This window comes from Pyrgilauda ruficollis, unplaced genomic scaffold, assembly GCF_017590135.1.
Source record: "Pyrgilauda ruficollis isolate IOZ18807 unplaced genomic scaffold, ASM1759013v1 scaffold140, whole genome shotgun sequence".
Taxonomy (NCBI): Eukaryota; Metazoa; Chordata; class Aves; order Passeriformes; family Passeridae; genus Pyrgilauda; species Pyrgilauda ruficollis.
In genome coordinates, this window is record NW_024512544.1 from 790,008 (window position 1) to 1,266,891 (window position 476,884).

The 476,884-nt window shown below is 41.9% G+C and overlaps 2 protein-coding genes across 5 annotated transcripts; both read right to left on the reverse strand.

Annotated features, from left to right (window-relative positions):
- Window positions 1-17,305: 17,305 nt before the first annotated feature.
- Window positions 17,306-63,765, reverse strand: VWC2L (von Willebrand factor C domain containing 2 like). Of its 2 annotated transcripts, none has more exons than XM_041460224.1 (4): window positions 63,306-63,765; window positions 60,750-61,213; window positions 44,535-44,664; window positions 17,306-19,314 (listed from the first exon to the last, which is right to left on the reverse strand). In XM_041460224.1, exons 2-4 carry the CDS (start codon window positions 61,158-61,160, stop codon window positions 19,166-19,168), a joined length of 690 nt encoding a protein of 229 aa, XP_041316158.1. In that variant the 5' UTR covers window positions 61,161-61,213; window positions 63,306-63,765; the 3' UTR covers window positions 17,306-19,165. The 2 variants fall into 2 exon arrangements, with proteins under 2 accessions (XP_041316158.1, XP_041316159.1); XM_041460225.1 differs by lacking the exon at window positions 17,306-19,314 and adding an exon at window positions 37,197-38,756.
- A 730-nt stretch (window positions 63,766-64,495) lies between these two features.
- SPAG16 (sperm associated antigen 16) lies at window positions 64,496-434,498 on the reverse strand. 3 transcript variants are annotated; one of them, XM_041460213.1, is made up of 16 exons: window positions 425,382-425,433; window positions 422,597-422,643; window positions 422,060-422,158; window positions 417,411-417,538; window positions 413,146-413,283; window positions 407,507-407,614; window positions 406,162-406,279; window positions 404,774-404,843; window positions 400,200-400,348; window positions 375,200-375,330; window positions 257,878-258,021; window positions 237,686-237,871; window positions 215,800-215,926; window positions 185,895-185,960; window positions 168,713-168,839; window positions 64,496-65,023 (listed from the first exon to the last, which is right to left on the reverse strand). In XM_041460213.1, exons 1-16 carry the CDS (start codon window positions 425,425-425,427, stop codon window positions 64,842-64,844), a joined length of 1,866 nt encoding a protein of 621 aa, XP_041316147.1. In that variant the 5' UTR covers window positions 425,428-425,433; the 3' UTR covers window positions 64,496-64,841. The 3 variants fall into 3 exon arrangements, with proteins under 3 accessions (XP_041316147.1, XP_041316149.1, XP_041316148.1); XM_041460215.1 differs by lacking the exons at window positions 422,597-422,643; window positions 425,382-425,433 and adding an exon at window positions 434,429-434,498; XM_041460214.1 differs by lacking the exons at window positions 422,597-422,643; window positions 425,382-425,433 and adding an exon at window positions 426,709-426,782.
- Window positions 434,499-476,884: the final 42,386 nt, after the last annotated feature.

Sequence of the window (476,884 nt, forward strand, 5' to 3'; positions counted from 1 at the left end):
TTAAGAATGGAGCTCTTCTGCCCTGTACCAGGAAGAAATTCGACCCATCAGTAATCCTGCTTTATGTTCTAAAGGGGAGGCAGCACTTTTACAGATTTTAAGAGCTGTTGTTCCTTGGCAGATGCAAAGAAACTCAGTTAGAAAGTTGCCATGAATATTTTGGGGTTTATTAAGCCATGCTCTGAACTTCAGCCTTGTTCTTTTGAATACAATCGTGTTACCAAGCAGTGTTTCTCTCCAGTCACATTAAGAATCACTCCATGTCACACTGAGGGGAGACCCTTACCCAAGATTAACTCTGGCCCATCTGCTTCAGGTCTCTGCAGGAATTCAGAGTGTCAGCAGCTTATGTACAGGTAGCCTTGAAGAGCCTCACAGTAGACTTTGATGCCAGAGCTACAGCAGGTGCCAAACACTACTGAAGCACTGCAGGTACACAAAACTTAAAGGTCAGTGACACAGACCCTGCTTAATTTGCTCTTTCTCATTGTTAAAAACAGAGGGATAGCACTTGATAAAAGAGCCTTGTAAGAATAGACCGAGTCCCTCAATCCACTGGATGGAGTTTGGCTTCTGAAAGCAAGGCTCTAAACTCCTGAGGCAGGGTGAGGAGTGTGTAGGGATCATTTCTCTCTCACTGTCTCTTGTATTCTAAAACCCAGGTGCACTAAAGGAAAGTACTGGGAGGCAGGCTGAAAATGGAAAAGGTATTTCAGGAAGTGCAAGGGACTTGTGGTCCTGATGGCCATAGTAGCCTGGCTTAGTCAGAAGCAGTGAGTAGATGAGTTTATCAAAATCTATATTAGAGCTTAATGAAGAACTTCAGCTGTAACATGAATTTATATTAGTGTTCTCCTGCTGATCTGCATGTACTTAATGTGCACTCATGATTGGGGCATTTCATAGAAATTGAGAATAGTTTGGGTTGGAAGGGATCTTAAAGTTGTCATTTAGTGATCATTACCTTGCATGAAAAGATAGAAGACCAAGGCTTGTATTCAGCATTATAGATATTTTTATTGATCTTGATGGAAAACACTGTGCATCACAGAAGGGCTTGGACTGAAATGGATCCTGAAGCTCATCTCATCCCACCCCTTACCATGTGCAGGGACACCTTCCCACCATCCCAGGCTGCTCTAAGTCCCAAGGTCCAGTCTGGCCTTGAACGGTTCCAGGGGCAGCCACAGCTTCCCTGGGCACCCTGTGCCAGGGCCTCAGCACCCTCACAGGCAAGTTGTTCTTCCTCAGTTAATGCTTTTCAAGCATCTTTTCTTGAAAATTATCTGTATCCCTTGATTAATTAGGTGATCTGGGACACTTGATAACACCTTCAGTAGGGCATCTGGGGTTCAATGACAACACCAGTTTAACACCCTGAATAGTTAACAGAAGATAACATTTTTAGTAAATACTGTGAAATTTTTTTGAGAGATGTTTTAATATTTCTGCAGATGGTTCAGGGAAACAACAGGCAACCAAGTAGAACCAAACAGCAGTAGCTGCTTTTGCTCTCAAATCAGAAATGGCTTACCTGGGAGGTGCTGTGGCTCTGTTTCTCACAGCCCTCTTGTAATGATAACAAGCATGGGAGTGCCCAAAGTGGTAAAAAAGATGTCAAGCAAATGCTTCACCCAGCTGGCACCTGCACAGCCTTTAGGGGGATAAAGCCCCTTTCTTCTGCTCTGTCCCAAGCTGTGAGCTGAGACTGAACCTGACCCAACATGGTTATCCCTGATCAGGCTGGGCAAGGCTCACGGGAGGAGTGACTGACTGAAGGCAATTAATTCAAGGAAGGGAATAATTCTAGGCAGGGGATTGAAGCTGGTTGTATTTCCTCCATAGGTCTAGTGTCTTAAGACCAGACTTACTCTGGAGCAGTTATTTTGTGTGGCAGTCTTCCAGAAGAACTGCATCTTGGCTGATGAAAATTCTGCATTCTGCTCAGGACAAAGCTGTCTGCGTGGAAGCTGTGGCCTGGTGTAAAACTGCATGTTGGTGTGGGTTATCTGGGGGAAGTGTATAAACACAGGGATCATCTGGTGCCCCTGCCTGTGCCTGCTGTGCTGCTTCCAGCTCCTGAAGGCCAGATTTGCTGCCAGGGTGGCAGAGGGAAGGCAAACAGCAGCTCCTCACTTCCAGCCCTGCAGTGCTGACAGAGCTGCTGGGCAGGAGCAGTTCTGCCCTGTCCTGTCCATTGGCTGAGCTGCCAACAAAGTCTGGGTAGCAGCATCTTGGCATCTTGTTGAGGACAAGTCTGTGAAACACACTAGAACAAAGCTTTTGCTTTTTCCTCCTTGGGCTATTTTGTACTTCAGTGCTGGAAGATCACCTGGAAATGGGGCTGATGTGATGTCACCTTCATCACTTTGGCCCCATGTCCTCTTTCTGCCTTCACTCCCATAAGCAGTTTGATGGAAAGGTTTGATCTTTGATATCTAAGGGTACTGCTTTGTATTTAAAGAGCCAACAAAGGAGGCTTAAATACCAGTTTAAAAACTACAGCAAGAGCTCTTTGGACAGCTGGATAGTACTGGCTTGGAAATGGGCAGCAGCGTCTCAGTGGAACAAATGAAGATTCAGTTGTTTTTAATAGCAGTGCAGCATGTTCTATCTTTTCAGACTTGTTTGATTTAAATTAATGGTAGTTTAACTAGTGTTAAATTGCCCTTAAAAGCAGAAGAACATTTTGTGTGTAATCAGAAGGAAGAAGGGGAGGAAGCCTCCCCACCTTTATTTATTTTTTTCCTATGGAGAAGATGCACTTTGCGTGCTTCAATTTAATTCCCGGCAGGAGGGCTGGGCTGATGAAGTAGCAGAGAGCCGTCAGCTCCCGCTGCGTGTGTGAGACCCCGCTGTCATTCCCTGCTCGGAGATGCCGAGGGCCACGGGGAGGCTGCTACCCAGGGCTTGTCGTGCAGCAGGGGTCGGCACGTCCGGCTCCAGCGGGCTGGGAAGAGCTCTGCTGCACGCCTGGGAGGAGTTAGGGAGCAGCACCGCCCTCGGCTGCCTTACAGTGCCTGCCCTGGATGTCCGAGGGTGTTCCAGAGGCAGGGAGGCTCCTTCCCTGAGTGGTGAGCTCCCCTCGGGGCTGTGCCTGCCCAGTGACAGTCACTGCAGCAGGAGTGGCGCTGCCAGCAGAGCAGAGCTGCCACGGGGGCTGCACCAGGGCAGGGCTCCCCTTCTCAAGCCCCGCAGCAAAGCAGGTACACAGGGACAACAGGGTTAAAATAGGGATTAAAAATGGAATGTGAAGCAGCAGCTAAGCTGGCTGTCTTGCTCAGCTTGCTGAACTGATAAAAATGTACTTACTTCTTCGGCTAGTTTAATTTCCTGCTAGTTTAGTGAACTGCTAATTCTCAGAAGAGCCAGACTCCTTGGTGAGGGAGCAGGTGGGAGGCTGCCTCTTCTGGGGGCTCAGTTGCAACAGGAAGGCCTCTGAACTGAGGGTTTTGGATTGCCATACACAGCTGTGTGCTTCCCAATCCCCTGAGGGGGATCCCAGTCTCTTTGCAGGGTTTGTGCTGGATGCTCCTGGAAGCCTGACCAGGGAAATGGTTCTTCTTGCTCTCCTGGAAGTGTCAGCTTGGAACAGCTGGTGCCAGGAGAAACCCAGATCAGCTATGGTTTGGGTCTAGCTGGAATTCATGGTCTAGCAAAATTTAATTCTGCAGCATAAAGGATCTGAAGGAACATTTAAAAAAATTGTGAGCATTTTAATTGAATTAAATATTAATATGGATAATGCAATCAATGCTTTATTGATTGCATTAGCCACAATAATGTTTAATTCAATAAGTCTGCAGTGCTGGATCTTTTTCTTCCCTTGTGCAGCAGGGGAATGCCATATGCTCTGCCTGGCTGTGTCCCCCAGGCTTGTTTCAGGAGAGCAGGAGGTGATAGGATTGGGAGAGGGCAAAGGAGCCAGGCTGTGCTCGGGGTTGAACTCCTTCATGTGCCCTCAGGTTGGCTGTGTAAAGCCAGGCTCACTGGCATGGCTGGATTCAAACCAGCTACTCGTAGTTGCATGCATCTTTTCTAAAGCCCTCTTACAAACAATATTGTTATTAATGCCAATACTGTCCCTGACCCCCTGTGCTTTGCTTCTGGAGCCCATGTCCCATACAGTGCTTCATTCCTGCTCTCAGCAGTTGAGGAGCTGTGTCTGTCAGAATGGGAAGATTTTCTACCCTGAGCTCAATAACGTGCTTCTGAAGAGGTGCCAGGTTCTGGTTTTAAACCCAGCCAAGCTTGAACAATTTTATCTGTGGTTGTAGGCAGAAGGCTTTTATTAAATTAAAGTCACAGTTTTGTTTCACTGCAAAATTGGAGGCAGATGTTCTCCCCAGCTCAGTCCACTCACACTAAAAGGTTTCTGGCCTCTGGTTCTTTGCTTGCTGTGTACCTGTTGCACAAGATGTGGTAAAAACATCTGGGAAGAGCCTGGAATAAACATTTGGGGGTTTTCCATGATGTCTTTTAGTGGCCTCTTAGGGTGCTTGATGAAAGCAACCTTGACTCAGGAGAGCTGGAGGAACTGCCCATACAGAATTGGCAGCTGCTGCAGTGTCTGGGGCTCAGAAGTAGCCTGTCCCTACCTAGGCTTGGGTTTTGGAAGCTACAGATGTGGTGTCCCAGCCATCAGCAGGACACCAGACTTGCCCAAGGAGCTGGCTGGGTGTTTGTGCCTACCCTGCACCCTGGGCCAGCGTGGGACACTCAGGCTTTTACCAGTCCCTGTGGCCCCTGAGGAGATTCTCACCAACAGGCAGAGAAGGTGAGGGGGAGAAAGGGGTCAGGATTTGATTTGGTCTTGTTGCAGTCCATTTACTTTGGTCAAATCCAAGGAAAAGTCCATAACCTTGCTTTGATTTCCTCCTTACAGAGCCCATGTGTTTCAGCACAAAGCCTTACTAGTTTGCAGGGAATCTGGGCACAGAAAGGATGGGCACAGTGAGCTCAGCTGCAGTCAGCTGTCCATCAGGACCAGGTTTGGGCACAGTCTGATGTTTTCCCTTGGTTTTGAGAGCCTGCAGTCAGGTACTTTAGGCAGGATTTGGACTGAAAGACAGGCTGTGAATGCAAAATGCAGTAGAAGCTCCCAAATTCACACATAAATGAGTGAGTGATCAGATGCAGCAGCTCCTGCTGTGGTTGAGCTCCTGTGGTTGCTGCACACTATGATCCACAAGCTGGAAGGAGCCACAGTTCCTGAAGGCCAGGCAAGGCAGTACTGGCTCTGGATCAGTCTCTGGATGGCACCACAGTGAGCTGTTAAATTGGGGGTGCCATTTGCACTGCAGGCATGAGCAGTAATATTTGACCATGGCAGGTAAACACACCTGAGTGCAGCAGGGAGAGAGGCTCTAATCAGGCCTGGGGATATTCTGCATAGTTCCACACTTAATTAGTGCACATGAATGTAAGTATTTCAACTGCCTTCGTGTATTATATATTCACTTCTGGTCTCATTCTTTCCCCTTTCTCTTCACATCACTGAAAGAAAAGAACTTAAGTCTTACAATTTCAAAGCAGAACACACAGAAAGTGGAAAAAACCCAAAAATAAAGGCATTAGAAGCTGTTCCGTCTCTTCATTGCCATGGTCACTTTCACCTCTTCTGTTCCTTCTTCACACTGTGTCCAGGCTGCTCCTGGTATTTCTTTCATCTTCAAAGAGATGATATTAAAGATAATTTTGTACCTGCTGGAGGAGGGAAATCATTGTTTTGGTGCTGCCCAGCCCAGCACAAGAACTTGGGAAGGAGCTGATGTTGCACTGCCCATCAGCATTCATGTGGCAATGGAAGAGGTTTTACACAGGGGCTTCAAAGCTCTGCTCTTGGCATGAGCAACAAAATTCCCCTGCTAAAGGGCAGCTGCAAAGCTCACTTTCTGAATCCTCCCCTCCCCAGAGCCTATTTTGCAGGGTTTCTCTGCCCAAAGCAGATGGGAGAGCTCTCTTTGATCATCTTGCACTTGTAACCACCTTTGCATGGGTGCCTGCTGTGCCCACTCCAGCATTTTAGCCTGATTCCCTGCATCAGAGCAGTTCCACACTCTGGTGCCCAGGCTTTTCCCTCTAATGCATTTTGCATTAGAAGCTAGTATCAGGAAATCTAGTACCAAAAGGTTAATGCACATCCATTAGTCCTCTTCCCCCTTCTTTATGTGCTAGTAGAAGACAACCAGTTTCATTAAATGCATTAGGTCTGGAAGCACTTGAAGTTCTTTATGTGCAGAGCTGTGGGGCTGTTAATAATGTCCTGTCTGAGCACTGCAGGTAAAGTGGGATTTGTGGGTGTTGAATGATACCTTTCAGGTGTTTTCCAGCCTCCATAACCTTTCTCTTTCTCTTAAAAAGAGTTGGGGGGCTTGGAGACCTGCTCAGGATTACTTGCTTGGCATCTCCTCCTTCTGCGTGGTCTCTCAGCTATGGGCAGGGTAAAGGAGGAGGGATGCCAGGGAAGTTGGGATGGTTGTGTGGGCAGCTGAGCTGGCTTTGACAGCCGGACTGTTCCTCCAGCTGCTTCGAGTGGTTTTCTCCTTCCTCCCCCTGAAGCCAGCATGACAATTTCTGTCCCACTAATTACAGTGAAGCTGAACTCTGTGAGTATCTCATTGCATTCTGTGATGTGCATTTTAGACAAGGTCAAGCTGTTTCAGTGAAAAAAATCTATTACTCTAACAATCCCAAGTGGCAAGTGGGAGGGCTGGAGGGGGGCTGGCTGTTTGTTTTGCCTCCTGATGTGTTTATGATTTGAGGAGCGTGCCACATGCTTTAACTGAAACCTTGTGTTTTAGCACAGCAGACCTTGGAAAGTCAGTAATTTAGTGGTGGTGCTGCAAGGCCTCCTGTCTCTGTGTGTATTGGGTTTGCACAGCAAGGTTTTGGGAGAAGGAGAAGCTGCTGGAAGCCCCCACTGGAAGGAGTGTCAGACAGCCTGTGATGCACTGCCTGCAGCCCCTACTCCCTGTCTCCCTTTGTCACTGGGGGAGAGGAGGTAGACAAAAAAAAATATCTCTACTGAAGTCTCAGGGACATGAAGATTTTCAGGTGAAGTGGGGACAGACAAAGCAGGGTGCATGAGCAGGTCTGGGCGTGCGAGTTCAAACACAGCAGAATCACGGCCAAAAGAAAAGAAAAAAATTCCCACAGGCTTTAATTTCACTTAATGAGAAACCATTCACAGTGTTCCATTTCTGATCCATATCTTTCCATTCCTATTCTAATGGTAATTACTGTAGCAGTTTATTAACAAAGAAATCATTTGATAGCTTTCACATGATCCCATACTTCAAGTATCTAACAACCTATTGATTCGATAGCTTGGCAGCATTCCTGATTGAGGAGCTGGAGTTTGATTTTTTTTAATCACTTTGATCGTCTCACATGCAAAGGATAATTCTTTTTCTGGTTGAAACATGGGCTGGATTGCAGAACAATGGAGTCTAAGCATGTCCTTGTGTGGGATCCCGGCTGCACCCACAGTCAGAGTGAGCAGTGTCTGTGCTTTTACAGAGGGCTAAGTTACTGCAATCAGGTGTGCAACACACCTGCACAGAGGTAATTGCAATATTTGTCACTACTGAGTGTAATTGTGCTGTCCAGAGAGCTGTGGATTCCCCATCCCTGGAAGTGTCCCAGGCCAGGTTGCATGAGGCTTGGAGCAACCCGGGGTAGGGGAAGGTGTCCCTGCCCATGGCAGGGGGTGGAACAAGACAGTCTTTAGGGTCCCTTTCAACCCAAACAATTCTATGGTGATTCTTTGAAGTCTTTATGGAGGGTTTTGTGTTTGCACCTGCTCTGCTGAGCCCCAGGTGCTGCATGGAACAGGTTTTGCAGTGGCAATGCATTTTGGCAGCCTTCCCTCATGCTGCAGACTCATGGCACTGCTGGGTGATTCTCCTCCCCTGCTCTCACTTTCTGCATGCTTCCTCACTTTCTCAAGGTGACTGGGGAAGCTTCCCTGGACAGCAGTTCCCACTGGGACATAAGACCAGGACCCTGCAGGAGCTCCTGGAGGGCTGTGCAGTTTGTGAGGGGGAAGTCTGCCAGAATTGTGGTCCAGCCCCTCAGAGACAACCAGCAGCCAGTCTGCCACTGTCCTGGGATGGCTGGTTTGTGTTTCCACAGGAGTGAAAAATAAGGTTGTGTTTCTGGGAGCAGAGTGTGGCATAGGCTACTTGTGCACGTTGCTTTCACACTTTTTGAGAACTTCTAGGAGAATGTTCCAAATTTTATTGGAGGCCAGTGTGGGAATTGTGTTTCTGCTGTTCGATTGGGAAGCTTGCCTTGAAAGAGGCCCAGCTAACTGAGCAGTTAGACTTGGACCAAATGGCTTTTGTCACATCATGAGCACTCTGAAAGGAATGAGGGGAACAAAATGGATGGAAGCAATTTGTTGGAAGTTTTCTCATGCAGGTTTGGAAAGAACAGAAACATCTGACGTCCATGAGGAGAATCTGCCACCTGTGTCCACTCAGGGCATTTTTTTATGCACATGCCCCAGATTGGTCCCTGAACTGGTTGGTTAACAATTCATACACATCTGGAACATTGTTTCCAGATGTGTATGAATTGGATTGATCATGCAATGCCCAGGTGACCCTACACCCTGTTGGGAATAAGGTGCTGGGAGAACTTGAATTACATGTTGGTCATTTTCTCATCTCATATATCACAGACTGAAAGCTTTATGACTTCAGAGCTTACTGTATTAATTTTATGCATGAGTGCTTTATTTTTGCCATATGAGATATATCACTGGCTTACTGGAGCAAAATATCATTAGACCTGGAAAAGGATTTGGTCACTTAGACTTTGTCACCAAGGATCATTGCACACAGATTATGTAGGGCTGTACTGTGCCATTTCTCATGTGTTTATTAAGTGATTATAAATATTGAACTGCGTGCCTTCAGAGGACACTTGAGATCTGTGACTGCAGTAACATTTCATTTAAAAGGTGGCATGCACAGAGTGATTTGTGCCTCAGCAGGGCCCATCAAAGGGTTTGCCTGGTGAGAAGGCAGAGGTCTGTTCCACCTGAAGGAGCTCTCCACTGTTTTTAGGGATCGATCACAGGTTGGACTCGATGGTCTCAGAGGTCCTTTCCAACCAAAATGGTTCTGTGGTTCTGTTATTGTGCATTTCCTGACATCCTGGTGGCTGGCATCGAGGTCAGGATCCTGTGGCACCCAGGCTCCAGCCCATGCCTGAGCCCTCGAGTGAATCACATCAAAGTACTTCAGCTGCTTTGCTTTCCTCCATCTCAGTTCAGGGTGTCAGTCTTGGAATCACCACAAACCTTTCAGAAGTGCTGAACCTACAGTGTTTATTGTTTCAATAATAATAATAAATGGAATTTTTATATGAACCCATAAAATGCAGCTGTTCACCCCGAACATTCCAACTCCTTCTGCACAAGTCATTTCCTGGCATCAGGTGATAGGACAGGGGGTGATGGCTTCAAACTGACAGAGGGCAGGTTTAGATTAGAGTCAGGAAGGAATTCTTCTCTGCTGAGGCCCTGGCACCTGCAGGCTGCCCACAGAAGCTGCCCCTGGATCCCTGGAAGTGTTCCTGGCCAGGTTGGACAGGGCTTGGAGCAGCCTGAGACAGTGGAAGGTGTCCCTGCCCATGGCAGGGGGTGGGATGAGACGGGCTTTAAGGTCCAAGCCAGGCCATTCCATTTCCCAGAGTCTGAAGCTGTACAGGACCATGGCTGACCACACCAGAGCTCTTCCACTCCTCAATCACCAAGACCAAAGAGCAGCTCCCACCTCCAGATTTTCCTTTCCATTTGCTGCCAAGACTGCCAGCAACCTGATCCCTTCAGTCAGGTTTTCCAAAACACTGTGTTCCTCTTCAGTCACTGCAGTAGGTTTTATTTTCCACAAAAAATTAGTTTGTAAAGCATCTGCAGGAGAGCTGGTAAAGGCTGGGCCTATTCTGGAAATGGATGCTTCTATAGGTCCCTTCTTTTCAAGTAAAATTTTATATTAATATGTTTCCTGCTGGATAAAGCACAAGCTGGAATTGTAGCTGTTCTCCATTTCTGGATTTCCACTTAATACCGAACAACTCAGACCCACCTTTAATTCAGTGATCCACAGAAGAAAAAAACAAACCTGCTGTCTGCCTCTTAAAAGTTAATTAATGCTTCTGTGATTCACTAATGAAAAAGACAGAGATGAGAAATAGGTGAGCAGTAAAGAGCTGCATAAATTCACCAACAAAGCTGACAGAAGCCTGCAATTGTGTTCTGAGCCTGAGAACACGAAGCAATGGGGTTAAAATGATTTGTGACCAGGAGAAGGAAGAATATCCTTCTGTTACATGACTGCATGTAACTTTTATTAGTTTGATGATGTACAGAGGGACTATTTCTCTTGGAAATGGCTTTTTGGTTAACATTTCATTTTCCTCCCCAAAGTTAGCTCTCTTGCAGTGATATGAAACACAGCTCCCTGCAATTTCCTGGCCCCCAACTTTATGAATAGCACTTGTTGTCATTGCAAACGATCTATTTCAGGCCAGGCCACAAAGCTCTTGTTTTGCAGGTGAGCGAGCCCTCTGCCCTTTGTCGTGCGGCATTTCCACAGCAGGGCAAGGCTGAAAAATTGGTTAATAAAAAATAGCAAGGACAGAACTCATTATAGGTTGCATTGATAGTTGCTTCACTTTTATATCAGCTGCTGCTCTTTAGGAATTTGGCTCTGTGCACTAATTTAATGTCACTAAATTGTCCTGGGTTTCGGCGTGACCTATCTTGATATTGCATTTCCAGCCTTTGGCTCTTTGGTATTACTGAGTGCATCCAAATAACACCTGCAGAAGTACCAAGGTCACTTCTACCTGCAAAAGGCACAGGTTTCCAGGGTTTGAGAGGTGATGCAGATGACCTGGCAGTGGATTAAGATACACTTATCACCACATAGATATGAGAAAATCAGATGGAGTGGCCTCTTGCCATGGGAATAATTTCCTGTGGGGAATGGAGCTTTTAAGATCATGTCTTGGGAATGGGGAGAGATTCCTGCTCCTGTTGGTGCTGGATCTAGCATCTTCTCATGATGCCAGTTTTTACCCCTGCATCTTCTCCAGGTGCAGGTTCTGGTCCAAATTTCTGTTAGTTGTTTTCATGTTTCTTTGTTTTCACATTTCTTTGTTTTCACATCTTCTAACCTGCTTGGTTTCTCTTTTCTCTTCATAGGTGACAGAAAGGCTTTGGCTTCAAGGCTTCCCTCCAGCACTGGTGGCCCCTGCACATGGAGGTAGCAGAATCTTTGCTGTGTGTTATGTTGTACAGGTGTTTCTATTCCCAAAAGAGTGTTTTTAGTCTCAAATTTAAGACCAAACGCCATGGTTGTAACACTACTTGGGGAGCGTGCCTGACAAAATGACAGGACAAGTCTGTGGTGGATGTGGGTGGATTTCTTAAAGCCTCTCTGTGCCCTGCTCAAGGTTAGAGGTGCAACAGACCAAGCCTGAACAGTGACACTTCCCTTGCTGGGGTAACTCCTTCAGAGGATGCTTTAGTGGTTAGGAATTCAGGTGTGCATCCACCTAAACTTCTATTTTTATGCTGATCTAACCTGCAGGATCTTGTCTCCTATCTGGGAATTTCTTATTTCTGCTCTTAACGTGATTTCACAGAAGCAAATTCCTGTATTTCTGCTAGAAGGCATCACACTCATGGGTAGCATACAAACACTGGGGAGTTTCGGCCTAGGAAGTGATGGCTTTGGTTTGTGATCCACTTTCTCAAGTCCAGAAGGATGCAGAGAGGTGGGACTGCAAATGGTGGTTTGGTCCCCATGCTCCAGCTGGATGGAGACCAGCCTTGGATCTTCTCAGAAGCACCCAAGAGGAGCAGGCAGGGAATCCCCATGGTCTCATGGCACTTGTGCCATGATTTTAGGGATTGTCTTTCCCTGAGTGTCTCCTGCTCCCTTGCCTGGGGCACCTGCACCTCCTTCCATTTAATGTTTTTCATGCTACTGACCAAAGCAGTGAGATTTAGGATTTCTTTTAGGAGGGCTTAAATATCCCATGGAGCTTCCCAGCAGGATCACAAACACACTTTATTATCCAGGCACGTCTCCATTTGCTTTCCTTCACGCTGGGGGGCAGGCAGGGGCAGTGCTGTTTGTTTGGACATGCAATTAGCCCAAGTGCTCAGGCCCATGGCCAGCCAGGAGGATAACCTTGAATCCAGGGAAGTTAGGGGAAATTTAAAGCCATCTGCAGCTGCAATGGGTCCCCACACAGCCCTTCGGCTCGCAGCTTGCATTCGTGCCAATAAAGTGCAAGAAGATTCGCAGTACAATGGGAAATTGCTTCTTTGGGTATGACAGTATCTTGACTTAGAAGTGCTTTAACCTTGGCCTCATGCTTCCTGCGGGGCCTGTTTGCTGTGCTGCAGAAGCGCCCACCCCAGCCAGCAATGGATAGGATTTTCCATCTGAGGAAAATTAAACCTCGGAACCTTTACCATCCCCTCGATGCCAGACATGCTCTACCTGCATTAACTTGAGCTTAATGGACTGCAAAACGAGCCTTTCAGCCTGTATGGGAGTGGATTATTTGCAGGAGAGCAAGTTCCTCACATTTTTATCTCTTCCCTTTCCCAAAGCTTTTGTCCTTTGAAAAAAAAAAAAAAAGAGAAAAGGCAAACACAGCCAAATTGTAGGAAGAGAGTCGGGCCCTAGGAAGTCCAGAGAACTGTTTGGGCAAGTTGTATCCACCAAGTCATGTAAATAATGAAAAGAGCAATGACCATTGCTGCCTGTCTCTGAAACCAAACTGATGTTTATTAGCCAAGATCTTGGTGGCAGTGTTGGGGATGGTACAAATGCTCCAGGCCACACTTTTCAGCACACCAGCTGAACTCCTCACCCTGGCTTTATTGCAGCCTTTCCCAAAGTCCTCCAGGCAGGACCTGAGGCTGCAAAAGACAGAGCCTGCTGCTGGTGGGATGCTCCTGACTGCAGTGTCTGCTCATCACCTCACCCTGTTGCACAAGGGGTGATGGTTTTACACTGGAGTCAGTTTATACTGGATAGAAGGAAGATGGTTTTTGCAGTGAGGGTGGTCAGGCCCTGGCACAGGCTGCCCAGAGGCGGTGGCTGCCTCATCCCTGGGAACATTCAAGGCCAGGTTGGATGGAGCTGTGAGCAGCTTGGGCTAGTGGAAGGTGTCCCTGCTCGTTGCAGGGGGTTGGATTAGATGGACTTTAAAGGTCCCTTCCAGCACAAACTCTTCTGTGGGTTTATGATCATCTCACATTGTTTGGAAGCGCAATTTAAAGCCTGGTGAGCCCCCTTTTTCACCTGCTTCCTTGGAGTTTTGCCTTCCAGATTCCAAGATTTTTTTTTTCCTAAACTCTGTAGGCTTGGATTTGGCTGTTTCTCCAAACACAGAGCCAGGGCACCACTGGAATCCCTGAAGAGACAATCCATATGGGTAACAGGATAATCCCTGTGCAAACTGGGAGGGAGAATGGGCTGGTGGTTTCTCTTCAAGCTTTCATGGGTTATCACTGTCAAGACAACAGCAGCATGGAACACTGTGTGTGTTTAATGACCAAAAGTACCTTCACCGTGTCCTTCCCAGTGCCAGATGCCTTACAGTCTAAATGAGGATCTTTAATAGTGGCATTAATTATTACTGAAACCCTGCTTTGTCCCACTGAAACAAGTCTAATAGCTCACACTTGCTCTGCCTCTCTGCTCCTTTCCCCAGATCACCATCTCCTGTATCTGATGCCAGAATCAGAAGGGCTCCTTTCACCTGGCTGCCTGGGCCACCAGCATGGAGTGATGTGCAGAAAAGGCCAGGCACAGGTACAGGTTCAGCTCCAGGGCTGCTCCATGAGCTGAGGATTGGGAAGGATGCCCTGAAACTGTCAGAGAGCATCACTTGGTGCTGCCATACCCAGGCCCTTGCCTTCTTTTGTGGGAGGCCCAGTGCCAAGAAAATATCAGCTCCCAGCTCACAGGAATGCAGATAACTAATTGAAATAATTAATTAATTAAATGCAGATATCTTTTCCCTGTGAGGGTGAGGAGGCCCTGGCACAGGCCATAGAAGCAGTGGCTGCCCCTGCATCCCTGGAAGTGCCCAAGGCCAGGTTGGTCAGGTCTTGGAGCAACCTGGGCTAGTGGAAGGTGGCCCTGCCCATGGCAGGAGGTGGGATGGGATGATTTCTGAGGTCCCTTCCAACCACACCATTCCCTGATTCTATGAAATAGTGGCTCCAGGGGAGCCAGCACAGTCAGAGGACATGAACTCCTGAGAAAGGAGAGGCTTTGTCTGTCTTGAGCAGCCATGGATAAGAGCCAGCCATGGATGGCCTGCCCAAAAGATGAGGCCCTCTCTGCAGATGGGTGCAACCATCGCCTGCCCCCAGGGACGAGACCAGTCAGTGCTGGCAGGGGCACCACCTCGTTCTGTGCCATCCCAAAGGAGCCTGGCTTAGCTTTTGTGCTGGGTTCTGTCTTTCCTTCCAATTTCCTAGTGCATAATTATCCCTTTGTCTGTGTGTTGCTGAGTGGGGGCATGAGCTGGCATCTTCTGAGAGCAGAGCTTTTTTAGGTACTGGACTTAGTGATGATAAAAAGATACTTTCTCTTAAAAAAAAAGGTAGTCTATCTACAAATACAAATAAATCCATATGGTGTATTAGATGGCCCTTGAAAGGTTCCAACCCAAACCATTCTATGATCCTAAATATATAAATACAGGCAATCCCTTTCCATGCCTTCCATCCCCTGTGTTTTAAAAGCTAAGCTTCCACACCACAAGGAAGCTGGATTCTTGATATATTTTTCATTTTCTCTATTGACTTGCTGTTGCAAACCCATGTCCTTTTGCTGTGTAAAGGGCATTCATTTGCCCTGTATCCACATGGGCCCTCTTTCCCCTTTAACAGCCACCAAAGAGAAACACTTTGCTGCTCTTGCTGTGCTGGAATCCTGGGATTTGCTCTTTGCTTTTTCCTCTAGCTGGACAGGGGTTGCTGCAGTGGATCTGTTATCCAGGGGATGGTCACCAGGGCACTCAGCTCACTGTGTGCCACTGAAGCCATTGTGTGCTGCTGCCTCAGGAGCCCTGGTAGCATGGGGTGTACCCCAAGCTGGGGATTTTCCCAGGCTCAGCCTGGTTTGGAGCGTGATTTGCAGCTTCCTGGGGGAGAAAGACATTGCCCTGCTGTGCTCCGGAGCTGAGTCATTCCCCCTGGGGTGTGCAGGAAATAATTCTGTAATTATAAAACAATCTTGAACTAATGGCATATTAATGAGGACAGGGAAAGGTGATGCTCCTGGGATGGGCTTTCCCACTGCTAGGGGAAGGAGGAGGGAACTGTACACAGCTGCTGCATTTGGGCGGCAAAAGTGGCATCACATCAGCGAGGTTTGGGTGTAAGAACCCTAAGAGGAAGCATTTTCCTGACTCTGGGTCTGTTTCTTCTGCAAAATTCACTGTTGCTCCTGCTGAAGGTGTTGCCTCTGAGCTGTCCACTCTCTGACCTGCTCTTTTGCTCCAGTTCCAGTCCTTTTGGCTCCCTTTTCCAGCCACCTCTGTTAGGCTGTACCATTTTTATCTCCCCTCATTTTTCCAATCCATCAACTCTACCTTCCCCTGCCTTCTGCCCTGCCAAAGCCCTCTGCTCTTCTTCACCCCTCAGCATCTTCCCTCACCTTTATCCACCTTCTCTCCTCCATCTCCCACAAATACCTGATGTATTTTCAAAAGTGTCAGCCTGGGGGCACGGGGAGGACGGTGCCCACAGAGGAGGTTGTGCTCTCCCATCTGATAACATATGTACCAGGCACCTTTCCCTTCAGCTGGCAGCCTCTGGAAGCCCAAGATGAACCTTTCAACAAGATTAAAGAGATGGTATTAATTGCTATAGATCATGGGTCAACAAATTAAATTGCATCTGCAACTGCATCTCTGAAAGGTCTAAATGAGAAGAGTAGTTAATGGGCCTGGCTGGCCCAGAGCTGTGATTAATTAAAGAAAGAAATGAACTACAACATTAAAAAAAAAAAAAAAAGAAAAAGAAAAAAAAAAAGGAGGAGATTGGGATGAGGATGACATTCTGTAGTGTATCTGGAGAGTGCCTGATGGGAATTCAGTTCTGGTTCCACCCTGGCCTGAGAGGGGCTGATGGGAAGCAGAGTGGTGGCGATGGATTTTTGGGGCTACTGGCACCCCCAGTGCTGTGGAGACACTGCCCACCTGTGACTGGCAACTCTTCCACATAAACAGTGGAAGGTTTCCTAGAAAATGATCAGTGCCCTTCACTTCTCCCTGTGGTCCCAGAGCTGTGGGATCCCTCGGTGGGACTGACACTGCTGGATTTGGGGGAATCAGTTTCCCTTCTACAGTCTGAGCTACAGAGACCTTGCGGACACATCCACAGTGGGATGTGCAGGGTTCCCCTCGTGTGACCCAGAGCATGCTCCTGCTCCCTGTGTGGGCTCCTTGGGGTCAAGGGGTCCCCCCCATCTGCCTCTTCTTCCCATTTATTTTCCACAGTGCTGTGCAAGAGTGAAGGGCAAAATCCTCAGCATTCCCATGTTCCTTTGCAACCCCCTGCTCTTGCCATGCCATTCCAGCACTGCAGCATCCCACTGGCAGCTGGGACAAAAGTACTCCTGGGTGGGAAGAAGGGTGCTACTGTGACTCCTTGGGAAATAATGAAGTAGCACAGCATGGAATGGAGATGGTGCTTAATTAATAACGAAGAAAATAATAATATGTGGCACGTATAGTGCTGTACTTGTTCCAAGCACTGTACAAACATTAACTACAGTAATTAAGCTGTAATTAATTAGAGTAACTACTAATCAGTGTAAATAATGATGCATCTGGAGGTATCAAAAGGAGTTTGTGAACTGAAAGCAAATTTCCATGTTCAGGAAATGGCATCAAATATAAAATGGCACCAGTAAAAGTAATAAAAAAGCAGATGGAGGTTGAAGTGAGAGCCTGGGAGCTGTGTTGGTCCATGGCAGCTCCACAAATGGGAATCCTGGTTTGGCAAAGCAAAACTGGTTTAGTGAGTTACTCCTGAGACACTCCCTGAGCAACCCATCCCACCCATGGGATTCTCATGGCTACTTCCAGGCTCCCCACCTGCTCTTTCCCACCCCAGCTGCACTCACCAGTACTGTGAAGAGGCAGGAGCTGGAGCAAGGGATGAGATGGGGAATTGGGAGCTTGAGGGGCTGATGAGCAGCAGAGTAAAATACACCACAAATATGTAATTCTGGGGTTTTTTTTGCTGGTTCACACACTTTATATTTAACAAAATAATTTTTTAATAATATAGTCTTTTACACATCAAATATTGTTTCTAGGACCCCTCCCTCCCATTTGTACAGATTTTTTTTTTCTCACTAGTTTCAGGCACACTATTGTTTGAAAGTTTTGAAACTGGATAGTCACTGACAGGCAACAGCTTACAAAGAAATGTGGCGATGACGTCTCGAACGGAACCAGCTCGGCCTGCAGGGAGCCAGTGCTCAGCCACAGACAGCAGCTGCTGTGCCAAGTGCTCCTCCCACCCCTGCCCTCCAGGAAAACACCAAAATGGGGAAGAAATGAAAGTATAAAGGCATTAGTGTGTATAAACTGAGCCTGATGTGCTGATCTGCTTCGGTGAGGATGCTGTGGAGAGGATTCGCTGCTGTCACTGGAGAGCAGGTGCTGGACTGGAGCCCGAACTCTGAACAAAATGAGCACCACCACCCCCATGGACTGACCAAACAGCAGGGAACCAAGTGTGGGCAGAGATGGGAAAGGCCCCTGTGCTCGCCTGGCCAGGCAGGCAGGGAGATGACATTGGTGGCTTTTCTTTCACAGTATGGCCTGGAAGCTGCAGCCTGAGAAGGCAGGAGGTACCAGTGCTGGAAAGCCTGATGGGGACCCTCGGCTGCCGGGACCTCTGCTCCTGGCAGGCAGGCACAGAGAGCAGCTGCTTTCGAGAGACAGCCCTCACAGGAGCCCAGCCCAGCCCTGCTGCACCATGGCTTGCTTTGTCCTTGGCAGTGTGGGTGCTCCCATGGAGAGCCAGGGCAGCTCCCTCCCACTGCAGCAAAGGGTCTTACCTGCCAGCTGAGCCAGTTTAGTGCTCCCACAGCCATAGGACATTCCTGGAAACCTCCGCAGTGGGGTGATCCCGTATTTTAATAGTGACCTGCTGTCGCTGAAGGCAATGAAACACTGCCCTTGGCTCCAGTGAGAGCAGCCTTGGGATGGGACAAGGCAGGTGAGCAAGTGCTCAGCCCAGGAATCAGGTTGGGCCCTCTTCCCTCTGCTCCACCACTAATGCCCCAGCTAGGAATCACACACAGACAAGCCAGGTAAGATGTTGCTCTCACGGAGCACCTTCTGGTTGGCTGCCCCAGCCTGCCCATGCAGCAGCTGTGGGCCCTGCTCCCATCAAGGTCACATTGACTGTGTAGGTGTCTTCAACTTTATTGTCCCCACTCAGTGGAGAAGGTGTAACACAGATACAGCTTTGTGTTGTGGCTGTGCAGTCTATACTTGTGTATCTACCTCGGTCCTGCTGCAGGTTACATTCCAGCTGGGATTTTTTTAAACCCCCCCATTCCTTGTAATTTCTACCTCCCTCCTGTCCTTAGTGCCACCTGCGCTTACAGACACAATACAAATGCTCCATCTATTGCTCCACTCGTAGCTGTACTGTCCCGATGATCCCAGCTTAGGAAGAGACTTAAAAAAAAAAAAAAACACAATAGCAAAAAACCTTCAAATAAATAACTGTGAAAAACCCCACGATCCACGCTGTAGAAAGTGAGAGCAGTGAATCCATCGGTGCCTCGGAGGCATCGCCAGGCCAGGAATGTGCGTGGGCTGTTTTCCTGCTGTCCTCCTCCGGTGACTCCCACAGCAAAGCAGACACCTGGACACCGGGAGCAGAGCGTGAACAGCGGGACAGGAGCTGCAGGGGGCACGGGGACACCCTGCCCACAGGCACCGAGCTCTGCTCACGTGGCACCCGCGCAGGGCCTGCTGGGGACCCTGCTGCAGCTGGCAGGAGGTCGGACACTGGGCAGCATTGAGGCCGTTCCTTCATCATCGCCATCATCACCATCACCGTGAGCGGGCTGTTGGCCAGGGGCCGCTACAGAGCCTGCTTGCCCTGGCACTCGCGCTTGGAGCACTGCGCTGGCTTCCACCAGTCCCCGTTGTGGCAGTGGCAGATGTTGCAGTCGTCCACCTTCACCTCGATGCCCGCGGGGATGATCGTGGTGCCCGCAAAGCAGTTGGGACCTGCGGAAACACACGGGGTAACAGGATAAATACTCCGTGTTTGACTGGGGGCAGCACTCTGCCCTGAGCCTGGCACAGGCAGGGACCAGTGCCAGCCCCTTGCTGTGCTCTGGCCATGCCACCAGCACTGCTGACATCTGCAGCAATGCTCCCACCTTGCTCAGTGCCCAGCCGTGGACCCACAGCAATCCCTTCTCATTTTTTGGTTGCACTCAGGCACCAAAGGGGAAAATAAAGGCCTTGAAACTTTCCTCTCTGTTTCTGCACCCAGCCCCTAGAACAAATGGCATTGGCAGTCAGCTTCTTCTACTTGGCTGACCACTAATTTAGTACCTCTTTCTCCTTAAATTTTGGCTGCAGGATGGACAGGACCATGAGGATAAGCATGAGGACACAGCCCAGCCTTCACTGCTCCAGTCTGGTAAGGCTGCAGGGAGCTGCAGGGTCCAGAGCCAATCCATCCCCTAGGGCCATTGGCAGCCATGCTCCAACACCAGGTAACCCCAAGGACCTCCACCAGCTTGGAGCTATTAACCAAAGATTATTTCTTGCATCACCTCTCAAATTAGCTTTCTGATAAAATCTTGGTTATTCTCCTCAAGGGTAATTCCTTTAATCTGCTTATTATTGCTTTGGGTATTTTTTTTTTATTCTTTATTGCACAATATCAAAGCTGAGCAGCAAGTCAGCAAGGACCTTATTTCCCAGTCACAGAATGGTTGGGTAGGAAGGAATCTTAAAGCCCTTTTCTCCTCCTCATAAAAGCCCCACAAATATCCACTGCCCATCTGTCCCTCTGCAAGATTTCTCCTCTTCCCCTCTCACTCCTTCACTGCTTAGTGCCAGGAATTAATGTCAGAGCCACACAAAAAATTCAAGGCAGTCACACTGGTGGCATGGGGGAAGCATAAAGGCATTTGAAAAGTGGTTTGTGGCTCAAGTGCTGCTCTGAAATGTCACCCCTTGACTGGCCACCAGTTTTAATCTATGCCTCCAGTGCATGAGGTGCATTCCAAAGGTGAGAGTGTGTGCAGACATGGAATTACAGGCAAGTTGTTCCTTAAGGCTTAGGCTTAAGGCTGGGAAAGGGAAACAGGGTCCCTCAGGAGGCTGGAAACAGGCTGAGCTGTAGCCAGCCAGTGCCAGGGTGCCACGTTTTACAGTCTCAGAGAGCTATTTATGATCCCTGACCTCAGCAAGGTGATACTCAGGAGCCTCTGTTGAACAGGCCACGAGTCTGGCAGGGCTGGGCTTAACCAGATAATCCAGGGTGCCTGAGTGTTACTTGTGTTTCAACACCTTCCTGCCTTCATTAAAGGCCCCTTCAAGCATGGCTCTACAGCAGCATTTCACATCCATCTTCATCAGGCCATGACAGAAGGGCCGGAGGAAGATGCCTGGGATGGCTCCTGTACAGAATTTGGGGTAGCCCAGGCTGCTGCTTCTCCATGGGCAGGGTCTGGGAAGGCAGGCTGTGGCACTGGGAAGGTCTGGGCTGCTCCGTGCTGCCTCCTCCTTGGCTGGGCCAGCATTGAATTCCATCAGGATTCCAGGAGGAAGCTTTTACTCCAAACAAGGAGATGGCACTGCACGTGCTGAGCCAGAGCCCAGGTGGAGCAGCCCTGTGAGTGGGGATGTTTTCAGGCTGCTGTGAGCTGGGCCTTGAGCTATACAAGCTCCAAAGAGCCCCTCCAGCCTCAGCCATTGCAAACTGCACAGAACTTTAAAGCCAGGAGCTACCAGGCAAGAGCGTGAACAGAACAGCCAAACTCTACATTTGCACACATGGTATCTGTGTTTTTCCTTGCAGGCATGAGGTTAGAGCAGTCATGACGTGTTTTGGTCAGGAGCTGAAGATTTCTCAAATTGACATCTGTCTGGAAGACACCATCCTGGTTGGAAAGGCTGTGATTCCAACTGTGGAATGTCTCTGGCAACCCAGTGAAGTTGTCACACTTTCTCAGAGTCTTTGAGTCCCTGTGCTGGCTCTGCCACTGCCTGTGCTCTTCACCTCTGGTTTAATTCCCTGTTTCCTGGAACCTGGTGGTGGGGGGTGTGTTATGACCCAGCAAGGGCATCACTGTCAGGTCATTTGCTGCTGCTAAATGTCCAGGGTTCAAATGCCATGAAAATTCCAATAACTGCAGCTAGCTGTATCTGAAATTGGAATAAATGCCTGGGATGGCAGGTTAGTGGGGTGCTCTGACTGCCTGTCGATGTCCGGGATGCCCAGGGTGAGCAGCTTCCACTCAACAGCCTGCCCTGCACTCCCACAGCAAAAAAAACTCCTTTTCATTGTAATATAAACAAAAAAGCTTCCTCTGGAGATGAGGGTGGCAAGGAAAGGGGAAGATCATCTCTCTTGTTGCCCTGCCTGTTAAGCAACTCATTTGAGAGGCCAGCGCTGCCTCCACACCCACGCCTGTCTCCAGACACAGCTTTGTCTGGATTTACAGCACTGCCAGCCCATTCCAGGGGCTGGGAACAGCTGGGAGGCTGGCACTGAGGAGCCAGCAGGTTTGCTCACTCAGGTGGCTCAGCTTTGCCTTCCAGACAGGCTCTGGGGGCCCAACACCTCCCTCATGGGACTTTGGCACCTCAGTGCTGCAGGGATCATGGCCAGCCAAGGGTGATGGCGTTGGGGCTGGCTGATGGAGTGCTGCCAATTGGGAAAAGGTTATTTTTCCTTCATCCTGCTTATCAGTACATTCCTTGGCTGCCCTTTCTCCTCCCAGCAGCCCCAGTTATCTTCTCCCTCCTGAGCTTCCCCAGCAGGTCATATAGAAATAAAATAATTAATAAATACCATTCACTAATGCCCCAGGACAGGGAGGAGCAGAAAGCAGACACTGAAGAGAAGAGGAGATGGATGAGGGGGATGTGCTAAAAACATCACCTGCACCTCTGAGGTCCCCATGGAGAGGGGATCCCTTATTCTGGAGACAGCAGTACAGCAATGTCCCTGTCCCAGCCAGGGACATGGGGCAACTCTGCAAATCTGTAATTAAACACTAATGATCTGCCCCTCTGATCCCTGGTATCTGTTGATATCTGTTGGTATCTGGCAAGCATCTCTAACAGAAAATCCTTGGGATACTGCCCCCATCCCAAAGGGATAAGGCAAAGGGGGAAATGACAGCTATGGTGGGGGAATCCCAGAGGCTGCCAAGCCAGCCCTCGCTGCAGCAGCACCGAGCATCCCTGGGCTGCCCAGGGAGCTGCTGGCAGGGCTGCTGAACTGAGGGAAAAATCACAGCAATTGGGTTTGCTTGCTTTCTTCTTGGCTTTTAGCAAAATGGAGGAAAACATGACTCAGGGCTCTGCTGACATCTGCCTTCCTGTGGGATGTTCTGTCTCTCTCCTGATGGACTTTAGTAATTTTAATTTGGGCCAGCACTGCCACTGCTCTGGGCCTTTTCTTTTCCAGCTCAACTCCCAAAACAGCCCCCTCTGCACTGCCTGAGTGAAATGGTTTCTTTTGCTCACCACAGTGAGCTGGACAGAGCTTTATTGCATCCTCTCTCTCCCACTGCTCCCCCATCCCTACAGAAACATGGATTTCTAACAGAAGGCAAAATTTCCACACTGCATGTGTGATAATTCAGCTTAAATTCCCACTGCCTGAAATCCAGTTTTCCAGCACAATCACTACCAGCCAGTCCCTCCCCCTCTGCTTTTTCTTCCTCCCCCATTTAAACTTCTCCCACTTTCACATGGAAAACTGGATCCTGTTTGTTCAAACTGGGATGCAGCAAGCATTGCACCCGTGGTGAAGGCGTGAAAAAGAGGCACTCAGAGAGGGAGCCTGCACTGCTAGAATCCAGGTGAAAATGTGCCGTGGCACAGAAAATGCTGCTTGGCTGGAGCATAAGTCACCAGGGAGTTTTCCAGAAACTTTGGGATTTATAGAGCTGGCAGCTACTGGTGGAGATAACCTCCAGCACCTGGGGATCTGCACGGCTGTGCCATGTGCCTTGGAGGGGCTGCAGCCCTTAAAGCCACAACCAGAGCCCACAGCAAGAAATCAAGTCCTGTTTGTTTTGGTTTGTTTTTTTTTTTTTTTTTTTTTTTTTTTTTTTTTTTTGGTGCAGCAGAGCTCAACAGACTCTTTTAAATTCTCTAATATTCTTTTTTCCCTCCCAACATTTCAAAAGCTCAGGGCCCCAACCCAGCACTGCCCTGAGCTTTTCCCACTGTGGCTGCTTGGAGGAACTGGATGAGACCAGGGTCTGCCAAATCAATGCCAAAACAAACCCCCAAAGAATGACACAGAACACCAGTATGGGTTTTTAATTATCATTCCAAGGAGGAGGCTGCTCAGAAATGTCTGATGACACGTCAGGCACATCAGGTTACTTATGATAATAGCAGCAGGAACAAGAAGCTGCTTTGGGCCAGGGCTGTTGTCCTGCTCTCGGTAAAAGCATCTTAAACCACAATTGTGACGATAACAGGACACTAATCACCCTTTGCCTTGCTCAGGGAGACTGATGGGAGAAGTTTGCTGCTCCCACAGACAGTGTAATAGTGAAATTTGCTTTCCTTAACACAGTTAATACTCATAAAAGCCAGCAGCACTCCAGGCTGTTTGCTAGAACAGCTGTGAAGATTTTTATGGAGATGTATTAGGGACATTCAGATGCTGGTTTGATGGGAGAGATGTAAAAAAAAATCATATTTGGTTTGTTGTTTGGGGAGAACGATGTGAAATTCTGCAACCATCAGCTGAAGATCAGGTACTTGGGTGATGACCCTGCTCCACTGCACCTCTGTTCCAGAGGGAATTCAGGGGCCAGGCTCTCTCCCACACCATGAGCTGATGCCTTGGAGCCACTCGGTGCAGAACAGCAGCGTCCCCCCAGCTCCCTGTGACTCCTCAGATGGTTTTACTGAACTCAGCAGCTCTGCCTGTGGCTTTCAGCAGCTCTGAATTTAGCTTTGTGTGTGCAGAGAAGCAATAAAAGGAAATCAAATGTTAATCAAACAGCAAGCACGGATCACTTCAGGCCAACTGTGATATTCAGATGTGCCCTGAATAGCATCCTGCCCCAGACAAAGCTCATCATCTCCACCAGAACTTCTCATTGTGCAGCCTCTGATTCCAGCAAGGGAGGTAGCTTCCCCTCAGTAAAATATGTCTCCTGCCACTTCTTTGAGAGCCTCCCCATCCCCTTAGGAAATACTAAAGCTGACTCCAGGAGAATTTAGCTTATTCAGTCAATGGATTCCATCAAGGAGAGGTGCTGATGGCTACGCTTATCTGCCTAGTTAAGACAGCTGCTAAATAGCAGCTCAATTCAGCAGCCATCCCTCAGACTCCCAAGTGGTGTGCCCCACAATTGAAGTTGCAAGAGATAAGTGCAAAACTGCTGTTTCCTGACAGTATTTAGGAATGGATACCTTCTGGAACATCCCCCTGGATACTTGCTCAGCTGAATGAGGCTCGATGACTTTGCTTTTGGAGCTCGACCATGAACACAACTGGGCATGGGGGTTTGCTGTTGGCAGTGTGTTTTGGCCTGGGGGAGGTGTTTCTACTGAGCATGGCCAAGGGTCTTCCCAGTGGGAAGGCAGATTTTCCTCTGCATGTCTCCACAAAGCAGGCCTCTCCCAGGCTTCACCATGACCGTGCCACACCACAAGCCATGCAGTCTCCAGCACTGGTGTCTGGTGCTGAAACAACCCCTTGCAAAGCAGGGACCAAATGAGGATGACACTTGGAATCCACACAAGGATGCTCATGGATCCCCAACAGAAAAAGAGGAAAAACACAGCAGAATCCCCACTCTCTGTCACAGAAGCAAGAAATTGCCTGTGCCTGCATCTTGGGGGGACTTCTTCCATGTCCAGGCTGAACTCTGCTCAGAAGGGAAGGAAAACCACCATCTTGTTTTTAATGATGGCCGCCGTTTCTGGAGGTTAACACCGCTCCTCTCTGCTGATCCTGCAGGATCTTTCCAAATGTTCATTTAGCTCTGGCAATGCTATTTATGCGATCACTTCAGATTGTGAGAAAAGAGCTCAATTTGTGGCTTTAATTAAGGAGTTGGGGAGGGAAGAAGTCCTGTTTTCAGTGCCTGCTATGGAGAGTGCCAGCCCCACTCTCTGGGGGAAGGAGGAGGCAGCGTGCAAAGCAGGAGGTGAGGCACAAAGAAATCAGCTGGTGATGCTGAGCTTTGCCCTGCTGGAAATTAAATTTGGTGACACTCTGCAGGGGCAGCTGAAAACCCCACCCAAAGAAAACAACCCTTGACTTCCTTGTGTTAGAAGGAGGCCAGAGCTGGAGATCCTGGCTCGGAGCATGGCTAAAGCCTGAGGGTGCACTGGGAACAGGGCTGCCATGATCCCAGGATGTGGGGCAGTGAGTAACCCCTGGATCTGATCCATGTCTGCCACTTCTCAGTGGTGGCAGGAGGGGCTGTGCTGTGGCTCTGCTGTTCCCTGCTCCTGCAGGTGATGTCCATGTTCTCCAGGCTACAGAGCACACAGCTCTTCCCAGTACAAACACCAGGAGAAAAGAACCCCCTGGACTCCAAAGTCCATCATCGCCCAGCCACCCAACCTGCACAGAGACTCCTGCAGGGCTGGAAATGGGACTGCTTCAGGTCAGTGTCCCCATCCTGATCACCATCAAGTCTGGAAGCTGTTTCTCAGCCTGCCCACACTCTCAGGCAGCACTGAGCTCTCCTGTGATGCAGAGACTGCATCAATGCATCATCTGCCCCTTCAGTAAAATCTGTATGTGCTCCATTTTCAGGAGCACTAAGACCTGAATCTACCAACCCATGCCAGCCTGAGTCCCACACATTAAACCTCCCTCCCTCCAGTGGGCCAGTGGTGGCTCCAGCACCCTTCCAAAACGCTGCCATTCAAAAGCTCAGGAATTGCTTTGTTACCCTTTTTTTGATTGCTGTTGATATTGTAAAACACCAAAAGAAAGTCTTGGCCTCTGTCAGTTTAACCCCATTCCCCCTTGTCCTGTCACTCTGTGGCTCCCAGCTGTGGTAACAAGTGTCTCCTCCTTGAGGTGACCCCAAGATGGGAGGTTCACTCCTCCCCTGCCACCCTGTCCAGCCAGGCAGGGAGAGCTGGCTGTGCCTAACAGCTCCTGGAGTCATCTGGTGGTGCCTTCCAGATGTCCACGAGCTTTCAATCATGTGCACCACTGCCTCGAAGAATTACTCTCCTCTGAAGCTGATCTGCAGCTCTTTTCCATCCTTCTTGCATTTTTCTCTGCTTACAAGTCAATGTTAACAGCCCTTCTCAAGTACTGCCTATTTACAGGAGAGATTTTTCCAGCCATAATTCACATTACTGGGTGCCTGAAGATGCCTAAAAGTTATTTAATCTCTGTATTAAAATATATATATATATATCTGCAGTATCCTAGTCCAAATTAAATCCAAGTTGCTCACTCCACGCCAGCCCTCCACCATTAGAAGGAATGCATTAAGAAGGTGAGGGGGATGTGAAAAGCTCAATTCAGGTCCATGGGAGCTGTTCCACTGACTTTTGCCAGCCATGCAGCCACACAACAAAGAAAATATAACACAGCAGCAGCTCCCAGCCAGCCCAGTGGGACAGGGACCTCCTGGTGGCCCCACATCCCCTCCTGGCGCTCCGCACACTGAGAGGGTCACATCATCCAGGCTTTGCTCAGACAATCCCCAGTATCTGCTGCCTTGGAGTCTAATGAATGCAGGGGCTCCAGTCGAGTTCCCTAAATCGTGAGCTGGCACCCAGTGACAGAGACTGATTTAGGCCTCACCGCTTTGCACTGCAGTTAGAAAAATACCGATGGCTCGTTATCCGTCTTAATCAGCAGCAGCAAACAAATGAGGGACAGGGAGACATCCAGAAGGGAATACACGCATTACTCCTCCTTATTGATAGCACAGTTACTTAATTTGATGTGGAGACGTAACTTGAGGCATCACTAAATAGTGGAGCAGGGACGTTTTGGTGCAGGGAAGATCTATGGGTGCAATTTAAAAGCGTCTGTTTGGCAGCCGTGACGTCCATGGGCACCGACACCGATCCCAGCTCCGCGGACAGGCTGGACACCATCCCTCACCAAGACAAATGAGGACAGTGTCCCTTCCACAGCTAAAATGCATCAGCTGAAAATGGTGGAGCCCCACCCCACTCTTCACCTTCTGTGCTTGTGGGATGAGCTGGACAACAGGGGACAAACCCAAGACTGAGCACAGACTCCCAGAATGGTTTGGGTTGGAAAGACCTTAAAGCCCATCCACCACCACCCTCTGCCATGGGCAGGGATACCTTCTGCTGGACCAGGCTGCTCCAAGCCCCATCTAACCTGACCTTGGACACTTCCAGGGATGGAGCAGCCACAGCTTCCAGTGTCTGATGGCTTCTGGATGGTCCAACCTGCCCTTCCCTGGGCCCTGCCCGTGCCGGGGCAGCAGAGCTCTGGGTCAGACCTTGGCACAGCTCACTTGGGGAAGGCACGTGGAGATGGTGGAGCAAAGCTCATGATCTGGGCACACCAAAGAAAATAATGCAAGCAGTACATTTCCCACTGCTTTAGATGATGGTATCTGCCTCCCATATGTCCCACATGGACATTTCCCCCAGTCCTGTGCACCCTGCAAAACCTCCAGCTCCAGTCTGCCCATTTGACTGGGTTTCTAACCCAGTTGTGGGTTAGGGACTGCTGGCCAGCAGGGTTAGGCATTGCTGCAGAGGGAATTAACAGGTATCAAATTCATAACCTTTTATTGACTCTGCTGACTCATACACCCCAATGGAGGCAGCCTTGAAGTGACCTGGCTGGAGGAGCCAGCACATGGATCAGCTCCCACACAGCAGAAGAGCAACTCCCAGTGCTTCTGACTCATCTGTAAATCCAGGGCTTTCCCCCCTCCTTTTAGTGTAAAATACAGGTTGGCATTTTCAAAGTCACCTATGGGATTTACATGCCAAATTCCTCTTCATTTTAAAAGGATCTGCGTGTGCAAATACCTTGATCAGCACTGAAAAGTTTAGTGTATGATAAAAAAACCTGCAAAGGCAAAGAGCCCAGCATTGCCTAGGCAGGAACTGTGCATCCAGAGCTGGTTTTCTGAACCAGCTTTTACTGTGCCCACTCTGGGCTGGAGAAGGAAAACTGTGTCACCTCAAAGCCAGAAATAACCATCTATTAAAGGAGAAATGTGTGTTTCAACATTTACCTGAGCAAACAAACAGGATTAACCCTTAAGAATATTTTTCCAGACAGCATAAACTTTTGGGAAAATAGCATAGGTTTTTTTTTTGTCTTTTTTTTTAATACAGGTAGATTGTAGTTGTGGGAAATGAAAGCTACTCTGAGGTAATTTTAACCTTTCAGGTAAGTAGCAGGCTTTCAAAAATTTGTCTAAATAGGCACTTCCCAAAATGAATTCTAAAAGTACTGAAGGTGCATTCATTTTTTCAGTAGGTCAAACATAGCATGAGGTGAGGTGTTTTTTTTTTTTCAGCTGGTATCAAATAGATTAATTTAAATGAAATGAATTAATAGAACTACCATTAAACTACTGCATCAGCAAACAATGTTACCAGTAAAATCAACAGCCAAAGGGAGGAAAAGTTGGACCTTCCAGAGACTAAACATTTAAGTGAAGGAAGAAAAAATATAAATGCATACATAATGTGCTGTAGTGTTTGTGCTGCCTTCACCTCACTGGCTCAGGTGCCAGGAGCAGCCACGGTCCTGGCGACTGTGCCCTTGCAGCCAGTATTGCCCAGGAAGGGAGCTGGGATGCAGAGAAGCAAACCCATCCAAGGACCTGGCTGCACGTTCACCCTGCAGTGCTCTGGGCAGCTCCCAGGACACTGGGACACTGCCAGGGAGCAGCAGTGCAGCTCTTGGTCCAGGCAGGTGTGGGAGGACACTCTGATCTAGGAAAACAGCAGTGGATGCCAAAGCACCAGGCCTGTGGTCCCTGCCCAGGAATCTCCACTCAAAGGCAAAGGTTAACAACAAAAGAATAACAAGCAGGACTTTTTCCCTGGGTCCTGTGAGCTTTTAGCCAACTTATTTGCCTCTTGGTTGTGCTTCATGTGAAAATATAATGATTTTTATGGGCCACTTTAACATTTTTATGTCTTTTTTTCTTCAGAAAAAAAAATCCCACATTTGGTGTAAGAATTAAAACAGTATTTCATGCTTAACTGCAATCACAGATGATGTATGGAAGAGAGCTGGCTTCATGTCAACTCAATATAAAGCCAGAATTGAATCTAACGTGGTCACTACAGCTGTGCGATGTTTTATGGGGTGAGGGGATTTTTTTCAGATCAGTCATAAATGAAATGGAAACTTTGACTGTGCTCATTTTGTTTCAAACAGGAGCAAAAAAATGCAGGGAAGAACCAGGACTGCTACACATTTGTCTGAGCTGTTCCTTTGGCGGTGGAGCAGCCAGGCCAGCACCGGGCCCTGCTGCGGTGGCAGTCGGTGCCTGTTGGCACAAAGGCCCTGCCAGGGCAGCGGGGGCTTCCTGAGCTGGGGGGAGCCACAGGCCTGGGATCAGCCTCCAGCTCCTGTCTGGAAAACAGTCCAGATCCCTGCAGGATGGGGTCAGCTGATGGAAAAGTGCCCTCAGGCCTTTCTGCCATCATGGCACGAATGTGATGCTCTGAGGGCACCAGCACGGTCCCACGTGTGCTTCCCACCTGGTGACAGATTTTTGTGGTGGCGGTTTTAAATGTGGGGTTGTGTTAGAAATGGGAGTTCAAAGCAAAGATAAACTTTTCCATGTAAGGGAGGAGCTGCTGTGGAAACCATTTCTTCCTGCTCTTGGCTTGTGTTTGAGTTACTGGGTTTTCTGCTGCTGACTTTGAGCAGAACCCATCTCCTGCTGCCTTCACCACCATTCCCATCTCCCTGGCCTCCACAGTCTCCACCACTATTCCCAGCCTCCTGGCCTCCATGATGATGGGCACAGAAATGATGGCCACGGGCGGGTAAGATGTGAAAGGGGAATTTAATGGTAAAAGTTAAAGTCAGTCAGCAAAGGTTCCCCTTCCAGTCAAAGGATCGATCTCCTGGGGGTGTTTAACAGCATCAGCCTTTGGATCTGCCTGTTTTCATCCCTATAGATTTAGGATGGGCTGCAGTGGCAAAGCTCTCATTTCCATGCAAATCCATACACATGATTGATTACTTGTAGAAACAGAATAACCACAATGGCAGAAACAGTATTTCTTAGTTTATGTGGGGAATTTCATTACTTGCCTGTGGCACAGAAAAGGAGAATCAGGAAAACATCTTCCCTGACCCCACCCCAACCATTAAGCCTGGCGTTAGACAGGGCATGGCACTGCTGTGCCAAAATCTGCATCTCCTGAGGAAACAGGAGGAGCAGGGAATGGAAGGGGCAGGGCAGGATAGGTGGATGGATCCTGAGGACACACATGGGGAGACCAAAGCACTGCAAGGACGGGCACACCTTGGTCTGATGGACAGAAGGGACAAGCAGAGGTTGGTGCTTCTGGAATAAACAGGCCCCTAAACACTTCTGCTGGCACCTGCCCTGGTTTCTCCAGCAGCTGCAGAAGCAGCTGTAATCCAGGTTTTCTCCCAGGTTTTCCCTTCCCATGCTGTTCCACTCCCTGAATGTAACGGTGTCCATGGCATTTCCAGGATGCTTTCAGATGGTTCAGAAAGAGTCTGGCTGGTGATAGATAAAATGAGTGGTGCTGGTTTTGCATGGGAACAGCTGCATTTAATGAAATCACCCAGTGAGAAAAGGAAGGTGCTTTCCCTTGCTCACAGCCCTGGGTGTCACCACGGAAGGCAAAACCGCAGTGCACGTGGGCCTTTGTGCTGTGCAGGTGTGATGTTGTGCTGGGACAGGACAGTTGTTCTGTGAGGTAACAGCTGGGAATGATGAAAGGCCGTGGAAAAATGATGGTGCATACATGTGGTTCTGCATCCCTCCTGCCCAGACTTCCCAAATGCTTTGTTACCCTTCTCTGCAGTCAGTTTTTATTACTTAATTCCTGAAGGAAATTCTTGCTCACCCTCTGGTCTCGCTGGCACCACAGGATGTGAATGGCTGCTATCCTCCCACCTTCCCCTGGGACAGGGAAGTGCACTGGGCAAACTGAGGCACACAGGCAGTGAGGGCTCATGAGGGGATGCAGGTTATTCCAGCTAAACCCAGCAGAAAACTGGATTTGACTTGAAACAACAGGAAGGTTTGAGGCTGCAAACTGCCCTCTCAAGTGTGATGGGAATTGGCTCACCTTATTGGCAGGGGGAGAGAACTGTGGGACAGGGTGGCAAAGTGAGGGACAATGAGATCCAAAAATTCCCCATTTCTGAGTGTTCCACGCTCTTCAGCTAGTATTCCCTGCCTTGTTTTTCCTGTGTTCATTTTGTGCCTTAGAAACTTTTTTTTTTTTAAAAGCAAGAAGAGGGATTTAGACATTAGAACAGCTACTGACCTGATACGAGTTAATGATTTTATAAAACCCCTAAAAAATGCTTTACTTTAAAAGATTGATGTTTCCTATTGTATTTTTTTCAATGCCAATTAATTACTTAATTCATTAGCAATGTAACACAGGAATAGTCTTTGAAAAATCTGCTGCTTTGTGTAGATGCCTTTAATTATGGATAATTAAATACTGTGGAAGGACCTGATTATACCTCTGAGCATTTTCTAATCTGGAAAATGAAACACACTCCTGTACTCCTGAAGACATAAAACAAAAGCTGAGCTCAACAGCCACAGGAAGTAAAAAAAGATGGGAAAACAAACACCCCAAAAGCCAGCCCCACTGCAAACCCTGCACCTAAGAGAGGATGAGAACACCTGGGGAGGCTCGAAGGCTTTGTGCATGCCCTGACACAGGGATGGACCCAGACCTGCCTTGCTGGGGTACAAGGGGGAGCCCAAGTGTGCTCAAGGTGGAGCTGCTGCAGCCAGCAAGCAAACATGGCCCAGTGAACACAACTCCCTGTTAGCACTTGCTAAAGCTGGGAACAGATTTCCAGATGGTCCCTTGTACAAAGGGCAGCAATAGCCAAAAGTGTCACAAAGAGCAAAGCACTCTCCAAACAACCACAGCTGACCTTGGAAGAGGAGATCCTGCCAATGGCAGAACTTATGCTGTTGGTTTCTTTCTGTCTCAGAGTTTTAGTCCCAGAAGGAAGCCAGGGAAATGCTTGTTTTGAAGACAGCATTGCCCCAGTGCCTCTGAGACAGATCCCCTGCCTGACTTTACTTTGCATCCTTCCTCCCTGGCCATGAAGTGATTGCCAAACTCAGGGAATAAACTCTCTTGTCTTTCTTTGTTTCTCAGCTGGCAAATTTTTGGAGAAAAATGAGGACAGGTCTTGTGAAACGTTAGGGGCAGGATGACATGAGGGGCACAAACACATGTCTGGCACAGATTGAACTGGAGACACTAAAAGAAGGAAAATGTCACCCCTAACACGGGGGCTGCCCGCCTGCCTTAAGTCAAAGCAGCCATGTGGCACACTGCTACTGCATCCCTGCCCATGGCAGGGGATGGAGCTGGATCATCCTTAAGGTCCCTTCCTACCCAAACCATTCTGTGGTGATTTGTGGGCGCTGATGTCCAAGCGTGTGATGTTGCCCTGCCCCAGAGACCCCTCCTGGGGTGCACTGCCAAAATCCTTGACACAGCAGCTGATTTCAGCTCAGAAATGCAGAAACTCAGCCACCGTGGGGTGAAGTGCACGAGGAGACACTGCAGCACATAGGACACACTGCTGGGAGGCAGTGCCCATGGCATTTGTCAGGATTCCTACTGGATGCTGCCAGGTGCCAGGCCTGCCAGCAGTGCCAGACCCACTGCTGCTCCCACTTCACCTGCTGGTGAAGTTTTGTGACATGATGAGCTTATGTGGAGGGTTTTATTTAATTATTTTTGCCCAACAGATTAGAAAACAGAAAGTCAATGATATCTTGCTGGCCCCACAGCTGTGCCCTATTAATGCACACAGTGATGAGAACCATGGGGTTGGCCCCACCTTGGAGCCAGCACTGAATGAGCCCATGACTTCCTGTGCCAACACTTCCTGCACCGGGGCACGTTGTGTCGGGAAAGCCCAGACCTCAGTCAGGAGAACAAAAGGCACACATTCTCTTGACGCACCTTGAGCCTCACCTTCATGTCTGGCAAACCCTATTCCAGCAAGGAGAAGCTTTCACACAGGGCTTTGGAAGGCTGGTGCATCCATGGGTGGAAGAGCCCAGCCTGTGGGGCACAGTTTGTCCTGGGCAGTCTGATGGTGCCTGTCAGCATTCCACAAGAGCCTGTCAACCACTGTCACTGCTCTTAATTAGCTGATGCTCTCCCTCTCCTCTCCTCTCCTCTCCTCTCCTCTCCTCACCCTTGGTTAGAAGAAGAGCTTGGGCACATGAAGCCGAGGACAAGCACAGGCAGCACTCCCCTGAGAGGGAGAAAAGCACAGGAGAAGGGGCAGTGCAAATTGTAAAACCGCTGTGCACAACAGGGCAGTGAGGGAAGTCCTGGGTGTTTTTGCTACGGGTATGTAATGCCTTCTGTGGAGGCCACTCCTCTCTCAGCATCTCTCCTCCAGCCTTTAGATCCATAGATAGGAGTTAGGCTAAATCTGTAAAGAAAAGTAGGCACCTTTATTTCAGGGGTTGATCCAAGTAGGAAACCCAAATAACCATTTGGGCAGAGGTCTCTCAAGTCTGGGTGAGACTGTCCAAGGAGGGGCTTATGCAGGCACAGGAACTGGCCCCGACTCCTTTTTTTGCATGTGAAACCTTCACTGTCGAGCTGTTAGGATGAATGAGAGAGGGGGCAGATCCCCAGCTGCACACAAACCCTGGATGTTTCCCTTGCAGAAAGGCAGCCAGGCCGGTTTACACCAGCCTCAGGGACTGGATCACAGCATATTTACTCTCTGGGGGGGCATGACGTAGCCAAGACAAAAAGTGGTTTCTGTACAAAACACAGCAAATATATCTAATCGTTGCTATCGTGGGCAGGTGTTCATTCTTTATCACAGTTTCCCATTTAATTTCCAATTTAATAATTACAGTTTGACGTTGCTTGTAATGATAAATTTCTTTTTTTGTTTGGCACAGCTTGAAAAGTAACCAGAAATTCCCTCTTGCTGCTTTTCTTGTAGCACAGGCAGCTGTTAGGGGGGATCAGTCATTTCCTGGGTGTTGTAGCCCTTTCTGTACATGGTGAGAGCTTCCAGGGATGGGGCAGTCACAGCTTCTCTGGGCACTCTGTGCCAGGGCCTCACCACCCTCACAGGGAAGAATTTCTCCCAAATGTCTAAACTCTGTCTGAAGCCATTCCCCCTTGTCCTACCACTCCAGCCCTTTGTAAATAGTTCCTTTCCATTTTCCTTATCAGCTTCCATCAATCCTGGACCTGGTCACTTACCCAGGTGAGAGGGAGAGCCAAGCAGGAAGGATATTTCCCATCACAGACAGAGCTATTTCTCCTATCCCTTTCCCACTCACCTGGGGAGGGAAAGTCAAAGGTGCAAACACTTTCTGCTTTCAGTAAAAATCAGAGTAGGCTGGCTGAAATAATAGGGCAGAAAGCCCCTTAGTTTCTGTCTTCCCCATTGAAATATTCCAAAGTATAAAATAAAGATCTACATCTAAAACCCCATCACCCCTTTTATCCTCCCAGATTTGAGGGAGTTTGTTCTGAAAGCATTAACTGGGGCATCTCATCACTTCCATTTTTTTTTTCCCAAACCTTTCTAACATACAAACAGCAAGTTTGCTGTAATTGGCCCTTTTCCCAGGGAGCTTTCAGTGAGTCAGCATTTTCTGACCAACATATTCCCATCTTCTTCAAATACTTTCAGGCAGCTGCAGTGAAAAAAGTCAGAACTTTGACAGCCTGGGGAGAACTTTGTGTGTTCTTCTTCACAGAAGAAGACTGTTCCCAACAGATCCTTGGGCAGGACACCAGCACTCCTCTTTTTGGAGCATCAGCTCCTGCTCCATTTATTCTAACAAACTGCTTCCCTACCAGCACTACCTGGCACAAAACATCTGTAACTGGGGCAGACTGTGGTTAGTTGATGTAAAAGGAGTTACACCAGTCTGCTGTGGTGGAAGCACAGAGGCATGGTTAGGACCTGGGGTACACCAGTTGTGGTACTGGTCCATAATGACTCCTTTTTCTTTGAACTCCTCAGTGAGTTCCTTGAGAGGATTGTGTTTCCAGAAGTGGGTACAAGTGCAATATGGACATCCTGGAGTTCACCTCCCACTACAAAATGCTGACAGGGTCCCATGGGCGACTCCTCTACCCTTGAGCTGCATCATCCTGGCCAGAGCTGCAAAGACTCAGGCCAACCCCACCCGCCACAGCAAAGAAAGCAACATCCTCTCCTTGTTCCCACCAGGCTTTTATTTGCTCATGACCAAGCCTAAGCTCTTCAGTCTTGGGCAGTAAGTCAGAGCAACACTGCACAAAACATGAACAAGGAGAGCAAGAAAGGAAGCCCTGCACCAGCCAAGCTGGAGGGCTGAGCCCAGGACAGCCTGTGCTGCAGGAGCAGTGCCCTGACCTGCACTGACAGCTGAAGGCACCTGTGCAAAGGCAGAGCACAAAGCAAGGCAGCTGGAGTGAGGGGGTGGGCTGGGGGGGAAGGAGATGGATGCTGATGTTTGTGGACAGCAGAGCACCTTGCACAACAGGGAGTTATGTGATGGCTGGCACTGTCCCAGCCTCTCCCTGTCCTACAGGAACCTCCCACAGGCAGCACAGCTCCACCCCTGTCACACAGCAGCACCACTGACACCCACACACGGTGTCCTTGCACCCTCACCTGGCTGTGCTGCACCAAACTGAGGGTCCCTCTGGCAAACAGCTCCACCAAAACTACACTTATCTTTGTTCTGCCCAGGTGATGCACTTCACCAGCAAATCAGGGAGAGAGATGAAGAAAAACACCCCTTCAACACACTTTTTAGTGTCTCCAGCCAAAGTGATGGGTGAGTTGGCAAGTGAGAGGCTGGGGTGGTGTATGGCCACACAGTAACAGCAGGTTGAAATTACTGCCCAGCTGCCCTTCACAGAGCTGTGCCTGTGTGGGAGGGACAGAAGGCTGCCCTGGAATGCAGCACCCAGCCAAAGGAGAGGGGATGGAGATATAGGCAAGGTGGAGAGAAGGAAAGGAAGCAGGAGGAGAAAACTTGCAAGCGTCTTTCTTAATTCTAAGTGTTCTCAGACTTGCTTAGCTCTAATCTTTAATTCATATTTTCATTACAGTCTCTTTGCTCCGTAAAGTCTGCATTTCATGTAAAAGGAGCAGCTCAGACATAAATTATTTGAAATAAGTCAACCCCTTCTTAAAGACCTCTACTCTACATATGTGTAGGCTCCAATAAAGAAGCATTAAACATTCACCAAATTAGAAATACATGAAGACAGTGTCTGCCACTCTTCTCATACAGATATGCTTCACACTCCCAACCTTCTAGAGCAGCCAAAGCAAACCCTCTCTAATCCTTCCAGAACCCCTGACCATGCAAAACACCCCAGCCTCCTGCAATGTGCCTCTGGGCCACCCAGGGGTATCAGCAGGTCAGATCCTCAGCTGGAGTAAATCAGAGTAAAGCAAAGCTTGTTTTACACCAAGTGACACCGACACAGGATTTGGCTTTCAGCTTCTCTTGCAGCAAAGTGGTTTACAGCAATGTCATTGGATCATAAAGTCACTTTGGGTATTTTGAAGTCACACCAAGAACCAGGTGGGGAACAGCAACATGATGCCTGCTTTAATTTCAGTACTGCCCAGGCTCCTGCAAAGGAACCTGGCTTCCCAATGGGAATCCAGGAACTCTTCCCTCCCCTCCAAAAATCCCCTAGCCCACCCCTTCTCTATAAGACATGATCATGATGAATAGTGAACCTTGAACTACCACTCTCACAGGCCAGTGCACACAAACTTCAGCAACATCTCCCCAAGGGGGAACAACCAGGATGAGCAAAAGCTTTTTCATAAATATTTCTGAGTTTGAAGAGTAATGCAGAGCAGGTGACGTGTTTCCCACATCTCTGAGAGCAGTGTCTGCTGAAAGAGAGCTTTGGAGCTGGTCCTGTCCCACAAAAGGCTCCTCATGATCCTCCCTGACCCTTCTCTTCAGGGTGCCTGTTACACTCATCTGAACTCTGCTGTGGTGGAAGCACAGAGGCATGGTTAGGACCTGGGGTACAAATTCAGGGTAGCAGCTTTCAGCTCCTGCCTGGCCTTCAGCAGTCAGGCAGAGCCTTTTCCTGCCATGTTTAATTTGTGCATTATCCCTTTCTTGCTTGCTGGGCAGAGGCAGAGAACACAGAGGCTTGGGAAGCCACAGGTGACCCGTGCAGGTGAACACACCAGGTTCAGGGGCTGCTGTCCTGCTGGCTCCAGGCTGCAGCTCCCTGGGAATGGAGCTCTTCCAGCAGCATCCCTGTCACTGCTCAGCCCAGCACCCCGGCTTTGTGTGAGCACTGAGCTGTGGCATGGGCTTAATCACATGAAGTGCTGGCTCAGTTCAGGGCTTTTTTGTTCTCCAAAGGCTCTTCCTCTCCCTCGTTGCTCTCAGTCTCACTTCCTCTGAAACTTCACAAGGTGGCAGATTCAACTCAGCCCTCCCGGATGCTGTCTAACATCAGGATGGCTAATTTTGGAAGTTTCAACTTTTCCAAAGCTTTTCACTGTTATAGAGGCCTCTTCCAACAGCTGTGACCAATCTTGAGTCAGCAGGGCATCTGGATAATTCAAGTGCTGCAGATTTCCAAAGCAATGGAGGATCTAGCTCTTGACAGATGCTTTTGTGTCTAATTCTCACCAGCAAGTTCAGCATCTACATGCCTTTAACCCCTTGGCCTGAAGAGATCAGATGGACGAGCTCCACTGAAAATCAGTTTCAGGGAAATGACTTCTCAAGGAACAGTAAAGCAAGCACTGGAGTATTTTGTCAGGTTGGTGTCTGCCTGGTCGAAATACACCTCCTCATTTTCAGTCTTGATCTTCTACCAACTTTCAAATCAATCCTTTCTTTCCTCTGTTGGCAATCAAATCACTGCTTCAACTGAGCTAAAAGGGCACCACAGCTCACACTCCTGCTGGTCATCACCAAGAACATTATCCAGTCCTTCCCGTGGCCCCTCGGGCTCACAGCTGAGGGGGGTGGTGGCTGTGGGGGTGACCAAGTGCCCCAAAAGTTGGCTGCCATCAGCAAGTCCCAACCATGCAGGGTGACATGGCTATGCTATGCTACTGCCTTCAGCTGCCAGGACCTGGGGAGAGGATGGTGGAGTCCAGCAAAATCCGGCGTGGGGAGCACTTCTTCTCCTTGGCTGGGCACATTCCCTTGCATCTGCACAACCAACCAGCACATTGCATAGACTGGGATTGAAGGGGGTTTAAGTGCAATCTTAAAATCTGGCCATTTCAGGAATTCCTGAAATAAATTAGAAGAGGAATTTTATTTAGTTGTTGTTGTTTTTTTTTTTTTTAAAGGGATCTCCCCATGGCTCCAAATCACTGTTTTCCACAAAGTAAATGAACATGAAGTCTTCTCTCATCCTCTTGCCACAATTTCTGTGTCGCCTTTATCCTCCAACAGTTGTATTTAATCAAATGGCAGACAAAACATCCTGTCCCCAAATCCTTCCCTCTTTTTTCCTCCAATTTTAGTAATTTTTTTTCCATGCTTCCTTGATTTTTTTGTCACTGATCAAGTTGGAAGCAGAAGCTTTCCAAAACAATGACCTGGAGCTTCAGCGATCCACATCTTGCAGATAAATAACAAGCCACATTTATGCAATAAAGCACCAGCACTGGATTATTCCATATTAAAACCTTGGCACTTTTCAAGCAGCAATAATTTGGAATAACACAGACCATGTGGGGAAGGGTTTTTGTCAGTACTGCTTACCAACATGCACTGTTAATCCATCACCTTCACCTACAAGAATTTACATTGAGATGGAGCCTTTTGTCCTGCAAAATCCCAAAGGGTTTTGCAAAGTGGACAGCTCCCATTGCCCTCCCAGGGCAATCCCTGGGCAGGGGTTTGGCTGTCCCTGGCTGGGAAGGAAGAGCCCTGCTCCCTGACTGCATTGCCATGCCTCTTTCTGCAGCATCCAGGCATTCCTGCCCTGCTCACTTTGGGAATGGAAATGAAGCTCATGAACCACCTCTGAACTGGCTGGGCAGGACAGGAATAGCCTGGCCCATGCCCAGACACCAAGTGCCCACAGCCCAGGTGTTCCAAAGGGACACCCCCTGGGCACTCCCAGACATCTCCCACTCAGAAAAAATGCATTTCTTCACAGCACTTGCCAAGAAAAGGCAGCATCAAAGGACGGCCCCCAGGTGTTATTCTACACAGAGACATGCAAAGCTCACTCAGGGACACGTGTAACACGGATTTGTTTGCCAAAGGAGAGGCTTCAACAGGCTGGGAAAATCCCTGGGGGGTTCCTGAGCAAGACACACTGTGTTACAGCAGGATCAGGCTGGGGTGCAGAATGCTTATTTCAAATTAACTCCAACAGAGAAATAATGAGCAGTGAGTTTATATTTCAGTAAATTAAGAGAGAAGCTTAGGTAAAATGTGGGTTTGTATGCACAGAAATAAATTATTATTTACTCACGTTTGTGCTCATGCCCTCAAATATGAAGATATTTGTATGGATTTATTAATATTTATACCACATTATAATAAATACTCACAAGAGCTTTGCATGAAGACATGCTATTTTACCAAGGTAAAATCTGTTGAAGGTCAAAGGGATCTTTTACCTGTGTGTGGATGGCAGGATCAGCCTCTTTACTTGAAAATCTGTATCAACCCTGATAATTTAAAACTTTAATTAAAGACTCAGTGACAGATTATCTACAAAATGTCTTCCTGCTGCCCAGTATTCCATCAGAAATGTCTTCAGAAGCCCAGGCTGAGTAAGCACACTTGCCAGGAAATATTTCACTGTGGACATGTTAGCTTTTATCTGGCTCGTTGGGTAACAAATTCTTTTGTTGAGGACTGGTGACAACAAAAATTAAGCTAGAGGCAAAACCAGACCCCAACCCAAAAATTTATAATATTTGTTTTGTTCATCTCTCAAGAAAATGAAGCACAGGAAGTTTCTCCCTTTGTGCACTGCAGTAGGTGAGAGTTACTTGGAGCTGGCAAAGCAGAGGAACCCATTTAATCTGGATCACAGATTAAACCAGATGAAGTGACGTGAGGGATGATACAGCAGGGATGCCCCCATCCCAGCATCCTGCACTGCTCCCAGGCCACATCCAAAGGGCTGAAGGAAATGGGAAGAGCAACCTCCAAGCGATGCAAAGAAAGGGAGTCAAAGCGCACACACACCAATACCAGGGCTCACCCCACAGCAGTGGATGGGTTTATGGGGAGGGACAAGCAGAGGTCTGGGAATGAAGAGCACAGGGTGAGGAGAGAAGGGCCCAGGAACACCACACAGGCACCTCTACAGCCCTAGCCACGGGAGCATGCAGACCTCACTGGGAATTTTGGCTTGGAAAGGTTCTGGCACAGGCAGAGTGGAGGGATGTTCTCACAGAACTGCTGCAGAACCTGGGGCAGGAGGGACAGAGGTGGCGGCACCACGAGCTGGACCCTAACAGTGACAGGCCACTTGGAGATCCTGCAGAGGAGAGAGTTAACAGCAGTGACACACTTTTGTCTGGAGAAGTCACAGGGGCTGGAAAGAACAACTCGAGGCCATAATTCTGCGGTCTGTCACTACCAGGAAACGTGAAATCCAGTGACCTTTCATCTCTGTGACAGAAATGCTGCACAGCACCTGGAGCCATCGCCCTCAAAATCCACTCTGACAAATTGGATGATAGGACATGAAGGAGAAAACGTCCTCTGCCTCCTTCACCCCCAGACTGGAGCCTCCCAGTGAAGTCTGCATGCTCCGTGTGGAATGTGGTATCCCTTGCCAGGAAGAGCCAGCCTTGAATGAGCTGCTGTGGTTAGTGAGACACAAGATAACAATCTCATTTCTTTGGCTAAGAAGGAACAAATCTCCAAAGCCATTTGTTCAGACTGCTCTTAAATGATGGGAGAGAAATCGGTATTGGCTTTCTATGAATCTTCAGGCCAGGAATGTTAGAATCAACAGATTTTTGCATTATCACAGAATCACAGAATTCCAGACTGGTCTGGGTTGGAAGGCATCTTAAAGATCATCCCCTTCCACCGCCTGCCATGGGCAGGACACCTTCCACTATCCCAGGTTGCTCTAAGCCCTGTCCAGCCTGGCCTGGGACACTTCCTGGGATGGGGCAGCCACAGCTTCTCTGGGCAGCCTGTTCCAGTGCTCACTGAATCACAGCACTTCTGCCCTTGGCAGAACATAGCTAATAAGATTATGAAAATCTACCTGACTCTATGGAAAGAGAATTATTCTCTCATTAATAGCAGCAACAGCTAAACAAGCAGACAAGCCATGCTCCTAGCAGAGTGCAGCAAATGATGCAGGGCTGTGTTTAATCTAAAACGAGGATTTCCCTTATCAAAATTTTCAGGGGTAGCTTTTGAATTGAGTATTTGCACCACAGAGATTACTCCCCCACAGTAACTGTATCCCTTGAGCTCTTCTGTTTGTCAGTCTGAAATTACAATCACAGGGACTAAAAACATTTTCATCACAGCAGAACACGGCACTGTGTCTTCACCACTTCGGCAGAAGACAAAAGCTACTGAATGGAAGGAAAAAATAAGTTTAAAAAGGGGTGTTTCAGTCATTTAAGCGGGTCTGTCGGCTTGTGTTATCTTCACGCATTTGTGAAACTGAGCTTTAATTGACTGGCTGAAGTGGAGAGCTGAAAGACAAAATCTTGGTCTCAAGATGAGCAGAGAGCTGCAAACACTGTGCTCCTCATTCATTAGGACGTGTCAGAGGGATTCAGATGGGAAGGGACACAGGAATGGCTGCTACTTCCACTTGAATCTCCCAGACTGTAAGAGAAAGGTGAACGGTGTGTGCCACACTCAGCTACATCCAAGAGCAGTAACAAACTGATCATCAGAGTCCCCATGACACAGGAACTGCCTTGGTGCCTACCAATTTCTATCACTGTGGGAATCACTTCATTACATTGTGAAGGACACAGCCAAAACTGCCAGCTTGGGTCAACTATAAGCCAGTCAGGCCCAGCAGCAGCAGGAGGAGCAGAAAACCCTTCCAGCTGAGGGGTCTCCATCCCTGCAGCCAGGCTGGGACACCAGGAGGGGTTCAGCTCCCCCCACAGCACCCCCATGCAGACATGCTCCTCCATCCCAAGGAACAGCCACAACCCTCCACTGGCTGAGCTGTGCTGCAAGACCCAGAGACCAGGATTCCCAAAGCATCCAGGCTGCTCTGAAAGGGATGGTGAGAGATATGTCCCTGCCTAAAACGGGCCCCAGATGTAGAGCTTTACGTGTATCCCCAAGAGATGAGCAAAGAGAGGAGTGGAGAGATTTGGCAAAACCATGAATGAAGCCTTCTGGTTTCCCTGTGAGAGTTCCAACGACCTCGCTGTGTCCCACAGTCCGTTCAGCAAGCAGCTGGTCTTCCTCCTGTCCTGCTGTCCTTGTTCCCACCAGCAGGAGCTGCTCTCTGCCTTTCCCCTGGTGTTTTGGGCACACTGTTCTGGGAAGAAAGATGCCTCTCACTCCTGGTCAGGGGGTGTCGGGGACTGCATCACAGAAAGCCACCAACCCCCCCAAAGGGGGCATGTGCTCCTGGGGGAAATGGCCACGGTGGGGAAATCCAGCAGCTCCTGGAGCTGTGAAAGCCCCTCAGAGCCTGCACTCCTGGGAAGCCTCAGGGATGCTCACAGGTGGGTTGATGTGATGCAGACTGGATGGGATGTGCTGCCACTGTAAATGAGGGGATTTGGGATGGTGCCCTACACATGACAGGAACACAGAGGCCACACAAGCTCCAGAGGTGTTTGTTGGGGTGTCAGTGGGTCTGAGCTCGGTGACAGGCCTGGGGACAGCCAGTGGTACCCCTGAGTCAGCAGCCCAGGACACCAGTCTTGGTGAGCGTGATGAGAAACACCCAAACACAGCTAAACAAAGGTAGTGCACAGAGCTGGGTAACAAACCTCTCCTCTGAATTTTAGCAATAAAAACAAACCAATGAGATTTCCTATGAACATTTTCTGCTTTCCAACAGAAACACAAAACTCAATGAAAATCTGACAAAATATTTTGGAACAAAAATACAGATACAAACCTCAGGATTTCAAGTAATATTTATGGTGTAATTTTCCAAACATTTTTTAATTTTTCAAGTTCCTTCAGTAAAGTATTTTATGTTTCCAACTCTTTGCCTTTACTCTGTCTTACAGAGCAGAAAATGTGTTGAAAATGTTATTTCTTTACCAACATTTTCATTTAGGTACAAAAGCAACCATTACTCTTATCCAGCAGCAGTGATGTATGTAAGAGCAAATATATACGGATAGTGAATTCTGAACACAAGGAGATGAATCCAAGTAGCCATTTCTTACATGTTTAGAAAGCTGTGAAAAGGTTTATGTGCAGCTGCCTTACCTTTTAATCTGTCTTCACATCTACATTAGGAGAAAGGTGCTTTTTCAGAGATGTATGTGAGTACAGGCTGTGGTACAAGACCCGGGAGACCTTTTTGGAAACAGATTTCTTTTCCAAAGAGGTACTTTCAGTCATTTCAAAGCATTTCTTGAAAGTATTGATGAATTTAATTCGTGAAATCACCTCAGCAGGACAATGAGGGCCAGTGCTATACAGAGACTCCAGCACACAACTAACAATGTTCTGGGCTTGGTGGGTGTCTTACTGGCCACAGGAAAAGTTCTGCCATTGATTTTGGTGAGTTTTCCCTTGGCCTCAGACAATAACCATTGGTTTGTTAATGCAGGGACAAAGGCCCTCTCTTTTCGCATGTATTCGATTCTCTGTTAGACTAATTTTGAGAAAACAACAAAGAAATGAAACAACAATCACTGACATCAGGACTCAATCCCATAAAACCTTTATCAATCCAGCCATTCCATCTCTTCAAGGAGAAGACACAGGCCAGGAAGGGCAGCTTAAATTTTCACCCCATAACTAAAACACCAGGAGAAGGACCAGCCCATGCCGATGGAAACAAACCCCAGTAACAGCATTTCAATCAAAAGTTTCCTTTATATCTCTGTTAGAGCCAACACGGTTCTTTCTTACCATTTTTGCAGACAGGACAACACTGCTCTGGTTCATAGACCGGGTTGACACACTCGGGGACTGCGCAGTCTGCTACAACACAGTGAACTTCATTGCTGGGCTCGCAGCGACACCATTCGCATGGCGAGGGCTAGGAACAAATCTCAAATTAGCCCATTGCCTCCCGCAGCTCACAAGTTTGCAACATTCCCATCTTGCCACAAGATAAACACATCAGCGTTCAATACCCCTTGACTGAGTCATTCATTATGGGTGATACAAGTTAACCTCTGGCACAAAGAGCAACAGCTGAAATAGGAAACCACAACATCAGCAAAACCAGCGAGCTCAGCCTTGCTTTCCCATGCAGAGTGTAAGGTCTTTTAGGCTTTTAGGTCCTTTTGCCAAAAAAACCCTGAGCTGCAGCCTCTAGGCTGTACCTTGCTGTACCCATCTGTTTTATCTTACACGTGTGGCCAGAAGAAGAGCAGGATTTGTGGAAGGTCCTGAGTGGTGGTTCGTTCCAGGAAGGGAGGACAGGCTGATTTTCCAGGCTGTACCCATCTCTCACGTAGGCCACCACTGCCAGGCACCCCCAAGCTGTTGGAAGGGTGCTTCTGGGATGACCTGTCCATCCCCCAGCCTCCTGGGGTGTTTTCATTCCCGCTTTTCAGGGCAGAGGAGAACAGTGTCTCTCTTGGAGGTCAAATCCATTTTATTCCATGTTTGTGCAGCACCTGCCTCAGGGGTCTGTGAGCACTCCTGTAACACAGCCATGAGTTCTCAGCCTGGCCCCTCTCCTGCTTGCTCCAAAAAGGTTTGTGAGCTTCCATAAAATATGTAAATAATTAAGAGACTGACTAATTCTGCTGAGTCAGGGAATTCAGAATCGAAGCACCCAGCTAAATGGTTTTGTTTCAGCACCATCAATTTGGCCAGGGAGTTCTATCCACCTCCAAATTGCACAGAGTTGTTACTGTCTCAACCTTTAAAAAGCTGTGAAAATCTGCTGAAAACATAGAAAGGTCAGTGTTTTAAGGTCCCCAGTGACTTATGTGTGTGCTAGTGTCATGAAATCATGGCAACAGAGCTAAGGAAGGAGAATAAGAGGAGAATTGAAAGGAAAATAACTTCCTTTCAGTACCAATACGTTCCATATGTAACTCCCAGTTTCTCAGCATCCATCACTAACATTTCAGTGAGTAAATGTGGGTATTGGGAAAAATTCTACTTTATGTGAATCTGCAGCTGTGGGAATTCCTCAATATTAAAAAATATTGCTCAATATTAGAAAATAAAGTGGGATGCAAAGAAAGAAGGATTCATCCTGATGTATTTCAGACCTCAGTGCTGGGTCACGCATTTCTACAAGATAGATATGACCTGTGAGCCTTGTTTGTGGCTTGTAAGAAGCTCTTCAGTTCACCTCTAAGAAGCTCCATGTGTCTTGAGTCGAATAATTTATTCCCAGGAAATTTATTTCTACCTTAAAATGCAATAATTAAAGCTTCCCTTGCTTTGTCTCAGCATCTGCAGTCTATAATTCCCATCACCTCTCATTTGCTCATGGCTTTGGCAATTTAGATAAAATCAGCACTCCTTGAGCAAGGGAAGAAGAGTGTGGAGGTGGAATTCCTCTCTCTAATTATCGTTCCTCTTTCAATCCTGCTTTGATTTCTGTCTGAAGCACCAGGAATCTAAATTCATTTGACTGACATTTCTTATTCAAGGCTATTTAATAGGAAGAAACAATACAGAAGAAAACAGACAGAGCTATTTTCTGAGGGATCAATAAGAAAATTGCTGCTTTGTTTTTACTCATTTCAATCACTAATTATATGGAGCAGTAGAACTAGATCTTGTGATTTGTGGAAGCTTTCACTGACGTCTCCTCCAGGGCTTGTACCCATCCTCACTACTCCAGTGGCTGCAATGCTGAGGAATAAGTGATGCTTTTCCAGGGCTGCAGCCCAATCCACGGCTTGAAGAGGATCAGCACAAGTGGAAGCTGCCCCTAAACGACTCTGCAGCTGAGCAGATGAGACATGACACACACATCTTCTGCCTCAGCCGGGGTGGTGCAGCCTGAAAATGACACTGTAACAAAGCACGATGTTGCCTGATGCTCAGAGCAGCTTTCCAAGCGGGAAGAGCTGCACGCAATTAGAGAAGGAAAGCACACCCTGGCAGAACACAGTGAACTGATGCCTTTAGAAGACTGACCTAGAACAGAGGCCAGACAGAGCTAAAGAATAAAGTAGGAATTTATTAAAAGGCCTCAATGAATCCACCTTGGGCAGCACAAGAGCCCAGCCAGGGCTACACCCAAGATAAACCCAAAATGGACAGCAGGTCACAGGGTCTCTCACTTTCTATAAATTCTGGTCCATTTGCATACTGGAGTTAATTGTCCAGTTATAGCTTCAGGAGATGAAGTCCCATCCTCTTGTTTTTCTCTCTTCAGTTCACCATTGTTTGTACTTTTTGGGCCTGAAGCTTAGAACAGCTGTCCTTGGACAAGCTGGAAAAGGATTGTTCTGCCTGCCTACCCTGTGAAGAGAGCTTGCCAACACTTAATAAGAAGCTCAGAGTTACACACTAAAGCAGCACAGAATCTGAGAAATACAAAAGCTAAAACTTAAGGCATCATTTCCCCCCTTTAGAGGCTTGACCTAAGCTACCAGATGAAAAGGCTGCTTTGGCATGAACCAGATCTTTCCCTGCCACCTCCTCCTCCCCGCTGTATTAAGGTCAAGCCACTTGGTCTTGTCACCAGGATCTTCCTTTGGTCACTTGTCAGTGCCACTTACCATGGGGGACTCCAGCCCTCCTGTCCACTTGGTTTATGGGAGCCTTGGCACTTTCTCCCATGGGATGTGCTTTGGGATCCAATCTGCAAATCCCTGCCCATTCAGAAAGGACTTTGTCCCAAGCACACTGATTGAGCATTTTGAAGCTGTTGTCTGCAGGCTCTGCATCCATCTATTCCTTCCCCTGGTGCTACCCTTCTTGTGGAACAATTCTGGGACACTGGCCAGAAAGTCCTCTGTCTATTGGTACAGGTAGCAGGAAGACCAAGCAGCAAAATGACAAACTGGGAACCAGTGAAGAACAGGGAACCAGCAGAAGATGTCCTTAAGTTTGGTTTCCTGTTTCCCAGTTTAAAGATTTATCCCCCATGAAAGAGGGGTGGTTTACACTTTTGTAGCCACTGCAGTTCAAACAACAATTCCAGAAAAGGAACTTTCATCCCTGCTGAAGAAGGATACTGAAAAAACACAGGGGATTTTCTGGAGTAGGAAGGAAAGAGGACACTGTCCCACATGAACAGTGCAAATGCTTTACCTGTGTCCCTTAAACTGATATTCTGGAAAGAGTGTTAAGATTAAAGGATCACAAAAGGTGGTAATTTACTCACTCCCCTGTCCAAGGCAGAAAAATCTCTTAGAAAAACTCTCTAGGGAAGGATTTATTAGGCAGCATTTCAAGAGCTGTTGGTGCAGAAACATTCTTCTGACCACTGCCCAAAAGGAAAGGGTGCTCACGATGCCCAGCCACAACATGGATACAAGTCCACACCATTCCGTGGTCCTGCACTGCTCAATGTGATTTCAGAAACGGCTCTCCCAGGAGCAAGCTGGGCCCTTCTCTAGAAGGTAGCACTCAGTAGAGCAGTTTGACTTGGCAAACCAGTGCAAAGCACTGAAATTCTTTTTACCCCATCTCCAGTTCTAATGGGGGTGAGAGCAGTGACACTCAGAGCCAGTGGGGTGATATGTTCTTGGATGTTGTTGTCAGCGTAGGGCCAAGTCAAGCCAAGCTGCTGGGAAGCAGAGGTGGCCAACATCTATCCACCATCCAAGGGCTTTTAACAGCAGCTGAAATGGGACACAGAGCACAAGGGACCTTCTCAGTCTCTGCACTGACCCTAATCCACCTCTCCTGCAGCCAGTCACTTCAAAAAGAAGCAGCACAACCCATTCATAACCACCCCTAAGATCACAACTCAATTTCTATTTCTCTTCTGTTCTACTGATCCCAAGGAGGACTGTGAGCCCAGGTTTGGCTGGGAGGGCAGGTTCAGTCCCTGGGCAATCCTGTGTGGGATGGCCCCATCACACACCTCAGGATGGCTGGACGAAGGAGCCAGCACTCCCTCTGTTGTGTGGCTGGGAAACCTGAGTCTCAGGTGCTGTCAAATGGGAAACATCTGCAATCAGCAGAGTTTGTTAACAATGCAAGAAGGAAGGAAAATTAGAACAGAGAATAGAAAATACACGCGGCTAATAAAGATTTTATGTGCATGAGCACATAATGATAAACTTGACAGATGATATAAACAAACACATGAAAAAGGCAGCAAAGGAAACAGAATGAAAAACAAGATACACCCTGCGCAGGGGAAATTGGGAAACCAACCAGGATATGGGTGTCCCACCTCCTAATCTTCTCTCTTGCACCCATAGTCACCAGGTCCCCACCGCTTACATCCTCTTTTTGGAAGCAAATGCCAGCACACATAGGAATTATGACTGCTATCATCCAGCTACTCCTCTCTTACAGGGTTGGGCAGCACGTGGGTTTTTCTTTTATCAGCTACAAGATTTCAAAAACCCACAGAAATTTCATACCTCTGAGAGGTCTATTTTGTGAGCAGGACTTCAAGTCCTCTGCAAGGACTGGTGGACAGCCAGAGAGATCACACGATCAAACAATTCTTTAGGCAATAGCCAGCCTACAATACTGATTATTCCCAAACATAAGGGAGAAGAAAATGGAAATCTGAATTCAGAACTCAGAATGTTTAAATCTACTCCTTTATGCTTTTCTAAAACTGAAGAGATCTGAATCAAACTTCTTTTAGACCATGGCAGCTGGTACAACTACACCAATAACTGATACACAAAACTTCAAGATTTTAGGCCACACCTTGCAAGAAGCACCTCAGTCATCTCATTCAGTATGAGAATTCTCTTGTTGCAAGTACTCACTGAACCTCATCTCCGTATTTCTCCTTTAGTTCATGTCTTGGCCATAGTTACAGCACCCAAGCCACCCCTCTGCTGCCCCAAACATGGGAAAGGCTTTTATATATCCTCACCAAGTAGGGAATATTCTCCCTGAGTGAATGGAGGAAGCATATCTGTATCTGTGAAACATCATTTTGCAGCCTTCCTCTTGCCTGCCTGCAATCAGGATTTCTCTGTCTTTCAGTCTGCTCATCAATCACTCTTAGCTGCTTCTACACCAACAGCTCTGGAGAGGTGGAGAGGGAGTGATTTACCTAAGACAAACTAAAAACCCTGAAGATGACATCTGACTGATCCTTTTTGTTCACCTGTTTGTTCTGTCAGTCAATAAGAAGCCATTTCCCTCATTTTTTGCTCTTCTGCCACATTAACCAGGCTAACTGGTTTCCAAGTCACCCAGCTCAGGAGATGTCTCAGACCAAGTTTTAAGGCTGCAGTTCCCTGTGATCAGTTGGGATTCTTCCAGCTGGCTTTGCTCAGACTTAGGGTTTGAGGCTCATACCCCTCCAGGAGCTGGGAAAACGCTGCTCATTTTCCAAGCAGCCTTCCAAGATTAAAGTGCTATTTGGCACCTGAGTATTTCAAGAGCCAGTGCATCTTGTATCATTAAAACTGTTACTCCTGGAGACCTTCCACTCCATGAATTTAGACACCAGCTCCTCCAGGCATATTTAGCACAGCCATTTCCTAACACTTAGGACCTCTCCTCACTTTTCCAAGAAAAGGCCTTGAATTGTGCATTATTTTCTTTGTAGCTGGGTTTTCAGCCTCATGGAAGAAGATTTACATCTTTGCTGGAGCCAGGCTGCTCAAATCCTGAGATGCAGTACTCTCTTCCCCCTCCTTCCTACAGCTAAGCCTGAAGAGAGTTTTTGTACAAAGATGTGCCCTAATCCCATCCTGGAAGGCTTCATCTCATTGCCAAGGTCCCATGAAGTGGTGCATAAGGACCACGTTCCCACGCTGCCTGACACACAACAGCCCTTCACCAACCAGACACAGCTCCTGCCAGACAGCTGCACAGCAACACAGACTCCACAGCTATTGTATCAGGAATACTTGACTTTTCTTCTGGGGAACAAAGTACATGTTTACAACCATCTAATCGTGTTACAATGCACCTACTGATCATTGTGCAGGGGCTGTCCAAGTCATTGGAAGACAATCCAAGTATTTTCACTGAATTGAGTGTACCTGTTATGGGGGCCTGTGGTGTTCTTCAGAGTCAAACGGGTGAATTTACAACATGGCCAGAATGACTGGAGCAATCTGCTTGGTTGACTGGAACACAAAGAGGAGCATAAGCACAAAACTAAGCCAGTGGGCTTGATTCTGATCCCTGGGGAGCCAAGGAGCCATCACATCAAATCAGAGGCAGAGGAGATACTGGGACTCTCAGTACCACGGCAAACCAAAATCAGGCATTTCAGCTCCCAGCTCCTTCAAACACCTAAGAGGATGTGGTGTGTAAGGATGCTGCTCTTCTAGGTGATACTGCAAAGGGGAAAAATGCTTTTATTGCCAGTTTTACTGAATATGGAATTGAAATGCTTTCTCCCCCTTCGAGAACATATTAGAAGAAGTGCCAACCCCTTAAAAAGGAAGTGCCATTTCTGCTGATGCCAAGGTGGTTTGGGATGCAGTGGATCTCACCTGGCAGTTCTGCACACTAGAGGCACCATGGCCATAGGTTCAGATCCACAAGTTGTATCCACACTCACCTCCTGCCTACACTCTGGATGCGTCCCATCCCCTGCAAGTGCTGGGCTCCAAGAAAAGGAAGACTGAAAACCATCTCTGCTGTCAATCCCTCCCACTTTTAGTTTTCAAGAGACTCTAAGAGATAATCCCTCAGACAGGCTGGACTGAAGGCATCCTGCTCGATGCAGACAAAACAGTAGGAAGAGCAGAGCAATGCAGAGTGACGTCTGTCAAATTGGGCACTTACATCTTGAGAGGAGCTGTAACTTTTAATGATGCTAAGGACAATGGCAATTCTGATGGAAATTATCTCTGTAGCTACAGTTTCAGGTGGGGAATTTATTGGCAGGAAGCAAGAAAGGGAAGAAAGTTTGAAAGGACCTCATGAATAAATTTGGAGGCAAAAATGGCTCCCGCATCATGGCTGAGGTGGGAAGTCATAAACCAGGGGAGAGGAATAAAAAAGGAACTGGGATAGCATTCATCAGAGATACTCCTGGAGGAGAAATTAGAATCATTTTCATTGTTATTGAAATTGCCTGTGATCTCAGACAGATTAGCAGAAGATTGCAGGAAAATTCAGAGAGCTTTCAGCTGAGAAATTTTGCAGGTGCCAAATTTGTGGAGAAGGAGCTGGTGAACAAGTCCCACCTGAAGGTGGGACTGAAACCTGCCCACTTCTCTTTTGAGCTGCTCACTTGGCTTTCACTATAAGCAGTGCATAAATAACCATCTAATTTGTGTTAAAATTTTGGTAAATGTCTCTTTTGTATGTGCCAATACAAAACCCCTCAAAGTGCAAAAAATTTCTCTCATTTTTGTCACTTACTTAATAAAATAAAAATCACCCAGCCAGCTAGTGGAGATACAATATCAATTACACAGCAGGAACTGTAACCACCTGGATTTTCCATAGGTGGAAAGTTGCTCAAATCAACAATATGTTGAGTAATTATAGACAAAAACACTCACTGAAAACACCATCAGGTTGCAAATGACTTTGCAACAGGAAAAACTATTAAGTCATTAGATAATTTATCTGCAGTGAAAAAATTGGAGCTGCATCCTACTTATATGGAGCCCTAGCAATACAAATCAACTTTGCCATCCAAAAATTGAAAAATGCTTGCACCACACTGCAGACTGGCTAAACCAAGCACCTGGCTTCCAAGAAGCAGCAGAAGCAGATGCTGAGATCCTGTTTTTAAGGGAGCCCTCAACACACACACAAGCATTGCTAACACAAGAATCTTTCCAGCGTGCTGGTGAGCAGGCTTGGATTCTGGAGATGGAAAAGCACAAGGATGCTCTAATCCCTCCAGGTTGTGTATTCCTCTCCTCCCCTCATTCCCAGGCCATGCCTGTCCATAATCAGAAACAACATTATCCTTGTCATTCTTCTGTAAACATTCCTGGGGAGCCCTAGAGATCAGTAAAGGCAGATGAGGGGCACAGAAGATGCACCTCATGCTGGGTATGCTGGGCCCACATTTGATGAGTCAGGCTTGTGATGGCTTTAGGAGCTTTGTACTCATAGATTTGCTCTGTGCCACACAATTTGATGAGTTTAAAAGGCTCCTGGAACCTTGTCTGGATCTGAAGAGTGACTCCTCCATTAGCTGATGAGAGAGACAACCTTGAGCTGAGTCCTGGCCCCTCTTCCACCAGAGCTGTGCATCTGCAGTCTCATGGCTGCTTTTCTCTCCCGAGAGCAGTAGCAAAGCTTCCTGTAAAAACATGACTTTGCACTTCTTCCGTGAGAATGCTCTCTTTGCTTTGATATATGTCTCCTTTTATTCCTTACAATAGTTGCACCTCACCTACCCTGGGGCTCTGTCACTTTGGTGATAATTTTTATGACTCGATTACAATAGTTTTTTAGTTCAGACATGCCCAGTGCCAGGGAAGGGAACTCCTTCTGAAAGGTTACAGATATGACAGATGGCTCCAACGTGTGAAGTGCAGCCCTGCTCAGACACAGACAAAATGTCTGTGTGTGCTGCACCTTTGTTAAGCTCCTTTTAATGTCAGCAAGGAAAGGGAGCCCAGCTGGCAGATTTCTGCTCTCCATTCCCTCCTGGCTGGCTTTTGCAATGAAGGAGCCATATCTAGGAGAAAGCCTCCTGGAGCAGGGAGAAAGGAATGGAGGACCTGGTCAGTAAGGTGATCCCTTTTACATGTGTTTTCCCTATACCTGAGTCTGCTGTTTCCTCCTTTATCCACAATGAGATGGGAGAAGGTGGCGAGATCAGCTCCATGTACTGATAAAACACTAAGTTTCTATTATGGAGGAAGGTATAATACAACCAGACATCACTGGGAAGGAGATGTGGACCTTGGTCCTGTTCCTATTCCCTGTTCCAGGGAAGTTCCTATTTCTAGGAACTAATGATCTAAGGGGATGCCATCATTTGGTTATGAGCACAGGCTGGGAAGGATGTGAACTGAAAACGGGTTTGAATGGGTTATCTGTGATGAGAGAATACACTGGGCTCTGCTTACACAGGGAGCACACTGGGCTAACCCTCAGTCAGAAAAGTTTTGCTGACTGGGATGACCACAGTTAACAGACTGGGAGATTCCCTGCTTTCAGGAGCTGTTTCAAACCGTACTGCTTCTCCAAGCATACTGATTTTACTGTAATTCCCAAAGAATTACCCCTGATATTACCACAGAACAGAGTAAGGAAGACTTGCATATCCTTATTTTGCAACTAGACTGAGCATTGTCACTACATAACTTATCTAATTACAGCTTCTAAAACAGTAACTAGAATAATTGGCTGATTGAGCATTTTTTTAATGAATGCAATTCTGCACAGAGCACATTCCAGTGGCAACAAACACACACCTGCACTTCCCCTCCCTCTGGCAGGAAACAGTTTCCTAAAAAAACCTTCTCACCAATGAGCTGTGTATGTTTCTAAGGATGACATCCTTCTTCCTAAGCAGATGACCCGAGGACCTCCTGCTCACCAGCCCCACAGAAACAGCCTGGGTGACAGAGACAAATAGTGTGGTAGAGCCAAGGGATGAGCAGGTCTCCCCTTGGCCCCACTGAGCATTGTCTGCCACAACAATAAAGGCTCAGACTTGATTTTACCACTCTTGGAAGGAGCTGGTAACACCTGCATGTACTACATGTTCCATTTTCTTAACAGTAAGGCTCCAGCAGCCATGGAGAGAGGGCAGGGAAGTGCCAGAGCTTCTCCACTGGCTGTGCAGAGATATCCCCTCTCCTTCAGCAGCTCCCTGGACAGCCTCCATTCTGGAAGCCAGCAGAGCTGATGGGCTATTTCCTGGAGTGAATCACTGAAAGCCCAGCCCCAACTCTGGCAGTACAAATGTTGGGCACACATTAATTCCTGTGTCATGTTTACTGGGAAAATACCAGTCCCTTGAGATTGCATGTACAGGCTGAGCTCTGCACTGGGCAGCTGCACTGTGACTAAAACCAGGGGCTTCTGCTCAGTTCCTGCTGATTCTGAATTGTAGGGATTCAGGTTTTGGGTCTCATCCATTTCAGTGGGGAGCTCTGGGACAGTTTGTGTGTGGCACAGACAGCACCACTGAGCTCTGAGCTTTTGGGGCCTCCCATGTATTACTGTGCTCCGGGGAAGAAAATTCCATAGAATTTTTTTGCCAAATTCTGAATAAAGCCCACCTTCTTTCACCTATTGTAATAATATATTTGTGAATAATGTGATATATATATTACAGAATCAGTAGCTAAATTCATAGCATAATTTTAAAAATAGGTTTCACTATAGATCAACATGTGACAGGCCTATCTATTTTAGTATGTTTTCTTGGTACAAATTATGACAGAAATACAGTAAGTCAGTAATTTTAGATTCCTTTGCATAGACATTGTCACTGTATTTTTGCCAGGAGGGAGATAATAAATCATACTTTTCCATCTGACTGATGTTCTGTTTCCCCTGTCTGATTTCAATGGCTGTATACTATCTTCAGAGCTGGCATTGTTCATGGCTCCTTTTATTAAAGCACAGGCACGTTATTGAAATTTCTTTTGTATTATGATTTTGTAGCCATATGTGAAATTGCACAACACACAAGAAGGGAAAAAAAAAAAAAGCCCCACTTGTTTGAGTCATAGTAGGAAAAAAAAAGCCTGCTGCACACATCTTGGAGAGAAAAATGCCAATATTAAAATGGGGGACCCATGCTGGCCCTCTCCACCCAGGGCTGCCACACTCTTGTTTCTCACCTAAGAGCACCACCCCACCAGTAACACTGCAACATCCCAAGTGCTCCATTCATATTTGATAAGCTTGCACTCCTAGGCTGGGTACCTGGAGGTCTGAGCCAGGCTGTTGTTTACTCCACTTAATTTCTATTTCTGTTCAGAAATTTCTATTTCTGGCACAGTTCTGGGGGGTGGGGAATCCCTTTTTGGTTTCACTGCCTCCTTTTCTCCAGCATCACGATGGACACACTGTGTTTCAGGGGCTGAGAGCTGCTGGGATAGCAGCTGCATACCAGCCTGCATGTGCCTTTTGATGAGAGGCCTTGCTTTGCTCAGTTAAATTCAGGTAATTGCATTAATAAAACATTTTAAAGAGCATTAACAAAGGAGAAGGAGGTGCCACTATTCTGAAGTAAAGGTTTCCATAATGAGCTGAGAATCAGTGTACAATAATGCTATGCTTCCACAGTCCCTCATATATTTTGGGTTCTGATTACACCCTGAAGAACCCTGCTAGAGCTGTGTCCCTACTGTGCAAAGCACTGTTCAAGACATAAAGTCAGCAAGATACAAAAACCTTCACTGAAGGATTACAGGTGATTTGTGGACAAAACAAAGCAATGAACTTAAGACATAGTGGCAGGGAACAGGGAAAAGAAAAATAAAGTAGAACTTTAGCAATGAAATCCTGGCTTTTTTCAAGTCAGCAAAAACTTTGCCCTGGAAGGAAAAATTTCACCTTTCCTGCTTTTTTTGTTGTTGTCTTGTTTTGTTTTGGTTTTTTTTTCAGTGTGGAGGAAAAGGGCAAGGGCAAGGGCAAGAGTTTGTTTTCCCACCTCTCCACACTTGTGCTGATGCAAGGGACAAATCCTTGGGCTTCACCTAGGGACTTTTTCAGTGAGGATAGGTCTGGGAGGAGCGAAGGTGGAAGGGGAGAGGACAAGGAAGTGGAGAAGTCACTGGGAAGGGCAGGCAAATCAAGGCAGCAGCATAGGATAGGCAATGGCAGAGCCAATGGCCAGAAGAAATTGCAGCTCTGTTCTTGGCAGAAAGGAAGACAGCCACTGAAGAGCACCCAAAAAATATCCAAAGTATTTTCCAAGCTCAAGTTCACAATTGCAGGTTGAAGCTGCCCTTCTCACTTGAACATCATCAGGAAGGCCAAAATCTCTGGTGTTCCCACGCAAAGGATAACTCACCCAACATTCTGCCAGGCTAACACAGATATTTTAGTGTCTGTGCTTGGGAAATTCCTGCCACTGCCTTGGAGGAGGATGGCACCATGCCCACCCTCCTGCAGGGACAGGGAGCAGTCCCTGCCTGTCAGTCTAAAACAGAGAGAATATTTCAAGATGTCAGCTTGACAATCTCTTGTGAACTGACCATTTATCTTGAAGCAGTGGCATTTTGCTACATATCCAGAGGTCTTCAGGAGGTTATCCTAAATGTGCCTCTGCTGGGTGATGAGAGACCCAGAAAGTTCAGAGCTGATAATGGACTTTCCAAACTAACAACCCAATCTTCTTCCAGTGACTCCTCACTGTGGCTACAAATACACTGTAACCACGCCATAATTCCATTTCTCAAAGGTGTGTGCTTTTCTGCCAGTAAGCCATACAAGAGAGCAAAAACTAATCAGCACTTAGGGACACTGTTGCCTCAGTGACATTTGCAGGAGCTCTCCATCAGCTGCCAATGAACATCCGTCACGCTGGCAGAACACTGTCTGCTTAACTTTACATCAGCTGCTGGCTGGGGACATTCATTTCAAACACAGCCCTGTGTACTTACAATAACCAAGCCCAATCTGCATTTGCTTGTTTGCTGTCTCTGAGAAGAAAGTGGGGGCTTAACAGCCTCCCTGAGACATCTCTGTTCCTACAGGCCAGCACAGAGCACTCGGGACTCAGACCTTAACCTCCAGGACTGAAATCAAAGCAAGGAGGATGTGTGATGTGAGAGAAAAAGCAGTTGCCAAGTGACCCCAAGAGTCCCTGCCAGATCCCTCTGGAGAAAACAGCCTGGGATTTCCAGCTTCCTTCACACCTTCCCTGCAGCCACCACAGCTGCCTTCACCCCTGCTCTGAGAGCAGCCAGTGGGGACCAGAGATGCCACATTCCAGTCCAACAAAGAGAAAAGCAGAAAACAAGATGGGAAAGAGAGAGACGGATCCCAGTAAAACCCACCAGAGCTGCCCTCTCTCCTGCTCCACAGGTATCAGAATCCTGACCACCAGGCATCAAGCTGTATTTTAATCTGCACATTTGAACCAGATCATGGTTAGCATTAGAGTGTTTTGCTGGCCTTTTCTGCAGGGGTTTCCAGGTGGAACCCCAGCCTCAGCCAAAACTGGGGGTAAATCCCACTGAAACAAGGGAATGAGGCAGGCTCTGTATGGGCAGCTGGGGCCCCAAACCCACCAACATCTCCCAGGACCCAGAAGAGATGAAGATGCTATGAAGATGCTGCCTGGGGTTACTAAGCCATCTGTCAAAGACACAAGATTTTACAAAAGGATACACGAAAAACTCTCAATGGGCTTGAATTTATAATTAAACTTCAGTTCAGCATTTCAGTTGTACATGTTAATGATTGAGGGGCACAAGCATAAATATTTGGACAGCTTTCTAAGCTCCATGGCTTGTTGGCATGTTTGTATTTTGTGCTTATGACTGTTATGACTCAAAAAATCAGATGTACAAGATCTGTTCACTAGAAGAAAGCTAAATAGTCAAGAAATGGGCCTTTGTAACTACTCCTCTACCCTGACAGCATCGCAGTTACTGCCAGTGGTAAGAAAAAAGACTGAATCACATTTGGATTTCTCACTCCAACCTGAGGAAAAAAAAAAATAAATCTAGAAACAATATAGGAAAATTCAGCCAACTGCAAACCTCTCAGAGATATTGATAACCTAGAAAAAAATTCTGAGAGAAAAAAATTAATCCAAATTTGTGAAAGATCAGGCAGCTGAAATTTCTACAAGATGAGTCAGTCCTGGCACACACACACACAGACACACACTTGCAGAAGATTTGTAAATAGAGGCTAATTTCAGCTGAAACTCAGCAGTGACAAGCACTTCTATAGATGACGATTTGGAATCTACATACCAGCAAAAGTAAATCAAGTGGGTGAAAGGGTTCTGAGACCACATAAAACAGTGCCTCTGTTTGCACTGAAAGCAGCCTGCGTTGGAGTTAGAACAGCCTCTCGTCTTTGACTTCAGTGTGTGTGCAATGGATGTGAGAAAGTTTGCAGACATTATAAATTCAACAGGATGAGGGAAGAGCAGAGCTCAGAGCCTGTAAAACCTATGAACTGCTCAAGATTTCATCTGCAGAGAGAGCAGGTATAATCTTTATTCTGTTGAAATAAACAACAAAATGCTTGGATGCCTCATAAAGTCAAGACTTCAGCGCAGCAGCTTCCTGAATCTCGAAGTTCTGTCTTTTCTATAGAATTTATAGAGTCATAGTTCACAGGTGCTTCTTTTTTCCCCACAAAACAGTGATCTTCCATTGTCTGACTCTCCTACAGTACTTTGAGGAAAAAAGCAATCTGCTGTTTATTCTAGGTAAACACAGAGATTTCCAAAACATTGGTTTCTGCCCTATCCCACAACATATTGAGCTTTCAGCAAAACACAGGTCCAGGTCAAAAGTTTGACTGTCAGCTAAATTAAGTGTGAAGGATCTCACATTAGTTCTGGACAGAAGGTTACTGTGTGTCAGAGTGGCGTGACACTGTCTACTTTGTGCTTCTCAGAGGGGGCTGGAACTTTGCTTTCCACACAACACCCCAAGTATTTGAATACAGCAAGCAATGAACCAGATGGCTCCTAACTCTCTCCAACAGCTTTTCTCTCCTGTATTCTGTTTCCCTAGAGTTTAAGCTTTTATCAGGATGAAATTATTTCTATCGGGAAAAGAGATCACTACTTCACACACAAGAGATACTTTAATGACAAGATCTATCTCTCCCACTGAAATCTCTTCAGAGTCCTTACAAATTTCTGCTTCCTAAAAGAGACCTTATACCTCTCACATGAAAACCTGATCACCTAGGTGGGATATCTCACCACCTGAAAACACAGCAGTCAAAATGGGACCACTGAAATGTGATCATGGGATGAACTTGGGCCAGGCCTTCCCAGGGCAAGAAGAAAGCGTTATCTGAGCAGGTCACACAATCAGCATCTTCACATCCCTCAGGGAAGCAGAGCAGGTTGATCAGGGTGGCCCTCAAGGAGATGCTCCTCATACATTTGCTTTATCTTGTGCTTGTGACATTAAACTCTCTTGCCCAGACTCAGTGCCTGCAGTTCCAGATGGACAGAGAAAGATAAACATACACCACACAACATAGAAGAAAGGAACTACTGACTGCTACCTTCCCTGAAAATGACCATTTCTGTGAAAAAGGGAACTGCCATCTGTGAGAACTGGTGAAGTACTCAGACCTATATGAAATTATTTTCCTTGCAGGAAAGACAATTAACTGGCCAAGTGTATAATAAGATCTGGCACTCAGCCATGAAGAGTTACAGGCTGTTGTTAATTATGGAGGTTCAACTCTTAAAGCCATGTGACCTGGAAGAACAAACGTGTGTACCTACAGCTTTTACAGCCCCTGTTCTTCACTGTGAAATGCTGTTAGCCATAGCAGAATTGAAAGCTCGTGATCAACTCTTTAGAATGAGAATTGTAGGTTGGGTAGTGGTTTTGGGAAACACTGACTTGTTTTTAGGATATATGTCAGGATTTCTTTACGACATTCCTTACAATAACTCAACCATTAAATGAAACCCCACTCTTCTCATTGCTTGAGATGTTCATCTGCCTAGGATTTCATCTTCTCCATTCTAGACAGCCTTATCACAGTTAAAACGAAAAAATTAGAGTTTACCATCTACTTATTTGCATGCTCATACAGTTATAAGTAACAACTCTCAGCACCGTGCCATCAATTTTTTTGCTATCCAAATTGCAAAAGGGGTGCTTAAAAAGCACTCAGTACTGGTTTACACACCCTTGGTAGTCCAGCAAGATCCATGCTATGAGCAAAGGAGGCAGATGCAGAGGACAATTCCCACAGGGAGCTTTTGACTGACCACTGGCCCTCAGGGGTGCACATAAGGGGGAGGTGACATGAGCCAGACGTGCATCACAGCTAAAAATGACTTCAGCATTCATCTGTGGCAGTAAGCAAATACTGAGTGCCTTTGAGAGCTCCCAACAAAAATACAATTCCTAAAGCATACTAATATGAAACACTGAAGAAAGGGTTCCATACCTTAAATTCCTCCAAGATTTTGTAATTTTTCCCATGATATTCACAAAAGTTTTTCACTTCTTTGCATTCTGGACAGCATCCATTGTGTTCCACTTTTGTGCACTTTGGGTGGATTTTAGGGCATTCTGGTTGATCACAAACAGGTCCATCCTCAGTACAGACACAGGGACAGTTGGAATGTCCTGGGAAAAAACGTTCTCCCAATTTGTACACAAAGCCACTGTCATCCACACAGCCCTTCCCCCGGTAATCATCAAAGATCAGATTGTCATTACTGGAGGTCTGGTCCCCTTCATCAGCGGGGTAGTCTTCATGATTGATGGCAGCTGGAGTGACCAAACCAGGCAGCACAAACAGAAGTATCCAGGCTTCATGGATATGAAGAGCCATCCCCCTCCTCAGCTTCTCCATGGGACCTCAAAGCCAGATACAAACAGCTGCTTCCATAGGGAGACCAGTGTGGTCTGAAAACAAACAGTTTCAAGTGAGAAAAAACTCAAAATTCAAGGAATATTGACTTATAAAACTCATTGTTTCAACCAGTACCGAAGAATAAAGCAAAGTTTTTTACTATCACTGTTTCATTTGAATTAAACCTTTTCTTAGTCATTGGCAAAGAGAACAAAGCATGTGAAATACCTAAAATTAGACACACATGCCTGGAAGCATATGACCATAAAACACCTCTGAAGGAATGGTGGTTCACAGAATCATCTAATTTTTACTTTCCTCATTTTTGCAGTTGAGTTTTTGGATGCACCAGAAATTAAACCAGCTGCCTGAAATCGCATGGTGGGCAGCTCGGAGGGTTTTGAAGCCAAGTTTAAGAATGGTCTAAACCTCCTGTGGGGGCCACTGTCCCTTGGTGCTACGTTTGGAGCACAGCCCACTTCATTAAACCCAGGTGGGAAACCTGAGCTGAAAAGGGAGTCAAACATAATCTGTGGTCAGATCTGTGTCTGATCTGAAAGATGGTGCTGGGTTAAACTTGGGCTGTGAGAGGTGGAATATTACAGAATGTTATTTACAGCATTTCTGAAGAGGGACTTTCTGGGCTACCAACACAGCCCAGTCTGCAGTCTGTACGTTTAACCCTGCCAGAGGCAAAGACGCAATTCACCTTCTCCATTATTCAGCATTTCAGTAATTCCCAGCAAAAACCGCGGAGTGCAGGGCGTTAAATGCCTGCATAATGCATGGAGCCGCTGAAACGTGTCGGCCTGATTAAGCTGGAGCCTTTCTAAAACTTCGGGAGCGATGCAGCACGGCCCGACCTGCGGTGAGCTGCGCTCAAGTGCTGGAGTGAGCACGGAGTCCGGCAGGGAGAGGGGCTTTGAGTGACCCCCGGGAGAGTCGGCGACAGGAGAAGGTTCCATGCCGGTGTCTTGGGAACACATCTGGCTGCCCACAGTGCCACATCACTGCCACCAACCTGTCCACAAACCAGCCCGCAGCCAGTGCAACCCTGGCAGCAAACTGGTTTCTGATCCCTCTTAAAAAAGCTGGGCAAAGTATTACAGGAAACTTTTAACTGAGATGAAATATCAGCATTACATGGACTGCAGAACTACGGAGGCAGATGCTGGCACAAACCAAAACAAGAAGGACTGTTGGGGTGTGTGTGTCATCATCCCTTCTTTTCCTCCATTCCCAGAGCATGCACACACAGGCACACGGAGTCTACACAAACATGCATAAACCTACACACACGGGCAAACACGTACTCCCCCCATCCCTCGGGGTGACACTTTTATATACTGGCATTTTGGCGGACTGCAGATGTTCAGCAATTAATTCTCCCTTAATTGATACAAAAAAGGAGCAGCAGGAGGAGAAAGCTTTAATCCCAGAGAAGCAGCTAAAGGATCCTGTTGACCAAGCAGTTTTTCCGAAGCCACAACAGAGGGAGACACCGGATATTACACAAGATTTATCAAATTCGAAAAGATATCTTCTTAATTGAAGTACTGGCTGTGTTTCCATCGCAAGGACTATGCACCCTCTTGTTACTCCTATCAGCAATATCTACTGTAACATGCTGTTTGGAAATCCAGCGATTCATGCAGATACGACTGCTTTACATATCTACAGAGCAGAGAATCTCCCCACCTAACGCTACAGGTAGGTTGCAACACTGCAGATTTGTGGGCATTTAGGGGAAAAAAAAAAAAAAAGAGCAGCAAACAGAGTCATTCATATCTGAGGAAATGTGAAATGCTTGTGAGAATCTGCTGGAGTTTTGTGAGGAAGCTCTCAAAACAAATGCGTGTGTATACATATATGTATATAAAAGTTCTCCCCAGATATTTTGCTACAGCAGCTGAGATGTCCCACAGCAACTCACAGGCACTCGGCTCGATCCTGGAAATCAGACAGACTGCAGACGTCTTGCACGGACACATTTCAACAAGTAAACAAATGCTGCTTGGCTCAGAATTAGTTTACAGCTTGAACTTTCTCATCATTTCTCACCCTGAGAGAGGCCAAGATCGTAGGTAAATCTCTGAAACGTTTCCACCCGCCTTCCCTCACCCCAAGTAAATAATTAACACCTACCTGATCAGGCTGGATGTGAAAGCTGAGAGGGGTCACAGGCCAACATGGACTGAAAGGTTAGAAACAGATTAGTGAAAGCAGTTCATCCTAATCACGTTTTCGGCGTTGACTCACGGACAATCCCTTTTCCTCCACCTCCCATCGCAAAACGGGAGCGCGGCAGCCCAGCAACCACAACATGAGAACTGAGCTTTAACCCGGCGCCGACGATTCAGAGGGAGCAGGATTCAGGCGGTCCGGAGGCTGCGATGCCGCGGAGAAACCCCGGTGCCAGCAGCAGAGTCATCGCGGCGAACTTGGGCTGCATCTCCTCAGGTCTCGGGGCGGGCGGGGGAGAGAAAACAACCCATCCCTGTCCCCTCCCTGTGCCCGGCGGATCTCCTGCGGCTCCAGCTTCGCCTCGGCGGGGGAAGGGGGGGAGCGATCGAGGGTTAGGCGGGAGGCAGGCGGGGGAGGGCGGGCGCAGGAGCCCCGCGCCCGGCGGGCGGGCAGCCCCCGCGCCCCTCCGGGGACTCCCCGGCCCGGGCGCCGGCCATGCCCGCGCCGCGCAGCTCCGCGCTCCCTGCCTGCCCTTATTAGGATTGATTTTGGTATTTTGGTTTTAGGGGGATGGTGGTTAAAAAAAAAAAAAAAAAAAAAAAAAAAAAAAGAAGAAGAAGAAGAGAGAAGGGCCGGGGGGGCAAAACCCAAAAAATAATACAGGGGCGGGGCGCCCCCGCCCCGGCCGCTGCTCCGCCTGCCGCCGGCTGGGGCGACGGCTCTGCTCAGAACTGCCGGTCCCCCTCAGATCCACCGGCTCCGGTCAGATCCACCGGCTAGAGCTCTCGTCAGGCCGGCTCTCTTCGATGCACCGGCTGCAGCTCCCTTCAGCTCGGTTCCCCTCAGATGCACCGGCTGCAGCTCCCTTCAGCCCGGTTCCCCTCAGATCCACAGTCTGCAGCTCCATTCAGCCCGGTTCCCCTTAGACGCACCGGCTGGAGCTCTCTTCAGCCCGGTTCCCCTCAGCCCAGCCCCTCGGCCCCGCTGCCCCCTCAGATGCACCGGCTGGGGCTCCCCTCAGCCCGGCTGCCCTCGTATCCTCGGGCTGGGGGTTCTCTCAGCCCCTCCGCGCTCTCCAGCTCCGGCTCATCGCCGCTGCCCCGGCGGTGTCCGGGAAAACATCCCCCATGGCCGCATTGTGAAAACTTCGCCTCATCTTCCCACAGGCGGCTGCGCCGGGGAAGGGGCGCCCCGGCTCCTGTGGCTCGTGCTGCGCTACATTAAAAATCAATCTCCTTGCAATTCGGCTGCGCCGGCATTAGGCGTCATTGTAAAGCTGTTTCTCCAGAAGCCACCAAAAGAGAGATTCTTGGTGTTGGAGAAAACACGGTGACAGCAGGAAGAGGGAGAAATAGAGGGGTTTATTTGGATAAAATGCTAAATAATGCTCCGTTTGGGCGAACATGCCCCGAATAGCGCAAACACGAGCTGTGAAGCTATAAAGCCGCAGTGCTGTTGTCAGACCGCTCTCGTGGAAGGCGATGAGGGCCACGTGTGTCACGGTGCCCAGGTCCAGAGGCAAACCCTGCCATCGGCACCCGCGGACAGCAGGGAATCCTGGCTGTGGAAGCGCACGCAGCGCACCTCGACCCCGGGGCCACGCAGGACGGAGAGCTGGCCCACGGCCAGGGACAGCACCTTCACGGAGCCCTCGCTGCTGGCCACAGCCACCAGGTCACCTGAAACACACGGCAAAGGCATCATCGAGGTTGGCAAAGGATACACAAGAGAGCGGTGCGGGAAGTTTTGAGATGTTGGCTTTAAAGAGACTCGCGTGTACTCCTGTTTTCTGAGATAAATTAACAGAAAGTTGGACGGATCAATAACAATGAGATTGGATTTTGGAGTGATCAGGCCAGTCTGGAGACCTCATGTTCTCCTCACAAGGAGCCTGGCTACTTTGACAGAATCACAGAATCTGCTGTGTTGGAAGGGACGCACAAGGATCATGGAGTCCGACTCCTGATCCTGCATAGGACACCACAAGGGTCACAACATGTGCCCAAGGGTGTTGTCCAAACCTTTCTTGAACTCTGTCAAGTTCGGTGCTGTGACCATCCCTGGCACTGTTCCAGTGCCCAACCACCCTCTGGGGGAAGAACCTTTCCCTAATATCCAACCTAAAGCTCCTCTGACACAGCTTCAGGCCATTGCCACAGGTCCTGTCACTGGTCCCCACAGAGCAGAGATCAGTGTCTGCCCCTCACAAGGAAGTTACAAACCCTGGTGAGTCCCCCCTCAGTCTCCTCCAGCTGAACAGACCAAGTGCCCTAAGTCACTCCTCACACACCACTCAAGGCCCATCAACATCTTTGTTGCCCTTTGGATGCTCTCTGATAGCTTGATAATTTTTTTTTTTTTAATGTTACAGTGACCAAAACTGCACACAATACTCAAGGTGGGGCTTCCCCAGTGCAGACCAGAGCAGGACAATCATATCCATTATATTTGAACACAATTATTCAGGGACAGATTTTGAAACACAGACTGAGCACCAGAGGAGTAGATTCTTCCCTAATACCTGGAGGTATCAACATCAGACCATGCTTTTGACACTGCTTTTCTTGTACCACTCTAAGACATGAGGATATGAGTTTTCAGCTGAATTTCCAGAAGGTCAGGCATCTAACTGTACTGAGTGCTTGCTCCCTTATATCCTTATGGAAAAAATTATATTTAAATCCTTAATATAGAACAGGGTTTAACAGTAGAAAAAATAAACTAAGACCTAAAAAAGCTTCTAAGGAGTTCTCAGTTTCCATGTGCTTTTTTGCAAATCGAATGGACTCAGTTTTCAACACTTTTAAGGAAGCAGAATGTGTTTATTATCTTCCTGCTTAAATAAAAGCCCAGGTAATAGCTGGTAAGTGATATGTTTGAAGCGCCTCTTACTTACCCAGCCTCCAGGTAAATATTCTATTCTCCTTTAGAAATTAACTATAATAATCATGAGTTTCACGTACCAAAAAAAAAAAAAAGTCAATACATTAATTTCAAATCTGATGTGGCCCTAAGAACAATGGGATCACTGTAGTGTCAATCGTGATCTTGGTCAAACACCTTTTTTTATTTAGAGCAAGTTCAATACACCCTCTGAGTGATTACAGCTTTTCTTATGTATTGAGATTTTCTCTCTGAAAGCAAAGACATCACCAGCAGAAGAATAATTGAAATTGACACTAACCAAGTCCATCTGGCACCAAGGTCATAATTTTTGGGAAGATTATGAAAAACAGGAGATATTTTTCTATTTTTAGTAACTCAGGTTATTCACCAAATAGCCAATGGGAACATACTGTCCAACAGATGTGAGCACGGAGGAATTCATCCCAGTTTTAACACTTTGGGGCCCTGGGTGTGCCTTTGGGATGTGCAGTTTATCCAGGGAATGTATCATTCCTCTGTTCAAACTAGGTCATAACAATGATGCTGTCTGTTCTGCTCATGACGATCTGATGGCTTCATTTTGCCATTTATCAAAAGAAACACGTAGCCTCAAACAGCTTACAAATGCACTGAGAATATTTAACCACAACTTATGCTTAGTGTGGTCATGGATATTTGTGCAAGAATGGGAACTAGCAAGTAGAGCTAACCATGATAAATATGCCCTATTTGCAAACCTTTACAACTACCCAGCTTCTTCATCTAGAACAAAGCCTGACACAGCAAAGATCTGTAGGATGGATTAGAGTGTCCAAAGCAGCAGATGTGAATATTTATTATAAACTCTCCTCCAGCAAGTCTTTGCTGACAGAAGCATTGCATATGGATTGCGCTTGCAGCGAGACTCTCCAGGCTGGATGACTTCTCCAGGAGCCAAACAAATGCCATTTTGCCTGCAGCCCTGACACCACAACAGCTGGGCAGGGGGGTAATGTCACTTCCAGCTTCTCAAAACCACTAATGAACCCACTTGTTACAGAGAGGGACAGGCAGGAAAAAAAGTCTGGACAGCTGCAGTCCACTTCCAGAAAGCAAGGGCAGGACAGAATGACAACTGAGAAAAAGCTTCGGCTCATCCACTCCCTGGGTTGAGCAGGTCAGGGGCAGGCCCCAACCCTGCATTTTTCTGCATGCTTTGCTAGGTAAGTCACATGCCTGAAGCAAAACCATAGCAGTCATCCTGTCAGACCATGCCAGTATTCTGACAGTCCTGGGAAATGACAAAGCCAAGAGGAAAGTAGAGAGGGTCAGTAAAACCAGCCAGCTAGGAGGTGCAGTAGCACCCCACACTGCCTCCATCACTAGCACTCACTGGGGAAAGGATGGAGGTGCACTTGGCAGGCCTGGTGAAGAATGATTCATTTCAGGAGTTTCCCCCTGGATGTGTTACTATCACTGACCATGACACAGCCACCTCCTGGCTCAGTAGCAGCAGGATGCACAGGCAGATGCATGCGAGGGGGAATGCACAAAATGACAACATCCCATTTCCCTCACCCTTAATGTCAACACTGATCTACGGGCTCATAACAATTTGCTCATTATAATGTAAATTTACTCCCTCCTTCCTTCCGAAAGGAGATGTTTCATTTTGGGAAGAGGGAACAAATTGTGTTTTATTGCTCTTTCAAAATTTTTTCCAATTAGGAAAGCAAACAAAAACTACTACATAATTGTGATGTAACACTGTATTTTAATGAAGAATACTTACTTGTCACTAACAAAAGCACTTTGATATAACACCGGAGGAAGATAAAAGCCTGAACAGGAGTTGTTCTTCATACCTTTGACCCAGCTGTCAGGTGGGGCTGGTCTATGCAAACTCACTGAACTGAGCAGTTAGGCTGATTTGCATTGAAATGAGTAGATTCTGCTTAGAAGATGCAAAGTCTCCAAGACTCTGACCTCTAGATCTCCAGCTCACAAGGCTTCCAGAACCTGCTCTGGATCTGTGGGTGAACTTGGCAACATGGGGAGATAAAGTGAAGCTTTGCTCTGGCTGGCCCCATGCCAATCCTGAGCTCAGCATTCTTCTTCAACCTGACAGACAAGGAGTGATGACAAAGGACATTGCCACCACAAGGAGACCCTACAGCAGCAGCCTTTGTACTAGTCACAGCTGATTTGCTGTTGCCCATTGCTAACACAAGTACTAATTTTTCTGATGTACCCCTATTATGTCCTTAGAATAACATAAGCTCTGACCATCTGGACACTTGCTTCAGGAGGGATGCAGTGAGTTGGAAAAGGTAAAGAAAGGTAGCAAAGCCAGTTAAAGGTACAAACAACTTCTGTGCAAGGAATCCTTGAGGGGATGACAGTTTAGCCAAGAAAAAACTCTGTGCATTAAATTGTACTTGGCTGATGGTGCTTACTCCACGTGTAAACCTCAGGCTTCAGTCCTTCCTTGGGGATCCACAGAGAAACATGGAGCCAAGCCAGACCCAGGTCACCCCCCAAGGGATGGTGAAACACAGGCTTTCCATGAAAAATGTCTTTATCCCACCTCAGCTGGGAGCTGCGGGGCAGCCAGGATCTGGAATCTGTGGACAGTCACCTTTCTGCTTGGACCAGACTGAATTTACTCTGGGGAATCACTGCAATTTCAGCACTGGAGTTAAGTACTGCTGTAGGTTTCCAGTCCCAGTGTCCTACAGGGAAAAGCTCTGTTCTTGTCTCCAGACTGGCAATGCTCTTTGTTTTAGGCATTGATTAATTACAATGCAGTGCTGTTGTTTGGGTTGGAAATACATTTGTACTTAAAACAATAAAAATAATCCACGCCCTTCTAGAAGAACTATTCCTGCTACTAAAACTGTATATTTACATTGTTTTGAGACAAGAGCTGAACCCTAAAATAATTTAGTGCCTCAGAGACGATAATGTTTTAGCAATTTTTTTTCTTTTTTATTTTTACTTTTAGCATGCATACCCCACTCTGGAAAAGGGGGTTAAAATTAATTAATTATGTTGTATGCAAATCTGTTCTTGTACATTTTCCAAATGTACATGAAGTTATGGGTTTGATAAAGACCGTAGCCATAAAGTGCCAAAAGCAGGAATCTGGCAAAAATCCCACCAAATTTGCTGGAGTGTCCATACTGACCTAAACATGTGAGCTTAAAAGCAAAGTTACTGCATTCAGTGAGGCTCAGTTGTGTTAGATATAAGTAAGCAACCTGCTTTTTCTCATCTGCAAGGAACTTTGCATACCTATGAAAAGGAATCCTAAGAAACCAAAGCCCCTCCTGTGAATACAGTATGAAATCCATCTCCTAATTTGAACTGGTGGATAAATTTAAAATAGTGCAGGCGTGTTGAAGCAATCTAATTTGTTACTGCATTTCTTCAGAAGACAGAACTAGACAAGATTAATTTGCTGGGTTGATGGTTCCAAATTACTTGGGGTAAAAGGAACAAAACCTGTACTTGTCAAAAGACAGTTTGACAATTTATATTTCATAAGAGCCTAACAGAAATCACAGCCATGATTGCTGTCTTCCTTGTACAATGAAATTTTGAGTGAAACCTTGCCAGGACCACACTACATGCTGCTTTACATGTCCAAACAGATGCAAACTGTGACAGTTTTGGAGCAAAGCATCACCACTCCTCACTGGTGTGCCTTTTCATATGCCCATTAAAGCATTTAACTTTTCTTTGGGCAAATTAATTTATTAATTCTGTAACATCCCATTATCAAATACTCTGAAAAGTTCTGTTTTAGCCTGCCAGTACTTCATGTTTCTGGAGCAGTCAAGCAGCTTCAATGCTAATAAAATAGTGTCGTAACAAAAGTCACAAACTCCACAGCCCCCCAGGCACATCAGGCTGAGACATTCTTCCTGATAACTGGCACTGTTTGCTCGCTCCCAGGAACATTTCCCATAGACTCAGCAGCTCAGGTGAAGTCTTCTGCTCAAAAATGGGGCAGAATAAGGACAGTGACAGATCAAAATGTCTCCTCTCTGCTCCAGCAGCTCCTCTTCTCAGAGACAACAGAGAAGTCGAGGAGCAGGATTTGGGCAGATGTTCCTAGTAGAAGTACAGCAGTTACTTTAGACTTCCTTGCAAATAATTCTGATGTGATAACTTCCCCAGTTTAAAAATTACTTGCACTGCCTAACTGTAAGCAAAGCATCCACCTTCAAAGACAAACCCAGCTATTTCTGGGTTTAAATGAAAAATAAAAAATCTTGCGTGGATTGAAGAAATTCTGTTTATCATAACTGCATACAGAAGCCTGAGACCATTCCTGATGGCAGAGATGAAATAACATATCAAAGCAAGAAAGCAAGAAAAGCTTTGATCGATAGGGAAATGGTTTTTATACACATCAGAACCAATTTAAAGAATTCTCTAGGATCAATTTAGATAGACAGAAATGCTTCTCAGCATTTATTACCTGTGGAGGGAATATTGATCCTATCCATTGATTTCTCCTGTGCATGTAGAGCAGCAGCTGGTTCTGTTTGTGTGGGTTTTTTCCCAAAGAAAGATGACCCAAAGTGGAAGGTATCAAGAAACTACTTATATTTTAAGGACTTACACTAATGGTTCAACCAATGTCATTACTCAGAACTTTTAAACTCTGTTCAAGAATAGTCAGAATGTATTTTAGCTTAATTTTGGCACATGATTGTTAGTCAATGGAATATATTCTAAGATAAGTGGGTTTTTTTGAACCTTACTTACCAAGGGCTTTCACTTACATTACACATTGCATCAGACATATTTTCTTTCCCGCTCCCTTTTTAAAAGGAATGTCACTTCATGGTAATGTTACAAATTGCACAGCCCTAAAGGATTATATTCCCTCTGAATTCAGGTCTTTTGTCATTATTGGTGCTGCAACCATTTGCATCTTCATCAGGATCCCTCAGCCTGGAATTGGGCACCTCTCAAGTGAGGTGTGAAAGGTAAAAATACCCAGTCCTTCCCTTTACTAATCTGGCTAACAGTTAATGTGCTTGCCTACATAAAAGTAAATGGAATATTTACAAGGGCTGCAAACTATGATTGCAGTGGCTGTAGATAAAATTCTTCATTAATGTCACACTGAGCAGAATGTTATTTACCAGGCAACTGATTTCAACATATGATAGATGGTGGACTATTTTTTTTTTTTTTTTGTTCTATAAACAGCTTTCAACAAATATAACAACTATTTCTTGCACACTATGTTTTGCTTGGGAATGCACTTTTTAGACATTATTTTAAGTCATCCATTCTCAAATGTGAGTAAAACCTCCTAAATATTCTTGTGGAAAAAATGATGACCCTCTTCCTCCCTTTGTCTTCACACTCTATTTAGATCTTTCAAGGGTCAGGGCATAGAAGAATAATCTTGAGCAGTTTGTAATTCACTTGCAGTAATTCACTAAATATTCTCAGTAACAAAGACCAAAAGGAAAGCTGGGAAAGAGAGAAGACGTCCAAGAATCTGCTGATACAGGTGTTTAATATATTGGTACCAAAATAAAATCCTTTTGTCATTCTCTCCAGAGATTTTTTCTTTCCCCTTTCTCAGAAGTATTTAAATAGACATAGACTTGGCAAAACATATTAGGGAAAATTAGCTCATCTCAGAGTGCTCTCAAGCTCGTGATTCACCGTACGTGTGTGAAGTCATTCAACTCAGTGCAATCACGTTCTCAAATGAGGCAGGATCAGGACACCACAAACAGAGCCATCACTGCAACAAGGACTTACAGCACAGGGTCTCAGAGTGAGCAAACTCACTCCTTGTTTGGCTTTCAGCAGGATAGCAACAGTCAAGCCTCTTAAACAGAAAGGCAGCTTTTTAGGCTGAGTAGGGCCACATGGTGCAGGTGTCCTAGACCCAAGTATCATAAAAAGGTAATAACAGGAAAGTCAGTGCAGAGAAGTTTCTCAGACAAATTATTCAGCAGAAATTTACAAAGGTGGAAAGCGATTCCCCTGCAACACAGAAAAACCTCAAACTACCCAAGCAGTGTGTTAGCAGAAATTCAATTCACATCTTTAAAAATCTGCATGTAGAGATTTGGCCTGGCTGATAAATGAGTGTGGAGTGGGATGATGTGGCGTGATGCATTTCCCTCCAAAGAGTAAAGGCATGGAGTAATGTTTGACTGATGGGAAAAGGGGACTTCTCTTAACTTCTTACTCTGTGACCTAGATGAAGGGCCATTATTCCTGGAGCTTAAACAGATCTCAGAACCTGACAAATCTTTTTCAAGCAAGAAATCACCAGAAAGTTACTCAGAGCAAAGAAAGCATTTATCTGATCGAAGAAAATCCTTTATATAAAAGAACTTAAAGCCTTTTTAGAAGGATTTCTAGACCCAAACCATTACTGTAAAGCTCCCTTTCAGCTGGACTTGAGCTTGTTTATATTACATTTTAGTTGGCCTTTTTGGTAGCATTTTGGATTTTTAAAGGAGCTTCAAAACAACGCAAAAAGTATTAAAGCAGAAACTTTTGAAGCAGAGTCTTCAAGATGTCAAAATCTTTCTGGATGTGTTAATGAGGCATGTTGAATATATTAAAAATAATATCTTGAGAATAAAAGGAAAATACCTTCTTGTCTACGACTGGGTTTTTTAAAAGAAAATGTCTGTCAGAGCAGAATATTTTTATGCATATAATAGAAAGGCACTTGTCTAGCTTTCAGTGTTACCTAGAATACCTATATGTGGGCACATGTGTAGGTCTGTGTTTCCAGGGGAATCTACCTTGAGGAAAAAAACTGATGAGGAAGGACCAAGCCATCCTGGCAAAAATTCTTGGATTGCAACCAAGTGCGGGACCTCAAGCTCACCAAGCTGCTCTGAAATCAAAAATCCCAAAAGGCAGCATTTGGTTTTTTAAGCCACCACTAAAGGGGAGGTGTTGAGTGACACTGCATCCACGGGGAGCTGCAGTAACAGGTTGGCTGAGAAGCTCCCGAGAAGGTGACACCAGTCCTGGTGCTGCTGCAGTTGTGCTTGTGCTGCTCAGGGCAAAAACATGACAAAATATCACAGTTTAAGGAAGCAACAGAGGAAAAGAGGAAAGATCAGTATCATCTGATGCTCTTCAAAAAGGAATAAATCACCATAAAATTATCTGCAGGAGTTGCCAAGCTGAACCTCTGCTTGCAAAGAAACTTTTTATGTGATGGCAAACGCTCCAGAGCACGGTTATGGTTCACATTCAGATCTTGTTCTGAACAACAAGTTTTTCTCTTCTGTTAAACTTACATATTGGAAGCACCATGCCAAGTACTGTACTCCAAGTAACACTTATCTCCAGAACACATTAGCTGTTTTCTTGGTGTTTCAAGAGTTGCACTTATATTAAGTAAAAACTTTCATTAAGAAAAATAATACTTACTGATGGGCTAACTGAGAAAAATTAAGTCACAGCAAAATTTCTGTTACCACAAATTGAAAACTGTTCTAGTTTCTGCTACAAGTGAGGTCTCTGAATCCAGATTTGGGTGCACAAAATCATGCTTTTCTCTGAACTTCTTACTTGGCTGCAGCTGTATGTGTTTTAGGCATTGGTATGTCTCACTTTTAAGAATTCAGTGAAGTTGAGCAGTGTATAAAGAGATGAAAAATTCCAGGTGTGCAGGAACATAGCTCTGACTAATGGAAACACTGGTTTAAAAGCATGCAGAGAATAGAAGATAACCTTTGTATTAATCCTCTGCTCCTTCTCCTTCCTCTGAGATGCCTGCAGTCTTTCAGTTAAAGCCTCCCTGATCCTCCTTTCCCTTCTCAAGTGATAAGATGGATATGCCAGTATTACAGAAGATGACACTGGGATATGAACACTGATTTATTTTTCCCTTGGACAGCATATGCATCATCCTTTCCATTAACTCTAAGGGAATGACCAGATGTGTAATCTCTTTCTGACACGGAGTGGGATCCATCTCATCTGACCTTGCCATCGCACAGTGGGTTCAGTTTATCCAGGCTCCTTCTGCAGCTGCCAGGGAGGAAAACTCCCATTTCCCAGGAGCTCTCCTGCCTCTCTGGAACAGCAGGTGGCTGTGTCTGTGTGATGACTACAGAAGGACCTCCACAGCTCCTCCTCAGACAGCTCAGGCAGGGTGACACTAAGTCCCATGCAGGAGTTCCAAACAGGCACCTCAAAGACATTTTAAAAGAGAATTCCCTAACTTGCACTGCTGGCAGATGTGTAAACCAGAGCATCTACAAATGTACCTAGGCACCTGTATCCATCCAGGAGCTTAAATACCATTGAAAGCCAGACTTCCATAGGCAATGACCTCTATTAAACCCAAGTCTTAATCATTTGGTGCAACTCCCATGCTGTGGCAACAATCCATAATTTCAGTAGCATTTGATAGCAAAGCAGATCATGTGCATCGTCAACATTTTGTAACCCTATTAACTCTGAGATAATGGACTTGTCTCTGCTATATTTCTAGGCTTATTGGAATGGACTGTAATTAGCACTTCCTTTTTTTTTATACTAATCTCTTGACCCCCAGAGCCAGTTCTTACACCACAGCTAATAATGGCTGCAGGTGATCAAAGCCTGAGATGGAGGTGGGACACAGACCTAGAAGCCAAACTTCAGTTTACTTCCAGAGTCATGAAAACTACTGCTTCAGAGAAAAAACACTTTTAAGGGAAGGTAATACTTATTTCTATTTGCCTCAAAATGATTTGCCTAAGTGTTTTACCTCTGAATATGCTCCTTAAAGAGACCTTCTGTGTCCTCATGAGCTCAGACCAGAGCAGCTCTGGATAAACATTGTGGATTCCTAATGCTTTTTGCACTCATCAATCTTTCCTAGCAAATAAACAGGAAACACTTCTGTTTTGTCCTTAAAGCTAGTTTCTTGTTATCATTATTATTTCAAGCTTAGAGGATGATCTAATGTATGTGGATTCTGGTTTCTGTCAAGCCAAGTCCTTTGTTACATGATGCTCCTGGGACAGGGAGGCTCATGTGGGGAGGGTTAAAGCCCTGCTGAGGTGGCTGGGAAAGCCAGGCTTGGCTTGTGCCTCCAGCTTAGCCTGAGGTTCCCCTCCTGACTGTGCAGTGTCCCATCTGTTGTAGCTGTCTGGGCATCCTTTCTGGTGACAGGAAAGAGATGAGTGGCATAAAACGTGCTCTGCACATCAGCACTCTCCAGTCACCCCATGGCTAGCTTGAGCAAATGATCTCATTTTTAGGTGGTCAAATAGATGGGGCTCAATGCCACCCTTAATCTCAAACTTCAGCTCTCCCAAATCAAGTTGGGGTTTATTATCTGTTTGTAAAACTTGCAGGAGAAAAAAAAAGGAGATTTTAAATCTTAATCAGTGCAGCCTTCAGATGTTGCCTACACTATCATGATGATACAAGTGTAGCAGCGTTGCAGAGTGGCTTTAATCTTTCTTCCACATTACAACTAAATAGTATTTCAGCATGGTAGTAAAACCAGACAGACACACACACCGGAAGACTCTGAAAACAAAACAAACACCCCAAAGTAGAAAACTGGGCTTAATAATATCTTCTCCAAGTACAAGCTCCAAGAGTCTCCCTTTAACTTAAGCACGTTATTGTCAACAGTGGCATCTTTGTTCAGCTGCTCCCTTAAAAACACTCCTATTACTGTCATTCCTCAGGTTTTCATATTCACTGCCTTGACAGCACAAACACTGTGCTGTAAAATCTGTCAGAGGCCAGCTGATTTCCTACATCTTCTGACACTTGCAGGTCTTTAATATCAGGCTGTCAGAACACCTGAGAGAAAGGCGGGTGCTTCCCTGCTCAGGCTGTTACTGTGACTACCATCACACATACTTTAATCATTAGCCTTACGCTACTGTGAAATCCTGACTTTTATGCCCTCCGAGTCCCATGCCAGACAATGCTGCTGGCATAAATCTATCGTAGAGGTTAGCTGGCTCACTAACCCATGGAGTTCTATACGTAAAACAAAGCCTTTATGTCTTTATGTTTTACAAAGCTTATATAGTGTTTTCTTAAACTTTCTTCTGTGACTTTTTTTTTTTTTTTTTTTTTTTTTTTTTTGAGGGGAGCTGTAGTAGGTGTAACAATTACTCAGTGACAGGCGTAGGTGAAAGTCATCTGCTTAAAATAAACCCCTCTGTGCCAGGACCCTTTTGTCTTTGAGTGTACTCATGGAGCAGATGAGCTTGGTGGGCAGTGAGTTTTCTGTAATGCAAAACTCCTTTAATTCAATATTAAAATGAAACGGAGAGAATCAGAACAAAAGTAAATCAGACCAGAACAGTCCCTGATCTTTAACTATTTATGGCACTCCTTTTACAGAGATGAGAGCATCTGTAACCCTGCTCCTGCTCAGCTGTTGTCCCCTAAGTGATGGTGAACTAAGTATTCCTGGGCAAACAATTATGCTGGAATACTTGGATACAGAGAAAAATAAAATAAGAGCTGTTAAAAAAGATTTTATAGCCCCCAAATCAGGGTGCTGTTGAGATGTAGCTGTCTCTGCTGCTACCAATAGCCCAGTTGATCTCACGGTGTGACAAAGTGCCACAGAAGCCACATGGGCGATGGATTTAGGAAACTCCATTCCAAGAACGAAAGAGTGTGGTAAGCAAAGCATATAACTCCAGGTGGTATGAGTCAGGTAAGCCACCAGGAATGATGGATGAATGTTGTGTAGCTTTAAGTGACTGTATTGATGCTCCAAGAGTTTCTGCTCACAGAGAGGAGAAAAAAAAAATTAGGTCTTTAGTGCTTTAATTGCTAAAGAACATGTGCTGCAGGAACCTAATAACTTTTTTGTGTGTGAATCCACGAACACCCCACAAGAGCATTACTGGAGAATCAACAGAGTTGTGGCTGAGGCAGAGGTAGGACAAGTTTGGAGATCAGTTCCAATAAGTGCCTTGCTGCCCAACAGCACAGTTCATTTAATTTCCCCGGGCCTCAGCTCTCCATCTACAACAGAAACCTGAATTTGTTCAGCTCATCTCTTTAGGCTGACTTGGGTGGGAACTCCTACAGTTTGTCCAGTCTCTGGGCATTCTTGAAAAAAATCACAAATAATCACAGAACAGGTTGGGTTGTAAGGCAGCAGCAGCTCCCCTGGCTCTGTCTGCACACAAGGCATCGAGTGAACCTTGGGGGATAACACACAGTATCTTCCCCTTGGGCTACCAAATGTCCCTCACCTGTCCTCAGGGCATGGCCAAGGCTGGGCAGGGAGCATGGGCTGGCTGCTCCTGCCTGGAATGGATGCTGCTGTGGGGGTAACAAACCCGTCTGCCATCACAGCATTTATGACACTAATGCTGAACCGCTGGACAGCATCCAACAAAAACCTGTGGTGAGGTAATAGACACAGCTAGAGTGCTGAAAGGGAATCCCCAGCTAATATAGCTCTGATGGTTTTGAGTCTACACAGAACATCTTGTAATACTACAGCTAAGTGATAGTTAAATAAACAGCAAAAGTAATTGTAGGGTACTTCAGTCGCTTTGCAGATTTATGGTGCTTTGAAGGCAGCTCCTTGCAGTGCTCCCTGCCAAGGTTTTCAGCGGGGTTAACGCTTTTGACTCCTATGCTTTAAGTGTCTGAAAGATACAAATTGTGTTTCACTCGCTGTCCTGGACTGACTGGGATGTTGCTACTTTTATTCACAGCCAAAAAATATTTTTAATTCTTTATGGATTATTCATCCCTTGCCTGAGAAGCCAGCATAGGTCAAGTCTGAATGAGTTTGTCTCAGACACTGCAGACTGACTGCTCTTTCAAGCCTAAGTCCATGACGTGCAACGGTTTCCAAAATTAAAATGTCCTGCTAGACCCAAGTAGTTTCTGCTATGTTAGATTAAGATATAAAATCTAACTGTGAACCCCCTGAACTGTGTTCCTTTTCCTTGAACTTGCCATTTGCAATCCTGCTGATTGCTTGGAGACATTAGTTGCTCTTTCCTGTGCTCACAGAGCCAGTTACACACAAAAATTGTAGTGGTAGGGCTTTCTAAGTCCAATCTATCCCCTTCGTAGCACTGCATCAGCATGAGTAGTTTACATTATTTTCATTTAAATCCAGGTTACCAAAGCAACCCTGTCAGATAGAGGCATTCACCTTTCTCATCTGCTGGGTGACTCTGGCTAATACTTAGGCTGTCATGGTCTCCAAAAGAAGGAAGACTGCAATTCTGCTCCACCACCATATTATCTTTTCTCACTGCTTTTATATTTTGGCAAACCTGCAATGATAGGAGGTAATTCTGGCTTGTAAGATCTGAGAAGAATTGAATGCAAATCCCAATGCATAGCTTTCATATCTAAATATGTAATCTTCTGCAACCTCCCTGTCTCCTCCTGATTTACCCAAAAAGCTGGTGAATACTTTGCTATTTTCCCTTTCTTTTGAAACATAGGCTTTGCTCTAATAGCTCTTTTCCTTTTCCAGCAATAATTTTCCTTCCTCTTGTACTGAAGCTCAGCACCTACCTGCAGATGTTGTTCTCAGTTTAGCCTGATTCTTCTATGTCCTCTTCTACACCCGTCCAGTTCTTTACTCCACACTCCTTATTCTTCACTTCCTCACCTGTTCCTCAGGTGGTTCCATGGCCATCCATCCATCCATCCATCCATCCATCCATCCATCTATCCCATCCTTTCCCCACTTCCAGCTCTGCACTAAACCTGCTCTTCTCCTGACACATTTCCAACTTGAAGCACTGGTTTGAACTTTTTTTTTTTTTTTGTGATTTACATCTTCTTTTGATGATTTCCAAATAAAACCTTTGTCATTTAGCTTTCCAACCAGCATATCAACACAGCCAGGCTCCTGTAACTCCTGGATTACTAAATCATCTACATGACTATCCTGATGAGTCAAAAAATGATGGTATGGAAAATCACTTAAAATTCCATCCTCCACAAAATTTTAAATGCCTTCTGTATTATTCTTAATTAGTAAGTTGCTTAATAATACCGTCCTGACACAGTCCTGTGAGGAATTATAGGAATTAACCTGAGCTGTTACTAGGCACAATTTTCCTTGTCAGAACACAAGCCTTACTCTCACAGTGCCACGTGTTTTGGGCCAGCACAGTCACAGGTCCTGGCCAAGAAAAACTTTGGCCCCATGGTGGGACAGAATTACCAGCCATGTCTCACCACAGAAACTTCAGCTTTGTCTTTCTTCTTCATTTATACACAAAGAATTCAAACAATGATGTTAGGGCAGAATCCCAGATCTTATTTTGTGTACAGGGAAAGCTGGGGTTACGTTGTGTTCCCCCACACACGGAGAACTTTTGCTTTAAGTATGACTTTGTACTCCTGTGATTCTATCCCCTTGGATACAGATCATCTGTACATTTAGGTGAATGGATGATTCCCTAATATTGTTAATGTTTGTTATTAACTTCTAATAACCTCCACGATTCAATTAATTTGAAATTTCCATTAGACAATTGTGTCTGTTCTTTCTTTCCATTGTGAGTCCAGATCTTTGAGTTAAAGCTGCAAATGGATGCAGCTTCAATAAATGACATTTGTTTTAAAATGGGGCTCCCATCTGGTTCTAGAGTTTCTCAAAAGCTGGAAATGCTCAGCTGAATTTCTGATTGCAGCAACTACTGAAGGGAAAAGCCAGGTTCCACTTTTATATCCAAGCTCTCTCTGAGTCTCATTATCCATCTATCTGTCTGTCTGTCCATGTATATGTATCTTCTCAGGTCTGATTCAGACTCAGTCCCTGATTTCTTTATGTAATACATTTGCCATGGAGTTGGTCTGGTTTCACAAGAGCTTTAGCAACATAACCAAGCAACCATGCCAGGCTGCATAAATGGAATTTCAGCAAGTACTTCTGAACAGAACCTCTTCACCAAATTGTTTTTCTGTAATTGAAAAATGTCTTTCAAATGGAACCACTCAGCATAGCTCTGAACTCCATCCAGGATGGTCATAAACTGCTGCTCACTGGCTAAGGGCCAAGACTTTAACATCAGATACAAATGCAGTAGCAGATGCCCATACTGCCAACACTGAAATCTGGCCTCATGAGCTCCATTTTAAAGGGTTTGTTTCTTTGTTCTCATTTCTGCTTGTAAAATCAAGGAATGCCATGAAAGCAGAGCTCAAATTAAATATTCTTTGGAAAAATTCAGCATGAAAAATCTCTCCAAGCCAGGCTTCTGGTCTGCCTCAATCTTATCCCAAATAACACAAATAACTTGTGATGGAGCCTTCTCCAGAATTCCATATTCTTTATGAGCAAGAAAAGAAATATATACTGAGGTCAAAATACTGAGGTGAGGAACCTCAGTATCAGCTTCAATTATTTTCATCAAAATATCCCAGATAAACATAATTTCAGCATTTCTTCCCTGATGTCTGTAGTGAATCACCTTTAGCTTCTCACTGCACCCCTTTCAATGGTCTCCATTCCCCAGCTACACCAATTCAAACTTCTTTCTCCCAAGACATCTTACTCCTTTAGGTATTTCATCCTCTCCAATCCACCTGTTTAGCTTTCAAGTGTCTCATTTCCTGATTCACCCAGCAGTTTTTACACCCAAAAGCTCAACAACCCAAATATTGATGCCTTCTGCAAAACACAGAAGACTTGAATGAGAACAGTTAAAACCACTGATGTCAAATACAACGTTTAATGTTCCTCCTGCTCTTGGTAATGGCTGTTGAGAACAGCCTTTCATGGGACTTGCTGTAAATTCAGACATTTGAACAGCACAGACTCTGCAGTGGATTCACAGGTAGAGATATGTCAGTAATGAATCAAGAAGGCAAGAGAGAGGGGAAAAATGCCTCTTGCATCAAACTGATTGTTCTTGTTTTAGCCCAACACCTCTGTAGGCAGCTGCTGTACCACAACCTTTACCTTCACTCCATGCTCATTCCTGAAGTGCTCTCAGAATTACTTGGGCCACCAAAGTCTCAGCTTCTGCTGAAAGCTGTTTCCATTTGGCATCCAGCCCTCAATTATATTTCTAGTATATATATTATATTTCTAGTATATATAATATATTTCTATGCCCCAGTCCCATTCCACGGGCAATGCTTCCTTGGAAAGATGAACCACTGGCCTGTCCTAGGCAACAAACAAACAAACAAACAAACAAAGGACTTTGGTGCCTTGCAGCTGGTAATCAAGTAGGAAAGAAATGGAAGTTCCAAAAAGGGATCCAGCCTAAGGAAAATCCTAGTTCCTGTATTTACTGCAGCTTTTCCTGAGATAGTATGTCTGGGATAACAAAGATGAGAATTCCAACAGACAAATGATAATGACTAGAAATAATTTGATATTATCTGTTTCTCTATCCCTACTGTTGAAGTAGTTTGTTTCCTGCAATTTTGGTTTTGCATCACAATAGATCACTGGAAAATTACTGATTAAATCTGAGGTCTTAAAGACATTAAGTATTTGTAATTTCTACTATGAGAAAATAATTTAACTCTTAGAGTCTACTGATTAACATATAATTCATGTGATTCCTTTTATTGTTAGAAATACAGTTTAATTTAAAGATAATCTTCTAATCCACAGTATTAAAAAGCAATTATGGCCAGAGTGCATTAACTAAGAATCAGTTGCCAGAGACAAAACAGCTCCAGGACTTTATTAAAACACACTCATGTGGAGGTGACTGAACAACTGGGGAGGGCATCACTTAATCTACTTAATTATTTAATGCAACAGGATTTAATTTGCTAATGAAATTAATGAAATTGTTGGATACTGAACACAGGCTGGATTATGCACGCCCACTATGGCATCACAGATACTCCCCCCTCTATTTGCAGACACTGGGGGTGAGGGGGTTGTGTGCAGCATCAACACTGAGAAAGGCTTCCCAGAAACCTTTGAAATGGAATTTAGAAACTGAGATGCAGGAGGAAGAAGCATTTGTAATCAGCCTATCCTGTCCACAAAGCTTCTGCACGTGCCTCTGGCCTGTATGGGATGCACTGATACACTTAAGGAAAGGTGGAATCCTTAAGTGTAAAGTTTTAGACAGAAAGGTAGCATCTCTTCTCAATTAAGGAAACCAGGGGAAAAAACCAAAAGAGAAGCTCACACAGATTGAATTCCATTGTTTTGGATGCTAAAGAGAGATTCTACTTAAAAAATAAAATCACATTTTCCCTTAGTACCAAATATCAATACTTCAAATACTTAAGTCAGCAAAAACGGTAGAGTATTGGATCTGCATGAACAGAACACGTCAATGGCACATTCAGGATTAGAACTTGAATCTGTTTCTCAGAACATCTTCTTTTGAAATTCTCTTTGTGCTACATGGATCAGTTCCCATCACTCTGGCTGCCTCAATGGGATGTGTAGAGTAAGACTTTAATTCCCCTGAAAGACCCAGGCATATTACAAATTATTAGCATCCTCCACTGCCTGTAATGAAATTCATATACCTATTTGTCTTCTGCACAATTGTATTTCAATCTTGATTCCATTGGTAACTTGCTCTGTATTTGGATTAATTATTTAGTGAAAATGAACCATGTGTGGCAAAGATGCAAAGCTTACCAATGGAGAATTTAGAGGGAATTGAACTCACTGCCTCTCTGAGTGTATTATGAATGCACACATGATTAACTGAAGTTCTTCACCTCTATCTGAAGGAAACCAAATGTCCCCTTTTTGCTGTCTTCAAGCTGCAAGCTTTAGGTGCTCTGAAAACAGATTATGGCCCCTTCACCTTTATATTATTTATTGATATTACCTGCATCCTGCTAATCTGCCCCACACAAAGAGAGAAGCTTCCTTGTTTCAAAGTCAGATTTATCTGGAGAGCTGATTCCAGATTGTTTAAAAGTCTGGCTAAGTTTGAAATATGACAATAATTAAAAGAAACGCAGCCTGAGTAGAGAATTGTTCATCTACAGTAATGATTGTTTCTTAAACTTCAGCTCACTGTGGCTTTATAGCAAAGACAAGCACAGGAACCTGAAACCATCTCATATGAACCTGGTTTTAATTGGGCTTGCTCTTTCACTAGTGAAAAAAACCACAACAAATTACAGGCAATATTAAAAAAATAAACCATTATTGAGTTGAGGCTACATGGGGGCTGAGCAGGAAACAGCAAGAAGAGAGGCAGGACTGCAATGGGAGATATCCCTTACTGGATGAAACCAGCTACTTTTTTTTCTTGGTGGATGCCCCACAACATTGTGGCTGTGAACACCTAACACATGAAAAAAAATTAAGCAATTAAACAGGAAAAAAGAGAAAGAGTAGTTGATGATAAGTGTTTGTAGGAGGAGGAACAACTGACTGGTTCAAAATAATCAGGTGGGAAGTGGAGGGGGAACAGGGCAAGCTCTGTGTAGGTGGACCCAAAATGGACCCCAAATTCTTGGTACAATTTCTTTTGCTGCCTGTGGGACTCACTGGGTGGGGAGCACGGTCAGTGAAAATAGGAATGTCATTGCTCTCTGCTTTTGTATTTTTAATGGTGTAGCTGCTGTCCATTGTGTCATCACCTATCCCATCTCTTCCCTTCCATCCCTCTTTTCTCCCTCTGTCCGCTGTGTGAAAATCACCACCACGGAAGAAGATTTGGAGTGAGCAGCAGCAGCAGAGGAATTATGGAATGGCTGAGCTATGGGGTGGTGTCAGACTGAAATGTTACTGGTTCATGGCTCATACAATCAGCCACTTGCAGAAGCAGAGTGCTCTGCTGACCATGTGTCTGGGAACAGCCCAGGGAATGTGCCACAGGGAAAGGGAGAAGAAAGAGCCAAATGACAGTCCCTGCAATCACCCATGGATGACAGAGCACTGGGAATCCTCCAGAGACAATGGATAATGCCCACTGCCTTGCATTTCTGGAGTGGAATTAGAAACTGCATTTCTGTTGATAGGTACTAAGCATTAGAAAAGCAGCTAAGCAGAATTTCCAGAGTTAGGAAAAGCAGCTTCCCAAGTAAGCACAATGATACCCTGAGATGAACTGTGGATGAGTTTGCCATATGTTCTTGCCATCACTTCACATGTCAGCATTCCATTTCCCTCCCATCTCTTCTGTGATTTCAAGACAAAACAAAGCCAAGGCAATGTTGTGAACACTTCCAGCTAGCTTAAACAACAGAGATTTTCTCATCCTGTTTGTGTGTGACTGAATTTGAGCTGCATTTCTGTTGCCTTGTTTGCACAGTCTGGTGCCAGCCTGGGAAGTTACGAATACTTCTAAGGAAGAGTTACTCATTTGGCAGAACAGGTAATTCACTGCCAAGCTGAACTGTTCAGGCAAATTCCCTGCACTAGCCAAGCTTTTGCTTCTCATATGCTTATGCAACTTATCTGTTACTCTTTGAAATCCACACATGAATCTCTCCCTGCACTTTCACCTATGGCTGCATTCCAAAATTTTGACATCAGAGGCAAATACCAAAATTGAGTCCTCCAAGTCAGCTCTCTCTGCTCCCACTACTGTTGAGCTCCAGATTTCTGATCTTAGAACCTGAAGGGGAACAAATATATGGCTCATATTTGATTTATTTCTATGTTATTAAATCTTGCTTGAGCTTCACCCAGGTACAAGCCACAGTGTGAACTTATTTCATGCCACAATGGATCATGTCATCAAAAGTCATCATTCCCACTGGAAATACTGCAGTTGCTTGCAGGCTTGGGAGCATATGATACTCCTGACTCCAGATTCTGTGATGGGAATGAAATTCATTGTAAGCTGGTAATTACATCTGGTCCTATCTGTGAAGATACAGGTGCTCAGAGACAAGCATGTCAATACTCTGTGTTTATAGTTTTGCAAGATAGGAGAAATTCAATTTTATTCAGCTGTTTCCCAGTTTCTGCAACTATGTATCAGCAGAACTTCTTTCACTTTTTATTTTAAAGATAAATTGCTTGGTGCACTATCGAGGATACTTATAATTTAAGAATAGAACCTATTAGGCTGTCACTCTTCCAGAGACACAGACCTTCAAGAGTCTGAAGAAGCAGTCTTTATGTGACAGTATAATAAGGATGTCAGGCCCCCTCCCTCCTCCCCCAGTCTTCTTGAACGACACTTTCCCCAGCAGGGAAAATTAATACACTTCAAAAGTTACAACGGGCCGGAAAAACACATCAGCCATCAGCATGATTTCATAAATGAAGCAGTGTGGAAACCACATTCTTAATCAACTTTCATAAACCAGCTCTCTTCCTTCTGCTAAAAAAAAAATAAAATAATAAAAATGCTTCATAATGCTTTCAGTGTGTTGCATTAGATTTTCTAGTGAAGTGTGGAATATTTTTCTTCTTATGTCATTAAATTTCAAAGACACACTCCTTAGGGCTGGTCTTAAGTCTGTCATCTGTGCTGCAAGTTAAGACTCTTAACAGCTGGACAGCCCCATCCTCCCCTTGGATCCCACCAGCAAATCCATCCAAATGGCAGCCCCTGTCCTGGATGCAGGCTTTCAGCAGTGTGCCAGGAGTGCTCTCATTTCATCTCGGCTCAGCTGGCCCTTGTCACCCCTGTGAGGTGTCACTGTCACACAGGAGTCCCTCAGTGGGGCTAGGTCACAGCCAGGAGTGGCTGATGCCTTGCAAAAGGTGGAAAACAGAAGAAAAGCCAGGGAATTTAACTATGGCAAAATAATCAGAGGAAGGAAAAGAGAGCAAATACAGAGAAAAGGGAGATTAATATAAAGAGGAAGATGACAAAGGATTAAGGAATATGAATCAAGAACATATTATGTCAACTGGAAAAGCAAACACCCTAGGAAAATAAATTCAGATAAGAGGAAACAATATGAAACAAACCCAGCAGATTCAAGTATAAAATAAGAAGTGAGGTATCATGATGGATGTTCTCCTCCCTGCCAGAACCTTTTGTACCTTTTTTCTAAGGGTTTGCAGAGAGCTGTATATGCAGTGCTGCCCATCAGGGGGAAACAAGACAAACACGAGTTCAGGGACAAAAGGGTATGACTTTATGAAGGTGGGAAGCTTCACTTTCTGGTACTTCTTAAAACCTCAATAGTTCAAGGTACAGAGCAAGCTGAAAACAGATGTCCTTGACAATGATTCATGGCAGCAAAAAGGGAACATATGCAAAGCCCCTTGATGTTCATCTCACTGACCTGCCTGTGATCAGGGAAATATTAAAACTTTACCTGACAAACCATTTCCCCCATTAGCACCAGCCATGTGATGGAGAATAAAAAATGAGTTAGGAAATCCATGAACAATCCAAGAGCCCAGAACTATATCCAGGACACTCAATGAAAGAGCTGAACCCACACCGTGAGTCTTGCAAGTGAAACAGGAAGGTCTAGAAAGGTTTATTTATTTGAAAATCAGAGTTACAACATCCCAGAACCAACCCAGTAGAACAAGACAACTGCAGCATCCTCTAAGGGCTTTAAAATCCCTCTGACTGAAGCAGGGCTGTCACTTGCAGGCGCTTCAGAGGAACTGATCAGTCACAGGGAAAACAAACACTGGCTCTGCACCGTGTCTGCCACTGAGGAGGCAACTGGTGATCGGTAGCAGTTTACAGCACTGCCAGCTTCCTGATTAGCTCCCTTAGAAATAAAACAAGCAGAGATGACAGATGATGATGTCCCTATCACCGAGCAATAGTTTTTGCTACACAAATCATGCTATTTTCTGTTTAGAGGAGGCAGTGTGGTTATATCATTAAAGGAATTGCTGACAGCTTCTGCTATTAATGGTCCCAAATGTGCCTCCTGCCATCTGTGATGGGCAAACCACAGCAGCAGACAATGATTGGCTTCCTGAACTACACTTAATAAAAAAGCAGATTTTTTTTGAAGCACAGATCTGTTTCTTAGTGGCCCTTAAGAAAGCTCTTGATATGAGTCATCTGCTTTGTAAAATGTGGAAATTTCACAGGGAAGAGCCATGAATTTAAGGAGCACCTAAGTTTGCACTTATGAATGTATTTTCATTATAAGCAAGTTTGATGGGAATTGCCTTTGCTGGCAGGACAGTAAACTGAACCAGGGGGGTTTGGCAACCTGACTCTGAGGCAATGCTGTGCCAGTTTGTGATGGGGTGCAGCCTCTGTTAATTTTGCTGTAACTGCAGCTGTGGGGGTTAAACACTGCTAGGGTTAAACATTTTTATTAATTTGATTTTCTTTTGCAATTTCAATGTGCTTTTGTTTTTTCCTAAAAGGGTATGATAGTCAACCAAGTTGGGGTTACGATGGCAGTCCCAGATTTCTTGCATCAGCTGTTCAAAAATTTCAAAGAATCATCTTGAAAAACAGAGCAAGCTGAAAAATGGCTTGGTTGGTTTGTGGGTTTTTTTAAATAAATCAACAGAAACCAACTGACCTGGTGCTTGATGATTGCTCTGAACATTTCTGCAAGCACGATGGAAGGGAAAAAGCCATACAGGACTGAATTTCACCAACTGGTCAAGTGCCAGCAAAGGTGGCTTTGCTAGCAGGCAAGTTAGATCTCCAATTTATCCAACATCATGAACACATTTCCTTTTATTTTAAACTGAAATTATAATCTATTTCTGAATAGAAAAGTTTATCAGTCCTCTAATATACAGTCCACACACAGACTTATAAAGCTGTAAAAGGGCTGTAATGAGGTTCCAGTCATGCTAAAAATTGTGTCTTTATTGAAATCTTCAGGTGCAGCATTGCAAGCTGGATTTGCATCTGCTTTGACTGTTCTCAGAACAAGCATTAGAGAAACTTGTTCTGGAATAGAAACAGATGAATGTCAAACTTTTCTTAAATAAAAGAAAGGGAGTCTTTGACAGTGAAGACAAAGAAAGTTGTCCATTTTTTCCCCTTCTCAAGCAAACAATGCAAATAGAAATATTTTTCTCTGCTTATGACGGAAGGATAAAAACATCCCTTTAGGGTCAAGTACAGAACACAAAAGTGATGTGCTGATGTTGCAGGAAATCCTGCCATCAGTTGGAGCAGCCAGCACACAAAAGACAGACCTTTTCTTGAATTACATTATGCTATTCATTTTTCAAAGAAAAGTTAGGGGGGCAAGACTTGCTGTGAAAAAAACCCATAAGCTGTAAACAGGTTTTGTACTGATAGACTCTGAGCCAGGAAAGAGCAGAAAACAAGGTGGGTGAGGGGCAGGAAAGGCAACATAGCTGTAAATGTTCCCTGAAAGAAGCTCAATCTACACTTCTACCACAGCATTTGCATACCATGTCATTTTCATCATGAGTAATTACTAAGAAACAAAATCTACTCATAGCAGGATAAGAACTGTCATAAAGAAATCAGTAAAACCATCAGGTGATATCTATTAAAACCAGATTTAAGAGGGTCATTCTTTTAATTTTAATATTGGCAGCATAAAATATAATTTAATGCAACAGAGCCCAGCTTTTATTTAGGCAGTTACCCTACTGGATTAGTATCATAGTAAAAAGAAAAAAAAGGTCAATATCTGTATTAAACATTTCTAGTGCTGTATTGAATTAAAAGTGCTCATGCTCAGCCCATCCTGGGGGAGGGGAGGAATCTTTGGGGTGGATCTTTGATTTGAGGATTGAGTCATAGGATGCCAGAAGGGTTTGGGTTGGAAAGGACCTTAAAGCTCATCTCGTTCTGCCTGCTGCCATTGGCAGGGAGACCTTGCACTGTACCAGGCTGCTCCAAACCCTGTCCAACCTGGCAGCAGATAAGATGTCTGGTGCTGTCCCAGATGGATCCCTGGGCTTGGAACCTCATCCCAGGGACTCAGTGATGAGCAGATGTGATCCCATGCCACGTCCATGTGCAGAGACTCATCAGCACACTCATCTTCAGCAGGGTCACGCCAGGGGAACTAAGAAAAGAATCCACCCCGACCCCTCTCTCGTGTGTGTCAGCTCTCATCTGGAGCCTCACAGACACGACCAGAGAGCCAAGGCTTCCCTGCCAAGGGAAAATGGCCAAGTGTTGCTGCACAGCCAGTGCTTTGCCATGAGATCCTCTTACAAGCACCAGAAGTGGCAGAGCACCACTAGATGCTGGATTTTGGATATACTTCTGTTAAGATTAGGATTGAAGGTACTTGAGATGGTATTTTGCATTTAGGCTTAGATGTTTATTTTTTCTTAGCTATGTTACAGTCTTACAGCAGTGAGTTCTGCAGTATTTCACTAATAAGGTACAAAATGGTTAACTATCTTTTGTTACAAGGTTTTTTAAGGTTAAACTATCTAATTAAGAAATGACACTTAAATTATTTTTACTTTTAACTCAATAAGTAATCACTCGAAGTCCACAGTGCAGACTTTACTGTCTAATTACAAAATACCACCCAAACCCATGAAGAAGAAGGAAGAGGAAGATAAAGAAGAAAGAAGCTATAAGACAGAAACTAGTCTATCTTGCTTTATATATATTACTATATTCTAAAACTTTAGTTTTCTACCTTGTGATGTTATACATTTTAACTAGATACTTTTAATCTTAGTGCTATCAATCAATTTTGGAAGCCTGTTCTATGGCTTCAGGTCAAATGTAGGGGTATTTTGGGGGTCAGAGTCTGTCAGCACAGAAAGTCTAAAACTTTTAGAGTCTAGAACTCTAACTGCAGAGGAGATAAGGGAGAGATCAAGTTTGTGCATTTTCTCCTTCATTTACATTAAGTAACTTTGTATCTGAGCAGAAAGCTGGCTGCAGAATACTTGGGGAAAAAAATCACTGAACAGCAGATTTGCTCACAGTTCTCATCTTGATGTCCTTTTGCAAACAAAATTCCCACTAACTTGGGCATTTGAAACAGGATTCTACACTAATTTGCCCAGCGTCCTCAATGTATATTTATTTAGATAGCAGAATAAAAACCAGTCAGTCACTGCATACTGCTCTGTGAAGATACCTCAACAACAGAACCCAAATTGTCTTTTGATATTTGAAATGTTGTGTCCACACTGGGAGAGTGGCAGGTTTCACAGGGAATTTTGAACTATTACTACTTTCAGGTACATAGAGGGTGGGCCTAGGTGATGTTTGAATTTTGAACTATTTGAACTTCTATGTAGATAAGGGGGGTGGGACTAGATGATGTTTAAAGTCCCCACAAACCCTTCTGTGATCCAGCCATCCATCCATCCAAATATTACAGGCAGAGCTGGGTCTGGGATAGCTGCAGGTCACAGAGGTGTGCAAGAGCTGTCCTTTCCAAGGGATTTATGTCCTTTATTGTTCTGGCAGCAGCTGCTGTGGTCCCTGACAGGATCTACTGGGAAGGGACGTGAGTGCCTTTCCCTTCTGGGGCACTGCAGACTTGTCAGGTGCTCCAAAGCCTCTGCAGGAAGCTGCCAGACAGGAGATTATTATTCAAATGGGCATGAGCCCCACGTGGAGACAGAGAGAAACACATGGCCAGGGAAGACATGTACAGGGTAAATAATAAAGAAAGCACAATACTGAGAAAATGAGGGTTCAGAGAAAGCAGCAGAGATCTCATTGGAATGAGAAGTGTGACATTTCAATGACCCAGGAAGTTTGTAGGAGCAGTCAAGTCAGGCGTGCTGTTACAGCATTTCAGGATTTCAGCCCTCGTGCTTCAGGCCATAAGGCAGTGGCACCTGCCTGAGGCTGGCCAGAACCATGCTCCCCCCCGCCACGTTATTGCTGAATTGTCCATTATAGGGGTTTTAAACCATTTTCTGAAGCATCTGCTCTTGGCTCCTGTCAGAGGCAAGGCACCTTTGCAGCTCCAGATGAGCCATTGCTCTGATGTGTTATGACAATTCCTCTGTTCCTACAAATGTCTAGATTAAACTCCATTTTCATTTCAGCTAAATGGTCCACTTTACAAAAATAGCTCCTGGAAATACTTGGTGGAAAAAAGAGAGGACAGTGACCTGAATATCTTGCCACTACAATAACTAAAATATCATATCAAGGGCTTTGCCTAGAAATTATTTTAATTGGAATTGTATTATAGTGCACAGTGTGATGGCAGGCCATAGGTATTCCCAGTCAATTGACAAACCATCACACCAGATGCAGGAGATTAGTTTGATGCCTGTTTAGTTACTCTGGTGGCCTGCTGTGACAAACACTCTGAAAGGTGAACCTGGATTGCAGCAGTCCTTGAAAGTAAAGAAAACATTAACTCAAAAGCCGGGACAAATTTAGCAAGGCTGACAGTGCCAAAAGAGCTCCTTGCAAGAACAATGAAAAATTATCCCTGGGGTTTAAGCTAAAAAAGGGCACTGAATGATTTCTGAAAAAGTGGAAACTCTTTTGATTTTAAATCCTTGTAAAGTAAAGTCAAGTTGAAGCTGTCACCGTAATCTGAATGGAAGTTTCATTTCAAATCCCTCACAGCCTATAAAGTTCTGATTTTAAAGGTTAAACAAGCAGCAGAAGCACAAGTTTATTAACCCTTGTCTTCTCCTCTCCCAAACCATCTAAACACAAACCAGCTAAACCAGCTGGAGGCCAAATTTAACTTCGTAGCTGACAGCTGGTGGAAACTGATGGAGGAGAAAGAAGAGCGAGAACAGGAGCTCTAGCAAAGTGAAAAATGATGTTTTAGAAGATTTTGTTCATCTTAAACTCCTGGCATCAGCTGCTTCATAAAGGAGAGAGAAGGAGAAGGAAAAGTTCTCCTTGGAGCACTTTAACAGACACAAACATAGGGAAAATGTCTTGTTCCTCTTTGCCATTCTGATCTGTCAGAATGAACAATTCCCAGTCCAAATCAATCTCCTCCTTCCACTTTATCAAAATACTTTGTTTTACAACATGCTGGCCAAGATCATTTACAGCTCTCCTGAGTCCTTTTTTTCCCCCCTGCAAAACCTGGGAAATACATCTCTCTTCCCTACAGAAGAGGGAGGACTTATGCTAATTAAATTGATTTCCCTTTAGGAAGGGGAAATGTTCTTCTCTACTGGTGTTTTCATTACAGCATTACAAGTGCTCCTCTTCTACAGAAAGCAAGAAACACAAATGACCTTTTCCATGTACGAGAGAATTGCCAGGCAGCAGGAATAAAGATCCACAGGGTTGGAAAGACACACAGAACATACAGAGAGGGAGGAGGAAATATTTCACTATAAATAAGAGTATAAAAATTCTCAGAGCGTGGATGTTTTTACAGACTCCCAGTGAAGGAATGGCTTCCAAGAAGCTATCCATAAGTGAAAAATCAAGCATCACCACATCCAGATAGACCTGTTATTGCTCAGGGTTTATGATTTACTTCCCTGACAGCTGCCACTCTCTCTTTTATCAAGGCTCACTGGCATGCAGCCTCTCTCTTGATTTACATCTCTAAATCTGTCACATGAAGCTGATTGACTGCATGGCAAAGTCCTGGAGATCTGATGGCTTCACTTCTCTTATCAACCTGACCCATTTCCCTCTTCTGCAGAGGAACACCACAAAACTACTGCTCTTCAGCCCTGAGAAAGGAATGAAGCTTTTCTCAGAGAGCTGAGGGTCAACACGGCATCATCCCAGGCAGATCTGCTCAGGGAGATTCGTGGGTTTGCCATCAATAAAGAAAGACAAATTGACTTGCTCTGGTCAGAACCTTTCCCCCAGGTGCTCTCCCTAAGGAATGCACCAGGAATTACTGAATAAAGAGGAATGAGCTCTGCAAAGTACCTCAGTTTTGGGTAAGAAAATACTGGGTGGTTCTGCATGACCCAGTTAGCTCAAGTTGCTTACCTAAAGCTCTGGGCATCTTCAGCATGCCAGTCTAAATAACCAGAAACCACAGCCACAACTGAAGGGCCAACAGCATGGAAATACTTCCCAGAAGACTTCAACACCCTTCATTCCAGCAGAGAACTGAGAAATATGCTAGTTTAAGCTGGCTAACATTGGCAAATCAAATCCTAAGGAATGAAAGTGGTGATATATGATGTCTCAGGAAGGTTTCAGGTTCAAAACGAAACTTTTGAGTGGATTTGTGTTGGGACAGGACAGTGTGATGCATGGGAGTGTCTGCACTCTTGTGGCAGACATGTAGCATGAGGCAGAATACAGAATTATCAGCACCACCTTGCAAAGGGGATCCCCAGTACTTTAAGCTCCACTAAGAATATGTTGGAAATCTGATCACAGCAAGCCTTTAAGATCCTCTAATACAGCCATAGTTTAGCCCCATGTTTGCCACTGGGGAAGCACAGCTACGGCACTGAGGGTTTCTGTGTCTGTAATAATTTGTAACTAGGGAGAGATTTTCTGGATCTTGTGACCAAGCTGACCAGAACAGTGGGAGTAAGAGAAGCAGTGGGAGTAAGAGAAGGAAGTACAACATCCATGAAGTGATGAGGAGGAAAACTGATGCCAACAATCATAACCTGACCTAAAGGAGCAATCACAGGACCCTGGAGGCAAGAGACAAGCCTCAGGATGTGTCAGGAGGCTTGAGCCAACTGCTCTGGGAGCAGGGTGCATCTGTCCAGTGCATTCCCCTCATGTGAACCTGCTCCAAAATGTCCTCCAGCTGGAGTAACTTATCTGTCACTGAGGTCACCCCTTCGCTCTCATTGGTGAAAAAAAAATTCCATTAGAAATGCAATTCTAACCATCAAATGTCAAAAAATTATTATTTACATCACAAGAAGCAATCCCACATCATTTGAAATTTTCTGTCTGCATTTTGTCTTATGTCCTGGAATTGGAGCTGTTAAATTAGGTTAGAATCCTGTCCATTGACTGCAGAACTACTAATAATTTAATATCCCTAATAACATTAAGAGTGCAGTAGGATCCTTCCAAACTAAGGGTAGGATGATCTATTAGCATTTCAAGTGTATTTTCACGCAGGGTGACTGATAATAAAATAAACAAATTCTATAAAGTATGAGTAGTTTCAATACATTATTTACTAAAACCTGAAAATAGAACCACTGCTCCACCAAAGGTACAGTTTAGGCTTTTTAGGAGACTCCTGCAGGATTTATTAGAGATGAAATTAAAAATATTATATAAGGAAATAAAAACTCTTGGGAACACACTCTTCTGAAATAGAAGGATACAATTCTTCCAAAGGATGTCTGAAGTGCCTTTTTTTTGGTGCAGTGTTTGTAAGGCTCTTGCATAAGTAATAAAAACAGAAGAACTTTTCTGCCTTTTAAGTTGTTTCTATGCCAGACTAACCCCACAGGTGAAGCCATGTGCATTTAAAAGGCAGCTGTGTGTTGGAATCAATGTGCACAAGGAAATATTAAAGAACAGTAAAAATGAGTCAGGAGTTAGCATGACATATAGGTAGAAGGTTTTGATTTAGTTGATTCCAGGACTCAGCCCATCAGGAAAAAATAAGCAGAAGAGTTAGATTTAGTTAGATTTAGGATGAGGACTAAAGCACAGGTTTTACTTTACATGTGGTCTCAAAAATTCATATTTATTTAAAGTACATGAAAAAATCTGTCCAGAAAACAAAATCCACAGCTCTACTTCACGATGGAAATTACATATGTGAAAATATGTTTTTCCATAAATGAGTCCTAAAATATTTGAAACACTAAATCATCTCCCCTTTTCAGCTATTTCCACCTCCTTTTAATGTCTTAGTTAGTTATCTTCACAATAGCTGTGTTTTTCTATCCCAGGCTAAGAAAGATGCCAGGATTGATGAGTTTCAGAAGTGTTTCTGGCTCTGCTGGCAGCCCTCAGGCCCCACTGAGGGCAGAAGGGGATGAGCAGGCAGTCAGGAGTGATAGCCCTTCTCCTATGACCTCCAGTTTTCCTGACAGGGAAAACACCTCACAGAGTTGTAAGATAAAGGTCTGGGATGATTTTTGAGGCCACAAAGACTCTGAAAGTCATTTTTATATTCTTTATAATGGTATAAAAAAGGGACAGTAGCAATACTAGTACTATAAAATGACTTTGTGAAGAATCTCCCCTGATCTTCACACTCCAGACTCTGTCACAAGCACAAGTCTAATGTTTTCATTCATCATCTCAGCCTAGATAAAAATGATGCATTTTTTGAGGAGCTTATTGTCTTTGGATTACTTCTTCTAAACACAGAGCCTTATCTATTCAAGGTGGATGCCTGGCTCAACCATGACCTTGTCAATCTCATTAAGTCTTGAATGAATTTTCTCAAATTTTCTTATCAATCAAGGTAATTGCTTCTTGCAGGAAATCCAATCTTCTGTTAACCACATCATTACCTGGTGATCGAAGTCCTCAAAGTCTGTGTAAGCTGGAATCACTCAAATTACCCAAGAGAACAGAGAAGCCTAAATTCATAAAAATCCCCACAGGTCATTTCCATTTCAGCAACTATTCCACAGTTTGTCAAGGACCTTGAAATATTTCTCAGAATGAAGAATACTTTCACATCACAGTTTTACATCAGGCTTTGGAGTCAAAAAAGATGACACTATCCTTGCAAAGGCTGTGTAAGATGAGAAAGGAATTGCAAAAACCTCTAGAAGAAAGGGGATTTTTAGCAGGGATCTGAAGACTACAGTAGAGAAGAGCTTAAGAATATAAGAGGAGTCACACAGATGGGGCAAAAGGTCCTTTCAACCTAAAGCCTCCCCACCTGGGAGCGTGAAAAGAGGAATGCAGTGATCCCTGCTCAGAGCAGCTCCCTGGCCATCAGCACAGCTTTCCTGAGCCAGGGCAGCCCTGTTGTATTTAACAGCCCACACTGGGTTTTCCTGCTGTGATTCCACCCAGCTAATTTGAACCTACAGAAGCTTTTAGCACATGCAGTATCTCCCTCTCTATTTTAGCCACGAGTGGCTTGGATGCCATGCTAATTCAGGCCACAGCTAACTTAACTTTGAAATACAGGAATGTAATTGACAAGACTGGTTTTGGGGAGGGCTGGAAGCAAGGAAGGAAACTTGCTCTTCTATTGATACAGACCACAGACAGATTTACCAAGAGGTGCCCTACTTTCAGAGAGGCTGCATCAGTTTTTCTCCCACCAACACTACAGCAAGTGCTGGGGAGACTGGTGCTGTGTGCTAATAATCAAAAATATTTATTTCACAGGCAAAAATAAATTAGTGTTTCCAGTACCAATTAATTTTTTTTTTCATTTACAGCTCTGATCTTAATTTTCAGTATTTGAGAAGAGACTATATCAATATAGAGATTTCTTTTATCCTGTCCTCAGGCTCTAGGCAGGCATCCTTGTCCTGTTAAGTTGGTGGGAATGCCATCACTGCCTTCAGTGCAGCCAAGGTATCTGTTCATGGTGTGTGAATCTGTTTCATGTCCCTGAACAAAATCAGTGAATTCCTCCTCATGTACAAATCTCATGTGATTAAGCACACAAACAAATGTATGCTTTAGGTAAATCCCATAACTGTGGCGCTTTATGTATATAAAGACTTTATTCAAACTTTAAAGGAAGAAAGTATGCAAGCCAGGCAGGCTCCTGAATGCCTCCCAGTTCACCCAGTAAACGGTGACACAAATGCTGGGGGCACTGGTGTTCTCTGTGGTGCCTTGTGAAGGCTGACCTGGAACAGAGGCCAGACAGAGGTAAAGAATAAAGCAGGGATTTATTTAAAGGCCTCAGTGGATCCACCTTGAGCAGCACAAGAGCCCAGCCAGGGCTGCACCCAAGATGAACCAAAATGGTCACAAAATGGATGACAGGTCAGGGGGTCTCTCACTTTTATAAGTTCTGGTCCATTTGCATATTGGAGTTAATTGTCCCATTACAGCTTTAGCCCACGAAGTCTCATCCTCCTGGTTTTTCTCTCTTCAGTCCACCATAGCTTATGCTCTTGGACCTGAGATTTGGATCATTTGTCCTTGTTCCCCAGCTAGAGAAGGAATTGCTTTGTCTTCCTGCTCTGTAAAGAGCCCATCCCCTAATATGAAGCTCAGACCCACACACTAAAGCAGTACAGAATGTGAAAATTATAAAAGCTAAACCCTGAGGCATCCCTGTGTAGGAACAATTCACACTCATTCATAAAACTGGCTGGGCAATACCGAGTTACAGCACAGAGCTGCCCTATGACCAGAGGACGTGTGTGAAGCCACCTCCTGGAGCCATCTGGATGCCCAGGAGGACCAGGCATTTCCATGCTGAGCAGAGGTACCCACAGCCTGGACACAATGTGGGATTTCACTGCTTTGGGAGAATTACAGCTCAAGGCTTCTGGAAAAGGCTCAGAACAGACCTGAGGCAGACCTGGGAGCTGAGGCAGACCCTGTTTGGTGTGAAGGGGAAGGTATTTTCCCCATTGTGATGCCCAGGGCCACTCCACATCACCAGTGGGATTGTGGCACATCCACATCCAGACCCCAGCTCCACTCTGGAAAGCTGCTGTGATTACAGTCTGAGTTGTGGTATTTGCTTCCCCTACCCCCAGCAGTAAGCCCAGGCTGTGGCTGAAACAGAATAATGACTTTTAGGAAGGCTTCTGCAGACAGATCACTGAGGAGAACAGAAGCTCTGTTATCACCAGAGAATTGCAGCTCTGTGCTAGAGGACCAGGAACAAGAAAATGACTGTGATTGTACCTTACAGTTCACCTTAGACAAACAGAAGGAGCATGAGGGACCCAAGGACACAGCAGGAGACACATGAGTGAGTGACACAAAGTCACCAGCCACTTTATTTTCCCTTTCACCTGACCTAAATCTTTCCCTTTTACATCTCTTGCTCTGGTCTCATAAGGAAAATAAATGCTGGATTTCCAGACAGCCTGCACTTGCACAATGACTATATTTAAGCCTGAAAAAGATTTTGGTCTGACTGAGAAATTTCAAGACATGTTTTGCATTAAAAAGAAGACAAAGGCAACACAAGGTTTTCAGCTTCTCAGGGACAAAATTCAATGTCCGTCTAAGGCAGGAAAGGAAGCCTTTCCACTTACAAACTCCAAGGCAGCTCTGCAGGACCTGAGGAGTCCTTACAGGATTCATTTCAATACTATTAACTATGAGGAGCCAATCATTGGCAATAAACTAAACCTGAGATAAACAGCAGATGGTAAAATCCCAATAAAGATCCCAAAATATAACAAAGCAGCAGCTTCTCTTGTAAGTGAAAGGAAAAGATGATGTGGGTGCATAAGTGCTCTGAAGAAGGCTGCAGAAATGAGCATGCCTAGACTTAAAGGTGTCTGTTCAAAGAAAGATTCCCAAATTACTGTTACATAGAAGATACTCACAGAAGGAGCTTCATCCTTCCCTGTCCCCTCTGGCTCTCACCGAGGGTGAGAGCTGGGCCTCTCCTGAGCACACAGCTCTGAGCTTGGGGCTTTGGATGCATCCAGCAAAACCCATCTCCCTCCACCAGCCTGGAAAGGGATTGAACAGAGCCTGGCCTCCCAAACCCAGCTTAGCTCATGGAGTGGAAGCCTATAAAGGCTCCTTCTGGGGATGCTTAATCCAGTCTGCCAGGCATCTCACACACCTGCAATAATGACAGGATCTCAAGAAATGACATTATTATACAGTGAGAGCTTTATTTTATCAGTTTTTATTAGCCCAGACTAAGAGATGGTATCCCCCAGGGACTTCAATCAATGATCAGGTTCTGTTCAGCACCAAAGTGTATTTTTACATAGCTGAGAGTAGGATCCCAATAAACTGTCACACCATTTCTATGTGCTAAGAACATACTGCTGACATTTAAGATTGGTTTATTAATATCTCAATTTTTTAAAACTCCTATAGCAGTGTGTTTACAGATGCAGAAGTCAACCTTTGCTTTAATTATTGATGAACACTTGCTACTTTTGTGCCTCATTTTTGAATGATAGAAGTCAAGCATTAAAAATATTCACTTGAGATTTCATTTTTCTAATGCTTAATGTTCTTTGTTGGTAGGTATGGAATTACCTGTAAAGCTAATTCCAAAGTAAAACTAATTATAAAATTATTGCTAAATAAACGATTGCTTCTTTGTTGCTCATGCATCATATAATTAATACCATGATGTGATCTAACATATTAAGGAAATAAGAATTTGCCATCAGCAGGCTGAAAGAAATTTGTTTATTAGTTTACTGTGATTCAATTTATGAGAATGTGCTTCAGTGATCTTTGCTAAAGAACTTTAATTGGAAATGAATATCACAATCTATTTACCACACCACTAAATCCAGTCTGCTACAGTTCATTTAAACTACACCTGCTACTTAATTTTCCAGTAAGAGAAAAACTTTGAATTAATACAATAAGGAGCAGTTAGAAAGCAGGCCCAGCACACTGCTGTTGCAACCAGGCTGTTCCTTGCATGCCTTTATGAAATTCTGTGAGGAGCTGGGTGCAGAGTTTATCTCAGCTAGGATTCAGCCACTCTGAACTTTGCTGCTTTCTACATGCAAATTCTTCGCCTGCAAGATCTAAAATCCACACCCAGCATGCACATTAAGGAAAAATATATCCATACTTGGGACCAGGGATGCTCCTGCCCTAAAGCAAGGTCAAAAACCCCACACCAGTCTTTTCCATCTCTGTGCTCTCTGGAGAGATAAACTGGGGAGAAGACTCATGTGCTGCCAGAGAGGAGAACCAAGGAAGGAGACAGAGTGTAACACCTCATGGAATAATCCCATTTATTAATCTATATTTAAGCAAGAGACAGAACAGTCCTGAAGGTCTTGGAGTCACTGGAAACTGTTAGTTGGGATCTTTTCTCAAGGACATACAGCATATGGGCCACCTTTGCTGGGCAAGGGGTCCCTTTTAGGTATCTGCCAGAGATTAAGAGTGACCCTGGGTCCGTGTATTGTGCTAACACTGCCAGGGAATTCAGGATAGCAGCCCCTCCTGCCAACAGATGGGGGAAAATACCTTGCCAGGTTCACCTGAATTTATAGAATCACAGAATGACCAGGTGGGAAAAGACCTTAAAGATCATTGAGGCCAGCCCAGCCCCAACACCTCAACTAAACCCTGGCACCCAGTGCCACATCCAGTCTTGTTTTAAACACATCCAGGGATGGTGACTCCCCAGGAAGGCCACTCCAGAACTTTATCACCCTTTCTGTAAAAAACTTTTCCCTAATATCCAACCTATATTTCCCTTGGTGCAGCTTGAGGTGCTCAAGGCAGATCTGAGCCACAGCACCCAGGGCTCAGCTCAGCAAGATCCCCCCAATCTGGGCTAGGACTGGGAGGTTTTTCCCCCAAATATTCATCACACAAGCAGCCCCCACCCCCCTTTTCTCACTTGTCAGTAATTTCTGTGCAGCACTCTTATTTACTCTTGATTTAGTGAAGTTCCTCAACAGTGAGCATGCAAAAAATACATGTATATCCTGATGTAATATGTTTACCTTAATTAAAGAACAGGACTGCAGTGCAACACTCATCTCCTTCATAAAGCCTTTCCCAGTTTAACACAATGACTAATTAATAGGGTTCTTTTAACATGATTACTCTTTGTGTAATTCTTTAAGAGATTATGAAAAAATTAATTCTTTCACAGGTTACACTTGTATCATTATAATTTTTTATTAAAGATGTTTTGTGGGGTCAGCTTCTGACCCTGCATTTTAGAAAAATGGAAGGCATTAACTACTGCAGAGTTATTACAGATTTATCACATCTAAAAAAGCTGGTATTGCACAGCCTCAGTGGGAGCTTTGCCCTCTGGCTAGTCACACTGCCTCTGACACAATTATTTTTTTCCTCTAGAAACACTGATTTGTCAAAATTGAAACTGCTCTCCCAAATGAAGTGATTTCAGGTGATTTTCCAGACCCAGAAAAATACTGGAAAAAAATTAGGAATGACTAGAATGTTCCCTCTGATTTCTTTGGGATAAGAAATCTTAAAGGGAGGTTTGCATAAAACCACTTTTCATTTTGAAATTTAATTTCAGCTCTCTTTCCTAAAAGGCAAACTATACAACGAAAAACAGTAAAGATTCTAAGGAAATGTCACAGCACATGTCACAGCTGGCAGCCACCATACACAGAGTATCACCACACAATTTCAGAAGGCTTTAAGCATTTGCCCATACACAGCAACACCTCACCACTTCAGAAGGCTTCAGCACCTGCCCATACACAGTAACACCACGGCACTGCAGAAGGCTGCAAGCATCTGCCCTTGTTGTTCTCCAGCCCGGCCTTTTATCCCCTCCTGTTGATGCCCTGCCCCTGTGTGCCCTCTGCTCCCTTTGGTGGTTGCTCAGTGCCCCGGGCACTCCATGGCTCATTGCTGTCAGTGCTGCTCACCTGCTGCTCACAGCTGCACCCACTGGGGATGAGGCTGGGCCAGCCCCACTCCCAATCACCACAAACTGTGTGCTTACAAGGAGATACTCTGAAAATATCAAAAAGGAAATATTTTCACTGGCCACATGATTTTTTCTCCCTGCTCTCTGTGAATGTATGAAGACTGTCAGATCACCTTTTATCTCAAGTGGGGATGCCCTGGCAGTGCCCAAGGCCACGCTGGATGGGCTTTGAAGCACCCTGGGATAGTGGAAGGTGTCCCTGCTCATGGCAGGGGTGGCACTGGATGGGCTTTAAGGTCCCTTCCAACCACAACCATCCTGTGATTCTGTGCTATTCTCACAGAAAGGAGTGGATGGTTTGCACTGAGTCTCCCCTCTATCCTGGGGCTTTTCAGGGAGTGCAGGAAAGGCAGCAGTGCTGCCAGCAGAGCCAGGCACTCGGGAGGGCTGAGATGTGCTGAGCATGGAGCAGCTCCATGATGAGTGGTGCTGATGCTCCCCCGCATCTAGAGATGAAGGAAAGCCCTTTGCCAAGGCCCGTTTCTCCCTGACTTTCTGCATGGGCCTAGGAGTTGGACCGTTACATTACTTTTCCTGCTCCTAAATTGTTCCCTGCTGCCTTGTGAAAGTATGATTAATATTCTTCAGGACTCTGTTATTAATTCTTCATTACAGCGTAGTCACACAAAAGGCAAGGGGAATATTATGTCTGGCTTGTTGCACCTCACCAACCATTTCAATAAATATCTTAAAGAACAGAGGGTGTGCAGAGAATGAAGAGTACCAGGGACTGCTTACATTTTGCACTGCAGAATAGATCACTAATCTGTCTGATTTAATATAAAAATTGTACAGAGCAGAGTTAAATCATAGAGCTGCATGTTGGAAGTAGAGTATTGTGAATGTGCCTTAATATATTCAGCACTGAGATGGATATGTATTATATATGTTATTTATTTTAACTGCACAAAGGCAAAAAGGTGGCTTTTATACGCTATACTGTTCTAATAAATATGGTGGTTCCAAAACTAAATTATGAACGGCATTAAAAATGAAGTGCTTCCCAAACATACAACCTGTACATAAAGAATATCCTGTGGGGAGAAAAAGAGCTAAAAGAACTCACCAGTGAATAAATACAGCACAGCATAATTACAGGCTCCTGTGTTTTTCAGCCAGGGTACAATCATACAGTTTACTCAAAAGTCTTCTAATAGCCTCTGGGTACGTACTGCATTTAGGAGAAAGCTTTCTGTTGTGCTCTCCCCTCCCTGCCTGGCCCTCCACACTCTTTAAATGTACTTTTGGGAAAAAGTCTGCATGTGAAAGGGGATGGAGCAGATTCTGGGAGAAATAATTGGCTTTTCTGAAGTTCTAATTCTGACCATTCTCCCTTTCTCAAATCCTCCCCAAGTCCAAATTCTGCTGATGCTCACAGCTATTTTTCACATGACTCCAGCTGACCTTGGACCACATATGTTTTTGCTAGGTCCAAAATTTATTTATTCATTATCCTTCCCTGGCTATTAAAAAGAGGAAGGTATTAATAATTAATTTATTCTAAGCTGTCTCCCTACTATGTTTAGTTTAGGCAATTTAGCAAATCAGTCACTTTAAAGAGACTGCACTACCATGGCAATCCAGCACATGTGATCACACATATTTAGTGCCACGTGTGCCCCCTTTCCCCCATTTTCCATCTCCTGGCAACATGGGAAGAGCAAGAATATAAAGGACTAATTCTGCAAAGTTCTAATTGTTGTTCCAAACTTTTAGGGAGGAGTAATTCTGAAGTAATGTGACATTGTGAGTGCAGCTCCATCTGTTAGTGCCAATTAATTAGGGTTTCAGCTATTCCACCATCAAGCCCAATGAGAGCTAGTTCTGTTAATATTTCCCTTGCAGGTCACAGATAATCACTGTCAGTATTGGGAGATATATAAATATTTATATACAGTACTTTGACTCTCTATTTTGAGACTTCTACGACACAGGAAAAATCATATTGGAAATCCAGTCAGAAAGATCTTTTATAGAGATTATTGACTTTAAAAGGACCCAAATAGAGTATCTTAAATCCATTTGTCATTGATACAAATGGATTTACCTTTTTCTTGCTTTGATCAATGGGAATTTGGTAGTTTGTGAGGGAGTTAAGATTTCCAAAGCTCTCCAAAGGAAAAAAAAAAAAAAAAAAAGCTGCTACAGGTTGTGTTTGTGGAAGCACCAACTGGCAAGAATGATAAAATGTGACTGATTTCCTAAAGCATGAAATCAAAGCTTGCTTTGTTCAGAGCATTAGCACATTTTCTTTTGACTGTGTATTTATTATAGAAGGTGCACTTTAAAAAAGGAGAGATAGAATAAAGCTATTGGGATTGAGATCATGGGATATTGAATCAAACCCAGGTTCACCCAGTTAACCACTAACAGGGGTTTGTATTAAGACACATTTTAAAGCAGTCCTGGGATCCAAAAATAAACTGCCTAGGTAAGAATCTGAAGGGGCTCAAGAATACTGATATTTTTTATGAATGCAGGCAGAGAGGCCAATTCCAAGTGCAGGACTGGCCATGGATAAAGCCAGTTTGCTCCCCCAACAGAAGTGGCTTACAGAGGACACACATTCTAATGAGAAGTGCTGCAGATGAACACTCCTGAGGTGACAATGAGACAAGAGCTTGCTCTCCAAACCCCACTCTCCCCACCAACCCCTCTCCCTCCCCGTGCCTTGGCACTCCTAAGAGGTCTCAAACACTCCTTTCTGTGAAGTACTTGCTGTCTCATTTCCCTCCTGCTCATTCTTTCCCTGCCCCAGCTCCTCTTTGTTCCCTTAGCAGCGGATTAAACATTATTCCCTCTCCCTCAACAACTGACATCATCTCCAAACATGAGCAGCCTTTGCCATCCCTGCCTCATCTCCAAAAACCATGAGCAGCCTCTGCCATCCCTTTCTCATCTCCAAACATGAGCAGCCTTTGCCATCCCTGCCTCATCTCCAAACACATCCTGCAGCCTTTGTCATCCCTGCCTCATCTCCAAACACACCCTGCAGCCTCTGCCATCCCTGCCTCATCTCCAAACATCATGTGCAGCCTCTGCCATCCCTGCCATGGCATCCTGGCAGCTCTGAGTGCTGTCTCTGCAGGAGGAGCATCACAGCCGTGTTTATGGATGCACAATTCCCAGTGCCCAGGGAAGCAGCATGGCCAGGCTGAACCAAGACAAGGTGAAAGAGTGCTTCCAGAAGGAACAAGACCCCCATACCTCTCCTTCTAGGCTCTTGCCATCATATCCATTTGGCACAGGAGGTAAAAGTTCAGGATTAAACTGTGCAAGCATGAAAGATTGCCATGGACCACTCCAGAACAGGCAAGTATCTGTATTTTATTTCATATTAAACAAACCTTTAATCTTCATGAGAACATGTGAGAACTCCAGTCCCACATCTCAAAGGTGAGGTACATCTCACCCCACATGACCTACAGGTTATACTTGGTTTTTATTTAAAACAATTTTGGGATGAGTTGTATCATTATTCAGAAAATAGCTCTTTATCTCTCCAGAGACCACATGGGGAGAAACTTCCAGATGATTAGAGTCAGCTGAGATGGAATCTTTCACAGATAGATGAACAAGTTGCACAAAGCAAAAAGATTTAATGGAATATTTTGCCTGACTCTCAACTGAAATGCTAATTGGCCATTATTTTTAAAGTACAGAATTGTTTAAATGTAGTTAAACAATAGAATGTAGTTAGAGAAGCAACTTCTATTTTACTTTGTAGCATTGATGTTCATTTGGTAAATTTTGGAAAAGTCAGACATAAATTGGAATTGCCTCTTAATATAAAGACACATCTTTGATACTATTCTTTCTTAGAAGATGCATGATTCACAGGAAAAAAATTTCTTTTGTAAGCAATAACCAGTTCAGTCTTAAATGACTGATCTTCATACCACAAAATAATCTCTTCACATTCAATGTAACAGCAAAAGCTGGCAGAGAAAAATACTGAGGAAATGTAGTTATAGCTGACATGAAAATATAAAAGAGATCCAACAATATAAAATAAGCAATAGAGCTTTGACAAAGGAGTGTGGTGAACGCAATTCAGAAATATTCATTCACCAGATAGGTCTGGAGAAGTCTGCAGTGACATTCTGAATTTGGATTAACTGCACAGGTTTTGATCTGTCTCTTGCTACTTCACCCAGGACATGTAGCAGAGGTGGTTTTCATAGAAGTCAAATGAGCATACAGGATAGAGAAAGAGTAAGAAAATGCTGTTTCAAAAATCAAATGTGAACAGATACACAGACTATCAAAGTTTGGATTCATATTGCATATCCTGAAAAGATGTAACTTAGAGATTCAAGGCAAGTCCAGTTACAGCTCATCTGCAGGAATATGCTAAACCTGATACTTTACTCATCCTGAGTTAGCAACCTCAGAAAGGTTCCTCTGAAATCACTGAGTCCACTCTTGAGGTGACAGCATCACACCCAGTGTTCCTCCTGAGGGATACAAACAGCACAGATGTTGTATCTGATAATCCCCAATATCTGCAGTGCACAGTGGGGAGCACTGGTCATCCTAATATTGACTCTTAGTTAGATGACAGATCCATGACAATGACAGATTCCCAGAACAGCCAAAGTAGAATTAGCATTCTCATGAAATCAAAGTAGCTAAAAGAGAAAATATTTTTTGCTTGGATTAAACCTTAATATGCCTTGACATCTTAAAGATGTACTGCACATTTATTGCAATCAAACTCCCCATACAAACAGAGATAAGGTTTGCATGAGGGAACAACCTCTCCTCCAGCAGGCCAGCCAGAAACACTTCACCTTTAGAAGTATGAGAACACTACTGCAGAGTATTTCCTGAACTATGAACTCATTTATTCTGAACTGACCATTCCAATTCCCCACTCAGGAACACGTTGGAAGGCATGAGCTCTTGTCCATCTTTTCTGAGGGACAACCTTAAACACCGACGAAATTCTCTGTAGAATGACTCACCAGGGATTTCAGAGCAACCCACTGCACTGATCACAGACAGGCTGCCCTGATCATGATCCTTCTCTCCTGCTTCCAACGTGTCAGGCCTGAGAAAGATGCCTTTGATCACAGAATGGTTGGGGTAGGAAGGGACTCTAAAGCCCATCTTGTTCCACCCCTTTACACGGTTCCCACTATCCCAGGTTGCTCCAAGTCCCATCCAACCTGGCTTTGAACACTTCCAGGGATGGAGAATCCACAGCTTTTCTGTGCAAACTGTGCCAGGGCCTCACCAACCTCAAATGAAGGTTCTTCACATAAGTGAAGAAGTGTCAGTGCTCTTTTCAAAGTTCCTCATGCAACTTCACCTGGAATACTGTAAACTCTAGTTTAACAGCTTAGTCTAAGTGGAAAAGCTGGCAAATCCAAGAGGAAGATCACGGAAATGAGGAGCCTGGAAGATGTAATGCAGCAGATCCAAACTAAGGTCTGAGTGAGGATGAATCTGATGTGATAATGAAAGCTGCAAGAGAAAAGGTGATGTTTTAAGGGAAAGAATTTAAGTGAAAGTGTGAATTGACTGATTATGAATAAATGTTACCTAGAAAGGAAAAGCATTAGACTCAAGGCTTCAAACAGCCTTCCAGTAGAAATAGTGGGGAGCAAAAAGAAAAGAAAACAGCTATTTGTTTTTAAACAGAGCTTGAAACTTTACACTTGAGGAATAAAACCCTCTGTGATTGCTATCTTAAGAATCACACCACAATATCTGTGGTTAGGACATCAATTGATTTTCAGAGGGAGTCAAGGTAAAACCAGTGTACTAAACAAACCTCTGAAGAGTAGAATGATGGAGCACAGGAAAGGTCAGTCTGTTCCAAGAGGGTGGGAAGTGTTCCAGCCTCTTTCACAGGCTAGCTGAACCCAGTGGTTTTCCAGTCCTTTCAGTGGAATATTAAATCTTCAGTATGGCATTCAGCTTTTCACTCATACATGTGTTCAGGCAGTTTTCAATGACTGAGAATTGCCAGGCACACCAGGAGTCACTTGCCACCCAACCTTTCTAAAGGTCGGTAAGTTAATGGATCTAACATTTAGAGACGTGTTTTACCCTTTGTACATTCCTGTTAACTTCCATAGAGTAGCAAGGGGCAAGATTGCTGCAAACTTCCCTCCTTTAGTTAATTTATCTGTAGAAAGACTTAGAAAAACTTGCAATACAAAAAGCATTTCATTTGAGAGGGAGAGCAATGGACACAGATATTATATGCAGAGAAGATGGAAAGGCAAACAGCAAGGGAAAGACACAAAATAGAAATGTTTTGGTAATAAATGCCAGCCTACCTGAATTTGAAGGAAATGAAAAGAAAAAACAGATTTAAAAAAGATGCAAATAACAATATTTTGAATTGCTAAAGATATTGTTTTCTTTTTGGAATAACTGTTTTATCATACACGTTAAAATGTGTGATTTGCTTCATTAATCACACTCATTTCCCACCCAGAGGTAGGCATATGATCACAACTTTTTTCACAGGACTGAGATAAAAAGGTTGAGCTTTTATTTTCGTTCATTTGAATGTTCAGTCTGATTACTGTGAAAAACATTTCCACCCCAAAAAGTTTAAATGCTTTGTATCTGAATGCACAGGCTGCAATAGCCAGCAGCATCTTTTGCCTATCTGTAGTTGTAATTCCAAATTCCCTTTCTGACTTGGGAAAGAGAGATCAGTGATTTATTACTCTACAGGTTACCAAGAATAAAGGCTCTGATTCTAGATTTTTCAGCTTGGAGAGAGCAAAACCAGCTGGAGCATGAGTTAAAAGGGGAAGAAGAAGAGCAAAACCCAAGGCAGGCCCACAGAAATGCTTTTACTTAAAACAACATTTAATAACGGAGGGAATAATGAGAACTCAAAAAACCCCATTCTGGACAAACTGAATGGAGCCCAACATTAAGGGTTAGAAATCACAGGGAAATTACTTACAATGATCAAAAGAAAGGAATGGTAGGTCATTCTAACAAAGAAACTGAGAAAGGTAAAGTTCAGCAATTCTACAGCCTAAATGCTTCTCCCTAAGATGCATTAAGTGAAATTCATTTAATATGAAGAAAGCTTCTGAATTTACAGGCAGAATTTGTCTTTGTGCAGGTCCCAAGGAGAAAAGGCAGGCGAGATTGCATTGAATAACAATCACAAGGAGAAGGGGAATATTTTCAAAGACAAAAGAAGTCAGTGCAGGACTGCCTGGAAAAGGGCATTATTCTCTCTGCAAAAAAGAACTCTGGATGAACAACAGGCAGAGCTTCAAAATATTTTTCAGTCAATATGTTAGTCAATCCAGCTAGAACTGCTTTCACAAAGGCAAACGAGTTCCCTGGTATTTATCACTGAAAGTATTGCTTGGATATGAAATTACAGAGGATTCATTAAAACTGTGCTCTTGGGCAGGTGTTTTTCCTGGAAACTAAAAGGAGACAAGATAAATCTTTAATAAAAAAAAAAAATAAATTATATCAAAGTAAGAAACAGAAGTCAGATCCCAGCTGGTATAACCTGGAAAGGATTCTTTGCCTTCCCATTGAAGACACACTTGTGTGAAGCAGCTGCCCAATGAAAGCAGTGTCCTTCTTTTTCTCACCTATTTATAATTTTTACTCTCCTCAGTCCTTGTTTCATTCCACTGCAAAAATGAGCAGAAGAGAAAGGGAGAAAACGTACTTGTCTCTCCTGGGTTTTCCAATTGCTCCCTGCCTATCATCCACAAAGCCAACGCTACTGGCTTTTTCTTGAATTTTACTTTTTTCCACAAATGATATCCCAGTAGCAAAATCCCTGCTTTCCACATGAAGAATGTTTGTGACAAGCCCCTGGCAGAGCTGCAGCTGGGCCATGGCTCCTGGCTCAGCACAGGAATTACCTCGACACAGCAGCCACGGGTCACGGCCCAGCTCTGCACCGAGCAGGACCTGCCTGCTGAGACAAAGGCTCTGTCTTGGTGTGCTCAAAAAATCCTGGCCTGCATCTCCAGCCCTTGTACAACAGTAGGTGTGCTTTGGAGTTACACAATGTCAACTCTCCAGGGAGGAAAACGGCACAGAAAACAGGACACAGCTTTCCAGCATGAGAAAACTGAAATTCACATCTCAAAGTCAAGTGACTGATGTTCTTGTTTATTGCTTTAAATGTCTTTCTTTGAAATGCCAGACTGCATGTACCTGATTTCTTCAGTATCAGCTACAGCATCCCTAGAGTTGTGTGTGTTTAGTACTGCAAAGCAGAGGTGACACCTTCTTTGCCATTTGTTTCCAGAAGTTAGATGAGCTCCAAGCTCAAAGGGTGAGCTCTAGAGCTCCTAAACCAAGAGGAAGTGTTCTTATCAACACTGGGTCTAATGAAGCTGCACTTTAGTTAACTCCAGCTAAGCCTAATAGTCATTTTACCTTACTAAATTTGTTTTCTTCCCTCTGATAATTTGTGTGTGTGCCTGCTTCTCTAAAAGCTCCAGGTATAACAATTGTATTTATGTTAAATTAAATTGCTGCTTAAAGGAGCAGGATAGGATTGGAATGTTCACAAAGGGGAACAGATTTCTCAAATCTTCTCAATCTCAAACCCTTGTGTGCCACAAGGGTTTGTGTGCACTTAGAGCATTTTCCTCATTAAACACCAAGTGTTGGGGCAATATAAAATTGCTGACATTTTTCTAATGCATCGTTGCTTTGGAATACAGCTTTTTATTCCACTGGAGTTCAAGTGGCTGGGTTGCATGTGAATAATTTAAAAAAGTACCAGCAAAACAAATTTACCTATGTTTGCTGGGGTAAAAAAGAATCTTGCAATTTAGCTGGCCAAGAGTGAAGAGAGACATGGCCATGCAAACTCAAGGAAACTCCAAGGCAGTAACTGGATCAAACAACAACAACAACATCAGATCATATCTGATTCCATATGACCTGGTTTGGGAGAGCTCCATCTGCATTTACAAACACCTAGTGGCACTGACCTTCAGCAGCATGCCCTCATTCACTCTGCTGAGTTTTTATCCCTTCTTCACACATGGGAACCCCTCAGCCCCAAGGAGAGCTCGCTCCCTCTTTCACAGAGTGTTTCTCTGCCCAGTTGCTGTTACATTGTATATCAAGATGAAAGGCAGAAATCCAGCCTCAGTCCTTCATCTCCCCCTCAAAAGCTGCCATGTCCTCTCTACCTTTCTCTGGAACTAAATTTAAGTTCTTAAAATAGCTCAGGAATGTCTCCTGTGTAAAAACAGAAAACTTTTAAGTCCTTATGCAACATGAACAATACCGTGTAATGCAGGGGTAGAGCAAATTCTGGTCGATGCTTTGTGTGAGGAGATGCAAATCTTGTCTCCATGTTTCAGAAGGCTGGATTATTATATTATGAGATACATTAAATTAAAATGATACACTAAAACTATACTAAAAGAATAGAGAGAAAAGGATCCATCAGAAGGCTAGAAAGAACAGGCATGGAATGACAGCAAAGGCTTGTGACCCTCCAGGAGTCTGAGCCAGCTGACTGTGGTTGGCCATTAATTAGAAACAACCAACATGCACCAAGCACAGCTGCACCTATTGCATTCCACAGCAGCAGACAGTTACTGTTTGCATTTCTTTCCTGAGGCTCCTCAGCTCCTCAGGAGAAAAATCCTAGCAAAGGTTTTTTCATAAAATATCATGGCTACAGCAAATAATCCAAGACTTTTAATGTAATAATCTGAAGAGTTTTTCAGAATTCACTTTGGTGAAAAAAATGCTGTTTGTTATCTAGGAAGGGCCACATTATTCTAGTTCTTATGATCAGCATACATGAAAAGCAGTGCAAAGTGCACAGGAACCAGCCATTCAGGCCATTCCTGCCAGAACGAGCTGCTTGTGTTGATCCAGCCCTATTCCCTGGGCACTGGGATCAGTCACACTCAGTTCAAACCCACCCCTTCCCAGGTTTCTCTTTCCTGAGGCACACACGTGATAGAGGAGAAATGAAGCCCTGAGCCCAGGAGGAGAGTGTGGAAGATAATAGATATTCTCAGAGCAGGCAGCCTCACTAAATGCAGATGATATGCACTATATGATCCCATTTACGGGCTGTGCCTGCTCGGAGGCACGCTGGATTTGCTCCTCTCAACGGTCAGACATGGATTATCGTTATTGCCGCTCATTTTACGGCCCACAAATAGTGAGCTAAGCCCTTCAGAGGAGTGCAAAGATATAGGCCCCTTATCCCAGGAGCTCTGTTAATTCATGGAATAAAACCTGGGGCTTAGGAACTTGCCTTACTGTCCTGCACACTGACCAAGTTCAGCTTTTGTTGTTTCTAAACTGGAGAACTGAAGGAGAATATAAAGAATAATTCAGATTGTTACAGCGTGAAGGCCTAAGGCAATTAATGCTTCAATCGACAAAGTACTGTGTGCATTTCCCTAACAACCAGAGATATGCTAATTTAGGGAAGGGGAAAAAAGCCCACGAACACAATGACTTCTAAAATTTGAACCTGAGAAGTTCAGACACAAAAAATATTAAAACTTTTAACCGGCACATTTCTATGCAGGCATGGCGAGACGTTTGTCTCCTTCGTTTGCATGCACACGTCTGGCAGAGACAGGCACAGCCTCCCCACTGAGCCTGGCTCAAGGACACAGCTCACCCTCCCTCAATCTGGGTCCTCCCCACAGAAGCAGATGTGCACAATCATTTCCTGCAGCACTTTGGAGGCCACATCCTCCCTCTGACAAGAGTGGCCTTGATTCCAGCAAGAATGGTACATAGCTGTAGAGTGTTTATCCCTTTCCACAAAGGATTTAACGTCATGATCAGGAGTTCTTCCTGGAGAATTGCAGAAGGCATCTGGGATAACTCATGTTCACCTGCCCCTGTTACTGGCTGTAAGTACTTACCTACCCAGCTCCTAGGTCAGCAAGTATGTCTGAGTAAACATACTCAGTTTGGTTTTTTGCCAGGAAGTAAATTTAGTTATTGTGTGTCTAGTTATTCAGGAAGAACTTCCCACACCGGCAACTGGTTGGCAGCCAAACTGTAGCTACACATTTAAAATTCCCTCTAGGAAAGAATACAGTGGGAGAGCACTAAGTTAACTGGTGTCTGTGGTTACCTGGGAACTCTCAATCCCAGTTTCTGCTCCCAGCAGCTCTGAAGCTGCACACAGCACCAGGCTCCTGTGCACAGTGGCCCCAAGCACAGGCTGTCAGTGCTGGCAGAACAACAGCTAGTCCAGATATTCATATTTCCAGATTTATTGTGCATCACACACATACCTGCAAGGCTGCAACACGGGAACAGCACTCAGAGTCACAAGGCTGACAGTATTACCTTGACAGAGAGTCTTTTTTCATTTGTTCAGCAGACACAGCCTTTGTACTGCCAAGGGGGAGCTCCTGAGGGACCCTAGGATGCTACCCCACAAATGCCATGTATCCAAACTCTGTCCCTTCACTGCTCAGTGTCACTGATGGGGCAACTGTCCAGGGAAACGCAGCAATCAGCAGAACACCACACAGATATTCAGTGCACGTCAGGGAAATGCAGGCAACGTGACAGTTCTGAGGGGGGTTTGCTACTGCAGACAGCTTGTACTATTATATTATTATTCTCTTTAGCTGTGCACAGCAGACAGAGGGCTGCCTTGACTGGCCTGAATTTCCCAGTGTCCTCTCTAACATCATGGGAGCTCATCAGCTCCCCACACAAACATCTTTGATCCTCCTCCCTCGCAGTCAGCACACGTGGCACAGCCATCCTCAATTACTTTGTGAAACACTACATTGTCTTTTTCATCCTTCTCCTAGACCTACCTATTCCAAAATTACTGCAAGAAAATTATTAATAATAACATTTGCAAGATCAGGGAAAAAACCTGATCTATTGGCATGATTTTTTTTTTCATACAGACAGACATTAAACAGCTGCTTTTCTGAAGAAACAGCAGGAACACAACAGGATTTAATTCACTTGGAGTGTAGAACTGCCTGCAATAATCACAAAATAAAGACCCGCCAATGGAGAAATCATTTAAGGCATCTTGAAGAAACATAAAATATAAGACACTAACAACAATATCCTGCACATATGGTTTTCTTGAGTTTTATTCCTGTGTACAGGTTATAGATGGCTTTTCAAAATTAAAAGCAATAACAAAGCTTCTCAATAAATCACAATACAGAAGTTACTGGTGAACACATTATGGCAAAATCTGCCTTGATTCCAGCAGATAACTTCTCCTAGGAGTTCCTGCACTGAGCCTCTCTCTTCTGGAGATATATATATATTTCCTATACTATATCCCAGTGGTATATATTAGATTGTACTTCTTCCACTCCCATACTTCCCATGTCTCCTGTTTATGCTTATATAAATCCTGGGGCTTACATAAGTTCATGGGAAGAAAGAAGAGGCCTGCATGGATCCCAGCAGCACAATGCCAATTCCAACTGCAGCCTGTGACACAAACACCACCTGGCTGCTCCTGGGGCAGGGATGCAGCAAGTTGCTGCTCTTCAGATGTTTTCAGCTCTTACATTGGACTTTGTTTTGTACTAACCTGCAGGATATTAAAATTTCAGCTCTTTCTTGTCAGATCCCCTTTGAGTCAATACAAGGTTTGCATTTCTTAAACTGTGTCTTTCCTCCTGAAAAACTGCTTGACAGTGACCTTCAGAAGTAAAATGTATTTCCCACCATGCAATGCCACATTTCTCGTTTTATTAATCAATTCTTGATCTTAATAATACAAAAGTAGTGTCAGAACAGCTGACAACTTCCTCAGCTTTGGTGCTGATCTTACTCAGATGATGAAAGGCCTGTCCACTGGCAACACGTGAAAGTTCAATATATTGTATTTCCCCAAATCCTGCAGACTTTGTGAAAAACCCACTGTCCACAGTGTAACCAGAACTCTCACTAAACCTCACAGATTCTTCTGATTCCTCTTTCAGGAACTGCAATTTTCAGAAGCTGTCACATGTGTTTCAAAGTTTGGCAGAGAATAAACTAGCCTGAATGCTTCTTTTACTATTTTAATTAAACTTCTACTTGCTTACATTTTCTTTAAAAATGCATAAAATTATGAATTAAATATATGCATTATTACTCATCAAACTGTTTATCCCTGTACTGATTTTATATATATACACAGGTTAAATATTCATGTGTTCCTTCTCCCTTTCAGACTATCATAACTCTTAGTTCCCTATTCTCCTGCACTGGTGTTTCAACGGGCACTGTAGAAGCTGAAGATCATTTAGGTAAAAGCATCCTTAGGGACCTCTGCCTAAAAATTCCAAATTAAGTGTTTTTTTTTCCTATATTAGTAGTGGAGAGCTGTCCATATGCTTACGTTAAGCCTGACAGATCTTTGATTACCCCTTAGCTTGTAGTTATGCAGCTCTAATGCAGTTTAGATACATTCCATAGTTGTTAATGGCTCAACACACTGAGACCTTGAAGAATAACAACCAAGGTTATTTAGTAATGTAACACAGTAAAATAAAATAGACTTCACCATGTGTGCAAAAGTAGTAAATGCTTTGCTGATTTTAAGGCATATGTTTCTTCAAAGTTCTCAGAACATAAATGATTTAACTGCTACAAACACAAAATCACAAGCCAAATTCACTGTAACCCTCATAAGCTGCAACAAATAGGTGAAGGCATAAATAGCTGGCAATTAGGAGTTTGCTGAAGAGGGTATTTAGGGGAATTGCGCTGATTCAGAGAGACGAAATGCAAACCTCAGGCGCTTCATGCCCAGGGCCCTGCACCTGAGCCTGGGCTGAAGCACAGCATCAGCAAGTCCTGCCCAGCACAGGGACCTGAGGGTGCTGGAGCACAGCAGGGAACCTGGATGTGAGCAGGAGCTGGGCTTCTGTGCCACCTCTGAGGTCCTCCCAGCTGCATTCAGAAAGCAAAACCGTGCAAGCCAGCGCTGATTGCACCAGTTCTGCTTCACCTGCAGACCTGAGGCACTGGCAAGCTGGGGATGGCAGCTGGGTGCTGGGAGTTCTTCACCCAGCGAGTGTCCCACTGCCTCCATGTGTCCTGAGTCTTTGTGGCACTGCAGGATGACAGTGGTTACCCTAAGGAATGCCTAGGCCACAGCTGAATGAGCGATGGCAGGAGCATCATTTCGGCTCCTGGAGATGAACACGGCCCAGTGAGGATGTTCAGGGATGGACATGGATCAAAAGGTCCTGTGAGTCCATCTACTCCATCTACTGAGTTTCTTCTCAACATATTCAGGTTTTAACAAAACCTTGTGGAGCAGTCTAAGCTGTGGCCTAAGCCTGGTGAGGTACCTCTGCCAGGATCACAGTGCCACTTCTGTAGGGGCAGGCTGGAACTGAAGGGTGATGACTTACAAGCCAAAGGGAATCACAGAACTGTTAGGGCTGGAAGGGACCCCTGGAAATGATCTAGTCCTATCCCAAGTACAATATGAGAGGGAAGGAGCACAGTTGAAGGTCTACAATGTACCACACACAGGAATCCTACACAGACTCAGTGGAGCCAACACACAAATGGAACACAATAGCTGTCCCAGCCTTGGCAGGCAGGAATGCCAACTCCTTACCCTGCCAGCCCCATTGCAGTCCTGGTCTCAGGACAGCCACACACCAAATCCCCAGTTGCTGTGTAAGTGGCAGATGAACTTCCTTAGAGTCACACAACCTCCTGGATTGGGAGGGACACACAAGGATGAGTCCAACGCCTGGCCCTGCTCAGACACTCCAGGAGTCACACCCTGTGCCTGAGACCGTTGTCCAAATGCCCCCGGAGCTCTGGCAGCCTAGGGCTGTGACCATTCCCTAGTCAGTGCCCAGCCACTCTCTGGGGGAAGAACCTTCCCCTAATATCCAACCTAAACATCCCCTCACACAGCTTCAGGCCATTCCCATAGTGATCAGTGTTTTCCCCTCCTCTTCCCCTCATTAGGAAGCTGTAAGTGCAATGAGTTTCCCCTCAGTCTCCTCTTCTCCAGCTGAACAGACCAAGTGCCCTCAGCTACTCCTCACATGGCTTCCCCTCAAAGCCCTTCACCACCCTCATGGCTTCCTTTGGATGCTCGCTGATAGCTAAATAATCTTTCTTATGTAGCAGTGACCAGATCTGCACACAATACTCAAGGTGAGGCCAGCCCAGGGCAGCGCAGAGCAGGACATTACCCTCCCTCACCTGGCCATGCTGAAACATGAAGTTGCCTTTACCAAGATCTAAGCCATGAGAAGTCTTTTTCTTTCCATTCCAAGTATGTGGTTGATAAGCCAGGACTGCACTTAGCATCCAGTTGTTGGTGTTCATGACTGCTTGAGCCTCTGTGCAGTGCATGCAATGTCCTCTGCCCTCAGATCAAGGGGGGTTCACTGGCCACTGGCAGGAGGAATAATTTTGTGGGATTCAGTCTATAGCTAAAATAAGCTGTAACACAAGTCAGGCTCAAGGGAAATCCATTCAATGAGCAGCTTGAACAAATCTGTGTTCAATTAATGTAGCTTTTCAAACACTGTGACAGTGTTTGTGCTCTGAGAAGATGGTTAAGACATTGCTGCCACCAATCATTACGGCTGTTCTCCTTCCTCTCGGGAAGCAGTGTCAGTCCAGGAAGGGAGCACAATTAGCAGTAACAAGAGAGTGTGTGGGGGAGTGCAGGATGAAAGGTAAAACTGGAATTGCTGTTGAGGCATTGCTCCGGAGAAAAGGAACTTATGAAGAGAGGATGAGGACACAGAGGTGAGAGATGGAAAAAGGAAGAAAAGATGAAACTTTCTGAAAGGAGAGAAGGTAGAGAAGGGAAAAGAAAGAGGAAAACATACGGAGAGAAATCAAACAGAACCTGAAACTCAAAGAAGAAAAAACATTATTCCGTAATCCACGCTATTCAGGTTGTCTCGTTTTAGGTAATTTGTATCTCCTGTTGCCTTGCCCTGCCCTCCTTGCCACAACTGCCCACCTATTCCATTCAGTCAGCAGAGATGAGAAATAGCAACAAGGCACAGAATGGATATTACTGAACACACATTTTCTGCCAGATATAATGTCCAGGGCTGAACTCTGCCCCATTTTTCTCAATTCACTACTCACACTCTGTCTTGTCCCCAGACACTTGTTTTCACAAAACCTTAGGGAGTTTGCCCTCTCAAACTGTGCTGCCCCTCCCTCTGCTTTAGCTGCAATTAGCAAACAGGTTCCAGGTTATTAAAGGAGGATTGACAAACACACAGAGGGCCTGACAGATGGACTAATTATATAAACCTTATTTCCTCAGGCATCCAGGCTGAAAAGAGGACAAACCATGAGCAACACGAATCATGCTGGGAGTAAAGAGAAACTATGTGGGTAGGTGGCTGAAGGGATGTGGGAGCAAGGGAATACAAGAGGAAAGAAATTGCTGTAAGGGAGTTGAAAGAGACAGGAATGAGCAATAGAAAGTGGTGATGTTACTGGAAGAGGTCTGGAGTTATGTGCCAGGAAAGGCAGCTGGTTTTGAAAGGAGAGTATGTTACCTGGAGCTTAAAGATGCTCTGTAGCAACAGGAGAGCCCTGGGAGAAAGAGTTTGCTGGGAACGTGATCCAGGAAGTAATCAAGGGAGCACAAGAAGTTGGAGGATGAGGTAAAGGACAGAAAAGCTGTAAATAACTGTTGAAGTCTTCAAGGGATGAAGAAAAAATGAAGAATAGAACAGATCTCTCCTTTGTGCAAAGTGAGATTCACCGAATTCCATGTTGCTATGGTGATTTAGACCACCTGAGGACCCAGGTTCAACTGTTAAAGGCAATGCATATAATTATTCTTTCTATTTTCACAAATAGTTACTCTATCAGCCTCTTGCTTATATATAATATGTTTTATAATTCAGAATTCTGCCACAGTTCAACAGCTCGCTGAAGTACTTGCAATACCAAAAGCAGTAGCAGCCTTGACTGGAAAGGTGCAAATAAGAATTGTGCTATGAAACAAAGGCCCTTTACAACTTAAATGGTATCTGAAAAAAAAAAATGTGGCTAATTTAACAGGTACATATAAAAGAAAAGAGAAGTACAATCCAGTCTTTAGAAGATTGGTTTCATTTGAAAATTAAAGAAAGGGCAGTAACAAAGGATAGTGCTTCAAGGGTGACAGAGAGCTATGTTATTCAGCAGAGGCAGCAGGGATCTGAGAATCCAGCATTACTAGAAACTTCTCCTACAACTTCTGATAAGTTATTTAAACCCCTATGCTTCTGTTTCACAACTCACATAATTGCTGGAACTAAACTTACCCGAAGGATGCATTTTGAGACTTCAGTAATAATTCCTAAGTGCTTTGAAAAGCACTACATCATGTAAGTGAAGAACGTCATTATTAAAATTGTGCTTCAGAAATCATCACTAACAAGGGTTTGTCCTACAGCTAAAACTGCACCAAAGACATTATTAGCTTGCAAATCACAAAGCTCCCATTGACTCAGGAGAGCAGCAGTGACAGAGCTGTGCTGCAAGGGGAGGGTAGGGACACCCAGCATGAGAGCAGAGGAGCCATTGCTGGGCAGGGGCAGTGTGGCCATGCTGAGGTGTCACGGGCTTGGTGCCACTTCTGGGACCTCACAGTCACATTTATTCTGTTCTCAGGTGGTATTTTTAGAAGAGGAATCTGTGTGAGTTTAGAGTTCTGGGACACCTTCCTTTGCATGTATGTTGGTTTGGTACAGTCAGTGGCTTCATGTGATTGAAAAAATATGATGTGATGTTCACATGATTGAGAAAACCTGTCAAGATGCATTTCAGAAGACAGCCAGAGACAATATAGAGAGGGAGCTTTATTTAGGAACAACGAGGAGTGCATGTAAAATTTAGCAGAAACAGTATGTGAAAAGCAAGCCTGCCTCCATCCCACTTTGCAAAGAAAGGAATGAAACTAAGGCTGTTAGAAAAGGTGCTATTCTCTTAGAGAACAGAGTTTGTTTCCTGTAAACTCTAATACTCTGAAATCCTAGGAAAGCTGCTTGTGAGTTGGAACAGCTCTACACAAGTTGTTACCTCTCTTTAACATGCTTGTCCCACATGCAGGACAAATGTTCCTGTAACCTGCTATCAGCTTTATGTAAACACTGAGGTGACTGATTGTGTAATATGAGGTTACTGGATGCCACGAGTGCCTGCTAATGTGAAAAGCTTGTTAGCTGTCTAGTTTTCTGGCAATGCTTAACCAGCTTTGTCTACCAACTCAGACAGAAAAATCATCACCTTCCCCAAAAAATTTTGAGAAGAGGCATTGTCTTCTGCAATAGATATGTAATGTTTGTCTTTCAAGATTTTATTTAAAAACCCCAGTATTTCAAAGCACCCAAAGTATGTTATACAAAGATTAAGCTTTGTACTTAGTTCAATCTTTTTTAAACTTCTTTCATAGTGAAGTAGGGCAAAAAGGGTATTTTGGAAAATAATAATGAAAAGATTTAAAACCCTTCCTCAGGTCTGCAAGTTTCATCAACAAAGACAGATGCACCTAAGCCTGAGCTGTATTACTTTGTAGGGCATGTATTACTTATGCATGAACTGAAAAGCTCACCAAGACACATGACAGTGCTGAGCCAGCTGAAGGGTAAAAGTTGATTTTTGAATCCAGACAGAGTTAAAAATCTAAGTTTTCCCACCTTCTATGAAAGGTGTTAGGAGCATCCTTCAACTCAAAAGCTGAAGTTGTTGGTTCAGCACTCTGTCTGCAGTGCAGGTACGTGCCAAACCTTCACAGCCAGGATGGCTCCTGAGGGAGATGCATCGCTCTGACTATGAGCCACTGCCTAAGAACCACACATTCCTGCAGACAGGATGGTTATATCCTTGATTTACCTCTTCCAGGACAGCTCTTTGGAGCAAATGACAAATGCTTGCCCTGTGTTCATAAATCTTATCTAAGTTTACTCCAATTGGTCACAATGGAAGTACATAAACTGCTTCATTTAACCGTGATGCATCGAACACAGCCAGGATATAAGCCAGTTTGGTGCTCTTTTACAAACTACTTATTTACCTGTGGTATAGACAAAAATGGGACACCCTACAGGGACTCACTCCTGCTGTTGGGGCACTTTATCCCCTTCAAGAAAAAACCTACTGGTGAAGGTGAAACATAATCTACAGAGGAGATACCAAAGGGACTGTAAACAGAATGACTGGAATTAGGTTGAACTTTTACTTTCATAGAATCATAGAGCATCTTGAGTTGGAAGAAACCTACAAGGATCATGGAGTCTAACACCTGGTCCTGCACAGACACCCCAACATTCCCACCCTGTGCCTGAGAGCATAGTCCAAACACTCCTGGAGCTCTGACAGCTTTGGAGTCATGACCATTCCCTGTAATTCAAGACCTGGAATGCTTCCTGTCTCAAACAAGCCAGCACCCACTCCTCATCACTGCTTGTTTTTGGCAGTCATGTCCCTTACAAAGCCATAGAGATCAAGCATTCCTGCACCAGAAATTATCTGAATCCTCTATTTGTCCATGCAGAGAAAAGTCTTTAGGGTTACTCAGAAGAAACAAAAGCTGTTTTCAGGGTATATTTTGGATAAAATACATCAGTGTTCAGCAACTTAGAACAGCTCCTCTTGCCTCAGCCTGGGCCACAGAGTCACTGATGAGGCTGTGCCCTGGTCTAATGGTGGCTGGGCTCTGTGCCTCCCTTTAAACCTCCTCCCACCTCCCTGTCCCTTCCCTCCTGCCCCAGCTGCTGCCCCTCAGCCCTGCCAGGCACTGCACAGCACACCAGGGCATCAGCACTGGTTGAGCATCAGAGCATTGCTGCTCTAATATTTAGTAATGCCAGAACACTTCTATGAAGGTGCATAAATACTGGGCAGGTTTGGCCAAATGCTCTCCCATAGTGCCCTTTCACAGAATCTTTCAGGGTTTGGTAAGACACCTTTAAAGCTAGAAAGTTAAGTTTAAAAGAAAAAGCATTCATTGCGTTCTGGAGAAAACAAGGCATATGAAAGTCACTGCAATCAATCCAAACTTCTTCCTGTTAAAACCTAACCCTGTCTTACAGCTTTGTTTTGTTATTTTTGTCAGATCTCCAGATTCATCTTGCAATAATGTGCTCTCTCCCCAGAGAGCGAGCCAGCGCCTTTCATCAGCAGCAGCCCTCCAGAAGTTCCACTTAGCTCACAAAGCAAACACAATGTTTGGCATAATATTTCAGAAAGGTCATACTGTGCTTCCTAACTTAATGGCCATTTATATTGCTTTACAACATTCAGATTCACACTCTGCTATCAAGTGGAGCCATGCCATCTAAAAATAAATGCTTAAAAGCTAAATAAAAAAAAATGCCCTAGATACCTGGGTTTGGAAATGTTTTCTGCTTATCTGAATATAAGTTCTGACGCCCTTCTTGTGTCCTTTAACTCCAGGGCAGGTTCACTGAAAATAGCAGGGTTGATGCTGAGGCTGTTACTCACAGATAGTGCCACAGGTTCCAAAATACCCATAACCACCCTCACATGATCACCAGCACAGCATCTACGTACACATCTTGAATGGAGTTTTTGTTTTCCCAACACCCCATTGGAAGAAGGAAAGGGTATCAATGGCACAGGACAGTGAGGCACAGAGAAATCCAAAGCACACCTATGCCATGTGCCATATCCCAGACAGGAACTGGTGCCAATCCATGGATCTGGCAACCACATCACTTCCATACAGGCTCTAAAGCTGGGCACAAACAGCTAAAACACTGACATTTCCCTTACCTTACCTGCAGTATTTGCAGTGACTCCCTGTCCTTTGGGAGGGAATCCCTCCAAACGCCACTGACCCAGTCCTGGCCTCCTAATTTGCATTTATTCCTACACATTTCACTTTACTGCCTTTAAAGCGCTGCCAAATCTTTGAAAATTGCAGTGTGCCAAAATTGTAGGCAATCCACACTGACAATTTCGCAGGTCTGGAAATCCTCCCTTCTTCATTTGTTTCCACTTATTCAAACTACAGGTTTTCACTGGCTTGTATATGAAGATAAAGCAATCCAATTATTTTCAAACATGCACATTCACCATTAGGCTTTCCTGGGCATGTTAAAAACCCCCTCTATTTTATGAAGAAGTAAGATATAAAGCTGTGAATTGGCACATCAATACCACAGTAGATCAGAAAAGGGTACCCAAAATGAAAAAGTGTAATTTTTCTCTTTCTTTATTACTTTTATATAGCTATGCTATGTAATTGTCTGTTATTTTAAAAATCTCCATTTTCTACCAAAAGATGATAAAGGTTAGATTAATGCAAAAATGTTACTGTGAGTCCATATTTTAATTGACAAGGCCCAAATTTACTCTGCCATGCAGTTACTTCTGTATTCTTTATCCTATGAAGCCTGAATTTTGGTTTTGCTGATATCACAATGGATTCTTTATGAAATCTGTTTTAAATTTAACACATTTTACACTAATTTCAAGTCTCCATTTTTCCCTTACCATAATTATGGAATGGTGATTAAGGAATACATACAAAAGACTATGAGAACATTTATCCCAAATGCAGAAGCAGCAGGGGCCATGTGGAATTTTTCTGCTGGAGTTGCACTTATGACCATGAGACACATTTTGGGCAGCTCCGCTCAGTATTTTTCCCTCTGCATCCCTGATCAGACTTCCCAAATTTCTGACTCTTTGATCTCCCCTAAAAACATAGTGACAGCCAAATATGCCAGGGGACTTTTCACTGACTTCCAAGGGCTTTTTCAGGTGGTGGCTCCTTCCTCACACTACATCAAGAGCCATTCCATTAACTTGGTCTGCACAGCACTGGGGATGGAAGACAAAACTGGAACTACTTCTCCTCCTTCCTCTAAACAGCAGAAGTAAAAAGCACAACAAATTTCCCCTGGGGTTGTCCTTCCAGAGAGAAAAGCGACAGCAGCAGCCCCACCACTGGCTGTGCAGCGACTGGGTGGTGTTCTACTCAAAACACAGACTGTCTGCCCTGAGACAGAACAAACAAATATTTTCAAATAAAATAACCTTTTCCCTGTCATGAATAAGAGACAAATACTACAACGTTCCCAAGTTAGCTGCACAAATCAGGGAAGTAACAGTTGCGCTAAATTATTTTATCCCGTAAATTCTCTTCTTTTGGGCACAAACTACTTTCAGCATTTACTATTTAAATAACTACACCATATTCTTCCATGAACAGTGAGAATAAACCAGAAATCAGATGCATGGCCAGCCCCTGTCACATTTTTGTGGATCCATAATGAAACACTTGAGAAGCTGTATTTGCTGCCTGTGATCACAGTTGTTATGTTCATTAGTAGACACATTCCCAAGCAAACTCTCAGCCACACTACCAGTTAAATCTACTTATTTGTGTTTGGGAGCTAATTCATAGCAAATTAACGTTCTGAATTCCATGCATATTTCTCACCCATACATTAAATTTATCTCACAGCTGGCATTTCAGAGGAATTTTTTTGTGAAATTATTTTCATCTAGCAAAAGAAGCTACTAAAATGGCCTTTGTGCTTTGTTTTGTGGTGGCACTGAAAGGCATCCTTCAGGATATTTTACCAAATATTTTCAAAGAACACTTTCTCCCTCCTCATATTTGTAGTAGCTGTCTACACTGCACTAGCATCAATACAAGTTTTGTCAAAAACTGGAAAAATAATTCCTTCAAGCTCCTAATTCATTTCACCTTTGCATGTTCCCACTCCTGGGCCAGTATTTCTCCTTTCTACCTCCCAGGCCACCACATGTGATAAAAGGAAGCCAAATTAAATCACATATATGCATCACATAAATTGCTGTACCTAAGACAGATTTTTTTTTTGCCCTATTAAAACATTTACATTGTAAAAATGAATTAAAACAATTACTCCTGACACGCAAAAGTAAAAAAAGAAGTTGAAGAACAGCTCCAGAAAAACAGAAGAGAGTCATAATTGTGTGTCAGGCATTCATGCTAATTTATTGATAGACCTTTTGTTCCCTAAGCTTTCTGCTGGCCAGTATTTTTCCATATTTTTCACAGAGATTTATCCAGTTCCTTCATCAGTTTACTTCTCTATTTGCTGTGGGCCATGTAATATTTCCAGGTCCAGACTGAGTGCAGGTCTCAGCTGGCTGTGGGTCCCTGAGACATCTCACGAAGGAGCACCTGGCGAATCACTTTTGTGAGAGGAAATTCTGCAGCAGGGCCAAGTTAAATGTGCTGTTTTCTTTGCCTAAGAAAAGCAAGGACCAGGCAGGAATCAGCTGCTGGAAACAGGGAGAATTCAAAATTGGGGTTTGGTAAAACTACAGTGGTAAAAAGTACTTTCTTGACTTGGTGCTGAATTGCACATGGGTGCAGTGATTGGGCTACAGACTGTCTTAGGCTGATCGATGTGGCTGGGGGTGTGTATTCTATTCCCATCTGTCAGAGGTGGGGCAGTTATCTTCCTTGGGCAGTGTTCCTTATCTCTTCCACACCCATTCTCCCTTCAGGAGATCTCTTCTGTTCATGACCACTCAGTGGTCCCTGCACGGCTGATAAAATTCCATCATCCCACTGGGAGATGCTCTGCCCAGGGAGGAGCCAAGCATTCCTATCTGGATAAAATCTGACACTGGGAACACCACAGCAGCCTTTTCCCACTGCATTCCCAGAGGAGCAGCTTTCTTCTGCACTGCATTCCCAGGGGAAGGACCAGGCCCATCTACAGCACCCCTGGAGCTTCAGAGGAAAACTCCACCCCTGTCCAGGATCCCTGCTCCAGCAGAACCACAGCTGGCACTGCAGGAGGGCTGAGCCACCATGGAATGGGACTGTGCCACCACCCTGAAACACAGGGGGTCAGGGCATGTTCTGGTCAGGTCCTGTTCTGACTCTGTCAGTGGTTTTTGTTTGCTTTTATTTATTGCATTTGAATTTTTAATTTTCCTAGTAAAGAACTGTTATTCCTATTCCCACATCTTTAATTGAGAGCCTCTTAATTTCAAAATTATAATAATTCAGAGGGAGAGGGTTTACATTTTCCATTTCAGAGGAGGCTCCTGCCTTCCTTAACAGACACCTGTCTTTTCAAACCAAGACACAGACCCAAACCATAACGATGGCAGAGCAGCCTAATTAAGTTGATTAGTGCTAGGACTTCCTCAGGGACAGAGCCAAAGTTTTCCCAGTTGTTTCTGTGGCAGCAGCACACAAGGAAGGAGGACTGCCATCCTCCAGATCAAACCAGTGCAGCTGCAGAGCTCTGGATGCATTCCTCTCCTCGTGCATCTCGACCAGATCAGGAGTCAACAGCCCAAACCCATCTCGCTGAACCTCCAGGGCCATGGACTTCAGAGGAGCAAGAAGAGACACGAGACCTCCAATGACCACAATATCAGATTCAAGATTGCAAATTGCTTGTTCGGGAGCCCATCATGATTTCAGAAGTCAGCAGGAAGAACAAGGAGCCACTAGAAATGGAACATAATCAATCCTTTTTGATAAAGGCTATTTTAAAGAACGGTTGAGGTCAGCTGTAAAATATAACTGCAATTGTACAGCTGAGCCTGTAAAATTACCCTTTGCTAATACAGCTATGGCAGCTTACACTGAACAGTCTGTGCCACAGAGCTTATGGAAACATTACATTTGCTTAAAATTCCACTCTGTTTCCAGAGGATGACACTCAGAAGGATGTCTGGAGGGAGTGTCTCTGTGTACTGCATGGTTCTGAGTCACCAGGCAGCTCTGTGATATAATTGTCTATGGAACTCTAATGGTGATCTGCTGAACAGAGGCTAAAATCAGGCAGGAGCCATTGAATTACTAGCAGTTCTGAAATAAAACCTGTTTGAAGTGGGTTTGTGATAACCAGATCCTTTAGGAATGCTCCCCTACATGTTAGCATGTCAGAAGACATGACAAATAAAGAGATCACAAATATCTGAAAAAAAGAGATTACAAATCTCTGTAGTTTCTTCCACTATCACTTTAAAATAATGCTTCATCTGATCTTCCAACTATATTTAAATTAATTAAAACCCATTTATCACCACAAGTTCTCTGAAGTACTTGGGGATTCAAAGTCAGTTTTTCTTGCTCTATCAAATATCCTAGTTTTCTAAATGGGTAGGATGTGACCTATAAATTACCATGATGAATAACTTTGTGAGCAAGAACGTGGGTCAGTTTTTCATTAAAATTAAAAGGTCCTCATTCTCAGTTGTCAGATTCTCAAGTGCTGCTGCAAAGAGAAACAAAGAGCTGTCAAACAGAGTGATTATATTTTACACTCAGTTTGCCCTGCTGTAAGGAACACGTCATGTTACAGGACACTGCGTAGGCACAACCATTACACTCTGATTTCAAGGACAGCAAGTAAATTCTGATTTATTCATGGAGAAGAAATTTCTTGCTGGTTGAAACTTGCTTCCACGAACATACAGGGTCAATGTACCACTTAATTCTCGATGTGGCTGGGGGTGTGTATTCTATTCCCATCTGTCAGAGGTGGGGCAGTTATCTTCCTTGGGCAGTGTTCCTTATCTCTTCCACACCCATTCTCCCTTCAGGAGATCTCTTCTGTTCATGACCACTCAGTGGTCCCTGCACGGCTGATAAAATTCCATCATCCCACTGGGAGATGCTCTGCCCAGGGAGGAGCCAAGCATTCCTATCTGGATAAAATCTGACACTGGGAACACCACAGCAGCCTTTTCCCACTGCATTCCCAGAGGAGCAGCTTTCTTCTGCACTGCATTCCCAGGGGAAGGACCAGGCCCATCTACAGCACCCCTGGAGCTTCAGAGGAAAACTCCACCCCTGTCCAGGATCCCTGCTCCAGCAGAACCACAGCTGGCACTGCAGGAGGGCTGAGCCACCATGGGATGGGACTGCTGCCAGCACCCTGACCCACAGGAGGTCAGGTCCTGTTCTGACTCTGTCAGTGGTTTTTGTTTGCTTTTATTTATTGCATTTGAATTTTTAATTTTCCTAGTAAAGAACTGTTATTCCTATTCCCACATCTTTAATTGAGAGCCTCTTAATTTCAAAATTATAATAATTCAGAGGGAGAGGGTTTACATTTTCCATTTCAGAGGAGGCTCCTGCCTTCCTTAACAGACACCTGTCTTTTCAAACCAAGACACAGACCCAAACCATAACGATGGCAGAGCAGCCTAATTAAGTTGATTAGTGCTAGGACTTCCTCAGGGACAGAGCCAAAGTTTTCCCAGTTGTTTCTGTGGCAGCAGCACACAAGGAAGGAGGACTGCCATCCTCCAGATCAAACCAGTGCAGCTGCAGAGCTCTGGATGCATTCCTCTCCTCGTGCATCTCGACCAGATCAGGAGTCAACAGCCCAAACCCATCTCGCTGAACCTCCAGGGCCATGGACTTCAGAGGAGCAAGAAGAGACACGAGACCTCCAATGACCACAATATCAGATTCAAGATTGCAAATTGCTTGTTCGGGAGCCCATCATGATTTCAGAAGTCAGCAGGAAGAACAAGGAGCCACTAGAAATGGAACATAATCAATCCTTTTTGATAAAGGCTATTTTAAAGAACGGTTGAGGTCAGCTGTAAAATATAACTGCAATTGTACAGCTGAGCCTGTAAAATTACCCTTTGCTAATACAGCTATGGCAGCTTACACTGAACAGTCTGTGCCACAGAGCTTATGGAAACATTACATTTGCTTAAAATTCCACTCTGTTTCCAGAGGATGACACTCAGAAGGATGTCTGGAGGGAGTGTCTCTGTGTACTGCATGGTTCTGAGTCACCAGGCAGCTCTGTGATATAATTGTCTATGGAACTCTAATGGTGATCTGCTGAACAGAGGCTAAAATCAGGCAGGAGCCATTGAATTACTAGCAGTTCTGAAATAAAACCTGTTTGAAGTGGGTTTGTGATAACCAGATCCTTTAGGAATGCTCCCCTACATGTTAGCATGTCAGAAGACATGACAAATAAAGAGATCACAAATATCTGAAAAAAAGAGATTACAAATCTCTGTAGTTTCTTCCACTATCACTTTAAAATAATGCTTCATCTGATCTTCCAACTATATTTAAATTAATTAAAACCCATTTATCACCACAAGTTCTCTGAAGTACTTGGGGATTCAAAGTCAGTTTTTCTTGCTCTATCAAATATCCTAGTTTTCTAAATGGGTAGGATGTGACCTATAAATTACCATGATGAATAACTTTGTGAGCAAGAACGTGGGTCAGTTTTTCATTAAAATTAAAAGGTCCTCATTCTCAGTTGTCAGATTCTCAAGTGCTGCTGCAAAGAGAAACAAAGAGCTGTCAAACAGAGTGATTATATTTTACACTCAGTTTGCCCTGCTGTAAGGAACACGTCATGTTACAGGACACTGCGTAGGCACAACCATTACACTCTGATTTCAAGGACAGCAAGTAAATTCTGATTTATTCATGGAGAAGAAATTTCTTGCTGGTTGAAACTTGCTTCCACGAACATACAGGGTCAATGTACCACTTAATTCCTACATAAATCTTCGGAAGATGAACAAATTTCAAGTAGCACAATATTGTATCATTTCTGCCAGTCTAAAGGAAAACCAGCATTACTGGAAAATCCTTCTCCTCATCCAAGGGTTTTGAAAGTCAGAAGAATGTGAGCAGGCTGTCAAGTTATGGAGACTGCAGGTGAAAGACAGATTTTAGGGTATTCTTTAAAATGCAGCAATGAAGTCTCCTGGCATTACTGTGCATTTTACACAGACAGAAATTACCAAGAGTAAAAGATGCAGCTGAGAATCCTTAAAGAAACATTTGAAGGTACCCTGAAAACAAGTCCAAGAGCAGCCTGAATACTCTCAGGTCACAAGTTCACAACTTCAAATTGTAACTTTTCAGGGTGGGGACAGCTGCTCCCAAGAGAGGTGCTGGTGGATGCCATGTAGGAAGACAGAAAGTGCTTATAAAGCAAAAATCAAGTGCCCCAAGGAACTTGCATGGAGAACAGAAATACATTTCTCTAAGATATGGTCATGGGCATTTGTAAGAGCCATGAAGGAGTGAAGCTCAACTGGAGATGTGGTATTTTCCCATTTGTAGTGGCACCTCTCTGGTTTGCACATGCACTGACTCCTGGAGAGCAGGAGGCACTGGAGGGAACTCTCTGTCCTGCCAAGGGGTTGCTTTAATGCTCAGAGACTGAAAGGTGCTGCCAGGGACAGCAGGGCTCTTCTCTTCTGTCCCTCACACAGACAGGAGACATCTCTGCATCTCCAGCCAACCTGCCTCCTCCAAAGCAGTCAGCTCCTGGAGGAATGAGGGAATGGATCTGACAGGGCTGACATTTTCCATCTAAGCCAGTTTGCTGATGAGAAAGGAAGGGGGATCAGCAGAGGAATGGCAAACTCTTGTCGTAGAAAGAGATGTCACCTACACGGTGTCTCCCAAACTCTGTGAGGCCAGGAGGGAACCACAGTGAGGCTCTGCAGCTCAGCTCTGCAGTCGACTCTGTCAGCAGATGCTTTTTGAATTTGGTGGTTTATTTACTAATTTATAGCAGCGCTCTTCACAGAGATTTGCAGGATTGTCTAAAGCAGAACAAAGAAATGCTCCAAATGTCTCATCTCAAGTGAGTAGATAGAAGGAATTTTTAATGTTTGACCTTAAACATATATTGAAAGCATAATATGGTTTCATCTGTTTTCTCAAATGAGCAAAACATCTATACCAAGAAACTGCAGAGAGCATAAACAGAACACGAAATGAATTACCTGACCTGAAAAATAAGGCTTCGGGCAAAGATGTGAACATTAATCAGCACACAAAGATAAGGAATGAGCCAACAAATGAGGGGTTTTCACCAGAAATAATGAAAATTTGCCTTCTAATCCTGCTTTTGTGTTAAAAGGGAGCTAAGAAAGTTTCTTGAATAAAGATGTGAGAAAGATGGATGGCAGAGAAATATATTAGCTATGTTACTGAACTCTGGACAGGTCAAAACAGGTAATGAACAACACAGAAGCATAATACAGACATACTGTAAATAAAAAAAAAAAATTCACACCTACAATCATATAGAATGATTAATGAGAAGCTAATATATAACTTACATAAAGCACACCGTGACAAAAATAATAATCAGATATGTGAAGACAAAAAAAGTGAATCAGTTTCTTGTGAGTTGAACTCACACAGCTTTGAACAGTAAATTACTTAGAAGCACCTTATAATGATTTTATGTTCTCCCTGAAAACACAGGTCAGTTCAGCCCCACACCAGGCAGAGGAGTAAAGCAGGATGTTCAGAACAGCTTTGACACTCCATAGGATTTACACATTTACACAGGTGTATTCCCTGTGCCAAAGGTGAGATCCAACTGCCCAACCCACACCCACATGTCTCTGCAAACCCACACGAGGTCCAAGGTACAACATCCCTGTCCCCCTGGGGAAAGGAACTCTAACTGTGGGAGCATGACCTTTGGAGAGCCTGTAGAGAAGGGGAGGTTATGTGCAGACTCTGATTTAGTGAAGATGGCTGAGGTGTGCTGTCACTGTCATATTTTCTGGAAAAATCCCTTCACCAGGATTTCTCTCCTGGGAAGCTGAGAAGCTTCAGAGAAAAAGGAAAACAATATTATCTCATTTGCTTCTCCTGTGTTTTGCTGCTTTGGAATGTGGTTGGAGATTGTTTATCTAACAGGTGATTGTTTCATTGGTTTTTGGTGTGAGTGTTTTCACTCATTGGCCAATTGGGGCTAAGCTGTGTCGAGATTCTGGAAAGAGTCACGAGTTTTTCATTAGTACCTTTTAGCCTTCTGTCTGTATCCTTTCTGTATCTAGTATAGTTTAGCATTCTATAATATAAAAAAAAATTAGCCTTCTGAAAACATGGAGTCAGATTCATCATTCCTTCCTTTGTCTGGGTACCCCACAAATACAAGAGTGTCACTGGAGATGGGGGTTGAAGGTGTTTCCCCAGGGCAGCCCAGGGACCATTCCTGATCTGTTGGAAGTCACAGCTTGGCAGTGCCAGGAGCTCTGCAAACAAACACAAGTGAACAAGATGTTGTCTCTTTTATCCTTTAAAGAAAAAGTGGAACAGCCTCCCTCCTCAAGGACAGGCAGCAGCCCCCCAAGCACATGAATTTCAGCTCTGTGGATTTCAGTGACCTGAAATACAAGTTCTCAGAGACACAATGTGACTCTTTTGAACCCACATGCTACAGAGATTTTACTACAGAGATACGTTTTTAAAGAGAGGATTTTATAGTGAGCAGCAAAGCATAATAATGATTAATCCCCTGATTGCCAGCAAGTGCCCTGAACAACTCTTACTCTGCAGACAGTGACATTCTCTTGCTAAAGTGAAAACACAGTGGCATTTCGAGTTTAAAAAAACAATGTTCATTGAAATAGAAAAAGCATTAGCTGGCACTGAGAGTAACAAATGAGAAGGTCAGCTGAACAGACACAAACAGTACAGAACATAGATGCAACATACCCTGTGCAGGATTCATTCCAGCAGTATTAATAAAGCTTACATTAGTTCAACAAAAAGAAAAATGTTTTACATTGCATTAGGTTACATTTTTTGATTAAATGCAAATAACTCCTAATCAGCACCTTCTAGCAGGGTTGCTAATGGAAATGCATTAATTAATGCTGGACACCTATTATTTTATTCTGATTTGAAGAGTCACTGTTATTTGCAGTTCTGTTATCCAGAAGAACACCTGTAATTTTCAGAAAACCCAATCAAAGCTTCACAATAGAGTTTTAAACTGTGATGCAGCAAAGGCTCATATGCTTGAAGCCCTATCAGAATAAAATCCAAAGTAAGCACCTATCAAATCTTTTTGTGGGCATGAAACAGAAAAAAGGTACTCCTCCTTTTCCTTTACCTGATGTATCTATCTGAAATCAAGGAGAGCCACTGCTCCCTCTGTGCACTTCCAGAGGGTTTACAGCACTCCTGACAGGTAAGTCAAGCTCAGGATGCATTTAAGCTATGCTAAGCCTGCATGTATTTGTGCCTGGAGGTTTGTAGGGCCAGTGTTGCCTTATCTAAAGGCCAAATTCAGGTCAAAATGGATAACCAACATCTGGAGCAAAAACTACACCCTATGCAAAATCTGTGTGCACAGTACACAGGAGTCTTAAGGGATCAAAAGGAGAGAAAGAACGTACAAATTAAAGATTTTCTGTAGTCTGAGGTAGTAACCCACAGCTGCAATTATTTTCTGATAATAAACAGAAATACAAGTTAAATTTGTAACAAAACAATAGCTACCTGAAGGTAACTAGAATGCATCTGGATTAAACAGGTGAAATCAGCTGGTTAAACACATTTAAAAGTGTATTTAGAACAGAAGGAGTTTGTTATAAGGTCAGTGTTATCACACAATGAGGGGCTCTGCCATTCTGCTGTAGGAACCACAACAAACAAAATATTTTCAATAAGGGATTTGTGTTTTGTTTTTAAAAGCACAGACCTTATAAATAACATTTTCACGCATATACTTGACATTACCTGAAATAAAAATGGAACAGGAATCAATCAGCCCCTATCACACATTGATGAGTTAAAAAAAAGCCCTGAAAACCTGGGGTGCAGGGAAAACTGAACACGGTATGGAGTGGCTTTACCACCACAACAAGAGAGACTTTTTCTTTTTTTTTTGGACCAAAAGAAAACTTTGACTGAAGATAAACCTTATCTGTATTCCTGTAGGATACCAAATTAACTCCTACAGGGGAAATTATTAAGCTCAAAAGTATGGAATTAGCATCAAAACATACTTTAAAAACAAAAAACCAAAAAAACCCAAACAACCAAATGAAATAAGATGTGGTAAAAGAGAAATGATCAAATGGGGAGAAGCTTATTAATGCAAAACCTCCAGTACTGGTCCCAAGACTCATTTTATTTAGCATTTTCATCAGTTATCTTGGCATGAAATAGAAGAACCAAAGTAATTAAACATTAATGGCACAAAGTTAGAAGGCAGTGACCATCCTAATGAGGATCCCAAGCAAATACAAGTAGAGCCGGATGGCATTAAAGACTGGGGAAACAAAAATTACATAAATTATGACAGAAGTTCAAGGTCTCCTCCTGGAGATTAATACAAATTTCTCTATAATCTGAGGGCAGGGGAGGTGTGCTGGACATGGCAGTGTGATGGAACCCAAGGAGATATTGCAGGAAGATGGGTTCTTTAGTGTGGGTGGCATCAGAGAACAGGAGAGATGAGCTCATGACAGCGATTTCAACACCCTCATCATCCATCCTCACAGAGCAAAGCTGGCAGAGGGTACCACTGCACTGAGATTCTGCTGAACATTCAACACCAATGAGGAGAGAAGGGCCACAACACAGGAGAAGAAGAGGTGCTTCAGGTTGAAACTCAGAATAAAGTTTTCAGCTTCTCAGAGAGTTAAGTTCCAAACCAGTCTTTTAAAAGTTAACAATTTCAAAGGCCAGTTTTATAAAAAAGGATTAGCTGCCGTGTTTGCCTGCAGTTACAGAGCAGTAAACACGCTCACCCAGGAGAGCTGCCTTTTGCTTCTACATTCCCTGTTCCTAATGGCCAAAACCAGCTCAGTAACACAGATGGAGCTTCAGCTCTCCTGCCAAGCCTTGATCTGAACTTACAGATCTTGGAGATCTCAGTCAGGGACAGAGGCAATGCAGCCCACACCCTGCCCCACTGAACTCTGTTTTGTCTCCAGTAGCACTGTGGGCTCTCACTCTCTCAGGAGACCTCTGTGACCCCTCAGAAACTGGTTAAGATAAGGCAAACATTCCCTAGTTTTCTATTTTCTGAGTATTTTGACAGTTGTTTTCATGTGATTTCCCACAGTATCTGAGTGAAGGTTTTTTGAAGCCTTCATAAAATCCAAGCATGCATTACAAGAAATGACTAAGTTTACGACCTGCCATTATGTCATGTAATTACGTATTAATGTAATTTTTAAAAAGACAATTTTTCTTCTGATTGCAGCAGAAATGCTGCCACACATATAAATCCAGCAAAGCTGTGTCCTGCCTTGGAATATATTAGTGTTCAAGAGTGGATTTTTTGGTCTGACTTTGAGAAGTGAGCCCTTGCTTGGCACTTGCTGTTCTCACGGAGGCTGCTCTGCATTCTGGGCAGGGGAGAGGGTTACCCATGTCACCAGCAAATGTTACACAGCAGCCTCTGAGACATTCCCAGCTCCACAGGTTCACTGATGGCTTAGTGACTGGAATCCAACAGCACTTTTGTTGTATGGTGTGGAAAGAAACCCACTCAAGTGTGGAGCTTTTCAAACAAGATTTCAGATGCAGTGTTTCAAATAAACATTTTGGTGATGTAACTGAATTTTAAGTGGTTTAGTTTTAGCCTCTCTACTAGAAACTCTTAAAGAAAGCTTAGCTTTCATCATTCATTCTTGTCAATTGTTGGTGCTCATAATCAAAATGAGACATGAAATAGTGTTTAATAACAATTAAGCATTGTCATTTTAGCTTTTCCATTGATTTATCAAGAATTTTTGCCTTATTTGCCACTGAGCAGCAAGTGTTCACTGATCTGTTACGGAGACAGAATTATTAAAGTTGTCCTGACCTTATTTTCCTACTTAGGAATGGATATTCTCTAAAATTACACTAAAATACTCCAAACTTGACTTTCATATATCAGAAACTTTAGAGAGCAAGATAATCTTCAAAATGCTGAGTAATGCCTTTACTCCATCTTTTACTCTATCAAAATATGAACTTTTTACTCCTCCCCATTTCCATGCCACGTACAGTAATTATGAGGTGACAGAGAGAGGGAGCCTGGCAGGTAGGGATCCTGTGCAGGGTCCAGATTTCAGTGGGGCTGACAAGCCTCAAGGACTCTTTTGCTGCAGTGGGGGTGTTCTGCACAGTATTTCCACATACTGTTTAAAAAAAGGAAAGCAGCAGCAAGGGGAAAAGGCAAAAAGCTGTAGAGGGGTTAAAAGCAAGGTATAAATCTCACTGGATATTTGCCAATAAATGTTTCTTTATTTGAACTGGCATAGACAGAATTGTCTAGTCCTTCCAAGGGAACAAAATCTAAACTCTCCTGTCATTGGAGGGGAAGGAAGGGGCTGGCAGTGGTACAGGCCCAGCACTGTCAGTGACACAGAGCTGTTTGAGCCCTGGCTCACTGCAGGATGCCCAAGTTCACCCCTCGCTGCAGTTCCTGCCATGACTCTGCTATCTCACTGAGGAAAAAGGACTGCAAAAGGCTCAGACAAATGCACTGTTACAGCTACTCATTAATGGGAACATAGCAGGCAAACCTCTGCTTCTGTCAGCTCCTTATTTTGAATCTTGCTGTTCCCCTTCCTCTCCACAAGTGCTGCAGCTGCAGAACCCACAGAAACCTGGGTGTATCCAGTTGTGCCTGGTGGCACAGCTCAGAGAGCAGCAGCTGTGAACACATCTGCAGCATGTCCTTCAGTGCTCAGCTTTCAGGAAGAGCTGGGCTCCCAGTCCTCTCCTGGTAAACAGCATCACCCTGCAGTGCAGCCACAATTTACCCTGAGCATTTTGCTTTTCCTGCACTTTCAGGGAAGATGATGTGAACACAAACCCCTCATCTCATTGGCCTCCTTCATCATCTCTTTTGCAGAAAGAGAACCAACACAGCATGTTCCATCTGCTGCCATGAATCACGAGCTTCCACTGGCTGCAGATCAGTCTGGGGCCAGGCAGCATTAATACAAGGCAGCAGCCCTCTAGCCAGAGCTCTGGGAGCTGAAATGATCTAGCCACTCAAGATGTCTTTTCAATAACTCCTGGAAAGCCAGCGGGCATGTCAGATCCCCAGAATGCTGCAGGAATGCTTAAGAGGTCATCTCTCTTTCTGCCATCTCAAGGCAAGATCAACTTTACTGCAACTCTTCATGACAGATCTTTGTTCTTGGAGCTGTAAAAGGCTGGAGCTCCATCCCACAGCTCTTCTTAGCATTGTTTTTCAGCAATAGTTAAGAAACTCTTAGAAATTCACTTACATGAAAAACCTTGCACCTCTGAAGACTTAGGAAAAGACACAGATATTTAATTCACAACACAAATGCTGCAGACAAAGCTGATGAGGAGAAGTTGAGCTTGAGATGTCTGGGAGCAATTACTATCCTAACTCTTACAGCTCTAATTCCTACTCTTTCTGATGGTAAAAACCCCAAGTGATTTTTTCGTTCATGGCCTTCCTTCTTTTTAAACTGTTAAAAAGAAAGATCTTTCTCTGATCAAGTCAGATCAATACCTAACAGAAGAATGGCTGGAAACATTTTTGGTGTCAAGAAGGGTTACAATGCAGACTGGAATAATTTACATGACAATTACCTGCCCTGTTGCTGTAGAGAAGAGCTGCAGAAAGAACAATGCAGGGAAGCATCAGAGTCCCCGGGCTGAGTGGGAGCAATCAGTAAGGAGTTACCCGGGGAGGGCTGGGAGTGCCCGGCTGCTGCAGCATTGGAATGGGGGGAAGGAGCAACACAGCAACCAAAATTCACATTCACATTTGTCCTTTTTCTGTCTTACCTGAGAAGGTAACCTGCACAAACAAACAGGAAGATGTGATCTCATCCCCTCAGGCCCCTGCCAGCCCGGGAGGGACACCCAGCAGGTGTTGCTGCATAAACATGGCCACCTCTACCTGTTTCTCTGACCACTGTTCCTTTGTATTGCTTACTTAGATTATGCAGTTTAGGTTCCTAAAGGCCCTTGGGCACCTCATGCCTCTGTGGACACATTTTGAAGCCCACCAGGTCAGGTACTGTCTCTCACACCATGCACAGCCCAGCCTTGATCTCACCTGCCACGCCTCACTACTGATCCCAAAATCATCACAGCTCAGCTCTGAGCTCTCCTGTTCTACAGATGAATACCAACCACAGAGCCCTGCAGGAGTCAACAAGTGAATTCACTTCTTTTATATAGTCACAAATGTCAGGATAAGGATTCAGACAGAAGGAAGAGCAGATTGAGGATCCATGTCACAAAACCATCATATGAAATCCTGTCCAATGACAGCTTGAGTTTAACTGTAAATTTCATATAGAAGAGAATGTATGGAAACATCAGTCACTCTGAGACCAGGAACCTCCCCCAGTATTTGCTGCTCAGCAGAGTGGGCTCAGGACACCTTGACTTTCCTGAGCTTTAGCAGCCTCATGTGGCCACATCCAGAGCAAGGGGACCACAGAAAAATTCTGGACAGTGGAAAGGATGCTCTAACTTGGACCAGGAGATGGGCAGCTGCAAACACACTCAGAGTCACAAAATGTAATTCTTCCTTAAGGAAAGAAAGGCTGAAATGTGACCTTAGTGCACGTGTAAGTTACACACAGCAGCCAAGGGAGCTCCTCAGCCTTAGATAAAGGTATCATCAACTCCATCCTCTGGTAACTGGAGAAACTCAGCTCTCTAAAAGCTGCAGTCTCATGGTGGTGTGTCCTTAAATGCTGCTGGTGCACCACCTGAATTTTTTAGATGCTTTGCAGAAGAGCTACTGGGAAAATGCCTTGCATCTGTAATACACTGATCCGGTCACAGCATGATCTATCTCCTGATACCTCAAGACCTCTTTAAAACTGTTGATATTTTTTATTATTTCTATGTTTCTATAGGAGCTTTTCTGGCCTCAGAAGATGGAATCTGCCCTAGCTAAGTGCTGCTGGGTTGTCCTTATCCCATCCCTGAACAGAGGCCAATGAATAACATGCCCCATTTGGCAAGTGCTTTCTCAAGTGTAAACAAGTACATTTTTAAAATGCCCCTCCCCACTCCTCCTTACAAAAATAAACCAAACTCACCATATTAACTGATAAACTGTGTACTAAAGTACTGACAAAACCCAGCAATAAATAATAAAAGCACAGCTCTGCATTTCAAAAGAAGCCTTGGAACAGAAGGAGAGGTTATCTCTTTAGCTCCCAGGAAGAACAAGGATAAAACAGCAGTAACATTGTGCACTATGGTTTAAAACCTTGGTGAGATCAGGAGGAGAGGCACTGTAAGATTTCAAATTATAACATTGTATAGTATAAATTCTATAGGGATTGAAATGCTCATGTCTTTTTAAGCACTTATAGCCTTCAGGTAATTTTTCTATTACATGTAGTAAGGAAAAAAAAAAACCTACCCAGACACATATTTTCATTGCTTACCTGAAGAAATTTCAGGATAAAATTCAAAGCCTGCATTCTTGGTTTTTTTTGTACATGTTGAACATTTAGGAAAAGAGACTAAATCAAAATGAGCAATAAATGCAGCAATTAAAAGCAGATATTTGAAATAAAAGATGTTGATAATCTGCAGTGAGTCCAGTGGAGGGTCACCACAATGGTCCAGGGGTTGGGGTTGCTCTGGGAGGTGCTGGATGGTGGATGGGAGACAGAAGAACAGGCATAAACTGAAACTAAAGAGGTTTACATGGGATAACGGGAAACTTTTGCACAATGAGGAGAGCTGAGCACTGAAAATGGCTGTCCAGAGAAGCTGCACTCTGTCCATGCTGGAAGCTTCCAGGAGCAAGCTGGATAAAGCCCCCAGTGGTCTGATGTCACATCTGCCCTGCTTTGGGCAGGAGAGTGACTAGAGTTGCAGTTCCTCCCAACCTGATTTGCTTTATGACCCTACTTTCCCCACAATGCTCAAGGCAAGGGAATTCTGAGGAAAAGCAACCAGGGAATGAGCTGGGAAAAAGGAAAGCAACCAGGTATATGAGCTAGTAGAGAAGAAGAGAGTAATGAGGAATCTTTCCCTGTCACTCTTCAAGATAACCCTTACACAGGGTCTTTCATATGTAAGATTCTGGACATGGTCTACTATGAAAGCAGAACAATTTACAGTGTAATCAGGGAAAAAAGGATGTGGTAAAATTGCTTTTCCAAAGCAAACACCTCATTCACATAGAAACAGGTATTATAGTTGAAAGGAACATAGGAAGAGGTGGGTATGAAACTTTAGATCTCTATGCATCAGGTAAAAGAGCAAACATTCTCTGTGTTGGTCTTGGTGTGCTGAGTTCTCTAAACAGAAAACAAGAAGCTCCAAAACCTCAGGCACTCTATCCCAAGAGTTGTTCCAGTGAGACACTAATCCTTTCCTGAACAAGATGAAATGAAAAAAGGAAACTTGAAGGATTTTAAAGTGTGTTTATAGCCAATCACTGCTCAGTCAGACGTGTGCCTTTCCAATGGTGAAGGTACCGTTCCAATAACTAATTTGAGACTATCCTCAAGGAGCTCAATTTTAGGAAGAGCTAATTCATGTTTAATTCGGAGAACTAAGAGGCACAGAGAAACTTGGCCAATACATAGAGGTCTTGTAAAAAATTCTCTGTATTCCCTGATGTAGAGACAATTTATGATTCTGTTAGGGCTTTCTCTGAGAGCCGGAAAAACATTGGATTGAAATAAGACTTCACAAACATTTGGAGAGATCACTTCAAATGAAGCCATCTCCAGTGTTAAGGCAGATTCCCATCTCGTACAAACCCACACCAGTAACACAAACCATCAGAGACCCTGACATCAAACAGGCACAGCAACAGATTCAATTGATGGAACTACTGCAGCCTTGAAATGGTGATGTGGCTGGATCCTCTCATCACTGCAAGCTGATTGTTGCAATCCACATATCAAAACTTCAGTTTCTCTCTCACTTCAAAAGTTTCCACAATCCACGGGAGCTTATGCATTGTCCTACTATAGAAAGGGCCTTCACCAGGAGGAAATCTTGGTTTCACAGGCACTGAGATTTCAGAATAAAGGGAAATTTAAGGGATCTGTGTGCCCATCCCTGCAGGCCCAAGGCAGGGACACAGGCTGTTTGGAGAAATAGCTTTTTGGGGGATACGTCAAGCTGCAGGAAGGGTACTTCACTCTGGGAAGATAGAGAGCAAAGGGTTGTGATTAAGTCAGGTTTTAGGAGAACAAACAATTTAAAACAGTGGAAAGACAAACTTCAGTGTCACAGCTGGGGAGTTTCCATCCCTGATGTGTCCCATAATCTGTGCACAATGTCTCTAAGAAATCTAACACAGAAAAGTGCTAGCATAGAGGAAAAAAATTCTTAACATATAACCCCCCCCCGGTCCTTTGCACTCAGTACAGAGATATTTAATACTAGTGAGTGTGGAAAAGGAAGTCAGCTGGCAGAACAAAATCTATCTGTATTAATAAATACCTGAATAGAAATCTGCCTTCAGGCTTGTTATACAAATTTGAGGATGAAAAGTCTTATTCCCAGTTCTTGAGATAATTTTCCACTTTTCTTTCTATTAAGGTACACATTTGCAGTGTATAAAATTATGGTTATGAAAGAATATTGGGGGAATTCAAAATATATTCTAGTTTAAATACGGGAAAATGGTTAATGGAGCATTTAAGAACAAGGCTTGTATCATATTGCAAAGATTAGGATTCACCAATATCCCCAGACAAATTACAGGAAAAAACAACATTTCTGTCAGAAAGAAGTTCCAGAAACTATTTGCCTTTGGAGACTGATTCTGGTGTTTTTCTTATCTTAAAGTCAGGCTCCTATTAAGTCTTTGGATTTACTGTGAATGTGCTCTAAATCTTGGGAAATGCCAATATTTTCCTCCCTTTCTTTCCCATTTATTGCAGCATACTTCTGCTTTCTGTCAGCCTCCATAATTGGTGCAAAGTAAGAGAAAAGCCAGGCACAGCGAATCAATCTAACAGCAAGGTACGACTGCTGGAGGATCCCAACTCGGCAAGGAACGGGCTGGATTTTCCCAAAAGGCAGGAATCTCTTATTTTGCCTTCAGGGGCTTGGGAGGAACCTCTGGTCCAAGGGAAGAGGTAGCACTTAGCACAGCTCAGTGCAGGACACCAGGTGTCCGTGCCAGGCCCAGGGGCTGCTGTGGCACACAAGGTAAGCGGGTGGTTTTGAGGGATTTCCACCACTTCTCCATTTTTGTATACTCCAGACTTCTTAATTCCATGCTTTTAGCCAGCTAACTTCCATCTTTGCTGAATAAGGAATTAGAGGGAGGTAACTGCCCAGGATAAGCTTCTGCTGTGTACTATTAATAGAGCAGAGGAACCACTTAGAGCTGTAAGTTCAGAGCCCAAATCCACTCTGACCCCACAACAGCTTAGAGAATATTTAAAATTTGCAGGGCACAGCCATACATTAACACCAGGGCTAACAAAAAAGCCACCTGAAAGGTTTCCATTTGAAGTTGCTATTCACTTACTGATAAGTGCAAGTTCCTTTCTTGGTGCTCTTTCTCACACTTTTTAAATAGCATTTCTCTGGTTTGCTACCTTTTGTCATCCATTCCTATTGCAGAGGAAAACTAAGCAAATCAGAGCGAAGCAAAAAAAAAATAAAACTAAAAAAAACAGCTTGAGATTTCTATCAAGGCAGGATTTAATTCCATCTAGTAAGATGCACTTAAAATTTAAAAGCAAACCAAACAAAGTTATAGCTGTACATATACACATCACCTAAATAAAATGTAGAAGTTCAGTTATTCTTGCTGAAATTCAATCACCCTAAGACTCCACTCGCTTCAAAAATAGCATGAAACAAAGCTTATTAAGCCATGTGAAGTATATCTTTGGATGTGTATTTAAACTTTTGAAGCAATTTATATAAAATCAGATTTTGGCTCCTTTAGGAAAATACATTAATGAATTTTATGCTTATTTAAGACAGACAGATTCTTCCGATAGATTCAAGTGCTAAACAGAAAACTGTTTAGATGATTTCAAGCATTATTGCTCTCTAATATTCATGCAGCATGAATGATATGAATGAATAAATAAAATGAAGTAAATTCTTCCTATGGAATTCACTTAAAGAGGAATATTCTGAAGTTATCCTGAATTCTACTTAAAAAGCAGGGTGCACTTGTTAACTTCTTTTAGAAGCAAAGCAAAAGCTACTTATCAAAATTATGCAAATCAGTCAGGAAGCTCTGCCTGTGTCTGTTTGTTTCATGAGCTGTTGCATTCATATATAGAATCATAGAATCCTTTAGGTGGTAAAAGCCCTCTCGAAATCATCAAATCTAGCTCTTAACCTAACACTGCCAAGCCTACACTAAGCCACTGCCTTAAGCACCTGCCTTGGGTTGAAAGATGTGCCTGGGGCTGTGCATTCTATCACCATCTGTCAGAGGTGGGGCAGTTCTCTTCTGTTCACTGGGCACTTTTCTTTATCTCTTCCACAACCCATCTCCCTCCAGGAGATCTCTGCTGTTCATGGCCACTGAGTGTCCCTGCATGGCTGATCAAATTCCTCATCCCACTGGGAGATGCTCTGCCCAGGGGGAGAGCCAAGCATTCCTACCTGGATACAATCTGACACTGGGAACACCACAGCAGCCTTTTCCCACTGCATTCCCAGAGGAGCAGCTTTCTTCTCCACTGCATTCCCAGAGGGAGACCAGGCTCATCAACACCACCACATGTACACAGTGTTTGAACACTTCCAGGACTTCCCTGAGCAGCCTGTCCCATTGCTTGATCACCCCTTTCAGTTGTGAAAGATTCCTTTCAGTGAAGGAATTTTTTCCCATTATCCAAGCTGCATCACATCAGAGTTGTTCCTCGTGCTGACGGGCACTTTGTTTGGATTCCACACCCTCTCCCTGTTTGTCAAAGTAAAGGGAGGCTGGAGCCCCAGTCCATCAGGGAATGAACAGAATGCCCTGCCGCAGGAGGTAGGGAGCCAGCAGCTCCCCATGCACCCTATTCACTGAGCCTCCAGTGATCCAACTTGGCCACCCCACCTGAATAACACCAGGCTTTCCTTTCTCTAAGCATAACTATGTATTTTGCTCCAGTCATTTCTACTCCCCAGACTTGGACAACCCAAGGAAAGGGTATTATATCTGAAGACCCTTTGTCAGTTCATCTATAACTCTCCCTTTCAGCAGAGGTCTGTGAATATAAACAGCCATTTGATGCAAAAGTCTCCTATTCGACCCAACACACAAACCCATACAAGCTCATTATTTTTAGCATAAAATAAATCTATTCCCTCCACCTGGAATTGGAGAGCCTCCCACTCACACTTTGAGAACAAAATATGACAGGGAGGGAAGAAAAGAGCTGATGTATTACACTTTGCTCAGTCCAAACTGAAAGCCTACACGCCCTAATGGCATTTTGGTTTCCCAGTTAGCTCTTTGAATAATATTCCCTTCCCCTCTTTCCATTAGAATACCCAGAAATGAATAATTTAGTCCAGTTATACTGTAGGCCACATGAGTGGTAACTTCTGAATAAAACAATAACCATTCATACCCACGCTTAAATTGCTGGAAGGCTTTTGAGGCTCAGTGCCAAATAACTCACCCATCCCAAGCATTTGGAGTATCTGGGACTTTGGAAAAGCAGCTGAAGCCCAGTCAGCATTAACTTCAGTTTAGGAGTTTGGGTTTAATTTGTTATGCTTACTTGTGGGAGACTTTATATCCACAGGGAAAGGGATGCTCAGAGAGAGAGCACAGCTATGGCTTCTACAGCTTAGTGAAGCTGCCCTGGGACTTCTCTTACTGCCAGGTCACACAAAATCTCTGGGATCTCACCCTCTGTCAGCCTATTAGGAAGATCCACGATCATGATGCTCCTGTCAGCAACACAGTATCCTGACAGGATCACCATGTCTGGGAATTCTGCACTGAAGAGATTCATCCAAGTCTGTGCCAGGATCCAACATTTACAGGGGTCACCACTATGTCTTGTAAGTGCAATCAGAAAATATAGGAGATGAAAGGGAAAGAAAAAAAAAAAAGGGAAAGAAAGACAAAATGTTTCTGTAGGGCACATCAGTGTAGAAAACTCAAGCCCTATATTGGTGATCCATGTATTGCCAGGTCAATTCCCTATGAGCTGCAGCTCAAAGGTTGCAAACTGCTATGTTTTATTACACAGGGGCACAAGGACAATTGTGGAGGCTCAACCCGTGCACCTTGGAGGGTTTAACCCTCAGTGGTGAAGGTTTAACACCTCGGTGGTGTCCCAGGAGCCAGGGAAATCTGCTTAGCCCCAATGGCCTCACCCCTGCCAGCAGCTTCCCTCTGCTGTCGCCTCTGGCTTGATGTTAATTAAATTCTCCACTTTAGCACGCTGGTTTGGAATACAGGCAGGGTTTAGTGACTGTAATTCCAGACTCCAGCTGTGACATTAGCACCGAGACAGAGCACATCCAGAATTAAAAAAGCAGCTCCCACTCATTTACATTATGAGATGAGAAGGATTCAGGCACCACAGATATAACTGTACCAGAAGCAGGGGCTTATGGCACTGAGGCAGAGTATGTTACATGCCTGTTATATGCTTCCAGCTTCTCAAAAGTGTTACTTCAGTTTTGCCACTTATTTCCATTATTCTCTTCCTACTTATTCCCAAAGCCAATTAAAATGCAAACAGGAGATTTTAAAGGCTTCAGTTTGATAACAGGCAGCAAGACAAGCGAGGCATGGGACAGCACTGAAATATGGCTTTTTAATGCAAGCATATTAATAGAAATAATTGGATTCCTAAAGGCTCACAATTGAAAGCATTACCTCTTACTGTCCATTAAACCAATTGACATCCTGCATTTGTTATTGCAAAAGTGTGATTCTGGTTTCATGAAGAGTGCTAAACACACTCAGTTTGCTCTAATGAAAGCTGTGAAGTTTTCTTCTGAAATAAATCTGAGCCTCATAGCACACAAGAGATCCAAAGGATTCCTCAAAGCCACCATGGTAAATGCCACCCTTGGAGAAGTCAAACTCTCAGTTTTGTCTTTAGGAAGGCCTGAGTTTCATGCCAAACACAACATGTTATTAAGCTTTTAGTAGTTGTAATAAAAGAGTTAAAGAACTTAATCTCAACTTATCAAAAGAGCCTATGGGAAGAAGACACTGGAGCTTGTCAGAATTTCAGTGGGAGGCTTCACATTGAACATCTTAAGGAAACCCCTGCCCTACCCTACAGCTGATTTCTGAATTTAGCATCACCTGGTTTTCCAGTTTATATGTTCAATTCAAATAGTTTCCCCTGACTATGGCTGCTGTCAGGTGATACAGACAACACACATTAAGCCCATCAAACAAGGCAGTGCCCAGTCCACCTTACACCCCCCCGGTTCCTGCCCCTTCTCTTCCACCACATCCATGCTTAGGGGGCCAAATCACAGGAACATAGGCACCCCCTGCACACACCTTTTGTCTGTAGGGCTGGTTTCCTGTAGAATCAGCTCCCTGAACTTCATTGAGATGCCAGGTAAGAGCAGAGACAGCTCGAGGAGGCAGAAGGGAAACACAGCAAGATCCCAGGGGAGCAGAGGAAGCAGAAGGCAGCATCACCTCCTGCAGTTACAATCAGGCACTAAACTTCACTTCCTTGTCAGACTGTGCTGCCGATGGCTGCGCAGGATTGAGCTTTCCCCCACCTCTGATGGTATAATTCCAATTTATCCTAGCAGCAAGCATGCTGCCAACACAAATGTTGGTTCTGCTCTCCTGCCCAATCCCAGGAACTTGTTGCTTCTCCACTCCTTTCTGCCAGCTCAAACATCCCTGTGACTGCCGAGAGCTGAAGTGTGAAATACAGCTGGAAAGGTAACTTGTATGTCTCAGAGTGGGGTCCATTTCTCTGAAGTGGTTCCCTGGTCTGGCTCCCAAAGCAGATACACTCCACCCCTGGCAGGAACAGGGGCAGGGAGAGAAGTGTCCATCCCTCAGAGCAGCACTGTGAACTTCTGCCAGAGCTGTCCATGGAGCTCTAGCTGGGATCCGAGAGCTGAAAGCTGACTTTCAAACTGGGAAAGGAAAAGCAGCTTTCTAACTCTTCTCACAGCACATCACGCATCCAGCCCAGGGAATGAAACTCCACTGATGAGAAATTAGAATTATGCACCAATCACATATGGTTATAGATCCAATCCCAATTTTTAAAACATAAATATTAAAACTATACACATTTTTATACTTATTTTCTATTATTTATTCCAACACTAATATTTCCATATCTATAGCATGATAAATGATCATCTTTTTAAGTCTTCCTACAAGCAAGATATCAGTTTTCTTTTCAGCTCCTTCAGAGAGTGCCTGCTAGAGCCATGTTTTTATTACCACTAAATACAGAATAAGTCATTCTTCCAGTTGACATTATGATAACTACATCACAAAGAGAAGTAAGAGCAAAAACGTGTCCATGTTTCTTCTCCAATGGCTAAAAAAGAAAAAAAACCACTTTTGCTGCATTTCCTGGAATAACTGTCTGGAAGAATTGAAGAGCACTTAACATACACCTCACAGTCTTGAGCACTAATAACTTCAACAAAAGACTGATAGTGAATTCATTTTTCACCTTAAGGTAAAAACACAAAAAGCTATGTAGGGGATTGAGGATTTACCCAACAGAAAACTAAGTATCTCAATTGAAAATAGGAATTACTTTGTTTTAAGCAAATAAAGTGAGAGAATAGTGACAGAGTTCAATTCTAGTTCTATCCTCAGTTCTGTATCTCTTAATTCATATATTTAAACCTATTGCATTGAGTGTTTTACACTCAACATGGAGAAAGTAATGAAATGTAAAGGTTAAGAGATAGAAATCAGCATTATAAATGATCAGCACTCAAATTGTGAGCAAAGAAAAAAATGCAGAGATCAAGTTCAGCATTGTAATCCCTCTGCTCAGGACCACTTCTGTCGAGTTCTGAATGCAGCCAGAGCACCTCACTTCCTTCACTGAAGTGACATCCCATAGTGAAAAAAAGCATCCTTAAAAATTCCACTAATCCGAGGCTACAAACAGGAAAACGTCTTAATTGTAATTTTACTGCATAATTTTATGTCAGTATGTACTTTTTTCAGATGCCTTAAACTGCTCATTTCCACAAATTAACATGCCTGGGTCTCTTTTAATAGTAAACATAATTTTGCATTTCCTGCTTGTAACGCTTGGCTTTAGCATAACTACAGTATGTTCCTTGTTTTCAGCCCCATAAGGATCCCTCTCACTGCTCTCTCCCCAGCCCTGCTCTGCTCAACAGAGTTTTGTATCAGCAGAGGCACAAAATGAACCTGCAAAATTTACTCAGAGATTTGCTGCATGCAGAACACTTGCACATGTGTATGCAAACTCACATTTGCATACTCCAAACGCCTGCAAAGATGGTTTATCTTGGCATGCTATGGCTGTACATGCAAATCCCCTTCTTCCAGCACCAATTACCTACTCCCCCACAATTGATACATCCCCTTGCCTAAAACAACCCATTTCAGACCCCATATTACTTTTCTTTCCTGTAAGTCAATAGATATTGCCACATCCCCCTACAGAAATGTCTTTGCCAAATTCTTTTTATGGATTCTGTTGATTCTGTGCTGGTCCCTGTTTTCTTTCCTATATCTTCAGCCCCCTCTCCTTTTGCTCTCTCCATGAGGTGAAAGAGCAGCAGCTCTACCTGTTCTGCTCGCCTGTCTGACACAGAGGCACCTTCTGCTCCCTTTGCTAAAGAAACAGCATCCCCAAAAGGTTTCAAAAGGATTCAATAGGATCCAGGTAAGGGACTGTGACTAGGGCTTGACAGGCTAAATTTACTTTTCATTTTCCCCCATGTATAAATCCTGTTTACCTAATTTAATGTTTTACAGCTATCTTTAATGTGCAAATACTTTCCACAGTGAATATGCAATATATAAAAAACAATCAGAAACTCTCACTCTGAAGTTGGGCTATTTATTTCCTTCCCAAAAACTCAGCTGAGTGAAGTCAGGTTAATTGCCTCAAAGTCACTATGAATAATGCTGCAGAGCCTTGCACTGACAGTCACACCATTCTGCTGTTGTGTGTCCCACAGCTATTTCAATGGATAACTGCAATTCATTCTGGCTGCTAGATCTGCATGTAAAGATAAAAGCTGGGAGCAAACTTCCTTCAGTCTCCCTCTGGTTTTCCTCAACTTTCTACCCAGTAGGGTTAATTCTGGACACGTTACATGTTCCAGAGTAAAGGAAGTCTTTGTTGCCCTTACGGTATTCCCCGCATGTTGCCATCATTCACGGTGGCAGCAGCCATCCCTTGGCTCATCAGGTTGAGCTGATCTTGCTACCTGAGTTTCTTTTCACCAATCAGTCTGTTGATTACAGCCAGTTTCAATTGTAGGCATAAGCAGGATTCTGAGATTTTTCAAAGGACAATGGAATCTGAATTAATTAGCATGCAGCAGAGGAAAACCAAAATCCTCCTACAAATGGAACTGAGAAACCTCAGAGCCCACAAGGACACTGTTTATGGAGCAGTGGATGGGCTCACACACCCTTGCAGAGCAGGAGAGCGTGGCATCCTCAGCTCCCAGACACCTCCCAGGCTATGGAGTGGCTAATTCCCACACAGGAATTTATTAATTACACCTTGAAACTCCACCAAGTTAGACTGTATTGACGCCAGCACTACGACTGTGCTCATACATAACTCATCTTTACAACCTGTAAGCATGAAGATTTGAAGCTTCTGTCAGAAGTAATTCCAGTAATTACACTTCCTAGGCTATCACACACACCTCACAGAGCCAAAAGCTCTCCCAGTCTGACGTTTACATGGATAACTGTCACAGCACATGTCACAGCTGAGACAGCCACCATACACAGAGCATCACCACACAATTTCAGAAAGCCCCAACCCATACAGAGAAACACCTCACCACTTCAGAAGGCTTCAGGCACCTGCCCATACACAGTAACACCACAGCACTTAGAAGGCTGCAAGCATCTGCCCTTCTTGTTCTCCAGCCTGGCCTTTTATCCCCTCCTGTTGATGCATTTCACCTGTGTGCCCTCTGCTCCCTTTGGTGGTTGCTCAGTGTCCCTGGGCACTCCATGGCTTGTTACCTTCAATGTCATTCACCTGTCCTGCACAGCTGTAGCTCATTGGGCATGAGGCTCAGCCCACTCCCAATCACCACAAGCTGTGTGCCTACAGAAAACCAGGTGAAATTCATGTGAAAAAGGGAGAAAAAATATACCTGTTTTCTTCAAACTATCTTTACAGTATGTTCCATAATTGACAACATAGCAAGAGAGGAGGTATAGATTGGATGTTGGGAAGAAATTCTTCCCTGTGAGGGAGGTGAGACTCTGGCACAGGCTACCCAGAGAAGTTGTGGCTGCCCCATCCCTGGAAGTGTCCAAGACCAGGTTGGACGGGGCTTGGAGCAATCTGGGATAGTGGAAGGTGGCCCTACCCATGGCAGAAGGTGGAGCTGGATGATCTTTAAGGTCACTTCCAATCCAAACTCTTCTGTGATTCTATGATTAACAAGTTCTCACAAAGGGAATGCTTTGCAAAGAACGTTAATATACATTGCTTTTGAAAAAGAGGTAAAAACCCCAAAAGACATTATTTACATGGCTGGCATTTAAAGAAATAATGATAATTCTCACTTTTATGAACAACAGTAACATTTGCAGTCCAAGAAACCATAAATGTCCTGTAACAGATGATGATCACCTTGCTGACATGATAAACAAGAGGCATTTCATTTTTAATGGCTTTCGTAATTTCTTTTTTCCTTATGAGAGCACCACTCTGTGTAAATGTAAGACTAAAATGCATTTCAGTCTTCAGTACTTGGAAACAAATTCACACATTATTATTCTACATTAGCTTCATTTGTCAATTTGATGACTAAAGACCTACTGGCCAGATGCAAATGCTGCTTCCTAATCTTGATCCATCACGCACAGCAGCTGTGGGATGTCATTCCCCACCAAGGAGGACGAATCCGGAGAGCTGTTCCATACGGGAAGGTGCAGAGATAAACCAGATGCATTCATTACCTGGAGGAAGTTCTGGTTTCCTTCTGAGAACATTTAGTTACAGTGAAAAACCCCAATCAAAGTGGCCCAGGTGCAAGATAAGCCCTGTCAGAAGTGCAGGGTTTCCCAGTCGGAAGGTGCTGGTACTGGCCTTGCTCTGTGTGCTGAGGAGCTCTTTGCCCTTCACCAGCCATATGTGAATAGTCTGGAGAAGTCAACATGAATTTTGGTGTTTTACTGGATCCAGGCCAGGAAATCTAATACACTTTATTTCTCATTTCTATCATGTGTGCATAAGGTGATATCCTCAAATTCAGGCATACATAAAATAATTAACTTCTTTTTCTTCAAGTAAGCATCAGGAGAAAATAGTGAGATGTGTTGAGGGTTTGCTAATTGATGATATATTGCCCTAAATTAATTTTCTACTATTAATGTTACTTAATGGAATTTCATATTTCTTATTTGAAAAATGAGGGTCAAAGGAAGCAATGATGAGAGACAATTAGAATTACCACTTAGGACCATTAATATGTAAATATATGTGTAAGTTAAGATTGTTAATTAAAGTTTCATAATTGCTGGGTATTTTTGAAGTTAGAGCCTAATAGGTTCTGCCATAATTTGTGTCTGCTTTATGCATACAATGTCAGTGATTCTTACTCTTAACATACCATGAGTAACAGCATGGCATTTATTTTATTAACTGATACGGCCATTAATGTCTCATTATGCCATTAAAACATTTTATTCCCTTCTAAAAATACAACTGGTTAAAAAATCATATCCCTTATACACCTTCATGCATCAGCTCATCAGTGAACCCCAAGAATATCCAGTGGGTAGATCTCTCCATGACCATCCATGAGCTCCTTCCTACCTTCCTTTGCAGCACCTGATGTTACCAACTTGAAAGCACAGATATTTTGAAAAGGTCAAGATAGACAATGGACTTGATCCAAGGACACCCAGCTATAGCAATCCAAAAGTCAAGAGAACTCTATCAAATGTCAAGAGAAACTGGAAAAGACTTTGAGAAATCGTTTCTACAATACTTCTCATTTATGCCATGTGTGCACAAGAGAAATCCTTTAATCAGTTCTAATTCAATAATATTTCACAAATTTCATCTTATTTGAAACAAGTAAAGTCTAAACAACGAGAATTTCCTCAATTATGGTATTATTTTTTCATTAATTTTACACTGCTACCTGAAACTTTTAAAGGAATGCTGTCCTTCAAAAAATATAATCCTAAATTATGGCCTGTATTACTCAGACCATGAAAATAAAATCAGAAATAAAACATTGCAGCCCAGTTATAATACCAGTGCATTATTCACTTTAATTTAAAATAAAGTATGTGTTCTCAGAAGAATACCATGCATCCTTCTCACAGAAGTGTGAAAAAATAATGATGGCTGTAGGAATTTTTTTATATATGATTTTAAGAAATATTTGAAAATATGTTTTTTTTTTTTTTCTTAAGGTAGATATCTAGTGCAAATATTCAGTGTCTCACAGTAAAATAAAATTTTTCAGTTTCCAAAAGTGCAATGAATTTTCAGTTCTAAGCATATTTGCTAAGATATAACCAAACTAAAATAATTAAAATCTTCCTTCTTTTTGCCTTGCATGATTTAAATTAATGCTTGGTTTAAATTAATGCTTGATAGTTTTAGGAAGGCATCAAATAAAATCAAACACTATCATCAGATGAAACAATTTTCTTTGGCTTGTCCAAAGACATTTATGTAAACTGTCTTCAAGCACACCGAAGCATAAATAGCTGTGTTGATAAGTTGTTGCAACAAGCTAAAGAGAATCTCTTTTTATTTCTCTATCTCCCTTCTCTGCAAATGGAAGAAATGTATTGGGCCCATGAAGAAGCAGCTCCCTCTCCAACATGCCCTTTACTCTGAGATAAGTATGATGTGGCCTTTCTGTAGACAATTCTCTCTTGTCACTACAGAAGATATAAAAAATAAATCAAGCCAAATATCTGAGCCATCTGTAATAAAGTTTTAACTACTGATCCCAGAGATATTTTCCCCATAAATTGACTCACTGTACTATTGGGATTGCTCCAAGCCTTTAAGGCTTTATCTGCTAACTGATTGGAAATAGAGATGATAACTCCCCACAGCTGATAGAGCCAAGCAGTTAAAAAGTGTTTTAGACAGTATCTTCAAAGGTCTTGACAGAGAATCCCATAATACTCTGAATTTCTTTAGCTGTGATCTACCTCTCCTTTAATCCATGCTTTGGACCACTGGAATCACTGGATGGGTTGGGAAAGGTATTTTGTTACAGCTGAACAGCTGAAGACTTCTATGCCCAAATGCCTACAGAGATATGGAGAAATCTGTGTAAAATCCCCGAATCCCAGAATCATTAAGGTTGGAAAAGCCCTCCAAGGTCATCGAGTCCAACCTGTGACTGATCTCCACCTTGCCACCCAGCCCAGGTGATCCTTGAGCACCACCAGGGATGGGGACTCCAACACTTCTTTGGCAGCCCCTCCAATGCCTGACAACCCAATTGGGAAGAAATTTATACCTAAAACACACAGCTAGCCACTGTTTACACCAAAGAGAATAAAAATTGGGTAAAAAGTTCATTCTCACAAGTGACACAAAAATTCTAATTTTACCTTGGCAATGAAGGCTGAAAGTTCATGGAAAGTCTCCACTAGGAAATGCTGTGGTGGGAAGCCCAAAGAGTAAGGAAAGTTTTGGTGGTCAGAATTATCTACCTGGGAAGAGAGCAGCACTCTTCCAAGCACCTGAACCACGAAAGCTGGTTGGGAGGTCACTGCTGGTCACTGAGATGAATTCACAAATTTTGGTTCCAAAGAAGCTGACAAGGAGAAAACCCATCCTCATCCTAAATCTGTAATTCAAAACTTGCAATCAAGTCCAGATTTCTTTGAAGGGGCTAATTTAATTTGCTCCTTTTTTGACTTGACCTCATTTTATTTTTTATTTGCCATGTCACTATAGTTTATGTAAAGAATTTACACTTTGATAATCAAATCAGAAGTTAGAACTCTTTGGAGGTTTTTTTTTTGTTCTAAGAATTCTAAAGCAATTTTACCGAAGTTCAATAGAGTAGGAAGAAGATTAGGCCACCAAATGAAAGAAATGCAAATGATCTTCAAAAGCTGGCATCCTTCCATCTTATCTTTGAGAGGGGATAAATCCACTTTGATACCAGGATTTAATAAAAAGATCAAAAAAGTCCACATGCTTATATCTGACATTATTCAGGCAATATTGTTGTTGAAGTAGTTCTAAGGATGGAATCTCAGCCAGGGAATGTACAGCATTAGCTCTACATTTGCAGAACTCCTGGGACTGGGGGACACAGGGAAACACAAAGTTTGGAGCTCCTCCATTCCTCTTTCTCTTTTAAAAATAAGTTTTATAATAAAAGAAGTTTACACCCCAGAAGCAGCCTTTTCACATGACCAATTAGATATAAAATAACCTCTACCTTAGGATTGATGAGAGATGGTCTGAGGGTCTCCAGATGAAAATAAAGAAGAGGAAGGGGAAAGAGAAACAGGAGACAAGACTTTGAGCCACTGTAGGTATGTGCACATGGGCTGCAACTGTTTGTATTCATTATGAAACCAGAAGAGAACAAACTCTTTTAATTTTAATGCTAAGTCCATAATTTGTCTTGCAAATGTTCTATGAGACCACACAAAAAACATTAATTCTATAGTTTCTTGCAAAGCAGAGAGAGAGAACAAACAGGAAGAGCATTCTTGAATGATAAAATGTCTGAGGGATCTGGTGGGAATTCTTCACATAAGATGTATTCTTCTTTAGGGAACAGGTGTAGATCTAAACAGATGGGCTTATATAAGTAGAACTGGCAGCTCCACAGATAGCTGCTTTCTTTTCTATACGATTTTTCAGACTTGCCAGGGTATTCAGGACCACTCTGCTTAATTATTCTTAACATTTTGCCCATTTCATATGCTCACAATATAATAGGCAAATATAAAAATAATTTAAGAAAACTGCAGTTTAAATCTCAATAAAAACAATCCATTTTATTCCAACAAAACCCTTAAAGAGGGGACTGCCTATTTTATTAATGTTAGTCCATCTGTTTGCAATTGCTCCTTTGGAAGTATTTGTTTTGCTTAGAAATACCCAAACTGATTATGTATGTGGCAGTAGATGGGCTGAGCTGTGTTCACTGCTTTTAAATCACTGAGCATATGAAGGTGTTTTTACTTTAGTTGGGCCAGAACTACAGAAGGCATCAAATGCTTGAATCCCAGAGCACCTCCTCTGTGAAATCAGACTGAGAAATTTGGGACTATTCAGAAGAGAAGGCTGTGCGGAGACCTCAGAGCCCCTTTCAGTATCTAAAGGGGCTACAGCGAAGCTGAAGAAGGACTCTGTCAGGAACTGGAGTCGCAGTACAAGAAGGGAAGGGTTCAAACTGACAGGGAGTAGGTTTAGATTTGATATTAGCAAGAAATTCTTCCCTGTGGTGGTGGAGAAGCCCTGGCACAGGTTGCCCAGAGAAACTGTGGCTGCCCCATCTCTGGAAGGGTTCAGTACCAGGCTGGATGGGGCTTGGAGCAACCTGGGATAGTGGAAGGTGTGTCCCTGCCTGTGGCAGAACACGAAATGAGATGACCTTTAAGGTCCCAACCCAAACCAGTCTGTGATTTGGTGATTGTGTGCTCCTCTTCTGGGAGGCTGTACCCCCCAGCATGTTTCCATGGTGATGGCCATGCTGTACTGGGGTTCAGTTCTGTCCTCCACCAACGGCAAGGAAGAACAAATCAGATCACACAAGAGAGGAGTGCAGTGCAGGACACTGCACACATGGTACAACAGCGCCCGCAGCACAGGGGACAGAATCACACAAGTATTTCGACCGGGAGCATGGGATCTACCACTTCCTGGGGCAGGATCCTAATGGCCACTGCCAAATCTTTACACAAAGACCAGCCCCACACACCTATGAACTAATTTCTGGAAATAAAATTTTTGGAAATAAAACCTCCTCATCCAGACTTTAGTACATCATTCCAAAGAGCCCAAACAGACTGTGAAGATGGATGTTAAGAGCAAAATTGTGCAGAGCTACAGGACCATAATCCACATGTACTTGTACACAAGGTGGATGTCAGCTCTGTGTCACTGGTGTGATTGTGCTCCCAGCTATGGAGCAACCCAGTCTGTGTCATTTTAGATCTGCTGAATTATTAATTCACCTTAGTACTACTCAAACTTATAATCACGGAGAACATCAGGACAAATCACAGAAGGGAACATCAAATGTAAGAACAGAAGAGCTTTTATAACAGCAAAAGAGAAGTAACAACAGAAAACAAATGAGCAAGGAATGAAAAGGAATTATCATAAAATATGTACCAGAGTCCTGGTTAGTGTAAGAGTTTGAAGTGGGCAGCCCCAGGAGGCCGCAGGCCAGCAGCAGGCACGTGCAGAGATTTAAACTCTCAAGGCTCTCAGTGAAGCTGTGTTTGGAAAACTTCACAGAGCTGGGATGAGTGAGCTGACTAACCAGTAGCAGGCAGAGCAGCCTGCTGCTGGTTCAGACTGCATCTTCCCAGCTGGGTGACCTGCAGTGTGGGGGATGCCCTACACACACAGCACGGTGCCTGCTGGCAGGGGCTGGCTTGGCTGGATTACAGAACAGCCACCCAGAGCATGCTGCAGTTTCACAGAAGTCAAGAAGGGTAGATCACAGGCTCAGACTTCCCTTCCAAGGGCCAACATGGAGACTCAAGACGTCCTCCACCCTGGCCCAGGAAGCCCAAGGCTGCCACAGAGAACTTGCTGCACAAGGTACACAATGCCAAGAGGATGCTCAGCACTTCCAAGCAAACACTGTTGGCTTCCTCTCCAAACATTGTGTGTATCTACCAGATTAGGCTGTGGGCAATATTTCAGGAGAGCACCTTTTTTCATTAGCTGAGGGGTTCTGAAGGAGCTGATGCTTAATAATTCCTATGGGCTTGGTTCTTATTGATTTCCTTTCCCATTTCCTTTCCCTATGAGTTGCTCTGATGCCAGAGAAGAAGTGTTCATTATACTCAATAACCTTGTGTTTACTATGCCTGCAATGTCCCATCAAGCATCAGAGCTGTCTACTAATTTACTCAAATAAATGTGTTAATTAATGAAAAAAAATCAGCAGAACATTACATCAATCACAATACCTGCATCATAAGGCTCAGCATTCCCAATTCAACCACCCCACATCAGATGCAGGAGCTGGAACAGGAAGGCTGTGAGTTTCTCAAGCCAGGTCGTTCACTCATTGCTGGCACTTGGAGCTGCCCAGGGAAGAAGGTGGAGGAGCCCCCTCAGCCACAGTGCTGAGCGAGGCCAGCACTGGCACAGACCTGCCCTGCTTGGGGTCTGACTCAGAGGCTTCATCTGCTTAAATGAAACCTATTATTTTGCTGGTCCATCAGCCAATGACTCCTATTTGTGCCAGTGCCTAAACTTAGCTTGCAAGCACAGCTAAAATACTAATCATTAATTTCAGTCACTTATAAATGCCTGTTATGCTATCAGGCACATTCCGAGTGCCACTCAAGATGACTGGCTAGGGCATGAAATTGAAGGAAAAAGAATACACAAGATAAAATAAAACCCCTCAATACTAGACACCAAATGGAGATGTAATAATTCCACTGATTCAAGGAAAGACCTGTTTGGCCAAATACACATAATTGTGTACCAGAGTTTTAAGGAGACAGCTGGGACTGCAGTCTGGAACACAGAAAAGGATGAGCCTCAATAAAAGGCTATTATCAGCTACTACTACTACAGCTCTACCAGGCAGTAGAAGGCAATGGATTTAACAGACTATGTTTTAAGTTCCTCTTTTTCTTTCATGGACTGCAGAGTAAAATTCTCAAATTCAGTGAACCTTGCACTCCCAGGACAGTGTTAACAATTTAACTCCTAATTTTAACACCCAACTTCAGATGCACATCAGCTGAGCAACCAAAACATTTTCTATTATATAGATAGATGTCTTTGAAGGAATTGCTGACTCATTCCTTCAGTGGGAATAGTCATCCACTCCTTTGAAGATGAGGTCATGCAAAGTAAGCCAGGTGACCCGCATAGCAATAGCTTAAATCCCTCTCCTCTGTGATGTATTCCAAAGGCACCTGTGCATTATTCCAGCCATCCCCAAGCAGCTGCAATCCCACCAGGCAGAGCAGTGCAGAGAGCTGACTGCTTTTCTAACTCCTCAGACACAGCCTGGACAGGCTGGCTTGGCTACTTAACAGGAAACACAAGTCTAAAATCTTAGAATGAGGAGATTAAAATTTGCCAGAAGCGGAAAGTATTCAAACAGGAGTTTAATAAAACATTAAATATGAAATTATCTGAAATTGCTCCTGAAGCGACTGCTTAGCCTGGTCCAAGGAGCAGAGGAATGGAAGGTGGCAAATGTGACAGCAACTTCTGAAAAGAGCCTGAGACTGCCAGCTGGTACCTGGGATTTATTTACAGGTCCAATAAACTCAGTTTTATAATAAGGAGCAGATTGAGCTGATGCATGGGGAAATGCAATGCCACAGTGAGGAGTTATCATAGCTTTTACAGCACAAAAATTGATCAGAAATTGGCTCTTTGATGGTGCCAAGAAGCACAGGAGTAAGGGTGATCTGGCTGACATAAGATACTTGAATTCCCAACAGTTTTGATGACCAAAGTTGGGGGGGTGGGTGGGAAATGGAATCTTTCCAATAGCACAGACAAGTGAGAAAAATAGAGATTACCAGAAGAATGTGACATTTATTCTGGGACCTGTGCTAGTCAGCACATCAAAAATTTCTTTTTCTTAAAGGATGTGAAGGTGAACACTGAGAATATAAAATTATTCATGTTTTTCAACACAAAAGCACATTTCACAGAATGATTGAAGAATCCCAAGATACTATATTAAATAATAGAAAGGCAGATGGAATTGAATTCTGAGAAACATTAAATGATTCAAATATACAAAAGTATTCTTAATTATACAAATCCAGTGACAGAGAGTAAATTAGCCTTTGTCATTCAGGAGAGAGATCTCCCAGCCACCATGGATACTTCTTTGAAAACGTCACCTTGTTATAATGTCAAATTTAAGATTGGGAGAAAACCCCAAAAGCTAGAGAAGAATTGAAAGAAAACTTTTTAGGCCTCTACTTAAAACCCTGATTTACGCACATTTTGAAAAAAATCATGCCAGACTCATTCCTCTTCTCCATTGTTAAAAGAAGTACCCAAAATAAGATTTACAGGAGAGCAACAAATGAAGAAAGAAGAGGGATGGCTTACGTATTCAGGAGATTAAATAGACACAGACTCTTCAGCTGCACAAAGAGAGCAGGGAAGATGTGCCAGCAGGAAGAGGTTGAACAAGGAACAATTATTCAATAATTCCCACAGTATGAGAATCAGAATGTATCATTAAGAGATTTAAAGCACAGGCAGGGAGGTACTTCCACATGGCTAAGGGCTCTGCTGGAAATACAAAGAAGTGCCAAACCAGAAGTTTCACAGAGGAGAAATCCATGAACATGGAAGTGCATGAGGAGCCAGTTCTGGGAGCCCTGATCCACAGGAGAGATCCATGAACATGGAAGTGCATGAGGAGCCAGTTCTGGGAGCCCTGATCCACAGGAGAGATCCATGAACATGGAAGTGCATGAGGAGCCAGTTCTGGGAGCCCTGATCCACAGGAGAGGGCCAGGGAAAGCACAGCATTTCCTGAGTTTATCTGTTTGCCCTCTGAATCTCCTCCTGCCCAGTGCCAGAGCTGGTCACTGCTACCACAGACCAGAAATGCTCTACTCTTCTTTCTCTTCTGTGTTTGCAGGCAGGTCACCCAGATATTGCACACATATTCACTTGCAATATAAAATGTCAAAGGAGGAAATGATGTTTGACATAAACCCAACATTAAAGAATTCACTGTCATCACGACCTCTTTTGGTGTTTTAGAAGGGGGGGAAAAAGGATTAAGATATTTCCTTTTTTCACTGAATTTAGTTTAGGAAGACTGAAAGTAAGTAGATTTTACACTACTCCCCAAGAGCATGTGATATTCAGAGAGATAACAGCTCTACATAAAAGGCATTTTCATGAGTTGAAAAACAGGCAAAGAAATAAAGAAAGTTCATTGCAGAGGAAAAAAACCCCAAACAAACAAACAGCTCAAATATTCAAGTCAGGCATTGGAGACTGTTTATAGAACTTCTTTCCTTGCTTATTTTCCCATTCATCATTATGTATAATATTTTGCCACAGAAAAAGAAAGGGAAATAAAATACTTTATTTAGTTGCCCAAAAGTTTCAATACAAAAACTCTTTCTGCCCAGGAAATGACCATGGGCTTGCTGGTGGGAGCCTTTACAAAAGGACAAGCAATATTTATGAGCAGCTTGAAGGTTTCCTAGTGAATATCCATCTGGACAAAGGGGATATGCAAGCTTTGCACTCTTTCTCTCTCCCTCTCATTCCTAGGTCAGTTACCTAATCCTAAAATTACATCCAATTTTCTCTGAGGAATAGTACTGCATAAGTGTAAGTTAAATGCCTCAAAGGCATCTAAATCAGGATTTTCTTAGTAGTGGAACAGCCTTAAAAACAAATTAAAATCATGCTTTCATGACAAAGAGGATTTTGTCTCAGGCTCTGAATTCCTTTCAAGGAAATGGGTTTACTTTGTACCCATGCAGGCTTGACAAAAGGAGGCTGCACATGCTGTGGTGGCAGCAACTGGTGGCATTTTTCCCTTTTCAGCAAAGATGCTGCCAGGCAACTGCAGAGATGCCCTGAACTATGTCTCACTCACCTTTCTCCACCTGCCCCTTGAAATACAAGCAGGACTCCCAGACTGGCCCATAAAAAATAACAAGCACTGCTAGGACATCTGTATGGAGATTATATTGTTAATCAATATATTTTGCATAGCCCCATGGATCACTTGTTATTGATGATTACGCACTTTAGCTCCTGTGACAATTTGTCAATAAAATAAAAATAAAAAAAGGCTAAGGACAGCATACTTTTAATTCAAAGATGATCTCTTTCTTGAAAAGAAGCACCACTTTCCAAGCTCTGAAAAGACCTAGCTCATGAATATATTCCATTTACCAAGTGGAGGAGCTGTTCAAGGAATCAAAACTTTCTTGGTGATCATAATACAGGTATCTGAAGGTGAATAATTTTCTTTTAGACTTTGGTTACTTTTAAAAATGAATATTGAAAAAAGAGGACATTTGCTAAAAAGGTAAGTTTTGAGTTACTGAAAGTGTGTTATTCAAACTCAGCATAGACTGGCATAGTTTTTTACCCCCACAAAGGGGAAAGAAAAATGCTGGTTACGGACAGTTTTACATATCTATTTTCTTTCTTTCTTTTTTTTTTTTTAATTTATTTTTTTTTTTATGTAACTGACATAAAAAATTGACATAAAAATATGTTTTATGTAACATCTCCAAGTTTTAATCTAAAATATGAAATACTTTGCTTTCTAAGAGAGAAAAGAACAGTGGCTGAACAGATCAAATTCCCTAAATTATTCTTAAGTTTGAAACAGCATACTTGAGCTACTTAGGCAGTCACAAGAATTACTTCTTTCTCCAAAGCATCCCAGCCCCTATGGACTCTTTCTCCTCTCTCAGGGTTTGCTTCCCTCAAACAAAATTGCCCAGGTTCTTTGTTTTCCTAAATGTGTTTTCTCCACTCCCAACACAAGTCTGGGTCAGCCCACAAAGCTCCCAGCTAACTAATGACTCTTGACGACTGATGAATTTATGTTTAATTTTGGCAGTGACAAAGATGCAATGGCTGTCCCCTTGCAGATTCCCTGACCTATCCAGTCCTTGGTAGAGAATGCCATGGCCATTCCACCTTCCATATTTAACACTAAAATACTAAACCAATATTTCAGAAATCCCTTTCCTTTATTACAGGATATGAATGATGAATGCACTGTTGATCATGTCTTTACATACAGATGCTGTACTCAAAACACAGGACCTGGAGAGCTGTCGATATTTAAGAGGAGCTTTCATGGAAGAAAGGCTGTGATGACTTTCAGAGGTCCTTCATCCCTGACTGTCTGCAGAAGTAAGTTAATCAGGAGATGAAGCTCTTGTATCTAAGCCAGGCTTGGGATGGAGCTGTGCAGTCAAAGTGAAAGTAACGAGTTCTCTTTTATCACTGCAAATACATTCAAAGGGGGAATGGGCTAATTGCAGCACTCTGTGAGCTGGAATTAATACAAACAATAAATATAAAATAGAATCTGTGAACCTGGTAAAGTTACAAAAGCTGTAAATGTTAGAGATGAGAGGTTGAATACATTATTATTTTAAGACTTGTGCCTAGTTAAAAAGAGATTAGAAAAAAAGCCAACTTCTTGCAAGCCATTCTAATTCAGTTTGTGGATAGCTGCTGGGGAATCAAAATTTTGATCAGTTATGCCCCACTTGGGATGAATAAAGCTCCAATTTTCAGCTTCTGTTAGTTTAATTCAAGGATGGCAAAATTCATGTGGACATTCCCTTCATTTACTCTTGGAACAAACAATTTGCTCATCACCATGTTTTGGCCGTCTGCCTGAACTGCTGGAACTGTTGCTTCTCCTTGAAGAATAACATTTAACCAGACAGATGATAACCCAGTCAACCTGAGGTCCTCAAACCCCCGCCTATCAGGTCAATATATTGCTCTAATGAGGAACAAGCCTAGCTTCCAGAACATTGTTTTTGTGTGGGAAATCTGCAGGCAAGGGAGACGGGGATATTCAGGAGTACAGCCTGTACTTGAAAAAGGCTGGCTCTATTAAGTAGCTGTCCATCTCCTGGCACTCCAGGGAAGGAAGCATGCCCCTCTAACAAAGATGAAGGGAATATCAATGGGGCTAATCTCTTCAAAGTGCTCAGTGCTCAAAGCAATCGCCTGCAGTAGCACAGTCCCCACCCTCATTAGCTCAGCAAACACAGCCAGAGACAAAACACTATCTGCAATCAGGGCAAAAAATGTAAAATACAGGAGTTCCAAGCCACCTCCTTCTCCTTTCCAAAGGACAAATATTTCATACATTTTAAATTATGTCTGTACTGAAAATAAAGTAATATATTTTAAGAATCCCTTTTCTTTCCCTTCCAGCATATTTAAATATTGTGGCGTTTGCTGGTATTGAAAAATGACCATGACACAACAAAAATACTGCACAGCACAACTCTTCCCCTGATCAACAAAGGGGGAAAATTCATTGCCAGCTTTCTCCCTTTGGCAAACTGCAACAGTCAGAAATAAGGAGAGTGATAGTTTCCTACCCCATGAAACAAGGAGACAAAATGATCTGTCAATCGGCTCTTATTTGTGTAAGTCCAATCTACCCATTGCCTCCAAATTAAAGAATTTTTATGGTCAGGAAAACAGATGTTGTGAATGAGAAAAAATGGCATACAGCAGCAGAGAGGGAAGGAGTGAGAATTATGAGACAAGGAATTACTGTTGAATAATTCAGTCTTCCAGCACATCCTTTTATTCCCATGCTGACCATAGGAGTAATTAAGGATGGTCAACAGACGCTGTAAGCACTCCTCAGGGAAGGAGGGTGACAGGGACATCTTGTTGATCTGACTTCCCAGGCGAAGCAGCATGATCAGGGCTGGAAAATAGGTCATGGCTTGTATAAACCAACTCACACCATGCTGGAATCTCTCCAGGGAGCCCACTAATGGATTCACCAGTGCAAACACGTGGGCTGGGCAGGCAACCTAGGGACAAAACATCAATATTGGGGCACTGTCAAACAGCAAACAGTTGGGGCAACAGCATCTGCTCTGCCAAAGCAGGGATTTCACCTTGAGGCACAAAGGACTAAGCCTTTTTCCCAGTGTGGCTGAGGTGAACCAGCCCACCAGTACGCCTTCTAACCAAGGTATCGCTTTTGAAAATCTGTGCCTTGTATAAAAACAGTTTGGTCAATAAATGGATCTGAAAGTTTATCTCCCACCCATCAGTTTAAAGTAGGGATCCACATCGAAACATGGACCAAACATGTATCACAGGCTTTAAAGGGGAGTTTTATAAAGGGATACTCAAGTTTAGACTGAAGAGAAATAGAACCAGAGGGGAATGGACAAGACAAAGGAGAAATGGAGAGCCATCACTGCTTGAACTTGCCAGTGTAAAGCAAAAGCCCTGACTTTGGTGTTCAGCCCTATCCCCTTTTGGAAGGAAAGAAAGGGAGTTTTCCCTACCACTTGGCCAGATTCTGCAGGGGACAGAGGAGCCAGACACAGATCAGACACACAGCCCTGACACAGCACTTGCACATGAGCTGGAGCCAAGAGGAAAGTGAAGATGACCTAAAAGTGCTGATTATCAAATAATAAATGGCAAACTAAGATATGCAGGTGGCTGCATTTGTGCTCATTAAGCAAAAACTGTGAAAATGTGGATCAATTATATTCAAAAGAAACAGATCATATGAATCCTTAGTACAGAAATGGGTGTATAGGGATGCAGGGAAAACACACAGATCTTGGAATGCTGACCACAGGAAAGCAAATGGTTCTGAAGGGACAGACATTAAGCAATTCCTGATGCAACAAGGGGAGGAACAACCGATGTACAATTACAAATGGACTTGAAAAATGGACTGAATGAGAAACAAAGCAGGTAGAAAAATAAGTCTCAATTCTCTTTGTAAAGAACAAGCCTTTCAAAGATTTAAAAGATGTGCTCCAAACCCACAGCTTGGTCACCTTGCTGCCCTGTCAGGAAGAGTTACAGCACTGTAGCAAGACTGAACTGAGTAGTAACCAGAACTGGGAGTTGTCTGAATGAAAAGGCAAGTACCAGGATAAATCCAAAGAATTACACTCCTCCTGCATCCCCTGTTGCTGCACCAAAGGAATTGCGATGATGCAGCACAGCCCACAGCAAAAACAAAGGCAAAAAGAAAGCAGGAAGGGGGAAGGAGAGATGTTTGGCTCATGGTGAGACTGGGGAAGGGGGAGAAAAAGCACTTACTTTAACAATTGTTTAATTCTTCATGTTTTGTTTTTTCTCAGTAACCAGAATCAGTGATCAGAAGGTTGTGTTATTAGTCAAGAACTTCAATCAAGTAAAAATTACCCAAGTTGAGGCTGTATTGCCTGTGACAGCATATACATAGTCAGAATTGAGGCAGGAACTCAGGCATTGAACCACAAGGGGAAAAGCACCCTAAGGAATCAATTGATGTTATCAAGTAATCTGCCTTGGAGATTAAAGAACACAGAGCAATAAAGTGTTGCAATGAAAAAAGCTTTTGAGTCAGAAATGGGAGGCATAGGGAAAAACACACATTAATGTCAGCACATAATTGCTCTATGTGGACAAAATCAGATGCCTCTAAAGAGATTACTGCTAAATTCTGTGCTAGAGGATTCTTCTCTCATCAAGAGTGACTTTAACTGTAATCAAAAGGAGACAAATACAAAAAGTAAGGTCCAGAAACTGCAAAACAAGCAAAGGGTAAAGATCTTGTCCTGCTGCAGTTCTCTTTATACGTGCACACAGTGGCCACAGTAACCTCCTGAGATCTGCAACTTACAGGTGCACCCACTGCTGATTCGGCCTTTAACTCCAAAATCCACTGTAGGTTTCCAACAAAGGAGAGCTTCTTCCATCCTAGAAAACTCTCCAGCCTACCAAGATGAAGCTTTATCTCCTCAGTACCACTTAAGGCATATCAACTAATCAAAAGCATGAAGGAAAGAAGGAAAGAAGGAAAGAAGGAGCAAAGACAGACACCTGGCTCTGTCACCAGAACATCAGCTTGTCTTTGCAGTCAATACACCAACCAAAATTGAGGAAATCAAAAAGAAAATTGAGAGGGCACCTCACTGCAAGATTGATTTGCAAGGACTACATCTGCCAGTTCTGTTCTGGTATTTGTTACCAGATCAGGGATATGAAAACTGTAATTTTGGAACTTTACCTGATGTCTTAATATCTCTAATCTCCATGCACCACTCCATGTGGGGATTGCTTGTGGCTTTAACATTATCAGTAACTGTCCAAATAACGTCAAGCGCAAATACCGAAAATGCTCCGGCAATAACATCCCAGAGATCCTGTCAATAAGTCTGTGTTCAGTAAAAGGGTGGGTAATACAGAGATGAAAATCCATCTCTGCTATTTGACACCAAGAACAACTGCAGAGAAACAGCAAACAATTGCCAGCCATTGGACCAACGTTTGTCTGGTGGTAATGGTGCTGGGTGATGTCACGTGATGTGTAATTAAGCAAATGAAGCTTGCTTTCAGAGAGCATCACTGAGCAGTTGCCCTGACCCCACCATGGCTGACAGTGGTACCCATCTGTTCACCGTCAACGTGTCTCCTGCATCCCTAGAAATGTTGTCTCCTAAAATAAACGGTTTGTATCAAAGATAATCGTGATCCTGCCATTTCTCAACTTTCACATTCATTTACAGCTTTTACATTCTTTTAATCTACTGTTCCTCTTAATAAGACATGCACCTATGGCCCTTGGGAATGGTCAGAAGCATGGAAAGGTTATTTGCTCATGCTGAGAGCAACACAGCCCAGCCTGGATGAAGGCAGGTTAAATGTTAACACCTCACCGTATCTCCAGAGCTCAAAATAAAGCAGTGCATTTTTCCAAATATTATTTGCTTGCCCTTGGCCCTGCTGTAACTACTCTTGATTTTGGATTGTTGCTGTGAAGTGGGGCTTGTTTGGTTTGTTTGTTTTAATGTGCTGTGGCAATAAATAAATACATCATAGCACACAAGCTGGAACCTTCTGCACCTTCTCTTATATATGTAATGCTGGGTTGTGATTAATCTCATTTACATTTTCTAAACAGCAACTGGAAACACTAAAGGTAGTGACAAAAGGGTGCTCCAGGGATGCATGAATGCTACATAAGAATATATGCATGTGGAGATGCTGTTGACTTGCACATAAAAAAGTAAAAGTGAATTTAGTTTAAAAATCAGTTATTCTGTGGTCCATCTTGCACAGTAACTCTGGTTAGCCATTCACAGCATGCAGAATTCAAAGGACATGTTAATTGTGTATGACATCAGAAAAACTTCTGATATTAAACACAGCATTGGAGAGCAATAACACCAGTAGGCTGAGTCCCAGGCAGCTCCATCACCACCTCTCACTGAAAGACCATGAGCTTGTTGCAGAAGGTGCAGGACAAAGTAGCAAATCCCCATGAAGTGCAGTGGTAATTACTAATGTAATTATCTTCTGTTTATTCACAGGTATGGAAAAGTCCACCTTTAAGCTGAGCTAAAGAAAAGCTGAGGCAGAGCACAGCTAAAGCAGAAAGATTTATACACAAATTTTGTCACCAATTTCTCTAAGATCTGAGTGTGGCTCTGATAAAGCAGAAAATGGCTTTAGGCTGCTATTTAACTAACAATGCTGGTCAGGCATTTAGGCCAGGAACATCAATCAGATCACTGGAGCCAGCCAGGCTCATCCCCAAAAATGCCATCGGGAGAACCCCAGTAACTCACAAACTCCACCTTTGGGAAGCACCTCCCACCTGGTGCACGTCATACCCACAAAGGTAACACCACTTAAAATAAAAGGTGAGGTGTGCTTGTCTACACTACATTTGCAAAGATAATTACTTGAAAACAATACAAAGGAAAGCAAAACAAATTCTTCCATTAGCCGGGGCCCTCCTATCTCTGACCTCAATCTTGTTTGCTGATACCAGCAAACTTTTCATAAACCTCTTCTATCATTATTAACTTTAATTTAAATAATCATTGGGCAGAAGAAAAAAACCTGCTCAACCATGGCTCTCTAATCTAGTAATTAAATCCACCTGTAAGAGCTGAACAATTTGTGTCTCTGACTATTAATGCAGTCAAGTATTTTACACTGGGTGGTGTAACATCAGCCAAAGAGACTGAGGGACACAGCTGGAAACTGAGCCATGTTTTGATAAGGAAAATCAACACAAGCTGCTCCACAGGCAGAGGTCCTGATTGAGGCAGATGTCCCATTCCCAACAGGCTGTTAAACACAGGATATATTTTATCTACTCTATCCCTCTTGCAGCAGGTACAGTGTGTCTCAGGCAGGTATTTGCCTATCTCCAGCCAGCTGGAATTCCATCCCTTTGCATTCTGCCTCTCTGTGATCATCCACCCCAATCTGATATCTCTGTTGCGTGGTTACCCCTGCAGAGAAAATTTTGGATTTTGTCCAAATGATGGAAAAACGTGCCCATTTAGATTACCTGAAGCTGATAACCTTTCTAATGGAAAGTTCCCATCTGGCAGAAATATTGCAACTGCGTTTTTCAGGGGTGTGGTTCCACTGCAAATGCCCCAACATTATACACCATAAACAAAGACGTGAAACTTCTTCAAATCCTCCTGAACAAAAAATGAGCTCTTATTCCAAATTACACACATAAATACAATAGTGGTTAAACTTGTCTTTGGGAAACTGCCCAAAACTGGACACTGTCAATGCATCTTTTTTCCCTTTGAAAATCAAATACCTTATTTAATGATGCAGCAGAGGGATCCATGAAATCACTACACAAATAATATGGAATTTGATGTCAAAGTTTCCTGCCAAGCGACTCAATATATTGATAATATGCATTCCACAGTATGTGGGTCATTATGACAAAACACCATCCTATTATTTTTCCTTAATGATTCCTTATCATCCCTCAAATTCTATCAAAGCTTTATGTTTTATGAACACATAATACAAATGTATACTTATTTTTCAATGTGCCTATATATATGATGTTATATATTATTGTATTATATCATGTTGCACTAGCTTTGAGTAAAACCATTTCCTAAGCTAGGATCTAATTCTGTGCTGCAACAGGAATGCTTGTCTGTGCTTTGGAACTGAAGATTGTTTTAAAATAAAAATGTTTTAGAATGGCCCCTCTTCAAGTGAAAATGCAATGTGCACTCACAGTATTGCTGACATGGTAATACATGGTTGATGATGAAAAATAACTGGTTAATTCAATTCCTTGTGCCTAGTAAGCAGCCCTGTCAGCACGATGAGGTTCTGAGGCACTTATAAGAGGACTTTCTAAGATTGTTATGGAATGCAATTCCAGAATTGGCAAATAAAAGAACAGTAATGGAGAATAAACACCACTGGAACACAGGTGATCTTACTAAGCTTTTTACCCCCACTGATCAGTTCTGTATTTTATGTAACACATTGCAAGTAATTGTACTTTTTGTTATCGTGCATTTTTCATTTTATATAAATGGAGCACCAGTCCAATTTGGCAGTTTAGTCCATCAAAAACAAACATATTGATCACTGCCTCAATCAGGCATTTCTTCTTCAAAATTAACACATCTGTGCTGCTTCACACATGTTATCTGGCTCCAGAACTACACAGAGATTGCAAAACAAACCATGTTTTAGAGGGGAAAGTTGTTTTAGAACCCTACCAGAGCGATGAAAGGCCACCTGGTTGGCAGGATGGGGACCTGCATCGAGGGAGAGAACAGGGAGCAACCTCCGCATGTCCCAGAGCTTCAGCACGCCGGAGGTGTCACAGGAAGCAATGCTGTCCCCCTGCCAGAGATGGAAACAAAGTCAAGGTGCTGCTTCTGTCCCTCTGCCAACAGCACAGCCTCTGGCACAGGGCTGGCCAGCCACACACAGCAACTGTATTTAAACAAAGAAATAAATAACCTATTATATGTGAGGTTATCACAGCCCCTTATCAGCTCTGTTGGCTTGAATAGCAACAAGACACCGTGACTTCTAAAGAGACCAGTTCAGGAGAAACTGGAGGTACAAAGGAGAAAAAGGTCATCCTGAATTCTGGCACCAGTGTCCCCTAAGAACAGGCCTTGTGGTTCTTTTCTTCCCAGGAAGCCACAGGATTGGCCTTTTAGCCCTGATTTTCACATGTTTTCCATGAGAAGAGTAAGATGAGAGCAGAACAGACACTCCTTCCCTGCTGTGTATTCCACAGACATGCTAAGGGACAACTCCCCATTCACTTCAGGGTCGCATTGGATGATCCTTCTGGTTTCCTTCCAGCTCAGAATATTCTGTGATTCTGTGAGAAACTCCCTCCTTTCAATGAGCCAGAAGCATGCAGGGACTATGCAAGGAAAGAGAGCAGGACTATGTCTCCCATGCCTCTGTTCAATATTAACTAAAGCCAAAACAAAGAAACAAACAAGACCCCCACAAACAAACAAAAAAACCCAAACAAAAACCCCCAAACAAACAAAAAACACCCTATCCCCCCAAAATAACCCAACCTCCACCTGCCAAAAAACCAAAAACCAAACCTCTGCCCTAAAAAGTTTTTTGATTATGTAGCATATAAATAAATGCAAAAATCAAAGAAGGCAGGGTAAAGGATGCCAAAACATAATTTTGTTTAGGTAAGTCCTCCCACTAGAACAGAAAGAGCTGCCCAGCTACCCATGTAGAAACATTTACTTTTCATTTGAACCTCCTAAATAAAGATTCAAATCCGTAAGGCAGCTCAGTTGGTGTGCACTCATAGTTACCAATGTCTTTTACAATTTATGCAAGTGCAAGAGTGTATTAAAGAATATTTTTTGGAAGGGGAATCACAATGATATGGGACTGAAAATCAGCTGAAACATGGGTCAGATACTGCATCCATGATTAAAAAAAAATCTTTTTTACATCTTCCACATAAACAGTACCTGCAATAAAATGTGCGTGTTTTCTAGAAAATAGAGGATTTAAGACCTTAAAATATCCATCAGCTTCTCAACTAGAAACTAATGGCTTGCAAAACACTACCCCAGTGTAAGTGTAAAGAAATGTTTAGGTTCATTTGGAGGAGATCTAAATGTCAAAACTCCATTCTGGCTTGTTACAGGGACTAATACAGACTTAACACCAAGAAACAAAGTAATCATTGCTTGGAGAATTCAGCAGCCAGGCTCTCAGCACCTGCTGTTTTGCAAAAAAAATATCAGTAACCACAACTATACCCCACCCAACATAGTGCCATGATCATCATGGCTCTTTGAACTGTCTCACCAGCTATGCCCACTGAGTTCCCCTTCATTTCATCTGGATCCTTCCACCAAGATCAGCCTGTACAAAGGATGAGGGCAAGCAGGCTGGTCAGGAAACAAACAACAAAAAACTCCAAAATACAACAACTACACTCCAAACTGTTGTATGGCTTGAACTGGATCTCAGGAAAGCAAATTCTTAATGTGGGGAAAAAAATCCCGTCATTGTAGATATGAGACTTGAAGAGTCATCAAATCCAGTCCCTTCCTCTTGCAAGCAGTGTTCTCATGCATTTGCTGTGCTACAAGTGCTAAATTCCACATCAGCAGCAATTCCCCCATCCACCTCATGCTGCTGACCCAAAGCAGCTCATGAGTGTAATAGGAGTGTAAAAGTTCTTGCTCACATGCAACCGGTGGCCTTAAGGTTAAATAAAAGTGGGGTTTTGCAGCAAAACTCCCTTCTTGCCTGTCCCTGATGCATTTCAATTACTGTGTCATCCACAATCCACTTGGACACTTATTTTCTTGGACTATAAATAATTAGCTCTTCCTTCTCTCCTCCCCACCCTTTCCAGATAGCATTGAGCCTGGATTAATTATGCATGCACCCACTGCTGATGTTTATAAAGCAACTCCTGCCAAACTGATCACCAGTTTTGGAATGATCTCACATTCAGAGGGGCTAGAGATGCACATCTCAGCTGATCAGAGCTGTTGATGGAGCTAGCACACAGGAGTAACTACAGAGTGGGATGTCTCCTTCCCTTAGGTCATCACCCATCACTCCAGTAAAGGGAAGAGGAAATGATTATGTGTGTACAAAGATCCCTCCATCCCCCAGCATAAATACTTGGCTTCTGGACCAGCTCTTCACACTTCACCAGCCTCTTTTTTCACCTTCTTCTGCAAAGATTACATCCATCTCTATCAATGGCCCACTTTGGAAATCACCAGTATCCTTTACACCTATTATTTCATATCCTTTAATATGACTTTGACATAGATTTCATTTTACTCTGGATTTTTTTCTATCCCGAGAGACATTTTAACAAAAAATTATTTTGGGGGTGTGTGTGTGTGAGTGGTAGTTTTGGTTTGGTTTAGAACATGCACCTTCACATTGTTTTGTATGTGTCCAATAAATGAGTTCAATAAATGCTGCTTAATTACACCTTTGGTAGCTCAGCAGTTCTGACCCAGATCAATGGACAGCCCACCTGGGTGAGACTGCACATAATCCACTCAGGGCAGTTACAGGACACACTCCAGTGGGTGCTCTGTGACTCCTCCTTGTGTCACCTACAGTTGCACCCATGGATTTTCAATATGACATTTCTCCTGTAAGTAACAGCATGGCCCAGCTGATAGATCATAAGAGCACTGGGAATGCGTCCCTGGAACAGATATTATGCAAACATTGATCAGAGACAGGCCCTGCTGCAAAGTGACTGAGAATGGAGAGCTGACTTTGACCTTCTCACTGGCCCTGACGTGGGCATCATTACTAGAGGCGTAATTATGAGAAACATACTCTAATTTACTTCTATTACAGGTTTGCCCTTCTATTCATTAATTTTGCGACAGTAGCTGGCACACCTCAAGACCCATTCCCCCTTTTCTCACAATCCTGCCATCCCATTCTCTGCCATGTTTACTTTCCCCCATTGCTACTACAGATCCCTTAGGTGAACAAACCTGTCTGGCAGGAATTTACACAGCCCAACTGTTTATAGGTGCAGCATGCACTGCACTACCCTCACTCGTTCTGGGCTCACTTGGCCAGGGCCTGGTGTTAATAGGACCGAGGCTGTGGGTTCAGTCCCTGCATGGGCTACTCACTGAAGAGTTGGACTCAATGATCCTCGGGGGTCCCTTCCAGATCAGACTATTCTGTGATTCTGGGATCTGTGGCCACAATGGAAAGGAGGAGACCCCTGATCCCTGCAGAGCAGCAGTGCTAAAGAAACCTACCCTAGGATCATCCCATCCTGCTGTGTGCTGGGTGACCTAGACAAGGTGGTCCTGCTCCAAAGGGTTCACACGTTGTCTCAGTGGCAAAGATCAACTAGTTCTTGCTGTCACAAGCCTGCAGACATTTTGACAATTTCCTACCAGAGGCCTGGTATAAACAAAGTGTGTGTAAAACGTAACAGCCAGCAGAGTATTTGGCCTGATTTCTGTGATTAGACAGCACACCTCATCAGGAAACAGAAGCAAGAAAACAGACTTCTGGTGGCAACATATCAACATACACAAGCAGGTATTTGATCAGCCTTGACACACTGCCCACAGACTTATTACTAAATGCATTAATTATCACCGATCCCGAGGCAGCTGCTACACTGAGAACATCACATAACGATTTTGTTAGTGAGCTGGCTATTACACTTCAGCACTTCTTCACTCTATTCCACACCTTATCCAAATCAAGTGAGCTGGAGATGGGGGATAACAACTTTTCAATAGGAAGAAATAAACCAGGACAGTAACCAAGCTGAAAAATTATTTGGAGCTACACACCATTCAAAGAAAAAGAAAAGGATAAGTCATATGTTAAATGAACTCATTTCCACCTGGCCATGGGCCATTTTCAAAAGCTTTTAAGGCAGAATCACTTTAAATTCTCCTGCGAGCTTTTGGCTTTTTCATCCCTGCTACAGTTATTATTTTAGTCATTCATGGAAGAACCCCCTGCTTTGCTCATGGTTTTCTCCTTGTTGTTTCTCGCCACACTAAAGTATTTTTTTATTATGTATTTTGGATGCCGTATTTTACTGAACAGCGTGGTGGACCATCAGGGCTTGACTGATTTCCTACATGTAAAAGGAGGAGACGAGTTCCAAGAAGAAGAGGTGCAAGAGCAGATTCCCCTTGTTCTGATTTCCATTCACACTACATTTGCTGCTGCTCAGCCCAGTTTCATTAGCTCCTTTAATCAGAGAGCAGGTAGAATGATTCTATAAAACTGGTCAGATTTGCTGCCTAGTCTATAGAATCAAGCTGGTACTGTTTTGTGTGTGCACGCTGGAGTAATTAAAGAATTTATACAAGGATTCAATTAGTTTGCATTCAAAGACTGGCTCTGTTCCAGGCTCTACTTAAAGGACTTTGCAAGTCCTTTAATTGCCTTCACAGTTACATCTTCCACTCTTTACCTTCCTGCCAACTTAATGAACATCTTTATATTCCAGAATACTTCCCATTAAAATGGACATGCTCAGCTCCATATACATCACAATTCCAATCTCAACTGACACTTGCAACAAACCAAATAATTGCTACATCAGGAATGAAAAGATTTATTTAGTTTCCACTAAGTTTTAAAAAATCTATTCCCTTCTCTTTTCTTCAGAAATGCATTTTTTCCTTCTGAATATTAATGATTAGCAATAGAACTAATCACCAGGTACACTTTAGGTAAATATTCCCTGAAAACTGCAGTTTCACACCTGCGAGAAGGATGAAAATCTGCATAATTATGTCTCTTGCTTATAAACACACCTTTGGATTTATTACTGCAAGATCAATAATACATGAACCACATCAAGCTGCTTTATCTGATTTAGACTGCAGTGGACTCCTCCCAGGAGCATCCTCTTTACAGTTGAAGGCAGGTCAGTAGCTTTTCCATCACCTTTTGCAAGTATTTTTAAAAAGGCAAAGCAGTGACTGAACAGCAACTCCTTTTCACTGTGACAAGTTCACTGCTTTGCAATCTTTGTTTTCAGGACAGATGCAGCTGGATGAGGTGTCTTTTAAGGGACTCCTGTAATGACTTTGACATTTGCATCAACCCCAGTGGCAACAGATCCATGGTAGGCCCCTTCACAGCAAGAGAGAAGCTTGATAATTACTGCCCCTTTCCATTATTCCTGGGAAAGTGCTTGAGCTCGGGCATGACAAAGGGCTGATGAGTTTCTTACTGTCCTGCCAGTCTTGTTCCCAGTCTCTGAACCCAGCAAAAGGAGTTTTGTTCTGTGTGCACAAAGCTGGTGGGAACTCCTCACCATTAAGTGCCAGTAGGCAAGGTGGCCACATGAGGAACAAACGGAGAGGCTCCAATAAGCTGCATTTCTAAGGCTCCCCGTGGGACAGTTAAATCACTTAACTGTACCCCCATTTCATACACCTTCAAGTGAATGTTTTTAAGAGAAGGAGTCATTACCTCCCACATTTACAGCATGAAGCACATCAGAAACCTGAGGAGAGTTATTACCTCAGGCCTTGTGGCAATGCAAAAACTAAATACTCTCCATACAAATAATGAGAAACACTGGCAAGGCATGCTCCCATCCCACTGTGGAGCAGCAGTGAGCAAGAGCAGAGGGATCCCAAGAGAATCCAGGCAGAGGTGGATGAAGTGCTGTAGTGGTTTCAAGGAAAAAGATTTTAATGTCCAATTAATCCAAATGAATTATGTAAAATATGATAAAGATTGAGGAAAAAATGTAGATGCAGTCCATTATTAGACTAATGACTAATCAATCACCACCCATTTTTGAAATATCATGCTTAAAACATCACAGTTCAACTGAAAATAGCATCTTTTTAGAAAGCCATGGAAGCACTTAGCCTGGCAAAAGTGCAGAGCTACACTGATTACCCTTCCAAAGTGTGGTGGTCCATTTTTAACAATTATGTGCATCCAGAATGGGGGAAAGCAGTGATCAAGGGTTATTAACAAGCAGTGCCAGTGTTTTCCCATCTGCTTTTTTCCTGCCTTTTTCTTTTTATAGTTTTGAGTTCTGCATTGTGATCAAAGTTGCAGCGGACCAGTTTTATTTCAAATCAACTGAAAACCTAGAACTCATGAAACTGGGGTCTGGACCTTGCTCCCAGTGACTTTTTTACAGATTTGAATAGCCAGGAACTGGTGAGACACCAGCTTTTGTGGGGGTGAGGAGAATCCAAGATATTGATGCAAAAACAATAATCTCAAAGCTCCACTGGTGGCTCCTGCAGAAGACTCTTCCAACTTTCTTAGCAGTTCCAATGAACAACTGATTTTGCACTGAGTAGAACTAGTAGAAGTTGACCCAAGAAGGTAGCCATTGTTGCTTTCAGAGCATATGCGATGGCTCAGGGTTTAGCTTTTCTATTTTTCAGATTCTGTGCTGCTTTAGTGTGTACTTCTGAGCTTCATATGAGGGCATGGTGAGCTCTCTTCACAGAGTAGGGAGACAAAACAATTCCTCTCTAGCTGGGGACCAAGGACAAATGATCCAAATCTCAGGCCCAAGAGCACAAACAATGTGAAGAGAGAAAAACAAGAAGGATGGGACTTCATGGGCTAAAGCTGTAATTGGACAATTAACTCCAATATGCAAATGGAGCAGAACTTATAAAAGTGAGAGACCCTGTGACCTGCTGTCCATTTTGTGACCATTTTGGTTCATCTTGGGCTGTAGTCCTGGCTGGGCTCTTATGCTGCCCAAGGTGGATCCATTGAGGCCTTTAAATAAATCCCTGCTTTATTCTTTAACTCTGTCTGGCCTCTGTTCTAGGTCAGCCTTGACAAGGCATCATATGGAGACTCAGAACACCGCTTGTGTCCTCCAAAGGAGGAGCTCCGCTAGAAGCAATCCATGGGAATGGCAGAACTTTGCTGCAGCAGTTTCCAATTCTACTGAGTTTCAGAAACAGCCACGGATCACGGGTCTCTAGTCTGTGTACATGCACTCTGCAGCCTTTCCCCTTGCTGTGTGAAACCGGGGGAATCTCTGTTCCCTTTGTCACATCAAGTAGCAGGAAGTGCCTGGTGGTGTGTTTGAGGAGCTCAACACATGCTAGGATTGCAGAAACCCTTTGCATAAATTTACATAAGAAACCACTGCACTCCCTGCAGAGTTCCTGCTCACAGTAGTTGACATTGCACTTGAAACAGTGCTGCAAAGGGAGCAATAGCTTTTGCAGAGAGGTTTAAAATAATCAGTTTTGTTTTTCCCTTTCTAACCATCAAAGAAGGATCTGAATTCTGGGTGCTGTGCAGTGAGGGGAGATGAATGATAATTGCCATTACTGGCTTTTCTCTGTATTTTTGAGAGATACCATGACTAAAGTAAAGTTATGTGCTATCACTACCTGATTTGACACTCCTGAGACCAACAAGCATAAAAATTCCTGAGCAACACCATGTTTGTGCACAGGGATTTTTTTGGCATTCAGTTCCAAATGTGAAAAACTTAGTACTATTCACTGAAGTAATGTTAAAATATAGATATAATACATACTTTCTTAAATTCATAAATTAGAATTAGTGGCAAGACATCTATTGCTGAAATGCAAAATTGTTCCTTTTAAAATGCAGAACATCTAAGTCACTGAAAGAAAATGAGTGTCAGTAAAGTACATGTGCTTTTTTAAAAGAGAAACCACCAAAAGAACACATAAAATCATGGAATCATTTAGGTTGAAATAGACCTCTAAGATCATAGAGTCCAGCATAATATTTGGCTCCTTATCTTGTCTTTGGGTGTTTAGAAAGGGGAACTAAATGCATAAAGAAAATTAGAAATGTATTCACAGAAGCTTACCCAATTTTGAACTCCAGTAAGGGTATGGGTCTCTCTCACAGTTTTAACATCTTTCAGGTGAAAGAATGACCAGTTCAACCAATCTCACCCCATTATTTTGAGAACTACTTCACAAAAAAACAGCTAAATATCTATGGTGGGCTGACACTGCTGGGTCCCAGGTGTACCCCAAACCCATTCTGTGATTCCCTGCCTCAGCTAGACAGGACAGAGAGAACCAGAACAAAGGTTTTGTGTGTTGGATTAAAGACAGGGTGATATCACTCATCAAGCACTGTCATGGACAAAACAAACTTGACCGGGGGAAAAAAAAATTAATTTATACAGGAGACTGGAGGAATGGTTAACAGGCTCAAAACAACCAGGTGGGAAGTGGGGTGGAAACAGGATGAGCTCTGTCTCTTTCTTCTCCTTCTTAAGATATATTGTAAACCCAACTAAAAAATTCCAGTCAATGCCTTCTCATGTGCCTTGTTGTGTCTGGGTAAGTAAAAGTTCTTGAAGTGCCTTACTCAATCTGGATGTTGTTTTAAAATTTGCCAAGTACCTTATTCTACCTTAATGTTCTAAAGTTTGCAAGTCAAAGTTTTTATTGAACCACCTGAAAATTTTGTTGTTTCTCCCATGCACTGCCCAGATTAAATCAAACCACCCTCTCCTGAGCCCACTGAGCAGGACAGGGCATTCCAGTCTCACGGACCTCACCATCCCCACAGTCCCCAGAGCCCTCATGGTCTCCATTGCTCTAACAGCCCCCACAGACTTCACTGGCCCCACAGACCCCAGAGCCCTCACGGTCTCCATTGCTCCAACAACCCCCACAGCCTTCACTGCCCTCAAAGACCCCAGAGCCCTCACGGTCTCCATTGCTCCAACAGCCCCCACAGCCTTCATTGGCCCCACAGACCCCACACATCTCACATCCCTCACAGCTCCCACACCCATCACAGCCCTCAGAGGCCTCACAGAGCCCACAGCCCTCACAGCTCTCCAAGCCTTCCCAGCCCTCACAGCCCCCATGGCCCTCACTGACCTGAGAGTTCTCACAGACTCCACAGACGTCTGTAGGAGACCAGAGAAATGGCTGACTGGCTCAAAACCACCAGGAAGGCCACTGCTCCATTCCCCTGTCACCTTGAGTCTAGTCAGCATCTGGACCACTGAAATGGTGGTGGCCGACATATGGCCTTGTCCCTAATGGCAGCGACTGAGCCACGGCCCGCCTCAAAATGGCGGCAGCTGATCCAGAGCCTGCTGAGGGCCCTGACATTGCCGTGACTCAGCCACGGCCCGCCTCAAAATGGCGGCAGCTGATCCAGAGCCTGCTGAGGGCCCTGACATTGTCGTGACTGAGCCATGGCCTGCCCTGAAATGGCGGCAGCTGATCCAGAGCCCGCTGAGGGCCCTGACATTGCCGTGACTGAGCCATGGCCTGCCCTGAAATGGCGGCAGCTGATCCAGAGCCTGTTGAGGGCCCCGACATTGCCGTGACTCAGCCATGACCTGCCTGAAATGGCGGCAGCTGATCCAGAGCCTGCTGAGGGCCCTGACATGGCCATGACTCAGCCATGGTTCGCCTGAAATGGCGCTGTCTGCCCGCATGGCAAACCTTGCCCGGCAAACCCAACACAGCACCAAAACAATATGCATTCCTACCCCTGATGGACTTCAGCTGTGCGTTCTCAATTATTTTCAGATTAAATCAATCTGATATTCAAGTACCTTCTAACAGTGATATTTATTCAACCACACATTAATTGCATTTTCATAACAGAGAAGCCTTTCCAAAGTTGGTCCTACTTTGATGCTTGCATAAATTCATTTTAAATCTAGTTTGGTATTCTACAAAGCCACATCCTTTGCACCACAGATCCAGCACCATTCTAGACACCCTGCTTCCCTTTGGCCACGATCTGATAAGTGCTAAATGTATTCTTACCAAACACAACCCACTGGTCTAAACTAATCCCATTTCTCTACCCCACACTTAATTTAAGCCCTTTTGAAGACAGCTTTGCACAAACATTGTTGGAAGAGCTGTTCCTTGTCCATTGGTAACCAATGTAAATCCAATAGCACCTATTTCAAGAGGTGTCTCAGGCCTCACAACTCAGTGGTTCCCAGTCCAGGCAGTGACAGCAACAGCAGAGCAGGTAAAAGTTCCACAATTTGTCAAAAACGTGACTGTCACATGACAGAGTCACAGGGTAGAAGGTGGGGATGCTGTGCTGCTTCTCATGTGTTTTAGAACATAATCTCCCATGAAATGCCACAAAAAGAGGCACATTGGACCGTACTGCATATGGGAAGTTGAATTTTAAAGAATCCAGGTGGACCTTTGCGTTCTGATTTTGTTTGTTTTGCAAAAAGAAGAGTTTAAGAAACAGCTGGTAAAAAATGAATTATGCAGGGGTCTGGACCCATGGTGTACATCTGCCACAGGAAAGGCTCCTGCTGGGCCAGGAGATGCAATTTAGAAAAAATCCTTATTCCTTAGGATACACAAATTAATTCTTCTCCTCTAAGAAAGAAGGGCAAAGTTTTCCACAGTGCTTGTGGTTCTGCATGCTAAACAGTACTTGCTTCATGTACTGTATACACAGAGGGTCACATTCACTGCAGAACACAGAAATAAGCAAACAAAATCACGTTAAAGGAGATAATCTCTGTTTCATTTAGTCAGTACCAAACGGACATAACAGTATGTTTATATTTGTAAATATAAAGTCTGAAAACATAAAAGAAAATACTGTATACTCAATTATTATCGGTTTCTGCTGAGGATCTTTCAAGGGCCAATCTGACCTAGAATATACAATTCTTTAAAAAAATTTTAAAAGTCTTTAAAGTTACTCAAACCCAAGTTATGTCAAAGCCATCTAAAAATAATGCCACTTCTTTTTTTCTCGGGCTTTACAGAGCTCTCTGAATCCAAATGTCAGTACATTACCCCAAATTTTTATCATGAAGTGTTGAGATGAAGCTTCATCATGTGCAAATATTTACATGAGAGCAAAATCTGATTAAAAGCTTCAATTAGAAAAGTTAAATATTTAAGTATTTCATTTGCTGCTGGTTCAAAACAAATGAATGAGACAGCATGATGGCAGACACCTGCCTTGCTTCCTATCCCACATTCCTCATTTACACTATCATCATGTGGATTTGTTCCCAATATCCAATCTAACCCTACTCTCTGTCAATTTGAAGCCATTGCCCCTTGTCCTGTCACTCCAAGCCTTTGTTTCTCTCCATCTTTCCTGTAGGCTCCCTTCAGGCACTGAATTTCTTGATGGGTACTGAATTAATTTCTTGATGGGTCTGAAATATTCTCCTAGAGCCAGCCATGAGGAAGAGCAAAAGAAGGTCTTCTAAAATCTAAGCTTCCCCACGTTTGTTTGGGTGAATTTTACAAGATAGTTTGGGCTTTACTGTGAGTCCTGGAATGGTGACAACAAAGAGCACCAGAGGGGATTGTAAAATCAGAACTAAAAAATCAAGTCTGTGCTAAATCATAAAATCACAGAATATCCTGACTTGGAAGAGACCCACAAGGCTCATCAGAGTCCAAACCCTGCCCTGCACAGGACAGCCCCAAATCCCACCCTGTGCCTGAGAGCGTTGTCCAAACAAAAGAGGGATGCAAACCCTGAGGCTGGAGAAGAGACGTCCCATGGCAGAATGAGCTCATCTCACATCTCATAATGCAAAGGCTTGAAACAAAAGAAGGCAGATTTTCTTGAGCTGTGATTATTTTTAGAGTTTGTAAACTTGACAGGATTGGGTTTAGAATCTTCAAACAGGTTTATGTTTATTTATATATAATGTATTTATATATGTTAGAGAGAATAGAAAAAACAGGTAATGCCATGTTTTCAACATCAACTTGTGCCTTGATGAAGCAAGCTGCTAGGCCAAGAGTTTTAATGATTTTTTTCCCCAGAAGAAATTATAACTGTGATTTTGATCCAAAAATAACCCAGGAAGACAAAACAAGCAGAGAGTGGAGGAACTGCCTTTTGTGTGATGTAGGAGTGCAGAGGCAAACTCCAGCAGCAGCCCCTGCATTTACTAACACTGAAGGTTTCTCAGTGCCCACCCGCTGCTGCACGTGGCTTTTCTCTGCCCTTGGCTTATCGAGGTGTGTGACATCTATTACTGAGTTTTTCTTTGCAAATGATCTCTGATCATGAGAAACCTGAAATGGTGATGGGAAACTGAATGACACAAACAAGATGTGACATTTAAAAATCAGTCCTGGATTTGTCGGTTTTTTAATCCCACTGAAGGGCCTTGGCTGGGAGACTGTCTCTTTCCTCAAGGACACAGGGAAACAGTAACTCAGGAGAGCCACTCCCTTCCAAACCAATGCATTCTGGATTTCCTTGGCTTTTAACAGTTAAGTAAATCCCTACATATTGCAGCTTCCTCACAGTAAGATCCAGAGGAATATTTTTACTTCTAGGCTATCTGCTAGACATATTTATCCAGACTTCTACATTAAGAGTATCGGAGTTGGAGAGCAAAAATATTCAAACTGATAAAAAGAAAGATGGACCTATTCTATTCTATTCTATTCTGTTTTGTTATCTACATGTTATCTGGTCTGCACATACTGTGTAAAGCAGGCCCAGTGCTAACTGCAGGGTCTGTGGGTAACACAGGGAGGATGGCCAAGGGAAGGGAGCACTCCAGGAAACTTACTTCCAAACTTAGGGAATAACGTGACTGTGTCAGAGAATGAACACAGAAGTGATTTCCAGAAGAACTTTCAGAGTGATTCCCTAATATCAGAAAGAGCTGTTTGCCACCAAATGAAATGGGGGTGTTTTGACACAGATTTTGTTCCTTGCCATGACAGACAGATGGAATAGATTTTTTTCACTTCTAACAGTGTTTGATGGCCTGAAAATGGTTAACTAATGATAATAAAAATCTGTACTTAAAATGTAATTCAGTTCTGTAATTATATTTCTTATGCATAGAGACAGAAATAAACTAGAGGAAGAACCTATTAGCCCTTTTGCATGTATAATTGAACATGTTGGATATTACTGGGTAACCTTTGTAAGCAACTGGCTTTGAGTTTATGCAAAGAGGTGAACACTTTGAATACATAAATAACAATAGGACCAGATAGGTTTTTGATTTTGTATTCTGTTCTTTTCTTGTTTGTGTCTGTTAGATGAAGTCAGACATCCCTGGCTTTATCTGGCTATCCATAGAAACATCTGAGAGATCTGACTTTTGCATCATTTGGGTGCAGTAATGAATAAGAACTGACATCAAATATCAATATTATTGGCCCAGCTAAATGGTAGCTGACATCCAACTGGACTGCTGAGGAAGTAAACAAAATTGAAAAAAATTTTTTTTTTTTTTGTTTAAAAACAGTCTGACATTATTTGCCCTTCAGTAAATCAATGGAGGAATGACCTAGATGCTGCTTGCATTTTGGCCTGGGGAGGTAAAATTGGGCGGTTGTTCTCAAGCATATTTTTTATAGTCTTTTAGGTTTTCTTAATATAACCAGTAATTCTAAAAATACTTTGTTTTTTTTTTTATTTTAGGGAAACTTGGTAACTGCTGCAATAATTCCTAAACCTGCCGATATGACACAAACACAGCATGGCAGACGCTTGGCATACTTTTATTTGGACACAAACACATATATACCCACACATGAGGGAGCAAACCTTGTTCTGCTTTAAATTCATGACTCAACCAAGCATCTATAGTCTTTATACTTCATTAGCAGAGGTGATTTACCATTGTAAGGGAGGAACAGAGCTTACCTGAAACGCTGCTTGGGCCGTACCCTAGTGTAAAATAAATATCTGAAACACTTTTCTCTGCAAAGTTACTGTGTTATGGAAACATGGGCCTGAAAGGGATGGTAACAGTAACTTTTAGGAGGAAAGGTGCATTTTTCTATGTCCTCAATTCAAAAACAGCTATGTGAATCTTGCTCAAATTTTATCAAAAGTTCCACAGGCAGAGAACCAACTTGGAAAACTGCAGGATTTAAATGCTGCTGGAAGTGTTATCTGTTAAGTCCTGACATAACCACAAGAGCAGAGGTTTCTGCAGGGCATGGTGACTCCTGTGTCCCAGCAAGGCAGGACCCAACAAATGAGCACATTCCAGGTGCCAAGCTGGCAGTTCTGTTCCATAGAGAACAGGCTAATTAGGCAATCTCAGAACTAATAAGAGTTCTGGCTGCAAACCTTGCCCACTTAACCAAAAAAAACTATTAACTACAGTTGCAGAAGCATGGTGTAGTAAATAACCCTGATTTAATCAGTTTCACAGAGCTTAATGAGGATTTATTCAATTTGTGTAAATGAATTATTCTTTTTTAGCTTCTTCTTCACACAATACTCTTCCCTAAAAATACCCCTTAATATCTGGACATACTGCCTGGATGCTTTTCTGATCTAACTAGAAAATTTATTCCTTGTTCTTGTGCAATTAGAATTTCATATTTTTTTAACTTCTTTTGGCATCAAGCAGCCTGAGAGAGGATTAGCACAAGTCCACTGGAGTTATGTAGGAGCCCACTCAAACTGACCTATGTCCAAGCAGAAAAAGGAGTGAATCCCTTGGGATCTCTCACCATTACAGCTCTGCGCCCACAGAGTGTGACCATGCAGGCAACACTTCTGGCAAAGCACGGGATATGGAGACCTGTGACATTAGGATATAACAAAACATAACAACAACAACAACAAAATCTAAGTAGGGTTTTTTCAGCAATCAGCCTTCAGTTTTGTCATTGTAGACTTCCTGGGCCAGGTGCAAGCATTGGGTTGGACACTCTGGCAGTAATGTTGCACTTTGTCCAAACAGTCCATGATCAATGTCCAAAATCTTTTCCATGAAAGTATTGTTGAAAATATGACTGTTTCTACAAAAACATTTTTCCTCATAAAATATGCACTTTTAAACAAAAATATTGACACTCAAAACATCTTAATCAGCTTGCTTAGGCTGGAGTATTTTAATATTTTTGATGAGCAAGCACTAGAGGATAACAAAATAGTTCTCAAGTGCTATATTTGGCTGAAATATAGCACTTGCTTTGCTAGCCAGCCAGTGGGACAGCTGTTACTTGTACAACTCAGGACCACTACTTAATTTTTCAGTTGCAGAATTAACTTTTACAATTGCAATCACAGCTTCTGGAGTTATATTCCTCACTCGCTTCGACCAATGCTGCACCAAATGTTTCCACTTTTACTAATTCAATCACTGAGAATGTCAACCATTGAATTTAGTCTAGAATTAATGCCAACTGTAATATTCCTTATCATAACTCCATGCTTATCTGGAAGGTTATCACCATGTGGTCTTTCAGCTTCCTGTTAATCATTACAGGTCACAGGAGGCCCTTTGTGCAGTAATACCCACATTAAGGACAGTGCTGTGGTATCTCTACAGGATTTCCCTCATCATGCTTGCTCCTGTGTCCTGGGTTGTAAGATGTGTTCATTCTATTGCCATCTGTCAGAGGTGGGGCAGTTCTCTTCTGTTCACTGGGCACTTTTCTTTATCTCTTCCACAACCCATCTCCCTCCAGGAGATCTCTTCTGTTCATGGCCACTGAGTGTCCCTGCATGGCTGATCAAATTCCTCATCCCACTGGGAGATGCTCTGCCCAGGGAGGAGCCAAGCATTCCTACCTGGATACAATCTGACACTGGGAACACCACAGCAGCCTTTCCCACTGCATTCCCAGAGGAGCAGCTTTCTTCTGCCCTGCATTCCCAGAGGAAGACCAGGCCCATCTACAGCACCCCTGGAGCTTCAGAGGAAAACTCCACCCTCCTACAGGATCCCTGCTCCAGCAGAACCACAGCTGGCACTGCAGGAGGGCTGAGCCACCATGGAATGGGACTGTGCCACCACCCTGACCCACAGGGGTCAGGTCCTGTTCTGACTCTGTCAGTGCTGTTCTGTATCACTGCATTGTTTATTTCATTTTTATTTTCTTCCCTATTAAAGAACTGTTACTCCTACTCCCATATCTTTGACTGAGAGCTCCTTAATTTCAAAATCATAATAATTCAGAGGGAGGAGGTTTACATTCTCTATTTCAGGGGAGGCTCCTGCCTTCCTTAGCAGACACCTGTCTTTCCAAACCGAGACATCCTGTTAAACACTCTCTGTTTCCCACCACAGTGTCTCAGGGCACTAGAGGCAGGCTGTGCCTGTCAAATACAGATAGATGCACAGAAGAAAGAATTAAGATACCTTGGGAATTCCTATTCTCCTCCCTGACATCAGCTTATCCCATACCTTCTGCTGTGCCAGCCCCTGGGGTTTGCCCTACAAACACACGGGGCTGGCAGAGCAGTTGGCAAAGCAGCAGCTGATACTGAGCAAGAGGGGAATATTCAGGATCTCCAGCAGGAAAAATTAGTACCTTGCTCTGCCTGTAATGAAGGTGTCAGTGGGAGCACAGGAAGCAGGAACACCACAAGGTTATTTTTCAGGAAAGATGGTCTCTAAGATAAAAGACTGCTTGTGGCAGCAGATATCAGCACATGCCTCAGCACTTACACACCAGCTTTAAAGAGCAGTGTGGCCAGGAGAGCTGCAGGAATCATACATCAGAAATGTCTGGGTCATTTCAGAGTATTTCATATGGCTTCTTAAAGCCATTGGGGAGAAATTCCTCCCCTTCCAAAGTTATCAGTCTTTCAGACAGGAGCCTGTCACCAATCCCAGTCAAAAAGGTTCCTTTCAGAAAACAACTATAAATTAACCAGCCAGGGAAAAAAAACCAACAAAAAATTCATTTAAATAAAGTAATCAATGATCCCAAGAGAGGAGAATGGCTTAGACATCATGCACTGGTCAAAGGAGGAAGGAGGGAGCAGCTGTTGTGGGCAGCTCTATTGTACAACAGGCGCTGGAGCTCTGGTCTGGCTGGCAGGTGGGGCCACTCTGAGCCACCACTGATTCTCAATCCAGCCCCAGAGGTCTCTGTGTCACCAAGAAGCAGGACAGTGTGGGCCAGAGCAAGGAACATGATGGTTAAAGGGAAGAAAAAAAGGAAATTTGCATGCAGAACTTACCTTTCTGTTGAATGTAGCGTGATTACAGGAATACACGTGACCCTGGAATGTGTAAACACGGACACCCTAGGAAAAAACGAACAGACAGCATTTAAAGAAGTTACAGCAATGTAAGTTACTCTACAGCTTTGGTGTGAACAGAAAAACCTTGATTTTATGGCTGTGTGAAAATCAAGACACACTGTGTGATACAAGGCCAGCTCCTGGTTGCTAGAACAGGAACACATTTTGCACCATTACTAAGGATCTATCTCCTCACTTCACATGGTAGCCAGCAGAAAAGGTGCATTCAAATACCCCCAAGTAAAGCCATTGCTCTGACTGGAAGGCTGCAATTAGAAGGTGGAATTGCTCCTTCCAAAACACTCAGCTCTTGCTCTCAGGCACTGAGTCAGTACATGCCCCTTGATATTCCACACACACCAACTAAGGCTTCCTTAAGGAATCACAGGCATAAAATCATAATTAATTGTCATCTCTCACATTAGGCCATAGGTGATCTACACAGTTCAGTAACATATGTCAGATGTCATCACTGATATCTGGCCTGTTCTCCCAGAACAGGAGCCATCCAACCACAGCATCTCCTGCTAAAAACCCTGAAATCTTCAGGATGGCAAGACAGAGGTATTGCAAAGTGATGTCCTTCTCTGTTTTCATAGAAACCACTGGCTTCATGGGGTAAAAAATACTTCCTGTTAAAAGTGAAGCCCAGCTTGGAGCAGTGCAATCATATGCTGAAGAACAAATTTTCCCTCTAAGAAAGCATTTTATTAACCTTCAATTGAAAGACAGTTTGTTGCATTTTTCTGGAGAGTTGGAAAAAAACAAACACAAGATCTGAAATTCCACTACTCATCCTGGTCTTGAATAAATCTCACAGGAGCAGGAGTAACATAGGTTAATCATATGTCTGTCAAGCTTTTGGAGTTCATATCATCAGCTTAATCCCATTTTATTTTCCTCGTTAAAAAAAAAAAAATAAATCACTCCTACTCTGACATAAGAAATTTGAATTCTCTTTCTCACTGACAAAATCTCCTACATTTTATCATCAGCATGTCTAGTAACACACTCTCACTGTTTGCAACAAGCCCTTTCAGAAAGCAGTTAATGAGCTTTGACCACAAAGTAATTCTGGAGGGACACTCCCCGATAATGCTCTGTGGTTCATATTATATCTCTGAACCACTTAGGAGAACTCAGCCCAACAAAGCAGCAGTTGAAGGGGATTACATTGTTGTTGTAAATATCTCAGGGGTTAAGAGCAAAGAGGGGAAGGAGCTATTGAGGCTGAAGAGCAGTGTTGATGCAGGAACATATGGGGATTCATTATCTGCAGATAAATTCCAGTAGAAAATTAGAAGACAGTTCTTGAACAGTGAGATACAAAAACTTACTCCACTCCAAGTAGTGGGGATAAAAAAAATCTCATTACTATAAGAAGCTGCTTGAAAAGCCTGAAAATAAATGACCTTCTCCTGTATGTGATCTTTTGCCTGGACTTGGAGACCAAGGAGGCTCTTTCCAGTCTTGCTCATATGGCATTAGAATACAAATCTCTGATAAAGCCCAGCATTTAATGCTGCACAGAATTCCTTTTGCTTAAAAAAATGTCACGCAAAGGAGGGAGCAGGCTACTTTGGCAAGTGTCGTTTTGTATCTCATTGTATTTTTAATTTACCTCTCTGTGTTGAAGTAGTTTCTGTCCAAGGCCACATGGCTACTGTGATCATACTAGGAAATTGGTATTATTCTCATAAAAGGATTGCAAGGCAACAAGAGAAAAAGGCTATGAACTACTAAAAGCTCTGTATTTAAAGAGCACACCATCCACCTTAAGCATAAAAAGGTTACCAGAGTGCAGTTCTTGAGTCCTCCATGGTTTTCAATAGAGTTACAAGGGGAAAGAGTGCTAAAAAACCCCACTCCAAAACCCCTGCATATTTATAAGTTAGATATTAGATAGAGGCTGGATATCAGGAAAAGGTTCTTCCCCCAGAGTATGTGGGGCACTGAACAGGCTCCCCAGGGAATGGGAACAGCCCCAAGGTTGCCAAAGCCCAAGGCACAGGGTGGGATTGTTGGGGTGTCTGTGCAGGACCAGGAGCTGGATTGATGATCCCAGTGGATTCCTTCCAGCCCAGCAGATTCTGTGATTCTGTGATTTCTAAGTAATAAAACATGAACCAATAAATGCTGATACAAGGAAAACTAATAATTACAAATTCACTGCTGAAATAGAAATGTGATTACACAAAATTCCCTAAGACTGACAGGCAACTTAATTTGATAAAGATAACAGAATAGGAGACAAAGATAAGCAAACACACATAAGGAGTGCAGTGAGAAAAAATGTCAAGGACATGAGATGTACCTTGTGGCCCAGCAGCAGTATCGATTGCACCCAGCCCATGGTAACAAACCAAGTGTCAGTGCATGTTTTGCATGTAAAAAGTAGCCCTTGTGAAAGAAGTGCTGCTGCTCAGCAGGGTGTAGTATTTACCCTCAGACACTCTCAAATACCAATACACACAGTAACCTTTCCGCAAACACAGAAAAAGAATGCTGTCACAAACCAGTGGGAAAAAAGAAAACCACACGGATGCTGCACAAAATGGATGTTAACTTTCAGCTTTCCCTCCTTAAGTCAATTCAGAATAGCCCTCTGAAAAGGATTTTAATAAAAGTAATAATAATGATAATAAAAGTGAGACAAAGGCAATGGTTCTGCAAATTGTTTCTCAATACTATCAAAACTTAATTTCCAAAGTGCCACTTTATTTTTATTCAGTGCACAGCTCAGGTTTTCTTTACGAACACTGGGAAATCTGAGTTTTGCAAACATAAAAACAAATCTGGAAAGCTACTACTTGGCTGTAATACCAAATGGTAATAGATATTCTATGGACTAGAAGTTAGCACTGAGCTTTCAGCACCAAGAGCTCAGCAGTAAGTTAATGAAATCCCTTTTGCACATGCATTCTGCTTTTCAGGCTTTAATTACAAAATAATCCACTATAGCACCACCAGTGCTTCACGCAGTGTGGAACTGAACAGGCTTCAGGTGCAACCTGGGCGTGTCTGCCATTTCAATGAGTTTCTTTAAGGTTCAATTTGAGCAAGAACAAACATTTGGGACTTCACATGGAAAAGAGAAGGGAAAAAGAAGGAGTTAAGACAGCTCTTAGTTAGGGAAAAATTATGGTCCTTCCCTGTAGCCTGAAGGTCTCACTGACCATCACCCCTTACAGAGGGAACAATCCCAAACTGAGAGCAGGAGCAGCAAAAAACCAGCAGAGCAGAGTTCTGAAACTGGAAAAAGGTCGATTTCCCCCACCTTTAACCCATGGGGTCTAGCCAGTCTCATTGCATTGGACTTGCCAGCAGTATAAATCATGGAAAATACATTATTATTGTCATTTGAGTCTTGACTGAAATATTAATGGAGGAAGTCTGAGTTCCATTCCCCCCCTTGAGCTATTGTCAATTACATTAATAACCATACAGTCTTTCTCTGCAGGAAATACATTGATAACAGCAACATTCAAAGAAAACAAAATATGAAGTGTTCTTCATTGTTGAGATTTTGGAGGTTTTCACTTATTATTTCCACATGCACACACACATATAATTTTCCAGTGTGAAATGCAGAAATTAACTTTAGAATCAGTGGTTAGAAACACGCTGGCATTATGCTGTGGAGCCTATCAACCCCTGAGCTTCCACTGAACACAGACATTAATTGCCTGCCTTGGACTGGAGCTACCTAAAAGACTATTGAGAGAGAGAAAACATTCCTTTGTTAGAATGAAATCTGGTATTGTGGAAAAGCAGCCTGATCTTTGGAGCCAAGGATCTGCGAGCAGTAATCCTGCTGCAAAAGTAGTCAAACAAGGTTTCTAAATTCAAATTATTTTTTTTTGTTCCTACTTTCAAAGGATAAAAGCCCAAAATTTGGGAATCAGTAGTAAAATTCTGCTGTAAATCCTCCCTATTGTGTATCCACACAGATATAGGAATAACAGGGTAAGACAAGACAGGCTGAAGACAATCATAATTAATTTGCTTCTTTGCATTGCAATAATTAAGTTCCACCTTTAACTATGTAACACAGCAGCTGAATCTTCCTATACTTGTTTTAATTACCATTTCAGCAGCAACAAAATAAAACTCCCAAACTTAACAAGGCATACTGCATGCACTCTGGAGAAAACACACAGCCAAAACCAGTAGGGTGTCATTTGAAAGCCATTAATTTTTCTCAAACTCTGCTCTTTTGGTTTTCTTTCTGGATTTTGAATGCCTTGCTGTACATGAACATCTGACATGAACAAACTCACTTTGCAGGTCCAGAATCAAGATAACACATGCATTAGATCAAGCTGGGTGTATATCCTCGTCACAATAGGTAATTATCTTTATGAGTTTGATATGAGCTTTTAGATAACAACATTTGAGTATGAGATTTATCTAAACAGTGTTCAGATAGGAGACTTATTTGTAATTTCTTGGTTCATTTAGAAATTAACTCAAAGAAATAATGTTCATTCAGAAGGACTAAACTGAGAAAAGTGTTCAAACCATGAAGCACTCAGCTGTGGAAATGTTCACCTCATTCTCTTTATTAAAAACAAACAAAACCTCCCAACAGTTCTTCATGAAAGGTTTAATTGTATTTGGGGGAAAATGAAAGTTCTGAGCTTACATAGGTAGAATTTTCCCAGCAAATCAAATACTGTAATGCTTTGGAAGCTCCCTTGGCTGAACCTGAACTTTTCCTAAAGCACGGAATGTTCAGTGTACTGTGATTTCTGGCTACCAACTCACTGGGAAGCTCTAACCCTCCTCCTTCCTTGTTGGATCTGGACAAGAGCTTCCATTTTCATAGCAAAATGCAAAATTAAAACTGTGCATCCTTCTCATTCCCATGCTTTATTCACAACATGGCCTGTCTGCCTCAGCCAGCACTGGGGAGCTCCACAAGGCATGTGGCAGATCCAGCAGAACCGTGGCTCTGCTGTCCCTCCTTGTCATGCAGTGGGAGACATCAAAAGGGACCTGAATCTCTTCACAAGAGCAAAAGGTCATTTTTAGGAGAGAGAAAACTCATTTTCATGGGATATGATGGGTAAACACAAGAACTGGAAGAAAGAGCCAAAGAATATCTGCCCTTTCCAGCTCTGCAAGACAGCTCCTTTCTTTCCCAGCCCAAACCAACCATACGGGGTTCAACAAGGAAAAGTGCACCCGGGATGAGGCAACCCTGGGTGTATGGACACACTGGGACATGAGATGTGGGAAAGAGGCACCACAGAAAGGGACCTGGGGATTCTGTCCAGGTGGATCTGAGTCAGCAGTGCCCTGGAGCCAGGAGGGACATCCCTAGGGGATCCTGGGGATCAGGCCCAGCACAGGGATTGTCCTATTCTGCTCTGGGCTGGGGCGGCCTCACCTCCAGTGCTGGGGGCAGTTTTGGGTTCTTCAATGTAAGAAAGATATTAAGCTATCAGAAAGCATGCAAAGGGCAACAAAGACGGTGAAGGACCTTGAGGGGAAGCTGAATGAGGAATAGCTGAGGGTACTTGTTCTGTTCAGCTGGAGGAGACTGAGGGGGGACTCACTGGGGCCTGAAACTTCCTTGTGAGAAGAAGAGGAGGGGCAGACACTGATCTCTGCTCTGTGGGGACCAGTGACAGGACCCAATGGAATGGCCTGAAGTTGTGTCAGGGGAGATTAGGGTTGGATAATTGGGGAAGGTTCTTCCCCCAGAGGTTGCTGGGCTCTGCCCAGGCTCCCCAGGGAATGGGAACAGCCCCAGGCTGCCAGAGCTCCAGGAGCATCTGGACAACACTCTCAGGGATAAACAGGGTGGGATGGTTGGGGTGTCCAGTGCAGGGCCAGGGGTTGGATTGATGATCCTTGTGGGTCCCTTCCAGCTCAGCTATTCTGTGTTAACAACTCATTCCAGCAGCCCCCTGCACGCCCCAGGCTCCGTGTGTGTTCCCCCAGGCCAGCCCTGCTGGCAGCCAGAGCCACTGTCCATCTGCCCCATCCTGCCCCACCCACAGGGCTCCCCTCCCAGCAGGGCAGAACTGCATCCATCTCCCAGTGACACCTCACAGAATGTCAGTGCAGTGCCTGAGCAACGAGCACTGAGCAAATCTGGAGAACAGTTCTGCCATCTGTCACCACAGAGTTTACTCCGTGAACTCGAGCACAGAACCTTCAGTGCAAAGTTTGCTTCTGCTCTCATCACTTGGAACAGACCCTGGGGGGGGAGAATCACACAGAGAAGGTCTCTGGATGTCTGAGCAGGGGTAAGGCCAGGGCATTACTCTGATGTTTTGTAATCCCTTCTTTGGGGAATAAAATTATCTTGCCACCATTTGTGTGTTCGGTTACATGAGGATTCACAGAGGCAGGTGTGTGCACCAAAACCGAAGCACATCAGCTGATGGGGGCTTTTTTTAAGAAAAAACATTATTCACTACATCTTTCCAAAGAAATGGAAAAGAATTTTGAATCTCTTTAAAATGCATGAACTTCTATAACAACTTCCATACAGTGAAACATTAAAAACTTGAGAAGCACCATTTTTCTATATCTGGTAGGTAACAAAAACTAGAAAGAGAGCTCTGCCTGCCAGCTAAGCCAAACACCACGCTCTTCATCACAGAGCAGCCTTCCTTTCACTTTACAGTTAGTAACACCTGCTATTAAATATATCAAAAAACTTAATTAACCTTGCTCTGGAATACCCCTGAATTACCCCATTTGTGTAGGTCTCAACTTTCACCTGAATGTAGTCTTAATATACCTTTTGCACTGATGATGCAGGCATATTAATCTTTCATAATTGGGATGAAAAGTATGTTTCTAGGCCAAGACCTTGTATGCTAAATCTGTTCAAAGTGAACCTCTAAGGCTCTCCTAAAAAACCTTAAAAACAGAAGTTTATAGTAGAAATGCTGACAGATTATATTCTTGCCAGCATAATATAACCTGACTCAAAGATAAATGTTTCATGAATTAAAAAAGTTGAAAAAAGCTCCTCTGTTCAGCTTTGTTCTCAAGATGAAAGTGAATTATCTTTTTGTCTTCTACTGACACTTGGATTTTTGTACTGCAGTCTGCAGAAAACTGTAACCACAGGCAATATTTAAACAGACATGACCGTGTGGGATTCTCTCCACACTCAACTCCTGTAAGAGACATCAAACTTCCAGCTGCATAAGGAGGAACAAAGGTTTTATGGGAAGCAGATCCTTTCTTGTACCTGCTCCTGTGAAGAGAGAGAAATGTCACCTCCAGTTGAAGAGATCACAGAGGAGCACAGTCCCACCTGCATGGCCCCAACAGGACATGACAGGCAGGGAGGGCTGGGAGAAATGCCTTTGCTGGACCCATCATTCCTCTAGCAGAAAATAAACAGTATAAAGAAATCCCTCCAAGATACTGAAATCCTTTCAGTGTATTACTGCCCTGGTTGGTGTTGGCAGATGGGTTCATTAGCAGAAGCTGCTGCGTCTTCCTAAGGATCCCTAAGGCAGCTGAGCAGACATCACCCTTCCAGCAGCAGGAGAGCCAAATTCCAGAACTGCATTCCTCCTATCCAGTGTGACTCTGGGAGTTTCAAGGCTCCAGGGAGGGAAGGATCAGCAGTGCAGGGGCAGGGATGGCCAGGGAAATCTTGCTGTGAGTAATGTGAGCTGCAGATTAACCCAGGAACTTTGCAGAACTTTCAATTAACTTGGCATTCCATTGCTTTGCCAAACAGACCAGCCATTTCCAGGAGAGCAATGCCTGAATGACAGGAACCTGCTAGGGCTGCCTGAAATTAAACACCATGAGTTCTACTACTTTAATGTAAAAAAGATCAAAAAGATGAATTATAAATGAGCAGAAGCTTCTGGTGGAATATAACTGGGAAAGTTACAAGTGTAGTGCAAGCATAGAAGAAATACAAAATCATTTCTGTTGGCCTTGAAAATTAAATTATATGAAGGCAGAATAAAACAATGAATACATAATTTAATTATATATAAGAAAAAGTGAGAGCACTACATGTGGGAAATAATTTCCTCCTTATCTGACTATGAGAAGTTGCATAGGAGTCTAGAGGGCTTTACTGCTCTTAAAATCTGAAGGTATATTTTGGCCAAAATGCCAAATTGTTGCCTTCTGTGAATTCCTATCAGAACAATGATTTTTTTTTTTGTAGCAGGAGAAAGGAAAAACTAAGTGGCTTTAGCTGCAAAAGCCACTATAGAGATAAAAGCAGGTAGATACACAACCATGTTTATTAAGTAAGACAAGGGAGGTGGCCCAAACATTTAATAAAAGAAAGGAAAAAGAAAAAGCTAAAGAATTTCTTCCCTTCAAAGAGTCAGCATAAATCAAGAGTAAGTCAGTAAGATCAAAGTTCTTCCTTGTCTGACAGCCACTGGGAGAGGGTTTACTTCTATTGGAATAAAGAAATTTGTAAGCCTGCTGCATTCACAGTGTGAATTTTGTTCTAGCAGTCACCACACAACAAATGCATCTCAGCCAGGTTTCAAATGGCAGATGCACAGCAAAAAATATCAAAAAAAAGAAAAGAACAACAAAAAAAAAAGAGCAAACCTGACAGAACACAGCTGCAGTTCCCCTCCACCAACCAGCACTGCTGAACAGCTTTGCAAAGGCAGGCTCAGCGATCTGCATTTCTCCATTAACCAAGAGGAAGGGAACTGACTTCCCAAAGAAGAGGGCTTGGTAAAGAAGGTGACTGTGTAGTTTAAAAAAAAGTCTGTGGATATCAAAATTAAAATGAAAAAAACCACCAGTAGAAGAGGAGAAAACATTGCAATCTGCTCTTACAAACACATTGTCCACAGATTCTCTACACCAGATCCTGCTTACACCATCTACAGATTCTCAGTGAAAGAGAAAAAATGATTGTAAAAGCCCATCAAAAATATTCCTAACCTTTTGCAATGTCAAATTCAGAATTCTGTAAGTATTTGAAATCAAATTCACGCCAACATTTTCAACAGTGGGATTTTCTAGAGAAAAAAAGAAAGTATTACAAGAAGGTCTGGGTAGTGATGGGAGTAGTTCTGTTTTTAGTAAGTCAACTGGATATCTAAGCTTTATTTTTTGTCATAGCACTGCTGCTGCAAATAAAAACCTATATTCAGTCCTGAATGCAAATGGAATTAAGCAAAACACCAATTTTGAAATTCCTACCTGCTTTAAAAAGTTTATTGATCACTCCACAGCATAATTAATTTAATCATTAAAAATATACTCTAGTGGTTTAGCTTTGTTGAGTTTATTAATGTTCCCCAATAAACTTAATGACTGAAAAGACATAGGAATAAATATAGTTTTTCATCCATCAATACTGGTATCAGAACTGGTGACTGGACTTTTGGGATCAGAGCATGCAGCTATTTATGTCACCTTCAAAGAAGCAGGAGTAGAGGGGTTAATTAGAAAATCTTTCCTGTGAATACCACACAACAAAACAGGTGTCATTAAAAAGTTATACATATGTACACAAATACATAATCCTTCATGTGCCAGAAGCTGTCAAATAATAAAAAAAAATACTGAAAAAAATCATTCCAAAGCAATGTGACCTTTTCCCAGAATGTTTTTGTCAGGGGTGATAACAACATTTAGCAACTGAGAGCAAGAGCTCTTCACCTGTTTTCGCACTGTTTTCCCAAGATATTCACGTTCTGGCAAAAGACTGCAGCGACACTGAAGAGAAACAAAACTCCTGGCAGCCTTTTCAGAGGCCTCTTGTAAAATTACAGCATGATTGCATTACCTCTTAAATTAAAAAAAGTTTCTCACAAAGTTCAGCCTGTCAGAGTTGCCAGGATTAGATCTGGGACCAAATGTATTATGACTGAGCTCAGTGCTGTATAAATATTAGATCCGTTATTCAAACAGCTCGCAGGACACCACCAGCTTGATTTTACAGTCACAAAATCTCCCTCTGAAATCTCTGCCCTGGGATTTTTCCCCAGGAAAGGAAGGGCTGTGGCATGGGCCCTTGTCTGAGCAGCAAGGAGATGTAAACAGCAGGGTGTCACTAAAGGAGCCTCAGACAAAAGAATTGCAGCCTTGGGCTTGGTGAGTTATTAACAGCAGCCGGCTCTGTAATTGTGGGTGAAATAATCTCATTGACACATACAAGTTAGGAAATGGAGGGCTCATTAACAAAGCCTCCAGCCTTTATTAGATCATATAAATAACCAAGAGCGCCTGCAAAAGATCGATTACGGCCTTTAAACGTTTACTGAATCAGTGTTTAATTAAGACAATTTTAACATGCAAATCAAGCCTAATTATCATCATTTGTTAATGTTAGTCTGCCTGAGCTCTAAACAACTACAGCTGCAAATATGGTAACACCATCATATTTCTCCTGCTTTTCTCCCCCTACAAAGAACTGCAAAGCAAATGATGGAGTTGCACTCCCCACGTGTATGAATGCTTTCAACACCACATTTCCATCCACTGTTTGAAGGTCAAAAAAGTGCTCAGCCTAGCATAAAATGGAGTGGAAATGTTATGCATTTTTTCACCCACTATTTTGCAGAGTGCTTTAATTAATGTATTTCCTACCCCAACACCTCTGGGAGCTTCTTTTCATTAGTATCTGCCCTTGATCCATGCAGTGATTAAATAGGTGGGTTTCTAACACAGGTTTCTGTCACTTAGAACCTGATATTGGGACCTTTTTCTCTTCCTATTTCCTCTGCCCTGGGAATGGTAACCTTCCCATGCTGAGAAACCACAGCACTATGGCAAAGGCCCTGGAAATGAAAGTGTGATGCAACCAAGAAAACAGCACAGCCTCCAGCATTGTGATGGGAGGAGCAGCTGGGGAGAAAACAAATGTCTGTGTTCTGATTCTCGAAGAAGTAAAATTAAAGCCTCAAAACCTCCAGTAATTTGTTTTGGGAAAGAGGGTGGGGCAGCTGCAATACAATCCTGGTAGAAATCATTCCCTTTTCCTAGCACTGCTGCTCGCCTGATGCCACGATGAGCTGCACAGATTACAATGAAGGAAGGGAACCACTGCCTGCTGCTGAACACTATTGATTTGTTGTTGAATGCTTACACTGACAGTGAAGGAAATATGAAATCTTCCTATCTGCAATGTTTCACAATATAGAAAGTCACTTTGCTTTTCTTTGCCATTATCTTTTCTTTTCTCACATTGACACCACTTTGGAGCCTGTAGCTGCCAAGCCCTCAGCTGGTTGAGGGCAAAACAAGAGCTTTCTACTTTTACTTTCTGTAATGTATTTGGTATTTCTAAGGAAAAGAAGTTCTCATGGAAGTAAAAAAAAGGCATGCGGTTACAAAAGGCCATGAATCTTTCAAGACAGAATGAATAAAAATATAACAATCAGAGGAGAAATGGAACACAAAGACAACTTGAAAAGCCCCAGTTCAAATGGGAGCAGACTGGCTTTCACCAGCATCTGGACAGGCTGGTGGATGAAAGGGTGCCCTACAGGAACCACATTTGGGTTCATCTGGGTAGAGATCTGTCAGGAAGTCACCTCCCTGTTGTATTGTGTTCGTTATGCTGTATGCTGATTTGGTTTGTTCCTTGTTAAAAACCCAGGTTGGAGCCCAGTTGATTTGTCTCCAGTTGGTAGGTCTCCTGGACGTTGAGCCCAGACTGCACTACCGCTGGAGTCCGTCTCTTCATTTGCCTCCTGTGGGTTAGCAGCCCTATATCTCTCTCTCAGCCGTGGATCCTCGTCTCTCAAGGCAAAAGCCTTAGGCGCTCCCCTGACCGAGCCCCGGATCGGGAGAGTGCCCCCGTGCTGCCGGCGGTGCTGGGCGCAGCTAGCCGGGACACACCTTAAGGTCAGCCGCCGCCGCTGCACCTCCCAACTTCTTTTTGAAAGATCTTCTCTGCAGAGCCTTGGAGAACAGGGCATGTCCAATAAAATCTGGCCATGTTATTGCCCACACAGTAAGTTCACACTGAAGCTGGGTCAGGCAAGAGCACATATTTGTGCAAGAGCACAAGGGCTGGGGGACAAACCCTTAGGTAGGAGGAGCCCCTGGCCCATCTGAACTGCAGGCAGTGAAGAGCCAAGGCTGGAGAAGGGTCAGGTACCAATTCCCTGCATTCCCTATATGTTCCCGGGGAACTGTGCAGGGGCATGGGCTCCCAAAGGGACTAACAACAGCTCTGGGAGATACGGATGTTTCTGGTGAATACCTGAACCTGAGGAAAGCACAGGAGCTTGAACTGAGTCATGCAAGGGAAAGCCTGCAAAGTCTAGTCTTCTAAAGTTCTCCAGTAGCTGTTAGGAGAGATGTTGATGCTCTCTTCCTTAGCCTTCATTAGAGAAAATGGCCAGGATTTCCAGAGCTGGAATTCCAGTGAATTGTGTGTAATGAGTGAAACAAATACACCTTCAGGAAATACCTGCAAATCCAGGAGCAGGGAAGAAAGACTGGAAATCAAATGAAAGCTCAGGCACAGCTTAGTGGAGAAATTCCATGCTCAGACATGGGAAACAAACACTTAAACTTTGGAGCTATTCCACCAGGACTAGGGCAGGGAAGGGAAAACCAGAGGAACACTTCCCAAGTTCAGTTCATCCAGACCTTCCCTCAGCAACAATGCTGCCTTGGCTGGTTTTGCACAGGGGATGTTTCCCGAAGAGTCACCAGCCCTGATGTGCTTCAAACACACAGGAACTGATGGGAGAATTCATGGCTGAGAGATCTCATTTTCCCAGTCACCTTCAGGCTACTCAAGTAACACTGGACAAGAGACCTTCTTTTCTGGCCCAGCTGCAACTTCCCACCATGGAAAGGGCTGTGCCCTGGTACATCTGCTCCAGTTTTCCCATCCAGTTACATACAAAACCAGCTACAAGTGAGCAAAGTTCTCTATTCTGCTGTCCCCACTATTATTTCACATTCCACATTCTTATCAAAAGTACCTGGAATGCATTTTGACATCTTCTATGGTCCCATTATATGAAGTCAGATGTCCACTCACTTTGTATCCTGTTAAAGGTGATGGAAAGTTACCAACATATCCAAACTCCCTCCTATCTCAGCAGGATGAAACAGTTCGTGAGTCAGACAGGGATCTGACAACTCCCTAAGATACACAGACATATCTCAAAGTAGATATTACTGTCAAACCCCAAAGGGTTTTAAAAATTAATTCAGAACAAAAATGATCTGCATAAGACATGCCCATCAACAACTCTGCTCCATACCAATGCTCAGGCATCTTCCAAATTAAATGGTACTTCTTATGCAGAGATCTCTGGGCTCAGCCATCTGAACACCAAAGTTCAAGAACATTGTTAAAAGAACTTTGTAGGTGAACATTTTCAACACATGATTTTGATCAGCAAAGAATGAAGTGCAAACTAAGCTTTGTCTTTTCAGAAGGCAAAGGCAAAAAATTATATGTATTTTTTAAATGAGAAGTGCCTTCTTCGACGAAATGCTCTCATTTGGGTTTGATTACAACCCCCAACATACTATTTTCATTTTTGCTCATTCTGCTTTCCTGTTTCCCTCATCACTAGGGTCAGCATACACAGTCATCTCTTGATCTGAGAAGTAAAGCTCTTTCATTAATTTTATTGGTTTTGTACTTTTCAATTTAAGCCAGAGCTTTACTGATTACTCAAAGAGAGACAAGTGGTTTTTCTTAAATTAGAGAAAATTTAACATAACAAAAATATTTCAACAAAAAAGAAGCTCAAAAGGAAAGCACATAAAGCTCTTTAAAATGCACATGACCTATAACTTGCATTCCAGTTCTGCAAATTTTCAAACAAAATTCTAAAATCTCATGAACAAGGCACAAGAAGCTTTCCATTACAAAACACCACATTCTGTTCATTTTCTCTTCAGTCAGCTGAACTGCAGATAAATGACCCAGAAACCAGCAGGAAATGAGGACATATCACCAACAGGGTTTTATGAATATTATTTGTTAGAAGACGTAACTCTCATAACAATACCTGACCCGTGACTAATTTCAGGGGGTCAGGGTGATCTTTGCCCTCCACTGTGTAGGGCATTATTCTTCTCTAGAGAAGTTCAGAGGTTAATGAATAACGTGCCAGCAAAGAAGAAATGAGACTGAGCAAGAAAATGCTCGTTCTTGGTCTCTGCTATAAATAATGCTCTCATTAAAATTCTGCCTTGGAAGAAAGGCAAGTCCATTAGTCTAGGAGCTAATTTTTACTGGCTCCTTAGATGTATGCATATTAAAAATTCAGCGTTTATAATTGCCAGCCATCAACCACCTAGTCAGTGCTGTTCTTGGAGTTTTTAATTATTTACTTCATTTGCATAGACACTCCAATTTATGATCAACCATTTGGTTATCAAGGGACAGTTTTAGCAATTCCTCTTTTGTGTTTTTATTTATTCCTTCTGTATCCCCAGCAGGAGGGCTGAGAGGATCTTTGCCAAGGTAGGTGGCAGTGGGATGGGCTCATCCCCAGCCTCCCATCCTACCTCATGGCCAGGTTCCAAGAACTCCTGCTGAACAACTGCATCCCACCTTGGAGCATCACAATGGTGTACAAAACAAGCCCTCCTACCCAATGCCTTTGCCTCCTCTTCCTCAGTTCTTGCTGAAGGCCCTCACCTGGTTCCTTGGCCCCAGAAGAGGAGGGAGGAGATCTCACCTGGCAATGTGCTCCCTCTTTTTGCTGCAGGTGCTCTGGCACGTTGTCCCAAAGCTGTTCTCCTTTGGGACTTCAGTCTGGGGTTGTGTTCTCCTCCTCCCACAACCTCGCTCTGCTCCCTGAGGATACAAATGCTGCGAAACCGCCTCCAGTCCCATCCTCCCTCGGGACCAGCAGCCTCTGCTGTTCCTGCTCCTAGGCAGACACTCAATTTTCTCCTCAAAGTGCTGTCTGCCCAGTGCCTTGAGCACACAAGAAGGAAAGAAAACCTTGGGAGTTCTGCAGTGGCACAGGAGCCTGCCCCAAGCATGTGCCCTGGGCAGCCTGAGTGCAACTCCTGCTGCCAACACACCCTGCAGCTGGACATCGTCCCCCAGGGACCACCAGCCCAGGGGAACACTGACTCCTGAAAAGCCACCCAATCTTTGGTTCATCCTGAAAAACAACTGAATTACCGAACTCAAGACATGCTGTGTGCCTCAGTGTTCCCTGGTGGGCTCAGCAGCAATGGCAATGATTGATTTGCCATCCTGGTATCCCTGTGTCCTCCCTGGGCACCATGGCTGGTGGCTTTTTGCAGACAGGATAGCAGGCAGCAAAGGTGATGGGAGGGAGCAGCCCTGCCAGGCAGGAAGGGAATTGATTACCAATTCCACTTTTTGCCAGGAACCATTTCTTTGCTGCAATTCATACTTTTCAACAGCCAGCCTCCAGAAGGCTTTGGGGGAAATGAGGGCAATGACACCAGAGATTACAAATCAATCACTACTAGAGAGCCTTTTATTTGGTAGAAGCTTCTGAGAAGAAAACAGATACCAAAAATATATAATATATCCTGATTTTTTGTTAGCTGTTTCCTTTCCTTAAGCTCTTTTATGCCCTGTTTTTCTCTTGACACCACTGCTTACTTTGCTTTCACATCGATCTCTCTTACTACTTATTTTTCATTTATCCTTGATTTTATCTTTCTATCATCTTTCTCTCTCTTAACCTACACCATCCAGAGTTATCTGGGAGGGAAGTACAACACGATCTATCTACTCTACACTGTCATCTTCCCCTTGTTCCATCCCAGATCCCTCTCAAAAATGGGGCAGTAACACTGACAGAGGATGGAGCAAGGTTTACATAATTTATGTTGTCCTGAAGTCATCACTTAGATCACTCTGCCTGCTTTTGGTCATGGCATTATGTGGGGTTTGGCACAGTAGGATCCATGCAATAAGGAAAAATTCCAGGCATGGAATGGTACACTTCTCCCTTGTGGGACACTTCTCATCAGGGCAGGAATTGTTTAAGGGCCACCATGGGTGCAGCCAGAAGGAATCAGAACACACTGTTACTCCAGAGCTGGGAACAGTCCTGAGCAGCCAGCTCTGATGGTACTGACATTTATGCTTTCTCTCATGATCTAATTCACATCCTGTGATTAACAGAAGTGCTGGCAACAGGAATTGACAAAGTTGAAAATTGACCTCTTCTAACAATAAACCTGGTCAAGGAACAGGTCAGTTTAAGTAAATCAGCTGACACAAATTTGGTAAAATAATATCAGCAGTGCTTAAAAACACATTTTATTAAGTTTAGGCTTACTGAATCAAAGCAACTTTCTGTTCTAAAATATTAATAAGTTAAGAATTAAGTATATGGTTAGAAACTGAAAAATAGATCAAAATTGTCAAAGGGGAATATCCAAAATTCCGTAGACACTACAGTCTGGTTCTGCAGAGCAGAGGTTTCCTCCATTAATTGATACACAGAAAGTTTTCAACCTATTGACTTTTCCTGCTCATCCCAATCATTCCAATCTTGCAGGCAGCAGGACACAACTCATGGGAGGTACAGGAGCCTGAGTGACCCATTTCACACATCCTGATATGGGATCCAAGTCCTATTTCTCCATCTATTCTGGGACAAAATTATTGACAGAACCAGCTCCAGTCAGAATCCCTGGGTTGCGCAGGCCTTGGCAGCAGAGCAGCTCCTTTGCCAGGCACTGCACAGCCCGAGCTCTGAGCTCTGCCCACCTCAGAAATCCTTCCTGGGCATCTGCACTCAGCCCTCCTTGCTCCCTCCCCTGGGATGGAGAAAATTCCCACTGGGATGCTACCCAGTGTGTGAGAGAAGCTTGCAAAATAAAGATGTTTCCACAGAAATAATTGGATCAATCAGGTTTTATGATTAAATTCTTTTCCATCAGATAATATTCTAACCATGTTAAGAGTGATTTTGTGTTTAGGTCTGTAACATTTCCTTAGCCTCTGTAATTATTTGGAAAATTATCCTGTGTTTACTGTATTGATTCAACTATTGGAAATCCTGAGATTGCCACGAAATATTTCTTTTTATTATGCCTTTCTGAAGTTGAATATTGCTGAAAATAAATAGCAGGCAATTATTTTAATACCCTCTTACTGCACATTACTTATGAAGATTGTTCTAAATTGCTAAAGACAGAACCAATTTATCTACACAGATTTATTTAACACCAGTATGGATTAACTTTATATAGTCAGGTAGGCAGAAACTATGGAACTCTTTCCTTTCCTGGTCTTAAATTAAGGAAAAGAGTGCTGCTCCAGAACAAGTCAAAACATGGACTTTTATACCAGAAAGATGCCCTCCATCAAAATCTCTGCTACTTTGGTGATGCTTGTAGAGAAATTTGGTGCTATTTAGGAAATTTATATTTTATATATATATATATATATAATATATATATATATATATATATATAAAATATATAAGCACCATTTGCAATCCATGTTACCTCTACCTAATGAATTGATAAATTCCTCTAAGCTCATATACACAAGGGAAGAAGATGTACAGAATTGGAAAACAATTTTTTGTGGCTTTTTTTTTGGCTGTGAATGCTGGAAGAAAGCCACTGTTTTACTGAATCTGTAATTTTATGCCCCGGTGTTCAGCAGATGTTTATCTAAATCATTTAAATCTGTCTTTTCTGTTTCAGACACATTTAGTGTTAAGGAATGATCCCTGAGTAACAGCATACATTAAAAGTTAATTAAGAGGAAGTTAAAGAAGAAAGAATTACCTTTTTCATACCCCCAGCAGACATTTATTTCATTTTGGCAGGTTAAAAAATTTGGAGTAAGGTGTGAGAACTGGCAATGCATATTTTTGGAAAAAGCTTTATTATCCATTTCCTTACATGCTAATTAGGGAATGCAATCCACTTGCTAATGTTGAGTGAGTAAAAAATGTAAATTGCTCCATTAATTTGTTTAATAACCAAACTCTCAAAAGTGGTAAGTCAGACAGCAGATGGGGGCTGACACTACAAACCCAGCCCAATTTTGAACATTACACCAGTACACACAATTTACTGCCTCCTCAGTTATCATCAGTGTCGAGTAATGTCTTCATTGTTTTAGATTTAATACAAAAATTTACTCTTGACTACTCATAAGTGTTTCTGGGGCAGGAAAATAGATCTAGAAAAGGTGTGCAGCCCCATACTCACAGACACAACTTTTGCAGGTATGTGGCAGCTGTTTAACTCTCCTGTACAGCAAGTCATACTCCACTGGAAACACCAGGGTCTAAACTAAAAACAATATGTGCATTTTCCTCCAGAAAAAAGAGTACTTTTTGGATTTAAATAAAGAAAAAAAGAATACTCTGCAAATTCATAGCAGTTCTTGCAAACTTCATTTTCTAGATCAGGAAAAGAAAGGTTATAGAGGGACCCAATTCTGCCAAAAAAATCAGCCCGTAAATCAAAATTATTCAAATGTTACACATTTTTTTCCCAGAATAAAACTGCTTAACTTTTTTCCTCTCACAGTATCTTACATTGCCAATCCCATTTCCTATGAACCTTTTTATGAAGCCAAATTACACTCATACAAATACAACTGACACTTATTTGCACTTTAACTGGGTTAAATAAATTCTACCTGCATTTCCAAATGCAGTAAGTTTCAAACTCAGCTTTCCATCTCAACCAGTAAAACCAGCTGCATAGCACCACTGGATGGAGCTGGGAAGTGGCACAGCTTTGGCACAGGTCTGACCATTCCTGCACTTCCATAACTCTTTGCTCAAGCAACTTTTTGTTGCTTTTGCATGAATGTCATATAAACCAGGTAAGATTTAAATCAAAGGTAGGCCTTGGCACAGCTGTATCAATATCCAGCACTGAGTAACCTCCTTTCCTGTGTTTGTTCACAGTGCAGAATTGGGTAATTGATGCTGGACCACTGTCACCAGCACGGGAAGATCACAGACAAAGGGTTGTCACCAAATGTCACTGAATTGCTGAATTCTGCTTCTTGCCTACCAGCTTTGTCCCAGTGCTTCCAATCTGAGTGTGATGTCTCCTTTCTGAAAGATTATTGCTTCTCTAGGAAACGTTTTCTGAGGGGCAAGAAACAATCAGCTGAGTAAGGGACTGGCATGTAAAATACTATCATTTGCAAAACACTGGCATGAAAACCCCTCGGAGGCAGAGAAGCTGGGCTTCAGCCACAGAAGAGAGAAAACAGGAAAGCCATAATCACATATTTATTTTTAGAGAAAACGAGAAGCTAAATAAACTGTAAAGCCAGTCTTTACTGGTAAATCCTTTCTGTCCTGAAAACCACACTGAGCAGAGTGGGAACAGCCAGTTCCCAGGGGATCAATTGGTGGTACCTTTTTGGCAGTGCCTCATTCCTCCTGTGTTGGTGCCAGGACACTTTGCGTCCTGAAACAATTAATTTTAGTAGTGCCACAGTGAACCACTGCCAAAAATGTGAACTTGAGAGACAATGATGCTGCTGCTGAAGATGGTTTTTCTGATCCAGGTCTGAAATCACCCCGCAATCAAGAGGGACTTTGGGACTGCTCTCCTGAAAAGAAGCTCACAGACCTCAACCTGCCAGGAAAGCAGGACACAAAACATCCAAACATAACATTTATGAGAGGATTAGTGCACTCACAGTTGGATTTGTCATGGGATGGTGTGGGACACTGGGATTTATGGCAGGGATGAGCAATTGCATGCTGACTGCCTTGATAAATGTGTGTCTTTGAGGTATGTCTAATTATTCCAAGAAAATAAAGGAGGTGCCAGTATATACAGGAGGAGAAAACAGGCAGAGGCAATTCTGCGAGCAATCCCAGGGCACTCAGAGGACAAGCCTGTTGTCAGCTGAAGAGCCTGGCAAATGTCACAGTGCAAGAAAACCTGGCTGTCAACTGCAATGACACAGCAAGTCACACCTCTGACTGGAACACAGTCTCCTTGATGGGAAATTCCAGATGGGCCCAGTGATGGAGACAGATGTCTTTCCAGTGCCTCACATAAATTTCACATTCAATTAGCAGTGGATTCTTTGCTGCTCAGTGAAGGACACTTGGGCTCTCAGGATACCAGAAAGGACAGTTCTCCACAGAGTCACTTCTGGGTCTGACAATCTCACACTTCCAGTGCCATGACACCATCACATCTGCAAGGCAGCAAATGGACATGTGCTCCCATTTCTATGGGAGATAGGAAATCCCACCAGGATTGTCTCCTGAAGCATGTTTAAATACAACTGTACAATACAAATGCTCCTTGTTGGGTCTCCTCTCCAGCAGCCCATCTAATGTCTCCCAATCCACACTGACACTGTTCAACACCTGAAGCTCCTCCTCAGGAGTTTGTCGTATTATTCATCCCACCTCCACCATTTTAGCAATCAGCTCTATCTCTCATTTGCATCAAATCAATCCTTTCTACAGAACAACCTAAAAACCTGAGTGGAGAAAAAGATCCGAGAAAGAGAGAACTGAATATGTTGTATTTTAGAATATCAGTTGAAACACCTCAATGCTCCTTGGAGCTCCCTTCCAAATCAGCACATTCCTTGATCCGTAGGTTGTTAGTACAGCACGCTGACAAGGCAAGACTCTCACTTTGCTTTTCTTGTGCCCAACACTGCAGCCCAAGCCCCTCTCTAATTACTACTAGTATTCAAATATTTCCAAGGATGCAAGGGGAGATAGAAGAGAGGTGAAGTGATATGGTGAAGTGCTTACCACTCACGTGCAAATGCCTGGGGCTATGAAGAAGCCAAGAACCTCCTCCTAAGTTCCAAATCTGTATTGCAATAGACCAACTCCATTGCCTCAACATAAAACATCCTCAACTACTAATCATGCTCTAAATGTGGCAGAGGAATTCAGCTGTAGTCAAAGGGCTGCATTTTGGCCTTGGACTACGGCATGTGAGCAACACCTCCCCGTGCTGCTGCCTTCAGGGTGTCAGAGCACAGAACTGTTTCACACCTGTGAGCGCCTGGCAGCTCCCACACATTAAATATGCACCACCAAAACTCCATCCTTTGGGCAACGTTTGAAGTGTGAATTCCCACTGCACACCTTCACCATCCAGCACTGCTCCATGGGGTGTTCTACCTAAAATCAATTTGGCAGCTTACAGCTTTTCCTGCAAAACCAGGGCCCTCAGCTATTCTGCACACGATAAAATTGAGTACTTAAGGCTTCTTGAAGCAACAAGAAAATATTTTTATGCAAATACCTTACAAGGTGTGAAATTCCATTTGTCTGAACACAACATAGCTGAAGTCATCCCAAAGGTCTGTCTTCTTCTCAGTTCAAGCCATTTCCCAGGCAGTATCTGCTTACTTTTATGAAAAGGACTGGAAGTCCAAAGCAGCCATCCCCTGAGGCTGTGGGGAGCCAGAGTGGGAATAAATGTATCCACAAGCACTTAAAAGGGAGTGATCCATACAGAGACATCAAGTCATCACCAATATTTTGATGCAGTTTTTACCAAACTGAAAACCTAATAATTGAAAATGTATTGCTTCACATTATTGTTAGAAGAAAAGAAATTGATTTCTAAGGTTTGGAGTCTGGGTTTTAATAGATCTTTTTGAGAATGTGTAGCCACAGTCACCATAGCATTTAACTTCACAGAGTAACAGATTTATCTTGTTCTCTCACAACCTGAACTGCACAGGAATTCCTCCCCTCTCCTCCTCCACCACTGCCTCATCCAGAAGAGGATTTGGTTAGGAGCAGATCTGTTGAAGCAGAATCCATCTGCAGCCAGCACAACAATCACTATCCAACAGCGTTAAGTGGTCTTTTGGAAATTTTTCAGGCAAACACCTTTTTTGGTGGCTCCCCTCCCTGCCACCCTTCACACCTGTCAAAATCCATGGACCAACCTGACTGGCATCTAAACCCTTACTTCTCACACCTACAAAATAATAATTTAAAAAATGCTCAGTGTAGTACGAAGCATTGTTTATGACATTATACAATAACATTATAGTTCCAGTGAAATTTTGTGCTCTTTGGCTGAAGCTCCTGGCTTCTGCCCAGGGCTCTCAGCTGCCCAGAGTAGAAACGTGCTACAGTTTTGTATCTCCTACTGCACTTCACACACCAGAGGCCTGGTCTGGAAGAGACGTGTTAATATAATACCAACTAAGTAAATTTAGCCATTATTTTAAATTAATTTAGGTATTGTGTGGTCAGTGGTCATCTGGTAGACACATTATTACACACATGCACACACCAAATTGCTTTTTTGCTAATGACTCATTTGTTTTATTCCTGCCTGTTTCAAAAAAGCGATTAAGTTGAAAATGACCTTTTGAAGATTGTACTTGTGGACCAATCTTTTCATTTTTAATTACTTACTTTGGTTTAATTGTTACATTAGGAACTATTAAGAAAGCAGCCAGCTTCATAATCAATAATTTAATTAGAGTTTTAGGACCAAGAAGTCAATGCAAATGTTATTCTGTAGCCAGGCCTTTCCCAAAGCCTTTGAAAGAACTTTACTCCCATTTTGTTTCAAAGTGACATTGGCAACATAGAAACCAAACTCATTCTTACTGCAATATATCCTGCCCACACATTATGGATGACACAGGCAGCTGGTAAGAAGTTCAGATTCAGGTCAATCTTCCCTCTGCCCAGGCAGAAGCACAACCTGCTTCCCTCACTCCATTTCCCTCATTTTCATTTCACCCCATGCTCCCCAGACCCCTTGCCAGGAGCCACACAGTGTTTACTGGAACCCGTGGCCAGACTTCCAATATGTTACATTTATCTATTTATAGCTCTCTAATTACCACTGACATTTAAAGACAAGCAGCAAGTGACAACAGATGAAATCTGCCTCAATGGGTGGTGAATTAATGCCCCCCCTTCCCTCCACTGCCTCTCCCTGCCTGCCCTTGCAAGTTTGCAACCCAGCAGTGCAGGGAGCTGCAACTGCAGTGGGAATTGCAGGGCCTGAGGTGTCCCTCGTTTGTGATGACAGAGCTGTGGATCACATGGCTCCATCACTGCACTCTGCCTTGCCCAGCAGCAGCTCCCATCACCCATCACCCATCCTGGGCAGAGGAAAGCAGCACAGGGATGAGAGGGAGCCTTGAGCCGCAGCAGAAGCTTTGCTAAAAGGCACTGAGCCCTGCAGGGCTGCAGCAATGGAGACAATCCATGTGCTGGGAGATTTGGGATTGCCAAATCTCAAACAGCAAACAGGGATTGCAGGACAGGCACTGCTATACCTTGCTAGAGATGGATCACGGGGCTGCTCCAGCCCTGGGAAAGGCAGGGATGCGAGAAAGAAGCCAACACTTGCTCCAAGACACCAGTAAGCCAAAGCCAGGCTGGACTGCACTGCAAGAAGCCTGCTCTGGAGGGTGCAGACTTTGGAGGAAACTCCTGCAGAGCTGGCTGCAGAGGATCCTGGGGCTCTTGGAAGTGGCTCACCAGAGAACGGTCACAGCCTCAGGGCTGCCAGAGCTCAAGGAGCATTTGGACAATGCTCTCAGGGACAGGGTGGGATTGCTAGGGATGATGCTGTGCAGGGCCAGGAGCTGGACTGGATGGTCCTCGTGGGTCCCTTCCAGCTCAGCAGATTCTGTGATTCTCCAGCAGCAGCTTAAATCACTGTGAATATCATGGTGGAAAGTATTACTTTAATCTAACCTCACTGCCATTTATACATCTCACATGAATTGCAAGTCAAGCTGGAGATACAAGCTTTAACACACAGAACTGTCTCATCCTCTCAAAGACTTCCCTTTGAAATTAAAAATGTAGCTTTTCTATGTTTTGGCAAAAAGGCAGAGGAAGACAACTCATTAATGGGCTGAATTCCCACTGGCAACAGGACTCTGACATCCACTGGACAGGACTGGGCATATCAGTGAACAGGAGCAACTTAATACAACTTTTAAATAAGCTTTTAAGGGTCACTAATTCAGCTGAAGCTTAAGAATCATGGAATCACTTTGCTTGGAAAAGACCTTTAAGATCATCAAGTCCAACTGTTAGCTCTGCAGAGCAACCTGTCTGATTCTAAAAGGTTTAGTCTGGTTTAAACCTAGTTTAACAGGGGAAAAGCCTGTGGGATCAGCTGATTATACAGTTTGTTAAACTGTCAATTTAATGGTTTGATTTGGAAGACAAGAGAAAGGAGGAACAGGTCCAAGGGAAAGACAGTTCCAGTGTGAGGGTGATCCTGAGGACAGCAGCCACACACAGTTTGAAGGGCAGTGGTTTTCCTGCCTCTCAGTAAGAAAAAAACCCACAGAAAAACAAGGACATTGGATATTTTATTGCTTGCATCTGGGTCAACTGATCCAAGTTGCACTTGTATGTTCATTATTTGAAATATTTTATTGCAATCTGCCTTTTTCACTGAAGTTGTTTTGAAGAAATGTCAAAATGTAGCATTTTTAAGAACTATATTGATCACATCAAGCTTTTTTTCCCCAATTGTTTTTCATTTTCAGAAAGCAATCTTGACTTTTTTTCCTCAGCTATACTTCTGGTTTTTAAAAAATTGGCACTAAGTCTCTAGGAAAGCATCCCAAACAGATTTAACATAAACCTTTTTGAGTTTTACTTTTGTCTTTTGTGATACTACTTCTGGGAGAAAACATAATCCGTATCCATAACTATTTGTTCTTGATTTCATATTTCACTGTGACTCAAATTCCTTTTCATGTTAAGACGGGGAGTTTTAAAATATGAACCCATTATTTACAAATGCACAGAATCAGGAACACAGAATTTGTTACACTTCCTGCCAGGAACTGGACTTATCCTTGCACATCCCTTATTTACAGCAGCATAATTCAATTGCACTGGGAGATTTGGAGTTTGCATGGAAGAGCTCTTTGTCTCCAATACTGACAGCTTCAATCTTTGACCTACTTTTGAAGAGGATTGATTTGGACCTTAAACTGCCCGTCAAAGGTTTTTTAAATGACCCATCCTGTCTATCCACTGAGCTCGTGAATTCATTCCTCAGGAGTTCAGAAGGGTTCAAATAAAACTGACAAATCCAATACTCTGAGGAGATTCTGACTGATAATTTTGTGTCTAAGGTGTTTACTTGGGGATAAATCAACTGAAATAGGCTAAAAATTATAAAGACAACCAGATTGCTTTTCCAAATCACTCCCTTTTGCCTGCTTAATGCTTCTCTCATACACTTGATCCTTAAATTCATTTTTCCTAAATTTGTCTCATGAATGACCATTTCAAAGGGACACAGGCAAGGAGCCCCCCACCACAGATAGGCAGAATCCCTGAAAAGATCTGGGTGTTCCCATGTGCTTTAAGTCTACTGACAAAAATGTTCTGACAAGATCCATATTGAAAAGCAAAATGTCTACAAACTAATTTATATTTCACTGGAAGAAAAAAAAAAAACTACAATAGTATATGTAAGGGAATTACTAATTTAGAAATTACTAAATAGTGATAAAATAAACACTGGAAAGTAAGTGGTCTAAAAGATAATTTAATTAGAAGAAAATAAATTAAAAAGGTTATCTAAGGAAATTACAAGTTTGGAACAATTTCCCAGTTTAACCAAAAGTTAACCAGCTTTGAGCTGCAACAGGAACCACAGCAAGGCCAAAGACATCCCAGGGTGGGAGAGGATGGGCAGTATTGTGAAGGAGAAAATTGCAAGGCTGCAGCTTAGATCAGCATCCTTGTAATTATTCTACATCCATATGAAACACACAGGCAGCCAAGTGCTCATCATTAAAATGCTGCAGCACAGCTGGAAACCTCAGCCAACAGCTCAGAAACTGCCCTGTGCATGGATTTATTTATTCTCTGGTAGGACACAGAGTGAAAAGCCCTTAGAAATGGCCACTGACCTCAAATGACCCACATGCCTCAGCCAGAGCACTTTTACCAAGGGAAAAATGCAAATGACCACCCCCAGATTCTTGGGGCTCACTCTGCTGTTTCTCTGGATGCACAGATGGATCATTTTGGGACCTCTGGGGGGCAAAATGGAAAGCCAAGGAAGAACAGAGCAGGCAGAAGCTGGATTGTGACACTCTTCAGAACATGGTGCTGGGCTTGCTGGGTGTTGCTGCTTACCCAACCAGGTGGGACATTCATTTGGGTTTTCCTGCTGTTTGCCACAGACCAAATTGTGTGGGAACTCCATCAAACTCAGCCAATGTTCAAGAGCCATTAGCACACCATGATAAGCAGACACTGGAGCACAGAAGCTGCAATTTGTTAACTCCTGCTCTAAAAAACCTCTTTTGTGATCCAAGGCCACATTTGAAGACAGAATATTACTCTACAGAAGCCCTCAGAAGGCTCTTGCTCTTTGCCCTGACTACTTCTTCCTAATGAATCCCTCTGGGTATGGTGCAGTCCCAGAGCCCCAGCCTGCCCTGCTGGATGAAGTGTGGTGCACCACACTCAGGAGCCATTCCCAGGGGCTGCGAGATCCGGTGTCTCCACAGCCATGCACAGATATCCCTGCAGGAGCCCAAAAGGAGACTCTGCCTGCATTCCCAGAAGAGGAAACTGCAGGAGTCTCTGAGGAGGAAAAGGGCCAGAGCCAGGTTTTTACTGGGAGCTTCTTGCTGCCGTTCAGACAGGATTTTGGGCAATTTCATTCTGTTTTTTTTTCCCCTTTTTCCTATGAGATTGGTGCCTGCATTATTCATCAAGGACCACACTACCTTGCAGCTTCTAACTTTTGGTTCTGCTGTTCAGCACACAAATTACTGACAAGGACACAATTTGATGTGCAGAGTCAGAACTGGCATCTGGTCACTGCTCTGCTGTGCTGCCATAGCCCTGCTCAAGTCATCTTTGACCCAAACAGAAAGAAGTTGATATCCTTGATGCCTTCCTCCCTGAATACCAGAGGTATTAGTTTGATAGTGAGGTGGGAATGGGATCCTTTTATTTGTGTTATGCAGCAATCTTCTGCAAACAGAATGTGGAAAAACCAGGTTTCATCTTAAATCACTGAGCTGCACTGCATAAAGAAATATATCCTGGATAACTAAAATATTAAACTTGAGTACCAGTGAGCACTAGAGAACAAAATGGACATGAATTATCAAACAATATCTCAAATGCTTGGTCCTTAAATTCATTTTTCCTGAATTTGCCTCATGAATGACCATTCCAAAGGGACACAGGCAAAGAACCCCCCACCACAGATAGGCAGCCTGCTCAAAATTTCTGTTAAAAAAAATGGAACAGAAATAGGGCATTGTATGAGTTACTTTTTACAGAGCTTTGTGTGTGCTGAACTTTGTTCATAAGAACAGTGTCACTGACGTAAATGGGCCTCTCCGGCTAAGGATACACAGAATTCTTCTCAAATCCTCACTGGACACATTCCTTAGGGCATTACTACTGAAAGCTGCCTGTTAAATGACAGTCTCTCCACAATGTTTTCAAAAATGAAATATCCAGTTATAAAACCTGACATTTCAAAAATAAGAAAGCACATGAGATAGTTACTAAATCAATAAGTTTCAAACGTGTCGAATGAAAAATGCATTTTTTTCTTCCCTTCGATTCACTTATTTAAGTGTATAAATATTTGGTGTCTCATCTGTCTGAAAAAAGAGCAGAAGTTCAAGGTGGGCTCAGATGGTGTCGAGACAAACGTGAGCAGTCCCAAGAAATGGCTCCTGAGGCTGTGGGAGATGCAGAGGAGTGGCAGGTCCCTCATCATGGCAGGAATTAACCCAGGCAGGGGAACTTGGACTCAGGGGGTCAGGGGCTCTTCTGCACCTCTCACATTCATCACTGGACACACTTTGCAATTCATGAGTGGAGATGCTTTCCCTGATGTGTCAGCGAGGAATTGCTGTGGTGAAAAGCCAGAACATGCTTGTCCTTCTATGAAACTGGCACAAGGAGGAATAAATTCTGCAGCTTATCTTGGCACCAGAGACATCAGCTTCACTGGCAAGAAATTCCCACCAGAGAACTGCAGCCTGGGCCTCCACATCTGATCTACTGCATGTCTGGCACAGCACAAGCGTGGTTCCTGCCCAAATCCAACACCAAAGCTGTAATTCTCCCTCAGTGTTTGGAAAGAGCCACAAGTGCAATTCATCTTTCTCTGTTCTCACTTTCCTATAGGCAACATGTCCCTTATGTTTAAAATTAGAGTCAGTGTGATGAAGATTTTTTTCAACTGCTGGATAGATCTTACTTTGTTATCCAGAAAAAAAAAAAAGGAAAAGTAACGCCCTGCGTTTCCAAAGTCTGCAGGCTGCATTAGAGTTCTACCTTAGTAATTACAAAGATTTATCTTCCATCCTGCCCCAAATCCAGAGCTCATTGTCCATTCAACTTACACTGCTCTGACTTACAGTTCTCTGTATCCATTATCTTTAATAATAAAGAGCTGACTGCACTTAATGATTGAAGAGCAAGATGTGATTAGCAATAGGAATCTGATTTATGAGAAAACAAACCCGAGCGTGGTTTTCATGTTTCATTAAAAGTATCTTAAATGTACTCCTTAATGCTAATTGATCTCACAGAGATGAGAAAATACTCTATTCCCAATTAATGGGACAAAATAATTAATCTTCTTTCTGGAGGGAACATTTAATATCATTCAGCATTTAGAGGGAGGTGGCATCTTGACAGGGATTTCACCACCGCAAGTGAGGTTTCTCTGTGAGCATTTATCCCAAACCTGCAAGATTTCCCACTGGACATGGAAAATTCAACAGCATAAATACACAACAAAATGCCATATACAACGTTTTCTTTTCACAAAAGGTCTTTCCTATCTTAGCAAAATTACCCAAAGCTGAAAAACAATTTTGGTGAGCAAATATAGAGGCTTTTTCCTGATGTTTGTTAAAGGAAAACTCCTTGATGACTCTGTTAATTTGCTATGAGCAGGAGATTACTGAGATATTTGCAAGATGAAGTTCCTTGCAGGATTTATTGAAAACAAAACAAAGCAGAAATCTATTTTTCCATTAAGCATTTCACTTTTGTTTGTATTGCAATAATTTTTTCCTGTTTTTGAATTATTCATATCCGGATACCAAATATTCCTACAAACCAATGCATTTAGGAATAATGAGTCTTGACTAGTTTCATTTTAACTCATTGTGCTTTCTGACCAGGATTATTATTATTATTAAATGACCTTCTATTCAGTCTGTTTCTATGATCCATAAATAGAAATTGCCTAATGAGCATCTCAAATATTCTACTGTCATTTCCACGGCAGTTTTTCCTATCCTGTGTTTGTATAGCTCTGATGAAAACACCATTTAATCCACAGCAACAGCTCTGCCTGCTTCCTCTCAAATCCCTTCCATGAATACAACCTTGTCCATTCGAGGCTGGAATCTTGTACCTTTTCACTGTCTGAGAAATGCAGAGTGGCTGTAAAACCAACTGAAGAATTAATTTGAGAACTTCAAAAATTGCTCTATACCACAGAAACAGCAATAATTATTAGATTTTCTGATGAAAGAGGAAAAAAAAATTCCTTTTTCCTTGTTCTCTCTACTTGAACAGGATTTACATATTTGGTTTGCAAAGCAGCAGGGAAATAGACTCTCCAGTGTACTCAATCCACTTTTACCTATCCCAAAGAAAGAAGGTAGAGAAGAACAAAGGAAGAGATGCAGAGTTTCTGTCACTACCTGCAGTGATATAACATGAAGAAAACAATGCATGTTCCATGAGGAATCAGCAGAGTTCTGGAGGAGGGGAGGCAGATTCCTTCTAGAGGAAATGTTACACGGTGACATTTTTGGTCAGAAGATAACAAGCGTATTAGTGAATGTTTTACTGGCACATCACCCTCACTTTCTATTTTGATTTCACACTAGGTTTTATTTTTCTCTTATCACACACATCACTACATCCTGAATTCAGGAAAGACCAAGGCAAAGCCTGCCTACCGTTCTGACATCCCAGAGAGACAAGGTCTTGTCAGCAGAGCTGGTGACAGCGGTGCTGGAGAAGGGCAGGAACTCGATGCTGTTGACTGAGCCCTTGTGGCCACGCAGGGTGTATCTGCACCTCTCACTGCAAGAGAAGAACACAGGAATGCAGCACCCTCCACGCAGGGTAATATGAACATCAGACAGCTTTAGGTGAACGAAGAACACATTTTGTGCATCTCCCCAGCTACTCTCTGAAAAAATGAACACTGACAGCGATTCCTCACCCGAGCACTGCACCACAGAGACAGCTACAAAACCCAACCCACTGGTGTTTGCTTCCCAGTAATGGAGGCTGGAGCAGGAAGGCATAAAGAAATGAGAAGTGGGTTTTAAAAGATTGAATCCTAAGGAGGAACAATGAAAGCACCACTTTGTGTTCCCTTGGTGGATCCTCAAAAACCTCATTGATGCCGAACTGAAAGGGAATGCGGATGAAAAGGCTGGATAGAGACAGCACCATTTCCTTTTTATAGACATGAAATTCCTTTTTTTCAAAGAGAGATCTATTGGACTGTGCCCACATGCCCCCTGAAGAAAGCCAGCGAGTGCTGGCAACCTGGTTTTCCTCTGGTTTGCACAAAGGCTTAGAGAAAGCAAGTGGTGCCTGGGAGCTCTTTACTGAGGGTAAAGTCTTGTCCCTGTGGATACCCCAAACCCCTTTTCCCAGAAGGAGAGGTGTCTGGCTGTGGATGAACCACTCCAGTGGCCATTGTAAGCCCCAAGTTCTTAAAGCAGAGGTGAAGGAACAGAGGTGCACCCCAAGAAACAAGGTGTTCATCATGAACTAACAGCTCAGATAGAATTACCTGTGAAGTGGCTCTGAAAGTTCTCTCAAGGCTGAAGACTCTGAAGGTGCAGCCACTGCACCTTCTCCCAGCTGAGCAGCTGAGGAGTAACACCCTAGAGCTTTTGGGCTGGCTTTCTCACCTCTTTACTTTGTTTTCTTTGAATGAATTAATTTCTGGAACAACACTGTTGGTCCTTCTCAGCTGAGGGGATGGACCTGATACAGAAGGAACTCCAGAGAGGAAGCTCTTCCCATTGTAGGAAACTGGACACAACCATGATGACACTGCTGTGGAGAATCAGTTCTGTCACCAAACAGCCTGACCTTGGCTGTACAGCTGTAATCTCGTGAAAGCTTTTTGGGTTTTGCTTTGCCTTCTGTGTACACACCAGAGCAGAACATTGTTTAAACTGGAGCCGAGGAGAAGGAAGAGCCCAAGGATGCCCCATCCAGACAACACAGAAGGTGACAGACAAATCTGGGATTACTTAAAGTCAGCAGACTGGCAAAGGCTTAACTCCTTCAGGAGTGTGTCAAGAGGGGAGATGATTGAAATCATCCAGGAGCCATCACTCATTATTAAACAAGGGCATCACTCTGTGATTTCTTCAGATATATGTAAAACTTAAATGTGCAGTATTTGTATTGTTATATCCAGTGAAAACACACAGGTAGGGGAGCACACTGTAGAAAAAACTAATCAATGTAAACTCAGTAGCAGTTCTATCCTCTTTGTTCAGCTGAGTCAAAAATAGTATGAAAAAATAAAAGCCAACAACTCATCATAAATTACTGCAGCTTTCAGCAAGAGCTCAGAATTTTATTCCCTGCTCATGTGATTCTGACAGTAGAAACACACCTCCCTGGAGCTGGCTGCTGAATATATCACCAGGGCTTGCAAATTAGATTACTGGGTGGCTCTTAACAGAGAAATTTCTTACAATATTTATTAAGGAAGCTGTCAGCAGGGGGGAATTAAAGATGTGATTTTTCTGCCTTTTTTTTCCCCTGCCTGTATGTCCCCAGAAGGCTTTCAGAGCTCTTGCCAGCTCTGTACCACCAGCACAGGAGTTCAGTGCAGTGAGGGGCAGGCCAGGAGAGCTGCAAGGTTGGGATGGACACTGCTCTGAGCACTAATCTAACACAGGGACTCCTCAGATCTGTTTAGTGCTTTTCCATTTGCCATTCTGGAATGATATCCTGTGCTGAACACCAAGCCTGTCCCCACAAAGGCTGAGCAGAAGGGAAATAAGTAGCTTCTGAGGAGAAATATTATCCTGGAAATAGATTCCAAAGAAATATTAGATTCTACTGGTATCATTTTACAGAATCTATGTTTTTCTATTATAGATAATACATTATACCACCCAGTGTTATCTGTTATATAGACTACATGTATTATTTTGTCACAAGGACTCATTTTAAGCTAGACATAAAGTGCTTGGCTGTTAGAACTCGGTGCACAAGATATCTGATATTCATGATCACTTGATATACAACAGTAAAATAACTTCAGTAAAATAATTCTTTTGTCTCACAGTCTCATGGCAATGTTTTACACCACAAATATGCCTTTTCCATCTTAGATCTTACACTTTTATTTGTGCCTAGGAATGCCTGACATTTCTGACAAGGAAAATCCTTTTTTTTTTTTTTTTTTTTTTTTTGTGGGCACTTTGCGTTTTTGAAAACATAGACAGCTTTCCATACTACAGTGTGAAAGTGGTTCCATTGGAAGAAAGGGGATATTTTCCTGTAATAAGAGGGTGTGTCTATGCCCTCTTCAAAAGCTGGGGAAGAACAACATCTTCAACCTGCTTGACTGGGCTTGGAGTGAAAGAACACAGGAGAAGGGAGGCAGTTAAAGGAAAAAAAAGATATTTTGTTTGTCAGGCACTGATGTGAGATCTGGACCGTCCCAGGCAGACAGGCTGCAAGAACAGGCTTGTGAGAGATTAATTAGGTGCCAAAGCAGGAAGGCCCATTCTGAATCCCTTAGCAAGGTGAAAATGGACTGATGATGTGATGGACCATGACAGCAACAGAAGGGAAGGAAATGATAGGCACTTTTCCATCAGGAACACAAACACCCAACCCTGATGCAGCCTCTGTCCTTCCCACTTCCCTATCACTGCACTCTGATGAGCTCTGGCTCTCAAGATCTCATTTACCACTCTGATAACTGACTGAGTATTTCTGAGAAGCTTTCCCCAATGTTACATAAAATAAATTCATCTTTCCTTCCAGCTGAGACATAATTTCAGCAAGATTGTCTTGAACCAGCTATCTTCTGGGTGGAAAGGGCAACAATTTATCTAGATGTTCTTTTTTCACACAAAAAAGAAGTTGATATGAAGGGTAGAGCATCACTCTGTTTTTTCATGGAAGCTCATGTTTCTATCCAATGGAACAAGTTTATCTATTTTAGAATAAATCTGTAGCTACATGCACTGGGTATTTCCTCATTGTGAACACAGAGCCTCATGGATATAATCCTCACAACCTCTGAACATCCTCGTTCAGAAGACAGAGGGGATCATGTGTGAACAGCAGGTTAGACACTTGCACAAATCTCGATGCCTCAAGAGGTTCTCAATAAATGATATCATGAGAGAAATGCTGCTCAGTAGTTTAGTATTTTGCAGATTGCATGCTAAACCTCACTCAGACACCAGTCCAGCCTTCATCCTTTCTCTGTGTTAGTACAGGACTAATTATCCTTAATGTTTTCTTTTTCTCTGCAGTTAATTCCTCTCCCTTAAATCCAGGTGAGGTAATGATGTCCATCAATACATCAGCCTTCATTCTACCTCACTAGGTTTGGATGTTTCCTAAGAGTTTCAAACAAACATGGACAGATACTAATCTAGAAGCACATCTATGCCAGGAATGTTGGCTTCAATTAACCATACCAATATTGATATCATTAACTCAACAGATTGGGAAGATTTCATTTCTAGAGACTTCTCTTTTGAAAATCACATTTCAGAGTGATTCATTCAAATTCCAAAGGGCTTTCAGTAAAACTGCATTGAAAACAGAAGATATGAAAGATTTCCACTTATATAAGACTTCAGTGAATATTCCCAGGCTCTGCACAAATGTAAAACAGCAGCCAAAAAATGCACCAGTCAGATATTCCATCGACTGTGCAGTAAGTGAAAGGAAATAGAGGCAGTGGGTAGATTCCTCTTGCCCTGCACACTTTCCCAGTAAAACTCAGGAAGAACAAAGCAGTGCCCAGCCTGCCCTCACTGCCAGCCACACAGCAAACCAGAGCCACGAGGCACACAACACGTGGCCAATTCTTCTGCTACTTTAGTGTTTCAAAAAAACAGCCCACACATGCATATTGGTAGTCCTATAGAATTAGGATTTTTTTTTGCCCCCTTTCTTGGCTTTTTTCTCTCTCTCTCTCTTTTTTTTTTTTTTTTGTTTCTATGTTCAGCCCTGTTCGGGAAAATTGGGGGAGCGGATGGAGAGGGATACCATTTCAGTGAGTACTTAGGTAGCCATCATTACTTACTTTATTTCTGTGCCATATTCAATCTCAGTTCAAGCACGGTAATTAAAACTACCTATACAGCCAATTGAAATTAATGAGATTTTGAGCTTGTTCTTTGGAGTCCGTGCTTCTCCCACACACCTTTTTCCATGCCTTCAGAGGACTTCATTAAATAATGAATTCCCAAACAGGAACACCCAAGCTGTACTATCTTTCCCCAAAAGTGCTCTCTCAAATGGAGCAAACACTAAGCTAAACTCTCATGCCTATTGAGAAACATTCTTCTGTGTGAGCTGCAATCACAATTTTCAGGGCAAGTTACACCAGAGAGCCACCTGCTGTGAAGGTGGACACAGCATTTCTGAGGAAGATTTGTAAAGACACACCACAACCAGCCCCCAGTGCTCCTATTGGGCTGCAATTGGAACAGCCAAAGGAGATTCTTTTTAACAAAACCCAACCCTATCACTTTCTCATCATATGGCTCTATCTCCAAAATTTGTTTAAATTTGGCAGAGAACTTTCCCAGCCAAGATCAATGGCCAAGGATAGCAAATGGGCTGGCTTAAGACATTAAAATGCCAGCTTGGTTTATGCTGTTATAAATGCATCCTATCATGTCTTTACATTTTATGACCACTATTTTATTTCTAGGTAGCTTCACATATGACACATCCAATTATTCATGTCAAGAATGTAAAACTACCAGTATTTCAGTAAAAAGTGCCTGCCATCTTTTATGACAGTGATTTTTTTTTGACCATTATTTCACTAAATGTAACACATTTTCTGAGACATTGACATGTGAGGACACTTACTCTAGAAAGTACATTTGTCTCTGAAAAGATACATGAAAGTATGATGCTGTCAATATGAAACACTTTGTTCGATTATTACTTATACTTAAGAAAATGGAACTCTCTTCCAATTGTGAACATTCATTTGTGCCCTCTCTCAAACCAGTGTTTGACACTTGGAAAAGGCAGTACTAAAGGAGAGTACTGCAGTTTCTGTGACAATGAAAACATTTCTCCTCCAGTATTTAGAAACATTTAGAAAAAAAATATAAATATAATCCTTCTCTGTGTAATTTATTTTCATATTTAGCACTTGTGGAATGTTTTAATCTCTGTGATCTGAGTGCTCAGCAAAACAAGGAGCAATCCCCTGATTTAAACAAAGCTCTGAATCAGACTTTCCCTGGCAAGGATCAGTTTGCAGAGCTACTCACGAGTTTCTCAATCTGGTGAAATCAGGTGTCAGAAAATTTTAATTTTTGCACTTTTTAAGTTCACACTGAGCAGAAGCAGGATTAAGTATTGAACCCTGCTGTCATCATTCCCATCAGGGGCTGAACCACACAGGCACCATTAGCACGTCCTAGTCCTGCTGGAAGCAGCACAAGCTCTCCAACTGATGTCAGGAGGAGCAGGATGAGATCCAGCTTTGTCACCACAGGAGCCTGACAGCTCACACTTTGCTCTGGTGCACAGTAAATTGAGCATGTAAAAGGAAGCTGATCTCTGAAGGGGGATGGACTTAACTGCTAAGTGCAAGGGTGTGATTTTCCCCCTTCCTCTGTCCTTGTCTTCCTCCTTCTGCCAAAAGCAAAGAAAAGCTTCCCAACTAGGAAGGCTTTGACAAGGAAGAAACAACACCAAACATGATATAAATGTTTCATTAGTGTTTTCTAGGTATATAAACAAAAATTCCTCATCTGACTCAGCATGTTTGTAAGTCTGCTGTAAAATCCTGTAACATCCTTTTCTCAGACCTCCTTATAAAACAGTCATACTGTTGAAATACAGAGTTTCTGAACTGGATCAAATTGTGTCCTTCCACTGATAGGACATAACTCAATGGCAACAGTTACATTTTTGACTTGCTTGGTAAGTTTTGAAAAGCTGCAGCAGTTTATTTTTGAGAGCGCGGATTTCTTCTCTGAGATCAAGCAAGGCTCTTTCCCCGTCCCTTTTCAGGAGCTGAACTGAGCACGGCGCTTTCCTTTAACACCAATTTGTAAAGACTCAGCCCTCACCAGCTCTGCTTCAGCTCCTGCTGAAAACTGCAACAAAAGACACCAGGATTTAACAGCTGAAGAGATTCCCCCTGCTGCAAGAGGGAACTGCAGTCCCAACCCTCTCCTGGCCCTGCTGGTGGAAGGAACACCCTGGGCTTTGTCCTCACACAGGATGCACCTACACCTCCAGGTACCCTCCAGTCTGCTCCAAATTTGTCTCACACTTATTGTGAGCCCCCACTTTTAGCAAAACTACAAGAGAAGGCTGAAGGGCAGTGCCTGAACATGATGGTCCTTAAATGTGGGTCCTTAAATGTGGGTGGGATGAGGTGTGAGCACACCAAGTGCTCCCAGCCCAGCCCCACGCACTTTGGGGCTCACTGTTGAGAGCACCTCCGGAGGGTTAAAGCCTTACCACAGCAGGGAGGTGGCCAAAAGATTGTCTGATCCCTCCCTTCCCACTCCACACCCTCTCATGCCATGGTGCTCCCTCCACACCCCTGAGGCATTTGTGTGCTGTTAACAAGATACTCTGTCAACAGCAACACCCAAACAGGACAGGAAAGCTATTTTATTGTGTTGGAAATTCATTTCATCTCCAGGGACCTTGCCTCCTTACATATTTTGCTGTTCTAAAAATTACTTTGTCCCATTTCTATAACTTGAAAGAGCCTCTTTGGCAAGTAATACACAGAAAGGGAAAATTGAATGTACCTGAGAACAAAAAAAAAAAATACAAAAAAACTCATGCAGAACAGAAAAGAGAGTAATGCATTACGTTAAATGAAGTCTGATAGCTTGAACTTCAGATTCAGGGAGGTCTAATAGTGAGGGACATTTGGCAAAATTCCCCTAATAAATTTATAATTAACCAGCAGAAAGCAAGGCTCCAGTCAGATTTCTATTCTGCAGTGAAATTAGAGAACAGCCAAATAATCAGAGTCCTTGAAAGAGAGTGCTGTGAATGCAGGAGAAAAAGGTTGCAAAACTTCATGCCTTACCTTTGGGATTAAAGTACTTATTTCCCTCAATTCCTGGTAATTTATGTAACACAATTTGTATTACTGGAAAAGTAGCCAATTATAACACTGTATTTATTTTTCCGGCAGAGCTCTGCTGTGTGTATTTAAGTAGAAGCTGTGTGTTTATTGAGCATGTGGAAACTTCCTCTACCAGGCAGACATGAAGATGCAGCACTGAGTTAAAAAATACTCTCAGACAAAAAAGCAGAAAGTTTTGAGGCCACCACTGATTGCTGTGTTGTTGGACACAGGCCTGGCTGCCTGATGCCAGCCTGGGAAATATTAAGAACCTTATCTTTCACCATGTTTCTGTATCAAGTCCATATAGGTGGTGGGCCTTATAGAATGAAGACTCTCCTTGTGCCATAGCTGGTAAGAACTCTCTGGCACAAACAGACAAAAAAGAAATATAATAATTACCTTTTGGTGCTTGATTGATTCCAATACTACTCAAACTCAGGATCTATTTTGATAAAAATTGAGAATACTAAATAGGATTGACAATAGCTTTATATGTTTTTGTGAGTGAAAAGCCCAAGTTATTGAATTAATAATATTCTACTTAGGCTTTCATTAGAAGGTGTGAAAACTTTGCCAATAATCTATTTCCTTTTTTATTGGCTTGAAACATGAATAATGAATCTGCTCATTATTACACTGAAGATTTAGTCTCTTAATGTCTTGCATTTCTGTGAACAAATGAAGTGTTCTATGAGAAGTAGTATTATTTGTATTATTTTCTGATTCTAGATTAAGGTGTTTTAGTGGGAAGCTTTAATTTGTTTAAAGGAAAGATAAAACAGTAAGACTGAAGGACTTAAAATCTCTACTTAAGAATAGTCTGTGGTCTTTTTGTAAGATTGTAATATACTCTTCAGTCCCTTTTACTATGTAGGCTTGGCTGTAGCTCATCAAGGTATCTTTAAAATCTCACTGCTCAACACCTGACTGTTGGTAGCACAGAACACGTTTCAGCTCATGGCAACAGCTGTTGCAAAATCTCACTTTCTATTAAAATTGGGCTCCAAATCAATTTTGGTAACTTATTTCTGCAATTTTAGTTCGAACAGAAGCCTGTTACTTGCAATCCAAATTTTTCAGAAGTGAGATGCATTTTTATGTGTTTCAAATTTGGATTATGTTTCATTTGACAAGGATTGCACTTCCCCAAGGTTAGAGTTAGGTCAACAGAAATTACTTAGAAAGTCATGGGACAGAAGAATATTTAGGATTTTATAACCAAAATGTAGATTTTAAGTGCCCTTTTCATCAGCTTGGTCAAAACAGACCAAGTTAATTACAAGGTCTTGCTTGAAAATGTGCCTAACAGAGTGATGCCAGGGAGCGATCTAAAGTATATCCTGACTTAGTTAGTAATTCTCACCCCAGCTGCCAGTCAGAAATGATACACTTGTTAACAGTACTCTAATGGGAATGTTTTGGTCTTTCCCAGAACATCTGTAACACACAGCCGTGGGATTTGGTTCCACATTGGTACCCACTCCAAGCACCATGCAGGAGCATACACCCTGCATTCCGTATTTCAAAGTCCAGGTTTAGCACTTTCCTCTGCCTCTGCAAAATCAACACCCACGTATCAAACCATCCATTTGTGGCTACGGCTTCTAACTTTTCCATCAAGTCTGTCTGCATGCAGAAAATAAATCCCATCAGCCAAAGGAAAAGCTTTGTGCAGCTCGGTGCTCCCAACACTCGGAGCAACACGATCTGCAGTGGTTCCCCTCCAGGGTCAGCTCCTCTATGTCATAGTGATGGAATAAAATATTGTTTCAGTCCTTCAGTCAGGAACTAGAACAAACTCCTCCTTGGAAATGCCTGTGTCTCCCTTGCAACGTACAGAAAACCAAGCCACCTATCCCAGAATTCCAAACCTCATCCAGGAGCAAGGTACACTCAGGTTTAGAAAGGTAAATGGTAATTCTTAGATTATTTTTTGACTCTTACCCTTGCTCAGCACTTTCTGCAAATCAAGTTTCCTCAGGGGATTTTTTTGTTGGACAGGTGAAGACAGGAGCATCAGAAATCACTTATTGAAACCCAGAGCCTTGTTTCATAAAACAATTCTCTCTTCCCCACTCCAGGCTCAGGGGTCTGAGCTAATCAGATCAGCTCAGGCTCAGTAATAATGAAATAGCTGTAACCCATTTAAGCAGTGCAGGACAAGGAGTGTGTTTGCTGCTCAGCAATTCTGCCACTGAATAAGCAAAGCCTCTCCCCTGTGACAGTGGGTCCTTCTCAATTACCACATCAGCTGACATCAGCGCTGAGCTCATGGCCTGTTCCACACTCCATATGAAGCTGTCATGATCTTATTATTTGTGTCTTCTTTTTTTTTTTCTTTTTTTTTACAAGAACTTTACCTCTAAAGCTACTGCCTTTTCAGGCAAACCCTGGACAAGTAAATGCAGGTGTCTCAATCCCTCCTTGCTTTTGGAAGCCACCAGCACACATGTGTTTTGATGGAGCACTGGCAAGTGATTTCATTTCTTGTGTCCTTATATTAAGGCTTATGTGAGAACTATTTGAGCAGGTTATTTTACAGTTTTAGGCTTTTGCTGTTCAAATAAAATATTGTGGAGAAGATAAGCCATCTGCACTCCACATTCAGATCCACTTTATGGTGCATTCCAACCACCCTGAAGAATTTGTTATTTCTTTCATTCTCTTCCTTGTCATAATTTATTTCATTTTGCTACATGATCACATTAATAAATAAAGAATATGGCATTATATGCACAACTACTGCCTGGTGAGACATAACACAGAAAATAACAAATGTGACAATGAAAAACAAAATTTGAAATATATTTACACCAGAAGACCAGATAAACTTACTATCCTATGCTGGAACACGCATTTTCTTTGTGAGGCTGATCTGATTTATTGCTTCTGAAAACTCCCAGACAATGTAAGAAATAATTGTTTTTAACAAGAGTTTAAGTCTGTAACAGTGGATAACAGCACACTTTTAAAAAATGCCACTCCTGTGACACTAAAGCCCAAAATACCTCGCCAAAGCCTACTACGTTCATCCCATAAAGCTCTATCATGTCATATTCTCTATAAATTTACAAATTTAGGATGAGATTTCCAAGCTGTTTGGACAGTGCAGAGTCTGAGATTCCTGCAGCTGTTGGGTGCCCAAATAATGGGATTTTCCCATGTGACAATGTGGCTGCACCAACATATTTTCAATCAACCCCTTGGGCTCTTTGAAAGCTCCAGCTCTGGGTGTGTTAAATGAAGGGTTGGGGTGGAGCAGCTGCTGAGGGAGAACTTTCTCTGTGAATTTGTTCAGAACTTGTTCTGTGCTGTCACCAGAATCAGGGAGCAGCTGATGAGGAGAACAAAAAGTGGCTCTCAGGCTTCTGTTTGCTGGGAGTTGCATTAAGTTGCACAATGGATGACCCAGGTCTGCACCAGCACAAAATTCTTGCCTTTCTTCAAAAAAACCACCACTGTTGGAAAACTACCAACAGAAGGGAAAAACTGAAACAAGAACTATGCAGGAGACCAGCAGAATAAATCTAGAGAACTCAACTAGGTCCACACAGTTGCCATAAAACTGACTCAAATCAGCTTTTAGCCCTCAAAAAAAACCAACCAAACCTGAGTCCAGTGAACACCCTGCACCCCAAAAAACCCCTAAAACAAACCAAAACTCCACCATTATTTTACCTCAGGATCCATTTGCTAGTTTAGCTTATAGTGATGAAATTCATATAGGACAGAGAAAGCACTACTGGCACATCAGAATTTAATTTCATTACCTTTTCAATTTTTTTGTGTGTATTAAGTTAGTATTTTAACATTTATTTTTAATATATTTCTTTTATGTCTTTAATCCAAACCCATGTGCATAAAAAGCACTGTGACTTGTCAGATGTTAGTTTGTTTTCCTCCACATTTTAAATTTACTGAAACTTCTTTAGACCTATTAAAGAAAGAAATTCTTTTTGAAAACAGTACAACAAGGCTAAGATACAATAAATATAAGCACTTCAATATTTAAGTGAGGAAAATGAATTTCAGTGTGCTTTCAAATTGCTTTTCTTCAGTGCAGAGTTTCTTTATTTGTCCAAATAAAATGGATTTGAGTGGGTGGCTGCTTTAAGGAATTATGCAGCACTATTCAATGGCTTTGTGAACTTGGGAAGGTATTATGAATAATGGATTTGCTGTGCTCTAAGACATGGAGCCACAGCATTGGAGGTCATTGGAGATTCTCTAATGGGCATCTGCTGGAGTGAAGAATAAAGAGCCTGGTACACTCACTGAAGCTACAGGGCCTGGAATGTTCAGATCAGTGACTGAACACAGAATGGGAAGAGCTGAATTCCCAGAGATACCTCCCACAACTCCCCAAAAAGGGAGAAAAGGGCTGGATTTCCCTTTGCCAACAGCTGGAGGAAGGAAAGATTAACTTGAAACACAAGCACAAAATATAAGAGTGATTTAATCTCCTGCTTACCTAGATGTGAACAGTTTGGTTTACTTTACTTTTTGTTCCAACTTTCCCTGTTAACAGCATGATTTTCTATCAATATAATTACACCTGTCTAATCCCAGTGTGCACCCAAAATAAGTGTCAGTGGATGAGGAGAGCATCCACTGCTCTCCAGGGAAAGAGAGGCCTTTGCAAGCCACTACTGAAAACTTCAGCTGCACATAGCAAAGCTCAGTTTACAACTGAATATGTAATCAAAGTACTGTCAAGCCATGAGTGATAACCTGATATGGATCACTTAGAAGGCTGACACACTTAGAATTAGGTTTTCATCAACCCACAGTGCCAGCTGCTAACCTCACACCTAGTATCTCAGTGTCCCCAAACCCTCATTTCAATCTTAACCTTCCAAAGTCAGCTAAGATCTGTATTACTACTAAACAAATCTTGATATTAAAAAAAAAAAAAAAAAAAAAATCTAAGAAGGGCTTTTAAAGGAGCAGAACATAACTGCAGAAGATCACATACAGTATTTTTACTTTTTCCTTTGAATTTCAGAGCAGGGATATGAGTGTGACTACAGCTGTGTTCCCCATGTGCAGCAAACTCCTGTGCCCTTTATGCCACAGAAACACTCTGTGACCGTCTGCTCTGTATTAAATAATTCACAAATTTTGTTGACATTTTACTGCAGTCTCCATATTAAGATTCCATTATCTAGAATGTTTGTGTTGGTGACAGAAATATGCTTGAAAGAGACACTAAAATATAAAGAAATTCATTGGGTTTGCATCAAGTGGATAATTCCAATACATACTTAATAGGTTTCCCACAGACACAGGCCTTTGCAGGCTCTGAGTTCAGTAAATAGATGCATAAAAATTGTCTTGCAGATGGTGAATTGATTCCTAGCTGGGAAAGATATTGGTCAGCCTAGGACAAGATTTTTGTGTGATGATGTGTCTCAATTCACATCAGAAAGCCTACAAATACTGAAGGGAAATTGCAACATTTTTATTTGCTTCATCCTGATCTTCACCTCCACTGAGGCAAATCCCCCCTTATTTTCCTGGGAAGTGTCAGAGGGGTCATGTCTGCTGTATTCACAGGCTTAACCACTTGGACCATCTGGGAACAGACCTTACAGTTTTCAGTCTGCTTGAGGATTTGGAGATCTGTCTCAAAGAATAACCCAAACAGGGCAGCAGAGAAGCTGTGTTACTTGTATGACATCAAACAACCTAGGGAAATGTAAAGAGTGAGGACAGAAATGAGCCCCAAGTTTTTGAAAACTGCCACAGAGAAAAGAAATCACTATTAGGCTGGAAACAGTACTTATTCACATTTTAAGGAAGTACAAACACAACTCAGTGTCTTCCAATATCACTGAAAGACCCAGGGCACTTTTTTTGTATGCAAGAATTAATTGTTAAATTACTAAGATGTGACTTGTGTTCATTTTCCAGCTGAGGCTAATCAAAGATGAATAGAGTTTGCTCTAACAGGAAGCAAAACTAGAATTCCACCACTTGGGAGAGAAAATAATCTTGTGTAACATCTGAACCCTTAAAAGAAAACAATAAAAAGGAAGAAAAATAAATCCCAAAAACATCACACACAGACATGTCTGAAGACTGCCTGGAGCCAGAGGAGAAGAACTCAAAAATTACAAGAGGAATTTACATGTATTAAGGCATCCAGTACAGCAGGCTTTTACTTTGAAATCTAATGACCAATGCATCTGATTTCAAAGCAGGAGACATCAGCAGCTCAAAATAGTTCACATTCAGGTGGATATGTGGATATGCCTGTCAGAGTATTGCTGCTTATGAATAGTAAGAGGTATTCCTGCTCTTTTTAGTTCACTGGGAGACAAGAAGAGAAATAACCTACAATTACCTGTGCTGCAGCACGTGGGGATTTTGGGTGACAGTGCTCCACTTGATTGTGGAGCACAGACTGTGTATTATTTGCACTAACTGGTACTGACAGGATGTGGGAGTGATGATGGAGATACATAATTTTAATGAGCTGTTGTCTTCCCTGAGTTCTGTAATAATATCTGACAGTTTTCACTGCTCTGTGAATTACTCTGTTGGCACAATTAATTTCTGGTTTGGTGGAGATACTGTAAGTCAGTATTTCTAGGAAAACAGCTTAGGTAAAGAAAAGCCTGCCAGTAATGAGTGACTGTAACGTGAGGGAGAAAGAAAACATCTGGATAATGAGCCTGGATGTGGAGTGGAAAACTGTAATCTGAATTCAATTGTGCTGAGTGCCTGCAGTGCTGATCCTTTGCATTTGAGTTCTGAATCTAGGACAGTGGAAACACCCTGTCAAGATCTGACTAACATTTTGCAGGTTATAATACCTGCACACTTGCAAATAGAACAAAGAGAGAAAAAAACAGTGCCTGAGCTTCCTCCAGTGCACACAGTCCCAGCAGACTCAGCTTTTTGGATCTGCCAGCTGCTCTGGTTAGGATTTGGTGGAAGGAAGCCTCAGTTTTACCTCCCTCATTCTTCCTGCTTCTGAAGTAGCTTCCAGGGAATTGAGGAGGTGTTTGGACAAGTGAGGGACTTCAAGCAAAAGGTGTTCAATTTCCAGAGGAGCACATTTCCCCACCAGCTCAAATAAAGCTTCCTGCTGACCAACAGGAGCCTCTCAGCCAACTACACATAATTTACAAAATCTGGCCTAAAGGAGGAGAACTAGAACATAAAAAAACCCTAACAGTTGCATCTAGTATGTTCTTTCCAAGCCATACTGAATGCTGAAATAACAGAAGTAAGGAAACTTCTGAGATTAGAAAATTATACACCCTTTAATGTAAATCACATGCAACTTTCTCAACTATCTTTTCATAAAAGAAATGCTATGTAGCTAACTGTGGTAGAGTTCAGGTAAGCCTACTTAGAAATCTCTGCAGAACTCAGACATTTTAGAAACCAGCTCTATTTTCAACTTCAGTTTTAAAAAAAATAAAGTAGTAACTTGATTTTTTTCCTCCCTTCATTAATCAAAAACTGTGCTGTGCAGTTCAAGACCAGTAGCAGAAATCAGAAAGTAAAACACTTACATTTCTGTGTATTTAATTCTTTAGGAAAGAAAGTCAAGATATTCTGAATTAAAAAGTATCACTTTAACTACTAAGATCTTCAAATATGCCTCCTGTGCACAGGCTAAATTGCCACAGATGCTTCCAGTAAAAACCAGAGAAAACATGGATCTATCTAGACCAGTAGCCAACAGCCACCACTCCAAAATTTCAGTGGAAGTTACACAACTCATGTCCTGTTTTACACAGTAATTAATAATCACATAAACATCTACTTCTCATGGATCTATATTATTACTGAAAATCCAATACAGATTTTCTTTCTTCTCACCCAGCAGGAAGATTTGAAGACAACTAATCTTGACATATTTTTATCGTCCCCAAGAAATAGAAAGGCAGGGTGTTAATGATGGCTTCAGTTGTAACTCACCCTGTGGCCTCGAGTAAAGCCCTTCACCCCTTTGTTTATTTCACCAGATGTAAATAATGGTATGGCTTGCCCAGCTTAGGCATCAGCTAAGATTTTTCTGGCCTTCGGGACCTGCAAATATGTGACCATAGTAAACATTTCTCATTGCTGATGCACACTGTCTCGTACTAAATCCACAACGTGATTTAAGTTTACAACATTAAGTTCAAGCTACACTTCCTGTAAAGTTTTGTACTTCAAGCTTCATCTTATCCAGTGTTATGAAGATTTAGCCATATCTTCCCCTTAACTGAATAGCTCTGCTTTGAATATAATCTTTTCCTTGATAATTCGCATTTTCAAATTGATTTTTTACAATTGGCTCTCTGGGAATTATATCAATGAGATTTTAGACATTCCTGATCCTGAAAAATGTGTTATGGAATTGTAGCATAATTATAAATTTGGAGACTTGGGCATAGGCCTGGATTTGATTTGAAGGATTAATAGTAGCTTGTCTCTCCAGTGCTCCTTGGAGGATTCCAAAGGGAATTCTCCTTTATCAAAATGGCAAGAACTTCCTGCTGCGCTGTCAGGAGAGACATTACAAACTACCCAAAAATGGTCCTTCTACATTTCCTCTGAGTTCTTCTACCTGCCTTCTAATTTCCTGGAGGACATTTGTCTTCTCTGAAAATAGATTAGCTCCACTTTTACTGGAATCAATTAAACGTGGGATCTGGCCAGAAGAGCCTGTGGCTTGTGCCCCACTGAGCAGCCAGTCAGACACCTCAAATGGGGTATCTGGACAAGGACTGGCTACACACACTCACCCTGATTCAAAAAGTGAAAATACAGCTCCATTTTGAAACTAGAAAATCTCTGGGTTACTTCTGAGGGGATTTTTCAGGATCCTGATACGGATGCATTTGGTGTGGTGAAAAAAACCCCTACAAATCTGTGAGTAAATAATGCATTTCAAAGCTGTCCATTGCCTAAGGGTAAAGGAAGAAAAGAAACAGTATGAATGGCAAGGACGGCAGGAAAAGCCAGGCTAAACCCTGGGCTCTGATGGTACAAAGCAAAGAGTGTGACCAGTCCACTTGGCTACTCCAGCTATGTTAAATCATTACTTTAGTGAAACTAGAGGAAAAAACCCACCCCAAAGTATAACAGCAGTTTAAAATCAACATAACCATGTCTTGCACTGCACACACTCAAGGTGTGTATTAAAACACATGGAGTACCATTGTTGCATGATATCATTCCATGGTATCATTTCAAGGAAAGCTGTAGCTGACAAGGGGCTTCTAATTAAACAAAATTCATCCCTGCTTGATTTCTTTAAATACTAACCCCAAATTTTCCAAAATTTAAGACTTCTTATGAGAAGAAATGAAAAAATAAACAGCAGTTACCAAGTGGAGAGAAGTCACAACAGGAGATAATTTTAATAGGGGCTTCAGAGCAAAAGAAGGGATTATTTATATAAACTAGTAATTAATGTCAGACACATCTGACACTTGGGCAAAGAAGTGAGAAAGCCCAGTCTTGTTGCAGAGAAGCAAAAAGTGTCAACAATTTTTTTGTATATCTGGAAGTAAGTAAGTAAAAGAATATATTAACACACCTCAGTGACAGGACACTATCCTCAATGTTTTACAGAAGAATCAACAATAATCACGATTAGTCAGTTCTAACATTTGCACCTGAACAAATGCACCAACAGATAGTAGAAATTACTGAAGATTGAAGTGAAAACATGTTTTAAAAATTAAAAATAAAATTTGATTATGGGAGAAATTTCCATGAGTAGACAAAAATTGCCATGTTAATGGAAAAGGAAAACAAATGAGTGATGGATTATGGAACAGCAAGCAGAAATGGCTCCAGTTCTCAAACACTTCCTCACCCTGGGCTCTGCTGCAGGACAGCACAATTGCATTTCTTGCTGGCCTAATTCCACATAGTTTGTACTACTGAAAGGAAGTAGAGAAAAATGGAGAACTGGTCTAATGAGTGCAGAATGGATCAGCTGAAGAAAACCAATTCTGACTGTTCTGACTGCTGCAAACAATTTCTCAAGCTCAAAGCATAAATAACAATGTTTGCATTTAACATTCGGTGTAGAGCATATGTCTGCAAAGCTAAACAACCGCCTGTGTTTACATGAGATATATGATGCTCAGCTTGATTTGCATATCAGAGATCAGGCTGTAAATCTCTGATGATATTTATCACTGGATAATTGAAATTAATCCTGCCAAAATGACTTTGACAGTGCTGAATTTACGGTCTGAGAAAACACCCCTGGAATGGGCTGCTGTGCTAGAACATAACTGGCTGTATATTTCAACCTGAGCTATGCTGTTGAATAAAATCCTGGCCACAAATGATAAACCTCTCCCTTTCTTCTCCAACTTCCTATTTCCATAATCATTAAGAAGTGGGGATAATTTTGAAGGTAGCAGATATGTCCCTGTTTTGCTGTTTTGTTTTGGTTTAATTTTTTCTAGCCATGGCAGGCACATGAGTTACCTTTCTTCCCTGCACTCCCTGTCCCAATGTTACACCATTTTATTTTTAATTTCCTTTAAAAGCAACCAATTATCCCAGCAGAAAGCATCAGGAAGTTCCAACAACAGAGCTCAGACTCCCTTGAGTCCTTCAGTAACTCAGATCATGGCTGTGTCTCAGCTTGTGTCTGTGTTTCCAGGTGAAAAGGAAGGGGTTTGGATTTTTGTTTCTTTGCTTCCTGTTTTATTTCTTAAACTCAGCTTGTATCTTTAAATAGAAGGCACACAAGTTGTCTAGAAGAAAACAGTTTACTACGAAGTTACCTCACATTATCCTCCTGGTAGGAATGTAATTTGTGGCTTGATATATGATTGAAATTTTCATTATACACAGAAGAAAAAAATTGTGAATAATAGAAATCCCCAAACAAATAAAAACCCCAGCAGTAATTCACGTTCTAAGAAAATAAAATGCAAATATTTAGTAGGTAGAACTTTCTCATCATTGGCAAAGAATTATGTAATTTATTAAAACTGCTGGCAACCTTTTCCTATTCAAGAGATATTGCATCATGAATTCTTTGGACTCCAATAAGGGCTTCGATGATTGTGCAAATTGCACCTTGGATTTTGGTGCTAAAAGATAGCAAATAGCCTCCCCAGTTTCTTAACACCAAGTTTACAACTACAGAGAATGCTGTATATTTTCCAAAAGCAACACTTAGAGAAAAGTATGTTCCTAATGTATAAAAAAAAAGTGGCTTTTTTGAAACTTGGAAATAAAAAGACAACTGTCACCCACTACAGAAATTGATGTATTTTTATTTGTAGCATTTTTTAAAAACATACTTCTTTCAGAGAGGTGGCAGTGATAACTCTGATATCCCTCTTTCTTTTCTTCCCCTACAATCTGCTACTTTCCAAGCCCATTCAATTTAAAAGCAGGCATCCATCCAAATATGTAATATTAAGGAAGAAAGACAGCTCTCATTTATAAAATCTTAGTTCCTTGTTAGTGGAAAGAATAAAACCACTAGATTAACTGTGACCACTGATTATTATCCTCCCACAAGAATGTTATCTTGGGCTCTCTCCCTGCTCAGAGCTTGTGGCACCTGTGATGCCCTGTGAAGGCTGACCTAGAACAGAGGCCAGACAGAGCTAAAGAATAAAGCAGGGATGTATTAAAAGGCCTCAATGGATGCACCTTGGGCAGCACAAGAGCCCAGCCAGGGCTACACCCAAGATTAACCCAAAATGGTCGCAAAATGGATGACAGGTCATGGGGTCTCTCACTTTTATAAGTTCTGGTCCATTTGCATATTGGAGTTAATTGTCCAATTACAGCTTTAGCCATAAAGTCCCATCCTTCTTGTTTTCTCTCTTTAATTGACCATTGTTTGTGCTCTTGGACCTGAGATTTGGATCATTTGTCCTTGGTCCCCAGCTAGAGAAGGAATTGTTTTGTCTCCCTGCTCTGTGAAGAGAGTTCATCCTCCTCATATGAAGCCCAGACCCACACACTAAAGCAGTACAGGATCTGAAAAATATAAAATGCTGAGGGCTCATCTGGACAGGGAGAGTGCTGACAATGGCTGGATGAGCACCTGTTCTGTGGGGATGGGGAGACAAGTAACTTTCCAAGCATCGTAAATCATGGATGGCCTGCTCCATGTCCCTGTTGTCACACAGCCCTAGGCTGCCAGGGCGGCTGAAGGAGGGCACACATTGCTGTGGTGGCCAGCCCAGCTGGCTGTGTTCACACCAGAGAGCTCCAGGCTCATGGCACATTTCCAGGGGACACCCTGGAACAGCTGGGATTAGTGCTGCACACTTGGCCAGGTAGCTCAGCAAGCAGCACTGCCAAGCCCAAACTCACTGCAGGTTCTTCTGTAGAGCAGCTCCAAATCTAACAGCAGCAATTTAACAATCCAATGGAAACCATCAGCTCATTAATCTGTCCATAGCCTTCCCTAATTTCCAAATCTTGCTATACATCCTGCACAGGCTGATTTTTCACTTGAATGAGCCAACATGGGCATAAGGCCCAGCTGCAGCTGAGTATTCTGCAGAACCAGGATGGCTTAAGCTTGAAACAGCCACATTCTTGTCATCAAACCCCTTGTAGAGAAGCTCTTCCAAAGTGTGTCATTTCTCCACAGCCCTCATTTCATATTAACTACCTGCACCACCTACAGCTCTACAAACTCACCTGAGCCAACCACAGCAGAACGCACCTGGTTTTGCACTGAGGCAATGCAACAGCACCCAGCACATGGTTTTTACTGGGAACACACCCAAAATCCAGCAGTGAGGACTCCCAGAGGGGCTTTGTCTTTTCATACTCTGAATACACCTTATTTTAATCAGACTATGTCACATTTTTATACCACTTCCTGCTGCTGTAGCCACTGATATTTTGCATTATTTTTGGTGTTTCAGTGATTCTGCATGGATAGTCAGCCTTTCACATCGTGGTTGGGATGTTACTCTGTTATTTTCACAGGCAAAGCACAGCTCAGATAGACTGGAGGCAGAAATGGGAGTTGGTGATGAGTGTGAGTGGGAGGCACCATGGGTTGGTGGTGAAGGTTTGCTTTGATTCCTCTGACTACAAAAGCTTCCTCAGTACAGAAAGCATTTTCAACTGTCTAAACAAAACCTTTGTCTATGCAAATTCAAACTCATTCTGACATAAAATTAAAGCTGTTGTTAGTATTATTTTTACAAGTCATGAATATGCCATAAAGGATGATCAAATCATTAGAAACATACAACAGGTTAAGAAAAGAGGAGACAATACATCAGATTTTTGCTGTTTCCATTTCTAAGGAAAACACTGACCATTAATGCTTATTACTGATAGTAATGGTGGAACCATCATCTGTTCTCAGGACTGGCTGACCATTTCTATTATAAAAGCCACCTCTCAGCTGGCTTGAACTTTGCCAAACCTTAACTAGTTCAGTTTTTTTCCCAAAATAATTTGGAATAATTCATGAAAGGATGGGTTAGTTATCCCATTTTGAAAACAATATTTTTAATATCATTTAATGGCTCCTCAATTCGTTGTTTGAAAGCAAGACTGGAAATAGGATACTGACAGAGTTTTAATTAACTCTCAATGGAATCTGGATGAACTGCAACAGTTTGAAGAGTCTCCAATAAGGACTCACTGCAACTACAGTAGACTGGGAGGGATTTAGGAAAAAGAAACAGAAGAAGAAATTTTCTCTTGCTTTTTTCAACAATCATCAAGGGGTATTTTACCTCATTCAAATGCAAAGGAAGTAAAAGACCAATAGGAAATGGAAAAATCCATTAGGACTGGATAATAAAGAATCAGGGGAAAACCTATAGGATTGGAAACTTCTCTGTGGACTGATGGCATTCAGCTGTTAAAAATCAGACCTGGTACAGTACAGTAATTTAGGAGCCTAGTTTATAGAGAGATAGTTTGGAAAGAGATAAATCCATGCCATTTCTTTAAGGTGTAAGTTAATCAAAACTTTAGACAACTGGAGAGAGTTAAGGAACTAATAATTAATTGGTAAGCACAAATACACTGATATTTTAAAAGCACCTTCATAAAAATGCATTTGCCTGGATAATAAAGAAGGTATATGTTGATTTATTAATCAAGAGTCACCTTGCTGAAACACAGATAATGACTAAAATAAATTTCCACTTGGCTAACCTTAGAGTGTATTGTGTACTTATGAGCTTGAAACAGTATATAGAAAACTTACTGAGAGTTTTACTCAGTTACTTATTCAAATTACATATTGAAGTTCCACTAAGCTCTTCCCTTAAAAAAAACCCAGCAGTGAAGAAGAACGGATGCCAAGTGAAAGCAAATACTTTCTTTTTGGCACTATGTTAATTTAAGTCCTTCCTAGCTCCCTTTATCTAGTACATCCCATCAGAGGCTGATTTTTCCAGCACTGCCTTTGATTCCCTCTGCTCTCCGAGTGAACTCCAGGAATCGATGGGGAGCTCAAACACCCTGCTGGTTATTAATGAGGGTATCAATTAGTGAGCCCAGAGCCTCCATACCTGTTAACATCCCAGATTTTGCTGGTGCCATCCGCGGAGGCCGAGGCCACGAAGTCCCCGCAGGAGTGCCAGGAGCAGCCCCGCACGGCGCGGGAATGGCCCCGCAGGGTCAGGACGCAGCCGCGCCTCGACAGGTCCCAGAGGCGCACCGTGGTGTCACCGCTCGATGTCACCAGCTGCGTGCCACTGCTCAAGGAAAAAAACACGTCTGAGCCACGAGAGAGGTGGGAAATGTCCAAGCAAAATAGTCTAACTCTATTTGGAAAGACAGGTTAAGTTGCATTTGTTGATTTTACCTTAAAATACATATGAACAAAAATGATCTTTGGAAAAGTTCGTATTTTTACTGTGCACAGTGTTCTGACATATAGATGAAGTGGCCACATATTAATGCACTATCAAAAGAAAGGGAGATAAGGAAACAGCTATCCCCACAGGAAAGTAAATATAGCTTTCAAATAAATTCCTACTTTTTGTAGCTTATTTGTGAGTTCATCAGTAAAATAACGTAAGCTTTCAAAATACAATAAGATAGATTCAGGGAAGAATATTTTGTTATTTTCCAAATTCAATCCATTTTCAACATATATTTATTTTTAAAAAGCATCCTAATGTTGTTTTTTCTAACTTTGTATAAACACTTCAACACACTCACCATCTCTTGGGGTCATTGATACATTACATAAATGAAAAATACAGAGTTCTTCTCAGATTTTTTTTGACAAATCTCAGATATAAACTAGTATAATTCTGTTTCCTTAAAAGCATGGACATACAGCTTCAGACTAAGAGTCCATCTGTAACATTTTATATAACTAGTAGGGGATTCTTAATAAAATAATTAGAAAAAGTATGTGGAGTGATTCTCTTATTAAACCCTCCCAAACCTACCCTGTGGCTCAGGATTTCTTTGTGCTTTAGAAGAATTCATGGATTTTTTTTTTCCCTATGAGTAATTGATTTTTGAACATATGCAAACCTTTGGCACCTGCAATCTCTTATGTCAATGAATTCCAAAATTTAATTATGCCTTGTGTGAAAAACTCTTCTGGGGTTTTAAATACCTTACTTCACTTTGTTTCATGCTTCTAATTCTACTACTGTGATTAAAAGCAAACACTGAGTGCACCTTCACCATGTCTAAATGTGCCACCAGCCGTGGTGGGACAGGCCCTGTCCTGCTCCCCTGCCAAGATGGAGACTCAGACTCATTCCTTGTGCAGATGTGATTCCAGCCCTTGGAGCCCATTTCCCAAACCTCTCAGCACCCTCTCAGCTGAAAGAGAAGGAACACAAGGACACTGTTTCCTGCTTTATTCTGTGCTCTTTCATTTAGTTACCATTTCTGGCACTACTGGACAGAAATTTTCAGCAAACTGACCACAGTGGCTGCAAGACCTCCTTCCTGAGTACTGATAATTAGACACGCTCTCACCTATTATCTACTCTTATCTTAGGACCATTTCTTCCTGTGTGCATTCCTTTGTGCTCACCTGCACTGATTTTCAGCTGCTGCTTCACCATCAAGTCAACTGCTGATACAGGAATCTTCTCCTGTAATTCTTCACATGCTCCTTTTCACTGCCCTGGCTAATTAGCAAACTCATCCACCTCACCCCCTTCCCCAGTTTCCAAGATCATCCTAATAACTTAGATCCCAGCACAGGTCCTGGGGGCCTCAGAAATTAATTTCACTATTCTGAAAGTGGCATTTGATTCCTATCCTTTCACCAGTTTTTAAACTTGTGAAATAAATTTTCCTTTTTATTCAGGACAGTTCTGCTTCCATGAGAGTTTCTGTGAAATGACCTCAAGAAGAATTTGCTGAAAATCCAAGTATAGGAAATTCATGAACCTCCCTTGATCAAGTGCTCAATAAGCCCTTCAGAGAATTCCCAACTGATTTCTGAGGCTTAATTTCCAAAGCCATGCTCACAGCTCCCAGGGCTTCTCTGCCATAAATGTATCCATGGATCCTGTAATTTGCCTCTTTAATACAATTCTTATCAAGATATGAAAATTAGATCAATCCATCTAGAATGCCTTAATCTCAAAATCTTTTAAAATATTGAAAAAATTAAAGCAGCCCTCCCAGGAATAATGGAGGTTTTCACTTTCCAAGCAAAAATCTGTTTCAATTCTTTTCATATTAAACAAAAATAAGAAACCAGGAGAAATGTTTGGGGATAATACACAAAAATACAGGTCAGAAATAGTTAAGCTGTAGGTTTTCAGACCAATTTCTGCCATTATCTGAGCAACATCAATAAGATGACCTTGCCCTTAGGATCCAATAAACTCTTTTATTTGAATAATGGCAAAGGGTCCTATCTCAGGCAGTAGAAATCCTTCTTCCAAATCTCTGGATATAAAATTGTGGGAACTGAAAACAGCTCAAGGGTTGATCCTAAGCACTATTGTAAAACTCTGAGTAAGAATACACTCAGAGATACTTAATTCACTGCTGCAGTTAATTTAAAAAAAAAGGTCTGGGACCTGTGGTGTCAACCCTTTTACGTTACATTCTCCCTTTCCTCCTTTTCCAATAGATGTCCACTGAATCACTTGGTAAAAGTAGCTGCTACGACAGCTTGAAATATGTGCATCATTTACCTGATAGATCTTAAGGGGGAACTTGCCACTATGAAAGATCACCTAGCCGAGATTTTGACTATTTTTAACACTTGCGGTTTAGGTTGCTATTTTTTGTGAAAATATCATTATAATATTCATTAAGGCAGTTACACCCCCATGCCTCAGACAAAGCTCTGAGAGATTAATCTCTCAACGTTTTTTTATAATGTTGCACAGAAATAGTCCTGAAGCTTTTGTCACATATACCAGAGCATAAAGGCTTGAAGTCTGAGTAGGGGTTCAGAGGAGACCCTAATTTTGTCAAGCTGTCAGGAATAAATGTGCTTTTGTTAACGAAACACTTTCAGTTTTAATAAGCCAGATCTTGGTTCTGGAGATAGATAAAATTAGAGAAGTGACAAATGATCATAGCCCTTATACATTTATAAAATAAGAGCTAAAAACAAATTCAGAGTCAGGTATAAAGTGGGACTGATGAAATCTGCAATTGATTCAGAGGCAAACATGCACTGCCACTGTTGTGAATCACAAAAAGATATATGGCTTATGCATTTTTTAATATATAATCCCCAAAATGCTACACAAAGAACTGGTTCCTTGGGCTGAATTTCAAAAATACACCATCCAGGCAGTGATGAAAATCTTTCAGAAAACAGATGTGAGCAGGAAGGTAGTTCAAATGGATTCAATTTGGCAATCTGCAGCAGGGGAAGGAGTTACAAGTGAGGTTTAGCACTCCTTACAGATCAAAGGAGAAAAAATAGTGGAGATTGGAAACAAAAGTGCAGCAGGAAGCAGTTTTGAGGGACAGACTGACAGTGGAGGTAAGGGCAAAAATACTCAGGAACAGAGGAACCCAGTGCACCAGCCCCCTGCAACACAAGTTCCCCAATATTCCCTGTGCATAAAAAAGCATCAGGTCATTAAAGGATGGGGATCTGTGATTATCCATGTAGGAACTTAACACTAGCATTTCTGGGAAGCACAAAGGGAATGATGGCTGTCAGGGCTGCTTCACACAGGGGCTGCACTCCCTGCTCAGGAAACCCTCAGCACACACCAGGATTCACACCAGACACACACACATAATGAACAGGAAAGTGCTGTGTCAAGCCAAGTCAGACACCTAAATCAAGCTGCTGCTATTAGGAAAAAGCCTATCTACTTAATAGCTGATCAATAATGACACACTTTCTCTGATTTGCAGCATTTTTCAGTCCTGGGAGATAAAAGGAAACGCTCTGAAATCTGAGGTAATGTTTTGTTACCCACAGCTGCAACGTTTTTGTACGGTGCTATTTTTCCTTATAAGAGCACGTGGGGGGGAAAGAAACAAATGTATCAGGGAAAGCAGCTGTTTTTATGATTTAGGCTGTCAGTTTACCCAGGTATAGTAGCCACACAGTCCTCTATCATGTGACTGATTTTCAAAAAATGCATGCTGGTTTTGATATTAAAAAAATATGAAAATATGACATTAGAACCTCAGCCTTAATCCTCAGCAGCAATACACAAACTCTGTTTGAATTTCAGACAGATCACTAACAGGGAAAGCTCCAAAAAAATCCTGTGCACTGTGCATATATCTAACTCAGACGAGAATAAAACACTTTGTTTTTTAAAAAATACATCAAAGAACTAGGCAAGATATTAGGAGACAAGAAAAAGGTAAATCCTATCTTGTTCTGTCAGTTCAAATGCATTCACATATATGCAAATAACTTTGCCAGCTGTCAGAAATGTGGTGTTTTTGTAAAGAAGCAGCACCTTTGTGCATGGTGCTCTGTGGATCCCAAACAGTTGGGTTTGTATGGTCTTGTGTGGCTGAGTTTTGGGGGTTATCTGTTTGTACTTTCTAGCAGACCAAAGGACTACATGGATGAAACATACCTGTATTGAATAAAGTATTTGTATAGAGGAATCTTTCCAATGGCACCCATAAGCCCTTTCTTGCCTCCATGGATAGACCATTTTGAAAAACATGAAATGCACATAAAGTTCTACCTTTCAGCTGATTTCTGGTATTCCTAACTGATACTGTAAACCTGCTCTTCCAGAAACAATTAGAGTGGAAAAAACTTTGGAAACCTTAATTCCACCTTCCACAAAAAGGGATGGAACATTAACTTTTCAAGCCTTAAATCTTTCCTCCTCCATATATTCTAAACACACACACACATTTCTTTTCATTACACATTCCTGGTCCTTCCAGCTTCACTGTTCTCTCGCTACAAAGACACCTCTCCGTTAACACTTCCCAAGTTGTAGACACATTAATAATTAAGACTCATATTCAGCAACAACATGAGCCTTTGGCACAGAGTCACTTTTCAGCATTTCAGGAGGCTGAGTGCCTCTGTGGAGTGCCAGTCAGGTGTAGGCAACAGCTACAACAACAACGCTGCCCTGGAAATGTGTCACTCCTAAGACCAAAAGCCAAAGTTCAAATATTGCTCCTGCTTCAAATATTTCTGGACAAGGGACTTAGGTCTGGATCTCAGGCTGCTCCAGGGAATTGCTCACGTTCCCTCTGAAGACCCCGTGGCCAACAACAATTCTCAAAGCAAAACTAAGCCAAACACAACCTGGGTTCAAGTATTTTGTCCTAAAAAACTGCAGCAAGAGGCAGCATCTGACTGGAATTTAAACAATACAAGTGATGCCTCCTCAGGTTTTAACATTTATAGTTTTCAGATTCTGTGCTGCTTTAGTGTGTGGGTCTGAGCTTCATATTAGGGCATGGTGAGCTCTCTTCACAAAGTAGGGAGACAAAACAATTCCTTCTCTAGCTGGGGAACAAGGACAAATGACCCAAATCTCAGGCCCAAGAGCACAAACAATGGCAGAATAAAGAGAGAAAAACAAGCAGGATGGGACTTCATGGGCTAAAGCTGTAATGGGACAATTAACTCCAACATGCAAATGGACCAGAACTTATGAAAATGTGAGACCCCGTGACCTGCTGTCCATTTTGTGACCATTTTGGTTCATCTTGGGTGCAGCCCTGGCTGGGCTCTTGTGCTGCCCAAGGTGCATCCATTGAGGCCTTTTAATAAATTCCGTGCTTTATTCTTTAACTCCATCTAGCCTCTGCTCTAGGTCAGCCTTCCCAAGCATCAGCAACACAACAGCAAATCTTAAACACACAGTCCACAACACTACAGGGGAGGTCTTTCACCATGACAGTTGAAAAACACTTCAAAATCAAGATTCCAGTCAGTTAATTGGAAACATGATGTCTCTCATTTACTTCTGTTCATGCAATTATTCTAAAGCAAAATTCTAAAAGCCTCTATGTTATTTGCAATACCAGCACAGGCTGACAGGAGGCACAGTAAAGTACAAGGGAAGAACTGAAAATACTGCTAAAGTTCACTTGAATTTTGGTGACATTTTCTGCTAGGTCAAAGTGGAAAGATAAAGAAAGAAAACGCTTAGGAAAAAAAAGTTATTCCATGAAGAACAGAACTAATCAACACTGAATGCCTATGGAAGCATCTTTTGCCTACCTCCTTCATGTTAGCTGTGATTAATCAAGGATACCAAGAACTGATTGATCCTTTAGAGTTCTGTCTTAATTTTTGCCAGAATTACCCTGCAAATTAAAAGTTACCAGAGAGAGTGGAAGACAGCATAAGGAACATGTGCAAGGGGGTTGGGGGAAATATATCCTTGTAAACCTAATTTACTTGGAAACAAGATTAAAGCCAGGGATCCAGACAACTACATTTAGGAAAGCAAACATCTACTAATGGAGTCCCACCTTTGGTTATGAGAGCTGTATTTAAACACTCCATTTTCCAGTTGGTGCTGAAAAATATAAGGGATGGAAATGCCAAACATCAGCTCTGCAGCCACTGCAACTCTTCTTTATTCTCCTACTTTGTCACTGCCCCACATTTTCCTCTCACCAGAGAAGGTGAAAATTTGGCTGAATTTTAAAAATGTTGGAGTCAATTTACAACTTAAGAAGTTCCCATTAAAATGACTGCAAAGACAAGGGGTGATTTTCTGCCTCACCAGGCAGGATGCTTGCACAATTCCTCTATAAAGGGTGATGTGGATCCAAAGGAAGATGGGACAAAGATTTGGAAGAGGAATTCACCAGGGATTACATGGAAACAGCATCTGGCTTAAAGTACTTTGAAATAAGAAGGAGAGTCCAGGGGAGTACAGAGACCAAACCTCACCAATGCCTTTCCTATTCTTAGCCATTCTGAGGCATGCCCTGGTACTCACTGCTGGGAACAGGATGATGGTCCAGAAAATTCTGGCATGGAGAGCCATCCTTATGTTCTTAGCCTGTGTTTGAACAAAACACTCAGCAGCAAAGATTTTGTTTCTAAGATTTTGTGACCTTGAAACAGACTTCACATATCGTTCACTTTTTTGTTGCTGGAGTTCTGAGACTCATTAATTATTTACAGTGACACTTCTTATTAAGAACCCCTAGGTTTTTTTTAGATCTGTGATTCATTTTGGGTGTTGCTTTAATTATCCTGGTGGTCTATGTGTCTAAGACACATTTTATGTAGTAATTGTAATATGTTTCATCCTTCAGAATAATCTTAAGCCAAATTTTACTCACTTTATTAATAGATATGAAATGCCATTTTTACAGAAGGTGACTGCTACAATACTCAGTAGCAGAAATGCAAAAATACCTTTTCTCATTTATCATTGAAGGTGAGGAGAAAAAGAAATTAAATTTCAAAAATACAAAATCAATTATAAACTGACATTCTACAAGCCAAGAAAAGCCTTCCAAAGGCAGGAAGCAGGGCAGTACCCAGCAGATGGTGGATGGCACATGGGTACGTGGCTTTTTGTCAGGGAAGAAAAACACAACCATCCTCCAAAATCCTTTGCCATAAGGCTATTGGCTGGAAATCCTCAGAATCCTGTCAATGTGTACCACGCCAAGTGCAAAACTTGAGGCAATTTTTCACTCCACATTACCTAATTGGGAGATCTTTCTGTGCTATTTCCTGCTCACACATTGACCTGTGCCAGGAGGAGCGTTTCCCCTCGTGCTGCCTGGCTGGCAGCTGGCTGTGAAAGCAAGGGCAAACAGGAAAGCAAGGGCAAACAGGAAAGCAAGGTTTTGGCACCAAACTGCTTCTACATAGACTGACACCAGGACTAGGCATCACACAAGTAGCAAACTTTTCTTTGAATGAAGTTCATCTTCTCCATGAAAACTTCCTTGAGGCTACTTCCGCTTCGAGACTGACAGGTTCACATCTGCAAACATTTAAATACAACGTGCTCCTAACTACCAGAAAGAGTCCTGGTATAGTACGTGTGAACTCTGAGGTAACAAGTTCAAGCCATTTATTAACAAGTCTCAACTTGGCAAGTCCTCTATACTTTAAAGCATCTTTCCTTTCTCAACTAAGTACTGGTACCAGAAGCTGCTGTGTGACCAATCCTGTTTCCCCTGAGACCTGCTCTTACCTGCACATCTTCCTGTGCCCAAGTACCCCTTTTTTTCCCAAGTGCTGGCCCATTCTAAACACAGCCTATAGTTCTACATTCAGGATCAATATAATGATTTTTAGTCATTTTGTTAGCATGACTTTTTGTTACAATAATTTGTTATTTCCCAGATTGCTCTAATGCAGGTTACAAACTACACAGACCCAACTCAGGCCTGCCCCATCCAAATCCAGCAGCTGAGCATGGTAGTCCCCAAAAAATATTTACCATTTACTGCAGGCTTTGATGTATAAAAATGGCTTAGCTGCCATGCAATATCATGTAATTAGAGGTGGTTAAATGAGAATCTAAAATAAATTAGGTGCCTGGTAGAAGGCAGCTTTTAGTATGTGTAAAATTGGCTTTTAGGAGGCTTGGGAAGCACACCAGGTAAGGAATAAAAATAAAAAAGACAAAAGATAAACTAGTTACAATACTTGGAGATTAAATGTAGCAAAATAAGTGTCAGCAAGACAGCAGGCACTACACAATGCAGGGCTCTAGGCAAAAATTAGACAGCAATGAATTCCCTTTTTACAACTATTTTGCATTAAAAAGATGCCTTTTCTAAAAGCTTCCTGCCAATGCACATCTAGCACCCCACAGCAAAATCAGACACCTATTTAACAAGAGGCAGGAGAATCCTGGCCTCCAGCTGGAAGCAGGGAGCTCATGGGAGCCTGGCCAGTGATATCTCCACCAATTATGAAGCCCTCTTATGCTGAAGGCAAAGAGTGTTCCTGGGTCCACTTGTGCCACTTTCCTGTAGCCTACTGCCAAGTAAATTTTCCTCCATTAACTTCATGAGAAATAACTATTTTACCTGAAATCAAATCTAATGAGTAAACATTGCAAAACTACCACGTTTTCCAGAAATGAGATCTATTCTGCACCATTCCAACACTTTCAAACAATCCAATGTAAGTTAAAGGCTTTCTGTACACTGTTAAATTTTTAAAATAATGTATTTAGCCCACATAAAATCATGCATAGTACCAATCAATATCCATGACATACATTAAACAGTGTACCATTACAGTGTGATACTTCATCTCAACACCCATCCCATCCAGTTTGGTCATTTTTCCTCCATTGGAATGACTCCAAATCCTCAAATTGTAATGAAGGGCTGTTGAAGTAGGGAAAAATGTAGTTTGGAAGGAGTTCAGATACATGAATTCCATGTACAGAACAGATTTATGACCTATATTAACAGCAATAATCCTGTGTCTCGGTCCCTCTGAAATGCAAAGTTGTGGCTCAGTCGTTTTAAATCCATTATCATCCCCCAGTGGTGGTCCAGTGATGTCTAATCACAATCAATAGCCAGTAATGAACCACAGTCATTAATCCCATTTGCATGTTTGTATAAAGCATCATTTTTAAGCTGCATATTCATATGCAGAGAGAGTTCAGTGAGTGCACAGAGATTTCGCAGCCGCTGGAAAGTTCTGCACTGGGATTTGAACATTCCCAGGCTCCTGGAAGGATATTTAACTCACTCTGTGTAATGATCCTGACAGTGAAGGCCAAGAAAACACACAGGACAGTGCAGGAGCCCAGTGTTTGTACTTGGGGCAGGCGATGATCTCACTGAGCCATGCCCTGGGGATACAGGGACACAGCTTGAGGAGGGGGAGTGAGTTAATTGAGACAGTGATCAATAACAATCTAACTGCAAGAGTGGAGGAGGAATGGAAATGCTGAACATGAGCAGAATCCTGGGCTGATGCAAGAGAAAGCAGAATAGCAAAGTGAATATAAATTTCCTCCCTTTCTCTGAAAGGCTTTGCATGAAAACTGAACTTTCATCCACGAGGCCATGCAGCCTAAACACTGACTGCTCAAGAGAGGGGACACCAGAAAACCCTTCAAACACAACAACTCTCACAGGTAATCTAAACACAGACACAAACACTGTGGCCTTCTCCCTCTGATCCCCATTTACTTTATATACACAACCATTCAAACCCAAAGGCAATAATTACCACAAAATAAGAACTTGGTTCCACATCCACATCCCTCAGCAGTCAAACAAGTCCTGATGCTCATTCCCAGCTGGGCAACTTCTCCTGCTTCCTGTGCTACTGCAACTGTTTTGTACCTGGAATTCCCCAAATTACTGCAGCCACACAGCTTGAGGGGAAGCACAGAAACACAATAAATGACTGTGCAATTCATACCTGGAATTTGTGCTCCAGACAAGATCTTGTAAACACTCTAAATATTTGGGGTTATTTCCAATTTAAATATCTTAGATATTGCCTCAATTGAATTGCCATTCTCTAGTCAACTCTAACACTAATGTTTGTTATTTTAACAGCTGCACTTTAGGAAAGGCTCATTTTAATGATATAACAAACACAGATATCTCCTTAGCCACTCCACTAGAACCCTTGCAGCAGACCTGAGGGAAAATACAATTGCCTTTATTGCACAGAAGAAAGCAATAATGAACCGAGGATGTTAAAGGCATCAAGATTATAATTGCACTCAGAGAAACATAACACAAGAGATTCTATTAAGAAAGATGTTTTGATGTGTATAACAACTCTGAACAGAGTCAGAGCAACATGTCCAGGATCAGAGCAGTGAACTGAGACTCCCCAGCCCCAGAGATGGCAGCTCCTTCTGCAACTCCAGCTCCCCAGCACAAAATGCTGATGAAGCCAGAAAAAAACCTAAACTACTCAAAATCTGAACCCACCAAAGTGAACAACAGTTTTGTCTCACAGCCTAAATAAATGATCAGCAAAACTGAACTGCTTCTGGTGACTCACAGGCAGCAAGAGCTGTAGGAACTGAAAATCAGACAGATGTACAGAAAAAGAAACCAAGAGCTCTTTGAAGAGCAGGCAAATTTCCGCAAAACTTTCAGAGAACACACTCATGGCTTCAAATGAAGCTGAACTAATAGGTTTAGAAATGTCCCATTTTATTGATACTCTGTAAAGAGATTTCAACCGCCTATTCCTCCACCCTTTCTCTATCAAAGTGGTTATCATATAGAAATTACTTTCTTTCAAGTAAACACCAAATCTAATTACCTCACAGCTGATCAGAAAGTTTCCTTGCAATTTCTAAGTCAAAACAATTACATCCACATGGTGATTCTTAATAATTCTTTTGTCAGAAAGATTAAACTTGACACCTGTCTTGTGAAATTGATAATCACAGTGTCTTTTCAACCTAATATCAGATTGGTTTAAAGCCTCACAAATTAAATATGTCTGTTTTCAGGTCTAAAATCCAGATAATGGCAGAATGTAGCACACAAGGTCATCACTTAAGAAAAACAACATCATTTCTGTGTAAGCTAAGCATTCAGAACATTTGAAAACTACTACCTGATGGGCAAGCATATCATCTAAATGACAGATGATAAAGATAAGGTAATTAAATAAGAAATTAAATAATACTACACAAAGACTAGCTAACTTTCTATCCCCATTAGGATTTCTAATGCATCCAAGGTCACACATTGTGAGTATGAAAATTGAGGTCTTTGTTAAAGAGCCTTCACAGAGATACTCTGCATCTGTGATGGAGGGGCTGCAAATTCATCAGTAGAAATGGCATTAATTTATCAAGAGGATTCAATCACTGGTGTTGAAGTTCATTGTGTGTAAAGCCTCCTGTGAAAGCAACTACAGAGTGCTTTCAGCAAAGGGCAGCATTTATGACAGTGGGTTTTCTTTCTGTAGATATTTCAAAAATACACCTGAATTGCTCAGTGGGAGGACTGCTGCTTCTGCCAAACATTTCCTCCTTCTCCTGCCTCCAGCTGTCCTCAGCACTTCTCTCTCCTTCCACTCCCTGAATTATTGTAATGGAGATATTATTAGTGAATCACTACCTTGGAGTGGTCAGTATTTCCATTCCTTGTATAAGAAATACAAGCCAAAGGTAGTTTTTCATTCAAGCCTGGTCATTCTGGATGAAAAGTGAAGCCTATTCAGTAACCACACTATGGAATTGCACACTGTTTGCTTTCTGAAATCAATATAATGAAAGACTCTTCAGGTTCCATGCAATAGGAACATTCTTTGATCTTTTTATTGATGGAGAAAACTAGTTCTGTAGAGCAGAGGTAACATCCTTGGAGAACATTCATGGCCTAATTATGAATGTTTCTGAAGGCAAACCTTCCAGATGGCACATGGGCTGCCACTACAACCGCCTCAGAGATGGAAGATGAGAAGCACTGGGGTAAAGCAGACACGTGAGGATTTGGCAACAAAGAAAATCTCCAGAAGTTTGGACATCTGCTGGGAACCCCAGCCTCTGTGAGGAAATTTTCCTCAGTAAAAAGCCAACTACTGAACAACAAATCAAGATCTAAATCTGTAGCAAAGTTATCAGTCCATGTTTTCCAAAAGCGCATCGCAGAACTGAGCTCTCTAAAGAAAATAAAAATGAGACAGTTTTTTCTTGAAATAGATACTCACCAATAGTTAACACAGCTCTTTGAAATGAAAACATACTTTATGTATCTATTTACTTCTCAAAACCCCACAGAGAATAACCAACAGTGCCACGTGCCAGAAGAAATTAGTATGGGTAGAAACATTTGGCTTGTAGGAGTGGGTGGAAGGGAAAAAATTTTAATCAAATCCATTACCTGGTTATTGATTTCTCTTTGCCAGACTGATCCTGTAGAATACTTATAAAGCCTTTGACATTGAGACGTTTGGCCAAAAATATTGGATTAGACTAAGCAAAAGCTGAGCTTCTCATGTAATCTCTCATATTTCATTTGTATGTGATTTATTCCTTTGTCCAGCAGAGGCTTTTTATTGATAAAAATAATGAGATTGAGAATCCCAAAGGAAATCTAATGCCCACCCAAACATGTTTGTGAGATAAAAATAGTAGGCTTTGCAAGCTTGAGAAAGAATGATGTTATGTTAAAACTGTTTCCTTGTACAAAAAGTATGAAGCTTATCAAAGATTTTGAAATAAATAAAGCTGCTTTTGAAATTAAAATTTTGCTATACTTGAAAACACCAAGCACACAGTGAATACTGTACACTGGGGAACTGAATGAAAGACTTCTGAAATAGTTTCTTTCCTTGCAGAATAAATGAATACAACTTTTTTTCTTTTGACTCCTGTATTAGCTCAGTTTGATAAAACACTTTAACAGATGTCTCGACTGCTAAATATGATGTGTTACATAAAGCCAGTTAGATGACTGAAAATTAATCGTGCCACTCAAAAGAAGTTTCTTACCACTGGCAAATTTAATATGTAATCTGGTAACTAAAGGCTTTATTGAACTATGAAGAAATTCAACATCCTCTAAAAAATTAAATCATTATGCCTATTCATTAAATAAGTGTTCAAAAGTCCTAAGTAGAACATACAGACTATCTCATGTTTCTTTCATAGCTACCAATAGTAGTAAAAGGATAAATAAAACCCATCTGTTTCTGCAGTGAGACCTGAATGAGGTTTTAAAGACTATTTCAAAGCACAAATCAAAATAATTCTATTCCACTGATAGCCAACAGAAACCTTTATGATAATCTGAATCTTACAATTCTTTTTTATGTTAATACTTGGAGGGGAGTTGGTGGCTTTCAAGTCTCAGCCTTGTTTAATGTATAGTGTGAAACTCAGCTTTTACAACTCCAAAGCCAGCAGAGAAAGTCTTCTGTAGCCCGCTGTCCATGGACCTTTAATTACCAGTAATCTCCAAACCCCTTCCCTGAAGGACTGTTGCTCTGGCTGGCTCAGTGGCCAGGCAGGAGGATGAAGCCTTCCTCCTCCTCCTCCTCCTCCCTGGCTCCCAGGTGTGCACAGCAGCTCCTGAGCAGCCTCTCCCACCAGGGCAAGCTCTGCCTTGCTTCAGTTCCTCACTCTCCAGCTAAAAGGAGCAATTAATGGAACCCTGTAACTTAAACTCTGATCATGAAACCACTTCCAAGATTTCTGTGTTGTCCATAATGAATCCAGCAGTTCCCTGAGAGTGCAGACAGAACATCCCTGGGATGTGCTGCACATCTCCTGCCCACTTTGGCAGCTTGTACACAGAACTCGACCTCTCTAGAAGTACCTGACCAGCTGGAGGTGCACTGCAGAGCCACACAGTGTCTGCACAGGGAATTATCTGCGAGGTCTAGGGTCTGTGTCAGTGTTGTGGGATTGGGCAGTAGTCCCACAAAAGTGCACACAACTCTTAACAGCACTGGAAAAGCAATCTGGAGCACGACAAACAGGAGTGTCCCTGAGCACATCACTCCTGAAATTATTCCATAACAGGGTTTGAAACAATTCCTGATGAAGCTGAATTTCCAGCCTGTTCCTGTTTCAACATCTCCAGGAGCTTCCTTTGCTTCTGCTGGTTTACATGTACAGTAAGTTGGTGCGACTGCTGACCCAGTCTGGGCAGTGGCTCTGAAGGATGGGTGATAAAAACCAACACTTTAAAATCACTGACTCCAAACCTCTCTAAATTTCTTCCTGGGGACAGACTTTTTTGCAGAGCCCAAAAGCATATGTGAAGATCTCTTCTAAGGAAGAGCCTGCAGTAGCATAGTCAAATCCCACTGCTTTATGTTAAATTACAGTTTCCATGCAGACAAATGCTGCTGCATTTCACTAAAACAAACAAACATTAGATTGTAGCAACATCTTGTAGATCCTGGAATCATAACTTCAGCAGTGACTGTTTGTTCTGCAAGTCCCCCTAGTTGCACCAAAAAACTACAGCATCAAATCTTGGAAGGCAGTACATTAAACAAAATGGCTTAATAGATAATTCCTGCTTCTTTTCATAGAAATAAAAATGAATCAAAGAATGGCATTAGGAATTATTAAAGTGCAAGGAGAAATATATTTGATGCTAGTAGAATGTTTTAAATTATCTTGCTACTGTGACTAAAGAACGTACTCTTCTCTGTATGTCATCAAGTACTCTTCATTTGCTGAGGCTTTGTGGGCCCTGTACCATCTTAGCTATTTAAAAGATATTATTTGCAATTTGTAACTAAGAAAACAGTCATTTATCTTTAGTATCAGATTTTGTGTGATTCTCTTCACACCCTACAGATGTTTCTCACCACACACTGATAGCTGAGGATATTATGATTGTCAAGAAGATTGGTGTGGATTGATGCATCAGCAGCTCCCAGGGCTGGGACACTCCTCAGCAGCACAGCCTGTGGGGAGCCAAGAGCAGCAGAGGTGGGGGATGAATAAAGCAGCACACTTGTAATTCACCTTGATAATCAAAGCACTTTGGGCTCTCAAACTACAAAGGCATGTCCACTGAGAAATTCACAAGTGGTGCCTGGACCTGCCAAGCTGTCAAGTCTGATTTTTGCTCCTCAATGTTTCCCTCCAAGCACAGAGTCCTGTGAGATGCAGTGAGCAAGGAGCAGTGTCAGCCTGTGCCTGCTGCCTCAGAACATCTGAGCCTGGCTGGATCAAACCCAGCTGCCTCTCCCTTCTGGGACTAACCTCCCTCCTGAATTTTGGCCCTTGCTCCCATCACTCTTCAGAGGTTTCTCCACACCCTCCCTCCCTTCCTGCATTACTGTTCTGCAGGGCTTTTCAGTCTATTCTTTTTCCACACAAAGTCATCTCTAGATAGCTTCTTCACAAATGATAAGATAAAAAAAAGAAATTAAAATAATTTAAAAAGAAAAAAATAAAATGAGGGGCTTACCCGAGTAAGAATTAATTTCACTTTCAAAGTTATTCTGACTTCAATTCTGCTCAGGAATTTGCTTTTTAAGAGAATTTTATAAAAAACTTTTCTGAGAATTGTCATATGATGAGAAAATAACTTCCACTCTGATAGAGTTTTACATATACGATTTTATATTTATTAGACACTGCTCTTGAAAACTTTGGGCAAATATCATTATCCTCGTTCTTTTTCCCCACTCTGGATTGTCAGCAACATTTTGGACTTGGTCTTGAGAAGTCACCACAGTGCTCAGTTACCCATAGCCTGCTCCCATGTGCTACAGAATTCCGCTAAAAGCTTCTTGTGTGAATTCAAGCCCACCTGGAGCTGCATTCCCTCCACAGCTCATTCAATCTCTCTCCAATTCCTCACATCCATCCTCCATAGATTCTGCTAATTCTCTCTCTACAGGGTTGTCTTTCTCCTCTGTCCATGCACAGGTTTCCATCTGAGTAACATCAGCTCCTCCAGCTTTGAGAAATACCATCCAGAGCTGCCTCTGCTCTGGAAGAACATGGGTTGTTCTTTCATCTTTCTCTTGCTCCCCCTCATTGGCACCTTCTTTTAGGGTATCAAACGTTACATGCCTTTATTTGCATGTTTGATGCATGAACATACTTATTCTATCTTTTCTTTAGTGTTGTCATTAATTACTGAGGAGGCAATAAATGCCTCCAGGTTTTCCAATAGCAATAGAACTTATAGAAAATCCACACAGGTAAAAGTAAGTGCTGTGGCAATTTTTATATAATAATAATAAATTGATAACAGTTTTGATTTCTTTCCTCAGTAACTGAGGAAACTCTGCTTCTTTCTTAGGGGAACAGGACATTACCAAGGAGTTGACAATCTGACAACTTTCAGTGCTAGTTTTAAATAGCTTCAAGAACCTACAGTTTGTACTTCTATTCAATTCAGAAATCCATTATGTTCCACAGAACCAGACAATATGTGCATGAAAAGGGCTACAAACATTTTAGAAGAGTTGACTTGATTAATGAATATTTATGAATATATTAAGGACATTACATATTATACCAGCCCACATGCAGGGCAAGAATATAATATTTTACTGTTCACTGGGATTTTATCAGACATTAACACACACCTCTGCTATGCTGCAGAGCTTGATTCTTTAGCCACCCAGGAAGGCTAGTAACAAAGATAAATAAATCTGGTACATGCCATGAAATATCTTTGTATAATTAGAGTATGGTCCTTAGAGGTACAGCATTAACATCCTCAGCTTATTCTGGAAAGCAGCAGAAGATGGAGATTTCTGTTTGCTATTTCAAATATTTGAGTCACCTGGCACACACAGGTGCACTACATAGCTCTTCCCCAGCTCTCCAGATTCTTACCACAAAACCTCTGTGTATGACTGTGACAGAAATCATTCTCATTCCCTCATTCCTTCACATCTAGAAAAAGCAAGCTGAGAAACATTAAATTTTTCAACGGTGACAGGAGCTTGAAACAGCTAATTCATCTGCAAAGCAGTGTTCAGCCATACCAGAGTAAAAACACTGCTTTTTTTTGAAGTTTGGCCAGGTGTCACCTGAGTTTCAAAGAAGGAAGCACTGTTCTCCTCCCTCCTCCCAGCTGCCGCATGCTGCAGATGACAAGACCCGTTTGAAGTTTTATTTTAAAAGCTTAAGGCAATGCTTTACTCTCAGATCTGCAGGGAGCTGCTCTGCTCTCCTCACATGCACACAGCCAGACTGCTGCCCTTCATCCCCTGTCCTGGGAGCCACTGCAGGGAGAACACATGGTGCACCCAGACCCTTTGTGCTGACCCAGGAGCAACACAAGAGCAGCTGTGGAGCCTCAACACAGTCTCACCTCACCCTGCTTTGATCACAAGTGAAACAGAGGTGGTTTTCAGCATAAAATCACTGTGGAATGAAGCACATTGTCAGTGGGGGCGTGGGGGGGAAGACTCCAAGACATCCAAGAACTTTTTGCCTCTAAGGCTCTGTGCTTAAAGACACCGTGGTACATCAAAGCTTCTAAGGACAATCCTCATTTCTCTAATGCCTGCTCCAGAGCCTAAACCACACCTTTACCTTGGTATTGCTACTTCCTAGAACCAGTTCTCTCATGGCTCTTGGAGACATTGAGGATATAAAAACACAGCAGCACTTCAGCTTCAAGTCTCTAGATCTTCCCAGCCACCTGCAATACTGGCAGCTTCACCCCTATTTACACAGTGGTGGCACAGAGATAACCATGAGAAAGACCCTTGCTCAAGTAATACTCTGTGAGCACATAACCCCCAGATTTCTGGGATTTTAAGTCATTTGTATGTGCAGGAGCATCAGTTAAATGCCCATCACAGCTCTCCTAAAATCACTAGAGCCTGGTGTCAGGGTGTGGGTTATTGCAGGATGCTGCACCAGGTGATCTGACAGCAGGCTCATGTGGCTGCACACAGAACACTTCTCACACCAGAGGTGGAGGTTGTTCTAAACCTGATTTTACAGAGAAAGAAGAAACACAGAGGAGAAGTGATCTCACAGAGGACAAACAGGAAAGATTATAGGACTGTAGAAGTTGTACACAGATTATAGGACAATAGAAGTTCTACCATTTAATAGGCCAGTGGCACAAAAAATACTTTTCTTTTCCACTTCCTGGTTAAACATCATTTCAAATCTTTAAACTGGGAACAAAACTAGGAGTTATCTACATTTGATTCCAGAAAAAGAAAAAAAAAATCTATTAGAAATCTTCATTTTTATTTAATTGGTTTTACTTCCGAGAAAAACAGATATATAAAAGTCTCCTATCTAAAAAAAAAAAATTAAAAAAATTTAAAATATGATTAAATGTATTCTGCCACATTATGTATTTTATGCAGTAACAGAAGACAATATTTTAACAGCACTGCTTTTGAATCACTCCAGAGCATTCAGCAGGAGTCAATTTATACTGCAAGAGAATAATGATGTACCTCAACTCATTTTAATTTCAATAATTGAATGAGAAATAGGAAAGCCTATTGAAAGGACTGTATTCTGGTCAAAGACTAATGAGAAAATAGTTTTGAGCCTCTGAGTCAGCGGGTGTCATGGTAACAATGCATTATCGAAATCTGATTAGTATGGCCAGCAGCTTTATAAATGATAACATGCTCTTCTAATTGTATTTCCCTTTCTTCCCCTGTGCTAAGTTTTATATTCACAACAGGTAAGAGGAAAAGGCAGCATTCTGTTTATCTGCAAGTTTAAACCATGTCCAGCACTCACAAGCTCTGAAATCTGTCACGCAGCAATAGATGAATTTTCCTACCATCTTAAAACAAGAAGCTAAGCCTTCCATTTCTCTCCTCCTGTATCATATGCAATTAAGTTAAACATTATCCTCTTCATTTAAATGTAGTTATTTCTAAGGATATACACATGAAAAAGAGAACACAGTGAAAACACAAGCATCTTAAGAAAAAGGCTCTTTTTCTTAGGAGAAAGTGATGCAACAGAAGAGTAAGTGCATGTTTAATTCATTCCAGAAAGTGTGACTCCTGGTTCTTGAGGTTTTGAAAAGAAGGAGGGGATTTTCTTGTGTTTAGAGGACTATGTCTGTCTTTGATAGCTCATTATAAACTCAGAAATCAGGAGGAATCATGAAATTAAATAGGATACATTTCCTCCTCATGAAGAAGAGACCTAATATTACTTCATAAAATAAACACAATGAAAATACAAGGTTGAAGGCTTAATAATGCTCCTTTTATAACCAAGCCTCAGGTGAATAGCCCAGCAGACCTTCATTATATTAACAGTAAAGAACTCTATTTAAAATGCTGCCTCACAAATCTGATGCAAAGCAATTTCAACATATAGAAGCTCAGTCTGATCAAATGCATTTTAGTTTTGAGAGTAAAATGGCGTCCTATTTTTCAACAGAAAGACCAAAAAATCTACTTCATGTTTGCCCTATTTCCATGACCCTTGTAACTTAAATATTTAATTTGTATTTTCCATGTTCACTTTCATTTATTAATTCAGCTCCAAATCCATAAGATGAATGGGCAGGAAAGCTCATATTCTCTAGGTAAACCCAAATATTCTTAGTCATATGACAAATAATGCATAATACAAGAAGTCAACTTTTCAGTATTATTAATAATGGGACTGTGTTTGCCATAGTGCATGAACAGGGAGAAAATGAATACAGCAAGACTTGAAAAGCTTATTACTCCTTGTTACGTGCACTGCTATGGGGACAGAGTTTAAGATGTACAAAATATTAAAAGCAATCAGTCTTAAGTCAACACTGTGAAAGGCAGAGGAACATTTTATCTACATGTTTGGGAATTCAACAGAGTGCAGGGTCTCCCTGAGAACACAGAGGCAGAAAGCAGGCCAGTGAACAGAGGAGCTCAGGAGGGAGCAGGACCCGTTCAGGGACTGTGGGCACTGACCTGGGCCTGAAGCAGCAGCCTGAGAGCCAATCCGTGTGTCCCTCCCCTGTCAGGAGGATGTTCCCATCGGGGAAGCCCCACGTCTTCCAGAGGTGGTCATCGCCGCCGGTGAGCACGATATTCTTCCGGGGGTGTAAAGCCAAGCTGCAGGAGAAGAGAAAGGCAGGTCATGTGCTGTACCAGTTCCATTTCATGGGAAACACGTAAGATCCATTTAAATCAGGGCAATAGAGTCTGATTCTGGGTGGACTGAGCAAACAGTGATATTTCTAAGCTCATGAGAATTCAAAATACATCCTGTGGAGATGAGCTGCTGCTGCTGAAGAAAAAAGAACAGGACTGATTTCTGTGAAACCAGAAAACAGAATTGTTTTCACACTCTCTTGAAGTTCCACTTAACACTCAAACAACGCTTTTAAATACTTTGTTAGGTTATGTTCTAACAAACATGCAAGTGGATAACAAGCTACACCAACATGATTAACATTCCCACTTACCCAAAATAATTTCAAAACGCACCGATGTCAGTCTGTCCCCACTTGTACCCACAGGTGTAAAGTCTCCTACCACTGTGAAAAACTCAAATGATAATTACAGTCCAGGAGCTACAGTTGTTGCCAGCACTTTAGAGCCCATTCACTCGGACTAGGTCAGAAAATTCATTTCAATTCTGTACTCAAAATGTGTTCCATGTTTTCATTTTTAATATGTGGCACGCTGCGATGTAATGGAAATCATACACTTAACATGCCCATAGACTGAAAACTCAGTTTATTTTTGATTTAGCAACTGCAGTGCAGCTTAAAATGGATCCAGGGAAGAAAATCAATCTGTTGGAAAGATAACCAGCAGTGTATTTCATATGGATTTGGTTATTTGATTTAAATCATTGTAATGCCTTACTATTTGTTGAACATCAAAAAGTTCTAGTAGTTGACTTTAGTCCCAGGAGTGGCTTATTTAGACAGATTAAATCTGGAATTCAGAGTCAAACTGCAATAATGGGGAGAAGAATCACAACCTGTGTGTGCACCTATTTCAGCTGTGCATCGGGGCCGACAGGTCGGAGAGAAAAACACTTATTAAAGCAGAATGAGAGGAGAGAGAGACAATGCTAAGCACCCAAATGGGAAGAAAAAGAGAGGACTTAGAAGGCACAACATCATAAAAACCTCTTTTTTATTAGTACCTTTCTCCTGCACTCAAATTATTTCATAAAATTCCTAAACCAGAACCACAGCATCTACTATACTGGGAAAAATAATTCCCTCTATCAAATCCATGCTAAAATATATTTATGTCAACTAGAATTTCATCAGAAAACATCTATTCTTGCAGTTTAATGCCCAGCCTAGGAAGATTCCTACAGACTCATCAGTTGAATCCATCTGCTCGAGCGAGGAGCCTGGGATTTACTCATTCCCCACTTTCTTAGAAAAAAAAATGCTTTCTATCTTCTTCTAAAGAGGATAAACTTCCTCTGCATTTATAGGAAAAAAGAGAAGGAGGCAATGATGCTATTTAAATTCTCCAGAGATGCATAGAGAGCAGTTGTATCACTCAGATTGGCCACAGCAGATATCTAGAGGAGCAAGGGGGGAACAGAGATAAAAGGAGAGAATTAAAGGCTGAGAGAAGGCACCAGTGGCCTGCAAATTACAGGACGAGAAGAGCTGTCCCAGAATCCCTCTATACAGAGACCTCTGAAGCACCAACAACCCCACTGCTGCTAGCTGCATGTGCACACAGCTGACATTTTTCTCTTAACCTGCTTCAGACACTTCAGATCCCCTCCAGATATTTCTGCTCTTAGTGGGGGCTGTTGTGAAGCCTTTCCATTAGCTCTCTTACATTCTTCCTAAAGATCTTCCTCCTCAGTTTCCAAGTTGCATTATACAGCCTTAGGATCACTTTCAGGTCACCTTTCATGCAGAGGAAATTTTACCTGGTGTCTTCCTCCAGACCCTGACTCCTCCTGGACAATCCTTACACCCTGGCCAGGCTGCAGCTGCGCTCTCATCCATCCTGCCTCAGCTCCCAGGAACATTCTGCCTACCCTCAACCCTCCCAACACACTTCCAGTCCAGCTTCCGAAATGCCCAAACTTCTACAGTGACCAGACATTCCTATGGAGCTTTAGGAAAATCCAGAAAGGGAATTTCATATGGAAGAAAATACCTTGCTGTCTGTACGAAGGCTGCAAATTTGTTTTTCACAATCTTTCCTTTAAATTGCAGAGCTTTTGTAAAATGCTGCTGCTGTCCAATGTTTTTCTTCCTCCATGCCATTTTTACAGGCACACAGTGAACACCATTTAATTAACAGCAAATTTGTGACACAACTGCTGTTGAGCTGCTTCTGAGAAAGGGAAGCCCATTCATCCAAAAGGCATTCTATATGCAGCATTAATTAGGCACCCTTGTCTTCATTTCTGGCAATCCAGCATTGTATAGATTTTTGCTTCATCTCTGTTCACAGGGTCTAATTATTTCCAGCACAGAAGACTTTGGGTGGATTGGAATGGAAATCAATAATGGAACATGTGTGATAGGAACATTAGTTTTCTCCTCCTCCTCCTTCGGGATAAAGTGGGATCAGTGGAGACAGCCAAGGGAAAAAAAACAAACCCAACAAAAAAACCCTCTTGGAGATTTGCTGCTGTTGAGTATATAAATACCCTTGTTTACACAACTCTCTCTGGCATTATAAGACATTCTCATCTCTTCAGCACTTGCCATGGTAGATATATAGTACTCCCAGTAATTTGCTTTCAAAACAATCATCGATTATTTTAATTTATTTTGACTGAGCCATAAATAAAAATACAGTTTCTTCAGATGCAAAATACTTTCAGTCAGAGGATGTTCCACACTTGACCACATCACACAAAATCAACCTTCAGGTCAAAAAGAGCTGCACACAGAGCTGCCAGGGGAACATCAGCTGGGTGTTTAATACAGCCACTGACTGGAGGGAGGGCAGATCTCAGATCCATGTGGAGAAAAACCTCCTGGCACCAGGGTTTCTGAAACACTGGAACCAATGTGCCATGGCCAGCCTGTTCTCCCAGCTCCCAGCACACCCTCAGCTATTACCCAGGTGGATGGGTTCCATCATGGTTAGGAGAGGGACTGGTCATTCCACACACAACACTGACACTGCTTGGATGCGAAAGAAAAACCTAACCTAAATTGTCTCAAAATTAGGCACTGAGAGAATGAAAAATATAAAATTAATGACCAGACTAGTACTCCTAAGTGACTTATCCAGCCTCACTCTGTGGCAGAAACAAGGACAAAATCCAGTTTTCTATGGTTTCACATACAGGATTTATACAGAAAAATATGTTCTCAATATAGACAGCATTCAGCTGCCAAATTCTGATACAGCATTGTACTGAATGCTGCTTGTGATACATAATTTTTAGAACTTCATGATTTGATCAAATTTATTTGCATTCCTGGGTACTGGCAAAGAGGTTTCTTGTTAATGCCAGTAGCTGCTTTCAGATGAGAAAGCTCTTCTGCTGCATTTCTTGTTCCAAAATATGAGAGCAGCAGAGTTCCTGCAAGATTAAAAAAAGCCTCAAATGCATTTTTCCTAGTGACAGAAAGATTTCAGCCAACATTTTCTTACATAAAAAAAAAAATCAGCCCTGCCCACCATACCTAGCACAGGAAATTTTGGGCTGAGCAGTCATATTTGGGTGAAGTTACAACTGGCTGAAAAACCTTGGTTTTATGGTGGAAACTGCTGGGAAATTGCTGATATTTCTTTCTCTGCCATCAAGGTGGTTTTGGAGGCAAGGACATGACACGCACTGAATTCCAGAGGACTGATATTGGTTACAGCCTCAGACAAGACTAAATATATATAAATAAGAGGGCATCAACAGCCCTACTGAAATCTGTGATATTGTTCACATGTGCATACTTTGTTATATTGCTGGAGTGTGCCCTAAAAATCTACAGAGTTTGTAAAAACCGACATTTTATTCCAGGCCTGATTTTGCTGGACATGAGCCAGTTGTGCTGAGACGAAGGACAAATTAACCAGAGCATTAGGAACAGTTCCTGTGGCAATGCATGTGTGAAATGCATAACCTAACCACGCTTTCCCACCTCTGAGCTGCCACCAAGGTGCTCCCAGTCACCTTTGGGCTGCCACTCAGCTCCTGCCACCCAGCTTGGGGCCAGGAACAGCTGCTGGGTGTCTGTGGGATTGATGCCTTAAGTTTTAGCTTTCAAATATTCAGATTTGTACTGCATTAGAATATAAGTCTGAACTTCATATAAAGCGTTAGCAAGTTCTCCTCACAGTTTAGACGAAACAATCCTTTTCCAGCCTGAGAACCAAGGACACCGTCACAGTTTAGGCCCAAAAAGTAAAAGCAGTGAATTGAGGAGAGCAAACTGAGAGGATGGGACTTCACAACCTGGAGCTGTAATTGGACACTTAACCCCAATATGGAAATGGACCAAAACTTATAAAAATGTGAAAACTCGTGACTTGGGGTCCATCTTGGGGTGAGCCACAGCCGGGCTCTTGTACTGCCCAAGGTGTATCCATTGAAGGCCTTTTAATAAACACCTACTAACTCTGTCTAGCCTCTGCTCCAGGCAGCCTCTTTAGGGATCAGGATGGCCACTGCTCCCTCACACCCACGCTCCAAGGCTCTCACTGCAAACAGGGTCAGCCCACACGTGTAGCGCAGGTGAAGGAGCAGGGCCCACACGGCACAGATGGAGTCAGGGCCCATCTTCCCCTCACGGCGGGCTGAGGGGCGCCAGCGGCGGCCATGGAAATTCCCTCGCCTCCGGAGGGGAAATGGAGTGCCAGAAAACACAGAGATCACCCTTTGCTGCAGCACGTCCCTTATTTCCCTCCTTACCTTGGTGATGGTGGCTGGGGACGAGGAAAACCAAGGGGAAAACCAAGGTGAGCAGCAGCACTCCGAGGGCAGCAGGGGCGGCTCCGGCCGCTGCCCCACAGAGCCACGGAGCCCCTCGGCCACACCGAGAGGCCTCGGGAAAAAGGGGCCAAGGAAAGGGGACACGCTGCCAGACAAACGCTCTCAGCTAAGATTAACCTGCCAAGAAATTCAAACTAAACACTGCACAACAGCCTAATCAATCATTTTGCCTGTTGCAACACATCCTCTCTCTAATATAGTCGTTTTTACCACCTTTTTTATCTTGGCTTGAGTTACCTGATCTCACCTGACAGCGTTCTTCAGTAATAATTATAACCCTGACATTTAATTCAGCATTTTATTATGCAACCGTAGCATAACTGAATAGCTTGCATTCCTGTTTGAGGTCTTAGAATTTATCTTTTCTTGACAAAAATGGAAGAGGGGAAAAACACTTTCAATAGAGAAAATAAGAGCTAAAACATACAAAAAAAAAATGGATAAAGAAAAAAACCCACCAAACCATTAAAGAACATAAAAAGTGGGAAATACTCAGAGCACAAAGCTTCTATCTTTTGTTTCATTTATGCAAATGCCCATCTGGAAGTCAGCGATAGATCCCAGTCACAGCAATATTAAAAAACCCTGTCCTGTCTGGTGAAATTGCTGGCTGCTTCCCAAGCTCCTATGACTCAGGGTTTGGGAGGAAGAAAACTTGCTAGAATCTTGATATACCTGAAGTTAACCTTCTAGCCTGGCCAGCAGACCTTGGTACATCCTAGAAAATAATGAGGAGACAGTCTTCCAGAGACTTGAACTTGCATCTCCAGAGGCCAAGCAACTTCCAAACTCACAGTCGAGTTTATGTGCATATTCTAGTCCCCATGCACACAGAATCTTGATTCCCAGCTGTAGAGCAGCAGCAAACATATTTATTGCTGTGAAGTGGAATAAATTCACACACTTTCTAACTTGGCAAACCCAGTTCTCCTCTCAAAAAGAAACAACTTCAGGAAGTGGACTCTCCCTACAATATAAAGTGCCTTCAAAAATAATTGTATTAAACACATCACTCTAAGTCCCTGATACAGACACGGCTGTGATAAATTCAGAACATCCATTTTGTAGTGTTCTCTGATCACTTTCTGTTTATCCACTCCATGAGCAATTATCAAAATGCATCAATTTAACTGAGTGTTGTAACCTACCCAGGTTTTACTGCATTAGATGTGACCGTGTACATGCTGTGCCAATATAAAACCATCTTCTTCTTAACAACAAAGTTTGGCCCTGGATCAAATCTGAGAAAAAGTCAAAATTATGCTGTTGATTCACATGTGTTTTCAGAGGTCCCATCCTTTAAAGACACATGCATATTCCTGAATTGTGCAGTACCAGGAATAGTGCCAACTGCACAGCATATTAACTTAAAAACATCCATAATCTTGTTTAAGATTGGCTCCTTAATCACATCAGGGTAAAAAGGTTTTTCTAGAACCTATGTAATAACATACAAAGTGTTTATTACGGCATTATAGTCTTGTGTACTGTAAACCTCTGCACCCTAACATTAGGCTTTTTATCTAGAATGTCTGTAAATAACAACAGGCGTTAATCTAAATTACTTCTTAGAGAATCTTTACTTATTAATTCCTTTGATTGTGCTTACAAGGTTGTTGATAATTACTGCTGGCCACAGGAAAAAAAACCAAAAACATTTAGTCTACAGTATCAGCTGTTACACATTCCAGAGACAGCTCCCTTCTAACCTGCCTTAAAAGAGCAGCAGGCAAGGAACAAACTTTCCTCCAAACAGAGAACCACTGTTTATTTTCAGTGCAAAATCTAGGGGTGGGGCTTGGCTTCATTTTTAAATCTATTGACATTGTCATGAAGTTTAGATGCTGACAAAGCTGTGAACAGAAAAAGAGATCAAGTAGTTGGGGTATTTTTGGTGAGACTGAGGGTGCTATTAAAGAAACCAACTAACTCAGGAGCTGCTTGCTGGAACTGTAGCTCACAAGCTCTTATTTAATATGTATTTGAATCAATTTTTCAAGCTTAGTCAACTTATTAGGAAAGCAGCATACTTTAGGGAGAAATAATTAAGCCAAAAGCAAAAAGAATGAGAGTAGCAACAAACAAGTAGATGCAATTAAAAAGTTAAAACATTGACATCCTTTCCTAATAGCTTTCCTCTGGAGTGAAAGCTGCACGTCTGTGCCTGAAATGATTTATGCCATGATTCACACTGCCCATCACTCACCTTTTACTATCCCTTCATGAAAAATGCTACATCACTCTTTTAGGGAAACGCAGCCCCCTAGGATTATTAAATCTCAGCATCCAAAATAGCACTGCAACGAGATTAGCTGGGATCTGCAGCCTCTGGAAGCCAGCTCCGGAAAGGATTGCAGCTCTCAGGACAACTGCAGAGCAGCAGGGGAGAGACACAGAAACAGGGTCAGCCCACGGGCAAAGCCTGGCAAAGGAAGTGCCCCTGTGGGTTTTGTGGGTTTTCACACTGCACCTCTGCCTGTGAACCACTTCAGAGAAGCAAAGGGAAAGGCAATGTTGGCAAACTTGCCAAAAACTTTCCCTACAACACATCCCTGTTGCCTCCATTTTTGTCCTGTGCATTAGGTACTTGTTGGGTAGAAAGATAATGGCTGGGCTTCCTTTGGAATGAAAGGCACTGCTTTTCTAAAAGGCTATTCTACCTTGACCAGCTTGAAAAGATGCAGATTGCTTTCACAAAAGCTTCCACCTGTGGCCTGGTTTGAATTAGTTTCCATCATTACTGGTAGCAATTCCAAGTCTTCTGTTGCATGGCAGCTTTCCCACAGATGATTAGGAGCAGTGTTGTGGTATAAAAGAGTTTGGAAGAAAAAGTACTTGAAACTTGCCAGTTGGTAAATTCTGTTAAATTATCAAGGTTGATAAAGGAAAATATATAAAAATATAATTTGCAATTAAAGCATCAAATTAACTCAGATTTCTGAATTAATAAGAAACCAGAGCATTACTTTTCAAGGTCATTTAACTGCCAGTGTTTCTTTCTCACTTTTGGAGGCAGAGAAGGGTTTAATACTCTGTGCTTTATTTCACTATTGTAATGCTGAAAAATGCTTCCATCAACAGAATTAATGGAAACTCTTGTGGGAAGAAAGATACATAAATAAATAGTTTCTTCACAGTTAGACTAAGAGGCAAAGTCAGCAGCTGTGAATCGTGTTCTTCCTCTGGTGACTCTGTAACCAGGTGTATGTGTATGAGAGAGAAATGGATTTTGGCTTCAGAAATTCCCTAGTCCCATGCTCCCAAGTAGCTGCAGCCCCACAAGGCTGTGCTGAGTCTGCCCCATAGGGTAGGAAGCTTTCCCCACTAAAAGCAGCTATTCCACTTTTCCAGGACATTTCAAGAGACAAATTTTTCAAGTTGTTAATTTTACTCTCATCTCCTGCACAGAGCTACAGACACATGTGCTGAAAGGCATCACCTCGTCCACCTTGGGCTCACAAAGGTACAACCAGCATAGATTTGTATAATTTTTCTTGAAAAAATACCTTTTACAACAGCTCTAGGTGGCTTTTTCTGGGGTTCAGGCTTCAAAAAGTGTTTTGTAAAACACAGCCCTCATCACTGTGAGTGCAAATAGCAAAATATTTCCCTTAATTTTTCACTCAGGAATATGGAGAAAGTTTCCCTCTTCCTTTTGTCTTAAAATCTTTATATAACAGATGGTTGTTACTAACATTGTCTTAACTTAGGCAGTTTTCCAGAGGCTTTTTAGGAGTCATAACCAAACATGGATACAGCATGTCAACTCAGACCTCACCAGCCCTAATCTGGAGTAATTACCCAACATTACAGACACAGCATCCCTCTTCACACATTCCAGAATTAATTTCCTTAGTTTGCAACAGCAGTGTACTGTAGACCTTGTTACCTGTTTTTCCTCTTAACAGGTATTGCCTGCCTTGAATTTGTGTATCCAAATTATTTTTCCTAAATATATCATGTGGCACTTCACTTAATTTGAGTTCATCTTCCTGATTTCAGACCATCTCTGCAATTTGCCAAGTTTATTTTGAATTCTGATCTGATACAGAAAAGCATTTTCAGATCCTCACAGCTTGGTGTCATCTGCATACTTTATAAGCTACTCTGTATTCCATCCTCCTCACTGCTAATGAAAACACTGAACAGAACTGATTTCCTAAGCAAATTCCCAAAGTGAAATGCAGCCTGTGGAGTTCAACCAAGAGGTTCCTGGCCCAAGCCACTACACTGGTTTGCATTAAAACCCACCCTTTAGAAAGGAACATAATACATTTTAAAACCCTAAATATAGGAAAAGCCATTTCCTCTGCTAAATTGTTGTGATAGTTAATTATCCTGGTTTATTTCTGTAAAATTTTACTTTAAAATCGGGCCAGCTGCATATTAAACTCTAATTACTACACCAGAGAAAATATCCATAGAAAACACTGACTTAAGAGAATTATAGCCTGACTCTTCCATATTCTACCATATCATTCCTCAGAATTCCTATGGATTAATCTTCACAGGCAGTACGAGTTAAGGATTTCTGCATATTTGGTGAGATTTGAATGCTGTTTTAGGAGAATCAAGTCATATTTCTGTTTGCAGTTCCTGGCTCTGCTATGAAATGATGTACAATCACTCACAGAGAATTATTACCCTCATGGAGACCATGGAATTTCTAGAATGTTTGCTACACAATATTTGTTGTATTTGGCAAATTCTCTTCCCATCTTTCCTCCCCATTTGCTGGGAAATAGGCATTGCAGGGAAGAAAGTAGAAAGCAACGCTCTTCAAAACTGGAAAACAACCTTAGAGAGGCCCAGATCCACAAAATGTATGAAAACTACAAATAGGTCTCAGAATTTCCTTCAACTTCCAGCATGCATAGAGAAAAAGAAATTTGAACAGAAGAAATAGAGACTAATTTTGGGAGACAATTCCAGAGGGGGGAAAAAAACTGAAGGCATATTCCAAGTATTGTTACTTAGAGATTTACATTTTGACAAAGCCCTGAAAATTGGCCACACACAGAACAATCTTCATGGTTGACTCTGCCAGCTGCTGCATATTCCTTCACCTCTTCCTAGACCCATAAATTATAACATGGAAATGTTTATAATGTTTAAGTAAGGTAGTTCTAGCCTTTATAAAGATGCATTAAAGAACCCTGACAGAAGAGTCTGGAATAATAAGAACACTTCCATATAAAAATGACAGCTGGTACTCATGAGTTTCTCTGACACCTATGGGAGCCTTACAGGCAAGCTGCAGGAGTTTTCTGAAAGGAGTTATCTGAAAGGTGTCTTCATTCTGTTTAAATTGTAATGTTTTTCATGACTTACTGATATCTACAAAACAAACCCCTGAAGACTCAAAGTCTTGCAGGCTACAAGTTTTCAATTCAAAGCATATTTGGAATAAAATGTCTTTCCCCGAGTCATATTCCAATTAGAACAATGGGATTCCAGATTTCAGTTTTTAACCTTTGTTAGCACTTTCACCCTCTGCTGCCATTGGCACCACCTTCTGCCATTTACACACCTCAGATTCGTGTTCCAAAGTGGTTCTAAATCTTAGGACAGTCCCAACAAACTAAACATTCTGCTGTGCCATGGATTTAGCCTATTAAGCAGCTGGCTGCTGTCAGCCAAGAATCAGAGTATCCAGAGCTGGGACCCACCAGGACCATGGAGTGAACCCCTGGCCCTGCCCAGGACACCCCAACAATCCCACCCTGCGCCTGACAGCGTTGGCCAGATGCTTCTGGAGCTCTGGCAGCTGTGGGGCTGTGATCATGCCCTGGGGAACCTGTCCGGTGCCTGACCACCCATCCCTTCCCAACATCCAGCCTAAACCTCCCCTGGCAGAGCTTCCTAAACCTCCTGGAACACACTACCATGCTGTGCCAAGACTTTCCAACCCTCCATGACCCTTTTGTTGGGTGGTGTTGTCTCTGCTGAACATTTGAACTCCTGCAAAGACGAAGTTTATGAAAACCACAGAACCTTGCCCACAGCTGAGAAGCTACAGCAGCATTAACCTCAAGGGCTGCCATTTATCCTGCTTCCAAAAATTAGTCTTCATTCTCTTCACTGGGCTGTAGTGAGGAATAAAGATCAGTCTCAACAAATACAGACTTTTAGAACAAAATACAGTCCTGCTTCCAGAGCAGGAAAAAGAGGGACAAAATTGCTGGGAGGCTTCAAGTCATCACTCCCATGGAAAGAAATGTAGAGCCCATTTATAAACACATGTGCAGTTTTCTCATATTCTGTGTGAGACTCAAAAAAGGTGAGAACACCTCAGTTTCATTCTGCCATGACCACTTTGTGTCCCACTGTGTGTGCATTACATACCTGTTGATGAAAGGGAAAAAGCCCATATTCCTACACTGGAGACAAATACAGTCCACAGAAAGTGAAGGACCTCTGAGAATCTGACCAAATACCAAAACCCCACAGATTAATGTGTCTGAAGTAATTTTTTTACACATTTAAACACTAGTGCTTCATTTAAGATGCCAGAGAACTATGAATGAGGAGAGGGCTGCCTGCTTACTTTTGACACGAGAGAGAGAGCAGACTCACAGGGAATGTTGTTATCATGCCATCTATTCTGTAAAAAGCTAAGGATGTCTTAGAGGAAGTGGTGAATGAACTGGGGCACTGCAGCCTGCACCAATCACCCAGCAAAGCCTCACAGACAGACCTCCAAGATTTGGCTCTGATGAAGCACAGGCATGAAGCACAACTCAGATTTTGAGAGTAAGCACATCTGCATTGCTGCATGGCTCTGCCAAGGCAGAGGCTATTTAGTGACCAGGATCTGGCACACTGGGGATGAAAGGTTGCCAACAGCTGCTGCAGAGATGAAATCTCTGGATGAAATGTTGGGATACTCACTGAGTACCTGCACAGGTGATGACTAAGCTGTGAACTTTCCAGCAGTACCTCTGTGTGTGACACCTGCTTACTATCACCAGAAAGACCATCCAAGTTGTTTGCTGGGTTTTTTTTTTCTCTTTAAGTACAAGCTCAAGCTCCTCTCAACTCAAAATATCAGAATATTTTGTATCACTAAAAACAACCCCTTTGTACTAACTGAAACCCAGCAACCTGAAAGCCAATCCTTAATCAGCTTTACCAAAACAGCTGATCAAGTGTAGATGCACATGGCTCTCTCACACATTCTAATTTTAACATCTGTATAATACCATTTACATTTGACCAATATACACTGCAGACCAACCCCCTATCATGCCCAACAGAGCTCACTATTGCTGCAAATTTAAGAACCACAAGGAAGGCGAGAGTGCAACAGAACTCCATAGTCTATTTGTCATAGGAAAAACAATCATCAATATGGTAATTGCAGAAGTGCAAAATGCACTTTAAAGACCAATGCTGGTAATTTTTTATTCCATGGAGTAGGAAAACTAATGAGGCACATCTTAAATTAGTTTAGGGTAATCCTAAAAGCAGTAAATAATGCTTACTATGTAAGTAGTTTAAAGTAGATTGCTTCAAGTGAAAAACAGATAAAACTCCACTCTAACGTTACAGATGCAGAAACAGAGGAATTTAAATCACCATTAAATGGACTATTTTTATTACCATCAATTACCCAAATTTGGCAGAATACTTCACATCACATTAACTCAAATTTAATATGATCCATTTCCTAATTTAAAAAAAAAAAATATATGGCTTTGGGTTCTTTTAAAAAAATCACAAATGAGAATGTCCACTTGACAGAAACACAGAGTTTTAGGGAGCCACTCTATAAAGCTGTAGTCTTCTAAAAGGAGCCTTGTCTGTTCCCTTGCCATGTGGAGTTAAAAAGACACCGATCTCAGCATGAACAGCTTAAGCTCTGTATCCTGAAGTGGCAACAGCACAGACAAAAATCCCCAGAGAGCTGACGCAGAGTCTGGGGCAGTCCTTGGAGTACCAGAGTTCTCCTGCTCAGCTCCCAAAGCACAGGGAGAGGCACCTGAGCTCTCCCTGGAGTTCATAACACCACAAAGGACACATGGAACTCCTTGCTTCCACAGGCCACACCAAAACCATACAAAGGAACATCCAGAGCAACTCCAGGGTTCAGTTCTGCTAAATTACACGGCTTGAAAAAAGAACCAATTCCTGTGGAGCTGTGCTGTCACACAGCCACACCTTTAATGTGCAGCACCTGCCCCAGAACTGGCTCCTCTCCAGGTCTGCTCCAACACTCATTTTTATCCACCACAATCATTTACTAATGATCTTTAAGGTCCCCCCCAACCCTAACCTTTCTCTGACTCTCTGATTCCAGCTCCAAAGTGGCCAGCAAGAGGCATGCTTTCAAAAGGCTGTTTGGGATTTCTCCACATCCCAACATATTATTTTCCTTTGCATGTAACAAGGATAGAGTTTTGCAGTGTTCACACTTGAATCCTCCCAGCCAGGTGTTAAAGTTAACGTAATCAATAGAAATCCTTTCTTCATTTAATGAGGCTTGTACAGAGAATTGCTTAGAAGAAAAAAAAATACCATTAAAGTTCATGGGAATTTGGACTGACTTAGTATTTCAACATACAGCTCTGTGCAAACAGTTGCTTAATGTGCTTGATTCTTCCTCTGTAAATGCCACTGATCAGCTCTGTGTGTCCTCCAGCAGGGAAAAAGGAAACAATACCCCATGTCCTATCCCATGAAATAGCTGCACTTTCAGTAATAAAATAGGGATTTATAGAAACATCTACTTTAAACTGTTTTTAAAGCTTCTGAAATATATCTGGTCTGGTTTATTTTACTCCTGCAAACCTGTACAAATAAATGCACTCTGGCTGTTAAGGCTTTACAAGTAAGAAAATGCAGAAGGCAGCTGTACCAAAATATGTCAGTCTGTTAAACCACACCTAAAATCTCTCTTAAAAATAATAAATAAAGCAGATATTACACTTGTACATGTGTATAAAACAGCAGAGCTTTATAATGCTCTATTTAATACTTAGTCCTGCACATATAACAAGCAGAATAGAGGTATTTGGGCTCTTTCTACAAATGCTGGTGTTCCAAATGACAGCAAATATGGAAGAACGTGGATAATTGAGGGGGACACAGAAATGGAGTGTCACTATGCTGCTTTAAAACATGATCCTGAATTGTGCTTTAAGTTCTGGCTGTAAAGAAGTCAAAAGCTTAAGTTACTTGCATAACTTCATGCACACAATTAGCCCCACAAAGCAGAGCTAGACACCAAACTACACCAATTTATTTTGGTGTCAGCAGGATTAATTACATCCTTGTGCTTAACTACTGCCTTGGGTACTTCTGCCACTTGTTCAGAGAGCAGCTGATATCAACCCCAGCACCCAAGAGCCCCCATTCCCAGCTCCCTCCTATCCAGTGAGAAGATATTCAAGTTGTACGTGGTAAAGAAAAAAAAGAGACATTTTATGAACCTGGAAAATCATTCATCTTGCCCTTGTTATTGTGTGTGTTTATATATTAGCAGAGCTTGCTATTGCAGCTGGCCTTCATATTTTATATAATAAAGTAGAATATTGAGCACAAGTATCTGCGTAATTAGCACATCAATCATGTCGCTCTTTAATATAAACCAAGTATTAATTCACATCACCACAGATCCCCTCACCATAACTAACACAAATTATTAATTAGCTAACCACAAACAAAAAATATAGTGCAGGAAACCACTGGAGGTACAGGAATTCCAGCAGTTACAGCTCAGGGAGCACTCACAGGAATGCCCCACTAGCCCAGGTGGGGCAGAGAATTTGCCTAGCATTTCTCAGAGACACACAATTTAAAAAATTTAAATCTCTTTGTTCATATCCACATTGCACACAAACTGTACAAATGTATTTTTCATAACACTTATAGCCAGAGACAGCAAGAGAAGACCATCCTTCCAGTTTTTCCCCACACTATGTAGTGACCTTGTTTAGAGGCCACAAGAACCTCAGGAGATTATTACAGAACTGAAAAGTGGATACCATGCTGAGACATATCTCTCTGAACAATACAACACAGATATCTCTTCCCTAAGGGACATTACAATTTTAAATGTCATTTTCTTACTTTTGTTTCTGAAAAGAACCATCTTCCTCTTTCTGTATCTATTACAGCAAATCTGAATTTCAAGGAAATAGAGGAGCCAGCTCATGAGAAACCATGCAACTTTTCCCCCTGGATCAGAGTATGATCAACTCAGCCAACGTCCCTGTCATATGGTGGTGACATTAGCTCATCCTACAGGATTCAAGCAAGTTTATTGACCCATTCCCCTCTGTATATTTGAAAGAGCTTTCTATTCCATTCAACTTTTAACTCTAAATAAAACCCTTTCTAAAATTTTCCCCAGGTTTTTAGCTTTTGGAAAATTTTATGCCTACATCTGACTCAAAGGACACAGTGGGCATGTCTCTCTTTTCTTTTTATACCTGCTACCATCCCCTGGTCACTAAGCAATGGAAACATTTTTTTTTTTCTTCTCAAAATATAGTGTAAACCAGACCAAAAATCCAGAGCCATGCAGTCAGCTATACAGAAAAATAAATGGAAAAATTCTAAGAAAAGCAATGGCATAAACACTTCTTTGAGGGAAGGAAGGTGAAATCATTTCTATTGATTTAGCCAGCATGATTTAGGCAAATATTATTCCAAAACTTATTTATACTAGGAAGATGACAAATGGTAAAACTCTCCCCTTTAAAGCATTTATCTGCAATGGCCATTAAAGCTCGGTGGCTCTGAGTCCACAGGCACAAAACCCTTTCCTTCCCCTTCCATGTGCCATGGCAGAGCCCTGGAGATGGCTGTGGCCCTGGCATGTGCAGGGGAATTTGGGACTCCAGGACTTTTCCAAGGTTTGGACTTCACAGGGGAAAGTCAGGATCATTTTTGGCATTTTGTTCCATCACCCTTGATGTTTAATTAAGCGGTTACGTCTCTGCCTGAGAGATGTTGAAGCCATCCTGAGGTTCAAGGAAAAGAGATTCCAGCTTTCCTGAGCTGTCATTTCCCAAAACCAAACCAAACAAATGAGTGCAGCTGAGCACATTGAGCACTTCCAGGGGCTCTGGAGACATCAGCCATCCCTGCTGCCTCTCTGGGCTTAACTCTCCTTCCACAGCCCTACATGGCAGACACAAGGAGGAGCAGGAATACAGGTGCAGAAATAGTGGGAAAAGGGTTGGCTTAAGGGATCCTTATCTACCATTGTACAGGAAAAAATAGTATTGATTTGCATTCATCAGGAATGCTGCCCTGGATCAAACATTCCTGCCAGTCAGGAGCAGCTGCAGTGCAGCTCCCACGGCAGTGGAGCCCAAGGAAGCTGCCTGAGGGCAAGGAGAAGCGACCACAGCAGGAGGGGCACCAGGAGAATGGGGCACCAGCAGTGGCATTTTGTGGGCACAGGAGAAACTGTGATTGTGAGGAGAGAGAAAAGGAACCAGGGAGGGAAAGGATGAGGTGGGGCAGCAGGTTGTCACTGTAATGAGACTCCAAGGCTGAGTGCTGGGGCTGCAGCTCACAGGCACCACAAATACTCACTGGGAGCAAAGGATGGGCTGTAAGGACCTGGCAGGGCTCGTCCCGAGCCTCCTCCCTGTCTTTGCAGGTGTTGAGGCTGCCAGAGGCACGAGGTGCCTCCACCAGCCTCCTCAAGGAGGTGTCCAAAAGCAAACCAGTAAGTGCAGGATAATGTACAAAGAAGGTCCTGCCAAAGGGAAAAGGAGCACAGGTGAAGCAGCAGCAGGAAATTCCTTTTAAAGGTTCAAATTCCACCCAAGCAACAACCCCCCAGGCGCATGAGCCATCACCAGAGGGGAGGATTTGCCCACTAAACTCAGAACTAGTCCCACAGCTCCCAAAAGCAGCAGGGGAGTGGGTAACACCCAGCTTGGTCACCTACCCCCCACAGTTAATAGGCAGGGACAGAAGAGAGGCCAGGAAGGAATGAACTGGAGATGAGCCTCTGCTACCATTGCTGTTAACACACCTCTAGCTCAGTAACTTCTGGCTATTGATCTTCATTTTTCTCCTCCCTGAAGGCTTCTAGATCAGGCTTCCACAGAAAGAGTGAAGCAGAAATACATAACATATATAACACAAATCAATTTCTAAAATATTTATATTTTTTTTATCCTTTTCAGATGTGCAAAGAAACCAGTAGTGAAGTATTTTATATTTTTACCTTAGATTGGTTGTCAGATATTCTAAAAAGCCTCCTAATGCAGTTTTGCAAGCCAGGTCTTTTCTGCTGTTTGCCTTCAAATTATCAAATGATAAATGATCAAATGATGAAGGGGTTGGTTGGTTTACAATTCCCTTTGAAGTGAAAAAGCTCAGCATAAAGAATCCTATGAATAAAAAATGTTGCTGTTTCCCTCTGCCATTTTAGGGTGTGGATCACACGTTTTTCACATTTTCCCATGTCCTAATGGCTAAGCCTGGAAGAAACATCTGGAGAGCAAGAGTTTTCTGCACCATAGCCCAAAGGGTGAGAATAAGAGTGGTAAAACATTCTTTTTGCAGTGACTCCATGATGCAGAAGTGGCAGCTACAACACACACACCAGGGTAGAGAAGACAAAGTACATTTCAAACCCAGAACGAAATCTGTGTGCAACCAATGCAGAAAGAACACACTGACAGATGCCCAAGCAGAGAGTCTCTGTAAGATAAGGAATGTGAAAAGGGCCTTTTTTCAAATAAACAAAACTGTGACCGCTTTTTTCTTCTTTTTTCTTTTTCTTTCTTTACAAGAAAGAATTGAGGAAAAGGTGGGCCTAACAGAAAAACATTGGAAAGATGGAATCGTGTTTCACAGCAATTGACACAGGTGATAAATGAGCCCAGGAGGGAAAGAGCTCGGAATGAGAGATGCAACAGGGTTCTGTGTGCTGTGCTCTGACACTGCTGTGCCAGCTCATAACTCTGATTAAATTACCTGGTATGCATATGCATATACACACAGAAGGAACTATTTTCTAGCAAGCCTTGCCTGAATTCAGGCAAAACACAGCACCACTGTTCAGTTCAGCCCATCAGCGCCAGCCTCAGCAATCCCAAAAAGCTGCCCTCCTCTTGTCTCAGCTCTACACTTGTTCTGACATGTCCTTCAGGGGAAAGAAGTGAAAAATGTTAGTTGTGCACATAGTGCAGGTTGTTAGAATCTCACCATTCTAAACACATGAATACTCTTAAAATTGACATGTGTCTGCCAGAGAAAAAGAGACAGAAATGTGAAGTTTTGGATTCTGCAAGGATTTTTTTTTTAGCTAGGTGCATACACACATGTGGGTCATTTCCAGCCCCTATCAGGCCTCTTGGGCATTTTTTCCTCATCATTTATTGATTCCTGACACCTGATCACTGACAGAGCAGAGCAGAGCTCTTAAGGCAGAGCTTGACAAAGGTGTCACAGAGATCCTGACACACAAACTCCCTCAATACTACTTAGAGGAAACAGTTTGACTGCACATGACATGCTGGGAGAGTATTCCCTGCAGGCTGGTGATGAGGAAGAGGAGGCAGAAGGTTTTGTAACCACACAGAACAGTGGCACAGAACTCTACAGGGCAAGAAACCTGCTGTGTCCCTAAATCTGCTACCCTGGAGAGGGCTGACTAGAGCACATCCTCATATCTCACACCAGTTAGACCCAGCTCCTTCTGGCCAGTGCTTGGAGATTTCCAGTGCCAGCATCCTGCAACTGGCTATGGCAGAACAGAACAGACACTCCCAACAGCACTTCCAATTTCCTGTTCATCTGTGAACTTTAAAAAAATCAATGGCAAGTTGGACAGGAAATGTTTAACATAGAGAAATTTGTGTTTTCAAACTATTCCTCAGTGCCTACAGCTATGGGCTGGTGTCCTAAATATTCAATAAATATAAAAAACCTCAAATGCTTAATTTCCAGAAAACTTATTTTTCAGCTTAACACAGTAAATTTTCATTAATTTCTTCCCCTAGGTTAATAGGAAACAAATTACATATCTGAAAATGTTAATGGAATTTCCCTACAGTTTCTCTCTTATGTACTTATACCTGCAAATGTTTAAATATTATAAAAATACAGAAGTAGGGCAAGACAATGGAAAATTTATTCTATTGTAAGCACAGTACTGCACTGGATGGATTAAAAACATGACAGGGGAAAAAAATCCTCTATCTGAGAGGTCTGTCTGCAACAGTCTGTTCTGTCCTTAAAAGAATCCTGAGAGTAATGAAAGCATTAGATGGTGTCCTGCAGCACTAAGGAACAAATGGGTGGGGATGCAAGGTTCGGTGGAGAGGAACAAGTGGTATCAGGCAGAGAGATCAGGTCAGGAAGACAAGAGAAATTAAGTTTGGGGTGATTCATCTATAGCAGGGTAGGCAGAGAATGTCAGTGACAGCAAATCAAAAAGCACAGCTGACATCCACTGCCATAGAGGGGTAACAGTAAAGGATTTCACATCACACAGGATCTACTGCTGTTCTCCCCAACATCAGGATAAACACTACTGAGTCATGGCACCACCCTTCCAAATCAGCTCTGTGTGTTGTGAGCACACTGTGCTGCATTCTGAAATGTTTGTTTTGATATAACCACCCACGAGGCCCATTTCTAATAGACAGTTTAAATGAGATAGTAACACACAAGTATTTCCACATGTACATTATATTCCTTCCTGACACTGCTCCCAACAGGTAAAAGCTCCCCATTTCCATGGTGATTCCCACTGGGCTGTCAGCAGCACAGCTGCCTCAGCCATTCCCCCAGTCCACCTCCCAAGTGCAAAGCTGCAGATCAAATTCACACTGCTGTCAGGATTCCAGGAGCATTCTGCCCTGTGTGCATCAATGGCAGAGGATCCAGCAGCACTGCACGTGGCCAGGATGTGGAGTCTCCTGCATATGAAATTCCCAAGGGAACACATATGGAATTGTGTTGTAAATGGCACCTGCTTTCCCTGGTATTCCAAGAGGCAGAATTTCCTGTAAGGATCCCTAAGGGGCAGCACAGCTCCACAAAAGTGCAACCCATGTTTTACAGGGATCACATGCCTTTCATTCTGAACCTTCAAGTGCCAGGCAATTCCTAGAAAGCTGCTGCTATGGTTCCCACAGATAAAGTAAGGTTTGAGAACCTCCACATGTTTCCACACTCAGAGAGGGAGGAGTCTGTAAATTCAGTGTCAGCCTAGGCTTTTACAGTAAGTGACATTCATTTTTTCCATCTGAGCCTCTGTAGGTCAGAGCAAACCTCCTGTATTTGTACAGCCAGAAGTGAGAGATATGGTCAATAAAGCAGGATGAGAAATTGCACGGTCCAAGGGTTCTCCTGAGTTCCAGAGGTGGGATCAGCAGCATCAATCCAGCTGGCATCGAGTTAGAAGGGCACTCCCAGGCTTAGTGCTGGGGCCGAGGCTGTTTACCATCTTTTAGCAAAGATAATCATATCATTAATATCTTATCTGGAAAAACAGTACTATGACTAAACTATAACATTTCTGTAAGTTTTCTGCTAACTAAAATGAGAGTTCTGAAAACCCAATTCTGCTTCATTGTGAAGCAGAAGCCTTTTCACTGGTTATAGAAGCATTCTGATGCCAGTACTCACAGAAGGAAACCTCCATCAACTCAAGAACTGTTACCTTCCAGAAACACAGAGCTTCTAATAACTTTCTCAGGGTGTACAGTATGATGATGACTCCAGTGCCTTCTTGATAGCCAAACTGGAGTCTCCCTTAGGAAACAATTGAGACAATTTCCTCAAACTTACTTAGAGCAATATATAGGGCAGGACATGGTTATTCCAGCTCCTCACCTTCTCTGCCAGCCCATATCCCCTCCTGTTGGTGCACTGTTAATGACTTGGGCAAAGAAACTGCAGCCATTCCCTGTGTAAAAACAGCATTTCTAGCCCATTTAGAAGAATTCTAAATGAGTTCTCTGCTCTAAAACATAGGTTTCATTTTGCCTAGTGGTTGCTTGACAGGAGATTTGTCTTAAAACAACCTATGTCCCTCCTGCTCCCAGTTTTAATTCTTGGTCCCCCAGACCTCACTGAGAGAGGGTCTCTCCCTGCAAAGTGATGCACAAGGTGCAGAACTGCTCAGGGCTGTTGGTGGATCTTCTCCCTGATGTTTGCACACACAGCCACATTCACTGCTTTCAAACCAGGACTGGTCCTGTACAACAACAAAACCAAACCAGACTCAGAAAGCAGAATTCTCCCTGGAGCTTTATTTTCTGTTCTGATATTCTGGTTCCCCCTACAAGCACCCACATTTCAATAGTGAATGAAATGCAGGCAGAACACATTTTACACTTCAAAGAGGTGGGCCTGGAACCTGTTTCCATTTCAAACAAAAAAGGCACAAGTCAATTGACTGTCACCCAAAATAATTTTTACTGCTGTAGAAAACAAAAGTACTTTAATTTGTATGGTCTGTAAAGAGAATCCATGGAAGAGAAAGGTATTTTAAGAGAGAATGAATTAGCATAGTTTAAAAAAGCCAATTAAACTATTGAAAAAACACTCAGCATGCCACATTTTAAAGAAAGTGTATTGATTAATCAAGAGAAAACTGCTGGCTTATTTATGGTTAAATTCCCTTCCCTTTCTACTGGGATATTTTCTGTCTTTCTTAATAGTGACACATAAATGACATGAGGTTTTTTCTGATCTAAAATAACATAATTCAAGTAGAACACTGCACTTTTGTGTGGTAGAAAAGAAAAACGTGTCCAGAAATTTCACACCTACAAATGTTAACACTTCTTACTGCAACTTCTTCAAACAAAGTTACGGATTACAAATGCTACAGTCTGTTTCATTAATATTAAAGCCCAGCTAAATTCATCAGACTTTCTGAGATATCTCAAAATGGTAAATAAAAATTATATTTCACCATAAGGGAAATAGCTTGCAAGATAAGTTTATACAGGACAAATTGCAGGAAAAGAAGGGATGGAGTATGGAAATATACCATGCCATGGGCAGGGATGCCACTCAGTGCTTAGGGTTAGGAAGACTTTGTGCTGCTGTCAACCACCACCCTTACAAATCTAAATAAATCTAAATCTAAATAAAAAATATTTGGACATAATTTTGTGAGTCTTCTCAGAAGACTGTAAAGAAACACAGGGTGTGAAATTGTGCCCCAGCTCTCACTGACTCCACTGCAATCAGAATTTCTCTGCAATGCATCTGGCTAGGGACTGGATAGTTCTGTTTTTTTAAAACTTTGAATTAAAGCCTAATCCTTTAAGAACCTGATCCACAGAGGTGATGATTTTGTTCTTACAAATATTTATTAGCACAAATCTTCCTGCTCACACAGATAATCCCCTCAGGTTCAAAACCAGAAACAAATATTCTGTACTAAGGGAAAAAGAGGGGAAATGTCTGCAAAAAGGAGGAACAGAAGATGGTCACAAATACAGACAGAAGCAATGGGAGCAGAGCAGAGCCTGGAGAAAACAAAAGAGCAAAACACTGGAGTGCTGGAGGGAAGAGATGAAGGCCTGGAATCCCTGAAGAACAGGTGACATAGGCCTAAAAGTGGGACAGAAGGGCACCTCTGACAGCAGTGATTTCCTGGGACAACAACCTGTGAGGGGCTGAATTAAATGAAAGGAAAGCAGGAAAGGCAGTGGTTTAAATCTGGGCAAGTCTGAGCACTGGAGATCCCTAAACATTGAAAAGCATCAGCAACCCTTTGTCAATAAAGGGCAAAGAGGACAGAGTAAAATTATCAGAATATGAAACACAAGATATCAAGGCTAGAAGCAAAAGTGGAAGAGTAATGTAAGATTAACTAAAATAAAGACAAAATCAAGCTTATATTTAATATAATGAAAAAAACTAATAATTTTCAGGTATTTTCATACAGGCTCTTTATCTGAGTCTGTGAAAGCTGAAACAATTCACATCAGAATGCCAGTACCACAAGGAGCAATCTTAAACTGGGATGAGCAAAGCCATACACTGTCATTTCCACCTCCAATTTCTCTGTTTTCTAACATGAAACCCTGAAACACTACCTAGGTTCTGGCCATGAAAGACAAAGCACAAAACAGATGTGAGGTCCTGTTCTGAGGTCCTGCATTTCCACCAGGCAGGTATCAATCAGACATACATGGAAGAATGTAGATATTTTAAGTTAATTATGTCCTATGGATGGTATTTCAGAAGAAAACTCAGTAAAAAAAAAATACATAATAAATAAATAAATAAATAAATAAAAAGGGATGGGCTTGGTAAGACTTGGAATATTTGGTTACCAAGAGAAATGCAAGGTTATGTGTTACACTTCAACACACTCCAAGGAAAACGTGAAAATTACCAAAAGGCAACCAAATGCTACAGTATAGACTATCTACATTTAAACCCTTGTCTAATACAGATTGAAGACAACAAGAAAATTAAGACTTTCCAGTCAATGTTTAAGTGTTTCAGTCAATCAGGTTAAAATTGGAGTCTTGTTTTTCTCCCCTGTGACTCCTAAGCATCTTGTTAGATGCCATTACCAGCTGGTTAATAGCAGCAGCTTAAGTGGACGACAGAATTAATTCTTGGTAGAATGCAAAATGGCAGCTATTTCATTATAAAACGTCCAAGCAGTGTCACAGCCAAGTATGAGCTCTCTGGATGATCAGGATGTTCAGATCCTGACCCACCTCTGGGTGGCTGGATCAGTTAATTATGATAATTATTACATCAGATAATGATCTCTGCCCTGCCAGCAGCACAACACACCGGGGACAAATTAGTGCCTGGGGGTACACAAGGTTAGCAAACAAACCCATCACTCTGTAACAAACAGGTTGGTCACTGTGCTGTGTGCTCAGCACATCCAGCTGAGTCCTGCCCTGCTCCACACCATTCCTGCTATTCCCAGTCTAGCATCTCCCAGTGAGTGCCATATGAACGTGTATAAACCATTGAAATGTTTTTGTTTTGAAGAGCATGCCAGAAATCTGAACATTTCTGTTCAAACCAGTCTTCTAGAAGTGCCAAGGCAAAGAGAGATGCAGATCTATCACAGCCATTGTGGAGGGCACCTTGCTGGGGTGGGCACGGAGCTTGTAAGTGGAAAAGGGTGATAATGAGGAACAGTGGGATGGGGAGCAGAAATGGGAACTGGTTCCCTAAAAAGCACAAAGTATGAGCTGCCCATGTTGTTCCCTGTGACACCCAAGGTTAATTAAAACAGCAGCACAGAGTTAGTACTGGGACATGCAGCTTCTCCAGTGTGGCTGCTGAACTGTGAGCTCCAGCTTGATTGCACTGACTTTCATTTCACAGCTTAGTCTGAGCTGCAAGGGACCCACAGGGACCAACAAGTCCCATCCAGGGATGAACCATGGCCCATCCAGGGACTGCAGCCACAACCCCAGTGTTATTAGCACCAGGAGCCAACCTCAGTTTCTCCACCTGGAAAACAGCCATCAGAACTGTCTCTAGTTTTTTCAAGTCCCATGAGCTCCATGCTGGGGGCTAAGAAAGTTAAATGAGATGTGGATCTCATCCAAGTTATTCTGAAAAATATATATATGTATATTAAATCTTACAGTGGTTGTATCTCCTCCTTCAGAGTGCAAAGTTATTGTTGAAATCTTGTTATTCCAAACTGACTTTGCAAGTACAAAATTTGACAATTCTTTCTCATATATCCACAGGGCACAAGAGATAATCTCAAAGCAAAACCTTTGAAGGATGTTTATCAAGACTGTACTTATTCCAATTGCTAATGAGCTAATGAGGAAAACAAAAATTAAAAATATTTTTTCTATAGCAGGAATTAGTGATAAAAATGCCCAAAGCAACATCATCACATTCATCACCGTGCAACAACAGCCACACACTGAGATGAACATGGCTTGGAGGCTCAAGTGTTTATAGGGCTGCGTGTCGATTGAGGAAGGGCTCCTGAATGCAATCTCCTTCCCACAACACAGGCAGAGTTATAGCTTTGCTTAGAGCCAAACTGTCATAAAATAGCTCATCCTAACTCACAACCATTTGGCAACAGAATTACAACTTGTTCCAGACCACAGCATAACAAAAGAGCATCAACTCCTCACCGGGACATTGCTGAATCAATCTTACATTTTACACCTGAGCTGTCTGGGTTTAATTAGAGCCTTGCAGTATCTCAACATTGCTCCTAATAGCAAAATCACTAGCAAATAGATATTGATATTACAGAGCCTGGAAAAATCCCACTATTTACTCTTTCTAGCTCATCCTGATGCAGGACATACACACGTGATGTAATCAGCGTGGAAGAGACAATTTTCACTGAGAAGCAGCAATCAGTTACTGCTCACTCAGACTCAGAATGCCACAGGCCTGAATTTGTTCCCAACTTTTTATTCTTCCCTGAAGAGCTGCAAGAGGTTTGTTCCTTTCAAAGCAGTGATCATCATTTCTTTATGAAATAATTACAAACAACTCCTTATAGGTTAATTACCATCTCAGTTATCTCCTTGGTGCTTTCAGCAATACCTGCTTTCTGAAATTCACATTCTAAAGGTGACTGGTGTTGAGGGGTGGCATTTCTGAGGGGCCCATCCTCAAATACCTTCAACAGTTTAATTTGCAAAATCGTGGCTCTGAAATCCTCTCCCAGCTGTCACTACCTCAAACCTGATATTAATCACCAGCTTTAAAAAGAAAACATGTCATTCATCTAAATGAAGCAGCATTTTGTAAATAATTAATAAGGAAATTAATAGCAGAGTGCCAGCAGTAGCAGAGAACTTCCTATTTTCCTTCAAACTCATCCAACTTTCAAGCAACACCTACGTAACAATGCCATGCTATTAGCTTGAGAATACTTAGGTTAATATTTGTACTAAGCTTCAGAATCTGCCACTGCAAACATGGCTTTGCCTAAATCTGCAACAAGTTCATAATCTCCTCCTGATAAACCTGACTCCTTATCCAAATAAAGATATAACACAATAACATATTATAAATATTATAATATATTTATATATTATTACTATATATATATAATAGATATAGTGTTATATAACACATAACACTATAACATAACAACTCTATAATATATATGATTACTGTACCTACTCAAAAAAATCCAGGTCCAATCTCCTCTTTCTCCAAGTATTTTTTGTGTAAACGTTTACTGCAAAGGAACCCCTTAAACCCAGCATCATTTACTGGTAATTTTGAACAGGGCTTGATTAACTTTACCACAGCTGACACCATTCATCTGTCAATAACAGAATATTAACAAGGGTGGAAGCTGTGTAATTAAAAGGAAAGGGAGCACACCTGCTGTAACACCCAAATATTGCTGGCTACACATTAGAATTTCAATGTACTCGTCACTCCAAGTCTGGAAGGTCAATTTTATACACAAAGGGCTTCAAGTTCCTTTGCCACTGATGACAACCACAATTAAATATTAACACCAAACACTCCTCAAGTTTCTCTAGGTTTATGGTCAAAGCAGGTCAATCACGTCCCTGTTTTGTAGACAAGTTCTTCTCCTGAATAACCATTAATTTCTGAATATCAAAAATTAGGTTTTCTTGGGTTTTGTATTTTGCTAACATAAGAGAACCAAAGCCAGAAGTCTCAATCAAGCACCTGGATGCCATTCTGCCTTTTTTATATAAAAATACTACTGTAAGGATGGTCCCACTGCTTCTGGCTTTGGGCTGAGCCACAGCAAAGCCCTTTTTGTCTGGATAAGCTGATTTTTGTCTGCTTCCACAGAGAGTAACAGCACGAGGAAGTCTCATGTCAAGCAGGAATGATGACAGAACAGAAAGAAAAATCTTTGTGGTTTTAAGGAAAAACCTGGGAAGATGGTGGAGGAAACTTCCTTGGGCTTTTGCAAAGGTGTAAAGCAAAATACATTTTTTTTGGTGGAAACTGAACATGGTCTATTCATCCTGACAGCTCATTCCAGCCCACATTTACAACAGTATCAGACTGCAGGAAGCAAGCACGCAGGGAAATGAAATTTAAATGAGTGGGATCCAGTAAAGGGCTAAAGACAAAGTAGTGAAATAATGTTGTTGTTTAGCATAAAACCCTCACTATTTTGCCAGACTCAAAGCATGCACTCCTGCAGGAAAGAGATACATAAACAGTGAGACAATGTGGAAATATTCTGAATTAATGCTCCACTCAACTCGCACGCTTACTTGCGGGGTTTTTAAAGGATGACAAATAAAAAAAGTTACAGGTAAAAATCATTCCACTGATATTTCAATAAACTGGGACAAATTCAGGCTTTTTGTTGTTTAGAGAACATTCTGGATTTCTCAGGGATAATGGCTGACTAATTTTAGTCATGCAAAATGCAGTAAACTTTCAGGAAGAACTGCAATTTGCGCAGGGAAATAAAAAAAAAACAAAAACAAAAACAACAAAATCCTCCCCAAAACAACAATCTAAGTTTTGTTCCTTTAGGTTTCAAACAATAATAATTATAATGATTTATTGCTGAATATGAAACCTTTGTACCTCTTGTGCTGCAACATATACTTAAATTAATATGAAACCTACCTTAACCTTCCCCTACTTCTGCCCTTCTCATTTAAAAAGCAAAGATAGTGTTGGGAATCCATCCTAATAATGACATGTTAATTATCATATCAAGAATCCTATTTTGGCCCCAGTATCACTGATTTTGTGCAGATCACAAATTAACACTCCCAGATTGCTATTTCTCACCTACCAGCCTGTTCCTGTGTGTATATAATTTTAAATCAAGACCAAATTCCACCATGTAACTTTTGCCACAAAGGAACATAGAAACTGAAGGAGATGTACTTCTCAGGTACAAACACTATTTATGGGACAGGCCAAAGTCAGTCCTCAATCAAAGCAACTAATAATTTGCTTATATTCTGTAAGTGATATTTACAACTATTAATAGTATATGGTAGTAATAAATTTACAACTATTAATAGTATATGGTAGTAATACTATTATTATACTCAGATTCCTTCTGAATTGCTAGTTGCAAGTAATAACAAAATTATTCCAGGAGGAGCAACTCTATTCTTGAAGTCCTTGGCTTGTGCACAGACCAAAGCTGGCTCTCCTTGATTGAATTATAAAAACACCAGCAGCGCTGTGCAGCTCTGAGAGGTGTTTTTCTGCTCTCCTGCTGCAGAGGGAACGCTCCATCAGATGCTCTGAGGCATACAAATTGCTACACGCTGCAGCAAATGGACCTTGCTCAAAACCTGCCACTGAAAGAATCACTCCAGAGCAGAATGGAAAAATTTAGCTTTGATCAAAGCCTTTAAGAGACATCATCTTTAATGTGGTCACTCAGGTGAGCAGAGCAGAACTTTCCTGCTGCTCATCCTTCGATGTATTTGTGCACACCCTGCACACACCTGTGACCCTTGGGTATTTGACACTTCTCTTTCTCCCCTTGCCATTTCAGTCTTAACTTCCTAATCCTCCCTCTTTTTTAAAGAGCACACAAACTGCTTCTCAATTATGTTTTTCTTTTTATTAGAGAGGCATGATTCTTTTATTAAATTTAGGGGTATTATTATTATTATTCTCTCCAGAGAGGATCACAGACATTACCGAGTGTGGATCTCTCCCCAATGTACAGCCTACAACAGCACTAAGAGTGTAAATAGAAATATTTGATTTCTCACACTGAGAGGAACCAGAAATCTTCTAGTTTGTCCTGTTTTATTTGAAAAGGAAAACTTTATTGCTTAGAAGTCCAGCTCTTTGCTCACTGTAATGGCTCTCAGTTCCTACCTGTGCTGGATCCCATCACACCAGGAACACTCCTGGGCATAGATACCTTTTACACATAGTATTTTCTTCTTCTTTTCTAACTCTGTATAGCATTGTGCCTTTTTCATTACGTTGCAGAAAATACATTATTTCTATTCTGATGTTTTTAGAGGAACAATATGAACATAAACAACACATATTTTTAATGACACCAAAAGTAATCTAAAAATCCTCAGAGAAAAATCTTTCTAGCCAGGACTAGAGGAAGCCTGTTATGTGCTGACCTTATGTGATATCCTTTTGAAATCTCCAAATGGTTGCAGCTGCCATGGTTTCTTTTATGAGTCAACAACCTTGTCTGATTAAGTGTTAAAAGAACCCTTCTCATTACTGTTGGAAGGCAGGATTTCTCCAAGAGTTGTTAATTTAAATGAACATTAGAGTTTCTGTCTTTTAAAGGCTGTTATTTGCTACATCCATTTTCTGAACTTAGAACAGAAGATCCCTTTAACTCCTTTAATCTCCTTGTTAGCCATACCCATCTGTCCTTGCAAGAATCTCACAGGGCAGCAAGGTACACAGCTGGCAATGGGAAACCAACGTGTAATCATTAGTTTCAAAGTCACATTTTAGCATCCTCAGCTTGAGGGAAAACACAGCTTTTCACCAGTGACTTTTGAAACTTACTTTAAGTCTGACAACACTGGAAATTGTGATTATACTAAAAAGCATTTAAAAAACTTGAAATTAATTTTCAGGTATGTATTAACAGGGGTGCTAGCCCAAAGAGAATCCCCAATTAGTTTTAAGGGAATACACAGCCCTGAGTGGACAACATGAGGCAGGGAGCATATTACACAGGCAAACTCAAAACAGGAGCAGTTTCCCTGGTAGTCATCTTACTGCAAAGAAGGAAAAGAGAAAGTGTCCTGGCACAACACCCACTACTTAATCTAGCAATATCAACACCTTCAGATTCATTCCTACTGACCCACAAAACTTATATAGACACAGGCACCAAAACTGAGCTGAATCCACTGGCTTTGCTTGCTTGCAGTTCAGAGTATCCTCATCTACACTAGAGCTTGTCTCTTCGAAACAGAAGTCTCATCAGGCCACATCAGTCACCAGGAGCGAGCAAGCTCCACGCTGCTAAAAAGGAAGCAGAAATGACAGAGCAGCACAGTACCCTTTGCATTTGTGACACCCAGTGCTCCTGACAGTGCTCAGCCACAGAGGGGCAGGGATTTATCAGGCAGCAGAGTTAAACACCAAGGAAAGAGATATTTTCCCTCCAAAAGTCTGTGATTCAGGAGGCTGAACTGAGTGAAGGACTCGGTGCATAATCCAGGCAATGGGACACAGTGGCATAGATGGGAATTTACTGATTAGGGAGCAGCTGATGCAGTCAGAACCCCTGAGAGACAGCCTGGCCCTGAGCACCCAGCACAGCATGAGGAGGCTCTGGATCCTGCTGTCCTCTGAGAGGGCAAGCAGGAAAAACACGTGTGAGAAAACAGGAATAACATGAGCAAACAGGGATACACATGTGAGCAAACAGGAATAACACGTGAGAAACACGGAATAACACATGTGAGAAACTAGGAATCACACATGTGAGAAACAGGGAATCACACATGTGAGAAACTGGGAATCACACATGATAAAACAGGAATAACATGAGCAAACGGGAATACACATGTGAGCAAACAGGACTAACACATGTGAGAAACAGGGAATAACACGTGTGAGAAACAGGGAATCACACGTGTGAGAAACAGGGAATCACACGTATGAGAAACAGGGAATCACACATGATAAAACAGGAATAACATGAGCAAACGGGAATACACATGTGAGCAAACAGGACTAACACATGTGAGAAACAGGGAATAACACATGTGAGAAACTGGGAATACACATGTGAGAAATAGGGAATCACACATAATAAAACAGGAATAACACATGTGAGAAAACAGAAATAACATGAGCAAACAGGAATACACATGTGAGCAAACAGGACTAACACATGTCAGAAACTAGGAATACACATGTGCCAAACAGGGAATAACACATATGAGAAAACAGGAAGAATGTGCAGGCACATACAGCACAAGTTTGTGCACCACATGCTTGAGTTTGTATTTGTGGCATGTTTGGGTCTAAGAATCTGCACCTTAAGGATTTTTATACTAAAACAATGAGCTTGTGATGTTTAGTCTTCATGTTTTCTCAATAAACTCATAACTAGGTGAAGTACTCCACTGACTGCACTGTTCCAACACAGCAGCAGCTTCCCTGTAAACTGATGAATCCCCAAGAATGAGGGAAGTTTGCCTCCACTTCTCTCTCCACTGCCTCACAAGAATTAAGCTGTCAAACAAAGACCAAACCTCCTGAAGATGGGCAACTTCCAAGTCAGTCAGACAGCCAGTTGTATTTTGGCTTAGGACAAGCCAGCACAAACTCTGGGATGGTTTGAAAAAACACACAACTATATTGAACATGTGTGGAAAACTATTTAACATTATGCTTATCCAGCAATTACTTCTTTTCCAGCCTTGGAGTGAAAGGGATAGTAAAACTAAAATATCTTCAATGCTCCTTTTCCTTCCCCAGGATTACTCAAAAAAGCTGTTGAGTACATTGTATGAACTCTACAGAACTTAATTTGATTAAACAATAAAATAAAGCAAGATGTGAAGTAAAAAACAGGCACAGAGATGCAAAAGAAGAAGTAGTAATGTACCCAAGTGAAGAAATTACACCAGAAAGTACTAGGGGCTTGCTGGTGGGACACTTGCCTTGCACTAGAACATCCCAAATGGGATGGTGCAGACACTGAAAGATCTGAATGATGATGGTGCTACTTCAAACCCACCTACAGAGAAATAATTCTGAAAGCAGAAATACTGATAGCACTTGTACTTGGAGAAACCTACTGAAGCCAAACAGCTGTGCTCCTTGAAAAAGATTCTCCCTTCACTGAGATACACTGAAATATTCAGAAACTGAACAAATTAAATTACAAAATTAATTGAAGTGCAAATGCAAATGAAGGAATCATATGCTGATACAGTTAGCAGCAATTTGCAAAGCCTCAGCTGAGAGCTGTATACGTAGAGGAAAGATGTTCTTTGCCTTGTTTTTCTGCTGATGCTCTTAATGAGATTTGTCCTTATATACACATTGTTAAATTTGATCATTGCAAAGTAATAAAATAAATTCCACCTTTTTTTTTTTTCTTCTTAGCATCACAGAGAGGTTTTAGAAACATGCTTTGTAACAGCACCACTGTGGCCAGCAGGAGCAGGCAGTGCCCATGCTCCCATGGTGTGTCCAGTTCAGGGGGAAGGACATTGAGGGGCTGGAGTGTGTCCAGGGAAGGAGCTGTGGAAGGGGCTGGAGCACCAGGAGCAGCTGGGAGGGCTCAGAAAAGGAGGCTCAGAGGGGACCTGCTCACTCTCTGCAACTCCCTGACAGGAGGGTGCAGCCAGGTGGGGGCTGCCCCCAAAGAACAAGCAACAGGATGAGAAGAAATGACCTCTTTGCTACAGTAGGGAAAATTTCTTCACTGAAAGGTGGCTGGCAAGGGGTGGAATTGCCATTCCTGGAAGTCCTTAAAAGATGAGCAGATGTGCAGCTCCCCTGTCCCATGCCATTCCATCACAAGTTATTTTCAACAGCCTCAACTGCAAATTCACAGCTGAGCAACTCTGTACATCCAGAATGATGGAAATGCATGGAGCCAGGCGAGGAATTAGTTTGTAGCTTCGAGTGTCTCTGAACTCTGGAATTCCTGACTCCATAAAAGTGAGAGTTGGTGTGCATTCATCATACAAGTTACCTGGAAACTGTCACTGATCACTTCAGGAGCTTGTTCTACCTGCCCAAGCCAGCACTGAGACACTGACTGATGGGTCAGTGAATGCTTTTTATTGACTACTGCTATTGCCCATGACCCCGAGCTCTACAGTAACTCTACGGAATATTAAACAGTCTATTAAAAAAAAAAAAATCCAAAATAACCACCAAACCCAAAAAACGAAAACAGATAGCTAGAAGGATATTTAGGATAACAAGGCAGAAGTCTAAAAATAGGATATTAAAAAAAAAAAAAAGAAAAAAAAGAGTTCCATATTTCTTACTCCACCAGTTTTTGGACTTTCCATTTCAGGATCCAAAATCAATAGTCCAATAAATGCCACAAAACCTATGAGACTGAAGTCATCATTCTATGGCCTGAGCATAGATTTTGTTTTGTAATTTCACAGATGCTTTGCAACTTGCTAAGAGGTTCATGTTCTTATCATGGAAGAAATAAATTCATCCAGCTAGCTGAATTTCCATCACAGTATCTGGATGAAGTACTGTTAAATCTGAGCTCAAGAGAGAGGTAATGATTATCTGTAAGACTCTAGGCCAGTGATCACCTTCACTAAGCAAAGCAGATATGTCCTGAAATATGGGGGGAAGAGGCAGATCTTGTATTGAAGCTGCAATTCACCTTCAGCACAGGACTCATGGCTCTCAGATAAAGCACTGGAGCTTTGTGATGCTGAGCAGGTTCCGGCACCCAAGCGCCTTTACTGATGGCCTTTATGGCTGTCCATCACTGGAGCTGTGTGGAACAGTGGAGCTCAGCAGCAGCAAACAGGCTGTGACCCACCAGGGTTCATCCATGATCCCAAGGGACCTGCAGGACTCCTGCTGACCTTGCAGGATCTCAAAGAGCTTTTGATGCCCACAGAAACACCTGCAAGAGCAGCACAATTTATATGGAGAACACTGGAGGGTGAGGGGTACAAGAGACTGATGCTGCACCTGGAGTGGCATCCATTGATGAGCTTTTGCAAGACAATTATTCCTCACTTGTATTTCCATGCTGGAAGTTTTGTTGATTTCATTTCCCCAGTTTCTTTTGATGCCCTGTGAAGTCTGACCTAGAACAGAGGCTGGACAGAGTTAAAGAATAAAGCAGGGATTTATTAAAAGGCCTCAATGGATGCACCTTGGGCAGCACAAGAGCCCAGCCAGGGCTGCACCCAAGATGAACCAAAATGGTCACAAAATGGACAGCAGGTCACGGGGTCTGTCACTTTTGTAAGTTCTGCTCCATTAGCATATTGGGGTTAATTTTCCAGTTACAGCTTTAGGTTATGAAGTCCCATCCTTCTTGTTTTTCTCTTCAGTCCATGTTGTTTGTGCTCTTGGGCCTGAGATTTGGATCATTTGTCCTTGGTCCCCAGCTAGAGAAGGAATTGTTTTGTCTCCCTACTCTGTGAAGAGAGCTCACCATGCCCTCATATGAAGCTCAGACCCACACACTAAAGCAGCACAGAATCTGAAAAATATAAAAGCTAAAACCTGAGGCATCATTTTAGTGCTTCTGCTTCCTGCAGTTTCAGGAAATGTATCCTCCTTTCTCTCCCAGACTACAGAGACAACACTTCTCCCAGAATCATGGAATGGGTCAGGCTGGAAGGGCCCACATGGGCTCCTCTGGCCCCACTTCCCTGCTCAGGCAGTGCCATCCCAGAGCACAGGGCGCAGGATTGTGTCCAGACAGGTCTGGAATATGCCCAGTGAGGGACTCCACAGCCTCTCTGGACACTGTTCCCTGCTCAGTCCCTGCACAGAAAGAAGCTGTGTCTCATGTTCAGCTGGATCTCTTGGGCATCAATTCTCACGTGGCACTGACAACAGCAGAGCTGAGAAAGCTGCTTCCCTCCCAGGAGGAAAGGATTCTGAAGGAAAGGCATCAAAGGTTCTTATCATACTTCCTGCATGGGAGAACTCACTGGGACAAGTTATGCTGCTTTACAGCACAGAGTAGAAGTCTGGAGGAAGCACAACTAACCAAAATGCCCAGAGAGTCTAGAAATCTCATTTAACTAAGATACCTCAATTTATTGTACAACTATTTTAAGCATCACTGGGAAAATTTAATAACATCTTACAGTAAACCAACAGAAACCCAGACATTTTGAACATTAAGCTGTCTGCAACATTCACTCTAGGATCTTGACATTACAATTAAGAAGGAAAATACTCCAGTTTTTGTTTAGCACTTTGGAGGGTGAGAACACAAACACCACAAAAGGAAGATCCAGAGAGAATTCAATTTCCATACACAATTTGCTGCAGTGAGATCACCAAAGTCCAACACTTCCATTAAAACTGAAAGCTATTCCTACATAACCAAAGACAGAACTTTCACCACGGGAATCACCTGGAACATCTGCAAGGTTTTGAAGCAAGACACCACACAGACAAGAGCCACAATTTGCATTTACAAGAAAAAAAGGCGTCTTTCCCTTACTTTGATGTGCTAAGTGAGAAGTTAACAAGGCAGTCACTTCAAAGATACCTTATTTCACTCAAGGACCTTCAATTATCCTCTCCACTGGACAAGGATTCCTCACCCCAGCATTCTTAAGTTCTTGGGTGGCACAACTTGAAAGCCATCTGTGCTCAGAAAAACCACAGAGAAAAAAAAAAAATCCCAACCCAACTGTGGAAAGCACATTGCCCATGGAATATATCCTGTAATACATGTTCTTCCTCCTCTGTTTAATGCACTCTTCTGGAGCTGGAGGCTTCTGTAGAGAATAGGTCACTTCTTTTCCTACTGCTGTTGCAGTTTATTTCATGGTTATTTAAAAGTGATGGATGTGGCATGTGGGGATCATGTTTGGTGGGGCCTTGGCAGTGCTGTGGTAAGGGTTGGAGTGATGATCCTTTAAATAGATGATTCTATTTAAAACTTCTAAGATACAGTTAATTTAACCCCTACATACTGAGTAGAGCATAGAAAACATGTGCTACATGTTTAACACCATTTTTTTTTTTCTCCTGTAGTCATGGTAGCCAAGGGAACCCATGGTCCTGTTCTAAGGAGTCACAGAAAAGTCTGGAAATTACAGTTTTGGGAAAGGAAAGCAAAGTTACAGAACTGCACCCTATGGCATAAACACTAAGAAGTGATATAAATCTCATTTTTTAATTTGTAAAGAACACAAAATGTTAAAAGCAGACCCTGAAAGGTCTTTAAAAAAAAAAGAAAAAACACAAAAAACCCCAGCCCAAATGTCAGGTTTGGCGTGGTGAATTCTGTTACACTCTACACCCATAATTCAAATATCTCACAAGTAAACATTCTGGCTATTCACCTAAAAACCCCTATTTTTTACCCAAGTGGAAGTCCTGAAATCATTCATTCAGACTGAAATGTAGGTTTTCAGATGGAGTTTTTTGTTGGTTTTTTTTTTTTTTTTTTTTTTTTTTTTGAGGAAGCAGTAAGAATATTTTAGTTAGAATCATAGAATCATTAAGGTTGGAAAAGCCTTTCAATATCACCAAGCCTAACCACCACTCACCACGTTCATCACTAAACCATGTCCCCAGGTGCCACATCCATTTGTTTCTGACCACTTCCAAGTATGGTGACTCCCTGGCAGCCCCTTCCAACACTTTACAAACCTTTCCATGAAAATTCTTTTCCCTAATATCCAATCTAAATCACCTGACAGCTCATCTAATAATTATTTACAAAGTTAACAGAATGAAAAAGATTTAAGCAAATATTAAAATAAAATTACTGAATTTTGATTGAAAAAGGCTGTATTATTAATTACTGCTTTGGCCTTTACTCACACAATAAGCAAATGCAAGAACAGAAGATAATTTTTTTTCTTAAACAAAAGGGGATTTGTTCTCATCTTCTCAGGATTCTTTTACATTTCAGACTTCCTTAAAAACAAAACCCAAGAGACTAAGCCTGATCTTTACAGCAACACATTTTTCCTGGAAGCAATTTCTATATTCTTAGATACTATAATGGGAAAGGTAAAGATGTTCTCTGTGTCTTTTTTAAAACTTCCCATTTTTCACACAGCATGTATTTCTTTTACTCCAAAAAGGGAGGAAAACTTGTAACAAAGTCGGTAAGAAAACCAGCTGTACAATTAAAACAAATTTCACCTGCTCTGCAATGGGCTATTTTTCATTTTCAGCACTATGTACTAATGTAAGTCTGCATGCTGTAATTTAACTAGCAACAAGTTTTACATCAATCTGTCAGCCTTATTGGCCTCTGTGGAAAAGGGAAACAAAGAGGAGGTAGCTAATATGATGTACTCAAGCTTTCTGCATCTCTCCCCTGTCTTTTCAAACTTCATGTTGAAAGGGCCTTGGGACTTGTAAAGAAAACTAGTTAACTCTTTAAAGCTTATCACTCATTAATTGTGTCCATTCAAAAGCCATTTTTAAATTAGTCAAGTTCTTAATCAAATGCTCTGGTTTTTAATAAACTAGTAGAATAATCAGGTTAACAGGTTCTGCTCCTCATGTAATCTCATTTTGCTCTGTTAGTCACAAAACAAGCACAAACCTGATAAAAGAAAATGGACACGGGAACTTTCTGATCATTCTTTGAAGGAATTTTCTTTGTTCATTTGTGTAAAACAGACAATAGCTGCTTCATTGACTTTTACAGGTAAACTCAGATTTAATGCTACAGGTTGTTTTCTGCTAGTAGGTAAATAAGTAAGAATAGACATTTCCATTGCCAAGAAAAGAACCTCACTGTGGGCTCACTGTAAAGTGGAAACCTAAAAGTGAAAACCTGTATGAATTCACAGTGTTGGGATTAGCCAGGAAAAAAGGTTAGTTGATTTACCACCTCCAGCCAATAGTCTTTAAATAGCAACAGTTTCCCCAGAATTGCTAAAGCAAGGAGTTTTTAATACAAAAAAATTACAAAGATAACAATTTTCAATATTTTCAGCAGATTTTTCCCTAGTTTTGTCTCTCAGTTCAATCAACCTGACAAGTCTCTGGGATACTATGTCAGACACTGGGGTAGCACAGAACAGCCAAGGCCAGATTAAATTCCCATCCCACCTCTGGAATGATGAGGATCTCCATAGTTGTTCATCACCAGATACATTTTCATGGCCTCAGTTCATTCAGGAGTTATAACATTTATTTTTATTTTACTTCCAAAGAAACAGACCACATTACTTACACATTCAAGAGGAGGAAAACTATGTCTAAAACGTGACAATCCCAGAAATGAAAACAAAAAGCTATTTTCAGGCTAATAGTAATAGATGCTCTGAAATCACATTCACAAAAGCTAAAGATGAAAGGCAAAATACAACCTTAATTCCTTTAACTGAGAGGTGCAGGAAAACAAACTATAAACACAAATATAAGAGCTGTTGTGAATTGTCATAGCTCCATTAATTTTCACTTTCCACCTGGGATTGTTCTTATCCTGATGCTTAGATATGAATATCTGCTTTGTCTCTCTTCTACCGAATTTAAAGTAGCTGTGCTGCTAGTTCAGGCATTAAAGTTAATGTAAATTTACTTATTCTCATCTGATCTGTGAAAAATGAGTGTAAGCTTCCATACTACAATGCCAATCTGTTTGGGGCTTGTTTGCTTTTTTAAAAATGCGACTATAATGCAACACTGCAAATTCCAGAGCTCTCCTTTCTTCTCACAAATAGAAGAGGCACCACGTGAATTAAATACTCCACTGGAAAACCCTGATGTCTGTTACAATACAGGGAATATACAGCTTTCAATTGGTGGGTTATGGAGACAATTAAGCAAAAATGGTGACTCTTCAACCTTCAAGTTCATCATTAAGAAAGCCTCAGATTATTTACTAAGGTAGATTATGTCAGACAAAGAAACTAAGATGATCAACATTAATTTGATTATTAAGACCTTATTATTTAGAAGAAATGTGAAGCAGCCACACAGCCTGTAACAGATTGAAGAAAAATACAAAAAGCTGCGTGTTACTGCTTTAAAGAAAACCTGTTAGAGTGAAAAATGATCCCACCACTCTACTCTCACAGAGGAAAATAAAATACACCTTCCTCCTCTTCACCACAGTGCAAATGAAAACATGCCACCCAGGCAGTGTCCACAGAATAAAAAAGAGATTTTTAAAAATTAAAACTCATTGCTGATCATAACCCAGTGTATTCTTTCAATTTAGTCTTAATAAAATACTACTACCCATAATGTATTGGCAAACCAGTGCCACAGCTGTGCTCAGAGAGCCACACAGCCTCTGTCCTGTGTGACTGCTGCCACGAGTGGGTGTCTGGGGAAATGGAACTGTCACCCCCAGCTGTCAGAGACTTCCTGAGCTGGATACATGTCCTGGGAACTCTAGAAACCCCTGTTCCATGAGCTTTGTCTCATCTCCTGTTGAGCCTCTGCAAACAGCCACAACACGGGAATGACCAGACTTTTATGTTTGCTTTCAACATGCCTTTTATTGGGTTAATTTTATCCCTTCTAGTTCTGTTACAAGAGACAGCAAAAAAGAATTCAAACAATCCTTCCCCCCAAAAAATCACACCAACCAACACCAACAGAAAGTCTAATCAAAACAAAAACATCACTGAAAAGCCCCCAACCCTTCTTCACTGCTCCTAATGCATTCTACAGCCCCCTGTATTCCAGGCTGAAAACCCCTGGCTTACTTGGGTTGTTCCATATAAAGCAGCATTTGACCAGCCCTTTTGCTCTTCTCTGGACCTCTACAGATTGTCCTTGAGGTGTGAGGACCAGAACTGTACAAATTAATTCCAGAGTATCCAGTGATGTCACTGATTTATCCTCTATTCCCTTATTAAGAATTCTTCCTGTTTGATTTACATTTCTTTACCACCATAGAGTGTTGAGCTGATGTTGTCACACAGTCCCTTATCACAATCTCAAAAACATTACTGTGGGCCAGCTCAGAGCTCAGAGTTGCTACTTGAAGTCCTGAAGCATGGAGGAAATATTAAGGAAGATATTATGCATCACAATTAGCAATTAAGCTGTGTTGTCTCCAGTTTTTGAGTGAATCTGAGCTGATCTTGGTGACTCAGTACTATTCCTTTCATCCATTTATTCCATACTCCCAAACTACATAATCTCTGAGGAGAAGTTTAGATTTGAGACAGATCTTCTGCTAAATTCCTCACAAGGAAGGATTCCTATGTGAGAGCTATACAGACACAGATAAAAGTAACTCCTTTATTATAACAAAATTATGCTTGTGCTAGGAAGGGTGGTGAGGTCCTGGCTCAGGTTGCAGCTCACAGAAGCTGTGCCTGCCCCATCCCTGGAAGTGTCCAAGGATGGGGCTTGGAGCAGCCTGGGCTAATGGAAGGTGTCCCTGCCTAAGGGTGGGACTGGATGGGCTTTAAGGCCATGCTCCTTGTTTGGTTACCTATATATTGTATCCAGGATTGGCTTTCTGGTTCTTAAGTGACCTTGCCAGCTTCCCAAAGCCATGGGCACAGTCTGCATACAAAAGCAAGGTTTGCAATTGCTTCCCATTCACAGATCTCTGTGCAATTTAATTGCAGCAGGTGTATTTTATTTCTAGTATATTATCATCTTCATTTTAACAATTACACCTAAAACCCATTAAAGTGTATTTGAAAAGTGAAAAGAAAACCTATGAGGTATTACTGATAATGGTTTAAATATCTACAGTGCCTTAATAGCATTAAAAATCCCAATAAAAGAGGACAGTAAAAGTAAGTTCTTGGCCTTATCTTATTAAAAAGATTAGACAAATGCTGCACAGATGGAAAACTAAAGAGATATTTATGGAAGGATATGTGAAAAAGTCTCACAGCCACAAGATTAAGAAATTAAATTTGAAGGGAGAGAGTAGGGGTGTTTGAGAAAGCATGAAAGCATAAAAAAGAAATACTGGGAGCAGAACAATTAGGAAAATTTTCTAGAGAACTAGAGGAAATTAAGGTAGACTCCCAGCTATGTAACAGGGGTCTCAACAGCTTTATAGATGAAAAGAACATGAAACCACTCACTGATAACTTGAAGCAAACAAAAATTCTACTCCAGGGAGCCCAATAGAGCCAAATAAAGATGATCCCACCAGGAGTGGAGCAGCCCCTTACTGGTGATGGCAAGGAAGGCAATGAAATAAAGTGCAACTTGGAAAATGCAGAATGCCTTTCTGTCACCATTATATTTTCTGAAAAAAATCCCTTGCCCAGGATTTCTCTCCTGGAAAGCTGAGAAGCCTCAAAGAAAAAGGAAAACAATAATTATCAGATTTGCTTCTCCTGTGTTTTGCTGCTTTGGAATGTGATAGGTGATTGTTTCATTGGTTTCATGTGAATTGTTTTTACTTATTGGCCAATCAGTGCTAAGCTGTGTCCAGGCTCTGGAGAGAGCAATGAGTTTTTCATTAGTATCTTTTTAGCCTTCTGTCTGTATTCTTTCTGTATTCTTTAGTATCGTATTTGTTAATGTAATAATATCATAAAATATTAAATTAACCTTCTAAGAACATGGAGTCAGAGTCATCATTCCTTACTTCATCTGGGAACCCAGCAAATACAAGACCATTCTTTGCACAGCTCAAGGCAGTGAGAGCTAGAAAGAATTCCCAGATTTCACTTCTAAATGGAAGGCAGGGAAAAAAATGACACTGGGGACAAGCATTGTAGACGATGGGAGAGATAATGGTGACACTACAGCTGGAGCAGAAGAATTCATAACTGAATGTGTCCAGATAACAAACATCACTGACTGGGGATGTAATGTGCTGGAGGTGGGATAAGGAGTGAGGGACACCAGAGAGTTTTCCAGGGGAGATACAGAGCTCTGCTGTGCCTTTGTTATCACAAGCTGTCAGGCCAGAAGTGCAGGAGATGGGAGATGAAACACACGCCTGAACAGAGGCAAACAAACCCCGGGCTGACAAACTGATTTGCAACTCATCTGCATAAAAATAGCACCTGAGCATGTCTGAGGAGAGGAGGTCACCCGGTGATCTGATTCACAGAGAGAAGACAGTCAAAAGCAACACAGCATTCCTACAAACTACAGGAAGGAGCAAGGAAAATATCCACAAAAATGACAGTGCAAGGAGCTGGGATGGGAACTGCAGAGACAGGGGACTGCAATAACAAGGGAATACAAAATATGATAGAAAAGTGAAGGACTGATCAGTGTTACCTATGAGAAAGCATATGGCACAGGCTGTAATTTTTGATCAAAAAATTTTATTTTAGGCTTGCTGAGGCAGTTTTCTCTTGTTAAAAACAGAAGGAAACCAGACTATGGTGCACTTTGGAGTAAATTTGAGGAACACAATATATTTTTAGACCATATTAATATGGAGGGGAAGTCAACAAAAAGGGATACATGTGGACTGTAAGTCACAGTGAGAAAAGAAAGTAGCTGGACAGGATGAGGAGATGGATCTGTGCAGTGAGTGGCTAAACACTAAAGAAAACTTGCAGTAGTGGCTGTTCCTGAGAAGAGACAGGAGAAAGAAATCTCCTCCAGTGAGCTGTAAAAGAAAATAGATGCAGAGGGAGACCCTGGCACTCAGCTGGGTTTGGCAGGCTGATGGAAACACATAAAGCATAAATGAAGTACTTGACTGTGAAGGAAGAATAACAAAAACTGAAATGAAGGCATTAGGGAGCCTGTATGTCAGGAATACAAACTCACCTGTATAAGGAAAACAGTGGTGCTGGAATAGCAGTGCCAGTCAGGAGTCTGGGGGAAAAGGGTTACACAGCAGGAGGAAAGCAGGAGAAACCAGAGTTAACAGGATTAAATACAGAATCAGGAAAGGTACTGGGCAAGGTGAAGGAGAAAGAACTATGAGACACCCTGAAATTAAAAAAGATTAGTGAGTCACTAAAAGATACTCTATACATTATAAATTAGGGAGAGGAAGAATTCTGAAAAAATGTGAATCGTGAAGAGAAATAAAAGTCTCTCAGTGCAAGCAGGTGAAACCACAAAAGAATCTGCTGCATGTAAAAGTCCAAATTATAATGTGAAACAAGGAAGGTTGAAGCAAAGGGCTAGGTAGTCAAGGAACCAAGATGAGGGACTAAGGATTCATACTGAATCCAAAAACTGGGTGGGATCTCAGATGATGTCCCAGGCGCCCTCTGGAGATGTACATCAAGATCTCTACATCAGATAATGAGGGAGCCCAAGAACAGCACCAAGTCAGAGAGGCTCTCTCTTTAGCCTACAAGAGCCAAGATACCCATGTCACTCAATAAATAGTCTCGTTTGTCTTTAGGAATAGGCAAGAACTGGTGTGTCATTCATGGCATGGCTGATGAAATTAGGGAAGTGTGCAGTTTACATGAGGCAATGTCCAGTTCTTTGTCCTCAAACTCACAACCCCATTGTTCAGCCAAATCATGTGTCCTGTCCTGGACCACAAAATTACTTTCTTCCTTCTCCAGAGTGAAATGTACTGTTGGTCTCAAATTCATTCTGCTAGGAATAATGAACCTGGAACTTAACAGGTATTTTCCAATCTCAGGATGGCTTGGGTTGGAAGGGATCTTAAAGCCCATCCCACTCCACACCCTTCCATGGGCAGGGACACCTTCCACTGTCCCAGGTTGCTCCAAGCCCCATCCAGCCTGGCCTTGGGCACTGCCAGGGATCCAGGGGCAGCCACAGCTGCTCTGGGCACCCTGTGCCAGGGTCTCAGGGCCCTCACAGTCAGGAAATAATTCTCAGTACCCCACCTAACCCTGCCCTCTGCCAACTGGAAGCTGTTACCCCTTGTTCTGACACTACAGTCCCTGCAGTGAATGCATTTCCTCATTACCAAAGCAAGATTTATTACAATAGCACTTCAAGTCCTAGAAAAGAAAAGCAGCATTGCAGAGCAGAAAGCCCTAAGCTCAAGGTCCTTCAGCATTCCCTTCAATGTCTTTTGTGACTTACTAGTCCAAATTCCCAAACCACATCAGGCCACACCAGATCCTCACTGAGTTACCAACAAATTTTCTTGAGGAATAACCCCATAAAAATCAATAATCTCTATGAAGTAAGATCCTACTCAGCCAGAAAAGGAGCCAAATAATATTGCAATACCTGAATTAGTATCCTACTGTAATCCCCTAACACCAGTGGGATACCAGATAAAGTTTAAAAACAAACATGATTTTAAACACCTGACTGCTTGTAATTCCAATCTGAAACCCATCAGGTTAGTGACAGTTACTGTGGAGCAATTCAGGGAAAAATTTCTATGACTGGCTCTAATATGAATCCAAATTCACAGTGGTATTGCAAGATAACTTCTCTATCACACTTTGCTTACTTGGTAACAGACAATCTCTCTTACCATTATCTTTTTAATTTCTTTTTAATTAGCCTCTTGGAAGATTTGCTCTAAGCTGATACACTATTTTTATTTGCTCCAATAATAAAATCCAAAAAAATTTCTTGGATTTTTCTACCATTTCACTAAATGGATAAAGATAATCTCTGAGTTCCACAAGCAGCAGCATTTAAAAGAAGTGATGAATAGCTTGATATATAAAAATTTAATCAAAAACCAGAAGCTGTAGATTTACACTGATGTAAATGAACCTCATCAGTCGCTCTCAGAATTGTTGTTTAAATCACTTAGCTATAGAGCAAGACCATACTAATCTACATGAGCAAGGAGGAGAATAATTGAGGTCTTGGTGGCTGTTTAAACTGTATTTACAGCTGTTCTGCATGACTAGAGTAGTACAAAACAACTGGTGCATGCCAGCTAATCTGCCTCATTCGTTCCTTCTGTATTTTGACCACTGTTATTTGTTTCCCAGCATTTGTGCTTTAACATAATTCTATGGTGAATGTGATATAGAAGGTGATATAGAATGCTCCATTGAGTCCATGAAGTCATCAGGATTCTGAGCCCTTGTTAGAGCATCCTGCTGGGGAGCACTGGGAGGGGAGGGCACATTTCCTCCATGGAATTTTTTCTGTCATTACAACACACAAGGGTTAGTGAGGGACAGACACTCAAAAATCAGCAGCTCCTGGGGGTTTCTTCCAGCTTCTAAAGGTTTCACTTCCTTCCAGTCAAGCTGCTTTCCCTCCAGCATCCTGGTTTTCTACACTGCTTGTGGTCTGCTCACTTAGAATAAAAACTGCTGTGAATCTACCAGATATTCTGGTTTTCTTCCTTTTTTCCCCCTATGTTTAAAATCAGCTAAGTGCTGCCTGCCTTCTGTTCACCAGCAGGGTTTTTCCTCTGAGACTACTATTAAACTCACTCAGTAAAGTGGCTGGCTCCAAGAACATATGGGAACAGGGCACTGAGCACTGCCTCTCTCCCTCTGAACTCCACTGCAGCAATCAGCACTACTCACGTTTGCTCTGCTCTGGATCCAGGCTGGGACAGCTGGGGGGGCTCAGCCTGGAAAAGAGAAGGCTCTGGGGAGACCTCAGAGCCCTTCCAGTGCCTAAAGTTCCTCTAAGGTCCCTCCATGACTTCACCACTGTTTTCTGCTCAGTATCAACTGCCCTGCAAAGACCTTCTCATGGCAGTACCAGAGCAAGGAAGGACACGATTGTTACACCTAACTATGCCTAGGCTTTCTTCTCATTCCTGTAACAGCAAAAGTCATAAGACTTACATGGGTATTGTTTTCTTACAGACTCAGATCCCCTTTCATAGGTGACAAAGAAATTCCCATCACATTTAAACTCTTGGAGGTGAAAAATGGAAATGTATCACTATGAAAAAGAAATTCTTCCATAATGCTTTGGGTATTAAGTGATCAAGCACATTCAGATCAAATAACTTCCATCTCTTACAAAAATTTGTATAGACAACTGATCCTTTTCCTCCCCTGCCCAAATGCACACTACAGCTCTGTAAGGAAATACAGGGAAATCATAGGGAAGCTGCACAATTAAATAAACCAAATGACAAACAAAATGACATAGTACAATTAACCTTGTTGAAAGTTATCACACACCTTGTCAAAAAATCCTTCTGGTTTTAATTTCAAAGACTTGGATATTGTTTTGTTGAATTACCAATGCTCCATTTAACAATAAATTACTGACTTATTTGGGAAGCAGCTAGCGATTTTTTCAAAGCGGGCTTTATTATTGATTTATGGAAAGTTCTGCTCACAATAATACAGTCCTGAGACTCAGCCACTGGCAAACTGCTGTGTGAAGACAAACACTGCATCCTAATGGCTTCAAAAAGGAGGGTTCCCATAGATTTGATTACAGAATTAGGGCCTACAACATCACCAGTTGCTTTCAATGAAATTGTACAGCATTCTCATGGCTGCATGATGTATCATGGCAGTCTATATTTATATTGTAATAAAGTTGTATGTTAATTAATCATTCATTGTGCATTTCTTCCTTCCTTTTCCCCCTCTACCTCTTTTTTTTAAATTCAGCACTTTATTCTTCACATATTCTAAGCAGCTCTGCAGTCAAAGTTTTATAATTATTACCAAACAGTTACTAGAGATGTCTTCTGGCTTAAGTACAGCATAAAGCCAGGCAATTTCAGATGCTATCTTACAGCAAACAGTATGGAAAAAAAAGACTTTAAAATGCACACTGGTATATATAAATGGAAATTCGGGGGAGTTTAAAGCTCCTGGGTCAGTGACCTGCATGAGCAGCACCCTCTGGGAGGTTTTCAATAGCAACTCTCTAGCAGAAATTAAACCCCAAAGGTATTTAGAGGCACCCATGGCCACACTTGGAAATGGGCAGTGGCAGTACCCACACAACTCCCCATGGATCTGGCAGTATCAGCTTCTCCCACACTGACACCTCCCTCCCAGCTCTGCACCAAACTAGGATTACAAAAGCCTTCCCTGGGGAACTTTCACTCATCCAGAAGTCTGTGGGGTTTTTCACACTCCCCTCTTGTGCTAAGCAGTGGAGGGAGCAGAGTGAGCCCAGCCTGGCTGCAGCCCAGCTTAGCCCTGACCACTTGAAACACCAAGTGTAATTTGTTTTGGTGCCTGCTGGAAAAGAAGTGATTTCTCATCTTCTTTTGTTCCTGAGACCTTTACAGCAGGCCAGTAATTTCTTCCAACTTTAGTTTAATTGTAACTGGAGCTAAAGGTAATTGAGACTCTAATCCACATGCTTTAATAAAACTGGGGTCTTTGAGGTTGTGCTGCTGGTAAAGCACTACCTAACCAATTTAAAAAACAACTCCCACATGGAGGTGATAAATCAGAATTTTGTGGGCTAGACTATCACTTGACAGCTGCAAAGATTTCACTTTCAAAATATAATCATTTAGGTGTGACACCATGTAACATATGTTTCCTGGTAACTGAAAAAAGAATTATGAGGAGATGAGTCAAAAATGCTGCACAATTAAATAACTCACCTCCCTAACAGAAGAGACAGGGAGGTGGAAAGAGAAAAGCCCATTATTAATAGTTGTTGTAGGTACATTGGAATAGCAAGCAGAAATTGCTGAGCCATTTTAAGTCTGCAAATGAAAAGAAACTAAATTTTAAAAATCACCACTACTATCATTTTGCCAACTCTCCTGTAGGTTGCTGAAGACCAGCAATAAGCCACTGCCAAAGCATTTCAGCCAAGTTTCAAGTCTAAATTGTAATAGCCATGCTGAACATTCATGTGGACATATTTAACTAAAGATGCCTTTTGCCCCTCCTCCACTTTCAGTCCATTGAGATCTCCAGGTTCTGGCAGACACTTCAGATATATCCCATTAATTGTTCAGACCTTGACATATTGCAATAATAATAATTCTCTGTCCTTCCCCCAACATCCCTGCTGCCATTTCAGTGAGTTCTTCTGAAAAATGCACTAATCTTTTCTTCTCTCTTCTCTAATTACTTTCAGAAATCTGAAGTGGTTTAATTTTAAGCATACACACAATAGAAAATATTATCTAGATGTCAAGGTGAAACCACAGCCCTCCAGAGAGAAATAATGGAAAAATATCATACAAGACTGGAACAGATGAGTCCATTCTCCCTGGTACCCTGAGCTCCATTTAATCTGCTGCTTCCAATGGCAGGTAAGCAACTTTCCAGCAAAGAAACTGCACAGTTTCCTGCCACTTTTGACATTTCTTGCCTATTTTCTCCAGCCTGGAATTGCTGACCACCATGCACATGGAGAACATCCATGGTGACTCTGCTGTCTTGGGAGCACCAGCATGGAGTCACAGACTGGTAAAAGTCACGGTGCTCTTACTGCCTTAAACAAACAAAAAAGGAAAAATAGCCCACAGAGTTATAGTGCCTTTGACCTGTAACTTGTTACATCTTTACTCTAATCACTCAAGACTTAATCCAGTTGGGCGTTGAAAACTTTGAAGGACAGAGACTGACAGGTTCTCCAGACATTCTGTCCTAGTGCATGGCTGCCCTAGAGGGTGTAAAAGGTCTCTCCTTGTAACCAGCCCTTGATCTCCAAACACAGAGATGTTCTTCATGGCCTGCATTATGGAATCCTTTAACACAAAAACATGAATGTTTTTTTCCCCAGTTCACTAGCCAAAATATGCTTTGTTGGCTTGGACCTCAAGACCCAGGTTCCAGTTGCTTCCACACAGGTTTCAAAGGGAAAAAATTCATGCTCAAGAACAGAATATACCAGAAATTGCTAACTCTATTTGACATTAACATCACAATTACAGTTCATGCACTGTAGCTAGTCAATTCTCTCAGCTAAATTACTTCATCTTATTTACTAATCATCTGGAGTAGGATTCAGGATTTTATGATGATGGCAAAATGGAGATACAAGTGCGTCATTAACTCTGCCTCCATTTCCACATGCTTTTGATGAAGCGTGCTCGAACATGGAGGAAAAAAATGAACTTGGCAACAGGCTTGATTAAAAAAAAACCCTAGGCATTAAATTACTAAGTGACTACAAAAAAAAAAAAAAAAAAAAAAAAAAAAAAAAAAAAAAAAAAGGTGGGTTTTAAATCAAACAGTTTCAAGGTTCATAATGTTACCCTTTCGTGAATATGTTATTTTTTGTACTTTACAGAAAAGTTTGAATATTTTACATTAAACACACATAGTGCAGACAACAGCTAAGAAAGAAGCCCAAAAGAGAAGAGGGTGATAGTGCCCATCTGAGTTGGAAAAGTTAAGGCTGTGCTGACGTGCATTTCTCTAAGATGGCCCCCTCCCAGAACATCTCACTGCTCCCTGTAAGCACCACCCATTGTCTGGCACACCTGGGCTCTCCCCACTGAGCACAAGCTCTTCCCTTTTAATTTCCCTGTGATACATCTCCACCATCCTGCCTTCGTATTGCTCCCAATTCTAACTGTGTCAGGCATTCACCCACTTTGAAAAAATACAAAGAAAATGAGTTAAGAACATCAATACAAATTTATGGAGGTGGCACTGCAATGTCAAATCAAGAATATGGTATCAAGATGAAATACAACAGTGTCAGGATAAATGTACCAAGCTGACAGCACAAAGTCACAATGGAGCAGTGTCACTGCAGATCTACTGAAACAACATTCATCTGTCAAAACAAAATCATGTCATTAAACATTAAAGAATAGCTTAAATATATTGAAATGCCTAACTACTTGTTCAGATTAGCAAATTCCACCCACACAATCTTCCCAGCAGGGAAAAAATACAAGTGTTTGGCAGATGTGGGCAAGTAAATACTGTGATGGGATGTAATACTACAAACCCAGTTAGACAAGGAGCAGAAAATCCTGATTGTGCAAGGAAACTTCCATGTGAGGACCAACAACCAGAGGTCAAAGAGTTAAAGTGACCACCAAGGAATCGTCCCAGCAGGAGCAGGGACTACTCATACATGAGCAAGTTCAGCCATGAACTCATTTTCAGCTCTTCACTTTCATACAAGTGAGGCACAGGAAAGGCTCGGAGAACTGGGATTGTTCAGCCTGGAAAAGAGAAGCTTTGGAGTGATCTAATTGTGGCCTTCCAGCACCTGAAGGGAGCCTGCAAGAAAGGTGAGGAGAAACTTTGGACAAGGGCCTGGAGTCCCAGGACATAGGGGAATGGCTTCAAACTGAGGGCAGGGACAGATGGGATATTAGGAAGAAATTCTTCCCTGTGATGGTGATGAGGCACAAAGTGCTCAGAGAAGCTGTGGCTGCCCCATCCCTGGCAGTGTCCAAGGCCAAGGTGGACGGGGCTTGGGGGACCCTGGGATAGTGGAAGGTGTCCCTGCCCATGGCAGGGGGTGGGACACGATGAGTTTTAAGGCCCCTTCCAACCCAGGCCATTCCATGGCTATATGTTTCCATGGCTATATAGTTCCTGACCTGTTACAGTCCAGTCCCAAACATGCCATATCTTTCCCTCTTTTCCTGACCAGCATTACCCCTCATCTTCACTCACTATGAAGTGGGCACCATGTAGCCCCCAACAAATTGTTTTAAGAAAGCGCTCAGAGCTGCAGACTTGCACTAATTCTACTCCTGGGAATAAGGTCATCATTAAACAAAATGTCAATCACTATTTTAAAGTTGTCTCTTGAACTCAGGACTGCTGATTTTAAACTGCACACAGCTAAACTCACAGCTGTTTCTGGGAATTAATAGATTATTTAATGCCACAAGAACAGATACAAAAAAAAAAAACCACTTATGAAGTCGTTTTTACCAATGCTAACAGCTGTATCCATCAACACATCTTCACATCTTCAAAAGTGGAAATGAAATTATTGACATTAGGAGCATATGTGCAGAAACAAATGCATTAATCAAATTCTTTGAAAGGGATGATTTTGTGTCTGGGTGTCTAGGTTCCTAGTGAATTAGAAAAGAAAAAAATGCAGACATGAAAAATGCATTCTCTCTGCACTTCCATAGCTTTAGTATAGAAGGGAACTATGGATCAGTGAAAAACTGTAAATAAAATAATCACACTTAAGGAAAGGATTTCTTATTACTAAGGGGAGAAAAACAGATAAAGAAAATATCACACATCAATAAAGAATGCCTAACATTGGTGCTTATGCCAGTCTTCAGGAAACCAGAGCAAATACCCATGTATGTTTCTAGCCAGGAAGAGCTTGTACTGCAAAGCATTCTCTCTCATTTATTACTTTCCTGAAATAACTTTCTAGCAAACTACATTTTTATTTTCTATTAAAAAAAAAAAAAAAAAAAAAAAAAAAACTAAAACAGAGAGAGAGGAAAATAACCTAAATGAGGAGAACAAAATATCAATTGGCTTTTCCGTGAGGCAGCCTCACGCACAGAAGTCACTGACTGCCACATTCCAGGAGATGTTGGCTGGTGTGTTAAATGCAGGAACACCTCAGTGAAGGCCACACAGCCACAAGTTGAGACATAAATGTGTGTTGTGTAGTTTTGCTTCAGAGCACACCAGATAACCAAGCACAACCCTGTTTTCAGACTGCAGATGTTGAGGACTCACACAAACACCTGCACTACTCAGCTGTCTCCAGTGGAAGTGCTAATGATTTTGTTCTGGTCAATATTTAACTGGATCCCCAACCTGAGACCATGAGCACATAGCAGAAATTGCATTTATACCCTTACACCACCTTTCAGAGTAGTGAATGGTAATTTAAAAGCATGCATGAAGTGAACAAGGCTGAAGTCTGCTGTGCCATTACTGAGGCAGGACAAACTAAGATTCTCCACAGCACTAGAGATGAGCACTCAGTCTACTTCCTTTCCTCAAAACTTCAGAGATTTGAAGTGGAAGTAAAGTCTGATTTGGATTCTCTCTTTGGAGGGGTTGTTTTCTCAAGCAGCATTGATATTAATCACACTATGTTTCTTTAATAATTATTCTTTCCTCCCTCCATTCAAAAGTATTAAGTTAATAGAGAATTCATTAGCATATTCTAAGAGAGAATAGTTAAAACCACCTGATCAGGTAAGAAAAGGTGTACAAATGGAATATTTTGCAAGCAAAAATCCATATATCCTCTGTCAACTGAACCATGAACATAAAAGCAAACAAGAAGGTTCTTTTGAGGCTGACTGTTCCTTTGATTATTTTGGTGATGAAACATCACAGGGGATAATTTATTATGTGCATTCCTTCAGACAATAATTGAACAACTGCCACACATAATCAAAGGCAAGGTAACTATTTTATAAAATATGGGGATTTTTCTTTTTCCTTTATAACCCTTTCTTTTCAAGTAACAATATTCACCTCTCACCCAACTTGCTACCTGATGTTGAGACCAACAGGAACCAGCAGGAGAGCTTGTTAAATAGAAACAAGGTTTTCACCACAAAAGCACAGAAAACACTTCCCTGATACAGAAATAGGAAAAATTCATATACACAACCAGAAATCCTGTTTTCACATGCCCTTTCTGACAGAGAGGATAGCAAAGCCACAAGCTTGGCTCCAAACACATTCCTTTGCTTTGGCTGAAGTCAGGGTTATTATCCAGCCCATCCTTCCTACAAATCCCAGCTTAGCTCCCAGGGCATGCCACATCCTAGGCTGCTCACTGTGCTGGATCTCCAGAGTGCAGGGAAGTCTTCATTACAACCCCCACTTTGAGCAGGGCATGACTAGAGTTCAGTGACTCCGTAAGACACAGGACCAGAAGCTTCCTCCAGCTGGTACCAAACCTCAAACGGTGAAGTCTTTCCTGAGAGCAAAGTGCAGTTCCCCCCACCATGGCCTGCATCTTCTAGGGCTGGATTTTGGTGCACAGCATTCCTGGTAGCTCTTATGAAGAATGGTAACAATAAGTTTTCAGAATTGTTGGTGCCCAAAGCTAAAACTGCCCATAAATTTTAGTGCTGCACCAGATGCTAATACATACATACATTCACTTTATCTAAACCATTACTTATTAAATACTCTGGCTGGAAAGATTTCTCTGTGTTTGCCAGTTCAAGGATACAGGATATCTGACTAATCAAGCAGCTCTGATTCCTGCAGAGCCTTTGCAGTTTGCCTTGATATGACACTGTGAAACAGCTATTTAATACCTTACAGTTACATATTACTTAAATATTTCCCACTTGGAGCAAGCACAAAACGAAAGAGGCTACTACATAGACTCAGGAAGATATTTGTAATTAAGTTCTACTTAAAGATGAATTAAAACTCAAGGTAACATGTTTGCTTTTTTATTTCCCTATGTCAGGCTGTGGATTCCATCCAGTTATACCAGATAACCCAGCTTACAAGGGGCTGTGGAAACAAGAAAGAGCCCCCATCTCCAGATTCTGAAAAGACACAAAAAACTTTGTGCAGAGAGAAGGAAGAGGCAGCAGCAAGATGAACATTGTGTGCATAATAAGCAATTCCCCCAGTGCTACCAACACAGCCACTGAGAAGAATTACGATGAGCTCTTCCACACATGCCAAGAGCTGAGCACTGAAAGAAAAGAAAATGCTTCTCCTTCAAAAAGGAATGCTCACATTTGCTGAGGAAAAAAAAAAAAAGTATTTTTTTCACTTCAGCCCAGCATCTCCAAGTCTAAACACACCATGGAAGCAATATCAGTTCAGCAAAGTGCTGATGAAAGACAGGAAAACCCCTCCATGGATTTTCAGTTGTTTCTCCCTACCTTGCCCACGGGGTTCCTCAGTGCCCTGCCTACCTGCTGAATCACTCTGGAGTCAGCCTGCACTTCCACAGCAGCTCAGCTAGCTTTTATTTCACAGTGAATTCCATCAGCTTGGATTCCTTCTCAGAAAGAGTTCGTCTAAAATCCTGAAATACTGACATCCTTCGCAGATCATAATTTCACTTTATTTCTTTACTCCAAACTGCATGTTAATGGTGTCACCACACAAATCATAACTACCACAACTCCACTTGAGAAACAGGGAAGAGCACTGAATTTAAATTCCTATATTGCAAATCATTCAAACAGTTTATCTCCAGATCCAACAGTGGTAGGCTCTCTTTTCCAGTGTTAAAGAAAAAGCTATGATTACGAAATTTAAAGAGAATTTTTCTAAGATAATGGCCACTCTAAGATTTATAATGGTTTTTACAATAAATATTTATTCATATGAACGTCTCCATTGACCCAAGTCAAACTGTCACTTCCCAAATTCATTTACCCACGTGCCCAGCCCAAATTCACAGCATTTACCTGACTTTGAATGTAGATGTTTGCACACAGCCTCCCTCTTGAGGCTGATGTGCTGTTGAAACAAGCCTGAGCTTCTGGATTACCACATGGATTGGCAAGGAGGAAAGGACCCTGCAGACAGGGCCTCAGCCATAAATGGACCTGCCCCGGTGAAGGGAGGAAATTATGAATCAAACTCCATGTTCTTGGAAGGCTAATTTATTATTTTGTGATATTATATAATACTAAAGAATACAGAAAGGATACAGACAGAAGGCTGAAAGATAATAATGAAAAACTCCTGACTCTCTCCAGAGCCCCAACACAGCTGGACAGTGATTGGTCATTAAGTAAAAACAATTCACATGAAACCAAAGAAACAGTCACCTGTTGGTAAACAATGTCCAACCACATTCCACAGCAGCAAAACACAGGAGAAGCAAATCAGATAATTATTGTTTGCATTTTTCTCTGAGCTTTTCTCAGCTTCCCAGGGGAGAAATACTGGGCAAGGAGATTTTTCAGAAAATATGACAGTGACACTGCCCCAGTGATGGAAAGTGCTGGAAGGACTCCCAGGCCATGGAGATGGGCAGTGGGATGGCACCAAGGGGGGAAGAAGGAAAGAGGCTTGTGTGCTGTTGTCAGCTGATAAAGCAACTGCAAATTCAGTACTTCCAAAGGAGGCAGACAGCTAGCTGAACAGATCACTACACCAAAACTACAGTGCAAGAACTCTATATTCTTATTGTATACTGAAAACATCATGCCAACCACTGCCAAAGTGGCACTGTGCTTCATCTGCCTCACTGCAATGCTTTGGGTTGGAAGGGACCTTAAAGACCATCCCATCCCACCCCCTGCCATGGGCAGGAACACCTTCCACTAGTCCAGGTTGCTCCAAGTCCTGTCCAAAGTGGCCCTGGACATCAATATATTTATATATTTAAATCCTGGCATTTCTCCTGGACAATTAATGCAGGGGCAATAGAGGACTGGTCAGCCACAAGGTCTCATACATAGTCTCACAAACAAGTCAAAAATATCTTTAGGGAGGTTTATATCACAATAAACCACCTGCTAAATAGCCCATACAACAAAATAACTGGCTTCAGCTATTGGTAACATGGTATTAAAAAGGCTTAAACTACAGCAGGTTTTTTCACTTGTACTTGATACAAGAAAAACAATTAAATGACTCTGCTCTTAATAAAGAACATCTGCACATTTTGTTATCATGACTGATAGGAGCCTTTCATTTTAAGTGTTACTGCTTCTCCTCTCATTAAGATCAAGTTCAGACTGTGCAGAACTGCCAGCTCTGTGAAATGCTTCACGCAAGGGAGGAAACAAAACATGAGAGGCCAACTGTTCATAAGATAATGTCTTCACATTGTGCTTTAGCTGTCTACAATAATTAGAAGGGCTTTGATACGTATCTCACATTTGGGTGACTTGCTTTCAGTTCTGCAGTGCTGTGAACAACTACATAGATATGAAAAGTACAAGTCAGTTATGATCATTCAAAAATGTGTTAACTTCTGTAAAAAAGTAGCCTGTGGTTTATTTCTCACATGAAGTGTTGGGGTGTTGATGTTTAAAATTACAGCCTGAAGTTATCAGAAGTCCAGCTGAAACCATTTTCTTGACTGGGAGATCTATCCTGGACTATGCAGAAATGACTCTGGACTAAGTTTAGTGACCCTAGGCTAATACACAGTTTAAAAACTGCAATGCAATACAGTGAGTTAACATCACCTCAACCACATCATCTGTATTTAAATGCCTTCTTTAGCAAACCATAGAAAGGTTCCTGAGCAAAACCTCAAGTCCCTGCAAACAGGCCAGGGTGACTCTGCTGGATGTGCAGGAAGAGTGGAAGTTGGAATCACTACCAACTGGGTTCCAGTGCTCACAACTTAAGAGATGTCAGCTATCCAGGAGCACTGGTAGGAAGCCATGCACTCCATTATCTGCCATGTCTGGTTATCACAGAGCAGCTCTGACCAAAATCTGACACAGCAACACAAAACACAGCCTGACATCAGCTGTATCCCATTTATATTTATTCTCCACATTTCAAATGCACACTCAACACACAAGAGCACACTAAGACTGTCCATGCTCAGAGGGGTTAACAGACACTCAGAAATTCAGCTGAAATGCCAGTATTTGAGAGGAGGAATTTAAACAATGGAAATATAAGATGGTTGGGTGGGACTTGGAGCAACCTGGTCTAACAGAAGGTGTCCCTACCCTCATTGAAACAAGGTGGTCTTTGAGGTCACTTCCAACCCAAGCCAGTCTGTGACACTACACACTAGAAGTAGGTACGGTTTTGAAATAAATGAAATGACAAACTCATTTTAAAGCCAATATCCTAGTGTTAAAGGAGATTTTCTTATCTTCTTACTTGCATTGAAGAAATGGGACCCAAGTGAGTAAAGCACAGTGGATCTGGGAGATGCTGCTCCAAAGAGCTCAGGGCTTTAGGCACTGAATTCTCTGTGCCTTCTAGAAGCCCTGGCAAGCATTAAGTGATGTTTACATATTCCACTGGAAGATAAGGTAATGTCAATACAGAACAGAGAGACCTTTCAAAGATCATGCAAATGATCATGAAACTCATTAATAATCTCTTAAAGTCTAGTCTAAGTCTCTATATTTTAAGTGATTAAAAAATGAGCAGGAACTTGATTTTGCAACACCTCAGAAATCAATTAGCTTGCAAGGAGATTATGTCAGTGATGAATAATGTTAATATATTTAATTCAGCCTACAGACTATCTCTGTGTATTCTTATGTAAAAATGACCATAATAAGGACCCTAAACACTGTGAGAAATGTACCCACATGTACCAGACATTATTCTGGACATGGAAACCTGCAAACCTGGACCTGAAACTGTGCCTCTGAGTGGCAGAGGCACAGTTATGTCAAAGTAAATTATGCCCTCGGACTGAAGGCACTGGGAGGTCACAGGACTGGCAGACAACATGCTGGCAGCAGGGTCAGAAACAGCAAGCCAGAGCCATGAATCCTTGTTGTGGACATCAGCCCCTGGAACACTATCATTTCACAACACTGAACAAGAGCTTTTTCAGTAACAATTTTACACTGCATCAATAAAGTAATTAGAAGCAAAAATCTATGAAAATTTAACATTTTGAATTTATGTTTTTAAGTTGTCCTTCATGCCTGCACTACCTGTTGCCACTCTTTGCTCTCCTTAGCTGTACTTTGCCAGCTCTTTTTGGCTTAAGTAATAAGTAAAAAACAGGGAGAGGCTGAAGAACGAAGTGCACAGAGAGCAACATCCTAAGAACAGCCAGGAGAGCTTACAAATAAAGAGGCAGAGCTAGAAATAAACCCTTGAAGGAAAACCTAAACCCCTTGTGCTGGCAGTAGAACAATGCCCAGACAGAGCTTCTACAAACATTTGTGGGTGTCAGCATCACACTTGCCTTGAAATACTCAGATTATTAATTCTCTCTGTGTGCACACAGGGACAACCACATGGGTTTAATGACCTCAACAAGCCTGGCTTACAGGTTTAGGGCTCTCACTGTCAGGTTTGCAAAGAGGACATGTCTTCTTGCTTTACTACTTGCTTTAGTGGGGCAATAGTACCACCAGGGTCTTGTCAGACTTCATAACACAAAGATTATTCCCTTCCTAAATCAGTGCTGTCATGGCATTAGTGTTCTGTTACACCACTGAAGAACATGTTTATCCTTTCAAATCAGAGGAACAACCCATCAACACACCCATTACATATTAGATACTGCACACAGGCTAGATACCAAAAGACACCCTTTCATGAGCTGTTAAATAGGGAATAACATGCAAATAAAAGAGTAACAATGCCTGAGACAGACTATGGCACATAGCAACAGATCCTTTCTGTTATTTTACAACTTTAACCCACGTGAGCCTACGTTCTTGCTCTTGCAAACCTGACCTCTCCTGGACTGCTCTCTGCCCAAGCACAACCACCAAGCTCACCCTGTTCCTTGAGAGGCTCCCTTTTCCTCAGCTGATCATTAGGTCAGGCTGGATGGGGCTTGGAGCAATCTGTGCAGTGGATTCAGACTATTCTGAGTATTTCAAGCCCCACAGTGCACCACAAAAACAGCTGGTGAAAATATTGAATAAAGAGGCATTCTCTTTGACATATTAAAACAGGTAGGAAAACAGCAGAGCCCTCAGATGTAACACAGATACACAGCTGATGGATCCATGGCTTCAGCACAATTCAGGATTTTCAGCATAATTCAGGGCTTTCAGCATGTTCTCCCAACTATTTCCAGATACACCTCATGCCAGAATCAGTCACTGCTTCGTGGGAACACTGCAGCCCCATTTCTGCTTTTCCACCCCAACTCCCCCGTGTAAAAACCTTGTTAGGTATAAGACCTGTACAGGAAACCAGGATCAGAGAACTCATCTGTGTTAAAACAAATGAACTGCACTGGACTGGGCTAATTTTAATTTCCATCAGCCTTCAGACCCAGTTCACAGCGCAGCTGTATGAAACAACTGCAAGAACAGTGAACAGGCTGGAAAAAGGGACTAAGAAAGAAGTGAAAGTTTTGTTCCTTTCGGCAGCAACACCAGTTTATGCCTCCCTAAGATGCCCCCATGCACTGGGATCTTCATATTTTGCCCAAGGTTTTTGCTTGTTTGTATTTTATGTTTTTCACTGGTTACCTACCTTAGATTTTTGAAAGATCACTGGCTTAATTTTTTCCCCCAAAGCTTTTCCTTTTGTAATTCTGCCTTTGAACACTGAAATAGGCAGAGAAGAGGAGAGAAACAAGAGAGAGGGAGAAAGAGAAGAAAGAAGAGAGAGAGAGAATAAAGAAGAGAAAGCTCTTCAAGAAAGGAAGGATTTGCAGTCCAACATTACAACAATGAGGTTAAGGCCATTTAATCTACCCCACCTGCTTTCTTTGAGATGTTCATTTTTGCAGGGAGGAGAATTTGGACAGATAACAAGCTTTCAGAAGATTTCTTGCTACACTAATAATTCTAAAATTTCCTCAAACAGAAAATTTGATGTACATGTTTCATGGCACATAACAGAGATGCTCTTCAGATGTTTTCCTCCATAACAAAAAAATGAATAAAAGCACTGAGAAAATAGCTGTGAGGCCTGAAAGTGAAGGACAAAAAACCACCAAGACACTGAAGACTCAATCCAACATCAAACCACTGTATCTGATGTTGTCCCATCACAACAACACAGAAGGGTAAATAGACTATTGCTGTACAATCTGTTTTCTGAAAATTGCTTGCCTCCACAGCTTTTGTACTGTCTTTTAGCAGAACAGTCACAAGAAAACTGTGTCTTCTAAAGTTTCTTGTTTTTTTGCAGCAGAGCATTTCAGAAACAGAAAGCTGGAAGGGGCACCTGGATTTGCAGATGTCCTGGCCTCACCCACCACCACCAAAGGATCATCTCTGGGGCAGCAATCCCTCATTTCACCTGAAAGGTGGACGTGACTTTGTCTAAAAAGCAGATTCTGTACAGCCAGCACTATGCTGCCAAATTATTACAAGTAAATCAACTGCAAATAAATGTCTTTGCAATACTTCCAGGTGAAGTGTGCACCAAGCCACATTACCAATTTTAATTAAAAAATTATTATTTGATTACATTAGTATCAAAATGTAAGTGAAATTCATCAGTACAGAGAAAGAAATAAAACACTTTCTATTCTCAAGTGTGATCCTGCAGAAAGCTGCTGCTTGGAAAGTGACTTTTCAGTAAATCAACCTGTCAAAATTCAGAACTGAATTTATTTTTTTCAGAGAATAGTTCTGCACAAAGACACCCATATTTCCCTTCCAGTATAAAGATATTTTCTGCAATATTCCATGCATGCAAGATGCCAGGAATTATGAAGCACAGTAAAGCTGATTGATAAACTCTTACCTTAGGTGTGGTTTGGACTTGGATGGCTCAGGGCAAAGCTGTTACACCAAAAATGAAAACAAACCCCATGTTTTCTACCGCAGGATGTTTTTAGCAGATACAGATTGAACTCAGCAAAGTGCCCACATTGGACAGCAAAAACACCAAGTTAGCAGAGACACCTCAGCCTGCCAGGAGCTCCTCTCCCCACGTGTAAAGGCCCAGCGCAGGGAGCTGAAGAACACCTCTGCACGCCTCCAGTGCAGCAGGCTTGGCTCTGATTTAGCTTTTGCTCATTTTCCTTCTCTGCAGGAGAATAGCAGCTAATTGCTGTCTACATAATAATTAACAAATTAACTCCTTCCTGTTCTTCAACAGTATAGAAAAGGGCCCAGTGGCTGCCCAAAGGAGATACAACTCCTGGGACAGCCACAGCAGGTGACACTTTGGTTAGTGGTGGCACCAAGGAGGATGAAAACCCCTGTGCAAGCACAGGAAGGGCCTGACAGGCTGGATTATACCTCTCCTTCCCACACCTTTCTCACCCCAGCCTGACTCAGTGGGTCCTTTGGATGGATCTGTTTGGAAATACTTCCCTCTATCCCAGCCCTGGCAGCAATGGGGGTTGCACAAAACCTATTCCTACTCACTTAATGAGCTTTGTTCCTGCAACCCTGTCTCACTTCTCCAGAATTCTCCTCCTAACAACCAACACCACCACAAGGATTTTACCTGCACCACTTGTGGAGCTCTCATGAATTTCTATTTTATATTTCAGTTAAACAATTGCCCTCTCCCACCCTTCCTGTATAGCCGCTTTACGGGTATAAAAGATAACATGCCAGACTCCAAAAATTCTGGCTGTGTGATGTCTCAGGTAGCTCAGGTAGTCTCAGGTACCATGAGGTAGCTACAGCTCCTGATAAATATATTTTTTTCCCTAGGACACTCTAAGTTATAATAATATTTGGCACTTACATACTACTTTCCATCTTGAAAGCACTGTCCAAACAATGACCTAATTAGTCTTCCCAATTTATCCATGAAAAAAATCTACAAGGAATTAAGATTATCAATAATTATTACCCTATTTGTTTGTTAAATCCTGATGGCCTACGTGGCTTTGAGCATGAAGAAAAATATTTCTGCCTTAAGGACTCCACAATCTGAACTTTGAAGAACTTGTTGAAGAACTGCCAAAGGCACACATTATGCTGATGGCAGAATTCAGCCCCCTCCCCAAATTCAGATTAAATAAAAAACCAAAGTCAATTTTCTGATGGAAAAATCAAGTAATTTCCACACTAAATAAAAAAAAAATGTAACCCCCAAATGTGAAAGTTTGTAGTGGAAACAAGAAAAGCAGCATGACCGGCTGCTTTATTTCACATACATACATGACATACAGCCAGTCAGGGAACAGAGTAAATGCATAAATTTAATTTTAAAAAAATTAAATCTAACTAACAAAGAAGAAAACCCTTATCCAAGGTCCTGAACTATCAGACATTAAAATAACCAAGGCTCTCTGATAGTTTTATTTACAAATTTGGCGATTTTTTTAAATTTCTAACAAATGCTGATGCAACATAGAGGGTGTTTTATTAGCACTATCACAGGACCTTCTCCTGGGGTTGGATGAGAAACAAATACTGCACCTCTCAGCAACCTTCAATGCAGTTGGCTGCATGCTCACTAAATTAGCCACCACAGTTTCAGGAATCCATTCAAAACCAGGTAAATAATTCTCAAATTTGCAGGCATCGTGTGAGACATTTATGTGTCAGTTAAAGTCATACTCTGTTTTGTTTGCTAAAGCTTGCAAATTAAACAGATTTGTGCTGTTCACATAAGCAGCATGAAGTATCAGACCTCCCCTCTGAGGATTATAACACCAGAGGAAAAAGAATGTGATATCCTTCCTGGAAAAGTCAATATTCCAGCCTCAGGTGGGAACAGGAGAAATAGCATTTAGAGGCAGATGAGATGCAGAGCTGCACTTCAGGGTGGGATTCTCCCAGTCCAGGAAGTCAGTGAATGTGAATGATCACTTTGGGCACATCCCTGCAGCTGTTCAGCTAAACATTTCAGAACAGATTCCCAGAGCTCAGATAAACAAAATTTCCAGGAGCTAACTCCTAACCAAAAAATAAAAAAACCACCAGATTTTTTACTGTTTATCTTCTCCCTTCTGCTGATATTTGAATCTTAGTGATTTCAAGTGAAAGCAAATCTGAAGACACAAAGTCATCTGAATGGCACACAGCTGAGTATCCCATGCCCTCCCTGGGAGGATTTGCCAGTGACAACAAAATGGGATATTAATTCATGAACTGCAGCCTGTGCTGCTCTAATACCTATCCCTATCACCAGGACAAATGCATTCCAACACATCACTTTAATATCTAGTGTGAACACGGCCTTGGGAGAGTAAGAAAATTGAGAAAAGATTATATGTACTAAGGAGGTCAACCAGCACCACAGTAAACACCAGAAATGTGTATTTTGAGGCACCTCTTTTTTAGGTGACTATCCTAGGGATTGCCTAAAGATAGTCAACCAAAAAATAGTCACCTCCTCTCCCTAGGAGGGATTTAAAGGTGGTCAGACATGGCACTCAGGGATGTGGTTTGGTGCTGGGCTTGGCAGGGCTGGGTTAACAGCTGGACTTGATCTTAAGGGTCTTTTCTAACTCAAATGATTCTGCAACTCAATGATCCTACAACTCAATGATTCTGTATTTCTTGAAAATAAAAAAAACCCCCGAGTCATCAGAAAAAAACTGCAAAAATAATGGAAACTTCCAAATGAGATCTCGTAGCCTCCTAGAGCACAGAGTCCTAAGGCACACAGGTTTTATCTAAAGGCAAATTTCCCAACAGCTATCATAATCCACCATCTCTTGCAAACACCTTTGTACATTTTTCTCCTATGTTAAAAATGTGGAGAGATGTAACAGATTGAAATAGTTTCAGCTAGTATTTAAAAATAGATTATTAAATATTTCTTAATGAAATCACTGAGCTTTTAAATTTGTTCTGCTCTGCCTCTTCCAAAACACATACTGAAAACAAAACAGCACCATCTAAAATGCCGAGTTAGCTTAAAACAGCAATTGTCACTTTCCTTCATATGACAGATGCACTTATGCAAAAACAACTGATGTGTTCTCCAAGTAAAACAGCACTTAAGAAAATAGCAGGATTACCTTTTGTACACAGAAATTAATTTGAGCTAAGCACAGGCAACTCTTGAGAAGGAAATGGCAACTGTTTAATAAATATTTCTTTCAGATTAATGGTTTCCTACTTCTTTTCATTTTGTAGCTTGAATATGGTGATTCACTACAAAAAATTTAATTTAAACATTACCACTGGATTAATTCAAAAGAAGCAACCCTAGAATTACTTATGAAGAGAGTTAATACAAAAGTTCAAGAGATACCAATTCTTTTGTTGTGTGTGAATCATCACACAAGCTGCGCTAAATTGAAAATACTACTTCAAGTAGTTTGACTTTGATCTCATTTAAACCAGCTTGGGCTCAGACATGGAATTTCATTGAGAAAAAATTTCCACTTGCAATATCAAGTTCAGTGGACCTCTGGGATGTAGGGGGTTGATCCCATTATGTCCTTATGTGATTTGCAGAGAGGGTTTTGCACTATTTTAATTACTGAAACTTGGAAGCCATAGAGAATTTCCTGTGGAAGCCAACAAAGAGGAAAAATTCCCCTTTTCTCATAGCCTAGAAAAGGGATTGTAGGAGACAAAGAGGCCTCCCCTCCACAGGAGAGATTTAGGAAGAAAATAACCAGAGAATTGGCCAAGCTTCAGGTTTATCACTTGATCAGTGACCTTCCAAAGGACACAGCAGGGAGGGTGGGTTGGCAATTCTTTCCTGCTCCTGCCATTCCCTTTCCCACACTGCTTGGCTGCAGTTCCATAATGCCAGTGCAACATCTTGCCAGCCATAAGGAACTTCAGTAGCTTTGCAGCTTCCATCAGGAGACAGATATCCTTCTTCTCTTAATCCACAACGGTGGTTAAACTGGATCCCAAGGCGATGCCATGGGCATAACTCCATAGAAAGGTAAAATGAAAGAATTTTGTCTTCAGAAAAGGGTACTAAGCCCACCCCTCTATTGCAGACTGCAGAAGAAAGCCAGTGTTTTCCATCCCATGGAGCACATCAACATTCCAGTTTGGGGTGCAAGGCAGCAGCAGCAGCAGAGGATTCTCACCCTCCTTATCACCCCAACTCCTTCTGCTCCCTACAACTTAACACAGCACTGCATGGCAGGTGTCTGGAATTCTTTATTGTGTTTTCAATCCAGGCCACCACAACAGACCTCGATTTAGAAACCTTCCTAAATCTCATAATACCCTGCCTGATAACTGAACAGGAAACCTCAGGCACCACAGACTAAGCCAGCACTGAAAACCTGCACTTGGTACTAAAATGGGCCAGAGACCTCTTTCTTCCACTTAATAACTCTGCTCTCCATCTACACATGGTAGAGCAGTAACTGATACTTCCAACTTGGGCATTTTCTGCACTGTAGCTTTCAACATCACTAATGCCTCTTCCCTCTCAACACGGTGCAGGGAATGACAGAAGGGTGGAGAGGCTTGGGGTTTGAGAAGGAAAAAAAAGTGGAAGTGGCATCACAAAACCCTTGGGGTGTTTGTGACCCTTGTAAGGTCATGTTCCCATTGACACCCAGCTCCATAGGAAAACCCCAAGTCATGTCAGCTGGACAACCACTCCTCTTCAAAAGGATCCATTTTCTTGGAGATTTCCTCAACACATGACTCAGGCAGGTCCACACAGGTGTGGAAACCAGACCTTCTGCTGAAAGGGTTAACTCTGCCTTCAGCAGAAGTGTGTTGATTTACATCAGCTTCAAACCTGCAGTCTCAGTTAAGGGCTGTTTTTCCTCTTTGTTACAAAAAATAAAAAACAGAGACAGAAAATCAGATCCTGCTTCTTAAAGTTCAGTATGCAATATATCTGCTTGGACACAGACTCAGGCTTTTATTTCCCAAAACAATAATAGTTTAAAACATCCCAGCTACACCAAGCAGATACATTGGCACACACTGTTCATAACTTTCAGGTCTTCCTCAGTATGTTCTTTTGGTATTGTTTGTTTCCCTTAACTCATTATTTCAGATCTAAAATAATGTTGGAAACCCTTTAGAACATAGCAAGGACCCTTTGCTGCATCTGTAGAGCACAAGATGTTTTAAATAATAATAACACACTTTTGTTAGACACAAATCCTCAGTTCAGAAGAGGAGGTGAATCAATTGATTGAGGAGGCAGAGGAGTAAGCAAAGCCAGCTGGGTCTAAAAGGAATTTAATTAGATTTCTTTAGTCCTACCATTTCCTGCATAAAGACTATGCAGACTACACAGAAACATTTAGACTTAAGGCTGGTGTGGACATATGGCTGTGGGAATCTAAAATGCATGCTGGCACCTCAGCTTTATCCCAGGGAGGCAGTTCCATGCAGAAACTATTTTTTCAAGGCAGTTCTGAGAAGGGAAGCAGAGGATATTTCTGGTGCTGCTATACTTGGAACCACTACCACATTCAGAGAAATAGCAAAGGACATGGCATTCCCATTTCCTGTGCAGCAGCCTACCTCTCCTAGACATTTTCCAAGCATTAACACATGCCCTTGGGAGTGTGGATACAGGCACATAAAAATGTAACTCCTATGACATTAAGAAATAAACTGAAAAATGCTCCCAGCTTTTATTTAGTGCATAACACACTACTTGAGGTTATATCAGGGAGACAGAGCTAAGAAAATAGCTCATTCATTATTTAAATTGAGGAATGGACTCAGAAAGGTTTTATTAATGTTCAAAGAAGTGAAAAGCTAGCATCTTCTTATGCAGACTATATCTGTCTAAATCCTGTTTACAGCATAGACTTTTGACAACACTTTTGAAGTTCTAAATTATTTCCATAGTGTAGCAGTACTTTGGGTAATTTTTTTCCCCCTTATGTATTAAAAACAATCATGAAAATATCCTTCCAAGGTCACTTTACCCAATTCCTCATATAAGATAAAATGACAAGTCCATTAATCATTGTAACAGTGAAGTATTGTAAAGTATATATTGAGCTCAGTACCACAACTTGCAGTGAATCATCTTCGATCAATTAACAGATTACCTTAATTCAACAAAATCCAATACCTGCATTTTCCTGATTAATACCTTTTATACATCTAGAGTTCCGGTAATTATATGCAGAAATTAAAGATGAATTGTACATTTGTGGATACAGAATGTGAGGGCCTGTGAGACTGGCAGAAATCTCCCTTAAAGAGAGATTTTTCATGGCCTGAGCTGTGCATATTATTAAAATTAGGGTTCCTGATTTACCTGGATTCATTGTGGCCTAAATGCTGTCAGAATAAAAGGCTTGGCATCAAGATTTATAAAATACACACATGTTGGGGCATGTATTAGCATGTCCTCACAGATTTCTGTCTGGGCTAGGACATTCCAGTGCAAACATCCCTGCATCTCTGCTGACCTGCCCAGCAGCCCAGTGGGATTCGTTTGGAGGCACCAATTTTAGCAGAAACTGCTAAAATTCAACCCAGTGGGCAGCTGCCTCCACCAACTCAGGAGAGATGATGGGTTCTGCCAAACCAAATGAGCACTCACAGACATCTCGGGGTGAGAAAGAGCTGGAGTGAGTGCTGCCCTATGCCAAACCCTTCCAAGTGCTGAGGATGAAGCTGACTGCTGCCGGGAAAGGAAACAAGGGCTGTGAATTCCCCAAGGAAATGCTGATTAGCCCTGTCTGGACATGGCATGATGAGAGCTGAAAGCATTCAAGTGCTCAGGGCACGAGAGCCAGAAGCAAGATGAAGACATGGAAATGGAAAGTCCAGGCAGCAGGAGAAGAGAGGGAGCTGGCAGGGAGCAGGAGGGGAGCACTCAGAGCTGCCCATGCCAGAGGATGGAGACATGCACAGATGAGCTTTGTCCTGCAGCAACGGAGCCCTGACTCCAATTGAGAAGGCTTCCTTCAGTGGATTGTGATTAAATCCCACTACAGTGAAATTCAGAAGAATTCAGCAGCACTCAGAGAATGATCCAGCAGACTGGAAATGATAGTTCTGCCTGACACTGACCCTTTCAGTGCTGGGCAGCAGGAGCCAGACACTGGGAAAACACAGCTATGATGGCAGTGCTAAGTGTCAAGGCTGGGGCCAGTTTGAAACTTGTTTGTACAACCAGGGACTTTGCTTTGGCAGTTCAGAGCCCAGAACAGCTGCAGTGTAAAGAATTCACAGTAGGCTGCCCAAGAAAATGGGCACCAATCAAACATTTATCCCGATTCAGAGTTCACACTGCTGGTATTCAAACCACCCTCCTCCACACAGGTTTCCTTCAGTGTACCCAATCCAGCAATCCCTGGAGGCAAGGCAGACACATTTCTAGTTCTCTCTGACTTGCAGCCATACATTTAACTGGTGAAAGCATGTTTTTTTTTGAAACTATACAACAAAATACACAAGAATTGCTACAGGGTGAGCACACGGAAAGCTAAGCAGACCTGGGAAAACTCCAGCCTGTGCATCTCAGGTATTTCACTGTAAAATACCTTCAGTGTTACCAAGATTCAGAACAGAAGTCAGCTTCAAGATAAGGTTTGAATTTACCAGAAAAAAAAATGAAGTAGAGATTCAGACAACAAATTCAGTGAAACTCTGAAGTTAATGAGAAGGAAAAAAACCGAGGTTATACAATGTATTACAGAAACTATTTTCTTCACTCTCATGCATGCAAATGTTTTTATTGGGCAAGTAACTGACTTCCAAGTAAACACAGTCTACCAAAATAAACAGAATTTTTCTAATTGATTAGACTTTTGGATTTTCCACATTTTCCTACCCCAACAAAACTCACATTAACAAGGCAATGTACTATCAAAAGAGCCATATCAATATTAACAACATGAAAACGAGAAGGAAATTTGACATTCTAAACTCTTAGAATTATCTAATCGGTAAGTAAAACTCTATTATCCCGCTTTAATGAAGATATTATACACTCATTTTCCTTGGATGCTCACAATCCTAATTACTGCATGCGTGGGTGAGCCCTGGAATTATTTTTAATAGATGGTAGTATATGTATTGGTTCTCCACAGGCAATAGCATATCAATAAAAAAGCCACCTCCCATCAGCAGAAAAAGAAGAGTAGAGATAGAAGCTATTACAACAAAACAAAGCAACTCTGAAGACATAATTTAACAGAACTTAAATCTTTTTTCTAAACCCCTTGGAACTATTGCTGTCCCAGACATTTTCTAATTTAGCTACCAAAGTGTCTAAACCCCACTCTTGGCAAATGCTACTCATATGACAGGTTCAAGTCTTTTGAGCCACTCCTCATGCTTGGAAATACATCATTTTTTTCCGTTTCTGAGGAGCTTTACATACTTACAAACCAAGACGACTGCAAGGCAGTTGGTAAAATATGACATCTGTTTCTTTAACACCTGCAAAGCAACTCTGACAGGATCTTACAGGAACACTTAATGCCTTTAAGACTTCTGTTGAAACAGCTGCCAAGAGGAGTAGGTGATTAAAGAGCCATTATTCCCATTATTACTATTTAAAGGAAAGCCAGCAGGAATTACAGCAGAAAGCCCCTCAGCAGTGCATGTATAATAGACTGCTATCATTACATACAGAGGATGTGGCAGTAAGTCAATTGTAGATCGAGCAGCACACAGAATATACATTCACACACATATGGAAGCACAGAGGTGTAAACAGTGCCAGCAAAAGTCTCCCAGCTCAGCCCCAGATGAGGAATTCTGCTGGCTTTAAAGGCACAGGAGCAGCAGGCATGATCAACCTCATACCAGAGCCAAAAGGTGATACAAGAACAAAAAACCAAAGCAAGTGCCAGGCTGTCTTTCCTTCCCATGTTCCCCCTGGTTTCCAAAGGAACTCTCCATACAGATCTGAGAGGGGATGTTTTTTCAAAGGCAGCCAGGAATATGGAGTGTCAGGCTCACAGATCAAAGCCATCAAAGGTTTCAGTCCCAGTGACACCTGCACAGTTCTTCCACCTCTTCTACCCTGACTTGTGTCAGCTCACTCAGTGCATGCTCAGCTGGGTATTCCAGTGTCTTGCTGGTCTCCAAAACCAGCTTTAACACTCATCCATCACACTTTTAACATTAGAACTTCTTTAAGGAGCTCAGATAACTCTCTGGATCCCAATTTTAAAGTCATGAAGTACAGCTTAGGCCTAGTTTATTCTCACATTAAAGCAGAACCAACCTGTGTTAAAGAAACTTAATAGTTCAAACATAGAAAGACTGAAAGAACAAACAGCACTGACTTTAAATATTGCACTTGTACAACATCTTATATGGGACAGAGGAGTTCTGGAACACATTCAATGCCTCCAGTCCACAGGAGGCCACCAAGCTGATCAAAGGGATGGAGCACCTCTCCTGGTGAGAGAATTGGGACTGTTCAGACTGGGGCAGAAAAGGCTTTGGGATGAACTAACTGGGGCCTCCCAGGGCCTAAAAGGAGCCCACAGGAAAAATGGAGAGAGATTATTTACAAAGGCCTGGCGTGACAGCATGAGGGGAATAGTGGGAAGGAATTGTTCCCTGTGGGGTGCTGAGGCTCTGGCACAGGGTGCCCAGAAAAGCTGTGGCTGCCCCTGGATCCCTGGAAGTGCCCAAGGCCAGGTTAGACAGGGCTTGGAGCATCCTGGAATAGTGGAATGTGTCCCTGTGAGCTTTAAAGTCCAAACCATTCCACAATTCTATATCCTTGTAATTATATAACAGGTATATAATAAGACGGAAATTATTTTTAAAAGCCTGTAAGTCAAGTCAAGCCTAATTTTGATATGAACAGCAAATCTAGTTGAGAAATATACAAAGCAGAAATAAATCTCTAAGTCTCCCTGCTCCTCATTTTCCACTATGCTTGTGAGTTAGAACTCTTTTAACATCAGCCCCCACTTAACTTCTCTGGTACCACATTACAAGAGCCTTGCAATTTTAGGAGCTGTTTTGTTAGATGCAGATTAGTTTACATGTGGGCAATTTATCATTTAATTACTCAGTAATAATTGGAAAAAGATCAAATGATTTCTCCCTTTATAGATCAGATAATTAATGGTTATTTCTATGGTAATTTATCAAGGCACAGCTGGAAGAATTAGACAACTATTCAGCTAAAGTGCACATAATCATTTTAGCATTAACATAATCTGAGTGATACAAGTATTTCTGCAATTATACACAGCTCCAAGAGCTCTCACCCCTCATCTACAAGGACCTGAGTGAGTACACAGTTTTTAAGCTGTCCCAGTGGGCACCTGCAGGGAGGGGAGGAGCTAGCAGTTTAACAAAACAGAAATTAAGTAAAACTAATCCTGTAACAGTGATACATGAAGGGAAAATTGAAATTGCAGCGCTGCAGGAACGGAAGAAGGTCAGATTGCAGAACTGGGGAGCTGTGGGGGCTCAAGTGCACCTCAGGCTCCAGCGTGGGCTCGGTAGATCCTGCCCTGTGGGAGGGCTTTGCTTCTGTAACACATTAGTCTTGACAGGAAAGCTTTCTGCCTATGCATGTTTGTGACAAATGGATTCGGCAGAAAGATAAATTCTATGAGCTCCTCCCTTGGTTCATTTTGTCTTCAAATTTTGCTTTGTTTTTAACTGCACTGTCTACTTAGCAGAATGGATTTTTTAAAAGGTGCATTTCTTTTCTATGCTGTGCCAAAGAAAAATATATTCAGACAACAAGAAGGTACCTTCAGGTAAATTAAACAAAACAAAACAAACAAACAAAAAAAAAATAAAAAGACAATACCCAAATCACAAAAAGTATAGAAACTACCGGAATGCAAGATTCCAACCTGGTCACATAAACCCAGTGAAGTCAGCTCAGTTCTGTCCAGGCCACAAACACACAGGTCAAAAACCATAAAAACCATACTTTCAAATCTACTGTCACACTTCTCTATACATCCAAGCACAATATATTGCTTTTATAGTCATAGGTTCGATTCATTTTGAAACCACTTTCTAGAAAGCTGAAGATGAATATTCATGTTTCTTATGCAAGAAGAGTCACAGTATTCCATTAAGAACAGAGGAACTTCATATTCAAATTCAGTTTTACAGGAGTGCACTTACAGCACCAAACCTGGGACTTTGCACTTGCAGAGGGTTCAGTAAAGTCCTGCAAAAGATCACCCTTTGGACTCTTAACTTTGTCCTGGACTGCAGATGCGTTCAAACTTCACCTAAAAACATTATTTACAGCTTTTTACTACTGTAAGCAGTGAGATGCAGAATTCACCAGGAATATCATCACCTGTAAACTGCACTTCAGTAATCAACTCCTACCTTTCTTCCTTTATTATCAGTCAGTTCTCTTTATTAAAAAGCTTGCAATAGATATGAATAACAGTTTGTGTGTAAACCAGACAATGTATAAGAAAAAGCTGAGTAAAACAACATGTTGCCTTTTTACTTTTACAGAGACACACATAAATGGCTGTAATTTCATCTTCAAAATGAGCAACCTGTTTTTAAAAAGGGAAGAGTTATAATAATTTAATTTCTTCTGCATGGACAGCAATTCATATTGGCACAATATTAGTACAAACTGGGCATCAATACCTTAAATGTGTACATGCTCCAATGCTGGTGTCCATTTATAATACTAATAATTGAGAATAGAGCAGGCCACTTAAAGTATGTATGTAACAAAAAACATGTCAAGCAAAAAATACCAAGTTAAAAAAACAAAACCACTAACATTATGCCATTCCTTAAGCCCTTCGGAAATAAAGGCATTTTCTCAAAACTACAATGATCACTATACTGCTCTTCCACACACATTTGCAGCAGAACCACACAGAAAAGACCTCCTGAGTGCTGAATGCCAGCTGCTGGATTTGGGGGAATCTAAGGGCCACTTGGACACCAGAGCTGTCCTGAGGTCCCCATCCCTTTTTCATTTCACTGGGATTAGAGGCATTAAGTGAGTACAATTAAATAAACACAAAGATTTTATGAAACAACTGCAGGATGTGCTTGAATGGCACACTACATAAAAAACTTAAAACCAGACCTGCTAGTCAGAGAAATTTCAAAGGAACTGGAGGAGGAAAGACAGACACTGGGTTGCACATGTCATTAATCTCATAAATGGAAAAGATCACCCTAAGAATAATTTTTCCTTCTTTCCTGGAGCCCCAACTCTATAAAATGCTCATTCAGAGTAGAGTGAGGCTGACAAAGAAAAACAAGACTGAGGAAATGTGCCCCAGAATCACAGACCACTGGAAGCTGGACAGGAACTACTGGAGGTCACCAACCCCTCCTGCTCAAGCAGGGCCACCTGCCCTCCAGATGGCTTTTGAAAAATCCCTAAGAATGGCAACTACACAATCTCTGTGGGCAACCAAGCACTGGTCACATAATTAAAAAATATTGCCTCCCTTGTCCTGGGTTAGCCCGTTGAACAACCCCAAAAAACAGGATCAGTGGGAGGTCAACAGAGGGGGACAAGCAGGACCTTCCTCTGTCACCAGCAGAGCTGCTAAATTGGCTCTTACCCTCTGTGAAAATAAAGCCTGGAAATGGGTCAGATGAGAGAGGAAAGTATCACTTGTGTAGCACTAAAATCTCTAAAAATGTATATAAAAATACCAGTTAAAGAAATCTGAGGATGAACCCAAATTCAAAAGGGTAGAAAGGAAAAAAATCGTAAAATGCAGTACACAATGGGTAGCTAAAGTCACTAAAGAGACTGACTTATTTAGCTAGATAAACCAAATGAAGGAAATATGAATGCTTGCAATGTCATGTGGATTAAATTATAAAAGCAAGACAACAACCCTGCAAAAACAACCATGGCTATCTCTCATGATTAAACCTAAAATCTGGAGACTAACAAATAACAGGCGTGAAAGGTTTTACAAATTAGACTTAAAACTGAAGAGACAAACCCCCATGTTTTGAAGGAAATGAATTGCTCAGATGCAACAGAGAAGTACCAAACTCTGTGGGTGCCTGAGCTGACACAGAGCCCAACATGAACACCTCTCCTACATTCCTGAGCCTGGCAGCACACTCTGCTAGAAAACAAGTGTAAGGTTGGCTAAAATTACCAACAGAACACGAGCTAACTCACGTATCTTTGCAAAAGACGCTTTCCAGGGACTGCTATAAACTTGCAGGATTTATTGTAAGAGTTCCTGCTATCTATTGAAGCAGCTGTTTGCTCTCTATAGACAAAGATCTGAGTGATCTGTTCATGACCTCAGCAGTTTGCAGAGGTTTTCCCCCACTCTGATTTTTCTTTTGGTTTTGCTGCTTTCTCTCCCTCTACTGTTCCTCACCATAAAACAGCATTTTGAATGTGATTGCCATTCTACAGCAAGGTTGCTCAATGTTTCACTTAGGGGTTTCAGGCATTCAGGACTGAATTCCTGAAACCCCTAAGTGAAATACTGAGTGAGATCCACTGCTCTTTTTCTCCTTGCTGAATAATATGTTCTCTGTGGGCTATGAGGAGGTGAGATCAGACTCTCCTTCCACAGAACTCAGCACCCAATTACCAAAAAGAACAAGGACTGGAGCCCAGGCTTCTCTCCAACACGTTAATCTCTTGAGATAACAGCAGCTGGAGGAAAAGCAACAAGGGAAAACGTGAGGCTCTGAAGCAGCTTCTGTTCCCACAGGACTGAGCTGGAATTTCCTTGAGGTTGTGAACTTCAAGGCTCAGTGTGTCTTTCTAAATGGGTGTATTCTGCAGTGGAACTGCAGACCTGATGTACTGTAAAGCATGCTAATGTCTTTAGGGAACAGAGCTGTACAAATATGAAACTTTTCCACAGCAAGGCAGGCTTGGATATTGATGGCATGTTTGGTTGAAGCCACCATATTGCTGAAGGGGTATTGGGGATAGTTAAAGGTGATACAGAGACTTTAGCATCAGAAGGCATGAAAAGACACTTTATTATTAGAAATCTACAGTTCTTATAGAAACAATGGTGGACCTAAGACCTGATTGGCCTTTAGGAATCTTCTCTCACACTACTGGTGAACTATGAACAGCACACTCTGGAGAACCATGTCTCTAAACAATGGTTACAGAGAGATAATAAGTGTTTGAATTCTGTCCTCTAAATTTCCCACAGCTTCTACACAGCCTCCCAGGATTTTCCTGGGAGAACCATGTCTCTCTCTGTTCAGAAGATAAGTAATTACTACACCATCAGATTTAGGAGATGGGAGCAGGAACACAGAATCATGAAGGTTCAGCAACATCATCTCCTAAAAAAGCTCAACTAGTAGACACAGAAGTAACTCCATCGCATTCCTGCACATTTCCTAAATAAAAAAATCACAACTGATACTAAATCCCAGTTCATTTTATCTATTATCACTGAATATAAAGAAATGTATTCCTTTTGTAAGCCAAGCCTGCAGCAATTGCTGAGCAATTCTAGAGAGCTTAGTCTTACAAGCGTGTACCTAAGTAATTATTTAGACAATATTTAAGCATTATATGACACACAGTTAATGAGATTATTTTTTCTATTGAAAACTCATCAAATTTTATTTAGCTTGTAAATCCCCCTTTTTTAAATAAAAGAAGGAGCCAACAAATCAAGAAATTGAGCACTCACTTGCAAACCTTTTGTGGTTCCTTTCATTGCAAAAGGAGAGTAAATTCCTAGTGTTTAGATACCAGCATCACATTAATTTTGTGGGGGTCAGAGATTTGCACCAAACTTCCACAAATCCTCCAGACACTTTATCAACACAAGGCAGGCACCCAGAAGAACTCTCATCAAGCACACTGGTGAGATAATGGACCTGGTCAAGCAGAACTGATGCATCTTGAGAGCCTTATTTAATCCTAGCTCTACCAGAGTGAGACATTCAACAGCTCAAATAGCTCCTGGCTGAGGCTGCAGTTTTGCACTGCTGGCTTTCACCTCCTTGCCTCATCCTTCAGATGAAATTTGAAGTCCTGACACATGAGAATGTTGAGGAAAACCTGACTCCAGCCTGGCTGAGAGAAGTCAGGTTCAACACATCAGTATGTTTCTGCTGAAACAGAACTAGAATACTTTTGGAAGGTAAAAGTGGATCTATCACAGAATTTATGGATGATGTGATAACTCAATCAGCACAAAATTCTGACCTCAGTCACCTCGTCCTCCCAAAGCTAAAAATAAAAATGATTACACATAATTCAAGTGAAATCTTTCTCAAACTGTGGTAGCTTGACAGGAAATGAGCATTCAGCAAAGAATGGATGGATGCCTCATTCCCAGTTAGGGAAAACATGCCTTCACAGAAATATTAAGCAGTTCTTTGGATTCATTTAAACCCCTAATTGATTTTCCTTGCTTGGTGAGAGCTGTAAAAGACGATCTGTTCATCCATGCCTGAACTTGCTGAGAGTGTCACACACAGAATAGTTCTTGCCTTGGCAGTGAGACCTCCAGAGCTCAGCAATCCTTCTCAAAGCCTGCCTTAGGCAGGAGGGACTATTTCTGTGGGACTTAACCCAAACTCAACTCGGCCCTGAACTGTAGAATACCTCATTTTTCTGTATCTGAAGCAAAACCATCCCCTGGGAGCTCCACTTGTGCAGCCAGTTAGCTGACAAACTTATTTTTCATTATAATACCCCATCATTAAATGTGAGATGGAATATTTCATGCAGTACTTTGCATCCAAAACGCAGAGCTAACCAGATGCCCCCTCACCCTAAGTTAAATATCCTTTTTTCTCCACACTAAATCACAGCAACAAACAGAAAGATTGACAAAGGTTTGCCTTTTTCATGCTAAACAAGGTGAAAGAATCAAGAGATTGAATCATAATAAAATATTTGTTGACTAAATGCCACTTACAGGATAACTTCTATTTAACTTCAAATAAAGCTGTTACTGCAGATAGTTTAATGACTTAATGTGCACAACACTTACAATGCAAAAAAAATAAAATTTCCTCCCTCATTTTCAGCTCTTGCAGTTTGGGTATTTTAGGGAGAGTGTTTCCCCTTGAAGTATTTTGTGAATCCTGTTTCCTGACATGGAAAGATCTCTCAGCTTTATTTACAGCCTAACTGTGAGGACTCGGGAAGATTACCAAGTTCGTTAAGCTCGCACACATTCTGTGTGTTAATTAGGTTTTCCGCTTGGTTTGAGGATTTCAAACACGAGCATGTTCCACAGCAAAAACACAGTGTCAAATTAGTGTGTTTAAGACTTGCAGTCAGTTTCAATTATAGGATATGAGAATTAACAACATCTTTATTAATATATTAATGTACTCTGATGAATTAATGTATTTTGATGGAAAACTATCAAAGGCCTGAACTGACTCATGTAGCTTTCAAATACAGCCTCAAGCTCGCTTTCAAATTTGAATAAAGATCATGTAGCAGGCTTCCTGGACTGATGAATAGTAATTTTTTATTTTTATGGTCAAGTTCAGGGGGACCTGTTGTTCCCAGAAAGACTGAATAACTAACAATAATAACTGAGGTTGGAAGGGGACCCTGGAGAACATCCAGCCCAAGCCTCTGCTCACAGCAGGGTCACCCAGAACAGGATGCTCAGGACACTTTCAGTCACACATTGATTATCTCCTCAGTCCATGAGGACTCTGCAGCTTCTCTGGGCCACCACCTCAACATGAAAAGTTTTTTTCTGATGTTCAATTGATTGCCTTGTACTTCCATTTGCAGCCAGATTCCCAAGTAATTCAACCCAGCTGCCTTTTTTAGCAGTTTCTGCCACAACTCCTTTCATATCCTACTGCTGATTTTCAAAGCAATGAGGTAAATCTGGTCAAAGTTTCTTCTGCAGTGCTTGTGAAATCAGAGTATTTTGGGCTCCTATTGATAAATCTTAGATATGTGTTCAGGCTCAGAACAATGGTATTTATCATCAGTTATAGCCTAGAAACTTCCCCAACGTGGAAACAGCAGTTAATTAGCAGAAAGACTTCACACAGTAACCCTGAGCACTGTCAGAGCCCACATTTCAATATAGCCATGAACCAAACTGAAAGGTTTTAAAGGCCTGCTGACCCTCAGAGCTGCCATTTTCCCCTTCTCCATGTTAAAAACCCTAATGATAGAAATCACTTCCTTTTGCACCTCCACAATTAAGCAAACAATACATGAACTTAGACAAATAAAACCGGTATTCATTCCTATTAATGCAATCTCTAGCTAAGCCACTCAGTTAAAATGGCTCTTCAAAGGAATTTAAGATTTTCTGCCCTTCCTCCAGATCTGTGGGTTGGAAACCAAGCCAAAAGTTTAAAAAACCCAATTTTTCAATCGTCTTTAAAAAACAAAGCATCTGGAGATTTTTCTGTACCTATTACCAGCATCTGGATCCTATTGGAGTCCTCCTTCAGCTTCTGAACTGCAAAGCATTCAATGATATCTCTTGGTTCACTATTAAATGCTCTTCCAAGCTTCCCCTGGGGACATCAAGTTCTGCAGTTCACATAGAATATTTTGATATTCTCTATGAAGCATAAGGAATTGGACAAGTAACTCTAATTTTCATAAAAATCTAGATACTTTGTCAAAACAGTTCCAATGCAGTAACTAATAAAGAAGTTGAAAGCCTAATTTGTTATATGCTTTCACTGCACATTAAAGCCAGTCTGTCAAACAAAACACTTTTTCTTATAAATCATACTTTCCAACATTCAGAATGTTTTATATAGCAGTGCAAACATCCCATGGTAATACTGCATTCCTGTAGAAAACTAAGTATTTCATCAATAAAAATCACAGAACTTTATCTCAAATTTCATTACACTTAAACGTCTCAACATATTGAATTTGTCTACCGAAATATTCCTCCAATCTCCACTCCTTGCATTTAACTAGAAGCACTGTCCTTCAAAGTGCTGACTTTCCTGCAATAAAAAGAGATTTTATTTCTCCTTTACTTTGTTTCCTTGCAGTACATCAGAGCAGGAGACAATAGGTATGCTGCTATAATTTGATTTTTGTTTGATTCACAGCATACTTTGGTCAGATGTTGAAAGATGGAAAGTGAGGACACATAAGAAAGTTGACAATCCTATTTTTAAACGAGCCATGTATTTCTCCCCAGACATACTGCAGTCTGCATGAAAAATAAATGTATTTGGACTACAAAGACAACAAACCCAGCTCGGCAGAAAACTCCTTGGTGTGAGTCTTTGCTTCCTGACAGGTAAATGCCTTCAAACTTTCATTAGCAAATGAAGCAAGGGTGCTGCAAAGTCTCCCATTTGTGCAGAGAACAGTTCAGCCTCTCCATTCTGTTTGCTCACATGTTCTGTAAAGAGATCTCTATTATAACTCTATAATAAACAGAATTTGCAACTCTGTCTGGAGAGCACTGCTTTTATTACATAGCCACATGCTAGGGAAAACAAAAGGCATTGCATTCCAGTTGCAATTAAGAATGCTTTGGGCAAGTATCATCACCATAATGTTATTTCACAAACTAAAAAAAGAAAAGAAATCTAAGTACCACAAAAACCCCAAGTCAAAACACCTAAACCCCAACCACCATCTACCACCCCCAGAGAAAAAGATGACAGCCAGATAGAAGGCAGGACAATTAGTTTTATCTGCAAGCAGGTAAATTAAACAGCTTAAAAATCAAAATTATTTTTATGCAACTGTTTTGCAAAGCTTCATATGGCCACACACGAACATACATCTGAATACTCTGAGGCACAGATTATTCAATACTGGACACTGACCAGTATTTGATCATAATACACAGTTTAATTACACAGATTAGACAGAATTCCATAGAACACAATCACACCAGCCACAGATGTACAAACCACACTTGGACTTCAAGAAAAAGACAACCAATGTTTCTCATAAGAGCACATTATTGGCTTGTGGCTCTTTTTTAAAAAGTAGTAATTTGGAATTAAATACAGACTTAAGCATGAACCTTCCCACGTCAAGACAGCGATGACAAGATTTAGATTAAGATATTATTTTTGAACACTATGCCTCAGTTAATGAAGCAGAAATCTTAGACCTTTATGCAGAACAGAAAAAACCCCAACCACCTTTTTCAGGGACCACAATGAACCATGTGCCTCTCAGAACAGATTCTCCAAATTCCAAAAGGAAAAGTAGTCAGGTTTCAGAGATCCTGATTTGAGCTGTAGCAAATACTTTGCATTAAAGCAAAGCAGTCCAAGCACTTTCTTAACTCTTACCTCCTAATTCTCATCAAAAATGCTGTGTAAAACTAAAACGAAGAAAGGTAAAATATTAAGACAAGAGGGAATGGAAGAAGTTTCCTGTTCTGCATTCTTTCCTACCCAGCAGACATTAGGAATTACATGAAGGAGAAGAGCAAATGAAGCAAGTAATGCAATAAAAAGTGCAAAGTCCTGTGGCAATTCACAGAAAATTCTTCTGGTTCTGCCATCTAAAAGTTATTTTATTGACTCCTTCAGCATTCTGTGTTAAATGTAAAGGAAATCTCAAATCACTAAGACCATTCAGGCTCTAAAAAAGCACAACAAAATCACAATCAAATGACTGAGGAGTGATCAGGGCAGCTGTCTGCAACCTTGTACATACAATAGATGAAAACAGCCAACAATGACAACCTCTCCTTGCCTGGAGGATTTCCAGCCTAACACCTCACTTATTTTGTAAGTTGTACTGGGAAATGAGACCCCTCTGTGACAATTATTCCTTGCAGAGAGTTATTGAAACAGAACAGTGTTTGAGAAGTTCAGTTATAAAGCAACAGCAGTTATATTTATATTGCACACATAGATTACTTTGCAAACCAATGAACTTGGACTGCTGAGAAGCACCACCACTGAAGCCACACCAAATAATACAACAAAGCCTAAAATACTGTGTATTCTTCATTCTTACTACACTGAAGGATAAAGAACAGATATACAATTAAAAGCAGGAAGTGATCCTATTTTTAAATCACTGACACAACACTAACTTCAGACATACAAAGCAACTGTATTCCAATTAGCCAAGATACTCAGATACAGGTGAGGAAATAATACCCAATTACTTAAATAACCTCCAAACTTGAGGGGGTGAGAGGATTTCATCAGGTGAAGCACAAAGCAGCACTACAAACCATCGACAAAAATGAGCCTCAGTGGTCAGAGGTACTTAATGAAAACATCTCTTCCCTGACATGCCTAAGTGGATCACAGGAAAGGTGACAGTGCCTGTCTGAGCACAGCCTGGAAAGAGGCCAGAGGATCAAACAGCTCCCAATGATCCTGAGAAATTCAGTTCTGAAGGCACAGCTATGCAACTGAACTTGAAAGAACGTTGTTCTCATCACTGAGCCTTTTAGGCTGGGTTTGTCTCCCCTTTTGCTTTCCATACCCAAAGGAAGAGCTGTATTTTGTAGCAGGTGAAAGTGGCATTAAAGTTTATGATCTCAAGTAGACAGAGAACAAGACTAAAAAAAGAGTGAAAGATTTTCTTTATGTTACCATTTTTAAGAGATCCTACTCCTGCTGTAAGCACTCTGGCATTTTCTTTCTTATTTAAGGAAATAACCACTGCTAATTTAGTACTTCTTCATTTCAGAGCCAGCCAATTAAAATAACACAAGCTTATTACTTAAAGTTTACATTACAGTGAGCAGCTGTATGCACTTAGAGCTCTTAAAAACACTCCACACAGGTATTAATAGCAGAAGTTTCCATTAGGTTAATCTCAGACCCCCCAGTCACACAGAGAATTACTAAATGCACCAGGAAATTCCTAACCACTTGTATTTTGCAGACATAAACAGCATAACAAGTGACATTTTATCTTGAACCACCTTAACACTCTTAGGACTCTCAGCAGAAAGTTCATTTCACTCAAAAACACTGAGATATAAATTCTGAAACACTAAGTACAGGAGTTTTTATTTTAAATCCCATTCCAGCTATGTAGAATGACTGGAGTATTTGCTGCAGAACAGTTACGGCACTATGGCTACTCCCCTTGGCTCAATGAGCTCCAAAAACAAAGAGGCCCCATCCCTTTGATACTGCACAATATTGTTTAAGTACTCAATTCTAAACATGCACCAGTATGAGTATTTGCAAGTAAAAAGTGACTAAGGAATTAACTACAGTGATCAGTTTTGGACAAGGGGTTGGCAAAAATATTGGATGAACAGAGTACATTATTCAAATTGAAAAAAAAAAAGTTAAAAACCCAGCAAATTAATTAAGGTTATTAAAAATAAGTGACTAAACACTCCATACACACACACACATATATATATTTATATATATCTATAAAATAATGCATCTAATAAAGATATTCAAAATTTGAGAACAGAAAAGGACTTTTGGCAACATTTTGGGGTCTAGGATACCAGACGTAGTTTCCTGAGGAGGGCTGGTGGACACAGTAAAACAAAAATCAGTTTTATTGCCAATGCATATACAAATTTTAAAACTGATCTTGTTAATTGGGATTTTTTTCCTCTTTAAAAAAGAATCTGGAGACTCATTCTGAGTCAAGAAATCATGACAAGGGTACCAGATGGCTGCAAAAATATACATGTATACATTATGATGGATTTCTAGATCTGTGTCCAAACTAAACAATCATTTTGTATCCTGAAAATGAAACACTGGCACCTCAGCTTGTTAAATGTGAAAAAGCTGTTGTATTCACTATGTTTCTTCCAGCAAAGCCTGTCACATTTCATTAAACAATATCATACCGTGATAAGCTTAGTAATAAAAAAGCAATAAAACTTCATAGCTTAATTTCTTCTGGGGAAGACACTCCTGATTTATGTAGCCTTCCCTTCAAAGTGCCACCTAATGGAGCACACAATTGATGTACATCAAGATGGCCAAATTGTTTGGTTTTAAGAAGAGCTTATTTGTTTAAGGCTGTATCTTAAAATCAGCAGTTTGCTTAAGACCAAGAGTTCCAGAAGGTTAAAAAGGAATTTTTTTTTTTTTTTTTGTGCAAATAAACTCTATCACGCATCTTAAATATAAATCTTGTTGTGGAATTTTGTTAGTGGTTCCAGCTTTTGTTTTTTAGTAACAGTCCATTAAACAACTTAATAGACATGTGAAAAGTTGAATCCACAAATATGTTCTAACTCTTTTTACATACAGCCAAAAGAGAAATGCACGAGGTCCACAACAAACCCTACTGACCAGCAGCGCCTCAATCACTTCTTTCATACTTCTCTACATCACAATTAGCATTTTATTACCATTTTTGATGAACTTCTTTAAAATACTGGATTTCTAAACTATAATCCCAAATATGGAGCTAAGTCTGAAAAAACCTTCCATAGAAAATCCTTTTTAAAAGGTCAAAGTACACTTAAAATCCACCTAATTAAAAACAGGCTGAGTAATTTCAGAATGAAAGCCTGCTACCAGTTTTCCTTTTCTTTTGCTACTACAAGCATTTCTTTTTTTGTTGAAAAAAACCAGTGAAATGGGAAAATCCAACACAAAGGAAAACAGGTAAATTCATCCTTTTCTTTGACAAAGAATCATGAAATGTCTTGGGCTGGAATGAACCTTAAAACTCATCTCATTCCACCCCCTGCCATATCAGGGACACCTTCTACTATATCCCAGGTGGCTCCAAGCCCTGTCCAACCTGGCCTTGGACACTTCCAGGGATCCAGGGGCAGCCACAGCTTCTCTGGGAAATCTGCACCAGGGCCTCACCTCCCTCCCAGGGGAGGATCTCTTCCCAATATCCAATATTCCACTAATATCTAACCTTGGGACAATATGGTGTCCAGTCCCAACAGAATTTGTGAGACACAGCAGGGCTGCTAGGAAGCAGACCATGGAATCCTGGAACATGACCGGCTGTGGGCTCAGGAGGGGAACTTTTTGGTGTGTTGTTCTTGGAGTCAATCACTTTTTCTGAACAAAATTTCAGTGTGCCTTTCAAATCCAGCTGGAAACTGCCAAATTCAGTGGCTGTAGGAAAAGGAGGAGAACAGACAGTATGTATGAGGCACAACATCCCCTAAGCCTTGTTCCCAAAGGCTGCAGACCTGCCATCTTACATGTGATTTTTTTTTTTAATGATCTGGAAAAGAAGGAAACTGGGATTGCCTATTTACACTGAAGGTCTAATTCTGCTTTAAGTAGAAAACAATATTGTGCAACCTTAGAAGAGAAAGATCTGCTGCAAATCCATAAGTGAAAGCCTAATGTAGCACTTGGTGTTCTCTCCCCAGGTATTTCAAAAAACCTACATGCCAATAAAGCCTTTTTACTTTAAAATGTGATGAAAATGTTATTGAGGATTTCACCAAAAAATGGAAAACATCAAAAGCATAAAAAAGTTGCTGTTAAGTAACTTAACTTGCATGTATTTTAGTCTTGATTGCTGTTATGATCTCACCATCCCAGCTTTCTGTATAGTTCTTTGAGCACATTAAGCACCAGATTACAGGAGATACAGATGCTTTCTATCCCAAAGGCCTTTCAGGGAAGGTAAGAACAACACTTAGAAATCTTTCTGAAATAGATATTTTTTTTTTCCAGTGTCCCCCTCAATTTGACAAGAGCAAAATATTAACAAGAGGTATTGGAGAAATACCTTTTGGAGAAAGAAAGAACTGCACTTGTGATAAACTTGCTTGATTCTTAACACAGATCTGGTATTTCAGTCTGTATTGATTTTAATGAAATTCTCAGTCTTTAAGGTGTCAGAAACAATAATGTGAAACATTGATGAGTTCAGATTATAGATTATCAATACAAGTGCAATGCTTATCTTGCTTAAATGTTTCTTAATCTGTGTAGGAAAATTCTTGCAGTATTCTACTTATTACCACAGGGGTTGTATAGAGATATAGTTAAAATGTACATAACTACAAAGTACATTGCAAAAATAAAGAAATAAAGTGTTTAATCAAAAGTGAAACATAGCAGTTCCTTCTATTTTTTCTGTAGAAATTCTTTTTTCCAAGCTCTTCCACAAAAAAAAAAAAGCCAATAATGTTTAGTGAAAATCTCTCAATTCAGATAATTAATGCACCACCCAGAGTCACTGATACAAGATTAAAAAAAAAAAATCTGAAAATGCATCAATAAATGCCATAGATCAAAAGCTACAATTACAAAAACTACTTTAAGCAGCTCACTGCACCTCTGGACCAGTGACTATACTCTTTAAATAATTTGGAAGTGTGTCATGCAGGAACCTTTAGGACTAAATCAGTTTGGCCATGCATGCAATATGTGGATATTTTTGCTCAAAAGGGTGTTCTGGTACCACTACAAGCACAGATTGATACCCACCACACTTGTCCTGCAGCTGTAAGATCCTGCTGTTTGGATACTACACTTCACCAGGGAATTTTGGAAATCCACACCTCAGGCACAGTGAGTGCCAGAGAATGAAAGCATGGCTACAGCAATATTTTTTAACTTCATTTTCTAACATCTTGTCATGGTGTGGTGAATGGAGTAGAATGAGACTCATATTCCACAGGGCAAAGAAAAGAAAAACTGAACTCAAAACAACCCTGAACTGAAATTACTGAAGTGACAAAATTGAGCATCAAAAGCTAAATGTGCCCACAACTCCCTTCCAAGTTTCATGCATGTAACAACAGTTTTCAAGAACAAAACCACTGGGTTCTTCCAGGTGGACTCTGCTGAATCATCAAGTGATTAATCAGTATTTAATCTGCATACTGAAAGAAATGCAAGTTACTCCTATTATTATTATTAGGTATATTAATAAACTCCAGTGGCATCCCTTAGTGAAGACAAAATTAATGCCCTCAGTTATGGGGTTTTTGGGTGTTCTCAGAGCACTTTTACTGACAGCTTTTAAGTCTTTCAAAATCATTAAGTAATTCTCTCAGCCCCAAAAATCTCATGAGCAAAACTATGAACATTTTAAAACAGTCATAAGAATCAAAAATGTCTAAGTGAGGAGCTGCAGGACCCACCCTGCCCAAACCCTCCCTGTCACAGATATTGACACCCAGCTCCAGGGACACCCACTCCCACCAAGGGCTCTCACCCTACAACTGGGCATCTCCTAAACCCCAAGTGTGCAGTTTGGAGCAAGGGAAACAGTCTGCATTGCACCACAACTGCCATGGGCAAATTCCTGCAGAAATCACACACATGGACCATCTCTGCTCCTGTTTCCAATGCTCCTAACAGAAAAATCACAAATATTTTCATTTCTATGCATTTGTGCAATGCTTCTATAAGCAAGTATCAAAGGCAAACTTTGACTTGAGGTGTTCTTAAGAACATTATTATCATTATTACTTTATTTTTAAATATCATTTTCACTGTTTTTCACAGGAGCAGTACTAGTTAACAAGGATAAATGTCCATACTGCAAAGTGTAATGTTTGCTTGTCATTCAACTATTCAGCTGAAAAAGAGGGATTTTCCAATATTCTGGATAGAACACAACTATCAGAACTCACAATATACTCCTTACCTTGAGCAAAACACAGAATATAGGTCTTTGGTTTCACAAAACTTGGTCACTGTCATGTTATTTTTCAAAGCGAATTTCTGCTTACCCTAGGCAAGATACCATATGAAAAATCCTCTACCCCTGTGTTCTTCTGCAGCTGAGACATCCTTCCCTTAAGATAACCCTGAAGATAAATAATTAAAAAAAAAAAAATAAAAACCCTTATCAAGAGGGACATCAGCTTCACCAGTTCTTGCAGATTTTATTTCTGCTGCACACCTGGGCTGGGTCAAACACAGCTACTTTTTTGAAGTTCCTCCCACTGCAAATTAATCCAAGACAGGCAGCAGTTCCTACCCCAGTGAAGTCAACATCTCACAGTCCCTATTGCTTCCTATCCTAGTCAGTGCCATTTCCCCTGACAACCTATTAATAAACATTAATTTCTTTACTACAAAGCATCTGAATACTATTCAGTGAGCAAGAAAAAGAAAAAAAAAAGTCAGCTTTACTGTGCCCTTTTGGAAAGAGCTATTTGATGGTGATTATTTGCATATTTTGAACTGAGAATTACCTCCTCTTGGGGATAACAGAGTGACAGTTCCCACAGTTCCACACAGACAAGGATGTGTGGGGGCTTTTACTCTACCAATTCCACACACTCAAACCAAGTAAATTATGAGGCAAAGAAAAGCTCCTGAGGACACAACTTATAAGCAGTAGGAGCATAATGGCACTCAGGAAGGAGTAGCCACAAATTCAGGCTGATTCCTGAGAATGAAAGCAACAAGGCAGGCAGGAATTCTGCCCAGGCACTGCAGAACTATCAACTGATGAAAAGGAAACTTGGCTACTTCCTTAATTGCAGAACATCTGCCCATGAGGCAAGTGGCAACCAAGCTGCATGATTCCTGGCTGCTCTGTATCCAGCACACTCAGGAACAATTTAGGTTGGACAGGGCTTGGAGCAACCTGGGATAGAGGAAGGTGTCCCTGTCCATGGCAGGGGCTGGAATTGAATGGGCTTTAATGTCCCTTCTAACCCAAACCATTCTATGGTTCTGTGATTTTACTTCACGGTTCCCTTGATACTCATTCCACTGCTTTACCACATAATAATTTGGTTCCATCAGTGTGTGGATCTCCATCACTGTTGAAAACATGAGCATTAATTCTCACCAAACACACAGTGATGATTACTCAGATCACTGGGATCTGCCTCCTCTTTGTGCCCATGACTGCTGCTGAGAAACTGCACCAAACAAGCTCACACTCAGTAGATTAAACCCTCTCTAAAAAGGCTTCTTCCAAGAACCTTCTGTCCCTTTGAAGAGCTGAGATTGCCCACCACCATCACCTGTGTTACCTGCCCCACACACAAAATGCTGAACATCAGGGAACAGAACTCCAGCCACCACACTGGACCAGCAAAGCAATCCCTCCCTTGCTCCCCTCCAGATTAACTAAACACTGCTATTAAAGAACTGTCATTTCATTTAATCAGAACACTATAAGCCAAAAGAATGAGGAAACAATGAAAATAATTTTCAATCACTTCCTAATCTGGCAGTGAAGAGCAAACTGATGCATCTTTGTGGGGACTGACACCTGATGATCATTTGCTTCCAGGCAATTACTATTTAATGAAGCACAAAACCACAATGATGGAACACACCCGGGTGATTGCAAAGCACCTTCTCAATATCATCACTGAATAATTAACGCTAAGATGACTTACAGAACAATTTCAGCCTGGGGAAACAAAGTGAACCAAGACTTGCAATAACACAATGCCTGCTTGGGGCATAATAATGATGGATTGGCTTTGCTCCAGTGATCAGCGTTTAACCAGCACTCCTCATCCCCCAGTAACTCTCAAACACACTTCCCTGGGAAGTTCTGATTGCCAAGGGATGCACTGACACGCATGCTGACATTATTTATCACTTCACAGTTAGGAAATTAAAATTATACTAACACCCTAATTAACAGCGTGGTGCTCAAAGTCCTGTTGTAGATATAAATTTTACAGAACCATTAATCCATGAAAAGAATACAATGCTTGCTTAAACTGTTTGCCAAATATTAAATGTGATCTCAATTTTCCCTTTCAATTACCTCTCTTTTAGGTTGCCAAGATATATATCTTTACAGCAAGACAAAATCCCAAACCAGTAGCTCCAATTAAGTGACATCTGTGGTCCTCCAGAACCACCTTTTCATTCCATTAGCCAAACTTCTGACAGCATGCACATACAGAGTTTGAAAAGTGAACCCAAAAAGTGAATAAAATGTCAGGTTTGATATATTTTAAAAAGCAAACCTGCATTTCTTTTTAAGTCAATTGACAGTATACAGACTTGCCTGTCTATCTGTCTTTGTCTAAGTTTTTCCAGCTGGATAAACCCAATTGCCATTAAAGTTGACAAAAGACAATGATATTATTAATGAAAGCAGCTACATGATCTTAGACTTTTCATTACAGGCTCCTAGTGAACTTCAATTAATTGCATGGCTGCTATGCCTAAAAAGGCTGCTGAGGGAAAGGAGGCTTGGGGGGAAGGAGAAAGGAGGTATTTTTAACTTCTTGCTCTGAGGCGCTCAATCCATCATTTTCCTCCTCAATTCTAAATAAAATATTGCCTCAGAAAAGCCCTCTTTAGATTAGCTGTATGGTTTTTTTTCCTCTAAGCACAGCCTATATTAAACTACACATCTGTATTTACCTTTGTAGGCAGCTTCTGATAGAACACCACTTTATATGGTGTCTGCAGCAGTGTGGGGTTTGGCTAACAGATTTCATTTTAGCTGAACAGAACACAGAAATAGCAACGCCAGCACAGCCCTGGCCTGGCACCCTTTGTCCTGCCCTGCTGTTCCCACCCTCTCTCTGCCCAAACACAGCCTGTGCAGCTGAGGGAAATGTCTCCAAGGACTCCCAAGGATTCCACTCCCTCCCTGCCTTCCTGACCACTTTGGCTTGATCTAAAACTGCAAATACCTCGTTAGCAGTAACGAGAGCTGTGCTTGACTGAGCTGTTCATAAACTATTAATAATTCACACTCTAAGCCCTCTCTCTCACGCAGGCAGGCAGCAAGGATAGCTCCCTATGAATGCTTTCCAAACTCTGAGCTCCTATGAACCTCTACATGTAGACATGTAAATGTAATTAATTGCTACACTTCATTAGAGACTCTTCATTACTGCCACACCCAAACCCAGCTGTCCTTCTGTCCCAGCTTTGAGACCCAGCAGCAGACCCCAGGACAAGCCCCAGCTGTGGCCAGCACTGTGCAGCTCAGTTATCAGCAGCTCAGCTCCTGACAAGCTTGCTCTCCGTCAGCACAAATTTTTAGTAAAGGCTGAAGAAACTAAAGTTGGTTTTTTGGTCATCCTTTCAAAAAAGTGTTTCAGTTATTCTACCCTATTCCTAATAAATTGAACTCCAGTTGTCTTCTAATTACAGTAAAGCAGGGAAGCTTCAGTCACTTCCAAAAGCACCATTTCCTCCTTCACTTCACCTCGTGGGTAGGTTTTGCTAATTCGGAAAACTTCCGTTGAATTTTGCTTTTTCTGCCACTATGTTCTCATCCCTCATGATCCTGCCATGACCTCACACCATCTTCTCTCTTGTACTATTAGATGATTTTTAAATTAGTATTACACTTGATTGTTTCAGGCTCTGACCAATTTATTGATAGAAATACAAGTTCTGTCCCAAAGCAAGTAATTAACTCTGGCTTTCTTTTCTATCCCTTTTAATATTCATTCATATTCAATCACTTTTCTCCCTCACAATATTTTCATGATGATCCTGCTGAAAGGAGTATGAGATGATAGTACAACTATCTTCAAATGCAAAATTCTGCTGTCTCTTGGGCTCCCTGCTTAACTTGTTGATGCTCTCTCCTCTGCATCCTTAATTTTAATTGATTTCTCTATTTTTAGGAGCAGGTAAGAAGCAGAAGTTCAGAGTTCTGTACAAGTCTTTTGCCAACATTTATATTTATGCAACTGTATTAGTTTCTGGGCTATATTATTAGTGCCTGGGCTATACATATCTAATTAGATTTAGTTATTCTTGCAAAAAAGCCCCAAAACATCAACTAAACATTGCAGTGGATAATCCACAAACTGGCAACTCAAACTGCAAGTCAGCAGCAGGTTGGTCCTGCATTGAAGTCAAGAGATTTCAGACCGGAGCCTTCAAGAGTTCCTAAGAAAAAAATTTAAAATGCCTTAGAAATGCATTGAAATATTTAAACCATGGATAAACTAGAAAAAGAAAGGTCTCTTGGCATGTTTGACAGCCAACAGCTTTCAAATTTTCATTTATCTCTGCTTTCAGGAACACTCACAGCACAGAGTGACATAAGCATCTCTTTTTTTTAAATAGTATTTTCCTAATTTCCTCTTGATTCTCCCATTTATGCTGCTCCAGTCAGACAGAAAACACAAAACCCAAGGCACCTAACAAGGACAGCTCTGCTCTCTTATTGATTTTATTACTCACTGCAAACCCAGCTGGAAATAGCAAAGTTATTGACATGTTCCAGGAGGAGCTTCTGCACACACACTACCCCAGCATCAGAATTCCCAGAATTTCCACTTTTGCTTATATTTTTCATTTAAAAACCATTAGTAAATGGCAGTCTTGTCATGGCAAGCAGGGAATGTTTAGCAAAAAAATTCCAAGATAAAAACATTGGTTTTCATGTTTTTAACTAGTATTTTGAACTTCTGGTTCCATGAAGGTTTCCTCATTTAATTTTGCAATTTGGGACTTCACAGAGAATGACAGCTCAAATTTTGGACAGTTTGAGCCAACACCACTTCATCCTGAGAATCTTAAAGTTGAAAAAGCCAGTACTGGAAATGGAACAAGCAATTGATTTGACTGGTTTTTAATAATGACTCACATTAAATACTCCCATATTTACACTTCCTATCACAAACCGATTTCCACCCCATCCTACAGAACACCCAACAAGGTGCATCACCATAGCTAGAGCAGGCATCACAAATTCAGTCTGGATTCCATAAGCAACTGAATATAAAACTCTGAGTAATCTGAAAACAACACAGTTTGCAGCCTCCCCACTGGATGAGTCAATGTTTAAGGGCATTTTTATACTTTTTTTGAAGAAGAAGCCTGAGTAGCATGATTTAACCTCAAAACTGGATCTTCTAGAACAGGTTGGACTGAACAACCTCTTTGGTCCTTTCTAGCCTAAATTATTCTGTCATTCAGTAACACCATCACGGCCACAACAGAGGGCCTTTGGATAGCAATAACCACATCTGTTACATAAACTGGAGGAAACAGAACATTAAAAACATGGTTATATTCTTACACAGGTAGGTTTTATTAATTTTATTCCATGCACATCTGCTCTTTATTATTTCTCTGTGCTTTCTTAAAACAGGCTATCTACTTAATGGACTAAAAACAACATTAAAAGCACCTGAAATAAAATATTTCATTCTACTAATTGAGAAAAACAAAATCTTTCCAAGCCACAATTTGCAGTTATTACACCTTAAAATTCACACACACATTAAAAGATTAACTTCACCCTCTTCTTAACAAAGCTGCAATACACAGAACACTTAAATAGGGTATCACATTTGGTCCTCCAATTTCATTAGCTTTAGGAAATGTGAATTTTACATACTACACATATACTTGTATCACCACCAGCACTCCTTGCATAGTAAAAGTAACACTGTGATGAGTGATTCTGTGGGCTGAGCTGTCCCAATGGAATGCAGGGAGAACAGAAAGCATCACCACAAAGTCATCTTTGTGAACTTCTGCATTTGATTATATAAAGTCTGCATGACTGTTGGATGAGGACAGCACCCCACTGCAAAAATATCATTAAAAGTCTTGAAACTGTCCAAATTGCAGAGTTTATTTGCTAATAAATGTTAGCAAAGGTCTACATTTGGGTGGGCTGCATTCAATTTCTTGTTAGACAAGCATTAAATTACTGTGAGGAAGCCATCCCCTTGATAATAAGTAGTGGAAGACACATCAGCTGTCTATTAAAGGATAAAAAGAGGAAATGAATGACTGAAGGTCTTTTAAATCACTTGTGTGCCATTTTGATGCATTCAATGTGGTACTTACTTTAAATTCTTTATTTCACAAAGTATATGAAGTTCATGATTTAAAACAAATTTCCTAAGAGACTGATTTGCTCCTTTTCCTCTGACCCGTTTCATGATTAAAAGCAGCAAAGCTGTAGGATCATAAAAGGAGGTGTTATTTGAAACTTGGTACCTTTGCATATCCTTTACATTAAATGAATTCATTAGTGAAATTTCTATTCACAATCACAAATATACTTTGCTTAACAGTTGTAATGACTGCAGGACTGAATGAATGGATTTTAAAAATTGGCACTTCATAAAAATTCCAAGTAATCCCTAAGGTCCACAACACTACTGAACACAGATTTACTCAGAAAAAAACTTATTAAGAAATATTACATATTCTATAGGCAATTTGGTAACCCATTTACAATTGCACACATATGTAGGTATCAGTTTGCCAAAAATCTCTCTTTCCATCTTGCTTTGTGGAGTTTCATTTTCAGCAAAGACAGAAATAGGCATTTTTTTCCTGCCACTATAGCACTTGAACTAACGATTAGTGCAAATCAAACTTATGCAAGAATACTTTAAAAACTAATTTATTGAGCTGTAAAAGAGTTTTACCTACCTCAGACTGCAATTTCATTATTTCAGATTTCATAAAATTACAATCAGAACACCATCCTTCTCAAAGGTGGCCACAGTGATCTCTAACAATAAACTTCTGCATTAACCCTCCATAAAACTTTGAAATATACTTTTAATGAAAGGGCAGATACTTTTTATTTGATTCAGTTACTAACACAGACTGAAAATGTGCTAAACTCCAACAGCCTATTCAGAGGCAATTCCAAGGGGAACCTAGAGAAGCAGCTTTACTTTCCGCTTTTTAGACACACACCTTGAAATGTGCTGGAATTTAGAGTATAACACAGCTCCACACTGGTATTGCATCAGTCAACTTTCACATCCCCCTCAACAAAAAAACCCCCCCCCCCCCCCCCCCCCAATTTTTAATATTTAAAAATTTAAAAAACTAGAATATCCATAAGCATCTATGGGCAGAAACAGATGAAAAAACAAACTCCAGGAGGTACAGTAGGAAAACCTCACCCTTTGACCCAGCAAAGAATTCTGATTATTCATCTCCTCAACAGCATTTTCTGGGTTTTTATTACCCTCAAATTCATATAAGCAGTATGAATTATTACTGCCATTCCTCTGTTTCCATTTTTCCTTAATTGCTTTTTTTGGACAGATATAAAAACCACTTTAAAAAAGAACAAATGTATTTTACCATGTATACCTTTATGCTCTCAAAATTTACTGTGCATCTTAATTTATTGTACTTTCTATAGAAAGTCTGGGGGGTTTTAAGGAAATATTGAAGTTGGCCATTTCAGAACAGGAGAAAATGCTGAATCCTGGAGTGCAAATTAAATTTAGAGTCTCCAACAGATTCAAGACCAGTAGCAAACCAGCTCCAATGTTGAAAGCAGAATTCCAACTCCAGCTTGTGGTCCACAGGCCAAACCATTGAAGAGGAATGTTTGCTGCCTTTGTCTACCCTTCACTACTGATATGATCATATCATCATCATAAAATTATTACCTAATAAACAATGCTGACTTGGTGCTAATAACTACAGCTTACTGACAGCTACACATTAGTTACTTAGAGGTAAATGTATCTCATTTTCATTTTTTTACATTTGAAACTCTTGAAAGTGTTCCTATAATTAAAACCAAATATCTTCTCACACAGTAAAAAAAAAAAAAAAATTAAGAAGTGTGACTAATAAAAGTCAGATAGACAACCCTAGAATTCATTTTAATGTAAAAATTGTTTCAAGAGGTTGAAGTTATTTATGCCTTCCTACATCAATATATATCAAATCCTGTGCTCCTGCATAGATCAAATTCTTGCTATTTAGCTGAAAACACGACAGATTTGGATTTAAACAAAATTAAAACAAAAAAAATGCACATCAAAGCAAAGACTGATTAACTTTTCAGCATTGACTGAAGTGACATTTCTCAGCTCATTTATCCATAGCCTGCCAAATTAAACCCATAAGTCGTGGTCACTGCAAACATCTGTTATTCAACTACAGCATTTCCCAGCCTTTTTAGCTTTTTCTATTCTCAACTCAGACACTTGTGCAGAGGCTAATAGGAAATAATTTTATTTTATAATTTCAGTTACTCCACTCTAATGATACCAAAGTGCAGGTACATTGAAAACTACCAAGCTTGTGAACTGAGAGAATTGATCCTGGGGAACAGTGAGAGCTTGACAAAAATGCTTGCCTGGGACACCACAGCAAATCCAGAAGTTCCCTTCAAATATGGTAAAAAATGCATCTTGTAAAACCAAATTAAGTCTGCCTTGCCTCCCTCCCCAGCCTTACATCTCCTGCTACCCTTAGAGCTGAACTCCTGACTGGAAGGTGAAAAAAGCAAATTCCTGAAACCTCACTGTGACCGTGAAAATTTTGCCAGCATGGATAAAAATTCATTAAAAAAAAAAACAAAAAGCAGACAGATATTGCTAGAAGTGAAACCTGAGGTGAAAAACATAACCTGTTTTCATAGCATGTAAGTGTTATAAATTCACCTGCCACTGGGTCAAGATGCAGAGCTGGTCAATAAACAATTCAGATTTTACAAGCCAGCTTGTGAGCAGGCACTGCTTTTCCACAGGTGCAAGCTTTGCTGGTTAGAGCACTCTACTTGGGAATCAAGGACTACACCTGCTGTAATTTGCTTATCAGATAAAAGAACAATGAAAACTAAGAAGGAACTGGCCTGATGGAATAAAACACAAGAAAATTGAAAATGCAATACCACTGTTGCAGAATTCCACTCACATGGGGTCATTCCACCCTGAAAAGAGGAGCTACAGAGGATAGAGTAGACACAGATAGCAATTAAAGCAGGACAAAGATGCCATTTTTAAGTCTGTGGGACACTATCACCAATGACAGTATGGATATTTGAAATGAGCTTTGCCATTTTCAAAAATTACCCTCCTGGGCCCAGTTCTGAGATAAGAAAAGCACCAGTGATGAAGAAACACAAAAAGAAAGTGCAGCTATATTACTGTAAAGAAAGAAAACCTATCCTTGAGAGCCTAGTTCCTAAGGAGAAACACTGCTTTATACCCCAATTCTTCTCTCATAAGAAAACAGTGGAACTCCCATGGACAGTAATAAGCAACAGAAGAAACTTTTAACATGAAAGTCTTACACAATTTCCATAAACCAGCTGTGGAAACTGCAGGAGCACATTTGTGTGGTGCTACTAGTTTGCTGCTCCAGTACAGATAAAGCCAGGACATCAGTCTGTCCAAGACTTTTACCATTGCCATGAAGGCATCACTGTACTACATGACCCAGCACAACACTCAGTTTTATTCACACATCATCATTCAAAAGCTGCACAAAAATAATTAAAGACTCTAATTGATTTTCTGTCAATAGAGAACAGCCTAAATGTTCTCTACTGAGTTAAGGTCATCATTCTTTTGTCAAAAATCACTCTGAAGAATAGTGATTTGCTCATAATTATTACACAGATGGAGTTATGGAACTGAATTTAGAGTACTGGCATGTTCAACACAGTTGAACTCTCATTGTGCCTTTTTTTTTTTTTTTTTCCTTAAAACAAGTGTTCTCTAATCAAATATGCCCCTAAAGCATACTCCAAATGAACTAAGCAAGGCTACTTTAGGACTCCAGGAATGACTACACAGGTCTACACATAAAACTTCCAGACAACATTTTAATGTCCACACGTCAGCATGAAAGAAAGAAAATACTTTCATCCTGGGACAAAAAGTTACATTCCTCAAGCAATGTTCTTCAAGATCACTCTTTCAAGCTGACATTTTACACCTTGTGGTAATTTTGCAGTACTCAAGCTGTTTTAACTATAGTCAAGTATAACACCAGCTCAGCAAAACCACCCCTCACTTTCACTACAAATAGAAACTCCCTGACTGGGGTTCAGAACTTGGGCTCTGGGTCACCAGAACTCCCAAGTTACCTCAGTTAGGCTGCACTGCGGGTGTGCCCACATCTCACCTCCCTGGCTCTCATTTCCAAAGGAGCAACACAAAAAAACACTTTGGGTTGAAATGAAATTGTTGACACCCTGTGCAAAAGGATTTCTGCTGCAGCATATGACATAGTCAAGACGGCCACCATACACAGAGCATCACCACACAATTTCAGAAGGCTTTAAGCATTTGCCCATACAGAGAAACACCTCACCACTTCAGAAGGCTTCAGGCACCTGCCCATACACAGTAACACCACGGCACTGCAGAAGGCTGCAAGCATCTGCCCTTGTTGTTCCTCAGCCCAGCCTTTTATCCCCTCCTGTTGATGCATTTCACCTGTGTGCCCTCTGCTCCCTTTGGTGGTTGCTCAGTGCCCCTGGGCACTCCATGGCTCTTACCTTCAATGTCATTCACCTGTCCTGCACAGCTGTAGCTCATTAGGGATGAGGTTCGGTCCCAGCCCCACTCCCAATCACCACAAACTGTGTGCTTATTAAAAGCATCAAAAGAATATCTGTTTGTCTTCAGTTTCAGATGCTCTACCCCCTGCACTGTCCTACAAGGGTGCTATTAACCCAAGCCAAACTTATGAAGATCACTATGCTAATGACTTAATGATCAATTTGAGCACATCTATTCCAGACCCAAGACCTGGAAGATATTTTTCAGTGGACTGTGGCTTCAATCACAGCCTAACAAAACCACTCCAAAATCCATGGAGCAGTAGGGACTGTCAATCACTGGGGATGAGGCTGGGCTGCAGCCCCACTCCCAATTACCACAAACTGTGTAGCTACAGATTTCCACTGCTTTGCTTAATCCTGGTAAGTGGAACTGCTTTGAAAGTGGTACCTGGAAAACTGCTTCAAGTCAAACATTTAAGCAACATTAAAGCAGAAATGCATGTTTTGCTACATTTATTAAGGATTACTTTTTCAGAAGTTGGCCTTTAGTCTGGAAGGAACATTTGTACACAATGCCAGGTTCACAAGTGCCCTTGTGTCTGATCTACAGAGCTGTAGCACAGCCTAACATTTGGATCTAATTCAGCTAGATCTCACAGATACAAGAAGAGCAACACTAAGATTTTAATATCTGAAAGATTAGGCAGTCTAGACATATTATTATAAGCAGGAAAGAAAGGCTGCCTTAAAAATACATAGAAAGCAACCTGAAATATAGCAGGAAATCCAGCAGAACACCCCATCCTTCTCAACCTCAGCAGCCATGCAAAAAGTGAAAAGAGAGAGGATAAAAACTTGTTCCCCCAACTCCTTGGAAAACTAAGTTTTAGTCTGAGAACAAAATCAGCTTAAAGGTGCTTTATTTAACCAGTCTTCACCTAGTTTTTTATTATTCCACAGCATACACCAGATTTTGCCACCTTTGTTCCTCAGAGGCATTGAAATGCCTCAGATACAGAACTGGGGCTGGAGTAAGCAGTGACTTTTGTCGAGGAGTTACTGATTAGTATGCCTACTTCTAAGGAATGTTCATATTCCCTTCCCTCTTTAATTGGTGTCTTTTTGGTCAGAACATTTAATCTCTGGCCCTTCAGAGTGGTTGTACATGGCTTTATCATCCACTGTTAATTAATTCCATTCCATGTACTTTCCACCATCTGGATTGTTCAAAACCAGAAATTTCATCCTTTATGTCACATTAGCAGATGTTCTTTGGTCATTATTCCCTTAAGCCTTTGAATGTAAAGCACACGCAGGCTCATTTTCATCACTCATCTTTGCAGCAGCTGAAGTGACAGGCTGCTCTTTTAACCCCACAAAAGGCCTTTTTCATGTTTTTTATAGACAAAGTCCATGGCCCTGAACAAGAAACAAGACTGAAGGAAGAAGCAGGGTTGTAGATCTCCCTGATGGGGTTTCTGTGCTCTGCTCTGGTGGTCGGGGATCCTAGCAGGACATCCCTGCAGCTCTGAATGATATTTCATTGATATTTCATGCCACAGGCCTCCTGTACCTTCAGTTTTAGTGTACAATTTTTTTTTCCCTGGCTCACTGCTGCCAAAAGATTGTTAAAGGCTAACAGCTTGAGGCATGACTCAGCTTCACTTTTTTTTTTTTTAATTTAAAACAAAATCAAGTAGTTTAAGCTACCTCAAGGCAGGTGAAAATAATTACATTTAGCAGTTGATAAAACCCCCATGGTAATTGAATCCAATTTTCAAAAAAATATTAGTGCTACAGAGCTGTATTTATGTTGTAACACCAAAACCTTCAAATACATCTTTAAAAGTTTCAGTTTATAGTGTTCTTGCAGTTTTTACTTACTGCATAAAATTTAAAGAATGTTATATCATGTGAAGGTATGGAAAGGAAACAACATCACTTCTGTAAGTGAATGCCCATAAATTCAAAATACCCATTTCAACAGTTAGGAGATGTCAAATGCAAGCTTCAGAAAATTCCAGTTCCAGTCCCTGAAGTAACTGGAAATTAGATTCACTGGTACCAAAATACAAACTCTCTCATCCTCTGTTTGCACATTTTTTGCAAAAACCATCATTTCAGATGTAAGCTCTGAAGACATCCAAGATACAGCCACACACACTGATTTTGAGCCTGCAACTCTGATTAGTTCTCAATCCTAGACACAAGACAGCAAAGGGAACCATAAGGAAATTATTTTCAAAACTAAACTTCCACAAGGTATCACCTGACTTCACCAGAACAGCAACACAATTTTTACTACAGCACAAGAAACAGAAATACCTGATTTAAAAAAAAAAAAAAATAACCCAGAGTGGCTCAACATGGCACGTTCTGCCAAAAATCTGAAAAGCCAACATGACATGCTTTTCATCAAAATGCATCAATAGAAGCAGTCACAGGCACAGGGCAGACACTGCTCAAGTTCTTGAAGGTAGGTCACCTTTACTCGCTGTATTTTAGTAAATTGTTTCCTTTATTTTACTTTAAAATTCTGCTTTAGGAAGAAAGCTTATAAAAAATCCAGTATTTGAAAAATAAAGATACCATTACTGATATACTTCAATAAGAATATGGTACATGAGAAAACAAAAGCACTTCCAGGAGCAGGGGAATATACAAAGCTCCATATACGTACCCATCTTGTCACTAACTGAACACTGACTCCAGTTCCTTCCCGTGGTTCTGACAGCAATAAAAATCACTTCATCCCAACATCAATAAATGTGGGATTCACAGACCAACTGCTCTCTATTTGTGCACTTTATATCATCTCTCTTTTCTCACTATTCTCATTTTTATGTGGCCACTGATTTATCAAGTGAGTGCAGTAAATGCATAAATATCACACACATCAAATAATTTCCTAAGTCTCTATTTCTCCAGGACATAAAAGTAGTAAGCATGAGTACTGCCAACAGAACCCTATTACTCATCATGAACAAGTTTCTTTCACCTTCCCTCCCAATTTCCTTCCTTCACCGTTTGCCTGAGGGGGGAGGAAGCTCCTCCTAAGGTAAGGCCACACTGCAGGGTAGTGGAAGATCTATTTAAGATTTCCATTCCCCAGTGGTAAGAGAAACACAGAAGGCCACACTTCAGCTGTAAGAAATGTATTGTGAATTAAGACAGTGACTTTAATTTAATGCAATTACTTGTTAATTTAATATCCCTGAATCATTATTGCTCTGGTGCCTTTGCCTGTGACTCCATTAATTCTTCTAATCCCACTCCACTTGCAGCAAACTGAGCAAGGCCATGCTAATGGAGAAGTTGAAATTATTTATCTTGTGCATTTCCTGCTGACTGAGGTTATTGCACCATGCAAGAAATGTCAGTGGGTTTGAATAAAATACTGATAATGGCACGACATAAAGCAAGAGGAGACTGCAGTGCCATCATTTGCTATTGAGTTTTTGCCTTTTGGATGAGCAGGAAAGCATTCAGTTGTTAAGTGAAAGCTTGGCATTACTGAAAGCCATCTTTTCTCAAATTTTCAGTAAGAACTGCATGATTTTTCCATTAATGAAGTATTCCAAATTACATTTAATTTACTTAACTATGAAATGTTTACAGTCAAATTCCTACTGTTAAATCCAGCAACAGCTGTTGAAAAAGGTTATTATAAACATGTTAAAAAACTTGAATGCATAGAGGTTTACATGAGAAATGGAAAATTAGGCGATTTCTCTATAAAAAAACCTCAGTTATATTGTATTATTTTATATGACTGCATTATTTAAACATCAGCACTACAAAGAATAATTAATGAAGGAAAGGGTCACACTGAAAGCTCTACAGGACCTTTATCCACATTCTACAAAACAGTATGAATGAAAACAGATTCAAAAAAGGAGTTAAAGGGTAAATAGATTTTCACATACCCACTTACTAGCATAAGAAATTCATCACCTGAAGGCTAAGGTAACAGTGCTGCAATGGAGTCACGGGACTGGGTCACTCTCTGGGAAGTCACGGGGTTTGCAACACACCAGTGTCCTGGCACTCTGCTCCAAACTGCAATTACACTGATTTCTGAGTGCTAGGGAACACTGCTGGGCTTTGCACTCAGCAGCCTTTATGAAACACATCAATACACCAACACAACCTCATAAAACTCAAAAGCCTCTAACCCAGAAAAGGTAAAAAAACAACCCAACCCATTCACAGATTAAAATACAACATGAATTCATAAGAAAGTAAACAATGTTTACACACATGGAGAGAAAAGAAAAAAAATTACATGAAGTGCTTAAAGGAATCAATAGAACAAAAAACCAAAAGCCAGAGGAGATGTCATCTCAACATAAAAGACTGCTAAAGTGACAAATGCAGGTCTGAATATCAAACACAGTGAAGAGTCCTTAGCTAAAGTGAATTGCTGGCAGAAGTGCTGTCTGGTTCTACAAAAATAAAGTCAGTATTAAAAGAATAGATTTTAAAAGCAAACAGGGGAAATAAAAAATCCCTAACATTCTCCTGGTTTTGAATGGCTCTCCACAGCAGCTTTCTTTTATTAGTTGCTTTTGTTGTTGATTTTTTACCAAAGAAAAGGATTCTCCTGTGTTTGACACATTCAGTCACACAAAGTAAGACTTAAACCAACAAAAAGGGGAAGAACCCAAGCTAACCCCTGAAGCTTGTCATAGCATTATAAGAATCACCAACACTGGAACTGGCTCACTGCAAATAATCTGATATTTAAAGAGTTTATAGATTATAAGTGGGAGAGCAGTTCCTAGAGGATTGCATATTCTTTGCTCCTGCTGACAGAACAAGATCTTCAGCTTCCTAAAGCTGCTGTCACCATCTCAAAAGTAACAGGCACCTGCAAGGGGTCTCCAGGTGCAAAACTTGGGGTTATTTACCTTTTCATGTACTTACATATCAGTAAGTATTAGAATGCTTTTATCATTATTTTTCTCCTCCAAACAAACACTCCCACTAGAGAGGCAAGAGATTCCTTGCCTGTATAATGGGAAAGTCTGTATAAATCTTGAGAAAGCAAAAACTAATGTCTGTACAGCCTAAGCCATCTTGTTAACAAGTATTTTATCACGTGAATTTTGTAAGCTTTTCCATTTTCTCAGGACAAGAAGCTGAGATTTCTCATGTACCTTTCGTGCCATTTAATTCACAGAAGCTCCTAAATGCCTTGAACACCCAATTTTTACAATGAAAGAGCTTTCATTTACCATCCAATCACATCCCCTGACACTATTCTATTACTTTCAAATGCAATAAGAAGTATAAGACACTCCGTGGGGCTTGTAACAGCATAGAATGAGAACTGTATTAAAGCTGCTGCCTTTTGACCCAGAAAAAAGTACCCCTTGATTGTCCCCTTCACTCAGGGTAAGAACTGTCAGTCAGCCACTCAGCAAAAGAACACATCACTCAGGAAGCAGTAGCTATTTAAGACTTGTAAAAGGGTTGGAAACGTGAATTTCACAGCAAATTAACATCTTAAATCAAGCTTAAGACTGGGGTCATTATTTTGAAACCCTTCACTCGACTGAAACGTTCTGCTGATGGTATGAGTGGGTCACAAAATCAAAGTTAACACACAAATTAAATTCTAAATTTGGTGATAAAAGCTAGACCACAGTTCTAAATTAAAGGAGTGTTACTGACAGCACCCGAGAGGAGCCTCATGTGACTTCATTCCCACAAATGTAGCCTTTGCTGAGCTGGGCTATCTTTTATCTAGAAAGAATAACTTTCAAACTGAAAAGCATCCATCAACGTGTGCTCTAAAGCATAGCACAAAACTTAATTTCAAAGGCAGAAAGGGTACAGCAAAGAGCAGCTCCCAATGTCAAATTAATGCTGAGGTGCTCAAAATCCCCTCAAACCTCCCTCTGTTTTTGATATGGTGCTTATTCTTGTTACAGACACCTACAGCCCTGCTCCTTGTCCTTCTCTGAGGAACAGCACCATGCTGTCTCAGAGCTGCTCTGACCTCGGCAACTGAAAGAGAAGCACTTGATCACAAAGGAAGGACGTGTAAATGAAACTGTTCAAGTGCCTTTCTCTGTTCAACTGTGGCTTCCCCCAAACAGGACAGACCCAACAAAAACAAACAAACCAAACAACCCCACAAAACCCCTAAGCAAACAAAAAACACCATGGAAAGAGGTTTTACCCAATAGAAAAGTTATCAGCAGATAGAAACGCAAAAAGAAGAGGGGTGAGTATCTTCAAACTTCAATCTGAGTTAGACTAGAATGGACTGGAGTGTGTGACACAAATCCCATACAAACACTAGAGTTGTCAAGAATGAAAACCAAACCACCTCTGTGGATTACAAACAGCAAGACTCAGCTAAAAACTTACAAAGGATACACAGAGTAGAAGACGAGGAGAATTAATATATCAAATTGACAATACACAGCAGAAGTAATGAATATGAGCTTGGAAAGATGTAAGATGTGTAAGATCTGTTGTGAGATGTGCCTCGCAGCATTGCTCAGATATTATCTGTGTGTCAAAAAATCCCAGCTTGCACTCCACAACAGATTGCTCCAAAGACAGCAGAGAGGAACAACTGGAAGGGATGAGAGCACAGATCAAGGCACAATTACAGTAATGGGGATCATCATAAAGATCAGATCAACAATTCACCATCTATTTAATCACACAACCCCAGGATGGTTCAGGCTGGAAGGGACCACAGTGGCTCATCTGGTCCCACTCCTGCTCCAGCAGGGTCATCCCAGAGCACTGGGCACAGGATTGTGTCCAGGTGGCTCTTCCAGTGTGGAAGTACCACACCCTCTCTGGTCTGTGTTTGAAAAGTTCTTCCTCCTGTCCAGGTTGAATTTCCTGAGCATCAGACCCTGCCCATTCCTTATGTGCCATTGCTGGGCCCTGCTCTGCCCCTCCCTGCACACAGGGACACCCAGGGCTGAGGGCTCCTCTCAGCTGGGGCTCTCTCCAGGCTGAACAGCCCCAGCTCCCTCAGCCTTTCCTCATCTGGGAGATGCTCCAGGCTCTTCTTCATCTCTGCAGCCTCCACTGGCCCTGCTCCAGCAGCTCCATGTCCTTCCTGTCCTGAGGAGCTCAGAGCTGGACACAGCATCCAGAGGTGCCTCCCAGGGCTGAGCAGAGGGGCAGGATCACTCCCTGACCTGCTGGCACTGCTCTTGCTCACACACCCCAGGACTGCTGAGTTGATGGCTGGTAAAGAAAGCCAATTCATGCTATGGTTCAAAAGAGGCACCTTCCTGCAAAGATACTGATTCCACACAGAGGTCAAAGAAGCCTAGACCATTAAATTTCCTAAACATGAGGGGGAAAACCCCCAGTTCTCCCAAGCTAACACAGGCTCAGTTTCTTGGTCAGAACACCTCCAGTGCCAGCCTGCTCAAAAGCAGTGCAGATCCAATTCCTGTGTCTAAGGCATGAAGACGTCACATGTATAGGGAGGAGGAGAACAACCCCTAAAGTGATTCACAGAGTGCTTTTCTTCTTGGAAATATTGTTCCTCTTTGGATTTATTTTGAAATGTTACCCTCCCACTTATTTATTTCTTAATCTTCATATTATCTAAAAATTCTTTAATTTATATATTTTGCATAGATAAGGAAGGAAAAAAACAGTGGTTTATATTTAGCATGCCTCTTGTGAATTTCTGTCCTTCTCACATCAACAGATAATGTTTAATCTAGTAAACTTTGGCATAATTTAAAATAGCACTCGTCTCCAAAGTCTTGTAGATCTCCAGCATTCAGAATGTTATTCTTCAGGGAACCCATTAATTTTCACAAAAAGGTCTCAAAGGGCTGTATTAATTAACAGATCCAAGTAATCTACAGAAACTGAAATACTGCCAAAACACTCTGCACGTACTCCCAGCTCATTAAAAACGCCAAAATCCTCAGTTTAACATTAAATAATTCCCACAGGACTTACAAAAAAGCTTACACAAGTATGGTATTTAAAAATCATTTTAAATGCTAGGGAAATTTACAATGATTTATTATCACAATTACACATAATAAACCTTTCAGAGCTATAGCTCTAACCTAAGTTATAACTGTTACTGTGTGATAAACTGCTCCATCAATATGTCCTTTCCATATGGACTTTGTGCTCCCATTCTCTCACTCCTGCTTTGTAGAGAGCATTTTGTTCAATCTGTCTAAACTACTACAGAAACAGACTCAATCTTACACCACCATTGCTCTAAAGAGGATGAAGAGCTCAAGAAGTGATACTGAAGGATGGTAATAGCCAACCCTAAAGAGATGAGGAAGCAAACAAGGGCAAGTAGTGCATTGTTTAAACATAAAACCAGGTTGAGGATGCTCATGGATCAGAAATTATTTGTAAAGTTTTGGCACCTATGGTTTAACTCATCAAAAAACACCCTCAGAAAGTTTCAATGACTACTCAAGTTATGCCATATCCCATCTTTGTTCTACTCAAACTGTACCAACTGACATGTTTTATTGTCTTCTCCTCCTTTGCCCTTTTCCCCACACCCCTCCAAGAATGACTGTGCACAACCCAGTTCCATTTGTGTCCAAACTTCCCAACTGCTAGGTCACACAATTCTAAACTCAAGGCAAAAATCAGGCCCCAAACCAAGCAGTTTTATTTCCCAATGTTTCAAAGATAAAATATGTCTTCTTTTCAAGAAAAAAACAAAAACCAACCTGAAGACTTTAAATCCTTGAATACTCCCACAATGTTACATTCCATTTTCTATTCCTTGGACTCTCTTGTGACTTCACTTCTCTATGAAGTATTTTCACTACTTCTTTATCTACTTTTATCTATTTGAATAAAAAGTCTTTGTGTTGTTCCTTTCCCCAAAGATACACTTCATCTTGCATAATGGAACTGTAACTGCAGTATTGCAGACCTTGGCACACATACTCACATGAAAAGCATGTTGAAGCACTTCAGGAAGTTGAAAGCCCACAGAGCATCACATCTGTTGGAGTGCTCCATTATGTCAGGAATGACACACATTGGGCTGAACAATATGGAATACCTTTAATGCCTGTACCATCCACCAGAGTGGTTTTTGCTATATAACCACATGCAATACAAAATAAGGTTGAAGGACATTTCAGTATCAAAGGCACCAATTTTCATATAAACCATGCTAGCCCATATGTCATTATTAGCTAGTGAATTAAATTCAGACCCCAAAAACTATTAAACCACACATGACTGCTTCATTTTTTAAGTCACACTGAGTTTCATGGATGTTTCCTTGCCACTAGACCAGGTTACAGCATTACAACAACATATTTTGTTTCTATTTTTGCCCTGAATGCTCAGAAATGCAGGAAAGTCAGTTTTAGACAGAAAACTCTCCAAGTGGCCGTCAATCTTCCTTCATTTGCTGTTGTCTCATTTGTCCTTCCCCTGCCACTGTCTCTCTCCTGAGAGGTAGCTGATCCATTTAAACACTGTTCACAGCACAGAAAGAATTTTCTGGCTTCCCTGCCTGCCACAAACACCAGCCAGGAACAATGCAGTTAGTACTGTGGAGTATCTAAAGGATGTGCCATCCACAGGATCTAAAATTACCATCCAATTCCCATCCCTGGAAGTGTCCAAGGCCAGGCTGGATGGGGCTTGGAACAACCTGGGACAGTGGAAGGCTCCCTGCCCATGGCAGGAGTTGGAACAACATGAGCTTTAATGTCCCTTCCAACCCAAACCATTCTGGGATTCTATGCTATGAATCTAGCTTGGAAAACTACACAAAACTGCACCAGAAAAATTTCCCATCATGTGAACAAGTAGTGCTGCTCATTTCTGGCTGCTGGTACTTTTGCTTTTGAAAGCAGTGATATAAATATGCACATATTTTACTAAAACAGACATTTGTATAAGAAGGCTATTTTAACATAGCAGTGCTTGGAGAAGCACTATAGCATTTGGCAGCATCAACTCCTGCAAAGTTTTACTGAACATCTTAAAGTTGTCTTAGAATTTGATTTATAGTTGGTTAGCAGAATTATGAGGCTTGATTTCCCAGCACTTTCAATCCATAACTCAAACATATGAAAAAACAAATAAATACCAAACAGAAGCAGGGGGACTTCATTGATTTTAAGTTTAAAAATCCAAACATATATCAATTCAAAGAAGCTCAGAAAGAAACTGTACCTACTCTACAAAAGAGATCAATAAATACATTGGAATGGGTTCATTTGCTGTGGTTCCATGAGGGATAGCACACACCAGTTAATAGCAATTTCATGATACCAAACTGCAGCAATGCCACAATGAGCAGGAAAACAAGAGGAGCAACACACTGACCCTAACCCACGTTACCCAAACACCAAGAACGAAGGACAAAATTTCAACTTCTAGCAAAAGATCAATGACTAACCAGAAGTGTGTGCTACAGAATAATCAGCATTCATACACCCATAACATTATTTGAATTACAGAATCATTAAGGTTGGAAAAGACCTCTAAGATCAAGTCCAACATCAAGCCAGCACTGCCAAGGCCACCACTACACCACTTGTCCAAGTGCCACATCCACACATCTTTTAAAGGGAGATAGTGATGGGCTGGGATGGTGACTCCATCAGTTCTCTGTGCAGTGCATGACAATCTTTCAATAAAGGAAGTTCCCTTCCTAGCAAAGCACAATCTTGCTAATTTTAATACAAGAAATTGATGGAAAATAGTCAAAATAACCTCTGTTTCTGAATAAATTTTAAAATCATAGCGCAAAAGTAAAGCAAGATAAAAAACACTGTCTACGCTATATGGAAAACTATAAACCATAAATTTTAATTAAACAAACTTGTTTTGTTTTGGACACTCTGTGCCTAAAACATGCCATTTCACAAACAGATGGCTTTATTTTTAAGGGAAAAAACAAACCCAAACAAATAAATATCAACAGACGTTCAGTCTGGAAATAGCCCTGATAAATGTAGAAACAGTTTCCAGTGTTGCAGTCTATTAACTTCCATGATTATGAGCTCTCACAAGGAAACAAGGATGATCACAGCCTTACACAAACATTCACCTGGGTGACATTTTTATTTCAAATACCAACATTTACTACCCAGGGCCCAGAAACTGAAATCTCCATCAGTTCTGTTTTGATTGTAAGTTAGAGTTATAAATCTAATTGGTTTGAAACAGGAAAGAAAGAGATCCAAGAAGAGCTGACAAGTACTATTCTACCATTTAGTATCAATTAGTGAAAAACCAAAATCAAGACATTCTTTTGTCTGGTTTGACAGATGCAGTTTGTTACTCACTTACCTCATCTGTCCTACTTTGATGAGAGAAAAATGTTAATATGAATTTAATGATTTAGCTTAAGACTGAACCAAAAACTCCACAGATTTTCAACTCTTAGCAACATCTACTACTGGAATGAAGTTTTCAGAAAATGCTGAGCATCCCCAAGGAAATGTAGTCATTTTGTCTGAGTCTCCAAAGGAGAATTGGTCTCTTCTGCAATATGGATGTTTGTTTATACACCTGCAGAGTAGCTGCTGAAAGCTGGATCTGAATTAGAATTTGGGCACTTACATGATACAGATTCTGTCCCTAAAGTCAAGCACAGCCTCTGAAAATTTGAGCATTAGTGAAAATATTCAAGTAAGATTATTGCTGCCATACATCTGCTCCCTTTCACAGCTCCCAAATCCCTAGCTATGGATCTCTTACCTCTTACCTGATCTGCACAGAACTTACTGCAGGCAAAAAACCACAAACCATTGTGATTTAATAATGGTTATCTAATGATGACCGCCAGTCACAGATAATTATAACAGCAGTTATAATTATCTGCGATATATAATTATATATAGCAATTAAAGTCTATCCAGTAAATAAACCCACAACCACAACTCACCACTGCCATCCATCTTCCAGCAGCTCCTAAGGACTTGTTCCAGGACAAGGACACACCCTCCTCCTGGTATCCAGGGTGAACAGAACAGAAGCACCACTGCAGACAATGCACAGCCCCTGGATTTTATGGCATCTCCATCAAAACCAAGGGTTGAAAGTCTATCACTGAATTCCTGGTACTGGCAGGCTATTCCAAGTTCTGGTGACTATGGCAAGAAATAGATATCCTGGCCTAAAATACTGCTAGAAAAATGGGCAGCTACAGAAGTGAAGCTACTGAAAAGTATTTTTAAAGAAAGGCGGACATTGGCCAAGTCCTCCAAATATAAAGAATTCCCTACTGCTTGATTTCTTGCCCAATTCCATTTGGAAGGTGCTCTTGTACTGGAAATTCTCCAGGGAGATACTTCTGAAAGATTAGGAACTGAAATCACAAGTAGAGGAACATGGAGGGAGTTGTGGAGTGAACAGGCCAACAAACCTCTAAAATTCAGCTTCAGCATTTCAAGGGAAACCCACAGGAATTCACTCTCTTCCCATGAAACTTGAACATGCTTTTGAACTTTTTTAAAACTTCACCTTTCAGACTGAGTTCAAGTTTTACTTTTTCTGTCAATCTTATCATTTGCATAGCTCCAACTGTGTCAACACTGATGTTTTCAGAATTTACCATGAAGTAAATTTTGAAATCAGAATGGAATAAACAGGAAATCATCACTAGGAGGGTTGGTACCATTTTTGTCGTTTTCACAGGTATTTCTCCTTATTGCTGTTTTGTACTTAGGAACTTTTATTCAACAATGCAGCAAGTCTGCCCACAATCTAATAATTCTTTTCCTTCTGGCCAGCTGTGTAGTTACTCACTCAAACAAGAGTAAATACACCTACTTTCTTCTTTAAATTTCTTATATTTATCTTTCTTTCCTTCAGAGACACTGCAGCTACTATAGTTCAAGTACTACGCTCATTTTAATCATTGAAAATCTCACTTAAAAATATTTATATAGCAAAAAATCAACAGAAGATTTTTTAAAAACTGCAGCTATTAACACCCTGTAAGATAAAGCCCTGATATGAGATTTCCCAAGCCACAGGGATTAGGAAGTAGAGCTACACAAATGGGAACTGCCACCTTTGTGCATCTCTGAGTTAGTGCTGTATCTCTAAATCACTGCAACCATAAATACCCTAAACCTTCAGTGATTTTACATTTGGCTTATGGAACTGGTCTACAAATGAGTGGCAGGTGATTTCAGTTTCTATTACCCCAGCCAGTAGAGAATCATTTGAACAGCGTGTTTGTAATGCATGCACAACTTTTCATAGGTCAGACTTTCATAGGGAAGACCACAAGCATTAATAAATCAGTTTACAATTTCTACAGGATAGTATCAAAGAATCAAAAGTGCTTAATGGTATTAATTGCAATGTATTAAATGCTTTGGCAAGTAAAATTCCTCATTAAAGCACAGCAAAAGCAACCCTACACATTCCCTCTGATGACTTTTGAACATTATGCATTATTGTTGCATTTATGTAAGTTACTTCTATTTAGAATATATTTTTAATTTGGCCTTATCTTATATTTTTATTGTGTTCCTCTTCCTTTCTTTCCACCACAATATATTATTCCTGAACACTGATTCTCAGGAAAACCAGTCCACAATGCTCCTCACTTTCCCAGAAAACAAACCACTCACCTATGGGCTAATTGTACACATATCTTGTGACTGCCTACAAACTCAACTTTTTAAAAAATTAACTTTTCCCAAAGATATGTATTTCTTCACATGGAAAAATTCATTGCCAAGTACTAGAAAATGTAAAAAGTGGTACATGAAATCAAAACAAAACTTCTAACCATCCCAAAGAAAGTATTTGTTTCTTGACAAATAGTAGTTCTGAATAGGTGTTAAATATATAATAAAAATGTAAATGGCTTTTAAGTTCACAAGAAGAATTCAGTATTGCAACTTCAATGAGGATCTTCTTGTGAATAATTATTTAGAATTCTGTCAAAGTGAAAGAAGTGTCATGACACATATTGGTCACCTCCTAGAAATCCTAAAGTTTAGCATTTTTCTTTTCTAAAGAAAAACAAATCCCATTATATGGATTCCCTCATGCTAATTAATATCTTTTTAAAGCTCACAAATATACTCCATTTCAAGAAAATCTAAACATCTTGTTCACACTCCATGAGATATATTTATAAGCTGACTTATTTTTAAACTGTCTTTGGTTAGTGTATCAGCCCATGTGACAAGTGTCAAAACCATTTCTTTTATAATTAATATATTACATCTGTTCAATACAGAATTACAGAATTATAGAATACCCTGAGTTGGAAGAGACCCACCAGGACTCTCCAGCCTAGCTCCTGGCCCTGCCCAGGACACCCCAACAACCCCACCCTGTGCCTGAGAGCATTTCTCATGTCCATTAAATATTGAGGTTTTAATGCATTTGGAGCCCAGAATAGTCAGATCACCACAGGATGATTGCTTTCAGTTAAACACTTATCAGAAAATTACTAACCCAGTCTATTCAGCCCTTTTCTGTCCACAAACTACTGGGAATAACAAGCAAAAGCCAAGCAATTTAGCAGTGACAGTTGCCAGGCATCACACCTTTGGCTCTATGGAGAATACACAAGAGCCTCAATAAAGTTACAACTATATGTTTTTACAATCTTTCTTTTTGCAAACAAGTACTTCTTCTGCAAAATCTGCTCAATAACTATGAAGATAGCTAATAAAAAGAAAATATATTATATTCTTTCCCTCTGTTGACCCTGTCGAAAAATAGTAGGTTTTTTTTCTGGTAAATATGCTTGCTCACTAATAAAATTACAGAGATACCCAGCTCTTTGAATGTGTGCACCATAAATACACAACATGCCTTGAGATTATCCTTCAGATTATTGCTGCTATGGTTTCAAAGTGCCTGTTCCAGCCAGAGCCAGGGCCCTCCCTCAGGAGCCATCCCTGGTGGCCAGAGCTGCAGACAGAGCTAATGAGAAACAAAAAGGCTTCTAAAGACTCTGATAGCCCAAAGCTTTAGAGATGAACAGGAAGGAACATTTGCCCTGCAGGGGAAGAGGGAACGGTGGAGCCAAGGGAACCATTCACTTCCCTTCTGATTGCTGTATGAGATGGAAAAAGCTCCAAAGGAGGGCGAGAGGGTTGGAGCCAGGAGCTCTGCATTCCTCCTGCCAGGGCTGCAAGGCCTCCCAGAGCGTATCCAAGTGTGAGCCACACAGTTCTCACTGATTATTCACGGAGAGCTCGCTTTTCCTCTCTATTAAACTGCATTACAGGGAGCTAAACTGCTTCTGACATTTTCCTCTTGAGTGCTCCCTCCACATAAACTGTGTCCAAGCTGCTGCAGAGCTGTACAGTAAGTCTGTGGAACAATCCCTCCATTACAACATGGGCCTTAACGCAGCCAGAAATTAACTTAATTTGTATAGAAAACAGTGCTACTCTGCCATCGAGGGTTAAAGCACTGAACTGTGACTTGGAAGACATGAATTTAATTTCTGGATCTTCCACTTGGGCAATCTAGCAGGAATGATTTCACAGGAGGAAAATGGTGTCTCACAGGACTGCTGGGCACATAAGGACATGCATGAAGCTGTCAGGGCACACACAAATATTCTTCCCAACCTCTGTAAGTGATGTGGAGTGTACCCACACTTGCAGCCTTTAGGGTTATTTATCACTTGTTCTTTGCAGAAGGGTAAGAACTTCATGTGCAGTTTAAACACACATTCACACTACTCATAAAGGCCAGTCACGGTGAAAAAAAAGGCATTAATTGCAAGAATTTTTCAAAGGAAAGTACTTGAATTTGCTATATGGCAAAGAGAGATATATAAAATTTATTAACAACGTGAATTTGATGCTAAAAGACTTGACAGGTTTATCTGGGAAAGTTAAATGTTTAAAACATCACGAAAAACCCTTACTGCAAGTGTACAGACTGATCTGTCAGAGTGATCCAAGCTGAGCTGCTGGGTTTTGTCCCTTGTGTCATGGAAAATGAACTAAGTGACTTGTTAATTTTACATTTAACCATCTCTAACATTAGTTTCTTCAACTATATTCAAAGGCTGATCAAATGGAGAGATGAAAATAAAACATGAGAATCAGGAATTTCTTGTCATATATACAAGGAGATAAAGATTAACCCAGGCTTCCACTCATATTGGTTTTGTTTTTGAAAAGACACACAATTTGAATAGTTCAAAAGAGGCTAAATTGAGTATTTGAATTTTTCAGCACACATAAAAATCCATTTCTTCAACTCTACCCTTCTTCAGCAGATGTGAAAATTAATAACATAAATATACTTGTGAGTATTACTAGATTTAATTTATACACACACTAATGTGTGTGTTTATGGGCACCTTTTAGCACCCTCCCTTCAATATTTGTGCACACTGATGGATGAGATTTGCCCCTGAGCCTTCTTTTCTCCTGGTTGAGCAGCCCCAGCTCTCTCTGGCTTTCCTAATACAAGAGATGCCTGTATGTCATATTCCTTTAAAAGCAGGTATAATTTCTGTAGGAAAATTAAGCAACAGCTCATGTTGCTAATGCAAATCTCCAATTCACTCTGGCTACTCATGCAAGAAATCAGCATATGATGGCACAATTAAAAAGTTTTACTGTTAATGGAAAAATGTAATTTAATTTTAAAAAATCTTTTCTAATGCCCTAGCAGGCAAGAAGAGGGTTTAAATAATTAGTAAGGATTTTTTTTTTACCTCAGTAAACTCTTCAACAGGAAATTTCCTCATGAATTTTGGACTTTGAATCCTCTTTCCTACCTTGTGTTACACAAGGACACAAATATTCCTATGACTGATCACCTCTTGGTAGACAGACCCTATTTTGCTTGGCATTGTTCAGAGACAAAATAAAATGACATTACTTCCCCAGCTCTAAGGCAACAGAGAGATGGAAACAAATGGGCAGAACACAGGAAAAAGGGAGCCAACATTTGTCAGCCTGACAGGCAGCAGTCTCAGCAAACCATCGGGGTGACTGTTGTCAGAACTCTACAGGCATCACAGAGAAGAATATCAAGGGTAGTGACAAGACAGACCATGGCAAAGCTGCTCTGAGATGTTAATGCAGAGCTCTTGGCAAATAGGAGCAGCAACAAAAAGAACCACCAAGATGTTTGCTTAAAAATCACCTGTGCTACTTCTGCTACTTGGTTTACACACAGCACAATTTCAATATCCTGCTCTTCCCACAAGTATATCTTACTTAACTCTGTAATTCTAAGAAAGCCAAGTCTGAGAATGAAAAAGAAAACAGGCAGTTATGTCTAGGAAGGACCAAAACATAGTCCAGAGCAAGTGACAAATCTGACTGACAGAACAAAACACCTTATTCTTCACACACTGCCAAATTCCCTGTGCCTCTCCACCTTACCAAGTGAATGGAAAACTTCACTTTTACCTAGTGCATGTGGAACTCTGAAAGAGTGCACACCAACACCACTCATTTTGCAGCAGAACTTCAGTCTATAATCTAATTCCTAAGAATTTCCTCATGTCAACACTCAAAGGATTCTCTGCCCTGCATAGCTGGCTCCTCTGTGTGATGTGGATGCGCATCTGTGTGCACATGTGCTCAGCTGTTAAGGAGAAAAAGTGGTAAATGTGAACTAAATGTGAACTCTTTTCCTCTGAAAAGAGCCCAGGGTTCTGCAGTACTTTCCTACCTTCATCTCCTGGCACAAGGCTCTACAAGATTGTACCTTTCATTTCAGTTACACAATTTTATGCCACAAGTCAATTTGCATGCATCTCCCAAGGAGATAAGTTTTTAAAATCTTCTCTGGAATCTACTGATAAAAAAAGGGGAAACTAGTCTAGTAAAATATAATGATGAATTAGACTCTATTGAAAAGTTATCTTTTACTGGGCCAATCAGGAAATGTGAGATAATCACTAAACATTTTGTATTTGCTTTTCTTTACTATTATCTCCACCTTTCTATTTTTACTGTGCCTAGGCAGAGCATTAGAGCATTGCTCTGGTAAGCATTGTGCTTACTAGAACAGTTTTCTATCTTTTTATTTTACAAACTATCAAACAAGGACAAAGGATTTGAGAACATCAAGTTACATGTAAATTAGAATAATATACATTTCCTGTTTATGCAGGTACACTAGTACATAGTACACTAGTACTATGGTACATCCATTTAAAACACAGAATCTCTAAGGTTGGAAAAGATCTCTAAAGATCAGCAAGTCCAACCCAGCTCCAGTGTGGTTCATCACTACTGCATGTCCCCTAGAGCCACATCTACACTCGTGAACACTTCCAGGGACACTTCCAGTGATTCCATCACTGCCCTGGGCCAGTGCCTGACCACCCTGTCAGTGAAGACATTTTTCCTAATATCTAATGCAAACATCCCCTGGTACCTGTATTAGGCCATATATTTACAAATTCTATAGCAATTCTGATTGTAAGTGCATCAAAGCAGTGACTGCCAATGATAAACAGAAAATAAGACGTGAAGGCAGGGAGGGAGGCAGGGAGGGAGGCCACAAAATCTTAAAAAATTACCAAAACAGCCTAGATAATTACTGCTTATTTTTCAGCTTCTTCTTGGGTAGTCATCTCTCCACCATAATACCTGGCATTTTCCTGGTTTCCAATGCTGTGCTAAACATTGAAAATGCACTGAATACTGTTTGTGTGGGCACCTTTCTTTTTCCAAATGAAGGCAAGATGAACCATGACAGATGTAGCACTGCATGTGGTGAATGCAGAGGTAATTTTTGTGGGAAACAATACGAAAGCTTAAAGCAAACATGCAGAAAGCCAGTGAGGAGAAAGAGGACAAGTAAGATTAAGGAAGATCCTTCAGCCACTGTAGATCTTATTACAGTGCTTCTTGTAGGCACAGTAAGATGCACCAGGACATTTAAAAGGACACTGGAGCAATGGGAATTTAATGCAGCAAAGGAATGCCTGTGAGATGATTTGAGAAGTGGGAATCATTCAGCTTAGCAGCAAATAAACATGGTTTCCCAAGGGATTTCTCCTCCCCCTTCACTAACACGCATTTCAATGAATACTGATGAAGGTCTGAAGAACTAATGTAGGTTTCCTTGTGCAAACTGTGAATTTGGATTTGCAGGTGCTCCAGTTTCTATGGAAATGTAGAAGAACCCAGTAATACCCATAACACAAACCAGATTTCTCACTGGTTCTGGTGAGAAAAATCTGGTCTCATAAGTCAACAGAATGTTTTTCATCTATCCTATGAACATGAACTACAATAAAAACTTAATTTTCATCTAGTGCATATGGATTTCCCCTTGTGTCTGTAAAATCAGATAGACAATTATAATTACTAGAAATACATTTAGTGAACATTTGGAATTTCTTTAGGTGGGCTATTTAAATTGAATTCCCTATACAAACAATTTAATCTAAGTCATTCTTCTCTGAAAAATCTTGATTTATGCATTTAATAACCTCTTGGAAAACTAGATTCAGAACTGAATAGCTGCAGTGCCAAACTAAAAAACCAAGCTCTGTGTGCATTACCTGTGTGCCTTGGGATTGGATTCTACAGCATCTAAAAAGGTATTTTGAAGCTCTTCCCCCCAAAAATTTGCAACTTCTGTTGTCTCCGAGTTCTCAGTCACCTAGAGCCAAAAGGATCCTAAAAGTGACCCTTTCTTCAACAGAGATCTGTTCTCTTGAAACAGTCCTGGGATCCTCAGGACTTCCTCAGTCTGTTATTCCTCTGTCAAATTTGCTTGAAACTGAGGAGGGTGTTCAAAAAAATTACTGTAGTAAACACTGTCAAGAAAAGACAAAGCCAGCGACCATAGAGCCTTTGGCACTACCAAGAAAAACAAGACAATCTCTCTTTTCCAGCACTTGAAAAGGTTGATTTTAAATAGCAGTATTAGGAATAGAATATAGGAAATCACTTTTGTTAATTGAAATATGTTTAAAGTGGTTTTTTCAGATATAGATACATGTGTAGTAACTACACCCCCCCCAATGTACACAGAGACTTTTTTAAGCTAACAAAAAAAGTTCAGTTGCTTTGTTTACATTTTTCAAGCACACCTTAAAATTCTTTTGTTCTTTACATGATTTTATATTATCACACTTTTAAAAGAAGCATTTCACTTAATTTCAGAGCATTATCCCAGACTCTCACTTTCTTTAAAGTAGCATATTTACATGAAAGTCAACATCTTATTTGCAGTATATAAAATTAAACACACATCCTCTCTGGCAGGTTTCTTTTAGTACAGTTGTTGTTTCTCCAAGCAAGTTCTAAAGTATTTCCAAATAAGTTTAAGGACATCCAATTTATTTTTATTTTAGAAAATTGCTTGCTGAAGTGGCACTGTATCCTTAAGGTGTGATATCCAGTTATGAATTTCAAAGAATACGTACAATTTCTCAGCACATTAAGTATTTCTGCTAGCAATAACTAGAAGCACTGGATAGAAGGATCTACAGAAATTATATAAAAATATAATTCAAGAAAGAGAATGAAAACAAGGAATAGTTTTGACCATATAATGACCATATTTATCTGCTGTTTTTTGGCTACAAAATAAGGGGTAAACTTTGTTAGAGATGTTCTTTCCTCACTAGACCAGAGCTTCTAAGACTTTCAATTACATATTAAATCCTTCTAGATTCATAAGCAGTTTGTAACAACATTCAGAAGTACTTAGCAACTGGAACCTGGCTTTCTCTACAGGTAAAGGCAGACTTTTAACATGGAAATGATTACTTGAGCCAGTGATACACCAACAGCTTGTGCTGCTGCAGCCTGGAAGGATCACAGCTGGATGCTTATCCCACCTGATGCACTGAAAATCCTGCCCAGTGTGGAAGTGTCTTCCTTCTCCAGACTGGTTTTCTGTCTGGTTTGTATTTTTTTAAGCACACACTATTATTGAACCTGGTGTACTTCAGATAAGCCAAAGAACCCACTGATATTTGGGTGGATTTGCTACAGGCTTCTCTGAGCAGCAGCACAGAGACACCAGCTGCAAGCTTTCTTTCGTGCTTGGACCAATATGACAATGTAATTTGGGAGGAAGTTATGCAAACCAGACAAAAACCCAAAATTGAGCATCTGGGAGTCTAAGCAGAATCCTGTTCATGGAGGCCAAAGCTCACAGCCCTGTGGTGGTTATTCACTGCAAAATGTGGGAAGTTACCAAGAGCAACTGTATGTGACCTTTGCATTATAAGTATTAATTGTATAAATATTTTTAAAATTTAATTTAAAATTATATTCAAACCCAGTCAATGCATCAGAATTGTCAGAACTTTACTATGAACATTTACTTTTTTAAAAAATATTTTTAGGTTCATTCTTCCTCAGCTGCAGCTAAGCAAGCCAATCTAAATTTAAACTCTTCTGATTTTTGACCCAGGGGAATAAACTACAACCAAATACAAATTGCAGAAATATTCAGCATTATAATTTAGTTTTGTGGAACCAGAGTTTACCAGAGTTGGTTTCTGTTTTTATACCTATTAACCAAATCCCACTCTTCCTACATAAAAGATGAATCTCAGTCTTTAACCAGTTCTGCCCAGGTGTTTTACTGTATTTACACTCCCACTGCATGTCATGATCAATTTTTCCACTGTGACATCCTTCAGAGAGGAAGTCCCCCTGAGTGCTGCCAGTCATTTTTCAGATATTTACTTACAGTAAACGCTTCTCAATGACCTGTTGAAAAATAAAACTCCACATGTACCCAATAAAATTAATGTACTGCTCACGGTTCCTACCAGCTCACTGCGAAGTCGTGCACCTTCAAAATGCTGCTCAGCTGATACTGTCCAGATTTCAGGGGCTGAGTGTGCTCTTTAGCATGCTCAAAGGATGGGGTCCCTTCACGATCAACAGGGAACTCTGAATCCTGCAGAAAACCAGAATTATTAATTCTCAGAAATGCTACATAACTTCACACAATGTATCTATCTATATTACTATTTTGAAAAACCAAATTTCTTATTTTTCCACTCTTTTTTTATCTTCTATTCAATTTTCATTATTTTTTACATCAATGTTGTCCTGATTTTATTAATTTTGATATATATTGGTAAAGCTGACTGCAGGCAGAACAACTGAACACTAATAATTAGTTCTTTCCAAATTATATTCCTACTATTTAAGATAACTGGCCTGACATAAAAAAACAGAACAAGAACTGAGAAGGAAGGTTTATATCAAACCCAGTAAGATTACTAGCATGGGTTGTTTTCCTTTTTTCCATGGCCTATTTGATTTCTATCCCTGTTTTCCATGGGAGGTTAGCTCCATGATTTGCATCCAGAGGCAAAGCTGCTGTATTCTTCAAAAGACCTTTCTTGGAAGTATAACGCCAATAAAAAGTCAAAATATGTGTAGCTAATTTACAGCCTCATTTTCCATTGGTGTGGTTTAAGGTACTTCCTAAGATTAATCAGCAGACTAGGAGATTTACTACTAGCTCTAATTAACCAAGTTTAATAGCTTTATCAAAAATAGATTGCCATTAAAAAATGTAACAAGGGTAACTGTGCACAATATATTCTAAGGACTGCACCAGCCATTACAAAACCACTTTCCAAGACACCACAATTTGCTGAAGACTTGGCTGATGGCTTCTGTTTGCAACATTTTAGGACATCCTGCTGTGATAAGCTTTAAAGGACACTGAAATCGCTGTACTCTTTAAAATGCCCATCAAACACTAAGATTGAGGAGGGAATAAAATCACTGTATTTTAATCTGAAAGCACACACACAGCAGGGATAACCACTAAGTCTTTTTAGTATTTGTTTGCACTAAACTTGATAGCAGCCATCATGTTTGCTGCTAATTTGCAGCAATGAGCATAAAGCAAATTTCACAAATCCAAAGCAGCAAAAGAATATCTGTCTTTGGTTTCGGAAGCTCCACACCCTGCATTGTCCTACAAGGGTGCTATTAACCCAAGCTTAACTTATGAAACCACTGAACTAATGACTTAATGATCAGTCTGAGCACATCTATTCCAGACCCAAGACCTGAAAGATGTTTTTCAGTGGAATGTGGCATCAATCAGAGCCTAACAAAACCACTCTAAAATCCATGGAACAGTAGGGACTGTCAATATTGACTAATATCAGACAACAGTCTTTTGTCTCTGAACGGGGAGAAAGACAGAATCTGGAAATCATGGTGATGCCTTGTGAAGGCTGATCTAGAACAGAGGCTGGACAGATTTAAAGAATAAAGTAGGAATTTATTAAAAGGCCTCAATGGATGCACCTTGGGCAGCACAAGAGCCCAGCCAGGGCTGCACCCAAGGTGAACCAAAATGGTCACAAAATGGTCATGATGTCTCTCATTTTTATAAGTTCTGGTCCATTTGCATATTGGAGTTAATTGTCCAATTACAGCTTTAGCCCATGAAGTCCCATCCTTCTTGTTTTTCTCTCCTTAGTCCACGTTGTTGATGCTCTTGGGCCTGAAATTTGGATCATTTGTCCTTGGTTCCCAGCTAGAGAAGGAATTGTTTTGTCTCCCTACTCTGTGCAGAGAGCTCACCATCCCCTAATATGAAGCCCAGACCCACACATTAAAGCAGTACAGGATCTGAAAAATATAAAAGCTAAAACCTGAGGCATCAATGGAAAAGCAAATGAGCACAGTCATCCTTTGCTTAACACAGCTACTAGCAAGATACCTACTTTTGGAAAAAAAAAACCAGAAGTAATTAATCTGGAATATTCAGAATTAGGAAATAAATATGTCAAGTACAAATACATAAAGAAGAAAGATTAATCTGGCATTGTTAATCCAACAAGGAATGTGGTTTTGGCTAAAGTTCCACATTTTTATACAAACTGCATGTCAAGTTCTGACTGTGTCTCAGCCATAATATTCTTGAAGATCTCTGAAGCCAGTTCAAGAAAAATCCATGGATTTTGTAAATTTAGGAACAATTACAATAAGTCTGCAGTATTTATTATTCACACACACTAAACTGAGTAAAGATATTACCTAAAGGTAAGTATAGTCCCAACATGTGTCTACCTCTGTGCAACTCTTGGAAGCTTTCTGTACTCCTTGTTCTACAAAGTTCTACCTTTCAAGGTTTACAAATTTGAACAACTCTGATTATAACATAACAAAGACATAAAATCAGCATGTTTTTTGCAAATTGTCCTCATTCACTTTCTGGAATACAACCAATTAGTAAATGCTACCAGATTTCCTCATTTCAGAGTGAAACAAGCCTAGGAAATGTAAGGCTCTCTGAATAGAAGTGACAGAAAATCTTGCATTTTCAGTAGGAAAAAATCCCCAGATACTACTTCAGGAGATAGAGCTGTAAATGATTGCTGGAGCATTAAAAAATATAGTAAAAAGAGAATAATATAAAAATAATGGGGTTTTTGTAACTCCATTGTAAGGATCTGAAACATTTCTGAAACTGTAGCTTTTGCACCCTTTGCAGAAGTAATCTTGTATTCTGCTAGAGCAGGAGACTTGCCCTCAGCTGAGATAATTCATACCTATGGTTCCCACTGGCATGAACAGTGGGATCACTAGTCATGGCCAGATGAAATGTTGATTTCAGTAGCTCCCCAGCAGGTAGAAGTCAGAGTGTGACTTTTTTCTCCAGACACAAATATTTCTCACTGTGGAATAAATGGGGTATTTTTATCCTAAAAACTTGCTACAATAGAACTGTTCAATAATGCTTGTATGAAGATATCTCTTCTCCCCTGACAAATTTTGGCAATCAAGTTTCATTATTTGATCCTCATTTTATTATTTCCAATTGCTAAATGCTAAGGGTAAAAGAGAATCCATTACCCAAGTTGAGACCTTGCATAACAAGGCTTGTGAAACTTTTACAGGCATTGACTGCAAAGTCTGATGTTCCTTCAGCACGGGCAAGGGCCATGTGCAAGCCAAAATTCAGGAGAACATCCTGAGTGCTAAGGAGCCAAAGCAATATACTGTGTTTTTGTTCACTCCTTTATCTGCTATTTACAAGACATTTGTACTGTGACAAAAATAAAAACCTACCAAGCTTCTCTCTCATATCCATATAAAAAGGAGTTACTGCACTTCCTGCCTGTGACATTTGCTCTATCACAAAAGGCAAGGAACAGAACAGTCAAAAGAGTGTCCTAGGAAGAACCTCTATGAATAAAAACCCTTCTGAATGCATGTTCTCAGTCACTGACAGGGGTAAATGGTACCTGTCCCTTTGACAGTACACTCCCTCTGTTATCTAAAATCACAGGTGCAATAATCAGCCACTCACGAAAAGCTGACATGACTCTTGAGCCATTTACACACAGTATTTCCACAGCTGTCTAAAATATCACAAGAGAGAAGGCTACAGAAGTCAGAATTGTCAGAGGTCATAAAGGCATTTCATACCTCACAGATTTCATGTACAAAAAACAAACCAGAAGAGAAGACCTTGGCTTTCTTTTGTTTGTTTGGAATTTTTTTTAGTTGCTTTTTTTCCCACGTTTAGTTTAAGAGCCTGAACCATAAGAGGATTCAGTGATTTACCCCAGATCAAGCTGAAATTCTCCAGGACAGCTTGTAAACTGAGCTCATATCTTCTGAGTCTGAAACCATTCCTTAATTTCCCCTTATAAAATAAAAAGCCTTGTCTTGATGCCAACTGTCATGCAATTAAGAAAATTTACCCTTAAAGCCATTAGAAATATCTCTTTTCTGTCCTGAACTTCTCCAGTAAGACTGCCTTTTCTCTTCCAATAGTAGGGCTCTTCAGAGCAAGTCTACAGCTTTCTTTTTCCTCAAGAAAGACACAAGAGGCTCATTTGTCAAAACATACAGAAGGCAATGAATAGATAAGTGGAACTGATCTAAATCATCTCAGAGCTGAGAAAAATGTAGTGGAGTTTAATAGAAAACATCCAAATCAGTTTGTCTAAATCACAGTTTGGCCTTGTCTATATCATTATTACAGGTAGTGTTGAGTTTCTCCTCACTCAGATGTTAAAAATTGAAGTCAATTGAGGAAGCACCTTCACTCTGTACCCAGGAACAAGCTGAAACCTTGCTACTTTAATTCTGAAATAAAATAGAGTCATCTTAAGTGAGGCAAAGCCCATCAGACAGCAAATCAGTGATCACTGTCTTTCAGCGAGGGAGGAGAAGGAGCAACCTTTTCTTTTTGCAAAAATTAATGACCATTATCATCAGCAGTTCCAATCTGAAAGCTGTCAAGGTCATTGTAAGACTGCAGCTCAGACCTGCACGAGGAGCACAGTCACAGGTGCTGGTGTATCCATACATTCAATTTAAAAAGCAAATACTAGATATTTTTTTCAGAAATGTGAAGCAATGAAAATTAAGTTCTTCTTAGGGTCCATGACTCAGAAAGACAGTCTAACTTATATCACTAAATATTTTAAAGGAAATATTCTATTCTCAATTCTCACCCAAGAGTCAGCATTGTCTGTTTTTCTGTACTTAGAAAGGAGTCCTGAACTAATCACTGATAGTTATACTGACATACCATTGGAAGTCTCTTTTTATTCCAAGTTACAGAGACTTTTAATTAATTGTTCACTTATTTTTCCTGAAAAATCTGATACACTTTACATTATGGAGAACATATTTTGTCTATTTTCATTTTCAAACTGTTTCAATACATCGAAATTTCCATATTTTAGTTTTTAAATATCAAAGCAATCTCATGGAAACCAGTAGTGTACTCAGAAGCTATTTACTACATATATAGTTTTCAGAACAGGGCTTGATTTTACACTCATTTTTTGTCCCAACTTTCAAAACAACTTAAGGATTACTAAGAATCCATATTTTCAAAATGTGTAAATAACAAAACATTCCTAAAACACAAATATATAAATAAGAATGAAAATACTCTTGGCTGCAATTGCTGACAATGAATGAATCTTGCTTCACAGACCATCAAAAATAAAATATATCAAATATGCAAAAAACATTTGAACTGCAAACTAGAGTATGAGATTTTTAAACCCCATTTTACTTTTTGTTGGCTATATTTAAAATTGTTTACAGTTTCAAAGTAAATGAAGAAAGATTCAAATCTGTTCCCGTTTCCCCCTTTGCCATGAAGAAAAAACCCTGATAATGAGCAGCTCAGTTTTGCAGCACTAGAGGAAGGCAGATTCAGAAGGAACCAAATGCTAAGCAGGAAAATATTAAACTAATATTAAAAAGCTTTGCTGCAAGAGTGACAGAAAAATTGACATCTAATACAGTAGCTGAGCATGATTTTACTTTGCTTTCATATTTGCTGTAATTGAAGGAACAGGGTATCCTTTTTTAGCAGAGTAAAAAGAAATGAAGGTATTTAGTGCACCCACTGAGCATAATGCAGCAGTGAAATAGTCAGTAGGCACTGCTGTACAATTAATACTGAAACAACTCCATTTCAAAATGCTCCAGTGTCTATAGTAACCATAATACAACACATTTGCACATTATTTTACTATGCTAATCATGACCACAATTATTTTATAAACATCTGAAATGTAAGGAAAGGAACTTGAAAGCAATAGCAGGAGAATGTAGTAAAACTTTTACTGCCTGCTCCATCTTGCTTGGCTTGCTAATAAAAACCATAAAACTCAGCTACAAAGGTTGTGGCCACATAACTCCTCCTTATTCAGTTTATAATGCTCCTTTTTTAATAAAATAAACATGAAGATACTATGTAATAGGCAGTAAAAGCCAGATTAATTAAAAAAGCAATGGTAAAACTGTTCTGTCTGCAAATTCAGGGCTAGTGTAGCTCTTCAAACAGTTTGTGAACTGGTGCTAACAGTAAATTTGCACTTGAAATTGCTCCTGACAATGTCAGTTTTAAGGCTCTACCACATCAAGTCAAGCCATTGCCTATGCAATAAAAAACTAGAAAGCTCCACTACTCAATGTCTAACTATGCCACAGACACTCGATCACTTTTGGACTAGAGCTCTCATTAGCACTCATTGATAAATATACTGCAATTATTTTCTACTATCAAAAGGATAAACTTCAAGCTCCTGCACTTCACTGGTTTTGTTTGTTTTACTGCAGCTATTAAAACCAGATTTGATTAGCCAGATATGATTAATAATCAGAGAGGTTTGAAAAAGCAAGAAGATAACAATTATAGAAAGATCCATCACTGAAATGCAATAGCTTTTTTCCAGTCTTCAGCACTAGGGCTTGTTTGACTTTATCACCACTATTTCAGAAAGTAACAGTATAAAATGCAAAATTACTCTATGCCAAGCATACTGCCCAACACTACAGAAATAAAACTACTGCAATGTTTTAGCTTCTGCTAAACTTCCTCTCCAATGCCCAAGTAAATCACATTTCTCAGGCGAAAGAAACACAGCTGTGGCTGACGCTGTTAAGGATGAACACGACACCCCAGTGTGGAGACTGGAACATGATCTGTGCACTGGGGGCAGCTGCCCAGTGCCCTGAGAGCTGGCAGTCACAGCACAAGCCTGGAAGCGTCCAAGGCTAGCCTGGATGGGACTTGGAGCAACCTGGTCTAGCAGAAGGTGTTCCTGACCATAGCAGGGCACAGAATGAGATGAGTTTTGAGGTCCCTTCCAACTCAAACCATTCTGGGACTCTGACCAGAGAAACACAAAACAGCTCCTTGAGCCTTGCTCAAGAGTGACCACAGAACAAGGAGGAGGTTTAAGTGCTCTGCACCCACACTGAGTCGAAGACAAAGGCTTAAGCTATATAAAGATGAACAGATAATTTCTTCAGAGAATGAGCAATCCTTAAAAAAACCTCCAACTTTCTTTGAGGACCTGTTCTGTGTTCAAAAGGGTATCTGTGCTGTACAGAAATACCCCATGCAGCCTTCTTCCAACACCTCTGCCATCCCAGCTGCATCATCAAATGTATTTTAACCCCTTCTTTTGATTACTCTTCCCTGTCACAGCAAATTGCATGACCAACAGTCTCTGTAGAGTCAACAAGGTGAGTGAAGAGTCACAGTAAATTATCCCAGAACAGCAATGTACAGTAATTCTGAGTGCTAAGTTATGCATACAAGTTTATCACATGTGAAAGAATAAATCCAGTTCTATTTTACTGGTAGTAATTTCCAGTTTGTCACCCTGATTCTCATCATCATCTCATCACTACATTGTAACAACAGAACGTGCTCCTGTTTGTTTTTCAAAACACCATTACATGTCTCACAGCTAATTAACCAAACGTTCATACAATAGAGATGTACACACAGCTATGTATACAACTTAATCTAGCATAAACAACTGCAAACACTGCTACAAAACTCAGCTTGATCATTTTGCAAGAAGCAAAAGAACATCTATGAAAATGCTGCAATAAATTATCATGATATGAGGCATGCAATCCATTTTCATGGCAGTTTTCTAAGTCACAAATAACCATGTGCTATTCCCAAAGATGTTCCCTATCCCTTCCTTTCAAAGGCCTATGTTTGAAAATCAACTACATTTATGGTCAATGTTAAAATAAACAACAGTGCAATAAATATAGAGACCTCTTACAATTATAATTTGATTTTGTAGACTTAAATTTTGATTATGGTGCAATTAAACACCAGCAATATTTTAAGCTACAGCAGCACAGGCTGCACACAATTCATCATGTTAAGGAGGCAATGCCGAGTAAATGATAGACATCAAGTTACTTCAGTTTTCTGACATATTCCAAAATATGCTGCAATATTGGGTTTATATATATATATATATTTAATTTTCATAGTGATTAATGTGAATTTTCTCTACCACAGAGGTATCCTACTGTAGAATCAACTAAAAAATCTAGATGCTTTCTTGATTTTCTCCAAGAAAACCTCAGTGCAAACAATACAAGATTATCCACTCATCCACAGATGTTCCAGAGGACAGCTCATCTGAATTCATTTTGATTTTATTCCTAAAACATGTACTGTGAAACCTGTGGAAAAACCCTTTTTTCTTTAATGATTTCTTTTGACATGACCTCACCTGCATTTTTAACAAGAGAAAAAATACCTGCTCCCAAAGGCTCTCCTACCACTAGTAATATCCAAACACAAATGCTTGAGGTGCTAATAAGTTCTAAATGTTTCCATTCTTTTATTCCTCTTCCAAATATTAACAAACTAATTTTATTTTTCCTCAAATTACTATTCTGCTTCTCAGGCACTGTCGGGAAGCTCAGAAACTGTGTTTATATTCTCAGTAGCCTGGATACACTAATTTCTGCCAGGGCCAAAGTACCCACTGTAATCATCTCAATAACTGTTATAAGGCACCCAGGGTTTGCAGAGGTCCATACATCACTACAATGAACTGGTAAACACATTCAGGGGCCATTAGTTATTGATTTATTTGCAATTATGCCTTACAGATGCCGTCCATGTTCCCCCCCTTGGCACTTCATCATCCTGACTCTGTTTCAGGACAGCCAGTAACCATTATCCCAAGCTCCACATAATGAGAAATAATGAAAACAAACCTGTAAGACTACTCTGACATGCAGGTACAAAGCTATCAGCTTGTCAATACTGCAGAAAAATGGATTCTTTATAATAAAGAGCTAATTAATTGATTACTGTACTTGTGAGCAATAAGTACTTTATCAAACAGTGATTAAGCTGGTTATCTATCACTGTTAACCACCAGAAATATTTGCAGCACTGCAGGAAGGGGATACAGCAGAATATGAGAGAAGTTCTGCCAGCCTGACTTCACAAACAGGCCAGTAGTGAAACTGAAACTGCTAAAAGTGCCTGAAGGTGTGATGGAGTCAGTCTGCTCCAGATTCAGCAAAGCAGAACATGAAACCAGACCCAAAATGTCTGCAGTCTGTAAATTATTTTGGACCACATAAAACCCAGGCCTCTGCACTTCCCTGAACTAAATTTCTACTTGAGCTAGACACAGCTTTAAAAAACTCTATTATTTAGAAATTGTCCATTTGTTCAAGGCTGAAGGATTGACTGTAACTGCCAGTACATTTGTGAAATGCCTAACTACATTCTCTATTAAAAAGCAACTCTATTTCTAACCCAGAACGTCCTTAGATTCAATTTTCATCTACTAAATTCTATTCTCCTTCTGTCTCGTAAGTAAACACTGCTATTAAGAGTACATTTTGTCCCCTTTGTCACAGTCAATGATGAAGAATGCCCTAATTAAGCCTCTTCTAGTTGAAGATTACTCTGCTCACTTGTAGGGGGGGTTGGACTAAATAGCCTTTAAAGGTCCCTTCAAAGCCAAACTATTCTGTGATTCTGTGAACTTCAAAAGCATAGAAAAAAAAATATTTTTATTTCTCGTTCATTTACCAAGTAATCCAGACTTCCCCTCCTCATTTTCCTGGTCTCCTCATGGAAAAAGACCTCACCAGTGTGTCATTTGGTAAATTTATCAGCAACTCAAACACAAATCAGATTTTTGAGATTCTTTTTCTCCCCAAGTCACATACAGAAATGCTAAATAGTTTATAAGAAAAAAAAAAAAAAATCTGAATACATTTTATTATTCTCCATTCGAGGCTTCATGTCAGACGTGAACATACCAGCAACATTATTTACATTGATTTTGTACAATTCCACAACTGTATCTTCTACAATCATGGGATAATTTGCACTGATAGTAATGCTGATTATTTATAGTTTTCAGTTCTATTATTTTGTTTCTCTGCTTCTTGAGGCACTTTTTCACATTTTAAATATAGTTTTGAAAGTAACCACAGATTGCTGGCACAATCTTCCTGTGACAACGTCTTACAACAGAAGGAGATGAAAAACCAGAATAAGTTTATCACCACCTGACTCTCAAGCTACAAAATTGAAACACTGAGCTTTCAAGTGGGACAGCAGAAACTACAAGATTTTATTCAATTCTTGAAACCTAGCCCATGTACTCTCAATATAAAGGCAATTTGTTCATGTGGGTTAGGACAGATGGCATGGGGACCGAAAATGAATTTTACCCTGACAAACAGCAATTGTTTACCCAATGGATCTGTTCTTTTTCTGTATTCAGAATCATATATCCTTAGAAAGAATGTAAGCAACAGTTTTTATTGCTTTTTATTACCATTAGCCCCTCAAACCCACACAAGTTTGAGATGGAACTAGGGGCTATTTTGTCTTTTTTTGGTATCTCTCCAAACCTGTTTATATACAGAAGTTCTCTGTTCCATCCTCTCTGGCCAAGTCAGAGGGAATATCTGAAACCAATTCTTCCCAACTGTTCATCCATGGTGACATTCAAGACAACTTGCAATTTCATTCTAAATTTAGGCACTTGGGCACTGCCATAACAGCTGCAAAGCTTTTATTGGAGATATCAAATTTCACTCACCAGTAGCTACAGCACAGTATGAGTGTGAAGAATGTGCTTTACTAATTTTTACGACTGCTATTTATCAATATTTCTATGTAGACTCAGAGAGTGATGGTACAGCCAGGATTGAGACACAAGTGGGTAAAACCCCACAGAATTCCCTGACCATAGTTTGCAGCCTGATGCTTGAAGAGACACCACAAGAAATCTACAACAGAAAGGGATGCAGCCCAACAATACCCAAAAAAATTGACAATTTGATCACAGGCTGCACCCCCCATTCTAATTCATGGGCCATTACTCTGGATAAAAACAAACCAAAGACCATCTGGAGGTAAGAGGAGTGAGATGCTAGTGGGAAAAAGCAGCCTTAGAAGCAAAGACTCCAAGGAATTCTGCAGTAAAGCACACAGGGCCTAGCACCATGCAAAATCAGTTTGAAGAAAAATCAAAGAAGTAAATGGTGCAAATAGGGCATATCTCCCAGCTTTTTAGGAACATGCCCTTTCAATTTATTTTAACTATCCTTATGTATTAAATTATTAATTTTGTTTCCTCCATCCACTCCTCTAGCAAAGGCTTTTTCTTCTAACTTTCCCAATTCCTGAGAATGTACAGGGGTTCAAATCCCCCCTTGATCTCTGATCCCTTGCCCATACAATTATGCCCAAGTGCCCTTTGAATGTGCCTGAGCAGGGAGGACTCTCCCTTACCCACTGCAATAACACAGAAATGTAATTAATTCTAAATCTGAATTTTACTCTGACTTGTATTGTATGAAATAACTTTTTTTTAGTAAATGTCCAGTTCCTACCTCATCTTTTTGGCACACTTCTCTGTGACTTTAGTAAAAGTCTTAGGATAAGAATCCACCTTAACACATTCCTCTTCAGAGCAAACCCAAGTAGAAAGGAGTAGGCAAATTACATTTCCCTTGCCAATGTTCTCCCTGTATCAGAAATCCTATCATTCTTTGTTGATTTCACAACACACAAATTCCACTACCCCTTTCCACACAAATTAACTTGCTTTTTGTCCTCTCTACTTTCTGCCCTCTAAAACTCTAAATTATAATCTTCTCTCCCCTTATTTATGATGTAGAATCTGTATCATTGCCTCATTTTTTCTTAACTTGCAGTTCACAGCCATCTGCCATGTTCTTACTGAACTTTCACCCTTATTTCCTGTCCAGCTTCCTTGCATTCCTGGGTACTTCCATGCTACATGGAAAATTCTGTGGAACATAATTATTCCAGTTATGTACAAAGAGAGAACCCACACTGCCATCTTTCCCATTTTAAGTCCCACTCCCACTAGCATGCAGTTCAAAGTGCTCTGCCTCACCTGTCAGTTCCTTCTTTTACCTTTCATTTCTACCCTCAGTTGTCACATCAACAGCTCATTCTTGTGCTTCTGCCTCCCCTCTGCAGGTATTGAAGGCAATATCTGCCAAGAGTAAATCTGGAAAAACACCATCACATTTTCTACTCGAAGGAACTGCAGTTACTAAAAGCATTTAAAGTTGTTTTTAAACAACTTTCCTATGTGATCACAGCTATTACTGCACATCAGGTACAAGGCCTGTAATGTTTAAGCCATAAACTGCACCACTGGACTGCCTTTGTACTTGCCCTGAAGGAAATCCTAATGAAGTCTCCAGCTTCCAGCTCCTAACTGATGAAAAATTCAGTAATACTCTGCCTCCAGACCAGATGGAGAATTTGACTGGAATCACACTGGCAATTTCTTAGATATTAAAGATCCTCTTTTGTTTGTTTGTTTTTTGGGGTTTTTTTTTGTTGTTGTTGTGCTATGGAAGAAAATAAAAGGCCCGTTCAGCACTGCAGTTCAACTGCATAAAGTAATGCTCACAAACACATCAGACATTATTCCTCTCCATTTCTATAATTCCTACAATTAAAGGCACAAATCCTTATTCTAGAGCAGGAAAAAACTAACACTTAATATATACTGGTAATAAAAAAAGGGATTATGGCATCTCTGATCATTCTCTCAGGATTATACTGTGGCTAGTAGTTTCTTAAAACTATTTTATTTATTTGGAACAAAAGCATTTAAAAAACATTATAAAATTAAGAAACCTCTTATAAAATTATCTATTCTACATTCAATTGCTAACAAACTATCCAAAAAGACTATCAAGACTAAAAACTTCTTGTTCTTTCCCTGGTGCCAAGTCTTGAACTGAAAGTCAGCCATGTCACTCCACTGAGGGGACCCTATAGGAAAATTCAAGTGGTCTGATGCCTCTTTTGAGTCAGAAATAATTTAAAAATATATATATAATGTTGCAAGAGCATAATTAATAGAGGCTAATTAATCATGTTTGAGAACTGGGGTCCTAACCCCATATTTCTATGCTTAAATTAAGCTACATTGGATTTTTTCACCCAAGATATTACTGCTAACACAAACACACTATTTGCATGTGCCTGTAACCTCAGTAGGGCTTAGACACATTTTTGGAGGCTTCTATCAAACTGATGGGTACAGGCTCTCCAAACATCTCCTTTTCTAACTCAGAATCTAAAGAAAATGCAAAGAACAAAGCAGAAGATGCATTGCTATAATTACAGAAAAATCAAAATCACTTGAAAATTTCAGGGCTTTTTCTTCTTATTTAGAGGATTAAAACATTTCAGTCAGAAGAATGCACAAAGCACATGGGGATGAAACAGCACAGATTTACCTGGATATTTCCTCAGAGGGCTGGGGGGAAGAAACAACCACAAAGAGCAAACTTCAAAGTAACAGCTGAGAGCCGCACTTCAAATTTCTATAGAAAAAACACTGCATGAAGGTGTAGATATATAACCAACTATTTTTGTACTGACACCTAATATATATATATATATATATGTACTTGTAGCTGGCATGCCCACTTCAGCAGAAAGGTAAAATGCAGTAATTCACAGAGCAGTAAGTCTTTATCACAGCAGTAGAATTACAGCTTTCTCAAACCCAAACCCCCCAAACGCTGCCTTACCTGAGCAGGACTGGAGAAAACACTTCAACACAATGTTCAGAGGATAACTGTAGAAGAAATGTACACTACAAAAGTCCTCTGTAAAGGCAGACAAATTCTGACCATTGTTCAATAAGCCTACACTTACTGAACTTTTTGAACTCCTCTACAATTCCAGCAGCATTCTGTCTCAGATGTAGAAAGGCTGTCAGGTTTCTGTAAGAATCATTGCAAACTTGAAATTCCCCCCAGAAATTGTCATCTACTCTGGAATAAATGGGAAAAGATTTCCTGGAACATGCTGATCTAAGCCCAGCAGATCCTGTGCATCACATATGCCAATGCACATCCAGCTTCCCTGGCACTGAAAAGCATGGATTTGAACCCACAGCCATCCTGTCCACCTCATCATTCCAGGAGAAAACAAGTACCACCAGGAAAAGGGATTCTTTTCTGCAAAGAACGGAGAAAGAAGGGAGAAAACAGTGGCAGGAAATTGGAACCTTGCCATTGGCAACATTAGATCTGTTTAACTGATTATTATGATACTAATTACCAGAGAAAATTAATTTACAGTGTAACACTATGTAATGATAGCTGACTCTAGACAGAAGATGGCTATTTACACTTAGAAAATTTATTAGACAGTATTATCCACCCAGTCTTAGCACATAAGCCCTAAATTCTCAAAAGCATTTAGACATCTAATGTACATCCCAGCTCAATCCACTCAATGATTCCATGACCTATTCCTACTAACCTCCATGGAAGAGAACCTGGACACCTTTGCAGAGCTTTAAGTACTAATAACTGCTAAATTTATGGACACTATTTTGAGAAAAAAAGTGAAAGGTTAAAATCCCTTGGTAAATGGCATTCAATGATTGGGTGAGCAGCTATTAGAAGACAGTGCAGACTACAAGTACATCAACCTCTCACAGGCACATACTTGTGTAGATAAAAATAATAGCCAAATTAGTGTTGATACAGACTCACCAAAAAAGACAGGACTAATAAAGTCAAATCTCAGCTGTACCATGGCTGGAACAATCCAATGACATATTAAAGTGATGCTCAAATACATTTGGCTGCAAGGAGGGGCAAAAAGGTTACCCTTTCTTTGTTTCCTCTCATTAGCTTTGCTACAGCAACTTACTTCTGACAGGAAATTCACAATTAATTAATTTAATTAATAAAAAGATCTTTAGAAGTAATAAACTCAGGATTTGTAATGTCAGGAACAACACTGACACCTGCAACTCTCTAATTTAAAAGCTTCCCTGATGTTCATAAATTATTTCAAACCCCAAACATTTTAATACAAAGAAATGGAAAAGGACCACTTCAAAAGGTATAAAATGTGAGCCAGTCTGGAGCCTTGCAGAGTAGCTGACACAGCTGACAAGAATAGTCCCCTGCACAGGTGTTGGCATGTTCTGACTAAGCTCCCAGGCACAGCCTTGGCACAGCCAGCCTCTTCTAGTGCCACTGAGGCTCTCCACTCACACAGGTTACCAGATGGTGGCTAGAAGCTTACTCGGTGTGTATCCTGACAAAAATGGAAATAAACTACAAAGACTGTAAAGAGCTCCTTGCTATGACTCCCAGACCAAAAATCAGTTCACTTAGCACCAAGCCTAACAAAATATGTGAGTGCATTAGCTTGTGTGGCTGTGTTTTTAAAAAACAAATACAACACAAGACCTCTCCAATTATCCTTAAATATGCTCCAAATATTGTCAGCCTTCCCCCTCTCACTCTTTTTATAAACTGTGTAATAAAACACTTAACTAGTACATAATAGGATGTCTTCCATTAAAACAGAACAAAACTCTATAAATAAACAATTATTCCAACAAAGCCCTGTCAGCTTCTCTTCATTGTTATTTCCCCGATTATTTTAGCCAGGATGGATTTTTGAGATCAAAGCAAGCCTGCACACACTGCTCTTCACAGCTTCGGTGGTGGGCAGGAATTGGTCATGAACCATGAGTTTGGAGGGGCAGGATCAGAGCAAGGGAACAGGGGCAGCAGAATGAACAGCTGCCTAAGCCCTCTAGCCTGGAACTCAAGAGAACATCTCTTTCCAATTACTATTGTTTGGATAAAACCAATTGCTCAACAGCTGACTGTACATCAAAAAAAAAAATAGTTAAAATATACTCAAAATGAGAATTCCTCCCTCAAAGTATACTTCTTAAAAGTAAAGATATCTCCTATTTCATCTCTATCTTCATTACTATTTTTCTGATTTGCAATATTGAAAAACCAAGGACAGTATTTTCACATTAATCAGCCCTGTGATCTATGTCAAAACATACAATTGGAGTATTCTTAAGTATTGCATTACCATGACTCTCTGATTATTTGTCTGCTGGGTTCAAGCCAGAGCATGTACATCTTGTAGCATAGAACAATTTCTACACCAAATCTGAAGGAGGCCTGTGAATTCCTCTACTATTGCTAACATCCTTTCCAGACTGAGACATGTCACAACTATATGTCACATGTCACAACAATAACTATTTTGTTCCTAAATTATCTACAGGAGTTTAGCAATCTAAGAGGAATTTTTTAAAAATTATAATTATTACACACCGGAAGTATGGAAATATAGTGTAGACATTTTCACATTAACAAGTACCACTGGTAAACTAAATATTTTTAATGATTACAGATTTTTAAAATACTATGAACTCTGATTTTGCATAGTGACTTTTTTCTAGTTTTTTTTTTTTTTTTTTTTTTTTTTTTTGTGGGAATGAACTCTTGAGAGATTTACATCACAGCAAATCTCAGTTTTTGCTGTACTTCTCCAAAACAATTTCTTTGAAACATTGGGGAGGTTTGCTTTGTACAGTGAGTGAAGGATTCCTGCAAAAATAGAAACAGCTTCTGCTTTCTAGTAAATTATAAATGTCAGATTGGCTGATCTGCTTTGGTTAATTTACAGCATATAGCACATGATCTGAACGATATATACACAAGATAAAAACCTGGAAACAATAAATACAGAACTATGGTGTAAAACACACAAAAGAAATGCAAACTGAAACTGTGCACCGAGTATCTGGTGTTCTGCTGTCACATCTGCATGGTGTGACCTTTGTTCTGAGTAGCAGAATTCTGTAACTAGGCTTTCAAACTCCTGTGTTCAAACTTTGTCATTCAGCACCTTAACTGAAAGGACTTAGAGAATTTACAAAGAGAGTAGAGGCAGGGAGCTTCTGGGAAGGAGAGAGGACTTCAGAAAGGAAAGAGGAAAAAAAAGCATTCTTCTGAATGAGCTGTGAAACCACTTGACTCATTCTGCTTTTTAGCCCCCAAGCTCAGAGATCATGGCCAAACTCCACAGTGAGACATTCAACTGCACTTCTGAAAAAACAAATTTGACTGTGAGAAGATTCCTAATGTGTTCACAAAATTGTTTAGCAGTTGTGCTTTACAAAGTGGTTCCATGTAGTGGAAATAAATCTGAGTTGCCTTCATTGTCTGAACAGCACATGAATTATTTCTGCTCCTCTGGTGTAAAAGCCCACCTGTACAGACATCATTCCAGGCTGGGTTCCAGCACAAATCTGCCCAACCTCAGCCTCCCTGCTGACAGAAGTTGACCTTGGCTTATTGCATGTAAGATCAACTAATCCATGATTATACAACAAATAGTTTTAATCATGATCAAACCTGTAGAGCCTGGATTCAAACTGGAAATCCAATTACAAAGAGGACTGTGACCCATTAACATTATTCTATAGTATGTGACACTCCAATGAAACTGTCACATTTTCTGGAGGACACGCTCTGATTATTAATTCATAAACTGTTTGGAGCAAAGACTTAGTATTTTGTTTCATTTCATTGCATTCAAACAGAAACAATTAAGATTTTACTTTCCACTCCCAGAAGTGCTGTTTGAATACATAAGACAAACAACCCTGAATACTGTGAGCACTGCCAGAGCTCTTAGGGTATGTTAGAGATTTGTTACCATGAAAACTAAATGCTAATGCTGAATTTCATTTTCCTTAAAGTGATGTTGACATATGCAAAAGCTTTGTTTAAATATTGGAAAAAAAGACTGAAACACCAAAATCCATAACTTATTGCAGAATAGTTAATTTAAAATATAAATACCACAGTAGCACCTGAGCCTTTCCCTCCAGATTTTGGATGTCTGAGCACTTACTTTCTATTTCAATCACATTTCACTAATTTGGAAGGAATCTAGTTTTATCCGTTAATAACTTTAGCTGAACTACATTAAAATGGGAAAACAAAACACCTAATTAGTATTAAGTTTGGCCTCACTTAATCTACTTTTTTGTGTAAGTATATCAAGGAGTAGTTCATATATTGCCTTTTTAGCCACCTCCCTGAACACCAAGCTAAAGTTAACTGCTGAACTGCAGACTGCAAATACTTCTGGAAGAATACTCCTTTAAAAACAGCGGTGATTATTTACCCAGTTCAAATACAATTACCATTCTGGACATTTTGACTTGCCATTGTCTATCAATTATAACTAACACTTGAATGTTTTACCAATACCCAAAAACACCAAAAAAATAATTGATTTGAAAATGAAAACTTAGTATAAAGAGTTTCCAAATTATTACACAACTCTTCCCAACTGCTGCATCATAAACTTTTCATTATGAAAGAGACCTTGGAAAAAAATTAGAGGAATTATAATTGGAAATAGACCTTGGCAGAATTTAGATTTTTCTTTGGTGTCACACAAGAAAAACCATCGACCTCTTTCAAGTGAAATGAAGTTTGCACCAATAACATTGTAACTGAGGTACCCAACACTATTTATGTCTTGTGTAGTGCGTTCTACACATTCTGCTAGTTAGTGCCTCTGCTTCCCTGAAAGAAATGGAGATCTTGGCAGAAGTTGAACATTGCAAAGAGCACTGGAACTGCACAGTTAGAGATGTCGTGCTGGCAGAATTCCCTTCGGGGGCTGCAAGCACTGAACACCTGTCAGTGAACAAACAAGCACAACTAAACCATTCTCCTCTTCTTCCCCCCACAACTCCCACCTGGTTTCCAAGAGAAATGTTAAGGTCTTGACACTTTAATTAAAGGGAAAACAAAGTGTTGGTTCTGAGTTAATGAAATTGCTCAATTATGGTCTCAAAGGCCAAGGGAGCTGACGTGACCAGCAGCTGTGCAAGCAGCATCCCACCTCCTGCTGCAGGGGTTCTGTAGGGAGCCTCTGGTGCCTCTGCAAAGTTCTCTCTGAACTCAGGCAGAGTCAAATCCCATCCTACAGCCCAACCTGCATGAGGGAAAGTGCTGCAGGAACTCTGAGGGATAAAGGAAACTCTCCGGCACATCACAATTCCTTACTCTCTCCATCTGTCTGTCCTGAGTAAGACAACAGCAGCTATTTGTAAAAGCAAAGAAAACCAAACATTTTGAAGTCTTTATGGCATTTTTTATATCTGCTTCATCTTCTCTGCAAAGGGAACTCAAAGGTTTTTTTCTTCAATTAAATACAGTTTCAGTACATACCTCTTTCAGGATAGCTGCATACAAAGCCCAGTAATTTTATTATTTATCACCAGTTTTTGCAAGTGACTATAGCAAGACTGAGATTCACAGTCTCAGTTCTAAAATCTGTCCTTATTGACACTAAATACAGAAAAAAAAATATGAATATGCAAAGCCTATGTACAATTAGAATTAGGATCAAATGCATCTTACTTCCCAACAACTTTCTGTATTGGTTCTCCATCTTGGGGGCCTGTTACTTTATTATTCTTGGCAGCATGAAGTGACTCAAAAATAAGCCTTGTTCTTCAGCACAAAGAAAACCCTTTAGATGCTTTGTGAGGTATTTTTTATCAAGTACCAACGGCTTAAAGAATCAATTTTACTACTGAAAATGCAAGGCATTGGATGTCTCAATTTAACAAAACTGCTAAGGTGGATGGAAAATTTTATAATAAGTTGTCTTTATAATTTGGTCTTGCAACTAAATGAGTATTTCCTCTATAGCTTTATTTGCACCTAATATTCTGAAGCATTTTCTCATTTCCTCCATGTAGGCCCAAGATCTTTAAAGACATTTGAGCAAACCCTAAAACTAAAGCAAACATCACATTATCTATTACATTACAGAATACAAGAGACAACTTTTTTAAAAAGCATGAATTTCACCTAAAAAGCAGCTTTCTTTTTACCATTTTCAAGTCCATAGCAAAAAATATTAAAAAAAAAATACAGAATTGCTTAACACAACACATAATTCTTTTAAATTAAATTCCATCAAAACCAACTAAAGGACACATTTTAGAATGCACCCAGTTAATCTTGGATCATACTCTATACATTTGAGTCACACAACATTAATTCTGTAAGTAGAAGGAAAGAGGCATCATATTCTAGGGATATACATATTCTTTGCTGCTTAACACACACTGTACTCTGAATGACTCTTACTGAATTTCTACTTTATTACTACTTGTTCTAACAACTTGTTTTGTAATTTTGGATTTGTTTTTGGGGTTTTTTTTCTGATTTTTTAAACAGAATTCTTTTCTATTTTAAGGATGCATCCTGTTTCCCCTTAGGGTTCTTTTCTGTAGACTACCCAATTTCACTTTTCACCCTTTCTTTGACAGTTTCATAGACTTCTAATCATTCTTACTGCTCTGGTGTAGATGCTGCACTTTTCTCCTAAAGAGCTGTGATCAGAGTGCACACAAAACTGCAGCCAAAGCCACATGCCATGTGAAATTAGCAAGAGGAATATTCCACATGCTCCAGGCAATATTCCTGGTTTACACTGCAGCACAGTGCTCAGCTATTCCACAATATTATGTGGTTTTCAACTCATGTTAAGCCTGTTTTACACAACATACCCTAGAGCCTACTCTAATTAAAAGCCAATGATCAACTCTTTCTAATCTTTTTGATCTCTATTTATACATTGGATCATTTTTTAAAGGCAGAGCTTTGTACCTCTTCTTACATTGTCTTTATTTCTTTGGATCAGTTCTCCAGTAGCTTTGGAATTCCACTCCTGTCCTCAGCTGCACTCACTGTTCCAGCCCCACCAAACCCAGGCCACTTGGTCTGCAAATTCTGTCAGCTTATTTTCTGTTCTATTTTCCAGATCATTAAGGACAACATATCCCTGCAAAAAAGCCTCTTCAGTATATCTGCATGCTCCTAATCTATTTTTCCATTAATTACCAAAAAAAATTTGTCAGGCCAAATTTCCATAGTTGTTCGCAGGAATTAATCTGTGAGACAGTATCCAAAGCCTTTTTAAAACCTAAGTGCTCTTGTACATTATCCATGGTACCTCTTCTCCTTCCATGGATGTAATATAGACTGGATTTAAACATTTTTAAATGAACAAGAACAAGACTTATTTTGAGTCACTTCATTTTTCCTTGCAAACCCATTTTCACAGATAATTCTTTCCCTGCTTTCTTGCAGACATAGAGTAAAATTTCAGTTATACACTGCCAGCTTCCTTAGGAATGTAAGTAATAGTGTCTAGTATATGATTTCTTTGCTTTTACTTTTTATCTCATTTGAAACACAGATGTTGTTTTTCCTTTTCCTTTCTCTAGGCTGCAGTCTTATATTTGGGTAACTTGTATCAATTTTCTTAGCTCCATGTCTGCAGTTTTATTATCCCAGGGAAGGGCTGCAGAAATAAGCATTCCCACTATTATCTGTCAGTCACCTACTCTCTTCTGAATACCAAATCAGTGCTTTCTTAGCCACATTATTACAAACACAAAGTGACTATCTGTTTCATTTACAACCCTCCCTAACTACTTTGGGACCATCTTTCCAATTCTGTCCCCAATACACCTGTGCTAATTTATATTCAAACTCAATAATCTGATTAAGTAATCACTTGGTTTCATCTCCCCTTCTACTTGAGAGCAGAGGAACAGCAGTTCTTGTAAATTTTGTAATCTTTTTTTCTATAGAACTGAGGAGAAACTTCAGTGACATGCACCCATGTCATATTTTAACCCAAAGTCTAATTAATTATAAAAGCCATATCTGTATGATCACTGGATTTTACTTCTCTATTTTTAATATACACAATGACCATAATTGCAAAATCTGTTCTGCAGAAACAGTTAATTCCTCAACTCCAGAAATGTCCAACACACCTTTAGATAAAGTTTTACAGCAAGTAAAACTTGAGAAAATTAAATTGGGTTGGAATACATGTAGAAATATAATTTAGTGAACATAAAAAAGCTGCAATTGTCCTGCTAAGATTACTTTTAAAAGCAATCAAACATAGAATGTACTCTGAAAGGAACCTGAGAGAAGAAAAATAGGAAAGTTTTCAAGAGCATAATGAAATTCACATTATCAAAGGTTCTCTACAATTTTAATGACCTGTGAGTGCATTTTAATTAATTTAAATGTTTAAAGTAGTACTCTATGCACATTCTTAATCTACGACTACTTACACTATTGATACTGGCTTCTAAAGGGCCAGATATGTAAATACTTTAGACTAATTGTCTGTTACTACAATTTAATTCAGTCTCATAACAAAGACTGTAAAATCAGGAGAATGCATTCTCTTAGGAAAAAAAATCCTGTTGGTTTTTCACTTACTGTTTCAGTGATAAACTTCACATCAAAGGGACTCTGTGTTTTAAATGACATGTCAGCTTTTACAGGATATTGCAGTAACACAATATATGTCTGTCCTTGAAGTAAATGTTCCAGCTCAGCTATGACTCATATTTGCATCTGCTTAAAAGCACAGGCATTTGTTAGATCACTATTTAGCTACCAGACACAGAAGAGATGTTAAATCATTTCCATCACCACAGTTCACTGCTATGTAACAGTACAGTTAATACAAACATTTATAATTTTGTCTCAAGGATACAATCTCATGACAATACAGTGGCTTTTTACTGAATGGGATATAATCCAAGTGCCTGAACTTATAAATTGGATAACATGTTCACTCTAAACTTTTGTAAGCTTTGAAAGCTCACTTACATTTACTGAAGCACACCTGACAATACTAGACAGTGAATTTTACCTAGATTTTCCACATCTTCTGTTCCCTTTTTCTCTATTTGGTTGTAAATGCATACACAAATGCATTTTCAATTGCATTTTTGCAATTTCAAAAAAGAATTTCAATTGCATTCATTTCTTCTATAGATTCCTCACCAAACTCCATGGAACTGACCAAATTCATGCTCTAACTCCTAGTTCCCTTGTGGTCTAAAGAGAATTTAAATGAATCATAATCTCAATAAGTATAAATTAATTTCACCCTTCCCAATAAAACATTTAAATGAGCACTTTATGGAGCACTTTTCAGTAGATGTTCATTCCCATTGAATCATTTTAAGAAAAAAACTAACACACAGCAGAACCCTAAAGGATTTTTTGACATAGGCCAGAGGAGATGAGACACCACACAAGCTTGATTTCAAGTATCACAGAAATTCACCTAAGGAAGGGAAGGCTCTTTTTTATGCCTCATCCTTATCATGGGAACAAATACTCAAGACACCCAAACACTTGAATAAGGACACAGTATTTTAATTCAATACATTGAATTAGCACTGTAGTGCAATAAATGTGCACTACAGGACAGAGTTCTGTCTCTCCTGTTTTAAACACAATTTTAACTCACCTCTTTGCACTCCAGACATTCATCATTCCCTCTGTCATTTATTTCTTACATCCTAAGTAGCAATTCACATGCACTATCCAAGTTGGAATTCTTTATTAGGGGAAAGGAAATACTTAGAAATAATAGATCCAGGAAATGTGAAGTAAAAAAGAACTATTGTTTAATTTGGAAGAAATGTCAATCTCACACCTAAAGTTTTAGACTATTGCTTAGCCATGGAAAATTCAAACATGCTCATATTTTCTGATGCCTAATTTCTGGAACTAACTCAGTTTTCAAATCCATTGATTAAATAAAGACATCAGGGCCTCTGGTGGGACTCCTTTGGGAAACATAAGATCTGTAAAAACACAGATGCTTGCCAGAACCAGTCAACTAACTGTGCTCGTGAATTTCAAAGAACAAGAGCCAGACAGGCACGCTACCTGTGCAGAGTTCATATTTTGGGGGTGAAGCATAACTGTGCTCAAGTTTTCCATAAAAATCCTGATGACTTCAGTAGAAACAGAAAAACAAAAACGATTTCTTCTTGGATTACAAAACTGTATCTGTTCACAAGCCAGAATGAAGAGAGGAGGTACCTCTAAGAGTCTAGCATGGAAGTTTTTCACCACTGCATGAAAACCAGGGAAAGTGGAGATGGACTGACTGGCAAATGTCTCAGATACTAATAGGTGTGGGGACACTATGGAGAAATTTTTGTTGTACATGGTGAAAAATGTTTCAGTAAGCAACAGAAGAGATACTGATACAGATTTTTTCATTTGAAGGCTCAGGAGCAGAAAAAAGAATGAAAACAGAACTAAAATGGTACATTTGCCTGTGGAGAGGTGCACTGCCAAAGTGAAACAGACTAAATGCCCTTGCAAAGCCAGCCAGAAACACACAAAAATTAATTACCATGGACATATTGGTGTGGAGACAGGGAAAGATTGAAAGATTGAAGTTGCTTCTGACTATATCATCATCAACTAAAGCTTTTCCTCACAGTTTAAACTCTAACTGTAGTTCTCAAACAAAAATAGAGCAGTGTAACAGTTTTGAGAGCTTCTGAAATTTTAGATATTACAATTGTCCTAGGGTGATGTTATGATGCTTGTATCCTCAATCGTGTGTTGTTTATGCTGGATATTATGTTTTGTGCCTTCATAACATCACCCTAGGACAACAATGTTTACCCTAATTTGAATAAATAAAAAGCATTGTTATGTAGTCCCAAAATGCAACCTCAATAAATAAAACAATTAGAATGAAGTAAACATTCTTTTCCATAATAATAATAAAAATCAATCAGGAATTAATTTTGATTTTGCATAACTTCCTAACTGAAGCAGTAACTCACACCTGGTATACTCAAGCTTAGAAGCTCTGACTATTAGGAAATTACCAGGTTTTTGTCCTTAGTCTTGCAGATGTTTTCCCTTTTAGTCCCAGCTGGAAACAGTCTGAAATGCTGGAAAAGTTTGCAAGCATTAGGAACACACCAGGATTTGTCAAGTTACAAAAGAAACAGAACAGAGCAAGAAGCAATTACAGCCAGTAACAATTACAGCTCCTCCTCTGCCAGGTGATTACATTGGATCCACAAAAAGTAGACTGCTAGCTTCAATTAACCAGAGTTCCTGTAATTCCTTTAAAATTTAATTGTGATAGAAACTTATATTAAAATAACCTCAACTTGTTACCTACCTGTCCTATTTACTTCAGCTAAGCAGGATTTCTTTTAATCACATTGGACATGTGCCTTTCACCTGTATAAAGAGGACTGATACTTACAGCTGGAAAGAACACAGTACCTTTAGATCTTTCTTGTCCATCTTCTTCTCTCCATCTTCATCTGTATCACAGGGAGAGCTTGCAACAACAAGGAATTTTTGCTGCCTGGCTTCCCGAAGAGCTTTCTGGGTGGGACCTTCAAACCCTTCCTTCCTTGTACAATCATGGCCTATTATAAAATAAAACCAATAAAAATATCATCAGAAAGCTTCCAGAAGAGTAAATAAAAAGCAATCTCCTTACTTTATATTAGCAAGAAAGGTGAAATTCTCAAAGAAACACCACTTTAAGTAAGGAGATATTCAGGTTACTGTGCCATCCTTACAAAGTATTCCAGGGCTACATGTATCTCTGCTCAACAAATAATTTCACCTTATCTAAAGGGTAGCCTAGACTTGGCCCCAAAAATGCAATAATCTTGCGGTACACAGAGAGTCACAGAGAAATGGATGCATTCTTTCACATCCCTCAGAGCCACAGGGAACATCAGCTCACTGCATCCTATCCAGTATCCACCACCAATGCAATCTTCTGATTTACAGCTCATAATTCCTTTTGTTTCTCTGCACATTCTGCCAGCTCAAGGAATTCTTGATTAATAGGTAACTCTTGAGGCAAACAAAGCAGATCAAGTAACACAAAACCTCCCTGTATATCCAACCTGAGTACAACTGGAACTGCTGGAAAGAACTATGCATGGATTAAAAAAAAAACAACTTTAGTATTTCTGTATTCTCAGTGTTTTAAAAGTTGAAGCTACTGTCACAGATATCCTGAATAAAAACTTTTTCTGAGGAAAACTAAACAGCAAAATTGGTTTGTAAGTCTAAAACCTTCTACTCACTTAGTAACTGCTATCCAATAGCATGCTGCTCACAGCACATTTGGTTTGTTGGTCCTTTTGAGATAGACATACATATAAAGCAACAGTGTTCTGACAGTTCTGGAGCTTTAGAAGTCAGTAACTATGAAAAAAAGAAAGAATGAGTTCCAAAGAACTGTTGCACTTAGATGTCAACAGCTTAGGTTCACAGATTTTCTATTCTGATTGCATTACACATGGAATGGGCACAACCAGGCTAATTTTAAATTTCTTTTTGCATGACCTTCTAACTGCAATTGCATCAGATCAAGGAAAGGGAAAGCACAGTTAACAGTCTTAGCAATGAGTTAATTCAACCATGAGTAAAGAAACTCATTGAGTTCAACTTCTGAATATAATTGGGTAATAAATAAGCAGCTGTTGTTTTTAGAAAATACAAGAAGAGTACTGAGCAATGAGCAGTTTTATAACATGTTTAGAAGCAGCTGCCATAGCAGTGTTCACTTAGGTTTATAAGCAAGCCACAGTCAGCACTGCTAAACTCCTGCAGGCAAAAGGGGTCTTTTTTCAGAGCATCACTTAACACTGTTTTGATCTGTAAGGAAGAGTGCAAGCACTGTAAGCATACACCAATATCCTAAATAAAATACCTCAGCTCTCTCACTTTGATAATTAAATTCTTCTATGTATGATCTTGCTACCATATCAGGAAGGACCAGATTTAAAACACAGCCAGTTTTTAATGCAAGTCTCCTTAAAAAGAAAAAATCCATTACATTTTAAAAAGTAATCTGAACTCAAAGCACAATTTTTTTTCAGATATGATTTCTGAGTGGTCATCAGAGAGAGAGAACCAGCCCATGGAATGACAAAAGTCCTAAAAATAATTGCTAACTAGTTCCTCTCCAACTACTACATGTCCTTCATATCAATTTGAAACAAGCAAGGCAAGAATTAGGTTTCTTTAGGTGTCTTAAAAATTATTAGATGTTCTTCTCTTGAAGGATTTCTGTACAAAGCTGAACAGCAGCCTGACAGTGAGACAGCAAAAACTGCTAGTAAATAAATTACATGCCCTGTATTGTGGATGCTATCTTCAATTGCTTGAAATGCAGCAGGATGAAAGCTCCCACATCAAATGCCTGAGTAATAAAGTCAAGAATACTTGCCCTAAAATTAAGTACTGTTAATTTTTTCTACCTAGCTGCCAGATACAAATTTACAATGCAAACTCACTGTGAATACTAAGAAGTTCCCCTTTGTTCTTTATTCTGCACTATATGACTCAGAGAGAAAAAAAGCAGTCCCAAACTAAAACCAAACCCACAATCACTGAATGGTTTGGGTTGCAAGGTGCCTTATAGCTCATCCACTTCCACCCCTCTGCCATGGGCAGGGACACCTTCCACTATCCCAGGTTGCTCCAAGCCCTGTCCAGCTTGGCCTTGGACACTTCCAGGGATGGGGCAGTCACAGCTTCTCTGGGCACCCTGTGCCTCACCACCCTCACAGGGAAAAATTTCTTCCTAATATCTAATTTAAACCTATTATCTCTCAGCATGAAGCCATTCCCCCTTGTCCTGTCACTACATGCCCTTGTGAAAAGTTCCTCTCTTGCTTTCTTGGAGCAGATGTGCAGAACCTCACAGTTCAGCAAATCCAAAACTAATTAAAAGCCAATCTCAGTGCCCTCCAGCCAAGCCAGCATTCCAGGTGTTCCACAGTCAAGTCAGGCTGTGGGACAAAGGCAGCCTGAGGAGCAGTGAAGGGCAATCCCCTGCTGCTGGGCACAGCCCTCCTCCTTCCTTCAGGCTCTGCACTGCAGTGAAAGCAGACACCTGCCAGGAGGGGCAGCTCAGCTTGGCCAAGGATCATCTGCCTCTCTGGCTGTGCACTGTCCTCTAACTCAAGCAACCCAATGCACAGAAGTCAGCCCAGAAGACTGAAAAGTACAGCTGGAAGTCTCCTCATAGCCCAGATTTCCAACTCCAACAGCAATCTGAATTTTGAGAAAAATTAAGCAAACATTTCTACAGTATCCATGAGAAATCCACGTTTCTCGGGATTATACTCTCTCACAAATAAGAATATGATTACCTTTCAATAGGCAGCAGAAAATATTTTAAAGAGACAACATTACCCACTGAAACATGAGTATCACCTATAGAGGGCAATAAAAATTATGTAGTATTAGAGGACAAGGCACTGAAACAAAATGAATCGAAATAGTGATTAATTTATGATACCCAAGGTATGAAGAAAATTAAGACTTGTAGAAGCATGTGGGTGGCTGATGAGCTTAATTTGTATTGGAGACTGACAAGGGATTTTTTTATATAATTATTTATCAAATGGCTCCCTTGCTTGTCACTTCTTGGTATTACAAAGTGCTCTCAAGATTTCTGGAGAATAAACAAGACTGAACAGCCAGAGAGTGGGATTTAGAATCCAACAACAAATAGGAGTATGTTTAATATGAAAGGAAGACAGATCCATCCACACTGTAAAACATGAGCATGGGGAAGATCCCATACTATAAATCCTCAAGCCAGAGAATATCTTAAAAGGAAATGAAGGCAATGCTTCCTAGCCTCTTCACTCAACTACAAACACCAAAAAAAAAAACAAAACAAAAAAAAAACAAAACCAAAATAAATGTATGTGCCTACTATTCTTTTTTCTCAGCCTTGTGTTTTCTAGAGGAACTTTACACAATGGCAGTAATTCCATGAACATGGGAACTAATGAAGCTTGATTGTCAAAGGCTGGAGTAACTCACTGGCTTTTCACCTGGGGTGTATCACAAGTGCCAAAGGAGGTTTAGGCCTTAACATATGGCGGGGGGGGGGGGGGGACCAAAAAAAAAAACGAACAAAAAAACCCAAAACCACAAAACAAACAGATATTGAAGTTGCCATAATTGGAACATATTCTTCTCCCGGAAGTTGTAGTATTTGTAGGGTTCTCTAATTTCAAGTAAACAGTTCTCTCTGATGAGAGTTCTGCTCATGACTAAGGCAGGTGCCAAATCCCCTTCACATGTGAACACTCTGTTGTCAGAGGATGGAGCTCACCATTTCCCTTTTGCACCATCCCACTTATTTTCAGGAGAATTTAAGCAACCTGGTTTCTTTGAAACTTATCTTACTATCCAATGTAGCTGCAATTGAAAAATAGGCTCAAAATTATTAGTGGGATTGATGCTGGCTGAGAATGTGACAGTATAAGCTTCATTTACTTAGGAAATCAGAATTGCTAGGGTTTTCCTGATAGAGTTAGAAAAAAACAATGTAAAAATTACACAGGGAAGTAGTGTGGTACCATACAGATACTATTCCAGCAAGTATTATATCATCTTAGCAATCTTCTGTAAAAATGAGAGTCTGGATTTCATAATACCAGGATTTTCAAAATGTTTACAGACCACAATGTACACTTTCTGAAGGGTGAGCTGGGAAAGAACACATGCACACATAAAAAAGAGAATATCAGCAGATACAGTAACAAAATCAGTCACAAAATAGATTGCTAGGACAAAGTCCTTCCAAGTTACTCATATATTCCATATTGCCTTCAGCAGTCTCACTCTCCTTAGTGAACACACTTCAGAATAAAATATTCAAATGATAAAACTGCTGCTCAGACACCAGGTCAGCTGATAAAATGCAGTGCAAGTATTTTTGATTTACTGTTGCACCATATTTTGAGATTCATCACATCAACAAAAAAAAACCCATAACCAGTCTGAGCCTGGTGATGGGAATATTTTACCTTTTGTCTCAGAGATCTTCTTAGTATATCCAGACTTTAAACTTTCTAACGCAGCCTGCAAACCTATAACCTAATTTTAAAAAGAGAAAAGAACAAGAGGAAGCAATATGAAAACATTACTTTTGAAGTGTCTGTTCACAACACATAGAATTCATGCTGGTGTACTTCATTAATTCCATCTGTAATTTTTAACTCTTGGTTATTATCTCTAAGTTATGAACAAAACTCCTGATTCAAGATTTTTGAAAGACCCAGAGCAACAATGCAATAGAACACAAGCCACCCAGAATCTCTCAAAACACTTTTACAACTCTATTAAAACACTGCAGACATACAGAATATCAGGGTTCTGATTACACCAGCAACTTCTAGAACTGCTGTCACTGCACTGAGCTCAAATTTAATGGCACAATAGGACTTACAGCTTCGTCACAACAAAATATCACACAATATGGTATTATGCATTACAAAAAACTCATTGCTCTGGAATGAATATAGTTCATAACTGCAGAGGTTCTACACACACACACACACTATATATATGTGTGTGTATGTATATGTGTATATATATATATGCCCCTGAAATTTCTTAGCATTGGAACTGTTCCATGTTTTGTACTCCTGATGCAGCAGAACTCCATATGGGCATACACTTCCCTTTTCTATAGGGTATTTTCTTTTCCTTATTGAAATTTCAAACATATAATCCTCACTGTTTCATAAGTAAGCCCTGAGGTGACGAGAGACTGGAGGCAGAGGAAAGGAGGAAATGAGAGATGAGGATGGCCAGGAGAGGGTGTGAGCATGGTAAATTCCTTTCATTTTACCCACATATAATTGATGCTACTGCTGAAACAGCTGCAGGAATATAATTGTATAAAATATATCTATATAAAATATAATTTGGGTAAGGTTTTTTCTTTTTGTTTTTCTACTTCTTTCCTTAAACTCATGCAATCAGGTAAGATTAGAGAAGAAAATAATAATGTTCAAATATTCCACTCAAGACAGAAAAAATGTCTCTGATCTCTTCATGTATTTTTTTCTAAACTAGCAGGTCACTCCTGGATATATTTAGGAAAATAACATAATTAACAGTAATAAAGGAAGTTAAAATAAGCTGCTTCCAAAGGCACAGATGGAAGCATGGGAATGTGTGTGAATATCACACCTGCTGCACACTGCTGGCTCACGTAGAGCTGCACTGAGCAAGTACACACAGACATCTACTACTCTGTGGCACCGTATTTCACATACTTTCACTGCTAATATTTCACCAAATCATGAAACTCACAAAATACTCTGCTTCAGAATACTGCATAAGCTTTTCCAAAGGGAAAATCAGAAGCTCCTTACAGCTGTGCAAGTGGTATTCACTACATTTTTACCTGCCCCACTGCTTTGTCTCTCTCCAAACTGGTTAACATTTTCTGCGTCAGTGAATTCTGGTATTTTTCTGACAGCTGCTTCAGCATTGGTTCATAGGATGCATAATGTTCCTTCAGCCTGTGAGCAAGAGGAGGAAAAATTATTCCTCACAGATGAGTTGAATCAGAGATTTATATCTGCATAACTTTTTCCCTCCCCAAAAAAATGAGTAAAATTACCAAAAGGCCAACACAGAGAAGACAGCAATAACCAACCAACTGCAATACCACAACAAAGGAGAAAAATAAAAATTTAGATGAATGAATAAGAGGATTCACAGATTGTTTGGTCACATCTTAAAACAACCCATCCAATTTCATCCTTTTGTTAATCCTTCGTACACATACTGCACATTAATTTTGGCTAATTTGTTTTCTTACAGATGGATTGTATTTCACTGGAAGAAAGAGAACTACAGCTGTTATCTGACTACCAAATAAGATCCTCATCTGGACAAACCAGTCATAATATAATCTTGATTTCTTTCTTCACTACACATTACACTGTGAATATTTATGCACTTTAATTCTTCAGGCAAACTAAGATTCGGACAAGACATATGTAACACCACCAGCTCCAGAAGCACTGCATCCTGCAAAATGCTGAGTCACAGAGGAGAAATCAGTGCAGAGTGCTCCTTTGCATCAGCATGCATGCATTCCAAGGGTGGGGATGTAGAACACAGAGCTGCTATTACATGCACTGGTGGGCAACAATACCAACAGAACTCAGGGAATTGACTGGAGCTGCAGATGTAAGCCTCTCCCCAGTGTTATTTTAAAACACGTGTGAAGAAAAGATTCTAAACTTAGCTCCTAATTAGCAATTAAATCATTATAACTCGGTAGCAATGGACTGGTTTGGGCTTATTTGCAACCAAAGCAACATAGCAAATTTCTTACTCAAAGTTCAAGATGACAGAAAATGCCAAGTATGAGAATCAGGAATGCAAAGGCTCTGAACTTGGTGTGATCAGTTACCCTTAAAATGGGCAAAACCAGAAATCACCACCTAGTTATGGCAAAAGATTTGGGTAAAAAAAAAACAAACTAGTTTTCATTTCCAACTATTAGAAATACTATGTATTCATTAATGTATATTGCATCAGAGAAAATCCACCAAAAATAAAGCATTGGAAATTCTTTGATCTGTGTGGCACAATGGTCACATGGAGCTGCTGTTTACCAGGACACACCAAAATGCAGCTAGACTCGCTTCAGATTCTTTAGTGTTATCTCATATCAGGCAACAATTCAAAACATTGTATTTAATGCTACATGTATAGCAACTAAAATTATTTTGTACCTTTTCAAGTCACAAACCAGCCTGTTTCTCTCCTGGACCACTCGCTTATGATTCATTCGATGGAAGTCTCTTTCTTTCTCCATTTTTATGAGAGCCTCTTCTATTTTACTGTGTGCAAAAACAGAAAATGCAGGGCAGCACTGTTAGTCTCCTCTGAATTGCATCAAGGATGCATGTGGAATACATATGGAATGAATTTTCAGATCTGCACATGTCTACTGCAGCTAAGCTGGAAGTTCTTGGTAGTACAACCTGTGCTGGAGAATATGTACTTTTGAGGTCTTTCTGCTGCCAGCTGAGGCTCAAATCCATGGATATTCTTCCATTTCCCTCAGATCCTTCACACAGAATCCATAAGGATTCTGGCATTATAAATCTCAGTTGAGGTCAACTTTATGCTAAGCACAAGGAGTCTCGTGGAGGTACAAAACTTAATCCTCTTGTTTAAAATTCTGTGTAAAAGTGTATTGATAATACTGATAGTAGACCGAAAAATGATTTTGAAAAATATATTTACATCACATTAGTACTGTTGCCTTGCAGATTAATTTGGAGAGCCTTCTGAAAAAGGTGGGGCCAAAAATGTTTTAGGCTCTCTTCAGTCATGTTTGTAACCTGTCCCAGGTGTTCCCTGGATATGCGAGCAGGCAGCAAAAGGACTCTGTTTTAAAATTAATTGTAAATATACTGATAACCTGTTATTCTTTGAGCACATTCTACACACAGCCATGGGACACTCTGAGATGCTCTGCTCCATAAACTTAAAAAGAAAATATTCTGCATACATTCAGTACATTTTCTCCTTACCTTTACTGATATGGATTTGGCAGGAAAGATTAGTAGATGAATTGTTTAATTGCAGAGGAAGCTTGAAATTAACCTGCACTGAAATTAGATATTTGTTTCTTGCAGAAATAAAGCTCATTTCCTCTGCAAACGGAGCTGAAGAATGAGGTAAAACCAAAATGAAAACTGAGTATGCCAAAATCAGAGGGCAAGGAAGAAGATCCATAACTGCCAGGGCATTATATTTAATAATTTAAAATATAGATCATTTACTAATACAAATAATTGATATTTGCTGTATATGCAAGCACTCAGTGTGTTACCTATACAAAGTGCCATAGTGACACATGTACATGTGTGTGTGGCTTGGTGCTTGGCTGAAGGAGAGCCCAGAGAATTCCTGGCAGCAGCTCTGGGTGAAAGCTGGCAGGGCTGCCCCTCGCACAGGAGCCCCGGGCACACACACCCTGCTGTGTGCACGCACCACGAGCTGGCAAACAGAGCAGCTCCAGCCCACATTAATGATTCTTCTCAGGCTTCCACAGACATTTGAGAGGTAAATGAATCAGTGGTCTCAGGACAGTTCTGGGAAACAACTCCCTCATGACACCACGCTCAAAATCTGCCTTGCCACAAAGACCTTGAATGCAAACTCTGCCCCTTCAGAGCTCAGCAGATGGCTTGTTCTGAGCATAAAAGATGCTGCTGCACCCACAGAAAAGCCAATATCTATTTCTTTTGGGGAAGATATATGTCAAGGTCTGCAGGTCTCTCCATTTAAACTTCTCTCAAGCAAGTACTTCTGTTAAAATAGCAAAAGAGGACAGGGTGCAACAAACCCAAGCAGGGATTTTCAGTGGCAAGTTACAAGGCCTGATTCCACTGAATTTAGGTGGAACTACATTCCCCAATATGCTGCAAGTTGTAGCCCTAAAATTTTAATTGAAATAAAGACAGTCTTAGAAAATTCAGTCATACACTTTCAGGCTTTTACTCTTTACGTGGCACTTAGCAAAGATGCTAAATGCATCATGTAATTAAACAGCTGCATTTAAATATAGTGCATAACACAAAAAGTGTGCACTTTTTTTTTTCATGGTTAAGTGGAAAAATATGTGCAGGAATAGTTAGATTTTGGTACAGAAAAAGGAGCTGAACTGGGAATTTTGTAGCTAATGTCACTAACCAAAATAATAAATATGACTTCCAGGATTACTTTATATTTTGACCATTACTTTGGCTGTAAAGCTGGGTGTATGCTTGTGAGCATGCTTACAAAAAGGAAAGAAAGGTACCTGCAAATGTTTACACTTCCTAACTGATGCTGTGAACTCAACCACATACTTCAGGCAAAAGCTTGATACAACTTTGATTCCATCTACATAAGAAATTCCTAAATATTTAAAGACCTTTTAAATATCAAAGTTCACAGTCCCCATGACCAACACAACCTTACCCTGACACAACATTTGTCTGACTGCACAAGTTTAAATAAACAGGCAACAGACAGAGTCTGGGCACAGGAAAACACAAAAATATCTGGTATTAAAATGATTTCATATCATCAGATAGGCAGAGTTTAACATGGCTATGAAACTGCAATCTATTTTCAGTTCAGAAAAATGTTACCAGAATATTAAGTGACCAGACACCACCTGATGAATTAGAATTAACAAGTCTCATTTTTAACAGTTAACAATTTTCAGTGTTATTTACAAATTTTGCCTGCATATTGGGAGGAAAGCCCATGCTTCCATTAGAGAAACACTCAGCAGATAACACCCCTTGGCAATCAACAGGGGCTCAAATGCAGTCTTCAAGATAACAGAAAGGGAGCACATTTGAGGTACCTTTTAACTAGTGTCTTGGCAAACCAATCTAAAATTAGTTTTGCTTTCTGTCACCACACAATGGTCATTTTTAGAAATCATTTTTAAATAAAGATTAGAAGTGTATCTAAACCTTAAGGAATAACTATACTTAGTTTTGGAGTAAAAGGATTATGCTGATATTTATTTCTTTTAATGTATGCAGAGAGATCAAGATGTCTTCAGACATTGCACAAGCTATAAAAAAATACATGCTCACTATACAGAGGAAATGAAGCTAACTGTAATTTTCTCTTTAAATAATGAAACACCACAGTGAAATCTAACCAACAGCCTGCAATTTACTCAATTTGCCCCCCTGCCTGCAAGCAATCATGTAACTACTGTATTAAAATACCCAAAATACAATTACAGTTAGCTCCTAGACACTAAATGTCTTCCACCAATTGCTAAACCACATTAAAGCAGGAGGTAATTGTCTTACAGTCATTTATCCTGGACCCCCATACTGCCTTAGTCCACAATAACATCTCTTTTCTGCAAGATGGCCATCAAGAGTACCAAGCTCAGAAATACCACATGTAATTAAAAGCTTTCCTCAAATACATTTCACAGCACTGTAGCTCTCAAATCAGTGCTTTCTGAGTAATGCACAGAGTAAAATACAGGACTTTCCTTGCTCCCAAATCCTTGGTTTCTAACCAGTCAAATCAGTATTTCTTCTGTGCTTTCAGGCATTCTGCTTTCTGAGTCATTCTCTCTGAAAACCCACGTTATCCTCCAGGTAATTTTGGCTCCTGCTGGAATATTTACTTTACCACAGCAAAGGCAGTGATTCAAGTTACTGAATGTATGAACAAGAAAAAATGCTGTTAACAGTCACTACCCTAAATGGATTTAGTGTAGAGTATTATGACCAGGGCTTATCCAAAAGGCATAAAAGAACTCTGTAGCCCAGTACAGCAAAAATGCTCAATTTTACACATTTCAATTATTTCAGAATCAGTACTGGTTAAATTCATAGAGTATTCAAAACAATGTATATGAAATGAATGTCACAAATACTGAACTTTTAACCTTAATATCAGTGAGATCTTTAAAAGTTACTTGAAACGAAAGGCTGAAAAGTGAAGTAGTGACAGAGTACTGTTGGCACAGACCAAGTTTTACACCTGCCTATACTGCATTCCAGTAACAGCTGACAGACTATGGACATAAAGCTCTCTTTGCAAGTGGACAAAGGGGGATCTGGTTTCAGCAGTGTTTTCACAAGGTACATGCAGAATATCTGTAGGGTATAACAGGAAACACCAGTGAACAAGATGTGCACACACAGAATCTGTCTCACAGAACTGCCCTGAATCTCAGTGCCCTCTCTGCAACACCAAACCAGTGACATCATCCATTTATTTGCCACCAGAGTGTTGCTACTTTAGGTTCCAACAAACAACAGAATGTGAAAAAGCAGGGCCCAGTTTCAGTTTGTGGATTGAACTTGAATGTTGGGATTTTATCTTACAGAGAGCCTGTAGCAACCCAATATACCAGCACTCCTTTCCCTTTCCTGCTTGCTCCTGGTTGCACATTATCATGTCATCTTTCAGCCTTTTAACCAGACAGCTGCTGTAAAAACTCTTCTGGCACCCCGTGGAGTAACAAGGTATTCTTATGGGAAAAAACACAGCTCATTCAGACCGTGGTGAACTGAGTTTGAGTTTTATATTGTTAAATAATCATGTAGCAATAAACAAACCCAGGAAAACTCTTATCAAGTCATAATCCACTCAGGTTATTTTGTTACAGCATGGTTTGCTACATAGGAGGGGTGAAGAGGGGGAGGAAGAGAGAAAAAAGGTGGGGGGAAAAAAGAAAATAAAGCTCACTGAATTTACTACTATCAAGGATAAATTTCATGAGGGCCACATTTTGTCCTTTCTTCTTTTACTCTGCATGACTGCTTCTTATTCTCCCCCACTCATATGAGACACAATCTTTGAGTACCCATTATCCAAAGAAGCTGCAGATTAAAAAAGGAAATGTTTTCTCTATGGTCTGTCTCCTCATGCATCATTGTGTTTAGACTACACATATCTGACTTGATTGTTGCCATTGTTTATTAAACTACTTGACTGTGGCAAATTGATTCATTAATTTAAAATTTAATAAATCATTACAATCAGAAAATAATTTAATTACCATTATCAGCAGCAATGATTATTTAACATCTGAATAGTTTTGTTTCTTTCCATAGAAAGGAAGGACCTAAATGGAAATTAGCAACTTGAGCAATCTTGAGGAAAATCAAAGAGATGGAATTAACTTCACAGTTCCATGTTTTGAAACCACACACTGGCAAATCTGAAGTGAGTGCATCATTAGGCCTCAGAGTACATTCTCAATGAACACACACACACGTGCAAACACACCATCCCCCAGAAAAGGCCATGTGACACAGGGCTCACTACTACATCTCTCCATTTTATAGCCTAAGTATTTTAATTTTCTTGACTGAAGTATTGCAGACTTGTGGAATAAACTACTACAATGTACACATGAGTATAATCAATGATGGTAATTTACACTGACACACCATTACCACCAGGCCCAGAGTGATAGATTTTTTGTAATTAAAAAAATGAAGAATAAATGTATAGTGATTTTTTTCCTACTCAGAAGGTTTGTGGTAGCTGTAATTTATAGTACTGTACTACGAAATGCACATAACAATTTATTTTTTAGTTCTACCTATTAGGCTCTCATGATTCTCTGTAGTAATTTGTTATGATTACTGGATACTGAAAATTATTTTTGGCCTAGAAAATACAAATAAAAGAAATTAAGATTTACATTTCTAACAGAACTCAGAAAAACTTGAACTTTAATTATAAATGTCACCTAGAAGCAAAAATCTTTGTAGCCAGCATAACAAACAGGAACCTACTATTTTTCACTAAGTACTTGGGATTACTTGACTTAGCCATCTATTACCATATATAAAAGTCTCAATAAAATCAAATAACATACTTGACAGAGTGTCTGTAGCTTTCCAGATCTTTCTTTAAGGTCAGATTCTCAGTCTCGAGTTGCTCGTTGCGAGTGTACATGTCTGGAACCAGCCCAGCATCACCAGCTCTTATCACACCTCTCTCGATCAGCTCGTACCTGGTACAAAAGAAACAGATTTATTTTATTTTATTGCATGTTTCCATTTCCTCACTTCACTCACGTTTTCCTTCTCATGCTACCATTTACCTAAACTAAAATCACAGCAATATTTACCATCTCAAAGCATTTACCTTCTATGATCGTTAAGAATTCACAGCAGTGAATTTACTACGCCACCACACTGTTCTATTCTACAGCTTTTCACTCTAAAACGTGTATTGTACATAACAGTCAGGACACATAACAGTACTTCACAGTAAACAATTTTTTACTTCCTTTCTTCTAAATACCTTAAACAAAAATTCTTGTTCAAATAGCATTTGTATATACTCACAGTCCTTTTTATCTCACATGCTCAAATACATCAAGGTTTGTTGGTTTTGGGTGTTTTTTTTTGAGAACTCAAACTACAGATAATAAGGATGAATGATTCTGAGCCATCTTCAACATGGAACACAGACCTCACCTAGGGAAATGTCTTCATTCCTTCCTCTTTATTTTCCCTCTCCTTATTTAATTATATTTACCAATATTTACCTATTTTACCAGCCCCTGGGAACACTTGATTCTGTGAGGTAGAAGGCTGAAGGTCATCTTAGTTAAATACTTGCACAGACTGACTTGGATTTTAAGAAGTAAAAGTATCTGAAGCAGCCTGGAATGCTGGGTAGTACCCAGGAATTTCTACAGCTCCACCAATAACATCTGCTCATTCAGGATTCTATTTTAGGACTATCCATCTTTTGGTGATATGTCAGTAAAACCTAAGAATACAGTAGAGACAGAAGAGTGAGACCTCAGCCATGACATCAGCTCACCAGAGGCAGCATGGAGTTGTAACTAAAATCAGACAAACAATATAATCCCACAAGCACCTTGCCTGCTGGGAAGATGTTCTGGGTGGGAGATCACTAGAAAGATCAACATGAACATTATTTGCCTTTTCAGGCGAAAAATACATTGAATCTGTGCATTTTTTTTTTTTGTTTGTTTCAAAGTAATAAGGAAGTATGAAAAGAACAGTATGAAAAGAAGTAAATAGAAATAAAAATCATACTAAACACTATCTTCTACACCTGGACATAAGCAGCAGATCTGAAATCTGAAAACCATAATCACCAATATCATTCATCAATAATCATGCTGCTGAAACAAAAAGCATTTCTAAAAAAAAGCAACCTTTACTCAACATGCTCCAAAAAACTTAAGGTGAATGTTAGTATCTCTGTCCAAATGACTTCCTACAGTCAGCTACACATTTGCATTCTGAGGATACTTCTTGGAATGCTCATCCCTCTGAATTAAGCTGTCACATTCACCACCAGTAGATGAAAGGTTTTTGAAAAATTCATCTGAATATGTCCACAGTAAAATTCATTCTATCATCACTTTATTTTCTTAAGTAAATTACTGTAGGAACAGGCTTTAACATTAAGAAAAAAGCTTAGGTTTTTTTTTTTTTTCTTTCCTCCAAACAGTGACTGATGCACAGGTACAATTCTTATCAGAAATACTGCAGATAAGGGCAGCCTCATGGCAGAAATTCACAACTCTAGGTAGAGTTGTACTCCTTCACTTGCTGGAAGTACTTCTCCACTGAATGCTCTAACTACACTTCATGAAAACTACCAAGTATCTGCACCAAGACTCATCAAACATGGATAATTGATGTATCCCAAATCCAGCCGAGCTAAAAATTCTGACAGACAATTTTCATGAAACAATTAATACCAATAAATTCACTCCGTCCTTGTGTAAGAACAAGACTGAAAGTGAATGTTTTTGTGCATGTAGCAGAAATGAAAAACCACACAGCAAATAGCACTGAGAAATCTCATTATCTTTCATCAGCCTGGTCCTGTAAATCTCAGAGACCTCCTCCATGCTGAGCTGACTGCCAAACAGCTGCTCTTCTCACTTCTGTCATTGCACGTGGAAATTAAATTAGTTCCATGCACACACAGGTATTTTACTAAGCTTTTCAGAACTACTCAGTTATAATTCTTAAATCACTATTAAAAATTAACCAAGAATCTGGAAACCTGAGGAACAGATGGTTAACTGTGATTTTGTCATCAAAGCTCAGTGCAGACTGACTGAAAACAATACATTATTACTATATACTTTACATTTTAACTCCTAGAAATTGGATTTCAAAGGAATCAAGCTGCACAGAGGCTCTGCAACAAACTGATAGCTCAGGATGACCTGGGCTCTCAGGATTAGGAGGGAGAGACTGGCAGATGCAGGAATTCAGCTGATCAGCCTCTGCACTTCCTACTTAAAAGCTGTCAATCCAGTATCTTCAATAAACAACAGAAGTCCTATCAAGTCTTGTATAACAAATTAATGGAAAATTTAATGGAAAATTAGACATTCAAAAATAATTTAATTGCAAAATTCCTTAAAGTAAAATGAGAATAAAAAGTTTATAAACAAAACAACCTACATAATTAAAAAAAAAAAAAAAAACAAACCACTACAACTGTTATAAAATAATTCATTACTTCATTGAAAAATAAGAGTTTTAGCATAAAATAAACCATAATCAAATCATGGCATTTTATATAGCTGGGTAGAGTAATGCTGTTTTCCCAAACTCCAAAATAAACACAGACAATTTGGTCCAATTTAAGTGACCTTTAGATCTCAGACAGACAATAATTTCAAAGCCAGCCTTTTGATAAATTTTCTCTACGTTAATTAATTTCTCATTTTAAATTCCATTAGTACTTGATCACCACAGCATGAGAGCAAGAGTGTCGTCCCAATTCATAATGAGGAACCCAAGTACACTAATCTGCTCTCACTTTCATTAATATTGTAAATTATCCATTTCAAACCAACATGAAACATTTTGAAATAAGGTATTAATGCAGCAAGTCTCTATACAGTAAGATTAGATACTGACATGCTGAGCTCATTTGTAAAGCTATGAAATTAAAAGTATTACTTATAGAGAAAAAAATATATGTACAGCTAAGAATTTACAAGATAGTGCCTGTTAAATCCTGCACTTTCTGTTAAAAAGCAATTTGAATTTTGCCATTGATATAAATTCAGACTCTAAGTGCTTCAAAGAAAGCCGTAAGCTTCATAAGAAGGTCACTATTTATAACTGCCTAGTATTAATTATCTTTTAACATAAAAACTATTAGACTTCAAACTTAATATCAGCTACTCATGTCACTTCTTTTGTCACGAAAGAAAACAAGAGTATATGCTCCTTCTCCAAGGAATCATTTAAGTCCATCGTTATGCTATCAAAAAGCAGATCATTTTTAATTCCAGAGGCAATGCCTGATTGATGAGTAAAACCAGAGCCTTGCAAATTCCAGAGCACAGATTCCACGCCTGAAAATATTTCTAAGAAAATTCAAAAGCGTCAATGCTTTTGTACGAAAAAATAAGATGTTTCTAACTATTTCTAGTTTTTAAATTACACAATTTCAAGAGACTTTACTAAAAATACCCTCTGAACTTCCCATGTTAGAAACTGAGAACAAGGTCAATCAAAGAGAGGCGTTTCCAGAATTTCTCCAACATAACCTGCTGGTTCAAAGCAAGTTGGTAACTTCACGCATTTCAACAGAACTTTATGACAAGTGTCATCTTTTGGTCCAAAGTAACTTAGCTCTCCTCCAAAGATTTGCAGCATTCCTAATATGTAATTTTTAATCAACAGTAAAAAAAGTATACATCCTGCAGGATGTATGAAGAGAGTAGTGTATTTAAACAAAGTTGCACCTTTAAACTTCTGCATAAAGTATGGACAAAATCCCTGCAGTCTACAAAAGCTTGGAAAAAGTAGAAAGCAACACCTCAAGAGTTTATTATTCTTCTGATTACTGTATAAACTAAATCTTAAAAAATAAAAAAACATTCATATTTGTTAACTGCTGTACCAAAAATTACCAATTAATAAATACTCTGATTATTCTACGTAAACAAGGGTTCCTCATTCTCACCATGAATATATCAGTTTGTTAAAACACTACATATTTAAGAATGACTTGTACTCAGGAGAGTTTTCTGAAAAAAAAATCCTGAAATATAAAAAATATTTGAATCATCTATTTGACCATCTAATTCCCAAAGCAACATGATCAATTAAATTATTTTACCATTCAGTCTGGAAGCAGTCAAGGGTTCTAGACATTCCCAATCTGACCAGGAAATTGCAGAAGAAGTCATCCATTGCTTGAGGTGTGTCTGATATCAATTTCTCAGAAGTCAGAACCGACAGAAAATTCTGAAATTAAATTTTGATAACTGTTAAACTTAGAAGAGAAGTGTCATGATCATACTTTCTATTTCTGAAGCCATCTAAAATCACAGATTTACTGGAGTACAACTGAATGCTCCCTTTGTCTTACAGATCAAAATTGTGATCAGTGATCCTTCTAATGGCAAGGTTTGTGAAAGGTTATAAAGAAATAACTCAAACCCCCCCTTATTTAAGCAGGTATTCCAAACCTGACACCATCTGGAAGAGCCTTGAAAGTATTAAAACTGATGGATGATATTTTGTCACTGAGCAGAGTAAAAAGTCAGTCCTTATCTAATGAAGAATGTAGCTGTCCAAGGTACCAGCAGAATGGCTTGTATGCTTTTTGTAATGGTGCATGCAATGGAGGGACAGAGAATCTCCTCTCCATCCCCTGATCCCTTAGGAATAATTCTCACAAAGATCAAGCATGCCTTTCCTCTCAAAATGCACTGCAGGAAGCTGCCAGACAGCACTGCTACAAGTGTTAGCAGCAGGCAGATGGTGCACCAGGGCTTCATGTGCAGCTCCCCCAGTGCCACCCAGACAGACAGCTCTGCAGAGGGGGCCAGCTCATGGGGCAAGCACACTGCCAAAAGCAGAACCAACACAGATCAGAGCAGTCCTCCTACAGAGAAAAATAAACAAAAAATCTTTCACAGCTTTCTGATGCAATGCAAATCTCTTCCCTTCATCCAGCCCCACTCAGCACACACCTTAGTGTTTCTCTCCCAGAGAGAATTCAACATGCAAGGAGGCATGGAAAAAAGGGAAAATGTGACCCAGTCTGAGACTACTTCCCCACAAAAAGCATTTAAAGACAAGGAGATGAGAGAGACTGCCCCAAGTCAGCAGCCAAAGAGATGGCATTATTTCATTCAGCTATCAAATGGATTGCAATGACATGACATACCTAAATATGAGGGTCTTGGCTTTTGGGAACTCCATGTGGGCACACAGCCAAAATGGACCTGCTCCACAATGCATGACAAGCCACTGCACTGCACATGCATCTTGGTGAGAGATTATAAAAAATACCACAAATCTGAGAAAACCCCACTGAGAGATTTATCAAGAGATGCTAAAGGCCATGACTATAAATCATTTCCTCCACCATTTATAAAAGAATCTGTAAGGCCAGGGATTTCTGATAACTCCATTCATTTATGGCTTATTCATTCCCTTAGTGGCAGCTCTCTCACCATGAGTGCATAAATTACCTGGAGATAAAAGCATTTCTCTTGATAAAATAAAAACACTGGGAAAATCTCTTGGCTATTTTGTATAACACAGAAAATGTTGTCTTCAATCCAACCAACCTACCTAATATAACCAGTAAAGATTGTACATGTCTGATGTAACACTGCCTTGTGACTAATACAATATGCCAAGTGCAATGTAATATTTAGCATATTTTCATTACTAGAGCTCCAGTACATCAGGCAGGTCTATTTTCTAACTGTGGTAATACAAGAACCAAAGAGTACATGGGCAGACATGCAGCTGCATCCCTTGGCTTGCTTCTTTCTTTACTCCAAGTGAGGCAAATGTGTAATATTGTTGCTTGTAGTTTTCCAAACACATCTATAAAGCCAGGCTGTGGAAGAAGTGACACAGCTTGATTCCCTTAATAAATGGAAATTTGATAGGAATTAATTTCATCCATGCAGAAGAGAATTTATTAGTGAGATCCCAGCACTGAGCACCATTTCAGGAAGCAAAGCTGAAGCAGGGAACAATACAGGGAGAAATGAATTCAGTCAAACAGGCACAGAATCACAACAGGGCCTCAGGAAACCAGAAGTGAATTCCCAGCTCCTTCCCAGACATTGGGAGTGATATTAGGCCAACCACTTGCTTCAGTTTCATTGTAATCTGTTGGCTGACTACCAACAGAAGAGCATAACAACATTTTGTTGTATGTATTTACTTGTTTGGAAATGAGGAAAATACAATCAATCAACAAAATGCAAATAGACATCCTATAGCAGTTGTATGGACAAAACCATCTTATTAAAAGAGCCTGACCATGGAGTCAAAACAAATTAAATATTTCCTTTGTTAAGTATTTCTTTGTGTTAATTAAAATATTTTAAAAATTGTGGGTGTAAAAATTGTAAATATGACCAGTAAAATAAATCAATTTCTAAGAGCTTAACTTTAGCAACTTCCACAGCACTTCTAAAAATTTCTGTCCACTGAAGAAATATGAACACCAAATAAATTTATAAATTCTCTGGAAAACAAGGTAAGATGTTCTCAAAAACTTACTAAATGTAATAACATAAAAAGGGAATTCCAAGATTTTAACATGTTCAAACAAAGTGAAAATCAAGCATACATAAATTGCAACACTAATGAATGTCAATGTTACTTCTCATTATCATTGTAGATATTAAGAGGACAAAAAACTTGGAAGGGAATTCTAACAGCTGTTACTACTGAAGAAAGTTTTTCAGCCAGCTTTCATCTGTGTGGCCTTCCAGAAGTTTTGCATCCTTTTCCTGCAGTCCCTATGAGCTGGATATGTTCTTTTATATGCAGAATCTTTTTTGCTTGTGTTGAAAAATAACTTGTATTACTTTAACATGTGTCAAAAAAAAGAAAGAAAAAAAAAAAGAAGTGAGATGTACTTAAGGACAAATGATGTTACTCAGCTTAGAAACTCTGGATAGTTTTAGTATCTGCAACTGGAAAATATCCAATTTTTAATATTTTTGGATGATCACTGATCTGTGCACCTAGCATTGAACTTTACTATGGGATTACATACACAAGTAAAAAGCAAGTTAAGCAGTAAATACACATAAGCACTTAAAAACATCATCCAGGTTATGGTTATTACATAATTAATTTTAGCCAAGATTACAAGTTATTTAAAAAAATAAGCCAATTACTTATCACGTGAAGAAAAGAGTCTTCTACTTTGCTTCCCAGCACAGAGTCAGGATGTTGAGTCAATATTAATTCACAGGAAACAGTGCCTCTAACTTGGGTCACCAGAAGCACTTGGCTTTTCCAGGGAATTAATATCAAACCATCGAGTCAGTGAGCCTCACAAAATGTACAGTAAATCATTATGAAAGCTGTCAGGGAACTAGCCAGTGTATTAGAACATTTCTCTACTCATGTCTTTCTGTTCAAAGGCTGAAATCACTACTTCAGTTTCAAAATTATGGAAAAAATGAAGCCTCCAAATAACAAATCGAGCAGGAAAAAGGCAGACAACTCTTAGCATAAGCTTAAAATCAAAGAAAATTTAAGTTTAAGCACAAATTATCTGCTGGTTTTAAGGAAAAAGTAACAGTTTCTTCCGTTTGATTAACTGGGATAGACATTAGCATACTGTTCCTACCACTCCAAGTTCAACAAATCAAAGAAGAGGTAAAAGATTATTTAAATACAGCACTGTCAAAAGATTAATAGGTTAAAAATATTCTGTCTTTTTTCACTTCCTATTTTAACATCAACTCACACAGTAAAACAATCATAACCTCAGCTATCCCTAAGGAACTTGAATAATTTCCACTACTTCCTTAGCATTAACGTTTGCCATCTCAAACACTTCTGCAATCTTTCCCTTAATTTTCAAGCATATTCAGTTTTAATACACATAAAACTCTGTTACTGTCAGTTTCCACTCCGAGCTTGATCTAAAGTACAAAACTGATCTGTTGATCAGCACAAGTACAAAAGAAAACACACATTTTCCCTCCATTTTGAGTTTAAGTATCATTCACTTAATTTCATCATTTCACTATTAATCATTCACTTTTGCAAAACAAAGACTATGACTGTACTCTTCTGATGAGGCTACAAGACAGTGGTGATATTGGAAACACAGCAGGGAAACCACTTTTCCATTAGATTGTTAACAACAAGTAAATTCAGGTAAATCCTATTTTGAAAAATGCAATACAACAATGCCATTGTGTACCTCTGAACTATTACACAACTGCTTTGAAATCAAACTGTAAATGTAAGGAATGTCAAAACTAATGGTGTAGAATAGTTGATAATTTCATTAATATTTTGATTCCACACAGTGTAACAGTCCATTCTCTATTTTCAATATATGAACAATCTCTTTTAGCAAAGTATTCAAGTGCAACCTTTTGTGAGTGTTAAGCAGATGCAGTTTCTTTCCTGTGCCAGGGATCACATTCTCATTTAGTCTACTCAGATAAAGAAGAAACTCTAAAATACTGATGTATCACAATAATATTTATATATTTTAAATAACTAAAGATTTGGCTACATGTATTTGAAATGTCAGGTTGTTTACAGAACACAAAATGAACACAAATTAAAAGGAAGATGAAACCCAGGAAACATAAGTTGTCTTTTCCACTATGGCATATGTTTACTCCTATAAGCTTGTAAGAAAATAAGAGACAATCTTTCCCACACAAATATTTCATAATTAGTATAAACTATTGTGTGTAAATTTCAAGCCACTAATGTCAACTGAGTTAGAGACTCTTAGATTGTTTAGGAAACTCTTACCATAATTTTGGCATCTTCAGCCTGGTCTTGAATACTCTGCAAAGCTTTGGCCAGATCCTCATCTTCTTCATGAAGACTGAAGTCATCATCTGCTGAAACCTAAATGAAATTATGTCAAGTTTGGTATCAACACATTTTATACACCTTTCTTTCACAATAAAACTGTTCCCACTCCCATTACAGCTGCTGAAAATAATCCCCTCCTTGTTAAAATACCATTTTGCCATTTGCAAATAGAAATCCTATTACTGAAATATTTTCTATAAATAAGCTGAAATATCTAAAAAGATATCTAAATATCTAAATAGAAATTCTTATACCTTTAAAAAGTATTTATTGTTCAAATACAGGTAATACACAACAATTCAACTAACACCGAATCTTCTCTTGAAGAACAGACATCCTCTCTTTCATCACTTTCTAAAAGGAGATTTGTGTGATTTCTCCCAGAATGTATATGTGACTGATGAAGTGAAAAGAACAAAACATGAACACTCTACCAAAATATATCAGAAGATTATCAATTTAGTGAGTTACCTCTTCATACTGATAATCATCTTTGGTGTCATCTGTTATGGTAATCTCTGCAGGTTTGGTTAAGTCTAGAACAGCTGGTGCATGTGAGGAGTTCCAACTTAAAAAAAAAAATCATAAAATAACCATCTATAAATCTGCTATCACCATCCCCACCTTTGTTCTTCTCAGCACAAGATTTTCAACTTCCAAGGTTTCCTTCAGCCTCAAGGTGAGCAAGCCCAGTCCCGTGCACAGGGACAGAATTTAGGTTTAAGTTTTTACAGCAGGTTTGAACACTATTAAAAATTGACTCATCAGATCTCAGAAGCCAAGCACTATTCCAAAATAAAACAGCAGCTCATTTGTGCTCTCAGCCAATCATCAGTTTTGAGAGGGGTCTTTTTGCACTAGAATTTCCACAGCCTTCTAAGCAAAATTGCTTCATGCTCTCAGAAAATATCATTTTTAGTAAATTCAGATGTGTGAGTTCAAACAGCAACACCTGAGGTCAAACCCTGAACACCACAGAGTCACTTAAAAGAGCAGATGCAAATGCCTTAATAATCACAAGAGTGCTACAATAAAAAGACGAGGAACTTTCAAAACTCAAAAATTCATTTGGAAATTATCTACAGCTCCTTGAAATGCTTTAGAGTCAAACTTTTGATTATACGTAACTACAAATAGTCAAAATAAAAGCCAAATAAACATCTTTTCATCCACCAGCCTCACAGCCCATGAAAGAATAATGAAATGTTTTTAGCAGATGCTGTTGACAGCTTCCCTAGGAAATCAGTTAGCCTACAAGTGACCCATGTAAATAAACCAGGAATTAACTTCCAAAGAAAAGAAAAGCTGGCAATTCAGTACTTCAAACACAGAAAATAAGAAAAAAAAACCCAACATAATTTTCCAGCTTTGCACTGTGTTGCCCAAATCTGAATAATTCTCCTTAAAATTGGCCTTTTGCCAGTTTTCACAGTAAAAGCACAAAACATAGGTAAAAGTATCATCTTCATTCAAGACCGCAGCACCACAGCACCAGGAAAACTGAGATAAATTGTATCCATCTGGAAGGCTAACAGCTGAACACCATAAACCCCTGATAAGTAATAAACTTTCAAAAACTGGTGATTTTTTCCCTCAATTTTATGTTGACCTGACTGTCCTTGCGATCTACTATGGTCTGAACTAATGTGTCATTGCAAACAATTTGCCCAGACTAAAATATTATTTTAAAATCCTGGGATTCCCCTCCTTTTTTCTTTTTTTTTTTTCCCTTCCAAAAATCACAGCTAGGTGCATTACAAAACAGAGAAATTAATTTTAAAAACTACTGTATTTCTCCACAGTGTTAAATCTGCTGTGGCAGTGCTTTTTTAAGCACACCATGCTGAAAACAGCTGTGCAGAATCACTAAGGTAGAAATTGAGGCACAAGCTGCAAAAGGACACTCTTCCACTTTTTAAAATTGGCTTTATATTGGCTTACAACTTAATTCTAGCAAGGCATGAAAAACTAAGGTATGGTAGGGTCTAAAGTATGATTGTTTAGCCTCTAAAAACGTTACAGCATCTTCATTTGCAGCTCACAGCGAGAAAAGAGAACAGGTGCAGCTCATCTGGCCTAGTGACAAAACCAGAATTTGGGTATGTGACCAAAAAATTACACATTTAAAAGCCATAAGCTTCCAACATAATTTGCTCCAACTAAAATATTGAAAGAATTGGGTAGGGTTTTTGCTCTAAAAACCACAGCAAAGTTATGTCTAGGTTACGTATCAAAACCCTCATACTCAGTACAAACCATGAATATCCCAGCAGTTATTCTGCAGTGGGAAATTAAAGGAGCACCTTTTCCAGCAGCACATTGGGACTGGGAGTCTTAATACCCTTAATAAACCTTGTCCCTTCTTCATAGGTATTTTGCATTTAGTGCTCAATAGCTAACACAGGAGAGGTGACAAGAGCTTTTCATGCCAGGGTTGTAACTCCTGCTCAGGCCGCCCCACCAACACTGCAGGATTCAATTCCCTCACTTTTCCAAGGGGCGTTCAGGAACCCCGACCTTCAGCCAGGAAAGCAAACACCACCTTACAGTGAGCAACACCCCACTGCCTCTGCAGGGCCAAACCCCCATGCATTCAAATAATTGCTTAAATTATAAAAGACCTCTGAGACCAAATTGTCAAGACAGCACCACGTTCACCGCTAAACCATGTCCTCAGGTGCCACATCCACACAGGGCTGTTCAACACTTCCAGGGATGCTGTGGCCACCGCTTCCCTGGGCAGCCCGTTCAGTGCCTGGCCACGCGTTAAAGGCAGAAATTTTCCCCGTACCTAAACATCCCCTGGCATGGACTGAGGCCGTTTCCTCATGTGCCATCCCTGTCCCCCGGCTGTCCCCTCCTGTCAGGAGCTGTGCAGAGCCACAAGGTCCCCCTGAGCCTCCTTTGCCCCAGCTGAGCCCCTTCCCAGCTCCCTCAGCCGCTCCCGGTGCTCCAGCCCCTTCCCCAGCTCCGGTGCCTTTCTCTGGACAGGCTTCAGCCGCTTTTCAGCCTCCAGGAACAGCAACCCACAAAAAGAACCAACAAGCCGGGGGGATTTTTGACTTTTCCCCCATACTCTCAAACGCTGCCCTGGCCCCACCCAATCCCCCCACCCTCCCCCGCAGGTGCGGGGGCCGGCCCGGCTGGGGCGGGAGGAGCGCTGAGGAGACGGACCCCTGAGGCGGGGAACCGGCACCCCCAGGGGAACAGGAGGACGAGGATGGAGGGGGGAAAGGCTGGGGAGGAAGAAGGATACTCTGCAGGCTGAAAGCCGCCTCAGAGACCGCCGCCTCCTCCGCCATGGCCGCGGCGTTGCCGGGGGCGACCTCTCGCGAGGAGAGGCGCTCGCGCCGCGGCGGGAAGAGAGCCGGGTTTAATTGAATTTAAATAAATTTAGTTTAAATCAATTCGGTTTAATGTAATTCAGCGTTTGTAACTGCAGGCGAAGCTCCTCGCCCGTGTGGGAGCGGCGCTGTGAGCAGCGGGGTGTGAGGGCGAGCAGTCTCCGGAGGCTTCCAGGGCGTCCCCTCAGGGCGGGCCCCTCCGGCAAACACACACCGACCTTCCTCAAGTGGAAGGAAAACCGGCAGAAAATGAGGGGGAAAACCGCTTCAAACTCCTAAGAGAGGACTAATTTCTTCTGCAGATGGAACATTTTTGTAGCTGGAAGCTGAGCTAAGTCCTGTGGGACCGATTGCTTAAGTCCCTTCAGGACCCAAACTCTCCTGCGATTCTGAATTCACGTTTAAAAGCAGGAGCTTTCCCAGGAAAAAGTTTGGGAGAGCAACATATATTTGTGGAGAATACATGTCATGGCTCCTAGGAGTTTGAAATAAAGTTGCAGGGCTCGACAGAAAAATTTCTGTTGCTTTTTCTTATTTTAAGGTAAGGTTAGACCTACCAGTCCTAAATTTCCATTGAGTTAAGGGGCCTTACATGCAACAGGAACTCAGAATCAGTGCTTGAATTAATGTAAAGTAATGGAAATAAGTGCCCAAAGTATCTGGGCGGGGAAAAAGTAATTGCAAAAATTGTAATAAATTGCTAATGGTTGGGTTGAAAGGAGAGGCACCAGTTTTCCTTGCAGGGTTAACAAAAAAAAAAAAAAAAAAAAAAAAAAAAAAAAAAAAAAAAAAAAAAAAAAAACCAAACAAATTAAAAAAAACACGAAAAAAAAACAAACAATAAAAAGGCAAGCACTGACACATTGACATACAGCCTGAAGATCAGAGGAGATGTAAGTGGAGGAAACTGAATTATATAATTCAGTTAAAAGTTTAGCCTGAAAAGATACAATCCTGCAGGCAGACCTGCTGCCTGTGAAACTGTTTTGGCACTATGCAGAGATTGTCACACAGGATTGCCATTCCTCTCCCATGGCAGGCACATTCTTGAGAAATAACAAGTATTTTGGCACTTTCACAGTCTCCAAATTGTAATAAAAGAACAGTGTTTTGGCACAAGATTGTCACAACACTGCAAAGATGACAAGAACTGTTGTATTCCCTCAAATTGTCTCAAACACTGTTGTCAGAGCTTGAACTCAGCTGGTTTCAGGAGGCAGAGGGCAAATGCTGACATACCTTTCTTGATCATTGATGGGTGGGGTTTTCCACCCCTTCAGATTAAATTGATGTCACCAGCACAATGTTCTTTCATCATGTCCAACCCACCAGACGCATCTTGAATTCCAGCAGAGCATGTCAAAAAAAGAATAAGCAGAAGTGGCGTCATGAAGCACAACATTCACCAGTCAGTATTCCTAAACTGCAAATTGAAAAGGTGATAACACTACAAAAGTTGGGCTGGCTACAACTGGAGGCATCATTCTCTTAGGGAAGTTTCCAATTCCACCACAAATCACAAAGTGTAAGTTTATGTCATACAGGCTGATTAATCTAAGTTAATGCCACTCAATTCTCTCAGCGAGGTTTGCTGTTAGCCTTCACATGAAGAGTCGAACAAACAAAATGCTAAGCAATACCCTTCTCTGAGTTCTCTCTCTCTGCAGGTCTAACTTCTCCCTGAAAATTATTCAAGGGACATCTCTGTCTCGCTAAAACATGGAAATGTATGGTATCCACAACTGAAGAAGAGTGATGAAAGCTTAAAAAGGGCTCAGGAAGGTGCTTCAGGGAAGATTATGATTAGAAAACAATTAATAGTGGCAGACAAAAGGATCTCAGTCTTCTTGGTTTATTTAAGGAGTCGTTAAAGATCAATGTCAACGGGTAATGGATTTGGTAAGGAAGGCTGTGCAAGGTAATGGATTTGGTAAGGAAGGCTGTGCAAAGATAGAACCATATCAAGAGAGTAGATCTAGGTTAGACATTAGGAATAAATTCTTCCCTGAGAGGCAGTGTGGCCCTGGCACAGGGAGCCCAGAGAAGCAGTGGCTGCCCCACCTCTGGAACTGTCCAAGGCCAGGCTGGACAGGGCTTGGAACAACCTGGTCTAGTGAAAGGCATCCCTGCCCAGGGAAGGGGTGGGATTGGATGAGCTTTAAGGTCTCTTCCAACCTAAACCATTTTGAGATTCTATAATACCCAGTAATACAGAGAATTTGCTAAAAACAAGTCATAACTAAAAGCAAAGAGCAATTTTTTTTTTTTAGCAAATCCAATTGATTCTCAAGTATTCAGAAGGATTTTAAGAACCACAGAGTTCTTTTTTAAAAGTTATATTCTCCATTCAGACACCAGCTAGTTCAGGACATCCTATGGCTCCCATTTTCAGAAGCCAGATATAGTCAGTGCTATACTTGCTATGAAAAAAAAAAAAAAAAAAAAAAAGTTGAAGTGAAAAAATAACCATCATACATGGCTGTTTGCCATGTATGTATTGTAGAGGACCCATTGAGTTTATTTGATTACTTTGAAATAAAAGTCAGTTGGTCAAATATTGTTAGTTCCCAAAGATTTAAAGCTTTGTTTGGAAACAGTGTTTGGTTGGCAACTTCTAAACTCTTTATGTCACCCCACTGTGACTATATAAATGGCCTCATTGTACTGACATTTTCCTTCCAAAGGCATAACAAGCCAACTAGTTTCTGTCTACCTCGTTCAGAGCTACCTGCCATAAATACTTTGTATTTGATTATTGCTAAGCTGAATTCCAAGCACCCAATTCACCCAGGTTTATAGCCTCATAACAGTCTGGGTTATAAATGATTATCATCTCCCAAATGGCAGCTACCAGTGCTGTTACTGTATCCCATAACTTCTCGTGAGAAAGACATGGAAGCAGCATCTGCTGTAGCTTGAGCATTTCATTAGGCAGGCTGTTTGCTTTTCTCACAGAGCAAAGACTGAGGTGTGCACCTCCACCAGATATGCCTGCTAGATCAGCCAGACAAGGCAGAGGATTTAAAAGAGATCATTTATGAAAACTGGACAAACTGGAATGCTCCAGAAGCATTGCCTGTGCTCCCAATCCCTAAGGACCAGGTACTCTTCCCTTTATACCACACCTGAAAGACTGAGAGACTCTCCTTGCATTCAGAGCAAAATATCCCCTCCTGCTGAATTCAACAATCAAACTGGCTGCAATTTCAACAGGTTGAGTTAAAAAACCAGAACAACCACGTGAGCTACTTTCAGTGACTTTCCCTCCCTTACAGGAACACATCCAAAAGGTGCAGTATATGCACTTCATCACAGCAGACAAGCAGCCAACAAAGAATTATCTGCCCCACTGACTTTGACACACCCATTTCTAATTGTTCTTCAGCGCAGCTTTTGGGGAGGAAGGACGAGGCAATGTCAGCAATTCAGCTTTCTGAGGGAGCACAAATCGTGGCTCTAACAGCACTATCACGGTGACAGTCAAGAGGCCACTGTCCACACGGTCATGGTGGAGCACGGGACCACAGCTGGGAGCCAGAATGAGTTGGCAAACATCTTGTTCCAACTTCTGCTGTGCCATCTGGCTTCCAGAGAGGTGACTGACGTTAAATGTATTTTCTCTGTATTGCCATCTGGCAGCTGCTTGTACAACAACAGAGTAACATGCAGAATTTGGCTAAGACTTATCCCAAGAATCACATCAAGGATACTTGTAACACAGACTCTGAAACGGAAAAAAAAGCTTACAAGGAAAGTTTTGTCAGCTGCGGGCATTACAGGCACAGAGTATTGCAGGTGGGTAAGAGGGAGTGGGAAATTATATATCCCTATGTTTTTTGTGTGTTTATTTTACAGAGTTCCCTTAAAAGTTTCTACAGGGAAGGAAGGGACATGCAGGCAGGTTTCCAATGGACGCAAATATTGTATCCAGTGAAATGTCTGTTCTTGAGAAGCACCAGCACATTTGCCGTGCTCGGGAAGTATTGGTGCTAGGATGCCTGACAGGCGGGAAGAATGATGCACAGAACTCCATGATATCAGAAGGCTAATTAATTACTTTATTATACTATATTATACTATAACTATCTTACAGAATATCACACTAACAAGAACTATCACTAACTAACTCACTCATGACTGTCTCCCGACAGTCAGGACACAGCTTTTTGTGATTGGCCAAGGGAACAAAACAATCCTCAGCAGAATCCAATTACCAAATTCCTTCGGGTAAATAATCTTCCAACACATTCCACATGTTCACAAACACAGGAGCAGCAAATGAGATAAGAATTGTTTTGATCATTCTTTTCTCTGCTTCTCTCACAGCTTCCCTCTGTTCAGAGGGCATGTGAATACCACATGCAAGCACAGTCACTTGCCCAACTTTAGAAAAGCAGGACTTTTTTTTTCCTGCTGTAATGTTGTATGCCAAAGGTACTTCTGATAAAGGAAGGAGATTTAAGGAATTGATTAGTACAGTCTCAAAGAGACTCTTCTACTCTTCTATTTTAACAGAAATTTCATCTAAAAATGTCAGGACTGCCAAATGCAGTGTAACTACAGTGTAATAATACCTGTAATGCCAGGCCATTTTTATAAAGGTCACATTTGCAAAGCCATAGTAACCTTGCTGAGCTTTAAATGTAACAGAATAGGGTGCTTCCAAAAAACAGAGTAGGATTTCTAATAAATATGATCCCACAGCAGCTTAAATCAATCAACTTTGTACTCTACCTCCTGCTGGGCACTCCTGCTTTTTTCCTTGCTCCTGTGTTGGTGCTCACATGATTCTCAAGTAATTTAAACCTAAAAAATCAAATCCAGATGATTTTTTTCTTTTTTTTTTTTTTAATGTGAATTTGCTTGGTTTTTTTCTGTTTGGTTACCTTTTTTTTTCTTAATGAGGAAAAGTAATACTAAAATGCTAGACATTTGGCATTCAGAGTCAAGCTGAAGTGACTAAACGTATTTTGTCTCTACTCTGTAAGAAGAACATTAAATATATAAAGCTCTGCTTTATTTCCAGGTATTTCTATAGATTAGATGTAGGATACACTAAATCTCTTTTAAAAGGGTTTGAGTAGAGATCATATGAAAACAAAAATGTCTGTTTTCCAGCACATCATCAGTTCTGCTGATGGTCATTCTCCTAAACATTTCACTGAAGCACAATGAGCATTAGGTGGAATACTAGTTCCACTACTTAATCACCAAATACAAAACATTGCTTTCATTAGTAAATTTCTAAAATTCAGCCTGATTTCTGGCTTCAGTGTCACACAACTCTTTCACAGGAAAGAAAGAGACAATAATCTGCTCCAAACCCAACAACAGAAGTGAAAACAGAAGTATGAAGAGTTTTGACTGTGCTTGGAGAAAAATTTGGGAGTCAACAGTCAAGCATTTTGTCAATACTACAGCAAAGACATCAGTACAACATGAGCCCAGGGCACGGCTCTGAGGAGTGCAGGTGTCCCACTACCAACCTGGAATGGTAATGTATACAGTCCAGTCTGTACACTGCAGTGTATAATAGAAGGGTCATTCCATCCACACTGCTGCTGCTCCTGCCAAGAGCTACAGCCTCCACACCTCTGGCTGGTGCTGCCCTTGAAAATTATCAGGAGCATTGTGTTGGCTCTGCCTGTTCTAAATTTGGGAGCATTTCTGTATCACAGATAGAACAAATAGTGCTAAAAGACAAGAGAGGTGCCATATAGTAACTCTTTATTTTACAAGTAGGTAGAGTGAGTAGAGTTCTCTCTAAACTCCAGTTTTGTGAACACAAGTATTTATACAGCTTAAAGGGACTAATGATTATTGGTTCCTGATAATTAGAGGCTTTTCACTTAATATGTTCTTCTCCCCTTTGAAATTAAGTTTAGTTAATGTGCTCTTCAAGGCAACTGTGACCACAATGCAGCTAATACACTCCTACTAAAAGCTAAGGAAAAAAAAAATAGCTCCATGTGGCTGTAGTAAAAGGAAAAGCCACTATCCTTAGCACAAAAGACCAGAGAAAACAAAGTGCTGTATTTTTTGCTAGTCTGTACTTAGCAAGAGAGGCAAGAATTGAGACACCACCACGTCAGAAGACATGAGCTAAAGGACAAAGCAACACAAAAGTTTGCAAAAACTGTTCTTTTTTCTTGTTTTACCATGTTTCCAAGGGCTTCACTGCTTGTTACCCAGGTGATGCATCTACCCATTGGAAGTCTTAAGTCTCATGCTAATAATTAGCACATGCCAGAATCATTTTAGGTGGTTTCCTGCTTTTTTTTTGTTTGTTTGTTTTTGGAGGTCACATATGTACATGCTCACATTAAAAACCAGACATGACAAAGTTTTCTCTGTCAAAATCAGATTAAAAATTGACATAAAGGAATACATCTACCAAAACCATAAATTATTTAAAATGACTGGGTGCTTCAACAACATTTTCTCCCTGCACCCAATCCTGTCCTTTCTCTTTAGTAAGATAGAGTGCAGTCTCCTTCACTTTCTTCCTTCTTGTTGCCCCAAAAACACTTGCCTGCCCTTTGATGCTTTCCTTGCTTGGTCTCACTCCTCCCTTTTTTTTTTTTTTTTTTTTTTTTTTTTTTGGCTCTAGCTTTCCCTATTGTGACCAACCATTTATATTTCTGGTTTTAGCAACTTTCACAATCTTCTGCTATTTCTTCAACCTGTTTTCAGAGATAGACCTAGAATAAACGGTTTATTCTTGATCTAAAATACCCAGGAAATTATACCCAAAAAATGGTCCAAGAGGCCACAGAATATGATCCAAAATGGGCATAGAGTATCAGGGGATTTTTAGCCATAAGTAACATTTACTAGCAGAGCCTTTCCTCACCTGCTTAAAGCTTATTATCTTGATGGAGACCAAGCATGGAATTTTAAGTTCCTCAAGAATTTTTTGGGGTTTTATTGCAGTGTCATTTTTTTCACGTATAGAATACTAAAATATAAGTAATTTCCAAGTGTCCACCTCTAACCTGTCTCAGCTGAACTGAGGGTGGCAGTGTATACTGGTTTCTCTAGATTAATGCACAGTGAGGACTGCACTGGCTTTATGTCCATCTCTTTGCTTTGTTATTATTAACACAAATGTAGAACTCTGGGCAACAATTCTATAAAAATGCACCATTTTGAATAGTTTTTTTAGAAAAACCAAAACTCTTCTGTGTCCAAATACTGATTGTCATTTGTGATGTGAATGAAGCATTTCATGGCTTTAATTTTCACATGCCTCTGATGAAAGCAATAGTACAATATTGGCACCCTATACCTAAATGTCAAAGCATTGCTTTGTAGGGCTTTTAATATTTTGTTTAAATATTGAAGTGCAAAAAAATTGAAACTGGAAATGCTATGCTATGTTTAAGTTCTTTCCTTTTACCTTCATACTACTTATAGCACAGCCATAACTTTTGCTGTCAAGCCATTTGCTCATTTTTGTATAGAACAGAGTGAGCAAATGTCAGTAATTCAGCTTCTCAAACTAGACCTAAATCTTTGGCACCCTATATTGCATTTGAAGATGCCCAACGGGGTTTGAAATGGACTAGCTCACACCCTGGAAGCTTACCTTAATATAAATTAGTCTCATAAATATACTTCAGATATGTTCCCAGTAACTTAGAGCCAAACACTTAACATAAGATTAGAATCTAAAGGGACCCTACAGGGACCCAGGAACCTGAACCCAAGAGGCTTTCACTGACTCCAAATCCTTACAATTGGCTGTGCCAACTTGTACCCTTTCTGGAAATGGCAATTGCAGTGCCTGTGTCCAAGAGAGACTTGCTGCATCTGGGCCCCCAGTGGTGTCCAGTCCACCTCCTGGATCCAAGCCCCCAGCCAGGATGTCCTTTCAGATAAACTCTTTCCAGTGCTGCTTTGACCAGAGGAGGCATCTCCTTGCTCTGTGTTGATTTCTATCCTCCCCTCCCGAGGCTGTGAGCTGTCCAAAACGCATTTGCAAGGCAGTCTGATGGCTGCTGATTCCTCTCCACTGGCCAGGCACAGAGAGAAATGTAGCCTTACTTTTAATAGCAGCTTACTCCACTGGAAGTTAAGATGATATAGCTATCTAATGAATAGAAAATTTATATGTTTAAATTAACCCAACTTTAAAACAAACACCTCCCTGTAAAGGCATTTCTGACCCTTCAAAATATACAGCTGAGTTCAGAAGAGAAAATTCAGAATTTCCTCACATAAATTCACCTTTAAACTTTTGAACACATATTCAAACTTTACTGGGACACAATGTGAGTATCTTCACAGGCCAGCATGACCATCTTTTGCTTCACACAAGAACCTCAGCTCACCTTGCTGGGCTTTGTAGGGTTGATGACTCTAGAAATGGTTGTGTTCAGAAGTGACTGTTCAGTGCCAGCTAGGTAAGGTGTGGTTCCCTAGGTATTATCCTTTTCCAATTCAAACCCCACATCAAAGCATGGCTCCTTATAGTCCATTCTTTTGGCAGTGAGAAATCTAAAACAAAGCATGCAAAGAAAAGCAAAGTATGTGGACTAACCCATCCATATCCCTTTTGACATTTCCATCAGAGATGTGCTATTTTCACTTCACATTTTTGTCAAGTTTTTTTTAAAGCACAGCCAACATTAAACCTTTACAAGCTAGGGACTACAAATCAGTTATGTCTGAACATATGACAAGTGGCTACAGTTGGCAAGTGGCAATTCCCACCCTTGCAGAATGCAAGATCTCTTACTTGGAAAAAAAAAAAAAATCCAAAGAGCAGCAAGAGGAGAAAACCTAATAACAAAAAAAACCCAAGCCAACCTCATGGACAAAAGCATCTTCACACATAAAGCTGGGGTTCCGAGTGAGCCAGAATTCTTGAAGGAGTACCTATGTGTCCAGACCCCAACTCCTTCTCCCTCTCTCCTGCTCGGGACGGAGCATGGCTGTATGGCACAATGCAAAGTACCTGTGTGTCTTCAGCTGTCCTGGCAGGCGTCACACGATGTCAGACCCCGGTGGACCATCAGCTGGAGCGCTTCTGAGCCTGGTCAGCCTTTCTTTTGCACTTCAGTTGGCAAGGCAGAGCATCTTGCCAAGTCTTCACCCTCCTTAGCCCATGCCGGGTGATTTCACAGTGAGCCAGCAATTACTCAGACTGGCATGTTGTCAGGTCATGTGTCAGATACATTTATCTCATTTACAAGCAGAAGATTCTCCAATGAATAATTTAGAAAGAAATAATCACCTTCATGGTCCATTTTCCCACCCCCAGGCTCTGTCTCTAACAAGCACCCACTGAACCTGGCGAGACACGTTGACTACAGAAGGAGCAATTTAAAAATCATTGTGTGCACACGCAGACATCCCCCCATGATTTTACTTACTGCTGAAGGCAAACAGCAATCTGTTGGCCCAACCCTCAGTGAAATCACATGAGGTTTTCCTATCAACTTAAAATGGAGCTGGACTGAATCTAATAATCTGAACCCATATAGTTCATCGTTCACAGCCTCTCACCATCACATGTAAAATGATCTGCCTTTTGGAAGCTACTTGTTATTTTCTACTCACTAGCCTCAGGGAACACGGGTTTCTACAAAGCATATAAAAATAGCAATAGCTACACTAAGACACTGTCCAGCAAATCTAAGGCTAAAGGAGGTAAAGTTACATCAGCAATGTTTCCTTGAGCCTTCCTTTTTTAAGTTATATTTGCCATGCTTCATAAATCCATGGTTAAGTCTGTTTTCTCCTCATTGGTGCATGAATCTCAATTGTAAAACTATTAAGATGGTGCAGAGAATCTATTTCTTCATCTGTATACTATCCCATGGGTTACCTTACTTTGTGCAAACAAAACAGCAGAAATTTTTGTAATTAGATTACGTGGGATAATTTGTGCTAAATAGCAACTCTGATGAATGTGTTAAAACATAACCCATTTCCCCAGCCTGTTTTTTCATGCTGAGAATGGCTGGTGAGATCTGTGACATCCTGCCCAAATCCCAATATCTGAAGGAAGATGTGGAGGAGCAAACAACAGTCCATTTTTTTTCCTAACTATATCAGCTAGTCCAATTCAAAAATATTATGATTCCTCCCAAACTGTGCTTGAAGAACAGTAATTTTAATCACAGGAGAAATGCAGGAATAACCCCTAAACTTCACACACTAAATTATGTCACAGACAGAATAGACCTATAGATTTTGCCTTTGTGGCAAGAGGCACAACAGGGGATTGGTTTTCTGTTTGACGCTAAGCTGTCTAACTGGACATTTTCAGACTTGACATCTCACTTGCTTCAGTTTCCAGAATCCACCATGAGACTCCTTGAAGGAAATTGGGCTCAGAGCAGGACGGCACCTGAACTGGACAAAATCTGCTGGCATCTCCACCTGCAACCCTGTCCATACTCTCATTCACCTGTGAGATGAAGGTGAGTACCCTCCAGCCAAGTGGAGCTATTCCCAGTAAGCCCCAAGTGAGGAGTTCAGTCTGTATATGAAAAGTCTTGTGACCATTAAACACTTTGCCTGTTCCATCATTACACAGAACACAATGCTTAATTAGCTTTTGATTATCACTCCCATTACTGTAAATTAATATTAACAAGTAGCAATGATTCTCAGCATTGATGAAATGGGTCCCCTTTTCTGGGTTTGATAACTGTACCCAGACACACAGACCAAAAGCCTCACTGTGAAAATCCAGAGTGCGCTGACACTGGGAGCTGGAAACCAGCTCTGGTTCCAGGTTCATGGATGGACTTTTCTGAGTGTTTATTCTTGCACATGTATGTAAATGTAGATCTCAGTTCTGCAGTTTTAGTCCACCTTGGAGTTACTAAGCATGATGGCATTTCATTGCCAATATAATTTTATAGAGGCACTGGTTGTTAGGATGCAGCTTTGTTCACCACAGTTAACCATACTGTCTCAATTCATCATGCACCCACCAGACCATAAATCTGCTAATTAAAGAGAGACACATCTCCAGCTACAGTATTTGGACAGTGCCTTCCTCCCAGGCATGGATTCAGTGATGTTTCTCTCACAGCACTGTGTCAGCTTGATGCTTTCACTGGTCACAGCTAATTAGGACTGAGTGAGCTGTGCTATTGTAGCTCTAAAATGCTGATGTTATACTCAGCTCAAACCCAACACAGGAGGCTGAGAGGAGCCTCCTGAAGGCACAGCAGTCTCCATAGCAGCTTCCCTGCTTCCCTGCCCATAGTCACCACTTTATACATCCCCCTTGGAGTTGTCCAGGAGCAAAGACAAAGCACAACTTGGACCAGGGTCAGTTGGTTTCAATTCCAAGACTCATACCCATCTGCTGCAAAGTGCAGTGGATCAGCTATGAAAGCTTGGTAGGACAGGAGGTCTCTATCTGAACCTTACAGAAGGGACCATTTGTCATTGGTCACCATTAAGCCACGTGCTGTTGTCAATGCTGAAAGCCTGTGTGAGCACTGCCAGCTTTGCCCATAAAGTTCTCTGCTTTTCTGTAATTATATCAGGGATAATAAGAGTCCTTCCTCAATGGGGATATTTATAATCTTTGTTCAATCCTTAGCCATTACCACATAAAGATCCCTAATTCTGCACAGGAAATTTATATTCCAACCATGTCGATTCCTCTAACAGTTCACTGTCTGATTCTTTATTAGAGGGAAGATTGCAGATCTGTTAAAATCAGGAAAAGATCCTATGGGTGTCAATGGTCTTTGTGTTAGGACCCCATGAAAACATTTTCCTCCTGACAAAGCAGAGCAAATTTCCACAGACCAAGTGTTGTTGAGGCAACCTGTTAATACTGAAAAATCAAACATTTACAATTCCTTCCCTTCCCATCTTCTCAGGTGTTGCCACATCAACTTGTCCCCTGTGGCAGTGATAAACCCTGGCACCAAGACCATATGCATGTTGTCCACAGCCAGAGGAAAGACACTGTTCCTCTGAAAAAAGTCAGGTCATTTCAAAACTTCTCCAGACATCACAAGATGTCCTCTTAGTGAGCAATTAAAATTATTCTTTTTTAATATTTGAAAACTTTTAAACTAAAAAGCACTTTTAAATTACCAGGTATTTTGGCCTAAAGTGTGAGGCCATCTTGCAGCACACACCATGCATTCATTGGGGTATTTCCCCAAGGATCTGTTGTGCTACCCAGTTTCCCTCCCAGCCAGCAACTTCACAAATTGACAAACTATAAGAAGGGCTTTTTTTATAGAATGAAGAATCAATAGCTGTCTACTTGGATAGCCTCAAAAAGTGCTTAACTTTTAATTGAATGCTGGAAAAGAAAATGCAAAGCACAAGAGCTCAAAACAGCATGAAGCCTGCATAATTATCTTTCTCCTTGCAGTTCCTCATGTGGGCTGGAGACTAATTAAACACATGTGCAGGCTACAAAATGATTTGCAAGGATATCTCTTTTGTCAGTTTGCAAGGGGATGTAAGCAGAAGGAAAGCACCAGCAAGGAACAGGAGCCACAGCCAGCTGTCTGATATACTGTCATTTTCACTGGTACCTTTGCTTTAACTTCAGCCATCTAGAGCAAAGACAAATTAGATTTTGCATCTGCTTTGTAATGAGACAAAGTTCAAAACAACGGTGAACTCGGGCTTCTAGAGTGGTATAAACACACATACAGGAGTTTTGAAGCACTTTGATGCTGACTTCATGCACTCTACAGATATATTTTTCATTATAGAGCTACCTATCCCATCATGAGCCATTACATAACACAGAAATAAATTTAAATTAGCATTTTATTTCTTCTGGTGCAGAAACACAAAACCAAGAAAAGCTTTTAATCTTAAAATCCCTTCTTTACCATTTATCATGTTAACAAACATAATAAAACAGCCATTAAAAAACATATCTGTTTTTTAATGTAATACTTTTTTAAAGTATTTCTCCAGCATACAAGCCCTTCCTCCCTCTTCTCCTTCCTTTCCAGAAGAAAAAAGATTTCAGCCTGTTCACCAGGGCCTTAAATCATGTCTCTTTTCCCATCCAAAGTAAAAGCACCTGCCCAGTCTGGCAGGATTGAATTAGAGCCCAGCAACCGTTGACCTAATAGGAGGAAATATTATTAACTTTAATTCATTCACATCAGCATTGATCAGAAGCAGTTACTGAGTACCAGGAAGAGTACTGGGATGTCAGTACATGGCACTCAAGGCCAGTGCAATTACCACAGAAATGAAGGATGCTGTGATCAGTCCAAACAATTGTGTGCAATTATAATGGAAAGTTCTGATCTGTGGATTTCACTCCGCAGGCACTGTATGAAGGCTCTCACATCCAAAGGCTTCTGTGAGTCTGCAGTCCCCCAAAAACTATCAGCTACTCCATAAACTGTAGCTTTTTTTTTATAGAAGTACATTTTTAAGGTGATGATGATGATGATATTTCCCATCAGTGAAGCACTGCTCATAAATGGTGTTGCTCCAGGGTGTGCAAATTAAAATGAAACTTTCAGATGACTCTGGCAGAATAGTTCAATGCCGCTCTAGAATCCCAAGAGCTCTGGTGGAGCAAGACTGGAAGACCTTGGATGTGTTGTCAGTCTCTCAAAAAGCCATTAAACTTTTAGATACCCAAAATCCTGAAATCCCCCAAACAGAGGGATGCCTTCCTGAAAACATTTGCTGTGAGATGGGCTGTGGTACAAGTTGGGGTGGGTGAAATCTTCCAAGATAAATAGCCTTTCTCATCTTTACCAGCATTTGCACTCCATCATCACTTTAAAGCCTCCAACATAAATGCACCACTGAATCCTGTCTCTGGTTCTCCTCCATTTCACCACTCCTTTTCTGCTGAGCATTCCCGTTCTCTCTCCATGCCTGGGGCAGCACAGGAGGGATTGTGGGAGCACAGCACAGGTGGATGACTGCTTTCTTTTGCTCTCACTCAAATGCTCTCTGGATGAAACTCCTTTCATCAGCATCACTTGCCCCACACTCCAGCAGGAACTTGAAAAACTCCCAAACTCCCTCTCTCCCCTTTCCAACCTACTGAAAGCAGGAGGGGACAGCGGTGACAACAGGGCTGGCTGCTCACATGTGTCCTCACCGTGTAAGGCACCACGCTCAGGTTCAGCCCAGTGGATACCAGCTGAATACATGTGAGCTGCCTGGGGCCACCTCAGGCCGTCAGCCATCCCAGAGCTGTCCGGGAGTAGTTCTGATTTCAGGTGTCCCCAAGCACACTTGTCCCTGAGCTGTCCCCTGCTTGCCCAGCCCTTATAGCTCGGCTCCCATGGGATGCACAGCTCCTGCGAGCGCATCCCTGGCCGCCGCCAGTCCCCATAGCGCGGCCAATGCTGCCACCCTAATGCGAAGCACAGAATTATCTGCACCAGGCAGGAGGAGAGAGACTCTGTCCCTGTCCCTGCACTGGGTGACCTCAGAGAACCAAGCCGAGGGCGCGGCTGGAGGGGATTTTGTCCGCTCGTTTGCAGAGATTTAAGAATAGCCATCAGCAGCTTCCTGCAAGGCACGGGAGTTTCTCAGAAAGGCATCCCAGGCTGGGAAAAGGGATGCACAGTGTTAGAGGTACGGCCCTGGCTGATGGGAAGCAGGAAGAAGAGAGGCAACTCGCCCTTCACAGCCCCTGAGTGGTCAAACAAAGAATTATTAACTTCTTATATGTTCTTTCTCACAGTCATAAGGTGTGAAAAATAGTTGAAGAGAAACCTTCAAAGCATATCTGGCAGAGCATTAAACTGATGGGAAAAGACCACTGTTACTTTTATCCATCCTAAATCATTAGGTAACATTATTAAAAAAAAAAAAAAAAAGCCTAGGAATATGCAGAATAGCTGAAACAAATGCTGTTGCCTATTAGTTGAATATTTTGTCTCTGTGAGCATCTCGGTAGCTGGTGCCCGGAGCAGCGGGGAGGCACAAGGCAATGCTGACATCTACTGTCGGCAGCCCCGAACCGCCCGCACCTCCTGCCCGCAGCCGAACCCGCGCCCGGGAATCGCGGCTCCAGCTCCGGCCGAGCACACGCATCCATAAACCAAGGAAAGGTAACCCCGGCCATGATGTTACAGCCCCAGAGAACGAGTGATCCGAAGCGCAAATATTTATAGAAGGGTGAATTGCACTGCTCTCAATTTTGTTGCTGGGCTAAGGCACCTTCAAAGTACATATTCTCAGAGCAGGTAAACATTTGCTTTCTTTAGGACACCCACAGGACTTTGGTGCATTAATTTCTTCCCCCTTCTGGACTTATTTTCTCTGTTAAGTTTTACACGGCTCCTTTCATCCAATTAGTACTAAAATCTCCCCCTTTTTTTCATCATGGTGCAGATAGAAAACATGTTTTATTCCCTGCAGCAAGAAAGCATAAACTGCCAAAAAAAGCCCTGAAGATTACAAATGAAACTTATAAAGGTGTTTATACTTCTGCTACAGTGCTTGAATGCTGTGTCTGTAATAACAGCAAGTGACATCCAGGAATCCCTTGTATTGTACCTTACAGGAGCCACCAATGGGGGGAGGAATAAACCTTGGAGCTGCAAACCAACTGCAGTACTGAGAGGCACTGGGAATTATTAGAAGCAGAGAAATTGTGTATGGCTGTGCATCTGTTAGGGAGAATAAGCAGCATCCACCCCTGCCATGCACAGCAAAGCAGGCAAAGTGGCTTTCAGGTGTGTGTGATAAGATTGTAGAAGTTTATTGCAAGATGAGCTATTCCTACTTATATCTTAGTCTAATTAGAAGCAATTAATTTACTTATAAAGTGGTATTACAACCATTCCTGCTGGCATCTGCTCCACTCACTGTGCACAACAAGCAGCTATTGTTGCAAAGTAGGACAGACATTGGAAAAGATCCCGCTATTTCTGACATATCTCATCCAAAGTCACTTGAAAATAAAAGAGGCTTTGGGCTTGTCTTTCCTCTCCCATCCTTATCTATATTCTGTGCTGGTATGCACGAGGCCCAGCTGGGGAGCATTGGCACAAAACTCTGTAAGATCAACACCCCATGAGCATTTTAACTAAAATACAAGGTGTATTTGGATAGGGATGGTAGCTTTGCTGTGACTCTGGGGAGAAGAGCAGTAGGTGGGCTTGTCAGAATTTTTCTGATGGAAGAGTTCATCAAGAGAAACCCCTCAGACAACCTGGTAAAGGTGATGGGGCTCTCCAGTATGCTGGAAAGCTTGAGCTAATCCCCTTCTGTTGCTCAATTTGGGCTCAAACCTCTTTCCTGCTTCCTCTTGTGTTGGTTAATTTAGAGGAGTAGCATTTTATCCCTGCTTCAACAATGTTGTGTTCCCTTGAATAAGAAAGGTGGGTACCTTGGAAAAAAGCTCCCCTTTTTCAAGATAGAAAAGTGGTATCTAGCCAGACTCTTCTCTTTCCTCGTGTTTATATTCTAACACCATCTGCCTCTTGCAATGTGTTTTCTGTACACATGTACCATAAAGAGTTGTTTGTTTGTTGGATGAGTGGGGTCATGGTGCTCTCAGTATCCCAGCTGTATCCTCCTGCTTGGTTCTGACTGTCTCCTTGCAGGAGCTCACAGGTCCCCTCTGCACAGGAGTGAAATGGCTTCTGTGCTGATGCTTGTTTTTATTATTTGTAGAGCCTCAGTAGGGTGGAGAGCTTTGTTTTGTGGGTACTGAGCACAAATCGTTCCCATGTGGGTAGGAAGGACTGCATGAGACAGCAAGGTGGGGGACAGGAGTCTGTGGGATCCTGGTGGCCACAGGACACCCTCTGCCACCCCTCAGCAATGGGGACCTGAGCTGACACCTTGTCATCTTTGCAGGAGCACTTTGGGGGATAAAAGGGGTCTGGATGATCCCAGGAAGTTCCAGCCCTTTTCCTGCAGCACAGGAGGTCCCACCTGCAACCCCTGAGTTGGGGGAGGCTATGGCCTGTCTGGAAAAGCTGTTTTGAGGGAGATGCTGTGCTTTCTAACACTAACAAAATAAAACATCTCTGTGTCTAAAGGGAGAGAAGAGAGCACTGTTCCTGTGCCCTGGCTCGGGGCATTCAGCCCTACCTGCATGCCAGGGCACTAAAACCAGCAGAGCAGAGACCAGGGCTGGCTGCTGTGGGGCAGGGACCCCCTTGGGGTTCAGGGGGTGCCCACAGCTGACACCTTCCAGCTTAAGGAGAGATGAAGGGAGCTATTTTGAAGCAACAATATAATCCCACTCTTTTTTTTTTTTTTTCAGTGTATGAGGTAATGAACATCTTTAGTGCTTAAAGGTGCTGTGAGAAGCTGCAGGGCATGTGTGAATGCCAACATTTTATAGAAGGGGTGGTTTTACTGCCAGCAGACTTTAAAAAAAATCCCTGCAGTTTATATTAATAAGACTGGATGTTATTGCATGTCAGGAGTTATTGTGATTTATAAAGTACTCCTTACGTGGTGTGTAATGAAAACCCTTGGCTTTTGGTCCCAGTCACTAACGGGAGATGATAGCAGCTTTATCTGCAATAGCCAACTTGACCTGGAACCTTCTGTCACTTTTAATGATGCTTTATGCTGCCTTTTGCTTTCACCTGAGTTTGGGGTAGAGTCAACTTTCATAAAGTGAAAAAATAGCAGAATCCTTTTAGGAAAAAAACACCCAACCTGTTAAGGGGGAGAACTGCACTGCTTGGTATTAATGTCCCAAACAGTCCTGGTCTGTAAGTGCAGTACTGCAGAGTTAGTCCTTTAATAACATGTTCTGTCTGCTCTTCCCAAGCCTCTCATTTAGGAGTATTACTCTTCTCTTGAGAATTTCACATGTCTTAGAGATGACAAAAACATAACAGGGGGGAAAAGGGGTGGAGATGAGTGTAAGTAGCAGTAGATGGGTGGGTCCACAGCTAGGAAATTGTTTCTAAGTGTGCTTCTTGAAAAGAAATTTAAACAACCAAACTGTATTAGAATCCCCCCAAACCTATATTTAACACCAAAAGTGGAAAAGAGACTCTTTCAGAAGGGGATTCCAAGCTCTGTTATTCTTTGTCCCAAGAGCATGTGTGTACATATATAAATTTTAAGAAGCAACAGGCACAGGGCTCTATTACTCTGTTGTTACTTCTCTGTGGAGTTGTCCTTTACAGGATTAGGTAAGGTGTGGGTACAGGTTGTTAACTGGGCATCACCACCCTGCCAGAACACAGCCCAGCACAGAACTTCTGCCCTGGGCATCATCTGTGCAACATGAGCTGTTTATTTATAGTCCTGTGGCATCCCCAGTGCTGGAGCAAGTGGGAATTCCTGGAAAGGCAAAGAGCTTGGCAAACTCCCTGGGTCAGGAAAGGTGTCAGAAGTGGCTCCAGCCTGAACAAAGCCCAGGACACACTAGCACTGCTCTGGCTCCATAGGGCAGCAAGAGGAGGTTTAATTACTCCTTTAATTAATCCAAAGCAACTAATGTATCCTGCTGTGCTAAATGCAACAGAGTTGCTGGGAATCTCCCTGCAGAGATGCGTTTTTTCTCTGTGCATGCTGCAGGTGGCTGTAGGGCTGCAGGCACGGCAGAATCCTCACCCTTGCCTCTCCCAAGTCCACTGGGGCAGCCTGAGAGGCAGCTGCTGGAAACAAGTGCAATAGCACTCTTTTCCAGAGGTAAGGAAAAGAGTTTCCCACCTAGGGGGATGAAAAAAATTCTCATAAATACCCCAAAATGTGGTCATTTTTGGCAGTGAAGATGGGTGATGTCACTTGATCTGGTTTGGATCTTTTGTCACTGAGCAGGGCTGGCCCTGTCCTGCCTCACTGGACACAGAAAAAGCTCCTCTCAGGCTCTTGCTGGATTTTCACACCTACAAAACCCCATGAGCTGTTTTGCTGGCAGCTGGGACACGTGGGAAGGCTGGAAAAACCTGTCTGAATGGAATTGCTACTGGATAAATTGTAATTGTACTTGGCAATCCAGTCTTTTAGGTTGTGCTTTCTTTATAACTAAACACAAGACTAGGTTCAAGGCAGAAATATGATGTAAAAGGAAAAGTAAAATATACTTTGGGCGATGAATGCCATCCTCCTTTGAGATGCAAAGGCACATCAGGAAAATGGCAAGGAATAGACTTCTATAGAATCAGCATAGCAGGCATCAGAGCCAAGTACAAGGGATGGTACAATTGCTTTAGAGAATGGCAAATATTTTACAGAGGGCCTCCCTCTGAAATGCAGGTGGAGAATGACCACAGATGCTTCCAGGAGACTTAATTGTCCTTGCCCGCAAGGCTCATTATCCATACATAAACATATGTGCTGCCTCTCAACAGCAAAGTGCAGTTTTTTCAAGAGAGTATTTTAAATCTGAACTGCTTGACTGTCAAATTGGTTCAGTCTGGCTTCATTTTAATTACAGCAGCCATTGGATCATGCTGGCAGGTGAGGGAAGATGTGCTACTTCTGTAGGCAAAGGAAGGTGTCTTTGCAAAATTACTGCCTATAAAACACTGCTCTGTCTTTCAGCATCACCACAAGAGTGAGAATGGAGGTCAGCAATGAGCCTTAGTGCCTGTTCCCGTGGGGTTTTCCTCTGGGCTTCAGCCAGTGTTACCTTCTTAAGAGAATGCTGCCTTTTGTTGATGGAAACTATGGAAAGTGAGAACTGGACCTTGGTTTGTTGCCCTACAGCACCTGCAGCCCCTTTTACCAGAGCAGGCATGTGGAAAACCCAGCCAGGTTAGACCAATAATGGTGTTTAATCCTCGTTCTGCATTTGTGTGAGGCACTGGGGAGCAGAGCCCTAGGGAAGCAGGCAATTTCCTGCAGGTATTTAACAAGGTGTGGCAGGAAAATGAGGAGGGGGCAGTACCTCTGGAGGCAGGATTAGCAAAGAAGGGGTTTTCTCCCCTCAGGCTCCATTTATAACTACCTCACTGGTGATGAAGGTGAGGCCTAGGTACTTCAAAGCTTGTGTAATGTTGGGAGTGGGCTCAGAAAGAGCTGCCTTTGAAGTGTGAGTTGAGAATAGTGGGTTGGGCATGGGACAAGAGGGGTGAGTGTCTTGAGAAGTGGAACAATTTGGGTGGAAAGAGGGAGAGGATTGTTTTTTCCCCTAAGCTATTGTGTCAGTGCTAACACAGAGACCAATTCCCATCTCCTCAGCTTGGCCAGACTTCTCAAATAATAGTTAACAGTAGTAGCAATCAAACTGCTGGATATTCTAGTTGGGGAAGTAGAATTGGAAGGTGCCAGGATGCAGGTGCTGTCAGGATTATAACAGGGTGGTGGTCACTCTCCTGGGAATGAACCAAACCCATTTCAGCAAGCTGGGCCTGGCTGGGGTACAATACCCTCAGCTTTCAGAGCTCAGCAATCCTGCTCTTCACAGAAAATGAAATAAAATCACTGTGGTTGCTTTATGTGTACCCCAGCCCCTGGTACCCCAGACCCTGGGGGCCCCACCACTGCAGCTCAGCAGCATGAAGGGACACTGCTGACACACAACCTCTGCTGTTTCCCCAAAGCCTGAGCACAGTCTGTGAGTTTTATTTATTTTTATTTCCTATGTCTGAAAAAGTATGAGATGCGTACATGCATGAGCTTCTCCCACGAGCAGGATTGCAGACTTTGCAAGCATTGTTGTTGGTGTGTCTTCCTTCTTCAAATAGCCAAGTCACTACACTTAAATGTGAGTTTTCAGGGATGCTGAAAGCCTTTTAGAAGTTTCTTTGTCCTTGTACTGTAAACTTAGCAGCACAACCTTTGAGAATGCAGGAATGAAAACTCGATGCCTGCAGCAATTCTCTCTAAGCTCATAGCATTTCTGAATAAAGGTTAATAATGTTTGAAATTCTTAAAACTCAGTTCCATTTACCATCCTTAAGCAAAGCAAAATAAACCACTACCAAAAAAACAACCCACCCTGTAAGTATTAATTCAGGAAAACAAGTAGCAGGTTTTGTCCCATCCACTATCAAGAACGGCAACCCAAAGTGAACAATCCAGCCCAGGCACTAAAACCATAACCAACAAGGCAAATGATAACTGACCAAGCAGTAATAGGTTAAAACCAAGAAGACCTGACAGTCCACTGTCATCTCCAGCTCTGTTCTTGTCAGTGTTTAGGGCTCTGATTCTTGCTATTTCCAGCTGAAGGTGCTCAGCTTCCACTTTTTTCTACCTCCTTACTGCCATGAGCTTTTACTCACAAGACAGGAGTTTTCCAACTCCAATGGCACATTTAGAAAACAAGGTGTTTTTACAGATGGAGGCTGAAGTCCCTAACACATTGAGCCCACTGGGGACAAAACAATCACAAAAACACCCAACATGTTTCTAGCTCACTCCTCATTAGTAAGACCTGAAAAACAGCACAAACCCACAAAAAGTGTCCTCTACACAAGGCAAGGAATATCTGAGCCCTGCTAATTCCTGTTCTTGTGGAGGAGTGGTGCCTGCAGCCTCACAGCACAGCTGTAGCTGAAATGAATTTGAGGGGGACAAGAAGGGATGTGGAACTAGAGGAGCAGCTGAGGCTGAGGGGTGCTGCCAGTGTCTTGCTCTTGTTTGGATTCTAAAGCTCCCAGTACACAAGCTTCTGCCCTGTATTCAAAATTTATGAGCCAAATCCTGCAGAAACAAAGACAGTGGTTTTAAACAAAAATCATCCTGAACTGGGACTTTTTATTGATCTGTTTGTTTTCCCTCTGGGTCTTTCAGCCTGCTGAGTGTTGCTGAACCAGGGTTTCCATAACCATAAGAGGTACACATTTTCCTCTTAAAAAAACCCTCTGAAAGCACTTGGGGTGCTGACAAAATGCCTGGTTTTGGAGAGGCTTTGGGATTTGGCTGCAGCTGAAGGTGGCTGCATTAAAAGCTTTCAATTATCATCAGCTGCAACCTGAGGTGTGGTGGGGTTTGTCAAGAGAGCAGTGGCTTTGGATTAAAAGTCTACTGCACCCCACTTTGGTGTGTCCTGAGTGTAGGAGGGAGAAGTTTGAGCTCTTGGCTGTGGAGGTGTTTGATGGGGTTTGTTGTATTTATCCTTTGGGGAATTTGGAAGTCTCCTGTGCTGGTGTTGCAAGCCTGGCACTGAGTGTGACTGGGAACTGCTCTCCACAGCATGTGGGGTCTGTCTTTCACAATGTGAAAGACAGACCAACTTCATCCTCTAGGAGTCAATAGTGTGCAAAGACGTATAATAATATTCCTTGTCTGGATAGTTTGGCTTTTCCTCTTGCCTTGCTTGTTTCTAAAGAGATAACACCACAGTTATGATCCCACAAACTCGCCCCCTGTGCTCAGCTTTCTGCAGCACAACACTTGCAGAACCCAATCTCAGAGCAGTCCCAGTCCTGCTAGGAAAGCCTGGCTTGTGTTAATAATGGTATTAAAGATCCTAAACTCTTCCCAGCCTTCTGCTGGGGTGATTGACCTTCTGAGGAGCTCACTTGGAGCCTCTGAAATGACTCAAGTCTCCCACTGTGTCGGTCAGAGGAAGCAGCTCTCTGTGATGAGGTAGGGCCTATCAGGATGTCAACAATTAAATTGGACTCCTGTCTGAGCTTGTGTCACAACTCGGGTGGGTGACATCCAGGCACTGTTATTATTATGGAAAACACCATATCTGGGATTATATCCCCCCAGCCCTGTTCCCCCAGGTGCTGTATCTACTTGGAGCCTCTTTCTGCTTAAGCAAGGCTCTGTGGAGAGGAAGGGAATTGCTCCAGGTTATGTGACAGCCCATGTCCAGCCTCAGCTCTGTCCTGGGCTATGCCAGCTGTCCTAGCAGAGCTTGTGTGTAGCCCCTGCAACGGGAGCAGCTGTAAAAATCATCTACAGCTTCTTTTTTCACCTCTTCTTGGTCACTTTTTGATTTCCCAAGGGACTTTGGTTGCCTGGAGAAGCTGTGGCTGCTCCATCATTGGAAGTGTCCAAGGTCAGGTTGGACAGGGCTAATTGGGACAGTGGGAGGTGTGCCTGCCCGTGGCAGGGGGTGGAGCTGGATGAGCTTTAGGGTCCCTTCCAACCTAAACCATTCTGGGATTCTCTGACTTCCCCTGAAAACACCAATTCCCTAGTGTTAGTGCAGGTGGGGCAGGCTGGCTCCAACATTTGTTCCCATCCCTCCAAACCCATCCTGAGTGCCAGCTGCTTCCCTGCTCCCCTCCCACACACCTTCCTGGGGAGCACAGGCTGCAGCCCCCTCCAGGTGTGCTGCCCAAAATGCCTTTGTCTCTGTCTTGCATACAAATTGTTGCCATCGAGGGGTCTTTTTTTCCCCTTAGCTGAATTACTGTGAGAATTTCAATTTAGTAAGAGAAGAGCCTCAAAAGTGCAGCTTCTGTGTCCAGGGAGAGTGTTGCTTTTAAGGTTTTCCTGCAAAGTGCAGGTGGCAGAAGGGAAGCCCATGCACCTGAGGCCAGCAGCTGGCACAGCAGCCTCCTGCTTGGCTCCTCTCTGCCATTTTTGGGATACTCAGGTGCTGTTTCAGGGCACACCAACAAAGTTCTCACTGCCAGCAAGCCTGCAAGGAAAGGCTGCTCTGCGTGGGTGATTATTTTATTTTCTTGCCTTTTTTTTTTCCTTTCCCACCCCAGCCAGAGCCTTGGCACAGCTTCTGGCTCTCCTACGTTGCCATCTGACGGCAGCATCCGCCTTGTGTGGCGCTTGGCACCTGCACAAGGGCACCTCGGGCACGGCTTTGGGTGAGGAATGGTGAGGCCTCTGCCCTGCCTCAGGGAAGCAGCAGCCCTGGATTCATCTGTGATGTCCCACCTGGGGCTTCTTCCCCCTGGGAATCAGGAGCTCCTCTCTGCAGAGGAGGGAGCAGGAAAAGGAAAACCAAAATTCAGGCTTCTGCAAGATGCACCGTGCATGCACCAGCTTGCTTTCAGTGGCTGCAGGGGGATACCAGCATTGTTTTACCTCTTATTTTTGAGACCAGGCAGAGCTCACTCCTTACTTGTCATTGCACATGTATAACATCCAGCTCTTCCCCTCTTAAAGAAATTGCTTTAAAAATAATCTTTTTTTTTCCCCCCTTTTAACTGAAGGAGGTTCATTTGTCACTCAGACATACTTGTTGGTTAGCTGCATGCATGTGTACTTCTCAGTTTGCTTAGAGGGCTGTGATAAATCCTTAAATCTGCTTTTAAGCCAGCCTGGTCTCCCCGTCCTGTCTGCTGTGGGCAGATTGTGGCAGCCTGAAGTTTAAACGGCTGGGGGGCACTCAGGGACGGGCCATTACCACATTTAAATGTTTCTTCTAAATGCTAGGAAAGGCCTCAGCAGGGGGAAAAAATATTTGCATGCTTAATTAACTGACCAAGATAATGAATACATGTCCAGCTCCAGGCCTGCAGGGAAGGTACCAGAGTCAATGGATCCAGCTGTTATTTAACAGTGCAAAAGCTTTACTGCTTCAGTGAGGTTAGGCATGTAGTGGGCTAATGCTTCTTATAGCTGAAATATTTGGAAAAAGCCATCCCAACTCTGCTAGAGCATCAGGAATCAGTGGATTTTTTACTCCTGGCCAGAGGAGGCTGCCTGCATGGGCCAGGGCTTGTTCCTGCCTGGCCCCACATGCCTGGGGCAGTGGATGGGGATGCTGAGCTTCTCCAGTTGCCTTTAGGAAAGTGCTGCTGGCTCAGGATCTGCCAAGCCTTCCCTGTGGGTAGACTGGAGGTGAAAAACAAGCAGGTTTGTTCCATGCTGAACATGCCCACGTCTTGTCACACAAATGTGCAGCACGGATGAAAACAAAAAACAAGCTACAGATGGACACGGGCAACCTGTCGCTAAGCACAAGCCTCTAAATTCAAAATAAACATAATGCAGCAGCTCAGTGTGGTCTCAATGGGATCCATGAATTCCCACAGTGGATACTGTAATGTCCTGATCCTTGTTTGCACCTGGGACTTGATTTCTGTTCAGATTTCATCAGTGTGTGAAATAAATTCCTGAATGGGTCATAAAGCCTTGTATTGGTTATTGGCTACCTAAGGGAGTGTCTGAGTGCCAGTGAGGTAGAAGACTCTTGGGAATCCCTGGAAGCTTGGCTACAATTGGCTCCTGAAGGTGCCTTGATCTGTCCTGAAACTTGCAGATGCTGCCTAGGTAATTTGAGGGAAGTTTCTTCAGTCTCAGTAGACACTTAGAACAAAGCCATCACAACTTTAAGGTCCTTCAAAAGGATTATTCCCATTCTCTGTCCCCTGCTGCTCAGCAGTTTTTCCTTAATGCCTCTCCATGGCCTCTGATGCTGCAGGTGGCACCTCCTGCTTGCCCTGTCCCACAAGCAAGCCCAGAGAGGAGGCAGCTCTCCCCAGGAGGTCTGACAGGCTGCACACAGCAGAAACAGCCAGAGGCAACCAACCAACCAAAATGTTGTTTTCCTTATTTCTGGAGGGCAGGAGCTGTGGCAGCAAAGGCATTTCTCCAGAACTTCGGCTCCTCTGGGCTGCCTCCCATGCAAAACTTTTTTCTGGAGGCACTTAAGATTTAATTCCAGCTGCCAAGGATTTCTTCTCCTACCCAAGGAGATAAGAGCAGCTGCACTTGGCCAGGCCCAAGCTCCCTCTTGCCTGGTATTTCATCTTTGGCTGATGAGAGATCAGAGGTAGCTGAGGAGGCAAAAGCAGGCACTTTCCTCAGCTGACCTCCCCACCAGCCAGACATCACCTGCCCGTGGCTGCCAGAGCCCCAAAAAACCCAGTGCCTGCCTCTCCTTGGAAAGGGCTCCCAGTTGGGCACAGGAAAATCAAGAGCCAAATGGCTCTGGTGGAGGTCCTGTGAAGCTCACTGAGCTCTGAGCAATTAATTGTGTGGCACATGGATCTGTGTGTGTGCCAGAGTAATTAACTGAAGTGAAACACATGCTCTACCAGTCTTACATGCTGTGGTTAAGACAGAAATGAAGAAATGAAGATGACCATCAAAATGAATTATTTCTCTGTTAGCAAGGCTCAGGGACATCTCTCAGCTATGTAATTAATTTTAATTGTGAGTGACTCCTGTCAGAGCTTCAAGTGAGACAGTACATCTCTCTCCCACAAGGAAGACCATAACTATTCCTGTATACAAAGGTCTGTGGAGAGTGAAGATTTTGTCATATTTGAAAATTTTCCAGCTGATGGAAGTAGAGAAGCTCCTGCTGGTCCCTCTTCACCGAGGGACTGAAGGGGTCTCTGCACAGCAGCAGGGGGCACAATGCCTTGTACTTGGGTTTGCACAGCAAGAGACAGAAAACAGAATTCCTACTCTGCTCCCACAAATCTTTTTATCCTCAAAGGCCATGACTGACACCAGCCACACCCTGGTGAGCCGTGAGGACCTGTAGATGCTCACGCTTCTTCAGATGCACCTCACGTGGATCAGCTGGGTATTACCCTGTCTCTGCTCCTTCAGGTGGTGTGTAGCCTCCAGCTGTGCCAGGGACTCCTGAGTACAGGAATACCTGCACAGAGAGCAAGTAACAGCAGAGGGAGGAGCAGAGGCCACAGAAGGACTTCACTCTGCTCTTCTCGCTGCCATGGAGTTGCTGAAATTCCTGGGCAATGACAGCAGCAGCTGGATGGCTTTCCCTGCCAATAAAGGGTGCCTTGTTTCTGGTCTTCCCAGCCTCAGCAGGGATGCTCTGAGGTCCTCACCAGACGAGTTATCCATGGCTAAGCCTGGTGAAGGAGGTGCTCACGAGTTATCCATGGCTAAGCCTGGTAAAGGAAGTGTTCACATGAGTGCAGCACAGCTGCACATGGGGTCAGGGAATGCCAGGATGGGAAACTTTGAGCAAGGCAGTTCCTGCACTCTTTGTTGTCAAGCAGGTAAAACTTTCCATGTGGCACACACAATTTTTAGCCGTTTGCATAGTAATTTACGTTAAAATGCATTTAAAAGGTCAAGGTGCTAAAGCGCAAAGACTTATAAAGTATAACCTTTATAATTACCCTTATGGAGAAAATATTTACATCATCTTAGCTTTCATTTGCTGATGAAATACCTTCTAGTGGCATGGGGAAAAAAAAAAACCAACAAAAACCAAACCCAAACTATGCTATGTTTTAATTGCAGCCTGGCTTTTGATCAGATGTGTATTTTGAAGGAAAAAAAAAAAGAAAAGAAAAGAGGAGGAGAGAGAAAAATGTGGCTTTGTGTGTATTCTGTGTTACATTATTATTCAGCAAGCCTTAAACCATAAAAGCTCCTACGGGAAGATTCATTATCGCATTAAGTACGAGATGGGGAGGGGATGCCTTGCTGGCAGCCGCAGACAATATGTTGCTGTTTTACTTTGTTTGGGTTGATCCCCCCCAACCCCCTCCTCTGGGGGCTGCGTGTTCTGGAGAAACAGTTTAAGACACAGTTGGATAGGGGGAAAAGAAAAAAAAAATTAAAAAAAAAAAAAAGAAAAATAAAAGAAGAAGAAGGAAGGCAGGAAGGCAGAAGGAAGTGACCGCCGTGCAAAGCGCTGCTCCGGCAGGCTGGAGGTTTCTAACGGCTCCCTCCGACTTCCAACACCTCCCCAGGCTGCAGAGAGCCCTGCCCGGCGGCTTCCAGCCCGGCAAGCACCGGCCGAGAGACTCTGCGGGACCCGGCATCCCCCCGCGGACCCGGCATCCCCGTGCGGGACCCGGCATCCCCATGCGGGCATCCCCCGTGGGCTTCCCCCGTCCCCCCGGGCTGGGCTCTCCAGCCCCGCACGGGCCATCCCCACTCTCTGCTCCTCTGCAAAATTGTTTTCTCTCCCCCGCTGTTTTCTCCTCCTGCCCTCTGAAAGGTTCTCTCCATCCCCGGGGAGCTGCGGGGTGACGGGAACGGCAGTGGTCCGGCTCTGCCCGGGAAAGGAATTTCTGGAAAGGACCCAAAATATTTTCAGAGCACCCAGATCGCCTAGTTGCAAGAAATGGGGAAATAGGTGTTTTCCTCCCTTAATCACTGATTTACAGCGGCTCAGCTTGTGGGTGACTGATCTGAGCCAGCAGTGGGGGGGGGGGGGAAAGGGGGGGGGGGGGAAAGAGCGGAGATTTTGGAAAAGGCTCAACACCTGTCTTCTGACAGGAGGCAGGTTTCAGGCGTCTTTTCTGGGATGCTCACTAATGACTAGCCTGGCAAGCAGGGTTTCTTTTTAAATAACAGTGTAGGCTGTCTTCTCATACTGATGATACACTTAAAAAAGGAGATATTAAAGCCCATTTATTCTGCTTTGAAAACTAAAATCCTTGCGACAGAGGCCTGGCTTGAGTTGTTCTTTTGGTTAGAAACCCCATTCTTGCTGCAAGGGAATTCTGAAGTTTCAAGATTGACTGGTTCCCTAATTTGTGTCTTTAAAAAAAACAAAACCAAAGATACATCATTTGCGCATTATATTTTATTGATGTTACTGTAAAATACATATTTGCTTGCATTCCTAATTGGGGAAGCACAGATGGCAGTGGCTTCTGCTGGAGTGATACGCTCTTTAAAATATCTGGTAACATTACAACAAAGTGTAGTCATTAAAATAAGTGTCTGTGTGTGCTGCAGGATTTTCATTCTTAGGAGCAAAGCTCTCCCCTGTTTTAAGGAGGGAAAGCTTGGTTTAACCCATGCCTGGGCTGGTACCTGGCTTGGGGGAATAAATCCAGCACAGTGGGATAAATCCGGCATGGTTCACCTGACTGGGGTGCTGCCAAAATTGCTCGTTTGAGGGCAAATTTATTCCTTCTGCATGAAGGTGTTCACAGGGGGGTGATGTGTCCACAGGGTCTGGAGCTGGTAGAAGTCATAGATAAATTTGTTTTGGTGTTATGTGTGCAACAGAAGGGTAGCTGAGGAGCAGCCACTGCCTCCTGGAAAATGCATTGGTGCTTAGGGTGTCCTGAGGGCTTGGCCCTTGGAAGGGTACTGCCGTTCTGGAAGGGGGAAAATAAGAAAAATTAAGAGGAAAACATTAAAAATTAAGAGGAAAAAAAGGATAAAGGCTGTTCCTCTCCAGAAGACTATTTTAATTTTCTTATCCAAATCAAACTGTCGTGAGCAACCGCAGAGCAAGTGAGCAGCACTTTACAGAACACTTGCGATGTGTTGGCAGCAAGCAGCGAGCACGGGAGGAGAAGGAGGGAGAAGCTCTTTCAGTAGTTTCATTTTAGAAACAGCTTTGTGGTGAAGCCATCAGGTGCCCTGTGCGCTTTGACCCGCTCTTTTCCCCTGCTGCAGCTTTGCCACGGACACCTCAGCCCCTGCAGTTTGGGTACAGCTCTGCAGCATCACTTGTGGACCGCAACAATGCCCTCATGCCTTGCCTTGTGCTAGGAGGGTTCAAATGCCAGCAGCTCATGGAGAACTGGACTTTCCTTAGCTCTGTTTCTAAGGCTGCACTCCAGCCATGTGTTCCTGGGCATTCCTGGTGCTATGAGTTTTGCAGTCTCTGCAGAGGCTCATCCTGTGCCTGGATTCCCATTGGAGCAGCATTCCTCATCCTGCTCGGCCACACACTTGGAGCCATCAGCTCCTTTGCTTTTAATTAGCAGCCTTAACGATCCAGCTCACAGAGCCCTGCGGTTACTGGGCCTCCCTGTTGTGGTTTGCCATGGAAATTAAGGCTGGCTGTAAAAATCCAGGCCTTTGGCACAAGAGGGAACGAGCAACGTGATAGCAAGGTATGGAAACCATATATCATTTACCTCCCCTGCCTGCTCTGCTCCTGCTGGAGGGGAAAATGCTGCCATGGGATGGCTGTAGGATCATTGTGTGCTTTCTCATGGCAAGCTTGCCCTTTGATCAGTTGTAGCAGGATTGAATAAGCCATAGGGAATGCCATGGATGTAAATATGTCTCATTGTTTAACACAAAGTGTGATTCGTTGATGAGGCTTTTGGGGATTTTCCCCCCTACTATTTGTGTGTTGAAATTGACAGATGTGTGAGCATTTGGGGGAGAGGGAGAAGGGCAGGCAGGTGAAGCCCTGTGGAAGGGTTTCTCTCATGGCAGTACAGCTGCCTGATGGATGAATCGAGAGCAGCTTGGGGGTGTGGAGGGTGAGAGGCTGGACATGAGCTGACATGTGCACTCACAGCCCAGAAACCAAATGTGTTCTGGGTTCATCCCCCAGCCTGGGCAGCAGGGCAGGGGGGATTCTGTCCCTCTGTCCCCTCAGGTGAGACCCCACCTGAGGCAGAGCTGCCTCCAACCCTGGGGGCCCAGCACAGGAAGAACATGGCCCGGTTGAAGCCAGTCCAGAGGAAGCCACTGAGATGGTCAGAGAGATGGAGCAGCTCTGCTGTGGGGGAAGGCTGGGAGAATTGGGATTGTTCAGACTGGGAAAGAGAAACTTCCAGATGATCTAATTTTTGCCTTCCAGAAACTGAAGGGAGCCTGCAAGAAAGATTGAGAGAGATTATTTACACGGGCCTGGAGAGCCTGAAAGGACAAGGGGGAATGGCTTCAAACTGACAGAAAGTAGGTTTACATTGGATATTAGGAAAGATTTTTCCCTGCGAGGGTGGTGAAGCCCTGGTACAACTTGCCCAGAGAAGCTGTGGCTGTCCCATCCCTGGAAGTGTTCAAGGCCAAGTTAGACAGGGCTCAGAGTAGCCTGGGATAGTGGAAGGTGTCCCTGCCCATGGCAGGGGGTGGCATTGGATGGGTTTAAAGGTCCCTTCCAGGCCATTCTATAATTCTGTGTTCACATTTTGGAGCAGGAAGAGGTTCCAGTGCCTGGCCATGGGAAAGGTGGGAGAGCTGACTCGCTCTAAGCTTTGAGCAAGATGTCAACACACTGCTAAGAAAGAGTCAATCAGGGAAGAAAACTGCCCTGGCTCTCCACTCCTGCAGGCAGCATTTTCCAGGGGCACCAGGGAAGGACAGGGTGTTTTTGGGGAGCACTCCAGCAGTGATGCCACATGTTCCAAATGGAGCAGGTCAGCAATGCTGGCTCTAAGGTATCAGTGTGCCTCCAGCCAGAGCAGGTGCTGGGGGAGGAGGCTGGGAAGGAGGGGGGTGAGGTACCAGCTGCGTTATTAAGCCTGATCCCAAACCCTTTGAAGTCAATAGAAAAATTATCCTCGACTTTGATACACTTTGGATTGCGCCTTTTAAGTCATGAGAAAGACATCCGCGTTATTAAACCTGCAGCAGAATGCTACTGTTGGTTACATATGCTTTTATTTTTTAATGGCAGTGGTAGGCTTAGCCTTGGGCACTATCTGAGACTCATAAATAACCCATGTCAAGTGTAACACACCTACTGAACAGCCAGAGAAGACAGAGGACTTGGCTGTTTATCTCCCTGCATTTTTCAGTAACAAGCCACTTGTACGTTAGGAGGGGTAGATGTCCTCTAGCATTCATTAATAAAGCATCCCTAAACAGCCAGGCTTCTCCTTGATCATGCAGGGCTAATGCGATAAATATCTTCTTTCCACACTCTCCTGACAACTGAAAGGCAGGAATGCAGTCTAACTTACCATGTCAGTCGGGCAGGAATATGACAGGGCTGATTTCTCCCTCACATCTGTCACGTCGAGGTCCGGCACCCGCTCGCTGCCGGGACAGCGAAAGCAGAGCAGGGAAACCTTCTGGGAAAACATTCCCAGCACAGCACTGGAGTCACCTCCTGTGGTTGTGGGACAGGTGAAACCCCATGGGAAAAATGTTCAAGGTCACAGTGGATGGGGCTTGGAACAATCTGGTCTGCTGGACCCTGCCAGCAGACAGTCTTTAGGTCTGCTTTAAGGTCCCTTTAAGATTTAAGGTCCCTTCCAAACCAATCAGTTCTAAGATTCTATGATGAATTCAGAATAATTTCAAAATATTTTTCATAGGCACCCACAGGGACGTGAATGCAAGCACCAGCCTGTTTGGTCAGCGAGGGGCAATTGTTGAAGGTCAGATGCCACCATCAAAATAGCTTGGGGACCACCAATTGCTCTCAGGAGCCAAAACGGGTCTAAAAAGCATCTGAATTTGTTCATCACTGCTTTTATACAGTGTTCTGGTATTTTCCCCCAGTGGCTCATTCCAGCTGGAAGGCCTTATGTGAATTTACATCACTGATATATATATACACACACACACACACATATATACATATAATTTAAAGTGTAGGTACCAGCCATGCAGCCATTGACCTGGCACCAGCGTGTCCCGCAGCAGCACGGAGAGACATTGGTTTAATTCAGGCAGCAGAGAATCACATCAGGGATTTAAGTTAGACCCTACATCACTTGCAGCACAACAAGTGAAAGCCCCCGATGTATGAGAGCTTGTATCTGGGTTTTTGCTCAACTAACGTGTCCCACCTTTTTCCCAGCACGCAGGTATCTCACCTGAGCTCTCCTGTTTTTGGAGGGGGCAGGACAGACTCCCCTGCTGGGACTGCTGTGTACAGGTATGTTTTTCTCTCCCCCAGGCCCGTGCTGTTACTCTCCCTTCCCACCTCATCCCTGCCTTCCCCGCTAATGACCAAGGAAGGTGAATTCCTGAACGGCCTGGCTGCTCCAAGGCTGACCCAGATGGGTTAGCTCAGCTCTCTGCCCCCATTTTATTTTACTGTGCTGACTTAACTGCACAGCAAAGCCAGGGCTTCCTGCTCAGGAGGTTTGAGATGGCTGGTGGGGAGCAGGTCTGTGATGGGCTGTGTTTGCACAGCAGGGTTACTGGGGATGCCTGGTCTAGAGCAGCCTCAAACACTGAGCCAAAGCCGGTTTGCTTCTAAGCCATTTAACCCTTTAAAAGGAGAAAAAAGGAATAAAGGAGGTCAACCATGAAAGAGAATTTAATAATTGCAGCTCATACATAAATATTTGCTGCTTCTCCCAAGTGCATGATTCCTCTAGTTTCTCTTGTTAAAGAGGACTACCCGTGGGACTCTTGGGTTAAAAATATTTCTGTTTCCAAAGCCTTTTAAGGATCTTATGTAGTCCATATTGCTGTGGGGGAGGGACAGGGAGAGGGGCCAGAAGGGGCCTGGATATGCAGAAGCAGCTCTTTGTCATGTCCTCTCTTCCCTGGGTCAGGGTGCAAAGGAGACCCCCTCCCTCCAAAATGCTGTTCCCTGTTTCCTTCCCCTCCCTGCCCCCTGGCCTGGCAGGAGCCAGAGCAGCAAGCCAAGGTCTGTAGAGTTTTTTTTTCCCCTTCCCAGGCAGCTTTCTCCTGGCACAGCAGCCCTGTGCCATCCTCAGGGCAGCAGAATTCACAGAGGAGCACAGTGAAATAGCATCCTGGTAACTGGGAGTGTATTTCCAGGCAGGCCTGCTGCAGCAAGGGCGGGCTGAAGGACAGAGCTCGGGCTGCAGTTCTTGCCTTGTGTCTGAACTGGGCTGTAGGAGCCAAAACAGGAGGGGGCAGACAGGGCTTCGGGCAGGAAGCTGCTTCAGGGGAATGTGGATTAATCCCCCTCCTTAGGCCCTCTTTAAATGATCACAGGCTGGAAGGTATTTTAAAAGAAGCTAAAAGGAAGACACTTCACTGCTTTATCCCCATGGCTTTGGATTTTCAAAGGAATTTGAGTATCCAGAAAGACTTTTTTAGTCTGCACAGGCCATGCATTCTCAGCAGTCTCCTTTTCTTGTGCCATCTTTTCATCTCCCTGATCCCTTTCTCCCCATCACTGAGCCACATCTGGCTTTCCTGAAAGCAAAGCCTCAAAAAAAAACCCCACATACATTTGAAGCGCTCAATTTCCCGGTGTGTATTCCAGCACTCATTTTCCCTCTGAGAGGTTTGGACGTGCAAGGACAGTCTCTACAGCAGAAACCTTGGAGTAAAAGTGTTAATTGCTGAAGGTTTGGGGTTTGGTTTTGCTAACCACAAGTGCAAGTGGAAACAGCCTCATAGGATACAGTTGCTCTGAGAGCTGGCAGGTGTTAAATAGCACACCCAGAGCTCCAGCATCCTCCGGCTGCTCAGCTTCTTTGTGGTGGTTTCTGACTAATAGGCGCCAGCTTCACTTCTACCTTTGAGGAGCCTTGGCAGATGCTCACTGAACCACCCCCAGGGCTCCAGTCAGGCTAAGTTAAAACCTTGTTCAAACCCCGGGAGGCACAGTCCATCCCACAAACTGATGTATCAAATGGGGCTTCTCCGACTTCTTAAAAGCAGCTTTCCACTCTCTTGCATGTGGGCAGAAACCCCAAATCCTTATGACATCTATATGAAACTGCCTCTTTCATGTCAAGCAGTTTCCATCCAAGACATTGAACTGAAATTTTATTTTGATGTACCAAGTGTGCCTGAGGTTAGTTTCTTACAGGGCAGGACATGGTTTCACAAAGCCATAAAGAAGCAAAACTGACTTTTGGGGGTTGTCTCCCCTTTCAGAAAACAGGTCTTTCCCAAGGACTCTTTAAACATGTCCCTTCTCTCCTCAGCCTCCTCTTTCCACCACCTGATCTGTTTCAGGGATAGGAACAAAAGTCTCTGTGAAATGCAGCTGTGCTGTTTTTCTAGCACCAGGAGCCCCAGTGGGACAATTGCATGTGTAGTGGTTGGGACAGCCAAAGCCTGGCCCTGCTCTGGTTTTATTTTCATGATCCGTGTGTGCAACAGAGCTTTTTTAATACAAGAAGTTCAAGATCAGGAATGTTCCAAGTTTTCCTTATAACTTCTAAAAAAATAAAAAAAATGGGACACCTGGGAAGTTCCTGGTTTTCCCAAATATCAAGCATTTTGCTTATATGAAGAGGGTTTGGAATGAGAGTTTTTTCTACAGCCCTTGTGCTTCCAGCTGGAAGGCCAAGTGTGGTGTGTGCCAAGAGCCCAAACTGGAAGGGTTGCCATAAGTTGAAGATGGATTTTCAGGTGGGTTCAGGGAGAACCAGCCCTCCCAGCCCCGGTGCTGACAGCACTACTCCAAACACAATCAAACCAGCATTCAATCCAGGACAGCTCTGTCAGGCAGAGATCCCCCATTCATTCCCCTGGCACGCTGCAGAGCAGACAAAGCTGAGGCTCTTCCAGTGCCTGCACACAGACCATGGTGCCATGAGCAAGGAAGTGGCTCTGGGCTCCTCCTGCCTGTCTTGGATACAAACCCAGTTCCTTCACTGCATCTTTTCCCACCCAGCCCCTCCTCCCGCCCTGAGTATCTCCTCTCCTGCACACCTGCCCGTCTCTCTCTGTTGTGGCTTGGCTTCCTTGCTCTGCTCACAGGAAGGGCCCAGGGGACACCCCAGCCATGTGGCATCTCCCTTTCCCTCTCTCCCCCAGCTCTCACCTACCTGGGTGCCCTGGCAGCGTTTTGGCCACATTTGACAGAGGAGTAACCACTGTCAGAACAAGCAGCACCCCCGGTTTTCACAACTGGGTGCAGGGGAAGCACCTGCAGGTGGGGTCTGCTCCCCACCAGCACATCTGGAGCCACAGCTGCCAAGTGGAGTTGGCTCAAATAGAGGTGGCTGTTCCTTGCAGAGGAAGATTTTTTGGGAGGAGAGAATGAGAAATGAAGGAAGTACAAGAAATGCACAGAGGCTCACAGAGGGTGACGGGGAGTTAGTGCAGCTGGAGCAGGGCAGGAGGTGCAGCCAACACCTCCAGTTCCTGCGCAGCCCCCTGCAGCCAGGCTGGCTGGCCCCCAGCTCTGGGGTAACTGGTAGCTCACCCAGCCCTCTGCTATCAAGGCACCTCTGAGATCTGTTTTTCATGCCCAGTATGCTCCTCCAGACTGGTGTTGGGCAAAGGGCTCTGCAGGATGTGACACAGCCAATTCCCCTGCAGGAACCTTCCCCAAACCCCGGCAGCACAACTCCCTCCTCCCTCTGCCTGCCCTTGGTTGTTCCCCTTTGATGCTGCAGCACTCTTCCTTGGGGTGCTGCAGCCTGAATCCCACAGGAATTCCAGGCTCTGCATCTCACACCCCTTCCCCGTGGCCTTGCCCAGACAATGGGGATGTGCAGTACATCCCATGGGGTACTTTGGTCCAGCAGTAGGTGCATGGCACAGCTAAACTCATCTTCTAAACAAAAGGAGACTCTAAAAATGCCACAAGAGGGGTAGGAGAGAGCCTTTTCCAGGAGCTGTAAGTACAGCATTTTTGCATTGGTTTATTTTATTATTTTTTACATAAAACTATAATCTGAGGACTGAGTTTTATCAGAATGTCCCTTATTGCACACCTGGCAAGAGGGAGGAAAAGAGATTTATTTATTTTTTTAACCTGTGGAACATAAAGGAACTAAAACATCCCTGCAGATCTTAAAATCCTTGATACTATTGCATTCCCTCAGAAGCTGAAAATGAGTGGAGTTTAATTTTAAAGCCCTCGTTCTGTGCCTTTGAAACAAACGTTCTCTTCCTTCTGATAAATGATTAAAGTACCAGCGATTTATTTTTTAAAGGAAAAGACCACAGGAATTTCTGAGCTCCACACCCCAGCTCAGGTATAAATTTGTCCTTGCTGAGATGATGTTCCTGTACTTTACTCCCCACACACTTCCCAGCCTAATAACACAGGGAACAAAAAGGAATTGCCCCAAAACAATAAGAAATAAAGAGATGGTGGCTTTAGTAAAGTTATGCTTGATATGGCATTTTCCAGTGATGATGTTCTGATGGTGAATTCAGAAACAGTGAATTTGGTTTTTCAGGTTTTTTTTGGGTTTTTTTGTATGTGTGTGTGCACACTTTGGCTTTTAACAGGGTTATTACAACCAATGTTATGGACAAACTTGAAGGTGTAAGATTTTATTCTTTCTCTGCCACCACGGATAATGAAGTTTTATCAACTCCCTTTTATTATAGTAATCTAAAACTGTATCCTGTAATAGGGTCATAAACATTTAATGAAACAGAATGCTGTGTGAATTTTAAAAAAAGAGAGAAAAACAGGCTTGAGGGTGGACAAATGGAGAACAAAAGGGAACCCAGAAGTCTCTAGTCCAGAGCCTCAGTGAGCTGTGCTTCTCCACCCTCATCACTGTGCCAATGTGTAGCCTGGGCATCTCTTGCTTCATTCCCATCAGTGGGATTTTCCCCTGGGTTTAAACTTTACCATGCCCAAAGTGAGGAGCTGAAATGCTGCCCTGATCTTCACGATGTCTCTCTTTTCCCTCCCCCACTACAATTTAAACCCTTTCTGGTGTGTTCTGTGGTGACTTTTAGAGTATTGTTTCACTGTGCAAGTGAAGCAGGGGGCTGTTAATTCCTGGGCCTCCACGAGCGGCACAAATGCTGCCCAACTGCCACCCCCGTGCTTTCAAAGAGCAGCTGTGCAGGGCTGTGCCATGGCAGTTGCAATCACTCTGCAATGACAATAGGAAAAACTGATAATAAACATCAAACTCGACTGCCTTTTACCACAGAGAAAGTTCAAGTGTGGTGGAAAGTTTTGGGGGTTGCTGTGTAAATTACCCCTCGCTTGCTGGCTCTGTAACCTTTACTGGGGAAAGTTTGCAGGCTGGGGAGGAGGGCGGGCATCCCACGCCTCCCCAGGTTTGAGAGAGGAGCTTGGGACCCTGCTTGGGGGTTTTGAGGATGGTGAAGAGCTCGGGAAGGATGGATGCCATACACAGGGGAATCTGGAGAGCACTGGGAGCTGAGGCAGTGGGAAGATGTGGAGTGTGTTTCACCCTGGGAAGGTTCCAAGAGATCCCCTGCAAACACATGCAATTGCACAGGCAACTTCACCCTCTTCTCTTGGTCCTTCAAAAAAGCACACCTAAAAATATCCATCATTCATTTTGGGAAAATGTGGAGTGTGTTTTGCCCTAGGAGGGTTCCAAGAGATCCCCTGCAAACACATGCAATTGCACAGGCAACTTCACCCTCTTCTCTTGGTCCTTCAAAAAAGCACACCTAAAAGTATTCATCATTAATTTTGGGTAGCCAGCCTCCCCAAGGTGTATATGTGTAAATGTTAAGGTGTATCCCCTTGCTGAGCAGTAGCTGATATCACACAACATAATAACCTGGCCTGTTACCAAAACATGATAAGGTGGCCTTTGCCATGCCAAAATTGGCTTACAGCACCCTAAAACAAATAGACATGGGTGGACAAACAAAAAAAACGGCCAGAAATATGATAATTCCTTGTTGGGAACTGCTCATGCTCGGCCATGTGAGCTTGAGTTAGTGTGGGGGGGTAAAATATGCAGGGAAAAATTATCTGGATCACCCTGGTGTTAGTGTGTACCTTGATTTCACTTGGTAAATACTGTGGTTAAAAAATCACTGATTGTTGGAAACTTGATCAGAGTAGGCAAATAATATTATTCCTTCGTTATCTCCACGTGTTCTCCTTTCACAGAGCTTTAGCTGGGTACTGCTTGTTTCTGTCCTCCCTTCCCTCTGTTGCCATGCCTGCAGCTATGGAATAACAGCAAGAATAAAGATTATAACTAGCTGAAAATTTTTAGTGATTTCATAATATAAAATTCAAATTTAAAAAATAAATTGCCTGTTCATTAATTGCCATTCACCAACCTGTTCTCTTTTTTTTCCCCTTGAGAACACTGAGGATCATGAATCATGAAATATGTTTCCAAAAGTAGCAAACTTTAGTTCAGGTGGACATTTTTCAAGTTTAACTGGCAGAAATATAAATGGAGGAAAAAAACCTCAGCAATTCAGAGTTTTGATGGAAAAGATTCTACCAAATTGCACTTTTTTTCTATGTGTCAAGGTATATTGGAAAGGACATGCCTTCACTACAGTAAACTTGTAGAGCTGGTTTTCTTCTGTTTCTCCTACTCTGGACTAATGATTGTGACAAATTTATAGTAGTTTGTACTAACTTTTCCCCTTTTCTTTGATCTTAGTGGAGTTAGTTGTGGCCCAAAAGGACTAATGTGATGTAGAGAGTGATGTGGTTGAAATTTAATTCTCCATCTACACAGGTTTTTCTTTAGGTCTGTTACAGGTGGACTTTTTGTCCCCGCTGCTTTGTTTCAGTGAAAATGGGGAACATTGTTGTGGAAAGAGAAGCTTTAAAAATAACACAGGATCTGGAAGCTGCCTAACACAAAGTACATAAATTACCAGAGCCAGCTTTCAAAATGTGCCTGTGCAAGTGTTACACTCAGACACATTTCCAAAAGTAAACTGGAGTGGTTGGAAGATAAATGGTGCCCCAGAGAAAAGCAATAAATAGCCCAGCCACGTGCTCGCTGTGCCTCGGCTCTGTGCTCCCATTATTTATGAAAAGATAGAGCTGCAGCTCCAGAGAACCCTTTGATCAGTGTATTTATTTTTCTAATAACCTTTAAAGACAATATTAAACCACCCAAAACACAAGAGTCACTGCAAGAGTGGAAATTGGCAATGGATTTTGAATATGCATTAAGGGCAAAAAAATTGGGATGAGTGCAGTTTGCCTTGAAGTCTCTCTCTGATAGCTGTGATACTACAAAAAATTCTTAGTCCTCTGGAAACCAGCTCTTTTTTGCACTTTATATTGCTCTTTCTGCTCTGTCCTTGCTTTTTCCATATGTGGATTATAAGAACTTCCAGCCATTCTGTTCTGTGATGGTCAAGGGAGACTCTTGCAGAAATATAAATACTGTAGTTGTTAATATGCATGGGAAGGTTAATTTAAACTGGAAGAGGCACTTATGGAGCTCATTCAACTTCTGGATGGAAAAAAAAAAAGGGCAAAATTAAAATAAAGATATTGCTTTAAGTACTCTGTTGAATTGAGACCTAAACATGAAAATTGAAAGGAGAAAGTCTATGTATTTAACGCCACTGAAAGGATCACTGAAAGAACAGGACAAAAAATGCCAGCCACATCTGCAGTACTTAGCTATCAAAGTAAAAGACAAGCCTTTGTCTCACAACAGAGAAAAAGCTGGTAAAATGACAGAAATTCTGCTTGTGAGTCCATAAACAAGATTGCATTAAAAACACTGTTAAAACTGGCTCCTGGGACTTTCCCTCTGAATTCATATCACTTACAGAAAGTGTCTGGATTGTACTGGAGCTCTGTGTAGATTTTGAGTTATCCCAGCAAAGGTATGAGAAGACAGCAGGGCTGAACACTCAGCCAGCAGGTGAGTGCATATAGACACACAGTAACTCATGGGATATGGGATATGGGATATGGGATATGGGGTATGGGATATGGGATTAGTCTTTACCCAGCAGCACTGACTGGCTGGGAACTGTTTCCATGCAGGTGTGATCCCAGTGGATAAGTGACTTTGGATGGTTTCCATGTTGTCCCTCTCTGAGGGACTTCTCAGCATCCAGACCTTCAGATGTGTTGATGTCAGTTTGCTGAGGGCTCCCGTGTGCAGTTCCCAAATGGAGCAAATTATCCCTCATTGTGGACTTTGAATAAGCAAATACTCAGGAGGGTGATGGGGTGGGTTCTTTTTCAGAAATTGCTTTGAGAAGTGAAATTTGAAAGCTAAACAGCACAAGGTTCATCTATATAAACAATTCTCTCTCTTAGAGTCCCACTATGTAGAGACAAATCTAGTCTGAATAAGGAAAAGAATTTTCAAACAGAAATCAGCAGAGAAAGTGCATCATTTGTATGGGCATGTATCAGGATGGGGACTTACCTGCATTCTCACAACCCCATGATTACCTTAGGGCATAGCCTGAAAACCCAAGGACTCTTTATTGAACATTTTTTCCCCTTCCCTGCATAACATAAAGAGCAATTTACAGACAAATCGTTCTGATGTTATGCATTTTTGCATGCCTGAAATGACAGCTAAGCTTTAAGCAGGGAAAATCAATAAATGATGTGTTGCCATGAGCCATTTCTACAGCAGCTTGGTGTTATTTTAATGTGTTACTGCTGCAAGGAGAAGGCAGGGGAACTGTATCTGCTGCTGCAGTTTGGTGTTAAATGTTACCCCCTCTCTGGGTGGAGCACGGAGAGCCCAGTCCCTCCCAGCGAGGCTACAGGGTGTCCCCTCTGTCCCACCAGGGGACACCAGCCACCCCTGGGCAGTGGTGACATCAGGGGATGAACAGCTCCTTGTTCTCCAAGGAACCACCTCAAGCTCTGGCCATGAGGCTGTACGTTGTAGTTTGGGGGAAATGGTAATTCAGGCAAGACCAGAAACTGAAGTGAGATGCAATAAAGAATATTTGTACTGCGAGGGACAGGTTGGCACCTCCTGTAATAATTCAGCTGGAACCTGCAACCCTTCCTGCTGTGTCCGTGCTTGGATGGGACTGTCCCTGCCACTCCTTCCTCACTGCTCCCAAATGCTGGGGCAGGCAGGGCACCTCTGCATGCTCACAAAGAGCCCCACACAGCACTGGGCCGAGGAGTTTTTTTTTTCCTTGTCCCTCAGAGACCTCTGTGAAAGGTTAATGCTTCAGACCTAGGACTTGGGAAGTCAGGGTGGGATCTTCCTCCCTCGTAATAGTGGTGCTGGATACATGGCAATGAGTGTCCCTGAAGTCTTTGGGCAGCTCCCCCTGATGGCACTGTCCTGGGATGTTTGTGCTCTCCCTAAGGACTCCCAGCCTCCATGCAGCCTGTCCTGAAGTCAGGAATTTGTTGAAGCTAAAGTGGACATATATAGCACTAGGGAAATACAGAGCAACACTGTGCCCCTTCCTTAGAGAGGTAGCTGTCACATGTTGCCTTCAACTTATTCATTAACCCACTAAGAAACATCACCAAATAATGTGTCATCAACAATGTGACATCAAATAAACTTGTAACTTCATTGAGCCTCCTCTAAGACAATGGCTGAGGTTGTTTTGCTTGCCTGGAGAAGTTAAAAGCTAAAATGAGAACTGTAAAATCAAGTCAGAGTATTAATTTCTGTGAGGGATTTTAAAAAAATTTAAAATATTAGAGTAGCTTGGGATGATCTGAAAGTGTTCAGAAAGAGAGAGAAACTGAGTAAAACACAGTTTACTCCAGTTTCCTTTTGCCCCTGAGGTTGATCCAGCTCCGGCCCTGGCAGGAAGATTGTGCATGGATGAAGCTGCTCAGTGTTAGAAAAACCTCTTCCCTGTCTAGTGCTGTAAGTTACCCTACACTGTCTGCTAGCTGTGATAAGAAACAGGACAGCGCAGTCGAGATACCATGCTTTAAATTTTGGATAATGTACTAGCAGGGTGTTTAAAATAGCTAAAGTGCAAACTGATCACGCTGGCATAAAAGCTGCACTGGTTACATAAAATATAATAATGTACCCTTCAGCTCAGTGACATGTTCCATGTAGGATATTATGTACTATATGAAATCGGTAACATATAAGAGAGCAGAGAAGAGTTTCAAAGCCCAGACAGGAGCAAGGAGTAATAGCAGAGAGTAGAACATGATGATATATGACATGAGGAGGAAATAGGAATTAGATTGAATCTCAGGGAAAATTGAAGTTCTCCATGAGAAGATAAATATAATCTAAAACAAAGATATTTGGTAGGAAGGAGCTACTTAAAAGGCAATCCTATTGGAAGTGCCTAAGTGGAAAAATCAGATATGAACATGGGATGTGACTGAAAAATAGATGTCTAAATGGCAGTGCAATTCTGGCCTGTGCTGTGACAGGAAGGCAGGAGGAGACACTTCCTCACACAGCACACGGGTGACAGCACTTGGTAGGAAACATTATCTTTGGGAGCCTTGATGAGAACACTCCAGTGCCTGGAGGAGAGAGGATTCTGCAGAGAAGTTTGGGATGCATTAGAGACAGAGCTGTGCCAGAGCACAGCTGAGCAAGTCTGGCTGAGTGGCCTCCAGCACATGGATGGGTGCTTGCAAAGAGCTGATGCAGGCAAGTGTGGTGGACCATGGGCACAGCAAGTCTGGGACTGATCAAATGAAACATCTGCTCCTATTTCAGGGGAAAAAACGGTCAGTTAAGCTGGTCCAGCTTCGAACAGAAAGGGATGGGAGCCCTGACATTTGTCATGTAAAAGGAGTTTTTACCACTGAGTGACTGAGTCGCTCAGGAGCCAAAGGGACACATCATGTGTCTCCCCACTTTGTGGCAGTGGGGTTTTGGGGCTACCACTGACAAAGCCGAGGCCATGCACTGTAAGGAAGAAGGGCTGAGATGAGCTGGGAGGTTGTTCCACCTCTCATTTGTCCTGCGCTGCCCTGAAGCCAGGACTGCTCGACAGCTCAAAACGTTTCAAGTACTGGGGGTGGCCAGTGGGTGTCAGTTTTGCTCTATGAAGCTGCTGATGGAGCTTCCCTTATCTAAAGTGAGAAACCACCTTTTAAAGGAGGCAGTGGAAAAAACCATTTCCATGGAGAAATCTGAGGTCAGCCCCACAGCTCGCTATTCTGTTTTTTCATAGCACTGTCTACTTTCAGAGCAGTCACAGACAGTAATTCTTAGACAAGTCAGTTTTCCTCTTTCGGTATCTCTGATTTTAGGGCAATGACAACTAAATGAGGGTTTTCAACAGAGCTCTTTTGTCTCACAAAAGCGGAAGCCACCACGTACAGCCAGACAAATGCCTTATTTTAAAGGGTCATATGTGTAAATGTGCAAAAGTCTCGCATGAGCCCTCTTGGATAACCTCACTGAGGGTTGTGATTATGTTGCCAGCCAATTAAGCTAACTCAGTATAGTGCAGAAATCACTTAAAGATCAAGTCAACATTATGGACCTATAGTTAGTTTGGATAAAATTTCCATAGAAAACATCGTCTGATTTTAAGGATCTTTTTCAACAGCTATTTTTAATGAAACTTCAGAGCTGAATGTAAAATTATACCTTTGTTGAATTAAAAACCAGCCCAACAAACCAGCAGCAAGCCACTAGGAAAAGCATTTGCCTTTATAATGCAAGGATTAAGCCGAGACCTTGGGCTTCCATAGGACTTCTTAATCCACTCTCTGAGTGTTTGGCATGAAGAAATCTTGTTCTGAGAAAAACACTCCTTACTAGTGTATAGATCCAATAAACCAGCAAAAGCAATGAGAACAGTAATTTTGAAAACAAAGATAATGATAATATCTGAAAAAGTTTTTCTATTCGTGTCCTTGTTCATAATGCTGTAAAATTTGAATATTTTATTTTTCACTTTCATAGATTTTAGACGGAGTCTTTTTAGATGAGGTCAGTAGGAGGAATCTGTTCATGTTAGTGGTATAAGCTCAGGCCTGTGCATTGAAGAAAAGACACATGATAAAATAATGTCTTCTTTAGCCATCATTCCACCACCCAGAATTTTATTTGGAAGAATCCCTTAAAGTTACTAATAAATAGAAAGGAACACACACCTCAGAAGAAAATGACCACATATGTAGCCAGGAGCAAAAGACTATCTCTGTAATATAGAAACCAAATGATGTGTTCATTGATTTTTATCCCCAAAGGAGAACTAAAAAATTGAAACGCCTCCCTCTTAAAAACAACAACAACAACAACAACAAAAACAAACAAACAAAAAAAAAACACAAATTCAAGCCACAAGAATGAAGTTATGTTTTCTTTGCTTGCACAGTTATGTGTGGGCAATGTCTGGATGTAGAGAAATGTTATTCCTTTCCTCAAGTCAAATAAGAATAATAAATAAAACTTTGGAAGATGAAGAGGTCTTATACCCACTAAAAGAATCAGTCTCCTAAAAAGGGCTGTGGAGCACTCCGTCAGCTCTGCTACTGGAGCGAGACAGAGCAAAGCTTTGCAATAAAAGTTAACATGCTGCTTTAAAAGGCTGTGGTCACATGTTGTTCCATGCAGTGCTAAGAGGAGCATAAAGAGATGCTAATGTTTTATTTTTATGATCTAAATTGTTATTTGTGGTTAATCAAAGTTAACCTAGCTCTGCTTAAAGCTGATTATGTGGCCAGTTAATTTCAGGTGTCTCTTTTCACAATCAAGCCCCAGGACACTTCTAGGATAACACTTTGCTTCCAGGAACAAAGGAGGCATAAAACCCCCTTTCTAAAATGTCCCTTTGCCCCCTGGCATGGCTCCATCCCAGCTGTGTCCAAATCCCTGCCCCAGGGGTGTTGCTGATTCTCAACACAGTTGACAGAGGAGCAGCAGTACCATCAGCTTTATTTCCTCAGTGAAGAACAGAAGTATGGACAGGGATATTCACCCACTGTAAGGTACTAATTTAGCCAGCTGGTATATGCAGCCTCCCTCTGTAGTCACCAGAGAAAGAAATGCTCCTCTGGAGAGTGACTACAATCAGGAATCTAATTTTGGTACTTGGAGCTGCAAAATGGACACATCAGTCTTTTCCATGGACTCTAGAAGAAGATGAGGAATAGAAGGCTAAGAGGAGTGCCTATGGCAGAATAGCTCTTGTAAATGGAGGGAGAAATTAATAAACTCCTCCAAAGCAAAGCAATGTAAGCTAGTCACCCACAGTCCAGACTTGGGCCTAGGCCCAAGGCTGTCCTTCACCTCTGAGATGACAGTGTCAGCCTTTGGCTCAGCTGTGCCTCTTCTGGAGGTGAAGGGCTGGGTGTTTTTGTTTTCTCAGACTATTTTATGTTCTGACTTCATTACCCATGAGACCCACGACACACCGTTTCTGCAAGGATCTAAGGACTGGTTTGTATGACAGCTTTTCACTGCTCAGTGCAGTTGTGATCCTTCACACTGCACTGCTCCCTTGGAGTCCATGCCTGGTGCTGAACAGCTTGGAGAGGACTGGCTAATCCCTGACCTGGGACTGCTGCACCCACCCCCTAAATCGGGTCAGGCTGCAGAGCCACACATCTGCAGCAGTTGTTGTCAGGCTGAAAGACCTTCTTGGTCCCTGATATCCACAGAAGCCACTTTTAGCAACCTAGCCTTCTCTTCGCTCCCTACAAGCACTGGCTTGATACTGGAAAAGCAGAGAAGGAAAAGGAGCAAGAGCTAATGAGGGTGAAGTACGTTCCTGTAGATTCATGCTGACTTTTCTGTAGCTATGAACACTGAACAGGGGTGGTGTTGTTTTTGGAAATGTGGTGAGTGAGGACTGAAATGATTAAACAGGACATCCTTCAGGTGCTTTGAAGAAAGGCCCTGCAACCACCCAAGTAGAATAAGGGAAAACAGCCTGTTTAACTTGCAGGGAGATCTGCAAGCTCCTGCAAAGTCAGGTGTGATGTGAGCTCAGCACACCAGTTACACCCCTCTTGCACAGCACAGCTCTTCAAGCAAAGGAGGGGACACCTAACTAATGGAGATGTGGCACTTGGGGTCATGGCTTGGTGGCAGGCCTGGCACTGCTGGAGCAACAGCTGGACTCAATCTTAGAGGTCTCTTGCAAGCTAAATGATTCAATGATTTTGTACCAGCTCCTGCAAAGCAAGAGTGTGCACAGTCAGTGAGACAACCTCACTCCATGAGGTCATGACCTCGCTCAGGTCAACTCTTACTTTTCCTCTTTGTTCCGTATTTTTCACAGTACAAGCTGTGTTGGCACTAACAGACCTAAATGACCTGGATCAGCCTCAACATGGCCTTCACCCATGCTCCTAGCACAAGTCAGAAGCTCATTTAAGCTCAGCCCCGGAGTTTGGCTTTGTTTGAGGAGGGCTGGTCTCCTGCAAGCCATGGACCCTGATGTTCCTGACCTCCAGGCTGACTTCTTGGCTTGGCCCCTGAGCTGCCTCATCACCACAGCTTTCCCTGAAAAAAACCAAGAAAAGGGTTCTTGGTTAGCCTGGCCATCACCTCTGGCTTGGGTGCTGTGGGATGGACCCTGGGCTGCTGAGGCTCCTGCCAGCCTGGCCTGGGGCACCCCTGTGGCTCCCGGGCCTGGGAAGCCATTGGCCAGTGCTGTGCACTTACAGGCAGGCTGGATTCCATGAGAAAATGTCCTTATTACTCAATTCCTTGCCAAGCATTAAAGAGCTGCAGTAGAAACTCTTTTCAAGTATACAGAAATGTATGCATTGGATGGCTGTATCTAGTCTGTATTTCACCCAGCATGAACAGAGCAGGCTGAACCCAGCAGGTCAGTGCTGGAAGCCCTACAAGACCTGTTCCCACAATGTTCATGGCTAGGATGTTCCAGCAATGTTCACAGCTGAATTTTTGTAGAAGTCTTCTGTTGTAGAAGCCCTTTCAAACCCAAATGGCAACTTTGACCTTTTGACATTTGACATTCATGGTAATCCTGTCATAGAGGAGTGGAAGAACTCCATTCCCCCCAAATTTTCAGCTGTTGCAAAGCTGTGAGCCTGGTCGTTTGTCACTGAATGTTCCCTGGTACTTTGCAATACTCAACATAATTGATACCTGTCATTTTGCCAAATTTTGAGTAACAACTGTCTCTCTGCCTAAATGCCTCCAGCAGCTCCAGTAATTTAAACAGATCCAGCACACTTCTGTATTGGCTGCTTCACAAGCTTCATAATTCTGTGGTGTTCTCTGTGCAGTATGGGATGTATATAATTCTGTTGGTACTGTGTTTTCCAGCCATAAGCAGAGCAAGAGTTAATTCTTATTTTTGTTGAAGTACTAAGTGGGAAGCTAGGTCATGCATAAATCCTCATTGTGCTAGGTGCTGTACAAGCAACGAATAAAAATGATCCCAGGCTCAAGGATTCTCTGTTAGTAGCTTGTGTCATAATTAAATTTTGTTAGGACACTTTAGAATTTCCCTTCCTCATAAATGAAATATCCATATACATTTATATCTCTATAATAAAAGACAAAATCTGTACACTTTTATTGTGGATGATAAAAAAGAAAATATAATACTATTTTCCAAGTAACTTGGATATAGCAATTGGAATGTGTGAGGGTGAGGGAAAAGATCTGTTTCTTGTATACTTCTGGGTTATATACACCTAAAGTTGTCCACTTTATAGAGAAAGGAAGAAGTATTTGTTGTAAAAATAGTCTCACACGGAGCACACTGAATTCAGGTGGAGAGCACAGAGCAGGAGTTGGTGCCCTTTTAAGAATCAAATATTATGTCTTCATGAATAAAGCTCTGACAGTAAAGATAAGAGAAGAAAATACAGGAACCATGTGATATATTAGCAGAACGTTTTACAAAGTCCCCCACAAAGCGTCCGCTGCGCTTGAAAAGCCTAACCAGCCCAAGTGAGAAACTATTCACAAATTTAGTATTCAGATTACATACTCTGCCTTTTCAACTGCTCTCTGTACAATGAATGCCTGTACAACTACACTAACAGACACAGATCTACAGTTTCTGTGGCCTTTGAGCTAATATGAGTATTATGCCTCTCCATAAATTACATCTGCATGTCCTGAAAATACCAACTGTTTTAATAGGAGTTAATCTATAGGCTTTTGTCTTGGTGAAATACAAGGGGTACAGTATGTTGCGCCCCTTTTAAAATTAACAGAGTATGCTCTGAAAGTATTCAAGGATGTTCATTATTTTCTTTATAGGTCCATTTATTGATACCTATAAGCATAAAACAGTGCTTCATTGTAGGGAAGAGGAGGAGATGGAATAACAAATAGATTAGTGCTTATATGGTTTTTAGATTGCCCAACGCACAGTTAAGTAAAGAAAGGTCTGTGTTTGTCCTCTTCAAAGTATATTGGGACTGGATCCAGTTCGGCTTCCAAGTGCCCCTTCTGTGGGAAGGGAAGAGAGGGCTCAGTCCAACAGCAAGAGAGCCAGTGCAGGGGTCTGCTGCTCAGTGTGGCACATCAGCCTCTTTTAATTTGCTAAGTGTACATAAGTCTGGAGCTTATGCTGTGCTGAGCTACTATTTACGTGAACACCCAATAGAAGGTTTTGGGAGTGAATTCCTAGAGCACCTTGACCTTATACAGGCATATAAAAAAGGGACATTAGAAACTTTAAACCAGAATTTACATAAAAAAGCATGATGGAGGTTTCGAATAATAATTCTCACACGTGCATGTGCATATACACACACACATATATGGGTTAAATGTTTAAATATTTAGCTGAAAACAGGCTGAGCCCATCAAACCTATCAAAGCACATTGCTGTCAAATGACGAGAAGTTAAACTCTCCTGTGAGACCAGGGAGCTCTGTTATCTCCAGCACACAGGAGGGGAACCAAGGCTCAGGGAAACTGAGAAAGTGCCAAGGAGGACATCACAGCTCTTGAGCAGGGGGTTGTTGGCACAGCCTTTAATCCCGGGGACAGCTAGACTTGTGTGGCAGGACACTGTCCCAGGGCAGGCAGGGGTCCTGTGGATGGCAATGGAAAGGGGCTCCCAGGAGCTCCAGGAAAGGCTCTTTCGGAGGTGTGCCAGAGGGACCTCTGTAATGTGGCAAAGCTGAGAACTGCTCTTGGGACACTGCTTGGCAAAAGAAAAGCTCTCATTGCTTTAATTGCCGCTTTTCAGAAGTGCAGAACTGAAATGCAGGGCAATAATGGCTTGGCCAAAATCATGCAGAGGCCCTCTGGTCATTGTTGGATGTGAATCTGGCTCTCTTGATCCCCAAGCCATCACTTGGCCCTCAAGATCACCACAGCAGCTCTGCTGAGCTGGGCAATGCAAATCACTGTGGAGCTCCTGCTACAGCCCAGAGCCAAGTTCTGCCTTGAAACCAGTGATTCAGCCCTGTGTTGCTGTAGTGAGGATGTGCTCATCTCTGCAGCCCTTGGAGTTAGCAAGCTGGTTTACAAAGCCAAGTCCTGCCACTTTATTCCCCACCCCGTACTTTTCCCTTGCTCACTCCTCCTTGTTTTCAAAGCTTCATTTGGTTTCAAAAGCTCGCAGAGAAGCTTGATTAAAAAAATCAGAAAATATTTACTGTAGAGGATGGGTCTGGCTTTTCCCATCAGCTTCCATGGCTCAAGCAGGTTCCAGCAGCTTTGGGAGAAAAGCTGTTAGCTATTAAGTTATTACCTGTATAGAGAGCCAGCTGGAAGCTTTCAGTTTTCAACATTTTGATGAAAAGCACTATAAAAATCTTGACAACAAGACTTGTAGCATTTCAATGACATGTTTTGCATTTGTCCCCACTTTTAATGGTCTGTAAAAGTGATCGAAGGCTTCAAATTGCTGCCGAGACTCACATCTCAGGAATTTTTACCCCCCAAAATGAAGAGGGGAAGGGGGTGGGGGGAAAGACAAAACACCAAGTGTGTGCTGTTGAGTGAATTCATTTGGACAGCTTTTGGGAAGTCACTTTCCATCTGGAGGAGAGTGTCCGCAAGGAGAGTTATTCCGGCATAAACTGTTACGGTATAATTACCCAGCTCCAGCTATGCCAGTCTATTTTCTGGTGTAGGCAAGCCAAGTCTAGTTGTTGATACGTAGGCGTGGGAAACATGAAGTCTGCTTTCTAGGCTCAGCTCTGAGTGCTCTCTGTGGCCAGTCCCCTGACCTTTCTGCCTTCTTCCTATGCAAAATGAGAAGAGTTAAGTTAAACCCACTTCACAGATGTGGCATAATGACTAATTGGCTCAAATTTGTGGTATTGGGGAGAGAGCTGTCAATTAACTTTAGTCTTGGGCTGGCTGAATCATTTAGTGTCTTTTCCAAAGTGGGGTTTGTCTCCCTGTCGCAGTGTTGGGTGGCTCTGCTGCTATTCTACGAAGCAGAATCTCATTTGATGTGAAGTGGCAGTGCTAATAAAACCTGGGGTTCACCTTGGCTCTAACAACAGTATTGTGCTTGTGTGTAGTGAGAGCAAGAGTTAAGTTAAGCTTTGTTAAGTTAAGAGTTAAGCTTTTGCTTCAAGATTTTGTAGTTAAGATTTTGCCTCAAAGCAAATTTTTCCAGTAACTAGAGCCTTTGATATACAAAGAATGCGGGTATGCAGTGATGGTGATACTTCCATCGGCGTTTGTCTGAAACTCAGTGGCAAAATGCAGGTGTTACTCTCCTTTGGTACCAAGGAAAATCAGGGATAACCCTTCCATTATTCCCATAAGTTGCTCTGTTGGGTCAAAAGGCTCAATGGTGTATGGGCACCCTGAATCCCAATCCTTTCTAGTGCATACTTGCTTAATTTTGCAAATTGAAATTTCATAATGTCCATGCATACCATGCATGATGGACACAACCTCAGATGGACACAACCTCAGCTTCTCAGTGGGCCGTGAACTCTGGTGCCTAATGACGGCATTACCAGGGTCACCAGCACCTCTAAGAGAGGAGAGCAGGACAATGCTATTGCACCTGGTCCAGGACCTGTGGAAAGCAGGGAAAACTTCTGTGAGGAAGCATATCCAGCACTCACCCTCAGACAAGTGTTGGGCTGGGCAAGCCCCTGAGGGGGTCTGTGGGGGTGTCTCCTCAGTGCGCCGATGTCCCCTCGCTGTGGGAAATGCTCGGGGCCGCTCCTACAGCCTTGGCTGTAGGGCAGCGAGAGGATCTCCCTCAGGACACTAAAGCTGGTTTTCACTCTTCTCCCAGCACACCGACTTCCCGGGACCGGGGTAGAATGCCATATAGAGGCTTTACTTGCACCCGGGCCGTCTCCACGTGGAAACTCCGGGCATATCGGCCGCGAATGTTTAATTAAGTAACAAGCCGGGCCGCCCCCCGGGCGGTTATAAATAGAAGTGCTGAATCATGACTCCGCCGGTCCCTCCGCCCGGCCGGCGGGAGCCCCTGGGCGGCGGCTGCCGGCGGGGTGCGGGGGGTGCCCGGCGCGGGGCCGCCCTGAGGGGCCGCGGCCGTGCCCTGAGGGCGCGCGCGCCCGCCCGCGTGAGGCGCG

Coding starts and splice junctions, on each gene's coding strand:
- VWC2L (XM_041460224.1), bottom strand. CDS start 61,160: ATGGAGAAGCTGAGGAGGGGGATGGCTCTTCATATCCATGAAGCCTGG. Junction 44,665..60,749: donor AAATCTTGGAGGAATTTAAG/GTATGGAACCCT, acceptor ATTTGTTCCTAG/CCCTCGCCATGCGAATGGTG. Junction 19,315..44,534: donor TTGTCCTGTCTGCAAAAATG/GTAAGAAAGAAC, acceptor GTGTTTCCGCAG/GTCCCAACTGCTTTGCGGGC.
- SPAG16 (XM_041460213.1), bottom strand. CDS start 425,427: ATGGCGGAGGAGGCGGCGGTCTCTGAGGCGGCTTTCAGCCTGCAGA. Junction 185,961..215,799: donor CTCTCTGGGATGTCAGAACG/GTAGGCAGGCTT, acceptor GTTTTTTCCTAG/GGTGTCCGTGTTTACACATT. Junction 168,840..185,894: donor ACGCTACATTCAACAGAAAG/GTAAGTTCTGCA, acceptor CATCTCTGGCAG/GGGGACAGCATTGCTTCCTG.